The 507,657-nt window shown below is 56.3% G+C and overlaps 5 protein-coding genes across 21 annotated transcripts; 3 read left to right on the top strand and 2 right to left on the bottom strand.

Annotated features, from left to right (window-relative positions):
- Window positions 1-68,547: 68,547 nt before the first annotated feature.
- On the top strand, window positions 68,548-113,773 carry LOC138822744 (cytosolic 10-formyltetrahydrofolate dehydrogenase-like). 5 transcript variants are annotated; one of them, XM_070015675.1, is made up of 23 exons: window positions 68,548-68,666; window positions 78,236-78,386; window positions 80,666-80,900; window positions 81,328-81,493; window positions 83,759-83,860; window positions 84,458-84,547; window positions 85,296-85,433; window positions 87,795-87,920; window positions 90,208-90,299; window positions 91,218-91,365; window positions 92,215-92,334; window positions 94,153-94,280; window positions 95,773-95,923; window positions 98,589-98,659; window positions 100,234-100,339; window positions 101,836-101,923; window positions 105,871-105,964; window positions 107,889-107,988; window positions 109,123-109,221; window positions 109,680-109,845; window positions 110,387-110,492; window positions 111,816-112,015; window positions 113,538-113,773. In XM_070015675.1, the coding sequence occupies exons 1-23, from the start codon at window positions 68,571-68,573 to the stop codon at window positions 113,591-113,593; spliced, it is 2,829 nt and encodes a 942-aa protein (XP_069871776.1). In that variant the 5' UTR covers window positions 68,548-68,570; the 3' UTR covers window positions 113,594-113,773. The 5 variants fall into 5 exon arrangements, with proteins under 5 accessions (XP_069871776.1, XP_069871780.1, XP_069871779.1 ...); XM_070015679.1 differs by having other exon boundaries at window positions 68,563-68,653; XM_070015678.1 differs by lacking the exon at window positions 68,548-68,666 and adding an exon at window positions 69,826-69,906.
- Window positions 113,774-120,619: 6,846 nt separating this feature from the next.
- On the top strand, window positions 120,620-155,938 carry LOC138822743 (solute carrier family 41 member 3-like). 3 transcript variants are annotated; one of them, XM_070015672.1, is made up of 11 exons: window positions 120,620-120,702; window positions 124,730-125,018; window positions 137,731-137,838; window positions 141,889-141,960; window positions 143,454-143,598; window positions 145,118-145,264; window positions 146,145-146,289; window positions 148,363-148,442; window positions 149,644-149,778; window positions 152,241-152,389; window positions 155,174-155,938. In XM_070015672.1, the coding sequence occupies exons 2-11, from the start codon at window positions 124,758-124,760 to the stop codon at window positions 155,381-155,383; spliced, it is 1,452 nt and encodes a 483-aa protein (XP_069871773.1). In that variant the 5' UTR covers window positions 120,620-120,702; window positions 124,730-124,757; the 3' UTR covers window positions 155,384-155,938. The 3 variants fall into 3 exon arrangements, with proteins under 3 accessions (XP_069871773.1, XP_069871774.1, XP_069871775.1); XM_070015673.1 differs by lacking the exon at window positions 120,620-120,702; XM_070015674.1 differs by lacking the exons at window positions 120,620-120,702; window positions 124,730-125,018 and adding an exon at window positions 130,979-131,345.
- Window positions 155,939-158,769: 2,831 nt separating this feature from the next.
- Window positions 158,770-379,553, bottom strand: LOC138822741 (IQ motif and SEC7 domain-containing protein 1). 9 transcript variants are annotated; one of them, XM_070015662.1, is made up of 16 exons: window positions 379,279-379,553; window positions 304,907-304,936; window positions 254,197-254,241; window positions 190,555-190,846; window positions 186,695-187,941; window positions 180,455-180,616; window positions 176,945-177,067; window positions 176,050-176,216; window positions 172,262-172,401; window positions 171,855-171,884; window positions 170,811-170,936; window positions 169,652-169,751; window positions 167,871-168,032; window positions 166,315-166,491; window positions 161,956-162,005; window positions 158,770-161,017 (listed from the first exon to the last, which is right to left on the bottom strand). In XM_070015662.1, the coding sequence occupies exons 1-16, from the start codon at window positions 379,551-379,553 to the stop codon at window positions 160,517-160,519; spliced, it is 3,627 nt and encodes a 1,208-aa protein (XP_069871763.1). In that variant the 3' UTR covers window positions 158,770-160,516. The 9 variants fall into 9 exon arrangements, with proteins under 9 accessions (XP_069871763.1, XP_069871765.1, XP_069871768.1 ...); XM_070015664.1 differs by lacking the exons at window positions 304,907-304,936; window positions 379,279-379,553 and adding an exon at window positions 275,718-276,031; XM_070015667.1 differs by lacking the exons at window positions 254,197-254,241; window positions 304,907-304,936; window positions 379,279-379,553 and adding an exon at window positions 275,718-276,031.
- Window positions 379,554-396,834: 17,281 nt separating this feature from the next.
- Window positions 396,835-472,675, bottom strand: LOC138822740 (nuclear pore membrane glycoprotein 210-like). Of its 2 annotated transcripts, XM_070015660.1 has the most exons (40): window positions 472,503-472,675; window positions 463,432-463,568; window positions 460,070-460,201; window positions 457,355-457,451; window positions 455,957-456,107; window positions 454,012-454,144; window positions 451,935-452,093; window positions 450,700-450,768; window positions 449,390-449,496; window positions 447,979-448,119; window positions 447,064-447,201; window positions 445,541-445,696; window positions 444,111-444,309; window positions 440,560-440,705; window positions 438,940-439,161; window positions 437,662-437,835; window positions 433,952-434,144; window positions 433,433-433,539; window positions 432,185-432,289; window positions 431,994-432,095; window positions 421,000-421,128; window positions 419,556-419,683; window positions 419,304-419,439; window positions 418,014-418,076; window positions 417,643-417,822; window positions 415,487-415,567; window positions 414,160-414,291; window positions 412,614-412,772; window positions 411,915-412,006; window positions 410,290-410,464; window positions 408,565-408,740; window positions 406,674-406,894; window positions 405,708-405,844; window positions 402,837-402,960; window positions 401,782-401,928; window positions 401,125-401,375; window positions 400,159-400,375; window positions 398,361-398,456; window positions 398,200-398,283; window positions 396,835-397,765 (listed from the first exon to the last, which is right to left on the bottom strand). In XM_070015660.1, the coding sequence occupies exons 1-40, from the start codon at window positions 472,673-472,675 to the stop codon at window positions 397,632-397,634; spliced, it is 5,703 nt and encodes a 1,900-aa protein (XP_069871761.1). In that variant the 3' UTR covers window positions 396,835-397,631. The 2 variants fall into 2 exon arrangements, with proteins under 2 accessions (XP_069871761.1, XP_069871762.1); XM_070015661.1 differs by lacking the exons at window positions 457,355-457,451; window positions 460,070-460,201; window positions 463,432-463,568; window positions 472,503-472,675 and adding an exon at window positions 454,536-454,650 and having other exon boundaries at window positions 455,957-456,039.
- A 15,113-nt stretch (window positions 472,676-487,788) lies between these two features.
- On the top strand, window positions 487,789-504,305 carry LOC138822739 (histone deacetylase 11). 2 transcript variants are annotated; one of them, XM_070015658.1, is made up of 10 exons: window positions 487,789-487,895; window positions 488,628-488,776; window positions 491,118-491,218; window positions 497,429-497,545; window positions 498,291-498,333; window positions 499,833-499,909; window positions 500,424-500,486; window positions 502,025-502,121; window positions 502,357-502,535; window positions 502,740-504,305. In XM_070015658.1, coding segments are annotated over exons 1-10 (1,044 nt in total). In that variant the 5' UTR covers window positions 487,789-487,893; the 3' UTR covers window positions 502,956-504,305. The 2 variants fall into 2 exon arrangements, with proteins under 2 accessions (XP_069871759.1, XP_069871760.1); XM_070015659.1 differs by lacking the exon at window positions 487,789-487,895 and adding an exon at window positions 488,121-488,145.
- The last annotated feature ends 3,352 nt before the right edge of the window (window positions 504,306-507,657 follow it).

Raw genomic sequence — 507,657 nt, 5'->3', positions numbered from 1 at the left:
CCCTTTCCCCATCCATCCGTAGCAAGGCATCCCCAGATAAAGAGGGGCCTGAGGAGGCTGGGGAGGACTGGGGTGGTCAGGATGGTGGCAGTGAGGAGGGAGGGTCCATGCACACACGGCCCTCCTCCACCGAGCGTCAGCCTGAACACCGCACACCTCCCCTCAGTCTGTGACCTTGCAGCTGACCTGGTGGTCTGTCTTGGGGCTAGGAGTGTGTTGGCTGGTCTAAGCCTTCCCCTCCGTCTGGGCTCCAGGCTCCTCACCTGAGGCATGTGTGCACACACTTAGGATGCACCTGCCCTGCCGGTGCCCTGCACCCATGCCGCCGACATCCCAGCCGAGATGGACTGGGGGTGGGGGCACAGCGAGACAGAGCGGGAACGCCGAAGCCACACTGCCTGTGGGGACCTCGGCCCTCGCCGCTCTGACTCTGCACCCTACAGACCAGAACACAGCATGGCAGTGAGTGGAAGTGAGGGGACAGGCCAGGCCTAGTGGCTTGTGCCTGTAGTTCCAGCTACTGGGAGCTGATTCAGGAGAGTTCAAGCTCAAGGCCAGCTCAGGTAAAGGTAACTGTCTTGATTCTGTCTTGAATATAGTACAAATCAAAGAGCTGAGGAAGAAAAGCAAGGGTTCAGATGAGAGGTGTACCATGTTTGGTGTGGACACAGCTCTTGTTTGCACAGAGTTCTGCTGTGATTGGTGCAGCAGTCCTTTATTTACAGGAAGGTCTGCTGTGATTGGCATTCACACTGGCCTTCAATTATACAAAGGATCTTCCTTCATGAAGGACTGCCCTGATCACTACAGGCTGCTTGGCCGCTTTTCCAGTCACCTGGGGGCAGTGACAGGCTTCTCCTGAGGGGCCTCTTTTTGCCTACTTTTTAATTTTTGTGCATCAATTACATTTGATTCATGCAATTAAACTGACTATTAATTGGATTAATTTATTCATTTATTATTTCCTGAATATTTTTCATTATCTTTCAGCCGTTGTATGAAGGAGTTGTCATCCACCGGAACAGTGCATGATATGGTGTGACTTGATCAGTGTCACCCCTTTCAACTTCTCCCCATCCCTCCCAGCCCACTCCTTCCCTTACTTACCTTGGTTTGAGGTTATGTGTTGAGTTTTTTGCAATTTAACAAAGCAATTTATATGTACAATGTATCTTGGTCTGTGTCATCCCTTCAACATCTTCACACACCCCCAACCCACCCCTGCCCTTATAGTTCTCAATTCTGTCATATATACAATGAATTTTGTTGTTGTTGTTGTTGTTATGGGGCTTGAAATCAGGGCCTGGGCCATCCCTGAGCCTTTTTGCTCAAAGCTAACATTCTACCACTTTGAGCCACAGCTCCACTTCCGGTTTTCTGGTAGTTAACCGGAGATAAGAATCTCAAGGACTTTCTTGACTGGGCTGGCTTTAAACTGTGGTGCTCCGATCTCAGCCCTGAATAGCTAGGATTACAGGTGTGAGCCACTGGTTCCTGGCTACAATGAATTCTTGCCTGCATTCTTTCCCCTTTCCCGCTTTATTCTTGTACCACTCTCCACTCTTGCAAGTACTCATTTCCTGGTATTTATTTTGTTGGGCTTTGACTAGTCTCTTAAAAATTATACTATTTGTGCTCTCCATAGTCTACTACACTTCAGTGAACTCATTTGTAACCCCTTGCTTACCTGTGTGTTTACTTGTAGATTTTTTTCTTTTTGCTAGTCCTGGGGCTTGAACTCTGGGCCTGGGCACTGTCTCTGAGCTTCTTTTGCTCAAGGCTGACGCTCTACCACTTAAGCCACAGCACTACTTCCGGCTTTTTCTATGTATGTGGTACTGAGGAATCAAACCCAGAGCGTCATGCATGCTAGGTAAGCACTCTACCACGAAGCCACATTCTTGTAGACTGATAGCCCTTACTTGTAGATTTATAGGTATATTCTTGCTACCACAAATGAGGGAAAACATGCAACCTATCTTTCTCTAGGTCTTGCTTACTTTGCTTAATATAATTTTTTCCAAGTCTTTCTATTCAATCTCATTCTTTCTGATGAGTGAATAGCACATTTATTCATCCACCCAGCTGTCGAGGGACATCTGAGCTGACTCCTATCCTAGCTATGGTAAATAAGGTTGCGATGAACATAGATGCGCCCTTTTGGACAAATGCCAGAGAGGAATTGCTGGGTCATAGGGAAGCTCTATGTTTAGTTTTTGCTGCTTCCAAAGTAGTTAAACCAACATACATTCTCACCATCAGTGTCATAGACTTCCCTTTTGGCCACCTCCAGGCCATCATTTGTTGTAATTAGTTTTCTTGGGGTGAGATGGACTCAGTATTCTTTGCCTTGCAATTCCTTTATGGTCAGAGATGTTGAACATTTCTTCACATGTCTTTTGGCCATTTTTGCTTTTTCTGAGAAGTCTCTCTGTAAGTCATTAGCCCATTTATTAATTGGATTATTGTTCCTTTAAGATTTTATTTTTGAGGAGTTTAATTTTTTTGATCTCTAAGTATATTTTGGATATTAGGCCCTTGTCAGAAGTATAGCTGGTGAAAATTTCCTCCCATTTTGTAGGCTTTCTGTTTAGCTTGTTAGCTATGTTTTTGCCAGGAAGAAACTTTTAAGTTTGGTTGCAATCCCATTTATCCAGTCTTTCTTTGATTTGTTATGATTCTGGACCTTTACTTAGAAAGTTTTAAGCTGTGCGTAGGAAGCCTAGTGTTTCCCCTACCCCTTCCTGTAACATATGGTTCCTGGCCTTACACTGAGGTCTTTGATACATTTTGAATTGATTCTGGTGCAAGGTGATATATAAGGATCTAGTTTCAGTTTTCTGCATGTAGATAGCCAATTTTGCCAGTACCATTTGCTGAAGAGGCCGTCTTTCCTCCAACCTATGTTTTTGGTTCCTTTATTAAATATTAAATGGATATAGGTCGATGGGTTTATTTCTGGGTATTCTATTCTGTTCCATTTGTCCAAAGGCCTATTTTTGTACCAGTACCAAGCTGTTTTTATTACTATGGCTTTGTAATAGAGTTTGAAGTTTGATATTGATATTCCTTCAACATTGTTCTTCCTGCTAAGAATTACTTTTGTTATTCAGGGTCTTTTGTTATTTCATATGAATTTTTGATTTGCTTTGTCTACTTCATTGAAAAATGTTGCTGGGATTTTGATGGATAGTGCATTGAGTTTGTAAATTGCTTTGGGCAGTATTGTCATTTTCATGATGTTAATTCTTCCGATTCAGGAACACAGAAAATCTTTCCATTTCCTTAAATCTTCTTCAATTTCTGTTAGAGTAAATTAGACTTTGCCAGAAAACATGCAAATATCCAGGTACAAAGAACAAAGAAAAGGTTTATTTCCAGTAAAGGGATGGGCAAGACCCCTTCTTACCAGGGAGAAGTGAGAAGCACCAGCTATTGTTCGGGATGACCTATATAACCTAGGTGGTTTAGGAGGGGCTAGAAGGGGCTAGGAGATGGAGACCCTGGTGTGGACGTGTGGGCCAGGGGCTTCATCATGGCAGACAAGGATTGATGGCTGCTGCCCAAATAGTAGATAAGAGGCCCTGCAGCTGCCCAGACCTGCAGGTCACTCTAAGGGGCTCTTGTTGCCTTATATGGGGGTAGCTGCCCCAGAGGAGTGCCATCCCAAGGTAAAGGGGGTTGGAGGCTGAACATTTACTGCGTTTACTACACGGGCCTAGTGCTGCCTAGGAAGGGAGCATGCTAAGCTGTGGGGCGGGGACGGAGCGTGATGAGCTGTGGGACAGGGAGAGCGTGCTAAGCTGTGGGAAGGAAGATCATTGGGCTAACAATTTCCTTTTTTGAAGTTTTCATGATAGAGGCCCTTTACATCTTTGGTTAATTCTAGTGGGGTTTTTTTTTTTTTTTTGAGGCTATTACAAAGGAGGTTGCTTTCCTGAGTTCAGTCTTGATATTCTCATTGTTGGCATACAGAAAAGCTACTGACTTTGGTGGGTTGGTTTTAGAACCTACTAACTTGCCAAAGTTTAAAATCACTCTAGTAGCTTGATGGAGGAGACTATCGGGTCCTTTAAATACAGAATCATGTCATCTACAAAAAGGGGTAGTTTCACTTCTTCTTTCCCTATCTGGGTCTCCTTTATGTCTCTTTTCTTGCCTTACTGCTCTTGCTAGGAATTCTAGTACTCTATTGAAGAGAAGTAGAGAGAGTAGATATCCTTTTCTCATTCCTGATTTTAAAAGAAATGGTTTTAGATTTTCACCATTAAGTATAATGTAGGTTTTCTTGCCTACTTTTGGTCTTTATAGTAGATCAATCTGTGCTGGTGACCAGAAAAGATGGTGGAAGAAGAGACTGGAACGGTAGCAGTGGAGGCAGAGAAGACAACATAGACCAGTGGAAGTAGAAAGACACAGAGGGCCAACGTGGAGGAAAGAAGGCTGTGGAGGAGCAGAGGTGAGACCTTATGGGCCTGCAGGCCTTGGTCACCGGAAGAGTTCAAGGGAGGCATCAAACCATATTGGCCAAGGGTCTTAGACACCTCAGTTCTGAGCTATAAGGCCAGCTTGTCAAGGGCAGGGTCCTGACATTCTAGGAGAGCTGTAACACTAGTTGCCGGAAGTTTTAACACTAGTTGCTGAAGGAGAAGAAGAATGCTTGTGATTGATGCAAACATAGTCCTTCATTTGTATGAAAGTCTGCTGTGATTGGTGTAAATGCAGTCCTTGTTTTTGAGAAGATTGGCTGTGATTGGTACAAACACCATTGCCACACTCCTTTCCTGGCTATATGAGCAGAAGGAAAGGCTTTTCTCCCATGCCTTTTCTTGCCTATTTTTTAATCTTTATTATAAGTAGAGTGGGGCTGAGCTGGGAGAGAGGAGAAAGAGGACAGGAAGTGGCAGTGTGCAAGCATTGGCAGCCTCTGCCCAGGCAGCAGTTGCAACGAGAGGGTGGCTGAAGAGTTCCAAGAGCTGGGGCAGGAACAGCAGGAAGGAGAGGCTGCGAGGAGTAGCACCAGTGGAGATGAGGGAGGGCTCAGAGCCAAGGCTGAAGAAAGATAGAAAGCTGCCAACAGCCAGGGCTGAGATGCTGCGGGCCCTGGTGGCTGGAAGAGTTCCAAGAACCTCCAAGCCCGGAACCAAGGGCCTCAGCCCGGTGGACTTCCCAGAGGCTTGACACGACGCAGCTGTGTTGCTGTCAGGAGCCACCGCTGCTGCTCACTGTGGCAGGAAGCAGGGGATTACAGTAACTGCCAATGGCTGTGCTGCTGGTGGGTAAGGCCCAGGGCACCAAATTCCCAGCCTGAGTACCGAGAAACTCCATAAGGCTGGAGCAGCAGCCCCTAGCTTTCTGGGCCCACACTTGTGAGCCTCTGGGTCCACAGTCCAGGCCCTAGGCCTTGGGTACCGAGGACCCAGACCTCTCTACCTGGGTAGAGCAGAGGGGTCTCAGGCTGCAGGACAGAAAATCAAGCCTGGAGGCCTTTTCTTTCCACCCTGTCAAGGCTGTCCCCCAAGGCACCCAGAGTGGAGAGGATGTACCATTTTCTCTACTTCACTATGCCAAGCAGCATGTGGGTCAGGCAGCTATACAAAGAAGTCTCCCAATTCCATAGGTAAGGTCAATGTTATGTTCCTCTATTGCGTGGATGTGGTGGCTCTAGCACGGAGTGCCCAGCTCCTTCGCTTGTCATCCTACAAGCTCTCGGGTGTTGATCTACGACGGCCTAGGCCAGCTAGAAAGAACAGGTGTCTCCTAGGCAAAGTCACTTTTACTCACATCCATCAGCCAGAGCGTAGTCACATGGCTGTGAAGGAAGCTGAGACACCAAGCCCAAGGGTGGCTTGCACCCAGATGAAATAGAAGGCCCTGTTTCAGGTCTCAAGGGATAGAATCCTGACTCCCATAGACAAAGGCGAATGCCTGCAAATAACCATGGTTTCCTGAATCCAGCCAGGGTCTACAGGGGCCGAGACAGTGAGCCCAGGAAGAGGGCTCCTAAGGCGGAGTGCAGTTTTGCTCTGTTGCACTAACGTAGCACAGTGGTGCAGGCAGGGTGTCCTGCAAGGAAAGAGCACCTGCACGGGTGTCAGGAGGCTGTGAACTCACATGGGGATGTAGGTGGTCCACCCATTTTATGGCAGCCCCAGGTCTGAACAGATCCTGCTTTATCTAAGAACAGGCAGGGGTGGAGGTGATTGCTCCAAGCCCTTCACACAAGGCCCAGAGGAACAGGGAGCAGCATCTGCAAACTCAAAGGCAGTGCGCACCTGGGGCGTGCGGCCCAGCGGGCAGTGCCCTTGAAAAGAGAAGGACTGGGCGTAGCTCCCAGGAGACTGGGAGAAATGCAGGCTGCAGTAGGCTGTGCCAGCAGAGCCCAAAGGAGAAGTCAGGGAAAGGAAGAGAGCGGAAAAAACAGACAAGGCGTGGCAGATTTCAAGTCCACCAAAGAGGTTGCAAGGGGGGCCAAGGACTCACCAGTGTCCAGCAGAGATGTCATCTGTCCCAGGGCCGCTCAGGAGTCAGCTGGGCAGGGCCTTCTCCAGGGTGGCATTAGCTTTCACCTGAAGAGGCTGGGTAGATGTTCTGGGCACCGTGTATGTGTGTGTGTGTGTGGGGGGGAGGGCGGGCGGGTTTGGTAACTCAGAGTTTGTATCCGCAATGTGGCATTTTTCTTTCCACATCCCTTGTCCATGTGCCTGTCACCCTGACCCTGTGGACAGGATGCGGCACCCATGGAAAGTTACTTTACTTCTGTCGCCATGCTGGCCAGGTGCGCAGGAGGCCCACCGCCTCTGCTGGACACACGCACGATGTCGTCAGAGATGCTCTGGCTGCGGGGCGTGGGCTCACGCACGCCTGTGCTTGCAGACAGCAGCACTCCCCAGCCCCGTACCACTCTCCTCATTGCTTGCCAAGTCCTTGCTCATCGGTCTGCTTTTTGTTACTAAATGTGATACCTGAGGCAGGCTTCTTTATAAACAGAACAGGTTTATTTTGGCTCACAGTTTGGGTTCAAGGTCAAGAGTACACATGGGTGGTGATGGCCTTCTAGGAGTAGAGGACTAGGGGTAGCCCCAGGCATTGCCTGGTAAGAGAGAACATGCACATGAATTTTCTGCTCTTTCTCCTCAGCTTTGGGGATCGAACCCAGGGCCTTATGCATGCCAGGCAAACACTGACACCTGCATCTCCAGTCCCTGTGTTTTTTGAGACAGGGTCTCACGACATAGCTCAGGCTGTCCTCAAAGTTGAAAGCCTCGTAAGTGCTGTGACTGCAGCTGTCTCTATTCTTGGCTTCTCTCTTCTTAAAAAGCCACCAGAGGCTGGGTGCCGGTGGCTCACGCCTGTCATCCTACCTACTCAGGAGGCTGAGATCTGAGGATCATGGTTCAAAGCCAGCCCAGGCAGGAGAGGCCGTGGGACTTCTATCTCTAATGAGCCCTCAGAAAGACAGAAGTGGAGCTATGATCTAAGTGGCAGGATGCTATCCTTGAGCACAAAAGCTCAGGGACAGTGCCCAGGCCCCGAATTCAAGCCTGGCAAGTGACCAAAAAAGGAAAAAAAAAAAAAGCTACCAGGATTTAATGACGGGGCCATACCACGACAAATTTACTAATCTTAGTCACTGCCCAAGCCCCTGCCTCTGAGCACAGCACCATATTCTTTTTTATTTTTTGCCAGTCGTGGGGACTGAACTCTGGGCCTGGGTGCTGTCCCTCAGCTCTTCAGCTCAAGGTTAGCGCTCTACCACTTGAGCCACAGCACCACTTCTGGCTTTTTTCTGCTTATGTGGTGCTGAGGAATCAAACCCAGGGCCACATGCATGCAAGGTAAGCACTCTACCACTAAGCCACCTTCCTAGCCCCCCCATAGTCTTTTTTAATGTCTCAGTGGGAATTAAATTCCAACACCTTGGAAGGCACATTCAAGCCATATCCAAATTAAGTCCCTTGCCAGAGTAATACAAGAGACAAAAATGGAGGGACAAGGGAAAGGGAAGGAAGGCAAGTGAATGTGCTGTTAATTGTTCATTCAGAAAGTCAGACTTTATAAAAACTGTTCAGCCAACAGCAAGATGCGAGACAGACATGTGGAAATAGGTAAGTCACCATGCCACGGAGCCTGGCCATCCCAGCCCAAGGCAAGTGAATGTGCTGTTAATTGTTCATTCAGAAAGTCAGACTTTATAAAAACTGTTCAGCCAACAGCAAGATGCGAGACAGACATGTGGAAATAGGTAAGTCACCATGCCACGGAGCCCGGCCATCCCAGCCCAAGGCAAGTGAATGTGCTGTTAATTGTTCATTCAGAAAGTCAGACTTTATAAAAACTGTTCAGCCAACAGCAAGATGCGAGACAGACATGTGGAAATAGGTAAGTCACCATGCCACGGAGCCCGGCCATCCCAGCCCAAGGCAAGTGAATGTGCTGTTAATTGTTCATTCAGAAAGTCAGACTTTATAAAAACTGTTCAGCCAACAGCAAGATGCGAGACAGACATGTGGAAATAGGTAAGTCACCATGCCACGGAGCCCGGCCATCCCAGCCCAAGGCACACAGCACGCAGCCTCGTTCTGACCCCCAGGTCCGTGTGCTCCCAGGTGGGCATCTGCGGGGAGCAGCTGGCTCTCTGTTGGGATAGCAGCCCAGGAGCTTGCTTGCTGTGGAGAAGAGACTGCTGTTTGTGCACAGAAGAGTGTTAAGCCATTCGCTGGTTTCCTCACAGCTTTGCTTGAGAATGTCCCCCTGGGATCTTTGTGCTGAACCCTGATGCCCGCGATGCTGAGTCAGGACTAACGTAGGTGGAAAAAAACCACAGCAGGGCCCAGCGGTCGAGCGTGGCGTGGCCTGCCCGTGACTGGCCCCCTGGGGCTCTGTCTCCCTGCTCTTGGCGGAGGTTAGCATTGGGAGATTTCCTTGGCTAAGACCTGGCTCACCTTCTCCCAGACAGAGTGCCATCAGAATAGGGCTGCCTTTGTTTCCCCACCTCAGGACAGCTCTGCAAAGCCATCTGCTCTTGAAGCTGGCACTAGACCTGCCCCAAAGTCCCATCTGTCCCCCACAATGCTTCCTTCCTACCTGCCACCACAGGTCCATCTCCAGGACACCACACTTCCCATGCTGTTTCCCACCTCAGTGCTTCTGGGCCGGCCGGCAGCCCGAGAGTGGCAGGCTGGCCAGGAGGCTGTCCCGGGTCCAGCCTGCGCTCTGCTCTCCATCTGCTGTCCGGACTCCACATGGCCTCCGGCTGGTGACCTTGCTGAGGCCTGGGAGACAAGGTGTCCGTCTATGGGAATGGCACTGAAGAGCCTGGCCAGTCTCACCTGGGATTCCTCCCCAAGTTTGAACTTCAGGTGGCCCAGCTATGAAGACAGTGGTCTTGTGACCCAAGAGGGAGTTCTGGGCAGACAGAGTCAGGCCCGGCTCATGCCGATGGATCGGCCCCAGCTGACTCGCCACGCAACACCACGCGCCCAGCCTTGCCGCCTGTTATCAAAAATCTTTACATATTTTTTTCTGGTTCTCAGACACAAACCAAGCCGTGTGCCGAGGCTCCCAGCTGCCCTGCCACGCGGCTGTGGCTGCAACATTCTCCCACTCAGAAGCAGTAAGAAGAGGGTGACAGTAGCCCCGGCCTGGAGCTCAGAATGCTGTGGCCTCTTTAAAACTGGTGAAGGGCAATTGTCAGATAACAACTCACTACCAAATCTTGCTTCTGGCCACCATCATGCTTATTTCTCTCATTTTCCAAATGGGCCTCATGTCTCCTTGGATGGTCCCCTCCCATGCCCAGCTCGGGATGGGTTCCTGGCAGCCCTGAGTCTGCCTCCTACAAGGAGTCCCTGGGGACCCTGGCCTGACCAGAAGAGGGGAGGGGAGTGATGAGGCAGATCCCTTGGTGGGAGGATGATGGTCTGCATGGAAAAGGATGGAAGAGGAGGAAGGCTGATCACAGGGGCAAGGGAAGGGGCTCTTCTCAACCAGCCAAACAGAGTGGAGCGGTGGGTGCTCTGCAAACAGCCTCCCTTCCCTCACTCGGGAACTTCAATGCAAGGCTGCACGTGGAAGCTGTGTGCGAGGGTTACTGTTTGTGCACTTGCCTTCCATATCTGCTCACACGTATGTGCAGTCAGAGGCCATGGCTGGCAGGATCACAGGCTGGGAGCTCCCAGAGGCCTTTGGCCCACTTTAAGCTTGGAGGGAGGTTCAGCCAGCGTCTGGGTTACACATTTATTTTCATGGCGTAAATACCCTTGGCAGTGGGGGACAGCAGACAATTGTGGTTTCTTTCTCCAGTGTGATTTCTATGCAGGATTCATCAGGACCTCGGCCCATACATTTCTTTCCTTTCTTTTAGGTTGTCAAGGGGAGCAGATGCCAGACCTGTGGCCATCCTTCAGATGGAACATTCAGCTCTGGGTAGGAGAACCCCTCTCAGTCCTGTTGGCACCCACATAGCTGCTTCCTAGGCCTCTTAGGCTCCCGAAGTACAATACACCAGAAGATGGTTTCTGCTGCTTGCTGAGCACAGAGAGCCAGGGGCTGAGAGGCAAAGAGGAGACGGTGGAGTCTCCCATAGGTGGGCGTTGGCATCGGGAAGCACAGAAAAGCAATGAAGTCAAACCACATAGCACATCTTTTTAGCCACCTGTGACCTACAAAACACCTGGACTCCTCGGCTCTCAGCAGTAAAGCTCAAGTGTGAGAATCACAAAGACTTTCTTTTCTCTTCTTCCTCCTACTCCTTCCTTTCTTCCCTCTGCTCTGAAGAGGGCCTGCATTTAAATGTGTGGGCATTTGAGCTCCTCACCTTGAAGACAGGTCTGATGCTGTTGAGGGCACAGATTTCACTGGCTGCCTAGCCCAACACTGGCAAACACAACTTTACTTCCCTGCCTCCCTTCCCATAAGACTAGAAAAGCACAGCCAGGGGCTCAGACCTCTTGTATAAGAAGTGATGGAGAGATACCAGATGAGAAGAGTGGGGGAGGGGGGCTGCCTTCTTCTTTCCCTCCTCCCCCTCTTCTTCTTCTTGCCTTCAGTATGGATGTGATGCCTGGATCTGTGGCAGCCATTTGACAACCCTGAGGTACCAATGATGAGAAGAAAAAGCCAAAGTGCTAAGGAGAGAAAAACATAATTATTTAAAGAGCTGTGTGTTTCTCTCTGCTAAATGCCTTCTGTTAAAAAATAAATGCCAATCAAATTTATTCCCCTGTATGCAGACTGAAGTCCTTAGCCATGGACACCGACCTGCAAAGCAGGGCAGTTTCACACACCATGGGACAGAAACAGCACCTGATCCAGGTCTCCTGCCCTCCCCAGGCCTTCCTGCACCAGCTCCACACTAAGAATCTGAACAGCAAAGTAAAAAGGGATAGGAAAAGACTTGACCAGTGATTTATGTGCTCACCAAATTTCTGATCGTGGTGCTTGCTTCCTTTCCTTGTTATTAATGTGCCAAGCATGGGCTGATTGAAAACTTGGCATTACTTACCAGGTACCAATATGACTGCAGCCCTGGGGGTGGGAAGCTCCACTTCAGTCTTGAGAATGGAGGCCTGAGTCCCAACCTTTCCTGCTGCATGTGAGGCCATTAGCCTAACTTCCTGCTATCCAGCTTCTGTCACAGAACAAAGGGAGCTAACTAACCCAGGGAGGACAGTGGCTGAGGGAACTGAATGTGGATTCCAAGTGTCACTGCATTTGAGACACACACACACACACACACACACACACACACACACACACACACACACACACACACACACACACACACACACACACACACACACACACACACACACACACACACACACACACACACACACACTCCATGGACCGAGATTAAATGCAGAACCCTAAGGTACCAGGAACCACACTCTCAATGACTCCACACAGTGATACCACCCCACACCCTATCACCAATTTCCTTTTTGATTCTTTCCCTTCTCCTGGTGGTAGAGGGTAATTGTCATGCCCCCTCCTCCTGCCCGGACCCCTGCCTGCTCTAGATTCCTCCCTTCAGTGTCAGTGTGATGTGGTGCTGGTTCCTTCTCATGTTCCCAAGTTTCTCTTTGTGATCCAAGTCTCTGTTCACATGGTTGCTGCAGCTCTATCTGCCTAGATCAGGGTCCTCCTGTCCCCCATTCTTCTCCCTTTGGATAGTCAGGACCTTGTCTCACTCACTCTAGGGAACTTCTTGGGCTGTCCCTTGGCCTAGTTTTCACGGTGTTTTGTCTGTCCCTTTAGCTTTCTGTCCAGTGCTTGTTTCTGGACAGTCTCTGTTCCTGGGAATCCTTGTGACCTTACACTACAGCCCTGCGTCTTGTAACCTCACACCACAGCCCTGCGTCTTGGCCATGTCTCCAGACCAGTAAACATCACAGTTCAGTACATCAGATGTGGTGCTCAGAGCAGACTCCATCAACCAATCAAGTGCTCTTCTCACTCTGCTTAATCTGAAAGGCAATACCTGAGATGATCAAACCATTTCTAACTTGCTGAACTGAGAGCACAGAACAAGATCTACAGGATATAATGTAATTTTAGGCGGACAAGAGATATTTATAGGAGCAAAAAGACCTGCTGTACAAACATAAAAATCTTTGGTTCCCCTTGAATGATCTTCAGACATGCAAAAACTGTGACCCCTTAATGGAGGAAAAGCAACCCAGAACAGACACAGAAGGATCAGAACAGAGCATTGAAACAATTACATGTTTATAATATATGGTTAGAAGCTCAAGTAGAGATCCTAATCGAATTTCTATAGTTGAAAACTCTAATGTCTGAGATGAAAATTTCAATTAATGGTGGAGGAGACATTGCAAAAGAATTCAGCAAATGGATGATGACATTAGAAACTATATCAAATGAAACATTTAGAAAGGAAAAACAAAAGCAATAAACAGTACATCAAGGAACACATCAAATGTGTTTCCAGTACCAGTATGTTAGGTAAAGAAAAGGGGACATGAGAAAATGGCTGGAAAAGTTTCAAAATGTTATATCAATGATAAGCCACAGATACATGTAAACCCCGAACATAAGAGGAAGAAAATGACATCCATCAAGGTACATCATAATCAAACTGCTTAACACCAGTGATAATAATTTGAAAATCCCAAAGCCCCTGAGAAAGACACATTATGCCCAGAGGAACAAAGATCACAGCATGTTCTTGTTGAAGCAATGCAAATGAGAAACAAAGTGCACATGGAACTTTACCACAACTTGGGGCCACAACAAAACTGTACATTTTAAGGGTTTAAGTCACACAAAGAATAGTTTCTGACCACACTTGAACAGAGTTAGGAACTCACAACTAAGATACCTGAAAAATTACCAAGTATTTGGGAAGTAAATAACATACTTAAAATAGTAACCCTTGGACTAAGGTAGAGTTAAAAGGAAAGTATAAAGTCTTTTAAACTTAATAAAATGAAAGCAACAATAAATTTTGTGAGGTGTTAGTCAAGCAGTAATAGCGGAAGTTTATAACACAAAACGCTTATGTTGGAACAGAAAGATGGTCTCCAAGCAGTACCCTCAGTTTTTACCTTAAGAAACGAAAGAAAAGGAGGGGAAATTAAATTCAAAGGAAGCTGAAGAAAGGAAATAATAAAAGATCAGATGGGAAAGAGACGGAACAGGATGCCAAGTGTGACGGTGTAACTCACCTTGCGTTCTCCCAGCCTTCCTCTGTAAACTCATCTTTCCGCAGCCCGTGGTGGTCTTACTTCGTTACCTGTCCTCTCTTGGGCCTCTGATTTGAGGGGAGCCGGGCAGCCCGGGCCCCCTCCAGTCTGTATGGCCTACACGAGCAAGTAAGGCTGGGAGCGCGCAGCCCTCGGTCCTTGTGAGCGCTCGGCCTGGCCCTGGGGAGCTGGGCCTCGGCGTGGCTGGCCGGCAGCCCCCCAGCAGCCCGAGCTCGGTCCCGCGCGGGAAAGGGCTGATGGGCAGAACACGCCTCTGGAACCGGGGAGCTGGGCCGAGTGTACCGACTGCAGCGCGACCCCGGCGCCGGCGCCGTGACCTGGCCCGTCGTGGAAGCCATGCTTTTGGTGGGTGGGGGCTTGCTAAGCCAGGAGCTCGGGGAGCCCAGCAGGCCAGGCTCTTGTGTCCAGGCCCTGTCCCTCGCCGCGGTGCCCGCCTGGGCCCGGTCACCGCACACGCCCCTCGGCGCCCCTGTCCTGCTCCCACGGCCCCATCAGCCTGGCCTGGTGAGGCACGCTAGGCGAGTCCCACCCCCCACGAATGGCGGCAAACGACAGCCAATAGCAAGCGTCCAAGGAGGGGCGTGCGCTGACGCATCCGGCCCCTGTAGCCAATAAGCTCCAGAACGAGGGAAGGCCCCGCCTCCCGCCTCACACCTCTCCCCCCCCCCCTTCGCGGCGCGGCCCTGGCGCGCCCGGGTCCTCTTTCCCGCGCTTTCCCGCGCCGCCTCGCGTGGCAGGCCTGCGCCGGCTGCCCCCTCCGCCTCGCCTCCGTGATTGGGGGTGCAGGGGGGCGGCTGGGGGTGAACCTCAGGAAAGGGCTGCAGCAGAGAAAGCGTCCGCAGGGCGCTAGGCCTCGGGGTGGCCGCCGCGGGAACCGGTGAGTCGTCTGGAGAACCTCGGGCTGCAGGGCCGACAGCCCGGGGCGCCTTCGCGGGCGCACTCGGGGGCGGGGCGGGTCGTCGGAGCTGCGGCCACGTGGGGCGGCCTCGCCCCCGGCCTGGCCCAGGCGCGGACCCGCGGGGCGCCGCCCTCGCCTCGACCCGGACACGCCCTGTGCCCCGCGGGCCTGGGACTCGAACCCAGCGCGCACAGGGGAGCGTGGGCCGCCAGGCCCAGGTCCGCGGGCCCGCACAGGTCGGCGGGCTCGGGCCTGCACGCTCCAGCTGTAGACCCGAGGAGGCGGCGCCGAGGGGCGGGCGAGGCCTTCGGGACTCTGCCGCTGCAGCCACAGCTCCACCTCCGGCTTGGGAGGCTTTCCTGCCTGGGCTGGCTTTGAACCCCAGTCCTCAGATCTCAGCCTCCTGAGCAGCTGGGGCTGCCGGTGTGAGCCGCCGCCCGGCTCCTCGCCGCCCTGCCCTCCATCCGGGCTCCCCACGCCGTGTTCCCGTCCCCGCTGCCACAGCCTCGTCGTCCGCCTGTGCCATGTCAGAAACCATGGGGTGGCTTCTGCTCGTTACCTGGGCTGCTTTCACCAGCTGACTTCGTGAACGGCCTTCCTGAACGTGGGGACACGTGTAGACCAGGACTGCTCTTGCCAGGGTGGCTTTCCACCAGCCAGGCCTCCAGTCTCTCAACCTCCCTACCAGTGCTTGGCATTATTTTCTTTAATTGCCAGGTAAGTTATTATAGGTACAATGCAGATATCGAAGAGGCTGTTTTACACGTGATTATATAAAAATGTTCCAAAGCAGTTTTGTAAAGCTTGGTATTATGTTTCTGTGTTTAAAATTTTGTCTGACAAGAGTCAAATTTGTTGGTGTTTTTGATAGTGGCTATCCTAATGAGTATGCAGTGTTATCGTTGTGGTTTTGATTTGCATTTAAGTGATGACTGCTGACCATTTCCCTACTCCTTGATAATGAGAATTGAACCTTGGGCCTCCACCATGCTGGGTACTAGTAATTGAGCCATGCCCCCAACCCTTTTGTTTTTTGAGATGGAGAGCCTCTCACTTTGCCCCAGCTGGCCTAGATCAAGATCTTCCTGCCTGAACTCACTGAGTGGCTGGGATCATAGGCTTTTGCTTCTAAACCTGATTCATCCACCGTTCTTCTATCCTCCCAGTCCTGTCTTCTCCCCACCTCGTCCCAGTTCCCAGGAACTTCCCAGTTCCCTTTGCACTTTCAGATTATGTGCTCTCAGATCATCTTTTTAAAAAGTATTTTCACAACTTATTTTTAAGCTTCTACATAAAAAAGATACCATTTTAGTCTTGTGAGCCTGGGGTTTATTTTGCTTAACGTGTCTTCCAATTGCATCCATTTTCTTTGTGCCTCCTTGCTGGCTGAATTGTGTATATTAGCCATTTTTTTCTTGGTGGACTGATTCCACTTAGCTCTTGTCCATAGTGCTGTAATAAACGTGGATGTGTAGGTTCTGTATTGTATACTGACTTAACTTCTTTTGCATATATATCTAGCAATGGGACAGCTGGGTTATACTGTAGTTCTAGTTTAGTTTTTTAAGTAACCTCTATACTGTTTTCCCCAATAACTGTACAACTTTATACCTTACCAACAGTGTATTAGGGTCTCTTTGGTTCACATTCTTTTTTTTTTTTTTTTTTTTTTTTGGATCCGGTCATGGAGCTTGAACTCTGGCCTGGGCGCTGTCCCTCAGCTCTTTAGCTCAAGGCTAGCGCTCTACCACTTGAGCCACAGCGCCACTTCTGGCTTTTTTCTTTTTGCTTATGTGATGCTGAGGAATCAAACCCAGGGCCTCAGGCATGCAAGGCAAGCCTGTATTTATTCTTTTGAGAAGTATGTGTTCAGACCACCTCTCCCTACCTTTTATTTTTGTTCATTCCGAGATTCAAACTTATGGCCTTGTGCTTGCTAGGGAGGCTCTTACCACTTAACTGCCCCCCCCCCCCCCCCGCCTTTTTGTGCTGGCACTAGAGCTTTAACTCAGGGTCTTGTGCTCTTGCTCAGCTTTTTGGCTTATGGCTAGTACTCTACCACTTGAACTATATACTTCCAGATTTTTGCTGGTTATTGGAGATGAGTCTCTTGGATTTGTCTACTTGGGCTGGCTTGAACTGAGATCCACAGATCTTAGCCTCTGAGTTGCTAAGAGTCTGAGTATCCTGACCCACTTGTGCCTGGCTGCACTGATTATTTTTATGATAAGGTTTCCCTTTCAGGCTTGCTTGGACTGTGATGCTTTTATTTGTATTTCCTTTTGTTGCTGATAAAAGCTTACCATTTGTTGTGCTTACAAACTTGACTCACAATGCCCGCTGCAATCTTTTTATTTTTTTTAGACCAGGTCTTACTATGTAGTTCAGGGGGATTTTGAATTCTCAGTCCTCTTGCTTTAGCCTCCTGAGGGTTGGAATTACAAGTAACATCACACCCCATGGTTTTTCTGTGTTTCAGTAGGATTTTTTTTATTTTAGTGTTTTACATAGTCTGGTTATTAATCCTGTCAGACAATTAACTGCAAAGATTTTCTCCTCTCCTATAGATTGCCTCTTAACTCTGCCCATTGTTTGCTTCGTTATCTAGAAGCTTTTAAAATTTTATATAATAATTGTATTTGTCCTATCCAGAAAACATTTGTCTTACTAATATCTTGGGAGTCTTCACCCTGTTTGTCTCTAGTAATTTCAGGATTTCAGGTCTTACATTAAGGTCTTTGGTCCAGTTTGAGTTGATTTTTGCACAGTTAAGTTTCAATATCTCCATGTAGATGTCCAGTTTCCCCAATACCATTTTTTTTGTTTTTTTGGGGGGGGGTCCGGTCATGGAGCCTGAACTCTGGGCCTGGGCGCTGTCCCTCAGCTCTTCAGCTCAAGGCTAGTGCTCTACCACTTGAGCCATAGCACCACTTCTGGCTTTTTTCTTTTTGCTTATGTGGTGCTGAGGAATCGAACCCAGGGCCTCATGCATACAAGGCAAGCTCTCTACCTCTGAGCCACCTTCCCAGCCCCTGATACCATTTGTTAAAGAAGCTGTCTTCAAAATGTTTTTGAAGCCTTTGTTGAGGACTAATTGGCTAAGATGCAGGGATTTGTTTGTGTGTTCTATTCTATTCCATTCTGGGGGGAGAGAATGAAGGGAGCACTGTTCCTGAAGCTTAAACTCAGGGCCTGGGTGCTATCCCTGACTTTTGTGCCCAAGGATGGTGTCTTATCATTTGAGCCACAGCTCTACTTCCTTCTTTTTTGTAGGTTAATTGGAGATGAGAGTTTCACAAACTTCACTAATGGGGCTGGCTTTGAGTCGCCATTCTCAGATATCAGCTTCTTGAGTAGCTAGGATTTCAGGCATAAGCCACCTGTGCCTGGCTGTGTGTGTTTTTATGCTACTACCATGCTCATTTTGTTACTATGATTTTGTAGTGTATCTAAAAGTCAGGAGTTGTGATATTGCCAACATTGCTCATTTTATTCAAGATTGCTTTGCTTACTCAGGGTCTTTTGTGCTTCTGTATGAATATTTGGATTTTTGTGTAGGTTTTTTGTAGAATGTCACGGTTGTTTTGATGAGGATTGTGCTGCATATGTTTGGGTTATATGGCTATTTAAAAACATTCTTCCACTCTGTGAACATGGAATGCCTTTCAACGTTTTAGTGTCTTCTTCAATTTATTTCTTCAGAGTTTTGTAATTTACATTGTAGAATCATTTTACAGTCCTTGGTTAGATTTATTCTGTGTGTGTGTGTGTGTGTGTGTGTGTGTGTGTGTGTGTGTGTGTGTGTGTGTGTGTGTGTGTGTGTGTGTGTGTGTGTGTGTGTCTATGAAACTGTTTTCATGTTTTTTTTTTCCCAATGAATTCACTATTTTTCTGTTTTGATTTAACATTCTATGGTTAGAATCCTTTTTGCAAACAAGGATAATTTCACTTCGGTACTGTATTGCCTGTGAGTGTTGAGTGAAATGCTTTCAGCTTCCTCCATTCAGTATGATGTTGGCTGTGGATTTGTTGTATTTAGCCTTTATTATTTGGGATCCTTCTATACCTAATTTATTCGGGACTTCTATCATGAACAGATGTTCACTTTTCCAAATGCTTTTTTCTGTACCTGTTGAGATAATCATATGATTGTTATCTATTTGATGTATTGCATTTACTTATTCACATATGATAAACCCTTTGAATATGTGGAATGAGCTACTGATTATGGTTTAGAGGATTAGATATGTTTGGCACGTGCTCTATCACTGAACTATGATCCCACGTTAAGACTGGTAGATTTAACAAAACACGTCAACATAAGTTTAGGACTAACCCTTAATAGAAAACTTTAGTCTTTAATAGAATTAAATGTTAAACAGGAAATAAAATTATATCATAAATTTAATATACTACATAAAGTGTTTTTACAAACCAATAAAGCAAGAGATGAACATCCTCACTAGTGGTGGACAATGGCAATGATAATTCTCTTTTACTCTTTGAGAGTGCTAAGAGCCAATGCCAACGTGGACTAATTTGTACTCTCCACAGATCAGATCTCTAATACTTTCTCAGCTTTGGAGATAAGAAACTACAGTGTCAGGTAGATTTCTGTTGCCATCACAAATATGTGAGATAAGCAACTTGCAGTGATAAAAGGCTTATCTTGGCTCATGATTTTAGTCCAGGATCAGTTGGCTCTATTCCTTTAGGCCTCTTTCAAAGCAGCATCCCATGGCTGGAACATGGTGCAAAGCAAAAGTACTCATCTCATGGCAGGGAACAAAAGAAGAGACCACAGTCCCTTTTGACTGGAAGACTTGCCACTAGATCCACCCCTTAGTTTCCACTACCTCCTGGCAGTGACAAGCTTGGGATCAATCATTTAACATGTAGACCATTGAGGGGAACATTTCAAACCCAAGCTACGCAGAGTGTAACTAAATTCACCCAGCTGGAATTTCAAAAGCTGGACCTCATCCCCTCTACTTCAGGCCTCTCATGGAAACACAAGGACAGGTACCTTAAGTAGGTAAAAAAAAATATGACTTTAGGGGCTGGGAAGTTGGCTCAGTGTAGAGTGCTTGCCTTGCATGCTTGAGGCCCTGGGTTTGATTCCTCAGCACCACATAAGCAAAGAAGAAAAAAACCCGGAAGTGGCGCTGTGACTCAAGTGGTAGAGCGCTAGCCTTGAGCTGAAGAGCTGAGAGGCAGCGCCCAGGCCCAGAGTTAAGGCCCCACGACTGGACCCCCCCCCCAAAAAAAATATGACTTTAACATTTAATACAAATTAAACAGACATGCATACAAATATATCACACATAAAAACAGTACTAAGATCTTTAAGTCCTCTTAGGCTGTGAAGCAGGAAGGCAAGTATTATCCGGCAGTGATGGTCCTGTGCATGTTTAAGAACACATTCTGTGCACTTTGTTAAAAATGTTAAGACTCATCCAAACCACTGTATGTTAAAATAATGTTTACTCGGTTAAAGTATGGTAAGATGACTCATTCAGGACCATTGTATGTTAAAGAACACATTCTCTGTGACTCCTTAAAGCTCAGTGAGGAAAATTGACTTAGAACAGTTGTACAGGGATTGTGTGGTGGGAGGGAGAGGGGCTTAGCTCTGAGTAGAATGTAGACAAGCCTGAGTTTACAGTCAGGGAGCCACAGTCGGAGCTGGTGGATGGGGAGTGACCGAGGCCAGGGTGAACAGACATCCCCTGGGGATGGTGGAGGATAATGAAACTAATCAGATGTCACTGGGTAAAGGTTCTTGGTAAACTCAACCAGCTTTATCTTGCTAAATCTGGATTTTACAATGAAGTGCAAATGGGCTTTCAAGAAAGTTCAGAAGTCTGACTAAAGCTTGGCTACACCCTGAATCTTTGTCAGGGAATATAGGCAGCCTCTCTTACATTTGGTGTGTATTTGGTAGACGTATGTTTGGCAGATATGTAAAGCTAGCTACCTCTGTCACTGGAGGGGAGGGTGATGGAGGGAAAGAACAGGTACTAACTAGGACACAGACACTGAGTGTTGAGATGTGGACAACTTCAGACCAACTTCAGTACTAATCTTGGAGCAGTACACAGAGGTTGGACTAAGGGGGCAAATTGTATCACTGAACAGGAGCCCAGGTAGTAACAGTACCTGTCCTGAGAGCCATGCTGAGGGGGTGTGAGCTTCTGAGGCTGCTGCCTTCTGTCACAGCTTTTATTTTATCATTATTATTTTGTTGTTGTTGGTCATGGGGCTTGAATTCTGGGCCTGGGTGCTGTCCCTGAGCTCTTCAGCTCAAGGCTAGTGCTCTACCATGTGAGCCACAGCACCACTTCCAGTTTTCTGAGTGGTTTATTGGAGATAAGTGTCTCACAGACTTTCCTGCCCAAGCTGGCTTTGAACCAAGATCCTCAGATCTCAGCTCCTGGGTAGCTAGGATTACAGGTGTGAGCCACCAGCACCCGGTTTGTCACAGCTTTTAAAAGTGGGACATGACATCTGGGACATCTGAGTACATTTGCATGGGTATGTGGTCTGTGTGTATGCTTGTATCTGAATGTGTATCCATGTGCCATATCTATGTGCATATGGGTTTGCTTGCGTGCACCTATGTATGCATCTGTGTGAATGCACAGAGCCTAGTGGGCTCTAGAAAGAAAGTTCTGGGTGGGATGTTTCCTCTTGTAGGCAGGATGAAGACAGCAGAAATGCTGGCAATGGGAGAAGGAGCCATCCAGGTCTGTTCTCTGGAGAGGCCCCACTGAATCTTCCGCAAGGCCTAGGCCAGCTGCTGACCTCAGCAGCAGGGATGGGTCAGAGCCAGTGAGGTTAAAGGGAACCAAGGGTCAGGCCATGGACAGAGAGAGGTGCTGGGTTAAAAAGTGACTCAGGCAGCCTTTGTACTGGAAGTTTTGCTCTTCTTCCTGCCCCATGCTCTGCTCACTGATGTGTGGCTTAATTATTGATGTTTCAAAGTGAGTTAGCCTCTTCTCTACAGATCAGATCCAACTAATAAAGATAGAAGGAATGAGAAACAAAGATGTCCACTAGAAAATTACAAACTTGTAGCCACAGGCAAGAGCACAGGGGCCTAGAACCCATCGTGGGTGAAAGCTTGGGCAGAAGCAAGTCTGTGTAGAGTTCTGAGTGTTGCTTATAAATGTTCATTAATCCTAAAGGACAAAACATTAAGTTTGCAACGGAGAATCCTACAGGCACCAGTCTTAACCGAGAGATCCAGGTACAAGTCCTAGTGACATTGTGTACCTTCCAACAAGAGACAATAAGAAGGACACGTTGTGTCTGTGGCATTGCTACCGAGTGGCTGGAGATCAGTCTGATCCTGAGATCCACATGGAGGGATGGTCCACAGAGGGACACACCCGGGCTCTTCAAAAACATCACGAAAGGCAAGGAGGGCTGAGGCCCTAACTTGGGCTGGAGGTGAGAACCTCAGTAGTCTAGGATGGCCCGGGGCAGACAAGGACAGGGTGTGGGCCTCCTTAGAGCCAGGCAGGCCTTAGGGTGTGCGTTAGGAAAGGGAGGGAGGGAGGAATTCCAGGGGTGAGGCCTCCTCCTCCTTTTGTGGAATTGTCTACTGCAGCTGCTGGGGAAGTGAACCAGGGTTCCCATGCACAGACCCTCAGAGCGATGGAGTCCCAAGTGGGAAATACAGACTTTGGAGCAAGCTAGAGTTTGTTTTGGCTCTTGACCAGGATGTATTCTCATTTCTGTAGCTCCAGTGAGCTTATACAAGGGGGCTGGAGAGGAAGCAGGCAGAAGGGGAGGTAAATGGGAGAAAAGAGTTCACATGGTGGCTGGCAAGCACCCCTGTCCCACTAGAAGGAGATCGCTGACTGATGACAGGAGGGGGCTGTGGCCCCAAGGGCCAGACCTCTTCAAAGCATTCCCTCCTAGACAGTCTGGTAGCCCTGGGACTCCAGCCCTCCTCCCCCAGTCTGAGCTCAAAGGCCCTCTGTCTCCCCCAGGCCTGAGGCTGAGAGCTAGCCTCAAGATAATGGACTGAGCTGGGCAGGGGGTGGAGTGGTGGGAGCTCATTCAGAGCATCTCTCTGTGTAAGGGGAGGAGGGAGGTTCTGAGGGGAGGCACACTGGTCAGGTTCGCACCCGCAGCCAGTGGCTCTGCCCCTCTGGGAATCCAGAGCTCTGCTCCCCTAGCCTAGGTCTGCGTGAGCTCTCACAGCACAGCATGGGCTGTGCCGCCATATGCTGCTGTTGGAAAATATCATGTACATTATGTAAAAGAGGCCAGGAGAGGGGCTGGGAAGGTGGCTCAGTGGTAGAGCGCTTGCCTTGCATGCATGAGGCCCTGGGTTCGATTCCTCAGCACCACATAAGCAGAAAAAGCTGGAAGTGGCGCTTTGGCTCAAGTGGTAGGGCGCTAGCCTTGAGCTGAAGAGCTGAGGGACAGCGCCCAGGCCCAGAGTTCAGGCCCCATGACCAACAAAACAAAACAAAACAAAACAAAACAAAACAAAAAAAGAAAAAAAAAAGAGGCCAGGAGATAATACAGTACAGAGTGTTAAACTAATATACCTTAAAAATCTGAAAGAAAATAATTTCTAAAGGAATCCAGGTACCTGAAGAACTCAGGATGTGATAACATAGCACAGGAGACATCTCAATGACAATGCAAATCTGAAAATATTAACAAGTGAAGCTGATTATGAAAAGAATCCACCATGACAAAATAAAAATTTTCCAAATGCAGTCTTGAATCATCATTATAAAAGCCCTCAATAGAGCTCATTTTATATATTATTATAATTATAATAATAATTATTATTTATTTTTCTCAATCATGGGGCTTGAACTCTGGGCCTGGGCGCTGTCCCTCAGCTCTTCAGCTCAAGGCATACGCTCTACCACCTGAACCACAGTGCCACTTCTGGTTTTCTGGTAGTTTACTGGAGATAAGAGTCTCATGGACTTTCCTGCCTGGGCTGGCTTTGAACCGTGATCCTCAGATCTCAGCCTCCTGAGTATCTAGGATTACAGGTGTGAGCCACCAGTGCCTGGCTAAGCTCATTAGATTTTTAAGCAAAGCAAGAAATGATTACCTCGACAGAGACCCAACAAATATTTCCTTAAGACATAATACCATGTTTTGAAGAAAAAGCTTCAACTGATTAGGAATAGAAGAAAATAGCTTTAATGAAACAGATAATTTTATCTGAACCAGCTATGTTATGATTTGAACATGAAATGTTCCCACAGGCTCACCTGGTGAAGCCTATGCCTCCTGCTGGGGGTGCTGTTTGGGGAAACTTTGGAGGAAGCTCAGCACCGCAGGAGCCCGCAGCAGGGCCTGTCCTTGGGACTGAGTCTTGCCTTAGTCCCTTCCTGTGTCTCTATCTTTGTTTCCTGTCTCTGTTTCCTCTGCCATGACGCTCTACCTCACCTCAGGTCTGGTGCCTTAGTTTAAATCAGCAAATTTACTATGGTCTGAAACCTTGGAGCCCAAACTACATCTTTCCTTCTTTTAAATATTCTCTTGGGTATTTTGTCACAGCAATGAAAAATCTGACTAACAGCAATAGGAACCTATGCTTTCAGAGAAATAATCAGGAGTACTATTTGCTTTGGGGGTCTGGTGGCTAGCCTAGACATTTATCTCCACAAAATAAACATGCATTCAAAATTGTATGCTGGTCTGAGATTTTTTGGGCTGTCCAAAGCCATTTAGGCAGGTATGGACCCTAACTTAATTATCATTGAATAATAGGGAATAAGTCAGAGTAACACACACTAGTCATTTGTGCTGCTTTAGGTACAAGTGCAAGCTCTGTTACTATGGGAATTTACTTAACATATCTATTTTGCCTTAGTTTTCTTGTTTTTGCTGTTTTTGACTTAGCTCAGTTCTTAGCCTGTTGGGAGAATGAAATGAGATTAATGAAGATAAAGTTCCTGGCATATGATAAGTGCTCAGTAAAAGTTAGTGGTTGATTATTCAAAGTATAGTCACATGCTTTTTGGAATAGAATTAAAATTTATGTTAGCTGAGTGTTGGTGGCTCATGCCTGTAATCCTAGATGCTCTGGAGCCTGAGATCCAAAGGATCATGGTTAAGAAACCAGTCTGAGAGACTCCATCTTCACAACAGTCAGCAAAAAGCTGGGCTGGAGTCATGGCCAGTTGAGCAATTAAGCTAAGCAAGCTCAAGGCCTGAGTTCAAATTCCAGTACCACAAAAAAACTTATACACAAATGTTCATAGCAGTACCATTCAGAATGGGCAAGAGGTAGAAACTACACAAATATCCATTGGTATAGCCATATAATAGATTATTCAGTTGCAAAAAGGAATGAACTCCTGAAACATGCTGCAGCATGGAGGAACCTTGAACACATTTTGAGGCATGGCTTCAGTGGTAGAGTGTCAGACACGCAAGCAAGCTGAGTGAGAAAGCCCGGAGTTCAAACCCCAGCATCAGCTCCCCCCTCAAACTCCTGTCTCATCTGTGTCGGTTTAATGTTGTATATCAAAAATGCTAGCCAATGGAATGGCTGAGAAAATGGTTTTAGCTATATTAACAATAAATATTATAAGGGTCATTTTTATCCTGGATTTTTTTCTGGTACTGTAGTTTGAACTCAGGACCTAGAAACCTTCCTTTAGCTTTTTTTTGCTCAAGACTCGCACTTACCACCTGAGCCATAGCGCCACTTTCAGCTTTTTGTTGGTTAATTGGAGATAAGAGTCTTATGGAGTTTCCTGGTCAGGCTGGCTTTGAACTGTGATCCTCAGATCTCAGCCTCCTGAGTAGGTAGGATTATATCCCTGAGCACTGACATCCAGCTTCATTTTGGTTTGCTATCAGGTAGTTTCCTGAAGTGTCTTTTCCCTCTGAGTGCAATTTCCTTACTTTTTGTTAGTGTCAGTGTTACACGGGGGTTTCATTTTAACATTTCCACTTACGTATGCAATGCTTATTGATCAGAGTCACTCCCCTCTCCCTCCCTGTCCTTCCCACACAGTGATTTTTTTGTTTCATTGTCACATATGTACGGAGAGCATTTTGATTGTATTCACTGTCCTTGCTCCTCTGTTCATCGACTCCCCCCCACTTGTACCCACACTTCTATCAAGACACATTTCAACTTCCTGATATTTATCAATTTATGTTTAAAAACCATGTTAATTCAAGTGGATTTCACAATGGGATGTCACACACACACACACACACACACACATATGGTGTATGTCTCTTTCTCTATATACACCATATTTAGTCATATTGACCACACACACATAATCTTTTATGTATTTGCATGTACATTTGTACTTATGTCTAACAGCCACATATGAAAGAAAACATGGCCTTTTGTCCTTCTGGGCCTGGCTTACCCTATTTGATGTGATGTTTTTCAGTCCAGACTCATTCATTTCCCTGCAGATGACATAATTTGATTCTTCTTTGTGACTGAATAATATTTCATGTGTTCACCACTTTTTCTTGATCCATTCTTCTGTTGTAGGGCATCCAGACTGTTTCTATAGCAGTGTACAGGTGCTACTACTATATCTTGACTTACATTCCTTCAGATAAATGCTCAAGAATGGTATTGCTGGATAATGGGAAAGTTCTTTTCTTAGATTTTTAAGGAACCTCCAAATTGATTTCCATAGTGGAAGTCCAACTAGCTTGCATTTTCCTTACATCCTTACCATATTGATGGTTGTCCGTATTCTTGAGTATGGCCATTCTGACTAGATGGAGATGGGATCTCAGTGTTGTTTGCATTTCAAAGAATGTTGATTATTTCTTTGTGTATTATTGGTCATTGATATTTCTTCTTTTGAGAGGTATGTTTTTATCTTCTTTTCTCATATAAACCTGGGTTATTGGTTCTTTGAGAGTTTACTTTTTTAAGCTGCTTGTGTATTTTGGTTATTAGTGCCTTGTGGGTTGCATAGCTGGCAAAGATTCTTGTCTTCTGGCAACTTCAGCATTCACACTCTGCCTTCTCTGATCTAGACTCACAGTAGAAGCCCCTTTCCTCTTTTCCATATGTGAACAGGAGAGAGCCAGGTGGGCCTGCTGCTATTGTAAACATAATGGCTGCTCTGTGCTCCCCTCCCTCTGCCAACCTCCTCGTGGCTTGGAGAATTTAAGTCTTGAGCCTCTGATGTCCTGGAGGTGGGAGTCTTTTGAAGTCTGGTACTCTGACAGGCCTTCTATAAAGGACTGAGTTTGTCTTTGTGGTTCAAAGCATTCTGTTGGGGCTTTCCTTGCGAAGGCAGCTAGAACCAGATTGCAGGGCTTCAGGACTTCTGCACCGCAGCAAGTGTCTCTTGCCAGCCCCGAGGGATTCTTGGGCCTCAGAGAAGACTGGCTCACTCTTCACATGCACTGTTCACGGGCTGGCACTGGGACGGGGGTTCCTGATGGCTGTTGGGCAATATCTCTGATTTGCAACAGGGTAGAAATGTCAGTCTTTCATAAGCATTGTCCCTGCAAGGTCTGAGTGGCGGAGACTATGTTAGGAGTTGTTGAAATTTGTTCTCAGCCCTAGTATTGAACTGTATATATTCCAACAGAAAACACTTGACCCCTAGAAGAAGGAAAAGGAAAGAGGAAGAAGTGGAAGGGACAGAGGAGGGGGAAAGGAGAAAGGAAAAAGGGAGGGAAAAGAGGGATGGAAGGAATGAAAGGGAGAAGGGAAAGGGGAGGGAAGAAAGGAGGGAGAGAGGGAAGGAGGGGTAGAGGAGAAGGCCAAGCTGCTGAGAACAGAAAGGTTGTTGGTACTGGGCTTTCAACTTAGGGCCTCACACTCGCTCAGCTAGGCTGGTACTCTACCATTTGAGCCATGCTTCCAACTAAAAGCAGAAAGGTTGGGTGACAGGGCCAGAGGTCTCTGCTTATGATGAGACTTCTCTCCCTATTGATGTCCTGACCCTTGCTTGCAACATCGTCTGGGCTGAGCTTCACATCACTTCTAGAGTTAACCTGACAAGGTTTCAACCCTCTTGGTAAAACATATGATGGTTTAATAACAGGCAAAGTCCTTCTGGGTTATACAGAAGTTGGGACCCATGTCCCCATGGAAGGATGAGTGAGAGTGTGAGTGAGTGAGTGAGTGAGTGTGTGTGTGTGTGTGTGTGTGTGTGTGTGTGTGTGTGTGTGTGTGTGTGTGTGTTAGAGAAGCAGGAACTGACCTTTCTGGGCAGGAGAGCTTTTGGGGAGCAGTAGTGCTGGCTGAAGAAACAAGCCAGTGGTGCGGTTGGGGCTGAGGTGAGCTTCTATGGCCGGGTGGAGGCTGCAAGTCTGGGAAGGTTTATAGGGGAGGGCCTAGCAGAGTTTTTGGATAGACAAAGCTCATGTGGGACTTGAGTCAGTCAAAGGCCCAGAAGAGCAAAGGGTCACTGGAAAGGTCATCAGAAGAGAGTAAGGAAGGGACAGTGGCCTGCAGTGGACAGCAGGGACAGGACCTATAGGGGTGAGGCCTCAGGTGAACAGCTGTGAGCTGACACTCTGCATTGGAAAGAACATAGGAGGGGAAGACACTCTGAAATTGGGCATAAAGGCCTGGGTAAGGACAGGACAGCCTCCGGCTTCTCTGCCCCTGCTCTGTAACACCATGGCTTCTTCCCTAGTGGTTCAGTGTGGCCTTGTGCTGCGCCTGAGAGGGTGGTCAGGGAAGAAGCCTGTGCAGGAATGAAGACCGACATCTGCTGAGCGCCAGTTGTGTGCCACCCACTGTTTGTGTGTTTTGCATTGTGGACTTGCAGTGCTCACGCTGAAGGTATCACAGAGGAGGAAGCTGGGCACTGTCGTCTACCCTGTGCACCTGGGAAGCCAAGCTGGGAGGACATGGAAGTCTGGCACCCAGCATAACCTAGCCAGGTCCCCACACAAGCCTGGAGGTGTAGATAGGAGGATTGCTGTCTGAAGCCTGCGTAGGCCAGGGTGAGTTCAAACCCCAGAAGATCCAGAAGGAAGGAAGGAAGAGAGAGAGGCTGGTTTTCATGGTCGATTGGCCTTGTGGCTTTGGGTGAGGAGGCAGGTCCTGGTGGGAGCACAGTGGAGCAAAACTGTTCACCTCATTGCTGGGAGGCGGGAGAAGAGGGGCCGGGCCCCACAGCTCCTGCCGAGGGCTCCTCCTGTTCAGCCTTACCTCTTAGAGGCTCCGTCTCCTTCCAGCAGCACCACGCTGGGGACTAAGCCTTTAAGGCAGGCCTTGGAGAACATTCCAGATCCTGACTGTTAATGCTGGTCTGTTCTGGTTTTCCTTTGGTTCCCATAGTCGCTGCATGTATATCTGCTGCCTACATAAAGTCAGCAAGTATGCGCCCCTAGGCTCATGGGAAGTCAGGTAGATCACAGTCAGAACTGTTGGTAAGGGTCCATTTTCAATGCAGAGCTGAGTTTGTATTTATCGAAGCCTTGTTTTTTTTGGTGGGGGGGAGGGTAATGGAGTTTGAACTCAGGTTACACAAAGAAGTATTAAGATTTTTCCGGCCAGATCCATTCACCTCCACCTTTTTCCTTATTGTTTCAGCCTTTGGTTTCATGTTTAATAAGTTCTCCCTTCCACCAAGATTATATAAATATTCACGGAAATATTCTTCTTAATGTTTTTATGGTTTCATGTTACGTTGGAATCCTTAATCTATCTAGAACAAGAATCTTAACTTTTATTTCATTTCCAGGGGCTGGCCATTTGCCCAAACTTAAGTGAAGAAAGCCTTTGCTCCCTGCTGGCTTGAAAGGTCTTCTTTTTTTGGAGGGGGGTCCGGTCGTGGGGCCTGAACTCTGGGCCTGGGTGCTGTCCCTCAGCTCTTCAGCTCAAGGCATCGAACCCAGGACTTCATGCATTCAAGGCAAGCACTCTACCACTGAGCCACCTTCCCAGCCCCTGAAAGGTCTTCTTTTCATGTATGAGATGTTTATATGATGGCAGGCATGCTGACCCATTGCATTCTCATGCAGATTTCAGTGTTTAAAAGATTTCAGCTTTAGTATCTCTATGATGAATTCTCTTTATTCACTTGGTTCCCTTTCAGACACTTTGTACTGACAAATGGACATTGTTACCATCTTGTCTTTCTGTCTCAGGCCAGGTTTTATCTCTCCCCTCACTAAATAATTTATATTTTTCAGTTAAGAGTTGGTGTTTCTCACTTTAGGTCTGTGTTTCCTTGTCCATTTTATTCCCAGGAATTTCTAATTTCTTGTTGAATCGTGAATGGGATCTTTTTTCTTCAATATATTTTGTTACAGCTATTTTGGGGCATTTGGCAAGCCACGGGGTTTGTGTATTTATTTTGTAACTGGCCACCTTACTGAATTCTCTTTTCCGTTGGAAGAGCTTCTTTCCCCTGAGGCTGTCTTTGGATGTTATACTCTGTACCCTTTTGTGGCAGTAGCATCAGGGTGAGGGTGCCGAGCTCTCCGCGTGGCTCATGTTGCAGCTCACTTCACCCAACAGCAGCGTTCAGGAATCCATCTCCAAGCAAAATATTTTTTTCATGAAGGAGCTTGTTTTACGTCAGTTGGTATTTTGGTCAGGAATTACAGAATGTACTTCGCAACAAGTTAAAAAACACTCTACCTTTTAAAACCAGGCCTTTTCCAACAAGATCAACAACAACGTGTTACTTTTCTCACACCTTGGACATGTAGGAAAATGTGTGCTCAGAGAGCTGGCTCATTGCCCGCCTGGGGAAGGTGCCAGGCTGGATGAATGCTACGGGCAGGAGCCTGGCTTGTCCTTGTTTGCTGGACTTGGAATAGCTGCTAAGAGTCCCTCTAGAGCCTGTGGGCACTGCAAGTCTGTGGAGCACAAGCCATAGCAGCTTGTAGCCTGTGCCCAGGGACAGCTTATCCGGGTACAGAGAGCTGCATGGATTTGCCCACTGCCCCCGTGTGTTTTGTTTGCATTCACTCACTTACGACAGAAAGAGAAGCAGCCTCTTAGCATTATCGCCTTGAGCACCCCTTGAGAGGATCTTGGATTCCAGGGCACTCTGGGCATCTACTCTGAATTCTGAGGACTGGGTTGTCCTGAGCGTACATGAGGATAGCTTAGCTGGGTGCTGGGAGGATGGGTCCAGCTGAGTAGGGATAGGAGGAGGATGACCCTGGGGTTTGTGAGGATTGAAACATTGTAGGAAGGTGTCTGTCCTTCTCTCACACCCCACCTGCAGAGCCACCCCAGAAAGAGAACCCAGGACCATGGTTCCCATCAAGACAGAGAAAGGAAGGAGCTTGCCAAGGCCGTGCCGTTGGTGAATGGCTGTACCAGCTGAGCAGGCAGTGACCTGCCGCAGTGACTTCTGGTGACATCTTCATCCTTAGCTCAGGAGAGGCCCTAACATGGTGTTTTGGCCCTGTGTTTGACTGACCATGCAAGGTCATTAGGACCCAGTCTGTTCTAGCATCTTCTTCTACCAGTCTGAAAACTTTTGAGGACTTACTCTTTTCTTTAGGCTTATCCTGGAGGTGGTTATTAACTGATGATTAAACAAATATAAAATGCCGGCTAGTGCAAAGTACCACTGTGGGCAGATAAAGATACATGCCTTCTGGCTGTGGAGAGGGTCTTGGAAATTCAGTTATCTGCCTGCTGGGTGACTCAAGTCCAACCAAGTGCCCACCACCTAGGGAGCCTTCTCTTTGCTATTTTCTCTGCTGAGATTGCCCTACTAGTTAGTCTCTGTTATACCCCGTTCTGGCTCTTCTTGGCTGTCCTCAGAGAAAAACAAAAGCCAGCCCTCTCTCTCAGGCCCTACCACGGCTGGGCCCAGTGGGATGTGGACTTAAATACCTTCTCCCTGCGGTCCCCGCCTGACTCTGGGCTATGGCTGTTCTGGCATCATCTCACACCACTTGCCTCAGAGATCATCCCCGTCAGCCAGACCACCTGGCCTAGCCGCCCCCTCCACAGGGCCTTCCCTCCTGTTCTCCAAGCCCCATTTTATGTGGGGCCTTGCTCTTCACTGCCGCATGTCAGAACCTCCACCACCTAGACAGCCTGCCCCACCTCCCATCTCCACAGCATGTGCTAAGTGGATTTAGTTGTCTAGCACCAGGGGCTAGGGGCACCCCTCTACCCCCTACTCCCTTGCATAGACCCTGTCCTGGGAGAAGGCCCAGCACAGTGGAGAGAGTAGATCCTAAGCCAGAGGGGGGTCATACAAGCAGTGCTGAGAGAAAAGGCCTGGCCCAGGGAGGCTTTGGAGGAGGGTGGAATGGGACTCAGGGAGATGTAGGTGTCCTAAGATCCAGAGCCCAAGGTAGACGGGCAGCCAGTGGTTCCCGGGGTGCGGGGCTGCAGAACCCAGCACAGCTGCTGTGTCTTCCCCAGCCTGGCCCTTCATTTGCAGATGGAGTAATGGTCCCGCCCAACAGTGGCCCTGAGGGCAAGGACTTTGTCGACTTGTGTTACCCAGGGTTGGTCCTGGCTGCCTTGCTCCTCTGGGCTGGTGCACTGTGGCTCTTTACCAGCCACATCCACATTGCTGTTGGGAAGACAGCCTACATCAGCCTTCCTGAGTCCCCAGCTCTGAGCTGCATAACCAGTCCTCGGTAGAGGGCAGATCCAGCCGGCTGCAGGCACCTCTCTGACAGACTCAAGAAGGCACCCCCCGCCCCCCCACCCCCGGGCTGATCACTAAACAGCTCACGTGCTCCTTGCATTTCAGCTACAGGGCCTGTGCCAGGGCAAGCAGGAGAGCACAGCCCGGAGCTGCAAGAAGCCCTTCTTTCTTCTTCCCTTTTAATCACTAACTCTCTAGTCCCCCCCCCCCCCACCTCTTTGCCAGGAATGTTATGAATGGAATGTACAAATTCCAGCCTGTGAACTCAAGGCCAGGAATGCAGGCCCTGATGACCTCCCAGAGCCAGAGCCTGCCCTGCCTGTCTGTGGTGGGGACACAGCTTGATGTCTGTCCTGGAGATTTTGCAGGCAGGCATCGCCAGCAGGGAGGAGAGTGAGACCAAGAGTATTTACAGTGTTGACACACACCTGGACCACACTCACACCTGTGTCCAGGGGATTGTACATATAGGCGCACACACAGCCTTTATGGACATGTGCAGAAATACTGCAGATGGGATATGCACTGATGCATACACACACCGTGCTCTTGCAAACATTCGTGTATAGGTGATTGCACTCACATGCCAGATAATATAGTAGTGCACCCACATCTGCAGAGAGCACAATCACACACAGTGCATGCAAACAAGAGGTCCCTTCCTACAGATCTCCAGTGCACAGGTGACGCCCTAGAGGCCTGAAGTCTTGAACACAGAAAGCCACCCTAGCACTAGGCCGGCCCCTGGGGGGGGCCCACACCCCTTTCCCCACTCAGCCCTGGGGATGGTAGAAGCCTGGGAAGAGCTGCACAGATTGGTGTCGAGGGGTGCGGCTGAGAATTAGTTCCTTAGCTTGTGTTTGTGTATCTGTGTTTGTTTTAAGGACTGGAAGCTGTTGCCTGGAGAAGTGGAGTGCCAGTAAGCGCTCCTGGGTCTGACCCAGCGGGACTGGCCCTCTCCACTGCAGATCCTGGCTAAGGATGGCTGCTGGCCAGGCCTGATGTCCGTGCCAGCTCCAGCACCTCCACAGCACGTTCCCTCTGGACACTGTGTTCTCTCATGGGACACAGGGTAAACAGGAGCCTTCTAGATGCATGAGGGCCAAGACATCCTGCCAAGCCTTTCATTCATTCACTCAGTCATTCATCCATACATTCATTCATTTATCCATTCAGGAATGGTTCCATGAATACCTCCCACAGGCCAACCACTGCAGTGGTGGCAAGCAGTCCCTGTGCTCTGTCCTGTAGGTGTTCAGTTCACACATGTTTTGTTTGGCCTTGCTATGATTTAAAAACTTGATTCCATAGACACATCCAGGTATATGTCTTATTTTTCCTGTTGTGCTAAAGGGGTTGAACCCAGGGCCTTGCACATGCTAACTGTACATTCAACTATGTCTTTTTTTTTTTTTAAATTGGACAAAATCTTGGCTTTAGGCCTTTCCACCAAGCCGATTTTGATGTAAGCCCAACCTTTCCCTTCTGACTGATCCTCTGAATTGCTGTCCTGCCCTCTCTATGGTCCTCCTGGTGAGTCTTCTAGTGACTTCTTTGGCACTTTGTGTTAGGTCCCAGGACTCTACAGCAAGCAGCCCACCACACCAGAAAGCTTTTCCGTTTGTGTCCCACTCTGCACTGAGCAGAGGAGCTTGAGAGTTCAGGGAAGGACTGGCAAGTCCCGGTGTATTAATTCTCTTGACTTAGGACTCTGGGTGTATGGGTGTGCTTTAATCAAGGGGTACAGAGAATGCCCATTTGGGAAGAAAAGCCAGTTGAAATGGAGATGTGCATAAATCTCATGTCTCTTATAAATGATGCAGCTTGAAATTTTTCGGGCCCAAAACTGGTGAGACTCAAAGAGGAAACTTCCTAATCTATTCCTCACACCCTACTGGAGAGATATCCACTGTCAACTTCCTGTGGACTTGTCTGTTAGGTATGAAGTAAGTTCCTTTTCCAGAGAACCGAAACAGGACTGCTTCCCTTAAACACCATCCCTGAGAATGTGTACAGACTCCTGAATAGCATTGCAGTGTCCCTTTGGTCTCCCCTTATTGGACATCCAGTTGCAGGCTTAGGCCCTGTGCCAAAGTGAGCCCTAGACACACTTCACCTCCTCTTGTTCAGGCCATTTCCCTCTTGGGTCTGCTAGGTTAGGTGTAGGATAGCGTTCTTTCTTGCCATGTACTTCCATGTTTGTTACTCTCGAGTTCTTTTAAGAAGTACGAAGCAAATGAGTGTCATTGGGTTGAGTGTACCAAAATGCTGGTTCTGAGACAGTGGACCGCAGCCAGGCTGAGGCTGCGCTCTTTCAGAGGTGGGAATTCCTAGGGTTTAGGTTGGCAGGAGAGCTCCAGTGCGTCACCTTCACGCATTGTGGTGCAGGTCTGGTGGGGCCTGCACGAGTAGAGACCAATATCCACCTCACCACCATGTCTCCTCCTTTTCCATCTGCTTCCTCCCCTCTGCTTCTTCAAGGCAGCTAGTTCTCAGAGTACATGCCTCATGGTTCACCTTACGAATATAATCAGATCTCAGGGTTTGTGGAGTCACCCAACCATGGATTACATTTTTTTAAGAAAAAAAAACCAAATGCTTATAAGTTTAAGAAATTGTCATTATTCTCTATAAGAAACACAGGATATAGCATTCCTATTTTATGGAGCATTATAAGCTGTCTGGAGCTTATTTAAAATCCATAAGATGGCTGGGTACTGGTGGCTCACAGCTGAGATCTGAGGATTGCCGTTCAAAGCCTGTCCAGGCAGGAAAGTCATCTCCAATTAACCACCAGAAAGCCAGAAGTGGCGCTGTGGCTCAAGATGTAGAGCGCTAGCCTTGAGCTGAAGAGCTGAGGGACAATGTGCAGGCCCAGTTCAAGTCCCCCGACTGATACTCTCCTCCCCCCAAAAATCATAGGATATATGTAGGATTTTGCTATGCTGTGTAAGATATGCTATGTTGTGTAAAGGGCTTGAGCACCTCTGGATTCGGGTGTTTCCTGTGAATACTGAAGGGTAACTGTGTAATGTGTCATTACTTCTATTTTAGAGATGAAGGAAAACAATACCAAAAGGTTTGCCAGGATCAAGTGCAGCAGTGGATTTACTGAAAGTGATGGAGTTAACCAGAGTGAGCAAGAGCCAACTCTTGCTAGGCTGGCCTTGGTTCTTTTCACTTCCTTGTGGCAGGGTTTCAGTCCCAGGGAGAACCCCAGGCTCCCTGTGCATTTGAAGGTGTTTCCTCATTCCAGGAGAGCCCCAGAACCTTTAGCCATGTGCCTTAAACACCACAGATGGAACTCACTATGAGGTTCTGCTGCCCAGGGAGCTCTTGCCTTCTCTCCTACTACCTGGGAGTCTGGGACCTCATGTGCCCCTGAGAAGAAAGACCTTTCTATGAGTCCAGTATGCCCCATGTCTCTAGCTCACATGGTGGCCTGTCACCACAACTTCTGCTCTCCTCCTTCCAGAGAGTCCCCAGAATTAGGGACAACTAACTTAAAGTGGATTCTAGTGCTCCTTGATTCTAGAACAGACTTAGAATGCCCATCCGACATACGCAGAGATGGAGAATGAGGTCATCAGAATTCCTCTTGGGACAACCTTGTATATGTTTGGAAAAAATAACACCTTTGGAGCTAGGGGCTCTCCAGGGCTCACCAAGGTCTTGGAAGTTGGTTGAGGAGGACCTGTCAGTGGAAGAGTTTTCTTACCTGAGTACTAAATGGTAGATTCTAGTGTGTACTTGTGAACACAGGAGTCAGAGTAGACTTGGGTTGCCCTGATGGAGATGTAAAATTTCTGGACTTGAGCAGAAGACGTTGTAATGGACTGCTTCCAGTCAGTACTCCAGGCAGTTGGGAAAAATTCCAGAAGCACCCAGGGAATTAGGAACACAGAAATGCTTACAGCAGATAGGAAATCGAAGCCTGTGGGTTCAATATAACCCAGTTTCCTTTCTCTAGAAATCTTCATTAAACCTCCCATCATTTATAGATGTTGAACTCCACTGGTCATTCCATGCAGTGGGTAGAGAGGTCTGAGGGGATTGACTTTTCTGTTTTGGTTGGAGTTTGATAAAGCCTACCATTGTTTCAGGTCGACCCCAGTGTAGTATTGCATGTCACCTTGGCCTTGCTCGCTTTGAAGCATTCAGTCACATATTTGCTTTGTGACATCCGTTAATTTCCCTCCCCTTTCTGAGTCTTAGTTTTCCATCTGTGGAGAGCACATTTGTGTCCTATGGTTATTCTGTAGTTTGGATCTAAAGTATCTTCTAAAGGCCCATGTGTTGAGGCTTGTCCCCCAGCCTGTGGCACTCCTAGAGAGGCAGAACCTTTGGGAGGTGGAGACTAATAGGAGGAAGTGAGGGTGTGTCCTACAACAGAGTATTGGGACCCAGCCATGATGAGGTGGACATCTTGCTCTATCATGCGCTCCCACCACGATGGGCCACCTTGCCACAGGCCCTGAGACACCCTCCAACAGACACTGTGAGCCAAAGCAAAACTTCCATCCTTGTAATGTTTATCTCGGGGATTTCGTCATAGTGATAGAAAGCTGAATAACAACAGGCCATTATAACAAATTATTGGGCACTTAGTAGCTTAAAACAACATTAATGCACTTCCTTATAGCTTAAAACAACATTAATGCACTTCCTTATAGAGGTACACAGTGGGTCCTTGGGCTGCAGTCAAGTTGTTAGTAGGGCTGGCTGTCTTTCTCCTGGCCTTTACCAGTGTCACACAGCTCCTTCCTCCATCTTCAATGCCAGCAGTGGCCAGTCAAGTTTACTTCCTATCATTTCTACTGCCTAGCCTGTGTCCCTTTTTCATATGTAAGGCAAAATCATTGGGTCCACCCAGATAGTACAGAATAATACCCCACTGTACCGTCAGCAGATGGACACGCCTTATATTAACATGTCACAGAACCCATTCACAAGGTCAGGCTCAGAACATGGCAGGGGCCACTGTTCTGACCCCCAGAGGGAACAGAAGCAAATTAACAGTCAAATGTTTCTCTTGCAAGAGAGAGTGGAGCCGTAGCTCAGAGAAGGAAGATTTGCTAGGTGGCACCACCTGGAGAGAAAACACAGACAGCATCCACAGCAGAGGAATGATGGTGTGGTCCGCAGATGGCATTGGTCAAATCCTACCGACTAGGGAAGAAGATGTGGAGCTCCTAAACTGACTGGGATTTTGGGAAATAGGGGCTGGGAATGTGGCTTAGTTGTAGAGTGCTTACCTAGCATGCATGAAGTCCTGGGTTCAATTTCTCGGTGCCACATAAATGGAGAAAGTGGGAAGTGGCTCAAATGGTAGAGTGTTAGCCTTAAGCAAAAGCAGCTTAGGGACAGTGCCCAGGTCCTGAGTTCAAGCCCCAGGACCGGCAAAGAAAAAAGTAGGAAACAGATTGCAACGAATTGCACTTAAAATTATCTGTGCCTTTATGCCCTAAAATTCACCTCACTGCATACAGATACTTAGATTTAAAAGAAAATCTCAGCTGGGCACTGGTGGCTTATGCCTATAATCCTAGCTACTCAGGAGGCTGAGATCTAAGAATCATGGTTTGAAGCCAGCCTGGGCAGTATAGTCAAGGAGACTCTTATCTCCAGTTAACTACTCAGAAAAAGCCAGGAGTGATGCTATGGCTTAAGTGGTAGAGTGTTAGCCTTGAGCACACAGTCTCAGGGGCAGTGCCTAGACCCTGAGTTCAAGCCCCTGAGTTCAAGACAGAGAGAGAGAGAGAGAGAGAGAGAGAGAGAGAGAGAGAGAGAGAGAGAGCAGAAAATCCCTTAGCTTCTAAACTTTATTTTTGGCAGCATTGGGGTTTGAACTCAGGGCTTTACACTTGCCAGGCAAATGCTTTTTCCCTTGTGTCAGTCCCTTACATCTTTTTGTCTTCAGTTATTTAACTGATAATATCTCAAAGTTTTACCCAGGCCAGATTGGGACCATGATCCTCTTTCTTAAACTTCCTGCATAGCTGGAATTACATACCACCACAGATAGCTTGTTTGTTGAGATGAGTGTTACTTTTTGCTCAGGGTGGCCTTGAACTGTGATCCTCCTGATCTTTGCCTCCCAAGCAGCTAGGATTACAGGTATGTGACACCATGCTTGGCCTACTAAAATTTGATCGTGTTTTCACTGATTTAACCTTACTTTATCCTGCTTCACTTTTGTTTGGGGTGGGGGTCCAGTCGTGGGGCCTGAACTCTGGGCCTGGGTGCTGTCCCTCAGCTCTTCAGCTCAAGGCTAGCACTCTACCACTTGAGCCACAGTGCCACTTCTGGCTTTTTTTCTTTTTGCTGATGTGGTGCTGAGGAATCGGCTTCAGGCATGCAAGGCAAGCGCTCTACCACTGAGCCACCTTCCCAGCCCAATACTTCACTTCTTGAGTAAGCCTACATGGACTTCGGCTCCATCCCTACCCCCCTCAGTAGCCCAAGGTTGATCTACTCTCACAACTCCTCTAATTGGAGTGTTCAAGTTGGGGAGCCAGAGGGCTCACCCTCCCTAGAGAAACTGAAAGGGTGGTCCTTACAGACCTTGCCATCAGAGCCTGTGCTTAGGACCCCTTACTCTCAGAAGGAGTGGATCAACTCTTTGCAAAGACCGGTGCCAGATGGGTGCATGAGGAGAGTGGGATCTCTACCCGTTTGCTTTGCTCTGGTGTGCTGAATGTGTGCTGGCCAGCCTCTGAGATGGTGCAACCTTGCTTTCCATTGTGTAACAGATGAAAGGGTCCCGGGATGCGCACGCAGGGCTTTGCATCACCCCACTTTGAGCTGGACCAGAATCAATTGCACACATTGCAGAGCAGTCCGGGGCTTGGAGAGAAAGTGGAAAGTGAGACAGAAAATCTGGTTTTGCCACACAGTGCAGGCTCTGAGAGCCTGACAGGCCATGGAGCAGAGTGAGGAGGAGATGGAGGAGAAAGCGAACAGCTGGAGGAGCAGGAAGAGGGGGACGGGGAACAAGAGGTGCTCTATCCTTGCTAGCAATAGCAATAGCCCTAGGTTAGACCCACACACTGGGGACGGAAACCTGGCATCTGTGCCCTGGTATGTCTCCGTCCAGACCTCTGCTCTCCTCCGGAGGCTCTGGTGTGTATAAATAGGTATGGCTCCAGCAGCAGGTCCTTAAATCCATAGCAGAGCTGAATTAATGATCTCATCCAACGTTGGCTCTCACTAGGGGGCTCTCTAAGGCCTCTTCCGTGGCACCTTTGACCAGCTGCCATGGCCTCTTGTCCTGATCTTAGAACCTGGGCTGTGGGGTACTGCCAGTGCCACTGCTCCCCCCTTCCCCTGTCCCCTCTCCCTCCAACCCCCCAGGTTTCCAGAACACCAGGATTTGGGTCCTTTGCAGCTCTGTGCTGCCACCCGCTGGTCAGATCTGTGGATACTTAGCTGGGGACACGGGTGCTTTAGGCGGTGGTTTCCTTTTCACATCTTTATCTTCCTGTTAGAGCAGTAATGTGAACACACAAATGGACTCTCGCTTTCCCTGGTAACCAACAGAAAAGTTTAAAGGTACAGTTTAGTATTTTGTCACCAGATTGGTAAAAATGAAAGAGCCAGTGAATGAGCAGAGATTTTGTTTTGTGCCAATACTGGAGTTGAACTTAGGGCCTGGACTCTGTCCCTTAGCTTTTCCACTCAGGCCTGGTGCCACAGCTTTTTTTTTTTTTTTTTTTAAATTTTGGTCGGTTGTGGGGCTTGAACTCTAGGTCTGGGCACTGTCCCTGCGCTCTTCAGCTCAAGGCAAGCACTCTACCATCTGATCCACAGCGCCACTTCTGGTTTTCTGGTGGTTAATTGGAGATAAGAGTCTCATGGACTTTCCAGCCCAGGCTGGCTTTGAACTGTGATCCTCAGATCTCAGCCTCCCGAATAGCTAGATCTACAGGTATGAGCCACTGGCACACAGAAAACAAAGGCAGCACTTTTATACTGAGGATGTAAGTATAAAGTGGCATACTAACTTTAAAATGAGCATGCGCATGCCCTGCCCCGGAGTGTTCCCACTGTGGGTCTACCTGGCAGAGTGGCCTGCTCGTGGGGCATTGCATGGGGTCCTGAGTGGCCACACAGGTACTCATGGTGGAGGAGTGGAAAGTGAGCAGAGAGAGAGGCTCTGGCTTAAGGTGCAGATGAGGACAGGTGAGTCACACCTGTGTCTGCTCCCTCTCTGCATGGTGACTTTGTGCCTCTGAACATCACATGCAGGAGTTTATTTCTCTGTGCTTAAAGTCAGGCTAGCCTGTGACACATAGGATGTGCCCACATATCCTGTGCAAGTCCCAGAGCCTGACCTTGAGGGGCTTCTGTCTCTCCTGTGTGAGCCTTGCATCCGTCAAGCTTCATTGGTAGATGGGCATTTGGGCTGTTTCACGATTGTGAATGGTGCTGCTATGACCTTGCATTTGTTTTAATTCTCATGCAAATATAATGAAGTGATGTTGCTAGTCACAAGTATAGAGTGTAACTTTTTTGGTTGTACTAATCCTGGAGCTTGAACTCAAGGGCTAAGTGCTGTCACTGAGCTCCTTTGTTCAAGGCTACCACTCTTAACAGTCTACTTTAGAAAGTGTGTGTGTGTGTGTGTGTGTGTGTGTGTGTGTGTGTGTGTGTGTGTGTGTGTGTGTGTGTGTGTCTGCATGTGTGAGCATGTGTATTTAGGAACAAATTAAATGAATCCATTTAAGAAAGATCGGCAGAATTACAGAGTATACATTTTTTTTAAAAAAAAATAGGGAGCTTTAGGCTTAAATAGGGGACGTATTGGAGGAGAAGGGGTAAAGATATGCATAGCCATTAATAATCCTAGTCAGGGATGAGGTCTGGAGCTCAGATGTATGGTTGGGTTGTTCCTTATTTCTGGAGTGTTACAAGAAGAAAGTCATCTTTGCCTGGCAGGGGCAGCGTTGATTTCCATCACAGGATGTTTGTTATCCATCAGTCCTATCCTTCCCAGATCTGGCTGACAGGTGCCAGAGAGAATGACTCAGAGCAAAGGACATAGAGGCAAAATGGGAACAGAGATGCCACACTTGTATTTTCAGTTACATTTGCACATTTGCAGGAAGGACAAGTGAAGAGTAGGTACTTTTCAACAAAAGTAGCTTCTGGGTATCCATTCTAAGAAGATGTCACAACCTAGTAATGTAGCTCATGAGAAGGGACTGGATGGCTTTTGAAGAGAAAGCTAGAAAAAGCATTCTTAAGATATTTGGGACAACTTAAATAAAGATATGAATATTGGAGGTATGGATTATTGTTAATGCTATTAGTTGTGATAATGGCTTGTGGGTTTTTTGTTGTTGTTGTTGTTGTCAGTTGTGGGGCTTGAACTCTGGGCTTGGATGCTGTCCTTGTGCTCTTCAGTTCAAGGTGAGCGCTCTACTGCTTGAGGCACAGCACCACTTCTGGTTTTCTAGTGGTTTTTTTTTTTTTTTTTTTTTTTTTATTGGAGATAAGAGTCTCACGGAGTTTCTTGCCTGGGCTGGCTTTGAACCGTGATCCTCAGATCTCAGCCTTCTGTGTAGCTAGCATTACAGGAGTGAGCCACCAGTGCCCAGCTGGCTTTGTGGTTTGTAGTACACAATCTTTAGGTTTGGCTTTATTCTCAGGAGATGCAGATGGACAGATGTATGCGAGAGTGAGTCATTGCCTTCATTGATCACAGATAGAGCCTAGGTAAGTCAAGAAGCTAGATCAATAGAGACATAAGATAACCTTTTAATAGCTGTCACATTGCAGGTGAGTTATCCAAATATGCATGTGTTCCAAATAGCCTTGACTGACTTTGTTGTGATTAAAAGTTGGGATAAATCTTTAAGTGTGAGTACTTTATGCATCTTGTTAGGCACCTTGATTCTTTCCTACCAGTATTTTTCCCAGTGGGTACATACTTCAGCCTCTTTACTCTTTGTAGAAATGTCAGCAGAGGGCTTGAATTTCAAAAGTTTCTAATTATTTCTGTGCATCCAACTATTTTGCCCCAAGGCATATGAGAAGAGACTGGGGGACTCAGGTTCTTCAAAATGGTCTTTTACATAGTTGCATTTAAAAGGACAAAAGAAAAAAAGCTAGGAAGGGGAAGAGAAGTCTGAGCAACCAGTTTGAGCATCTTCTGTAGCTGGCCCCTTCACAAATCAAGGTGACTTCTGGGAGGAGGTGATCCTTGCAGCTGCCTAGGTGGGGGTTGTGTGAGGCTTCCCTGGCCAAGTCACGACTCCTGCAATTACAAGGACTCCCTGAGCCTGTCTGACTGAGCCTGTGCCACACCCTTCCTCCTTACCTACCTGTCTCCTAGCTGCCACCTCCAAAACGGGTCCACTTCCATGTGAAAAAGGATAGGTATCTATTTTTTGTAATTCTGCATGCATGAGTCATTGCAATCATATCTTACATAATTATTTTCACTTTCTTGATTTTGTTTTGCTGGAGACATCATGGGGTTCAGGCTGCCCTTGAACTCATGTTCTTCCTGCCTAAGCCCACTAGTGTGCTTTCTTTTCTTTTCTTTTTTGTCAGTCATGGGGCTTGAACTCTGGGCCTGGGCGTTGTCCCTCAGCTCTTCAGCTCAAGGTGAGCCCCCTACCACTTGAGCCACAGAACTACTTCTGGTTTTCTGAGTGGTTTATTGGAGATAAGAGTCTCATGGACTTTCCTGCCTGGGCTGGCTTTGAACCGTGATCCTCAGATCTCAGCCTCCTGCATAGCTAGGATTATAGGCGTGAGCCACTGGCGCCCAGCTTAGTGTACTTTCTTAACTAAAAGCAAACAAACAAACAAAACTTGGTGCCCAAGGTCCCCCTGCTCTGTCTCCTCTCATCCCGTATCATGCATGGTGTACCCCTTCAGGGATCTGTGATAACCCATCACCAAATGTACGCAGGTATTTTTGTACACACTCAAGTAATAATAAACCAAGCTTAAAGACTTTTCATGTATATATATATATATATACATATATATATATACATGTATATATATATATATACACATACATATGTACACATATTTATGCACATGCATGTACTGTAGCAGCAAGGGAAACTTCACCTCTGCTCTTTGAAGTTTATTGAAAGAAGTTGACAAAGAGAGATTGGAGAAAAGACACACCAATTTATTATATGCACAAAAGCAATCACAAAATGCAATCTCCCCTACCTCCAGACCAACATGTTTTTATATACCCCTTTTCTATAAGGGAGGAGGATAAGAGGGTGTGTGGACAGTTTTAAGGGGTCATAAAAGAGTAGGTGAGTGAATGGTGTAGAAGACAGATTCTAGTTTGCAAGATGATTCTCCTTGGAGTTTCCACAGGCCCAAGGGTCAGGCATTATCCTGTGAGGGAAGTCCATCCAGCCATGGTTCCATTCCCGAGACTTCTCTCTGAGGTAGTAGTGAGACTTCAGGGTAGATGTGGAAGGCATTGTCTTCCTTTACACTGTCAGGATAAGGGGATTCCAGAGAAGATCCTCCTAGCTAGTGGTGGAATGAAGCCAAAGGCCCTTCAACATAGCTGGCTTGTCTTCTGCATGAGCAAGGCAATATTGCCACAGGCATGCAGAGGAGGCCCTGGGGTGGGAGGAACCCCCTTCTCTGTATTCTTCCACTGGAGTCATGCATGGGATGGGGTACATGGTACATCTTCCCTCCTGGCATCTTTAGGAACTGGGGCTCACAGCAAAAAGGTCCACTTCCTTGAGGCAGCTCATTCTGAGTTGTGGACAGACTGCCCTTGGCTGCAGCACTAGCATTCCTGAGCCCCCCAGCAGCAAGCCCAGCAAGGGCTGGTCTCAGGGCTCCCCCCTCATCAGAGCCCAGCCCACATTTCCGGGCTCTGAGTCTCCATTTACAGCAGGACAAAACTCCTTGTCCTGCCCTTTCCTGGGAAGGCCGCCTAGCCAGGACAGCAGCCAGGATGTGAATGCCCCACCATGCAAATTAGGCCCGACCACACAGCCTGGTCTTGCCAGCCTGGAAACCTCAGTCACCCCTGTGTATAAGGAGGTACAGGTGTCAGAGGCAAAGATTTAATGTCTGATAAGGAAAGGCATAGTGCTGTCTCTTTCTCTTTATAATTAACTTACAAGGGTGAGGGGAGGGAATACATTTATGTGCCCCAAAGGAAAAGATAATTTTCTAAAAAAGTTTGCTTTGAAATGCTTTACATTCTTTCTGCCCTGTTCTTCTGCATCCCCTAGAGGAGCTTGTACTTGTTTTTTTTTTAAATTTTATTTTATTTTATTTGTGAACATACTGTACAGAGGGGTTACAATTACATGGGCAGGATAATGCATACATTTCTTTTTTTTTTTTTTTTTTTTTGGGTCCAGTTGTGGGGCCTGAACTCTGGGCCTGAGTGCTGTCCCTCAGCTCTTCAGCTCAAGGCTAGCGCTCTACCACTTGAGCCACAGCACCACTTCTGGCTTTTTTGTTTTTGCTTATGTGGTGCTGAGGAATCGAACCCAGGGCCTCAGGCATGCAAGGCAAGCGCTCTACCACTGAGCCAACTTCCCAGCCCCAATGCGTACATTTCTTACCAAGCATTGCACCCTCCTCCTTTGGTTTACCCTTCACATCCCTTCCCAGCCTCCCCCCTCCCCCCTTGTACTTGTTTTTTGCACGTTTCTCCCAAGGTTTTTTTTTTTTTTTTTTTTTTTTCCATTTTGTTTTGTTTTGGTTTTGTTTGGTTGAATTGAAGGCCTGGGTGCTGTCTCTGAGTTTTTTGTTTGTTTTTGTTTTTGTTATTATTTTCTGTTTATGTGGTATTAAGGAATCGAATCCGGGGCTTTGTGCATGCTAGATAAGTACTCTATCACTGAGCCACATTCCCAGCCCCATCTCTGAGTTTTTTGCTCAAAGCTAGTGCTATACCACTTTGAGCCACAGCTCTACTTCCCATTTTTATGTGGTTAATTGGAGATAAGAGTCTCAGGGACTTTCCTGACTGGCTTTGAACCAGGATCCTCAGATCTCAGCCTCCTGAGTAGCTAGGATTAAAGACCTGAGCTGCCACCAACACCTGGCTTGTGAGTTTTTTGTTAAATTTTTACAAATTTAGACCAGTACAAATCTATCTGTATACAATATCTATTTCAAGGTTACAATAATTGATGCAAATAGTGTATATATTCTCCTCTTTTCCCTTTTAAATATAGCAACATGTCCTGGAGATTTTTTTTCCCCTTGCTGGATGTGGGAAGTCTTTGGAGACATCTTTGGATGTGTGGTAACCCATGGTGTATGCTTGCCTCTTCAACTAAGACTTTAGGCTTGGGCTTGTGCCGTTTTGTACTCCTACTGTAGGGGAGATCTCCCTAGTTTTTGTCATGCAAGCCTTATACCCCATGACTCTTCTGGCATATCATGGCTGCCTGGAGACTTGCTTGGACTGTAGGGTATATGGCCTAATTTCCTGGATCCTCCACCCTCTAGGTCTGACCCTAAAGGAGACTCTGATCAGGTATTGAAGGCCACACCAGATGTCCCTCATGGGCAGTCCTTTAGATGGGGGCCAGTGTGGAATTTTGGCTCACAGTGATTCCTCCAGGCATGTCCTCTACTGGAGCGCTGAGCCCCAACAGTGAGGTCGACAAGATATGAAGAGAACCCCTGGCCCTGCAACATGACCGTTCAGGGCTCAAGGATCGTGGTCTGATGTGGGAGCTGGGCCAAAGGCCAGAGGTCAGGCCAGGTATAGAGAGAGAAACAGGCTGAAGGGCCTTAGGAGGTGGCCACACAGCACCCTGGCCAGCCTCCAGCCCATGTGGGCCCTGATGTGTGAGGCTTCTGTCTCACCTGAGTGAGAGATTGGCTTCCTGGGTCAATGGACGGGCTCTCCTGTCTCAGACACAAACCTGCAACTCTGGTGCAAAGCCCATTCTCTAACTGCATCAGGCAGTCAGGTCCTCAATCAGGAAAGAAGTTGCCCATGAGACTATTCATTGTATTAACATTCGTAGTACATTTATATGCCCTGTAGTAGGCTGTGCTGTTCGTTATTTCCACGTAGATCATGGGAAACAAAGCTAACCTGCCCTGTCCGTCAGTCTGCTCTTAAGCAGTGGAATGTGAGTGGCTGAGGAAGCTTTCAGGCTGTCATTAAGTCTTTATAGCTCCTCATTCCTTCCCTCTGGCTGTGAGACTGACATTTTAGGGACCAGTGCTTCAGCCTTGCTTCTAAATGCAGGTGAACAGAGACCAGCCAAGCAGAGAGGCATAAAGTGATAAGTTAGCATTTGTTCCAAGTCCCTTGCATTCAGGGTCCTTTATAACTGTGGTACAGCAGTTAAACTGACACAAGTATATTCTCCATGTCAGGTACCGTGTAATATTCATAGAAGTACAGCAGTGACCAGGCTGTGCATCATTGTCTCTGAGAATCAAAGAATAAATACTCCCCTGACTGTGAAGAGGGGGAAGAGCAGGGATAGAAACAAAGATGGCAAGCTCTGGCTTCAATATGCTGATCTAGAGAAATTGTCAAGTGTGTGGTGTGGTTGGCTGTAGGAGTCTGCCGCTCAGAACAAGGTTTAGTGTGCGAAGCTGGAAGAGCCCTGGGAGGAGGCAAGTGGCTCACTGTAACCCTCTTGGAAATCCACGGGGTAGGTGGAGAGGGCTGAGTCCTGCCGCAGTGTACCAATGGGACTCAGGATGGTTCTTTGTGTAACCCAGGCTAGCTTCAAACTTTTGATCCTCCTGGTCTGCTTCCCCCGTGCTAGGATGGTAAGTGTGTGCCACCATGCTTGGCCTAGGCTATTTGATTAACTGAAGAAGGACTCCTGATACTAGAAGGACTTGGAGACACTGGGTGGGGGCCACTGGAGGGTATATGCCGGTCTTCCTGAGCACTGTCATGTGACACCAGTTTTCCTTCATTTTTTTGTGATGATTGCATATGTTTTAAGAGATTTAAACAATAACAATAATTGACTTCAAGTTTTAGTAATTGTACCTGTAGTACAAATAGATCACAAAATTAGAGAAACAAGTATGAGAAATACTTTTTTTTTTGTCGGTCATGGGGCTTGAACTCTGGGCCTGGGCGCTGTCCCTCAGCTCTTCAGCTCAAGACTAGTGCTCTACCACTTGAGCCACAGCGCCACTTCCGGCTTTTTCTGCTTATGTGGTGCTGAAGAATCAAACCCAGGGCCTCATGCATGCAAGGCAAGCGCTCTACCATTGAGCCACCTTCCCAGCCCCAAGAAATACTTCTTAAAAGTAAATCCTCAGCTGGACACTGGTGGCTCATGCTTATAATCCTAGCTAGTCAGGAGGCTGAGATCTGAGGATCATGGTTCAAAGCCAGCTCAGGCAGGAAAGTCTGTGAGACTCTTACGAAGTAGAGCTGTGGCTCAAGGAAGAGTGCAGGCCTTGAGCACAAAAGCTCAGGGACAGCGCCCAGCCCCTGGGATCCATCCTCAAGGTCAGACACACACACACGCGCGCGCGCACACACACACACACACACACACACACACACACACACACAATGGACGATGTGGGACTGCACTGTGAAGTCAAGCAGACACACACACACACACACACACACACACACACACACACACACACGATGGACGATGTGGGACTGAACTGTGAAGTCAAGCAGCCTAGCTAGGGGATTCTGCTCAGAGATGTTGCTCTGAGGCATCCAAAGTCAGGGCTGGGGTGGCTGAAGCCAGCAGGAAAGGGTTGTGCACTGAGCCAGCACAAGCACAGGGCTAGAACTTGGGCTCTTCAACAGGGCCTGGGTGGTTCCCACTCACCCCACCTCACCTGCAGGGGGCGCCTTCTGCCCTGAGGCAGCATGTCCCCCCACCCCCCTTAGCCAGCTACTTATTTTCTAATGGAGCAATGAGTACTTTGACCACTTTTGTAAATGTCTCTGGCCTTGCTGATTTTAATAACAAAGGTCTATCTGAGGGCATGCACAAATCAAGCTTCCAAGTGGGAAAATTTATTTGGGGCTGGGAAGGTGGCTCAGTGGTAGAGTGCTTGCTTCACGTGCATGAGGCCCTGGGCTTGATTCCTCAGTACCATATAAACCGAAAAAAGCCTGAAGTGTTGCTGTGGCTCAAGTGGTAGAGTGGTAGCCAGGAGCTGAAGAGCTGAGGGACAGTGCCCAGGCCCCACAACCGACAAAATAATATAATAATTCCATAAATTTTATTTATTTATTTATTTATTGGTTGTGGGGCCTGAACTGTGGGCCTGGGCACTGTCCCTTAGCTTTTCAGATTAAGGATAGCTCTTTACCACTTGAGCCACAGCGCCACTTCTGGCTTTTTCTGCTTGTGTGGTGCTGAGGAATCGAACCCAGGGCCTCATGCATGCAAGCAAATGCTCTACCACTGAGCCACCTTCCCAGCCCCACAAAATTTATTTGATGGGAATTTCTGCAGCTTGGAAAAGAACAGAATCAGAATGGGAAAACTTTTAGAAATTAAACTGTGGCCTCATGTAATTGTAACCCCTCTGTATGGTATTTTCACAATTAAAAAAAAAATTAAACTGTGGCTACCACATTCAAATTGATTTTTTGGTCCAAATGCTGAATGACAAGATTATTTCAGGGACGAGACCTGGTCAGGGCTTTCTGAGTGCTGGATAGGCTTTCTTTCAGAAGTCTGACTGGGTTTGGTTCCAAGTCTCTGGATAAAGTAGGGAGCCATGTGAATATTTTTGTGTCCTACTACATATAGAAGCCGTGTTAATAAATTATCATTTGTTAAGTATGCACTAGCATTTTGTCTATTTTTCTTTCTTATTTTTAGTTGATATAGTAATTGTGTAAATTTGGGGTGCTGTGTGATAGTTCAGCACACTTTATACTCTCTTTGTATGTGCCTGGTGCTTCTAATCACAACAGGTGGAAGCGTACCTTTGCCCTTGCTCACCCTTGCATCTGGCCTTGTGACTGCTTGGCCTAGGGAATGTCGTGGAAGTACCGTGTTAGCTGTGACTTTTGCGGCTGGTAAGAAGCCTGCAGTGCTCTCTGGATCTCTTGAGGAACAAGCTCACTTTTGGAGCAGCCATTCTTGGAATCCCACCATCTTACCATGGGACCCAAGTAGCATGTAAGTGCCACATGTGAGTGCTTACACTCAGTCTACTGAGGGTCCAGGGGACAGTTGGATCCAACTGCCTGCTCTATAGCCAAACAGTCTGAGGTATTTGGCCCCCTGATGTTCAGTATCAGGAATGACTGACTATAATCACCTAAGAAGCTTAAAGAAGACAGCTAAGCCTAGTACATCCATAGGGCTTTAGAAACAAACTGTTCTTGAAGCTGCTACCTGTTTGTTTGTTTTTAGAAGTTTGAACCCAAGTCTCCATTCTTGCCACTTGAGCCATGTCCCCCACCCTCAGGGTGGTTTTGAAAGCAGTCACACATAATGTAGAGTTTCTGCTTAGAGAGGACACCTCACTTCCTCTGTCCAGATTCAGTACGGAGTCATCAATTCACCAGCCAAGAACTGATGCCTACAGAGCACAGAAGTCTAGTTTTCTCTTAAAGAGAAGTAGCAAGAGCTCCAGAATAATAGTAAGAGAACAAAGTAATTGGATATAATATGAGAAAGTACATGTGTACATACTAGCAATAACCCTTTAAAAACAAATGAACAAAGGTATCTTGTACAACCTCAATAGCAAAAACAAAGTATCTGGAAACAGTACTGACTGCTTGGATACATGGAGTTCCCGGTATAATCCCCAGGGAGGCTGTGAGAGGTTTTGTAATGAGCTCACTGGCAGACATCGGCTTCTGGGGTGTTTCCAGCAAGGCTGCAAGAGAGTATACTGCTTCCAAATGGCTGGGCATGCTCTTCACTCTGTGGAAGCCTCCCTTTGTGTGTGCTGACGCTGTGATCACAGAGAAGCAGAGTGAGTGATCTGATGGGACATTCTCTCCAGTATGTGCCAAAGCAAAAAAAAAAAAAAAAAAGCTTCAAGTAAGGGAGTTGTCTCAGCTCTCATTTGAGCGGAGGGTAGAGGGCAGCCCTGCCAAGCCTTTTGTGCGTGGGGGGCCCAGCCCGATTAGGTAGACGACCTCTGAGGAAAAGCCGGCAGTCCTCAGGGCAGCAGAGCCTCACACAGGAATGGCATGTCTTTGAACACATTCTTTAGTTGACTGTTACATTCGTGGACATTGGCTAAAGCAGTGATTTCTTCACCTTTGGGGCTGAGACTTCATTTCAGCTACAAATTTAGAAGACTCCCTTTGTATACAGTACACACACAGCATTGCACATGACTTTGAAAGGTCTGGCCCAGTGTCTCTTTGCAGGCCCCAAGATGAAGAGGGTTCTGTATCTAACGGGGGTGGGGGGGATAGTGAGCAACAGTATATGGAGGAGACTCACGCGTGCCCTCTTGGTGATGGACAATTGATGGGGGACAGGGTGAAGAGAGAGCAGTCCCCCAGGCATCTGAGAGGAGGCAGGGAGATCCAGAGAGGTAGATGAACCCCTCCTCTCTGGAAGGAGAGAAAGCAGAGCAGATAGGTCTGTGCGGTCCTGGCACACCAGCCTCCTGCACATGTCCTGTCACCACGTAACACCTGCAGGTGGGCTGAGAGCTCCACTGTCAGCCCTACAGGTATTCATTGCTCATCCAGGGTGCACCCAGAGCTTCCAGGAGCTAGGTCCTGCACTCTGTTGTTTATGTAGAGAGTAAAATTACTTTAAGAAACGGGACTCTAGCCGAGTGCCGGTGGCTCACACCTGTCATCCTAGCTACTCAGGAGGCTGAGATCTGAGGATCATGGTTCAAAGCCAGCCCAGGCAGGAAAGTCCGTGAGACTTATCTCCAATAAACCACCAGAAAACCAGAAGTGGCGCTGTGGCTCAAGCAATAGAGTGCTCCCCTTGAGCTGAAGAGCTGAGGGACAGCGCCCAGGCCCAGAGTTCAAGCCCCAGGACCGACAAAAAAGAAAGAAAAGAAAAAGAAACGGGACTCTTTCAGACACTTCTAGGTGATGGAAGAACTGTATCCGGTGGAAGGCCAAGAGGACAAAGAGGAAGGACTTTAAAGCAGGATCCAGTAAGGCTGTCCTGTGGAGTCCCTGCATGCTCGAGACCTGGTGAGGCGAGGGAGGCAGCTGAGAAGAGACCACAAGCGCAGGGGAGGAGCCGCAGTGGCTGAGACCCCGTGGGGCTCTGGGGTGGAGGTCTCTCTCCATGCAGAAGGTCACTGCCTTCCAAAGTGCAGTGAAGGAATGCAGGAACAGAGCACATGTGCTTCCTGCCCTCCTGGGCTTGATTCCCATTCACTCCATGCACCCATCCATTGCTTTGCCTCCTCGCTCCTCCTGCGGCTTTCCAGGCACGCCTGCCTCTGAGCCTGTGTTCAGTACGTTCTTCTGTGGGTGTGTGCTTCCCCACATGTGCCCTTCTCTATGTGTGTCCTTCCCTGGTGTGACTTCCCCAGGTGTGCACTTCCCATGTGCATGTTTGCCCACACGGGCCCTTCCTCGGGTGTGTCCTTCCACATGTGTGTGCCTTCCTCAGGTATATATTTCCCATGTGTGCTCTTCTACATGTGTGCCTTTCTCTCACGTGTACGCTTCCGCTGGTGTCGCTACCGCCTCGACCAGCAAGGAAGACGCGACACCGGACTCTTCTCTCTGCAGTTTATTCAGGACCTTTTTGTAATCTTCTGACCCCAACCCCGGGGAGCAATCCCCACAGCCTTAAGTACCCGCTGGGTAGCCAACCCTGATACGCCACGTGGGAACCACCAATAGGTTCAGGTGCACGGAAGCAAGCCAGATTCTTTGCCTTAGCCATGTAAGGAGTTGTTTACCACGAGAGCACTCGCCATCGGGAAGGCGGAGGGCGGAAGCCGGCACCATCTTCCAGGTGCGGCCTCTCGCAGCTCTCTACAGTTCCCCCTTTTTTGTTTAAAGAACACAGATGAGAACAGAGGTCTGATCCCTGTTGTGCAATGCAAGGACTGCATACAAGCCTTCTCCCAGAGGGTACCTTCTCTAGGGATGACTCAGCCTGTCCATTGATTCGTTTTTCACAAGGACGGGAAAAGGCGAATCGAACCCGTGTGCAATCAAACATGCTCTCCTCGAGGGCAAAACTCATGCCTCTCGACTGCAGTACTTTGGCTTTGCAATCTGTGTTCATTGTTTTAGGGTGGCAAGCCACGCTTGGGGGGACTGACCTGCTTCAATGACTGTAAAGGCTTGGATAATCATGGCTGCACTGAGACGCTGAGAACCTCTAATTTGGCAAATGCACCACAGACATACCAAGGAGGCTAACACCAGAAGGCCTGTCAGGGCTCCTAAACCTGCCCATTCCTTAAGATGATTCATAGCAGCGGAGATCCATGAAGATAACCCCTCTGCCAATCCGGCATCCACTTGGGTTGAGTTCACCATGACGATGGCAACCCTGAGCTGTTCCATCAGGCTGTCGAACTCCCCAGTTCAATTACCTAAAAGATAACTAGACAACTGTTTAGACAAATTTGCAGCGTTTTTTGAATAGGTTTTTTTCCTGGGCCTGAACTCTGGGTCTGGGCACTGTCCCTCAGCTCTTCAGCTCAAGGCTAGCACTCTACCACTTGAGCCATAGTGCCACTTCCGGCTTTTTTCTTTTTGCTTATGTGGTGCTGAGGAATCGAACCCAGGGCCTCAGGCATGCAAGGCAAACGCTCTACCACTGAGCCACCTTCCCAGCCCCTTTCTTCTGGGTTAATTGCACCACAGCAGCAGCTAATCCAGCATTAGTTAGTGGTCCGCCCAGCTCTCTGCAAACTTTCATCCATGCTTCTAGTCTCCTGTTCTTATATGGGGTTATGGCGGCTCTGCATTCCTTAGTGCACTGCTCGTAAACAAGCTGTTTAATTAATGGCATGGCTGCGTCTGGGTCACCAAAAATTCTGCCAGCGGCCTCGACCATACGGGCAACAAAGTCTGAAAATGGCTCCATAGAGCCCTGCAGGATTTTGGTGAGATTGCCACTCACCTCGCCTTTATTTGGAAAGGCCTTCCGTGCCTTTATGCCAATTTTATTGATTTGTTCATAAACTTGAACCGGGTAGCCTATCTGCTGATTGGTGAATCTCCCCTGTCCAAGCAGCATATCTCTGTCCCAAGCTGGGTTTCCCCCAGCCTGATTGGCCGCAGCCTCTTCACTAGCAAATTCAATCAAAAAGGCCTTCCAATCTAAATACTGACCTGGGCTCAAACAAGCTTGTGCGAGCCCACTCCAATCACCAGGTGTCATGCAATGTCTGTTTAGGGCCTCCACCTGGGCTACAGTAAAGGAGGCTGTGATTCCGTATGTCTGCACAGACTCAGCTAAAGATTTTATAACCTTAAAATCTAAGGGTTCATGATACCGCTGTCCCTGTGGATCCTGAAATATTGGACAGGCTAGATGTAACTCGGTTCTGACCGCTTTCCACACGCCTGGGCTGAAAGAACAGCCGGGGCTGCCACTTCCAGGGTCCTCCGCATAGAGCGGAGGGGCCGAAGGTGTGGGGCGGTGCACGGAGGGCGTGCATTCGTCTTTATCTTGGTCCTCTCTCTCCTTCCCTTTCCTCCTCTTTCTTATCTTTGTTTTTTCTATTTGTTCTATGAGTGATTGTAGTTCCTCTGAGTCTGTAGACTCAGAGGTCTCTAGTTCGGCAAAATCGGGGTATAACCCCCCCACCCCCGCTCTCCTCCTTTTCGCTGTCTGCCCTTTCCGATCTTTCTTCCTGCAGCATTTCTAGGGCGGCCTGACCATTCTCTACCGCCTCACTGCAACGCTGGTCCTCGAGACAGCCTCTTATCAGTTTCCATATTGGTCTCACTCCGCTCTTAAGCGTTCCTTGTTCAGAGGCAAAATCTAGATCCCTCCCTAGTTTCTCCCAAGAGGCCACCGTGAGGCTTCCGGAGACAGCGAACCACGGGGCAACGATGTCACATTCATTCAAAAATCTCTCTAAAGTACTCTTTTTTATTTCTAACTTTTTTGAGTGCAGTAGCTCATTGAGAGCCAAAAAAATTGGGTGCGAAGAAGAAGCGCCCATGTTTTAAACATTTAAAGCTGGTAAACAAACTTTTACTTTCACTTTTGGCTACTCTATTGGCTAGCCCCGGGTTCTCACTCTCTCTTTATCTACCGAGAAGAGCAAAAATCCCCCCCCCCCCCCCCCCGCTCTTGTGGCGGATTCCCCTTTTACCTGGGAACTTACTCCCCGCTCTTGTGGCGGATTCCCCTTTTACCTGGGGACTTACCCCCGCTTTTGTCGCGGATTCCCCTTTTACCTGGGAACTTACCGGTGCACCACCCTGACCGCAGAGAGTTCTGAGTCCTCGTTGGGGTTATGGCTGAGTCCCCGTACGGGCCACCACGTGTCGCTACCGCCTCGACCAGCAAGGAAGACGCGACACCGGACTCTTCTCTCTGCAGTTTATTCAGGACCTTTTTGTAATCTTCTGACCCCAACCCTGGGGAGCAATCCCCACAGCCTTAAGTACCCGCTGGGTAGCCAACCCTGATACGCCACGTGGGAACCACCAATAGGTTCAGGTGCGCAGAAGCAAGCCAGATTCTTTGCCTTAGCCATGTAAGGAGTTGTTTACCACGAGAGCACTCGCCATCGGGAAGGCGGAGGGCGGAAGCCGGCACCATCTTCCAGGTGCGGCCTCTCGCAGCTCTCTACATGCTGGTGTATGTTTTCCCATATGTGCCCTTCTCCCAGATGTGCCTTTCCCCAGGCTTGCCCTTACCCAGGCCCCTTCTTCCCTAGCATGCACTTGGCTTCCTCTCTTTCTTTAGGCTTCTCTTAGCTATTGTGAAGCTCCCTTACCACCTGGTTTAAAACAGCTTCCCACCGGGTGCCGGTGGCTCACGCCTGTCATCCTAGCTACTCAAGAGGCTGAAATCTGAGGATCGCAGTTCAAAGCCAGCCTGAGCAGGAAAGTCCATGAGACTCTTATCTCCAATAAATCATCAGAAAACCGGAAGAAGCGCTGTGGCTCAAGTGGTAGAGTGCTAGCCTTGAGCTGAAGAGCTGAGGTACAGTGCCCAGGCCCAGAGTTCAAGTCCCATAACCAACAACAACAACAAAATAGCAACAAAAAATGCCAGCCTCCCCCTCTCCCCCTGTCCTCCCCTCTGTTTTCCTTCATCTCACATAATTCCCATGTTCATGTTGTTTCACTGTCCAAGTCCAGCCGTGTAATTGCACTATAAGGTATATTTCTTTAAATCTGTGTTATTTGCCACATCCCCAAACTTAGGACAGTGCCCAGCACATTATAGGTGCTAAGTGCTTTTTGTCCAAGGAATAGAAGGATCTAGATGTAGCCTTCTCATCTCCCTGCCATTGAGTTCTGGAGCACAGAGGCCCTGCCTCTTTCACAGTGGGTGTTTGGTTTGAATGCTGGTTGAACTCAGTGACCCACCTGCCACAGTGTGAAAACAGTGGTATCAGGAAAGACTCCCCAGTGCAAGCACTAGTGGAGCGCTCTGGGCACTCACTGCAAAGCTGTGAGAAGCTTCATCAGAGTTTATGCAGTCTGACTTCTGGTGAGATTTCCCCAGTCCACAGCATTGATTCCATGGGGAAGTGGTGAATACTGGAAATCAGGGCAGCCTTCAACCCCTGGCCCAGGAAATAACCCTAGAAATGGATAACCTTCTGTGAGCCTCAGCAGAACTAGGATTCAGGGCAGCTTACTAGAGGACACAGGAAGGCCAGGAACATGCGGTCCGTGTTCTTGATTGCAGAGGACTGCATGTGCGGTAGGGATTGCTTAACACGGGTCATCAGGGCCCCAGCCTGGATCGGGACCCAGACCTGCCGCCCCTGTCTCCTCCCTCTCCTTCCTCAGCTGGGTCCCAGCGGGGCCTGCCAGGGGTCATTGTCCTCCCCTGTGTGGCTAGATCCTGCCCGCTGGCCTTTAGGGTCTGGGAGGTTGGTCCCACCTGAGTGTAGGTGGTGGCAGTGAATCAGGTTCCGGGATGATGGCTGCTACTATGGACTAGAGGGATACCAGGAGCGTGCATCCATCATCTCTTATCTGCTACTCTAGAATGATTTCTGAGCTCTTCCTGCTTCACAGAGTACCAGTGTTGTAGAGGCAAAGATGAGCCAACAGGCAGCCATTGCTGGACCCCATGGCAGTAAGGAAGAAGCATGAATTGAGCAGCTCATAAACACAGGTCACCAGACACACGAACAGCTCCTGTGTGTTCTCTAATTCCTTCTGTTCTCCCATGAGCTTTCCATTGCTCTGAGTAGGAATAGAACTCAGCAAAGCTGCCAGGGTCTTAGCTTTTTTGCTTAGAACCTTTTTCCAGGTTTTGACTGTCTGGAGAGGAGATGTGCTACAGTAACATCAACGCTGTGCTTAACACAGAATGTGCAGCAGGAATTGCTTTATTTATAGTGATAGGTGATTTTATTTAGTAGAGATTGCTTTATTTATAGTGATTGGTGATTTTATTTAGTAGAGATTGCCTTATTTATAGTGATAGGTGATTTTATTTAGTAGAGATTGCCTTATTTATAGTGATTGGTGATTTTATTTTGTTTTATTTTTTTTGGGTCCGGTCGTGGGACCTGAACTCTGGGCCTGGGCGCTGTCCCTCAGCTCTTCAGCTCAAGGCTAGCACTCTACCACTTGAGCCACATTGCCACTTCCGGCTTTTTTCTTTTTGCTTATGTGGTGCTGAGGAATCGAACCCAGGGCCTCAGGCATGCAAGGCAAGTGCTCTACCACTGAGCCACCTTCCCAGCCCCATTGGTGATTTTATTTAGTAGGGGTTGTTTTATTTATAGTGATTGGTGATTTTATTTAGTAGGGGTTGTTTTATTTATAGTGATTGGTGATTTTATTTAGTAGGGGTTGTTTTATTTATAGTGATTGGTGATTTTATTTAGTAGGGGTTGCTTTATTTCCCACTTTCATAAAATCTGCCCCAGGTCTTGGCTCTTCAGGATCTGGGAGGGAAGCCCTTCCAGTGAATGACTTGAACGCCTACAGGCCTACATCGGCTTGTGACTTCACCATCCCTCCTGCTGGGAGAGAGGGCCAGAGAGAGAATTCTTAGCATTGCAAGGTCTCAAAGACTTCAACCTGGAAGTGACATTTCTACTCCTAGCTTCTGGCTATGAGGAATCCAGGGAGAAGTGGTTCCCAGTGGGGATGTGGGGAAGCACGGGGGACATCATGGTCACCACTGCCTCCTGCAGAGTAAATGATCTAAACATGACAGGGGGCACAAGGAAAAAGAGGAAGCTCACACCCATTGGAGACACTCTAGTGGCTAGAACAATGAGTTCTCAGAATACTTGAGTTATTGGCCCCAGCGGGCTCAGGGAAGAGTCAGGCAGAGGTAAAGTTGGCCTTCTGGCCTCTGCTGTCCATGACTGGCATGCCATGTAGGCCTTCTAGTTAAGTGCCAGCTCTGTGTGTGGTCAGCCTCCTGCCCCCTCCCCCCAACACACACACACACACACACACACACACACACACACACACACACGTTGGCCAGTGCATTTCAGCATCTTACAAGAAGCTGCAGAGAACATGAGGTTGAACCCTGTGTCATTCTAACCTCCTCTCAGGGCTGTGGGCCCAGGACAGTCAGACCCTGACTCAGTTAAATCATTACCTGTTACTGTTCTTGATGACCTCAGTATAATTCGGCTCTTCTACATTTGGCAGCCATGTAAATGTCTTCACAGTGACCCAGCAGACTTCTGCCAGGTGGGGCACAAGATGCCTTTTAAGGTGCTTCCTCCAATGGGAGCGTCTGTCCGTCCCCTGACTGCTCTGCCTGCTTGCTTCAGTCCTCTCAGTGGCTGCTTCTTGTTCAGGCTCGGCCTGTCACCCTGAGACCGACTTTGGGCCTGTTTCCTATGTGGTTCCCCATTTTCTTCACCCAGATCTTGGTTTGTGATGTCATTTTTCTAAGTCATATACTGTGGTGTCCTTTGGGGGAAATTTTCAGTCCTTGTTTGGGTCACCCAGTACTCCTCACGCTCACAAGTGTTTATTTTTACTTGGCAAGAAGATACTTGGTGGAGAGTCCTGTTCCCTCATAACTTTGAGTGCAGCACCCACCCCTGGTATTCCAGAACTCATTCGTGACTTAACATCCCTGTTTCTTCATAGACAACCACATTGGTTTTCCACATCTTTCATGCTCATGTGAATGTGTGAGTTCTGCTCATTGCAGAAAGCACAGATGAGTCCTTCCCCACTGGACAACATGGTGCTCCAGGCTTAGATGGAGCAGGCTGAGCAGCTTTCTTCTGTGGCCTGGGGGAGAAGGTGCAGCATCATGACTACCTGGAGCGTCTCATTTCAGTCCTTACTCTCTTACCTGAGTGTCACACAGGACTAGAAGGCCAGCTGGAACATTTGTTTATTAACCTTACAGTGGTATTCAAATATTACCCCCAAAATAGTTAAATATTATCCCAGAATATTGGGATTCTTGGGTTGATTCCTCCTTAAACCTTTTCAGTTTAACTTGTATGTTTTCTTTCATTTCTTCAGTTTGACTTAGGTTCTGAAATATATTTTCTATAGTTTGGACGAGTGCCCCACAAAGTCCGACAGTGATGAGTGAGATGCTCTGTCCAAGAGTCATAGGTCCTTCTGGGAAATTGTTTCATGGGAAAAATGAGTTAGGTCCCAGTACTGAGTTTTTAGGACATCTGTGGTATGTTTTAGAGGTGTGAAGAGGCACTGCAGCATAGTAACACACCTCAAATTTTATGAAACAAAACAGTAACATTCAGGGAGGTCCTGAGGGGTGAGTTACTCTATACCTATCTGTGTTGTTTTGCATTTTATGATGAACATACATTAATTCTGTAATTGATCTTTAGCTTTTTATAGTTTTTATACACATGTAGTAGTTTCCCAGCTTGGTAATGGGTATCTAAACCAATAAATGTAATAAGAGAAAAGGTGTGTTTTGGCTTTAGAGGTTTTGGTCCATAGCAGTTTGGTCCTGCTGTTTTTGGCCTGTAGTGACATCGTGAACCATAGCAACCTGCTAACATCTCAACAGCCACCAACAGAGACATGGAGGGATGAGGTTCTCACAGTCCCTTTAAGGATACACCCCAGTGACCTTCTGATTTCCCATTAGACCTGCTTCTTGAAGGTTCCACCACCTCCTGATAATGGAAGTTGGGGACCACGCCATTAACACATGGGCCTTAGGAAACAGGTCAGGCCCAAGTATAGCACAGGACTTCTGTGTTTACTTGAATGAATTCGTTGATTACATGATCTGTGCAGTCACTACCCCGGCAGGCTGGCAGTTGTTTTCATTCGTGCTGGCACGGCTGTTCTGTCAGCACTGTTGACCTTTATCACCATGGGTCAGCTGTATCTGATCTTGAATGTCCAATAAACAAAGCCATGCAGCATGTGCTATTTTAGTGGTACTGGTTGTTGCCCAGGAATAGAAAAACATCAACTGCAGGAAACAGAGCACAAAATGGGTGTCCTTTTCATTGACAGTTCAAGGCCTCAAATGGGCCATTGCTTTATGGCCACCTCCTGAACCCGCAGGTCTGTCACCACCTGGGGCTTCTCCACATTCCAGGCTGCTAGTTACCCGCTGACCACTCAGCCTCAGAGAGAACAGTTATTTCCACAGTGTCCTCCACCACCAGGGAGACTCTGAGGCTGCCACAGCCTGTGGATTTACACAGAAGCCTCTTGGACAAATTGTCAGCTTTGAATAACTCCTCTGATCTGTTTCCTTTTCCTCCAAGCCTGCTCTGTACATCATCTGAGGCTGCCAGGAGAGTTTCCCACAGTTCACATTTGTCCCATTGTAGACTCAGACTACCGCCTCCAATGATCCTCCAGTATTTATCTGCACCCTTCCTCCTACCATTCTCCTCTTCCAGACTACACAGTGCTACTCAAGAGCCTGCCCTCTGGTCCATCATTGTGCTTAGGAAAGGGAAGTCTTGTGGGAAACATCATGGAAATATCCGTCCATGGTGTCTGCCCTTCCATGTGTGCATGCATTCCTCCAGCCATCTGTGTGCCATCCACCTACCTGATCCTTCTCCTTCCTCCTTTTTTCTGCCCATCCAGTTTCTTTCTCTCTGCCTTCTTTCTCCTTTACTGCCTTCTGGTTATGATGTCATTGAAGACCACTTTCTCAATCTATTTTTGGGTGCCCTTCTATATACCTTTTGGTGCCTTTCAGGAACTACAGAGACTACTAACTCTCCCTTTCCCACTCCCCTCCTCTCTCCTTTCCTTTTCCCCTTGCCCTCCCTCCCTCCTTTCCTCTCTCCCTCCTTCCTTCTCTTCCTTCTTCCTTTATTTCTTCCTTTGTTTCACATCAGCTCTTCCTTCTTAAGCCCTTAAATCCCTTTCGTTAAACCTGCCATGGTGCCCTCTTGCCTTCCTTTCTGCTCCCCAGCCAAACACCTCAGACCTCACACACAAGCCCTCCACATGGCTCTGCCAGTCACCCAGACACATCGCTCTGGCTGAGGGAATGCATCTCCAAGGATGCACTCGCCCCGTGCTGACCTCTGCACAGGCCACACTCAGCCTGCGGGTTGGTCATGCCTCCCGTGGCTCATACCTCCCGTCCTTGCCTCTCCCTCCCTCTGCTCCTTATTTCAGGTGATGGACCCCAGCAGACCCCATTTCTTGGGCCTGTTATCTAGCAAGGAGCTACTTGTTCATTCAAACATGGAGAATCCCTGGTTGGTGGTAGGAAGAGAGTGAGCAGACAGGAGAAGCTGGGTGTCCCCCAAGCCCCTCCTCCATCCTTGTTCCCCTGGAAGGCCCTAGGGTTGTTGTCTCCTGCTAGGTGACCCCCTTAACTCAGAGGTCTGCCAGGCAGAGGCCAAGCATGAAGCCAACAGCACTGACTGCAGTGGAGGACTGTGTGCTTTAGGGTTTTGCTTGCTTTGTTTATTTGTGCCTCTGGGCTAGACCCAGGGCCTTGCACTTGTTTGGAAGTACCTACTGCTGAGCCATCCCTGGGTATGCTTGCGCTCTGCCTGCGCCTCTCCCCTCACCATTGAGCCCTCTGGCATGCTGGCTTCCGGCCATTGCTGTGCTCAGTTGCCTCGCTGTCTCTTGTTTGCTCCTTTGTAACTGCTGTCTCATGTGAAATTCCCTGTTGCACAACACCGGGTGGGCTCCCTCCTGATTAGATGGCACCAGGTCATACACTAGGCCCTGTCCGCTCATGGCCCAGGAGTCAGACCCAGAAGGCCTCTTTCCACGGCCTCTGCCTCTGATGTCCAGCTTGGTTTCTAACAGAAAGTCCTGGAAGGATATCGGAAGAGAGAGGGAGGGAGGGAGGAAAGGAGGAAGGGAAGAAGCTGTGTTAGTCAGTTTTCTACCACTACAATGAAATCCCTGAGCTAATTAACTGATAAAGAGGAACGGCTTATTTGGGGTCACAGTTTTGGAGATTTCAATTGCATTGTTCTGGATGTGCAGGGAGGCAGCAATCACAGTGGCACATTGTGCAGCTAATTGCCCAGTGGGTAACGGATGAGTATCCCCTTTAAGGATACTACCCAATGACCTAAAGTCCTCCTAGTAAGCGCCATCTTTCAAAGGTGCCACTGTGTCCCCAAGCCTGTAACATTGATGGACATTCTAGATCCAAACTATCTCAGGACAAGGAGAAGCTGGGTTGTATCCTGGCTCCTCTTGTGTTACTGTGCCATGGCAACGTGGTCACTACCCTTGCTTCTCCTTTGGGTCCTGCTAGATGGACCTTGTCCCCTCCCCCAAGGCCTCAGTGTCGTGGCTCTTGTCCATGGCTCTGGGCTGTGGCGCCATCCTGTGGCCTTTGGCCAGGGTCACATTCTGCTCTTGTCTCCTGCTAAGTGATTGCCCCAGATGCAGACTTGGCTACTTGCAGAGCCAAGAGGAGCTCTAAGTGCCAGGCCCAGGCCACCGTGAGCTGTCCGGGACACTTCTGAACAAGGCTCATCTCCAGTTAATCATCAGAAAACCCAAAAGTGGCACTGTTGCTCAAGTGGTAGAGTGCTAGCCTTGATCAGAAGAGCTCAAGGACAGCACCAAAGCCCCAAGTTCAAGCCCCATGACTGATAAAACAAGAAGCAGAACAAAAAGGAACCATCAGTTCCCTCCCCGCCCCAGCACCCACCATCCTCTGCGTTGCTGTGGCTCTGACAGCCCCAAGTGGGACTGCATGGTGCTTGTCTTTTCACAACTGGCTGGCTGCATTTAATAGATTTCATATGGTTTCTCCTACTACAATTGATGTAAGATTCACCTGTGGTGCCGGGCGCTGGTGGCTCACGCCTGTAATCCTAGCTACTCAGGAGGCTGAGATCTGAGGATCTCGGTTCAAAGCCAGCCCAGGCAGGAGAGACCGTGAGATTCCTATCTCCAATAAACCACCAGAAAACCGGAAGTGGCGCCATAGCTCAAGTGGTAGAGTGCTCGCCTTGATCTGAAGAGCTGAGGGACAGCGCCCAGGCCCAGAGTTCAAGCCCCACGACCGACAAAAAAAAAAAAAAAAAAAAGATTCACCTGTGGTGTAGCATGACTCAAAGTCCGCCCCCCAAACATATATTTTTTTTTGCAGTATTGGGGTTTGAACTCTGGGTTTGCTATTGCTGGTAGGCACTCTATCTTTGAGCCACATTTCTAACCCTGTTTTAGCTGATATTTATTATTTATTAGATTATATTACTTTTATAATAGAGAGCGGGGTGTTTCATTATAACATTTCCACATTATTACAATGTGTTCCAGTCCGTCTCTCCCTTCCCTTCTTCCCTCTGTCCTAACAGGTATGATCACTCTGTTTTCATTGTTGCAAATCTTTTTTTTTTTTTTTTTTACTGTGTTCATCTCCCTCATCCTCCTTGCTTTTAGTACTTATTTTTGAGACAGGGTCTGAATTTCTAGATGTGTGTATTTTGTGCTTTTCTTGTGATCCACCTATTTTAGGCTTCCTGTAGTGGCTTGGATGACAGGAACTCATCACCATGTACATTGAGATGGAGTCCCTTGTACTTTTCTGCCTCATGATCTTCCCAGCCTCAGCTTCCCAAGTAAGCCAGGATTACAGGCATGAGCCACTGGTACCCGGTTAGATTCTCCTTCTGTTGTAAGGTTGAATGATTTTCCATAAAATTATCTTCATGGCTGGGAAGGTGGCTCAGTGGTAGAGTGCTTGCCTTGCATGCATGAGGCCCTGGGCTCGATTCCTCAGCACCACATAAGCAGAAAAAGCTGGAAGTGGCGCTGTGGCTCAAGTGTTAGCCTTGAGCTGAAGAGCTGAGGGACAGCACCCAGGACCAGAGTTTAGGCCCCACAACCGACAAAAAAAAAAAAATTATCTTCAGAAGTCTTTTCAAAAACAAAAATTTGAGAACCTAATGTTAGTTACTAAAATGTTTTTGAAATTATCTTGGCCTACAAAATAATATCTGGTTACCATCAGACTACCGGGTGAACCCTGAGGTCCTGTTCATGTTGAGGCCATCTATGCAGGACCCCTGGCCTCTCCCAACTCCTCTCACACTGCTGCCTGGTAAGTAACCTTTTCCTCATTCCTCACCAAACTACTATGCAACTACACATCCTCTCTTACTTTTCTCCAACTGGAATGTCCTTCTCATTTCTCCTGAGGAAGTACGTCCAGCCATGCTGGGCCCTATCTCCACGGGGAGGCCCCCTTTCTTAGCATCTCTCCTCAAAGGGTCACAGTACTTTCTGCCTTTGGCTTCACCCCACTATTGGGGCAACAGGGTCTACCTGAGACCAGAAAGGCCCTGGGCTGGGAGTGCTGTGGACTGTGACCAAAGCTCAACTTTCCAGAAAGTTTTATTTTATTTCTAGGTCTTCAAATGGGTTCCGGTTCTCAGCCCAGAGATGAAGGAAGGCTGACTCCTATTACCACCTCCTATGTAAAACCCCATTTAGGCCCTTTGAAAGGGGAACATGCTGGGGGCCATCCTGAATTGTAGGTCCTCCCTGGGGAGGAGTTCCAAAGAGAGGGGTGTCTGTAACTCTCAAGGTGGGGCAGGGGTGTCGGAATGGGGGTCTCAGGCTCTGAGACAAAGGACCCACTGGGCCCAAGTTTAAGTAGAAAGTTTGGAGCCTAGCATAGAGGTGCTCACTTCTAATCCTACACCAGGGAGCAGGAGGAGTTCAAGGCCAACCTGGACTTCCTAGTGAGACTGTCTCAAAATAAAGAAAAAAATGTGAGTGCCAGGTCATAGTCCTATCTAGGTTAATGTTTTGTAGGGTACTCAGAGCGCTCAGTTACCGAACCCTAGAAGAATGGGCTGAATCATGCTTACATAATGTTTACCTATCCAGCCGTTCACTGACCATGCAGCCCTGAGCACACTCACCCCTGCAGGCCTTCACCTAGGCTGTGTGAGCCCTTGCTGCCCTTCTAGGGGGTCCAGCCACCAGGGGTCTTGCAGAAAAGCTCTAGGGAGCATACCTGCTACAATGCCTCTCTATTCTGGAGAGAGGTTATAAGTTCAGAACAAAACTGGATCCCCCCACCTCCGCAGAGGGAGGGAGGGAGGGAGAGGAACAGGGATGGAGGTGGGGGGAAGGGAGAGAGTTTGGCACAGACGGTTACCTTATGGGTGGCTCTGCGGCACCACAGCCAATGCTAAGGCATGTAGGGTTTGGCCACAAGGCATGGATAGCTAGATACTCTGGCATGGCGTGGTGAAGTGAGCTGGCAAAGGAAGGCCTTGGTGAATCATTCAGAAAGTGTCATATAGTCCCGAGACACTGGAGTCTCTTCCACTCTCTGGCCTTGAGCCTCGGTTTCTCTAGATGGCCCATGAAGGGGTTCACGATTTCTACAGTCACTTGCAATGACACTACGTCCAATCCACACTCAGGAAAGGAGTGACAGACAGATGCCCCCCCTCAGAAGAAGGAAGGGAATGGCAGATGCCCATCCCCGCCCACCAGAGGGAGGAATAGCAAAATGTTTTGAAACTGCCACGTTCTATCTATAGGTCACAAGTTATTTCCATCTCTCCCCTTCCATAAGAGCTCTCACACTGTCCTTCCTAGTACCCCACTAGAGAACCATCTCAAGTCAGCACCTCCGGCCAGTCAGATCTAGCATGTGAGACTCCTTGCCTCTGTCCTTCTGTGTAGCTCCTGTGGTCGGGGGTCAATTTGAAGAGTTAGGTGCAGTGGGTCAGGCAGAGCACAGCCACTCCAGACCCTCCTGTTCTGAGAGGCCTGGGCAGGGGCAGGCAACCATCACCAGTCAGTGGCAGTTCCTAACCCCTGCTTGCTGGGGACTCAGCCTGACCCTGGCCTGAGTGGTTCGCCATGATCTTGGCCCCTTCCTCTGAACTCACCTGTCTTCCCAGGTATCCTTTCTCTCCCATGAAATGTTGCCGCACATGTGCAGTTTCTCAGCCCACTTCCTGCCAGTAGAATTTGGGGAGTCCAGAGATCTTTTCCTTTTGGGTATCTTTGACCCTTAGACCAAGCTGATACTTCTTGCCTTTAAAAACGATGTCTTCTATGAAGCCCACTGAGATTCACTCCTTTAGACAGCTGACAAGCCCACATTCCCCTGTAGAAAGCCCTTCTTCCCTTTGGGTGCTGTTGAGTCTGCTGTTGAAGGCCACGCTAAGCGGTCTGTGTGTTGCTGGGGACAAACCTGGGGCCTCCTGCATGCTGGGCAAGCGCTCTACCACTGAGCCCTCACTCCTCCAGTCAGCTTGATGCCTCTTAAAAGTCCTGCCGTTTGCCTGGGAGAAGATCTTTCTAGCAGATATCAGACAAAGGCCTAATATCTAATATATACAAGGTGCTCAAGAAACCCCTCCCACAACAGATAAACCAATCACTAAATGGGCAAGGGAACCAAGGAGAGACTTCTCAGAAGAAGAGGTAAGAATGGCAAAGAAACACATGAGGAAATGCTCATCATCCCTGGCCATGAAGGAAATGCTATTCAAAACAACTCTGAGATTCCACCTCACCCTAGTTAGATTGGCCAACATTGAGAATTCAAACAACAAATGTTGTGGGGATGTGGGGAGAGAGGAATCCCACTGTCCTGTTGGTGGGACTGTAAACTGATACAGCTACTCTGAACAGCAGTCCGGAGGTTCCTCAAAAAACTAAACAGAGATCTTCCTTACAACCCAGACATCTACCCTGAGCACCATGAGCCAGGATACGATAGAGACACCTGCACATCCATGTTCACTGCTGCACTGCTCACAACAGGCAAGATCTGGGAACAGCCCAGATGCCCCACAGCAGATGATTGGATCCAAGGAAGTGAGGTACCTACACAAGGGAATTTTACACAGCCATTAGAATAAAATGATGTCATTTTCAGGGAAATGGATGGAACTAGAACAAATCATGTCTATTCTAAGTGAAGTAAGCTAAGCTCAGAGAGACAAATGGTGTATTTCTCTGTTAAGTGGAAATTAGATCTAAACATGACCAATTATACAAGATTCTAGATAGATCAAAAGGAGGCTACTCTTAGGGGAGAAACACAAAGGCGCAAGCACATCTATATGCCTCTCCAGTTTATATAAAATAATACACATATCAAAATGAACTCCAAGATATGGAAACAAGACCTTTTTTTTTTTAAGTTTTTGATGATTGTGTGTGTGTGTGTGTGTGTGTGTGTGTGTGTGTGTGTGTGATCCCTCGGGGCTTGAACTCAGTGCCTGGTTGCTGTCTCTGAGCTTCTTTTGCTCAAGGCTAGCCCTCTACCACTTGAGCCACAGCACCACTTCTGGCTTTTTCTATGTATGTGGTACTGAGTAATCGAACCCTAGGCAAGCATGAGCGAACGCTAGGCAAGCACTCTAAGCCACATTCCCAGCCTGTGTTTTCCTTATGTGTGTATTCGCATGTATGCCTCAGGGAGGGTTGAGGGGAGGGTAAAGAACTAGAGGGAAAAAAGGGTAAAAAGGTACAGCAGTGGAGCTCACTGGACACAGATGCAAGTAAACTATACAGGTGATAGGTGGAGATGGGAGGGAGGGACTGGGAGAGAATGAGGGAGGGAACACTGCACGAAAGGAAATGTATTCATGACCTGACTCATGTCATTGTAATCCCTCCCCACATCACCTCTATAATAACAACAAAGACAATTATAATAATATAAAAAAGTCCTGCTGTTTAGCTGAGTGCCTTTGGGTCCTTGTGAAAACCTACAGGATTTCACACTCATACCTTTGGCTTTGTCTTTAGACCCTCTTTTCCTGGCATGTCTCCATTTGATCCTTATGTGGAAGCTTACAATTTCAGTGTCATTTGACATCTGGTGAAGCTGGGAATGTTCAAAAGGAGCAAGTTCTTATTTGTCTTTCACAGTTTCTTTTGGCTTATTTCTCTGCTCTCACATTTTAGCATAAGCAGCAAAGAGCAGCCAGGAGGCCCCATCACCAGCTGCCTGGAAATCTCCTTAAGAAGATCACCAGTTCCTTTGGTAAGTTTTCTGCTTAAGCCTCCTTCTGTTCTGTACATCTAAAAGGAATAGCTCACAGATGCCATGTGCTCCCTCTCCTGGGAAACATGGCCCCTCTAATAAACCTTATAATAATCAAAAAATAAAAATAAAAGGAGGGGTTCCTGTCTGGCGTGCTGTCGTGGTTTGCTGGGATGTCAGCTCTACGCTGTGGTGCCTCAGTCCAGATGCCTGTCCCTCTCCTCTCAATTTCCGTGTCCAGCACCCACCCCCTTTCTTCTCAGTCTCCTGACCTCATCAAACACCTTCTACATGCAGGGCACTACCTCAGTGTAGTTTCCAGGGAATTCCCTGGAAACTAAGGTACATCTTTGCTCTCCTGACCCAGGAGAGGAGCTTGTACATCAAATGATTCTGAAGCAGTGATGAAAACTGCATCCAGGGGGGTTTCTGCAATCACATAGCAGAGGGATCTCTGCTGAGAGACTAGGGAAGGTTTCCCTGTAGAGGTAGAGTGTACTGGGAGTTCCCTGTTGGAAGAGTGAGGTAAACGGCACATAGAAGTCAAGGTCTGTGTAGACAACCTGGAGATAGTACTAGGAGAACCAGGACATTACCCCAAAACAGGCAGGGGACTTAGCAAGGGCAGGTCCTCCCACACTGCCTCTCAGCCCATACACAAAATAAGTGCATTAAACCATTCAGCAAACATTTGTTCAGAAAACACGATGTGTCATCACTGTGTACTAGAGACAGAACAATGATCACATCTAGATCCCTGCCCTCAAAGAGCTGATAGTCTAGTGGGAGAGACAGGTAGATAAAAGGCACAATGTGTGGGTGCAGAAGTGACACAGGTGATGTGACAAGCCACCTCCTTAGGCGTGGGAGCTGCATGGGCCTGGGTGCGACGCAGCACACGTCTGAGATTTGGTTGCTGCTTGGAAGCTGCCCGCCAAGGGACGGGCATCTTGCTGGGTCAGTGTCTGAGGTAAAGGCTGTGTGGAGCAAGCTTGGTGGTGGAGGAGAGAGGCAGGGGCCTGGCCCTTGGGGCTTGTGTAGAGAGGCCTCAGAAGAGAGGCCAGGCAAGGTGAGTCTGGGAAGGACATTCCAGTAAAAGGAGCCACTGGGGCCACACTTCCTGCAGGCCTTACCAGTCCAGCTATTCTTTCCCCTCACCTCGACCCAGGGAGGGACAGAACATTGCTGACCAAGTTCCCAGGGCCAGCTGCACCTGGACAAGGTGGGCAGGAGGGTGGAGAAGAAAAGTCCGGAGGAGAACAGGCTGAGGAGAGGCAGGGAAGCCCTGGACAGGCCCAAACGCCAGGACTGCTGGGACATGAGGCCAGGGTGGCAAGGCCACTTTCTTCCCGGTAGCCGCGGGCGCAGGCGGGGTGTGCTGGGCATGGTGGCCCTTCCATCTCGTTGGGGTTGCTGCTCATTTGTGGTTTTGCTTTTCCTGGTACTGGAACTGAACTCGGGCCATAGCACTTGCCTACCATTGGAGTCACACACACACCCCTTTTACATTAGTGATTTTTTGGGCACGTTCTCTCTGGTTTTTTGCTGTGGCCAACCTGCGTCCTCCCACCGGTGCCTTCTTGCCTTGTACCTCTGTGAGTGGAGAAGCCCTGTCCAGACAGGTGCTGCTGTGGGCTTGGGGTGTCTATGCCCCGAGTCCACTGCGGGCTTGGGGTGTCCATGCCCCGAGTCCACTGCGGGCTTGGGGTGTCCACGCCCCGAGTCCACTGCGGGCTTGGGGTGTCCACGCCCCGAGTCCACTGCGGGCTTGGGGTGTCCACGCCCTGAGTCCATGGCAAGGCTTGGGGTATCCGATACACCCTGAGTCCATGGCAAGGCTTGGGGTGTCCACGCCCTGAGTCCATGGCAAGGCTTGGGGTGTCCACGCCCTGAGTCCATGGCAAGGCTTGGGGTGTCCACACCCTGAGTCCATGGCAAGGCTTGGGGTGTCCACACGGTGAGGCTTCTCCCCACGTTCAGTCAGCTCAGAGGCCCCAGGGGGCGGCGGGGGTCACACAGCCGGACGGCCCCGGCCCTCGCCCCCCCAGCCCCGCTCTCCTCCCGCCCCGCCCCGCCCCGCCCCGCCCCCCGCCCCTCCTCCGGCCCCTCCGGCCTGGGGGGCGGGGCGGGCCGCCCTGGCTACGACCTCACCTCCGTCCCGGGTGGGCTGGGATCCGATCTCAGAAGCTGCGCTCCCGCTCCCGTGTCCGGTGAGTCCTCCGCTCCGCGGGCCGCCCAGCCCGGCCCGGACCTCCCCTGAGGCTGCGGGGACTGCCGGGGCCTCCCGGAGCAGCCCGCCCGGCCAGACCCCTCGCCTCATTCCCAGCGGTGGGAACGGGGCCGTGATTGGCCAGCCCCGGGGGCCCAGCACGAGGCCTCGCGTGATTGGAGCCCCGCCCCCAGCTCTGGGGTGCACTCACACCCGCCCCAGGGTGGGGGAGGTCGGAGAGCGGGACCTCTGCGGTAGGACAGGGCTTACCAGGCGGTCCTGCTGAGGGCAGGTTGCAGGCCTTCTGTCTCTTGCAGTCTGAATCCTGGGTTCCTGTCTGTAAAGTCAAGGTAATAGGTCCCGGGCCTGCCTCCCCAGCCTGCTGCAGACAGCCCTCAGCCCTTATTCCCAAGGCCCTAATTGTTACTTCTGCCTCCACTTTTTGGGACCGTGTGGGAGATAGCACTGTGCAGACCCTTTCAGATAAGAATGGAGGCCAGAGGATGGTGAACTGGAGGCCGTAGGTCACCACACCTTGCCCTGCGCCGGGATGGTGGACTCTGAGCAGACCATGGGCCCAGGAGGCACAAAGTGCCCTCCCTCCAGGTGCCAGGCAAAGGAGCCCAACTCAGGTGAGAGGTAGGCCTCCCAGGGCCTCTGGAGCTGGAGCCACACCTGCGGCTCCATGTAGAGCCTCACAGCAAGGCCCTGCCCACTGCCAGGCTTTCATCCCTGCCCAGTGGCCTGGGACCTCAGCTGAGCCGGTGGCCCAAGCTGCTATTTTTGCATCAGAGAAGGTTAATTATTATATTTCATCACTATAGACCCATTCACATTATTTCTCCTTGTATGAGAAACTTCTTCCTTTCAAAGATATGTGCCATTTCAACTAGATTATCAAATTTGTGGACATAGAGTTGCTTACAGTAGTACCTTATCTATTAGTAGGGTTCATATGAGTGGATCTTGTTTTTGTCATTAGTAATTGTATCTTTATTTTTCTTCTTAGCTAACCTGGCTAGGGACTTAGCAGTTTTATTCATCTTTTCAGATCACCAGCTCCTGTTTTGTTGTTGTTAATTTCTCTTGTGATTTCTTGTTTTCATTAAATTCTGCTCACATTTTTATTATTTACTTTGGATTTAATTTGCCCTTTTTCTTTTCTTTCTTCTTCTTTTTTTTTTTTTTTGGGGGGTCCCATCGTGGGGCCTGACTCTTGGCCTGGGTGCTGTCCCTCAGCTCTTCAGCTCAAGGCTAACGCTCTAGCGCTTGAGCCACAGCGCCACTGCCGGCTTTTTTCTTTTTGCTTATGTGGTGCGGAGGAATCGAACCTAGGGCCTCAGGCATGCAAGGCAAGCGCTCTACCACTGAGCCATCTTCCCAGCCCCTATTTGCCCTTTTTCTTGTTTCCTAAAGTGGGAGCTTAAATTGTTAGTCTTAGATCTTTCCTCGTTAATAGTGTCTGCATTCAGGGCTGCTTTCTGTGTATCCTGCTTTAGTAAGTTACATTTTCTGCCTACATGCTGTTTAGAAGTATGGTGTTTAATCACCATGTACTGTGTTTTCTAAATACCTTTCTATTGTGGATTCTAGTGGTTCCATCATGGCCTGAGTGATCGATGTTGTGGAATTGTTGTATGATGTTGTTTTAAATGTGTTAGTGTAGGGTGAAAGTGTAGTACATCTTGGTGACTGTGTGGTGTGAGCTCAAGCAGAATATGTACTCTCCATTGTTGAAGTAGTGTGTGAATGTCAGACACAGTTCTGTTGGGGTAGTTGCATTCAACTTACTGTCAATCTGTGCTGATTTCCAACCTGCTAGGACCATCACTTACTGGGGATTGGGGCCAGGGTGGGAGGGGATGGGTTTGTTCCAAAGCCACCAACTGTGATAGTGAATTCATCTATTTCCCTTTACTTGAAGACCTGGGCACTTCATGGTTTTAGGTGATAGATACATTGTTAGATACCTAGACACTAGGGTTGTTACATCTTTGAAGAATTAACTCTTGGCTATCCTGTAATGCCCAGTGTATCTAATAATTTTCCTTTCTCTGAAGTCTGCTTTGTCTGAAGTTTGTAGTGCTATTCCTTATTTCTTTTGATTAGTGTTAATAGTCTATATCTCTTACCATCCTTTTAATCTACTTTTAAAATGGGTTTCTTATAGACAATATATAACTAGATCTTGATTTTTTTTATTACTCTGATAGTCTGTTTTAGTTGGTCTATGTAGACCATTAATGTTTAGAGTGATAGCTGCATTAGTACTACTTTGTTTAATTAGTATTTTCTTTCCATCATACTTGTTCACTCTTCAAATGCCTTCCCTGGTTTTAGTTGAGCATTTTGTATGTCTATTTTCTCTTCTCTTTTATATATCAATTACACTTTTTTGGTGATGCTTTATCTAGGACAGTCCTAGATATAAATTTACAATATGTACTTATAACGCATCCAACTCTGATTTCAAATTGCTACATTACTCTACATACAGTACAGATACCTTATGCCAATGTTTTTCTGATTCCTCTTTCCTGTTCCTCATTCATTACACCTGTGCACAAACCAACAAATCAATCTCCAAATACATTGCTGCTATTAATGTTCTGAGAAAACGGTTATTAATCTTCAGATTGACTTTAATTTTCTCTCTGATTCCTTTCTAATATTCTTTTTAATGTAGATCTGAGTTTCTGATATGTTTCCTTTTGTCTGAATAATTCCTTTGAGTATCACATGTGGCAGGATTACTCATGACAGATTTAGTTGATTTTTGTTTGAGGTGTCTTTATTTCTCCTTTCTGCAGAATAGTCTCTATGTGAAGATAGGATTTAGTTCTAGGTTGATGGCCTGTGTGTGTGTGTGTGTGTGTGTGTATGTATGTAGTTGATTTTTGTTTGAGGAGTCTTTATTTCTCTTTTCTGCAGAATAGTCTCTATGTGAAGATGGGATTTAGTTCTAGGTTGATGGCGTGTGTGTGTGTGTGTGTGTGTGTGTGTGTGTGTGTGTGTGTGTGTGTGTGTGTGTGTGTGTGTGTGTGTGTGTGTGTGTGTGTGTGTGTGCCCAATCCTAGAGTACTGTCCCTGAGCTGCTTTTGCTTGAAGCTGGTGCATTACCAATCGGGCCACAGCTCTTTTTTAGGCTTTTTAAAAAACCAGTTTAATGGAGATAAGAGTTTCACAGACTTTCTTGCTGGGATTGGTTTTGAACCATGATCTTCAGATCTCAGCCTCCTAAGTAGCTAGGGTTATACGATGTGCCACCAGCATCCTGCTTGATGGGCTCTTTGTTTCAGTTCTTTAAATATCTCATTTTGGAAGTGGCGCTGTGGCTCAAGTGGTAGAGTGCTCGCCTTCAGCTGAAGAGCTGAGGGACAGCACCCAGGCCCAGAGTTCAAGCCCCACGACCAACCAAAAAAAAAAAAAAGTCTCATTTTGTTCTCTTGCTTGCATGTCTTTAGAAGATAAGACAAACATAATTTCTATCCACATGCTTCTAAAGGGAAGGCATACCTTCCCTGTCCCCCTCAGCTCCTTTCAAGATTTTCTGTCTTTTCTGTAGTTTGAGTATTAGTTAGGTCACCACACATAGACTCTTAATTTTTCTGTTTTTGCCAAGCCCCCTACTTGGTTTTCTCTGAGATACCCTATCTGGTTTTCCATCTGTTCAGCTTTAGAACTTTCTCGTGGTAATCACTTCTTCTGTTGCTTTCTCTCTCCCTCTAGTATTTCTACTACAAATTTGCTAGATCTGTAGTAATTATCCCAAAGTTCCATATTGTTTGTCTTTTTCCCTCTTTGCATGAGTCTGGGAAGGTCCTATGGCTATGCATCCCAGCTCACTGGCTATTTCTTCCAGTGTGTTTAGTCGTAGATATACCTATCAAGGCATTCTTCATATGTTTGTAGGATTTTGTTGTTCCTGGCATTTGTTTTGCATTTTGGGGCGGTGCTGTCCCCTCCCTCTGCAGACCTGGGCACTGCTGTGGAAACGGTGTCCTGCCCTCAGAGCCCTTCTGGTCTTTATCACAGTCCCTTCTGGTTCCTCGTCCTGGCAGCGCCCACAGTGTGTCCCCACTCCAGGTCACATGCTGCCTTTGCCCCCACTACGCTGTGGTGGTGGGTGGTAGATGTGGGTAGTGTGGTGCTATGTCTTGTATTTTTTGTTTGTTTTGTAGAAAACCAGACATAATGTATCAGGTAGAAGATTCTGAAGTAGATAGGCCTTCAGTGCCAGGTTCTGTCTTTACCTGGTAGAGGGTTAGGCTGTATTTCTGTTTGATTTAATAGTTATAGTTTTATCCACTTTTCGAATGCCCTTGTTTTTGTCTCCTTCATGTGTTTGGTTTCTCCTAGGCACTTCTTAAATAGGGTCTGACTTTCAGGCCTTTTTTCTCTATTTCCTGTTATACAGGTGCCCTACTCATGTGACTGGGGGGAGGGAAAGAAGTGTTCTGTAGTCCTCTAAAATGAGTCGGTGCCCTTGCCTGTAACCTTCACAACGACTCCTCAGTTCCTCCTCCCCACTTGAAGTAATGCAAAAGGCTAGAAGAGGCTGAAGTTGTTTTTCCTTCTTACCAGGCTGGTAAGTCCTTTAAGAATAGAATTGCTGAGTATGTTTACCACCCCCTACCTTCCCCCCCACCTCATGGTCTTGGTACTTGGGCTTGGGGTTTGGCATCACTTGGCTTTTTCTGAGTAGTTTATTAGAGATGAGAATCTCATGGACTTTCCTGCTTTGAATGATGATCCTCAGATCTCAGCCTCCTGAGTAGCTAGGATGACAGGAGTGAGCCACCAGTGCCCAGCTCTGAGTATGCTTTTAAATGGCTGCCTTCTCTCCTCTACCAGCAGCACAAGGAGATTTCTCTCCTCTTACTGTGAGAGCCTGTTAGGGATCTTGAAAATAATGTCCACAAGTGTCTTACTCCCCTAACTATGGCCCTCAACCTTTTTCACATTGAACCTCTAATAACTCATTAACTATACTGTAGGCTTTTTTACCCTAGTTCTTAGCTCTGGGTCACTTGCTGGTCTGGTAAGGTGTGGTTGTCTGTGTCCACCTGTAACTATCTCTGGCTTGTCCTGTGATCTCAATTATCTGATGCATCTAAGGAGAGTTGCTGGCTTTATTTGTTTAGCTTTTGCTTTGTGTTGACTAAAACAATAACTTCTGACTTTCTTCTGGCCTGGAAACCAGAAGTTCTATTTTTAATTTTTTTTTGGAAGGTCAGCCAGTTTCTGGTATGCTCAATAATCCACCCTTTCCTGCTATTTGAAAGGCAACATTACCATATGAAATGGTCCTTTATTTCACTTTCTTTCCTCCTTTTTATTATGTATGAACATGCACACATTCCTACACTCTGCTTGGGGATTGTTGTAGAAACCTTCACAGACATTAAAATCCTCAGTGTCAGTCTCTTACATAAAGGCCTTGCACGTCCTCGAATCTGCGCCCCTCCTCCTGTGTGCCTCATGCCCTCTGGATGACTTGCAGTACTAAGGCAGTGTATGCACTGTATGCATGAGACTCTACTACGTTATTAGGGAGCAACAAGAAACCAAGTTTGTATGGATGAATACAGACGTAATTAAAATAAAAAATTTGGTCTGCAAATGCTTGAATCCACAGATATGGCACCAGCAAATACAGAGGGTCAACTGCCTGCGTGATTAGGAATTCTCCAGCCTTTCTTAGGTCCATACATACAAAAGTCCTGAACAAAGGCTTAGCTAATGAAATCAAGCCCTGTGTTAAAGAAGAACTTGTGAGGGCTGGGAAGGTGGCTCAGTGGTAGAGCGCTTGCCTTGCATGCATGAGGCCCTGGGTTCGATTCCTCAGCACCACATAAGCAAAAAGAAAAAAGCCAGAAGTGGTGCTGTGGCTCAAGTGGTAGAGTGCTAGCCTTGAGCTGAAGAGCTGAGGGACAGCGCCCAGGCCCAGAGTTCAGGCCCACGACTGGACCCAAAAAAAAAAAAAAAAAAAAAAAAAGAAGAACTTGTGACCAAATAAGCTGTGTTCATTCTAAGACGGCAAGTATACATAAGCTATCCTTGGAAAGCAACTAAATTAGTGGTATCTTCCATGGGTGCCAAAAAAAATGCTTGACAAAATTTGGGGGCGGGGAGGGAAAGAATAGCCTGAGAATGGAGTTCTGTGGTAGAACTGATGATTCGTGTGTCTGAGGCCTTGGGTCTCACTGCTCAAACAAACAAACACGTAAGATTCCAAGACAGGGACCCAGAGGTTTTTCTTTGTTGTTATTTTTTAATGTACCTTATGATTTCTTTTCTTTTTTTTTTTTTTTTTCGGTCTGGTTGTGGGGTCTGAACTCTGGGCCTGGGCGCTGTCCCTCAGCTCTTCAGCTCAAGGCTAGCGCTCTACCACTTGAGCCGCAGCGCTACTTCCAGCTTTTTTCTTTTTGCTTATGTGGTGCTGAGGAATCGAACCCAGGGCCTCAGGCATGCAAGGCAAGCACTCTACCACCGAGCCAACTTCCCAGCCCATGTACCTCATGATTTCTTGTTTCTTTTGTATTTGTCCCTCTATGATTTACCTCCTGTTTTCTCTGTATTTGATTTTGGTACCCTGGTATTGTATATACGTTTATCTGAATTAGGGAAAGGAAAGGGAACAACAAAATGGCGAGATAAAGGACAAAGGGGGAACCAATGCAGCAGTGATACTCACCAGACACTATGTTGGAAATGATCTGTACAACTTGGTGGGTGGGAGGTTGGGAAACTGAAAGTAACATGAGAGACAGGGTAACAAGTTTGATGAGAAATGTACTCACTACCTTACTTATGTAGCTGTAACCCTCTGTACGTCACCTTGACAATAAAATCTAAAAAGAAGAAAAAGCTTGACAAAGTCATCAATAAGTTCTTAGCAGAAAGAATAGGGCACAGTTTTACTGGTTTAGGTAGATAAGCATCTCTTTTAGAACTATTTGTTGACCCACCTTTGGCTGGAATGAAGCCCGCAGTGGATGCGTAGGTGGGTGGAGTACACAAAACCCATCTTGTGATGTTTTATGGCCCTGGTGGCCACATAGGCTGGTCACCTATAAGCTGGAAAGCTAATTACAGTGCTTTCTCTCAGAGACCCTGTGACCTTACCCCATCTTAGGTTCACTTTGATTGGCCCTTTCTCATGGCTAACTGCTACTTGTCATTCCCCTCTTCAAGGCTTGAGATGCTAAAATATTTTAGAGAATGGGAAGTAGAAATCAGTCTTTAGCCTCTTCCTACTGGTATGGGGTTTAGGCTCAGCAGCAGTGTCTTAGCCTGGTTCTCTGTAGATGGAGCAGCGGCCATCTCCAGTCCCAGCTGACCAGAGGACCCCGGTGACAGGCACAGCCAGTGGTAGTTGCTCTTGAGGAGTAGTTTAGTAGAGTTAGCAATTAAGGTGCTATTACTTGTGCTGGGTGCTGGTGGATCACACCTGTAATCCTAGCTACTCAGGAGGCTGAGATCTGAGGATCATGGTTCAAAGCCAGCCTGGGCAGAAAAGTCTATGAGTCTCATCTCCAATTAACCACCAGAAAACCGGAAGTGGAGCTGGAGCTGTGGCTCAAGGTGGTAGAGCACTAGCCTTGAGCACCAAGGTCCTGGTTTTGGTTTTGGTTTTCCAGGTATGAGCAAAATAAATGAACAAATCTAAGGGAAACTTGCATTGTCTAATTAGACTTGGTCTCTCTCTCTCTCTTTCTCTCTCTTACACACACACACACACACACACACACACACACACACACACACACACACACACACACACACACACACACACACACACACACACACACACACACCTTCTTCCTCCTTACTCATCCCAACAGCATCCCTGCCCCTCACCCCTGCTTGGAACCCACCCACTCACCACTGGCCAAGGTGGGCACCCTTTTGAGCTCAGGCTCCCTTTTCCCCTTGGGTAGTGCCCTGGCTCAGGGCAATGAACTTAATTTGTAGACAAGTAACTATCTGAAGAATGTGGCTTCTTTTTCACAGGACTGGTAAGTTGCAGAAATATGTTCTAGTACCATTCAGAGGACTTGTACCCCAGGTTCGTGCCAATCTGAAGAAACTCAGGGTTACACTTCCTGCCTGCCTCCTCCGCTGTGGTGATGGTATACTGCTGCCCGTGGCTCTGGGTTACGTGTGCACGCTTTCTGTGGCCCCTTGCACAGGGACAGTTACCCTGTAGTGCTCTGCTGCCTGTAGAGCACTAGGCAGGCCAGGTGCTGTGAGCTGCCCCCGCTTGAACGGGCCCAGCTTTCCCCAGGGCAACAAGCATATCTAACCTGCAGCTCTTCCTCCCCCAGTTCTCTTCGGCTCCTTCCACTGCCATGAAGATCGCAGTGATTGGGCAGAGCCTGTTTGGCCAGGAGGTCTACTGCCACCTGAGGAAGGAGGGCCACGAGGTGGTGGGCGTGTTCACCATCCCAGACAAAGATGGGAAGGCAGACCCCCTGGGTGAGTGAATAGCCCAGGGCAGGCAGGGGATGCAGGGCCTGACTATCTGGGCAGACGGGCAGCAGTGGGAAGTGGCCTTGCGATGGGGCCTTGGCTGGAAGGCAGCCATCTATCTACCTTTATCCTGAGTCTGCCCCAGTGCCAGCTGCTCCTGGGTCTTTTCTACAATAAAGTGGCAGTCCCCTCCCCTTCTGACTTCGGGGTAAAGTCTGTGTCCTCACAAAAGCCCTGGAGAGCCCCCCTGGTTCAAGCTCCACTCTGAGCTTCCCTGACTCAGTATTCAGGCTCTGGAATGGTCTCGGAGTCAGAATTCTCAAAGGTGGATATACCCCATACTATGATTCCCAGTGTCTGTTGAAACCCAGAGTGCTGAGCCCCGCAATGCAGTAGAAGAGGTCGGCCCTGGGAGGCTGCAGTTCTGATGAGCTCCTAGGTGGGGCTGGTGCCCTGTGCTAGGAGGAGCAGTGTTAGTTTTGAGTGGGAGCCTGCGTGGAGGAACAGACCCTCCGGGCACACTTGCTACTCTTTAGCTTGTGGGGCAGGACTTGAGGAGGACCTTTGATGTAGGGAGCGGGGCTTATAGGTGTGACCAGGGACAGAGCCGTGGCTTACAATGAAAAGCGAGACTCCCAGATCACAACTCCTGTACTCTACTCCAGCACCACCAGTGCCATTCAGGGCCCTGGTCCTGCACCTGACCAGTGTGACCCCTCATTCACCACCTTCCGAGCCCTGCAGGCTGAATCCAGAGAACCACCAGCTCTCCCTCCCAGACCCAGACCCAGCTTGGTGAGACTTCTACTTGACTGTGGCTCTGATGTCCTGCAGAAGTATTTCATTGGCCACGGTGGTACCACTCTTTAAAGTACCCTCCCTCCCAGCCATCGGACACCACAGCACAATGCCAGAGAAAGGGCTCAGGCCAGTCAGGGCAGATGGCATGTCAGATGCTAACTGAGCATTGAAATCCAAGAAGCATTCATTAGGTATTGAAGAGTGAAGAGGGCCCAGCGGTATCAAGGTAGTAGCTGCTGCACTGGAGGTATGACTGCAGATGCGGCCAATTGAGAATAGGTAGTGGGACTGCAGACTGAGGCCCAGGCTGGGAACGGGAGGCGGGAATGCAGAGAGCTCCAGGGCTGGGAATGGGAGGCGGGGTGCAGAGAGCTCCAGGGCTGGGAATGGGAGGCGGGGTGCAGAGAGCTCCAGGGCTGGGAATGGGAGGCGGGGTGCAGAGAGCTCCAGGGCTGGGAACGGGAGGCGGGAATGCAGAGAGCTCCAGGGCTGGGAATGGGAGGCGGGGTGCAGAGAGCTCCAGGGCTGGGAATGGGAGGCGGGAATGCAGAGAGCTCCAGGGCTGGGAATGGGAGGCGGGGTGCAAGCCTGTGAGAGGTGTGCTGCTCTGCCCAACAGGATGAGTCCTGCAGCCTGGGACTGGGCCTCAGGCACAAGAGGGGAGGTGCATTGAGACCAACTGCAGATGTGGGGAGAGACGTCCGTTGCAGCTCTGGAAAGGAATGGCACCCAGGGTGAAGCATCATAGTTGGGGTGATGGTCAGAGGACTGGACCCAATGAAAGGACCAAGCCCCTTCCTTCACTTTCCCCATCCTCCCTTCATGCTCCCTCTGGTCAGGGAAGGACTGACAAAGCAGGAGTGGAATTCGCACAGCTGCAGGCCTCCACCACAGAGAGCTGGGGCTGGGCAGACAGCCATTTAGTGCTGGCCATGGCAAGGCCTCAGGACAGGGTAGGTGAAGAGGGGTCCAGGTGGGACCTGAAAGAGCGGGGGCACCTAGAGGTCTTTGTGCTCAGCCTAAGACATGTCCAGGTGAGGAGACCCTGAAGACTCACCTGTGGCCAGTTCCAGCCCCGCTGTGCTGCCTGCCTGGTCCTGGCTGGGCGGTCAGAGAGGGAGGGAAAGGCATAGAGAGAGGGTTCAGGAGCTACTTAGCTGGGCAGTGGATGTGGCAGTGTGTGACTGGCTGGTAAAAAAAAAGAGGGGGGCTGGTTTCTTTTTTTTTTTTTGTCGGTTGTGGGGCTTGAACTCTGGGCCTGGGCGCTGTCCCTCAGCTCTTCAGCTCAAGGCGAGCGCTCTACTGCTTGAGCCACGGTGCAACTTCTGGTCTTCTAGTGGCTTTTGGAGATAAGAGTCTCACGGACTTTCTTGCCCAGGCTGGCTTTGAGCTGCAATCCTCAGATCTGTCTCTGAGTGGCTAAGATTACAGGTGTGAGCCACCGGCACCTGGCAAGGGCTGGTTTCTTCACTGCTCTCCCCCAGGTCTGGAGGCTGAGAAGGATGGAGTGCCGGTGTTCAAGTTCCCCCGATGGCGGGCACGAGGACAGGCTCTTCCTGATGTAGTGGCCAAGTACCAGGCTTTGGGTGCTGAGCTCAACGTCCTGCCCTTCTGCAGCCAGTTCATCCCCATGGAGGTGATCAACGCCCCCCATCATGGTTCCATCATCTACCACCCATCTCTACTGCCCAGACACAGAGGGGCTTCTGCCATCAACTGGTGAGTTGGGACAAACACTGGGGATCTACCCTCAAATACTTCCTGCCCCTGCATCTGCCAAGTTACGATCCCTGCTTATCCCAGAGCACCTCTTGGGGGCTATAAAGGGCTACCCAGGATCCCAGGTCTTTGGTGTTTACCTCTTCATGTATGAGCCTCAGTTTCCTAATCTACAAAATGGACATACCATACTTATTCATGACCTTATGGGGATTAAGTTACATAAAGCATCTAGAGCTTTTAGCACAAAATCTGGCACATTGTTGGTTACTAATAAACGTTCTCCTTTCCCCTTCCCGTGGACGCAGCTGTCGCTCCTCTTTGAAGACGGAGGGGACTGTGAGAGAGTGAAGTCACAGAGTGGCACCAGAGCATCTTTCTTGGTGCCCCTTCCTTTGGACTCAGGACTTCACTCTTGTGCTTCTAGGACCCTCATTCATGGAGACAAGAAAGGGGGCTTTACCATCTTCTGGGCCGATGATGGTCTGGACACGGGGGATCTTCTACTCCAGAAGGAGTGTGAGGTGCTCCCGGATGACACCGTGAGCAGCTTGTATAACCGCTTCCTCTTCCCCGAAGGCGTCAAAGGGATGGTAAGGCTGAGACCTGGCCATAGCTGCTGCTGCTTCTGTTGCACAGTACCACAGGCCTCTGCATCCCAGGCCTTCTCAGCTCTGCCCGCCTTCCCTAGAGAAGGCGCTTGTCTTGATCTGGCCAGGAACCTGTTCCCCAAACTCCAGGACTCTGGAAAGAAAGGAGCTATCACTTGAGGGTGTCAAAGAGATGGGATTAGGTCTAGATTAGAGAGTCTTGTTCACAACTGATAGAACCCCACTCAAAGCATTTTAGCCAGTGGGAGAGGCACATTCAGTGACACTAAAGGCAAGATGAGGTTAAATGGGAATGAGTCCAAAACTTAAGGTGCACTGCCAGAAGTCTGTTTCCCTATTTCTTTAGTCTTTGATTCTGCTTTTTTCTATTTGATTAGTTTCATCTTCAGATTGAGTGCCTGGAATAAGAGGATAGTGTCTAGTAGCTTAAACCTTTTAAACCTGTTAAACCAGTTTTTTTTTAATGTTTTTTATTTATTGTCCTTTATTTTAAATTTCAAAGTATTATATACATGTTATTATCTTTAAGTAGTTGTACAGAGGAGTTGCCATTCAATAAAGCAGGTGCGAATACAATGCACTTTGATCAGTGTCACCCCTTTCAATATTCTCACCTGAAACTTGTAGTTTAAAACTTCTAGTTCTTCATTTCTGTGGGAAGACAAACCCTCTTTCTCCTAGAATCTAGTGAAATATCAAGAAAAGCTGATTGATCAATTTTGGGTCATGTGATTATCCTCACTCAACCTCTGCCAAGGGCAATGAAGTCCTTTGATTGGCTCCCTTGTGGCATGCTTGCCTATTACGGCCAAATTGGGGAATAATGGCCAGCACAGTTGGAGTGAGGGGTTTGAGTCTCTATGGGAGAATCTGTCACCAAAGGCAGAGGGCAGAGCTTCAGAAAAACGGAAAATAGATGTTGGGATAGTTAACGCTTGATGAATGGACAGGCCCCAAGGACCTGACTCTGCAGTGGTGGGCAGGTCTAGGATTTGAGTGTGTGTGCAGGCTACTGTCGCTCTAGCAGGAAAGATAGACTGGGGAGGACCAAAAAACAGGGTGATATGCCCGCCAGGAGTTGGATAGGTTTCCAGGAGAGATTTGCACAGGTGCTGACTGCAGCACAGATGTCAACAGTCCCCTGCCCTTGGCCCTGTTGCCATTGACTGTCTTTATTTTTCAATTGGGTTTAATTAGATCCCTCTTTGTATTTCCCCATGGGATTATTTGCTCACAAAAGTAATGAGAAAAATCAGCTGGGCACCAGTGGCCCATGCCTGTAATCCTAGCTACTCAGGAGGCTGAGATCTGAGGATCACGGTTCAAAGCCAGCCCAGGCAGGAAACGCCGTGAACCTCTTATCTCCAATAAACCACCAGTAAACCGGAAGTGGTGCTGTGGCTCACATGGTAGAGCTCTAGCCTTGAGCTGAAGAGCTGAGGGATAGCACCCAGGCCCAGAGTTCAAGTCCCATAACCGACCAAAAAGAAAGAAAAAAAGTAATGAGCAAAATCACCTTGCTGGAGCTTCACACAAAACACAGATAAAGCAAACAACTCAAATATCCATTCAACATGATGGCCACTGGTCATACCCATGTGTCTATTTAAAGTAATTACAATTCACAGTAATTTAAAAATTCAGGTGTGGAGATGTGACTCAGATAAACACTTTCCTAGTACGCAGGAAGTCCTAGGTTCCAGCCCTGGCGCCACCACTACCACTACATTCAACACATCAGTTTCATTAGCTGTGTTTGAAGTCCTTGGTAATTCCACATGGTTCCTGGCCACTCTGTTGGACCATGCAAACAGAACGCATCTGTGACTGCAGAGCATCCCATCAGTAAGCAGTTCCTGGTGTCAACCACTTGGGCATACTCTCATTTCAGCCCTTCCCAACCACCTTCCTCTTTCCTTCTACAAAGAAACTGCATCATGCCCGACCTTCAAACGTAATGCCTCCAAATCCACCTCAGGGTCAGGGTCCATCCTCCTTACAAGGTGGAGAGGATTTAGAATGAAATGTGTGGCTCTGCTCCCTGTGCGGGGCTTTATAGCCTGTCTAATCTAGAGATCTCAGGAACAGAGAGATCCATGTGGCGCTAGCGGGGTTGTGCCCACTGCTCAGAGTGAAGTTAGTCAGGTTCCTTCCATGTGCTTGTGGATATGACCCATGTCTCGGCAGGGCTGGGCATGAGGGCGGGCCGTGCGGCTGGGTGTACTGACTGGCGGGTTTCCTGTCCAGGTGCAGGCTGTGAGGCTGATCGCCGAGGGCAAAGCCCCCCGATTCCCTCAGCCTGAGGAAGGAGCTACCTATGAAGGAATTCAGAAGAAGGAAACAGCCAAGGTGAGTGCACAGCCCTGCCCACCTGAGCATGTCTGTGTGTGGCTGAGGGTGCAGGCAGTGTTTGGGGCCCAGGCCAGTACTGCAGGAGCAGGACCAGAACAGGGTCCTTCCTGGTCCCTGGTTCTTCCCCAGGCAGGCAGTGCCCCCAGGGAGGGAGGAGAGCTGGGGCAGGGGTAAGTATCGGTCCAGTGTCTCCAAGATAAAGTAGGCGAGATAGTAGTTTCTTAGAGCTGTAGTGAGTAGGGGAGATTTGGGGGCCAGCAGGCTGTTTCTTCTTGGAGGTTGTCATATGCTGTATGTGGATCTCCATAGCCAAGGAAACATGGTTGTGAGGTCCTGTGGGGTGAACTTTATTGTGGGACTTTGTGGGACACTGGGCAGCTCAACAAGAATAGGTTGAGCTCTTACCAAATGCTGTCTGCAGACTACCCAGCTTGTGAGAGACTAAAGGTCAGGGAGAACCAGGGCGCCAACCAGGGAGTCAGGCCAGGGTCCAAGAGGAAGCCCAGCAGGGGTGGGCCCACTGTCCAGGGGCAGTGGGGGTGTGGGGGGAGGGGCTGGGGAGACTGGTGAGGACATGCATCCTGCTCTCCACAGATCGACTGGGCGCAGCCAGCAGAGGCCATTCACAACTGGATCCGAGGGAATGACAAGGTGCCGGGTGCCTGGACAGAGGCCTGTGGACAGGTGTGTTCACACATGGCTGGCCTTCAGCTTGATGTGCCGGTGTGGCCTGCCATCCGTAAAACTGTCAGATGTGTTTGAAATGCTTAGTGAATAGCCACTTCCTGACTCAAATGCCCCCTCACCCCTTGGCCCCTCCTCAGGATACAGGGATCCTGGCTATCATCCAGTGGCTGAAGGGCAGGCGTCTGGCAACACAAGCACCCACCACAATTCTGGGATCTAGATATACTGATTTGAGACTCACCCTAAGTTTTCAGATGTCCTAGGCCCAGTTCTAACCCTTACATAGCCCTAGGCAGGGAAAGGGCATAATACCCAGGACCAGGCTGGGCAGGGGTGGGCCAGGTGTTGAAAATCAGGAGCTCTGGGGTCACAGGGCCTATAAGGCATCAAAGGGTGGAGGACCATGTGGGGGTCTAGGCCCATACCTTGAGGACAGTCCATCCTCTGCATAGCCTCAGACTGCCCAAAGCCCTGGCCCCTACTGACTGCCCAGCCTGTGTCCAGAAGTGTCCACAGGCGCTGCACTGAAGCACTCCTTTTTGTATGGACAAGCGCATCTCAGTGACTAGGACATACGGCTGAGTTAGCGCCCCAAGTCCGCCTCGTCCTCTAGGCCTCACTTGTGCCCCCAGAGGCAGGGTCTCAGGGGCCACTTAGCCTCGTACAACTCTCCAGTCAGCGCTCCTGGGACCTGCACAGCTGTGGCGGTACAGGGCCACCATCTCCCGTTTCCTCCTCTCCACAGAAGCTGACGTTTTTCAACTCAACACTGAACACGGCAGGCCTGGTGCCTGAGGGAGAAGCCTTGCCCATCCCGGGAGCCCATCGGCCAGGCGTGGTCACTAAAGCAGGACTCATCCTGTTTGGGAATGATGACAGAATGGTAATGGGATCACTATAGTCACTCGATTGTAGCGTGGGTTCAGGGTCACCCCTCTTCAGGAACGGGGACTTTTGGGCCCCACAGGGAGGCCCTGGGCTTCTCTGGGAAAAAAATGGGAACCAGTAGGGGTAACCTGGTGCCAGCCTCTGACCACTGGGTCAGCCCACTCTGAACGGCCTGTGCTCTTCGACCAGTGCCCCACTTAGGAAAGAGCACCTGTGTGGGTCCTCTTGGGGAGCTCTGACTTCGGGCCTTATTTCAGTCTTCCAGAATGAGATTGCTAAGCCTCAGGGCCTCAGTGTGCTTCTCCTTGAACAGGGAGCTCTAGTGACGTGCACAGGGTGGGTCTTTTGAGCCAGCTGAGTACACGCTGTGTTCCGATCAGTATTAGCAGACTTTATCAATACAGCTACTAATTCTATAAAGCACCAAGCAATGTTTTAAAACAATTTATGTGTGTTTAGTCTTCCAAAAACTCCAGGAGATGTGTATTAACATTGTAATAATTTTACAGAGAAGAAAAAGGAAGTGCAGAGATTTGAGTAACTTGCTCCAGGTCAGAGCTAGTTGGGGGCAACACTGGGATTCAGACCCTGAAATTTTTTCTTTGAGTCCCCCTGTGTGGCCATGATAGCCAGTCTTGGTACTGTGGACCCCTCACAGGAAACACTGGGGGTGGACAGATGGAGGACAGGCAGAGATTCCCTCGCTTTAGAGTTGGACAAACCCAGATGTGATCTTGACCATGTTGGCATTGTACAGGCCCGACAAGGGTGTGGAGGGCAAAGCTCAGGACAGATGCTGGATCCCTCCTAGTTTTCACTGGGCCATACTCTCCCCTCAGAGGGTCGGCGACTGCCCCTGGTATCTGTCATGTGGAGTGGTTGGGTGTGTTAAGTCTTCATGGTCGGTAAATGTAGTCTACAGAGAGTTCTGTGTGAAGTCAGGCTTCCTGGGAACAGGAAGGTGGGAATTCTCACGCCAGTGATTTATTGAGGGAACATTCCTAGAGCATAGACAGGGTATCAAGGAAAGCAGGCCAGGCAGAGGGGAAGGCTACGCAAAGCTGTGTCTGGGGATATCTGGGCTCTTTGGACTGAGATGTTTTGCTGGTTGTACACCCTAGCAGCCTGCCCTTGGTCTCCTTGACCCTGGAGCCGTGGGCTGGGACAGGGAGACATGTCCTCAGCCTTCAGCTCAGTGCTTCTTGTCAGTAGCAGGTGAGGAGGAGGGTGTAGGACGGACTAGTCCTGTCCAGCCCTGGTGGCAGCTAAGGCCATGGGGCTGAGAGACGGGAGCTGCAGCTACCACCAGGCCCACAAGATGGCTGAACAAAGAAACAGCCTTGGTGGAGAGCCTTGAGCGTAGCTCAGTCTTGCTGGGTCTGGCTGGCCTTCCACCCAATAGAAATATCTTCAGTGGCAGGTGTGTGGGGCTGGGCAGAGAACCTGGCTCTGTTCTGAGTGCTTGACCTGAGCGTGCTATTCCTACAGAGCCACTCTTATCGAATGTTGCACGAGTCTGCCAAGAGTTCATCTGATATGCTTTCCTGATCTCTTGGTTTTTCTCCCATCTCCTAACAAAGGCTTAAACAACTGTTTAAGAACAAACAGGCACCAAAGAAAGCGTGTGATGTATTATTAAGCTCAGTAAGTCTGAGGCAGATACAAGAGTATTCCAGTATTCCATTACGGCCCATATTGGACAACCAGGATCAATCACCTTAACTGTAGGGCTGGACATGGGGCCTATCTGGGGCCGGCCTGAAGTGTGGTCTCCCAGGGTGCAGGTGTAGGGCTTGCTAGATTCCTCTTATCCTCTCTGCTGTCCATCTCTGTGTCCAGGCAGGTATCTGTTACCTAGATATTTCTGTAGGGTTTCGGGGAGATTGTGGGATCGGATGTATTTTCGATTGACATTCCGAGTAATTCTGGAATTATTTTTTCCTGATGAGCAGGCATCCTTTTTTTTAGAGTATAGAAATAATGAAGTCATTACACAAGGAGAGGAAACAAGAGCATGAAGTGTAACTCAGTGGTAGAGCTCTTGCCTCGCGTGCTCAAAGCCCTGAGTTCCACGCTTAGCAATGCATAAACAACAATACTGGAAAGCAAGTGTGGTGGGAAAGTGAGGATTGAGGAAAGGTACAGGCTGTGTTCTTCTGTGTCTGTGGATAGTGGCCTCCCACCTCTGAACGCCCCTCGTAGCTTATGCGGGGCTCCTCGTAGTTGATGTGACACTCTGCTTCCTCCTAGCTATAAGGGTTGGAGACAGAGCACGGGTGCCCAGCCCGCACTCGTGCCAGCATGCTCACCCTGCCTCAGTCTGGCCGCAGGAACAGCGCAGTCCTTCCTCTTGCAGCTGCTGGTGAAGAATATCCAGCTGGAGGACGGTGGGATGATCCCAGCCTCACACTTCTTCAAGGGAGCAGCCAGCAGTGCCCTTGAGCTGACGGAGGCAGAGCTGCTCATGGCGGAGGCTGTGCGGGTAAGACGTCTCCAGAGGGGCTGTCCAGTGGGATAGGGTGTATACCGCCTGTGTTTGGTGAGTCACATTCCCTTGAGTTTGGCATATGTATTAGCTCTGGTCTTAAAACTTTCTGGTAACCCTGGGCCACTCCTTTCTTTGCAACTGGAGCCCTGGATCTGACTCACCAGGACTCATTGTCAACAGTAAACTAACCAGATGGCCATGGGATAGTTGAAAGGATCAGGGCCTACCTAGCCATGGCCTGTGATGGGAGCAGGTGCTCTGGCATTTACCCAAGAGACTGTCCACAGCCGGGAGGCCAGGCTGACCAGTACAAGCTTTGTACTGAGAGCTTTGCCTCCATCCACACCTGAGGACCTCAGTCTTCCAGCCTGAAGTTCACTCAGTGGTCACTCACAGGGTTGGCTCTGACCCCTCCCCCTCTCCCTCCTCCAATCATGCATGGTGCTGAGCCATTTTGGATTGGGCTGTTGACTGGGTTTTCAGCCACTCATCCACTCAATCATGTAGAACAGATCCTCCTTTGCTTACAATGGGCTACATCCTGATGAACCCATTCTATGTGGGCATTGCATGAGCTGCTACAAGCCCACCCCACCAAGCGCCTCATTCAGCAGCTCAGTGTCTATGAGCTCCTTGGGATCTCAGGGCTGGCTGGGAGCTCCAGCTCATTGCTGCTGCCCAGCATTGAGAAAGATATATACTGCATATCCCAGGTAATCGAAATGTACAGCTCCATGTATGGTCTCTACCAGATGAATAGCACTTCACACCATTGTGAGTGATGAACATTGTAAGCCAAAGCCCTGTATATTGGGGACCACCTTACTCGCTTTAGAAATACTTACGAGGGCTGGGAAGGTGGCTCAGTGGTAGAGTGCTTGTCTAGGATGCATAAAGCCCTGGGTTCAATTCCTCAGTACCACATAAACAGGAAAAGCTGGAAGTAGCACTGTGGTTCAAGTGGTAAGAGTGCCAGCCTTGAGCTGAAGAGCTCAGGGACAGCGCCTAGGCCCAGAGTTCAGGCCCCACGACTAGATCCCCCCCCCAAAAAAAAGAAGTGCTCGGAATAAGGCCGGTGGGAAGGAGGACCCTCAAGGCCAGGGCTCAACATTAGAAGGAGGGTCGGGGGAGGCCTCCCCAGGCAGGACCTGGCTTCAGGGCGCATGTGGTGGCCCTCTGCCCTGCTCTCAGGGGTCACTTGCATCTGCTGAGGCCCACTGGACACTGTCCAGCACCATGCCTAGGCCAACAAACGGCTGGTACTCCCGCCTTGAAAGCCGGCGGAGAGAAGTGCCTGACCGCAGAGTGCCCATTGAAGGTTGAGGAAGAGGTAACGGAGTAGTTGTCCCTGAAGGAGGCCCAGGATTCACAAGGAGCTCAAAGCTTAGGGACATTGCTGACAGAAAAACCTGGGCTGAGGCCCAGAAGGCTGGGCAGCATAGGGACGGACATCCTGGAGGGGTGGGGTGCATCATGGTGCTCATAGTCCCCCCAGAGCTGCGGCAGGTTTGTGACACTCTTTCCTGAAAGAAGGAGGAGAGCCAGGGAGAGGCCGTGGTCAGGGAGGTGTGCTGAGCAGTCTCCCATCGCTGTGAAAAAAGGCCTGCATGATCACCTGCAGGTTAGAAGTCTTTGCTTTGCCTCACGCTGGCTTCAGTCTCTGGTTCTGTGAGGCAGGAGCACAGAAAAGAACAAAGCTGCTCCCCACCGTGAGAAGAGGGGAGGAGCCAAGGTCCAGCTGCCCATCTCCCCCAAGGGCACGCCCCCAGAGACCTCACTTCCCATGAGACCCATCTTCCAAAGGTTCCACCACCTTCCAGCGGCACTAGGAAGAGGAAACAGGCCTTCAGGGCATGGGCATTTGGTTAGCATTCCAGCTTGTAGGTCTCGAGGACTGGGCCTGGACTAACACCTGGTCCTCTCAGCTGGCTTCACCTCCCTCTGGCTGGTGACTGACATTTAGCCAGAATGTGAGCCCCTGCCTAGCCTGTTCTGTCCGGCCTGGCTGGGGGTCTGCCCAGAAAACAGTTGTCCCACCTTGGACTGCTGGATGGCCTCTTGGGCAAGCAGCTGAGTCCTGGTCACTGAGCTGTCACTGGCCTGCCTCCTCACTGGTCTGCGAGCTAGCTGGACACCGCTTCCTTCCACAGGTGGCAGAACAGAGCGCTGTCCAGACAGTCTCAGTGTGGACCAGGACCAGGGCCCTGTCCGGGGCTGCAGTCCCACGGCGGTGCCCGGCGGTGCCCCTGGTGCCGTGCTCTCACAGAGCCTTGTTTTGCAGAGTGCTTGGAAGAGGATCCTCTCCAACGTGCCAGAAATCGAAGACACCACAGATTTCTTTAAGTCGGGGGCTGCATCTGTGGACGTTGTGAGGTACTGTAGAGGCAGAGGGTTCCTGTCCAGGGTATCTGTTGGGGCCACAAATCACAGCCCAGGTAGGCAGTAGGAAGCAACTAGTGTTTGATATTCCTGGTCCTGCAGGCCAGGGCCCCTGAGACCTCAGCAGCTGCAAGTGTTAGTACCGACAGGCAGGAATAACCATTCCTGGTTGGCCTCTGTCTGCCTCCAATAGCTGCCCAGTGCTCCAAGCCAGTGAGAATCCACCCTGATGCTCCGGTTGGTGGCTTGAGGCTGATAGTGAGGACTGGCACCTAAGCCTAGGGGTGGAGGGGGTCCTCCATGGCCATGTGAGTCCCAGGCTGAGGAAGGGCGGAGAGTAGGGGGATAGCTGGACCCCCAACAAGAGGGTCAATGAGTGCAACTCCAGTAACCCCAGGTATGCCCAAGCTGATGAGTCTAACTCCTGGGGGCCTCCGGCTGGGGCAGCAGGATCATAAAGCTTGAGTGCAGTGTATGGATAGCAGGCACTGTGAGCTTTGCTCTGACTGTGAGAGCTTCTGCTTAATGAAGACAAAGGCATCAGCAACACCTGCCTCTTTCAAGTCATGCCCTGACTCCTGTAATCACCTGCCCTTCCCCTTCCTAGGATCTGTCCAGTCTGAACACGGCCAAGTTCTGATTTGTGTAAAGGGAAGGGCTCATCCAGATGCATTACTATACCCCTCCTTAGCCCAGAAGAGTCATTTAATTCAAACTGGCTTAAGCCAAATACAAAAGATAAACGTCCATAGTTAGCTGTTTTTAGCGTAGCTGATGACTCCAAAGGCTCACTGTGTCACTAACCATTGCTTAATTTTCAGTCAGGATTTGCCTTTATGGTGACAAGGTGGGTGCCACTTGGTGTGGCCGGGCCCTTTCCTTTCTTTCTCTCATCCCATGTTCTCCCCGCAGGCTGGTGGAGGAAGTGAAGGAGCTGTGTGATGGCCTGGAGTTGGAAAATGAAGATGTTTACATGGCCACTACCTTTGGGGCCTTCATCCAGCTCCTGGTCAGGAAGCTGCGGGGGGAGGATGAGGAGAGCGAGTGCGTCATCGACTATGTGAGTCCAGGACCTCTGGATGTGTGTGGCCTCAGGCCCTGCTCTGTGGCCCTGTGGTGACCCTGGCGTACCTGGCTCTTAGGAATCCAGGACTTCCAAGAGCCAACCCTTCGGTTTCTCCAGCTCTCCTCTGGGCAGTGTGGGGGCGGGGGGGGGGGGGCGGGGCGGTAGGCAAACTCTGCAGGGGCTAATGCTGTCCAGCGCTCATTGCATAGGTAAATTCTATACCTCAAGACCCGAGACCAAGCTAGTCACAGGGCTTGGTGTATTTCCTAGTGAGATAAACAGGCAACCCTGTGTACCTGGCTTATACAGAAGGAAGTGTGATAAATAACTGCAAATCTATTTATATAAAGAAACTGGAGCTTTGGTAAACTACTGATTGGCAGAGGAAGGAGTTTTGGAGTAGTTTGCATGGTCGTTTGCACAGTGGCCAGAGTGGACCCCCAAGTTGCCCTAAGGCAGTGGACAAATGACCAATGAGTGTATTTCAGGTGGGACTGGCATCCAGAGACTCCACAGGGAGGGCAGAGTGGCTGCAGTCAGCATGTCCAGTACTTGGAAGGCCTCAGCACCCAGCACTTCCATGGGCTCATTGGGAGGGGCTGCACAGCCATCCTGAGGCTACAGTGAGCCAGGATTCCAGCCAGCCGTTCTGCATTAGAGTCTGTGCTCCTTATCTGTCCATGTCACTTAGCTGCCACCACTGCTTTCAGGATAGCTCCTGAAGTCCCAGCCCTGTGGTGTGCATAGCCGTGTGGTGCGTGCCCCCTCACATCCCTGTGTGGATGCTTGTCATCCAGGCCCACGCATGACGGAGCCTGCTCAGCTGAGCCTTCCCCTTCGCAGGTAGAGTGTGCTGTGAACAAGCTGACTCTCCGAATGCCCCACCAGCTCTTCATTGGAGGCACGTTTGTGGATGCCGAGGGCAACAAGACCTATGATACCATCAACCCGACTGACGGAAGTGTGAGTGTCCTCCCCCCGCCCCCAATCTGGCCTAAGGAGGCACTGCCCAGGGCTGTGCTGGGACATGCGTCTTTCAAGACATGACAGAGTCCCAGGAAAGATCTCAGCCCAGGCCTCAGGAATGGGGTTGAGTGGGGAGGAGTGGAAAGAGGACAGAGGGCTCCAAAGGGGCTTGAGCCTGCTTCTGAGATAGATAACAGGATTCACTTCCCAAGGACAGGGCTGTCACCTCCCCTCTGCTACATCGTGAGTGGACATGAGCACCACCTTCGCTGATACCTGCACACTCACATGCGTACATTCTTCCCTCAGTGTATTCGCCACGCATGCTTGGCAGTCAGCCCTCATGCTGTGGCGCAGCACCAGATGCTTGCACAGTGCACGTGGCACAGCCCTGCTCTTGTGCCTGCACGCGGCCTCTCTTCTCCCTGGTGTCACTGGATCCCTGGCAGAACAATGCACATGCTCACATAGGTCATTGGGGGTTGTTTAAAGAATGATTTCCAAAGGGACAGGCACGGTGCGGGGTACAGGGACAGAACAGATGGTGTGATACTCCTGGGACTCTAACATCAGGCATGGTGCAGACATGGGCTGTCTGGCGGGCACTGGGGCCTTGAGTGGGGAGGGCAAAGCAGACCATGGTGGCTGATGCTCTACTCTAGCCATGCAGCCCCCTGGCTGCCCTCAGCTGCATCTAGCCAGACCTACAGCTCCTCTGTAGCGCAGGTAAGAATGGCCAAGGAGGAGCAGGGGATAGGTGTGAGCACGGATCCTGACACTAGCTCAAGATCAGCAGCCTCTAATGTCTAGTCTGCTTCTCTTCAGAAATCTTTCTGAGTTGGGTGCCATTGACTAACACCTACTTAGGAGGCTGAAGTCTGAGGCTTGCTGTTCAAATTTAGCCTGGGCAGGAAAGTCCACGAGACTCTAATCTCCAATTAACCACCAAGAAGCTGGAAGTAGAACTGTGATTACTAGCCTTGTGCACACTAGCTCAGGGACAGTGCCCAGGCTCCTCTGATAAATCCTAGCTACTTGGGAGGCTGAGGTTTGAGAATTGCAGTTCAGAGCCATCCTAGGCAGACAGATCTGAGAGACTGTCCAATACATAGCAAAAAGCCAGAACTTGAGGCATGGCTAGAATATCTGCTATGAGCAAAAAGGCTTAGCTGAGAATGTGAAACTCTGAGTTTGAGCCCCATTGCTTGCAAAAAAACAAACAAAAAAAAAAAAAAAAAAAAAACAACTTTCCGGAGCCGGGTGCCTGTGGCTCATGCCTGTAATCCTAGCTACTCAGGAGGCTGAGATCTGAGGATCTCGGTTCAAAGCCAGCCTGGGCAGGAAAGTCCATGAGACTCATCTCTAATAAACTACTCAGAGAACTGGAAGTGGCGCAGTGGCTCAAGTGGTAGAGCACTAGCCTTGAGCTGAAGAGCTGAGGGACTGCGTTCAGGCCCAAAAGTCAAGCCCCACGACTGACAAAAACCAACAACAACAAAATAAAAACACAAAAAAACTTTCCGGCTGGACTTATTAAATTAATGGTCTCTTGGCTCTTGGTGTGAATGGCTGGCCCACAGCCTCAAAGCTGATGCATGGATCTCTTGCCCATTTGGGCTCTGTGGGACTGTGAAGAAGTGGCCTTCTCCACGGCTTCACCTTTCCTTCATGAACTCTCCCTTGCCTCTGCCCCTGTTGGCCCAGCTTTCCCTACACCCTGCCCATGTGGCCAGGGATCCTCCCTAAGTGGGGCCTTGCAAGGAGTCGTGAGCCATGTCCCCAGGGAGAGCTGTCATGTCCTTGCTCCTGCCACAGGTCATCTGCCAGGTGTCCCTGGCTCAGGTCAGCGATGTTGACAAGGCAGTGGCTGCAGCGAAGGAGGCCTTTGAGAATGGACTGTGGGGGAAGATCAACGCCAGGGACCGGGGCCGGCTCCTATACAGGTGAGAGCCAGGACCCTCCTGCACCTGAGGTAAGGTGGGCCTCTTTTCTTGAGGATCATGCAACCGAAGCTGCATTTTCCAGAGAAGGGAGGATGCCAGCAGAGGAGCCAAGTAATCCAAGAATGCAGCCAAGGGTCTGGGTTTGTCCCCCAGCATTGTGAGAATATCTCTGCAGCGCCCCACCGCTGCCGCTGTCCACTGGCAGGCTGGAGAGCCCCTCCTGCTCTTGCAGCCTGAATGGCTTTTGTGCCTATTCCTGGGGCTAGAAATTCCAGGGCAGCCTAGCAGCAGGGAACCGGAGAGAGGGGCCCCACACGGCTTGCACATCAACAGACTGTGGGGTTGGGACGGTTAAAGGCGAAGGACGTGCTCAGCCTGCTGAAGTTTCCAGCCTCCTTGGAGAAGGCATGGCTGTTAGAGAGACTTGAGGCTTGTGGCTTGTGACAGACACTTCCCAGAACTAGAGATCTTGTCCTGTGAGCCTGCACATCTCTCCCGACATGCTCTTCTGCCATCTGGTGGCATGTGTCCTCATTACACCTACAAACCACAATGATAGTGCTCCAACCTCTTCAATGGAAACCCTGACTTGGGGTATGTAACTTCTCATGGGCCTGGGAGCTCCCTAGTGGACCAGGTCCTGGCTCTGCAAACTCCAAGCACCCCAGAACATGTGCCCTGGACTGGCTGTCCCACAGCTCCCAAAGGTCCCGAGGCAGGAAGCCCGACAAACCAGAGCACCTGGCAAGGTCCACATGAGGAGGAGGGAGGAGGGAGACATGCAACAGGACCTCGGGATGGGCCAGCCAGGCATGGAGCGGGTGGCTGTTAGAAGTGCTGGCAGCTCTGCTCAGGGACAGACCTAGGTGGGGACAGGCCATGCCGCTCTGGATGTGTACTTGCCTCTGGACATGACTGAGGCTGTTCCAGACCCCTCCCACCTCCTTAGTAGCTGGGCCCCCTCTGAGGGATACCATCCTGAGTCTCAGCTGCCACAGCAGCATGTCTGCCAAGGCCATGGGGTGACAGCACTGGCAAGCTCAGGCTCATGATGGCAGAAGGCACACTTGGCGTCTTCCCCCCCCCCATGCTCCTCCTCCTCACCCTTGCTATGGTGCTGGGCTGCCCCTCCACCTCTGTGATGCCGGCTCAGAAGCAAGCCCCCTCCCTACCCCAGACTGCCCTGTCAGTCCATCGGGGCTGACGTTGTCCAAGGACAGGAAGGGTGCTGCCTGCAGCCAGTGGAACCAGTGAGCACTCGGAGTGTAAATCTCTGAGCAGTGGATTATCCACAGGTTTTTCAGGAAGGAAGACCAGAAGGGTTTCATTCTGATGACAGCTGGCAAGCTAAGCCTTCTTGTCCACTCTTACGGGCGTGGAGCCTGAGGTGGTACATCTGAGTGTGGCAGAGCGGGGCGTGGAGGGCAGGGGCTGAGAGGCAGGACCGTTGCAGGCCTGAGCCAATCTCCTGCTCCTTCTCACCCTTGGCCAGGTTGGCAGATCTCATGGAGCAGCACCAGGAAGAGTTGGCCACCATCGAGGCCCTGGATGCAGGTGCTGTCTACACACTGGCCCTGAAGACCCACGTGGGCATGTCCATCCAAACCTTCCGCTACTTTGCCGGCTGGTGTGACAAGATCCAGGTGGGTGTGGGCTGCCACATGAATGTAAACACACGTACGGAGAGTTCCAAGCGTGGCACACAGGCCTGTGTGCAGAGAAACAAACCACAGAAGCTGAGGGCGTAAGGGCCATGCCCTGCACCTCCCACCACCTGGGGTTTTACGGTTGGGAATTCCAGGCAGGCTTCACAAAGTTCTTTTTTTTTTTTTTTTTTTTTTTTGCGTCCAGTTGTGGGGCCTGAACTCTGGGCCTAGGCGCTGTCCCTCAGCTCTTCAGCTCAAGGCTAGCACTCTACCACTTGAGCCACAGTGCCACTTCCGGCTTTTTTCTTTTTTCTTATATGGTGCTGAGAAATCAAACCCAGGGCCTCAGGCATGCAAGGCAAGCATTCTACCACTGAGCCAACTTCCCAGCCCGCTTCACAAAGTTCTATGCCAGAGTCTCTCAGGTGTATCAGATAACTAGCTATTAAAAATGTACTTGTGCCATTAGTCACACCTATAATCCCAGCTACCTAGGAGGCTGAGATCAGAGGATTGCAGTTCAAGGCCAGCCCGGGCAGAAAAGTCCCCCAGAGACTTATCTCCAATTAACCACTCAAAAACCAGAAGTGGTTCCCTGGCTCAAGTGGTAGAGTGCTAGCCTTGAGCACACAGAGGCTCAGTGATAGCACCCAGGCCCTGAGTTCAAGCCCTACAACTGGCCAAAAAATAAAATCATACTTGGCCTGGATACCGGTGGCTCTGTAATCCTAGCTACTCAGGAGGCTGAGATATGAGAATCATAGTTCAAAGCCAGCCAGGAAAAGTCTTTGAGACTCAAGGAAAGTCCTTGAGACTCTGACCTCCAATTAACCAGCAAAAAGCTGGAAGTGGAGCAGTGGCTCAAGTGGTAGAGTGCTAGCCTTGAACACAAAAGTTCAAGGAGCACACTCAGACCCTGAGTTCCAGTCACAAAACCACATAAAGAAGAGAGAAGAAAAAGAATATACTTGCATTGGGCATGATGGCTCATGCCTGTAACCACCTACTGAGGAGGCAGAGGTTGGAGAAATACAGCGTGTGGAGGTTTGGAGCCAATCCAAGCAAGAAGGGCAATGAGACTTTTATCTCTAACCAGCAAAAAGCCAATTAAACGTGGTAGATTGCTAGCCTTAAGCAAAAAAGCCAATTGACAGCTCCCAGGCCCTGAGTGTAAGCACTAGTACTGGGGGGGGGGGGACAAATAACACATGCCTGTGTTCCCAGTTACTGAGGAGGCAGCGCCAGGAGGGTTGCAGGCCAAGCCTGACCCCAAGCAAAAGCAGAAAACCCTATCTGAATAACAAAAAGCAAAAAGGGCCGGAATATGCCTGTAAGGGACCCTGAGTATAAACCCTCATACCGTTTTAAAAAACCTGAGACAACTTATCATATAGAAAAAAGATGTGCTTTGGTTCACAGATTTGGAGGCTCCAGTGTAAGATCTGTTGGTTCCACTGTAGCTCATCACACTGGAGTGCAGGACAGAGCAAAGCTTATTCTAGCAGCTGAGAAGCAAAGAGAAAGGAGGGATGAGGTCCCACTGCCCCCTTTAAGTATGAACCCCCAGTAACAACACCTCCTACCAGGCCTACCTATTAAGGGTCTTACCACCTCTTGTAGCTCTACTTGGAGACTAAGCCTGGAACACATGGGCCTTTGTAGGACCTTCAAGATTCAAATCGTAGCAAGGAACTAAGCTGAAGGCTGGACTGGGCCTCACCTTGAGGCTCTGAGAGAATTTGTTTTCAGTCCATTCAGGTGTTGGCTGCATCAGATCTCTATGGTTTTGGGTTCTGGCCTTGATAGCTGCAGGGCCTGGGCTGCAATCAGGGCTCCATGCTGCTGTCTGTGGCCCTTACCCAGGGCCCTCATCTCCTGGTGGTAGTAGTCACTATGAGCTTTGAATCTCAGTCCTGTTCTTCCTCCACAAACTGTCTAAAGCGTTCTGCTCCTGTAGTTATTCTAGGCCCATGTATATCTTGTCCCCATCCGAAGGACCCAGGGGGCACATCATTGAAGAAGAGAGAGCTCACCATATTTCCAGGTCCCAGAGATCAAGCATGGGACCTTGGAAGGTGTCTAGGCAGGCCCATGACCACGCTGTGGCTCTCCCTTCCATCAGGAGCTGAGCGGCTCAGGGAAGGAGGGTCATGAGAGTGGTTGTCTGGTGCCTGCTACCCATGCTGATGCTGTACTACTTTCCAATGGAGCCACCTCCTTCTGACCTCCTAGGGCTCCTGGACCCACTCAGCACTGTTTCCAGGGGCAGTCTGGCCTCCCAACCACTTTGGCGCTCTCTGAGGCAAGATATCAAAGCCAGAGGCCTTGTCCTAAAAGGACCAGCCTTCAGGCCAAGGACACTGCCTGCCAGGCCCAGAGTAGAGCCAGCACATAGCTCTTCTTGGCTTTCCACCTTCCCTCTCTGAATTGTCAGATTGCCCTGTCATGCTCAAGCTGGCAGTTTTGGCCAACCTGGTTGCACTCTGTGTATGTGTGTTTGTGTGTGTGTGCGCGCATGCGCGTGTGCATGTATGTGTGGCGGCGGGGGGGGGGGGGGTCCATGTTCAAACAAAGCCTTACTTCTCCTGGGCCCCCAGTAGGAGCTGGCTGCCCAGAGCAGGCAGGGTAAGAGCTCTCCAGTGATGCTCACTGCTTCTTCTAGGGCTCCACCATCCCCATTAACCAGGCTAGACCCAACCGCAACCTGACCTTGACCAGGAAGGAGCCTATCGGGTGAGTCACTGCCAGCACAAGGCATAGCCATGTTGGCACTTTGCAGGTGATATGCCAGGTGACCCCCACACCAGCCTGCAGCTATCACATCCCCATGATACATACTTATGGGACAGCTATCCTGTTGCTTCTCAAGTACCTGGCCTGTGCCAGCACGGTTGTAATGACTTCATACATACCTCGTTTCATGAAGCCCGCAGTAACACTGTGTCAGTCAGGGTCACAGACACCAGGAGCCCACACATCTTGCAATCAGTCAAGTTGACAACCACAATTTGCCATCACAACTGTGAAGGGACAGCAGCAGAGTACAAATGCAGTCTAGTCAGCCATAAATCTGGCCATGAGGCACTTCATCTCACCACCAGAGGGCGCAGGGCGGCAGTACAGAGAAGGCTGCACAGCCCACCCGCAGAAGGGGCTGTGGGTCCCCTTGGCTGTGAGCTCTCTGAAGCCAGACGGCTGAAGCAAAGCAGCACAGGTGGGAGGTCACAGAGCCAGGCTTCAGCAGGGCCGCTTCCTTCTGAGCGCTGCCAGGGCGATTCTGTCGCAGGCTTCTCCTGGCCTGTGGCATGCGTTAGTTTTCTATCACTGTGACAAAATACCACAGATAATTTCATAGTAGAAGCTGTTTCTTTTGGCTCGCAGTTTCAGAGGCCTGGTTGCTGTGGGCCTGTGTTGGTGCAGCACACCCTGTGGGCGTCCACGCGGACTGCCATGGCAGCTGGACACCTAGGGTCTAGTACCCGCATCAAGGAGTGCCCTTCCCCCATGAGGCTCCACCTCCCAGTGGCACATGGGCTTTGGAGGCCACGCCAGAGCCTTGTGGCCCCTGGTGGCTGGTGGCCTTCTTGGGCTTTGGAAGCCTCCTCTGATGCCTGTCTTCATGTCCCCTGGGCCTTGCTCCCGTGAGTGTCCCTTCACGTGACTTTCCTTCTCTAACAACAGTATCCATGTTGGGTCAGAGGCCCACCTATCCCAGTGTGTCTCCAGTCTGGCTTGTTCAGTCAGCAACAGCTGCAAAGCGGTCAACATAGGGGTTTGAGAGAGGGGACACAATTCACCCCATAGCTGGGGGCTCTCCTAACATGTTCCCCCCAATCCCTCCCACTGTCCCCACTGACAACACCCCACTTCCCTGAGGACATGTGATATCCCCATACTCTGCTTCCTGCTGCCCACCTTGTCCCTGGGGCCTGCTCTCAGGTGATGTGCAGGCTCCCCACCAGCCCCATGCCTTGCAGGCCCAGGCACATGCTTTCTGTACCAGCCTCCCCCGGGCCCTTGTTCCTCCATGGGACTGACCCCTTCCTGGAAGACCCTCTGCCAGGCGTCCGTGGCCCACGCTGTGGCCCTGAGCCTCTCATGACCTCCTGGGCCATGTTCTCCCCTGTGTCTGCCACCATGCACACCCTACCACTGCCTGTGTGCTGGGCAGACCCATCCGTTGTGTAGTATCTAGGATAGAAAAGGCAGGCATGAACAGGTGAGGCCTGGGAGGGTAGGTGGGAATCGGCAGGTCCACTCTGGGTACCAGGGCCCAGAAGGACCAGGCCCCGCCGCTTTGCTGACAGGGTCTGTGGCATTGTCATCCCGTGGAACTACCCCCTCATGATGCTGTCCTGGAAGACAGCGGCCTGCCTGGCAGCGGGGAACACGGTGGTGATCAAGCCAGCCCAGGTGAGCAGGGCCTGGAGAGCACTGGGGCTAGAAGGCGGAAGCAGGGGTAGCGGAGGGGCCTGGCCTCCCAGGCTACGGGCACGTGTGGGCTTGAGCTGGCCAAGCTCTCTGTTCTGCAGCAGGCGGTGGGAAGTGGCTGGCTGTGCTGGCACACGCAGGGGCTGCTGGGCAGAGGCGGGCTTCCTGCACACACACCAGCACTGGGCAGTCTCGTGCTCAGCTCCCTGTGGTCCACCTTGTCCCTTGGGGCCTGCTGGGTGTGTGGTGGGGGAAGGGGGTGTGGGGTGAGGTGCAGAACAGCAGAAATTTGCTCCATGTCTCTTGACTGGTGCCACACTCCAGCAGTGGTCTGTTAATAAAACAACCTTGTCCCTTGTTTGGCTTCAGAGACTATAAGTCCGGGAGGGAAGGGGGTGATGGCGACATTTAGGGGCTCTGCTTCACAGAGAGCAGGAGAGGTGGGGTTCCAGGAACCAGGAGCGTGCTTGCAGGGGTGGTGACACCCAGGCTGTGTCTTCATGTGTACAGGGATGGTCACTGCCCCTTGGCTGCCTGCCCCCAGAGCACTGGACAGATCTGGAGGCCACCCACGCTTCAGTTTCTTTTGACCCCCAAGGAATTAACTAGATCACAAAAAGCAATGATGATAGCCGACATTTGTAGTATTCACCCTGAGTCAAACAGTCCCTGGCATTTCTAACACCTAGAACCCATTGTCCAGTAATCTATCCACATTGGCTAGTTTGGGCTTTGCAATAACCCGCCCTGCAGCATGGGGCTGCGGCCTCTGGAGGGGTCCTCCCTCCCTCAGCCTCACAGCTCCCCCCACACTCAGCCAGCAGTGGCCTTGTGGGGTGGGAATAACCTAACCTTGACTGGGAAAGATGCCTAAGCCAGACATTTACAGACGCTAGAACGGGAAGGTTGCCTGAGACCCCGAAGGGCTGGGAGAATGGCCTCGCTTCTGATGTCCAGAAGCAGAGCAGTAATCAGAGTTTAGGGAACTGAGTCATCTGGCATTCCCATGGGCAGCGGCCACTCAGGCTGCACCCCCTCCAGGCAGCCTACGTCAGCGTAATGCTGGCAGCTTCCAGAGCGAGGGAGATGCTACTGAGGAGCTCGGAGAGGCGCTGCCTGGCATGGGAGCCAAGCTCTGCACGTGGGCCTGCTAGCTAGCCTTGGCTCTGCTCCTTGGAGCTCAGCATAAGCAAACCAAAAAGAAAAGAGTGCAGGAAGGTGGCCAGGCCTGGCCAAGGGGGTGCTGCACCCATGGCAGAAGGTAGAGTCAGAGGTTCTCAGGCCCTTGTTCCCACCGGGGACTGTGAAGAAGCTGGCTGGGTTGACAGTGCCCCCAACCCATGGTGGGCCAGGCATACAGCCTCCCTGGGGTCTTCTGGTGCCAGACCCACTGCTGTGTGAGTTGCTGGGAAAGGAAGGCACGGGGAAGGCAGCATCCTGTGTCTAACCTCTTCTTGCTCACTTCTCCTCCCTGTCAGGTGACCCCACTCACAGCCTTGAAGTTTGCAGAGCTGACATTGAAGGCTGGGATTCCTAAGGGAGTGATCAACATCCTTCCTGGATCTGGTAAGGGTTGTGGGGTAGGGCAGGTCTGGGACTTTGGGCAGTGGGAGACACACTTGGCCAGAGCAGGGCCTTCTGGTTAAGAGCAGCAGCCTGGGGTAGGGAGAAATTTGCACCTGGATATATCTCAGCTTTCAAATACCTTCCAAATATTCTGGAATCCATTCATGCCATTGAAAGTAAGAGAGTTTATCTGGAGATTCTAGGCGTAAGGCATCGGGAAGGTGGTAGAGTATTTACTGCCATTTAGTTTCTTCTGTAGTTGGTGTCTAGTTTATAGGCAAAGCCATCTTTGGTAGATTTTAAATCTGTCGACATAGTAAATTTTTATTTGTGACTAACCTGAAGTTTAGTCAGCTCATTTTGTGCTGAATTTCCGAAGGTCATACAAGGGAGTTACAATTTACCGCGTCCATCTAAGTGGCCAGTGTTTCTTAGTTGTGGTCACCCTTTCTGTCATTCCCCCCATCCTAGCTGCTCTTCCCTTCAGCTCACTGCCCACCCACTTCCTTGATCATATATGGACATTAAGAATTCAGGTTGTATATATCCCTCTTCCCTTTGTTTTCTGTGTTTTCAGTAAAGAAAGCACAGATTCATTCTCTCCTCCTTTCTGTGCTATTACCACGTTTCATATGTATATAACATCTGTGTTTTAAAACATTGTACATAGCTACAGATGTTACTTTGCTATGTAGATCCATTGAACAATTTAGGGGGGAAAAAGAGCAAATATCTATCAAAGACTTACACGAGCCTGTGATGTCATTCTGCTGCCTTCCTCTGGCCTGTGGGTTGGAGTTTCTGTGCTGCCTTTCTCTGGTTTGAAGCGGAGAATCCCTCACGTGGGGAACGGGAGAGTGGGCCGTGCCTGAGGACAAGCCCTCGGGGCTCTGACTGAAATTTACTAGATTCTTTTGAGTACCTATTTCTTCTCTGGCTATATGCCTGGAGGGAATTTTCTAGACTTGCCAGTTTTTAAATCATTGTAATGAGTGTGGGTACTTCCCTGGGAAGCTGTTCACAGGCCTCCTCGGGCTAGCCTCCCAGAGGTACACCTGGTCCTACCCTGGAATATGTCATGTATGTTTTTATTTTTTCTAAGATATGATTGTAGTTTTGAGCATCTCTTTGACTTGGTACATGCCAAGTATGTTTTTGAATTTCCCAAGAGTTTTTTTCAAAGCAGCACCTTGTGTTGTTTATGTATTCATTTGCTAAATTATCAGAAGTAGCCTGGTGCTGATGGGTCATGCCTACAGCCCTGTCCATGTGGAAGGCTGAGAATGGGAGGATTCAAGGCCAGCCTGGGCAGAAAAGTTCACAAGACCACGTCTGAGCCCATAGCTAGACACAGTGTGTCCCCAAGCTATGTGGAAAACTGAGATTGGAGGATGGTGGTTCCAGGCAGCCTAGACAAAAAAAAATCATGAGACTCTGTTTGTCTTGAGGGAAGATGGACTTGGTGGCAATCTACGAATCTAGTGACAACAGAAAGCCTAAAAGTAGACAGATTGGGCCTTGGGCAAGCACACGGGCAGGAAGCAGAACTTGTCCTAAAACAGCCAATGAAAACATGGCAGCACGGCTAGGAGGGATCCCACCAGCCTAGCAAGTGGGCTGCTGCGTTCCACCCCTCCATACCCCCAAAACCAAACCAAACCAACCAGCAAACAAAAAACCAAAGAGCCAGAACTAGTGTCATAAACCACAGAAATGTGTTGCTTCAGTCTGGAGATAAGAAGTCCAAACATAAGGCAGTGGCAGGACCATGTTCCCTTTGGTGGTTCTAGGAAGGAATGCTTCCTGCCTGTAGACGCGAGGGCTACGTGTGGTTTCCTCTGTGCCTCGCATGTCTGTGTCTCTGGTCCTCTTTTAGATCTAAATTCTCCCTCATATAAGGCCCCCAATCACATTGGACTAGGGCCTACTCCACAGGCCTCATCTCAGCTAACTGTATCCAAGTTCATTCTTTTCCCAGATAAGGCCACATCTGGTTACTTGGGGTTAGCATGAATGCATGAATTTGGGTGGGAATATACCAACCCATAGTATACTATTTTTTTTAATCGTTCTTTCTTGGAAGTGGTGGTGTGGCTCAAGTGGTAGGGTACCATCCTTGAGTGAAAAAGCCATGCAAGAACATGAGGCTCAGAGTTTAATCCCCAGTACTGGCACATGCAAAAAAAAAAAAAAATCTTCCTAAAATGAGAGATTTCTCATCTCTTAATATGATACCTTTAATATGTATTTCTTAGACAGCTTTAAACAATGCTATGGTTATTGAATATACTTTATTATTTAAAGCAGTTTAGATCAATAGAAAACTTGAGCAGAAAGTTGAGTCCCCAGGACCTCCCATTCTACGCCAGCGTGGTGCAGTTGTTACGTGTGTACTCACCCGCACCACCTGAACAGGCAGCGCCCCAGCTGGTACTAGGGTCATCCCTGACTGGTGTTACACATGCTGCAGCTTGGACAGACACGTAGCAACATGCATCCTCCGTTATAGTCCATACAGTCTCCTCTCACTGCCCTCCTCCCTCCTCCACTGCAGCTTACACTGTCTAGTCTTACCGCTCTAGGGCAGCACCCCCCCACCCCCACTCTTGTGCTTCTAAGTTAGCCTTCCACACAGTTGCTTTGCTGCCTCCAGATGTCAGGCTGCATGGTGCCTTTCAAACTTGCTTCTTGCATTTATCAGTGTGCATTTATGCTTTCTCCATGGTTTTTGTGCCTACCTAGCTCAACTCTTCTTAGTGCTGAATATTTTGTACCCCTTCACCCAGTGAAGGATGTCTGATTTTTTTTTTAATGAATACAGCTATTGTAAGCAACTTCCTGGTTTCTGTATGGATGTCAGGTGCTATGTTGTATATAGGAATATTTACTTTTATAAGAAATGGCCAGGTTGTCTCCCAGAGTGTCTGAACCCACCAAGTGGAGATCTTCACAGGTGCTCCTGAGCGCTGGCTTTGCCAGCCTGCAGTCAGGGATGCAGTGGAGGCCACCAGGCAGGGGAGGAGGGCAGGACCATCAGGATGACTTCTCCACTTGAGCAGACGGGCTGCAAGGAGGGTTCCCGGCAATGGAAGCTTAGCCAGGGAGCAGGGCTGGGGGAGGTTGAGAGCTGTTTCAAGTATATTGAATTTGACCTCCAGGCACACATGTCAAGTAGGCAGGATGATACATGGATCTGGGCTGCAGAGGAGCTTGGCTGGAGACACAGGTTGGGCCATGACCTACCTGCAGCCTGGCTGAGATCAGCTGAGGCGACTCCGGGCAGCCAGGGGCACTGGGTATTTTAAGGTTGAGCAAGGAAGGCCGTGGAAAAAGAGCCAAGGAAGAAACAAGAGGCTGACAAGGAGAGCAGGAGTCAGAGGCCAAGTCAGGGAAGACCCTTTAAGCAGGCAGAGGGTGTAGGAGCTGAGGCAGCTGCAGGGGGGAAGGCCACCCGAGGTCTTACTGGAGTAGAGAATCAGTCGGATCCCAGACGCGTGCCAGCATTGGTGCGGGTGAGGCCCCGGGTCAGAGCTTCCCTACCACTGTGCAGGGCGGGTCCTTCCCGAGGCCTCTCCCCTGCCTGGGAGGCATCTCCTCCCTGCCCCACCTGCTCCCTGCCCCTCTGTGTATGTCTGTCCATGTCCCCGTCTCCTCTCGCATGTGGACACTACTCACTTGGGTAGGGCCCACTTAATTTAATCTAATTATTCCTTTAAGGACACTGCCTCCAAATTCAGTCAGGTTCTGGGGGGTCAGGACCAATATTTAAGTGTTAGGGGACACAGTTCAGCCTGTAACAGGAGGCAAGGCTGGTGTGTCCAGGTCCTAGGGGCAGTAACCCTGCAGGGAGCGTGGCACAGTTCTGGCCTTGGGGGGGTGGGAGCGGCTAGGCTGTGCCTTCCCCAACACCACAGGGCTGCCCTGATCTCCCTGCTAACACCCCCCAGGCTCGCTCGTTGGCCAGAGACTCTCAGATCACCCCGATGTGAGGAAAATTGGGTTCACGGGCTCCACCGAGGTGGGAAAGCACATCATGAAAAGGTAGGTGGCTGGGGTGAGGACTCCTAGCTGTGGTGTTGGCAGGTGGGCGGTGCTGGCCTGTCAGCTCAGTCCTGTTCTTGGGCCTCAGTGGGCACCTCCAGTGTCAGTGGGCAGTGGTGCCCACTGACTTCGCTTGCCTGTGCAGGATTGGGAAGCTTGGGGGCACCATGTTGCCTGGCATGGCTTCCCAGCCCCTCCACCCCACTGCTTAAAAATGGAGCTGATACAAATTACAATGTGCTCTGTCAAAAACTCAGTACCTGTGAGCCTGGCACGGTGGTGCACACTTGTTACTCTAGCACCTTGGAAGCTGAGGCAGGAGGACCCTGAGTTCCCCTGAGTTCGAGGCCAGCCTGGGCTACATAGTGAGACCATCTCAAAACAAACAACCCTCCACACAACAGTACTCAGCTGGGGCTGGGGGTTTAGCCCAGCAGAAGGGCGCCCGCCCGGCGCGCGCAAGGCCCTGGGTTCGGTCCTCAGCCCTGGGGGGAAAAAAGAGTACTCAGCTATCATTTGCATCTTGATTACAATTTTAAATGATATTTTTGATTAGATACATAAAAAGTTAAAGTCTTATTACACTTGCCCTCCCTCATCTCTGTGGGTTCTGTATCTGCAGATTTAAGCAATTGCATATGAAATATTTGGGAGAAGTTTGTTGGGCTCAGTGTGCAGCCCCAGTGGTAAAGTGCTTGCCTAGAGTGTTCAGGCTCTAGTGCAATCTCCCATATGAAAACAAACTGTCCTGAACGTGGACAGGCTCTTTTCCCCCCCGTGATTCTTCCTTCAATAGAGTGCAGCAACTATTTGTGCTTGCACTGTATTGGGGCAGGCACCCTGGGGGTGGTGTGAGGTGCAGGAGCACACCCTGCTGTGTGCAAGTAAGAAGCGGGCTGTATCCACAGGAGCGCGGGAAGCCATCCCCAGATAGACCGAGGGACCACAGTCTAGGGTTCCACTCACCTGGTTCTTTGCGGTTTTCTTTTTCATGTAGCTACTGCAAACATCTCCCTCATTTACCTGGCCAGTATTTGAGGCTTTTTCTCTGAACATGACCCTAGAGAGCCTTCACTTATGTCTTAGCCTTAGTCCTCAGCCTCAAATGGACTTTGGTCTGTTCCTGGCCTGTCACTAACCCATGGCAGGACATAGGCCCAGCCTGGCCTCCCTCCCTCCCCAGCTCGATGAGGTCAGGCTCTGGCCTGTCTCCCCCACCTGTGTGGGCAGGTAAAGGGGCTCCCCACAGGCTGCTGGAGCACTGGCCAGTGCTGCCTGCCCTTCCCCCTCCCCACCTTACCTTTGCAGAGGCTGGATCTCAGGCTGGGGTTTGGTGTCTTGGTTCTGGGTGATGGTACAAGCAGAGCTCAGCCAGGTACTCTGGCTTGTGGCACTCCTCCCACTGTGGCTGTTAACTGAGCAAATTTGAGAACAGTTTCACTGTACCTCGTGTCTTGCCCGTGAGTACAGTGATCTGTGATCCCCAGCTCCTCTGATTGTACTGTCACTACAACACAGTGTCTGCCCACCGCAGCCACGCCAGCTGTCGGGGGTGGTTTTGTATGTGCTTGTTTGACATTGAGCACCAGGTACACCCCATGCATAGCGTTATGCACTGTGGATGTCCTATGGTAAGACTATGTCTTGGCAGTGGAGCTAAGAGCAGCAGACAGGAGTACAGAGCCGGTGGCTTTTTATGGGCTGGCAGGCAGCTGTGAGCAGGGAACGCGCCACAGGGGCCTGCGGGGAGCCGGGGAGGGTGTGGTTTCTGAATAGAAGGTAGCCATTGTGGGTGCACGGAGGGGCACAGGCCAGCTCTTGCCCTTTGGAGAACAGTGTGCTTCGGACCTGCCCCTGAGCCCCCAGGAGGGAGTCCGCTGTGCGTGGGGCTCTCCAACCTTGGCCCTAACTCTGGTGCTTTCAGCTGCGCCCTGAGCAATGTGAAGAAGGTCTCCCTGGAGCTGGGCGGGAAGTCACCCCTCATCATCTTTGCGGATTGTGACCTAGGCAAGGCTGTGCAGATGGTAAGGGCTGAGCAAGGGGTAGGGTGGGTGCGGGGAGGCGCGGGGGACAGGAGTCTAAGGGTTACCAAAGCAGCACAATGAGAGATGGCACAGGTCTTCTAAAACGTGTTCTGAAGAAGTCTCGTAGCTGTCAGGACCGCTGAATCAGCTGCCTGAGTTGGGAACGCGAGCCAGGCCCCATCTGTCCTGAAGCAGTGCACAGTGTTTTCCTTCAGGAAGCAAGCCAGCTCTGGAGCCTGCTGGCAGCTGCCAGCACCTCCAGCTCTGCTGGAGGCCCTGCATAGTGCCCACCCACCTGGCAGGGCCTGCGCGCCAGGACCTAAGGAATGCTTCCCTCCTGGGGGCTGCCGGCGCCCTCTGGAGGACTTGGAGCAGTGCTGTGAGTGGCCCATGCCACCACAGTGGGGGACAGTTCTTCCCATGACTGTCACCGCTGATGCCTGGCTCCCGCTCCACTCCTGGGGAGCAGACAAGTAGGGCAACTGCCCACCAGGTCCCCGAATAGTCCCCAAACTCCTACCCGAGCCCCACTAAGCCCTGGAGGAGGAAGTGATATCCCAGCCTCCTGACACGGGGCCACTGTGACCGACACAGGACTCGGTTCACAGTCTCCTTGTAGACATCCGTCCCGGGACCTCAGCCCTGGTCAGTGGCAAGGCCATTGCCGGGCTCTAGGCTGTGACATCCCGGGAGAGGCTGGTTTCCAGGGGAGCCGGGCCGGACTCGGCCCTCCTGCCTCATGCCCACAGAGGGCTCCCAGGTTTCTACGGGGCCCTGTTCTGATTGCCGGCATGGAGTTGCCACCAGCTGTGGCCGTCTGTGTCCTGACCCAGCCCCTGCTCTGTGCTCACACTGCCTGGGTGCCTCAGGGCCCAGCAGAGCCACGCTGGCTCCTCAGTCTCCACTCTGCGCTGGTGGTGCACAGCCTGTCCTGTGGCGGCGGGGACGCGGACGCCATTCCTCCTCCCTCTCGTGTGCCTCGGTATCCTGCTTTGGAGGATTGTGGGGGACGCTGGGGCCACAGCAGGTGGCCTCACTACCCCGCCTCCCACCAGGAGGGGCAGTGGCCCTGGCAGAGAGCCAGGGCAGGACCTAGCCGGACTGGTAACCCGCACCCTTGCCCACTCTCTGAAGGGGATGAGCTCCGTGTTCTTCAACAAAGGGGAGAACTGCATTGCGGCCGGGCGGCTCTTCGTGGAGGACTCCATCCATGACGAGTTTGTGCGGAGGGTGGTGAGTTCTGCCCCCGTCCGCAGCCCGCAGGCAGGGATGGCCCCTCCACGTGTGTCCACCATCATCTAGCCTGTCACGGCACCTGACTGAACCTCCCCAGCCATCCCACATTCGGGAGTCACCGAGAGTCAGTTCCATGAGAGCAGATGCAGGGTCAGCGTGGGCCACCGTGCTGTGCCAGTGCCCCTGCTGGTCACACACCTTCCTCTCCCTCCCCCTTACCTTCCTCCTGCCACACCTCCACTCCCTTCCCTGCCCACCACTGGAGGCTGTGTGCCCTGCCCATTCAGGATGCTTGAGGCCTCCTGTGGGGAGGGAAGGTTGGAACCAGAATTGGGTAGACTTTCTCCAGGACCATTGGTGAGCACAAAAACTGCAATCACAAGATGGGGGGCAAGGTTGACCTTTGTTGGGAACAGCGGTGTGCAAAGCAGAGGTGACCGGAGGACCTTGTGCAGGTGGAGGAGGTTGGAAAGATGAAGATCGGCAATCCCCTGGACAGGGACACCAACCACGGGCCACAGAACCACCAGGCCCACCTGAGGAAGCTGGTGGAATACTGCCAGCGTGGCGTGGAGGAAGGGGCCACGCTGGTCTGCGGAGGGAAACAAGTCCCTCGCCCAGGTCAGTCAGAGTACACCAGCCTACTTGGGTAAACAGAGGCAGCCAGTTCCAGCTGGAGGTAACTGAAGGCCAGACTCCATCTGGAACCTTGTACGGTGGGCCTTGCTATCTGGACACCTGCCAGGTCAGGTGTGGACTGACAAGTAGAGGAGGCCAGGAGGGCTGCGTTCCCCAGCTCTGTGTCTGCCTGTGCTGCACTGGATGTTGGCAGTTTCTTGCCCACGGCTGCAGTGGGGACAGGCCCAGGGGCTGCACACCAGGGAGCCCACCTGTTCTCAGATCGGTGTCCCTAGATCCAGGTCTGTGTGGATCTCTGGATGCAGAGATGCTCTCTCGTCTCAGCTCCATCACTACCAGCTCTGTGGACTGTGGCCTTGGTCCCTGCGCAGCACTTTGTGGAAATGGCTGTGAGGATCCTGGAACCCTCCCAAGGAAGAGAGCTGTCCACACAGTGCCCGCCAGTGCTACCAGGCCTGGAGGGGAGGAGGGATCTAGAGGGGCCGCATCTCCTGGGTCCCACAGGCCTCTGTCTCACCTGCAGGCTTCTTCTTTGAGCCAACTGTGTTCACGGATGTGGGGGACCACATGTTCATTGCCAAGGAGGAGTCCTTCGGGCCCATCATGATCATCTCTCGGTTCGCTGACGGGTAGGCATCTGGCCAGGCCCCGGGCCTGCTCTTCCCTGTGTGGCGGGGCCCTTTGCGTGAGCCTCAGAAGAAGGTGGTCCGTGGACCAGGGACTCAGGAGGAAGCCTGACACCCCCTTGGGGGTCCTGCAGGGCACTTCTGTCCTAGCCATCAGGGATCTGACCTCTGGGAGGAGCCGTGGCCAGGAAGGCTTCCAGGGCCACTGTGTGAAAGGCAGCTTCCTCCTGCCCTGCCCCTCCCCAGGCTGTGTCTCCTACTGCCTTGTATAGCGTGCCAGGTTCTGTTCTGAGGGTACGGTGTCACACGTTAAGCCACATAGCCTGGTGGCCACCGTGCCGGCTCTCTCTCAGGATCCCCCGTGTGCTGGGCTGCGTGATGACCCCAGCTTGGCTTCTGCTGGGGCCTCCAGGGTGGCTCCAGGGGCCTCCAGTGCTACCTGGGCTCATGGCCTTCTTCCAGGCTCCACAGGGAAGCATGGGGCCCTACACTGGCACCCCGCTGGAGGGTGCAGGGCTCCTCAGGACTCCCAACACATCCTGCCTGCCGTAGTCTCCATCCAGCAACCCCCAAGGCTGGCAGGTGAAAGGGGAGAGCTAGGTTCTACTCACTGCAGAGCGGGAACGGCTCTTTGAGTGCATTCATCTTCCGAGCTGACTTGTCCTGGCTCTCCCTTTTCCCGCTCTCCTCTGGGCTGTGCAGTACCTTTATGCAAATTGTAAAGCAGTACTTCAGCCTCTGACCCCAAAATACCAACTGTCCAAAGCCAGTGACCTTCTCAGCATGTGCTGATTTTATTAGCACAGAGACTTTCCTGCCATATACCAAGCAGATTTTGTAATAGGCCAGACCTGGGTCTGATGGAGGCATGCCCAAGTGTCATGCGATCTTCCTGCCCTGCCGGCCTCCTTTCCCTGTCCAAACACCAAGGGCTTCCGATGTTCTTGAGGGTCCTGGTTCACTGTGAATCTGCCTCTTCTCATCTTCCACAGCTCATTTTTTCTTGAGATGGGGTTCTCTGTTGCCTAGCTTGGCCCCAACCTTCTGAGCTCAAAGATCCTCCCACTTCTCAAGTGCTAGATTACAAGTGTGCCCACTGCCCATGTGTTCTTCCTCACCTTCGCTCTTTGGTCTCCCATGCCCTGTCTCCTGCACACTGGCTTTGATTCCTGGACATTTTTCTCCTTTTCTAGGTCAGTGCTTGTGACAGGAAGCACGGGCCGGCTGGGCCCCCTGGATGGAGCGTAGACTGCTCTTTCCTGGCGCAGTGTCCAGGGCCAGGGCCCCTCCGGGCCTCCCTCAGGCAGGTCTTGGTTTTCCCCACAGGGACATGGACACTGTGCTGTCACGGGCCAACGCCACGGAGTTCGGCCTGGCCTCTGGAGTTTTCACCCGGGACATCAACAAGGCCCTCTATGTCAGCGACAGGCTCCAGGCAGGCACTGTGTTTGTCAACACCTACAACAAGACCGATGTGGCTGCTCCCTTTGGAGGATTCAAGCAGTCTGGATTTGGCAAAGACCTAGGTAGCCTTCAGGTTGCTTTCCTTTATTCATTCAACGAACATCTGTTAAACTGCCTAATCTGGGTCTATTCCCAGGACTGATTGCTGCATGGAGCAGGGTGGCTGCTGGGTGATCTGTGCTTCCCAGGAGGGGGTGGAGATTCTTAAATCAATGAACAAAGACCCTACAAACAGCAGGAGTGCTGGGAGAAAGCATGTGAGCGAGGAGACTCTCCAGGGGCAGAGGGGCCCCTTTGAGGGGTGGCACTGCCCTGAGAGTACAAGGGAGGCGGACTTGGTCATGTTCAAAGCAGAGGGAGCAGCCATGGTCTTGGAGCTGCAGAAAGGCAGAGGTGGCCAGTGGGATGGAGGCATAGGGAGGTGAGGAGGGCTGAGAGGCTGGCAGGGCCAGATCTCCTGGCCTCAGGCATTAGATCCGATGACCCCCAGCAGGTGCTCAGCCTGCAGGGTGTGGGGTGCCTGGCTTGCTCTCCTTGTTCTGCCATGTCTCCCTTCTCAGACCTCATCCCAATCTGCTGCCTTGGAGGCCAACAGTTGGGGGCAGGCCTGATGGGCAATCTCAGCAAGGTCTAGGAAAGCAACGTGCTGTCCCAGAGGTCTGGCCAGCTCGGGGACTGCAGGGAGGGGCAGACCAAGGTTAGAATCAGTTAATCACCTTCCCTGTCCTTCAGATCCCATGGGCACCCACAGGGGCTTATGGAGGGCTACAACGCTGCACGGTCCTGACACTACACATGCTCTGTGCAGTTACCTGCATCCAAGAGGTGGGGCGCATATGTGTGTGCATACATGCACCCACACGTGCATGCACACACACAGAGCCAGGTATTCCTCCTCCCACTGTCTTTGCTGCTACCTCTCCCAGGAGCCTTCCTAGTGTCCACCATGGAATCCATGAGGCGCTCTGCTACTGGAAATATCCATGGCTTCCAGTGTCCAGGATAGGATCTCAGCTCCCTCTCCATGATGGTCGCTGTGCCCCACAGAGGTGATGGGAGCCACGCATCATCCATTTGCTCACCATGGACACACACAGGGAGGCAGCAGCACTTGGGCCGAGGCTGGTGTGGGGCTGTCAGGCCACCAGGGACCACACACATCTGCTGTGGGGCGGAGGCTGCAGCCACAAATCCCCGCCAAGCGCCAGGCCTCGGGTCCTGCCTGCTCCCCACCAGCCCCAGCTTGTCTGTCAGCCAGGACAGGAGAGCGAAAAGAGAAAGTCTGCAAGGCAGCCAGGCCCCACTGTCCCACCCGGTCTCCCTCATGACCACGGGAAGCTGGGGAAGGTTCTAGAATAACTGTCTCCGATTGGCCCTGTATTCCCATGCCTGCACTGGAGCCCTAGCCTACCACTCACTGCAGGATCACCTAGGTAGGGAGTGTGCCATCCCTGTCCTTGGTCTCTGGTCTCAAGTGGGGCTGGGCTGGGCAGGCGCTGCCCAGGATCCCGTCAGGTACCACACGTGTGCACCAGAACCCAAGACACAGCTTGCACCTGTCCCATAGCCTGTGCTGTCTTGCAGGTGAGGCCGCCCTGAATGAGTATCTCCGCATCAAGACGGTGACTATTGAATACTAGTGCCAGGGCTCCGTGAGAGGAAAGGCTGCAGCCACGCACCCTCTCCATGCCTGCTACCTTCACACCCCAGCCCAGTGTGCACCGCCACTGCGTGGGCACGGGAGGCTTCTGCCAGCACTGTGTTGGGACAGACGGGCCGAATGAGGAGTGGTCCCAGGGCAAATAAAGACTTGGAGCAGAGCCAGCCTGCACATGTCTCTGCTGTCTGGGGCGTCCCTGCATACTCTGAGGTCATGTGATACCCCCAAGTCCTGGTGACGTTGCTTGGCCTTAGGTGAGTCAGAGAAATGCCTGTGATTTGCTGAGGCCTCCCAAAGGCTGGACCTGAGGGGGAATTCTGGGTATAGAGGCTTGAGAACAGTCAGGGCCTGGGAAATACAGGAGATAGGATTGGGCTAGCGCCCTGGACTGTGGCACACTCAGTCCTCCAGCAAGGACCCAAACCCTCTCCACCTGTGGCAGGACTCTGACTGGCCCGCCAGGCCTGGGCTGGAGTCCCTGTCCTTACCCTGTCTTGTCCTCCAGTGTTCCTTACACTCCTTGACCCACCGCCAGAGTTTCTTCCTGTGCCCTCACCCCATAGGAGCCAGGTGCCCTCTCCTTGACCCCTACCCTGTAAGTCCCACATAATATGCTAGCAGATCACTGTTGCCTCAGTTTCCCCCACACACACTCATGCTCTCCTTGGCATCCCAGCCCCCTCTAGCACCTGGCTTTGCCCTTCTTGGCCCAGAGGTGTCCCCCAAAGGCCCTCTGTCCTTCCTCTGCTGCCCTGGCCAGGCCAGAAGCGTCCTGGGCTGGCCTGGGCTCAGATGGGGGTCCCACCCTCCAGGTGTAGCTCACTGTCCTCCCCTGTCCTGTGATACCCGCCCTCTCCGTCACTAGCTGCAGTTGTGTGCCCCACAATGACACTTGGTCAGGATGGGGAGCTCTCCCCACCTGTCTTCTCAAATTCCTGTTGCCCCCAGTGGGACCCATGTGCTTTTGCTTCTGTGTGCTCTTTGGGGCTCCTCTGTGACCTCAGCGTGGTCTCTATGGAAGACTGGTGGTGGGAGTGGCCGCTGGGCTTTGAGGGAGCCTGACCATAGCCTTGCCCAGCACAGGGCACCGACACTGCCACTGGCCTTTCCCCTGGTTCCAGCCCTTTCATCCCAGCCTTGTGTCCCTTCATGCAGACAGCAGCAAGCACTTCTCAGACAGACCCGCCACCAGGTGTCCACGGCAGTCACATGTGGGCCCTCTGGATTAAATGTGTGTCCCTCACTCCCTGTCCCCCCTTCAAGAATTCTTCACAAAGTAAGGGACATAGTAGATCACTAGTCACACCCTGAATTACTTTCCTCTGTAGCCTTCTTAAGTCACGGAACCCCCTGTCTCCTGGGCACATGGCTGTTCCATGGGCAGACCAACTTCCCTCTGGTGACAGTCACGGGCTGAGTCCCCGTGAGCCAGTTGTAAGGGACTGTGACCAGTGCCGCTTCACGCACATGCTCTGCCCCAGGGTCAAGCTGTTGGCCTGCTTTCCTTGTGAGCTGGCTGGAAGCAGACCTGGTGGGCACACCCACATGCAGAAGTGGGCAGCCTGCTGGTGGGGGAGCCTGGCTCCCCAGCACCACAGAAGCATATCTCATCAGAGGGGACCTGTCTTCACTAGCATATCAAGTGGCCTGTCTTTCTGTGGTTTCAAATACATTTAGGTTCCACCATGTTAATAGAAAACTTTAAGGGTGGGGGATTAGAAATAGAATACGCAGCTAGTGTGGTGGCTGAAGCCTGTATTCCTAGCTACCTAGGAGAGGCAGGGATCAGGAGATAGAGGTTAGAGGTCAGCATAAGCGTAAAGTCACAAGACTCCATCTCAGCCCACGGCTGAATACATCGGTGAGTGCCTGTCATTCCAGCGACAATGGGAAGCATAAACAAGCTCATGGTGCAGGTCTGTCTGGGCATAAAGTTGAGTAACCAATTCAAAAAAGGATTAGAGGAATGGCCCAAGTAGGAGAGGGCCAGCTTAGCAAGTGTGAGGCAAGTGTTCAAATCCTAGATTGATTGATCTATCTGTCTGTCTGTCTATCTAAGTTATTTTTTAAGCAAAGCAAAGTACATGCAAGCTGGGTGCAGTGGTGCTTGTATAGTCCTAGGTCCTCTGGAGACTGGGGCAGGAGGATTGTTGGAGTCCAGGAGTTAAAAGCCAGCCTAGACAAGACCTCCATCTATTAGGGAACACACACACACACACACACACACACACACACACACACGTAAGATAAAATTGGGTTTTAGAGCAGCATCAGAACCTAGGCTGTGGCCTGGGAGTGATGCTCAGTGGCAAGCCACTAACCTAGTAGGTGCGAGGCCATGGATTCAATCCATAACACTGGAAAATAAAAAACGTCAAAAAATGTCAAAATATACCTAGCATTGGGCTGGATGTAGCTCAGTGGCAAAGGCTTGCCTAGCAAGTGCAATGTCCTGGGTTCGATCCCCAGTACCAAAAAAAGACAAAACCAAAAATACATACCTAGCACATACTGGAGGGACAAAGCGTGAACAAATGCAGCAGTGGTACTCACTGGACACTATATTGAAAATGAACTATACAGCTTGTGGATGGGGATGGGAGGGAAAAATGGGGAGAGTGAGGGAAGGGGTGACATTGTCCCAAAAGAAATGTACTCTTAGTGGGGTGCCAGTGGCTCATGCCTGTAATCCTAGCTAGTCAGGAGGCTGAGATCTGAGGATCATGCAAAGCCAGACTGGGCAGGAAAGTCCATGAGACTCTTTATCTCCAATTAACCACTGTGGTTCAAGTGGTAGAGTGATAAGCCTTGAGCTGAAGAGCTCAGGGACAGTACCCAGGCTCAGAGTTCAAGTCCCATGACTGACCAAAAAAAAAGAAAGAAAAGAAAAGAAAAGAAATGTACTTTTTACCTAACTTATGAAACAGTAACCCCTCGGTACAGCACCCTTATAAAAACAATAAACAATTAAAACACACACACACACACACACACACACACACACACACACACACACACACACACACACACACACACACACCTAGCACAAATTGTGCCATTTTAAGTGTCCTGATCAGTGTCATTGAACACTGACATTTTCCCCACTACTCCCATGGTCTACCCCAGGACTGGTCATCCTGTGGACCTTGCATTGTCTGGGGCACAGGGTAAGTTGTGGGCAAATGAGATTAATTCAGAGCTCAGATTTCACTTTCACGGTGGGCTCAGACAACAACAAAAAAAACATTTTTCAGCTTCAAATCTGTGCCTATATAGACCACAATTATTCAGATGTTTTCAAAGGGCTGGGGGAAGGCACTTGACAAGCATGTGAGCCCCCTGGGTTTGATTTCCAGCACCACCTGCCCACCGTTTGTGTGTGTGTGTGTGTGTGTTGGGTTTTATTGTTTTGTTTTTTTTAGTAAATCCTGAAATCACCTAATACAAGGAATGAAAGCATCATCATGCTGGATGTGAGCATTTAAAATACACCACAAAATTTGTAGCTTCCTTCTGGCTTTTGTCTTTTTCATTGACTGCCAGCCTTCAAATACAAATGGAACCTGGGCCTCTGGGCCTTTCCATGGCTCTGAAAAAAGAAGCACATCCCATGGGGGACCTAGCTGCACTGAGGCTTGGCCCTGAAGTGGCTGACTTCAAGCCCTTCCCTGCCAGTTCCTCCCAATGTAGTCAGCTAAACCTATCTTTAGCCTCAGGCCCGTAGGTCAGCCCCAGAGGGGTTGGGAGGGGGCTGCCTTTGAGGAACCTTGCCAGATAGGCCTGCTGGGTAGCATGGAGGGGGAGCTGTCTCTCCTGCAGCCTAGGCGGGGTCATATCAAATCCTGGAGGGAGCCGGCTGCTCCTGACTCGCCCACTGATAGAACTACAACATGGCTGAGGCCACTACACAGGCCATGTCGAAAGGCTGTGAGTCCTGTGGGAGCTTTAAGAGGGTTGTAGCCTGTTGCTGGTGTTCGCCTTTAGGTGGTGTGAGGGTAGACTTGTGGGTTTCTAACAGAGGCAGGAGCATCCCCAGGCTTGGCAATCAGCCACTGCTGGCCCCACTGCCTGGTAGATGGAGCCTCAGGTTCGTGTGTGTGTGTGTGTGTGTGTGTGTGTGTGTGTGTGTGTGTGTGTGTGTGTGTGTGTGTGTGTGATGGAGCCTCAGGTTCGTGTGTGTGTGTGTGTGTGTGTGTGTGTGTGTGTGTGTGTGTGTGTGTGTGTGTGTGTGTTGGTACTGGGGATTGAACTCAGGACCTGGGCAGCACTTAGCTTTTGTTCTTTAACAATGTTCTGCTGCTTGAGCCATAGCTCCACTTCTGGCTTTGATTCACTGAAGATAAGAGTGCCACAGACTTTCCTGCCCTTGCGGACTTTTAACCATAATGCTCAGATATCAGCCTCCTGAGCAGCTATAGTTATAGGAGTGAGCCACTGGTAGCCAGCTTCAGGCTCCCTCTCAGAACATCTGGAGAATGCCCGTTCTGCAGCTGTCTAGGTCTGTCAGGGTCACTAGGTCTGGTCATTGGTATCACGATGTGAGTGTTGTAAAGCCCAAGCAAATTGCAAGTCACCATTACAAGCGAGGCGTGAAATTTTTGCTCATGCTTATGGTTTTGGAAATTGCTGTGGGGTTCCTAATGGTAGCCTTGCTTTCCTTCAGAATGCAGAGGGCAGGCAGGGTGGGTGGCCTGTGATTGGGGTGGGGGTGGGGCTGTGAAATGCAGTAGGCCTGGCCCTGATCTGGACTCAGGCAGTGTCCTCCTGCTGTGGCTGGTCTCACTTATTCAGAGACCCTGGGCAGGTCCATGGATCTGCAAGACAAACAGAAAAGATGGGTCACTGCCTGCATGTCAGGGTGAAGGCCAGGGGTAGCTTTTGGTCTTGTGTGCTAGACTAGACAGATGAGCTATGGGTGAGCCCTAAGTCTACTGCAGCTTACCGAGTAGGAAACACTTGAAGCATGTCCAAAGCATCTTTGGACTCATGAGAGACCAAATATCATTCCTTGGAATTCCTCTGTTCTGTCTGTAAATTTGGTATTATACGTATGGAAAAGAAGATCATCCATGAGTACTCATACAGAATTTTTTTTTGTTTGGTTTTGGTTTTGCAGTTTGGAGATGGAACCCAAGACCTGTATAAGATAGTAGGTGCTCAGCCACTGAGCCATGCCCTAGCCATCAAACGGGAGAGCTAGCCAGGAGAGCCAGAGCAGCCCCTCCTCAAGTGAGCGTTCATCACATCCCCTCACTTGCCAGCTCTCTGTTAAGTAGAGGCAGCCCGATGCCACAAAAAGCGATGTCTTAGACTTAGGCCCGACTTTGAATCCTTGCTCTGCCACTTAAGCATGGTGGCAGTGGGCACGTGTATCTGCTCCCTCAGCCCCTCCCCAGAAAGGGACCCGCCCTGCTAGGTTCCTCCCTGGCAGACAGGACTAGCCATGCTTCCCAGTCAGTGCAGCCGCTCTCTTATACACTCACCCTTTGATTTATTCCCATCATCGGCAAGTGTCCTAAAGCATCCTGCTGACTCCTAACTGCCCAGCAGCAGACCTCAGACTGACTCCTGCTGGCTCTGCTTGCAGTGATTCTCTGGAGGGCTTCTCTGAAAGAGCTGGCACTCATATCCCCTTTCCTAGACACTGGAAGTAGCTCACATTCAAACACTCTGCTCTCTGCTCCTTCAGGGACATCTATGAGGCTCCCAGAGGCTCCAGGGATGGCTCTGATGCTAGCCTTGAGTGAAAAAGCTAAGAGAGAGCTCCCTGGTCCTGAGTTCATGCCTCGGTTAAAAAATAAGGCCACAGCTGGGTGCCAGTGGCTCACGCCTGTAATCCTAGCTACTCAGGAGGCTGAGATTTGAGGATTGCGGTTCAAAGCCAGCCCAGGCAGGAAAGTGCATGAGACTCATCTCCAATAAACCACTAGAAAACTGGAAGTGGTGCTGTGGCTCACACGGTAGAGCACTTCCCTTGAGCTGAAGAACACAAGGACAGCACCCAGGCCCAGATTTCAAGCCCCATAACTTGCAAAAGAAAAAAAAATAAGGCTACCTATGCAGAAAAACAGAATTGTACGTATGTGAGTATGCGTGTGTGCATGTGTGGGTGTGTGGACTTGGAGAGTATCTCTTCTCTGTGTTTAACCTGCAGACTAGTCTGTCTTTTCTTTTCTTTCTTTCCATTATGGGGCTTGACCTCAGGGCCTGGGTACTGTCACTGAGATCTTTTGTTCAAGGCTAATGCTCCACCACCTTGCCCCATACCACTTTGGTTTTCTGGTGGTTAATTGGAATTAAGAGTCTCATGGTGTGAGCCACCAGTGCCCTGCTAGTCTTGTCTTGTGTGGACATGATGACAAGATCTAGGTCTTGTCTTGTGAAATGGCTGGGCTCCACCGCCTGGATTTTACCATTCCTGCTTGGTCTCCCTGGGCTATGCAGAGCCCTGAAGGTAGGCCCCCTCCCTCTAACAGGCTCCTTCCTCTCTTGATTCCTATTTGGGACCCCTCAACTGTGCAAAGGCGTTGCTTGGTCATTCAGGGAAAACGAATTAGCCCGAGAACGGTCAGGTATAATAGTGGTTATGTTTTTAAAAAGCAGACCTGATCAGTTAAACATGCCCAAGTTTGTAAAGTGAAATATGTCTGCGAGGATGCTTCAGAATCACTGCAGAAAAAACTGATTGAAGGATGTGTGTAAGGCAAAGGACAGCATTTTTTAATGTTAAAAAATTTACTCAAAATGCTGGGCCCCAGAAGGAAAGGGAGTGGGAGGGGCGAGGGTGGGAGGTGTGGGAAGGCCCCTCCCCACCGACACGGAGCCACGCCCGCGCCAGTCTGGGCCGCAGTCCCGCCCTGGCCCCGCCCCCTGCCTGGTCCCGCCCTCCCAGGGCCGAGGCCCCGCCCCCTGTCGCGCACCCGCCCAATCCCGCCATGGCCCCGCCTCCTAGGGCCGCAGTCCCGCCCTAGTCCCGCCCAGGCTCCTGGCCCGGCAGAGGGGCGGCAACCGCTGCTTCCCGAGCCCGCCCTTCCCACTTCCTCCGGGCGCCGCGCCCTCGGAGGCCGCTTTTCCACCGCTCCAAGCTCGGTAAGCGCAGCTCCGAGCCAGGAGGAGCGGGAGGGGCCCGTGGAGATCCGGGCCGAGCGCGCCCGCAGGGCCTTGGGGGCGTCCGAGAGGATGGGAGGGGGCGGCACCCCTGGGGGCCGCGGGGCGCGAGGGAGGCGGGGCCGGGGCGGGGCGGGGCGGGCGGCCTGGCTGCTCACCTGAGGCGCGCCTGCGTCCGGACGCGGCTTCCTCAGACCCCGCCCGGCCCCTCGTCCAGACGCGGCTCCCTCAGTCCCCGCCCGGCCCCGGCCCCTCGTCCGGACGCGGCTTCCTCAGACCCCGCCCGGCCCCTCGTCCAGGCTCTCTGCTCCCTCGGTTCCCGCCCGGCCCCTCGTCCGGACGCGGCTCCCTCGGTCCCCGCCCGGCCCCGGCCCCTCGTCCGGACGCGGCTTCCTCAGACCCCGCCGGCCCCTCGTCCAGACGCGGCTCCCTCAGTCCCCGCCCGGCCCCGGCCCCTCGTCCGGACGCGGCTCCCTCGGTCCCCGCCCGGCCCCTCGTCCAGGCTCTCTGCTCCCTCGGTCCCCGCCCGGCCCCTCGTCCAGGCTCTCTGCTCCCTCGGTCCCCGCCGGCCCCGGCCCCTCGTCCAGGCTCTCTGCTCCCTCGGTCCCCGCCCGGCCCCTCGTCCAGGCTCTCTGCTCCCTCGGTCCCCGCCCGGCCCCTCGTCCAGGCTCTCTGCTCCCTCGGTCCCCGCCCGGCCCCTCGTCCAGGCTCTCTGCTCCCTCGGTCCCCGCCGGCCCCGGCCCCTCGTCCAGGCTCTCTGCTCCCTCGGTCCCCGCCCGGCCCCGGCCCCTCGTCCAGGCTCTCTGCTCCCTCGGTCCCCGCCCGGCCCCTCGTCCGGACGCGGCTCCCTCGGTCCCCGCCCGAGTGCTCGGGCCTGGGCCCGGCCCGGCCCTGCGTCAAGCGTTGGCTTCCCCAGCACCCCAGGAAGCCTTTACCGCTCTCTCCTGGGCCCCTGCTGACCCCCTAGCCCGGCCCGCCCCCCCGGGGTCCCCGCAGACATCCCTCCAGGCCCGGACAGTCGGTTTCCATTCAGACTCCAGCCCGACCTCCCCTGGAGCAGCCTGGAGAGTCTCACTGGGAGTGGACAGGCCGGGTTCCCGGTGGATAAGTACCCCTTAACGAATGCTGGCACCTCCACAGTGTGTCCTGTGTCCCTGTACAGACATACTAGGAGGAACTTCGGATTTGTGACCTAGACACAGGTCGACAGCTAATAGGAGAGCAGTTAAAGCACTATACACGAAGAAACTCAGCATCACCATTTTCATCCTTTGAGACCATTGTTTACTAAAGTAAGGGTTATTGACCCATGATACCCTGATTTGTTGAGATGACTCCCAGGTGACACCCAGGTGAGGAGTATAGACAGGGTGAACACGCTGAACCAAACACGGTCAGCAGTCTTGTGGGGTGGAGCTGGAGGGTGAGAATTTCACCAGGCTGTTCAGTAACTTAAAACACATGAATTATTTACTCATGGGATCTTCTTTTAGTATTTGTGGATCACAGATGGTGGCAGGTATCTACAATCTTGGAAAGTGAAGTTGGGTAAAGAGGTCTCCCATGTCCCCATTTAATTTCCCCAGCTCTGTGGCAGTAGTACCCTCATTTGACAGATGAGACAGTGAGGAGACACCTTACTCTTTCTAGACAAGGGGAAAGCTGGGATTCTGAGGGGTCTTTTTTGGTGTTGAGCTGAGGATTGAACCTTGGGCCTTGATAAAGCTAGGTAGGTGCTGCTCTACCTCAGAGCTACATCCCCAGCCATAAGATCTGGGATTCTACTCTAAAGCTTGGTCTCCAGTACATTTCTACTGCAGTGGCAGTCACCTGTGAAATTTAGATGAAGCCCAGAGGCCCTGTGGTCTCATTGTCCATGGCAGCCAGCAGCAGGCAGCTGAACAGAGACCACAGGCCTGGGCCCACCCAGTTCATGGCCAGGAATGTATGCCTAGCAGGAGTTTATATGAGGTACAGAGCCAGGTCCCAGAGGGGAGAGTGTTACTACTGGGGGGTCCACAGGCCATACCTGGAGATGGGACACTTCTGGGTGGCAGTGGCTGTTTGCTACTCATTCTGATGGGGACAGGCGCCCCCTGGTGGCAGCAGGGAGGGTCGTTGGCTTTACATCAACCTATGTGGCTCTCACCAGTCAGTGGCCTGCTGGAGTAGGGAGGGACTTAGTCTCTGCCTTCCAATAGTCAGGAAAGAGGGGGAGGGTGTGTCTCTCAGCCTCCACACTGTTGACATGGGGGGAGGGCAGGTGCAGCACCCTCCCTTGTGTGACAAACATTACCTCATGTCCTTGGGGGTTAGCTGAACCTGGATGGGATCCTTATCTAGAGTTGGTGCCCATGGTCAGCACTCTACTGGGCTAAAGGACAAGAGGGCTTCCTAGATCCACAGCCTACTCCCCACGAGAGCCCACTCTTTACAAGTGCTTCCTGCATCCTGGCCTTTGGGCTGGTTTTTGTTCATTATCTGTATGCATTTTTTTTTTTTTTTTGTCCTGGGGCCTGAACTCAGGCCTTGGCACTGTCCCTGATGCTCAAGTCTAGCACTCTGCCACTTGAGCCACAGCACCACTTCGTTTTCTGGTGGTTAATTGGAGATAAGAGTCTCATGGACTTTCCTGCCTGGGCTGGCTTTGAACTGTGAGCCTCGGATCTCAGACTCCTGACTAGCTAGGACTGCAGACATGAGCCACTGGTACCTGGCTTCAGTGGAATCTTGATGGTACAAGTCTTTGAGAGAAAACAGTGCATTCCTAGCCTCCAGGCTATGATTTACTCTGTCCGTGTGGGCTGTTCATTTTAAGGCTATAAGCAAGGGGGAGAGCAGAGATTAATTATTTTCACCAACACAACAAGTGTCGTGTCATAACACCAACATGAATGTTGTATCAACACCTGACACCAACACCATGAACATTACACCAACACATGACACCAGCACCATGAGTGTTACATCAGCACCACAAATATTATACTAACATGTTACACCAACACCATGAACATCACACCAATACCATGAATGTTACACTAGCACCAAGGACATACACCAACACATCACATCAACACCACAAATGTTACGCTGGCACCATATTATTCCAGTACTACAAACATACCAACATTTTACACCAACACCATGAATGTTATACCAGCACCATGGAGGTTACACCAATATGTTATAACAATCCCATAAATGTCACACACATGTTACACCAACATGTCACACCATGAACATCATACCACAAACATAACACCAGCACCACAAATGTTACACCAACACCATAAACATTACAGTGTTTCCATTCTTATTGAGGGAGACTCAGAGTTTAGGAATGGCTACTCTCCAGTCTTAACAAGCCTGGAACTAATTTTCAGAGTTGGGAAACAGGTATTTTGGGGCTGGGAAGGTGGCTCAGTGGTAGAGTGCTTGCCTCGCATGCATGAGGCCTTGGGTTTGATTCCACATAAGCAGAAAAAGCTGGAAGTGGCGCTGTGGCTCAAGGTGTACAGCGCTAGCCTTGAGCTGAAGAGCTGAGGGACAGCGCCCAGGCCCAGAGTTCAGGCCCCATGACTGACAAAAACAAAACAACAACAAAAAACAAACGTATTTTGCCACTTTTCTTATTTGCTGAACTTATTATGCTTTTGCTGTGCTGGGGAGAACCCAGGCCTGAGCGAGCTCCACACACACTCTGTGTGAACTGCACCCTGGTGCAGGTTTTCTGGTCACTCCGAGGACAGAGGTGCTTTCGGAGGTCATCTCTGCACAGGTGTGGATTGCAGTCCATACGCATTAGCACCCGCTGTGTGTGTGCCTTGTCCTCACACCTGTGCCTGTGAATAATAAACTGTGGGTGCAGGTAGGCTGACCCCATGGGGGGGCTGCAGGAGGATTGCTGGCCAGCCTCTGATGGGACCCAGACCCAGGGCCCTGGGAAGTTGGTACCCCCTGGAGTCAAGTGTTCTACCCTTCTGCTCTGTTGCTTTGTGTCTCCCAGATTAAGGCTGTGGGTCCACTGTGGGCAGATGGAAGGGACGGAGACCCGACATCGGAGGCTGGAAGGTTGTGCCAGGCCAGAGGAGCCAGGACTGCCATCCTCTGTCAGCACAGGAAGACTTGCTGAGGAATCAGAAGATGTGCAAGTGGTGGCCCCTGTGGCTCCTCAGCCACTGGAGGTTGAGCCCAGCCAGGAGACTGCCTTGGCCGTTGGCATGCAGGTGATAGTGCCCTTCCTGTTTGCAGGCCTGGGGCTGTCATGGGCTGGCATGCTCCTGAACTACTTCCAGGTAAGGGGTACTGGGTAACAAGGTGCTGGGCAACACTAGAAAGCTGCCTCACTACTGCCTTTCATTGATATTGGGCAAAATTCTTTTTTTTTTTTTTTTTTTTTTTTGTCGGTCGTGGGGCTTGAACTCTGGGCCTGGGCGCTGTCCCTCAGCTCTTCAGCTCAAGGCGAGCGCTCTACCACTTGAGCTACAGCGCCACTTCCGGTTTTCTGGTGGTTTTTATTGGAGATAGGAGTCTCACAGTCTCTCCTGCCCGGGCTGGCTTTGAACCGCGATCCTCAGATCTCAGCCTCCTGAGTAGCTAGGATTACATTGGGCAAAATTCTTGTAGTCCCTGGTGATAGAGATGAACTTAATCTGACTTTTAAAAAAATTATTGTTATTATAATGGTGATATATGAGGGGTGACTTTTTTATTATTGATGTCACAATGGTGTGAGCCCATTGTGTGGTACATAAAATTTTGTCTTCTTCTGATGACTGTTATGTTCTGCAACTCTGTGTCTACTTGGTTGCCCTCACATGGCTCCATTGGCATCTGCTCAACCTGCAGTGCTACTCACCTGGGCATCAGCAACGGGAGCAGGGCCAGAGGGACCAAGGCTGAGCTGCAGCTGCAAGTGCATTCCAGTCATGTGAGAGCAATGGCATCAGCATGGCTGTCCACACCAAAACCCCAAATACAATGATGTTCAAAGGTGGTGGAGCTTTTAAAAGGCATTTGGGGCCATGAGAGATTCCCCCTCCTGAAGAAAGCAATGTGGTTCCCCTAAGAGTGGGTTAGTTGTCCTGAGACCATTATCTCCAATGAACCAAAACAGGAAGTGCTACTGTGGCTCAAAGTGATAGAGCACTAGCCTTGAGCTGAAAAGGCTCAGGAACAGTACCACTCCCCCCCCCCCCAGTTCTGAGTTAAAACTCTACAACCAACCAAAAAAAAAAAATCAGGTTTAGTAGCACTGGGTCTGTGTTTTCTATTGCTGTGTCACAAATTGCCATAAACATGGCGTGGCACCCACTCACAGTGCTGTGAGCAGAGGGTATGGGAGGTTACTCTGCTCAGGGAGTTAAAGACTGGAAGCCAGGTACTGGCCAGACAGCTCTGTTCTCAAAGCTCTGGTGATCTGCGTCTAGGCCCATACCTGGCGGTCACAGTCCTATTAACTACAGGATCATGGCCCCAGACCCTGCTGGCTGTCAATCAGGGGCTGCTCTTACCTTGTTGAGGCCATTCCCCCATCCCACTTTTTTTCTGTAATTTTAACATTTTGAACTGATTTACAAAAAGCATAAAAATTGGATGTGAGGCTGTTCCTATTGTTAGCCTGTGTCCTTCTGGTTTCATAGCCAGCAGGGAGAAATCTCCCTGGTTAGGAACGGCTGTTTCCTTTGCAGACTCACCTGATTGGGGGAGGCCCACCCCAGCTCACCTTTTTCTTTTCTTTCTTTTTTTTTTTTTGGTCTGTTGTGGGGTCTGAACTCTGGGCCTGGGCACTGTCCCTCAGCTCTTCAGCTCAAGGCTAGCATTTTCCACTTGAGCCACAGTGTCACTTCTGGCTTTTTCTGCTTGTGTAGTGCTGAGGAATCGAACCCAGGGCCTCATGCATGCAAGGCAAGCACTCTACCACGGAGCTACCTTCCCAGGCCCTCAACTTTTTCTTAAAGCCCAGCAGAACTACTCACTGGAATGCATGGAGCAGGTAGAAATGCCCCAAAGTCTCCAGAAAATGAGAAACATGGGGAACAGTGCTGGAGCATGCAGAGCCCTGGGGTGGGGTGGGGTTGGAGGCAGATATTATATACACATGCTTAGGAGGGCAGGGACTGCGGCCTTACAAAGATACGGAGCAGCCTGGCAAGGCTGGAGGACTGGCTGGAGGGTTAGTGTTGGTGCTCCCTCACCCCCTCAGTGGGAGAAGGATCTACTCTAGGGTTATGGAGGTGAACTTGACTCCTGGCACTGGGCAGATGTCAGAAGTTTATCAGTGCCCTGTGCTCCCAGCCTGGGGACGGTGGCCACATAAAGCTCAGGGGCTCATGGAGGCCACATTCTGTTAAGATGCAGAGGAGTTGCTCAGGAGGATTGGCGTGTGGGAGCACCTGGCATGACCTGTTTCTCAGTCCAGCAGGGCCTGCAGCCTGCTGCTCAGGGACAAGCAGGCATGGTGCAGGGGCCCTCACACAGGAAGGTTGTTTGGCTATGACCTTGTCCCCAACCTGAAGCCCTTTCGGTTTTCCCAGATGTTGAGCCGGCTCCTTACATCACAAAGCCTGCGCATTTATTTTTTCCTTTATCCTTACCCCTGGCTGGGTTTCTTTTTCTTGTCATGTCTATAGTTCCTTTTATTTGTTCCTTCTCTCGTTCAGGCAGCTTACACTGTGAGTGTGTGCCATGAGCCAGAGTGCCTGGTGTACAGTGGGCCTGCTCCTGGTCGCTCATGTCGTGGAGAGAGGCAGACAGCAGGTGCCTGAGCCAGTGCTGGCAGAAACCAAACAGTATGAGTGGCAAAGGGGGCGGCGTGAGCAGCCATGGAGAGGAGGGCTGGGGCCTTTCTGGAGGTGAAGGCTTTGGAAAGATGCCCACCAACCATAGGGGCATTGGGCCAGGCCTTCATTTGCACCTAGGGGTAAGCTCAGACCAGAAGGTAAAGGAGACCACCCCTCCCACTTAATTAAGTCTAATCAGGCTAACCTCCAAGAGCATTCAGAATGGCCACCTGATTCAGGGTGACTCAGAAGTGGGGATCTGGAAACTGCTCCTGGGAAATGAAGTTCTCCTCTGCAGTGGACATACCAAATACACATCCAAGAACACAATCCCTGCACACCAGAGGATGGAGTTTATCAGGGGTCCTGGTGCCCAGGTGAGACATAGGGTTCTGAGTCTTTGCTCTGGAGTGTAAGACCAGGCAGTTCTCTCTGTGGGCCTTGCGAATGCTCAGCAGGTGCTCCATCATGGATCTGATGTGTTACCACTCTGATTGGGGACTGTGAGGTGGATGGAAGCCCAGGAGGGGCCACGCATGTGCAGGGTTACCCAGGAGGCCACCTGATACCTGACCCAGATTTTGCCTGCTGCCTGCCTCCTTCTAGCTCAGGCTCTTTGATATTTTCCACTGAGCTGCTGAACTATTTTTAAAACCACATTCCTGGGTTCTGCAGTTTGACCCAGTAAGCTGTGCACGTGCTGTTCTGAACTGTCAGGGGAAATGATGTTTCTCGTATGGTTACAATTTATCTGATGATTCAGAAAGCAAATAATTACAACAGTCAGAACACAAAGGAAGTTACTGTAAAAAAAAGATTACTTATAATCCTACCAACTAAAGGTAACCACTTTTTTGGTATCTGGGTTTATATATTCTTCTGAACTTATGCAGTGTATGTCTTTATCACTCAATTTCATTAATTTATTTAATGTGCTGGTACCAGCACTTGAACTTGGGGCCTGTCCCTTAGCTATTTCACTCAAAACTGATCCTCTACCACTTGAGCCACAGCTCTATTTCTGGCTTCTTGGTGGTTTATTGACATTTCCTGCTTGGGCTGGCTTCACAACATGTTTCTCAGATCTCAGCCTCCTGAGTAGCTGAGATTACAGATGTAAGCCATTGGCTCAGTCAATTTTATGTCTTTTCTTTTTTTTTTGGTACTGGGGATCGAACCCAGGACGTTGCACTTGCTAAGCAAGCGCTTTGCCACTGAGCTACATCCCAGCCCAAAAGGGTTGTTTTTTTTTTTTTGTTTGGGTTTTTTTTAACTGTGTTTTTTTTTGTCTTTTCTTTTTTTTTTGGTACTGGGGATCGAACCCAGGACGTTGCACTTGCTAAGCAAGCGCGGCTCAGTCAATTTTAAAAGCAAGTATGAAGAGCATTTTGCAATGAACAGACACCTTGTTCTGGGGATTGCTTATTTCCATGTGTCTGGCATGGTGGGAGGGCTCCAGGCACCTGCTTCATGTATGATGTTAGGTTATATGGTGGCCACATCCTGAAGGGTAGCTGTCTTGTAGCAGTGCCATGGCAGAGGAAGCCAGGGCTTCCTTGTGCCTTGGTGGTGACATCTCAGCATTGGTGTCCCATCGCCACGGAGGTGTTGGCCTGCACGTCATGACTTAATCCAGCCTGTGTCCACACTCAAGTCGTCGTCTTGGCATTTTTCTCAGAAACACAGTTTCTCTATGTTTTCTGCTGCTTTGAATTTGTGTTTGAACAAACTGGTACAAACTATGGCTTCCAGGTGGGGGCAGGGGAGGAGGGTGGAGGGTGACCAGGGCAGAGGCAGGGTGGGGAGGCTTTGCAGGAGGCAGGTCATAGCCTGATTGCTGCTGACTTGCTGTGTTGGGCAGACACTCTTGGAGCCTTCATCTTCTCATTTGCAGAAATCCAGTGCTGCTCCTGTGAGCCCCTGTGAGACTGTTTCAAGAGTCTAGGGAAAGTCCTGTCCCCTGCCCAGGCAGGGTTCTGGTAGGGATAGTGGGCCGGGAGGGGCAGGGGCAGACACGCGATGGCTGAGTGGTGCAGGGCTGAGGCTTGGTCTGGGTGGTCAGGCTTGGGCTGGTGTTTCTGGCTGGAGGCTTGTGAATGTGTTTGGGAAAAGCATGGGCACCCAGGTTCTTGGCCCTCACCATGGATGCGAGAAGTCTGGGGGAGGGGAGTGGGCTGGGCGGGGTTTGGGAATTGTTAGGTGCAAGGAGTATGAGATTAGAAAAATCAAGGGTGGAGATGTGGTTCCCACTTATCTGCTGCTGTGCGGCAGAGCACCCCAAACCTTGGCAGCTTGTTGACTGCGTCGCTCAGTTTGATCACCAGTGTGCAGTCTGGTGAGGCTCTGTGTCGGTGTCTGTCTGCCCCATGCAGGGCGCAGCTGGCCGTTGGCTGGGACCTCAGCTGTGGTCCATGGCCATGTTACCCACATGTGGGCTCCTCATATGACTTCTGGTTGTCACCTGCGTGTGGGCTTTTCATGTGACTGCTGGCCTTTTTCTCGGCCTGGAGCTGGCTTTCAAGGGTGAGTCTCCCCTGAGATAGAAGGGGCAGCTGCAACTCCCCACATCCAGTCCAGTAGTGCCCAGAACAGCAGTGGCTTTTCCACTGAGCCCTGTTGGCTGTGGGTGGACACAATATGAAGGCTTGGATGGAGACACCAACTCCCAAAGGCCAAAGGCATTTAGGCTGTGCTGTGTCTGGCTCCTGGGATATCTGCAGGATGGGAAGCTAGGAGGAGAAATGGAGGCACTGGTGGGAGGAGCACTGGAGCCGGCAGGGAGATAAGAGTGGAGAGATTTGACAGGGGACTGACATGGGGGCTGGTGAGGGCTCAGCTGAGGGCACTCAGTGGAGGAGATTGAGTCAAGATGCCCAATAAGACAGTGGGCACCGAAACACAAGGAGGCCCTGGCCCTGTAGTGCCTCCACAAAGCCTGGCCCTGGGCTTTGGAGTCTATAGGGGATGTCCAGTATAGACACTCCTGAAGTCCAGTGTGGCCTCCCACTGCCCTCCCCCCTCATTTCTGGTTCAGGGTTGGTAATGGGGAAGGGTGTGACCCACTTAGCTAGAAAAAGTGGCCACAAGGCCCTGGCATGAATCAAGGTAACCATGGCTGTGATTTCCTTTGAGGGACCTGTGGCTCCCTGAGCTTGAGGGGAACCTCCTGTAGGTAGCCTGGGAAGGTGGTTCCACTGAGCCCTCTCCAGGCCTTTCTCTGCCAGGGCAGTGCCAGTCAGGGTGCATGTGTAGAGGGAGGCAGCCAAGCTCCCCGTGAAAGCTTGCCAGGGCCGGCTCATGTGGGCTCAGCCCCACCGGGCATGGGCCAGGCTGCTGGATGTTGTCAAGGTCATGTGGAGGGGCAGTAGAGGGAGGGCCAGGCTGACACCAAGCCAGTCTCTGAGGAGAACCTACCCGAGGGGCGTGGACAGCAGAGCCTGCAGATTCAGAGTGAGACTCTTGAGTCACTTTGGCCTTTGTTCCTCACTGATTTGCTCTGGCCCTCGGCCGAGGGGTCGTTGGGGTCCTTTACAGGTGCAGGACACCTGGAAGCTTCCTGGGATCCCTCCATCAGCGTGTCATTGTGGGCAAGGACCAGAGAGGACAGGACCTTCTTGCCCCTGGGATGCAGCTGCTGGCCTGACCATGGTGGTCACTCAGCTGAACCTGGAGTTCCGCTTTCAGGGCAAGAAGCTGCGGGGATTCAGCTGTGAGCTTACCAGGTCCCCCTTTGGCATCCTCCCAGAGACCTTCTCTGCCACAGCGTGCCAGGTTACCGTGCCCATCCTGCTGTCGGGCCTGGGTGTGATGACCGCCGGTCTGGTCATGAACACAGTCCAAGTGCGTACCAGGGCCCAAGGGGGTGGCGGGTGGTCATCAACATGGTCTGAGTGCGTGCTGGAGCCTGAAGGGGGTACCAGGTGGTCATCAACTTGCCTAAATGGATACTGAGGTCTGAGAGGCGGTGGCTGGTGGTTATCAACTTGTCTAAGTAATATGAAGGCCTGAGAGGGGGCAGCAGGTGGTCATCAACTTGCCTAAATGGATACTGAGGTCTGAGAGGGGGTGGCTGGTGGTTATCAACTTGTCTAAGTGGGTACTGAGGCCTGAGAGGGGGTTGCAGGTGGCAGGAGGGCTGGGTCAGGGCTTCTGGTACCACTGCGGGGTCATACCAAGAACACAAGCATCCCCTACCATAGGGAAGCAGCTCTGAGATGGAATCTGGTTGTCAATGGGGATGGTAGAAGGATCCACCTGCCATCTCCATGTCTGAGCCATGAGCAGGCTGTGATGAGCCTGCTTGAGGCAGTCTACGCAGCTGCCAGCCCAGGAGAGTGCCAGCTTGCTGGTCAAGGTCTGCCATTCAGTAGAGCAGGTCTTTTTTTTTTCTGTTCCTGGGGCTTGAACTCAGGGCCTAGGTGCTGTCCCTGACCTTTTTTACTCAAGGCTAGTGCTCTACCACTTGAGCCACAGCACCATTTTTGGCTTTTTCTGAATAGTTTATTGGAGATAAAAGTCTCACGGACTTTGCTGCCCAGGCTGGTTTCAAACTATGATCCTCAGATATCAGCCTTCTGAGTAGTTAGGATTTCAGGTGTGAGCCACCAGCACCTGGCTTAGAGCAGGTCTTTAGTCACTGTCTGCCTTGGCTTCCCTTTCTGTAGGTCATGGATAGTGCAAGCCCTCACACCTCAGGACTGGGAGAAGCAGGTGACTGCAGGCATTCTGGTCCTATGGGACCTGGGGCAGGTCTGTTCCTCTTGAGTCCTGTGGTTCCTTGGGGGAGGACAAGGCCCAGAGCCCAGCTTGGGGCCCCAGTGGGCAGGAATGTGGCCTCCCCAGCTGGTGAGGTGTTGGCCAAGAGCCAGTCTTTGTCCAGAGCTTGGTGTTGCTCCTCCTTGCATGGAGCGTTTAGGACGTGGAGGAGTGCATGTGATGACGCGGGCATCAGCTCTGTCAGCACTGACTATTCTCTAGTACATACAAATGGGAACATATGTGAATGTGCCCTACAATACTGCTTTTGTTCATTTTTTAAAAAGTTTTTTTTTTGTTGTTGTTGTTGGTTCTGGGGCTTGAACTCAGGGCCTGTGTACTCCCCCTGAGCTCTTTTTGATGAAGGCTAGTGCTCTACCACTTTGATCCACAACCCCACTTCCAGTTTTCTGGTGGTTAATTGGAGATAAGAGTCTCACAGACTTCCCTGCCCTGGTTGGCTTTGAACTGTGACCCTCAGATCTCAGCTTTTTGAGTAGCTACAGGCGTGAGCCACCAGTGTCCGGCTCATGACCCCTTTTAAATTTCTGTATGTGGTTCTGGGTTCAATCTGAGGATCATAGTTTGAAACCAGCCTGGGCAGCAAAGTCCGTGAGACTTTTATCTCCAATAAACTATTCAGAAAAAACCGAAAATGGTGCTGTGGCTCAAGTGGTAGAGCACTAGCCTTGAGTAAAAAAGGTCAGGGACAACACTTAGGCCCTGAGTTCAAGCCCCAGGAGCAGAAAAAAAAAAAAGACCTGCTCTACTGAATGGCAGACCTTGACCAGCAAGCTGGCACTCTCCTGGGCTGGCAGCTGTGTAGACTGCCTCAAGCAGGCTCATCACAGCCTGCTCATGGCTCAGACATGGAGATGCCAGGTGGATCCTTCTACCATCCTGGGGATTGAACCCAGAACCTCATGTATGCTAGCACACTAAATTAAATACCCATTTATTATTGGGGCACTTCATGACCCTATATGCACACGGCCTCCCCTACATGGACTTGGCCTCTCCTTTGTGCACGCAACCTCTCCTTGGTTGGCCTCTCCTGGGTATCTATCCCGCAGCTGGGAAGGTGGTTGCTGAAGGATTGGCCCCCACCCTATTGTCCTAGACACATTCAGATGACAGGCAAAACCCCAGGTGTGTGTGGAGGTGCTTGGCATGCAGGCAGGGCGATCCACCTAAACATCCCCTTGTGGGCCCAGCTGTAAAGCTCCCACCTCCCTAGACCCAGTGGCTAGACACCACATAAGCCTGACCCTAAGTCCACCCCCTTGTACAACCTCTGATCCCATGGGAATGTTGCTGCCTCTTGCTGCTATATCTCAATAAACAGTTCTCACCGCCCTAATATACCTGACCTTGAAATGCCAGCTCAGGATGCCTCCCAGGTAGCTCAGCTTGCACCCCTAGGCAATGCCAGGGTCCTTCCATAGTCTTGGTGCTGGGCCAGCTTGTTGAAGAGAGCACACCCTTCTCTCCCTGAACCTCAGCCCTGTGTCTCCCCAAAAGCTTGCCAGCCCCTTCCTGAGACTACCTGTCCATCTGGGGAGAAGCTGCCCAGTCTTCCCTTGGTGAACGTTTCCATTCCTAACCTACGACCCCTCCTTCTTCTCAGTGCCTCAGCCCCTGGAGCCCAGAAGGCACCTGTCAGTCAGCAGGGGGCTGGGCAGGGCTTGGGCAGCCTCTGCCCCTCCCCTGGAGAGGAAGGGCTCAGAGTCAGTGTGGGGCATGAGACAAATTGAAGGAGATCTTAAGGGGCTTGGGAGACTGTTGTAAGAGGATTGGGACAGCAGAAGTAGATGTCCTTCAAGTATTGACTGAGAAGCCAGTGGCAGAATGTAAAAGTTTTGACATCCTAAATGTTGGGTTGGGGACAAGAAGGGGGAAATCCTGGAAAGCAGGAGAAGGGTAGGGCCTGGCCAGAGGGCCTGGTGCTGGAGAGGAATCTGGAGATCTCAAGGTGTCATGTGGTATCTGGTGTGTGGTTGGTTGTGTGGTGAGGCAGGATGCTGGAGGCTGTGAATCCCCACAGGAGCCTAGGGCAGCCATCAGTGGATTTGGTCCTGGCTGTGAACAAGGACATTGTCATCTGAAAGGAGCCTGGGAAGAGGGTGGCAGTGGAGAGGGGCTGGGTGTAGGGAGAGACAACCATGGGGAGGAGGTGGCTCCGAGCCCCGGCAATGCCTTAGAGGAACAGGGCTGCCCCGGGCTGGGCCATAGCTTGGTCTATAGGAAGCAGCGTAGAGGCACAGCATTTGTCCCAAGGCTGTTGTGTGGGCAAATGCTGTCTTCTCCCCTTTTTCCCATATCACCTCCTGCTCCATGTCCTAACTGCCTCCTCTTACATTAAACCTATACACACTATCAGCTCAGCCCCCTCTTTAAAGACCCCATCTGAGCTGGCCCCAAGACTTATGCCTGTCATTCCCAGCTACTTGGGAGGCCAAGAATGAGAGAATCCTGGTTCCAGCCTGGCCCTGGCAGAAAAGTCTTTGAGTCTATAAATGCAGTTACATCTTGAGGTACTGGGAGTTAGAGCTTCAATGTAAGCATGGGGGCACCATTCAGCTGTGTCTAGAATAGCCCCCCTCCTGGTAGTGTGATGCCTGCGTGTCTTTTTATGATCTCATGGCCAGAATCATGTCGCAGCCACCACCAGCCAGGAGAGGGGACCACTCAGATCAAGGGAGACCAGAGCAGCCTTGACAGGCATGGCCCTGTGGGGCGGACATACTGCGGGGTGAGGCCACTGTACTGAGGTAGGTAACTGAGGCAATGGAAAGGCTGTGGATGAGGGAATGGGAGGTGAAGAAGGAGCCCACAGTGGAGGCCCAGACAGCATGGCGAGAGACCGCACAGAACCCAGAGGGCCAGGACCTGAGGCATTTTCCCTTCATTTAGAGGGGAAAGGAGATTAGAAGGGCATTTGGGCTTACTGCCCGGGGGTGGGGGGGTGGGGGGTGGACTATGGGCCCCAAACAGACCAGAATTGAGCTGGAGGGCGAGGACAGAGCCTGAAGCAAGTTCCTGTCCCTGGAAGAGGGGGAGGCATAAAGTGCAGAAAAGGAGTTTGTTCCCACATTGGCTGGTGCCTAATTGGCCTTGAGCATGAGGCCAGTCAGGGCCCAGGAGGGGGACACTGCAGGGAAGAGGAGGTACAGGCCGAGCCAGCTGATTGCAGGCCAGCAGAGTGCACGTACAATGGTGTCACAGCCTGTTCCGAGCAGGCTGTGCACTGGGCTGATAGGGCAGCTCAGACGGGACCAGGCAGATGCTGAGGGAAGACAGGGAGGTGGGAGCTGGGCTGATAAGGGTGAGCCCCTGACTCTGACATCGCTTTCTTTTGAAGTTCCTAGAGGGAGAAGCTAGGACCAGACTTGTTAGAACTGGGTCTGTGCTCTGAATTTCACCGACCTGTGGGTGAGGGAGGGGTAAACTAGGCAAACTCTTCTTGCCAAACTCTTTTTGGAGTTTTTAAAATCATTTTTAATTTTAATTTTTATTGTTATTATGGAAGTGGTATACAGAGGGGTTACAGTTACATAAATCAGGTAATAAGTACATTTCTTTTTTTGCCAGTCGTGGGGCTTTAACTCTGGGCCTGTGGGCTGTCTCTGAGCTCTTCAGCTCAAGGCCGGTACTCTGCCACTTGAGTCACAGCACCACTTCTGGTTTTCTGATGGTTTATTGGAGATAAGAGTCTCACACACTTACCTGCCTGCGCTGGCTTTGAACCATGATCCTCAGATCTCAGTCTCCTGAGTAGCTAGGATTACAGGCATGAGTCACTGCTGCCCAGCATGAATACATTTCTTTTTGGACAATGTCACCCCTTCCCTCACTCTCTCCCAGTTTTTCCCTCCTGTCCCCACTTGTACAGTTCACTTTTAACATTGGGTCTAGTGAGTGGCACTGCTGCATTTGTTCACTCTTTGTCTCTTCATTTCTTTCTGTGCACCCCTTACCCTCCCTTTTTTATTTCTAAGGGCTAATGTCTTTATTGGAAAATATTCAAACAAGTCAGTGGATTAAGCCAAAAGTTAAAACATAATTTCCAGTGCTGGGAAGGTGGTTCAGTGGTAGAGCGCTTGCCTTGCATGCTTGAGGCTCTGGGTTCGATTCCTCAGCACCACATAAGCAAAAAGAAAAAATCCGGAAGTGGCGCTGTGGCTCAAGTGGTAGAGCGCTAGCCTTGAGCTGAAGAGCTGAGGGACAGCGCCCAGGCCCAGAGTTCAGGCCCCACGACCGGACCCAAAAAAAACAAACAAAAAACCCCCATAATTTCCAAGAGGGAATACAATTGATAAGTACGGAGAAAATGTTTAAAGTCAAGAGTAATGCTGGTTAAGACCATACTTTTACACAATCAGCCAAACAAAGGAATATTACCTTCCTGCAGGCCTTTGGCTTAACCCTTTCTTTTTTTTATTTTTATTTTTTATTGTGAAAATACTGTACAGAGGAGTTACAATTACATGGGCAAGATAACAAGTACATTTCTTATCAAGCATTGTTGCCTCCTCTTTGTTTCCCCTTCCCATCCCTTCCCATACTCCCCCCCCCCGTTTCTCCCCCCACCCGATCCTCCCCCCCCCCACCAAAGTTGTAAAGTTCGTTTTTTGACATAACAACTTGTACATCTCATTGTTGCAATGGGTCCACCTGTATCCCAAGTTAAACAATTTGTTTTTGCCCTTCCCCTCCACAAATTATACCAACATCAAATACAGTGAAAGTAGGGGTTATACCATGGGGGAGGGACATACAAAGCAACATAGAAATCATCTTATAAATATGTTAGAAACAATTGCATGAAAAACAAAAAACATTGAACCCTTTCTTTATCTCTCTCCTCCATGCCTCAAGTCAGCCCTGGCTGTTAGTCCTCTGCACCCCCTAGGGGCCTCATGGATTTGCGCACTTCTGAACAGCTCCATCCTGTGGATGGAGGCGAAACTAATGCCCAGGCCTCCTGTCCTCTCCCTGGCAAAACAGGGATCTGCCTATAGGCCCCAAATTCAGATCTGATGGGGTACTTAAAACTGATTGTGAATAACAGTTTAATTGCATGTTAAACAAATTGTTTTTACCCCCACAAACAAGATTTTCTCTACCACTTTTTTAAAAACATACATCCCATCCAGTATGTATGATTTGTCTGTTTCTTTTTGTTTGTTGTTATATTTGATAGAATTTCTTCTCTGTTGTGGAAACTCCAGGGACAGGTGAGACAATAAAGGCACTGCCACTGCAGCCCCTGCTGACCCGGGCCTCACAATTTATGACGAAAACCTCAACTTTGATGATTCCCTTCCCACCTCCACATTGTACAGACAGACTCCATTTGCAGACTTGGCTAGCTAGACCACCAGCCTCAGCCAGGCCCAGCCCCTGATTTTCCCTGCTCCTATGGGCCAGAGACAGAAGGGGGCTCTGCCAATTGTGCCTTCTCTTCCAGCACTGGCCAGTGTTCACAGAAGTTAAAGACCTTTTGACGTTGGTGCCGCCACTGGTGGGCCTGAAGGGGAACCTGGAAATGACCCTGGCCTCACGACTCTCCACTGCGGTAAGTAAACGGATGCCTCAGGCCACCCACGGTCTGGGGACACAGTTCCCTGTGGCCTCTCTTCAGTGATGCACACTCTCCAGTGGGTATGCAGCTTTGTTTTGTTATGATGCTTTCCTGGTCACCTGAATCCTACTTACCACAGCCAAACGAGACTTCAGGTGAGGAGCCAGCTCAGTGCCCCTGGCCCCCCATGCCCCTTTAGTCCAGACAGTTGGTTCTACATGTCCGCATGCTGCTACTCCCCCCACAACCTCCTAAACCCTGCTGTTCCTTCACACTTGCACAACCAAGGCCCAGCAGCCAGTGTGGGCCCAGGTAAGATCCTGTAGTGGGGACAGGAAGGGTCTTAATCACCCAGAGTAGCAGGGTTTCCCAGCATGCTCTGTTCTCCCGACTGGCTTTTCCTGGTGCCCAAGAACCAGAGATTCCTGGCTGTGCCCTCTTCCCACCTCTTCCACAGGGCTGAGTCCCCTCCTGTTAACATATAGTGGTTCTTTCTTTCTGATGCCCACTTCATACCCTTCTTGGACAGAAGACTGGCAGCTGTATTCAGGGATCTGAGAGAACAGCTAATACACAGAGGGCTGGGAAGGGGACCTGCTGGAGAGAGAGAGGGATGGGCTGTGGGCAGCTGAATGGCAGGCCTCAAAGACAGCCAGAATGTGACTCCTGAGACATTCTGTATCCCCTTATTGGTTATGTGATCCACAAATGCTTTCTCCCATCCCAAGTTAACTTTCACTCTGTTGATTGTATCTTTTGATGCATAGAACAGTTGCATTTTCAGATCATTCAGTTTATTTTTACTTTTTTTTGTATTACATTTGTAGGTTGCTTTGAGAAGTTCTAACATCTATCTGTATCTTCTGTAACTTCTATCCAGCATTGCAAATTTTCTGTGTGTACATCTCTTGTTTCCTACAGTTACCTCCTAAATGTGACTTATCTTTTTTATGCCATTAATATGGAATTTCCTTAATTCCCTTTGAATTGCCCATTGTTAATGGACAGTCATCATGCCAATCAACAGAAACACAATTGATTTTGTATTTTGCAACTTGGCTGAATTCATTAATTCAAATGGGATGTGTGTGATATGTAAAGTTTTCATCTTGTAAGATGTAGGTAATTCTATTTTCTCCTGTTCAATGTGAATAGTCTTCCTTCTTTTCAAGCCAGGGCTTCTGGTGCCTTGTTGAATAGGAGTGTTGAGAACAGATGTATGTGTCCCACGCTGACCTTCCAGTCTGTCTTACTGTGTCTTCCTAGGTGGAGATAGCTGCCATCTGTTCCTAGTTGTGGGTGTCATCTTGAAAGGGATGGAGTTTTGTCACATGCTTTTCATGCATTACTGGAGATGGTCACTTGGTTTGGATTATTCTAAGAAGACATGTTGTTTCTTGTGTGTTACTCTTGTACCCCAAGAATAAGTTCTGAGAGGTCGAGGGGTGTAGTGTTTTCCATATACTGTTATGTCAGTCTGTTAGTATTTTGTAGAAGACTTTTTTCCTCATAATATTCATTAGTGATACTGGGTCTATGATTTTGTTTTCCTATAGTATCTTCTTGGAATGACTTGGAGCTGTTCCTTGCTCTTCAGTTTTTCAGAGGAGTTAGAGAAGATTGGTGTTAATTCCTTTGTAAAATCTAGTACAGTTCACCAGTTATGCGATCTTAATCCTAAATTTTCTCTATTGGGAAGCTTTTGATTATTGATTCAGTTTCTTGCCAGTTACTGATAGGTCTGCATTTCCTATTTCTTTGTGATTCAGTCCTGGATATGGGTTTCAAGGTATTTTTTTCTTTTTCTTTTCCTTTTTTTTTTTTTGCCAGTCCTGGAGCTTGAGCTCAGGACCTGGGCACTGTCCTTGAGCCTCTCTGTGCTCAAGGCTAGCACTCTACCACTTGAGCCACAGTACCATTTCTCTTTATGTGGTACTGAGGACTCAAACTCAGGGCTTGATGCATGCTAGGCAAGCACTCAATGGCTAAGCCACATTCCCAGATCCTCAAGGTGTATATTCTGAGTTAGGTTATTTAGTGCTTTCACATATAGTTTTGACATATATCTTCTATCTGTAGATTTGGTAGCAATGTCCACATTTTGAATTTCTAATTACGGTTTTTGTGAATCTCTGTGTGTGTGTGTGTGTGTGTGTGTGTGTGTGTGTGTGTGTGTGTGTGTGTGTGTGTGTGTGTGTGTGTGTGTGTGTGTGTGTGTGTGTGTGTGTGTGTGTGTGTTAGTTTAGCTAAAGGTTTTGAATTGCTTTGATCTTTTTGAAGAACCAACTCTTGGCTTCATTGATTTTTCTCTAGTATCTCCTCTATACATCTTTATTACTTCCTTCTCTTAGCCTTGTGTTAATTTGGTGTTAATTTGTTCTTTTCTCTGGTTTCTGAAGGTATAACTTTTACTTGGTTGATTTCAGGTTCTACTTCTTTCCTATACTTTTTTTTTCTTTTTGCTGGTCCTGGGCATTGAACTGTGGGCCCAGGCACTGTCCCTAAGCTCCTTTTGTTCAAGGCTAGCATTACCACTTGAGTTATAGCACCACTTCTGACTTATTCTGTGATAAGAGTCTTATAGGCTGTCCTGCCTGGGCTGACTTCAAACCATGATCCTCAGATCTCAGCCTCCTGAGTAGTTAGGGTTATAGGGGTGAGCCACTGATGTATGGCTTTTCTGAGATATATATATAATTGCATCCAGGTGCTGGTGGCTCACACCTGTAATCTTAGCTACTCAGGAGGCTGAGGTCTGAGGATTGTAGTTCAAAGCCAGCCCAGGCAGGAAAGTTCATGAGACTCTTTTTTTTTTTTTTTTTAATTCTTTTTTTTTTTTTTTTCCTTTGGTCCAGTCGTGGGGCCTGAACTCTGGGCCTGGGCACTGTCCCTCAGCTCTTCAGGTCAAGGCTAGCGCTCTCTTCCGGTTTTTTTCTTTTTGCTTATGTGGTGCTGGGAATCGAACCCAGGGCCTCAGACATGCAAGGCAAGCGCTCTACCACTGAGCCACCTTCCCAGCCCCCATGAGACTCTTATCTCCAATTAACCACAAGAAAACCAGAAGTGGCGCTGTGGCTCAAGTGGTAGAGTGCTCGCCTTGAGCTGAAGAGCTGAGTAGCAGTGCCCAGGCCGTGTTCAAGACCCACAACTGACTATATATATCTGTAGATATAGGTCCCCCTTAATCCTGAATCCTGCTTTTCCTGAGTCTTGTAAGTTTTTGATAGATTGTGTTTCATTTGCCTGAGATATTTTCTAATTTCCCTGGGATTTCTTCATTGGTTCTTCAAGGATACAATTGTCTAATTTCTATATGTTTGAAGACTTTATCTTTTGACCTTTTGCTATTGTTTTCTAATTTCATTCTCTTGGGAATGATGTATTTTACCATAAGTATATTAACACCTCTTTGTGGCCTAGCCTCGCTCTTCTGTAGAGGACACATATGTTCTTCTTTTCTTCTGTTTATGTCCACCAGGTCCCCACATTCCCCAAGCCTTTTCTGTCTTCTTGTGTCCGTTACTGACTGTGGGCACTCAAGTCCCCAGCTGTAATTGTAAACTTGTTTGTTCTGCCCTCAGTTTGCTCAGTGTCTGCCCCATGTGGTTACATCAACTGATGTACATTCAGTAGGTGTGTATATAATTGTTGCATCTTGTTGATTTGACCCTGGTATTTTTAGAGAATGTCTTTTGTCTCATAATAGCTTTTCAGTCTTTATTTGGTGCTCATAAGCCACCATTGCCCTCTCTCTACAACTGTGTGTGGATGTCTCCTGTATCTGTCCACTCTCTCTGTGTGTCATTAAACAGGATGTGAGCATCTCACAGACAGCCTGGAGGGATGTCCCATGATGCCTACCTAGATCTCCAGGGCCTGTGTCCTCTCCTCCATCCCCACCCACAGAGGAAGCTTTGTGTTGGCCACTGACAAGCAGGGTGATTTGTCCTTATGTTGGTGGAATGGTATTTCTTATCTCTCTTATGTGACTGCCCATTGCTTTGGGTCCAGCCAGACATACTATGTCCCTTTTCTGTACCCTAGGCCAATACCGGGCAAATTGATGACCCCCAGGAAAAACGCAGAGTTATCAGCAGCAACCTCGCCCTTGTGCAGGTCAGTCTCTGTTTTCCTGTTTTGTCAGACTGACACTTCTCCTTCTTGGACCTGGAGCAGGCAAAGTCTGGGTGGGAGAAGGCAACACAAACCTTGTCCTGCATTCCAAACTGAGCTTTGAGGACAGGGGTCCACTGGCCATCTGTCTACCAGACTACATTCCTACAGCAGTTCAGAGGCTTGCCCTCCTCCGGACACCACCACAGCCTCCTGCAGGAGATGCCTGTCCTGGGATCCACATTCCCATCCTCCAGCCCCTTATGGCTTCATCCCAAGTCAGGTCCTTGAAGGACTCTCCTTATGAGTAGCCTTGCTGTTAGCACCTTCAAGGTAAAGACACAGCTCACCTAGTCCTCTAGCTGATAAACTTGGACTTTGCCTTTTGTAAGGGGCCTTAATTTTTCTGAGGGTCTAGGGTCCTTCCTTCCTGGACCTAGGACCTGTCTCTGCTGCTGCCTGTCCCTTCTCAGTCTGGGGCATCTGTATAGAATGCTGCCTGCCTGCAGTATCCTCTAAAGGGCCATGCAGTAGAAAATGGGTCCCTGTTGGGACTACTGGAAATGGTAAGGCCCTTAGAAACTAACCTGGCATGTGGCACACACCTGTAATCCTAACACTGGGGAGGCTGGATTGCAAGATTGAGGTTGCATAATATGACCCTGTCTCAAAAATCAAATGAAAAAAATACAAGCGGAGCTTAATTGGGGCCTTAGGTCGCTGGTCCTGTCCTTGATGGGTGCTGTGGGGCTCAGTCACTGCTTCCTCTGGCTACAGGGGTGTGGGCTCGCTCTGACATGCACAAGCCCAAAAGCAATGAGGCCAACCTACCATGGACCAACACCTCCAAAATCCTGAGTGCTTGTCTAAGTAGCTTAGCTCAAGCACGTGGTTCTAGTTTAGAACTTTGCCTCACACACTGCCATCCCCTGGTCACATTGGCTGGGACACATCCTCCCCATTTTCCAACCAAGAAATTGAAATCTCCCCAGCTGCTCCCCTCCCTCACCCTCACCCCAGGCACTCAGGGCTCCTCCTCCTCCAGCTGCTCCCAGCACATCTGTCTCTGTCCTCTGTCCCTTTGCTGCCTGCCCAGGGATCACTCTGGGGCCCCCAGGGGCTGAGCCCCAGCCCCGCCAGGAGCAGCCACTTCTGCATGCTCCTCTCTGCTGTCTGTGTGCACGGAAGCGGGTCTGTGGCTAGTGTGGCTCTGCCTCTGCACCAGGCCTGAAGCCGTGGCTGACAGTGTGGGCAGTGATGCTGTGGGCATAGATTTTACTTAAGTGTGCTCCAGGTCTTGCCCAGGTGTGTATTTCCATGTAACTGAGTAACTGAGTCTTAGCTACTGTTGATGAAGCTGTGAGCAGACTGTAGGGTGAAGGACAGAGGCAGTGGTGAGGGACGAGTACATCTCTCTAGGTAAGCGAGGAGGTGGGAGAAAGGCAGTGGCAGGTGGGGGTCTAAAGGGCCTCATGTGTCTGATTGGTGCCCTGCAGGTGCAAGCCACCGTCGTGGGGCTCCTGGCTGCCATGGCTGCCCTGCTGCTGGGCACCGTGTCTCGGGAGGAGCTGGACTTGGCCAAGGTGGCCTTGCTGTGCGCCAGCAGTGCCATCACCGCCTTCCTCGCTGCCTTTGCCTTAGGTGAGCCCATGTGTTCCAGTACCTGGAGGCATCCTCAGTATGTGGGTAGACTGCTGGGACCCCAGCACTGCCCTGTGCTGTGGCCGTGGCACACCCCTCCCCGCTGTCTGTGTAAGGGCCTCAGCCTTTGCACACCTTCTCACACACTTCAAAAGAAGATGCAGGTCTGGCCACAGATGGGGCACAAATTGGCTCCTGACAGTGGCTTTGGACCGTTTTGAGGGAGTGATTATAATTGTCCTGATGTGTTTCTTTATGTATTTTTGTTCCTTTCTGGAAGAACTTGAGCTCAGGGCTTAAACATCACCCTTGAGCTTTTTCACTCAAGGCTGGTGTTCTATCACTTGAGCCACAGCTCTCTGCTTCTGATTTTTTGATGGTTAGTTGGAGATGAGAGTCTCACAGACTTTCCTGCCCAGGCTGGCTTCAAACTGTAATCTTCAGATCTCAGGCTCCTGAGTAGGTAGGATTACAGGCCTGAGCCACCACCACTGGGTGACTTGTTTATGTATGTATGCATTCATGCATGCATGCCAGTCCTGGGGCTTGAAGTCTGGGCCAGGGCGCTGTCCCAGAGCTTCTTTTGCTCAAGGCTGACATTCTACCACTTGAGCTATAGTGCCACTTTCAGCTTCTTTTGAGTAGTTGATTGGAGTTAAGAGTCTGTCCCATAGACTTTCCTGCCCAGGCTGACTTCAAACTATGATCTTCAGATCTCAGCCTCCTGAGTTGCTGGAATTATAGGCACCAGCCACCACTACCCGGTGACTCGTTTATTTTTTATGCGTGGTGTTGGGGAGTGAAGCCAGGCCCTTGCTATAATTATTTCTAGAGTCACAGTATTCCTAGTGATGTGTTAAGCCTCCAATAACCATGATGCAGAGTATTTTCTTAAAGAACCAAGTGAGTTTCTGCATCCAGTCCGAGCAGTGGATGGGATGGATGGAGCCAGAAGTCTGTACCATCAGGGGTTCTTGGACAGGCAGGAGCCTTAGGGTCCTGGCATCCATAGGGGTTCCTGTCAGATCTCTGAGCCACACTCTGTCACCTGCCTGTCACTGCCCGTCCTGGGAAGACACGCATTGATAATCAGTGTCCGCTGAAAGCACGCAGGCCCCTGAGATAAGGGACCTCAGAGGGCCAAGCTGAGCTCCCAGCACCAGGGTGGCATCTAGACTCCAGCCACCTCTGTCTCTTCCTCCCATCCGTGGGGCCCACCCCCTCATCTGTGACTGTGAGCTCCACATCCTCATGGTTCCAGCCCTGGTCTGGGATATTTTTGGGCCATTCTGATGTCATGTGCACAGATCACAAAGCCAAATCTGACTCCAGATGCCTCAGGCCTCCAGGGTGGCTGAGAAACTGTGGGTGGGACAGTCCACTATGCCTCTGGGGAGGTAGACAGAGCCAGTTGATAAGCAGCTCTTCCATGCCAAGGCCCCTGGGGGCTCCAGCCCTCCTGGGGCCACCGCCCCTGAGCCTCCTCCCTTTTCCTGAGCCTCCTCCCTTTTCTTTGCAGGACTGCTCATGGTCTGCATAGTGATCGGTGCTCGAAAACTGGGTGTCAACCCAGACAACATTGCCACACCCATTGCGGCCAGCCTGGGAGACCTCATCACACTGTCCATTCTGGCCTTGGTTAGCAGCTTCCTGTACCAACACAGAGGTAGGAGGGGCACCCATCATGGGCATTTCAATTGGGTGGCACCGTGTACCAGTCCAGTCCTGCAGTGCCAAAGCTTGGGGTCACTGTGCAGAAACCAGGTTAGAAAGAAAAGCACAACTCCAGCTGTGGCATGGGTGCCAGTCTCTGCTTGTGGGACGGAGGTGGGCAGGGAGGCTGTTGAGGACCTGAGGCTGCTCCGGCCATTTGGTTGTGTCTTGAAGGGATGAGGCCAGCAGGAGCAGAGGCCACTGGTCTAGACAAAGGGAATAGCCTCAAAGCGCTGATTCTCCCACCGTGCCCCAGGGGAATCCAGACCCAGCCAGGTACCTGGGCTACTCCTGACCCAGCTGTAGACCAACTCCCTGGTAATTCATCATCTGAGAGAGACTCAAGGTTTGTATAAGTGACAGGGACGATTCATAGGAATCAGAACCAATAACCTAACTTTGAACTTCCACCAAACTGAATCAAAATGAGCAGATTTGCATAGGACTTAACTATTTGTATTTTATTGTAAAAGGAATAAGAATTCTCAGACCCTCTCTCTGCCCTCCACTGGCCCCCGCTTATTCCAGCATATGACCTAGGATTCAGTCTGTCCACCACTGTCTGGTCTGTCTCTCCCATGAGTCTATGAACGTTTCTGGTACACTCAGGAGTCAGGGGTCTTGACCTGATAAGTCCTCACAGCTGAGGGGAGAGTTGGCTGCCCACTCGATCCCTGAGCATAGGGTTTACGTACACATCACCGTGCTGGAACAAATACGAGATGGGGGTCTCTGGCCCTGTGAGCAATAGCCTCTCACCTATAGTGTGCAGGCACTGAGGCCAGGCTGCATGCCATCCATGCCCCATGAGCTGTATGTGCTTTCTGTTCTAGACACCTGGTACCTGACACCACTGGCCTGCGCAGGTCTCATGGCTCTGACCCCGCTCTGGGTGGTCATTGCCAAGCAGAACCCGCCAATCATGAAGATCCTAAAATTTGGGTGGTTCCCCATTGTGCTGGCCATGGTCATCAGCAGGTGAGTGCTCCAAGTGCTGCCTGGCCTGCTGGAGGCCGTGGGGCCGCGAGTCAGGTGACACTAGTGCCCCAGGAGGCTGCAGTGGTGTGCGGTCCTGGTGATGTGTGGCAATAGCTCCTGGACTCCTTTATCTCTGCTTTCATTGTCTCTTTCACCAAAAATCTAAGGCCTCATTCGCTGTCTGATCTGCACCCTGCTTACAGAGCACCAGGGGGCCAGGCAGAGCCAAGTGGACAGGGCAGGGGAGGGTGGATCTGATGGGCACCCTGGAGCCCAGAAATTCTCCCCAACATGGTGCTGTGGCTTTTACAAAAGCCAGTGCTGGACCAGGACTCAAGCAGGCTGTTGTTGCTCCCTGCAGCCTCGAGACCTCCATGTAGGCCACAGTCCCTCTCCCTGGCCTTGAGGTTCTGCTGACTCTGTGGCCGCTGTCTGCAGCGTGGCTGCTGCGGCAACCTCAGAGGCCTGTCTCTGGTGGGGTTGTCTCTGCCCACCAGGCTGTCTTCCTCCACCCCTTCCTACTGGACACCGGACGGGGGCTTCTCTAGTCCACTGTAACATGTTCTACCCTAAACCTCAGGCAAAAGAGGTTGAGTGAAGTCCAGAAATTGTTGGTTCTAGAAGGTTTCAGGAACCTTACATCAATGGATCTACTTTCTCCAAATCTCTAAGTTATCTAAGAGGTGGGCAAGCCTTTGCTGAACTCCAGGAGGAGCATGAATGATGCAACATTGTCATCTTGGCCACAGTGAGGGTACTGTGTCCGCCCAGCAGCAACAGAGCCGAGGCTCGGTCCTTGTGTAAAAGGTTGCAGTTAGCACCAAGACTCAGGATGGAGATGGAGACAGAAACCAGGGGTGCAGAGGCCCTGGGGTCTACTGGAACTGCAGCAGACATTGTGGATAGGAGGGGCAATTTGCTGAATCTGGGGGTGGGTGGCAGACAGGTGGTGGCAGGGCTAGGGGCGGCAAGTTGGGGGGGTCTGCTCTGTGGTGCAGGGCTGGGGGGTGGCGGGTGAGTGGTACAGGGCTTCTGGGGGTCCGCTCTGTGGTGCAGGGCTGCTGGGGGTCCGCTCTGTGGTGCAGGGCTGGGGGGTGGCGGGTGGGTGGTACAGGGCTGCTGGGGATCCGCTCTGTGGTACAGGGCTGCTGGGGGTCTGCTCTGTGGTGCAGGGCTGGGGGGTGGCGGGGGGTGGTGCAGGGCTGCTGGGAATCTGCTCTGTGGTGCAGAGCTGCTGGGGGTCTGCTCTGTGGTGCAGGGCTGGGGGGTGGCGGGGGGTGGTGCAGGGCTGCTGGGGGTCTGCTCTGTGGTGCAGGGCTGCTGGGGGTCTGCTCTGTGGTGCAGGGCTGGGGGTGGCGGGGGGGTGGTGCAGGGCTGCTGGGAGTCCACTCTGAAGGCCTGGGGGGTGGCGGGTGGGTGGTACAGGGCTGCTGGGGATCCGCTCTGTGGTACAGGGCTGCTGGGGATCCGCTCTGTGGTGCAGAGCTGCTGGGGGTCTGCTCTGTGGTGCAGAGCTGCTGGGGGTCTGCTCTGTGGTGCAGGGCTGGGGGGTGGCAGGGGGTGGTGCAGGGCTGCTGGGGGTCCGCTCTGTGGTGCAGGGCTGGGGGGTGGCGGGTGGGTGGTACAGGGCTGCTGGGGGTCCGCTCTGTGGTGCAGGACTGCTGGGGGTCCGCTCTGTGGTGCAGGGCTGGGGGGTGGCGGGGGGTGGTGCAGGGCTGCTGGGGGTCTGCTCTGTGGTGCAGGGCTGCTGGGGGTCCGCTCTGTGGTGCAGGGCTGGGGAGTGGCGGGGGGTGGTGCAGGGCTGCTGGGAGTCTGCTCTGTGGTGCAGAGCTGCTGGGAATCTGCTCTGTGGTGCAGAGCTGCTGGGGGTCTGCTCTGTGGTGCAGGGCTGGGGGGTGGCGGGGGGTGGTGCAGGGCTGCTGGGGGTCTGCTCTGTGGTGCAGGGCTGGGGGTGGCGGGGGGGTGGTGCAGGGCTGCTGGGAGTCCACTCTGAAGGCCTGGGGGTGGCGGTGGGTGGTACAGGGCTGCTGAGGGCCTGCTCTGACAGCTTGGTGCCACCTGTTATCTCCACAGTGTTGGAGGGCTCATCCTGAGCATGACCGCATCGAAGCAGCAGTACAAAGGCATGGCCATATTTACGCCCGTCATGTGTGGTGAGTGTTTCAAGGGCTCCCTATGACCCGTGGATGGGAGATCCCCATGGATGGTTGGGCCTGAACACCAGTCCCAGGTTGGACCCAGGCTCTTGAAGGCCACTGAGCAGCCAAGTTGTGAACAGGTGGCGGCCTGGGCTGTGGGGTAGGTTTTCCTAAGATGAAAGGAGACCTCACAGGAACTGCCAGGGTCTGAGCTTTGCCCACAGCTGAGCACAGAGTCTACTCTGGCTTCCCCTGTGCACTCTGATGTGGTCCTCAGAGATGGGTGCCAGGCCCTGCTGGTTTGTTTTCTGTGAGAGTCATTGGTGACAGTAACACTCAGACATTTACACCTAAAAATCTGAGTTCTGTCTTCTTAAAAACTAAGACTGAAAACTGGGTGCCTGGCTCACACCTGTAATCCTAGCTACTCAGGAGGCTGAGATCTGAGGATCAAGGTTCAAAGCCAGCCAGGGTAGAAAAGTCCATGAGACTTATCTCCAATAAACCATCAGAAAACTGAAGTGGCGCTGTAGCTCAAGTGGTAGAGCTCTCACCTTGAGCTGAGCTGAGGGACAATGCTCGGGACCAGAGTTCAAGCCCCACGACCCACAAAAACAAAACAAAACAACAAAGACTGAGATAGCAGTGGGTTTCCCTAGCAGCCACGGCTGGGGCTGGCCTGGTCACTTCTCCTGGGGCTAGACTGGTCATTGTCCCCCTGCTTATGCCTCCTGTCCAACTGGAATAACAGGTCTGCACCATCAGATCCCTGACCTATTGGTTGAGATAGGGTTTTGTGAATTTTTTGCCCACAATCCTCCCAATCTTTGATCCCCAGGTAACTAGGATTTGCTGGAGCTAGTCATTGTGCCCAGGCTTCAAGCCTTTGTTAAACCATCCACTCTCCATTCCTCTTCCCTCAGACTCACTCCTTCCCTAGGTCTGATCACCACCAGACACCAACACATATTTTCTGAGAACCTGCTTTGCCTGTCCCACTTCCCTCCCTTAAAGCACCAGCTGGCCAGACAGGACCTCATTCTTGGTCTGTGCCACACTACCTGGGAGTCATGCAAGATTGAGGGAGAGAGAAGTAAAGCACATCACATCCTGAATCAATCAAAGAAGACTTCCTGGAGGAAGTGACCTTGAAAGAGGAGATAGAACCCCGGAGCCTGGGATAGAGGAGGGAAACTCTATTGTTTTTTCCTTGCAGGAGTTGGTGGCAACCTGGTGGCCATCCAGACCAGCCGGGTCTCCACCTTTCTACACATTTGGAGCACCCCTGGTGTTCTCCCTCTCCAGATGAAAAAGTTCTGTCCGAACCCCTGCTCTACTTTCTGTACCTCAGGTGGGTCTCATGTCTTCTGGAGGCCACAGGGTCATTTCTGTTAGCAGATGAGAATCTGATGTTTGAGACCAATGCTGACCTCAGCATGGGGCACCTTCAGGGTCCCAGCCCCTCCTCTGAACAGCTGACTAACAGCCTTGCCTGCCTTCCTTCCTTCCTTCCTTCCTTCCTTCCTTCCTTCCTTCCTTCCTTCCTCCCTCCCTCCCTCCCTTCCTCCCTTCCTCTTTCCCTCCCTCCCTTCCTTCCTTCCTTCTGTCCATCCATTATCCATCCACTCATCCATCTATCATCTACTCATCCATCTATCATCTACTCATCCATCCATCATCCATCCACTTATCCATCATTCATCAGTTTATCCATCCACTCATTAGTGCATTTATTTCATTCATGGACACAAATACATACTGAATGTCTGTCAGGCGCTAGGTGGTCAGATTGTGGGTTACAGTGGGAAACATAAGCCCACCTCTTCCCTCACAGGTAGATGTGCAGGAGAGAGAACCACAAAAGAAACAAGCCTATGATTATAAACTGACGTTTTCCAGGGCAGCAGCAAAGGTGCAGTGAGAAAGAATGGGAGGAGCCGGGCACTGGTGGCTCACACCTGTCATCCTGGCTACTCAGGAGGCTGAGAACTGAGGATCTTGGTTCAAAGCCAGACCGGGCAGGCAAGTCCATGAGACTCTTATCTCCAATTAAGCATCAGAGAACCAGAAGTAGCCCTGTGGCTCAAGAGGTAGAGCACTAGCCTTGAGCTTAAAGAGCTGAGGGACAGCGCCCAGGCCCAGAGTTCAAGCCCCATGACAAGCGTGAGAGGAGATGTGGCCATAGGGTTGGAAGTGCTTCTCTGATGAGCAGAGGGGCAGTGGGCAAAGGGCCCTGCCTGGGTGACGTTCTCAGAACCACTGCAGTCATCGGAGGGGCTTTAACAAAAATGTCTTTTGTCGTGTTTTCTCCCCTTGTGTCATCTCCTCTTGGTTTAAAAAACTGCTGTTAATCATCACTTAGGGTAGGTGTGCTGGCACATTCCTGAGGGTGTTTTCACTGGTGCACTACTACGGGTCCACTGTTGTTTTTGACCCCTGAAAACTGGGCCACTCCCACCCCCTGCCAGGCCCTGTTTGCGGTGCAAACTCAGAGGTCCTGTCTTGCTATCTCACAACTTTGTAGAAGCTGGATGATAGTGTGGATTTTTTAGGGTGTATTTTGGGTTTGTTAGGCTCCTTGGATCTGTAGATTTATCTTTTCCAGATATGATTTCAAGTTTACTGATTTATTTATTTTGTGCTAGTCCTGGGCTGGCTGTTGTTCCTGAGGTGTTGTTTTTTTCTCTCTCTCTCTCTCAAGGCTAGCATTCTACTACTTGAACCATTGCTCCACTTCCAGCCTTTTGGTGGTTAATTGGAGATAAGTCTCATGGACTGTCCTGCTCAGACTGGCTTTGGACCGTGATTCTCAGATCTCAGCCTCCTGAGTAGCTAGGATTGCAGGTGTGAGCCACTGGTGCCTGACCCCTTTATTTTTGTTTTGTCCTCTCCATCCTGCCATTCAGTCAGCTGATTGAGTTATTGGGAAGTTCTGGATATTGTAATTCTCCCTTGGTTCTGCTTGGAATCTTCTGGTTCTTTTGTTACCTGCTGCTTGGTTTTAAGTTGATTTCCAGTGTTTCTGTGGTAACTGCTCATGCTTCAGGGAGCAAGCTCATCATGGTCCTTAAAGTTGTTTTAGGACAGTCTGACATGCATCCTCTCCGTTCGGATCTGCAGTTATTTTTCTAAAGTGGGGCTCCTCTTGCTGTTGGTGTGGGAAGTTGTTTTAGGCTGGATCTGGAACTGTGGTGTTGTGTAACAAGGTTCCAGGTCTTATTAAATCTCTCTCTCTCTGGCCCTGCACCACAAGAGGAGGAGCACCCAGTTCTCTCAGCCAGGTGGGTGGACGTGCAAAGGGACCCTTGTTCCCAAGGGCGTCCCTCATGGAGTGCAGCTCCTCACGACAGCACCCTGGTGGGGGTGGGGCACTGCCAGGCTGCCCCATGGTCTCAGTGGTCCCCAGCGCCACGGCGTAGGGGAGCCCTCTGTGCCCCAGAGGCAGCACTGACCCCAGCGAGGGGAGGTGTCACGGCCACCTTGCACCTGTGCTATCTCTGATTGGCTCGGCTCCTTTCTTAGATTTCTGGATAAAGCAGACCTGCACTGAGGCTGTCACCCGTCTTTGTATTATGGGTTGCAGACAGTCTGAGATACCCAAGGCAAAACCAAACCTAAGCCACCCAGGGAGCTCACCACAGTGCTGCTTGTTGGGTTTCAAAGCCTCACCCCAATTGCCTTTCTCTCCACCTCAGGTCTGCCCCCTGCAAGGTGCCCTCAGGCCTGTCCCCTGCAAGGTGACCTCAGGCCTGCCCCCTGCAAGGTGGACCCTGCCAGGCAGGCCACATGTACTCTTGGTTCTGTTTCCTCCAGAAACCAATTCCATGTCCGCCCGAGTCCTGCTCTTCCTGGTGGTCCCTGGTCATCTGATTTTCTTCTACATCATCTACCTGGTAGAAGGCCATTCATTGATAAACAGCAAGACCTTTGTGGTGCTGTACCTGCTGGCGGGCCTGGTCCAGGTGAGCCCTTTGTGGTGCTGTGCCTGCTGGCGGGCCTGGGCCAGGTGAAGCCCTTTGTGGTGCTGTGCCTGCTGGCGGGCCTGGGCCAGGTGGGGATGGCTGGGCTGGAGAAGTGGCTTCCCAGTGGGCAGGCTCACTCCCTGTCCCAGTGGAGCTTCTGAGCAGGGTGGGGTAGAGTAGAGGTTCCTGGACATGTAGCACACAGTCCCCATCTTCCAAGAGTCAATGCAGTTTATTCAACTTGTTCAAGCCTGAAAGCAAGGTCCAGACATAGAGAACACTGCACCCCTCACACTAGGAGCTGTACACTGCACCCCCACACTGCACCCTCACACTGCACTTCACACTGCCCCTCACACTGCACCCTCACACTGCCCCTCACACTGCACCCCCACACGGCCCCTCACACTGCACTTCGCACACTGCACCTCGCACACTGCACCTCACACTGCCCCTCACATGGCCCCTCACACTGCACTTCACACACTGCACCTCGCACACTGCACCTCACACTGCACCCTCACACTGCCCCTCACACGGCCCCTCACTGCACTTTGCACACTGCACCTTGCACACTGCACCCTCACTGCCCCCCACACTGCCCCCCCCACTGCACCCCACACTGCACCCCACACTGCACCTCACACACTGCACCCCACACTGCACCCCTCACACTGCACCCCACACTGCACCCCTCACACTGCCCCTCACACGGCCCCTCACACTGCCCCTCACACGGCCCCTCACACTGCACTTCGCACACTGCACCTTGCACACTGCACCTCACACTGCCCCTGACACTGCCCCTCACACTGCCCCTCACACGGCCCCTCACACTGCACTTCGCACACTGCACCTTGCACACTGCACCCCACACTGCCCCTGACACTGCCCCTGACACTGCCCCTGACACTGCCCCCCACACTGCACTTCACACTGCCCCTCACACTGCCCCTCACACTGCACCCCACACTGCACCCCACACTGCACTTCACACTGCACCCCACACTGCACCTCACACTGCACCTCACACTGCCCCTCACACTGCACCCCACACACTGCACCCCTCACACTGCCCCTCACACTGCCCCTCACACTGCACCCCACACTGCACCCCTCACACTGCCCCTCACACTGCACCCCACACTGCACCCCTCACACTGCACCCCTCACACTGCCCCTCACACTGCACCCCTCACACTGCACCCCTCACACTGCCCCTCACACGGCCCCTCACACTGCACCCCTCACACTGCACCCCTCACACTGCCCCTCACACTGCACCCCTCACACTGCACCCCTCACACTGCACCCCTCACACTGCACCCCTCACACTGCCCCTCACACTGCCCCTCACACTGCACCCCTCACACTGCACCCCACACTGCACCCCTCACACTGCCCCTCACACGGCCCCTCACACTGCACTTCGCACACTGCACCTTGCACACTGCACCTCACACTGCCCCTGACACTGCCCCTCACACTGCCCCTCACACTGCACCCCACACTGCACCCCTCACACTGCACCCCTCACACTGCCCCCCACACTGCACCCCTCACACTGCACCCCACACTGCACCCCACACTGCACCCCACACTGCCCCTCACACTGCACCCCTCACACTGCACCCCTCACACTGCACCCCACACTGCACCCCACACTGCACCCCACACTGCCCCTCACACTGCACCCCTCACACTGCACCCCTCACACTGCACCCCTCACACTGCACCCCACACTGCACCCCACACTGCACCCCACACTGCACCCCACACTGCCCCTCACACTGCACCCCTCACACTGCACCCCTCACACTGCACCCCACACTGCACCCCACACTGCACCCCACACTGCCCCTCACACTGCACCCCTCACACTGCACCCCACACACTGCACCCCACACTGCACCTCACACTGCACCCCACACTGCACCCCACACACTGCACCCCACACTGCACCTCACACTGCCCCTCACACTGCACCCCACACTGCACCCCACACTGCACTTCACACTGCCCCTCACACTGCACCTCACACTGCACCCCACACTGCACCCCCCACACTGCACCCCACACTGCCCCTCACACTGCACACCTCACACTGCCCCTCACACTGCACCCCCCACACTGCACCCCTCACACTGCCCCTCACACTGCACCTCACACTGCACCTCACACTGCACCCCTCACACTGCACCCCTCACTGCACCCCTCACACTGCACCCCACACTGCACCCCTCACACTGCACCCCACACTGCCCCTCACACTGCCCCTCACACTGCACCTCACACTGCACCCCTCACACTGGGAGCTGTGCACTGCACGTGAACTCTACACACATATTCACATTGCACACTGAGAGCTGCATACTGCATGTGATCACCTCATAAATCACCCACCTATCTTTCACACTGCATATTTTATATCCACACTGCATGTAATCACTGTACACCAACACTGTACATGTCACTACTCACTGCATACATCACACTACTCAGTGCGCCACACTTACCAGTAAGCCTGAGATCATCTCTAGGGTGAAGGAGGTTGAGCCAGAGCCTGCCTGGGCACAGTTCAGCAGGCTTGAGCAGTGAGTCAGTTCTGGGTCATGACTGTTCTGTGTTGCTCATGGCTGATAGAGCAGGGGTCTGCCTCACTTAGTTCTGGCCCTAGGCTGGGCTTGACATCTATCTTGGCTCCTGCCCATGAAAACCAGCTGGTGTTTCTTGGCTGTTTGCAGACTCTAACTTGGTTTTGATGTGTGCTTGCTGTTCTGACAGGTGACTATCCTGCTGTACCTGGCAGAGGTGATGGTTCGGCTGGCCTGGCACCAGGCCCTGGACCCTGACAACCACTGTATCCCCTACCTCACAGGACTGGGGGACCTGCTGGGTACTGGCCTTCTGGCTCTCTGCTTCTTTCTGGACTGGCTACTGAGAAGCAAAGTAGAGCTGAGTGGCCTCTCAGAACTGGCCTCTGGGCCACCCTGATGAGGCCTGGTCACCTCCATGTGCGCAGTGGCCATTTCCCTTACACCAACGGGGCCAGCGGCATGGTCTCCCCTGCGGGATGGGCCTGGCCCTGCAGTGGCCTCTGGTCAGCCGTGAAGGAGGCTCGCTCGCTCGCTTGCACGGTGGCACTGCAGCTCTAGCTGAGCTGAGGTAGAACCCTGGGCCAGGAGCCTGGCCCACAAAGGTGTGAGTGGGAGTCAGGCTGGTGTGAGGGCCGCGTGTGCAGCGCGGGCAGGTCTGGCTGGAGGCGCAGCCTGTGCTCTGGGGTGTTTATTCTGGCACGCACCACGCTGGGGTGGGACAAGAGGAGGGAGCACCCTGGCGCTGCCCTGCACCCACGGACCCCACTGCAGCGTCCCTGTGAGCGCGGCTCCTCCCGTGCCCGCAGACCCGGCTCCCAGCATTCCGCTTGGCCTCTGCTTGCTTTTGTTTTCCTTTTTCTTTCTTCTTTGTTGTTGTTTTTTTAAAAAGTAAAACCTCTGTTTAGAGTTCCATTTCCAGAGAAGTATAAAATAAAATATAGGCGATATTGTACATGACTCCTCCGATCCTTTAAAGGTGGTTAATGTGACCTCCAGACTTGGAGTCTCTGAGAAAAGTCTTTGGCAGCGTGTGTGGAGGTGTCCTCCATTATTCCAGCTCTCAGGAGGCCGAGGCTGGAGAATTGTGGGTTTGAGGCCAGCTAAGACTACACAGCAAGTAAAATAAATAAGAAAGAGAAGAATAAGTAGCGTCTGGCTCTCCTTTAGAGCAGTGTCCCCCAGGTGCCCAGCCTAGGTGCACTCGAGCCCCCAGGGTTCTTGTTCGGGCCCATGGGTGGCTCTCAGAGGGGAATCTGTACCTGACACAGAGCATTGACATGTTTATGAAGTACAGCATGCTGTTTGAACGCATGCCATGCTGCTTCTTTGCTTCCTGTTTCTTATTAACACAGCTAACGACGTTGGCTGAGCAACTTCCTCTGAGAGAATGGCACCGTGTGGCAGTGTCCTTGGGGGAGTCCAGGTGTGCTGGAGCCCCTGGGCAGGCCTAGGGTACCATTCCCAGTAGGCACCTGGACAGCAGTTGGTATTGGGGTTGCCACCAGCAAATGCAGCCACTCTGCCCGGGCCTGTCCAAAGCAGCCACAACTCTAGCCTTTGCCCACTGGCGCTTTCTGCCAGCATCTAGCTTGGGCCAAACCTCCTCGACACAGAGCCAGTACAGCTGGGAGTGGCAAATGTCCAGTACAACTGTGCTAGACCCCAGGCTGGCTCCTGGATGCACTGGCTCTGCACTCACCCTGCCTACGAGCTGTGCTGGGGAGTCAGCAGCCGCTGGCACACAGAACCACAGGCCCTGTTGTGCTCAGACCTGCAGCAGACGAGCAACGGGCTCCTCCCCGACAGTGAGAAGCGCTAGGCCACCTGAGCTGTTTCCAGGGGCCTCTCCACAGCCCTGGTGTTTGGATGTGGAGCCACGCCTGTGGTGAGTGAGGGGTGGAGACCTGAGCAGTCTGGCTCACACTCAGTGGCCCATGAAGTGAAGGTGTGGCTGAGGTCCAGGAGAGAATTTTCATCAGGAAATGGCACCGAAGCTGGCCCAAGGCTGAATGGGACGTAACCAGATTCACTTGAGTTCTGGGCTGAGGGAGAGAGAGTGACTCAGATGGTCCTGGTTATCAGTCAGAGAGACCAAAGTGGACGCAGCCCCTCCGGAGAACTACCTTCCCTTCCTCCTTGACAAGCCCAGCCGGCCTGCAGCCGCTGCCCAGGGGCGAGGAGCCTGGAGGCTCTGGGGTCTTCTCCCTGGGAAGTCTCACCCCTTTCATATGCAGTCAGCCACTCTGGCTGTGGCTTCAAGAGGCTGGAAATGTGACTCCCCGGTGGGAGCGTCTGGCCACCCATGACCACCTGCGAGCAGCCCTGACCTCCTTCCACCTTTGGAGGCTCTCACTCTGGGTACGGCCTGGCGGCAGCACAGTAGACCATGGTCTACTGCGTAACTTGGGACTTTTGCCTGGGTAGAGTGGGCTGAGCTGCTCATGGTGGAAGGTAAGTTGGTAACAGGGCCGCCAGCCCCGAGCATACCCAGAGCTGGAGCCGAAGCCTTGGAGGGAGGGTGGCCACAGCTGAGTGTCCTGAACAATGTGGCTGTGGACAGCTGAGGTCCAGGGCTGCAGAGAGCTTGGAGAGCAGCTAGTCCTTCAGGGCACCAGTGCAGGCCCGGGAGCCCAGCAATGTCTGGGCGTTCCCTCTTTCCATGTGAGCCAGAGGGGCTGCAGCGGATGTGGCATGAGCTCAGGTGAGCTGCTCCTGTGGCTGGGGGAGCAGGAAGCAGGCTGCGGGCTTGAACTTGGTGTTCCAGAGCCTCCAGATGGGAGGGGCGTGGGAGCCTGCGGGGCTGAGCAGTCTCCTGAGATGTGTGAGCACCCCCTCGCAGAGGCTGCGTGCCGGGGATCACCCCCTGCCCTACTGTCCTGCCATCCCTTTTCTCCATCTACTCTTCATTCCCTCTGCCCCTCTTCATTCCTCCCTCTCCTTCCTCCCCTCTGGCTTCCTTCTCCCCTTCAGTCCCGCCCTTCCCGCCCACCCGCACCTTCCGGGTCACCCCCATGTGCCCAGCTGTCTTCATCTCCACCACTGTGGTGGAATGTGGTGTTGTCCTGGGGCCTTCGGGCGGAAGGGTGATGGTGCTTCGCATACTGACGAGGGGCCAGCTGTCACAAGGACGCCTTCCTGCCACCTTGTGCTGGAAAGGGTCTCGAGCCACAGCTGGAGCACTGAGGCAACTCATGTGGAAACTTGAAAAATACAAATCTATGATTTCCCTATTGTTCCAGGAAAGACCTATGATGTTGGCAGCTGCCTGCCCGAGGGCGCCGGCCATCACCGGCTCTCCCTCTGGGTGGCCAGGGTGGCTCGTGCACGGGGCACGGGCAGGCGGCAGACGCTCGGCCCTCAGCCCTCTCCCTGCACAGGCTGGGTGACAGCAGGCACCAGCAGCCATGCTTGCCAAGCTCCACACCTTCAACCAGCAGCGGCCCTGCGGGACACTTCTCCGCTTGCCAAGGGAGGGCCTACTGTCCCAGCCTCCCCATCCCACGGGGCTTCTCGGAGCCTGTTCCTGGCCCCTGCCCACCCCCTGCGATGCAGCCCAGCTTAGTGCAGGGCAGCGCTGGGGGCGGAGCTCCGAGTGGCTGCAGGGCTGGCGGGATCCTGGCCTGGGACGCACGGGTCCCGGCCTGACCCTGGCATGAGTGCATTGGGAGCGACGCTGCCATTTCAGAAAGAGCAACCCTGAAGCCGACAGCTGTGTTTCCTGGAACCACCGCTGTTTACAGGTTGACCCGACCCTTGTACAGAGAGGGTGAAGAGAAGCCGACATACTTAATATGTTATCACTTTACTTCAACTATTTGTCAACAGTAACACTGGTATTTTTGCAAATGTACAATACAGAGCACAGCCCCGCGGCTGGTGCTGACGGCATGCACAAGGCCTCCCGTCGGCGAGGGACACACCGGGCCGGACTGCGTGCACCCACGCCGCCGCCCGCTCTCTGAGCGGGTGCCAGAGAGGACTGGAGCGAGGGTGGGTGGGACAAAACGCCTCCAGCCGCTGGGCTTGCGCTCTGTGCTAACAAAGTGCTGAGCTTGCAGATCTGCTGGTTCGTGACCTTGATGGCATGAGGGGAAGGAGGGAAGCTGGCGACCCCGGCCAGGGGACAAAGCCAGAGCGGGCTTTGGGGTCAGGCGGCGGCAGCGGCGGCGGCCTTTCTGAAGGAGCGGCCCCCGCCTGGGCAGGGCCGTGGGTAGTCCTCGGGTCCCAGGCTTAGGAGCACGGCACGGGAGGCTGCAGTGGCTGGAAAGGCTGAAACTGCAAAGTACGGCCATGGGTGACTGGAGCGGACGCGGGCAGCGGGCAGCCCCGGGGAGCGCATGGCGTCACACACAGAAGCGACAAGACACGCAGGGGCATGGGGCCCGGCAGCTCGGGGGCCGTGAGGGGTGGCGGAGGCGCCGCCTGGCCAGAGTCGCCAGGGTGGCCGCGGTGATGGCGGGGTCGCGAGCACACGGCTGCCACTCAGCGCACAACACGGGGGACACACAGCCCTGGGCTGGCCAGCGTGCACACCACCCTGCAGGGGCAGAGCCCCCGCGGGACACTCGGCTCCTGCCTGTGTGGCTGGGGACGGGATGACAGGGTTATGGGGTCGAGGATGAGAGCCCTCAGAGGGCTGGGGCTTGGTCCTCCATGTGCATAGAAGAGGAATGTGGAACATGGAATTCACAGTTGTGTCTAAGGATCTGTGGGACCAATGTCCCAAGTGGCGATGGCAGAGGTGACCGACCCAGCTGTTCACCTGCAGTTACAACACCGGTCACCTAGCATCGCACTGTTAATAAGTAAGGATTCACACGAAGCGGTGTGGGCGTCTTTAGACCTGCAGGGAGCGCTACGTTCCTTGGCACGGTAATGGTTGGTCGTGCGGGGTTCAGCTGGCCCTGGAGGGGCGCTGCTTCTATGGAGATATGGACGACCGGAATTTGTTCTAGCAGGGGAGTGTGGTCTCCTTTCTCACCCTCGTCTACGTCTGTCTTCCTGGGAGAGGTGGAGGTCTATGTGGCTAACGGGGACTGAATGCACGTCTCTCACACACAAACACTACCTATACAGTATAGATATTTATATATTTATATATTTATATATTTATATTATATAAAGTTTACTTACGTATTTTCATCAACCATATCAGGTCTACTTAATTTTTTTGCCCATTGTCAAGAACAGAGCAATAATGCAGCAAGTTTTGGGGGTAAGTTCTGTGTTGTCTGCTTTTTTAGATCTCATGTCTTCTCTAAGTTGGGGGTCAGATGTGTGTCGGGAGCGGGCAGAGCGCTGGGGGGCAGGCCTGTGTCTACTGGGGCTGCGTCGAGGCCCCTCCTGCGGGGTGAAGGGACGCGCCCGCGGCCGGCGCCAAGGCTAGGTCCAGTGAGGAGCTCCGCTCCACGGAAGGCGAGCGGGGGGCTCGAGGCCCCTCAGGCCGAGGGGAGCGTGGAGCAGCGGTGTGGCGCCCTGGCCGGTCTGCGGCCCTCGGCTGGGGAGGCTGGGGCGGCGGCACCCAGGCCGCCTACACGATTGTGCTGATGCCGCTGGGTTTGACCTTGCTGCTGGTGGGGGGGGGCGGGGCGGGGGGCTGCCCGTGGTGGTGCGCGGGGTGCCCCCCATGGCCGGCGTGGGTGGGGGGCAGCGGGGGGTGGCCGTGGGCGTGGGCCCCGTAGTGGCCGCCGTGGGGCCCGTGGTGATGCTGGTGGGTGTGCTGCAGGTGGGAGGGCGGGTGGTAGTGGTGGTGGTGGTGGTAGGGGGGTGGATTCTGCATGTGGCAGTACTGGGCGTGGTGCCCGTGTGCCGGGGCCTGAGGCAGGCCCTCTGTGGGCCCCGGGAGGTGACCGGCTGAGTGTGCGGGGTGGGGGGGTGGCGGGGGGCCCTGCGGAGGGGGCTTCCCTCTCCTACTCCCGAACAGGGAGCCCAGGAGGGAGGACGAGTTGGGCATGGCCTGGGGGGGGCGAGATGGACACTCTCGTGTTGATGTTGCTCTCCGGCGCATGTGAGGACTGCTAATGATGGACCCCTAAAAAGGAAATTCATAGAAATCAAAATTAAAAGATCTCAGAGCGCAGGTCAGAACCGTCTTTTTCCATGTTGAAGTCACCCACTGTGCTAAGCCCTCCGTCCACTGCCTGGCCGGAGGGGGCAGGCACGGGGCCAGCCTCCTGACTGTGGAGGAGCCGGGCTCTGGGGCACGCGCCCCCGTACCTCTTCTGCCTGTGGTCTCGGGACACGGTGGGGTGGGGTGTCTGTGCGCTAGGAGGGCGATGCGTGATAGGTGTAAAGCTGAGCCCTAAGCTCTCAGGCCCTTCTCAACTGGTTCAGAGCTTTGGCCCTGCCCCGGCGGGGGTCCGCAGGAGGCGGCCTTGCAGCCCGTCCTGGGCCAGGCCCAGCTCCCTACTGTGAACCAGGCAAGAGGGGGAGTCCGAGGAAGAGCTGCCGGTCGAGGCGGCGGCGTGGACGGCGCTGGAGATGGAGGATGAATGAAATCTCATGAAACCCGCCCTGACTTCCTCTGGCACGCTCCTCCCGCACCCTAGCTGGGCAATTCCATGGTGTCCTGACCGCAGACACAGCCAGCGAACTCGGGAGGAAGCCATGGGACGGCAGAGCGCGGGGAAGCCGAGGGAGCAGCACGTCCGGCAGTGAGGGGGAGCGAGGGGCGGGCCCGGAACGGGGGTGGAAAGCCAGGGCGGTTAACCATGCTCGGAGCCGGGGGCTAGGCTCGGTGGAAATGAATGCACAATCCAGAGCAGCCCCGCCGCTGGGCAGGGGTGAAGCGGTGAGAGGCACGGATGCTTCTAGAGGAGAAGCCGCATGCATGGGCAGCAGGCAGGGCGGGAGGGCCGAGGCTGTGTCTCTGGGGAAGGGGAAGGAAGAGCAACACAATAGAAAACAAAAAGGCCACAGATATAACCAGGGACGGCACAGGACAGCCAGCGACGAGGGCCTCCTACTTACTTCCACATTGCTCTCTAGCGATCCCGCACTGCTCCGACGCCCTCGCTTCCCTGCCCAGAACATGCAATACCAGAGGTTAGACACGCACGCCGCCACCGCCTCCGGCCTGCCTGCCGCCGCAGCCGCTTGCCCGCCGGTGCCAGGCGGGGGCGGGGCTGGGGGAGCTGGCAGCGGGGCCGTAGGGAGCAGGCACTGGGTGGAGGGGAAAAAACGTCTCAACCCAGCCCCGACCTCCTCCTCCTCCTCCTCCTCCTCACGGTGCTCTGCAGAGGGGCCTGGGGGCTGAGGTCTGCGCACGGGCCCTGCCACCCTACTCCTGTCTGCTCTCCCCCAACGCGGGGCAGGGTGCAGGCTGGCCTCGGCTGCTGGCAGGCTGGGGCAGTTTTTGCAGGAGCACAAACACCCACCACCGCTCCCAGGCCTTGCGCCACGGAGCTCTCTCACACACACACGCGTGCGCATACACACACGCACACACACACACACATATATATATGTACGTGTCATGTCCACGCTCATGCTCACATATATATATATCCCCACTGCCTTTGGGAAACAGCAGGTAGTGGGCAGGAGGAGAGGAGACTGGTGGCCCGTCTCCTGTCTCTGGGCTGAGTTTTAGTTTGTGCAGTGCCCTGGTTGGGAGCAGATCATCCTCCCAGAATGCTTTGCAGCATTCCGTAAGCCAGGTGTCTGGCCCAGCCAGCTGGCTCTATCGCAGGAAGGCTCAAGACCCGAGGCCCACTCTGGCCTGCAGTCCCTGGCGAGGGCTTCTCCTCAGCTTTCTGCAGAGCTTCAGGCCCCGGGGCTGCTTCAGCCTTCAGCCTGGTTCCCCCTTCTGGATCCCGCATGAGCGTCCGTCCATACAGCACGCTCACCCGGACAGCAGGGTGGAGCATGTGACGCGCAGCCAACTTATGTCCTTTCTAGGCTGGACAGCCCAGATGGCAAAGAGGCTGCTGTGTGTTCACTGGCCCGGAGCTGCACCTCCAAGACAGGCCAGGTGGTTGGAAATAGCGTCTGGTTCCTTGAGTCTTGCTAGAGCACACAGAGGACATTGAGTCCCTTTACCTGGTTGTCTGGCCCAAGCCCAGTTCCGGGTGGGAGTTGGGTAATGGAAGGCCCCAGCACAAGGCAGTGCAGGGGTGTCTGCTGAACCATGGACACCGAGGGGAGGCCGGCCCTTGCTTGGGCGGGAGGGCCCCTTCCCTCAGCGCTGTGTGGGCCAGGCCTGTCCGGTTCTGCTGCACCTCCCTGAGGGCAAGGGCTTGATCTCAGCGCAGGCCTCCTCTGTCTGCAGGAGCCATGTCCCCAGCTATTTTCACTATTGTCGTTGTTGTTGTTTTGTATGTGTGTGTGCGAGCGCGCACGCGAGCATGCTAGTAATGGGGCTTGATCTCAGGGCCTTGAGCTCTTGCTTAGCTTTTTACTCAAGGCTGGCACTTTACCACTTGAGTCATGGCTCCATTTCTAGCATTTTGCTGGTTAATAGGAGATAACAGTCTCTCCAATTTGTCTGCCTGGGCTAGCTCTGAATATCAATTCTCAGAGCTCCATTTCCTGAGTAGCTAGGATTGTGAGAGCCACCGGTGCCCGGCTCTAGCGGCTACTGAATGGACTCTCACATTCCTGCTTGGGTGGCCCATACGGCTGGGTGACACGCCACCATGTCTGCTTTTACCCAGGGAGGTGATCTTGCGAATGGCAGGCTAGCCTGGAGCCACAGCCCTCCGGATCCGTCTTCCAGATGTGTGCCGCCACACCCGGCCTTGCGTAGTCTCAGTGCCTTTACCTCACGGTGCTCCCCAGCTCCTTCCCAGCAGCTGGGGCTCTGGGGTGCTCCACGCGCCGGCGGTTGCTCAGGCTCGCCTGGCTTCCAGCGTATACCACGGATGCTCCGGTCTCCCCTGCTCCGGTGAGTGCTCAAGACGGCACTGAGGGCTGGTGCCACAGGACACGCCCAGAGTCTGCGGTGTCAGCAACACTGGCCTGGGGGCCTTCCAGGCTAAGGGGGACGCTGGCTGCCATCCAGGCCGGGGCAGGTAGTGGGCCCGATGCCGGTGTCCCTAACCGTGGCTGCCACGGTATGGCCTGCAGCTGAGAGCCGCTTCCCACTCACAGGCCGGGCCGGGGCCTGCGGCTTGCTCTCGTCCACTCCTCAGCCAGGTGCGCTGCTCTGGTGCTTTCCACGTGTCCTGGACGCCGTGCTCACAGGCCTCCCCGGGTCTATCCTGGCCCGTGGGGTCAGCAGACAGCCGTGGCACAGGCTGTCTCTGCGCGGTGTGGACAGGGCTCAGGCCACTCACGGCGGCTCCCGCGTCCTCCGGTGCTCTGCGCTGTCCGGCGCCGCGGTGGTGCTCATCTAGAGCAGCTGCGCTGCGGAGGCCCCGGCTCGCCTGCCCGCCCTGGCTGCCTCCACCACAGGCTCTCCTCCCCCCCTTGCCCGCAACAGGCGATGACGCCAGGCAGCTCTAAGCTTTTCCCATCTCCTTAGTGCAGCTGGGGAAACTGGGGCTTACGGTGTACCGTAGCCAGGTCCAACAGCTGTTCTCAGAGCAGCACGTAGTTCCTGTGGTCTGCGCATGGGCGGCAGGGGACCCTGGGGTTCCGGGGGAGTGTGCTCTCCCTGGGGACAAGGTGCTCTCCGCTCAGGCCTCTGCAGTGCCCATCTCGGAGAGGAGCTGGGGCTGGGCCAGGCCTGACCGCCCGGGCGTGGTGTATCTGCAGAAGGGCCGGCTCCCGGGCCCTCAGACTGCGGCCACTGCCAGCGTTCCAGGTGTCTGCGGCCGGCTGTCTCCTGGGCAGGTAACACGGACGTCAGGTGGCTGCTCACAGGTCTGCAGTGGCAACAGGCCAGCCCCCGGCTGTCCCTTCTGAGAGCCACCTCAGGCTTGGCGCGTGACCGCCTTCAGCGGGGCAGGCCCAGGTGCCCGTGCACACATTCTCCTCTCCTGCCGCCCTGCTGGCATCTTCTGGGTAGGCTGCTGGCCCTCTCTGGTGGCCTGGGATCAGACATCACGCCCCTGCGCTTGTAGCTTTTGGAGGGCTCTGCTGGTTGTTTCTTATTGCAGGCCCGGAGAGCACTGCTCCGTGGAACTCTATGGGACCTCAGAGCCGGGTCTGGTGGGCACCTGGCCCCAAGGCCTCAGGCACAGGCACTGCTACCGGAGGGACCCGTGGGTAGGGTGTGCTGGGGAGACGGGGCCTGCCACACTGCACAAACTCAAACAGTCCCTGGCCCACAGTCTGCAGAGCCCTGGCAGCTGGTGACGTGTGGCTGGGCTGAACAGCCACTGGGAAACCAGTGGTTCTCAACCAGGGCCGAGATGCTCACAGGAGTACCCAGCATTGTTAGATGTGGGGACCAGTCAGGCGTCGTGGCCTGGGGCGGGGGGCGGGGGCAGAGGCCAGCACAGCTCCTGCGGAAAGGAATTGTGTGGCCCCGTGTCCAGGTTGAGAAGCTCTGGCTTAAACCTTCATGCTGGTGATGGATTTTACATTTTACTATGAAAAAGATGACAAAAGCAAAGAAAAAAAAACTACACAAGGAAACAAAAAGGAGTCTGAGGAATGAGCAAGCCACATGAGGCGGTGTTGCATGGGGCGGGACGGGTGCGGCCAGGGGCAGGCTTTGCCGGGCCGGTCTCGGCCATGGGGTCCTCTAGACAAACAAGGGCCACACCAGCTGCAGCGCGGCTTGCTGCTCCGGGAACCGCGCCGCCGCGAGCCGCCGATGCCTCGCCCCCAGCGCTGCCCCGACAGTGCTGCTGCTCCCAGAGGCTGCAGAGAGGCTCTAGAAGCTCCCTCGCTTCACATACCCTCGCTCCCGGGCACCCAGGAGGCCCAAGGGCTGCTGCTGGCTGGCATTAAGTGGCTGGCAGCAACTTAAGGCACACGGACAAGGAGACAGCACCACAGCCACGGTGCCACCGGCTACCCGGCACCCTAGAACCAGCCACGCTCACGGGGGCCACAGCCTGAGCGCTGGATAGAGACCTGGGGTTCCCAGGAAAGAGGTCCTGAAGGGAAGCAAGACCAGGACAGGGGGTCCCCAGGGCCAGGACAGCAGGACAGGGGTCCCCAGGCAACTGAGGGCTTCAGCAATTTCATTCATCAGCAAAAAAACACCAGGACGCAGCGGCACAGAGAACATGGATGGGCCGACCAGGCTTAGAGTGGTGTGCACAGGTCAGTAAAGCGGTAAATAAACCCTTGGAAGAGAAGGGAACGTGGGCCTTCCCGGCTGTGTCACGCCGCCCGTACCCCGAGACCAGGCCTCTGCCTACCTTCCTGGGTTGCCCTGTCTGTGGGGGAAAGCTGGAGCTTGAGCGCCTGCGTGCGCGGGCCGGCGGCTCTTACCTGCGTCCGAGAGGTCGCGCAGGGAGCTGCTGAGGGCGCTGCGCTTGAGGCCCTCGCCGCTGGCGTAGCTGTCGTCCAGGCAGGCCCGGCTCAGCGTCCCGGCGCCCGGCTCCTTCTTCAGACTGGAGCACTGGGACATGCTGGGCCGGACGACGCCCTTCTGCTTTTCCAGCTCCGCTGCAATGGGGGACGGAGGGGGAGGGAGGTGAGGCCACAGGCTGGGGCAGCTCGGCCCGCTGCTGGGAGAGGGGCTTGGCGAGGGGCACATCGGACGCCCTGCTGCTGGGAGAGGGGCTTGGCGAGGGGCACATCGGACGCCCTGCTGCTGGGAGAGGGGCTTGGCGAGGGGCACATCAGACGCCCTGCTGCTGGGAGAGGGGCTTGGCGAGGGGCACATCGGACGCCCTGCTGCTGGGAGAGGGGCTTGGCGAGGGGCACATCGGACGCCCTGCTGCCTTTAGTCCACCGCAAAGATGGCAGCACCTTCTCCTTGCTGGTGGACGGACAGAGCCGGCCAAGCCGCTCCGACGGGGGAGGCTCTGCAGCCACTGTCCAGAGGGCAGAGGGTGACCCCGGTGTGGCTGCAGTGAGGTAGGAGCCGAAGGGCCGTCCCGCCTGTGACCGGCTGACACCGGACCTGGCAGGAGCGCTGGGTAACATCACGAGAGAGGCGCGCAGCCCCGGGCCAAGGTTTCCTAGGACGGGTGGCGTGCTCCCAGAGAGGGAAGGACTGGGACCACAGGCCTAGAGGCGCGGGGCTGTCGCAGGACGGGGTGTGGGGAGCAGAGACAGACGCGAGACCTCACGTCTCTGTGCTCAGGCGGTCACAGCATTGCCTGCCTCCAGCCACGGCCACTGCCCCGCCCTCTGCCACACTCTGCCAGGACCCCCTCTAACCGGGGCTCCTCCCCCCCACACTCCGCCAGGACCCCCTCTAACCGGGGCTCCTCCCCCCCACACTCCGCCAGGACCCCCTCTATCCGGGGCTCCTCCCCCCCCCACTCCGCCAGGACCCCCTCTATCCGGGGCTCCTCCCCCCCCACACTCCACCAGGACCCCCTCTATCCGGGGCTCCCCCCCACACTCCACCAGGACCCCCTCTATCCGGGGCTCCCCCCCACACTCCACCAGGACCCCCTCTATCCGGGGCTCCCCCCCCCCCACTCTGCCAGGACCCCCTCTATCCGGGGCTCCTCCCCCCCACACTCCGCCAGGACCCCCTCTATCCGGGGCTCCTCCCCCCCCCCACTCCGCCAGGACCCCCTCTATCCGGGGCTCCTCCCCCCCCACTCCGCCAGGACCCCCTCTATCCGGGGCTCCTCCCCCCCACACTCCGCCAGGACCCCCTCTATCCGGGGCTCCTCCCCCCCACACTCCGCCAGGATCCCCTCTATCTGGGGCTCCCCCCCTCCACACTCTGCCAGGACCCCCTCTATCCGGGGCTCCCCCCCGACACTCCGCCAGGACCCCCTCTATCCGGGGCTCCTCCCCCCCCACACTCCGCCAGGACCCCCTCTATCCGGGGCTCCTCCCCCCCACACTCCACCAGGACTCACCCTCTATCCGGTGTTTCTCCATCTCCTGCACTTCCGCCACCGACTCCCGGAGGTCGTCAGTGAACTTCTTCCGGTCCTGAGGGTTGGGTGCGTTGAAGTTGATCAACACCTTGACGTCTGCCCCGGGGACAGCGGACGTGAGGCGGATGCCATGTGGGTAGTCTGCAGTGGAGGAGCCGGAGGGCCTGGGTTCAGTGGGCTCTGCCGGAGCCCACCACACCCAAAAATGAGCAAGATGTGTGCGCTGCCAGAGGCTGGGGGGGGGGGGGGTCAGAATGGCCTCCTCCACCCTACCATGGCCACACCGTGTCAGGACTGCACAGGGCCTCCCTGGCTCCCGGCCCTGAAGGTGGTGGGAATGCCCCTGGCCACTGCCAGATGCCCGGCCCCACGGGGGGCAGGTGGCTCTGGGAGGGGGTGGCAGCCTGTCCCCTGTCCCCTCGGGCTGTCCCCCCGACAAGCTGTGTGCTGAGCCTCGGACCCAACCCCAGCGATACGCAGCTCCAGCCCCTGCTGCCACGGGCCTGTTTTGGAGTCTCTGGGCTCCGGGCTCCCCAGCGGGGCTCCTGGCTTAAGGTTCTCAGAGCTAACACCGTGCCCAGACCAGGCGGAGGGAGGTGCAGGCCTCGGGAATGGAGTGTGGACAGGCCACTGAGGAACAGAGGCCACAATATCTACACTTTGACATGAAGATGTAAATATCAACTCCACAAATCTCTGCGAATGTTCAGGGCACGAGCAGCACGCCCAGACTATGACTGAGCCCATGGCGCAGGCCCCAGGCCCGAGGATGGAGGGCCGCAGGGCTCACGGCCCGCCCTGGCCAGGCTGCTCTAGGCGTGCCGGGAGGCGGGCAGCAAGGCCACCTTTGCACTGCGGGGAGGGGCAGAGCCCACGGAGGGCAGGAGGAGGCACGGGGATCCTCAGAGGTGAGCTTGCTGCGGTCCCGCCTCTGAATCCGCGGATGGAAGGCTGACAGATGGAAACCCAAGATGGAGAAGCACCCACCACCTGTCAGCACCTTCTCAGTCTCTACCAATCAGGAAGCTGCCTGGCCCCTACCCCAGGACAGCGGGCTCCCAGCTCAGGAAACCTCTGATGGGACAAAAGCAGTTGGAAGAGCTGGGCGCTGGGGGCTCACGCCTGTAATCCTAGCTACTTAGAAAGCGGAGATCTAAGGACTGTGGTTTGAAACCAGCCACGCAGGAAAGTCTGTGAGCCTCTTAGCTCCAAAAGGCCAGAAGCAGCGCTGAGGCAGAGCAGCAGCCTTGAGCTCAGGGCTGCACCTGGCTCGGGGCTCAGTCTATAGCACTGACAAGGGACGGAAGTGAGGGAAAGTGGGTGGGGCTGGGGAACTTGTAGGAGGGAGCTGGCTTCCTGCATCCCAAGTCCCCTCAGCGGATACAACTCTCTGGGGCTTGAGAACCAGCCTCCACCACATTCACAGTGCTAGGCAGAGAGCTGGCCTGCACATTCATGTAGGGGAGTCCCCACCCCCCAACGTGGGGAGCAGCGATACACCCCAAGAAGAGGCTGGGGATCAGAAACAAGCCTTGCAGCAGGGACGGCCCTGAGCTGCAAGTCAGACCCCAGCAGCTGGGGCACAGCACACGGCGCCCAGAGCCTTCACTGCCAGGCCTACGGTACTTCGGCCCTTCTCGGACATTTCTGCCTCCTGTCTGGAGCAGCTGCATTCCCCAGGCTGTGCTGTGGGCCCTCTTGGCTCCCCAGCCCTCACACACAGGTGGCCGGCAGACACTGCTGCAGGCCAGGGCACTTACACTGGTTCTCGAAGAGCAGGACCTGCATACCACACAGAGAGAAGGATTGCCGGAAGCTGTATGTCACTGAGTTTTTCTTCTTCTGGAAGATCTTGGTGACCTTGGGGAACAGAGACAGACACAGCTAAGGGCCATGGAAGGGATGCCCTTCCACGCCGCGCCGTGGTGTGAGTTCCTGCGATGCCATCCTGGGTGGTGCCACTGTCCCGTGACACAGCCGAGATGGCTGCAGGGCAGTGCGCTTCGGAGCCCGGGGCCTGGCGGGAGGGCTGGGCGGCTCAGAGCGCAGTGGGAGGAGCCACTCCTGAGGCCCAAGGCTGGCTCACAGACAGAACTTCCAGCCTGGCTGTGCAGACTGGGTACAAGGCCGGGAGCCTCACTGCCCAGAGCTGCCACACACAAACGAGAGCCGCACGTTGCCCAGATCTGCCACGTACAAGTAAGAGCTGCAGGTAAGGGTCCTGAGATTCAGCTCACAGGAGGACGCTGAGGTCAGGGACTCATGAAAGATTCGAAGATGTCTATCTGGACCCCAACCTTAGCAGTGGGGTAGAGGCCTTTAAGAGTGCCCAAGCCCGCCGCGGACGTGAACCTAAAGGCGGGACGTGCTCTCAGCCGTGGGGTGGGCGGTGCCAGCCGCCTTGGGCTGGCAACCCTGTGCCTTCTTCCTGGTAAGAAGTTCCCCATTTCCTTTTGGAAACCTGGCTTCGGTTGCTTTGTCCCGTAGGTCCTGGTAGACAGGACCCTGCCCGGCTCCAAAGCCGAGCCAATCGGAAAGCCCCGTGCCTGTGTGGTCCCCACGATTGTGGGCACCTGCAGGCTGGGACCCATTCTGAGACATTCTGGAAGGAGGAGGGCATGCCACTGCTCCCCTGGCCACGCCTCCCTCTGCAATGGGAAGGTGCCTGGCAAGGAGCCCACCCAGGATCGGCCCGCCCCGCCCACCCCGGACCCGGCTGAGCGCAGGCAAGGAGCCTGGCTGCGGGTCGGCCGGGGATGAAGCGAAGCCCCTCTGTGCTCATGGGAGCCGGGGAACATTCTCCCAGCCCTGCGTGTGCAGCAGCCTGTACGGAACCCCGCACCAGCCCCGGGCGTGTGTGCGTCCATGGCAGACAGGCGCACAGGAGGACGCTGCGTCCCACGCTGAGCCATCACCTACCACCAAGAGGTCGTTGAAGAGGAAGATTTCTCGCTGGTGCAGCCCAAGTTTCTGGGGTTTATTGGGGTCTGGAACCTCGAAGAGCCGGCAGTAGCAGACCAGCCGCCGATGGGGCAGGGACAGCACCTGGGAGAAGAAACGGGCCATGGGCGCCGGCCCTCACGGAGGGTGGAGGGCCCTGCACGTCACTGAGCCCGCACGCCGCGCCGCCGGGCCTCCCCGCGGGCGGCAGCCGCAGCATGGCGCACAGGAGCGTGTCCTGAGGCTGCGCAGGGCTGAAGGGGACTTGGCTGGCACAGCCGTCCCCATGCGCCCCACAGGAGCCTCTGTGAAGGCTCATTGCCCAACTGTGCCACAGCCAAGCTGCCCGAAGCCAGGCCCAGGCCTGTGGAGCATGCTGCACATGCAGGACACAGGCATGGGGCTACGGTGCATGCGCTTGCGGGCAGGACGCACGACCAGCCGAGCACCCTGACTGCGGCTGCCGAGCGCAGCACCTCGGCGCCTGACGGGGAGAAGTGTGGCCCAGTCCAGCACACGTGGGGAACGAAGGGAGAGTAGGCAGGGTGTGGCGGGCTGTGGCAGCAAGGGTGAGTGTGGAGGGAGGCTACCCAGAGAGCGGGGAGGACCGTGCGTGCGCACACATCCGAGACTGGCAGGGGCTGTGGTGAACCCTGGTGGTGGTGGCAGGGAGCAGGGTGGTGGCGGTGAGGGGCAGGGCAGGGGCAGGTGGGCAGAGCAGAGCGAGCAGGGTGTGGAGGAGCGGGCAGAGGCCACGGGGAGGATTTTCTCCCAGGTCCGGCTCTGACCTGGCCTCACAGCCCTCCCCCCTGCCCCCACCCCCCCGTCCACCCCAATGTAGCTACAGCCTCGGGACCAGCAGAGGTATGGGGGTGTGTCAGGGTGCTTCTGATTGCCCTGAATGAACCTGCCCATGAACAAGGCAGAGGGACGGGAGACACGCTGCAGAGGGACGCAGGGCATGCGGGGGTCCTCAGGGTGGGCAATCGGCGAGTGGCGTGGCAAAGCGGAGAAAATACTCACACAGCCAAGTCCATGATGAAGAGACCCAATCTGCGGGAAGACAAAGAACCCACAAAGGTGTTACTACTCTAAGGCTGCATCCGGGCTCCAAGAAACCCAGGCAAAGGGCAGAGGTCCGTCCCCTCTTCCGGGGCGCCCAGAGCCCCGCCCACCAAGGGAGGCCTGGGTCACCAAGAAAGGCACCAGTGTCGGGCGGCCATTCCCTGAGAGCCCCGTGCTCTAACACACGGCCCGGGACAGACAGCCGCAGTTCCCCAACACCACGGGGCCAAGGCCATCCCCCAGCTCCCCTGGGGGAGGTCAGCGTCCACTGGCATCGGAGCTGTGAGCCACGGCCGGTGGAGCGCTGCGGGGCCGCCCTGTTGGGCGGACCGGATGCGGCCTGGGATGCTGGGCCCAGCACGTACCGGCTTCTTGCCCACAATGAGCTTCTCCACCTTCTGCACCTGCGACACGTGGTCCTCATTGGTCTTCAGCTCCCGCTTCCGGATCCGCTCATAGATCCCGATCAGCATCTCCCGGGGAATGTCCTCACCGTCATCCACGCCTGGTGGGGACAGTGGCAGGGATGAGGTGGCCGGAGCGGCAGGCTCCGTCCAGCCCCGGGGCCCCGGGCCCACTCTGGGTGCGCGGGTGCCTCCAGTCAATTCAAGCCAGAACGTGGCCCAGCCAGAGGGGACTGACACCCTGTCTGCAGCCCTGCCGTGCCCCAGCCTGAGCCCAGACTGTGACGGGGCAAGCAGGCTCCCACCCACAGGGGGAAACAGAGGCTGGGTCTGGGGCTATGCCCTGAGGCCCAAGTTCAGGCTGGCAGCTGAGAACCGAGTCCCTCTGAGCTTGCTGCCCTTCGCCAGCAGGCCGTGATGCTGCAGGCTTGCAAGGGCAGTCCTGACCACGGCACCGAGGCCACCTCCTGCCACAGTGGAAGGTGCTCAGCCTGCCCAGCAGGGAAGTCCCGCTCACCTGCAGCCAGCCTGGCCCTCAGCCCCTCACAGGCCTGCGGGGGGTGGGGGGCCTCCCCAGGCCACGGGTGGGGGGCTGAGGCGCTGCTGCTTCCCAGGCCTGTCAGAAGGGCCTGATGCCCTCTGGCTACAAGTACCTTTGTGGTACACCAGCTGCTGAAAATGAGACACACGCCAGGCTAGTGATGCACAAATGGCTGCCGACCAGGTGACTGGGCCACACCCCATGCCGGGACCTTAGACTTCTACTGCGCATGTGTCCCGGGTGAGGAGGGCTGTGGAGGAGCTGGTTGAGTGAGCCGGCGTCGGGTAAGTAGGCCGCGGATGGATGGAGAAGGACAAGTGTGGTAGCAGCACAGAGGACAGACCGGCAGGGGTGGAGGCTCTGCGGCGGAACCTCGACTTTTCTGTATTATTACATAGACTTATTTGCTTCTTTATTTTTAGCTATATTTTTAAACTACAGGCTTTGAGCAGTCTAGGGAAGCACTCTACCACTGGGCCATGTTCTCTGCTCTCATGCTTTAGACTGGCTGCAGGCTTACAGCAAACTCACAAGCAGGTTTTTCTCCACCCACAGGTGGGCTCCCTGGGCGTGTCTGGCACCAGTGAGCGGTGATCACGGCACCGACACGTCACCAGCGCCCCAGGCCCAGGTGGCTCTTGTGGTCCGGGCCCGGCCCAGGTGGCTCTCGTGTTCTGGGCCCAGGCCCAGGCGCAGGCGGCTCACGTGGTCTGGGCCCAGGACCAGGTGGCTCTTGTGGTCCGGGCCCGGCCCAGGTGGCTCACGTGCCAGGCCCAGGCCCAGGTGGCTCTCGTGTTCTGGGCCCAGGCCCAGGCGGCTCACATGGTCCGGGCCCAGGCGCAGGCGGCTCACGTGCTGGGCACCACATCATGCCACCGAGAGGATCTAGTCCCCTGCCTTCCCTTGAGCCCGGGCACACGTCCCCCCCATCCCCAGGTTCTGGCTTTCCTGGAGTGTGGTGGCTGGAGTTGGACAGTGTGCAGCCTTTTGAGACTGGTGAAGTGTCTGCTTAGACTCTTGGCCAAGCATCTTTCACGGGTCATGGTTCCGCTTTTGGTGGTGAAAAATGACCCTCTGGGTGTCCTTCCACCGGAAGGACATCTTGGCTTCTTCTATGACTTGACAACTGTGATAAAGTCGCTATAAACACTCGGCGTGGGTCTTTGCACGGCCTGATTTCAAGTTCATGTGGGAAACACCAAGAAGTGACTAGCTGTGGGCGATGTGAAGGTAACACCACTTAAAAACTGCAGAGGGCGCCAGGCGCCGGTGGCTCACGCCTGTCATCCTAGCTACTGAGGAGGCTGAGAGCTGAGGATCGAGGTTCAAAGCCAGCCCGGGCAGGAAACTCCTCTTATCTCCAATAGACCACTAGAAAACCGGAAGTGGCACTGTGGCTCAAGTGGTAGAGCACTAGTCTTGTGCTGAAGAGCTGAGGGACAGCGCCCAGGCCCAGAGTTTAAGCCCCACAACCAACAAAAAACAAAAACCCAAAAATCTGCAGAGGGCTGGGAAGGTGGCCCAGTGTTAGAGTGCTTGCCTAGCATGCATGAAGCCCTGGGTTCGATTCCTCAGCACTACAAACACAGAAAAGGCCGGAAGTGGCACTGTAGCTCAAGTGGTAGAGTGCTAGCCTTGAATTAAAAAACTCAGGGACAGCGCCCAGGCCCTGAGTTCAAGCCCCAGGACCGGTACACGCACGCATGCACGCACGCACGCATGCACTCACGCACACAAAGTGGTGACTGGTGGAAAGCCTGGGCTTGGGACAGAACCAGTGACTTCCCCATTGGACTGGGTGCTCAGGCCTGCCCTGCTGGCCAGGCTGGGGTGACAGATGCAAACCCCAACATCTCTGCCATGTGAGCGGCAGACTTCAAACACATGACCCAGCGGCCATCATGCCCTCAGCCCTCATTGGGGTTGGCCATTCTCTGCCTCCGTCGATGTGGGGCAGTGTGAGACTCGGTGGCCACCAGTGTCAGTCCAGCCCCAGGAGCGAGGCTGAGGGCGGGAGCAGGCCAGGGCAGCCACGAGGCCGTCCTGGCCTTGGGCCTACGCGCTGCTCCCGGCACCAGCACGGTCAAATGTCTCCTGACCACCTGCATACTCTCCTGGCCAGAAGACTTCCTAGGGATGATGCCGCCGACCTTTCTGGGGCCTGTGTGTAGTAGCAGCAGGTGCTCTGATGGGACTGTGGACCAAGCGAGGGCTTTGTCAAATCCTCCGGGAAACAATGGTCTGGTGGACTTGCTGTTACAGAGGCTCCGTCAGCAATGGGTGGGTAAGGCCACCCCCAAGCCCTGGGGGAGCAAGGGGGCAAGGCCACCCCCAAACACTGTGACACGGAGCCGGGCACCCTCAAACGCCATGGGAACTGGGGGGAAACTGAGGTCCTGTGCAGAGGTACTCTCCTGCCCAGAAAGGGGGGACGGGGGGACGGAGTTCAGACAGAGGAGCAGAGCGGACCAGCCGACAGCTTCACCGCCAAGGAGCGGCCCAAGCCAGGCAGCCCAAGATGAAGGCACGGCGGTTGTCTCTCCAGCTCCACCCTCAGCGCTGGCTCCCCAGGAGCAGGGCGGGCCCCCCTTCTCCCTTCCAGAGCACACAGAGCTGCCCGGCCGACTCTCTCCAGCACAGCTGCCGGACACGGGTGAGCAGCGCAAGCGCAGGGCACCGTGTCCCGGACACGGGGTTCATAATTCACTAGTGGGTTTCTGTGCCGGGAAGGCACTCGCATGCATTAGGAAACCCCCAAAGGCCAGCCCGCGTCACTGACAAGCTCCTGCAGTGTGGGCACCCACACCGCTGTGCCCCGCCCCACACACGGTGAGTGGCCATCTTCCTGACACACTGCCGCTCCCTGAAGCCGCCTGGGCGGGGCCAGCGGGAGCCCAGCCCTCCCAAGCCTGGGCGGGGCCAGCGGGAGCCCAGCCCTCCCGAGCCTGGGCGGGGCCAGCGGGAGCCCAGCCCTCCCGAGCCTGGGCGGGGCCAGCGGGAGCCCAGCCCTCCCGAGCCTGGGCGGGGCCAGCGGGAGCCCAGCCCTCCCGAGCCTGGGCGGGGCCAGCGGGAGCCCAGCCCTCCGGAGCCTGGGCGGGGCCAGCGGGAGCCCAGCCCTCCCGAGCCTGGGCGGGGCCAGCGGGAGCCCAGCCCTCCCGAGCCTGGGCGGGGCCAGCGGGAGCCCAGCCCTCCCGAGCCTGGGCCTCACCTCGCAGGTTCTTGACAAAGTCCTCCAGCTTCATCTTCCGCTCGGGCTTGACGTTGGGGCTGTACATGTCGGTGTTGAGCAGGATGATGGCGAAGGCCAGGATGAAGATGGTGTCTGGGTTCCGGAACTGCCTCACCACCCCGGGGTTGCAGATGCAGTAGCGCTGGCTGAGGGAGACAGCTGGCCAGGGTCCGTGGGTGTCACCCCGTCCCCGGCCCAGGAGGGGGCTCACCCACGGACTGCGAGCAGACTTGAGGGGAGCACCCCGAAGCTCTGCCCGTCCCCCCTGCGGTGAGGGTCCCATGCGGAGGCACGGAGCTGTGCCCCAGCCCACGGGGGACATACTTCTGCTTCCTCACAACAGCGGACCTCCTCCCTACCCCCCTGCCCTTCCTCCGGGCTCCTCCCTACCCCCCCTGCCCTTCCTCTGGGACCTCTGGGAAGCACCCTGGGGGGCCGACCCTCTCCCCACCCCCTGCCCTTCCTCTGGGGCCTCCTGTATCCCAGGGTCCTCCGGGAAGCACCCTGGGGGACCGTGAGCAGACCTCATCCTAGGTTTCCCGTGTCCTCACTCCTGGCCCCACCGGCGGCGCCGGGGCTGAGGCCGCCCCGTGCTGACTCTGTCTGGAAGGGGCACCGCACAGTCACAGTGCAGCTGGACCCTGCCCACACCGCTGTGCCAGCTGCCCGGCTCAGCCGGTCCCCAAACCCTAGGCCACTTCTTCCTTCCGCGCTCCCCTACGGCTGTGCTATTGCTCTCCCCTCCTCACGGTGAGGAGTGAGGTCTGAGAGCCTTCTGGACCGCGTGCACACTGACATGAAGGGAGCCAAGGGTCTGCATCCACGCGTGGGCCAAGCCGACCACGCGGAACCTGCCCGGGCTCACGGGGCTGACCTGAACGCCTCGATGAGCCGCTCCACCTTCTGGGCCTCCCCTTGGACGCGGATGTGTGCCTGGAACCTTCTGAGGGCCTCGTCCAGCTCCATGGCAGAGAAGTCCATCTCGTCCACCACGCAGCTGGAACAGAGGCAGGTGGCCAGCGTGAGAACCCGGCGCCTTTCCTCCAGCAGCGTGGCCCGGGGCCCTCCCGTCAGCGAGCAGCACCTCAGAATCTTCCAAAAAGCTCTTGTGCTTCTAAGGAGCCCTTGCACCCCAAGCCCACGGGAGACATCAGCGCCACGTGTGATTTTCTGCACTGTGGTGGCGCACCGCCCCTGGCTGCCAGCGTCCGTGGCCTTCTGCGGGGGAGAGACCCTGACGGGAGGTGAGCGCCGGGCAGCACGGCAGGGCGCAGGCTCTGCCCTCACCTGGACGGGGCCAGCGGACACTCCAGAGACACTTGAATTAACCACACCCACCTGTGGAGGGGAACTGGCGCTGCTGACTGTCCCTACCCCAGAGACACCTCGTATGCCTCCCAGCGAGCCGAGCGCCGAGAGGTGGGAGCGGCAGGCCTGTCTCAGGCGCCCGTGCCTGTTCTCCTCGGATCACAGCCGCGGCCACCATCGGCACAGTGGGGTACGAGAGCCTTGCCGGGGTGGGGCTGGGGGCCCCAGGGCCACAGCCTGGGGCTGCTGTTGGGCAGCTCTCCAGGAGGGCAGGAGCAGGTGGACAGCTTGCTGGGCTGGCGAGCACGCTGGGGAATGGGCTGGGGGCCTTGCTGCTTCCGTGGGCCCTTGCTGTTTTCTGAGGGAGAACAATGCGCGGATTTCCTGCGGCCAGGAACCGCGAGGGGCTGGGCAGGATGTCGCCAAGAGCGAGTCTGAATCCAGAGAGGAGAGAAAGGCGGCCACGGCCACCCCAGGGCGGGCCGGGAAGGGGCGCAAAGTACGAGCACGGGACGAGCCCCACTGGGGGTCTGGTCAGAGGCGCACCAGCGCTGCTGAGGCCTGCCGCGCACTCAGCCCCCCAACTCCCGTGTGTCTGGGTTCATGTGCAGCACGGGCTGCGGCTGCATGAGCACACGCATGCTGGGGGCCCTGGCTCGACCGTGGTGTCCAGCCTGTGCTGGGACAAAGAGGGACGGCACTGGCCACCGGCTCCCGGACACTAGGGATGCTTGCGGAGCCCAGACCACTCACCAGATGCCCTCCCCGGCTGGTCCCCTTCTCCACGAGGGCAAGGGCTGGCCCATGGAAGAAGAGACGCACTGGATACTTGTGCGTGACTTCTAGCCCTGGTCTGTTGGACCCTAGTCTGTCTCTATTGGGTTCCAATATTCCTCAGACCCAGGGCTGGGGTTCCTGCTCCCCAGAGGGCGTGCATGCTGCCTCCTGCTACTACTGACAGTCCAGGGCTCTTCTGCTCAGCACTGTGCGCAGGAGAGGGGAGAGCTGCAAGGCAGACACCTGACGGAACTTCTCAAACAGGAAGCGAGGCTTCCGGAAGGAGCCAGGTGCTCACTTCTCTACAAGGTTTCCGTGTCACATTTGCACTCAGGGCTGCCGGGGGTGCAGACCAGGAGCACAAGGCAGGGACGAAGCTGGAGCTGGCTGTCTACCGGGGACAGCCCCTTTGGCCCGTGCTGGACGGGTGGCGGCCAGGCCTCCAGTTGGGGGCCACTGCCCCGTCCTGACCCCAATGGCCACACGGCTTGCCTCAGGGTGGGGTCAAACTAACCGTGCATGGAGGGAGTGGGAATCGAAGTGAGACTGCTGGGCCAGGGCGCGGTGTGGATGAATCATGCAGCACATGTGTAGGGCCTATTGTGTGTGCAAGCACATGTGCATGCCCACATCTATGTGCGCCCATGGGGGTGCGCCCCTCAGCACAGATGGCCCTCTGCCTCCTCCACTCCACTCCCTTGGATGCAGCCATGACCCCACCTCACGGGCCACACAGACAAACCGTTTCCTGGCCCTCGTCCCTAATCCGCCGCATGCCAGCACTGCTTCGCGCAGGTGTGTAAGTGTCTAAGTGTGATGTTACAGGCAGCATTCAGGGGTTGTGTGAACCAGAGGGGCATGAGCACCGGAGGCCTCTGGGGGGAGGGGTGGTGGTCTGGGACTGCTGATGCGTGCCCAACCATGCGTGTGCATGTGACAGTTGAAGTGTACTAAGCCCTGTGAGTATGACAGCTGTGTGCGTGCCCAGCCTTGTGTGTGAGCGCGGCAGCTGGTGTGGCCTGGTCTCCTGTGTGAGTGTAACAGCCGTGTGCGTGGCCTGGCCCCGTGTGTGTGTATGGCAGCCGCGTGCGTGGCCTGGCCCTGTGTGTGAGCACGGCAGCCATGTATGTGGCCTGGCCCGTGTGTGAGGGTGACAGCGTGTGTGCATGGCCTGGCCCCATGTGTGTGTGTGGCAGCCGTGTGCGTGGCCTGGCCCGTGTGTGAGCACGGCAGCCGTGTGCGTGGCCTGGCCCATGTGTGAGCGTGGTAGCCGTGTATGGCCTGGCCCGTGTGTGAGCACGGCAGCCGTGTGCGTGGCCTGGCCCATGTGTGAGCGTGGTAGCCGTGTATGGCCTGGCCTGTGTGTGTGCGGCAGCCGCGTGCGTGGCCTGGCCCGTGTGTGAGCACGGCAGCCGTGTGCGTGGCCTGGCCCGTGTGTGAGCACAGCAGCCGTGTGCGTGGCCTGGCCCATGTGTGAGCGTGGTAGCCGTGTGTGGCCTGGCCTGTGTGTGAGCGCGGCAGCCGCGTGCGTGGCCTGGCCTGTGTGTGAGCACAGCAGCCATGTATGTGGCCTGGCCCGTGTGTGAGCACAGCAGCCATGCGTGGCCGGGCCCGTGTGTGAGCATGGCAGCCGTGTGTGGCCTGGCCCGTGTGTGTGTATGGCAGCCGAGTACATGGCCTAGCCCGTGTGTGAGCGCGACAGCCGAGTGCGTGGCCTGGACCGTGTGTGAGCGTGGTAGCCATGTGCGTGGCCTGGCCCGTGTGTGAGCCCGGCAGCCGCGTGCGTGGCCTGGCCCGTGTGTGAGCGTGGTAGCCATGTGCGTGGCCTGGCCCGTGTGTGAGCGTGGTAGCCATGTGCGTGGCCTGTCCTGTGTGTGAGGGTGACAGCGTGTGTGCATGGCCTGGCCCCATGTGTGTGTGTGTGGCAGCCGTGTGCGTGGCCTGGCCCGTGTGTGAGCGCAGCAGCCGTGTGCGTGGCCTGGCCCGTGTGTGAGCGCGGCAGCCGTGTGCGTGGCTGGCCTGTGTGTGAGCGTGGCAGCCGTGTGCGTGGCCTGGCCCATGTGTGAGGGTGACAGCCGTGTGTGCAAGGCCTGGTCCCGTGTGTGTGTGGCAGCCATGTGTGGCCTGGCCCGTGTGTGAGGTTGGCAGCCACGTGTGTAGCCTGGCCCTGTGTGCAGCGTGCCAGGCCCCATGTGTGTGTGAGTGCTGGGCCCGTGTCCCCAGGCCGCGTCCGTCCCCAGGCCCACGTCCGTCCCCAGGCCCGCATCCGTCCCCAGGCCTGGCCCGGCCCGGGACTCACTCCAGCACGTCGCGGTTGAACTGCTTCTGTCGGTTGCCCAGGAACTCGCCGATCATCTGGCGGCTGAGGCCCTTGCGCTGCAGCAGGAAGTGGGCCACACCCACAGGTGTGTCAGGCACGAAGCCGCGTTCGATGAGGTACTGGACGCCCTTCTCGGGCTTCCTGTGGGAGATGAGAAGCATCGTCAGCCCAGACCGCCAGCCCCAGGGACGGGTCCAATGCTGCTCCCACGGCCTGCTCCAGCCGTCTCTGGGCTACTCATGAATGCCCAGATGACCTCCAGGCCTCTTGTCCTGTCCACTCCCCAGCCCAAACCTTCATCCAGAACATGCCCAGGCAGGTCGGACTGGGCTGGCGCTGGGACCCTTGGCCCCGCCTCCATGGCCCAGCCCCAGACCTTAGCGGTCCCCCATGCCTGGCCCGCCCCCGCCTGTGGCCAGGACTGCACACTACGGCAGTGAAGAACCTGATTCCACAATAAGAGCATCCTCTGCCAGGCCCCACTGGGCAGCCAGTGGGCGCTCTGCCAGCACCCAGGACAGGGCACCCAGGACAGGGCACCATGAGGAAAGAAGGGGCTGGCTTCGGACTTGCTCTGAGGGTGAGGGAACGGGAACAGCTGGGTGTGCTGGCCGCAGAGACCGGGATGAGGAGGTGAAAGTTCAGGGCGGCTCCAGTCTCAGCCCACGCCCAGCAGAGAGGGACCACGTCCACGTGGACATAGCAGGGGAGACAACCCAAAGCCCACGGGCTGAAGAGCAGGAGCGGGACCCGGGAGGACGCGGCGTGGACAGGAGGTTCAGGGGCTGCATGTGGCCCTGGGCAGGGGAGGGACGACCTCACCCCTACGCCACACCCCAGGCTCTCTTCCTGCCTCGTACGCGTGGCTCGGACCAGCCCTGGGAGAGCTGACTGGCACACTCTGCCATCCACAGCCGCCCACTTCCGCGTTCTGGGCCGGCCACTGAGATGCGCAGGTGGGTCGGCTGGGCCCACAGCACCACCCCTCGCCTGCACCTGGCCCACACCACCACCCCTTGCCTGCACCTGGCCCACAGCACCACCCCTCGCCTGCGGCCGGTCAGCCTGGGCCCACAGCACCACCCCTCGCCTGCGGCCGGTCAGTCTGGGCCCACAGCACCACCCCTCGCCTGCGGCCGGTCAGCCTGGGCCCACAGCACCACCCCTTGCCTGCACCCGGCCCACAGCACCACCCCTCGCCTGCACCCGGCCCACAGCACCACCCCTCGCCTGCGGCTGGTCAGCCTGGGCCCACACCACCACCCCTTGCCTGCCGCTGGTCGGCCTGGGCCAGCTCTCAGGAGGGGGGGCGGATTCGGCTCCAGGGGGACAGGGACGCCCAGAAGGAGCTGGCCCCTCCCTCTGGATCTCTGTCACGTTGTGACTTGGCTGCGTGCTCCAGGGTGAGGGCAAGGCAGCGCGGGGCCCTGAAGCCGCCCCACCCCCTCCAAGACAGCTCCTGGCCTCGGCCAGGTGGGAGCCGCCAGAGGGGAGGCGGCGGCTGCCGGCCCACGCCCGCCCATGAGCCGTGTCCCCGTGGCCCTGTGTGGCGGCACCCCACCGCTCTGCCACCCTGCACCGCTGCCTCCCTCCCGCCCCACCCACAGGCCGCGCCAGCACCCGGAGCCCACTGTCTTGCGCACTGCCCACAGGCTGTTGTCCCCTCAGCCCAGAGCTGGCCTCCGCCCTGACTCGGGGCCTCTCCTGCTGGGAGACACGGGCAGACGCTGGAGAGACTGGAGGCCACAGGAGCATGAGCGCCAAGCTCACCTCCTCCCAGAGCGACCCTGAGGCCCCGTGCCGGGGCTGCAAGTGGCCCCCAGCCCAGCTACTGGCCAACGCCAGGGAGGACACGGGGGGTTTTCCAGGTCTCGACCTGAGAAAGCCATGCTCCATACAGACCTCAGAGGCCACACGGGGTCTGTAGGCACCTAGGAACTCCTCAGGGAGAAGGCTGAGCCCCGCAGCTCCCACACGCAGCGCCAGCAGAAGGGCTGCGGCAAGGCCGCAGGGCCCGGCAGCGTCCTTCCAGCCGGCCGTCCGGGCCATCCCGGTCCTGCAGGGTTGCAGTCCCCTTCCATCTCTCGTGCACTTCTAGGCTGTGGCTCCCGGCTCCCGGCTCCCTGAGGTGCCTGCTCTATCAAGCTCCGATTGTGGGATCTCAAGGGCAACGTGGCTGCTAGGGTCTTCTCACACTTAGCCCAAGGGGGGCCACCCTCTGGGGTGCCACTGGCAGGCCCTGCAGACCCCTCTCAGAGGCCTCAGCCGTCCCCATCCACACGGGGATGAAGACCCAGGGTGCGGGCGGCACAGGGCTCGCAGAGCAGAGTGGCGCCATACGGGAAGCAGGATCCCAACACCCAGAGGCCTGGGTCTAAGCATTCCTGAACGCGGCTTTCCTTAAGCCGTGGGCTCCACAGCCATCAGGTACACTCCGGGCACTCGGGGCGGGCCCTGAGGCCTTGAGTACCGGCCTGGCCCCTGGAGACAGGATCCCTGCCCTTCATGGCCACCTCACGCCCAAGGTCTGCTCTGAGCACGGAAGCTTTGGGCTTGGCACTGGACACATGGTGCCCACTGCTGCTGCTGAAGGCTAGCCAGTCCAGCTGTTGCCGGCCTCCTTGTGGTAGGTCTGCCTCTGAGCGTGGGCTCCAGCATGCTGTCCCTGGACAAGACTTGGAGCTGCAGTTAATGGTGTCGTTGGAGTTGGACGTGCTGTGGCTGTTGTGTGCAGGCATGTGCAAGTGTGTGCAGGAGTGTTCAGGTGTGTGCAGGCACGTGCAGGTGTGTGCAGGTGCGTGCAGGCGCGTGCAGGAGTGCAGGTGTGTGCAGGCATGTGCAGGAGCGTGCAGGTGTGTGCAGGTGCGTGCAGGAGTGTGCAGGAGTGCAGGTGTGTGCAGGTGCGTGCAGGCGCGTGCAGGTGTGTGCAGGAGCGTGCAGGTGTGTGCAGGAGCGTGCAGGTGTGTGCAGGTGCGTGTAGGAGCGTGCAGGTGTGTGCAGGAGTGTGCAGGTGTGTGCAGGTGCGTGCAAGTGTGTGCAGGAGCGTTCAGGTGCGTGCAGGCACGTGCAGGAGTGCAGGTGTGTGCAGGAGCATGCAGGTGCGTGCAGCCGTGTGCAGGCGTGTGCAGGTGCGTGCAGGTGTGTGCAGGTGCGTGCAGGCGTGTGCAGGTGTGTGCAGGCACGTGCAGGTGTGTGCAGGAGCATGCAGGTGTGTGCAGGAGTGTTCAGGTGTGTGCAGGAGCGTTCAGGTGTGTGCAGGCGCGTGCAGAGCGTTCAGGTGTGTGCAGGTGCGTGCAGGCGCGTGCAGGTGTGTGCAGGAGCGTTCAGGTGTGTGCAGGTGTGTGCAGGTGCGTGCAGGTGTGTGCAGGTGCGTGCAGGTGTGTGTAGGTGCGTGCAGGTGTGTGCAGGAGCAGGTGTGTGCAGGAGCGTTCAGGTGTGTGCAGGTGCGTGCAGGTGTGTGCAGGAGCATGCAGGTGCGTGCAGGAGCGTTCAGGCGCGTGCAGGAGCGTTCAGGCGTGTGCAGGCGCGTGCAGGTGTGTGCAGGAGCGTGCAGGTGTGTGCAGGCGTGTGCAGGAGTGCAGGCGTGTGCAGGCATGTGCAGGAGTGCAGACGTGTGCAGGAGCGTGCAGGCGCATACAGGAGCATGCAGGCGTGTGCAGTGTGCAGGTGTGTGCAGGCGTGTGCAGGCGCGTACAGGAGCATGCAGGCGTGTGCAGGAGTGCAGGTGTGTGCAGGTGTGTGCAGGTGTGTGCAGGAGTGCAGGTGTGTGCAGGCGTGTGCAGGAGTGCAAGTGTGTGGAGGCGTGTGCAGGAGTGCAGGTGTGTGGAGGCGTGTGCAGGAGCGTGCAGGCGCGTACAGGAGCATGCAGGCGTGTGCAGGAGCGTGTAGGCACATACAGGAGTGTGCAAGAGTGTGCAGGCGCATACAGGAGCGTGCAGGCATGTGCAGGAGTGCAGGTGTGTGCAGGAGTGCAGGTGTGCAGGAGCATGCAGGTGTGTGCAGGAGCGTGCAGGCGCGTACAGGAGCATGCAGGCGTGTGCAGTGTGCAGGAGTGTGCAGGCGCGTACAGGAGCGTACAGGCATGTGCAGGGCGTGCAGTCATGTGCAGGAGCGCACAGCGGCTGGCACTGATGGGCAGCGGTGGGGGGAGGGGGACCCGGCTCCTCAGGAACACTAACCCGTCACCCTCACTGTGAGGACACATCTGCCTGGGGCGCTCAGTTCCACTCCCAGCTGTGGTCTCTAGCCCCTCCCAGCCTCCCATGGCAAACTGCGGTGATGGCCGCCGCGGCCAGCACCCGCCTGCTCCCAGCCTCAGCCAAGGCAGCCAGCATCACAGGATGGCAGCAAGTACTTTGGACCCTGGCGGTCCAGCCTTTCACACGCTCCAGCCTCGATGTCTAAACCTCGGGGCCAGTGCCCCTGGCATCAGCCCCGCTCACAGGTGTGGAGCCAGAGGTGGGCTGCTCCAGAGAACAGACCAGAAGCAGGGTGAGGGGCTGGAGCCAGGTAGACTGCCCTTAACTGTGGCCACTACTGTTCCTAATGGCTGGGTGCACACACAGACAGAAAGATCTGGAAGGAGAGACCACACGTACAGAGCACTTGCGTCGTGTGGCTGTGGGATGTGCCCTGTGACACCCAGTCGGCAGAGCCGGCTGCCCAGCCGCCTCATCTCCACTCCGGCCTCTCCCTGTCCACTCTACTGGACCCCAGTTATTCCTGGCTCGCTCCCAGGACACTCGCCCGGGCCAGGGGGTGGCCCTGGCTTAGGCAGGGCCCAGGAGCAGCAGGGGCTGACTTAGGACATGCCCTTTCACCCCCTCTGCTCTGGGGTGGGGTGCGGAGGTCCTGTGTGCAGCAGGCCACATGCAAAGGGGTCACAGGAGCCACAGCCCTAGCAGGAGCGAGGGGTCCAAGATTCCTAGCTCCTGGCGAGACTAGGAGACCCAGCAGTGAACCACAGCTCTCCACTGCCCCTCCACCCAGGGCTGGGGCCCAGGCCAGCCACTGACACCCCATCCAGTGCTTCTCCCGAACCACTGCCACGTCACCGTCCTGTGGCCCTTCTGGGATGCTTCTGGGTGCTTCTGGGTGGGCCCAGGCCTCGCGCTCTGTCAGCCCTGGGCTGGAGTGGCATGGAAGCCCAGGGCTGCTGAGAGCTGGCCTCAAGGCCTCTGAGGGCGGTCATCCCTCCTCCCCTTCCACTGAGGGTGCTCCTCCCTCCTCCCCTTCCACTGAGGGTGCTCCGTCCTCCCCTTCCACTCTGAGGGTGCTCCGTCCTCCCCTTCCACTCTGAGGGTGCTCCTCCCTCCTCCCCTTCCACTCTGAGGGTGCTCCTCCCTCCTCCCCTTCCACTGAGGGTGCTCCTCCCTCCCCTTCCACTCTGAGGGTGCTCCTCCCTCCTCCCCTTCCACTCTGAGGGTGCTCCGTCCTCCCCTTCCACTCTGAGGGTGCTCCTCCCTCCTCCCCTTCTACTCTGAGGGTGCTCCTCCCTCCTCCCCTTCCACTCTGAGGGTGCTCCGTCCTCCCCTTCCACTCTGAGGGTGCTCCTCCCTCCCTCCCCTTCCAGTGTGAGGGCGCTTCGCCCTCCCCTTCCACTCGCTATTCTGGGCCCTGCTAAGAATAGGTTGCTGTAAATATCCACCGCCCTCCCCAGGGCCGCAACCAGAGCTGAGTGGCCGCCCTCCGTGAACCCCCGAGGGGCAGACTCCATGACCCAGTTCCCGCAGCTCTCCCAGACCTGTCCCCCACCCTCACACACGGTCAGGACCCGCCTGTTTCTACCCCTGGGCCTCGCGTGTGTGCCCTGCCCAGCGCACCCTAAGCCTGCCTGCCCCTGCCACCCACCCGCTCCAAGGGCCCAAGCCTGACGGCTGAGCCTGGCCTGGCCCGACCTAGCCTCTTGGCGTCCTGTGGGGAATACTTGAGAGGGAGCAATGGACAGGACCTGTGACTCACAGCTACATCCCTTCCCAAATGGTTTCACAGAAAAGCTCCCATGTGCCCAGCTGTCCAGCAGTGGACACTGTGGGGAGCTGCGTCTCAGCACCCACAGACAGAGCGGGTCCCACTCGGCCCCACGGCTCACTGCGCAGACGGGCCTGGGCCTGCCCCGCCCCTCCGCCTGGGCCTGCCCCGCCCCTCCGCCTGGGCCTGCCCCGCCCCTCCGCCTGGGCCTGCCCCGCCCCTCCGCCTGGCTCAGCCCCCAGGACTCACTTGTTGAAGAGGTTCAGCCCAATGCGGTAGTGGCGCTTGCGGATGACGTCATTGCTGAAGGCCGGCGAGTCCCAGCTGTTGCGGGCCTCCTTGTGGTAGGTCTGCTTGCTGAGCGTGGGCTCCCGCACGCTGTCCCTGGATGAGGACTCGGAGCTGCAGTTGATGGTGTCGTTGGAGTTGGACGTGCTGTTGATGCTGTCGTTGTCCCCGTCGGAGTAGTCCGACTCAGACTTGCTTTGCCGATTGGCTGAGCCATTGATGGCCAGGTGGCTCTCCAGGGGCCTGGGGGGCCGGGGCCGCAGCTCGGGGTCCTCCCGGGCCAGGCCCTTGGGTGCGCCACCGTGGGAGCTGTGCTTGGGGCTGGCCGGCTGGCCTCCGAGGCTGCGCTCATAGGCGCCCTGCCTCTTGAGTGAGCCGCGGTCCGAGCGGTCACTGAGGTCCACCGAGCTGTCGCTGGGGGGCTCAATGGTGAGCAGGGGCAGGTGCTCCACCCGCAGCCGGGGCTCCTGCCGCTCCAGCGACGGAGTGCTCCGGCAGCTCGTGTCTGTGTCGGCCTTGTCATCCTTGTGGGCCAGGGCCCAGTAGTCCTGGGTGGCACCCCCGACCCGCAGGCGCAGGTCCGACTCGGTGCCGGGAGGCCTCTCCCCGGCGGGTGCGAGCGGCAGTGGCGGCGACAGCTCCTCCTCGTCGATGTACAAGGTGACGTCGCTGTAGGAGGCGGTCATCTCATCCAGCTTGTGGTGGTCCATGCTGTGCAGGGCGGCCTTGGGCTCGGCGTCCCGGGCCCTCGCCGCCTCCGGGGTCGGCACCTCCTCGGCGTGGAGGCTCCGGCAGTTCAGGGCGTCATCGATGGACTCAGCCAGAGACTTCACCTGCCGGGAGAAGGCGTCCTCCAGCTCCGTGATGGCGTCGGCGAAGTCACTGGAGGGGGCCGGAGACTTGAGGGCGGGCTCCCCGAGGTCTCCGCACTCAGAGGGCACCAGGGCGCCCAGCTGCGCACCATCGTTGGTCAGGGAGACCTGCTTGCCCTCGAAGTAGGAGCTGTGCACTTTCTCGGGCCCCTCAAAGGAAAACTGCATCCTCATGTTGGACAGCACGATCCGGCGGGACATACGGTTCTCCGACATGGAGCTTCGCAGACGCTCGAAGTTCTTGTTCATCTGGTACTGGCGGAACGCCGTCTGGATGGTGCGGGCTGCATGGCGGGTCACGAGGCGGCCCCCATACTTGCGTTCTAGCATCTCCACCTGGCGGGGGACGGGACGGAAGTGAGGCCAAGCCCTGAGTGCTGGCCTGGCGATGCCTACCCAGTGCAGGGGCCCGGCCTGAGAGGACCTGCCACAGGCCACAGTTGGCTCGAACAATGGCTGGTGTACATTCCAAGACAAGTAAGATGGGGAAACCCTCTGTTTGCCAGGCAGCCCCGTGGCTCACACCTATAATCCTACTCAGGAAGCTGAAATCTGAGGATCCTGGTTTGAAGCCAGTCTGGGTAGGAAGAGACTCATCTCCAATTAACCACCCAAAAGCCAGAAGCTGACCTGTGGCTTGAGTAGCATAGCACCAGCATTGAGCAAAAAAAAATCTCAGGTCCTGGGTGGGCAGGAGGGCTGCGTAGGCCGCCAGGGGACAGGGCCTCTGCCTCGCTCCGCTGCAGTAGCCACACCTCACCCCACTCTTCTGCTCCTCTGCCTGAGAACGCTTCGGTGACATCCTTCCAGGGCATCTCAGGCCCAGGGCCACCAGCTTGGGCCCAGGCTCGCTCTAGGGCCTCTTCTCCTGCTGTCCCTGGACCTTGAGGACCAGAGCCACCTGCTACCTGAGCCCTGCCCAAGGCTGTGCGTGTGTGTTGGGGTCAGGACTGCAGGGAGGCAAACGAGAGCTCTGGGAGAATCACAGGGCCTCTCCCCCCTCTCCCCAGGCACAGGGCCTCTCCCCTTCTCCCCAGGCACACACCACCCCAGGCACCCCAACCTATCCCAACTCACCACTCACTCCTCTCTCTCTCTCTCTCCCTCTTCTTTTTCTTTTTGTTAGTTGTGGGGCTTGAACTCAGGGCCTGGGCATTGTCCCTGTGCTCGTTTTGCTCAAGGCTAGTCTTCTACCACTATAAGCCATAGTACCATTTCCAGTTTTTTTGGTAGTTAACTGGAGATAAGAGTCTCATGGACTCTCCTGTCTGGGCTGGCTGGCTTTGAACTGCGATCCTCAGATCTCAGACTCTTGAGTAGCAAGGATTATAGGTGGGAGCCACCAGCACCCGGCCAATTACTATTTTCTTAACCAGAACTGACACGAGGCCCCATCTACTACAGCACTGGGACCAGGGAAAGCTTAGTTACAGGCTGAGCCAGGGGACATGACCCTCCTGAGACCCCACCCACAGCGCCCAGCCCCGAAGGGGTCCCCAGGGGGGAGGCATGCGGCCCAGGACCCCCGGGCAGCGGCGGTGGCCAGTCACGGCTAGACCCCCCCCCCCAGGCCCTCTCATACAAGGGACAGTGAACAGAGTGAATGAGAATGAGAAGTCTGCCTTCCCGCAGGGCAGAGCTGTTGGCGCTTGCTCTCAGGGACAGGAGAACCCCGACACCCACGTGGCTCCTTTGCTGCCGGGACTCTGCGCCACTACACCCCATGTGGGTCTCACGAGCACAGGCCACCTGCCCCCTTTCCGCCTTGCCTGGCCCGCCAGGAAGCTCCACAGGCAGGAAATGCTACGTGACCGTCGGCTCCTCCCTGTCATCTACCATCCCCAACATGCGCTACACTCATTCCTGCCTCAGGGCCTTTGTACCTGCCATCCCTTCTTCCACAACTCAGCCGCCCTTCATCCACTCCAGTCAGCTCCCCAGCACACAGTCCGTGTCAGGTACCCACAGACACTTGACTACTACAGGTGGAATGAGAACCAGCAGCTGCAGCACACGAGCCCTGAACTTGGGCCCCTGTGAAGCCTCAACCTCTCGTTTCTATTTTAAGGGTGCTAAGGAGACATCTTTGGTTTTAAACACGCAGCCACTTCGGATCTGGGTGGAGCTGACAAAAGCAAGGGAGGCTGCCTCCCCGCCCCCCGCCCCCAGCTGCCTAAGCTGCGGCCGCACCAGCCCAGACCTCTGCTTCCAGGACAAGCAGGAAGATGGAGCAAGCAGGCGGGCAGGCTGCGGGGCGGGTATGAGCAGCACAGTGTGGGGCTTTGGGCTGAAGGGATGCCTGTTCCAGCTTGGCGCCTAGGAGCCAGAGGGGGCGGTGAGGCTTGCCAGACATCCCTGCCCATCCCGGGGCTGAGCAGCTGCCCAGCACGCCGCTTCCCACGAAGCAGGAGATGGTGGGAGCGGGGCTGCTTGGGCACCCTGCACCGCAGCCTCTGTTCACTCCTAGTCCTTCTCGGGGGCCCGCTGTGCGCACACTGGGGGCCCCCTGGGGGCCACGTGGCAGGGTTGCTTTGCACACAGGCATTCCACACACCCCTAATGTGAGCCTCTCCCTTGGCCAGGGCCCTGGAGACCTGCTGACATGGTGAGCACCTCCACTCAGGCAGCTGGAGGACTAAGGTGCCCAGTGCTGCCCGACCAACTGGGCCCTGTCCCCTGGGCCCTAAGGACCCGTGTCCTGTGACGCTGGCTGTGGACTGAGACACCACACTCTCCAATCTCAGCCACACAAACACGGACACCACAGAAGAGGCTCTGGAGCCGTTCCCAGCCAGCTGCCTCCACACTACACCCCTCCCACATCTTGGGGCCAGGCTGGCGGAAGGTTCTGGGTCACCTGGAGGAATGAAGCAGGCCACGGTCTCGGTGGCACGCCTCGGCTGGAGTTCTGCCAACCAGAGGGACCCTGCGCTGGCCCCGGCCACCTACCTGCTTGTCCTGCAGGTCGGAGGAGAGCTCATAGCTCTCGGACAGAGACCGCGAGCGCTTGATGGCCTCCTCTTCCGCCTGCTTGCGCAGGATGGAGGTGGAGTGCTGCAGCTTGGGCCTCCGCGTGCGCTGCTGCCCCGGCGGGCCCGGGTACAGCCCGTAGGCTCCCACCGACGCGTGCTCGTAGTGGTCCGGGCTCAGGCTTGAACCGGGCACCAAGGGGCCCTGGTGGTAGGCGGAGGGGCTGTCCAGGGATGCGCCGGCCTCGCTGCTGGGCACCTCGCCCTCGACGCTGCAGAGGGAGAGAGGCTCCGTGAGCACAGCAGAGCCCAGGGCTCGGCAGGCGCAGCCGTCCACGCTCCTCGCTTCCCTCCCCGCCTCCTTCCTCACACAGGTCAGCCTGGCGTCTTGTGGGCTTCCTGCAGGCAGGTGCTCGGCAGACACCCAACCAGCAGGACCTGATCCCTGAGCCACCTGCCAGTAGCCCAGCAGAGAGGATGGACCGGCCCTTCCCAGTTCACCATGCTGCCCCTGCCTAGAGCCCGGGGTGCTGAGCAAACACACCTCTGTCCACGGCGAGCAACTCAGCCCTCTGTGCCTGAACACAGCTGCCGGTCCCCGGGCAGCCTACAAGTGGGGAGTCACAGCCACTCCCAGAGGAACGCTGCTTGGGGCAGGGCTACAGAGAAGCTGGTGCCACTGCCAGGCTGGGCTGGGCCCCGCTCTGCGGCGGGCAGGGCTACAGCAGGGCCCAGGCAACAAGCGTGATGTCAGAATGGGCATCATCCACCTGGAGGGAGGCTCTGGGCCTGGGGAAGGGGCACGAAGGAATGTTCTGAGCCGTGCCAGCTCAGAATTCCCACCATGAGCAGCTTTGGGCCAGCAGGCTCTGGAGGGAGGGAGGGGGGGGGAGCATCCTCCAGCGCACCCTCACCAGGAAGGGAAGGGCTGGGGTCACCACCGCCGGCACTCCCGCCCCCGGGCCCAGGACCTCAGTCCTTCCTCCCAAGGCGACTCCAGCTGTGTACAACGGCCACCACCGGATGCCAAATCCTTGTGAATGGCCCTCAGGTTGTACAAAGCAGCAGCCTTTCCAAACTGCACAGCAGACCCAACTCAGACCACCCCGATAAGAAAGGAAATAGCGAGGTGGTTCCTGGCACCAGGCCGCCTCCCAGGGGCTCCCGGGCAGGCCTAGGGACAGCAGCAGCACGCAGGCCTCTCCCCACCTAGCTAAGTCCTATCGGGACCTAGGAACAGTGCCACTCAGAAGCCACACAGTAGTAGATACCAAGAAGCTGTTCTTAATAGAGCTTATCATACTGATAAACAAAAAGATGCCATGTTTCTACTTCATGATAGGTTCATGGCAGGTGGCTCCGATGTGAACACATTTCAAGTCTCTGTGCACAAGTCTCTAGCTGAGACCTGTGGGTAAGGGCGACCAGGCTGGCCCCCACCATCACTGCCTCTGCATCTCAACACCCCAGCCTGCAGATGGGGCCCAACAGCACCCTGAATTCACCTCTCCCAGATGCCCAGCCACATGCAGAGCAAGGAATGAGGTAGGACACCCTGCAGCTCAGTTTCTGGGGTGTTCTTTGGATGTTCTCTCAGGGCCGCTCGTGGGCCGGCAGCCCTCTTCCAGACACTTAGTTAAGACATAAGCACCTCTGTGAACCCAGCTCTGCAAAGGCTCGGGTAGGAAGACTGCAGCAGAGATTGGCCCTATCCAAAACTACCTAAAAGCAACAGAGCTGGGGGCCTAGATCAAGTGGTAGAGTACCTGCCTAGCAAGTACTGCCAAAAGATAAGAACAATACGCAAAGGGGTAAATACAAGGATTTCCACAGCAGTGAGATTTTTCTAAGTACAGAAGACTGGAGATAATGTAAACACTCATCACCAAAGGACTTAGTTTAATTCTAAGTCAGCCTCACGAAACTAATGTCGAGACAGGCAAAGATCTGGTCTGACAGCTGTTCTTCTAGAAGAGACTTGGAGATAGTTTGGGTGACTCTAAGATTAATGGGAACTGATCCGCCACATAGCTGAGCCAGAAACAAAAATGGCTCTGCTATAGTTATCAGATCACACAAAAGACCTGAGTCCAGAGCCAGGGTGGGGTGTGCTCACAGACTCCTGAAGACCACGGGTGGGACCCCCGTCCCCTGCCTGAACAGCAACGCACACACCAGAGCCTCGCTGGCACGGGGAGGGACTCCAGTCGCCAAGCCCACTTTACAGAGCTTGAGGTCCCCTACCGGGTGCTGGGACCGCAGGGCTCGGAAGAGCAGCCAGCGGGCGGCGGAGGGCAGTTCACCAAGCCTGGGCAGAGTGACAAGCTGAGGCTGCAGTGACTTTCTCCAGGGGACGAACTACGTCTGGTCTATACTGCCCAGCACAGGACCCTCCGGAGGGAGAGCTTTCTGCCTCTGGAGGTGCGTGCCTGACAGGCTCTAACTCCGCCAGGAACATGCTGCCAGGGCCTCGTGGCCCAAAGGGAAGCCCCAGCACCACAAAGGCCATTTCGTGTTACATTTGCTGTGTTTTGTGGGCTCAGCTTAACTCCACTCTCCTGCACACTGGCGTGTGTGCGTGCGTGTGCGTGCGTGTGTGTGTGTGTGTGTGCTCTGCCCAGCTACCACGAGGCCCAACACCCTCAGACCTCAGCAGACAGAAACCGGGGAGGGGAGAGGAGGGGGGAGAGCTGCTCCTTCTTATGGGATGAACCGTCCTCTGCACATTGCATTCCAGAGCCCCTAAGAGCCCCTGTCCCGGCCAGCCCTCCCCCACCGGGGCTCCAAGCCCTGGCCACACGCGGGGCCCCGGAGGGGGCTGAGCACTGCGGGGCCACCCCTGCCCCTCAGGAGGGCTGGAGGGGGCTGAGCACTGCGGGGGCCACCCCTGCCCCTCAGGAGGGCAGCTCCCTCCCTCCCCTGCCTTTCCCCCTCAGAGCCAGCCCCACGCGCAGGGTGGAGCTTTGGTTCCACCGCTCTCCCTGTGTGGCTGGGAGAGGGAAGCCCGGCCTCAGTGTCTACCCCCATACAGAGCGACTTCACCTGTGCTCCGAAGAGCTGACCCGGGAGGCCGCTCCCGAGAGTGCTCTGCTCACAGGAGGAACGCGCTCCCCAACCCGCACAATGCAAGTGCATATACTCACACGCACACATGTTCACGCGGACACATGCCTGTGCATGCGTGCACATGAACGCCTACGTGCCCACATAAGCACTCACGGGCTCACCTGCTTCTCTGTTCACACTGCTCCTACCCCTCCCTTCAGGTTTTCTGCCCAGGTCATGACCACTTCACACCCACCCACCAAACACCATGAGAGGCCTGGCTCAGAGGTGCCACCTCTTGACCACGTGCCATCGGACCCGGGAGGAGGGGGATGAGGTGCCCTGCCCGGGAGGCCTTCAGCTCACCCGCCTCGCTGGCACATCCAGGTCCACCCCGTCCTCACAGCCCTCAGGCTCAGCCTGGGGAACAGCAGCATGCGAGGCACAGGTCTGCGCAGGACGCAGACTCTGCCTCCTGGTGCTCTCAGAACACTGTAGGCCAGGGCCGACCACGGAGCCCCCTGGAGCCCCGGCAGCAGAGCCGTGAGCTGCTCCTGAGGATGCCCCTGTCCTGAGCGGGCGCCCGGCTCTTGGTGCAGTGACTTCCCCGCAGGGCACAGCTGTCCACATGAGCGAACTGCTCTCCCTGGGGCTCTACTTCTATACTCATGGACCCCATTTCCTCGGCCCTAGACAGCTCACCGAGACTGGTGGGCTGCCCCTCGCTAGCTACCCAGGCCTTAGGAGTCCCTTCTCTTTCCCTCCCCAGGCCGTGCCTGGGTATGCACACAGAACCTAGCCCAGTAAGAGCAGTGCGGTCTCCCGCTTTTTCTGCACAGTCCGCCTCAATTCTCACGGCCCGGCAGCAGGAGCCTCACAAGGGAGCCGGTGAGGGTTGAGTGAACAGGCCGCCTTCCTGGCATCCTGAAGGGCAGGACCAGAGCAGGAAGTCACACTTCAGAAACTGTGCTGCCCTGCAAGTGCGGACGGCAGGGAATCTGGCTGGATGTTAGCCTACACGGTGTCTAGCTGTGGACTGGCTCTCAGATGGCCCTCCTCGGCCACCTGGCCCCCCTACCCAAAGAGGGTGCCCCCATGTGATGTGGACTCCCAGCCACGGGCAGCCAGGCTCATTAATCCCAAGACCCCAGGGACACCTGCCCCTGGAGGCCAGCAGCACCCAGTGGTTAGGTGGCAGATACCTCCGAGGCCACAGCCCTGCAGCGGTGACCCCGATGCAGGCTCCAGCTCCACAGAACCCCAGTGCTTCCTCTGTAGAAGACAGCGGCCCCCCAGTTTCTCCCCAGGTCCCAGCTGTGGCTAGGGTGTAGGCCACATACTGCAGATGTCCAGCCCAGGGTCCCTGGCACATTGGGATAGCCGAGAAGAGAGCCGTGCATGCCACACCCAAGCATGTGTGCACACACCCCTATGTACACACGTGTCAGTGTAGTCATGCACACCTGTGAGCATGACACGCACGGGACTGAGCACCCACACGTATGCATGTGCACATGCACATACAACTGCACGTTTACATGTGTGTGCACTTATATTTGTGTGGACATTTGTGTAATCTGTCTTGCACATGTATACACCTGGGTATGCATGTATGTATGCAGGCATGCAGACACAGTCTTGTCTACATGTATAGATATACATCGGTGTGTGCGTGCACGTTACAGTTACGTTTGTGTGTATGGTTGGCCCTCCTGACCTGTGGCTCCCACAGCTTGGGTTTTCAACCGTCTGCTTGACTGAAAATACCCGGGTAACAGTGTGAACACACACGTTTAGTCTAACAAGTACTTGCTCAGCTCTGTTCCCAGGGAGTGTGCTTCTCGCTGGGCTCGGGAAGAGAGGACTGGAGCAGCTGCTTGTGAAACCTAGAACACTCGACTGCGGGGCCCGAGCGGCTCCAGGTAGCACCATACCCATCATGGACTCTGCTGAGTCCTTGTCCTCGACAAGAGCCCCCACGGGCTGTGATTAGAGACTCCCGTGGCCAAAAATCCAAGGTCTCCTTCCCTCACTGACCCACTCACGGCTGGAGCAGTACAACATGGCACGGTGGCATCTACCAGTGGGGCCTGGGCTGGGGTCAAGTCCCATCATCCGGCTCCCCGGAGTGGGAAAGGAGGTGGATCAGGTCCCAGGGGCCTTGGCTTGGGGAGAGGACCTTCCAACAGGCAGGCAGAGGTGACCGTGTGGGCATTACACTGCACAGGGCGAGCTCCTCCCCTCCCCCTTCCCAGGCCTCAGGGGCCCCTCCAGCCTGGCCCAGCCCCACAGGGCTGTTCCTGTAGGGTCCTCCCTGCTCCTCCCCAGCGCCTCGGCCAGGCCCAGCTGGGCCAAAGCCCCTCCGTGGCGCCTCACTCTCCTCCCTAGCAGGCTAGGGTTCAGGTGGGCCCAGCTCAGGAGCCTGCCACCAGGGTGAGGGGAAAGGGGACACTTGCACCCCATGCTTGGTCGCGGGGGGCAGCTTCAGCCCCTCTAGCCTCATGGCCACAGGCTCGTTGGGTGGCTGTGTGAACACCCTGGGGCCGGCTTGTGCAGCCTCCTCGCCCCTCTGGCCTGCCTGGGGTGTGGTGCTGGCCAGCCTCCGCTGCCCGACACCTCCAGGCCGGAGGCTGGCCCAGCTCAGGCCCAGCTCGGCCGAGCAGGAGCTCAACTCCCCAACTTCCCGCACTCAGACTCCAGAGGTGGCTTTTATATATGGAGAAAAATATAGGACTGAAAACAATGGGCTTCTCAGAGCGGCAGCTATTTTTAGAGCTTCGCTTACTGAGCCAGCACTCAGCATTTCCCGATGGTCAGCTGCTGCCAGCGTGACGGGCGGGGGGCGGCGGGAGAACTTGGGGGCCGAGGCCTTCTGGAACCATTGGTGTAGAAGAGGATGATGCCGTGCGGGGTGCCCGAGGCTGAGAGGCACCGTGACGGCCAACCGAGGGGCCTGTGTGGCTTCTGCCCTCCTGCCCTCTGGTATGTTCCTCTTGGCGGGGGAGTTGAGGCTGGAACCCCAACCCCATTCCCCCGCTCCCCCAGAAGGAAGAAAGGTCTGTGTCCCAGGCGCCCGGCCCCAGGCCACGCAGCCAGGCCCTTGTCCTGTCCAGTCAACACATTTTCCTGGCACGGGAGGAGGGGCCCTCCCTGCAGGCCACCGGTGTTCACATCCATGAGGAGGGCTTTGGAGTCAGGTGAGGCAGCAAGAACCCGATCCTGCCCCTAGCTGCCTGTCACTGGAGGAGCAGGAGGTCTTGCTATGCTCCAGCTGGGCACGCAGCTCTGGGGGCCAGACAAGATGGCATTTTAGTGTCTGGGCAGATACCCTGGGAGGCTGGCCCCATGTACCCCATAAGCATGGCGCCAAGGGAAAGAGGCGCCCCGAAGAGAAAGGAACGCATGTTTGGGCCTGCAGGTGCCGCCTCCGGCCGCCACCGCCGGGCGCAGAGGGCTGCAGTGTGCTTCCTTCTGCGCTGCCCATCCATGCCCGTGAGACACGGCTGGGAAGGCAGGGCTGTCCACGTCCTTCCCAAGGTGACCCCCGCACCCAGCAGGCTGGACACAAACAGGTGCCACTGAATCAAAGACGCTGGCAACGATGAACCTGGACACAAAAGCCGAGGTCTGAGCCACCCTTCTCACCCTCCTTTCACATTTCTGCTGCCTGCTTTTGGGAGCACCGGATCTACAGAAGGAGACACAGGGGCCACGCTCGGGGCCACGCAGAGACCCCGCCCTGCGATACACTCCTCCGCTCTGTGCTGTTCTGTGGCTGCCAGCTCCTCCAACACAAAGACGCAAGCCTGAGGCTCCCAGAACCCCACCACTCAGGCCTTTAGAAACTGAGGAACGATGGGGGGCCCAAAGGCAGCCCATCCCCTGGGGCCATGGGCTTGTTCCAAGGACACCTTCTGCCTGCTGTCCGCCTCCCAGTCCTGAGAGGCCCACCAGGCTCGGCGGGGCCCCGGCGGGCCTGAGACAGGAGGTCGGAGTAGAGCTCTCCACAGGCTGGCAAGCACAGCCAGCAACACAGGCTGCAAGCCAGCTGGCAGAGAGGCTGGAGGCTCCGGGTGGGGGCTGACACAAACGCCCCGCCAGTGAGCCCAGCCCAGGCTGTCTGGTGAGGTGCCACGCCTGTCAGTCCTTCAGAAGGCCCCGGCTGCCTGGGGAACAGCCCCACAGCCTGGGGACCCCACCGCCAGACAGGGCAGCAGGCCTCACTCACAGGGAAGCAAGCTAGCCTCTAGCAACCAAAGCCACAGTGGCAGCCTCTGCTGTGACGCCGGACACAGCCCTCTCTTCTCCCAGCGCCACCTTGGGCAGGGTGGGCCAGGAGCCTCGCGGCCGTCGGGATGATGGACTCCACACGTGGACGGGCGGCCTGGCCTGGCCCAGGGAGGTCTGCACGGCATGCTACGTGACCAGAATAAAACTCGAATGAGTCAGCATGGTAGCGAGGCCTGAACCAGGAGGCTGAGGAAGGAGGGTCTATAGTTTCAGGCCAGCCTGGGCTATCCCAAGACCCTGCTTGCAACAGATAATACAAAAACAGGAATAAATTACCAACATCTCAACATCCAGAGGTTAAATGGAAAATCTGGGATTCTAGCTTTTCTAGAGGGGGGATGTGAGTGTGGGCACGGCGGGGCCGGCGTCACACACCGGCCGCGGTCACTGCCCCCATCACCTGCCCACCATGGCCTGCCTCTGCGCATCACCTTCCCGCCTGGCCTCTGTGGGCATCGCGAGCAAGACGGTCAATTTCCAAGAACCTGATCAAAACACCACGTCCCAAGAGACAGGACTTAAGAAGTGGAGGTGTCTGCGGGGCTGTGGGAAGCTCAGGCTTCCTCACAGTTGGATCCTCGGTTTGATCCGTATGACACGCAACCAAAACAGGCTCATCCCTTGGACCATATCCACTACCGCGGACTGTGAGTGCCACACCTCACGCCAGCATCTGCAGGGCCAGGATACGATTTAAAAGCCCTTGGAGAGCTGCTGTTTATTCCAAGCTAGACTCTCAGGGGGAGCATGGGGGTGAAGCCCAAGCCAAGGCCAGCCTGTGTGGGGAAAGATGGCTCCAGAGGCACCAGGAGGCGGACGGGGGAAGCACGGGTACCCACTCGAGTGTCCCCACTTCCAGGCTGAGGACAGGGCAGGTGACCTGACCTCTCCGGGCTCCACAGTCTCATCAGACACTGGCTGCTGTCCCACCCCCTCACCCACTGGTGCTGTGGAGTCCAGCAAAGACACGCCTGCCGCTGGACAGCAATGGGAGGAGTGCAGTCCAGAGCTCCATGGGGTGGGGGGGGAGAGACAACAAGAAGAGCCGCAGCCGGGCACGCCCCCCCCCTGCCCGTCCCCAGGCTCTCTCCTTCCACTCTGCCTGCAGAGTCTAGAGACCAAAGTTGACACATCTGCTCCCAGCCAAACCTCGCCCAGGATGGCTTGGCCTCTTCCCCTCTTCCTTTCTTGCTTTCACTCACCATTTCCTGGAGCCCATCCTCCACCCCACCCCGGCTGGCTAAGCAGGGCAGCTCTTGTTGGCTTTGACTGCACAAAGATGACCAGAGCTTCCGACCCCAGGGCTCCCTCAGAAAGACTTTTCAGAATACACACACATACACACACACACAGCCAAAAATGCTCCCAGCGAAGCCAAATTAAATACAGAGGCCTCTAGTTATTTCCATACGCACAAAATGGGCTTGCATAAAGCAGCTCTCTGTGGCAGGCTCTGGCAGACAGGGCCGGCCGGGCCCCTGGGACTCCCCGGGAGGCAGGCGGGAGGCGCGGGCTGGGGAGACGGCCCTGGGGAGTGTGGGCATTGGTGGGGAGAAACAAGCCTGCCGCACAGCCTGGCTGCCACACGGCCCAGCCTACAGGCCAGGGGTGCGGTGCCCAGCCCAGGACAATCGGCCTTTTCAAAGCACACAGCCGTACTGAACAGGAAGAACTGAGCGCCCACCCCTGCTTCGATACACGAAGCCCCCACTCTACACCCCAACCTGGGCAGTCTGTGCGTGGCAATCAGAGGCCCCACAGTGTCACACTATGACCCCCAGCATCCAGTGTCCACACAGTCACTCTGGGTGTAGCCTACGGAGAACTTCTAAGGTTGTGCTAGACCATCTTTTTGATGTAGAGGAAGGAACAGAGGCAGACAGGTGTCAGAAGGCCTGGGAAGCAACTGCATCTGAGGTGCAGGCCACACTCCTGGCCTGTCACGCACGCCCCCCACCCTGTCTGCCCACGAGGCTCCTACGCATCAGCAGTTACCAGCGCCCATCTGCCTGCGCGGTCACACACAGCAGGGGCCTGAGGCACACAAAGGCTCGGGCAGGCGGTGCTGCCCCAGCTTCCCACAGCTCCCACGCTGCGCCCAGGGCCCCGGCGTCCTATGTGATGGGCCTCTCCATGCCTCAGCCTCCCAGTCATAAAGTGGAAGCAGCAGCTACCTCACAGGATGGCCTGAAGGGCCTACAGGTCAACACCACACAGATTCCCAGCCTTGAGCGGTGCGGTCACCACGTCCGGGTCACGTGGGACAAGGAGCCACAGGGGGCTGTGGGTGGGGAGCTTGCTAGTGGGAAAGGGCCTTGGGGAGCATGCTGGCCTCCGTGGGAAGCGCCAGGACGCCCAGCCCAGCAGCAGCACTGGGGCTGAGGAGGGGGTGACCAGCGGTGCTCAGGCTGGGCCCAGGCAGAACTAGGGTGACCTCTGCTTGCTTCTGATGAAACTCGGTTGAGGGCCCCGTGCGCTGAACCTTGTTGGCACCAGGCAGGAACACACTGCACACAGGGTCCAAGCCCAGCGCCACGGGAGGCCAGGAGGGCGGCAGCAGAGCTCGGAGGGAGGTACAAGGCCTCCTGCGAGACCCGGACTGGAGGTGCTGTGAGGATCCAAAGCTGAGGTGATGTGGAAACTGGGGGGGAAGGGGGACAGGGGCTGGCCCCACTGCCAAAGCCACCCACAGCCCAACCAAGGGGAAGGTGGCCGGTACCACGATAACTAGCACCTGGCAGGGGAGGGGTAAGGGGGGCAGGCTGGCCCAGGGGACCCTGACCTGACAGGGGACTGGGAACCCACCTCCAAGGCCTCCACAGTCCTGCTCGCCAGTAGCGAGTTCCAGGCCTGGCTTCCCCGGTGGGTCACACACCACTCAGGCTGCGAGCAGCGCAAGCCTAGGGCTCCTGGAGTCCAGCTAATGCAGGCTGTTCATGGCGTGCTGCAGCGTCAGTGACAGGCAGAATGATGCTGGTGGGATGGGGCCTTGACAAAAACCAAAGATAAGCCGGGCGCCGGCGGCTCACACCTGTCATCCTAGCTGCTCAGGAGGCTGAGATCTGAGGATCGCCCGGGCAGGAAAGTCTGTGAAACTCTTAGCTCCAATAAACCACCAGAAAACCGGAAGTGGCGCTGTGGCTCAAGTGGTAGAGCACTAGCCTTGAGCTGAAGAGCTGAGGGGCAGCGCCGAGGCCAGAGTTCAAGCGCCACGACCAACAGAAAAAAAAAAAAAAGAAAACCAAAGATAACGTGGGGGCCAGGAGGCCACTATATCATCTGCTCTACCTCTGCATGTGCTTGAAAATTTCTATCACAAAAAATTTAGAGAAAACAGAGCTACAGCTTGCTCTCCACACACCAAGGTCCACTATCTTCGGGGAACACCCCACTATATTCACTAAGTGGGAAAAACCAAAGTAGTCCAAGTCCTGCACATCACACACTCGGGTCCTGGATGGCTGGTAAAGCATGTTGCTGTACTAGCCTGAGCCACGTCACACACGCGCACGCATACCTGCACAGGCTGATGCCCTCTTGGAGGTGGGGGAGGGGGTCACAGCAGCAGGAGGTGGGACCAGCAGCCCCAGGCACAGCGCCACCCACTGCCCCCAGCCTCTTGGGGCTCCCATCCCACAGGACCTCCTCTCTTCCTCCCCCCAGCATTCCACAAAGCTCCAGTCCTTCACATGCATTTTCTAGCCTCAGTTCACCCTGTCTGTAAGATGCTTCCCAGGGCTCTTGGGAGATTCCAATAAGGTAACCGTGTCACACTCAAAGGTCACCCGAGTGCTACCTACTACAGTATTTATTCTGTAGCCTATTCCCACCCTAGTCTCAAACCTGAGCCAACTTCAGGCCTACTGAAAACAGCTATGTTGCTCCAACCCTTCAAAACCCACGTCGCGTCCCCTCCTGCTGGCATGTGCTGGCACCTGTTATGTGAGATATCTTGTCGCCCTCCTTCTGCAGTCCCCCTCTGACAGATAAGACAGTGGCTTGTGGAGGGGACCTTCCACATCCCAGCCACACATCCAGAAAGGGGTGGACCTGGGACCAGGGCTCTCCGGCCCTGCCTGTCCCCTCCCATCCACTGCAACTGCAGCTGTCCTCCCTGGCAACAAGGCTGTCTGGAGAATTGGTAGAGCAACAGACCCAGGGACCCCAGGCTGTGACGGAGGTCAGGTCCTGAGCTCTGAGCCGGGTTAGGAGCCAGCAGTAGCACATCCTGGGCAGCAGGAGCTCAGCACAGCCACAACTCAAGAGTCCTAGATTCCGCTGCACCGCTCCCCGGCGTGGGGCACCGGTCCCTGTGTGGGGCTGGGCACTGCGCTCTCCGCCCCCAGCCCCACGGGGCTCCTCACACACCTGGGTCTTCCTCCTGGGCCCCAAAGCCCTTGCTGTGCCACTTTTTGATGCCCAGCAGAGTGACGGCTTCTCTGTGGGTTGTTTGGACGGTGGTGGCGTGGCACACTCAAGTCTGCGGTCCGTCAGGTGGCTCCCACACACTGGCCCAGCACTTCATGTGGATTAGTGCCTGGGACTCTCCCCAACTCCAATGAGTACCTATGACAAACAGGGAAACGGAGGCACGGGAAGCCTAAGAGAAGGCCCAGACCCCCAAGTCGATGAGGAACAGGGTTTGGAGCTGCATGTGTAAACCTGCTATAGCACCTGAAAGTAGTCCATGCTTAGCCTCATCCAAACAAGGGTTACTGCTTTGTTTTCAGACAAGGGCATTTCTCTTTGTGCCCTATGGGAGAAGCTCTTGTTTTGAAAGTAGCTGGCCTGAGTACAGAATCTGTCTTTTAACCACGGGAGTCTACATCCTCTCTCTGCCTACTTGTGCAGATGTGGACAGCCAGAACTACCAACAGTCAGGGCCAGCTCTGGCCAGGCTTTGTGGAAAGCCTCCTCTTAAGGGAGGTGTGACTTTCCAAGCTTACGAATAACTATGGAAAACCAGAATAAATAAGAACAATTATAACTAACCTCTACTCAGTGCTTACTGTGCTTTTTAAAGACATCATTTACACAAGTCAGGCAGTAATGCATTTGATGCTAACACTACCTAGCCGTCCAGCCAGAGACAAAAGCAAACACTTGGCTTCTATGTTTAAAGCAGGCCCTGGAGAGAATGAGGCAGACTCCAACCCGCCTAGGCCCTTCCATGGGTGAGCGTGAGGCGGCCCTGCCCTGATGAGGACTCTCCCACACTTCCTAGTTTAGTAAGATCCTCTTTCCTCCCATGGGAGCAAGTCTAGGCCCCACACCCATTTGTCTGTAATGACATCACAGGCCTTGGGTTTCCACGCGAGGCTTGTCCTCTAAGCCAGTCAAGGGGTGGCTAGCTTCTGCCCTCAAGTCCCTCCTCACACAGAGCCTGAGCTGCAAACAGAAAGGAAGTATGCTACCCACAATGCCCCAAGAGCTTGGGGCCGAGGACAGGTGCCAGAGTCCCTGCAACTCTTGGGGTCTGGGGAAGGAGACCAGACACCAGGAGAGCCGGCACGGGGGGGGGGGGGGGTAAACACGCGAGCATTCTGGCCTCAGGATAACAGGCCCATTCACGATGGTGACATATTCTGCCAAAGATGATCTGACACAGAGGAAGCAGAGGCTGGCGGTGAGCAAAGAGCCTGCGGCCGGGCAGCGGGAGCGTGGATCCCAGCTCCAGATCCTCCTGTTGGGGACCCTGGGCACTTCCCACCCACCATGAAACCTAGGGAGCACACAGCCCGTCCTCATGAACTGCCTTGAGAACACAGCCATTCACACAGGTGTCGGTCAGGGGCAGCCGAGCTGTTATTACCATTATTACCATTACCATTACCACTACGATTATGCTAACCTTTGAGTAGAGAGGAAAAAACAAACACAGTCGCTGCTTCCTATCTCTCTACAAGTGGGGTTCCACCTGGGCCTGAAGTTCAAACTGAAGTTCAAGCAGGAAGCCGCAGTCCAAAGAAATAAAATGGAAGAAATGGTTCCTTCCAGGAAGGGGCAGAAAAGCCACAGCCATGTACAAACAAGGTCGAAAAAACACTCAAGCGGGACCGAGAGGACTCAGGACAGAGCTCCCTTGTGCATGCTGTAAATCAACCCTCAGCTCCAGGAACCAGCCAAAAGCAAACCAGGAGGCACCGGGGAGCCGCTTAGCACAGCGGATCTGTCACCAAAGGGAAAAAGGTGACAACAGCTACCACTCAGTGCCCAGCCGAGCTGCACAGCACCTCCGGGCTCCTTCTGGCTCCATTTCAAAGATGAAAAAACAAAGGCTCAGAGGGAGCTATTCATCAGCTGGGAGAGGCGGGGCCAGGGGTCAGTGTGGCCCCAAGCCTAGACTCTAGTGACGGTACAGTTTCACAATACTAAGCTTTGGCTCTCATGCTAGCCCAGGGCCTGCACAAAGTAGGTGTGCTCGGCAAGTGTTTATGGTGTGAGCAGAGGAAATGCAAGTCTGGGTGCCCTGGGACCACTCTCATCTCCCCAGAAAACCAAGGGCTCCTCTAGGCCCCGAGTTTGGTGAGTGGGTTCTCACCCGCACACGTGACCGGGTACAGTGCTAGGCAGGCGTGGGGCACAGGCCACAGACCCAGGCCTTGGAGGAACACTCCCGCAAGAAGGAAAGAGAGCAGTGGTAGGTCCAGATGGCACTGTGCCATATCTTCCACCATAATTGCCATCAATTTTCTCTCTGCAGCAGCTCACACAGTGGGAAGAGTCAGGTCCTCCAAGGCCACACCAATTAATTCTTCAAGAGCCTCAAGGGCCTTTAAACTCATCATGATTTGCTTTTGAGGATCAATGATAAATCACACTCAACAGCCTTTATCCTCTTCACCAAACACACACTGGCGAGGGGGGGAAGAGGGGGCCTATCTCCAAGGCCTACAGCTGGGGCCCAACCCACTGAAGCTGTGTTGCTGCCCTACCTCTCTGCTTACTGGGCGGATATTCCAAGCAGCATAGGAAGTCAAAGGAAATTTACAAAAGAGGAAGGAAGAAAACGCAGTGGTCGCTGGCAGTCGGGAAAAGCAGAGCGCTGACTGGAACAAAGGCAGCCCGGAGCTGGAGGCCACATGGCTGACCAGCCTGGCAAGACCACCACGTTCTGAGACCCCTCGCCATTCTCTACCACTGACGGGGAAACAGGCCCAAAGGGACGTGGTAACTTGTATAAACTCACAAAACTGAGCTGAGATTTGAAAAACAAAACGTCTGTTTGCCTCCCCCAAGCCCTACTTTCCTGCTGCCCTGAATGAAGGGATTCTCCTGCAAACCACAACCCGCGGGTTCAGAGCTCTTCCTGCAGCCAGATAAAACCTCTCACACACACACCCATGTGCATGCACGCACACAGACACTGAGCTCGCAAAGCCCTTCCAGAAACACCCATCTGCCCAGTCATCACATTATTCAACTGTGCAGTGTTTGAATCGAGGCTGTGTAAATATTAGCACAACTAGTTCATAGTCCGACTTCCTGGGGCAAAAGCTTGAAATCCTGGTGGGGGCCTCCAGAGGTCCACTCTTCCCCACAACAGCCGGGTCCTGTTCCAGGCTCCCCTTGGGAAGTTCTGGTCCAGTCCTGGCCCCTGACTGGCTGAGCAGGGACGAGGGGAGGACCAGGACCAAAGGTCCTGTACTGCCGCCAGGCTCACACTCAGTGCAGCATCAGGGCACAGGACGTCAGCAGCCCACCTGCTGTTCCAGAAGCCTGTGGGTGGTGAGGCTGGCTGGACGCTACCATGGATCCCTTACAGGCTGGGGTCAGGAGCATTTAGGAAGCAGGGGATAGCAGGGTAGAAGGGCTTTAGGTGGGGTAGATGGGGAGCAAGCAGGCTCCTGAAGGTTCTGTGATCCAGGGAGCAGCCAGGCCCACCCCTGACACCGAGGGATGCTAGATTCTGTCCAGCTTTCCAGGCTTCCCACAAAGCCATGTACCAGGGGCTCTTGAGCAACTAAGCCCCACCTACTCTGAGGCTGATGGGTAAACAGCGGCTGAACCTGAGTGGACAGCTGGCGCAGCTGTGACTGGGGCAGTAGCTCAGACCCCGCAGGACTCCCTGCAGCTGAAGACCTACATCAGCTACGTCCCAGGCTGCCAGATGAGACATCTGCAAAGGAGGTACCACAGCCATGCTCCCCAGAACTGGGTCCCGGGGGAGGTCCTGATGGAGGAGAAGAGCCCTCATCCTTTCCAGATCAGAGGAGCGAGTACTACGGCCGGGACCTGCTGGCGGTCGCCAGGCCGACCACACACACACAAGATAAAGGCTGTGTTGAGCTCCCTGCTGCACCACAGGGTCTCTGTACACCCCGCAGTTTTAGTCCTGAGTAGACTTTATGCCCACCTGTTTGCTCTCCTGCAACAGCAGGATGTGGGTACCACACAAACAGAATGCAGACGCAACTTTGCACAGCACAGCTGACGAACTGCACGGGGTGGGAGCATGTGTGGGATATAAACACTGTGACCCCCCTTCCGTCTCAGCCGATGCCCCATCCCAGACAGATGGTCCTGCAGCTGCAGCTCCTCCAGCCTCCACACACATGCCAGGAGCACTTGGGTCCTTGGGAGCCCCCCCCCCAAGAGCCTGAGGCCCAGGGCCCTGGGCTTGGAGTGGGGAGGGGCGGAGCACAGCTGCCGGTAGCCCCCGGAAGGGACTGGACACGGCCAAGTCGGCTTGTCCACCAAGGCCCTCGGCCCCACGCCCTGCTCCCCCAGAGGGGCCTGCAGAGGGGATCCATATTCCCGGCACACACTCGCGCCCTCCCTTCCCCATAAACACGGGCGGCCTGGGCTGGCCTCCTCCCGCACGCCCCCCGCACTCCCCCCTCCCCGCGGGGCTGCTCCCGCACCCCCCCGCCCCCCCCTCCCCGAGGGGCTGCTCCCGCACCCCCCCGCACCCCCCCCCGCACCCCCCTCCTCGCGGGGCTGCTCCCGCACCCCCCTCCCCGCTGGCTGCTCCCGCACCCCCCTCCCCGCGGGGCTGCTCCCGCACCCCCCGCCCCCCTCCCCGCTGGCTGCTCCCGCACCCCCCTCCCCGCTGGCTGCTCCCGCACCCCCCTCCCCGCGGGGCTGCTCCCGCACCCCCCGCCCCCCTCTCCCCAGGACCGCGAAGGAGGCGCCGGCCCCGAGGCCTCCCGGGCCAACTTCCGTGCACTTGCCCGCCGCCGCCGCCGCCGCCGGGAGCTGGGCGCTGGCCTCCCTCGGCCCCCGGCGCCGCACTCCCGCCCGGCCCGCCCCGGCCCGCCCCGGCCCGCCCCGGCCCCGGCCTCACCCGCTGTCCAGCTCCAGCTCCAGCAGGGACTGGGTCCGCTCCGAGTGGCAGTGCAGACACCACATGGCGGCGCGGCGCCCGGGACCCGGGCCGCTCGCCACGCGACCCCTCGCTCGGGCTCTCCGGGCCCGGCGCCCGCACGTTCCCGGCCCTTGGGAGCCCGGAGCCCGAAGCCCGGGACGGCCGCGCCCGCCCCGCCGCCGCCGCCCGCCTGGCGCAGCGCGAGCCCGGCCGAGGAATGTGGCCCGGAGGGGGCGGGGCCCGGGGGCGGGGCCGGGCCGCCGGAGGGGCGGGGCCGGGGCGGGGCCGCGCAGGCGCCGCCGGGGCGGGCCAGCCCGGCCTCCGGCCCGGCACGTACGCTCGGCTCCCACGGCCAGGGCCTACCAACAAGTGCAAGGGCAAGTTCAGCCGCCCCGCCGCCGCGCAGGCGCACGCGCCCCGGGCCCCGGGCCGCCCTCTCGGCGAGGAGCGCCGCGCGGGGCAGCTGCCGTCCCGGAATCTCACCAGGAGGAAACCGGTCCGTCGGCCCGTTTTCTGGTCCTGGTAGAACACTGGGTGTGGTGGCGGGGCCACGCGATCAAACCCCACCTGCAAGGCCCCAGGGTTCCTCTGCTGTGTTACAAGTGCGCAAGCAGGGCTGGGAAGGTGGCCTCGCACGCAGGAGGCCCTGGGTTCGAGTCCTCAGCACCACATAAGAAAAAAGCCGGAAGTGGCGCTGTGGCTCAAGTGGTAGAGCACTAGCCTTGAGCAGAGTTCAGGCCCCACGACCGGACCCCAAAAAACAAAACAAAAACAAGTACAGAAGCCCCAAGTGGTGATGCTGGGGGGAGGGATGGGGGAGGGAGGCAAGGAGGGAGGGGGAGGGGAGCGCCAGCAATGTAAGTAGAACTGAGAGGATCCCCCAGCTCAGCCCTCGACCCACAGAGCCCTGCAGTCTCCATTCCCCAGGAACTCCAGGCCCGGTCTTGGCCACAGAGTCCCTTGCCCAGATTTGAAAAGCACTGAGTTTCTCTGTTAGCCTGTGGAATACACCGTAAGGTCTGTGAATCTGTGAATGCTCTTATTTTCTTGGAGGAGAGAGGGCCAGCAGGGGCGCAGAGAAGGACCATTTCCTGCCCAGTGACAAGATGGGGCAGAATGGTTCCATGTTCCATTTGGGTGAATTACTTCACCTTGTGAAACTCTATTTCCTCAAGGTATGGCTCAGCATTCACTCTATCTAGCTGATTCACCCTGCTATGTAATTTAGCAAGCACTAATGAGCACTTACCTGTCCCTGTCTTCTGAGGCCTCAATTGACAGAGAGAATTTCTAAGTGTCCCCCCCAGTCTGAGAGGCTATGACAGGGGGAGAAAGACCCTGTAGTTCCAGTGATGAGTTGGGCTTTGAGGGATGAATAGGAGCTTATGTAAAAGAGGGACTGAAGGATACCAAAAAAAAACAAGCCATAGAAATAAATGGTTAGTTCTGCTGTGGTGTCCTGCGTTGTATGTTTTGGCCAATTTTATATGCAACAACTCAGTCATGCCCTCATCCCTGTTTTCCAAGAGTTTTCAGTCTTTCTAGAGCCCTCTACTGTCCTTAGCCAGCTATGTGCCATGGTCCTCGGTAGCCCATCAGGGTGAAGTCTGGTTCCTCCCTGAAGCTGGCCTCAAGGTAGGTGTGGCCTGGCCTGGCTTTGGGCCACGTCTCCAGCTCTGATCTCTACTCACACTTCCTCCCTGACTGCCACTCTGTGCCACACCACCCCACGCCACACAGTGCCGCGCAGTGCCACTTCATCCCGCACTGTGCCATGACATGCCGAACCACACCACACCACGCAGGACTTCAAGCAGTGTGAAGCTTCTTTTTTTTTTTTTTTTTGGGTCCGGTCGTGGGGCCTGAACTCAGGGCCTGGGCACTGTCCCTCAGCTCTTCAGCTCAAGGTTAGCACTCTACCACTTGAGCCACATGGCCACTTCCGGCTTTTTTCTTTTTGCTTTATGTGGTGCTGAGGAATCGAACCCAGGGCCTTAGGCATGCAAGGCCAGTGCTCTACCACTAAGCCACCTTCCCAGCCCAGTGTGAAGCTTCTTAAGACCCAAGTCTTCCTCGGTCCGCAGACTCCCTGCTGTTCCAGTGCACAGCCGAGACTTGGAGGGAGGTTCAGGTTCAAGTCCATCTTTTGCCAGGAAGCTACCATACAGATCCCTAGTCCGAGTCAGAAACTCCCTGCACGCTCGTGGTGGCTGCCTGTGTCCTCCCCATTCCAATGGGCTGGGTTATTGTGCTGGGCAGAGCTGGGCCTGGGTCCTACCCAGCAGCGCTGAGACCAGTGGGCCTGGTCCGCCCTGGTGCCCGGCCTTTGGCTGAGAGCCAGACATGGCCCTGTGCCTGCCACCATCTTTGTTTTGCTGTTTCACTGGAAAGGAAGCACCACGTTTGCGTGTGTATTACCAATGGCTGCTTCTGCGCCACAGTGGTGGGGGCGCAGAGCAGTGTCAGTGTCAGGTCCCAGAGACCAGGGTGTGTGACGCCCCCTAGGGGAAATCTCCACCCCTGCAGCCAGACCCCCCAGGGCCCTCAGCGCAGAATGCAGTGATTCAATTGGGCACCAAGTGGCCAGGGGAGAGAGGCACTGAGGAGGGGCAGGGGAAGACTCCTCCAACACTGCGTGTGGGTGCCCGCGGAGCCCTCCCCCCGGGGGAAGTCTGTTTGAAACAGCAGGACAGAGCAGGAAACACACACTGGTGCTGGGAGCCAGGTGCTCAGCCCAGGAGTCCCGGGCAGAACACTCAGCACGGCTGCGAAAGGCAGAGCAAAACATGGGCCCGTGCTCACACACTCCTCGGCTGTTCAGGAGGCTCGCACCACCCCGGTGCGGGCAGCCAGGGCCTGAACTACAGGCAGGTGCTGTGTGTGCCCTCCCGGCCCCACCCTCAGCCCCTCACAGACACCTGACGAGGCATATGAGCAAGTCCCAGGGACTGGCTCAGGACAGGACATGGGTCCAGACGGCCGCTAGGCCTGAAGGCAGGGGCAGAGCTCTACACAATCGGCTGCATTATAAAAGCCAGTGCAAGCGCGGTGAGGGGCTCTCCGGCAGACAGCTGTCACCTGGCCGCTCTCAGGCAGGGCTGCAGGGCTGAGGACAGGAGGGGGGAGGAGGGAGGCAAGTGATGGGGTCTGTGTGCTGGCTCTTCCCTGAAGCCGCCCCTCTACACACTTCCAGGGTGGCGTCCCCGGCCCCGCCCCTGCCCACATCAGCCCCCACCAGTGGCCAGAGGGCGCCACAGCAACGCTGGGCAGGGAGGGGGACTTTGGCCAGCTGGTCGGGTTTTCTGACTCCCTCCTCTCCAGCGGGAGCTGTCACGCCATACCCAGCCTGCAGGAGGCACTCAGCACAGCGATGGAACTTAATCCTTAACAACCCTCCACTTCCCGGTAAACTGAGACACAGGCCACACACCAAGCACCCAGCCCCTCAGAAATCTGAGCCACCAAACCGTGAACTTAATTAACCATGATGCTAGTGACCCCATGAACTTAATTAACCATGAGGGTAGACTCCCCCGCCCATGTTCCTCGGCACAGGCCCCGAACTAAGCACTGTATAAGCATCATCTCATTGAAGGTGCCCATGCTCTGGAGGGTGGGGAAAGATGCTGTCCTCATGCAGGGGTGGGTGCAGCTCACGAGGCTGAAGGGCTTAAGCACAAGCAGTTAGCTGCCTGAAGAACTGAACCTGGGGCTGCCACGTCCCATGCCAGGCTTACCCCTCCCTCCAGACGGCGCTGAGCAGGCCGGGCGGGGCAGCAAGCCACGCCCCTCCACCAGCCCAGCACCCGCTCAAGCTCCCCTCCCCCTCCCCCTTCTCACACCCCTCTGTGCACCACTGAGTCTAGAAAAGTGAGGAGAGCACCAACCCTAAACCTGTGTGCCTGGAGGCTAGGGCTCGGCCTCAGCTGGAGGCTTTCTAAACAAGGGACTGGCCATCAGAGGCAACAGGGTCACAGGTGTTTTGTTTCCTCCTGACTTTGCTCAGTGGGGTCTGTCAGCATGGCAGAGTGGATGGAGAGGTTTGAAGGTCAGCTGGGCGCCCGTGGCTCACGCCTGTCATCCTAGCTACTCAGGAGATCTGAGGATCACAGTTCAAAGCCAACCCAGGCAGGAAAGGCCATGAGACTCTAATCTCCAATAAACCACCAGAAAACCGAAAGTGGCACTGTGGCTCAAGTGGTAGAGCGCTCGCCTTGGGCTGAAGAGCTCAGGGACAGCTCCCAGGCCCAGAGTTCGAGCCCCATGACTGTCAAAAGCAACAACAAAAAAAGAAGTTGAGAGGCCTAGAAACGGGAAGCTTCAAGGGCTGCTGTCCTGTGGCATTACCAACCCAGGGAGCACCCTGAGCATGCTCCAGTGCTAAGTAGCCTTTAGGGAACTGCCTAGATACCAAGCTCACAGCCAAGAACCGGCACCGCGCAGTGCCAGGCCCAGGCCTGCGGCCTCCGAGGTAATGAACAGAAGCGTTATTTACAACACCCACTGGGGAGGCCTGCTTTGCCCATAATGGAAGCTATCATGAGCCCCTGCGATGCCAGCTACACTTAAGTCGGTTAACATCCATTCTGCCATCTTCTTGTTATTGATTTAAACACCACCTCTGCTGCAAACCTGGCTCTGGGCCTGGATGGGGCGGGGGGGGGGGGGAAATGGAGGCAGCGCCCCGACTCTGGGCCTGGGGGGGCAGAGGAGTGGAGGCAGCACCCCAACTTTGGGCCTGGGGGGGCAGGGGAGTGGGGGCAGTGCCCGACTCTGGGCCACCCCTTGCACAAGCTCCCAGAATCCTCACAGCAATTCTACCACTGGGGGCTGGTTTTCCTGCCCGAGGGCAGGTAACTTGCCCTCATGTGCAAGGATGGGTGCAGCCAGAAGCTCTTCTCTGCGCCTCACCGGCGGTTTCTCGAGCGCGGTCCAGAGGACTGCGGCACCCTGGCTGGCGATGGTCAGAGTCAAGTCTGCTCCCCTGGGGTGACCCGGTGCTGCCCGTGTGAGCTGGTCCCTGTGCTGTCGGGCTACCTGGCAGAGCCCAGGGAAGGGGGGTCCCGACAGGGCAGAGGGTGCCCTGCTCAGGATCTAGGTGAGACCCGTGGGAGAAGGGCCGTCCAGGCGGGAGGGCGGGAAGCTGCCGGGAGGCGGGTGTGCTGGGGAGTTTCCCAGGCTGTTCCCATGTTTGTCTCAGACAGACTTTACAGCTATGCCATAGAGGCTCAGCCATCCTCAGCCCGGAGGGAATGAAAAGAAGTCAACAAAACCACAGGCTGCAGAGGCGACTGCTGTCTGTGGCAGGCGGCTGCGCAGACGCCAGCTCCGCCTTGGGTATGTCAGTAAGCCCCGGTAAAATGGAGGGGTGCTCTTCACACCGGCAGGGAAGAGGCGGTGGGAGAGCAGCAGGGCTGGGGTGGAGAGAGGGCCGGACTGGATCAGCGCAAGGACTGGCTCCAAAGCCACGAGGCCCGGCCTCGCGAAACAAAGAGAGGAAAGAGCAGAGCACACACTCAGATGTAAACCAGCTGTGGATGTGGGCTGCAGGGGCAGGGGCAGGGGACAGTGGGGGGCGTGGTGCCCGTGTATGCCCTTTGCAAGGTGATGATGTGCTGTGCTGCATAATAAAGGAATGTAACGGGAAGACGCGTCCGCCCTGGCCACATGGATCTGGAAGGGAGAAGGCTCACCGGGAGGGACGGCCCCGTTCCCGCCACGTGCCATCATCGAGTGTGGAGCGGGCCACCTGGAAACCTTTCACACCCCACCTCTGACCTGGTCTTCACATCCGAAACACTGCCTGTAAATGGCGGACATCTGAGAACACTCGGTGCAGTAAGAAACACAATCAGGCCAAATGCGGTCGCTTACATGGTGAACACCAGCTACTTGGGATGTAGAGATCGAAAAGATCACAATTCGAGGCCACCTGGGCAAACAGCAGACAAGCTGAGCCTGGAGGTACAAGCCTATAAACTCAGCAACGCAGGAAGCAACAGTTAGGAGGATCATGGTCCAAGGCTGATTTGGGCAAAAAGTGCAAGGCCCTTTCTGAAAAACAACTAACAGTAAGGCTGAGGGCGTGGCTCAAGCGGTAGAACATCTGCCTAGCAAGCTCAAGGTCCTGAGTTCAAACCCCAGTACCAGAAAGAGTGAGAGTGAGAGGATGAACGTCGGGAATGCGTAGTGACTCGGTCTACCTGAAGCAGAAGCCAGGCTTCCTCTTCACTCCCTGGAAACAGCCTAGCTGCTGCCCTCTCTCAGGCCAGGAGCAAACTGAGGCCCAGAGGCTACGACTTGCCTCAAGACCACGGAGCCGGAATCCACAGAAGAGCATGCACGCGGCCGAGCACCGCAGGCCTCGTGCCGGCCCCTGCGGGGAGGCCCGGCCAGCACCTCCTCACCACACAACTCACAGCAGCACTGGGCTCTCCTGCGACTTCCAGGAACGACAGTGATGTGTGCATTTAGTAGCAGTGCGGGGAGGTCATGTATAATTACAAGCACACAATAACGTGTTCCCCACAGCCGGGCCTGTGCCTGCACTGCAATTACGAGCCTGGTTAAGGGTGATTTGCATTTGCACGTCCCCTCCACCACCCTGCCCCACGCTCCGTGCCATTCCTTGCCCTTGTCCTGGGCATTCAGTTTGCCCGGCCTGCCCACACGGACAGGGACACCACTGACAACTGTGACCACCAGGGCCATCCCGCAGACCCACTCTTGGATAGGCCGAGGTGGAGCAGCCCTTTGGAGAATTCCCCTTGCTCTGGGGGCTGGCTCTCGGCACGCTGCAGCCTGCCCTCAGCCTGATGCCCGGCCATCACTTGATTCCAGTCATGCATGGGACCACACTGCTACAGGGAGACATATGACCCTCCCAACACACAGACCCACAGACAACTAGTCAGGCAGGAGACCAGCACTGTTTTGCCCTAAGCCCCACCATTCCCCAGCACTCCGACAGGAGCGAGATCGGGGACTTCCAACCACATGCCCTCCTGTGCCTCTGGGTGGTAACCTATGCAAATAAACACACGAGTTAGAAATACAAACTGAGTTAGAATAAAAAGTGATACTAGGCGTTAAGTGCCTGTTTCCATGTTACATGCCATTCATCTAGAACCAGCTATGAACTCCACGACTGTTTCCATATATGGGCGTTGCAGGCAGAGGTAGCTCATGGGGAGGGGGAAGGGGGGTGTGCTGGGGAGAGGAGCCTCCAGACAGCCATCTCTGCAGCCAGAGCCTTAGCTGACAACACAGCCCTGGGGGGGGGGGGGGAGGGGGGCGAGGCGGCACTGGGGTCAGGGGTCAGTTAGCTAAGTCACAAACAGGCAGAGTAGTTTTGCCACAATCCCCCTCTCCCTCCACTGTTGAAACCGTTGGTAGTTGTCCTTTTACACCAACAGCTCTTTCTCTCTCTCCCTCACTGACAGACAGACACACACACACCCAAACTTTTGGTCCCAAGCTCTCTTTACATACTTTATTGTTTCCAGGGGCTCTATCTACTCATGATTACCCTATTGAAAAGTTACAATGGTGCTATCTCTTTTTTTTTTTTTTTTGCTGGTGCTGGGGCTTGAACTCAAAACCTGGGCACTGTCCCTGAGCCTCTTTGTGCTCCAGGCTAGTACTCTACCACTTGAGCCACAGCGCAACTTCCAGCTAATTTTTTCTTAGTAGTTTATTGGAGATAAGTTTCTTCTGGACTTTCCTGGCCGGGCTGGCTTTGATCTCAGCCTCCCGAGTAGCTGGGATGACAGGCGTGAGTGCCTGGCTTACTGACCCTCTCTCTTAACACAAGAATATACAAGTGCTGGGGCTGGGAAGGTGGCTCAGTGGTAAAGCGCTAGCCTTGCATGCATGAGGCCCTGGGTTCGATTCCTCAGTACCACATAAGCAAAAAGAAAAATAGCCGGAAGTGGTGCTGTGGCTCAAGTGGTAGAGCGCTAGCCTTGAGCTGAAGAGCTGAGGGACAGTGCCCAGGCCCAGAGTTCAAGCCCCACGGCCGGACCCCCCAAAAATTCTTCCTAACAGTGCCCTATCTAATGTCATAGGAAAGCCATGTAAAAGTAAATTGAATCCATTGATTTAATTGAGCCGAAACTCTAGGCCCACAACAAAGGCCATTCCCTTGATTCATTAAAAAAAAAAAAAAGAATACACAAGTGCTCTCCTATCAACAGGCCAGCCACCTCTAGAAAGTTCCACAGAACACCCTGAAAAGGGCAGGCAAAGTCTGAACACAGGTGCTCAGGGTCCACTGAGAATCCTCCAGAACCTTCTCAAGCCTCTCCCAAGCCCACACAGCCATGCCTCGGCCCCGTGCCTGCTGACACCAAAGAAAGAGAGAGGGCAGAGCGCTTCCCCGGCCCCTGCCAGCTCCACTGAGGTGCCGCCGCGTGCCAGCCGCCTCAGGAGGCTGAGCCTCAGCCCCGGTGTTCTCAGACATGGTGCCAGGCTGCTGCTGCTGCAGGCCCCAGTGCTGAGGCGGCTGCGCCTCACCCAGCCGTCCCCAGAACTGGCTTGCTGGCTTAAGCAGCTCAGGGCACAGCTGCTGCAGCAGGCCCCAGACGGGCACGGACAGCCACATTCCAGGGAAGCCTGGGGCGCTTGCTGGCTGGGGGGCACCGGGAAAGGCAGGCCCCACTCCCGCTCTGGGATGCTCCGTGCTGGTGGGTCAGCCACTGTGAGGGGCTGGTGCAGGGGCCCGGCCAGGCCTGGGCACGCACACACACTCATGCACATGCTCATGCACGCGCATGTGCACACACTGCTCCTCCCCGCGCTGGAGACACCTAGGGGAGGGGGCATGCTCCTCTTCTGCCCCGTGGAGCAGCCGTCCACAGCCTACACAAGGCCTGGCATATCCAAGAGCCCGAGCAGCTGTGGGGGCCTGAGTCACACGCAGCTCGTCATCAGAGCGGCGGGAATCCCACACCGCTCCCCTGGGCGGGAGCCGGGAGGCTGCCACGAGTTCACAGGGCCTGCGTCTGTGCAGGAGGCGGTCGGGGAGAGCTGAGTGGATGCCCAGGTCTGCTCCAGGCAGGCCAGTCTGCAGCCCCCACAAACAGGCACAAGACTAAATTCCCTCTACGTTCTTCAGTGCTACACCTACCTAGATGCTAGACCCAGCTCGCGTGGATTACTCCGGAAGAGTCAGGAGTTTCCTTCCCCAGGGGCTTCTAGAAAAGCTCCTGGAAGAACGTTCTAGAAAACTAAGCACAGCAAGCCCAGGAGCCTGGAATTCTGTTTATCAGCAGATGCTGCTATGGGCGTGCTGGCCCTTGTACAAGAGTAAGCAGCGCCCTCTTCTGGTGGAGATGGCCCACAGGCCCTGCGCTTGGGCTGACTGCTCTTGTCCAAACCACCACATACAGCTCTGTGCCACCAATAACCCTGGGTCCCGGCCACCTCCCCAGGCCAATCCTGCTCTCTCTGTAGAGGCTGGTGGTCCCTGTGAGCGCTCGGAGGCCCGTGTGCAGGAATGGCAACCACCCTTCCCAGACCCTGGGGATAGCTGACGCCTCACCCTCCCCTCTGGGAGACGTGGACATAGACAGACAGACAGACAGGACACTTGCGGGCCCACAAGTCACAGGCCTGACCTGGCTGTCAGTGGCTTCAGAGTGTGACAAAGGTCTAAAGGCACAGGGAGCACATTCCCACATGGTGGGCTTTGGCCAGGTAGGTTGGAGTGTGGCTTGCTTGAATCCTAAATCCTCCCCCCACCCCCCTGCCCCAAGGACTGAGTCAAGAGTCCAGAAGAGGCCAGGACTGGCTCAAGGTCACACAGTGGCCAACTAGCAGCCAAGCTGGGTATGAGCCAGGTCCCCAGACCTGCTGGCGTTGGGGCTAAGGCTGGGTGTGGAGAGCTGGCCTCTGGCCTGGGCCTCCGCTGGGCACAGAGAGGCTGTTCTATGTTCTTCCTGCTCTCAACTCCTTGTGTTTGCCTGGTGCCAGGCTACAGCTCCCCCCATTCCTGCTGATGAGGGAAATCTGTTGCCAGAGCCTAGAAATATGTGTGCCTTCCGAAGGAATGTGGCAGCCTGGGTCCCGTGCCGCCCAGGGTGGAGGTCCAGCGCGGGGACACAGCGGTCAGGGGTGGGTGCTTCACCGAGGGTGAGGGGGGCGAGCGCAGTATGAGCAATGCATACCAAGGGCCTGCACTTCTAGAAAGTACTAAATCCATGGGTGTGAACACACACAGGCCCAGGAAAGGACACGACCAGACCTTCAGACAAAGGGACCTGGAGACCAACCCTCCCGGTAAAGACAGGTTGGGAGCAAGTACGAAGCCGGCCAGGTCTCACCGGGCTTCCTCCATCATCGGGTCTGAAGCTCACAGGGGCGGAAGGGCAGGGCAGCTGCTGTCTGCCCAGAATGCACGCTGCCCGGGCACAAAGCTGGGGGCCACTGCCGGGGCCGCTCTTTGTTCTCCGACATCTCTCCAGAGGCCGGGCACAACAGCCCTGCTCCCCAGAGAACACGGCTTCCGGAAGCCGGCAGAGGACCTGGGCGGGCCTTTCTCAGAGCCTCAGCCTCCTCCTATGTGAAATGGGTGAATCACCCTCACTTTGCAAGGTCCCCGGTGAGGGGCTCCGCGAGGAGCACCTCCTTCCCCTCTTCTGGGCTGGGACCACGGAGGTGTCCCAGCCGCGCCAGCTAAGTACTGGACACTGCCACTGGGAGGGTCTCGGTCTGGGCCAGCCTCCCCACTCAGCAGGCAGGCTCTGGACACTGGGGGGGGGTCCCTGCGGCTGCGTGGGCACGTGCTGCTGCAGGCAGCCAGCGGCTCCTCGTTTCCCCAGACACAGACGGAGCCTGCCGGGGGACTCGCGTTCCAGCCCTGCCCCAGACCTTGGCTGGGGACAGGATGCCTGGCCTTACCTGGCTCCAGAGCTCGGGTGGAGGCCACAGCCTGCTGGTCTGAGTCGCCGCTGCTCCCTCTCCCTCCCGGGGCTCCGGGCTTGGGGCTCCCAGAGCAGCCGTGTGGGTCCACAAACCCTGAGCCCTGCTTAATCCCACACAGCCCTGCCTACAGCCAGCCGGACACGTGACCTGCAGCCCCAGGACCTGTTTGGCAGGAGTGGCAGCTGGTGTGGCTGGGTGGGGGAGGCCCTTCCACTGACCCTGTCCACTCATCCCTGCAGGAGGGTCCCTGGGCCCACAGCTGACCCTGTCCACTCACCCCTGCAGGAGGTCCCAGGCCCACAGCTGACCCTGGTCACTCACCTTGTAGGAGGGTCCCAGGCCCACAGCTGACCCTGGTCACTCACCCCTGCAGGAGGGTCCTGGGCCCACAGCTGGCCCTGGTCACTCACCCCTGCAGGAGGGTCCTGGGCCCACAGCCTGTGGCCCTGGATCCAGGTGCTGGGAGAGGGGTGCAGCCAGGGGTAATATGGTCATGTTGATAAGCAGTGCCAGGCCACCTCCCAGGGGAAGGAGGGAGAAAGAGACCCTCCCTCAGGTCACACAAAAGCCAAGTCAGGTGGATTAACATCCTACAGCCAGCAAACAACAGCCTTGCCAACCTGCAAGTGCAAACCCCGGTCCAACAGAAAATGTCAGGAGTAAAGTGGAAGTCAGCTTTGACTACTTCAATTAAGAACTTTCCGGGGGTTTAAGTGGTGGAGGGGCCTGCCTACCAAGTACAGGCCCCGAGCTCAATCCCGGGGCAGAGAAGGCCGCAAGCTGGCTGGGGGTGGGGTGGGGTGGGTGAGGCAGCATCCACCTCAGGGAAACGAATGCAAACAGCCAGAAACATCCCAAGAATCTGCCGCATCAACAAGCGGAGGGCTGGTGAAGCACAGAGAGGTTCCACCCCTCCTCCAAGAAGCAACGCCATCACACCAGCAACAGCACCATCCAGAGCGGGCACAGCGGGTACAACTGCCAAGTGAGCAGGGCGACAGAGCTGAGGTGGAAGGCGGGGCTGGAGGGGGCCTGGGGCCGCAGTCCCCGGGGGGCTGCTTGCAACAGCAGCTGGAACCAGACTCAGGCATAGCCAGAGCCTGGTCTGTCCGTGGAGCCCTGGGTCGGAGCAGGAAATCCGACCTCCGAGACCAGGTCCCACAGGAGGGAACAGGAGACGGGCATCTCCCCTAGTGGCGGGACGGCGGGGCGGGGGGCTCTGGGGACACAGGCGCTCGTGGGGACTTCGGGCCCTGTCCATGTCCTGACCGCAGTGGGGTGGCACGCACGAGCCTACGCTCTGCTCTAACTGTGCCGTGGGACAGACCAGAGGGCGGCTGAGCGCTCAACAACCTTCCTGGCTCCCTTCACACCAAACTTTAGACGGCCAGGTCCCACAGCGGCGCCTGGCAGAGCAGCAGCACCCATGCTGAATGGAAGGTCCCTTCAGGCACCAAAGCCAAGAGCTGAGCTCAGTCGTAAGCAGTGGTACTGGGCATTTCCCGGGCGCTCACCAAGCAGCCCTCAGGTAATGACAGCGTCAGTCACTGGGCTCTGGGGAGTGAATCCCAGCCCCCTGGAGGGGGGGACTTGTTTCACATTTCCTGTCTGGGTGCAGAGAAGTTCCACCAACTCCGGCACTGGGGACAGGTCAGTGCCACTCTCTGCCACCACTGCACCTCCTGGGAGCTCAGTGTGGAGGCTGTGATGCCAACCGGGGTGCCCGGCCCCCCCAGCCCTGGGCAGGAGGCACGGCCCAGCAGCAAGCACAGAGCACACCCGCTCCCACTCTGCGCCACCATCCCATGGGGGTAAGGAGGTGGCAGGAACTCACAGGTCAGCCTGGACGCCCCGACCCGCATGACACCGGCTGGAGGAAGGACTGCAGGAGGAGTTGGGACACAGACCAGACCAACGGCCGGGGAGGCTCTGGGTGACAGGCTGGCGGTGGTGGCCAGAGGGGGGCTAAAGGCTGCAGCGGTTGTCAGGTAAAGCTTCAGGAACTACTTGACTGCGCGGAAGGGCCGGGAATGGATGCCTTCTGTGGGAGTCTGGCAGCCAGGCTGGTAGAAAACGTTTGCTAGGTTTGAACTGGCTCTGAGCGACTCACAATGCTTGAAGTCAGAGAGCTAGGACAGCCTGAGGGGATGGGGGAGGGACTGAGCAGCCCCCCTCCTGCCTGCCAGCTGACATTCGTGCCCCAGGGCCTTGGACTGCCTGGCCAGCGGCAGAAGGACAACTGGATTTCCAGGCAGCAGGCTGGGCCTGGGCTCCACCGAAGCCAGGACCAGCAGTACAGGTCTAGAGGGGGAGGTCTGAGCGAGGGTGGCCTGTGGGCCCTGTTCAGGCCTCCACGGGGGACCCCTTGAGAGCAAAGTCCTGAGACATGGGTCAGCAGCAAGCACTCACGGCCTCTGCAGCCCCGTCCACTCACCGGCGATGAGCTGTCCGGGAGCCAAGCCCAGCTAGGGGTGCTCAAGGCTTGGGAGCATCCCATGCCAGGAGTTAGGTTGGTTTGGAAGTGAGCCAAGGACATGAGGGTTCCAGCTCTGTGGGCCAGGCCTCAGCCCCCCCTCTGGACGTGGGGGGAGCAAGCAGGGGAGGGCAGTGCAGGCCAGGCCTCGGGCCCTTTAAGCGGGCTGAGAGGAGCTAACTCCAGTCATGAGACCGAGATTACTTAGCGTTTGCAAACTGCAGGAGACCCGGCCCCCTCGGCTGTCACTGCAGGCTGGGCCTCGCAGCAGCCCCTCAAAGATGACCAGGGTGCCGCAGAGCTGGGGAGGGGGACCCAGCCCTGACCATGTCTGGTGACCTTGGGCGGGTCCCTGCCTGGGGGGGGCGGGGGTCCGGGCTCCAGGGCCCAATGGCGCTGGGCCCAGCCTGTCCCCGCGGAGGGTGGCAGTGAGGGTCTGGACTTTCTCAAACTCCACTTCTGGGCTCTGACGGTGTGTGGGGCGGCCGGGGTGGCGGAGGGTGACCGGAGGCCCTGTCTGCACCTCCATTCCATGCGGCTGGGGCTGCGGGGGCTCGTGCGGCCCCTGCTTCCAGCCCAGGGCAAGGCCCCCACGGCCAGCAGAAGGCGGGCACGCGCAGGGGCACGCGGCCCGCGGCCGACCCTGGGGCGGACGCCCGCGGCCTTTCTGCTCCCATTGCTCCAGGAACAGATTGGGCTGACAGCGGACAGCTGGCGGCTCCCCGCGCGGTCGGACCACGGGGGGGACGGGGTTCCCGGGCTCACCCCTGCTAACCGGGGCGCCCGCCCGCTCCCAGCCCGCGCACGTGCGGCCGGCGGCCCACTCCCCGGGAGTCCCCGCCCCCAGCGCCCGGAACCCGCGGGGCGCGCCCGCTGGAGCCCCCGGGGTCAGAGCCCGGCCAGCCCGGCCCGGCCTCACCCGCAGGCTCCCGGCGAATTCCTGGGATGCTTCCACGCCGCCCGCCCGGCCGAACAGCCCGGGGCCGGCGGGAGGCGGCGCGGAGGACGCGGGCCCGGCCGGCGGCAGCTGCATTGCGCGGCGGGCGCCCTGCCCCCACCCCGCACCGCGCCCGGCTCCGGAGAGGCCGCGCGCCCCGCGCGGAGGCCGGGCCGGCGCCCCGAGCCGCGCCGCGGACCCCCGGGGCCCCCGGCGCCCGCCCGGCCCCGGCCCCGCCCGCGCCCCGACCCCAACCCGCCCGCGCGCAGCCCGCGCGGCCCCGGCCACTGCGGCGCGGCCCGCAGCCCGCCCCGCGCACCGCGCACCGCGCTCCGGTCCCGGGTCCGGGGCGGTGCGGACGGCCCTGCCCCGGGAGGGGCCCCGCCGCGGCCCCGCGCCGCCCCCCGCTCGCGCTCCTACCTGGCGGGTCCCCGCCGCCGCCGAGCGCGCGCCGGCCCCGCGCCGGGCGCGGCCTCGGCGCCCAGGGCCGGCGGGGCGCGGGGCCCCGGGGCGCTGGGGAGCCGCGTCGGCCTCCCGCGCGCCCGCGGGCCGTGACCTTGGCGCCCGCCGCTCCGCAGCCCGCCTCAGTTTCCCCTCCGGAACGTGTGAGCGCGCGCGGCGGAGGGCGGAGGACGGGTGCCGCCCCGGCCGCCGACGTCACCCGGGCCGAGCCGAGCCGTCCGCAGCGTCCGGGCGCCGAGCACCCGGCACGGCGGCGCCCCGCGCGCCCCGGAGGCCGAGCCTCGGGCCGGGGTCGCCCGCCCCCGCCCCGCGGGGCCGCGCCGGGGAGCGGGACCCAGGCCGGCCGCCCCCGCTCGGGAGGGCGGCGGAGGGCGCCGGGGTGGGCGGGGCGGCCGGGCCGGGGAGCGCGGGGGGAACGGCCGGGCGCGCGGCCCCGGAGCCCGGAGCCCGGCGCCCCGAGCCCGCGCGGCGGCCGCCCGGCGCCCCCTGGCGCCCGGCCGCGGCGGGACAGGGGCCGGCGGGCCGCGGTGATGTCACCGCCGCGGGCCGGTGACCTTGCCCGGGCGCGGCCCCTCCGGGGGAGCCCGCGGGGCCGGCCGGCCCGCGCCCCCAGCGGCTCAGCGGCCACGCCGGGAGCTGCACGCAGCCTGGCGGCCTCTCCCCGCCCGGGAGCCCCGACGGGTGCAGCGGGGTCACCCGGGCCGTAAGCTGCTCCCTCAGAGGACAGCCTTGTGCCAGGCTGGGAAGGGGGCTCGCCCAGCACGCGTGGAGCCCTGGGTTCGGTTCCTCAGGACCACATAACACAGAGAAGGCCAGATGTGGCGCTGTGGCCCAAGGGGTAGGGCGCTTGCCTTGCGCAAAAGCGGCTCAGGGACGGCGCCTAGGCCCTGAGTTCAAACCCCAGGTCTGGCAAAAAAAAAAAAAAAGAAAGCAAAAAAAGCCCCATGCCTGGGCTGTGCTCCCGGTGTTACCGCGCCATACTTTTTTCTTTTGGCAGTCCTTGCTGCTGAGCCATACCGCCAGTCCAGCTTTGCGCTGGTTGAGATGGGGTCTTGCTTTTTTGCCGGGTTCACACTCCAGTGCTGCAGTCATGATGATGGATGTGTGTCATCGTGCCCAGCCTTTCCTCTTGACGTGGTCTTGTTAACGTTTTTGACCATTGCTGGACTGGATCAGCAGTCCTCCCAAATCACCTTCAGAGCGGCTGGGCAAACAGGGCTGAGCCACAGGCCTGGCACAGAGGTCTACTTCTTAAGAACTACAATGCCAGCGTGAGGCTCTGATTTCAAGCCTCAGTATCAACAAAAAGACAAAAGAAAAAACACCATATAAATTACTTTTATAATTTAAAAACGCAAAAAAAAAACCAGCACTTAAAAGAGGAAAAGATGTTTCTTAGCCAGGCACAGGAGGCTCACGCCTATCATCCCAGCCACTCAGGAGGGTGAGATCTGAGGATGGTGGTTCAAAGTCATCCCTGGCAGGAAAGTCCATTAGACTTATATCTATAATTAATCACCAAAAAACTAGAAGTGGCGCTGTGGCTCAAAGTGGTAGAGTACTAGCCTTGAGCAAAAGAGCTTAGGGACAGTGCCCAGGCCCTGAGTTCAAGCCCTACAATTCCTCCCCCTCCCCCCCCAAAAAAATGGCTGGCTTAGGGAAGCCAGAGTAAGTGGGATGGAGGAAGATCAGCAAGTTCGGTGGACTCTGTGCAACCAGGTCAGGCCGAGCCCTCTTGGAACTCATCTGTCCAGAGCATCCAAGGCTGCCTGAGAAGCAGCCAGGATAATGTGAGGAAAGACATGGGAAATGCACTGCAGAAATAACCCCTTCCTCAAAGTCTCAGGCAAATATGGGCACACAGTGTATCACGTGCTAAAGTGGGCACACGGTGTATCACGTGCAAATGTGGGCTCCCAGTGTGTTCTGTGTGATCATCAGAACTACATGGAATGGAAATGCCATACACAAGGTGGAAAGACAAGTGGCACATGGGCTGGAAAATCTCTGCTGCACATGACAGAAGCTAATTGAGGAAACAAAGATGAAAGCTAACTTCTCTGATACATGAAGAGCTCTTTCAAATCGATCGGAGGATGACTAACCCATTAGAAAGCAGAGCAAGGGATCCCAACAAGCCATTCATGAAAAGATATTCAATCTCGCCTATAATTAAATGCACATTACAGAAAATACAATCAAAACACTATTTGCTTGCCATGTTGTTGGTTTTTTTAACTCACCACATTGGCAAAAATCAGTATGCTTGATTATATTTTATCTGAGGGTCAGAGGGAAAGGTGCCAGGCGCACAGCACTGGCCCAGTGCCCATGAGATGTGGCTGGGCTCCATCCCCAGTGCTGGAAATGATAATAATGATAAGAGGAAGAAGAAAGGTGGAAGGGAGGCAATTGGGGGCGGGGCCTGATGGAAGTGAGGCACTGGGGTGGGGCCTGATGGGAGGAAGTAAGGCCATTGGGGTGGGGCCTGATGGGAGGAAGTGAGGCCTTTGGGGGCAGGGCCTGGTGGGAGGCTGTTGAAGGGAGGATGGGGATCCACCTGTTCTTCCCTCACTCTTTCCCCCTCCTCCTCCCGGTGTTCCTACTAGAATGTGCTCTGCTCTCACAGGCAACAGGCGGAAACACCACAGGCCAAATCCTCCACAACTCAGGGTGGAAAGGCCCTCTCTTCTGGGTAAGCTGCCCTCTGGGCCTGGAAGCCATACAGTGAGCCTCCAGGGTGAGGAGCCGCTGTGGCTATCTCCTAGGGGGGTAAAAATGACTGGAGAAGGCACCCGGGTGGCCTGGGCCTTGTCAGACGTACCCTCAGGCAGCCCTCAGGGACCAGGGTGCCACCGCAGACTGTGGCTGCACCACAACCTGGGAAGTAATGGGGGGGGGCAGGTAGGGGATGCCTGCTCTGTGGAGAGGAGGGTGGGGAGGAAGCCGGGCCTGCACCGATTCCCAATCTGAATCTGGTGTCGCTGTGCCTCTGGGAAAGGTGCAAGAATGGGGAAGACAGTGGGAGGGGCTGGCTTTTCACAGAAATGTTCACAGCATCATAGTGTTTGCACTGCATGCTTACAGTGCCTGGGCCCAAAGTTCAAGCCCAGGACCAGCCAAAACAAAGTGTAAGCAGCGGAGTCACAGTCTGCAACTGCCAGCCCTACTTGTAAGACAGTGAAAGCCGAAAGGGCTGGGGGGTGTGGCTTCACACCTGAGTTCACACTCCAGTACCACGCCAGGGGACCCCCCACACACACACACAAAATTCTGTTAGGAAATAGTTTCTGATTCAGGAGGGGAGTTGGGAGGCCGGGCTTGAAGCCTGATCTGACAGGGCCTGGGCCTGACTCCCAGTGACCCCAAGGCTGAGGGCGGTCCTTCTGACCTCCCGTTCCCCTCCACAAAGCCAACAGGAAGCTGAGAGGAGCATCCAGCCTTCCTCAGCTCAGCACCGGTGACCCACAGCCTGCCCTCCATCTCGGTGCCCCTCCCAGCCCCCTCCAGCTCCCTGCTGGAAACTCTGGGCTCATGTTTCCTCCTTTCATTCCTTGGTGCCCCTAGCAGTGGCCTGGCTGTCTGGGTTGGAGGTCAGTCCTGTGGTCAGGGCACAGATGACACAGCACAGGAGTCCCTCCCGGTGCTGAGGGTGGGGCCTCATGTTGGGAAACTGAGCCACACACCACACCCCAGAGCTGCAGGCCTCCCTCCACCCCCCCCCCCCCCCAAGCATTGCAGGGAAGCCCAGGTCCAAGTGCTCGGTGACAGGAAATGACCCAGGGCTCAGCGGGGCAGCTTCCTCCCACCCCTCCCTCCGGTTCACCATCTTCATCCGAACCTGCAGCTCCCAACTGCCCATCAAACCAAGGAGTCTCCAGCCAGACACTCAAGGCCAGCACGCTCCACTTCCAGTTACCTTTCCAGCTCTTCCTTCCTCTCTTATATACAGTCTGTCGTCCAAAGCAATCTTTGAATATGCAGAGTTAAGAACATCCTTCCCCCACTCAACTCTCCTTGATAAAGCACAGGCCGCTCAGCCCGGCACTCAGAGGTGTCTTCTGCCTCCCTGTCCAGCTCCATTTTCAGCTTCTCTCCCCAAAGTCAGGCCACACTTAATCCCTTTGAGCTACCTGATGCCACCATATCTACTGTGCCCTTGGTTTCCTCCAGTTATAGAGTTCTTCCAAACCAACAAGATAAATCACCATTTTTAGTGAGAGAATGCTGCCAGGCATGGCAGTAACCATTTGTAGTCACAGCTTCTCAGAAGGTGGCGGAAGTCAGGAGGATCGTGATTCTAGAACAGACTAGGCGAACGTTTAGTAAGACCGCACGTCAACCAGCAAACTAGGAGGGTGATGCATGCTTGTAATCCCAGCAGGGCAGTGAGAAGCCTTAGCCAAAGTACAGCCATTCTGGACTTAGACTCCATTGTGAAGACTTACCGAAAGCAAAACTCAGGTTCCTGGAAAAACTGCGAAATGTCCCAATAATGTCCTGCCCGTAACTCCCCTAGTAATAGCCATCAGCAGATGACAGGAAGGTACCTAAAGCTCCAGATGTTTCTTAAGACAGCATAGTTAACACAGTTTGCTGTTTAACCGCTTAGCCCGCACAGGCTAGCCAGTAAGATTGTTACAAGGTTCACTCACTAAACATTAACCAATCATGTAACCGCTATGTTGGAAATCCCCTACCCTTGCTGCAACCACAATAAAAACCCTGTTAAACTGGAAGTCGGGGCTCTCAACTCTGACCTGCTGCGTGGGTGACGGTGGTGAGTCCAGGCTGGAGCTTGCAATAAACGACTCTTGTGTGCTTGCATGGGAATCGGCCTCTTGGTGGTCTTTGGGGATCCTTATCTGGGCATAACAGCAGGAGGACCACAAGAATTGTGGTACAGGGCTGGGAAGGTGGCTCAGTGGTAGAGCGCTTGCCTTGCATGCCTGAGGCCATGGGTTCAATTCCTTAGCACCACATAAGCAAAAAGAAAAAAAGCAGGAAGTGGCGCTGTGGCTCAAGTGGTAGAGCGCTAGCCTTGAGCTGAAGAGCTGAGGGACAGCGCCCAGGCCCAGAGTTCAGGCCCCACGACTGGACCCCCCCCAAAAAAAATTGTGGTACAATGTCAGTCTGGGCAAAAAGAGTTTAGACTGTATCTGAAAAATAACTGAGGCAAAAAGAGCTGGGGGCACTGCCCAAGTGGTAGAGCACTGGGCAGCAAGGCAAAGCCATTTCATCCCAAAAGAGTCCAGGTGGTTGCGAGAAGCAGCAGCACTTAGAGCCTGGAAGCACAAGTCGCACAGCTCCTAATGGAGAAGACCAGCCGCTGCCGTCCGCCCCGCTGCAGAAATGCCCAGAGCCGCCGGCGCGAACCTGCCCTTCCAGCCAGCTCCAACACTGTCGCCTCCTGCTGCACCATCCTCTCGCCGCTTGGTCCACACCAGCCCGAGACAGTCCCAGAGCAGGGCCAGACCCGGAGCAGGGCAGGAGCTAGTAACCCGAGTCACCGCCCTGCGCTGAGCCTGCCACAGAGCCGGCACGAACAGCTAAGCGTGGGACCAGCAGGTACATGAGGAAGGGATGGCTGGAGCCCAGCCGTGCGGGACAGACACTGCCGTCCTCCACCACGCTCCCTTCCAGGGAGCCCTCCACACCCCACCCCTGCCCCCGTACAGGTGACACCACGGGCTCCCGCAGGGTGGGCTTTCCTCCTCACCCAGGCGGCCTCTGTGCTGCCAGGGCCCTCGCTGGTGTGGACGTGCGAACCGCCCTCTCCCCACTGGGCCTCTGCCTTCCCCTGGGACAAGCAGCTCTGGATTACGGGATTCTTAATCGCAGGAAGTAGTGGTCCCCGAGGATCCCTGGTGGTCCACCCCTTCCAGACAGCGGGCCAGGCGGCAGGACTCAGTTTTGTCCCGAGGTGCACTCTGCCCCCGGCCACCCCCGGGCCCTGTTAATAGAGGAAGGCCAGGGCACACGTCAGTCACGGTGCTTGCGTGACACGCACGAAGCTCTGGGTTTCATCCCAGCGCAATGAAGTAAAGTAAGCATTGTCAGATGATTTGTGGTTTGTTTTTTTTTTCTTTCCAATCTTAGGACTTGAACTCAGGGCCTGGGCGCTGTCCCTCAGCTCTTCAGCTCAAGGCAAGCGCTCCATCACTTGAGCCATAGTGCAACTTCCAGATTTCTAGTGGTTTATTGGAGATAAGCATCTCACAGACTTTCCGGCCCGGCCTGGCTTTGAACCATGATCCTTAGACCTCAGCTTCCAGAGTAGCTAGGCATGAACCACAGGCGCCCGGCCTGTCCCTGAGTTTCTTTTGCTCAAGGCCAGTGCTCTACCACTTGATCCACAGTACCACTTCCCACTTTTTCTGTTTACATGGTACTGAGGAATCGAACCCAGGGCTTCATGCATGTGAGGCAAGCACTCTAGCACTGAGCCACCTTCCCAGCCCTGATTTGTGATTTTTGACAAAGGTGCCAAGACAGTTCTCTCAGAAGGCTTAGCTTCTCAGCAGGCACCACGCTGGCTGGCCGGCCACATGGACCCTCACGGCCTCTGCCCCCTCCTGCACTGGTCACTCACCATGGCCACAGAACAGAGCACAAGTGTTAACACCAAAACGCGACCACAACAGTATGGCACAGAACACACCAGGACTCCTGGACTTAGACTTCTTAGCCACACCACCAGAACACAAGCAATTAAAAAAAAGAGATGATTGGACTCATTAAAATGAACAATGCCGTGCTTCAAAAGATGCCTTGGAGCCAAGGGAAGGGATGCGGGCACCGGGAAGGCCTGCAGAGCCCAAAAGCCACGCAGAGGCCCCTGCTTGTGGTCCAGGAGGAGCAGGGGTAGCAAGCCCCCCCAACAGCCTGGGCAGGGCTGGGGGAGGGGGCTGGGGCAGTGAGGGGCAGGAGGAAGGAGGGTGACCCCACGGGACCCGGCTCCCCCCCAGCCCAGCCACGGGCGGCCACGCGGGGCCCCGGGCCCCCACTGCTGAGCCGCAGCTCCTCCTGAGACTGCTCGGGAGCTGCGGGAATTCCCAGGCTGAATTATTTTAGGGGCTCGCGAATCCCATATGTACACCAACACTGCCGGTAGACCACACAAACGCTGCTTTTCACACACTGACATCTTCCAGACCCAAACAGCGGCTGCCGCCATGAGTACATGGCGCCAACTTCCAGTTCATTCTGACTGCTTTCTCGGAGGCCGCCGGCACCTGTGGAGTTTCAATCTCGGATATGAGCTGTGTGCGTGCGTGCGTGCGTGCGTGCGTGCATGTGTCTGCTTGGTGAGGAAGGGATACAGTACACACTGGCTCCCTCGAGCAGGAGTGTGTGGGCCTCGGCCTCCGCCTCCCCTCTGCGAGGCCCCAGCGGGTCCTCAGGCTGAGTCCCCTCCGGGGCCCTCCAGACTGCCCTCCAAGCCGTCCCCACACGGCAGGGGCTCCTTGCTTCTCACACCATTTCCCGGAGCCCTGAAGGGACTCACCAGAGCCCACACAGCCGCTGGAGCAGAGGGGGCCTTGAACCCAGCTTTTGTACAGGCGTCCCGGAGTGGCCTGCTGATCTGCCCCGGGCGGCAGAGCCGGGCAGTGAGCCCCGACTGCCAGGCCTCTGTGGGTGGTGGCAGTGAGATCACGGGAGACTGTACCCCGTTTCCATTTCCTCTTGGGCCACTAGGGGGTGGGCAGGATGACCTCTGACCTGGTGATGTCTTGGGGCGGGGCTGTCACCTAGGACTTGCGGGGCAGAAAGGGGAAGTAAGGGTAACTGGTTCTCCTTTCCACCCAGCCCTCACCCCGGCCCCCAGCGGTGGCCGCCACCCCCCTCTGACCACTTCCCCCGGAAATGCTCCAGGTGTCCAGTAACCAGCCAGCTCCAAGGCTGAGCGCCTCAGCCTTCCCAGCCAAGGGCAGACTATAGCAGGCCGCAGCCCCGTACACGCGCGGCCCAGGCCATATGCACACTTTATCTGCTCAAGGAAATAGCCAAGGGAGGCTGGCAGTGGCCCCCTCCACCCCAGGCCCTGCCTCCACCCTTGGTCCTCAGCTCTCTTCCCTGCCTCTCCAGGGCACAGCACCCTGGTGACACCCACGTCTGGGCACTGGGGCCCGTGGAGATAGGAGGTGGGCAGCAGATTTGGGCGGAGCACTGGATGAGCCCAGGGCGGGCGGGGGCGGGGCTTCAGCCAGAGTCATCTCCCTAACCCAAGCCCTTCCACCTGCAACACAGCCATACCAGACCCCACCCCGGGCAGCCCCGGGGGCTGTGGATACCTGAGCATTTCCTGAGCCGGAGATGTGAGGCTCCAGGAAGGGGCACCGGGAGCCCCCTTTCCCACTTGGCTCAAATCCCATCTACAAAATGGCAATGTTAAAAGTGTTGAAGGGAAAACCGGGGCCCTCGGCTCGCGCCCGTCCTCCCAGCTGCTCAGGAGGCTGAGGCTGAGGACCGCAGTTCAGAGCCAGCCCGGGCAGGAAATCACGCCGTCATCCCAGCTGCTCAGGAGGCTGAGGCTGAGGATTCAAGGCAGGAAAGTCCATGAGACTCTTATCTCCAGTTAACCACACAAAGTCAGAAGTAGAGGTGTGGCTCATGAGGTAGAGCACCAACCTGGAGAAATAAAGCTAAGGGAGAATGCCCAGGCCCTGAGTTCAAGCCCCAGGACCAGCCTGGGGGAGGAAAACAAAGCGAAGTTCAAACAGCACTTCTGGTCTTAGGAGGGGCGGTGAAGCCACCTCCAGGGCCACCGCTGTGCGCTGCCCAGGGGGTGTCCAGCTCAGGGAACGGGTCCCTACCTCTAGAAGGTGCCCCCTGGCTTACAGCGGGAACACCAAGGCTCCAAGGGTAAAGGGAGCTGCACGGGGACGGCAGACACTCCAAGCCGAGCAAGTCCTGGCCCTGCACCCCCTCCCCCCTCCTCCCCCTCCCCCTCCCCCCCCATCTCCCCTGCGGGGGTGGGATGGCCTCACTGGAGCCTGAGCTGGCCAGCCAGTGCTGCCCTTGGAACAGGAGCGTGGCCACTTCCCACGCGGCCGCCGGGCTGGGCGCATCGGAGGTCAGCTCTACAGACACAGCAGCTCCTTCCCCGCTGGGGAGCCCAGCGCCTCCGGGCCACATGGACGGAGGCAAAAGGAAGTGTGCCTGGCACGGAGCTTGTGCTGGCCAGTGCCACCTGTCCCTGAAGGGGCTCCCCACGCTGCCCAGGCCCTGGCCCGGCCTCTGCGCTCAGCCAGGAGCTCCGGGAACAGAGCCTGGCCTGCCCGGCCCCCCTTTCCCTCTCCCTCCCCATCCCTGCCAGCCCCCCAAACTTCAGCGATACTCCTCTTCCCAGCTCACCCCTTTTCCTAGTGGGGTGACCCGTGTGGCCATTTCCCCTTTGCTTGTCCCAACGCCTGCCATGGACTGAGAAAATGGATGAGACAGAACCCTCTGACCTGCGCAGGGCTGGCGCCCAGAATCAAAGCAGATGGCGACTGCCTGAGTTCTCACTGCGTGCGAGGCCCAGCCAGGAGGCCCACACGGACAGACCTGCCGGGGGCGAAGCCCACATGCACAGCCACAGACGGAGGCTCCCCTGGATATAGCCATTCCTGAAGCCCATTTCAGTTCCACCAGCGCAAGAAGCCCATTTCCTCATTAAGACTGTCTACTTTGAATGGTCTCTTACTTGCAGCTAAAAAGCTCCCCGCAAGTCAACAGCGCCAGGCAGAGAGCAGAGGTGACACTCGGCGTGCGTCTGTGCTCTTCACCTGGAGCCTGACCAGTCCCTCAGTGCGTCTGCATGTGGGTGCAGACACATGCGGGCACAGTCCGGGCCCCTCCACGCCTCCATGGTGGACGCATGCATTGCTGGGGCTGGTCTGTGCTTCCCTCCGGGGCCAAGGGCATTGGCCGGTGCCCTGGCTCCCAAGGGCCCACTGTGGAGGCCACCCGGGGGCCTCACGCTCACCCCTGATGATGGCAGCACAGAGCTGAAGAGCAACGCCTGGCCGGCCACCGGCCCCTCCCCGGCCATCTGCCCCCTTGTCCTCCGTCTCTGTCTCCACAGTCATACCCCTGACACCAACACCGGGGCATGTGCTGTGTCAGTAGACAGTCGGTGCCCAGTAAATGCTCGCCAAGGGACCGGATGCGTAGATGAACACAGAGGGTGGACCAGCACACAGAGCAGCCACGGGGAGCCGAAGGTGTCCTGTCCCACCTGCCACCTGCCACCTCACACCTCACAGCCAGGATTCACACCTGCCACCTCACACCTCACAGCCGGGACTCACACCTGCCACCTGCCACCTCACAGCCGGGACTCACACCTGCCACCTGCCACCTCACAGCCAGGACTCACACCTGCCACCTGCCACCTCACAGCCAGGACTCACACCTGCCGCCTCACACCTCACAGCGGGGACTCACACCTGCCGCCTCACACCTCACAGCCGGGACTCACACCTGCCACCTGCCACCTCACAGCCAGGACTCACACCTGCCACCTCACACCTCACAGCCGGGACTCACACTTGCCACCTGCCACCTCACAGCCGGGACTCACACCTGCCACCTCACACCTCACAGCCAGGACTCACACCTGCCACCTCACACCTCACAGCCAGGACTCACACCTGCCACCTGCCACCTCACAGCCGGGACTCACACCTGCCACCTCACACCTCACAGCCGGGACTCACACCTGCCACCTGCCACCTCACAGCCGGGACTCACACCTGCCACCTCACACCTCACAGCCGGGACTCACACCTGCCACCTCACACCTCACAGCCGGGACTCACACCTGCCACCTCACACCTCACAGCCGGGACTCACACCTGCCACCTCACACCTCACAGCCGGGACTCACACCTGCCACCTCACACCTCACAGCCGGGACTCACACCTGCCACCTGCCACCTCACAGCCGGGACTCACACCTGCCACCTCACACCTCACAGCCGGGACTCACACCTGCCGCCTCACACCTCACAGCAACCTGATCACCTCACACCTCACAGCCGGGACTCACACCTGCCACCTCACACCTCACAGCCGGGACTCACACCTGCCACCTCACACCTCACAGCCGGGACTCACACCTGCCACCTGCCACCTCACAGCCAGGACTCACACCTGCCGCCTCACACCTCACAGCCAGGACTCACACCTGCCGCCTCACAGCCGGGACTCACACCTGCCACCTGCCACCTCACAGCCGGGACTCACACCTGCCACCTCACACCTCACAGCCACCTGACCACCTCACACCTCACAGCCGGGACTCACACCTGCCACCTCACACCTCACAGCCCAGTCTCACACCCGACCACCTCACACCTGAACACCTCACACCTCACAGCCAGGACTCACACCTGTGACTGCACACTTCACAGCCGGGACTCACACCTGCCACTTCACACCTCACAGCTGGGGCTCCCATCCCAGCCCGGACAGTGGATCTGAGGTTCAAGCCCAACTTTCCATGGATACAAACATGGAGGCCCGGTGAAATGCCACCTGGTCCCCAGTCCCATAGAGCAGTGTGCTCCCGTTCTCAACAGATACAGGCTGTGTGACTCTGGACAATTGTTCTAACATCTCTGGTCTGGACTTGGGTTCCCTTGACACCAGCAGTGAAGTGCTCTCATCCAGACTTGTCCTGAGACTTGGAGCGGAAGTAAGGCTCAGTGGGGATTTCCCCAGGGATGCAGGTGACCCTCAGGCCCCTTCTTACCAAGGGGGATTTCCTAGAGGGCACAGCAACCCTTAAGAAGGACCCTGGGGCTCCCGGGGTCTGAGCGCCCCAGGCTCTGCTTGAGGTGCTTCAGCAAGAAGTGAGAGCAGCCCGGCGGGTCCTGGCAGAGCGGGAGGGGGGGGGGGGCGGCGCACACACCCTGGGAAAGTTCCAGATGGCGCTGCCCAATGTGAGGCAGAACCTTCCCAGCCAAGTCTTCTCGCATCTGGGAATCCCGGCCCCGTCTGCTCTGACCCCACGCGTCACGCTCCAAGCCGCTGAGGAGAACTGTGGCGGGGCGCCCGCAGCCAGGGCACTGCGGTGTGCCCAGCTGTAACACGGTGCTGTTAAGAGTCCCTCTGTAGCGGGACAGGCAGCCTGGCAGGCCAAGGGCAGTGCCCACCCCGAGGGCCGGGCCCACGGCTGTCCTTGCAGAGAGCCACGGGAGGCCCCGGGCCGGCCCTGCGTGACGCACGCCAAGCACGCAGCAGCCGGTCACGGAGACAGGTTAGAGAAGCAACCAGCACCCCTGCGAGCACCCCAGGTGCTGCCGTGCCCCGACATCCAGCCCCTCCCAGCTTCCCGCCCGCTAGGTGCTACTCACAGTGTCCACAGCAGCGGCTGAGGTCTTCCGGGAGCCCAGCACCTGGCCCAGGCAGCCCCTGGGGACAAAGAACCAGGGCGACAGCCCCACCTCCCTGCCCTGGCCTCCACTTCCTCCCTGCCAGCGCATCCAGGAAGCCCCGCCCTGCGGCCGGGCGGCCCGTCACCCTCCTGAGGCTCCACCACCGCCCAGGGGGCTCTTCGAGGTCGGGCCTGTCCAAATGGCTGCCGGACAGCCCCGCCAATAAATTATACAGCTCTGTCCTGGCCGGTCTCTCGCGGCTGATCACATTTCGGGGCCACTCGAGTTTCGGCAAGGCATCTTTGTTCAAAGCGCCAGGCCTGGGCTGCGCACTCGGTCTCACTCCAGACAGTTGGACAGCGGGGCAAAGGCGGTGCGGGGCAGGTGGCCTACTTACTGTGAGCACTGCTCAGGTGCAGAGGGACCCGGGGCGGCCAGCTTTACCTCCTAGGGCCCGGCAGGTCCTCCCAGGCCACCTGTCCCCACTGCCCCTGCCCAGCTCCTGGGAGTCGCGTTCACAGCCCTCGCCGTGCAAGCTTCTCCTCCCTCCCTCCCTCCCTGCCGTCTCTGCTCTACCAGCTGGTCTGACTGTGCCTTTGAGTACCTCTCGGGGTCTCTCAGCCAGCCTGCTACCACCGTCCCCCGGGAAGTACCTCATGTCCTCATCCTGGGACCGACCCTGCCCTGTGTCCCCACCCTGGTGAATCAGCACCCAAGAATCTGCATCCTGTGGCTTCCTTCCCCCGCTGCTGTCCAACCGCTTTGACCTCCATCTGCAGACACACAAGGCACAGCGCTACCCCAGGGCCTTTGCCTGTGCTGTGCCCTCTGCTGGCAGCATCCTGCCCACAGGTCTCCACCAGCCCACGCCTTCCTCTCACACGTCACTCTCAACCCAAGGGCACCTGCTTACATTCTCTCCTTTGCTCTTTAAAGAGATGGTTTTAAGCTGGGCTCTGCCCCGTGCTCTTCTTGAGAATCATAGTTCAAAGCCAGCCAGGGCAGGAAAGTCTGGAAGACTCTTATTTCTAATTAAGCACCAAAAGTATCTGACGTGGAGCTGAGGCTCGAGAGCCTGCGCGCCGGCCGTGAGCGCCCAGGCGCCGCCGTCTCCTGCGTTATTCACGCGGCGCAGGCCGGGCTGGCAGAATCTCCAGATGCGGCGCCCTTCACCACACCACGCCCAGGCTCAGAGCTCTGCTGGCTTCCAGATCAAGCCCTGAGTGGTCACTCCACTGTCCACGGCCCTGGGGGCACCGTCACCCGCACGTCACTGCACGGAGCCAGGACCTCATCTCACCCACGGCCGCGCCCCACGCGCTGGGCTCTGCCATAGCGCACGGCAGCTGCCCTGACAGCTGTCTGGACAGATGGACGAAGCTTTTCCCTGCTGCCCCTGGGCGCACCTCTGCGAGCTCTGAGAACAGGCGGCCCAGCCGAAGCTCAGCCAGGCCCGCAGGTGGGCACCGACGCCACGCCGGGCCAGCTCGGAGCGGGTGGCACACCCATACCTATTCAATGGAGCTGGGCACAGCGGTGCACTCCTGTAACCCCCGAGCTGCAGCAGGAGGACTCAGAGAGGGGCCAGCCGGGCTACACAGTGAGACCCCACCTTGAAAACAGAGCTTTTTAAAGCAACGTACGTGGTGGAGGTAGTGCGGATGCACGTAAGAAAACAGGACAGTGGGGCGGGCTGCGAGCTGTGGCAGGCGTGATCGGGGACACTGCGTGCCTGGCCGTGTGCCTCAACAAAGGAGCCCTCCTCCCACAACTGGTCGATGTGGATTAAGCCAAAAGTAAAGGCAACGCAGCCTGAGTGGGGAGCAGGCTGCGGAGGGGTGGGGGCTGCAGGGGGGGCCCCAGGGAAAGGAAGAGTGGCCCCCCGGGAAGGCGTGTGCCCGCGGGGCGGTGCCCGAGGGGGGAGGCTGGTCTGGCTCTGCTCCGGAGTCTGAGGCCGGGGCTCGGGTGCGGAGGGGCGGGGCGGGGTCTGCAGGCTTGCTGGGAATGGGGCGCTCGTTCTGGGAGCAGGGCTCTTCCTTCCAGGGCAGGCGCCCGCGGGGCTGGCGGGCTCGGGGCCTCTCCAGGGGGCACCAGGTGGCTAAGTGTCAGCGGTTGCCCCGACGCTCTCTGAGCCTCACTGCCAGCTGCTGGCCCCTGCGGCCGCCGCCGCCGCCCGGCTGGGAGGGGGGGTCTTCAGCTGAGCCGGCAGCACCCCGAGCCCGAGTGGCCTGGGACTGCCCGTCCACCAAGACAAGGACACAGCCCACCAGGCCCCGGGCCTGGCTGTGGAGCGCTTCTCTCCGGCCTGGCTGGCGGGAGGCTGCGGAGGCCTGGGCAGGCGGGCGCACAGCGAAGGGACGGCCCCGCCTGGCGTTCGCTGGGTCCCATCAGCTCTGAGGACGAGTGTGTCATCGTGCAAGCTCACAGGGAGGAAACAGACCTGGGGACGGCCTGACTTGAAAACAGCCACACACCTCCTCCAGCAGGCAGCCAGGCTTCCAGAACCTTCTCACCAAGCCTCCAGAGCCCTTCACACGAAGCGGGTTGGACCTCAGGTCAGCCCTCCTCCAAGCCCCAGTTCTTCCTCTTCCTCGCTCTGCCTCTGCCGCCCCCCGGCCCAGGGCAGGGCACGCCACTCCGCGATCCCTGAGGTCTAGCTGCGTGACCAGGGCGTGCCGCTCACAGCCCCGGCTGCTCCGTCCACACGGCCTGGAGCCAGTGCGGCCCCCCTGCAAGACCCAGCCCGGGCTCTGGAGCCTCAGCCGGCTCGGGCGGCCCTCGTGAGCCTCCTGGCCCAGAGCCAGGGCTGGCGGCGACGGCACAGACACTCGTACTTTACCAGATGCTGCGCCGGGCCGGGGGCTGTGTGCTCTGTGGATGGCGGGAAGACGCAAGAGGAAAAGTATGTGCTGTCCCGCAGAAGCCCTCGCTCACCCGTCCCAGGCCGCCCGCCCCGCCCGCCTGCCGATCTGCTGATTCAGGCCTCGGGCAGAGCGGCCCATGCTGACTCGGCCAGCCACCCGCCCCTCTCTCTGGCTCAGGGAGGGGGTGCTCATTTGTTCTGGGGCCCCACGAAAACGGGCGGGCGCGGGGAGAGTGACTGCAGGCCCGCCCTGCCCACCGAGCAGGGGCCACCTGGCCCTCAGCGTGCCAAGGATGGGCAGACCCGGGGCCCAGGACAGTGCCGGCTCCCACCCAGCTGCCTGCCCCTGGCAGCAGGGGCCTGGACCTGCCAGGCAGCTGTGCACCCATCCTGTGCCCAGGGACACAGAGGCCTGACAGAGGCCTGCGGACTCTGAGGATCCGTGCTGTTCCTCTCTAGGGCGGCCCGAAGACTGCAGAAGGCCACAGCAGGTCCTCCGGGAACATGCCGCATCCTGTAAACAGCTGCGCCTTCCCAGCGCCCATCCCCGGAAACCTCGGGACCGCAGGCATTCGCTGCAGCCCTGCCTGGGGCCCGGCCCGCCGAGCCGCAGCCTCTGCCTCCCTCCAGGGCACCTCAGCCTCTCTGTTCCCACAGCCGATGGCACCCCCAGAGAACCTGGGTCCCACGGCTGCAGGCTGCCCAAACCTGTCCAGCCCAAGCCACCGTCCCGGGACCCCACACACTGTCGCTGACAGACACCAGTGGCTGCTGTCACTGCTGCGCTAATTAAAGTGGGATGACCTGGGTTGGCGCTCTCTCCCTTTCCCTTGGGCGGTGGGGAAGCTCGGGTGGCTTCAGTGCACCTCTGTTCTGTCTTCATCACCTCCTCCTCCTCCTCCTCCTCCCCCTCTTCTTCCTCCTCCTCTGTCATGGCATCCTATTCTGAATATGGTCCTGGTGGTTTTTGTTTTACTGTAGGTTTTTCCTATAGGCTACCACAATACTATGAGAAGAAAGGATGGAAAAAAGGAAAGAATGAGGAAATCTAGAGGGGGAGGAGAGGGAGGGAGGAAGGCGGGGGAAGTAGGAGGAAAAAGGGGAGGGAGGAGGGCAGGGAGGGGAGCGTATATAGTTTGGGGAGCAGGGAGTGGAAGGAAAGCAGACTGTTGTAAAAATCTCCTCCAAGTACAACACTGGGAGCTCCAAAGCCCCGCCCCGCCCAGGACGCCCCCTCTCCAGACACCCCCTCCCCAGGCCGGGCCCAGGCAGGCATCGCCCCCCCCCCCGGGCGAAAGAAGCAGGATGAGGGGGGTCACCGCTGACACTTATTGGGTGTGGGTGGGCTGGGCCTCACGTCTGCCACCACACTCCATCTCCACGTGAATGCCGTGGCCCCTGGCATAGCTCTCAGCCCAAAGCATCACCACACGGGCCGAACCCGGCTGGTCTGGCACCCGATTCCAGGCACGCCACACACCTCGAGAGCAATCACCACCGGGGACGAACCTGGTGGGCTGGCGCACCCTGGGGTCACTGGTGGCCGTGTCCACAGGCACACGGAGGCTCACTCCGCTGTGCCCCAGGAGTGGTGTGAGCACCCCACAGGCTTAGAGAGGCCAAGGGCAGGGCTGAGATCTCACGCTGGGCTGCCGCGGCCGGCCCAGCCCCGGCTGTCTGGGAGGGAAGCCTCCCACCCCGGTGGGCCTGGCGACCACCAGCACACCCCTACCACGCTCCTTCCCCCTCCAGCTTCCCCCGAGGGTGCAAGGGCCGGCCTGCTCAGCCCTGCCCAGCCTCCACACACCCGTACCTGAGCGTCCGCACGGAGACACAGTACTTCCACATGAGGCTCCACACGGCCCCGTCGCCCTTCATGCCTGGCGGGGAGTGGCTGCTCCCACAGGTCAGGGGCTGGCTCTAACCTCCAGCAATCAGGTGACTTCTTTCTCCATGGCGACGCCACAGGAAAGGTCCCCAAGCCAGACGGCGGTGGAGACAACGCTGGCCACCCCGGACCCGACTGAGCCAGCGAGCGAGCGAGCGCCCCAAGCAGCCAGTGGCTTCAGCACAACCTGCGGCTGCCCCCGTCTGCTAAGAGGCAGCGGTGGCCCAGGCCCGGGAGCTGTGAGTCACGGGGCGGGCGGGCTGGCCACGGGGGGCGGCCTCCTGTGATGGAAAGCTGGCTCAGGGGCCCAGGGTCTGCCCTGGCTCGGGCTGGGTGGGACGAGGGAGGCCAGGGCCAGCCCACATCCTCCCCCAGCTCCCCAGAGAACTGAACCCGACACCACCCCGCAGCCACAGCCCAGCCGGGGCCTGCCCACCGCCCTAGAGGAGCCGCGGAGCAGCAGACAGGACAGAACTCCAGGACAGAGCTTGGATGGGAAACAAATAAGATAAGTCAGCAGCACTCCCGGGGGGTGGGGGGGGGGGTCCCAGGCTCTGAAGGCCTCGTGTGGGCCGGCTGGCCTCGCTCCGCGGCCACTGGCTCCGCTCCGCCCTCTATGAGCTCAGAAGGCGCCAAGAGTCTCGGGCCAGGGGACAGGCGCGCCACAGTCCCACCCAGTGATTCCAGCAGCCCCACGACGCAGCGCACAGCGGCTTCACAACCCACAGGTGGAAATGGAGGCACTAAAGCTCCATCAGCCCGGGCACTAGACCTAGGACCGGGAGAACGGCCTGGTCCTAAGGACCAGTGTTGAAGGGGAGCACCTGCCTGCCCTTCCAGACCGGCTCGCACAGCCTCCGGCCAGGCAGCCCGGGGGCCCAGCTGGAGCCCCGCCCACAGCACAGCTGCGCCCAGGCCCAGCCCAGGGCCGGCAGCTGGGGCTTCCCACGCAGGGTCTCCAGGGACAGTGACTCAGGGGGCAGGTCAATGCCCCCCTCATGGCCCTCGAAGGCCAGGTGCCTGAGCCCGGCATCCGGCTGGGCCCCGGGCACCGTGCCGGCCCGGCGGCCCAGAGAACGCCTGTACCCCGGAAACCTGGCTCACCCGAGTGTCACCTGCATATTGTCACACCTCGTTTGGTCCCCAGGTCCCAGTTCCGCCTGTGCTAATGGGATCCACCTCAGATCCCAGACTGGTCCCCACTGCTCTGTCAGACGTGGGGACAGGACTTGGCCCTCCACACAGGATGGCTCTCTACAAAGGCCCCGCCCACTGAGCACATGCGGCCCCCAGGAACCCACCGGCCAGCCCGGGAGCTCTCCGCGGCACACGTGCCCTGCCCGGCCTCCCCGCTGCCCCCCCCACCCTCCCACATCCTTCTCAGCACCTCCTGGCCTCCCTGTCAGCGTTGGTGTCCAGCTCGCTGCCCTGTGCTGCCCATGCCGGGCGTCAGGCTGGCATCCCCATGGCTCCCGGGCCTCCCCTCTGCAGCGGACACTCCGCCTCAGGCCGGCACCAGGGACGCCATTACCTCGCCCCCGTCGCACACCGACACCGTTCAGGGCAAGCACGGGTAGAGAGGGCAAGTGGCTCTTTGACTCCAAAGGTGTCTCAGACAGCGGACAGCCTCTCCAGGTAAGGCTGGACAGAAACCTCCCTGGTCCGAGTCCGGGGACCCTTGTCACCAGAGGCTCCTGAGGCCCGGGGCTCCCTTTGCCCCTCCTTGCGGTTCTTTTGACTTTCCAATAGCATCCCGTTGGCCCCACTTCACAGATGGGAAACGGAGTCCCAGGCAAGCCGTGAACTCCTGGGTTCCCCTGGCCTCATGAGGTTCTCAGGTGGGAGCGGTGGGCACGGCCCGGGGGGAGGGGGACACAGAGGACTCAGGGGGGCCACAGAACGGTGGGTCCATCCCCCATCTCCCAGGCCTGCTGGCCAGCGGGGCAGGACCCCAACCCCTCCCCCGCCGCCCCTGCCGGGGCTGTCACAGCACAGCGCCCTGGGGTGGCCCCAAGGGAGAGGGTAGCATTCTCCCCAGGTTCTCCCAATGCTGGGATGCAGATTCTCAGGCAAACACAAGCTCTCCACGCCCAAGCTGCGTGTGTCCTGTGACCCCGAGCTGCGGGCGCAGCACCGCGCCTGTGGCCCCCGCCAGCGGCCTTTGCCACCTCACGGTGGCCTGCCCTGGGCGACGGGCTGGCTCCCATCTGCCTCAGACCCCTCTCCACAGCGCCTCACGGCTACCCTGAGCCTCCGCGCGCCCCTCTGACAAGGGGCAGCAAGAAGGCCCACCATCTTGGCGGGAGAGCACAGGGCTGGCTGCGGATGCGGGCGGCCTCTGTCATCGACCCTGGGCGGCTGGGACGGAGGGTGGGCTCGACGGACCCGCTGCGGCCTAAAGAGGGGCTCGGCCAGAACTGTCCCTACCCCAGGACACGGGGGCCACAGAGCAAGGCGGGGAGAGGCGGTGGGCGGTGTGCGGGTGGTGTGTGGTGGGTGGTGTGCGGTGTGTGGTGTGTGGTGTGTGGTGTGTGGGTGGTGTGCGGTGTGTGGTGGGTGGTGTGTGGTGTGTGGGTGGTGTGTGGTGTGTGGGTGGTGTGTGGGTGGTGTGTGGTGTGTGGTGTGTGGTGTGTGGTGTGTGGTGTGTGGGTGGTGTACGGTGTGTGGGTGGTGTGGTGTGTGGTGTGCAGGTGGTGCGTGGTGTGCGGGCCATGTGAGGCGGGCAGGTGTGCGGCGGGCAGGTGTGCGGCGGGCAGGTGTGCGGCGGGCAGGTGTGCGGCGTGCATTGTGTGCTGAATGCTGGCTCCCCACCTCAGCGCTCTGACTGACACGGCCATGGGGGACGAGGTCACCGCCACCGGCCAGGAAGAGGCTCCATCCGTGCCGTGCCCTTGACCTCCGGGAAGCACACAGCCGGAGACTGCGCACTCGAGGGGGCGGAGGACCAGCCGGGACGGCGGTCAGCACCTGCAGCCTTCGTCCGGCCTCAGGCCTGCCTGATGCAGCCCTCCCCCGCCTGCTCCCGCGCTCCCCTCTGCCTCTACTGCACCCACCATCCACACTGCGCACACTCGAGCACTACCTCCAGAGCCCTGGGAGCAGCAGGCTGCTGGGACCCCGTGGCCCCAACTGCTCTAAGCCGATTCCCCGGGGCGGCCTCCCTCCCACCCTCCCCACAGGGAAGCCAGGCGGGTGGACACACTCTCTCACTTGCTCCCTCTGCCTCCTGCTTTGCCGGCCGGGGACACTGAGGCCCCAAGCGGGAATGGGCCCTGGCGGGTAGACGTGGATGTGGGAGGAGGAGGGACGTGGGAGCGGGGAGGGTGGCTAGGGGCCAGAGTCCGCCTGCCATCCCGGCCCTGCCAATCAGCCGGCCTCAGGCAGATCTGCTGGGACCCGAGGGCAGCAGCCCCTGAGCATCTTTCCCAGACGGCAGCCCTGCGCGGACTCCAGCACTGAGCGCCCGCGGTGGGTGGCCTGGCTCAGCCGGAGGAGGTGGGAACAGACATCCACGGTCAGCCAGCGGGACAGCCGTCCTGGGCCCCCTGTGTGCGGAGAGCACCACTGACCCTCGTGTTCAAGTCCAGACCTTGCAGCCAGGGAAGCCACACAACACAGCACTGAGGCCCCAGCCTAAGAGATGCAGAAATGGAGGCTCAGAGAGAACAAGTGACTTAGCCTCCATTCACAGAGTGAGGACAGAGCAGGCCTCGGACCAGGGGTCTGGGCTCGGGCCCACAGCCTTTCTGCACTGCCAAGGTGCACAGGCCAGGGAGGACCCACACCGCTCTCTGCCTCTCCTGGGGTTTGTCAACACTAGAAGAACCAAGGGGGCGGGGAGCTGGCAGGGCTGAGCGTGCGGGCCACCCCGCCACGGGTCTGGGTTTTCTGGGTGTGGCAGTTTTTGCAGCCCCCCAGGCCGGGGAGACCATCAGCCTGAGGACCCAGCCGGGGCGCTGGGCACTCTCGGTGTGATGGACCATCGTCCTGAGGCCGCCACCCTCTGTCTCCTGAACCACGAAGGTGAAGGGGGGTCGGCAGACAGGCCAAGGTGATGCGGATCAGAGAAGGCGGAGCCAGGCACTGAGCCTGCGTGATTCTGCTCCAAAAAACTTTGCTCACAGCACCATGCAACATGGTTTTCCAGCCTAGCAGGGAAGTCCTTCTCAGCATCTAACCTAACCTGACCTCTGTGGCCACGGATCGGCCACTCCTCAGCTTCCTCTTGGGCAAAGGGGAGAAGCTGCTCTCCATGCTGAGAGGCCTAAAGGTTTTGACCCTGGATCCAGACTCCTGGGCCCCGTGCAGTCAGGGAGCTCAGATGGGACCCCGCTCCTTGATCTGTGTGTCTGTGTATCTGTGTGTCCATGGTGCGCACAAGGCCCCTTCTGCGAGGACTGGTGAGGACCCCAGTCCTCCACCTCGCCAGCCTCCCTGCCCCCAGGGCCCAGGCTGCCCAGTCCACGCTGCACCCTCCACAGGGGCTCCCACAGCGCCAGCGCCAGCGCCAGCGCCGGCTCCAGCTCTCTCTCAGCCAACCACTCCCTTCACACTTCCCCAAAGCCACCCAGCTCAGACAGCTGGCCCCGAGACTGACAGCGGGAGGCAGAAGGCTCTGTAAGAGCCGCCCCGTTGGTCACCACCAGCCAGATACCCCCTGCGCACCAGCTGAAGGCCGGGGGCAGCACACACACACGGCAGGGAAAGGGACTGCGGACATGAAGCCACTGCGTGGGGCCAAACGAGAGCCCTGCGAGGAGACGCCGGAGCCCACAGGGACACACGCCGGGCAGGCGGGCAGGCGGGCAGCGTCCAGCATGCACGCGATCCAGGAAGCAGGTGGGGCCCACGGCCCACTGGGAGCCTCCTTTCTAGCCATGCCCACCAAGGGCCTCAGATTCCCAACAATGAAGTTAAAAGCAAGGCACAAAAAGCAAGCCCTCAGGCTGGTACATTTACTTTAAAAAGAAACGTTATTTCCCCCTCTCTTCCCCTCCAGTGGAAAACGCGTATACTAGCCGTGAGTAGAAGGTTACCATGAAAACAAGACAATGCTTCTCAGTTTCACGAAGATACTGTTTCCTGCCAAAGGCACTTCTGGCCTGCCTCGGCCTCGGTGACAAAGAAGCCTGGGAGAGGAGCTCGATGGAGGTCCCCAAGGGCCACCTGCGTGTGGCACCGCCCACAGGGCAGGCCGGGCACCGTGCTTGCCGCCTGTGTGTGGCTTTGGGCGCGGTGGGCGCGGGACAGGCCCGGCAGGGTGGCAGGGAGGGCTGGGAAGGCAACTCACCGTGCCAGCCCCACACAAGCGGGCAGCTGTATTGCTAGGTGCAAGGGAGAAACGGAGGCTCCCAGGAGGGCAGGGGGGCCGTCCCAGGCGACTGGAAAAGCCGGGATGAACAAGACCCTGGGCTTCGGACCTGAGACTGACTCAGTACCATTGCACACCCACCGTGAGCTTGGCACGGGACCAGGGGATGGGGGCGGGGCAGGAGAGACGGAGATGGATGAAGGCTCACTGAGCTGGTGTTTGCAAACCGGGGTGCAGACGGGACCCACACAAATGCTCTGGGTGGGAAAAAGAACACAAAAGGGGGTGGTGTGAGGGACGGGACAGTGGCAGGACCCGCAGGGTAAGGAGGCCGAGGGAGGCAGGTCTGGGAGGGGCAGCGGGCCCTACAGGGCCCTGGGCAGGCGTGGGGTTGACTTCTGCTCGTCTGTAAACGGGGCTCAGTGCAGACCACAGGGAGGGGGAGGGGCAGAGGACAGTGTGCATCCAGTCACGCTGGAGCCCCTGGCTCTGTCACACCGCACGCACGCACGCACGCATACTCTTTGAGAGTGTCAAGAGTACCCGTTCTCTGATACCATCGACAGGGCTTCAAATCAGGACATTAACACCAGCTCCCTAAACTGCTTCTCCCGTCTCATTCACAGCGCTGGCTGAGCCCAGGACATCCAGATATCCAGATGGACAGTGTCCCCAGGGTGGTCTCCAGAGCAGAGCACCTTGCAGTGAGGGGGAGGGGACAGTGCTGACCTGCAGGGTGTGGACAGGCAGCTGGGACAGCAGCATGGGGCCAAAATGGAGCCTGCCATACAAGGACAAACGACCCCTCCCCAGGACCGCTCACCAACATGTCTTGTGGATGATGTGACCTGACCACTGGTCACCTCAGGCCCCGTCCTGAGGACACGCACAGCCACATCACAGCACATCCCCACGCCTGCGCTCTAACATCAGCTCAGGAGCTGAGTTCGAGTCTACCCTCATCATCTTATTTCACCTTAATGGCTTCCAAAGATCCAGTTTCTACACAAAGTCCGTTCCAAGGAGCAGGGGCTATGAATCTGACATAGGAAGTTGGGGGAGATGCCAGGCCGGCCTGCAGCAGCCAACAGGAGGGAATGGCCTCGCTTTCCCTCCTCTGCACCAGCGGGGTCTCTGGAGCAGAGTCACACTCCACGGATGGCCGCCTGGCCCTCTCACCCGCTCAGTGGGCAAAGCCCACAAGCAGTGAGCGCGTGCGGTGCTGGGAACCTAGTGACGCCCCGTGTCCACTGCAGATCTGCACCAACTGAGCCCAGCTCCCGCCTCTGCTGCCAGGGGAAGGAGGGCGCTGGGGAGGAAGGGCGCGCTGCAGGCCCCCCCCCATCGTGCTCTCTGGACGCTGCTGGAGGCCAGGCTGTCCCTGCCCCACAGAGGGACACCAGTTCCTCTTCCTAAACCTGGGCTGGGTTTGGCTCGAGATGGGTTTGGTCCACTGCAGACCGGCTTCTCCAAGCCCCTTACCTCCTCCTGCCACTCACGAGTGCCAACCATCCCAGATGCCTCGCAGCTGTCCGGTGCCTCCCGGGCCCCTCTCTGCTCAGGCTCGGGGTCAGACAGAGGGCAGACCCCGTCAGTAGGCAGACTATTTCCAAGACCATCGCTGCCACTCCTGGGTAGGAGGTGGAGACCCCAAGCCCCTCCCCTGGGACCAGGGCAGGACATCCTGACTGCCTCCTGCCTAAGAATTAAAGTGAGAACGAAAACTTAAAACACAACAAAGCACGTCCCATTCCACAGAGCTATCCTCACGCCCACATTCGTTATAGTATTAGTCACAATACCCAGGAGGAGGGAAAACCCAGGTCTGTTCACAGCTGAGCAGATAAGCAAGCACGCAGGGCACAAAAAAGAGAATATGATTTAGCTATAACAAAAACAAAAACAGAAGGAAATTCTCACCCAGGCTACAATGCAGATGAGCCTGAGAGACATTACGCACGCTATGTCAGAGCAGGGAGACACGGACGGCGGAAAGCAGCGTGATTTCACAGTGACAGGCGGCCGTGCTGGCGGTAGTGTGCGTGTGTGTGTGTGTGTGTGTGTGTGTGTGTGTGTGTGTACATGCATGCACATGTGCATGTGTACATGCTCATGTGTCCAACACTGGCCGGGGCCAGAGGAAGAGCTGGACAGTGTTTCAGCCAGGACAAGGGAGGAAGCGTCACAAGCCCTGAGACACAGCGGCCGGGTGGGTGCCGGGTGGGGGCCAGGCGGCGCCATGGGCTCTGCTGGTGACTGTAACAACATGGGCATGTTTAATGCCACCTAGCTGCTCACTTTCACACGAGTCACCTGGCGGACTAGGCTGGGCTCTATGGCACCTGTGTGTAGCCACAGCCGGTCCAGGACTAAGGCAGGAGCTCGCAGGCAGCCTGGGCATGTGCTGATGCTCCAGCTCAAAACAAAAGCTGAATTTCACAATAGAACATGTTCTACACCCGGAGTGCCAGTGCCGCACACCTGCCATCTGACTCCGAGGGGGCAGCCGGAGGGGACTGGGCTGGGCTGCGGCTCTGCTTTCACCCTCTATCCTACAAGAAATGACTGAGCCAATCGATGAATGGATGAAATAAACCACCCGACCCTCTGTGTGAGCAAAGTTACAGAAATGTGCCTGGAAAGAGCGAACTGGAGGTTCTGTGGAGGCTCAGCCTGGGAGGAGGGTGGGATAGGAGCGTGGGGCCCGGGGAACGGGGCTGGGGGTGGGGGGGACAGGGCTGCAGGGGACAGGGCCGCAGGGCAGGTGGAACAGGGCCGCGGGGCAGGTGGAACACTCCACTTCTGGAGCTGAGCCCCGCGTGTACCCCACGCTGCCTCTGCACCTGCTGTACCGCACTAGGGAAGACACCTGAGACCCAGGACTTGGGGGGAGGCTTGCTGTCCCCCAGAACATCGCTCTCGAGGCAGAGGCTCTGCACACACTTTTTCCCTTTTCTCCTCCCCGGTCTTGGTTGCTGGCGTAGCCCCAGGATTATTTGACATTAATTTAAGATCACTAATGAAGAATAATTAACAGCTTCCAGAGAGCTTGGCACACCCTGTGTTTAGAAGAGCTTAATTACGCATTGTCTACAAGACACCCTTCCCACACTCCTGAAGTTTGGGGAGCATGGCGACGCGGCCCCATGCCCAGGCTCGGGGGGCAGCGGCCGCGCCCGCTGAGCGAGGTGTCCCCAGCTGTCCCATCCCGTCCGCGGCTCCCACTGGCGGTGGGGGGCTCAGTGTCCCCTCTCCACTCCCCAGGGCCGGCACAGAGGCAGGGAGGGAATGCTCTGGTCGGGGGGGGGGGGTTACTGACTGTATCCCAAGTCTTCACCACCTAGCAACCACCCCACCGTTACAGAGGAGGAAGAGGCGGGGCGCGCCTGGGCATCCTTGGCCAGCGCGGACCATCCACCTTTGCCCTCATGGCCTCCACCCCCCCCCACGCCGTGACTCGCTCATTCTAATAGGTTGATGCTGCCCTGAGCGGCGTGCAACTTGGCTAAGTTACTGCTCCCATCCCTCACATCTGTCACCTAAAAGTGGGGTGTTCACAGCACCAGCACTGCGGGGGGCACAGGGTCAGCACCTGGCGACAGCACCTGCTCCTCACTGACCCCCCGCCCCCACCCGTCACTCAGCCGCGCTGTGGACTGTCCTAAGCCACGTCAGGCAGGTCCTCCCTCCCTCCCAGCTCATGCAGCGATGGCGCCTGCAATCTCTGCCCTTCTGGAAAAATCCAGCACTTCAGTTGGACACAGCTCTGATGTCCTCTCTGGCAGGAAGCCTTCCCGGACTTTTCCCAGATGGCCTCCTCCACCTCCCGGCACCTCTACCGCGGCCTGACCTCTCCGAGCTGCTGGGTGGGGGGCCCTCGTGGGTGGAGCCCCTTGTGGGTGGAGCCTCTCATGGGTAGAGGGCCCCTCCTGGGTGGAGGCTCCCTGAGGAACAGGCCACTCTCTGGGCTTGAGAAAGGATCATGTGGTCAAATAAGAACTTGCCTCGGCAGCTGGGCAGAGGCCCGGGCATGGGCATGGCTTCTTGCCTTCGGACCTCAGGAGCTGGCCTGGCATCTGCTGGCCCGGGAGGCCCCCACACTGACCATGGACCGAGCCGTGCGCGCTGCCTGGCGGCTCCTGACACCTACCCGCCCAGGCTTAGCTCTTTCCCACATGGCTGCCGCCCCTTCTGTCTACAGCCTGCCTCATCTCAACCCAGCACCCCCGCCCCGCCCTGCTAGGGCTCCAACCATTAACACGCCTGTCCAGCTGATCCCATGCCAGTGCCCCAGGACTCTGGCACGGGCATGCTTGAAGCTGTGGACATGAGAGTCTATCTTGGAGCTGGGGAGATCTGAGTTCAAATCCCAGGGCCACACAGCCTGGACTGGGCCTCAGGGCCTATCCCACTTCCACCTGGGGCCCAATGGTGGGGCGTGTAGCGCTCACCTAGGCCAGCAGAGGCGGCGTCTGGGGCTCCACACAGCCCTGGGGCCAGGGCTCCCCGCGGGGCGCTGTGCACACCCCGCACTGCTACGACAGGCCTCGCCGCACACAGCGTGGCTTCGCTCCCTGGCGCTCGCCCACGCGTGGGGACTTCCTGCACTGCGGTGCCACCTCCATGCCCTCCAGAGCGTCTGCGGGAGGAAAGAGCGGCTCCCGCTTCCCCAGGGCTGCTCACGGCTAAGGGCGGCAACTCCACCGCGTGGAATCGGGGAAAGCCGATTCCCAGGCCAGGGGATGTGTCCTCGCAGGCCCCACCGACCCGCCTGCTCCGAGCCACAGCAAGCAGCCAACGCTCTCCTACACGCGGGCTTGCACGCGTGTGCATGGTGCCCAGTGTCTTCACCCTGCAGCCCCTGTCACTCGGGGGAACAGTCCACAGTCCCACGCCATGCCCTCGGGGCCAAAGATGGGGAAGCTGGGCGCTCAGCAAGAGAACGTGGGCGGCCCAGGGCCCCACAGCGGGTGAGCGGCTGGCCGTTGGTCCTCCGATCCTGACCTCCAGCCCCAGAGCCCCTGCCCGCCTTGCCAGCCCCGCAGCCAAACGCATCTTCTATGCACAAAACCTATCCAGTGTGGGCTGGCGGGAGGGGCGCGCCGAGTGGAGTTACAAAACCAACCAAAGCAGACTTCTAGAAAACACTCGCACCAGCGGCCAGAGGCAGAGAGCCACATGGAGACCGGAAGCCTGCAGTTGGGCAGACTTTGGGTGAACTTTCACTCCAGCTCCCATCACGCGAGCCCAGCATCCGCTTACCTTTTATAGGCCCCATGCAGGGGCTGCAGACATAGGAACTGCCAGTAATCCAGGCAAAAGGCCTTGAACTTGAGCATTTTCACCTTCCCGTCTCCAGTGGCCAGAGGGGCACCTGGGAGGCGGAGGCCCGGCCACTCAAGCTGCGCAGTCCGGTCCCCGCCACGTCGCCCCGCTCACATGGCCCAGCTCTGGCCGGCGCCGCTCCCCAGTGCACGCCTCCAATACAAAGAGCAGCAGCACAAAAGCCCGGCGTTCACGCGCTGCGCTCCTCGCTCGCCGCCCAGGCCCGCTCACGCCGCTGCTCTCTCTGGTGGCTGGTGCTCCGGGGGGCTCCCCGGGGCGGCCCCATAGCAAACAGAAGTGTGTCTGCCTGTGCCGAGCTGCGTGGGCCCCCCGTCCGGCATCCTGGGGCCGGGGGCTCCTGGTGCAGAGAGCTCTTCGAGTCTGCTTGTCTAAACAGACCCTGGGTCCCCGTGACCCGGCCGGCACCTGTGCGAGATGCCCCCGCCGGCCTGGACGGAGGGACCTACGGCTCGGAGAGTCCCGGGAGCAGCAGGGAAGAGGGGGGTACAAGGCAGACAAACGCCGTCCTTGCCAGAGAAATTACGTGTGGTGGAATCCCCCCCACCCCTGGCCCGCAAGCAAGGAAACTTGCCACGTAGCCACCCAGGGAGCCTGCGGTGGGAGCAGCACGGCTCTGAAAGGCGGGCAAGAGAGACTGACGGAGCCGCCAGCACAGTTGCCCGGGCAACAGGGACACATCGATAAAATCTAAAATGGAACCTCCATGACAGCTGCTCATTGGCTGCCAGGAGGGGACTCCCGTGGCTAGGAGGGAGGGGAGAGGGAGGAGGCTGGGCTGCAGGGGATGGCAACCAAGGGCATTGTCCCCTGGCAGAGGGGGGGAGGGGAGCAGAGGGGCCCCGGGCCATGCCTACAGCAGCCACAAGGGAGGAGGGGAGCACAGCCCTGTCCCCCCATCTCCTGGATGGGGAGCTTAACCTCACCTCAGCCCCATGCCTTCCATGACTGCTCAGTCAAAGCCAACTCCTGCCTGGCGCTCCCAGATGACCGCGGCCTCTGACCCCAGCCACCCATGCCCTCAGGACCCTGTGTGGGTTTCAAGAGACCCAACCCTGCAGTCACCCCTCAGGGCTTCCCTGGGACCTAGCTGGAGAGGCCCAGCCTCTCCCCCGCATGTGCGTGCCTGGGAAGGCCCTGCCTGGGCCGGGCTGTCTGCCGGCCTCCCCGACCCCTGGGAGCACCCCAGGGGAGGACCAGCCCCACTCGCTCCAGGGCGGCCCATGGCCACTGCTGTCCTGTGTGGTGGAGGCTGGGGCCCAGGGAACCTGAGACTGGAGGGTCTCTAGGCACCCCCGCTCTCCTGTCTGGTGACTCCAGGCCTTGTGTGCACGAGTGCTCGCTTCTGTGCAGAGGTGTGCTCTTCCTGTGTGGAGTGGCGGTCACACCCCACTTTCCCTGGGGGCCTCCCCTCCCCTCTACACCCGAGAGCTCAGAGCCCAGGGACCCGGTATCAGGTCCTCAGATGAGACCCAACACCACAGCAGAGCCTGGACCCTGTGCGTCCTGGGCTGGGCTGGCAAGGGGCAGGGCGGGGAGCCCAAGCCTGGCCCCGGTCACGGCCCGGCGCAGGGAGCCAGAGACGAGACTGCAAAGGAAAGGTCTCCGCCTCGGGAGGTTCCCCATGTCTCAGGAGGACAGTGCTTCTAAAGCAGGGCCTCCGGGCCCAGGGAGCGCGCGACACCGATGGACACGTCTGGATGCCACAGCGGGGCGCTGTGAGCACTTAGGGTGGCACACATGCAGGGATCACAGCCCGAGCACATGACAAAGACCCCGCCGGCCGGCAGCGGTGCCAGCCCGGGGCCGGGAAGGGCGCTCCGGCCATGCTGGCTGGCCGGCTGGCCGGCAAGGGCTTCCAGGCATGTGGGGTAGGGGCCGCCCATATCATTAATGAGGCCTGGCTTCCTAGTGAGGCTGATGGAAGTGGGGGTGGCGGCCCAGGGAGATGACTGTGGGCTGGAGGACATTAGTTTCCCCCTCACGGCGGGGTGGCCGGGAAGCTGGCTGTGCCTTTGAAAAGCAGCCAGTACTGGCTGCGACCTTTGTCTCAGTGTTCTCAGGCTTCTGGGAGAGGGCGGGGCTGGCCAGGCCCCTCCCCCAGGGCCCCTCAAAGGGTAGGTGGGGGTGTGAGAGGGGGGCAGCAGCAGACGGCGGGGGGGGGGGGGGCTGGGTCCTCTGGGGGCTAGTGCAAAGTTCCTTCAGTGTCTGGTTTTCCATTGTCTTCATCCATGAAATGGGAGTGCTGAGCGTGCCGCCCTGTGCGGGCTGGGGGAGCTCACGCGAGTGAGCGCACACGGGCAGATCCTGGCTTCTGGAGGTGCCCAGCACCCTCCACCTCAGGACCTTCGTACTGGCTGCTCCCAGAAGGCAGGTGGATGCTTGGACCCTCCTCTTCCAGGCTTGGTTAAATAGTGTGCCCTCAGAGGGTGCTCCCCGCTCTCTTCCCATGCCTCTCGATTCCTTCTGAGCCCTTGTTACCACCCGGCACACTGTACTAAAAAACAGGGCCGCAGTGCCTCCTCTGGCTGGCCCCTGCTCACAGCGCCGGCAGAGCGGCAGGCCTGGCCGCAGCGCCCACGGTGCCCGCCTGGACGCAGAGAGGCCGTGGGGGCCGGGGTGGGGCCGGGATGCGAGGCACCCACAGCTCCGCTCCCACCCCGCTACCCCTAGGGGAGCGAAGGGCACGGCCTCCGGCTGCCCCCCGTGCTCCCTGCCCAGTTCCGGAGCCGGCCCTGCTGACCGAACTGGGCGGGCACACTGCGGTGAGTGGGGTACTTGGCCCAGCCCCCCGCCCCCACACGCCCAGAACAGAGGGCCCCTTTGTTCTACTGCCCCCCGTTCCAGAGCTTTCCGGGCCTGTCCCGGAGCAGGTCCAGCTGGCAGTGTGGATGGGCCAGGCTGCCCATGGCTCAGCAGCCCCTGGGGTTTCTTCAAGCCCACTCCCTGGCCCAGCTCCCCGCCAGGGAAGCCCAAGGCCGGCCTGTGAGTGTGATCACGCGTGTGTCCCGAGGGAGTGTGAACATGGGTGTGTCGGGGTGGGGCCTGGGGCCCATGTGGGAGGAAGGGCGGGCGGGGGTGGGCTACAGAGCAGGTTGTGATGTGTGGGGCGTGGGAGCTCTGCTCCTGGGGGTGGGGGTCAGCCAGAGCTCGGGTTGGGGCTCCAGAGGGCTCTGGCAGCCAGTGGCAGGAAGGACGCAGGGCCTGGGACTGAGGCTGGTGTGGGCCTGGCCGGCTGGGCCAGGGTGAGGGCAGTAGTTTTCATCAGTAAGCCCGCCGCGGGCATTACACGGTCATTACACAGTCATGCCAAGATGTGCGCCCTGTGCACAGGGCGCAAGGCACAGGCGCCTGCCGGCTCTCTGTTCCCACCCCGGAGCGTGCCCAGGCCATGCTGGCCGGGGACGAAGGCCCATGGGGGTGCGGCTCGCTCCCTCCCCGAGAGTGGCCCACATGCCCTCCAGGTGGAAGGTGGTCCACGTCCACTGACCTGGGTTGGCCGTGCAGACACCCTGCCTGCCTCGTGCACACTCTGCAGCCACGCAGGGACCAGCACCAGCCACGCAGACACCCGCCACGCAGATGCCCACCACGCAGACGCCTGCCACGCAGGGACCACGGCACCTACCACGCAGATGCCCACCACGCAGATGCCTGCCACGCAGGGACCACGGCACCTGCCACGCAGACAACCACCACACAACGCCTGCCACGCAGGGACCACGGCACCTGCCACGCAGATGCCCACCACGCAGATGCCTGCCACGCAGGGACCACGGCACCCACCACGCAGCTGCCTGCCACGCAGGGACCACGGCACCTGCCACGCAGACAACCACCACACAACGCCTGCCACGCAGGGACCACGGCACCCGCCACACAGATAACCACCACGCAGGGACCCCTGGCACCCGCCACGCAGGGACCCCACACCGGAAGCCACCCAGCTCCCAGGACTTGCCCAATGAGAGCAAAGGTCTGCTGACTCCCCCTCCCACCAAGACGCCCCTGATACAGTCCAGTCCTTTTAGGTAAAGGCAGGGAACCCAAGACAGACACAGGGCGGGGCCTCACTGCCCGGGTACAGGCTCACGGCCAGCCCCCAGCCCTCAGCATCTCCCTGCACCTCGGCCTTGGTTGTCATGGGAACCAAGGGCCACAGCCTCACCCCCGGGACCCCAGCTTTGCATCCTGCAGCAACTATCTGCACAGCCTGGCCCTCAGCAGCAGCCCGGCACTGCCTGGGCTGGGCCTCGTGTCTGCACCTGCTCAGGGGTCATGTCCGTGGTATGTTTGGGCTTTGGGGGGGCGGGGGGCTCAGATTTGTCCCCATGGTGCCTGCTGCCCCAACCCAGCATAGACAGAAAGCCCTGCCCAGTGTCCCGGGGCTAGGGAGGACGGAGGAGAGACAGTACCTGTAACAGTCGGTGGAGAGGCTGCTTCCGGTCTCCAGGGAGCTCCTGGGTGGCAAAAGCGAGACAGGGTTAAGGACAGCCCACACAAGGAGCCCTTGGTGCCACCAGCTCCGGCCCGAGAATGGGTCCGGGCATCTGAACAGCTCTGGGTACGACCCCTCCCCCAGCAAGAAACCATGTGCTTTACCTCCCCGTGAGTCCTGACGGTCCCCAGACAGGGCCGGCCGGCAGTCATGGGCCCTTGGCCACAGATGGGAAACAGGCTCGGGAGATGACGCACCTAGGCAGGCTCAAACAGCACTCGGGCTAGGATATTTGGGGGTTGGGTACAGGGAATGGAGTCCTGAGCCTCATGTACACAAACACGTCCCACAGCTGAGCCGCCCCCTACCCCAGAGCGTGTGACCAGGGATGGCCACGCCCACAGGCTCCACCCACCCACCTCCCGCAGGAGCCAGAGCCCCGCCCTTGCCCGAGACCACCATGTGCAGCCCTGGACCCTGAGAGCTGGGCCCAGCTCCGTTCCTTTGGTCACGTTTTGGCTGTTGTAAGGGGGTGTGGCCTGGCCTGGATTACACCCCAGCTTTCCGGAGGCGGTCATGGGGTCGGGGGCACATTCTTCCTGGCTCAGTTTCCCCATTTGTAAGAAGGGAGCAGCCACAATGAACATCACCCCTCACGAGGGCAGGCAGTGACCTGGCAGAATTGGACATGAGCTCCCCCCACATCCCAGCTGGGCTGGCTGGGGCCTCCCCGCTGGCTGGGAGCTGGCTCCCTAAAACAGTCTGTCCCTGCCCACCTGGGAGCCCCTGCTGGGGACAGACACTGACCAGAGGGTGTCCCGGGCTCTCAGCACAGACACAGCAGGAAATCACAGCATGGTATGATGCCACGGACGCCACGTTCCGTGCTGGCTTCCCTGGCCATGCTGTGCGGCGCAGGGCCCTGCTCTGGCCACGGCACAAATGTGGCAACTTCCTCACCAGAGGCAGGGAGCCATCCCACGCCAGGTGCTGTGCCAACCATTTCCTCAAACCTCTGAGCCTTATGATGCACAGGGCCTCACGACCACCTTGACAGGGCCATCCTTGGCACACGTGCCACCCTCAGCTCTTTATCCAGAAACAAATCCTGTTCACACCACTTACAGCTGGGCGCCGGTGGCTCACGCCTGTCATCCTAGCTACTCAGGAGGCTGAGATCTGAGGATCATGGTTCAAAGCCAGCCAGGGCAGGAAAAGTCCATGAGAGTCTTATGTCCAATAAACCACTTAGAAAACTGGAAGTAGTGCTATGGCTCAAGTGGTAAAGCACTAGCCTTGAGCTGAAGAGCTGAGGGACAGCGGCCAGGACCAGAGTTCAAGCCCCACGACTGACAAAAACAACAAAAAAACCCTACTTACATACCACATTTCAATTTCTTTCTGTCTTTCTGTGTGTGGGTTGGTTGTGGGGCCTGAACTCTGAGCCTGGGCACTGTCCCTCAGCTCTTCAGCTCAAGGCTAGCGCTCTACCACTTGAGCCACAGCACCCCTTCCGGTTTTTTCTGCTTATGTGGTGCTGAGGAATCAAACCCAGGGCCTCATGCATATGAGGCAAGCACTCTACCACGGACCCACCTTCCCAGCTCCTTCAATCTCTTTCTTTCTCTCAACCCCAGCAGATTCCCTCCTCCTTCCCTTCCTCTCTCCCTCCTCTCCTTCCTTTTCTGCTGACGGCGGTAGCTTTCTGCGTGGTCCCTAAGTGGTAAGCACTTGGTGAGCCTTAGCACTCTGCCACCTGTCCCTCAGGGGTCCCTGGTCTGCAGAGGCTTGCCTCATGAGCAATAGTTTCCAACCAGGGAACACAGCATGAACAGAGGGACTGTCTGGGGGCACAGGTAGGGGACACACAGGCCAGCTCTGCCCTGCCACACGCCCAGCTCCACACCCCATGCTGGCCTCCTCACCTCCCCCCACCTACGTCTCTGCTCCCTTGGAGGCTCGGTGGCCTGAGCCGCTGGGCAGCAGCCTCTGTGAGCAGAGCCCAGCCCGGCCCCTGACTGGTCCTGCCCCTGCGCCTCCCGCACAGGCACAGCAAGGCCTGGCAGGAAAGGCCAAGAGGGCATGCAGAGCCCCCAGCCAGCATTCCTGCACACGCAGCCAGTGCCAGCCCTGCAGGGGTCCCGAGCAGCGAACTCCCCGTCCTCCGAGGCCACCACGAGGAAAACCCCACAAATGCTGTCCTGTGCACGCAGACTCACGTGCCCCCTAAAGCCTGCAGCACTAAGCATGAACCAGAGCTCCGAAGCCCACGGCCACACTTCCGCTCCAGCGGTGCCACCGTAGCCCTGCCACGGGAGCAGCTGGTGGGCCCTCTCTGTGCCACACGGGTTCCACATATTTGGGAGAAAGATCGAAGAGCGTGACGCATTACAGGACCAGAGCAGGGCCAGGCCCTGGACTCCGGAGGTGTGTGCGCCACGCAGTACAGCCCGGGTTACGTGGGGCGTATACAATGAGCACACAACCCCACCGCCCACAAATAAAGCAGAAACGTGACGCCGTGTCCACCAACACGTCGGCTCTACATCCCCGCACGGGCTCGTGGGCTGGCTATGGGAGGCGAAGGCCGGGAGACGCAGCACCTGCCTGGCAGCGCCCAGTCTTACTGAAGGCTCCCAGCCCGTGCCCATAGCTACGCCACTTCTTCCTCCTAGGTGCCCAGGCCTGGGCAGAGCTGGCCAGCGGGGCAGGGACCTAGCGGGGAGACAAACAGCCCATGGCTGCCGTTCTGGCCATCCTCTCTGTGGCTTGGGGAGGCAGCTTCCTTGGAGTGCAGGCCTCTGCTAAGAAGGCCGGAGCTGGGGAGGGCATGGCAGGGGGGGCATGGCGGGGGGGAGGGCATGGCGGGGGGGAGGGCATGGCGGGGGGGAGGGCATGGCGGGGGGGAGGGCATGGCGGGGGGGAGGGCATGGTGGGGGTGGGGGGAGGGCATGGCGGGGGGGAGGGCATGGCGGGGGGAGGGCATGGCGGGGGGGAGGGCATGGCGGGGGGGAGGGCATGGTGGGGGGGAGGGCATGGCGGGGGGAGGGCATGGCGGGGGGGAGGGCATGGCGGGGGGAGGGCATGGCGGGGGGGAGGGCATGGCGGGGGGAGGGCATGGCGGGGGGGAGGGCATGGTGGGGGGGAGGGCATGGCGGGGGGAGGGCATGGCGGGGGGGAGGGCATGGCGGGGGGAGGGCATGGCGGGGGGGCATGGCGGGGATGGGGGGAGGGCATGGCGGGGATGGGAGGGCATGGCGGGGGCGGGGGGAGGCATGGCGGGGGGAGGCATGGCGGGGGTGGGGGGAGGCATGGTGGGGGGAGGCATGGTGGGGGGAGGCATGGTGGGGGGAGGGCATGGCGGGGGCGGGGGGAGGGCATGGCGGGGGCGGGGGGAGGGCATGGCGGGGGTGGGGGGAGGCATGGCGGGGGTGGGGGGAGGCATGGCGGTGGGGGGAGGCATGGCGGGGGCGGGGAGGGCATGGCGGGGGTGGGGGGAGGCATGGCGGGGGCGGGGGGAGGCATGGCGGTGGGGGGAGGCATGGCGGGGGTGGGGGGAGGGCATGGCGGGGGGAGGCATGGCGGGGGTGGGGGGAGGGCATGGCGGGGGGAGGCATGGCGGGGGTGGGGGGAGGCATGGCGGGGGTGGGGGGAGGCATGGCGGGGGCGGGGGGAGGGCATGGCGGGGGTGGGGGGAGGCATGGCGGGGGCGGGGGGAGGGCATGGCGGGGGCGGGGGGAGGGCATGGCGGGGGTGGGGGGAGGGCATGGCGGGGGTGGGGGGAGGGCATGGCGGGGGTGGGGGGAGGCATGGCGGGGGTGGGGGGAGGCATGGCGGGGGTGGGGGGAGGGCATGGCGGGGGTGGGGGGAGGCATGGCGGGGGTGGGGGGAGGCATGGCGGGGGTGGGGGGAGGGCATGGCGGGGGCGGGGGGAGGCATGGCGGGGGTGGGGGGAGGCATGGCGGGGGGAGGGCATGGCGGGGGTGGGGGGAGGCATGGCGGGGAGAGGGCATGGCGGGGGTGGGGGGAGGCATGGCGGGGGGAGGGCATGGCGGGGGTGGGGGGAGGCATGGCGGGGGTGGGGGGAGGCATGGCGGGGGTGGGGAGGGCATGGCGGGGGGAGGGCATGGCGGGGGGAGGGCATGGCGGGGGAGGGCATGGCGGGGGAGGCATGGCGGGGGTGGGGGGAGGCATGGCGGTGGGGGGAGGGCATGGCGGGGGTGGGGGGAGGCATGGTGGGGGTGGGGAGGGCATGGCGGGGGTGGGGGGAGGGCATGGCGGGGGCGGGGGGAGGCATGGCGGTGGGGGGAGGGCATGGCGGGGGCGGGGGGAGGCATGGCGGGGGTGGGGGGAGGCATGGCGGGGGAGGGCATGGCGGTGGGGGGAGGGCATGGCGGGGGCGGGGGGAGGCATGGCGGTGGGGGGAGGGCATGGTGGGGGCCGGGGGGTTGGGGGACGAGGCACAGCGTACTGGGGTCTGGGTGCTGGTAGTGTGGGTAGTGATTCCGTGTGCGCTGTATGTGGTGGCACGTCCTTTGTTGAGTGGACATGAACACAGCATGACATTCTCCTACAGAACAGCACAGGCCTCAGGCCCCGCCTGAGCAGCAGGAAGGGCCCCAGCCCCAGGCTCTGATGGAGCCGGCCATCCTCATCTTCCTTGGGAACATGTCCCTTCCCCTCTCTGGCCTCAGTTTCCCCCTGCCAAGTGTGGACACTGGGACTCTGACCAGATCCAGTGAAGTCGGGGTTCCAGGAGTTGCTCCCAGGCCTTGACATCTTGCATCAGACTTTCAGCCTCTCTGAAACGACCCCAGATTCCCAGGTATCTCCCACAAAGCATGCGGGGGGCCACCCACCTGGTAAGACTGCCACAGCTATGGTGCCACCCACACCAGGACAAGGACACGCCCACCAGGGCGCATACTCAGACCTCTGAGTGTGACCTGTCACGCCAGCAGCTTCACGTGACCCCACCACAGCCCGTCCACACGGAGCGCCCTCCTGGGCCTCCATGCCACCCACAGCCCCGGCCCACCCCAACATGGCTTCCAGAGAGAGCGGCACCAGGGCGGGCGGCGTGTGACTTGGCTTTGTTCACTACCCCAATTCCCTCAAGATTTACTCAGCTCACCCCTGGCCATGCGCACTCCTGCTGATTGCTGAGTAGTGTTCCGGGAGAGGGGCGCACGGCAGTGTGTTTGAGCACTCACTCCCAAAGGGGCAGGGATAGTTTGGAGGGTGAACTCCCCCGCAGAGCCTTGGGGGGAATTGATTAAGAGGTGGTAGGACCTGGGGGGCAGGGTGAGTAGAAGGCTGTAGGTCACTGACCATCCTTGAAGGGGGCTGTGGGTCCTTGCTTCCTGGCAGTGAGGGGAGTGGTCTACTCTGCCACGAGCACGGCCTCGATGCCCTGTCCTGCCTCCTGCCCAAATCTCAACACTCTGAGCATCAACCTTTCTCTCAGCATGCGTTACCTAGCGCAGGGGGCATCCAGGCCGGGTCGGACCTGCAGGCCGGGTGGAGGGAGCGGGAATGACGCTCAATGCCCCGTGCACGGGCTTGGTGTGAACACGCTCTGCAGGCCGGGTGGAGGGAGCGGGAATGACGCTCAATGCTGTGTGCACGGGCTTGGTGTGAACACGCTCTGCAGGCCGGGTGGAGGGAGCGGGAATGACGCTCAATGCCCCGTGCACGGGCTTGGTGTGAACACGCTCTGCGTTTCCTTGTATACTGGGAGGTATACTGGACCTGGGGGAGGCATACTGGGTTTTCACAAAGTTCGCGGAAGGCAATGCGCCTGTGTTTTGGTGGCCAGGCCTTCGGATCTGTGGGTCTGGAATTTGCCTCTGTTTTCCAAAGGGGCAGGACGGCGCAGAGCCCGACAGCTCGTCCCCTCCCTGTGGTTAAACACCAAATGCCACACGGAGCATCACTGAGAAGCCACAGCAGGACCCTGGGGGACAGAAAGGGCACACACACCCCCCATCCCTGCCCACGTGCTGGGGTCACGTGTGGAGCCCTCCCGCGGGCCCTCTGCCAGCGAAGGAGCCCTGGGGGGCGGCGCTGGGCTTGCCTGGGCTGCCCCCGGTCCCCAGGTCAGCCGGGCTGAGGCTGCGGCGCAGCTCAATGGGGCTCTGTGCAGCGGCTGCTCCTTTAGGAGGTGTTCCTGGCAGTGCGGCGCTGGGTGGAGGTATGTTCCCGGCTCTGAGTGTGCACAGACAGACGCCGCCTGACAGCTGGACCAACCCCTCCCAGCCAGGGTTCGCCTTTTCTCGGGGTTCCGGCAGTTTCTCTGGGGCAGAAGGGAGGAAATGGGGGGGCAACGTTCTGACTGGCGCTCCTCCCTGCTCCCCCCCCATGTCTGTGCCAGCTGCAAAGCCCGGAGGCCAGACCTCCCCACCCCGCCCCGCCCCGGGGCTCCCTGGCACGGTGGCTGCTGCCCCCCGTCACCAGGGGTCCTGCTGCGGCCTCACCCGAGCTGGGGCTCCGGCACTGTCAGGTAGCGCCCACCCCACACCCGCCAGGGCACCTAAGCCCATTTCTGCAGCTGTACTGTGGGGCTCACCTTCCCATCTCAGAGAATGGGCGTGGGGCACCTCGCCCTTGGTCCTGCCCATATTCCCCTCCCCCCACCCCAGGCCTCCCCGGGAGAAGCCCGTGGGGGCTGTCCCCGCTGTGGGTCCCGGACAGCCCGGGCCTCCTGCTGGCCCTGCTGTGGGTCATGGACAGCCCGGGCCTCCTGCTGGCCCCGCTGTGGGTCACAGACAGCCCGGGCCTCCTGCTGGCCCCGCTGTGGGTCCCGGACAGCCCGGGCCTCCTGCTGGCCCCGCTGTGGGTCATGGACAGCCCGGGCCTCCTGCTGGCCCCGCTGTGGGTCATGGACAGCCCGGGCCTCCTGCTGTCCCCGCTGTGGGTCCCGGACAGCCCGGGCCTCCTGCTGGCCCCGCTGTGGGTCATGGACAGCCCGGGTCTCCTGCTGTCCCCGCTGTGGGTCACGGACAGCCCGGGCCTCCTGCTGGCCCCGCTGTGGGTCATGGACAGCCCGGGCCTCCTGCTGGCCCCACTGTGGGTCATGGACAGCCCGGGCCTCCTGCTGGCCCCGCTGTGGGTCATGGACAGCCCGGGCCTCCTGCTGGCCCCGCTGTGGGTCATGGACAGCCCGGGTCTCCTACCCAGGCACAGGAGGCGACTCTCCTGGCTGACCTCCACACCCTCCGCCCTGCGGAGTCTGGAAAAGCCCATTCGCCTCCGGGAGGGTCCCTGGACAGAGGGGTTTGGGAGAGCCGGGCCCCGCAGTGAGACTGCGGGCATCCAGACCCTGCTTGGCCTCAGTTTCCACCTGCACCACAGGAAGTCTGTCCCGAGAAACAGCTACCTTCAAGTCCCCATCGACCCGGCGGCCGTGCGGTGCCCACTCACACCCGGCCCCCGCGAGCCCTCCCAGGGCCAGGGCGAGGCCCCCAGCGGAGGCTCAGAGCCAGTGGCACGAGGCCCGGGCATGCCCGCTTTACCGTGCTGCTGCACGGGTCAACCGGGGGCGCCAAGGGAGCAGCTGCCACACACTGAAACAATCACAATGACAGTTGCTTATAACCTACAAACCAGCTATTCCTGGATCTTTCCACGTAGTATTTTGGAGCAGTGGTTGACCACGGGTGAGGGTGGGACTGCCACGCCCATGTGCGCACACAATGCGTGAGGGCGGGCACCCCGTGCACACCACGGTCCCATGAGGGCGGGCACCCCGCGCGGCTGCGCACCACGCGTCCCGTGAGGGCGGGCACCCCGCGCGGCTGCGCACCACACGTCCCGTGAGGGCGGGCACCCCGCGCGGCTGCGCACCACGCGTCCCGTGAGGGCGGGCACCCCGTGCGGCTGCGCACCACGCGTCCCGTGAGGGCGGGCACCCCGTGCGGCCGCGCACACGCCTGTGGGAAGGGTGCAGCACACACACTAGCCCCCGGGCGAGGTGGGCACAGCAGCGCAGGGCTCCCGGCTGGCACAGGAAGCAAGGCCTCTTGGGAATGGAAAGCCCAGCACGGGCCCAGGAGAGCGCCACACATGGACCCTGGCGAAAGCCGACACCCGGAAGCAGCAGCCCCAGCACGGCGCGGGGTGGGGCAAGGGCGGGCCGAGCTTTCGGGACGGGCACGCGCTGGACGCAGCCCGGCTGCCGGAAGCACCGCCGTGACCCCGACCTCTTCTCACCCGGCCGGGACCCGCACGAAGCAGCCGAGAATGCAGAGTTCAAAGCCTGCGTGGCCCCTTCTGGGCTGGTGACACCGCGTGAGGCCCGGTGGCCATGTGTCCTGTGCCCGGGCTGCAGTGTCATTCCAGCCCAACCCACCGAGGACAGATGCCACGGTCCCTCAGGCACAGCCAGGCGGGGAGGGGCAGGGCCTGGGGGCAGGGAACTCCACGCAGAGCTCTCCACACACAGCTCCACGCATGGCTCCACGCAGAGCGCTCCACGCACGGCTCCACGCAGAACCCCCCCACGGCTCCACACACAGCTCCACGCAGAACCCCCCACGGCTCTATGCACAGTTCCATGCAGAGCCCTCCATGCACAGCTCCATGCACGGCTCCACACAGTTCTACGCAGAGTGGCTCCATGCATGGCTCCACAGAGTCCTCCACGCACAAGCTCCATGCAGAGCCCTCCACGCACGGCTCCACACAGAGCTCTACGCAGAACCCTCCACGCATGGCTCTATGCACGGCTCCACACAGAGCCCCCCACGCACAGCTCCATGCAGAGCTCTCCACACAGCTCCATGCACAGCCCTATGCACAGCTCCACACAGAGCCCCCCATGCACAGCTCCATGCAGAGCCCTCCACGCACGGCTCCACGCACGGCTCCACACAGAGCTCTACGCAGAACCCTCCACGCACGGCTCCACGCACGGCTCCACACAGAGCCCCCCATGCACAGCTCCATGCAGAGCTCTCCACACAGCTCCATGCACAGCCCTCACGCAGAGCCCTCCACGCACGGCTCCATGCAGAGCTCTCCACACAGCTCCATGCACAGCCCTATGCACGGCTCCACACAGAGCCCCCCACGCACAGCTCCATGCAGAGCTCTCCACACAGCTCCATGCACAGCCCTATGCACGGCTCCACACAGAGCCCCCCATGCACAGCTCCATGCAGAGCTCTCCACACAGCTCCATGCACAGCCCTATGCACAGCTCCACACAGAGCCCCCCACGCACAGCTCCATGCAGAGCTCTCCACACAGCTCCATGCACAGCCCTATGCACAGCTCCACACAGAGCCCCCCATGCACAGCTCCATGCAGAGCCCTCCACGCACGGCTCCACGCACGGCTCCACACAGAGCTCTACGCAGAACCCTCCACGCACGGCTCCACGCACGGCTCCACACAGAGCCCCCCATGCACAGCTCCATGCAGAGCTCTCCACACAGCTCCATGCACAGCCCTCACGCAGAGCCCTCCACGCACGGCTCCATGCAGAGCTCTCCACACAGCTCCATGCACAGCCCTATGCACGGCTCCACACAGAGCCCCCCACACACAGCTCCATGCAGAGCTCTCCACACAGCTCCATGCACAGCCCTCACGCAGAGCCCTCCACGCACAGCTGCAGGCTGGTGCTGCAAGCTCACGGGGCCTGCCAGGCCTTCAGCCTCCCCAGTGTCCAGCATCAGACCTTTGCCACAGAATGGCCCAGATTCTCAAAACAACAGGAAGCTTGGGCTTCTGAGTCCCATCTGACCTCCCAAGGCCTCTCCTCGGGTAAGAAGGCTGCCCTGCCCAGCCGTGGGCCTGTTCCTGGGCTCTGTCCCCTGCCCTCTGCCCAGGTCAATCTCCAGCCAGCCTGGTACTGATCCAAACCCAGAGGCACTCACCCGGATGAGCACCCTTCCTGGGGTCCCCCCGAACGCAGACAGACACATTCCCCAACTTAATCCTAATTTTCTTAGAAGATTCAGTGAGGATTTACTTTAGTATAGCAGGATAAAGTAGGGAGAAATAGGGAAGGGAGAGACAGGAACCTAACTCCTGAATAACGGATTCATCCTTAGCGTTCAGAAGGAATGAGAGGGTGGGCAGAGTGTCCAGCCTGCAGGCCCGTGGCGGCGTGGGAGACCGGCTGCACTGTCTGCAGAGGGAAGTGCCCAGGCGGAGGAGCCGGGCTCCGGGCGCTCCGAGTCCTCAGGCCCCGGTGCCTGGGCATACTTGTCTCTGGATAAACAGGAGGCTATCACCTAAGCCCAGACCAGGCAAGAGAAGGAGGAGAAGAGAAGGAGGAGGAGAAGGAGAGATCCAGTCCAAGGCTGCCAGCCAGCAGGGGGCTTCTATTTTGGGGCGCAAGATGGCACGGCAGCAGGCTTTGTCCCCCACACATCTGCTCGTGGCTTGGAAGGCAAAGCCTTCTCCCAGCAGATGGTAGTAGCCCTGGCAGGCGCTGGGTGGCTCCGGCCCCCACCAGGCTGGTGGCTGTGGGCAGCAGCCAGGGCGTCTGTCCTCACTGGGGGATGGAGGGCGCATCCTCCCCAGGGCTCAAGAGTACCAGACAGTCCCAGCCCCGACCTCACCCGGGACCCCCAGGGCACTGCCCTGCCTTGGAGACAGCAAGGCCCCTCCCGGGCCCCAAGACCCCCGGCACCAGGTGTGCGGTGTTGTGTGTCCCAGGTGGCGTCTGGGTGCGCAGCACTGGGGCGTCAGGTGCTGAGCCGGCCTGGGGATGGGGGGGTGTCCCGAGGCTTCGGCCTCTCAGTGGACACCAGGCCCTTTAGAGCCGAGCAAACATAACGTGACACGTGACGTGCTCAGGCCCCAGGCCCAGGCTCTGGGGCTGCTTCTCAGGACTCCCTGCCCTCCGATGGCCACACGAGGCATCTTCAGCCCAGCCCAGCCCCAAGGGCACCCTCAAGACAAGAGAGGAGGGAAGGCTGAGGACTCAGGCTACCATGTGCCCACGAAACCTGGGCCAACACCACGCCCATCCTGGCTCTGGAGCCTCCATCAGCCCAGCCTCCACCCTGCCCAGCCTCAGCCCTGCCCAGCTTCCGTCCTGCCCAGCCTCCCTCCTGCCGAGCCTCCGCCCTGCCCAGCCTCTGCCCTGCCCAGCCTCCATCCTGCCCAGCCTCAGCCCTGCCCAGCCTCCCTCCTGCCTAGCCTCCACCCTGCCCAGCCTCCGCCCTGCCCAGCCTCCCTCCTGCTGAGCCTCCGTCCTGCCCAGCCTCAGCCCTGCCCAGCCTCCGCCCTGCCCAGCCTCCCTCCTGCCCAGCTTCATCCTGCCCAGCCTCTATCCTGCCCAGCCTCCATCCTGCTGAGCCTCCACCCTGCCCAGCCTCCATCCTGCCAAGCCTCCATCCTGCTCAGCCTCCGTCCTGCTCAGCCTCAGCCCTGCCCAGCCTCTATCCTGCCCAGCCTCAGCCCTGCCCAGCCTCCATCCTGCTGGGCCTCAGCCCTGCCAAGCCTCCATCCTGCTGAGTCTCTGTCCTGCTCAGCCTTAGCCCTGCCCAGCCTCCATCCTGCTGAGTCTCCGTCCTTCCCAGCCTCCATCCTGCTGAGCCTCTCTGTCCTGCCCAGCCTCAGCCCTGCCCAGCCTCCGTCCTGCTCAGCCTTAGCCCTGCCCAGCCTCTGTCCTGCCCAGCCTCAGCCCTGCCCAGCCGCCGTCCTGCTCAGCCTTAGCCCTGCCCAGCCTCTGTCCTGCCCAGCCTCAGCCCTGCCCAGCCTCTGTCCTGCTCAGCCTTAGCCCTGCCCCGACTCACAGGCCTGGCCCTGCCTCTGTCTGTACCGAAAAAGCAATTTGCCCAAGGACGTCACCAGAAGCCCTGGCTCCTCGGGTTGGAGCTACCTCGTTTCCATTTCTGTCTTCAAAATGCATTGCAGGAAGGCTCAGTTTGTCTCTGCCCTGCTGCCTGCTGGCGGTGACTGGGGGCGGGGGCAGGCGAGGGCATGGGGCTGCATCTTCACTATGTTAAATGGCAACCGAGGCCACCTGCTGGGCCTGGGGGGAGGCGGGGACTGGGCCTCCTTCTGGGAGGGAGCTAACAGACCCTGTCTGGCAGCCAGGTCTGCCATGGCCGCCGGCAGAGCAGGCCTTCCAGACAGCCAGGGATCAACCCACCACCGGTCCCCCAAGGGCTCTGCACCACATTGGGGGAGGCTGAGTCCCAGTGGGGGTCAGCCCTAGATGGAAGTCAAGAAGTCAGGAAGGAAAGGGCTACAGGTCATGACCAGAGGCCCAGCTGGAGGGAGGACTGAGACGGGGAGGTCATGGGCTGCCTTGTCTCAGTCATCAGGACTCAGCAACTTGTGTCTGTGTGTGTGTGTGTGTGTGTGTGTGTGTGTGTGTGTTTGTGTGTGTGTGTGTGTGTGTATGTGCGCATACCAAAACTGGGACTTGAATTCAGGGCCTGAGCGCCGTCCTTTGGCTTTTTTGTTCAAGGCTGACATTCTACTATTTTGAGCTACCCTACCATTTGAGTCACGGCCTTTTGGTGGTTAATTAGAGATAAAAGCCTGCCCAGGCTGGCTTTTAAGGATGATCCTCAGATCTCAGCTTCCTGAGTAGCTGGGATGAAGGTACGAGACACCAGACACCGGTGGCGGGTGAAGCCCTGCTTTATGCCCCAGACGTCACGTGGCGCCATCTCTGCTCTGCAGTGAGGGCATTAGCGGCCTCACCTGTCTCCACCCACACAGTGAAGCCAGCGGTTTGTCCTCTACCACAGAGAAAAGCTGAACAACAGAAAGAGCCAGTGGCTCCCGCCTGTCATCCTAGCTACTCAGGAGGCTGAGACCTGAGGATCACAGTTCAAAGCCAGCCTGGGCAGGAAAGTCCAAGAGAGGGGCTGGGGGTTTAGCCCAGCGGAAGGGTGCCCGCCTGACGTGCGCAAGGCCCTGGGTTCAGTTCTCAGCCCTGGTTAAAAAAAAAAAGACATATGAAGCTACAAAAGACCAAAAAAAAACAAGGCAACGGAAAGTCCAAGAGACTCTTTTTTTGTTGTTGTTGTTGGTCGTGGGGCTTGAACTCTGGGCCTGGGCGCTGTCCCTCAGCTCTTCAGCTCAAGGCGAGCACTCTACCACTTGAGCTACAGCGCCACTTCCGGTTTTCTGGTGGTTTATTGGAGATAGGAGTCTCATGGTCTCTCCTGCCTGGGCTGGCTTTGAACCGCGATCCTCAGATCTCAGCCTCCTGAGTAGCTAGGATGACAGGCATGAGCCACCAGCGCCTGGCTCCAAGAGACTCTAATCTCCAATGAACCACCAGAAAACTGGAAGTGGCATTGTGGCTCAAGTGGTAGAGCACTAGCCTTGATCTGAAGAGCTGAGGGACAGCGCCCAGGCCCAGAGTTCAGGCCCCATGACTGACAAAAACAAAAACAAACAAAAAAACCCCAGCAAGTGTGTGAATGGTGAGCAGGCCCATCCCGCAGGGCGCAGGTGTGTGAGTCATGAGCAGGCCCATCCCGCAGGGCGCAGGTGTGTGAATGGTGAGCAGGCCCATCCCGCAGGGCTCAGGTGTGTGAATGGTGAGCAGGCCCATCCCGCAGGGCGCAGGTGTGTGTATGGTGAGCAGGCCCATCCCGCAGGGCACAGGTGTGTGAATGGTGAGCAGGCCCATCCTGCAGGGCGCAGGTGTGTGAATGGTGAGCAGGCCCATCCCGCAGGGCGCAGGTGTGTGAGTCATGAGCAGGCCCATCCCGCAGGGCACAGGTGTGTGAGTCATGAGCAGGCCCATCCCGCAGGGCGCAGGTGTGTGAATGGTGAGCAGGCCCATCCCGCAGGGCGCAGGTGTGTGAGTCATGAGCAGGCCCATCCCGCAGGGCGCAGGTGTGTGAGTCATGAGCAGGCCCATCCCGCAGGGCACAGGTGTGTGAGTCATGAGCAGGCCCATCCCGCAGGGCGCAGGTGTGTGAATGGTGAGCAGGCCCATCCCGCAGGGCGCAGGTGTGTGAGTCATGAGCAGGCCCATCCTGCAGGGCGCAGGTGTGTGAATGGTGAGCAGGCCCATCCCGCAGGGCTCAGGTGTGTGAATGGTGAGCAGGCCCATCCCGCAGGGCACAGGTGTGTGAGTCGTGAGCAGGCCCATCCCGCAGGGCGCAGGTGTGTGAATGGTGAGCAGGCCCATCCCGCAGGGCACAGGTGTGTGAATGGTGAGCAGGCCCATCCCGCAGGGCACAGGTGTGTGAGTCGTGAGCAGGCCCATCCCGCAGGGCGCAGGTGTGTGAATGGTGAGCAGGCCCATCCCGCAGGGCACAGGTGTGTGAGTCGTGAGCAGGCCCATCCCGCAGGGCGCAGGTGTGTGAATGGTGAGCAGGCCCATCCCGCAGGGCGCAGGTGTGTGAGTCATGAGCAGGCCCATCCCGCAGGGCGCAGGTGTGTGAATGGTGAGCAGGCCCATCCCGCAGGGCTCTGGTGTGTGAATGGTGAGCAGGCCCATCCCGCAGGGCTCTGGTGTGTGAATGGTGAGCAGGCCCATCCCGCAGGGCGCAGGTGTGTGAGTCGTGAGCAGGCCCATCCCGCAGGGCGCAGGTGTGTGAATGGTGAGCAGGCCCATCCCGCAGGGCGCAGGTGTGTGAGTCGTGAGCAGGCCCATCCCGCAGGGCGCAGGTGTGTGTATGGTGAGCAGGCCCATCCCGCAGGGCGCAGGTGTGTGAATGGTGAGCAGGCCCATCCCGCAGGGCGCAGGTGTGTGAATGGTGAGCAGGCCCATCCCGCAGGGCGCAGGTGTGTGAGTCGTGAGCAGGCCCATCCCGCAGGGCGCAGGTGTGTGAGTCGTGAGCAGGCCCATCCCGCAGGGCTCCAGTGTGAGTCGTGAGTGCGCCTGTCCCACAGGGCGCAGGGTACAGGGCACAAGGCCGGCAGCTCTGGTCCCAGGAGAGCCCTGCCCCTGGTGACATGCTGCTCTTGGAAGAACACAGATGTCCCTATGTGTGATTCCTGACCACCAGTGTAGTTGCAGTCCTGGAAAACTCAGCATGCACCCAAATGACAGAGAACGTGGGGGGGGGGGGGCTCGAACTCCTGAGCACAAGTGATCCTCCAGCCTCAGCCTCCTAAATAGCTGGGATTATAGACTGAGGCTTAAAATTTGCATTTTGACCTTTCTTTCACCTCCTGCTCCCCTCCCTCCCCCCCTTCCCTGTGGTCTCCAGGCTTGCACTGTACCACCAAACCACACCACAGCCCATTCTTCTGTGGCTTAGATGTCAAGGGGTGTGAGGTCCCAGGCTGGGGGCCAGAGTCGCCACACACATTTTTTTTCCTCTGCAGAGGCACCAGAACCATAGCCGCGGGCCACCCTGCCTGCCGCGGGCCTCCCTGCCCGCCGTGGCCACCCTGCCCGCCGTGGCCGCCACGGGCCGCTCTGCCCGCCGTGGCCTCCCTGCCCGCCCTGCCCACCATGGCCACCCTGCCCGCCCTGCCCACCGTGGCCGCCATGGCCACAACGGGCCGCCCTGCCCGCCGTGGCCTCCCTGCCCGCCCTGCCCGCCTTGGCCGCCCTGCCCGCCGTGGCCTCCCTGCCTGCCGTGGGCCGCCCTGCCCGCCCTGCCCGCCATGGCCGCCACGGGCCGCCCTGTCCGCCGTGGCGTCCCTGCCCGCCCTGCCCACCGTGGCCGCCATGGCCGCCCTGCCCGCCGTGGCCGCCCTGCCCGCTGTGGCCGCTTGCTTCCTGCAGCTGCTGCCATTCAGGCCCTCTGCCCTGGGCCCACAGTTCCGCCGTGCCTGTCTCCCAGAGGCGGTGACCCAGCCCCAGCCAAGCTCTGCGGCCGGCTGTGGATGGCTGTGTCGGCAGAACTGCTCTGGAAGGGGCACCAGCCAGGGTGCTGGCAGCAAGCTGTGCCACACAGGCCTGGGGCTGGCCTGACCCTCACAAGCTGGAGCGGCACCCCCCCACCGTAAGACCACCGCCTCTCTTGGGGCTCACTAGTCACCACGTTCCCCAAATCGAGCCTTCTCCAGGGTCCAGACTGGGTGCACAAGGCAGGGAGTGGAAAGCCACGCTGCATGAGGCAATGTGAAAAGCAGGTAAGTTCTAGAAAGACCAGGCAAACCGCTCACCACTGTGGCCTCTGGGACGGGGAGGGGCCATCGTCACAGTGTACGGATCTTTTTGTGCCATATGGATGCATTATCTCTGCGTTGCATGGGTAAAGGGAAAGAAAAACTGGAAATATGGCTCTGTGTACGCTAAATTTGGTCACTCACACCTTCATGCACGAAAGCACGCGTGTCCTGAAACACATTTCCCCCTCCCACCACCAGGGCGGCGCGGCTAGCAGACACAGGCAACAACAAGAGCTGGCCAGGACACAGACTGAATGCTCCCACGTGGCGGTACCGGACCCCGTGAACATGGCAAGGCGGTGCTTCATGACGCGTGACCATAGGGGTCTGGCAGATGCACAAGGGCTGAAAGTGGGGCCCATGGGGGGAGGGAGGGGGACACCCTGGCTTCATGGCAGGGTTATTCGCATTCTTGGGTGGATGAGTAAACTGTGGCCTGGGCAAATAACGGAGTATTGTGCAGCCATCACAAGGAAGGAAAGGCAGACGCAGGCTACCACTGAGAGCATGGTACTGAGGGACATCAGCCAGGTACAAAAGGACAAAGACAGCATGGTTCCACTCGAGAGATCCGGGAGCAGTCGGCTCTCTCAGGCAGCAAGTGGGGTGGTGGTGTGGGGAAGGGTGGGGAGCTGGCGTTTCATGGGGACAGAGTTTGGAGTTGGGAAGACAGAGAAGTTCTGGACTCGGGTAATGGCGGTGGCCGTGTTCACTGCTGCAGCGCTGTGGCTACGATGGCTGGTGCTCCCTGGGTTGTGTCTCAGCTGCGAACAGTTACTGGTGCAGGGCCGGCCAGCCATGCAGGGGTGCTGGGGGCAGGGGCAGCAGGAAGGAGAGTGATGGAGGAGGCTGGGGACTGGAGGAAGAGGCATGGGCTGGCTGGGAGGTGGAGGGGACACAAGGCCGTGCCAGGCAGGGGGCTACAGGGCAATCTCACGGTGGTTGAGAGATGTCCTGGCAGGACGGGGCAGACGGACGCAGGGCCCGGGAGAGGGCTGAGGTAGGGTGCCAGCGTGCTGGGAGGGGCGGGGAGGCCAGTTCTGCCTCAGATCTGTCCACATGTCTATCCACTCCCCACTGCCTCCTGCCCTCTCCGGGGGCCAGCTGGGCCTTGCTCCCTTCCCAGGTGGTTAGTGCCCCCAGACCGGGTGCAGGGACTGGATGAGCAAGCAACCTTGACTCCCCCCACCCCCAGGACAGCAGCGTTGGGAGTGAGCCCCGGCGCTGGCACGGCTGTGGGGACAGCACGTGTGTCCCTGCAGCTCCAGGTCAGTGGTGGGCCGGGGGAAGGCAGGGAAGGCAGGGTCTGCCCAAGGCCACGCAGCCGGACAGGAGCCAGAGTGCAGGCCCCCCTCCCCCCCACCGTCCCCCACCCCTCCTCCGCCGCAGACGCTTGCAGAACCTGGGGTCAAGGACGTCATCCCCTTTGACCAACAGGAATCTTTGGGGCGGGGGGGGGGGAGGACACAGGCACAGAGGGAGCACTGTGGGAGCACCGCAGGGAGGCAGCAGGCGAGGCTGGAGGGACAGGCACACGGGTGGCGCGGCCCTGCCGTCCTGTCCCCCTTGCCGGCCCACAGCCTTCCCTGCTGCTCTTCTGCGCTCGTGTCAGGGGCCCAGGGAGCCCGGGGCCTCATGGGACTCGGCCCTCCCAGCCCCCGCCCGCTCCGCCATCGCCCCCCTCGGCCGTCCTTGGGCACTCAGGAGGTCCCTGCTTGCTTCCAGCCCTGACCCCCAGTCTGTCTTACTGCGTCTCCCTCACACGCAGGATCCCGGCGGGTGAAAGCTTCCGTGTGGCCGGGCACAGTGCTCTGGTCTGCAATCCCAGCTGCTTGGGAAGCAGAGCACGAGACCACGGTTCAAGGCCAGCCGTGGCATGAAAGGCTTTGTGATACCATCTCCATCCAAGGCTGGCTGGGTGGCGCACACCTGTCACCACCCCCCAGTGACAGAGGGGCCCAAGTAGGGGGTCAGGATCCACGCCGGCCTCGACATGCAGTGAGCCCTGACTCACAAACAGCGCAGGCCAGCCCAGCCTCACCACCCCCGTGAGGTGGTCTGGGCTCCACTGTGCTGTCTTATCAGTGGGGGTGGGGTAGCAACAGCGCCATCTTCTGGGTCACCCAAGAGTTAACGGCTGAGGCCTGGGAAACGCCTGGCCCGGGGCCCTGACACCTGCCTGCCCCCAGAGCTCCCTGCCCACCCCCCACGCTGCATCCACCCCAGCCAGAATGACCACTATTCCCTGGACCTGGGCTCTCTTTCCGAGCCGGCCCTCGGCCCTCCGTACTGACGTTGCCGGTCCACACCTGTTCCTCCCAGCGGCCTGCCAGCTCCCAGGAGCAGAAACGACTGCTCATAGTGCAGTGCTCGGCCCCATCAGAACTCCCTCACTGGACACAGAGTTCCTGAGCGCAGACGGCGGGTCCACACCTCCCCAATGCTGGAAGAGGCTGCCGGGCCTCGGCCGGCACAAGTGGAGTCCTGCAGCAAAGCAAGCACAGCGCCAACAACCAACACTCCAGCAGCAGGGCAGGTTGGGCACCGGGAGGGTCACGGTGGAGCCTGCCACACCTCCCCAGGAAGCGGGGCAGTTCCAGGGAATGAATGAGTGAGGGGCGCATGGTGCGGAAGGAGGAAGGGCCCTGCCCCAGCCCGCCCAGGAGCCTGCCCCTCAGACACCGGCCAGCCCCACCACGGCACCCCCTGGGGCCACACCCAGCATGTGACACAGCTCCCCGTCACGGCGTGTGGCGGTGGCAGTTTGGAGGGGGCTCACCTGCACGTACTCGTGAACAGCACCACTGAGACGTGATGAATCAAGCTGGCAGTAAGTTGGACGAGGGAGCAGATTCCTGGAGGTCTTGTGGTTGCTCCTCGTGTGGTTAGTAAATCCCCATCCGCCAGGCCACCTTCAAGGGTGCCCGTGCCCCAGCCCAGGCCCTCGTCCCGTCTGCTGGAGCAGAGCCTCCACGGCACCCCCTGCGGCCTGCGACGGGCCGGGCGGCGGGGCAGAGGAGGCCCGGGGAGTGAGGCTGGGTCTGTCCAGGCCTGGGGTATGGCCAGCTGGGGGAGGGGCCACACTGCCCACGTACAGCAGGAAACAGTTGTGTGATCCTCTCTGTGCCTCAGTTTCCCACTCTGTAAAATGGGATCTGTGATCTATACCTGCGGTAGCAGTCCGTGGGGAGGCTCGGGAGCCTCCTGGAGGCCCGGGTACTGGCTAGATGCCGTGCTGGCTACTTCCTGCTACCATGAACGCTCAATGCCACGAGCCCTGCGCTGCGGGGCTGGGCAGCAGGAAGGCTGAAGGAGCCTGCACCAGCCGCCTGGGCCCGGGCCCGGCCTGGGCCTGTCCTGGCTCTGATTCTGGGGGCTAAAATGCTGAGCAAACACAGGCTACCAAGTGCCCGGTGGGTAGCCGGGCCTCAGCAGGGCCTCCCCGCGCCTCCATGCCCTTCAGAAAGGACAGGGCAGCACGGAGTCCCAATGCCCTGCCAGGCTGTTTGGGAATCTCTGGTGCCCACAGCTTTGGTGGCAGCAATAGGAGGTGGGGGTGGGGTAGCACGGATGGTCAGGTGCCCAGGAGCTGGGGGCACAGGCCTCTGCAGCAGGCTGGGCTGCTGGCCCTGACAGACTAGATCAGGCTCCTCAAAGGGATGGGAGTCTGAACAGAACCGTCAAGCCCGGCAGACGGGCCGCTGTCCGCACAGGCACGGCTCAGGCCCGCCCCTGGGCCCCGCAGACACTGACAGTCCAGCCACCCCGTGTCCTGACCCCAGGTCCCGGCAATGAAGCCCAGAGGGAAGGTTTCTCGTGTTGCTCTAGGGATCCTACAAAATCTCCACCCCAGGGCTGGAATATGCCCAAGTTCCAGAAAGACTTGTGGAGCCTCAGTTTCCCCTTCTGACAGTGGAGTCTCCAAGCCTGTCCAGAAATGGCTGTGGTGAGAATCACAGGCCTGGGGCCGGAGGCAGGCATAGGGCTGCTGCTCTCCACGCAGAGCCCCACAGCTCACCCCAATGCTGACCCCTGTCCCAGCTTCCACGCACCTGAAAGCTGAGAATGTCTCCCAGTTGGCACCTTGGCCTAAGCACAGGTGCAGCTGGTGGAGACAGCCCCCTGCCTGGAGGCCCTGTCCCGGAGGCTGGGAGGCTGGGGGGGCTGGGGGGCCGGGAGGCTGGGGGGCTGGGGGGCCGGGAGGCCGGGAGGCCGGGAGGCTGGGAGCTGGGAGGCTGAGACGGAGTCTCTGCCAGGGAAGATGGACTGTTGGTTTCCCAAACTACAGCCCGGGCCTGGTCACAGGGAGTGAGAGCTCATGTGCATTCGCTCACACCAAAAGCCAAAAGCCAAAAGCCAACGGTGGGCTCTTCCACTCAAATGGCAGTGCGCACGCAGCCCTGTGCACGCACCGCGGAGGCCTCAGCCACGCCAGGCTCCGCCCAGCCTGCTGATGGCGGTGTTTACTTCCCTTCTAGCTCATTAACATGAGAACAGCCCGGGGAAGCAGGGAGGAGGCAGAGCAGCACTTGGCTGACCTTTGCTACCTTTGCTACCTGGGGGACTTGGGGTGCTCGCAGCTGCTCCCCCCACCCCGTTCCTCTCTCCCCTTCCCCTCTACTCCCCCCCCCCGCAGAGCTCCAGACTGCCCTCTTCTCGCTGAGAGATTGGCCACACTCTGACCTCAAGCGGTCTGAGGTCAGTCAACAACCCTGCAGCCCCCGGTGCTGGGCCCAGACCCGCAGGCATGCAGAGAAGCTGGGCCTCAGCCCCCAGGGCCTGGGGCTCCTAAGCGCAGAAGATCCCCAGCCCCAGCAGCACAGCGCACAGCCCCAGAGAGCCAAGGAGGAAGCTGGCATTTGAAATGCTCTGCCCCCTGGGAAGCCCGGCTGAACCAAACATGCTCCTTCATTTCCATAAATACCCCGGCCCGTGATGTCACCGCCCTTGCAGACTCAAGCAGCCTGCGTCCCTGGCAGCGTCCCGCAGACAAGCTCCCCGACGCCCGCCCACAGAACACCTGGCCGCTACAGCTGGACAGGGCGGCTTCCTGGCGCCGACCCTCGCCTGTCCATGGAGACGTGGCTTCCTGCCCCAGCCTCGCGCTGCTGCCAGCCTCCCATCGGCACGGCGGGAGCGCTGGGCACAGGCCTGTGGGCCGGGCCAGAGCCACAGCGCCCGCCGAAGTCTGGGGACCCTGTTTTCAGATGGGGTGGGGGTGCCAGCCCGGGAGCCAAAGAAGCTCACCGCCTGGCGCAGACTGCTGACTAATAGCAGCTCCCTCACCACCAGCATCTCCAGCGCGGGGAGCAGGGCCCGCGCCGGCCTGCTGCCGCACAGTACCGGGCCCCCAGCCCCCGCCCCGCACAGCCAGGCCTCCCTCCCGAGAGCCCCTCGCGCCAGCTCCCAGCTCAGACACGAACCATCACACATACTCACAAATAGCGTCTTCTGCAAGCCATCCTGTCTGACTCGGTCTCCCCTCTCTCCCTCTCCCTCTGGCTGGAGATGCGCAACGTGGTTAAGAGGAGGAGCAGGCAGCTCGGCAGGATGTGGAAGGGAACCGAATTGGGTAGAAGAGCAGTCACATTCCAAGGTCCTAGGAGGCAGGGGGGGCAGCCGCGGACTCCGGAGGGGTCCCTGGCACACAGGCTCACACGGACCCCAAGAGCGGGGAGTCACCACGGTGGCCAGGCCGGGTAGGGGTGTCCGACTACCAGGCCTTCCTCAGGACTTTTCCCTCCTGCGCAACGGGGGTGGCGGGTGGGCAGAGGGATGAGCCGGGAGGGCTGGGGGGTGTCGGCGCCGGGCTTGTGCTCACAGCATCGGGAGAAGGGGAGGGAGCACAGGATCCCCCCCCCCCAGCAACGTAGTGCGGCCGCGCTGGACCAATCGCGGAGGAGGCGCTCATTACCATGGCAACCGCAGCATCCCGCGCAGCCACCCCGCGGCGCTCTAGAGCGGCCTCTTGCAGCCGAGTCCTGGCCGGGCTGCGGGCTCAGGCACTGAGGCTGCACTGCCGCTTCCTGGCCCAATCTGGAAACCTGGAAATCTGTTGCTGAAATGCGCGCATGGCCGGGGTGTGCGGCGATGACACTGCTTTCCAGGGCAGCACAGCCTCTGGCACAGGATTCAGATGCCGAGAGAGCACACGGAGAGTGCACCCCGAGTCAGCCCGGGAGCACGCGGGGAGTGCACCCCGAGTCAGCCCGGGAGCACGCGGGGAGTGCACCCCGAGTCAGCCCGGGAGCACGCGGGGAGCGCACCCCGAGTCAGCCCAGGAGCACGCGGGGAGTGCACCCCGAGTCAGCCCGGGAGAGCACACGGGGAGTGCACCCCGAGTCAGCCCGGGAGCACGCGGGGAGTGCACCCCGAGTCAGCCCAGGAGCATGCGGGGAGCGCACCCCGAGTCAGCCCAGGAGCACGCGGGGAGTGCACCCCGATTAGCCCGGGAGAGCACACGGGGAGTGCACCCCGAGTCAGCCCGGGAGCACGCAGGGAGTGCACCCTGAGTCAGCCCGGGAGCACGCGGGTAGTGCACCCCGAGTCAGCCTGGGAGCACGCGGGGAGCACACCCGGAGTCAGCCCCAGGCCAGCCTGGGCCCAGCCACTAAGGGCTGTGCACCTTGGCAAGTCTCATATCTTCCAAGAGCCCTGAGTGTTCCATGCACGCAAAAGGGGCCACGAGGGCTGCGCGGCAGGGTCCTGGGAAGAGGACCACACACACACAGGGTGCTGCAGACGCACGGCAGTTACCAGGCACGCCGATCAGGACCCGGGGGCTAGGGACCGCTTCTTGTGTGTGTGTGTCTGTGGTGTTGTTTCCTCCGTGCCTCCCCCTCCCCCGCCCCAGCACCGGCAGGGGCCAGGCCTGCACACAGGAGGAGGAGGAGGGCGGTGCAAAGCCCGCAGCCAAACGGACCAGATCAGGACGCACAGAGCAGGTAAGACAGAGGGGGGGCGGGAGGCCGGCTCCCACCGCTGCTGGTGGGGCGGGGAGGCCTGCTCCCTCCATCACAGCCTCTGGGGCTGCTTTTGCACAAAAGCATTCCGTCCCGGCCGTGCGCTGAGGAAGAGCGGGAGAGCCGGCCCCCACGCCCTGCCGGACGCACGGCACGTCGGGCCCAGCCTCCCTCTCTTGCTGCGGTCTGGGGGCACAGGACTGCCCCGGACATCTTGGTGACGGGACCAGAATGGCCCTAAGGAACAACAGAGCCTGCGGGGCAGACCACGCCCAGGCCGGCACGGTGACCGCGAGGACAGGCGCACCATCTCAAGGGACAACAGGGCTGACCCATCCTCGGAGAGCAGGACAGAGGTGGTGGCCAGCCAGGTCCATCCTGAGACTGGCATGGTGGCCCGTGCCACACCAGCCCTCCATGACAGCTTCTCCGTCTGGTAGATAGGGCGAGCGCCCCTCACCACTGGAATCCCGGGAAAGTGGGCCTGGACCCCCAAACTCTGGGTGAATAACAGAAGACAAAAGCAGGGGGGAGGGGCACGCCAGGCAGAGGGAAGAGTAAGTACCAAGGCCCTGAGGCAGAAAGAGAGGCTGGGCGGTCAGGGGATGGGACTGGCAGGGGGGAGGGGGAGGGAGGGGCTCAGGCACCGGGCCTGTCTCCCCCATCCCAGCAGCTTGCCTGTTGCTCACTGTGAATCAGAAATGTCAACTACCACCCCAAGTGTGAACAAGGTTCTTCCCTGCCTTACAATCCTGGACAGGCTCAGTTGGGCCTGGCCTTGTCCTCAGCTCGGCGGCCGCCCAGACCCCACGGGGGGGGGGGGGGAGGAGGACGGACACACACACACACACACACACACACACACACACACACACACACACACACACACACACACACACACACACAGAACACATTCTTCTCACTCTCCAGACTCTCAGACCCCCATGACATTAGGGAAAGAACGCTGCTGCCTCCTTGAGTTCCATTCCATCCTTACAACAGCAGAAATGGGCCTCAGAGAACATAAGCAACTTGCCTGAAGCTGCACAGCAAAGGACAGGGTGGGTGTGGGGTCAGCCTGGCCTCACTCTCCTGGCGGGGACAATGATCCTGGCTGGAGCCACTGGTAGCTAGGCAGCGGCGTCAGACACAACGCAGAAGCCTCCGTTTGGACAGCCAGTGCTGCCGCAGACCCCACGCCCAGCTCCCCCTCACTGCGCTTGAACAAGGGTTTTTGTTTTGTTTTAGCTGGTCATGGGGCTTGAACTCGGGGCCTGGGCGCAAACCCTCAGCTCTTCAGATCAAGGTGAATGCTCTACACTTGAGCCACAGCGCCATTTCTGGTTTTCTGGTGATTTATTGGAGATAAGAGTCTCATGGACTTTCCTGCCTGGGCTGGCTTTGAACTGCGATCCTCAGATCTCAGCCTCCTGAGTGCCCGGCTGGCTATACAAGGTTTTGATCACCACACTGGACCTCAGTACTGGGAGCCGGTCCGGCGTTGCAGGCCCCGCAACTCAGTGATCCAAGTCATCCCGAGGGCAGGAAGCTGGTCTGATTGACTACCAACCTGCTGGGGGATCTCCCAAGGCTGTGTCTCAGCAATACTCCCTGGAGGGGGCCGGGGCCTGGCTCCGGCGGCTCCAGCCGGTAATCCTAGTCAGGAAGTATGCTGGAAGGGTTAAGGCTCAGAGTCTGCCTGACCAAGCGTTAGGGAGGCCCTATCTCAGTCAACAGTCCAGGTGGGGTGGCACACACCTGGAGTTCCGGCTGCTTGGGAGACACTGGGAGGAGTACCAATCTTAGGCAGACACTAAAGACAACATCTCCCAGAGATCAGCCCAGGCCAATGCAGGGGCAGGGGTGTGGCCCTAGGCAAAGGTCAGACTGCCCCCAGGGAGCCGCGGCCTCACCGAGGAGGAATCCCCCAGAGCCTCCACAGCCGGGGCTGGGCGGTGCCATCCGTCCCAGCCGCGCCTCGGGGGGCGCGCTTGGTGCTTGGTGGGATCACCAGCGCTGGAGAAGGATGGAGGACGGCGAGGGCCGGCCGCGGTGCCCGGCTTTCTGCCAAGGGGACCGGGCTGGCCTGACGGTATGCTGGGGGGAGGGGTCCCCAGAGTCCCCTCCCCGCGGACGCTCTGTGCAGTCAGGAGAGAGGCCACGACCCCCGGGCGCCCCACGCCCGGGCAGGGCCAGCCTGGGAAGCCCGGAGTGACGGGGTCAGCGGTCAGGGCAGAGCCGAGGGAGGCAGAGCCGGCAAGGCGGCCAGGCGGTGTGGGGAGCCGCCCCGGGCCGGCCTCCCAGGCCTTCTTGTGGGCTGGCTGGCTTGAGCTCACCCGTCCTGTGCCGGGACACGGGCGCCCGGGCACCCCCCCTGCAGGGCCGGCCAGCACCTGCACTGGGTCTGCGGGGCTGGGCGGCGCGCATTCCCCCCCGCCAGTGCCAAGGCCCTGAGCCCGCCAGGCCTGAAGCCCTGGGTAGCTGTTCACCGAAGCCTGTTCGAAGCCGCTTCCTTGCTCCCCGGAGATCACGCACGGACACCCACGCTTCTCCCGTGTCTACGTCAGCTTTAAGCTACGTTTACATATGAAAATAGGACAAGGAAAATGCTGGAACTCTCTTAAGAAGCAGGGTGGGGGGGGGAGGATAGGGAAGGGGGACTGAGGGGCTAAGAGGGATTAGGTCCATCGCATGCATGTATGGAAACGCCCAGAGACACACACAGGCGCACACGCACACACACACACAGCCACACACACACAGCCATACACACACACAGAGCCATACACACTCACAGCCATACACACACACAGAGCCATACACACACACACATACACACAGCCATACACACACACAGCCATACACACACACACAGAGCCATATACACACACACAGCCATACACACACACACATACACACAGCCATACACACACACACAGCCATACACACACACACAGAGCCATACACACACACACAGCCATACACACACACACATACACACAGCCATACACAGAGCCATACACACACACACAGAGCCATACACACACACACAGCCATACACACACACAGAGCCATACACACACACAGCCATACACACACACAGAGCCATACACACACAGCCATACACACACACAGCCATACACACACACACATACACACAGCCATACACACACACACATACACACACACAGCCATATACACACACACACAGCCATACACACACACACAGCCATATACACACAAGGCACACACACAGCCCTACACACACATACACACAGCCATACACACACACACACAGCCATACACACACAAGGCACACACACAGGCACATGTAGAGGTACACACACGCACAGGCACACACACAGCCATACACACACACACACACACGCACATCCATACACACACACACAGCCATACACACACACACACACACACACAGCCATACACACACACACACAGCCATACACACACAAGGCACACACACAGGCACATGTAGAGGTACACACGCACAGGCACACACACAGCCATACACACACACACAGGCACACACACACACACAACTGATACGTTCTAGTAAAGAAATCTTAAATACATAAAACGCAAAAGAGCGAGTGAAATGAAAAACACCCACAAATTAGACGCAGGAAGAGATTAGCAACAGTGGCTAATAAAATAAGCAAGAACAAGAAGATGAAAACCATTATCACACTATTCACAGCACGCAATTGAAGAAGTATGAATTGCTTCCAGAATCAACTTTCATTTAATACTTTCAGACTGGAGGTGACGGGGGTGACGGGAGGGGGGTGATGGGAGGAGGCTGTCGGGAAGGGCGGAGGGCCCAGCTGGGCAGGTGGTCTGTGGAAAGGCACCGCTGGCAGGTAGAGCGGCCCATACCAAGGCCCAGAGGTAGGGAGATGGAGCAGGGGCTCACCTTGCTGGGGCTGGACTCCATCCTAAGGGCAGGGGGCTCCGTGGGAAGCTTCCGGGCAGGAAGGGGGCGTGGGAGGTGTACGCAGTAAGCAAACTGTCCCGTGGGGATGTGCTGGGGGAGGGGACTGAAGGCCGGAGATCCGGGGTCAGAACCTTCACTCTGGAGGGAGGAGGGGCTGAGTACCAGGCCTGGTGACACCTCCAAGAGACACAACAGAGAGGGGAGAGGGGGAGAGGGGGGCCTGCTTTGGGTCATCAATGGGGAAGTGTGGGCGAGGGTTTGGTGGGACACTGTCTGGGTGGGCGGCGGAGGCAGAGCCCCGGCGGCCAGGACTGGCAGAGAAGGAGTCCAGAACCGTCCACCCCAGGCACAGGGCCAGAGGGAGGAGAAAGCAGGCTCCCTCCCCTGCCTCCCTTCCAGCCACTGGCCACCGTCCCCTCTGCCACCACGATGCAGGCCTGCCGGCCATCCCCCCAGCAAGAGGACCCATGGCCTCCTCGCTGCCTTCTGCTGCACCCCAAGCCACACCCAAGGCCTGGCCATGCCCTCAGGACCCCATCCTGTGCCAGCCCACTGGTTCCCAGACAGGAGGGGCTGACCCCACCCCACCTAGCACTGCCCAGCTGGCCTTCACGCTAGGCCCATCCCTGCTCTGTGATCCCTTGGCTCCTCTCGCTGCCAAGTTCCCCTGACCTCAGGGCCTTTGCACGTGATTACCCCCCAGACAGTGTCCTCCCAGCACGGCTGCTCCTGTGGTTCCACCCTGGACAGCTCCTTCACGGTCATTGGCTGGAGCAGGACTGCAGGTTTGTTTACTAATCTGCTGCTGTCTCCCCATGGCAAGTCCTTTAGTGACCATGCCCAGTGGCCTGCACCTGAGGGTTCCCAGTGGGCACAGGGGTGATTCCAGGCCTCCTGGGGAGGAGAGAGGCCCGGCCAGTGTTCCCGCTGGGAGGAGGCACGTCGGGGAGGTGGAGGTCTGGCCCAGGTGCAGCCTGGGTGAGGGGGTCTGGGAAGCGTTCCCCGAGGCCAGGAGGCCAGGCCAAGCCTGGGCCCTCCACGCCGTGGTCAGGCCTCAGGCCCGCGGGCAGCACCAGCGTGCTATGTGCGTCCGGGGCTGGGGCCAGGCGGGGAGGGGGAGCAGAAGTGTGGCCCCCTCCCCCCCCCCCCGCACCAGCAGCCTCGAGCTGGAAGAAAGGTGTACACTGAGCTGCTGTGTCTGGACGTGGAACCCCCGCGGCGGGGAAGGGAGCCGGCTGCCAGGAGGGGAGGGCCGGGAAGGGTGACCCGGGCATTAGGAAGCGCATGGGCCGGGTGCAGGGGCGCCTGCCGCGGTCAGGAGGGGGACACCCGGCCACACGCCGTAGAGCGCCGCGTGCGACCACGACCGCGTGTGCTCCATCACACGCTGCGACCACGACCGCGTGTGCTCCATCACACGCTGCGACCACGACCGCGTGTGCTCCATCACACGCGGGGTATCTGGTCAGGTGAGTGGGGGAGAGCAGCCTGAGCGGGGACCCGCCACGGACGGACGCATGCTCTGCAGCCAGCACGCCAGGGAAGGGGTGGGGCAGACGGGAGCAGCTGAGCACTGTGGTCTCTGGAGTCACGGGGGTCCTGGGCGCCCCATCTCCCCCCGCAGATAACGAGGGGCGATTCTTCCCTGTCTCCTGCCCCTCCTCCTCCCCTTTGCTGGCCTCCTGTGCCCCTGGCCACAGCAGCCCCATGAGGGGAAGGGGGGCTGCTCCCACTGTACTGCAGCCGGGACCCACCCTCACCGTGGCCGCGGCCCCGCCCAGGCCCACCAGCCCAGCCACACAGATACGCGGCAGGCGGGAGACCAGCCGGCCCTGGGGTCATTGCAGGGGTTTCCCAGGACGGCCGGGGCTCTGGGGGAGCCTGGGCAGCAGGGATGGACAGGGCCCGCGGAGCCCGAGTGGTGGGCGTCCCCAGGACGTCCAGAGACGCAGAGGCACAGCAGAGATTGGCCACAGCCAAGTGCAGCTCTGAGGTTAACCCGTAGGAGGGGGCAGGGTGGGCGCAGGCTGTACCCCAGGGAGGCAGACCCCGCCCCTGGGCCCCCCAGCAAGCCCAGGCCGAGCCGCGTGGAGAAGCCAGGCAGGGGTGGGTGCAAGGCCCAGATGCACCAGCAGAGGGCAGGGCCTCGCTGCACCCACAGCTTGCAGAGTCAAAAGACCCGGGGCCAGGGCCACAGGACGATGCCCGGCTGCCCTCCCACCTCCTCCCCCAGCCTGCCTGGGGCCACCCCCAGGCCCAGGCCTTGCCCTTGGCCACCACACCTGCCCCTCTGATAGCCAAGCGCTCCCCATCTCTAAAGGGAGTCTCAGTGGGGCTCCTTCTCGCCCCCTGCTTAGAACAGGTGAAACCTGCCCTCCAGGCCGGCCTACCCCTTGGGCACCCTGGTCACTCCATCACTCCAAGGCTCTGCCCTGGCTCTGCTCGCTCTCCATCCCCAAGCCCTGGGGCCTCTGTCCCTGCTGTCCGCACTGCCCAGGAGCCTCTCCCGTCCCATCGCTGCCTTCTTCCCAAAGGGCGTCTGGGGAGACAGCCCTCCCGGGCACCCGGCACCCAGCACGCAGCCCTCTGGCCCCGTTTCGCATCTTCCTTGCTTGGCATCAGCTCAGCCTCCAGGATCACTGGAGCAAAACCCGGTAATGGGCGGTAACCGATTACGCCGTCCCGTGGCCAGTGGCTCAGCCCCACGCCTCAGGAGCCTCTCCGGGCTCGGGGCAGCGGGGCCGGGGCTGATCCAGGCCGCACCGGTGGCCCTCGCGCCTCCGGTGACGTGGCAGCAGGCCGGAGGAGGCCGGAGGGCCCTCACGCCCGCCGGGGGCCGCCTGTCTCCCGCAGGCTGCCGCTCCAGACAGGGCTCCGTCCACTTACACCCTGGATCCCCAGGGCAGCGGAAGGCAGGCCGCCCGGTCCTCCAGCTCCGGCTGCCACGGGCCGGCGTTCTGAGGTACTGCGCCCACCTCGGCCTCCCCAGCAGGTGGGTGCTGGGTGAGTCCTGGAGGGCCCAAGGGGGTTCGGAGATGCCAGCTGGGGCCTCAGCAGGCTGGCGGTGTGGGTTACAGCGCCCACGTGGTTGGCTCCGCCTGGAGATGGCACGCCAAGCCCTTCCCCTTGCTCTCCCCAGGGGACCTGGCCAGGCCCCCTCCCCTCCACCTAGCCCTCTGGGCAGGCCAGGAATGTGCGAATGACCTCTCCCAGCCAATCAGAGCTTCAGTTCCCTCCCCCGCACAGCGATTGGCTCAGCCAGGCCCATGAGAGGCAGCCCCGGGGTTTTTGTTGGATCTGCCTGCCTGCCTGCCCTCCCGTCAGCTGGGGGCACCGCAGGATGGAGACGGAGGGAAACAGCGCTGCTGGGGGAAAAGGGGAGATGGCGGCGGCTTCGTACTGGCCTCCACCACGAGCCTGAGGACACAGGACCCCCGTGCCTCCCGTGCGCCTCGGCGTAACCGGCTGAGGCGGCTACCCCTTAACCAGGAGCCGCCGCGCCCGTGCCGCTGTCAGGCCACACGTGATGCTGCAGCCATGCGGGGAGACCAGGGAGGGCTTCGCGGGGCCCCGGAGGGAGGAAGGAGGTGCCAGACAGGAGGCGCTGTGCCAGCAGAGCCTGGGAGGGCGCTGGCTCTGCCCTGGGATTTTCCTCTCCTCTGAGCCCCACGCCCCCCACAGCCGCACCCCTGCTCGAGATGCTGTCCCACCACACACACAGACCCAAAAGACCAGAGGCGCATTACACGCAGAGGGGGGGCTGTGCCCCGTTAGCTTTGCTCCTGTTTACGAGGATGGGGAAGAACGTGTCTGACTACTCCCACAGGGCTTGCGCTGCACGCTGCCTGGAGGTGACCCCACCACACAGCCAGAGCACAGCTGGGGAAACTGAGGGAGAGCTTGGGGGCCCGGCCACGCCATGCTGGGCAGGGGCTCCAGCCACTAGAAGCAGCGAGGCCGTTGCCCAGGGAGCCCTGGGCCTGTGGAGCAGGGGGCCGCAGTCTGCGGGGCTCATGGACGTGCAGTCTCTGCGCCCCCTGGTGGGTGGGGTGAGCCGGTTCCACAGCACATCCACTCGGGGGACCGCGGGCCCTGGGACGGGGAGTTTGGGCCCGGGCAGAGTCAGCTCTCTGAGCTGCCTCCTGCTCAAACCGGAGTTACCACAGCTCGGGGAAGACGCCCCAGAACAAACCGCAGACGCTGCCCCACCCAGCCGAGCCGGGTGGGGCCCCTGTCCTGGGGGGGGGGCTCCCTCGCCCAGGCTCGTGACCGCAGGATGGGCTGGGGGGCACAGACACCTTCTAGCAACTTCTCCGAGCCTCCTGCTTGGTGGCACCGCCAGTCCCCTCCTCCCGGCCATCTGTGGCCCCTGCTGGCTCGGGCGGGCCCCTAGGGGACCGGGGACATGGGGACCGGGGCGCAATCACCAGCCTTTTAGGAGCAGAGGCTGGTGAAGGAAGCCGGGCGTCCTCGGAGGACACCGGGCTGAGGGATGACCCCCGATGCGGAGCGGCCCCAGCAGTGGGGACGGTGGGGGTCTGGCTGGTGGCGGGGAGGTGCAGAGTGGAGGGCCGGGCCGGGGAGGTGACAGACCAGGACGTGGGGTGTGGGCAGGGAGGGCAGCCCAGGACCCAGTGCCCCCTCCATTCCCAAGGGCCAGCGGCATGGAGATGGGGAGCGTGGCCCCCAGAGACGCCCCCCCCCGGTCCCCAGGGTCCGTGTCGGTCCCAGGCTCCGGGCTGTGGTGAGGCACAGCAAGTCCACAGGGTTGCCACGCGTGGGCCCTCACTCCCACACAGACACGCGTGGGCCCTCACTCCCACACAGACACGCGTGGGCCCTCACTCCCACACAGACAGACAGGACGGAGCGGGGAGACACGCCCCACGCGCGCCGGGTCCTGAGTCCTTGGAGAGTGGACATGGAGGGCAGGCCGCTAAGTAGCCTCAGCGAGGGGTTTGTGAGACCTCGGTCAGTGCGTGCTGTGTGCTGGTCACGCCTCCGGCCTCGGCCCGTGCCCTGCCCAGCCTGGCCCACCAACGGGGAGAGCATGGCCCGCAGCACCCCCACCTCCGCAGCACCCCCGCACACACACAGCAGGTGGGGGACGGGCTGGAGTCAAACCACGGTCTGACTGCCTTCGGAGCCCAGGCCCTCAGCCAGAGCCCGGCTCTGTCTGGCCTCCCACCGCGCGCCCCTCAACCCCGGCCCGAGGACTGCCCCTGGTCCCCCTCCCCGGGGCCTGGACGGGCATCAGTGTCCATGTGTTGCACCCCTGCCCGGGCCAGGTGGCCGAGCCGCCCAGCCCCCACCAGGCTCCAGCCGCGTCTCCTCCCCGCCCCGGCTCTCCATCCTGCCGAGCCGCCCGCAGAACTGGTGCTGGACGAGTGTGGGCTAGCGTGGACGCGAGGAGGGTGGGCTGAGCACTTTCTCCTGAGTCGCTGCTGGCTGCGCATTCAACTTTGAATTGATTAATAACGTGCAGACCCAACATTCATTACCAGCCATTTGTCACTGGGGAGCTGGGCCGGATCCGTCCTTCAGGCCCAGCTCCGGCGCTGACGGAGACAAGCGCCGGCCCCCGCGGGCCCGGGCTCAGCCCAGACGGCCAAGACCGCACCCGCCTCCCAGCACCAACCTCGGATGAGCCCCGATGTCCGCCCTGCCCGGGGACGGCCACCGGCCTCGGCACACCCAGGCCAGGCTGAACAGGAAGGAGGAGGACCCCAGAGGACCCCAGCTCCCGCCTCTCCATTCATCAACCACCACTGTTGCACAGCTCTCGTGGCCACGTTGCTAATGCAGAGCGCAAAGGAGAGGAAAGGAGGAGACGCACCCCGGGCAGAGCACCGCTCAGCACCCGATGAAGAGCCAAGTGCTCTGCAGCGCAGAGGCAAGAAACTGACCTAGCACTGAAAGACACGGTGGAAGAAATACCATGTGACGTGGGTTTTGGAGGACGCATAGGAGTTTATTAGGAGTTGGAAGAAACATGAAGATGGCTCCAGCCAGGAAGCAGAGTATAGAGTAGAACAAAGTCATCAGGCAGCAGGAGGGCTGGAGGGTGGGCTGTGCGGGAACAGCGGGGAGGGGGCGAGCTGAGATGGCAGGAGTCCTGGGGGGGAGGAGGGTTGCTGAGGGGTGTGTGTGTGGAATGGCAGAGCCAAGGACGGTGGACAGGTGACCTTACATCACGTGACATGTACAAAGCCGGTCACAAAGGCCGAGCGGGTGGCTCCATTTCTAGGGAACAACCAGAACAGGCAAATGCACAGGGGAAGAAGACAAGACCTCCCCCCCCCATAAGCGGCTGGGGGAGAGGTCTGCCGGCGCCCAGGGCTTTGTCCCCAGACCCAGCCATAGCATGACGTTTGCTGAAGCCCCAGCCATACCTATGCCAGAGCGGGCTTCTCACTGTCAGGCAGGGTGAAGGACCGGGAAGAGAGGGGGTGGGGTCTGCGGGGTGTCCCGAGGAGGGACAGGGCAGGGGAATGGCAGAGAGCGGGGCAGAGGCCAGACCTGCCTGTCCACCCCCCGTGGGTCCCCCGTCGGCATCCAGGGCCCTGGCTGCAGAGGCAGCCTTGGGGAGGCCCAGCAGGGAGGACCCCTGGGAGGAGGGAAGCCCGGGAGGGCGAGGAGGCCAGGGAGGCTCCGGCTTTGTGCGGGAACCAAGAGCAGGCCACAAGGGCGAGAGCAGGGCTGGGCTGAGGCAGGAGGCTTCTCTGCGGTCTTTCATTGAGAGAGGGTCTCAATGAGCCAGCATCAAACCACAGTCCCCTGATCTCCGCCTCCTGAGCAGCTAGGGTTAAAGGCCTGAGCTGCTGCCCCAGAGGCGCCCCACCCAGAGCAGGTCAGGGCACCTCGGGTCAAATTCTGCGCGTCTAGTTCATTGGTTCACTCTACAGATGTTTACTGGTCGGGTCTCAGCTCCGGGGATGGGATGAAGTGGAGCAGCAGCTGCTGCGCAGCCGGGGAGGGGGCTGGCAGGGGCGGCAGCCACAGAAGCGCCAGCTGGGACACTCCGACGACAGAGTCTGCAGTGGGCGGACGGCCGCTTTCCAGGTGAGTCTGTTGGATGCCAGGAGACGGCGCCCCGCTCCCCCCTCGAACCGCCATGAGCATGGGTGTGAGGGCCGGATTCCAGGCCGCCTGTATGGGCTCTGAAGGAGGCAGTGGACAGCAGGGTCTCCATGAGGCCCGGGAACCGAGGCTGGCCAGGGTTTCCTCCCAGGCCTCGCTGCCCGAGGACGTCCCCAGCCCCAGGACCGTGCCGTCCTGCCACCAGGGAGCACACTCTGCCACCATCCCCCACCCTCGAGGCTCAGGAGCACCTGGAGGGTGGGTCCAGGACCTCAGCGTCCTCCTCCCTCCCCACAGTACCCACCCACGGAGGCCGCCCGTGCTGCATGGCACGCCCAGCCCCGTCCTGAGCGGAGCCCCACAGGCCCCCCGGGCGGCCCCAGAGGACGGTGATGTGGAAAAACCAGGCAGCGGGGCAGCCTGGTGGCCATCATAACCAAGGGCAGCGGCGCTGCCGCCTCCCTCGGCTCCACTCCTCCGTCCTCCCAGGCCTCCGGGCAGACCGGCAGGGGCACTGGCAGACCCGGCTGCTGCCCACAAAGGCTGGTTTTGGCTGTGTGATGCATTTCATGAAAGGCAGCCCTTGGCAAGGGCCGGCTGGAGGGGCTGGGCACACACGGGCCTCTGTGGGCCAGGGCCTCCCACAGGCCAGGGCCTCCATGGGCCAGGCCTCCACGGGCCAGGCCTCCATGAGCCAGGGCTCCCACAGGCCAGGGCCTCCATGGGCCAGGCCTCCACGGACCAGGCCTCCATGAGCCAGGGCCTCCATGGGCCAGGCCTCCATGGACCAGGCCTCCACGGACCAGGGCTCCCACAGGCCAGGGCCTCCATGGGCCAGGGCCTCCATGGACCAGGCCTCCACGGACCAGGGTTCCCACAGGCCAGGGCCTCCATGGACCAGGCCTCCATGGGCCAGGGCCTCCATGGACCAGGCCTCCACGGACCAGGGCTCCCACAGGCCAGGGCCTCCATGGACCAGGCCTCCATGGGCCAGGGCCTCCATGGGCCAGGGCCTCCATGGACCAGGCCTCCCACAGGCCAGGGCTCCCACAGGCCAGGGCCTCCATGGACCAGGCCTCCCACAGGCCAGGGCTCCCACAGGCCAGGGCCCCCATGGACCAGGCCTCCCACAGGCCAGGGCTTCCACAGGCCAGGGCCCCCATGGACCAGGCCTCCCACAGGCCAGGGCCCCCATGGACCAGGCCTCCCATGGAGGGGGGGCGCTGGGGGACCTGGCCGCAGCAGCCAGCTGTGGGGCCTGTAGCAAACATCACCCTGGACCCCAGCGCCAACCCCTCCTTCCCCTCCCCCTCCCCCTCCTCAGAACCATGCTTTACCCTGATGTCCAGGTACAGATGGGGACACTGAGGCCCGACAGGAGGGGGGCACACTCAGCCCAGGTCTCCCTGCCTGCTGAGCCCAAAGTCCTCACCCCGCCTCTCTCCCAAGAGGGGCAGAGTCCCAGACTGCTCTGCTGCCCGGGCCTCTGCCCTCGCCCAGGCAAGTAACCTCTCCGGACTCCTTGTACTCTTCCTGAGGGAGATGTGTACACACACACACACACACACACACACACAGATTAATCCTTCCCTTCTCCTTTGCACAGGAGGAAGCCACATACAGTTGAGAAACCCTTGCAATGCAGTCCCTCAGGGCAGCGAGCAGGGCAGTGAGCACAGGCACCTGGAGGAGAGGCGAGGTGGCCTTCCTTGCCAGAGCCGGCAGAGCAGGGCAGATTCGGAACGCCCGCCACCAGTGGGCTTGGGGCGGAGCTCCGGTTGGGCAAGCCCCACCCACTCATTTGCATACCACGAAGGTGACCCAGCCACAGGGCTGTCTGGGCTCCGCTGGGAAGCCTGAAACAGAGGCGGAAACAGAGACTGCGGCAGCCCTGGCAGAAAAGGCTTTCCGGCTCCTGACTGCAGACGCAGCGGTGTTAGGGCTCTGGGTGCACAGACGGGAACCGAGTCAGGAGAGGCCAAGCGGCTCTGTGGCGGGAGAGCATCTGGAGCTCCGAGACAGCTCCTCCGTTCACACAGGACTCAGGCCAGGTACCTCTGCACACGGCTGTGCACAGAGCCGCTGGATCACCAGGCTGCGGGGGCCGCAGAGCTGAGGGGACCCCTCCAAAAGAACTGCAGGCCTCGGCTCCTGAGGCTGGGATAATTCACACTGCCAGGACAGAGGGAGGACCAGCCGCCTGTGTGGAGCTCATCGCTCTGTGTCAACCGCGGTATTAACTGCAGAGGAAGAGCAGGGATACAGTACGTGCAGGCAGAGCAGGAGAGGCCTTCAGGACAAAAGCTGTGCACAGACCTGCTGCAGAAGATGATGGAGCCAAGCAGATGTCCAGGGGACAGCAGGTGCAAAGGCCCTGGGGCAGAATATCAGTGGCCTGAAAGGCCAGGACAGAGGTCTGAGCCCACGAGGAGTGGCAGCAGCCCCACCCTCTCCCAGCACCACAGCTGCCCTAGGTCCACCTGATGAAGCAGGGCCTGGACAAGCCCAGGCGGCGGCCCGCTGTCCAGGCCGTTAGGCCTCCCTTGAGAGGGAGCAGAGTGCTCTCAGGCCCCGGGGGCAGGGCTGGAATTTACTGCTCTCTCATTTTAATAAAGACCATTCAAAGCCTTGGAAATTAATTTCCCCTAGGAAGACAATTACACGTTAAATAATACACCCGCTGAGCAAATAATTAAGATAAAAATCCAGCCTGCAAGGCTTCGTGTGGGCTGATTCCAAGCAAGGCCTTAGAAGGCCCTGCCAGGTGGTAATGGGCTCAGCGTCTGGCAGCGGGGGAGGGGGAGCAGCGGGGGAGGGGGAGCAGCGGGGAAGGGGGGGCACGGGTCCCTAGCATGTGTGCCCATGACACCGGCAGGAGGCCGGGCTCCTGGGTCCTCCCTGGGAGCCACTGCTTCAGCGGCCAGGCGGGAGCCGCGCAGGCCCCACCGGCAGGGCTGCCCCGAGCCCGAGGTCTCCACACACCCGGGAGACTGCGCCCCACAGTCTCCCCGCGGCTCCTAACATTTTGGAAGCTCTGGCAGTGTCAGCGCCAGAAATAACGGAGTCCGCCAGTGACCAGCCCCAGGCCCGGCCACGCCCCTGCGGCCCCCAGGCCGGCAGCCCCTGGGCCAAAGCAGCCCAGACGCTGCAGGACACCACCAGACACACACCCAAGCGTGCGGCCTCCTCGTGGGGCCTCAGCGCTACTGCTCTGGACCCTGGGATCTCAGAGGTTTCACAGGTGCAGATCAGCATCTGAAAACAGAGCTCCAGTCGCCTCTGGCCCCTGGCCTGCTCTTGTCAATAAAGTTTGACTGGCACAGGCCCAGGCCCGGGCAATTCTCTGAGCACAGCAGTGGCTCTGAGAGCCAGGAGTGCAGCGGAGCCCAGCCCTGGCAGCCCTGCCCGCGCAGGGAGGGATTGCTCTGATCTCACAGCCCCTCACACCCGCAGAGGGGCCGGTGGTGAGTGGGGGGGGGAGGGGGGGACCTCCTACCACTTCAGGAAGAGGGCCTGGGGGCCTGGGGCTTTTCCCCAGACCAGGCTAACAGGACTTCCAGACTTCGGCCCACGCACCCTCCAGCCTGGAAGAGATCACACCTTCCCTGTTCCATAAGCAGCACCTGTCTCTCTGTGGCCTTTCTTTGATAGGAGAGTGGCCGTGAGTGTGAGTGCTGTGTGAGTGTGAGCGCTGCGTGTGAGTGTGAGTGCCGTGAGTGTGAGTGCTGTGTGAGTGTGAGCGCTGCGTGTGAGTGCTGTGAGTGTGAGTGCTGAGTGAGTGTTGAGTGTGAGCGCTGCATGTGAGTGTGAGCACTGCAGGTGTGAGCGCTGCATGTGAGCGCTGTGTGAGTGCTGCATGAGTGTGAGCGCTGCATGTGAGCGCTGTGTGAGTGCTGCATGAGTGTGCTGTGTGAGTGTGAGCGCTGCGTGTGAGCGCTCCATGAGTGTGAGCACTGCGTGTGAGTGCTGCATGGGTGTGAGCACTGCATGAGTGTGAGCGTTGAGTGTGAGCGCTGTGTGTGATTGCTGCATGTGAGCGCTGCATGATTGCTGTTAGTGTGAGCGCTGCGTGTGAGTGGTGAGTGTGAGTGCTGTGTGTGAGCGCTGCGTGAGTGTTGTAGTGAGCGCTGCGTGAGTGTGAGTGCTGCATGTGAGTGTGAGCGCTGCATGTGAGTGGTGAGTGTGAGTGCTGTGTGTGAGCGCTGCGTGAGTGTTGTAGTGAGTGCTGCGTGAGTGTGAGTGCTGCATGCGAGTGTGAGCGCTGTGTGAGTGGTGAGTGTGAGTGCTGTGTGTGAGCACTGCGTGTGAGTGTTGTAGTGAGCGCTGCGTGTGAGCACTGAGTGTGAGTGCTGTGAGTGTGAGTGCTGTGTGAGTGTGAGCGCTGCGTGTGAGTGCTGTGAGTGTGAGTGCTGAGTGAGTGTTGAGTGTGAGCGCTGCATGTGAGTGCTGCGTGTGAGTGTGAGCGCTGCATGTGAGCGCTGTGTGAATGCTGCATGAGTGTGCTGTGTGAGTGTGAACGCTGCCTGTGAGTGCTGCGTGAGTGTGAGCACTGCGTGTGAGTGCTGCATGGGTGTGAGCACTGCATGAGTGTGAGCGTTGAGTGTGAGCGCTGTGTGATTGCTGCGTGTGATTGCTGCGTGTGAGCGCTGCATGATTGCTGTTAGTGAGCGTTGCGTGAGTGTGAGCGCTGTGTGTGATTGCTGCGTGTGATTGCTGCGTGTGAGCGCTGTGTGTGAGTGCTGTGTGCGTGTGAGCGCTGCATGATTGCTGTTAGTGAGCGCTGCATGAGTGTAAGCGCTGTGAGTGTGAGTGCTGCATGACTCGTTGCGTGTGAGCGCTGTGTGAGCACTGCATGAGTGAGCGCTGTGAGTGTGAGCTCTGCGTGAGTGTGATTGCTGCGTGAGTGTGATTGCTGCGTGAGTGTGAGCGCTTGTGGTGGGGCAGGGAGACAGAGGCTGCCCCACCGGCCTGGGGCAGATCCGGCTTCCCCACACTGCCGCTGGGGTCCCGCGTGTCTCCCACACCGGCCGCTGGCGTCCCAGTGTCCACACAGGCCAGGCTCTGTCTGTCCAGCCTTGATGGACAGCTGGGCTGCCCACTGTCAGTTATACAACAGGCGCCTCAGAGAAGTCACATGGGGCCAGCAAACTAGTTCCAGGTAATTTGTGACTGGGGATGCTTGAGTTTCTAAACACAACAGACAGCTAACAAGTGCAAACACTTTAAACTCCCTCCCCCAGGGGAGTCGCCTGGGCTGGGCAGTGCTGGAGGCCAGACAGGGAGGCCTGCCCCCTCTCCCGGACCCAGCGGTCATCCTTGAGACCCCCGATGCCCCCGTCCCTGACTCTGGTGCTCGGGGAGGTGATGCCGGCCTCCCCGTCAGTCTATGCACGCTGCAGCCCTGAGGCCGCAACTTCCAGGTGTCCTGTAGCTTTTCAGTGGCCGGTGATCTTGGCTGTGGGCAGCTCAGACTCCAACGGCTAAAAGGACAGGAGGATGTGTTCACAGCGGAGCCCCACCATCTGATGGAGGGCCACGGCCACGCCTGCCCTGGGCTTCTCCAAACTCTCTCTGCTGCTCCATATCCCAGGCCCCTCTCGGCAGCCCTTCTACCACCAGCGCCTGGCACACGGCCCTCTACTTCCAGTGGAGCCAACACAGACTGGACACTGAGGCTGGGACCCAAGAAGAGGCCAGGGGGAGGTGTGGGCCTGCGGGTCTCTTCAGACAGCGGGAGGCATGGGCGCAGACCAGGAGGAGCGGAGTGGATGTCTTTGGCCTCCAACTGGAGCCCTGTCCCAGGTCCTCTCCAGGATGACCGGTTGCGGGGACAGGCCTGGGGCAGGTCTGATGGCACCGTGAGGAGGGAGAGAGGGCCGTCTCTCTCTGCTCCCCAGGGCTGTGTGCAGCGCTGGCAGAGGAGACCCCTGCCTATCTGTCCTCTGCTCACATGGAAAGTGAGTGAGCACACGGTGACAGCTCAGTCTGGAAGCAGGAGAACCGTGAGAATCCCACTCCTGGGCCCCGCCAGCCCACCGGTCCAGGGCCACCCATCTGCCACAGACTGGCACACACAAAATTCTGGATAGAGGTGACCTCCCAGGGAGGAGAGGATGCCAGCACAGCATGCAAATTCCTGGGGATGGGCAGTTCTGGAGCTGAGCGGTGGGTCCCCAGATGCCCATTCTTTCATTATACTTTGTGCAAATATAATCTGCAGAACACAGTAAATGTTTATACAGCTAGCTCGCACAGGGTGTAGATGCTGATTCCGACGGTGGCTCCCCAGTCCTGGGATGTGCCTTCTCATTATGCATCTTGGGGGGGGGCACTGTGGATGGCCCAGCAGTGGACAGAGGTACTGAGGCTGGTTGAGCCCATTCCCCCACCAAGGCTTCAGTGTTTTCTTCACACGCAGAATGACAGGATGTACCACAGTGGGGATGGAAAGTGGTGGACAGACCTCACACAGGCCTCCTTCCTCACCACTGCAGACATCGCTAATGCACCACCGAGCTCCTTCATGCCAGTGACCCCACACAGGCCTCCTTCCTCACCACTGCAGACATTGCTAATGCATCACAGAGCTCCTTCATGCCAGTGACTTCACACAGGCCTCCTTCCTCACCACTGCAGACATCACTAAGGCATCACAGATGCATTATCCTTCATGCCTGATGCATGCACACATACACAACTCTGGAGTCCTCAGCTTAGCACTGCAGGCTCGAAGGGGCAGCCGATCCCACAGAGCACACTAAACTGCATCTACTGGTCCACTGCTACTGTTTGAATGTGTCCTCCAACCTCTGCAATCCCCCATTGGGAAGAGACAATGAGTTGGATTAAGTCTCTACCTCAAGAGGAGGTCAGATTTCCATACAAGTGAGCCTGGCCAGGCTTTCTTCTACAACCCCCTCCCCCATCCTACCATGGATGCCAGCGTGAAGGCCCTTATCTGATGCTGGTGCTGGTTCTTGGACTTCCCAGCCTTTGGACCATAAGCAAAATAAAATTTTATCATCTTAAATCACCTTGTCTCAGGTATTTCATTAGAGCATCAGAAAGCAAACTAAGCCACAGCCCTGACACCCCTTAGGTTGGAGACCGGGATTTGGGATCCAGCACGTGGGCGGTGCCTCCAGGAGACCAGGGGCCTTGCATCCGTCCCTGGCCGGGAAGCCTGGCGTGTGCCCTGTGGGCCTCAGCGACCTCTGCACCCACACCCCAAGCCTCTGGTCTCCCACAGCTGGCCAGCCCCGTGTGGCCAGCCACCATTCTCACCTGTGGGCAGGCAGCTCCTGTTGCCCAGGAGAAGCTCTCTATCAGCTGCAGACCAAATGGGGCTTGGCCAGGCTCTAACCCAGAAGACACCTGGAACCCCGCCCCACTGTGCCATGTGTCCACGCATGGCGGGCCTGCACCCTCCACAGCGCAGGCAGGAAGGACAGTCCCAGGCCAGGCCTCCCACTGTGGCTGCCCTGCCCACCTGGCCACCCACCCTCCTCACCTCCCGCCCCTACCCGCTGCCATCCCTCTGGGGACGTGGCCCCTGCTCTGCATCTACCAGCTTCGCCTCTCCCACGTGTGCAGACAGAATAACGGAGTCCAGGCTGCAGCGGCCCACAGGCGGGCGTCCCTGCTGCTCCCCGGCAGCAGCCCCCCCTCGTCCTCACCCTGGACGGGGCTGCCCAGAAGCTTCCCTGGGGGCAGCACCCGCCTCAGGGCGGAGGGACGAGAGGAAGCACATCTGTGGTCAGCAGGCATCTGTGATTCATTTGTCACCAGCGGGACCTGTGCAGGGTCTGACAGTCGCCGGGCAGGAGCCGCACGCGCCTCCTAGGAAAGGGCCTGGGACCCGGGCCCAGGCCCCACACCATGTCTGCATTCGGATGTCACCCCTGAGAGCACGAGGGAACTGCACACAATTCCCAGTGTTTACAAACCACGGGCTCCAGCAGTGAGAACGACGGGAGGGACGGGGCAGGAGTGGATTTGGGGAGCCACGTTCAGAGGCCTTTGTGGAGATCCTGTCGGCAAGGGCCGGGCAGCAGCTGCAGAAGCCGGGGCCGGAGGACGGCAGGACGGCGAGGCCTCAGGGGCAGACGAGGCGGCGGGAGGGGACCAGAGACAGCCAGGGAAGCAGGGCCACGTCCAAAACCGTAACCGAAACCCTGACGGACTCACCTCTACAATAACAACCAAGTAACTTCAAAAGGGAGCGGAGGAGGGCGCAAGTGGCCAGAGTGGCAGGAGACATGAAGTAGATCTGGCTCCCGGTGCCGTGCCTGGCACTGGCTTCAGGTTTCCAGGAAGTCTGGCTACATTTTGGTGTATTCCTGGGTTTCCCCGTTTCCCTTCTAAATACCCTGACTGCTAAAAGACAAAGTACAAAAAGCACTAAGGGAAGCAAATGAATCAATAAGACCAGCAGCTGAATACGCAGAAAAAAATGGGTGAAGAGCGAGCAGGGGAATTCACTTGGCCCTCATGTCAAAGACTGACAAGAAAGATGCTCCCCCAGTCGGCAGAAAGCCCCCGCCCCATGCCTCACAGGGACCCCTCCTCATCCCCACCCCCCTCGGCACCGCAGCCTCCCAGCTTCCCAGAGCTGCACCCACTTCAGACGGAAGGGGGGAGGGGGAGGGAGGGGAGGAGGGGCGGCCGCCTGGGACCCTCCCAGCGCCATCCCTGTCCTGCTCATGGCTTCCTCACTGCTCCGAGGGAGAGCTTCGCGTGTCCGCAGCCAAGGGCACTTTTGTAGCAGCTGTGGCACTCAGCAACCCACGGCAGATGGGACCCTCACAGACACAAAAACCCCACCGTGGAATCGGCAGCCACAAAGTCGGGGGGAGGCACCAGATTCAGGCCGGTTCCCTGATCGGGGCTCAGGAAGCACCAAGCAAGGGACAGGCCCGGCTGCTGTCCGTGGTGCTGAAAGCCGGCAATGGAGGAAGGATGCGGGGGTAAGGCTGAGAGTGTTCCAGGCCCGGCCCACACCCCCGAGAGGAAGGGATGGAGGGGGGGCAGCCAGGGTCTGAGTGGAACTGGAAGCAGCTTCCAGGTGCTCAGGCAGACACTGCCGGTGCCAGGAGCCTCCCAGGGTGACGGCGATGCCACAACCCCGAACCCCAGGACTCCAAGTGCAGCAGTTATCCCCCAGAGTGTGGAGAGGCCCAGCCCCAGGGCGGGCCCAGCCCCAGGGCCCTCTGCTCCGCTCCCCGCCTGCCGTCTGCCACCCATCTGCAGATGAGCCACACCAGGCCTGCTTATGGGGCCGGTGGACCCGTGCGAGCGGTAGAAAGAAGTGGAACTGTACTTCCCAACACGTGGAACTGATACAGAAGTCTTACTTCCGTGTCCACCAGTATTCACGCAGCTGCCTGTGAGGGTCAGGGGCAACTGTGCAGGACAGACGGCCAGGCAGCGGTGGCACAGCGCTCGGGGCCCTCAAAGCCCGGGGCTGTGCTGTCTGACCTCCTCCCACACCACCTCAGGAGCTCGGCCCCGACGGGGACACTGGTGCTCTGGCAGCCACATGCCCTGTCCCTGACTTCCTCCCACATCTGACACACGGCTACCTCCCACTCACCTCAGGCTTCGATGGACCTCAGATCCACTACCTGTTGGGCTTCTTCCATGATAACTTCAGCTGCGTTCGTCCTGAACTCTGCTAGAGTCAGCTCCATGAGAACAAAAAGTCATCAGTCCTGATGACTCTCGGACCCCACCCCAACCCAGTGAGGGCCTGGCATAGAGCAGGTACTTGACTGTTGACTGAATAAATGATGCATTGTCGTATAAGCACCAGGCCTAGAAGCCAGGTGCAAATCCCAAATCTGGTTCTCATACAGGAAGTGACTGCTTTGGGGAAAGGGAGAAATGAGGCCTGGGAAGGGAAGAACTTCCTCCAACACCTCTCCTTCTGGGTTGGAAGGTGAGACTGAGCAGGCACGTGCAGAAGACACCTCCCAGCTCCACAGGACCCCTCCGGATGCAGCGCCCAAGGCACACGGCAGACAGAGGTCACCAGACTGCAACCCGACCGCCAGGGTCAGATTTAGCTTGTCCTCTACAGGGCAAAGAGTGATCATGGGGGGCCAGCCTACCCATTCAACCCACTCGCCACGCAGGAGTCACCTAGCTTCACATTCCTTCCCTCCCTCCCTCCCTCCCATGGTACTGGGGTTTCACTCAGGAACTCATCCTTGCTGAACAGGCATTCTTACTTCTGACACACACCTGCTCTTTCACTGTTGGGTTTTGTTTTGTTTTTTTGTCAGCTGTAGGGCATGAACCCTGGGCCTAGGTGCTATCCCTCAGCTCTTTAACTCACGGCTAGAGCACCACTTCTGGTTTTCTGGTGGTTTATTGGAGATAAGAGTTTCATGGACTTTCCTACCTGGTCTGGCTTTGAACCACAATCCTCAGATTTTAGCTTCCTGAGTAGCTAGGATTACAGGCGTGAGCTACTGACACCCAGCTTATTATTTTAAATTATATTCAAGTATTTGTACAAAGGTGTTTCAGTTCAACATGTTAATTTATGAGTACAATATCTGTGTGTGTATGTGTGTGTGCGCATGTGTGTTGGTCCTGGAGCTTGAACTCGGCCTGGGCACTGTCCCTGAACTCTTATGCTCAAATCTAGCACTCAACTACTTTGAGCCACAGCTCACAGACTTTCCTGCGCAGGCTGGCTTTGAACTGTGGTTTTGAGATCTCAGCTTCCTGAGCAGCTAGGATTACAGATGTGACCACTAGTGCCTGGCTCTGAGTACACTGTATCCTGATCAAGATGCACTGGTTGTTTCTGAGGCAGGGTCTCATTTCCTGCCCGGGACCAGGCCTGAACTGCAATCTGCCTAATTCAGGCTTCCCACTTTACCTGGGAGCACAGGTATGCCCACCACCCCCGGCTTCCTTCTGTCGAGGTGGAATCTTGAGGACTGCTTTGCTTGACTGGCACTGAACTCTGCTCCTCACTACCTCACCTTTCCAAGTAGCTACGATCTGTTACAACCTAAACTACAGGGCCCAACTTGCTTGCTTGCTTGCTTTCAAAAATATAATCGAGGCTGGGCAGAGTGGCTGACACCTATAATCTGTTATGAAGGAGCTGGAGGTAGGAGGATTTTGTCTGAAGCCAGCCTGGGAAAAGCTCAACACTATCTGAAAAACAAACTAAAACAAAGGACTGGAGCACGCTCAGGAGAGAGAACGCTTGCCCGGTGAGCTTGAGGCCCTCCGCTTAATCCTCAGTGCCTCAAAAGAGGAAAACAAACCACTCTGTCTGCTGTCCACCCAATGTCCTCCTGCATCCTACTCACACTGGACCACCCTGCCCTCGCTGGTCCCCCAGCCCTCCCACCGCTGCTTCCCTGGCACACCCCGCCGCTACCTGGGCGGCATGCAGCCCCAGCAGTGATGCGAAGCCAGTGAGGTAGGCCTCACCGCCAGCCACACACAGTGCCTGACACCAGCTCGACCGTCAAGGCTCCCTGGAGATCCTGAGCAAGGGACAAAGGAGGAGCCAGGAAACCCCGCTCCTCATTTCCAGTCCCCAGCCGGATTCATCCTGCAGGGCCATTACGTGGCAGCGGACAGCCCCGTCCTCCTGCTGCGGCGGCTCGCACACTGAGGGGCAGATGGGACCCTGCGGGGACAGGGCTGGACACTGGGAAGTCCTGGGCGCAGTCCCCTCAGAGAGCGCGCTCAGACCTGGCCCGGCCCAGACCTCGCTCTTCCTCCATCCTCTGGTGCCTTCATTCTCTGGCTACGGAATGCAGTGGGCTTTTCTAATTAAGCATCTGAGCACATCCGCTTACAAGGAACTCGGCAGTTCCAAAGTCATTTTTCTGGCAATAATTAAGTTATGTCACTCGTGCAACACCTGTTCCTGGGGTTACATAATTAGAACCTGCAGGTGTTAGCAAGGCAAGAGGCAACCACACTGCAAAGCAATCTCCACCTCTGGGACAGCCCGGGTCCCCAGGGCGGGAGGGCCGCGAGCTCCGGGTAGAGAAGTGGCACCTTCAGCATGCAAGAGTCGTCCAGGGGTGCCTGGACAGGAGGGCGGGCCAGGCCTGCGCCCCCTTATCTCTGCAGCAAGCGAAGGCTAATGTCAGACGGGGGAGTCCCTCCCACAGAGCGAGGCAGGGGCTGGGCACTGGCTTGGATGCTGAACTGCTAACATTATCAGAATGACCCGTGACACACAACAGAGCCTTGCTCACCCAAACCCTTGCAGCTCCCCACAAATAACATCCCTGATCTGACCACCCAAAGCCAAGAACCCCCCACTCTCCAACGTGAGGGAGAAGTTGATGACACAGAGCCCAGTTTTCCAGGTCTGACCCCCCCAACTCCATTCCCCTACCCCGGTCTGCAGACCCAGTGAAAGCCTGGGGTCATGGGAGCCCAGTGCAGGGCTCCTTCCCAAGTCTTCTCTGGGTCCCTCCTGAGGTCCTTTATCCAACAAAGACCAACAATTCTCTGGTCCCAAAACTCAATGATCCACATCCAGTAATCGATTTTGGCCAGCCAAGCCGGGAGACTCAGGAGCAGGTGGCATTATCTTCCTTATCAATACAAGGGGGGGGGTGTTTTATTCTCATTCCGAACAAAACAGTGATTTATTCCTCTTCTCTTCTCTGTCTAGAAAGACCAAATAGCCACCCACCAAGTTGCCTGCTGTATCCTAGCCTGTCATTATGGGGTTAGCATTCAAGGTTTCCGGCTCTTGGTATAATTTTCCTCCTTCTGCCTTCTTGCTTGTACTGAATTTCACTGTTCAAGGTCTTTGGAACTTTTGTGATTTTTAGCAAGCCCCATCTAGAATGAAACATTTTGTAACTTTTAAACTCACGTGAACCCAATGGAAAAAAAAAAAAACGTGTAAAATATCCAAGCAGCGGCTACAGTTATCTGAAGTCATGTGTGGACATGTGGCCTTTGTCATTGTCATAAATATAGTTTAGGTTAAAAAAAGGAAGGCAGATGAGTTGATACAGAAAGAAGAACAGTTTGGAGAAGGAAAGATTTCATATATAAATAAGCGTTTGTCTGAAAATGATGGTTCCGAAATGATAACAAATAAAGGCAAACCCAGAAGCAAGCATGTCACAGAAGGATCGTGGCAGTGTTTATAGTAAGATATGATTGGGTTTTATAAAACCTCCAATTATAGAGGAAAAAAATCAATAAAACCTTATACTGTCTTGATGAATTTCTAAAAGGCTCTTCAAACACTGAAACGCTAATAAAGTCGGGCACACAAAACACTGTGTCCATCTCCTCTCCCACAACACATCGTCTTCTCTTAATGCATTTGTTGTTTTGTATCTGGTTTGAAATCTCTGTGGGAACAAAACCCAAGGACTCACCATCCCTCGTGCGGCAGAGGCCCTAGAGCCCACGGAGGCCCCGGAGCCCAGCGGAGCCCAGCGGAGGCCCGGAGCTCACAGAGGCCCCGGAGCCCAGCGGAGCCCAGCGGAGGCCCGGAGCTCACAGAGGCCCCGGAGCCCAGTGGAGCCCAGCCGAGGCCCCGGGGCCCACGGAGGCCTGGAGCCCAGCGGAGGCCCAGAGCCCATGAGGCCCAGAGCCCAGCGGAGGCCCAGAGCCCACGAGGCCTGGAGCCCAGTGGAGGCCCCAGAGCCTAGAAGAGGTCCGGAGCCCAGCGAGGCCCGGAGCCTACGGAGACCCGGAGCCCACAGAGGCCCCAGTGCCTACAGGGCTGTGGCCGAGGCTCTGCTACTGCCCCTCCCTGGCCTCCCGGTGACAGCCGACCCCCACAGAGCTCGCAGGACAACCTTCAGCCCTCCCCGCACTGCCCTCTGCTCCAGGGAGTGAGGGAAATCTAACCCACTGCTGTGGGACCCGCCCACAATGGCGGGTGGGGCACTGCTCACAGGTCACTGACACAGATCTGGAATCCATCCCAGTCCCAAACGGCAGGAGGAGCAGGGCAAAGTCCAAGACGGGCCAGGGAGGGCCGCGGGGCTCCACCGGCAGAGCCTGCCGACCTGCGCCCAGCCAAGGTGACGGGTGTGGGAGAGCATACGCAGTCATGAGCCACACAGAACCCCTGGAGGGAACTCCACCCTGTTCCTCACCAGGGAGCCCCCAAATCCATTTCCTTCCTCCCGGCCAGCCAGGATTCAGGCCAGTGGCGGGGACGCAGCAGGGTACCGGCTTGGCCACGTGTCTAGCGGTCCTGCCTTTTTGAAGCACCTTAGATATTCAGAACCAAAAGCCCCGATGCCACCTCTGGACACCATGCAGAAATCAGTGTTCACAGCATCATTGATGCTGGTCTCAAGTCACAACCTGACCACTCCTCAAAGGAAAAGTTAAAGTTAGAAGCCCATAGAAACTGCACCACACATTCGCTGCCCCAGCCAGCAGCTCACACAGGACTTGGGCCACTACAACTACTTCCACCCAGGGCAGAGGGGAAGCTCAAAGACCCCCAAACACAACTCCATGGGGATGGCTGTGACCGGTGACAAGGGCTGTTCCATGACTGTACCAACGCGGACATAACCCCTCGTGCGTGCGGCGGGAGCACGGTGATTGGTGCAGACACCCTCCTCCCTCCCACCTCCAGCTACCTAAGCCAACCTCACACCCATCTGTGAGCACAGGGGGACACCTCCCCGCTGCTGTACCCCAGAGGCTGCCACACCAGCTCCCAAGGAAGAGCTGGCTCTTCAGTGCTCGTGTCCACCTTTGCTGAGCTGGTCACAGGATGGAAAAGAAGAGGAGGAGCAGCAGCAAAGTAAACTTCTATCTGCAGGGAAAGTAAAAGCGACAGCGCCACTGTGAGCTCCCAGCACAGCTCGCCGCTGCGGGTGTGAACGAGGGGCCTCGGGCGAGCCCCGCATGGCCGGTCTAGCTGTCAGAGATCAGCGCTGACAGCGCTGCCCACTGTCACCCACTCTGCCGCCTGCCAGTATCTGCCAATGGCCCTGAACAACTGGAGGAGCATCTCACACACCCACGGTTTCTGTCTGGGTAGAGCAGAAGGCCCAGCCGGCTGGCTTATGACACTGCCATCCTGGAAGACTTCGTGAGCAGGGCAGTTGAGCCCTGCTGGGATCCCACAGGGGATCAGAGGGTCAGGCATGGGGGAGCTGGGATATGAGGGCCCATGCTCTTCCCGAGTGTGTGGCATACACCCCCTCAGGATGGGGGAACCCCTATGCCGACACTAGACGCAAACCCAAGGGCCAGACGCGCACCACCGCTGGGCACCCACTGGAATGGGTGCTGGGAGAGTGCTTTATTTTCAGTGGGTTGAGCAGGTGATAGAGAACACAGTTCAAATCCCGCAGGCATGTTACTAGGCACACCGCCAGGCCCTGCTCCATCTGCAGAAGGAGTTGTTTGCATTGCTCCCCACATCTCCTTCCACTGTTCTTTCATAAGAACGTAAGTCTTACACCTGTTCTTTCTAACCAACAAGAAGCACGAGGCATGCGTGCTCCTGACCAGCTTGCTTCTCGGCGGTGGTTTTGGGGTTCTCTCCCATGACACACCAAGGGCTTCTTTCCCCGGCCCTTCAGGGCTGCACACTAAGATGTGGCTCGTGCCCCAGGTGCTTTGCCCCATCAGCCTGTCCCAGGGAGTCCAGACGGCCCCTCCTGGCCAGTCCCACTGCCTGGGACGTTTCCCCACTCCGCTCATGACAGCTCCTAATGCCGCCAGCCCGTGTGTTGTGACATTTGCCCCCAGCTGGTGCCATCACCCCTGCAAGCAGGCGTTTTGGGTCCCCTTTGCTTTCCCCTTTCCCATGGACCTCTGCTGGGCCCTTGAGGGCTCAGAAGAGCGAGCTGCGGCCCCTCACTCAGACTCAGACTGGCTATCTTCTTGGGTCCTGCCTGCCTGGCCTGCCGGCTGCCCCAGCACAAAGCTGAGCCTCCTCCATCCAGACTCCGTCTGATATGCTGAATCCTTCGGGTCTGCCTCTCCCTCTGCAGGCTGCCTGGCAGAGCCCCCAACTGAGGGGTCCCCCAGCCCCAGCCCAGACAGGCATGGCCTTTCCTAGCCTGGTCATGGAGACATACACCAACAGCTTAAGCCGCCACCTCGAGACACAGAAGTCATCTGCCGTGCCCTCCCCTCCCGGCCCCACCGCCGGCTTCCTGGTCCCCCCGAGCCCCCCAGCCCCTCAGCCGAGGCACTGACAGGAGACCCAGGTCTCCTACACAGCCGTCTACCTCCTCCGGCCTAGTCACTGGCCCAATGCAAGCTTGGCACCACGTCCAGCCCCACCCTCCCCCACAGGGACGGGAGGGACAGGAGTCTCAGGCCCACACTAAGCATCTCAAAGACACCCACATGGAAGCTTCTGGTCCTAGTATATCAGGGCTTAGGCCCGTGGGGTACCAATGGCCCTCAACAAGAAAGAGCCACCACCAAGGTAGTACCCTCCCAAGTCACTGGGCCCCAGGAAGGCCTGCAGGCGAGCCCGCTCTCCAGCAGGAGCACCGTAGGAGGACACACCAAGGCCCTGGAGGCCGTGGACAAGGGCAGAGCTGGGCAGGGAGACTCACCGGGCGGGTTAAAGCACATGGTTTCAGACAGGATGCTCCCAGGATGCACACACAGACAGAGGGGGAAACACGTACCTGATGCTCCTCGAGCCTTCGCCTTCAGACCTGCAATGAGAAGAAGCAACGCTGAGACGCGGGCACGCTGGCACGCTGGCACTCTGGGATGCCAGTCGCTCTGGGGACCCCTGATGTCCCAGCCACCCCCCTCCCCTCCCCGCTCAGGACACCTTCGCCTTGCGATTGGGTTTCCCAGCATGAGACTCAGGAAGGAAGGACTGAGAGGCTATGCACGAGTAACGGCGCCCTGCAGGCCTGCCTGGCATTTTGAAAGGATTTCCCCACGACCAGATCCACTTTCAAGTACCAGAAATCTATTACAACTGCTTTTCAAAGGAGACAAGGATGAATGTCAAGAAGCAGACAATGAGAGCCCATCGCCCACTTGAACTTCCACAGCGACTGCAGAGTACCACGCCCGACAATGCCACCCTCCTCCTCTGTGTACTACTCTGGGGGCTGAAGCCTTCTTGGGCATCCTGGGGCTTAAGGAGCAAAGGCTGTGAGTGCACAAGTACAGGAATTTCACCCCGGATGCCCCAGAGAGTCGGAGGAAATAGAAACAGTCAGATGGCTGTCCTACACGTGGCCCTTCCAGTGCCGTTCCAGCCGGAGGGCAGAGTCGGGGCGGGACCACCCGCGCACAGCACACGGGGAGAGCTTCCCCACCGTGGCCCTGCCCTGCTTCCTCTACTGCTCCCCACTGGCCAGAGAGAGGAAAAGTGGGGACTATGGAGGCTGGTGGGTGCCTGAAACCACAGCGCGTCCCAGAGCTCATGTGGAGGCGACCGCACTGAGTGGTACCCGGGTCAGTGAAGGACACCTCTGCGTGTCTGCGGGGGGGGGGGGGGCACCTCATCAATGGCGTAACCACATGACCTCAAAGTCGGAATGGGCTCTTGGGGCGGTGGGAGAAGGCGGCCTGTCAGGAGCTGTCTGACGGGCACCACCATGCTCAGCCCCCTCGGCCCACGGCCAACAGCGCCGGACGACTGGGACTGGGCAGAAACCTTGGAAACCAGGAGCCAAAGGAGCCTGTGCCCCTGTAAACCGTTTTACTCCGGTATTTTTCATAGAGACAAAAAAATCTAGCACACCTCATAATTTAATGCCTTTTTGACCTTAACGGAACATGCGTCAACGTGCTATGGCTGCAAATCTTGCACTTTCAAGGTTCAAGAGCAGAACTCACACCTCTTCTCTTTTCCCTTCTTCACAACTGCACAGACAGAAGATCCAGCCTTACCCTAGAGCAACTTCAGCAAACAGCTTCCATTTTCCTTACTTAGGAAGCCAAGAACTTTAATCTTTGCACTCAGAGGACGCACAGTACAGCTCTCCTCTGCATGAATTCCAAGCATCAGCACCCGTGTGGCAAAGCCATTATGAACGTGAATGAGGGCCTCCGGGCTATGGGACTGCAATGCTGCCACTGCCAACACAATAGTGAGATAAATAAGCCTTTAATCCCAGGGTGGCGCACACGGTTTGGATTTGGATATACTGGACGACAGGCAGCCTGTGTCCTTGTGAAGTCGGAGAAGAATTGCACAAAATGTAATCTCACTATTCAGCACTTTACTGGAATTTTGGCCAGGCGCCAGTGGCTCACACCTGTCATCCTAGCTACTCAGGAGGCTGAGATCCGAGGATCACAGTTCAAAGCCAGCCCGGACAGGAAAGTCTGTGAAACTCTTATCTCCAATAAACCACCAGAAAAAACAGAAGTGGTGCTGTGGTTCCAGTGGTAGAGCAATAGCCTTGAGCTAAAGAGCTGAGGGACAGCGCTCAGGCCCAGAGATCAAGCCCCATGATCCACAACCACAACGAAAGAAAGAAAGGAAGGAAGGAAGAAAGAAACCCCATTTGTACAGGGAGAAGCACAGTGAATTGAATATGGAAGGCCTATCCACACGGGTGTGATTACAGAGACTAAGATTCTCTAAGTTAAAAAAAGGAGAAAGCAAGTGTGAGGCCACGCCCCTGCCGCTGCTTTTCCACTACCCCAGTGGAGGCTGCGATCTCTGGACCCGGGGCTGCGGGACGGCTGCTTGGAGGCAGCACACAGGGCTTGGTGGGGGGCGGGGGGGGGGCGGTAGAGGGTGGACAGCCTCTGGAGCAGCCGCAAGCCCCACACCCGGGGCCCCACACAGGCCTGGACCCCAGCAGGTCCAGGACATGTCTGCGGTGACAGTTTATAGCTACGTGCCTCACACCTCCCCCACAGCTGCATACAGGAAACCATCATCTAAGCCACGGCGGCACATTCGGAGGGCATCCTCTAACCCTAGCAGACATACTGCTGGTGGGGCCGGAGGAACCCAGTGTGGGAACAAGAAGCAGGGGGCTGGGAAGGCAGGGGAGAAGGTGCCTCCGTGCATATGTGGGTATCTATGTGTGCTCATATGCACACACAAATGTGAGCGTGTGCACGGGGTGTGCATGAACGCCTGTGTTCTCATGTTGGTACAGACATGAATGTGTGCATAAGGTGTGTATGAGCATGTGTGTGCATTTGAATGTTCCATGGGTGTTTATGTATGCACAGGCACACGCATGCCTGTGTACACGTGAGGCTGGGTGGGGTTCACGCTCATGTGCATATTCACATCTGACAAGTGCATCGAGTCATGAGGTGTGCGTGTGGACCCGTGTGTATGCGCATCTCTCTGATGGAGACATGGGTGTAACTGTCTATGTGTGGTGTATGTGCATGTCTGCACAGGTATACGTGTGCATGGAAATATGCCTGTGAGCCTGTGTGTGTAAACAGGTGTGTGTGTAGGCAGGCATGAGACCCCACGTGTATACATGTGTGTATACATGCATGTGTGGTGCAGCATGTGTTTGTGTGGTATGCATGACTTGACAGGAAGCCCTGGGCTCAGCGTGGACAGTCAGCAGTGGTTCAGCACCATGGTGCTCTCTGCTTCCGGCAGATGAGGATGAGAACCAGGAGCGGACCTGGGGGCACAGGCATGAGGTCCCAGACGCAGCCCTCACGCCTGCCGGCTGTTCCACAGGGAAGCAGGGAAGCGTCTCTAGCAGGACTTCCAAGGCCAGGCCGGTGCGCTTGCTGTGCACGAGTGGAGGCTCGGATGCCACGGTTTGCGTTGCTCCAGCTCAGACCGGGAGGTGAGCCCAAGGAGCCGACAGGGTGATGACAAGGTAGCACACTCTACCTGCTACCAAGGGGCCGCCACAGTGAGCAACGGGAGACCAGCCCTGCCACCCAGAGCGCCAGCCGCAGGGCAGCGGCTCACGCAGGCTTCCCCTGCACAGCCAAGGACTGGCGCTGGCAGGCATGCCCACGGGAAGCCGGGGCTCCTGGGCCAGGGAGCCTGCAGCTGCCCTCATAGAAACGCGCCAGATGCTCGAGCCTTCCCCCGGGAGCTCTCCCGTGACCAGGCTGGTGATGGCTCACCACGGGAACATCTCCTCCGCACCTTGCTGGACTTCGGCCTAGGAACCCTGACACCTCCACTCTCCAGACGCCTGGCACTGGGCTCTGCGGGGGCCTCTACACCTGGGGCAGGCACCAGCCAGCCTGAGAGGGTCGCTGCGGAGGACTTCCGTCCAGATGGACTGAGGGCCGGGTGCCGGTCGGGTTCCTCCCAGCTGTGCGGAAGTCAAGCTTGGTGCCTTGTAGGGCTAATCAAAGGCCTGACACCCAGCAACAAAGCCCCCGGGCTCGAGGCAGCAGGAGGGGCCTCCGCCACCTGCTGCAGGGTACTCAAGTACTAGGACTCATAGAAATTCAGGTCCGTACCGTAGCATTGTGTGGTGAGATACAGAAAAGCAGAAGAGAAACAAGTGAAAATCATGCGTAATCACACCACCTGCAGGTGATTGCCAGCGCGTTTGTCAAGTTCACATGCAGGCCGGGTTCCTCCATGCTTTCTGCGACAGCGGAGGTGACACAGGTGCATCGTTTTGTGCTGGCCTTGCTCACTAAATGTAGATTGAAAGTGTCCCCATCCACAAGGCCTTCAAGCCTGCCATCCAGCCAGGAGCTCTCAGCCCAGAGAACAAAATCCAAATCCCACCCCAGCCCACAAGGCCCCTGAGGCCTGGCCGCCCTTCTCCCGCTGCCCCGTAGCCGCCCGCACGGCAGGTTCCTGAGCAGAGAAGTGACACAATACAGAGCCACACTCTGGAAGATGACTGCCACCTGGGAGCGGGTGTGCAAAGCTGGGGGTGAGCACCGCTGCTGGTGTGGGCTGGCTGGCTCCTCAGAGCGGCACGAGGCAGCAGTGCATGCTGGGTGATGAGTGCCCATCGACTCCTGCCTTTCTCACAGGACAACCCTGCTCCAGCACGGCACTGGCCCTGTGTGAGGTCACATGTCTGGGAAGTAGGGCCCGGGGCTTCCTGCCACGCAGCCTGCTGCAGGCCGCGACAAGTCATGTGCATCTGGGGAGATGCCTGTCACCCCAGGCCACCACGCGACGCCGTGGGGGTCTCCTTTGCCCATGGCCTGCCACCCTGGAAGCTCCCACACTTCACTCCCTCCAGAAGGAACAAGCGCCCTCTCGAGCTCCTAGAAAGGCCGGTGAGAGGCAGATGGCTGGCATGTGGGAAGTTTTCTGTTGTAGCTGTGGCTGTTATGTTTTTGTCTCATCCTGAGAAATCGGTAGATCATTGTCTGGTGCTGACAGAACCTGGAAAGCTGCTCAGGCCTTGGAGATTTACCTCCGGCTCAGCCCTGGACCAGCCAGTCACCTTGAAACAACCAAGTCCTCCTTCACGCCATGACCGCTTCGCGTGCCACTCCCCCGGGGCACGTGGGGGAGCCCGCCTCGGGGCCTGCGCACTCTCCACTGGCCACCGAGAACCCGCCTGGACAGACGCCAGCCTGGCGGCTGGGGCCCTCCCTGAGGTCTGGCGCGGGAGCTCCTGCTCTCCTCAGGGCTGAGCACTACCTGGCTTCCCTGCCACCCGGCTCAGGGGTGGGGACTGGCTTAGCAATGACTTCCCTCGGGACAGAAGGGCTGGGAGCTCCCAAAAGGTGGGCTTGCAGCCCGCTTCCCACGTCAGAGACACCTGGGCCCTACACCTGTGCATGGGAGGCTGTGCAGGAGGCCGAGGGCGGGCCCCGAGCCAGCCCACCTCTCTGACCTCAGTTTCCCCACGCCACACCCAGGGTCGGTCTGGATCATTGGCTCTCCCAGTGTCACTGACTAGAAACTGCGGGGACAGCGGCGCGCTCCGTGAGGCGAGGCGGGCCTCCCTGGCTGTCCCCGAGGACACCACTGCTGCTACCCGGGTCCGGCTCCTTCCTCTGCGGGTGGCGGATGGGGTGTGGGAACCAGCGTTCTGCGCATGCCCAGGGTAGAGGGGGACCTTCCATAGAGCCGGGAGCCCAGGCCCCCGGGTCGGGGGAACCTGGTCCCAGGCTCCAGAGTGAGCGTAGAACTGGATGCACGACGGCATGGCCGCCAGCAGTGTGGTACAGGCTGCTGACGACTCCGGTCCCGGCAAGATCTACCGCGGTCTGTCCACTGGGAGCTGGAACTGCTGCCCGGAGCCAACACCGGCACACCGGTGCCACCCAGGCTACTGGCCACAGGGGAAACTGTCTGCCTCCCCAAACCTGTCACTCAGGGCCTGGAGAGGCTTCTGCACCTGGGCCTGGCTGCAGCCCCCCTCCCCAGCCCACTTCCCGGCTCTGCCCGGCAGCTCCCCCTTTCTAAGGTCTTCCTGTTCCTCTGTCTCCCCAACCTCCTGTCAGCGCTGGAGGCTCTGCTTCAGGATCCACCCAGGGCCCCAGAAGCCCCCTCCCTGCAGCCCGCAGCCCCGCTGTCTCCGGTGTGGCTGGGTCTCCTTGTAGCCTGCTCGGCTGCCATGTCACCCTGGCTCTCGTGCATACGCGGTCTAGACGGCTGTCCCCGGCCGCCCTGCCCCAGCTGACCAAGAACCCCACACCCTGAACCCCCTCCTACCCATGCTCTCCCTGCTGCCCCCCACTCCAGCCACGGCCCACCTCCCACCTGCCCGAGGCTCTTCACAGCACCTGCGCAGGCCCTCACCTGCACGTCTCCAGTCTCCTCGGTAAGCCTTGCCTGACAGCCCGGTCCCCATTTCCCAGGAGGAGGATGTGCGCCCCTGCTCCCTGCCACACCCTAAGGACCCGTGGGTGGGCTCTGCCTCGTGCCTGTGCACGGCCCAACCATTCCCGCACCCCCGGAACTGTGCACAGTGTGACTTCAACAAGCAACTCGGCCTCCCTGTGCCTCATGTCTTGTTTTGTTAACTGCACCTTCACTCTCGGATGCTGAAGAGATTAATGAGTATTAACAGCCTCGATTGGCACCAGTGCCCAATCAGCTATTATTAGAATCATTGTGTGCTACGGGCCGAAGGGCTCCTGGGCAGTAGCCCAGAGCCCGGGCCCCAGTCCACCTCTCGCTGCACTCTGTGTGACCTTGGGCAAGTCCACTTTCCTGAACATCACTTTATACAACTGCAGAAGAGCAGGACTGGCCAGGAAGTTCTCGCAGTCCCTGCTCTGGTTTTGAAGCATGGCTATAAAAGCTCCGACCTTCCTCCATCTGAACGGTGGACTGACTTCCCATCTTTAGAACACAGCTGGACTCCCTCTCGGCTCGCCTTTGTCCCTTTGCCTCCTCTGACAATGCCGTAAGCCGCATGCTCCTAAGAGAAACAGACCGCTCAGCTCGGAGGCAGGGAGTCTGGATCAAAGAGAAACCGACTGCTCAGGGAGTCCGGATCAAAGCAGCGCAGACCCAGAGTGGTGGGAGGTGGCTTGCTGGTCCTCAGGGGACGTCTGACCTGTCCTCACCTGACCACCAGGGCTGCTGCTCTGAGGGATTTCTTTCACAGGTTCGCTAGTCCTCCCTACATACATGCAGCCGTGCCCCAGCACCCACTCTTGGGTGTCTACACACGAACTTGGGGGCATGACCCTTTACCCTACAGCAGACCTAATGACAGGCAAGCCCCAGACCAGAGGCCTTGCTCCCAGGACCGCTCACCCTGAGGTCGCTCACACAGCCCCCAGAGCCGCCAAAAGCAGTGCTGACCTTACAGCAACACCACCAAACCCAGGCTGCTGCATAACCCGCGATTCTGGGTCTCTCCCCCTCCTACGATGGTTACCCACCTGGCCCCCAGGAAGGCCAAGCTGGAGGGCAGCTCTTTCTCTGCACCTCCCCACCCCGCGGTCTCAGCTGGGCCTGGGCCTGGGCCAGCACGTTCTGTGCACAGGACGGGGAAGCAGAACTTCCCTTCTTAGAAACTCCTTCCTCAGCCATCAGGTCTTGACCCAAACGCCACCTCCTCAGGAGGTCCTCCTGATCACCCCTGGAATGGCACTACAGCTGAAAGGTGGGGAAGCTGAGGCTCTGAGAGGAAGAAGGAGTTGTCTGAGGACCCAGGCAGCAGAGGCAGCATTAGGATTTCTGGGAGGCACTTGAGACCCGTGAGCAGCTCCACGCTCCGAGGAGCATGCGCTGCCAGCATTCTGCCAGGACCCTCCCGCGTGCCAGCTCTCTGGGCTCCCTTTCCAGGGATGTTTGCCTTGGGGCACTGCTCCAGGGTGTGCACCTGGCTGCTTGAGGCACCCCTCAGAGAAGACCATGGGCGAGGGCTTTCACACTAACTCTCTTCGGCCTTGTCGACTCCTTGGCTGCACAGTTTAGAAGGGGAGGTTGCAGTTCTCATCGGCACTAACGGGGAGGGGGTCCGCTCTCCTGCCTCTCCAACTCACATGGGGGTGGGGCAGTCAAGATTCCCAGGGCAGCACTGGGCCAGCACGTGCTCCAGCACGGCCAGCGGCCCAGTCCTGTGCACCCGGCCGCGAGGCAGACGCCAGCCCACATTCCCCGCTTGTCTGGAGAATGAGTTTTCTTACACAGTTTGTCGTGAAACGGGACTGTAAATAGTGGCCTTCATGAACTGTGAATCCAGTGACGAAGCTTCTCCACCCTCGGGGAGCCCTGCTACAGAGCACAGCCCCTGCCAGGAGCCGAAGACATGTAACCCACCAGTGCCCCTGCCAGGTCACGCGGCGCGGCGAGGAGACGGAGGCCCCCATGCGCTTCAAGGATGGGCCTGGCCCAGCTCTGACCTGAGCCTGGGAAGCCGGCCCAGCAGCCAGCACCAAGGTGCAGGTCCCAGTCTTTCCCCCGCTTGCCTTCTTGGGGTGGAGCCTGGGATCTTGCAGCTGCTAGGGACTCAGATGAGGAACATGAGCACAGAGCTCCTAGCATGCTGCCAAGACATCAGACAGGCAGACAACAGACAGATGCCAGGTCCTGCTGAACTGGCTGAAAACCTTGGATAAAGCCTTGCTCAACACTAGACCTAAACCTAAAAATCTCAGTGTCGTCTCCCTTCCCACCCCAGCTGGGATCCCAGAGCTGAGCCCTTCCAGCACAGACATGTTCCTGACGCAGCCTCCGCCAGCCCCTTGGCCAGCTTTCCTGCATCTCCTTTTCTTTCATCCAGATTCGACCCTACATCAGAGTCACCCCAACAAAGCCGCTGCAGCCCCCATCCTAAAGGCCCCGCGGCACCCATCCCTTGTACCCCTCCTGCTCGGTTCCATCCCTCATCCCAGTCAGCACCCCTGAAATTACATCCTGTCTATTCACTTGTGACTCATCGGTCACCCACTGGAATGCCGGCGTCCCGAGGGCAGGTCCGGCCAGCTCCTCTCCCACAGGTCCCGCACCACGGCCGCCTCAGGATGCGGGCACTATAAATACCGCAAGGCTTGAGTGTGGAAGACATCTTTTCATAGACATGAATTGTGATCAAGGAAGGAAGAGTGACAGAATTGGTATAAATATGATCATTACCAACGACGAAAAGCCTGAGAGAAAAATGGTGTTTACGGCTGCTTAAAATACCCAACACCTGGGAAGGAACCATTCAGGACTGGAAAAAGCTGGAAAATTGGGCTCTTTTGCATTTCCAAGACTTGCCCACTTTGCAGTTTCTTTAAAAACAGAATCACTAGCTTGGGCTGGTATCTCCTCCCACACCCAGAGGCCCCAACAACCAGTTGTGCCCAAACTAACTGCGCCGCGCCGGGGCCAGTCCGGAGGTAAGGGCTGACCAGGAAGGTGGGCGGGCTGGGCAGCCTGGGTCGCTGGGGTGGATCCCCGCAGGGGTGGATGGCCAGTCACTCCAGATGCACACGAAGGCTTGACCCCCACCATGGTGGCATGAGCACCAACAAAGGGCTCTGGACCTGTCGTCAAACACAGGCTTTGTTGGGAATTAAAGCTCACCTGGCCTGAGGTCTCTCCAAGACCAGGGAAAGCCCAAACCTCAAACTGAGGAAAGACATCGGTCAGGCAAGGAGAAGAGCCAAGTTTCCAGAGACACTTACTTCATCAGTGATGAGCACATTTGCATGGGATAAAAACCTCTCACATCCAAGTGCCCTGGACCACCCCTTCCAACACGTAGGCTGGAAGAATCTGGTTGGCACATGGGACAAGTTCCTTCACTTACATTCACCAATTCATTCACTCACCCACTTACCCATCTTCCTACCCACTACCCATCCACCCACCCACCCATCCATCCATCCATCCACCTACGACCTACTCAGCTAGTCATTCTCCCATCTATTCACCCATGGTGTTAGTCAGCTTTTTACCACTATAACATAACACCTGAAATAACTTACAAAGAGGAGAGGATTATTTTGGCTCACAGTTTCGAGACTCCAGTCTGACCAGACAGAACTATTGCTTTTTGGTCCTGTGGCATGGCAGCATGTCACAGCAGGAGCATTTAGTGAGAGAAAACTGCATCTCATGATCAGGAAGCAAAATAGAGAAGAGATCAGATCTGGGAATCACAGGATCTGACACAGCCCCAGAGACCCAAGGCCCCCCACTGAGCTCCATCCCATGAAGCTCCATCCCACCGTGTCCCACAGCACCATCCTGGCCTTGAACACAGGTCCACAGGGCCACCTACTCATCCATCCACTCACTTACCCACCCATCCACTCATCCATCCACTCACTCATCCATCCACTCATCCATCCAGCCACTCATCCATCCATCCACTTACCCATCCACTCACCCATCCACTCACCCATCCACTCACTCATCCATCCACTCACCCATCCACTCATCCATCCACTCACTCATCCATCCACTTACCCATCCACTCACCCATCCATCCACTCATCCATCCACTCACCCATCCATCCACTCATCTATCCACCTACTCATCCATCCACTCACTCATCCATCCATCCACTTACCCATCCACTCACCCATCTATCCACTCACCCATCCACTCTCCCATCCATCCACTCATCTATCCACCTACTCATCCATCCACTCACTCATCCATCCACTCATCCATCCACCCACTCATCCATCCATCCACTCACCCATCCACTCATCCATCTACTCACTCATCCATCCATCCACTTACCCATCCACTCACCCATCCACTCATCCATCCATCCACTCATCCATCCACTCACCCATCCATCCACTCATCTATCCACCTACTCATCCATCCACTCACTCATCCATCCATCCACTTACCCATCCACTCATCCATCCACTCACTCATCCATCCACTCACTTATCCATCCACTCACCCATCCATCCACTCACCCATCCATCCATCCACTCACTCATCCATCCACTCACTCATCCATCCACTCACTTATCCATCCACTCACCCATCCATCCACTCACCCATCCACCTACTCACTCACCCATCCATCCACTTACCCATCCATCCACTCACTCACCCATTCACTCACCCATCCATCCACTCATCTATCCACCTACTCACCCATCCACTCACCCATCCATCCACTCACTCACTCATCCATCCACCCACTCACCCATCCATCCACTCACTCATCCATCCATTCACTTGTACTTGGTTTTCACCTCTACCCAAGGGGCTTTTGTGGGACCTACACTGGGCCCTTTCCTCCCTCCTTTCATATCCTGCCCTGCCCTGCACATGCTGGCTTTGCCCTCCCAGTCCCTCCTCTGCCTCCTGGGAGCTGTGCCCTGACCTCAGGGCCCACCCCTACCTCACGCTCACCTGAGGAGTCACAAGAGGCTGACCACTGTTCCACAGCCTCCGTTCTCTGATCGCCCATATCCCCTGTCCACCACGTCTACGACACCCATCCCCCTCCCTCACTGCACATGCCTGCCATCCTTGCCAAAATGTGTGTGTGTGTGTGTGTGTGTTTATAGCTAAACTCTCACTGTGGTCCTAAGCACTTACTGAACCTGCACAGGGAATGGCATCGTGGTGAGGCTGTGCCTAGTGGACAATGACCAGGATGGGGCAGATACAAGCCACAAGCTGCTCTGAAGACAATCTATGGCTTCTGGATGTCACCATAATGAATCAGCCAGAGCCTAACTTCCATCTGACATTAAAACAGAGCAAAGTGAAGCAGTCTGGCCCAGACACAAGCGCAAGTGTGCATAATCAGCATCCATTCCCAACCAGCACGGAGGAGGCAGGCAGGAGGCTGATAAACAAACCACCAGCCACCCCAGAGCCCAGACCATAACAATGTAATTACCGTGACCACCCTTGTAATAAGGACTATGCTTTAACAGTGCTCTGCCCTATACACACATACCGCACACGTGCAGGGAGGGCTTGCTGTGAGCCAGAAGTGGTGGGATCTCTACAAGCGGCTCACTCTCGGGGGAAACACCGAACCCACAGTTGTAAACCCTGGCAAAGCAACTAGTCAGGGAGAAGGACATTCACAGCCTACTTCAGCTGGAGGTGGGCGAGGGCTGCCTGGGGGAAGTGGCACCCAGGCGATCCTGGACAGGACAAGCAGACGTTTTCTAGAGGGAGAAGGAAGAGTCCCCAGGACTAAGGAACGGAATGAGCTAAGGCAGGAACAGTGTGTTGTGTCTGGGGAGCAGCTAGTCAGTATGTCTGCAGGGCAGAGGTGGTTCCACGGGAACACAGCAGGCGAGGTGCACACGGGCCTCCCGGGCCGCTCAGAGTCCTGCAGGTCCCGAGGGAGAGCACAAAGCAATCAGACGTCAAGGAAAGTGAATGTACCACAGCTCCTCACCCCAGAAGACTGGCGCTTTCATGCCCCAAACAATTCACCCACCGCCCCTTCGCCTCCAGAATGGCAGCTTCACCGTGGCTCAGCAGAGCCCGAGTCCTCATGCTGGCTTGTCAGCTGTCATTCTGAGTCCTTAGAGAGAGAAGAAACTCCTAGAGACTCTGAGATGGCCAGGGACGGCTTTGGGGGCCCCCGTTTGCCATGCAGACCCCCCGGTGGGGCTCCCCTCATGTTCAGATCACAGCTCCACCTCTTAGGGTGCCTAAGAACTCTCCACCTAGCGTTAGGTCCAGGTTTCCTTCGTAGTTTTCTAAAGTTGTATACAGTGGCTTTAAAAAAAAAATTAAGCCCACAGTTCTTCATGAAAAATGCTATGAAAAACAAGGCATGGACTGGAGAAATATTTGAAAACCACAGATCTGACAAAGAAGTAGCGACTAGCGTCTATAAAGAGTGTTAAAAATTCAACAGTACCAAAATGAAGAGTTCATTTAGGAAACAAGCAAAAGACATAAATCAATACCTTCTAACAGACAGAAGGCAAAGATAGCATTGCTGGCCATTCCAGAAACACAACGTAAAACCACAAGGAGGTACTACCGCACACCTACGGCAGCCACCAAAACAACAACAAAACCTAGTGGTAACCTCAGGATGCAGACCGCTGATTCAGGAAAATTCAGAAAGGTTATGTCTGTACCACACATGCACAGACCACCATTTCTTATCCTTATTCCCAACACAGAAGTACAACAACCACTCACATAGCATACACATGGCATTAGGCATTCTAAGCCATCTGGGATTTAAAGTCTGAGTGAGGCTAAAGGAAGGTTCTATGCCAATCATACGCTACTTATACAAGAGATCGAATATCCATAAATTCTGGCGGCCAAAGTGAGGGAGCATCAAAACCAATCCACTGCCCTAAGTCTCCACTACCAGTGCCAAGAACTTCAGAAACCGCACAGGCTTGAGCAAGTTCTTGGCCACGTAAGCCAAGCCCCAGTCCGTCGGCTCTTGTTTTCACACTAATTTTGCCCAGGCTGGTCTCAAGCTGTAATCCTCCTGTCTCTGCCTCCTGAGTGTCTGGGATTGCAGGTGTGTACCTCCATGCCCAGTCAGTTTCTGTGTTATTTCTTACTGAATGTGTATCTACATTGACCTCTAAAATGAAGGCCCCTTTTTAAGTGGAGGTGTTTGGGGTTTATTGTGTTGTTGTTGTTTTTTTTTCCAAAGGAAAGCACAGCTCCTATATGGTGCTTGTGCCTTTTCTCTCTCGTCTCCCTGCTGGTCTCCCATGTACAGACACGCCCCTTAGAACCCATCCACCATACAAAGAAAGCTGAGAACATATGAAGAACCCATGGGGCAAAGGAGTCTAGCCCAGAGTCTTGCTAGGCCTCAAGATGTCACATCAAGAAAAACAGTTAAGTGACAAAGCCTTCAGATGATCCTGACCCTTGCGTCTTCTGGATGGTGGCCTTGATGGGGTGGGACCAGTAGTCCTGGCCCAAGGGACTGTGACAGATGATGCCCAAGGAATAGTATTGTTTAAAGTCACTAAGGTCTGGAGAACTTCCATGCCCAGAGGAGAGATTCCCCCTGCCCTCCCGGCCGAGCCTGCTGGTCCTCTGTGCCCGGAAGCCTGGGTCCCGTCCCTGCAGCACCACACGCCCTCCGCCCAGCTCCCCCAGCACCACTAGCCTACTCTCAGCCTCAAGGCTGCTAGGGACCTCTGTCCACTACCCCTCTCCCAGCCGATGCCCACGAGGGGGCACCGGCCATCAGCTGCGCAACCCTCCTCACCCCAGCTTCGTGGCACGAAGCTGGCTGTGAGGTTGGAGAGCAAGACTCCAGTCAGTCGGAGGGAAGCTCAGGGACCTGCCCAAGGTCACAGGCGTGGGTGCAGCCCACACAGGACGTTGCCTCAGACCACTCTGCAGGGAGGGGGGCTCCGCCCTGCGGCCCGGCCGCTGCTGTGCAGTCTGAGATGATGGAGATGGTCACGTGCGTCCAGGGGAGAATCACGCAGAGGCTCTTGAGCTCGGGCCACGGCCCCGACGGCCAAGCAACTTGTCTGTTTCCTTTAATTCTGCCAATTTCCGCTCCCTTCCCCACAGAGGACCTTTGCAATTTAGTCTTGTGGTCAGCAAGCTCATCCAGACATGAAAAGTTCATTTGCTCGCTGCTTCTCCTGCTTCTCAAGGCCCATTTGTGGGCTCCCCCGCCCCACACCCAGAGCGTAAGCCCTGCTTCCTTGCAAACATAAAACATTTAAACAGCCATTCCAAGACTGGGGCTGCGCCCCTGGGGCTCCGTCTCGCAGCTCATCGAGAGGAGATGGGCAGTAATTACAGACTCCTTGCCTTCCCTCGGGTCACGTCTCCGTAAACCCATCCAAAATTGGCAACGTATTTCATCCTCTAGCCTACCAAACACCCACGTCCAGCCCAAGCCAGCCTAAACGCACCCAGGACACTGACCACAGCCGACACTGGGCCTCTCCACCACACAAAGCCTGCTTTGTGAGGAAGAGCATGCCACGTGGTGACCAACTACAGGAGCAGGACGAGAAGGACAGTGTGCACGAGCAGGCTTTCCCCAGCGGACCGGGAACCTTTGTAAGCCAAGGTCTTTCCTGGGGGAAACCCAGCCCAAGGACAGGGCCACCAAGGCAGCAAGAAGGTGCTCGGTCGGGCGTGAGAAAGGAATCTCACAAAGCCTGGCCCTGGATGACGTGGCTCTGCTGGGCATTGTGCTGACATGGCTCGTGGGCCTTGGCGCTGGCTCTCACACCTGCTGGCTGTGTCTAGTTGCTATGTGAGGCCAGCCTCGGGGCCCATCCTCCACCACAGCATCCTCCACAGAGGCAGGGGGGCTGTGGCAGCGCTGGCCGGGGAGCAGGGGTGAGGGCGGCCTGCTCTGGAGAAAAGCAAGACCCACAGTTTCTGCTTCCTGCCCAAAGCCGGGCCAGCAGGAGTGCCCCACCGTGCACGCAGCTGTGCCTTGAGAACGCTGATGGGCCATTTTCTAGCCTCTTTCCTAGTTTTGCTGCAATGTTGTCTCGTTCGGATAATAAAAACACATTTACATAAAAATAGCGTGTTCATCATTCATGCTTTGGACAGCCACGCGCTGCCTACTGGCAGACAGAGATTTGGTGGGACAAGGGACAAAAAAAAGGGATAAGGACGAGGAGTCAGCTGATGTCACAGAAGGGTCTGGGCCTGGAAGGAGGCGCCTTGCAGCCTTGGACAGAGAGAATGGGGGTCAGGGAGGAGGCTTCCAGGAAGAGGGGACCGAGCCCTTCCCAGGGTACACCGGGGGAGGATGGGGACCCAGGCACCGGCTGGTGTGACTCAGAAAGCAGAGCTGTGCCAAATCGCTTCCAGAAGCACACACCACACACCGGCTTCCTCCCAGAGGTCACCCAGTGGGTGTGTCCACACATCTCTCCGTGGGGGGTAGCCAGGGCCTAGCGCAGGCCTGCGAGGACTGTGCATCCCGCCCCCGACAGCCGCTGAGGCGGTCACCACGGCCAGTGGTCACCAGCCCAGCCCCCCAGAACCCCCACCTGCTTTCTTTCTGTTCCTGTTTCCCAACACAAAAACAGCTTGGACCGCGATGCCCTGCGGCTCCAGGGGCTCTGGACCCTGAAGATGCCACAGGACTCCTTTCCCGAGGTGCACTACACATGGGGTCCCACCTCCTGCCCACAGAGCCCCACCCACAGCCATCTGCCACGCATGTGCCAAAGCCAGCCAGTCAGGCTGGCACACGCCCACAGACACACCCATGAACCTCACCACCTATACTGCACACGGTGCAGAGCATGCAGCAACACACTACAACACCACACGTCCACACCAACGCACCACACCTTACATACACACTCCACCCCACACCACTCACACCAGTACACATGCAACACTCCCACACACATCCCACACACCACAAGCACACATACAACACATGATACATACCACACACACGTACACACACACACTTGCTGTAGAGATGTGTTCTCTTTGAGAGAGCTCACACCTTCTGGCTGGAAGGACATTTGTAGCCATAAGTACAATGGCTTTTTAGTAGCTCTGTAACATCCAAATATCGTCTACTAGGACAAATGGGGACTGTGGGAGAGATTATTTCAGAGGGCCTTCAAAGAAGTATTATTCCAATCCACACTCCAACCAACTGCAATCACTACCAAGTCTTGCTTTAATGAACAGACACTGTCACCATCCAGCCAGCTGTCCACCCGTCCAGACACCCATCCATCCATCCATCCAGCTATCCATCCATCTATCCATCCATCCATCCAGACACCCACCCATCCATCCACCTACCCATCTATCCACCCATCCATCTATCCATCCATCTACCCATCCATCCATCCATCCACCCACCCAGCCAGCCAGCTAGCCATCCATCCATCCATCCATCCATCCATCCATCCATCATCCACCGTGGTTCCAATGCAGTTTACCCTCAAGCCTGTGCCTACTAAAAGTCCGGCCCCTAGTGTGTTGATGTTGTGAGGTGGTGGGACCTTGAAAAGCATCACCTAGTGACAGTATCTAGGTCACTGGACTCTGCCCAGATAATTGTACAGACCCTGGTTAGTTCTCATGAGAGTACTCCCGACTGGCTTCTTGCACAGCGCTGTGATCTCTTGCTCCCTCAAGTACTCCTGCCATCATGAGGCTGTCCATCACAGGCCTTCGCCAGAGCCAGCACCATGCCGCTGGACTAAATAAATGCTTTGAGCTAAACAAACCACCCTTCTTTACCAAATAGAAGATGAACTAGTGCTCCACCCTTCTATCCAGCCCTCCATTCAGCTCTCTCTCCGTGGACCACTCATCCATCCCCCAACCCATCCATTCCTCGACCCACAGACTACCCAGGCATCCATCCCTCTGTCTGCTCAGCTATCCTGTATGGTCTAATCACTGTTTTAAGGCAATGGGGGTACAGCAGTGAACAAGACAGAAGAGAAGCCCTAGCCTCCCGGAGCTGTTAGACTCTCAGAAGACACCAAGGATAGACAGTATCACTTACACAAGCCAAGGTCAAGGCACGGCAAGGGAAGGAAGCCCCATGCAGTGTATAAAGAAGGCTCTAATGCCACTCGCTCCACGGTGAGGGACATGGGCATGGGCACACTGCCTCCTACCTCTCTCCGCCCCACTGTAGTCTTTGCAGACTACATTATTATTTTTACACCCTCCAGGTTTAAAAATTCATATGCTGTCGTTCCTCGTCATCATGCATTTAAGTGAGCCAAAGGCTCAGCCCCAGTCTTGACCACAGCCCACCCGCCCTTCCCAGAGTCCTTATCTGCATTCAGGTACAAAGCAAATGCATTTAGATTTAGAGGTGGTGGGTGCCTAGTGCCTGGATGCCTAGGAGATTTCTTTCATCTTAACTTGGATGTGTCTTGGCATTGCAGAACCCAAGGATCTTTGTCTGATCTGCTGGTTCCATTCTTTCTTCCCTTCTGGAGAAGATCACTGCTAGCATCCCTGCAGTCAGCTTTTGACCCAGGACGCCCCCTCCAGTGGCTGCAGGTTCCACTCCCAGGCCTCCAGTGGCTGCAGGCTCCGCTCCGCTCCCAGGCCTCCAGTGGCTGCAGGCTCCGCTCCCAGGCCTCCAGATGCACAGGCTCCGCTCTGCTCCCAGGCCTCCAGATGCACAGGCTCCGCTCCGCTCCCAGGCCTCCAGTGGCTGCAGGCTCCACTCCCAGGCCTCCAGATGCACAGGCTCCGCTCCCAGGCCTCCAGATGCACAGGCTCCGCTCCCAGGCCTCCAGTGGCTGCAGGCTCCGCTCCCAGGCCTCCAGATGCACAGGCTCCGCTCCCAGGCCTCCAGTGGCTGCAGGCTCCGCTCCCAGGCCTCCAGATGCACTGGCTGCGCTAAGTCCTTCTTGCTTGACCTCCCCACCCCCATATCAGGAGTATAGATTAGATTCCTCAATGCCATTAACTGATTTATTAGATCCTCCATAACGGTGCTTAGGTTCCAACTGTTGTCCTCTAGGCTTTCGATCTTCTTTTTTACCTCATCTTGATTTTTATTTTGAATCTTATAATTTTTTGGCTCTTCAACTAGAATCCTTATTAAATTGCTTTTTAGAGCATGAAATAGTTATGAGGAAATATCACTATGCTCTCTTTGAGGCTTTTTTCCAAGGTGAGATTCTTTTTTTTTTCTTTCCCCTAAAAATGGTCAGAGAAAGAACTTGAGAAATAGCTTTAAGGGGAACCATATCAGGTCACCAATATGCAACTATTTTTGACCTACAAAGATGGCAATTTCACATATTTCAAGTTAATATAAGAACAGTCAATGAAAATGTATTTACAAACTTTTCTTTTAAAAAGGGAAGTTAGGTGGGAATGGGAGGGGATGAGGGAACAGATGACACAATGCCAAAGGAAATGTACTTATTTCCTGATGTTATGTAAAGGTAACCCCACTGTATATCACCTCTAAAACAACAATAAAGTAAAACAAATAAAAACAAATAAAAGCAAAAAGTTAGCAGAATCACAGTGCTTCATCCCAAAGGTTTAGAAGTGCATCCTTCTTCGAGGGACTCTGTCCCACACACAAACTTCTGTGACCAGTTCTTCATTGTTTTCTTCCTCCTCCCTCTGCCCTTCTCCATTCCCATCTTGCTTGCTTTGTTTTCTGCCGACACACACAGTCCCTCTCTCTTGCGGTTGAGCACAGCTGGGCAGATGTTCCCAAGGGTCCCAGTGGAGGTTTCCACGTGACAGGGAGGCCAGCACAAGACTGGGTCTCAGGGCTGGTATCCGGGTCAGGGGCAAGGGATGGTATCCAGGCCAGGGGCAAGGCAGCCTTCGCTGGGGGCCTGGTCCCAGCGGTGCCAGCTCCGGGGTCCTCCTGACACAAGGCCACGGCAGCCCGCCGCTGATCCTCCGGTGCAGCCTGTCCGCTGGGAATGCCCACCGGGGCTCATACAAGTGGGCACCAGCCAGTAGCTCACACGGTTACAATTCCACTCTAGCGAGTGCCCAACTTGTGCCCCCACGGCTCCCTGACCTCTTCTCTAGGCACCCGCCAGGCATCCTCCACCAACTATGCAGAAGGAAGCTCTGATCACACCTTCCCAGCCCCGCCCCACCCTGTCTCCTCCCTCCCTCCCCTCCCCTGTAAGGTCCCACCCCACCTGCAGGCCTGGTCCCTCCCTCCTTCCCTCCCCCATCACCCCAGGGCACCCACTACCACCTCTTCCCCACCACCCACGTGCCCACCTCCGCACCTCCCCCTCCCCCCGCAGCTCCACCCCAGCTGTGGTTCAGCTCTGTCCCAGGGCACGCCCTCCTCAGAGGGCTCAGATAATGCCCTGCCTGTGTCAACAAGCCAACCCCAGGGCCTTTGTACTCTGAACCCAGGATTCAGAGGCTTGACACAACCTGGGCCCATCTCCGTTGGGTAGCCCTGCCCCTGGCCTCTCCAATGTCCTCCATATATCCCCACCCCAGGGCCTTTGCGCCAATGGTTCCTCCTGCCTAAATCTCCTCTAGCTCTCTCCACACATTCCTGCCAGTCGCTGCGCACACGTCAGCTCTCTCAGCAGCCTCTCATCATCATAACCCCCACCCAAACAATTCCTTTGCCAAACCACTCAAGTTGAAAGTCCAGGTACAAAGTAGCTGGAAACGTAGCAAGGATGGGGTAGGTGAGGGGCCAGGTGGATGCAGGGAACGGCGGTGGGAGTCCGCTGGACACAGCTACTGAGGTGCACTGGAACAGGTCGGGCTGGAGGATAGTGGAGGGTGGGGGTCAAAGCCTCTCCCCACGGCCCCCCGCACTGCTGCTGGGAGAAGTGGCAAGTCCAGAGAGACGGGGGTCCTCGCGATACGGCCACCCCGTCCAGAAGTCCCTCCGCCCCAAGCTGCCCTCCGCCCCCGCCCACCCCTGCGGCGGCGCCTCCTCCACCTCCACCTATCCACGCGGGAACAGCAGCCTTCCAGGCTCCTGTCTTCCCTCACCTCTGAGCCTATGCCTCAGACCCGGCTCTGCCCTGGCCCAGCCCATGTGGTCTTGCATGGGTCCACTGTCGTGTGCAGTTCTAGGATCGGCCGGGGACGGGTGGATAGTTCTGCATGAGAGAACCAACATTCCAGAAGTGTGGTCGCTGAGCAGAGTGCGTCTGCGGACTGGAGATAAGCTGCCCCTCCCCCTCCCCCAGACTGCCTCTCAGACCCACCTGGTCCCCCTGCTTCATGTCTCCCTCTCCTGGTGGGTGCCGACAGCACCCTTCTCCTTCTCTAGGCCCTCACCACCTGCTCGTGGGGACCCGGAGCCGCCCATGCAGGAGGAGGAGGAGCAGGACAGCTGGGCAGGTCTACACGGCGTGGGGAGGGCAGACCCCACCAGAGGGGCCCAGCGTCGATGCAAAGCCATCCCAGACTAGCAGGTCAGGACGCAGCGTGTGAGTCACGCGTCAGGCACAGCTCCCGACATGCAGCCGACGCCAGGCCGGCCGCCTGGTGTCCCCAGGGCCATTCATTTGTCAGTGGGGGAACCGTGGGCATCGCCCGGCCTAAGCCCAGAAAAGGCAGCCAGCTTGTGTTCAGGGGCAGCACTCGTACAAGCAAACCTGGTGTCCACGCCACAGGGCAGACAGCCGTGCCCGGGGCTCAGGAGAGGCTCCCGCCTCCCCGCCCTGGCCCGCGCCGAGCACCTTCATTGGGAAGACTGAGCGAAGCGCCTTCACCCTTCGTGTTGTGCTGTTTCCTCCTTGCTCCCCTCTGCCCGATGCAGTTCAATTAGCAGAGATTAAATGGAGCCATACCGCAATTCCCTATAATGTATTCCTCTGCCTGCGCCTAATGGTAACCAGTTTTGCTGACTGCTGCGGAGCCATTCCCCAAGGCTTCCGCGGACATTCCAGCCGTCAGTGCAGGCCTTCCCTCTAGTCCAGCCTCCTTCTCAATGGAGCACCAGCTTTACCACCCCGACTTTAGGCCCTACACCCTCTCCATGAGCCTGGGCCTGGGTCTCCTGCAGCCCCTTCCTGTCCCTGCACCCTCTCAGGAATGCATTCAAGAGTTTCCAAGTAGCCGGGAGCCGGTGGCTCACCCCTGTCATCCTAGCTACTCAGGAGGCTAAGATCTGAGGATCACGGTTCAAAGCCAGCCCAGGCAGGAAAGTCCATGAGACTCTTATCTCCAATAAACAACCAGAAAGCTGGAAGTGGTGCTGTGGCTCAAGCAGTAGAGTGCTTGCCCTGAGCTGAAGAGCTGAAGGACAGCACCCAGGCCCAGAGTTCAAGCCCCACGACCGACAAAAAAAAAAAAAAAAAATTCCAACTGCCCAGAACCTGGAAGGCTAAGGCTAAGTCCGGGACCCAACTGACCCTTCCTTGTCTTTCCAGACTCATCCAGGGGCTTTTACACATAGCCTTGAGAACCACCAACAGCACAGGCCATGTAAGACCAACTCGGTCATGCTCCAGGTTCTCTAAGTTATTGCTTAAACCTTCCTCTGAACCAGAACAGCATAATGTGCTGCACACACACCACACACATGTACACACCAGCACATGCACACACACATATGCACAAGCACATACATACTCTTCTAAGAGCTGTGCCAGAACCGATCTTCATTTCCAGCCACACGGACCAGCACAGCACAATGGCAGCAAACTGGGTTTATGACTCTGGCCATAACCCTCTAGCCTTGAGCTTGGGGCACAGCCCCTGGTGGATCCTCCCTTCTCTGACAGCCAGGGAAAAACCTCATGCTCACAGCCTCCACAGCTCTGCCACAGGCCTCGCTGCCAGTCCCTGGGTGAGAGCCTGGCAGAAGCCACTCAGAGAGGGCGGCCGGGCCGGCCACAGCCAGCAGCCGGAACAGCACCAGCGTGTGCAGACAACCGTCTTCCAGGCACAGACCTGAGCTTTGTGTGGGTGCAATCCTGACCGTGGGGCTGGTCATCCGGTCATCACAGACACGGGGCCACCGCCAGCCACCAGTGACTCACATAGCTGCATAAACTAGCAAGAGCAGAGCCTGTTACTTGCACTGAGCACCACGATTCAAGATTCTACAAGCCCTGGCTAGATGAATGGGCAAGGGAGGGAATGAATGAATGAATGAATGAATGAATGAATGAATGAATGAATGGAATCTTACTGTACTGTGAGCTCCTGGAATGGGAGCTGGCAGCCATGGTCAGAGTGAGTAAATGTGAACTCCACACGGTGCTATGCAAAGGCAGGGGAAGGGCGGTGCAGATGGCGGGGTCCCGCATGTCCTTCACCTCCCGGCAAATGAAGAGAAGGTGACTCCTCAGTTGGCCGTCACCTCTCCTCGCCGGGGCCCGTGAGGGAGCACAGTCCTCAGTCAGGTTCTCACCGCACGGAAGGCAGGGACACGGAGGAAGGTAAGACAAGGGCCTCCACCTGGGGAATTTCCAAAATAAGCCATCAGCCAAGGTGCAGAGCGGCCGCAGGGAGGGCCCGCTGGAGACGGCGAGCTGTGGGCCAGCCGCCTGATGAAATCAAAAGGACATGCCAATTAAATTAGTGAGATTCATTAGCTCATGACCAAACTAACGGCCCAGGGCCCAAGCTCCAAGTACACGCACAACAGCGGCATCCGCCTCCCAGGTTCTCGCTGGCTGCCCATCGAGGCTGATGCCCATCAGGGCAGCTTTGTGCCCTGCTAAAGGTCCCCCCTAGCCTGCGAGGAAAGCAAAGGGTGGGAACTACTGAGTTTTATTTTCTTAACTATGGTGAGCCTATATGGCTTCAGGACATAATTAGGCAGACAGAGGGGTTTCTATGCGGGAGGGAGTTAATAAACGCCTCTCAGAGGCCAGGGAGGCAAATGCACACAGATAATAAAATAGTAAGACATTATAAAACGTTCTCAGCACAGATGATATATCAACGTGTCGATGGGCTTGGAGGAGGCGAGACACAGCCGCTGTATTTCACCCCGGTGCGGGCTGGGCAAGCGGTTTGTGTGTTCGGATGATTCCAGCTGATGTTGGCCAGCCCTAGTTCTCCTTTCAGCCAAAGCTGGGGGGCGGGGGGGTGGAGGAAAGGGGGACTCTGCGATGGGCCCCAGGACGTAGGGAGAGCACAGCTGGGATGCAGATCTGGTTACCAAACCGCTCATCCTATCTGGCCCAGGCCTTCCTGAAGCCTCCACACCTCTCACAGCCAAGGCCGGTTTGCTTAAAGTCTCCTAATCAGCCCCTAGGCAGCACCCCTGAACTGTGAGACACACTCCACCCACCTGGAAATCCACATCCCTGGGCAGGGCATGAGCTCTGGTCACAGACAAGAATCTATCCAAAGGACATCATGATTGCGCAGAAGAATAGAAAACACTGGCAGTGACCAAGTGCTCGCCAGCAGGAGATTCAACTAATAATCAGATCAAACACACAACGTGGGAATTACGCTGCTGTGCAAAGTGCCGGTGTACAGCAGTATTTCCTCAACAATGCCCCACAGAACTACTAACTCCATATAAACTCTGTGACAACAGCACGGCCAAAGATGTTTACCCAGACAGACGTCAAAGGCACTCAACAGGCCGTCAGAGCAAGCTGCAGGGGCTGCAATCCCAGGCCTGCTCACCATCTACTCTGCCAGGATCAGCAATCCCACATGATCAGCTACAGCTTGCTCAGCATGGGAACACCCTTGCAAGCAGCATCACCCCAGGTCGCTTCTGGCTTCTGCCTCACGCCCCTCAGGCCCTGTGTACACCAAGGACATCCCCTCAACCCTGGCCTGCGGTCCCCGGGATCCAGCCAGCTCCCACCTCACCCTCGCCTCCTGCCACAGGCAGTCTTCCTGCTACCCTTACGGGGGCCAGAGCTTCCCGGCTGGACTGCGCAACCCTTCTCACCCGATTCCAGGCCATAGCCATGTCCTCTGTTTCTGGGCCAACTGCTCGGTGGAGCTCTGCCTCCCCCCAGGGATGGCCTTGAGTCTGTCTTCAAAAGTGACCCTCCCAAGGCACAACCCATGGAGGTTCAAAGAAGTCCACATCACAGCGGGCTGGCAAGGAGCAGGGGAGACCGGCAGACTTAAGTGCAGACGATTCTCCTCACTCGCCGGCCAGTGGGGGAGGGGCCGCTGTGTCCAGGCTGGAGAGCCCTCCAGGGGTTGCCCACCAGCCCCCAAAGACTGCACACTGGGAAAAGATTTCTGGCATCCTGGTGTCCCCACATTGGGATGAGCAGCCCACCCTGGAGGGAAAACCATTAAGCACACACGCCAAACTGAAGGCTACATTAATATTCATTGCGACTTTACCAACTGCTGCCCGGCCATCCTAGGGGACCAGAGGAGGATGTGAAAAATGGACTCATTAAGAAGCTAAATAATTCACCAGTAAGCAGACCCTGCCAAACGCCCAAACACCCGATGGCTTCCACTCACTGGGGCCGTGCATGGTGTGCTCGCCCAAGGCCCGAGCACGTCCGCAGGACAGCGTGGGGAGGGCACACAGCGCAGCCCCTGCGGGTAAGAAGGGACGACAGCACACTGAACAAGCAAGTAATCAAGAAATGGGCCCATCCCCGGTGCTGGCCAGGCCCCAGGATGCAGTAACGCCCGCTGTCCACAGGGCCCGGGGGCGGGGGGGGGGGCGGGAATCTGTCTGCTGTCTCCTGCTCACTGCGGGCTTTAAGACCTCTCACCAAAAAACCTGCACACTGACAAAGATCACCCACAGCCCAGTCAGAGAAGAACCAGAGGCGGCCTGGGCTGGGGAGACCATGTGCCCGCACCTGCACTCCTGCTGGGACACAGCTTCAAAGCTACTAATGGCTTCATGCCGTAAGCCCGATGCAAAATCGTGGAAGGCTCTGAGGCCTAGCCTGCAAGGCCCTCGGGGGCGGGAGGCAGCAATGGAAGCTGCTCATGAGCCCCTTGAAGGGTCAGTGTTTCGCATTGTCCCCAATGGCAAGCTCGCACAAGAACGCACTGCACAAAAGCGGCTGAGCCCAACCCTGCCCGTGTGAGAGCCAGGCCTGGGAGGGCGGGGCCAGCAGCCATGCTCCGGTCCTTCCCACCCCAATTCTGCCACCGGCCCCCAAGTCCTCCCCACCGCACAAGGGGCTTCTCCCGCTCTGGGCCATCATCTGAGGGTCTGGGGTGGACGCCCCTCTCAGGAGAACTTCTTGGTGTCCAAGGCAGAGGATGCCCACAGAGCCACTGAATCAAAAGCTCACTAGTAACTGAGCTTTTTTTCTGGTCAGTAAGCGCCAGCTTACTCTCCTGTTTACGAACGACCTCAGGAGCAGTTCCCACGATCCTCCCCAGAAGGGCTCTGAGGCCCAGAGGCCCCATGCTTGTGAGGGATGACACCGACTCCGACACCCACAGCCCAGGCTGCTGGGTGAAACCGGCCTCATTCACGATCCAGCCAAGCTCTCCGCACCATGCTGCTCACGTCCAGAGCCGCACGAATGGGCCTGCTGCCAGCTCCGCTTCTATTAATAGCCGCCCGCTCTGGGGACACTCCACAGGCACTGATGCCACTTATTTCTCAAACTGGCTTCCTGAGCTGCTTACGCCGGCCTGCGGTCGTGGAAAGGACGAGAGAGAGAGAGAGAGAGAGAGAGGAGAATGGGGAGCAGTAATGGAGTCTTGGGAGCGGGGGCCGAGCGCAGGCCCAGCGTGTCTGGCTCTCAGGCCACCCTCACCAGCACCCCTCGGTCCCGCTGCTGACAGCTTAGCAGACCTTTGCCTTGCGCAAAGACCTCGGTGATGGTTCAGGAGCGGAGGCCGTTCCCCTCCCTGAGACCGCTGTCCTGGACCCCCGGCCGCCGTGGTGGGGAAGGGCTTCCTAAGCGAGAACTGGAGGCCCCAGCCTGGCCCGCTCCGCGGCCCTCCTGGCCGGGGCCTCTGCAGCAGGCCCCTTTGGTGCCCCTGAAAGGGGCCCAGGGGAGAATAGAGTCGGGATGGAGATTCACGACAGTGCTCCGTGCCCTGTCCACAGAGGCAGCCCCGGAAGGCCAGCCGGGGCCACCCAAACGCCCACCAGCCACTTGGCTGACAGAGACCCCAAGGGCACCCTGGGCCCCACAAGCTCCCAGGGTGTGGGGACAGATGCCAGGGACATGCGGTGGCTTTCAGTCCGAAGGGTGGCTCGCTGGCGCCCGCAGCACCGGGCACTGGCATCTGCCAGGAGCCCCGGCGTCCTCCTGCAGTTAGTGACCTGCAGAGTGAGGCTCGGGGCCCGTGGTGCCCAGGGCCACAAAAGGCTGAAAGTAAAACGGTTGCCCAAGTGGTGGAACGCATGCATTTACTGCAAAAGCTAAGAAATAGGTCCGGGCCCCGAATCAAGCCCCAGACAACTATCACTTACAGACTCGCCAACCACACCTACCCAGGATCCAATACTGGGTTTTTCTGGGCGCGTAATGACAGTATGTTTGTGGGGCTCTGAGCGATTGATGCTGCACACCAACAGTGTGTGTGACGAGACTGGAGAACACTCCTTTCCTTACTCTGCGTGGGACGCTGCGGACCCCCGCGTGAAGCGCACTGTGAATGCTGTGACCTCCAGCGCATGGGGTTGCAGAAGCACAGTAGAACATGTTCCTCTGACCCTGCTTGGGTACCGCTCTCCCCGCTCCCCTCCCCTCCCCGCTCCTCTCCCCTCCCCTCCCCTCCCCTCCCCTCCCCTCCCCCCTCCCCTCCACTCTCCCCGTTCCTCTCCCCTCCCCTCCCCTCCCCTCCCCTCCCCCTCTCCCCTCTGCTCTCCCCGCTCCTCTCCCCTCCCCTCCCCTCCCCTCCCCCTCCCCCTCTCCCCTCCCCTCCCCTCTCCCCGCTCCTCTCCCCTCCCCTCTCCCCGCTCCTCTCCCCTCCCCTCCCCTCCCCGTCTCCCCTCCCCTCCCCTCCCCGTCTCCCCTCCCCTCCTGTCCCAGCCTCCGGAGACCCTGTTCTACTCTACTTCTGTGACACCATCCCTGTGAGTTCCACACGTGAGAGCGTACACGGTGTGTGTCCTCTGTGCCTGGCTTGTTCCCTGAGACTCAGGGCGGGTGCAGAAGTTTTAAAGCCAGGCACGGGGCTTGGCTTTTTTTTTTTTCTTTTTTCTTTTGTTAATGTTTTTTATGTCGGTCGTGGGGCCTGAACGCTGTCCCTCAGCTCTTCAGCTCAAGGCTAGCACTCTACCACTTGAGCCACAGCACCACTTCTGGCTTTTTTCTTTTTGCTTATGTGGTGCTGAGGAATCGAACCCAGGGCCTCATGCATGCAAGGCAAGCGCTCTACCACTGAGCCACCTTCCCAGTCCCAGGGCTTGGCTTTTCTAAAGGACCCCTCACTGAGGGACAGAAGGACTGAGCACCGCGCGCTGAAAGGCCCAGGCACGGAGGTTCGAGTGGGGCCGGGGGAGGCAGAGCCCGCCTCGCGTCTCAGCCTTCCAGGCAGGCTGCTCCACCTGGCATCCCACACTCGGTGCACAGTGCCCCGGATGCTGCCACCCGGAGGAAACCAGGCGTGGCTCGACCACAGAGGGGAGCCTGGGGCAGCGGCTGGGCCGTCCTCCCATAGGGACGAGCTCTCCGGGCTGCACAGAAAGACCATAAAGACAAAGAGGCCTCTTCCAGCCTCCTCGCTCCTTTCTGTATACAGTCCTCCCTCCAGCTGCCCCCAGAGCTCCAGCCTCCTCACCCCTCTCCTGCACCCAAAGCTCCAGCCGTAGAGGGACAGCCTGGGGCAGAATTCCTCGAGGCTGACAGCCCTGGAGGCTGTCAGAGAAAAGTGGGAAGAAGGGAGAGGTGGTGAGCCCGCCAACCCCACACCAGGACGCCGGCCTCCGCCCTCGCTGCCGTCACCCCAGACCTGAGCATCCAAGCTCAGCCCAGAGAGACCCACTGGGGATGCTCAGAGCCAGGCATCCACGCACGGAGTCAGAATAAGGCAGGAGAGGGAGGAGGAAGAACTTATTAATTTTTGGGCCCCGGGCCAGACTGTACACCTGGCGGCTTCAGCATTCTCCGAGCTGACAGACTCAGACAGAAGGAAGGTAGGAAAGGGGACATCTTGTGCCCTAGAAATCCGACGCCCAGAGCTGCCTCCGAAGGTGGCGGTGATTGAGAATCATAGGACATTAATTAGCTTTGGAAGGAACCGGAGGTCAGCATGATTTGGTGAGTCAGAGCTATCCAGGGCTGGTTGGGCCGAGCCCTCCTTTACCCACAGCCTGCGGGGTGACCTTGGACAAGTCACTCCACGTCTCTCAATCCTAGGTACTCATCTGAGAAATGGAGGGGCAGGCAGGCCAGCTCACGGCTGTGTGTGGCTCGAGGTAACAGTGGGAAGGCCCATAACCCAGAGCCGGCAGAGCCAGGTGGTGACTGGCTGCAAAGACTTGACTCTTTTGACCAGGTCTAGCTCAGATGACAAGTCTGCGTAGCTGGGGATCACAGGCATGCACCACTAACCAACAGAACCAAGGGTCTTCAGCCTCAAGACCGACACACCCAAGGCCACGTGTGGGAAACGGCCACACAGCAGCACAGGACCATCACACTCAGACCACTGGCCACAGAAGACAAGACCACGGCACTTCAGGAGTCACCCTCTGTGACGGCGTATGCAGTCATTCAGGAGAGATTCCCGCTGCCACCACCACCTCCCTGCGGTCCACGCAGACGCAAGGGCACCAGCCACACACACCCCGTGTCGGTGGGGGAATGCCTGGCCCTCCCTTACTGCCCTCCCTCAGCCAAATGTCCCGGGACCCCACCAGCCTGCATCCAGCACAGCAGCGCTGTGCCCAGTGAGCGTTCTCAGCCCTCCCCGCACAGAGCGAGTTATCAGGCATCCAGGTTCCTAAGCAGGGAACGTCGCCCACAGCCCCCTTCCACACCTGTGCGTAGAGGCAGCGACCCTCGGGACCTCCACGCTTCCCTCTCCCCAGGGACCCCCAGACCCTCTCCTCCCTAAGCACACGAGCGGACCTGCTTCCCGCTCCGTGGATGACACCAGATGTCACGGTTAGAGTGTCTGTGTCCCCTCTGGGTTTGCGTTAGGCCGCTGCTCTGCCTTTGGAGCACACGGCCAGTGTTACTATGCAACTCCACCCGTCAAGAGCATCTCCTGCGAATAGTCACTCGGCAGCGGACAAATGCCAGGACCACCTGCAGTCACCCATTCAGCAAATATTTACCAGGCCTCCAACGTGTTAAGACATAGGCTGAGAGACAAAGAAGATAAATAGGTCCCTGCCATCCATGCACTCAAGACTAAATGAGGATTCAAAGAGTACAGAAAATCAATTTCAAGGAGTCTGACCAAGTTATAGTCACAGGATAATGGAGGAAGAAAGAAATTAACTCTGTCTGGTATAAGAACCATTTAGGTTGGGCTTTGAAGAATGAATAAGAGTTCTCTATGTGAAAGTGCAGTCTAATCAGAGTGAATAGCACACAAAAAGGAAGAAGACAGGAAAGAAAATAAGAATCAAGAGAGTTTTAAACCAGGAATAGTGGCTCAAGCCTGTAATCTCATCGAGGCTCAACTATCCATAGCTACTTAGGATACAGAGATCAGAAGATCATGGTTTGAGGCCAGCTGTCCATCTTACCAATGGCTGGGCACGGTGGCCTGTGTGGGTCATCCCAATGACACAGGAAGCACAGTAGGAGGATCACAGTCCAGACTGACCCAGATTTAAAGACACAGCCTATTCCAAAACATAACCCATGCAAAAAGGACTGGAGGCATGGCTCAGCTGGGAGAGCACCTGTCTAGGAAGTATGAGGTCCTGAGTTGAAACTCCAGTACCACACACACACACTACACACAAATAAAATGTTTTCTGTTTGTTTTTTGTCGGTCGTGGAGCTTGAACTCTGGGCCTAGGCGCTGTCCCTGTGCTCTTCAGCTCAAGGTGAAATCTCTACCACTTGAGCCACAGTGCCGCTTCTGGTTTTCTAGTGGTTTATTGGAGATAAGAGTCTCACAGACTTTCCTGCCCGGGCTGGCTTTGAACCGTGATCCTCAGATCTCAGCCTCCTGAGTAGCTAGGATGACAGGCGTGAGCCACCGGCGCCCAGCTAACAAAACATTTTAAGATCTGAGATGAAGGATGTTAGAAAGACTATCTGATCATTAATTCATCAAGTGTTCGTGAAAGAGGCAATCTGAACATGGATTCTGACCCCATCTGCCAGGTCTCAAGCCCAGCATGGCACTCGGGACTGAGTCACACACACCCCCTCACTGCGCTCATGTTCACACTGCCAGCAACGCAGCCCACAGGGGCGGGGCAACCTGCCAGGGATGGTTCTGGACTCTGGGGACACACAGGGGACAGGACAAGAATGCTTGTACCTCACATTGCAGCAAGAGATGCAAGACGATGCAGGCGGGGGCTGGGGTCACACGGAGGACCGGAAGGGGCTGAGCAGAGGCGCCCTGTGAACAAACTGCATCTTATCAGGACCAGGGAGGGACACTTGCAACATGGCCGGCAACGGCGGGGGAAGAGAAACATAGCACCGCCCGCTAGACGGGCCTGCTTGGTGGCCAGCGCTCAGCCACACGGTGGACTAAGGGGGTGGGACAGACAGCCACTGGACAGGGCAGGAGCCCCTGACTGGCCTCTAGGCTGCGGGAGGCAGACAGAGACCAGGCTGACCCGTGCAGCTCCACAGCCTCGGCTGCCCCGAGCAGCCCGGCCCCAGTTGCCAGAGGACCCAAGCAGGTCACCCTGTCCTTGACCTTCACGGCCTCTCAGCCCACGCCATGCTACCACCTCTGCTCTGACAGCGTGGCCAGACCATGCTGTGGTCTGCTGTAGTAACTGCTACTCACTGAAGTCTGTCCTCACCCTGGGCTGCGGGGAAGCTGAGGTTCCCATGACTGACGCACTGCTCCTCCTTTACAAGGCTCGCCTGACGTCATCTCAGTGCCAAGTGCCAGAAGCTTCTGTTCACTGAAGACCCCCCACAGAACCTACCCAGAAGAGGAGGAGGAAGGCCGCCGAGGGGCGTGGCATCAGAAAGGGAGCGGACCCTGGGCAGAGCCGGCTCCCACGGGGTCAAGCCAAGTTCCGCGGTGTGATGCTGTGGGACACACATGCAGAGCACGAAGGCCCTCCATTGAAGCGCTCATCCCTAGCGCCACCCTTTGCGGTTTTTTTGTTTTTACAGGTATCCAGGGTTTGAGCTCAGGGCTTCGAGACTGCAGTGAGCCAGGCCTTCAGCCACTTTGTGTGCACTGGCTATTTTTGAGATAGGGTCTCACTTCCTGCCAGAGGTGTGTCTAGACCATGATCCGCGCATTTTCCGCTTCCTGCTGTGGCCGGGGTGTCAGGAACACGACTCGCACCCAGCTTCTTTCCACCCAGTCCCAGCTTCCACGTAGCGTGGAGGGCAGTGCACGTCCCTGGGCACCCAGCCAGAGGTTCGTAAGGGGTCCTGTCAACTTCTTCCTAAGCTAGCTCTGAACCGCCAGGCTTCTATTCGCAACCTCTCAAGGAGCGATGGTTACAGGCAGGCGCTACTGGGGCCTCGCGCATAGCCAGCTTTTTTTGCTTGTTTGTTTTTACAAGAGCAGCAACTAAAAATCTCCTCGCTCGGTATAAATCTGTAAGGCAGCACAGTTTCATGACCCACATCCTGATCTTGATAAAGACACCACAGCATACATGGGGGACAGGATATTAATTATACAGCCTTAAAAATAATAAGATCCTGCCCTTCGCCGTGGCAGGGGTAAGCCTTAAGGACCCTACATCAAGCAAAAGAAGCCAGACAGCAAGACGCTCACTTACGTGTGAGATCTAAAAAGAAACCCCATGAGCACATCAGTGCTCACACCTGGGGAGGGAGAGAGCAGGAGGACTGCAGTTCAAGTCGGCCCAGACGGGAAGTTTAGGAGACCCCTGTTCAACCCACAGTTGCACACACCCACATCCTAGCTTTGCAGGAAACATACTGTAGGTAGATGACAGTCTGGGTACACACCCAGGCAAGAACAGAGACCTGATTTCAGAAATAACCAGCGTGAAAACGTCTGGATGAGTAGCTTAGTAGAGCCCCAGTGCAGCAAGTTCAAACCCCCTGTTAGGCCAATGAAGTCAGCCAGGCAGGAAGCGCAGTGGGAGCCTGCTTCCCTGGGGTCCTTGGGCGGTCAGTCTGGTGCAAGGGCTGGTCAGACTGGCTGTAGGCGGGCGGGAGCTGGTGTGCAATGGGCGGTTCCGGTGCAGGAAGATGAAGCTGCTCAGAGATAGAAGCAGTCTACTAGATAACAAGGAGCCACTCTGGGCCTTGGAAGCAGAAGCTCCGACGCTCGGAAGCAGCTCCCTGTGACCCACAGTTGTGTCTCCTCATCACATGCACAGCAGGGCCACCTGAGGCACCCATGAACAGCAGACTCTGGGTCTGCGGCGGGGCCCCCTGAGGAGAGCTGCCCCCGGGCAGCTGGGGGGAAGGGGCTGGCAGAGGCACTTGCCAATGCTGCCAGGCCCAAGCTCACGCCGGACGCCGGGGTGTGGTGGGGATATGAATCAGCTGGTACAGGCCCAGAGCCCAAATCTGGTGCAGCTTGCCCTCCTCCCTCCCAGGAGCAAGCACTACCTGTAGCTTCCTGTGGCTGTCTACCCCCTCTCCCCGGGGCTCCTTGTGCGGTAGTGCCCAGACAGCCCCCATTTGTACAGGGGAATCTGGAGCATGGGCAAGACCCGGGTCCCAGCAAGGCCAGGCCTGGAGGCTTCCACCTAAGGCCCAGCCTTCAGGGCGTCTTAGGCAGAAACTCCCAAGTGGAGGGGCGCTGCTAGGCCACCTGGACAGCTGAGTGCAGGTTCTGCAGCTCTAACACAGCCTGCAGGGCACCCCCAGAAAAGCCGGCCCATCGCATGGCTCTCCAGGGGCCATCCCCTCCCTCCCTCCAGCCCCAGCCGGCCCCACGCTTCCCATTTCCTCACGGTGCTTCCTGCCTGCCCCACACATCTTTCGCTCCAGCTCTGGTGTACTACCCCAACCTTAGAGATAACATGCAGAGGCTCTGTTTAAATCCCAGCTCTGCTCTTGTGGGCTGTGCAGCCTTGGACGGAGTGCTGTTTCTCTGTGCACCCTTGTACCATGAGACCACAGTAGTAGCCAATAACCCACCCCAGTGGCCAGAGGTGCTTGGAGGCGGCCTGCGTGGGTGCTGGGAGAGCTGGGGCGGGGCTGCTGCTCAGGCAGCTGACGTTGCATGACGTGAGAAACCGGGGCACTGGGCCCAGAGCTTCTCAAATCTGAATGACGTTTCTGGAAATTACCAACTTCCTCTAGCTCCCGAATCCTGGGTTTTAATTTTCTGGTTCCGAACAGTGGCAGATGGTGTCTGGTGTGATCATGTGTCCGCGTTCACCGGGGATCTTTCTACAAAAGGGCTGGCACATCTCTTCCCAGCGGAGATGACTCGGGGACATGCTCCTTACCAGGACAGAGACAAGCCATCCTGTTGGTCCTCCCCAGCCTGGCTCTGCCCGCCCCGGCAGGGTCCTGCTCTGTCGCACACGGCAGCCTCAGGCTGTCGCTGCCCTACAAGAACTGCTTTCCTTCCTAGTCCATCAGGACCAGCCCCAGCCCTGCAGCCTCCTGGCCTCCCTCAGCCCACCGCCCATCACCAAAACTGTCCTCAGCCCTCCTTCCCAGACGGTTTCCCAGCCCTGCCTGGCTGTCGGGTCAGGGCCTGAGCAGAGAACAGACATCCTACACAGGATCCCAGACCACCCGCTCCGCCTGCTCAGGTGCGGGGCTGGCTTTATGTCACCCTGGGCTGGGGCGGTGACCCCTGAGAAGGGCAGAAGCTCTGGGGGAGAGAGGGAAAGAGACCCTGGCTCTCACCAGGATATACCCCTCCCGCTGAGTGTCCCCCAAATGGAGCCCCCCACCCTGCCACCCTTCACCGCTACAGGCTGCAGAGCACATGTGCAGGACTTCTCTGGCTGGGAGGCCCGGCCTATGGCCAGAACAATGCCAGGATCAAGAGACTCGGCCCTGTAGTGCCCCGCCCAAGTGCACCTAGGTCAGCTCATCAGCTTTGCTCCCCCCCAGCCCCTCAGCCCCCCTCCCCCAGCCCTCGCTGTGCAAGGTTCAAGACAAGACAGAAAACATTAGAGTTCCTTTAATTCTTTTCTAGAGTTTACACCCAATGAGAAATGTATCCTATTACCCTGGTCCTTGCAAGCTCTCGCCCCATGAAAGCTAATAAATCTCTTCAGCGTGCTCCCCGGCCAGCGGCACAGTGTTGATTCGGCGATGTGATCTGACTTCCCCGGCAGCCGGCGGTGAGAGGCGGATTATTGCTGAAGTTGTGGGAATAAGAGACGCAGCGGCCGCAGCACAGCACACGCTGGGACCATGGGTCCAGCAGCTTCCCCGCCCACCAAGGCGCAGGGAGGCCTCTGGGGCCTCTTCTAGGACCTCATGCCCAGGGGAATACGAGGAAGGGTCCTCAACAAAACCCGGGGTGCCTACCTCTCCCACAGGGGTCTGACTAGCGAGTCCACTGGAGCACAGCCCCCACCCACTTCCAGGTCCGATATTTGAGAGACACAACCACAGGTCCCGACTGCTGGCAGGACCATGCCATGTCCAATCTGCCAGGTACTGGAGTGACACAGACCTGGGGCATCTCCATCCTGGGCTCAGGGATGGGCCCAGGGGAAGCCTGGACCCATCCAAAATATCTCTGCTCCCAGATGGAGTCTGTGAGCCCCAAAGCATACCCACACAACTGCTGGGCCCTCATCATCTTAAGGGAGGTCCTGTAACTGGAAGGAGAGAACTTTATTCCAGAGTCCCAGGAAGGAGGGATCAGGAGGGCGAGTCTGTCTATGCAAGGGGCACCCTGAGGCCAGACACACTCCAGGGCGGGAATGGGCTGACCAGAGCCCCCACTTGCAAAAGAGCAGAGTGACACGGGGCCGCCAGGTCCCGGGACGCATGAATCAAGGATATTGCCTTCTCCCAATCTTAATTTCCCCTCCAGTACTGTTTCCCTTTAGACCTTCGGCCTCTGCCACCAAGCACGCTCAAGCAAGTGTGCCCAGATGACAAAAACTGAACAGGAAAGCCAGTGACGCGGGACACGAGGCCTGGCCCGTGGGCCGGTAGCCTGTGCCGCTAATGTGTGAGTTGGCCTGGCTATCAGAAAAATTGCAGTGGGACACAGCCCCATGGGACAGAGCCAGGATTCACATCAACAGAGTCACACTCAGCCGCACAGTGCATGGAGCTGGGGCACCTGCAGGGCCCCGCTCTGGGTGGCAGGGCCCTGGAGCGGGAGCGGCTGAGACACAGACCGAGGCCTGGCCGTGGCCACTTCCTGTCAGTCCTGAGTGCTTCCTCTGAGTCACCTGGGAAACCTGCAGTGGGGCGCTGCAGCCCCCTGGGACTCGTGTGGACGCATGGCCAGCGTGTGCCCAGGCCTGGGCCACGTTCTACTCGCCTGGCCCCCCCACACCACCCTCCCCCTGCAGGTGTACCCAGAGCATGGGCCAGGCCTTCTGGCATGTGAGATGCTGACCGGTCAGCTCAAGGTGTCACTGCCTGAAACCCGCTCCCGCCACTCCTCCGCATGACCCTCCACGGCCCCCCAAGTCCCCACTGTGCACCCCAGACCCTCCTAGCTGACCTCGGTCCCCTCCCCTTGCATGAGCTCGGCACGAAGGCTTCTGCGCTTCCTGCTCCCTCTGCTGGGGTGCTGTCCTCACTCATCCTCAGCCCTCTCTTCCTCCAGTCTGTGTCCCGCTGGGGCCTCCCCTGTCAACACCTCCCGTACCCCTCACTCTCAGCAGGCGCCCAGCATCCCTCCCTCCCCCTAGAAGCTCTATTCCGTGTGTGGGGTGAGGCTTGTCCTCCACACTCAGAGCCCAAAACAGTGCGTGGCATGTGGCTGGATGCCATCAGTACCTGCTCAATGAGGCATAAACATCACCCAGAGCCCTGAGCCACTCTGCCTCACCTCAGCCCCCCTCCCACAAAGAGTGAGCTCCTGCCCAGGTGCAGACCACCATGCTGAGTCAGGGGAGGGACAGGGTCTCCCCAGGGCTGCCAGCCACCCAAGCTCACGCCAACTGCCAGGCCAAGGCCCTTGGCTAACACTGCATCAGCTCCAGCTGTGAGTGGACACAGAGCGGGGCTGCGGCACCTCTGAGCACATCCGAGGGCTGGCCCACCTGCTCTCCGACCCTCGGCTCTGCCTCGCCCTGAGCCTGCTGCATCCCAGGAAGACGCCACCAGCTCCCGGAGGTCTTCCCTGCTGGGCAGACAGGCAACACAATTAGTATCTCCAAGGGACAACTGTGGAGGAAGTTATGAGTTTATATTAAATTAAAACTGCAGAATTCCCTGGACGCCCTGCCACCCGCTGAGTGGTTGTGGCGCGCGCTGCAGATGGTGGCTCCGGCGTGGCCAGGCAGCCACGGGCAGCGGGGGGACAGCAGGCGGCACAGGGCCAGGCGGCCACGGACAGAGGAGGGACAGTGAGCAGCACAGGGCCAGGCGGCCACGGGCAGCGGGGGGACAGCAGGCAGCACAGGGCCAGGCGGCCACGGACAGAGGAGGGACAGTGAGCAGCACAGGGCCAGGCGGCCACGGGCAGCGGGGGGACAGCGGGCGGCACAGGGGCAGGCGGCCATGGGCAGCGGCGGCACAGCAGGCATCACAGGGCCAGGCGGCCATGGGCAGCGGGGGGACAGCGGGCGGCACAGGGGCAGGCGGCCACGGGCAGCGGCGGCACAGCAGGCATCACAGGGCCAGGCGGCCATGGGCAGCGGGGGGACAGCCGGCACTGGTGCACAGCAAGCAGGCAGGGCCGTGGGCCCCTCCTGCATCGGCAGAGCCCGGCTACTGGCCTGGCTGGGCTCTGCACAGCAGCCAAAGTAGAGGGACTAGCCTCGAGGCTCCGGGCCCCGCACAATCACAGCTGCAAAACTCAGGAGACAAGACGTCCCCTGATGCTGGGCCATCCCGGGCCTGAGGTCACGGGGCAGATCAAGCTGTCGCCTCCTCTCTCAGTTCTTGGACATTCCCCAAGACCACCCACTCTGTGGGATGCAGGGGGACGGAAGAGGAGTCCAGTGAGCAGTGGAGCAGCCTCCCCTCCTCAGCAGCAACACCAGTCTGAGGATGGGCCTTCAGGGCTCACGCCCTAGGCCACAGCTTTAGGGAAAGCCACCTGACACTGCTGTCAGGTGTGTCCCTGAGGACCCCATGCTGGGTGACATCAGCCTGTCCCACCGGGCCCAGGAACACGACACAGGTCCACTGACGTGCCGACCCTCGAGCAGTGACTCAGAGCAGCAGGCAGGACGGGGTGCCAGGGCTGCCCGTGGGGAGCTGGTGTTTATCAAGGCCACAGCCTCAGTTGGGGAAGATGGGAAAGTCTGGAGATGGGCGGGATGACAGCTGCAGTGTGAATGCCCTTCAAACCACCGAGCTGCACGCTCAAAACGGCTCCGGCCAGGGCTGGCAGCCTGGCGCACTTCATGGCGTACTGCGTACCAAGCTAAAGGCCCTGAGTTCAAAGCCCTGGACCACCGGAAGGGGAAAAGGAAAAAGATAACTTTTTTAAACAAAAGAAAGAAAATAACTGGATTGTAACTTTGTTACACATATGTTGCATTAAAAAAAACAACAACAACAATTTTTTGTGAGTCCTGGGGCTTGAACTCAGGGGCTGGGCGCTGTCCCTGAGCTTCTTTTGCTCAAGACCGGCGCTCTACCACTTGAGCTACAGCACCACTTCCAGCTTTTTCTGTGTATATGGCACTGAGGAATGGAACCCAGGGCTTCCTGCATGCTAGACACATTCCCAGCCCCTCAAAATAACAATTTTTAAACGTCAAAAATAAACGTGTGAGCGCCTGATGGCAGCTCTCCAGGGCCGTGGAGGGCAGAGGGGAGCGATCACACCAGGAGGCCAGAGTGGGCAAGACCTGCGGAGGGCAGGAGCCTGGCAGGAGCCTGGCCAGCACTGGAAGGGCTCAGGGTCCCCGAGAGCCCAGAACACAGTGCAGGCCACTCCCCCCCTCCCCCTCCTGCAGCCCTGGGCAGCAAGGGCCACAGTTGCGTCCTCTTTTCCCTTCATCAGGAACCCAGTGGTCACTGCACAGAAGAAACACACAACTGAAATGAGCAAGGCAACTGCTCCGAAAATGACCCAGGAAGCCATGGAGCCCACGGGGCAAGATCAGAGCCCCCGGTGATCAGAGCCCATGGTGATCAGAGCCCACGGGGCAAGTTCAGAACCCACGGTGATCAGAACCCATGGTGATCAGAACCTACGGTGATCAGAACCCACGGTGATCAGAGCCCATGGTGATCAGAACCTACGGTGATCAGAACCCACGGTGATCAGAACCCATGGTGATCAGAACCTACTGTGATCAGAACCCACAGTGATCAGAGCCCACGGTGATCAGAGCCCATGATGATCAGAGCCCATGGTGATCAAAGCCCACAGTGATCAGAACCCATGGTGATCAGAGCCCACAGGGCAAGATCAGAACCCACGGTGATCAGAGCCCACGGTGATCAGAACCTACGGTGATCAGAACCCACGGTGATCAGAACCCATGGTGATCAGAACCTACTGTGATCAGAACCCACAGTGATCAGAACCCATGGTGATCAGAGCCCATGGTGATCAGAGCCCATGGTGATCAGAGCCCATGATGATCAGAGCCCACAGTGATCAGAACTCATGGTGATGAGAACCTACTGTGATCAGAACCCACAGTGATCAGAGCCCACGGTGATCAGAGCCCATGATGATCAGAGCCCACGGTGATCAAAGCCCACAGTGATCAGAACCCATGGTGATCAGAGCCCACAGGGCAAGAGCAGAACCCACGGTGATCAGAGCCCACAGTGATCAGAACCCATGGTGATCAGAGCTCACAGGGCAAGATCAGAACCCACGGTGATCAGAGCCCATGGTGATCAGAACCCACAGTGATCACAGCCCACAGTGATCAGAACCCATGGTGATCAGAGCCCACAGGGCAAGATTAGAACCCACGGTGATCAGAGCCCACGGTGAAGAGGAGATAAGTTGTTTCTTTTCCCTTTTTTTTTCTTTCTTTTTGTTAGTCGTGGGCTTGAACTCTGGGCCTGGGCGCTGTCCCTCAGCTCTTCAGCTCAAAGCAAGCACTCAACCACTTGAGCCACAGCGCTACTTGCAGCTTTTTTCTGCTTATGTGGTGCTGAGGAATCGAACTCAGGGCCTCATACATGTGAGGCAAGCACTCTACCACTGAGCCACCTTCTCAGCCCCTTTTGCCTTTCTTTACGAACTCAGAGCCATGTGCTTGGTAGGCAAGAGCTACCACTGAACCACACCACCAGTCCACAAAAAGTTATTTTCAAAATACATTCCTGTATACCAGGCGCCAGTGGCTCATGCCTGTAATCCTAGCTACTCAGGAGGCTGAGATCTGAGGATCATGGCTCGAAGCCAGCCCAGGCAGGAAAGTCCATGAGACTCTTATATCCAATAAACCACCAGAAAACTGGAAGTGGCACTGGACCAAAGTCACCCGCTGAAGTAGCTCCAGAAGAACAGAGAGGTTGTCTTCCTTCTCCCTGAGGAATCACTTTGGCAGGCTTTGACAGGTTTCCCACGGTGTGCATGACTGTGTGGCCACATCTTCAAACCAACGGCTTGGCAGTCAGAAGATGCCACATCCTGAGGCACACCGTCCAATCTCTCGTGTGGGCTCTCCAAGCCATCAGCCCATCAGGGCCCTGAGAGTCTCTGTGCAAAGAGATCTGATGAACCCAGCATTCCCATAACTTTGCCACTCGTGAGATGCTGTGCCTCACTATCTTACAGACATGCAAGTTTGGAAAACCTTGTGTGCAGAGGCCAGATGCGAATGAACAAAGGAAAGCAGAGTTAACCCAACTCTGGAAGTTTTCTAAGGCCAACCTGCTCGGCTGGCTGGGCACTGGGGCCAGACCACACTCAGGCTCATCTAGAGCAACTTCCCGCCCATCCTCTATCCATGCCTGGGAGCAATGCGTCAGCTCTGACGTCCTTGAACAGCGCTCGAGCAGCGCTGGCTCGGACACTGGGCTGCAGCCACCTTGCCGAGCCTCCAAGTCACAGCTTCTCCCCAGGGGCTGCTTTCCAGGCTAGCCAGTGATCTAGTGTCTATCTTGCTCTTCTGAAATAGAAAAGGGGTCGACATGTGTCCTGAGTGTCCCCATTGTTCATGACGAATGTTTGTCTGCAGGATTCGGGACAGGCCGACCCGACACGTTCTAACCCAGTTCCTATGGATCCACATCCAGGCCGGGTGGCAGTCTCCTCACGCTGAGCTCCTCAGAGGGGAGGGCGGCACTCACTGCTCTCACGCGCGCCGCCCCTCATCTCTGCGAATCTGGTGCGCAGCATGAGAAGCAGCTACGAGAGGGAGCTGGGGTTCGGCTCAGCAGGGAAGTACAAGGCCCTGGGTTCTATCCCCAGCGGCACAAGAAATAACCAGTGAATAAAGGAGGCGGAGCTGGGCCCTCGTGGGAGCGGTGAAGAGGTGCCCGAGGCCGCGGGCGCCGTGCTGGCACAGCACTGTGATTGTGCTAAGTGCTCTGCAGCCAGGCTCTCCAAAATGGTGACGACAGGCAGCCTCATGTCAAGAGCATTTTACCACACTAAACGAACAACCCATCCGGGCATAAAGCGGGATCGTGCCACGTGGACCCGAGAGTGGGCACCAAGAAGCATCTGGAGGCGCTGCGGTCAAGGGATCCCCTCAGTCCGGTGGCCACGGCTGGGTGGGCAGCGGGGCCTCTCGGAGTCCCAGCCACAGAATGTGCAGTCGGTCTGGTTATCCCAGGATGGCCAAGGCGAGAAGCTGTGGCCCTTCTGGTGTAGAAGTTTCCAGGGTGCTTCCTGGTGCTCTCTGGCTTAGAACCACGCACTCCCTCGGGCTGGTTCTGGCCGTGCAGCCAGGGGGCCAGGCGGGCGCTCAGCTGCATGTCTGCAGGCCCATCTACCACACGGTGCTGATTCCAGGACTGGGTCCTCCTGCCCAGCTCTGGACACGAGGCCTTCCTGGGCAGAGATGGCAGCTGCTGGTCCCACCCTGACCTTGCGGGGGGCACGTCACACTCAGCCATCCATCTGGATGTTCTACTTCCATGTCTTTTTTAAGTGCTCGTTTTTGTCTTGGTGACGCTCCCTCATGGGCTCAAGCTCACCAAGACTTGACACAGATGCTAGGCTTCTCACATAGCTTCTTCATAAGCTCATTCATAGGGAAATGGGGACGGGAGAGGGAGGAAGAGGGGAGGGCTTGTATTCTGACAGGAAGGCCCACGTGGGAAACACTTTAATCCCAGAAGTACAGAAGCCGATTGGAGTGTTGTGCTCACCTCTGACTTGTGATGCCTACTCCTAATGGAAAAGCTGGCTCTCAAAATGTCCTCCACATACAAGAGAACATAGCCACATGTCTCTAAGACAGGCCTGGGGTCACACAGGCATTCAGACATGTGTGCGACCTGAAGTTCCCTCGCGCAGACCCAGGCCCCGGTCACGGCACTGCCTCTCGCATGGCTGCCTGCACACCTCGGGCCAGGGACACGGGAGGAGGCCGGCATTCCAGAAAGTCTGCATCTGAAGCCTGGCTTTCAGGAGGCTCCGTACTGGCCTCGGGTGGGTGATCACTGCAGTGCCGTGCTCTGCCCCTTGTATAGCCCGGCACAGCCAACAGTGCACACGCGCTTGTAAGTGGGCCTCTAGGAGACTGCTCAGCCCATCGGAGGCTGGAGAGCCCACGAGAGCCATCTGGGAACTGGAGAACTGAGGAAATCAATAGCTGCTCTGTCCAAGAAGCTGGGCTTCTCAGAACACGAAGGACCCAGAGGCAGGCTACGGACCACGGCCTGGAAACCCCTGGAGAGTCGCCCAGCCCCGGGGAACGGCTGCACAATCCGGAGCCCGGTGTCCTCGGGGGAGGGGTGGCAGCAGACCTGCACTCACTTGAAAACAGCTGAGCTTGCGCACAGGTGGGAAACCCCTCTCTTCTTGTTGCACCTGGGCAGTGCCACCACATTAGGGTTGTTGGTCTCCTGCTCAGCTCGCTGCCCCAACCAGTCGAGCTTACCAGAATCCCAGGCATCTCCCAGTCGGGTCTAGGTAACCACCACGCTGCCCCACCCACCATGAGCAAGTCACAATAGGTCCACCAGACTCGGGAGCATATTGGGGAGGGGAGGGGGACCTGGGCCGCAGGCATCACCCACCCCAGGCCAGCACGGAGCCTCCTGAAAGCCAGGCTTCAGATAGAGACTTTCTGGAATGCCGGCCTCCTCCTGTGGGTGGTTCTGGGATCCAGATGGCTAGAAGGAGGTGCTGCTGGCCCCGAGCCCTCTTCGCCTCGGTCTCCCAGAGGAGTCTCCATACTGCGGCAGACACGCCCAGCACGGGACCGAGGGCGACCCCTGGAGATGGTGACAGAGACGCCCCAGCAGCAGCTCCGCCTCCCCCGTGCTTGCTGTCTGGCGTAGAGGGGTACTGTGACCCCCACGACCCCCAGCAGACTCTGAAGAAACATCTAGATTGGCACGGTTTAACACCGGGCGGCCAGCTGTGCAGCAGAGCGGGCAGACGCCCAGAGGCCAGGCTTCCTTCCCCTCTCCACGTCCTTGCCGTGCGGCCCCTGCAGCTCTGCTTTCCTCCGCTGCAAGCAGAGGAAGCTCGGTCCGTCCCGAGGGCCTCACACCGTCCGGAGCCGAGCCGAGCCAGTGTGTCCCTTCCTGCGTTCAACACACTCAGGCTGTGCAGCCTGGGGTTCCAGGCTCAGCAGCGGCCCCCTCTGCGACCAGAGCAAGCTGTTTGCCCTCTGCCCGTCTGTCTCCTTCTCTGTCTGACTCCACCGCACAATCTCACTTCCCAAAAAAGTAGCTAATGAGTTAAAAAAAAAAAAAGAGCAACTGATAATTAAAAACATTGATGTCTACTATTTTTCACACTTAGAAATAACTCCTCTACAAGACTGCAGAAACAACTGAAATGAAGATTTTCCCCACCCATATCCTAGGAAATGCAATTCACTTATCATCCCGGGCTTTGCAAATAGTGACGCTAAGTAAACACTGCCAAGTGGCTGGATGAGGAAGTTACTGTACTTCAAAGTTTAATGACTTTGCAAATGTTCTGATTCAGGCTCCTCACCATAGTTGCAAGCAGTATGCATGCACGCGCACACACGCACGCACACACACTCCATGCTGACTTGTGTGTTCACGCTGGGACATGCAGTAAGCTACGCAGTACCTCTTTCAGGTAAGATAAGGACTCTCCAGGACAGGGCAGCAGGCCGTGGAGGAAGATAAGCACCTGTCCTAGACTTCCTGCCCCCGGCATCCATTGGCAAACTTCTAGGTATCTCGCACATCTCAAATAATACAGCATTGGCGATAATGCCTGGCATTGGGCCATATGCTTGAGTGTGTGAGTGTGAGTGTGTGTGTGTGTGTGTGTGTGTGTGTGTGTGTGTGTGTGTGTCTTAGGACACTGCCCTCTCTCAGGCCTACCCTCATACACCTTAGGAGGCTTCTTAGGAGGCTCAGATTGGGAGGATTGTGGTACCAGGCAGGCAAGAAAACCCACAGGAACAGAATGTCAGCAATGATGGGAAGCCTAGAAGTAGGCAAATCACAGCTTAGGAGATCACCCAGGCAGGAACTAAGACCTGATCTTCAAACCAGCCACTGAAAAACAGGAGTGGGGCTGGGAAGGTGGCTCAGTGGTGGAGTGCTTACCTAGCCTGCATGAAGCCCTGGGCTCGATTCCTCAGTACCACATACACAGAAAGGGACAGAAGTGGTGCTGTGGCTCAAGTGGTGGAGCGCTAGCCTTGAGCAAAAGCAGCTCAGGGACAGCGCCCAGGCTCAGAGTTCAAGCCCCAGGACTGGTAAAAGAAAAAAGAGAACAACAGGAGTTGGGGCATGCCTCAGTGGCAATGTACGTCTACCAAGGCCCGGAGTTCAAATCCCATTACCACCAACACAGCTTCCATGGAGACAAGCGCAGTCACTGACAGGTGCTGTGCTGCAACGCTGCCCCAGAACTCGGTGGCTTAAACCAACCATTTCCTGTCTTCCACAGGCCAACGGGGGCTCTTCTACTTGGGCCAGGCCGCTGGACAGCCCATGTGTCTTGTCGGCAGGCAGCTCGGCAGGCTGGCCGGCCCGAGGCCGGACGGTGGGGCCTAGCTCTCTTCCACACTGGCTGCCATGCCCAGCAGCCCAATCTCTGGGCTCCATCCAGTCAGCAATGTTCCGAGCGGCTCCGCTGGACCCCTGCAGAGCTTCACTTCTACCTCACCCAAGCCACTCGGCCAGCCCAAGTCCCAGGGTGAGGACGGGCATCCCGCCCAGGCCTCTGTGGGCAGCATGGGCAGAGGTGTACCATCTAAAGCCACGGCACCTGCAATCACTCCCGCTCCAGCTCTGTCAAGTTCAGAGGCTTTGCTAGTGAGCATGACGCATGTTTACAAACAGGTTCTCATGAAGGTGATGATGTGCGCCGCTCGTTCATTAGCGCGACTGACGTTCACGCAGGTTCTGACTGTCCCACCAGAACCTGTCAGACACCGCCTGTCCCCAGCAGGCATCTGCACAGACAGCAGGAACAGCTAGCGGGCTGAGGTCTTCCAAGGTACACAGCTGGGGCCCCTCGCTCACCCCAAGTTCAGGGGAGAATTCTTGCCCTCTTGACCTGCAGGGCTGATGGGAGGGTCCTGTCTCCAGAACCTTCATTTGCAGAGCTGATCTTAGTGTGTCCTGTCCCATCTGCCATCAAAAAACCTTTCCCGAAAGGTTTCAGACACCAACCCACCCCCGACCTCAGCTTGCAGAGCTACGTAGCTCGTGCTCGAAGGGAGCGGTGTTGCGTGAGGCGATCTCGGTCTGCCACCTGCTTTTCTTAGAACCTGCTGGTGAGCCCTGCGGACAGGGCTGCTAACCACCCTCCCACCCACCGCCGAGTCTATGACAGACTCCCCACTGACAAGTGCTCGGGTTGGCTTTGCACGGGACCCCACGGCTCCCTGCAACCCCGGGGATGGGGCGGGGCCACACTGCTGCCGGCCCACCGCCATCTCCAGCCAGCCACAGCCCCACCTGGGCCCAGGAACGGCCACCCAGGATGGACCTGGGCCTCCTGCGGCCTCTCCTCCCTCATCACCCTCCCCCAGACGGAGGCCCTCAGAACCCGGGGTAGGGGCTGCCAGGGCTTTCCTCTGAGCTGGTGATGCCCCAGACATGGACAGAGCCTTTCCCCAGCGCCCTCCACTCCTTCCCTGGCCCTCCAGGGGGTCTGGAGGACGGGGCTCACCCGGTAGGCAGCGTTTCGTTGGGCCAAGGCCGAGATCAGGCTGCCGGAGGAGAGCGGGCGGGTTTCAAGGCCGCAGTGCCCACTCGTGCCCTTCACACTTCCGTCTGTGGACGGGCCCTAGAGTCACCAAGGTGGGAGAATTAATCCCACAGCTCAAGTTTCACCGGGTCCCCCAAACATCCGAGTTGGAAACATAATCCCTGAGTTCACATGGATGGCTGGCGTTGGGAGGGAAGGGCTACAGCGGCAACACTGTAGCGTTGGGGGTCTTGAGCTGGCGTCCCAGGTCCCCTTGCTCTGACCTGTCCCTCCCAGCCTCAGGTCCCCAATCCTCCCCAACCTCCAACCCCAACGCATGTTCAGACCCCAGGCAAAGTGGCTCCATCAGCTTCTAACCAGCCACGTGCCCAGAATCAGAACCTCTTTGCTCTCCCCAAGGTCCTTCCCATGCTCCCCACCCCCTTCTCCAGGAAGCCATTCCCAGTGGCCCAAACCACACATGAGGCCCGTGTCTTCAGAGCCCTGGTGAGGTCCGGTGCCAGCTAACCTGGCACCTGCTCAGCAGGCGCGGCTCCCTCCCAGCATTCCACCTGCATCGGCTGGCCACCACTGAATGACCATGCAAATGCTTTAGCCTCCTTCATAAACGAGGAAGCACCCACACGCTAAACCACTGTCGGCAGGTCAGCTAACGCACAGCGATGTTAAGTCACTTGCCGGAAGCAACACAGCTGGTCAGGGCAGAGCTGGGGGTAGAGCCCAGGACGGCACAGGCCTCCTGTCCCTCTTAATGAACAGCTCCGGTCTGGCCTCACCTGGGGGGCAGAGTTTGTTTCTCACTCAGCACCCCTTCCTGAGGAATCTCCAATCCAGTCTGCTCACCAGAGGGTGCGACCTCAACATCCCGTGACAGAAAGGAAGGAAATCCCTTTTGGGAATTCCCACGTAGCTTTGTGACCATGTCACCTTATGGTGACTGACCAGCTGATCTTAGGAGCTGATATGGAACAGAGAAGAAAAATGGGTTCAAGTCCCAGCTCTTGCTGGGTGACTACCGGCAAATGCCTTCATCCCTCCAGGTCTCAATTTCCTCTAGTAAACAAGAGCCCGGATCACGGAGGACTGCAGGAGGAGGGGAGAACACGACTCCCGGGACAGCCTGGATCACACGGCAGTGCAGGAGGGGAGACTGCGGCAGGAGGGCCCCCGGGAACAGACGGGCACGGGGAACAGATGGGCACTGGGGACAGACGGGCACGGGGAACAGACGGGCACTGGGGACAGACGTGGGAACAGACGGGCACCGGGAACAGACGGGCACGGGGAACAGACGGGCACTGGGAACAGACGGGCACGGGGAACAGACGGGCACTGGGGACAGACGGGCACGGGGAACAGACGGGCACTGGGGACAGACGTGGGAACAGACGGGCACGGGGAACAGACGGGCACTGGGAACAGACGGGCACGGGGAACAGACGGGCACCGGGAACAGACGGGCACGGGGAACAGACGGGCACTGGGGACAGACGGGCACGGGGGACAGACGGGCACTGGGGACAGACGGGCACGGGGAACAGACGGGCACGGGGAACAGACGGGCACGGGGGACAGACGGGCACTGGGGACAGACGGGCACGGGGAACAGACGGGCACGGGGAACAGACGGGCACGGGGAACAGACGGGCACGGGGAACAGATGGGCACTGGGAACAGACGGCACTGGGGACAGACGGGCACGGGGAACAGACGGGCACTGGGGACAGACGTGGGAACAGACGGGCATGGGGAACAGATGGGCACTGGGGACAGACGTGGGAACAGACGGGCACGGGGAACAGACGGGCACTGGGGACAGACGGGCACAGGGAACAGACGGGCACGGGGAACAGACGGGCACGGGGAACAGACGGGCACGGGGAACAGATGGGCACTGGGAACAGACGGCACTGGGGACAGACGGGCACGGGGAACAGATGGGCACTGGGGACAGACGTGGGAACAGACGGGCACCGGGAACAGATGGGCACTGGGGACAGACGGGCACGGGGAACAGATGGGCACGGGGAACAGACGGGCACGGGGAACAGACGGGCACTGGGGACAGACAGGCACAGGGAACAGACGGGCACGGGGAACAGACGGGCACGGGGAACAGATGGGCACGGGGAACAGATGGGCACTGGGAACAGACGGCACTGGGGACAGACGGGCACGGGGAACAGATGGGCACTGGGGACAGACGGGCACGGGGAACAGACGGGCACGGGGAACAGATGGGCACTGGGGACAGACGGGCACGGGGAACAGACGGGCACGGGGAACAGACGGGCATGGGGAACAGACGGGCATGGGGAACAGATGGGCACTGGGGACAGACGTGGGAACAGACGGGCACCGGGAACAGATGGGCACTGGGGACAGACGGCACTGGGAACAGACGGCACTGGGAACAGATGGACACCGGGAACAGACGGCACTGAGAACAGACGGCACTGGGAACAGACGGCACTGGGAACAGACGGGCACGGGGAACAGACGGGCACGGGGAACAGACGGGCACGGGGAACAGACGGCACTGGGAACAGACGGACACCGGGAACAGATGGCACTGGGAACAGACGGCACTGGGAACAGACGGCACTGGGAACAGACGGCACTGGGAACAGACGTGGGAACAGACGGACACCGGGAACAGACGGGCACGGGGAACAGACAGGCACGGGGAACAGACAGGCACGGGGAACAGACGGGCACAGGGAACAGACAGGCACGGGGAACAGACGGGCACTGGGAACAGACGTGGGAACAGACGGGCACAGGGAACAGACGGGCACGGGGAACAGACAGGCACGGGGAACAGACGGGCACTGGGAACAGACGGCACTGAGAACAGACGGCACTGGGAACAGACGGGCACGGGGAACAGACGGCACTGGGAACAGACGGCACTGGGAACAGACGGGCACGGGGAACAGACGGGCACGGGGAACAGACGGCACTGGGAACAGACGGCACTGGGAACAGACGGGCACGGGGAACAGACAGGCACGGGGAACAGATGGGCACGGGGAACAGACGGCACTGGGAACAGACGGGCACGGGGAACAGACAGGCACAGGGAACAGATGGGCACGGGGAACAGACGTGGGAACAGACAGGCACGGGGAACAGACGGCACGGGGAAGCCGTGTGGCTGCCTGACACGAGGAAGCACGCACGAAACCTCGCCAGCCTATGAGGACAGATGGTGAGTCTCTCTAGGACTCAGTTTCCCCACCGGTACGGTGCCTTGGCCTGGGTACCCCAGGGTGCAGGGTCGGCGTCTCACGTGGAGCGGCTTCTCGTTCGTTCACAGGGGAGACTTGAGAGGCTGATTTGAAAGGAGGACAGATTCACTGTCTCGGTGCAGGATTCAGACCTCGGCTGGCTGCTGGAGCTCTGGGCAGGGGTGCGCAGAGCATCCTGCCAGAAGGGCAGGGCCGAGCCCAGCCGCTCGCTCCTGGGCACGTCACTCCTAAGGGCTCCTGCCGCTAGGGTAAAGCCAGGGCCTCCACGCAGGACGACAGCTCCTCCTCCTTTGACCCATGTCCTCATCTCCTACCTGCCTCCCCTCACCCCACCTCAGCCCCACCAGCCTTCTTGCCTTTCTAAGTGCCAGGCACTTGTCTGTCCCAGGGCCTTTGCACAGGCTGTGCCCTCTGCCTCTGGTGCTCTTCCCATAGCTCATCCCTCCCTTGGTTTAGGTCTTAGTGTTCGTGCTAAAATGCCAGCGCCACCCCTCACCCCAGCTCTGGGGCCTCCTGTCTGCAAAGCACACTGCAACCACACACACTGGGGAGCGGCCGTGTCCCTCTCCACTCATCTCACTGCTGCAGCGCAAGCCCGTGAAGACAGGGGTTCTCTCGCTTGTATAACCGCTACCTCTCAGCATGGCACACACATAGTACAAGCTCAATAAACGATGCTGTTTGTTGGTGGAAACCGCACCAAGAGCATTTCATTGAGGCTACCGTCCCTGCTAGCGGGACGTCTGTCACAGACAGCACTAGAGGAACGAGAACACGATGGATGTTCACATCCAGGAGAGGAGAACCTGCCAGCTCAGGGAGGAAGCGTGGGAAGAAGGGACAAAGGCCCTGATAAGGACTGTGCCCTGCAAAGGCCTCCACCCTTAGTTCGACAATGTTCTGATGCACTGTCAGCGAGCAGGAGATTGAGGAATCAAGGAGTGACACCAGCACAGAGCAAGAGCCAGGATCGCTGTCAGCTCCCGCTCCACGCTGAGCCCACGAGCCGCAGAGCCCGCGAGAGCCAGCACTGACCAGAAAGCACAAACTTTTTCCACTGTGGTAAAACAGACAAAATGGACGGCCTCCGCCATCTCTAACGCAGGGCGCGCTCAGTGGCAGGAGTGCATACACCGTGGCGAGGCGCCCTTACCACCATCCGTCTGCAGGACTTCCACTGTCCCAAACCCCTCAGTCCCCAGTAAATGCCCCCGCCCAGCCCCGGCAGCCACAGCGCAGCCGTGCGTCCCCTCGACTCAGGGCTCCATGAGTAGAATCACACGGGACTCGTTTCGTCTTTGTTTTTGTTTCTGTTGTTGGTGCCAGTACTGGAGCTAGAACTCGGGGCCTAGACACTGTCCCTTAGCTTTTACACTCAAGGCAAGCACTCAACCACAGCTCCACCTCCAGCTTTCTGGTGCTTAGTTGGAGAAAAGAGTCTCCTGGGCTTCTCCTGCCCGGGCTGGCTGTGAACCACGATCCTCAGAGCTCAGCCTCCTGAGAAGCTGGGATGGCGGGCGTGAGCTGCGGCCGCTGGCTGTAGCTGTCTTTTTCTGTCTATTTCTCTCAGCACAACATGCTGTTGTTCCACGTTGGAGTGAGTGTCGCAGCCCCCTCCTTGTGAAGGCTAAATAGCAGTGCATGCTGTGGACGGATCCCATTTCGTTTTGACAGTTCTGTGCCAGGCACGTGGGTTGCTCTGCTCTTTAGAGCTCTACTGAAAGGCACGGCTGTGACCTGGCTGGAGACATGCCTCTCAAAGCCCCCGCTCCAGTCCTTCTAGGAGTCAAGCCAGAGCAGGATGGCTGCACTGCATGGTAATTCTAAGTTTGATTTTGTTTGTTTCCTAGTTTTGCAGGTCTGGAACCCAGATTGCCCCCACATGCCAGGCAAAGAGGGCCCGACAACCATGCCACACCCCTACCCCGGTGCAATTTTTCTGGAGACTCAACATACTATTTGTTCAAAATGGCTGCATCGTTCACGTGCCTACCAGCAATGGATACAAGATTCTGGTTTTCTGTGTCATGGAGTGGCCCTCCATGGGGGTGGGGGGGTTGGTATCTCACTGTGGGGCCAGACACTATTTAAAGTGCTTGGCAAATAGTAACTTTTAGGCCCCCAGACTAACCCTATAGGTAGAAACAATGGTTGAGCCCATTTTACAGGTGCACACACTGAGGCACAGAGAGGTTTGGCAACTTGCCAAGGGGCACAAAAGCTGAGACCGTGACTGGGATTTGTACCCAGAGTGCCAGACTGACTCCAAAGGCACACGGTCCCCACAGCACGCCCGCCAGCAGCAGACTGCCGCCCAGGAGTAACCCCCTCAGTCCAGGCCGACACTAAATCAAGCTCCGCGTGGATGAGGGCTCTAGGATTGTGCTGTCACGCACAGGAAGCGGGGGTGGGGGGGAAGGAAGGGGGAGCGCCCAGCAGGTTACGTGGAGCTTTGGCGATACTTCATCATGAATGCTTGTCCGTGTACCACAAAAAACACAATCTAACTCCACTTTCATAAAAATTGCATCCATCAAAACATTAGATAAGAAACAGACCACACTGATTTCTAAAACTCAAAAATCTAAGTGCGCACAAGGGCGATAAATGTAATGATGCTCTTAAGCAACTCTCTTTCTTGAATTACCAATAGGCTAATTTTCTGGGGAGGTGACTACAGGTAGGAGAGACACAACGAAAGCTAACTCAGGCAAGAATAAAAGGCCGGGTTTACTGACTAACAGGTTTCTGCAAGTGCAGCGTGGTCCTGACACCCACAGCCCCTGGAAATGGAGCACCGAGGGGCCCGGGTGCTGAATGCAGGGCATCTTCAGGTGCGAAGACCACACGCCTGGCTGCCACGGCTGCCCGCCCGCCCACCTGCAGTCCGTGGCTCTGAGGACTCCTGAGGACGAAGCAGCTGCATCTCACGGTGCCCCTGGTGCTTGCGGACCCATGTCCATTCCTGCTTCCTTGCACTGCTCTCTGATTTTTTTTTTTTTTTTTTTTTTTTGTCAGTTGTGGGGCTTGAACTCTGGGCTTGGGCGCTGTCCCTCAGCTCTTCAGCTCAAGGCAAGCACTCTACCGCTTGAGCCACAGCACCACTTCTGGTTTTCTAATGGTTTATTAGAGATAAGAGTCTCATGGACTTTCCTGCCCGGGCTGGCTTTGAACCGTGATCCTCAGATCTCAGCCTCCTGAGTAGCTAGGATGACAGGCGTGAGCCACCGGCGCCCAGCTCTGACATCATCTTTGAGTCGTCTCGTTGCTTGCCTGTCTGGGAACACACCGTGGCCATCCCTTGTCCGTTGAGTCTGCTCCCTATGGAAGGGATGCCCCCGAGGGGGGCAGCGGGATCCCGGGGCTCTGCTGGGGGATGCTGGGGCAGGGCAAGGGGCTTGGTGAACACAGGGCTGGGTGGGCCGGCTCTGCCTCCAGCCTCCAAAGCCCTCTCCCTCCCAGCCCCCATGCCATACCTCCAGCTAAAGACCCAACTGCGTCTGCCATGATTCTGAGCACAGACGTGGCCAAACTTTTCTTCAAAAGGAGGTCATGGTAATTGTAACCCCTCTGTACAGTATGTTCACAAAAAATAAATAAAATAAAAAATAAAAAGGAGGACATGGGGGGCCAGCTTCAGAGAGCCAAAGTCAAGGGCTGAGATTCTCCACAGGCCATGGCTGACCAGGGTCCAAACCAGCTCCAGCCCCCGTGCTCAGTGAGTAGCTTTCACGTCTGGGAAAAGCACAGAGAAAATCCAGCCATGTGCTGTGTGATGCCAGCCCCGTCACCCACGGGCCCCAGTACAAACCTGAGGCGACCCCGGGGCTGACGGGGACCTGCCCCGTACGGTGGCTCGGCACGGCCGCCACGTGAGGCGTGACGCCGTCCCTCCCAAGGGTGGAGGGGACTCTGTCCAGACGCCGGGAGCCTGGGGAGACCCGGTCACAGCACCCCGCGACCGTTATCTTAGCGCGGCCTCCCACGCGCAGGCGCAGAGGCTTGCGGTTTAGATCGTGTCTCCGTCACATCAAGAGGCCATGGAGTGACCGGCCTACACCCCACGCGTCCGTGTCCTCCACACAGGGACAGCCCGCCTACTGCTGTCTCTCAGAATGTGTCCTGGCCACCAAGTGAGCCAGGCCTGTATTTAAATCTTTTTTTTGATGCCAGTACAGGGGCTTGAACTCAAGGCCTCACTCTGCCTTGGCTTTGGAGTTCACAGCCGGCGTTCCGGCCTGTGGCTGTGTTTGACACACAGCGCACTCGCGGCGAGGACGCCTCTCTGGCGTGGAGCTGCTGTGCGCACCATCGCCCGGGCTAGGGGCCGCACCAACACCTGGAGGCTGAAAGGTGCAAACGGCTTCTAAATTCCAATGACGGCATGCCGTCATTACATGGTGTGGTTAGCCCAAGGCCAACGCTTCACCTACCCCAGGAAGCCTCACACAAAGCACGGAGTGTGCCGGGCCCACGCGGTCAGTGGTCGCAGAGGAAGCTCTGTGAGGAGGCAATGATGGATCTGCTCCCACAGAAGGGGTGCCTGGTTTCCAACCTGCTCCAAGCTCTTAAACCAGGGGGCTCCCAATCGAAGTCAACTTCCAACAGCCCAAGGGGACGGCGGGAATGTGAGGAACGCTTTTATCATCAGCCCCAGGGAGGGGCCAGTACTGGCATCTAATGGCACAGGGAGTCCCGTTCTGAGACCAGGGTGCCGAGGCTGCGGAAGGCTGCCTCACACCGGCAGACCACCCCTGGGGCCGCCCAGGGGACGGGCACAACACCACTGACACAGAGGCTGGTGTAATGAGAGAGCAGCAGACGGGCCGTGGTGACGGGCACGTGGCCCGGCTCTGCCCGCCACGGAGCTGAGCCAGACATGTCAGCCAGCACACCACGCCGAAGCTTCGCTCCGAGTGGCAAGTTCTGTGTTACCTCATTTTAATAAAACATACAATGAGATGGTATACACTGACATCACATGTAATTACACATGTCCTATAACTAGCTTTCCTGATGGCTGGCCTCCAACGTACAAAGGTTTCACTTACAATTTTTCAACTTTACAATGGTGCAAAGGCATCACACCTTTGGTGGGAACGGCGCTGCGGGCTCTGCCTGTGCGTCTCTTCCCAGCAAGGGACAGGCGTTCTGATAGTCCTCCAGGACGGGGCCTGGCGGGGAGCCCCAGCCCCAGCCCGCCGAGCGATCGAGGGCACCACACGGGCAGTGCTGCTCAGCCCAATGTGCGCTAGGTCAGGTGCACTTCAGGGCTTAGTGGTATTTCCGGTATAACTGAAACATCACTATATACGCGTAGAACCCTATCGTAAGTGGAGGAGTATCTGTGTTTCATAAAGCCATGTGCGCCACCAATTGCTACCATTTGCCAGGACATCAGTTCTCTTATTTTCCCCATTTAACGGGGAGCCCAGTGTTTGGCCTCCAGCCTCTGGGATGGGGGGAGGGAGGGACGCAGGTTTTGACCCAGGCGGTGTTACTCGGAGCCACTCCCTCCGCCTCTTGGGGACAGCTGCATGCTGACGATCTGCCCTCCCACCCACCGGGCTGCACCACCAAGCCCAGCGACGGCACTGACTTGAAGGCGTCAAGGCAATCTACTCCACAAAGGTCAGTGGGCATTTGCTTTGTGCCAGACATAGGGATGCAGACGGAAACAGGCAGATGGAAAATGGGCAGAACAAAACCCAGAGGGACCCGGGGGGCAGGAGTGTCAGAGGCGAACTCAGTGGGCGGGTGAGATGCAGAGCAGGAGGGAGAAATAGGAATCTCGGTGAGGGCACCCACAGAAAGGCGACATGGGAGTGAGAGGGGAGCAGGAGCCCGTGAGAGAGAGCCCGCACCGGGTGAGAGCCCGCACCGGGGCAAAAGCACACACCGGGTGAGAGCACGCACCGGGGCGAGAGCACGCACCGGGGCGAGAGCCCACACCGGGTGAGAGCCCGCACCGGGGCGAGAGCCCGCACCGGGTGAGAGCCCGCACCGGGTGAGAGCCCGCACCGGGTGAGAGCCTGCACCGGGTGAGAGCCCGCACCGGGGCGAGAGCCCGCACCGGGTGAGAGCCCGCACCGGGTGAGAGCACGCACCGGGTGAGAGCCCGCACCGGGTGAGAGCCCGCACCGGGTGAGAGCCCGCACCGGGGCGAGAGCACGCACTGGGTGAGAGCCCGTACCGGGGTGAGAGCCCGCACCGGGGCGAGAGCCCGCACTGGGTGAGAGCCCGCACCGGGTGAGAGCCCGCACCGGGTGAGAGCCCGCACCGGGTGAGAGCCCACACTGGGGTGAGAGCACGCACCGGGTGAGAGCCCGCACCGGGTGAGAGCCCGCACCGGGTGAGAGCCCGCACCGGGGCGAGAGCCCGCACCGGGTGAGAGCCCGCACCGGGTGAGAGCCCGCACCGGGGCGAGAGCACGCACTGGGTGAGAGCCCGCACTGGTGAGCACGCACCGGGTGAGAGCCCACACTGGTGAGCACGCACCGGGTGAGAGCCCACACTGGTGAGCACGCACCGGGTGAGAGCCCGCACCGGGTGAGAGCCCGCACCGGGTGAGAGCCCGCACTGGGGTGAGAGCACGCACCGGGTGAGAGCCTGCACTGGGGTGAGAGCACGCACCGGGGCGAGAGCACGCACCGGGTGAGAGCCTGCACTGGTGAGCACGCACCGGGTGAGAGCCCACACTGGTGAGCACGCACCGGGTGAGAGCCCACACTGGTGAGCACGCACCGGTGCCCACAGAGGCAACAGAGCCTGGCGGCCGGCGGCCCTGCCCTGCACCAGCCCTGCCCTGCGCCGCAGTGGTGAGGTCACACAGGCCACACCACAAACCCCTGCTGGCCCTTGGACAGGACAGGGAATAAGTCCAGTCACAAGCACGGCATCAGCCGCACAGGCGCACCCCACACCACGCGGTCACTCAAGGCTGACGTCCACGTGGCTCCACGCAAAAGCGTGCCATGCCGGGTGGGCCCCACACCAGCAAGGCAGGCCGGGCCCACGGCTTGCGGCTGCTTCTTACTCCAGGCATAAACATTTTGTTTTTATTTTTGTCGGTTGGGGGCCTGAACTCTGGGCCTGGGCGCTGTCCCCCGGCTCTTCCGCTGTAGACCAACGCTCTACCACTTGAGCCTCAGCCCTACTTCCGGCTTTTTCTGCTTATGTGGTGCTGAGGAATCGACCCCAGGGCCTCATGCGTGCAAGGCAAGCGCTCTACCACTGAGCCACCTTCATAAGCCTGAAGTGCTAGAAGAAAACGCAGCCTACGAAAGCATTTCGGTCTGTACGAGCGAGGGTGTGCGGCCGTGGGGACCCCACCACGGGAGGCACGGCGTAGGGAAGATGAAGCTCTCGTGCTGGGTGCCACGCGACTCCCCGCCTCCCTGCCCTGCAGCCACAGCCCACCACCTCTGCACTCAGTCCAGAGACCAAGGATCTTCCAGGGTTCTTAATGTCAGCCCCACCCCAGCACCCCTGCACCCACGGAGGTCTCCTGAGCTTGGCTCACAGCAGTTGTAGCCCAGGCTTCAGACCAGCTCCACCCCAGTTCTCACTCCCCCTTTCCCCCTTCTTCTCCCTCCCCCCCACCCCATAGCCTCCTCTTCCTCTCCACTGCAGCCCATGTCACAGCCACTGAGGTCTTCTAAAAGTACAAGTCGGAGCAAACCATCCAGGCCCCACAAAATCCCAACCCTCCCTACCCGAGCCATGCCAGCCTCTGTCACCTCCTGCCACCCTGCAGCGGGCAGGCGCGGGGCCCTGCCACACGCCACCAGACCAGGCTGGCACAGAGTAAGTGCTCACAAAGCACTCGACAACCACACTCGTAAATGAAAACACCCACAACACGGCTAGGTAGATGTCCTCATCTGCAGCCTGCACATGAGGACCAAGGTGCTGGCCAAGGTCACCACCCCGTGAGCCACACACACAAGGGGTCGTCTCTTCACAGGCATGCCCCAGCTCCCGGGGGCCGCGCCCTGGAATCTTGGAGCACAGCAGGTTCCCGGGGTGTGGAGGCAGGCTGACGGATGGAGTGAGTGCTCAGAGCCATAACTGTTCTCGCTAAGCGCATGCTAACTCCACGATGGCAGAAGATCCATCAGGGCTTCCACTGACGCTCGACATCATCCACTCGAGAGCCGTCTCCGCAGGTCCGCAGCGTCCCCACCGCTCCCTCTGCCCCTCCACCTCTGGTGATCCACAGGTGCCAGGGAGCGGTGAGAGAAACGGCAATGTCCTACTGTGCCACAGAGAGATGGCCCACAGGCCCATTTGCTACAGCGCTCGGTGGGAGAACTTTCTGTGTATACAGTTATTAATGACTTTATTTATACACCAATATTTAGAACTGCTTGCAATTAAGCTGATCTGCTTTCAAAATATGACTAATTAGAACAGTCGTGCTGGCAGGGAGACTTCTGCAAGGAACCATGTCATTCCAGCAAAAGCTGCCCCCGCCAGCGGCAGGCCAGGTGCCGAGCCTCAGGGAGCAGCGCCTCTCCGGGCGGAGGAGGACAGAAGAGGGGAGGAGCGGCGGCAGCGGGAGCAAGGAGGGTGGCCATCCCCAAGCCCGGAGGCTCAATTTGTATGATGCCAGTTAACTGCGTTCTCTGGCCTGACATTTTCGGCTACATCCTTGGAAGGCAACAAGAAAGGCACGGAGCTGCCTAATGCCTGCACTGACATTCTGAGGGAGGCGGAAGAGGGGAGCCTAGGCAGCGATGTGGAAACCCAGATCAATAGCAACAAGCCGGCGTGTGACACTTGGCATTAATCACCGATGGGCTTCTGTCTCACAACGCCCTCACCCATTTCCACCCAGTAAGAGGCCGGATTGTGTGTTCACTGAGTCGCTGTTTCGTTCAGGGCAGGTGCATCTGGTAAAGACGGCCGACCGAGCGCCACCGGAGGCCAGGCCCCACCACGCAGACCCCAGATGCCTCCGTCACCCAAAGTCCTTCAGATGAGGTGACACCTGGAAAGGGAAAGCCACCCGGCCCGGTGGCCTAGGGGACAGGGTCAGGGCTCATGGACAGAGGGGGGGACGGGGTCAGCTTCCAGAAGTCTGGAGGGAAGGGAGCTCACTGAGGCAAGCTCACAGAGATGGCCCACCTGTGGCCAGGTCACTGGCTCCCAGCCTGAGGCGTGAGTGGCGGTGAGACCGTTGGCCTAGGGTGTAGCCAAGCAGCAGCCTTGGGAGCAACCATGGAAAAGGAGATCCAGCCCGTGGCAAACCACACACACAAACGCCACTGCTCACCAAGGAGACACAGGAACAAGGACAGGAAAAGAGCCAGCCTTGTGCCGGGGGTGGGGCGGGTGGATGCGGCCATGGGGATAAATGAGCGACCGGGCTGGAGAGGCTCTGCCGGCGGCAGTGACGCATGCGCCAGCACGGAGCTGTGACCCGAGGGCCGTCCGCCCTCAGGGAAAGGAGGATGCCGCCATGGCCATCACTTGCTGTGGGCCGGTCGCCGGGGCCACAATGTCAGCATGGCCGCTGTCACCAGTGCCGAGGCCCCGTCAGGAGCGGCACAGCCCCACAAGCCCAGGCAGTAACGGGCGGGTGCAGGGGACTTCATCGCATCGCTGTCGGTCCTGGGTGCGGGGCCTTGGCAGGACAAGGGGAGCGGCTTGGGGCCTGAGCGGCTCCTGCGTGTGCCGAGGCCAGGCCCGGGCAGGCAGGGCAGCGGGGGGCGGACACGTCACTGGACTCTGGCAAGCAGGGATGGCTCAGGGGTAGTCACAGGCACTTGTCACTTGATGGCTGCTCTGAGGGCCAACTATGAATCACTTGCCGGCCACGAGGAGAGCAGGACAGAGAACTCGTCCTTATGCCGCCCGTGTCCAGCACCAGGAACAGCAGAGAAGAGGGCTGGGGTGGAGCTGGGAGTGGAGCTGGGGGCTGGGACCGCCTCCAGGCAGTAAAATCTGTACAGAGATCCTGGAGAGGATGGGAGGGCAGAAGCAGCAGATGGAGACTGACTAAGAGCTATAAAGTTATGGTACTGATAAAGCCAGGTTACGATTATAGACTTCATTCCCGCTTTGCATCTACTCAAAAACACATTTTCTTCCTTTTCAGGGTGTGTACTAGGGTCTGAACTCGGAGTCTCATGCTCCTTAAGCAGACACTCTGCCACTTGAGCCAGGACTCCAGCTCTTTTGTGCTTTAGTTATTTTTCAGGCTGGGTTATGTACTTTCTCCCTGTGGCTAACTTCAGATCAAGATCTTCCTACCAACACTCCTTGTGTAGCCACAATCGTAAGCACATACCAGCACGCCCAGACCACTGACTAGATGGGCTTTTGGTCAGGATGGGGGATGGCCTCAAACCTTCATCCTCCTGACCTAGGTCTCCTGACAAAGATTACAAGGGTTACAAGTATAAGGCCTTATATCCAGCTCGATAAATAAATAAAAAGCCATAATTCATTTAAATTATGCTTTATACAGGCTGACCCCCTCCCCCCACCAATCCCCTGCCTCAGTTCCCTCATCTGCAAATTCCGATGACACCACCCAGTGTGGGTGACGTGAGGATGAGAGAGATCTCACAGTTCCCAGCGTGGGAGGCGGAGCCTGTGGGGTGGGGGTGGGAATCTGCGCCCGCCTGCTGAGCTGTGGCACTCACGGGAGAGGGAGAGCACCCGTGTCCACGGCCTGGGCACGAGAAGCGACTCCTGAGACACACACATCACGAAGCACTATTCAGATACAAAAGGAGGGGAACGCTGACACACTACGCTAGGGGTGAGCCTTCAGGACGCGGTGCCAGACAAAAGACCAGACCGCCCTTCTGCTTGCCGGTGGCCTCTAGAGCAGCTGTCCTCACCGAGAGCAGCCAGGCGGTGCCAGGGGACGGGACGGGGCAGGAGTGTGGTGGAGTCAGTGTCTAACCTGGAGTTCCAGCTTTCAAAGGTGGAGAGACGCTTTGGAGAGAGGACAGGCATGTGGTCAGGGGTGGCCTGGCCCGCCGCGCTCGGCCCTGGGTTCCATGCCGAGTGCTGCAGAAACCAACATCCTGGGGACAGAGGGCAGCTGCGGCTGCACGGGGCTGTGCGTAATGCTTCACGCTTACAAGTGGGGAGAATGGTAACCTCGTTGTTTTGCTGGTACCGGGGCTTGACCCCAGGGCCTGGCCCTTACTTTCTCAAGGCTGGGACTCTACCCCTCTACCCCTGGAGCCTCACCTCTAGTCTGATATTTTTCTGATCAATTGCCCTGACTGGCCTTCAAGTCCCAATCCTCCACGTTGAGCTCAGCCTCACAAATCATTAGGATTACTTGTGTGAGCCCTAGCACCCAGCATGAAAAGGTAAATTTTAGGCTCTATCACAATTTTGAAAGCTAAAACAGTTCTCCCTTGGGGAGGGGGGGGACCTGACACACAACAGGTGCTGGCCACCCCCCAGTCCCTGCCGCATCCCCTGCTCTACGAACAGGGAGGCAGGAGCGCAGGGTGGGCACGGACCCACGTGCAGGCATGCAAGATGGGCCAGCGTCTGTGCACCTGCGTCCTGCCCTGTGCCACTGGCTGCGGAGGCAGCGTGCAAAAAGCCAGCCCCACACGGCTGTGCCCAGGATCATCAAGATCAAAAGATTTGCTGGAGTGGATATAAATAGCCCCAAAGCTCTCAGCTCCTGAGCCGGCGGGGCGGAAGGAGGGGGGACCCCAGCACGGCAGCTAGAAACACTGTCCGGGAAGCTCAGCTGCAGACCACGCCGGCCACACCACCCACGCCGGCCACACCACCCACGCCGGCCACACCACCCACGCTGGCTGCATCCTGGCCTTTCTCCAGCCCACAGTACAAGCTCACTGCCCTGCACCGCCGGGCCTGTCACACTTCCTCTTTTGAAACTCAGATTGGTTTCCCAATCCGAGCAGCAGCAGCAGCAGCAGGCTCCGCCCTGCCCAGGGACGGCTCGGGGCTTTAACGTGATGCCGATGCCCACGCAGGCCACAGCTGGTTCACCTGGTGGAGGGGAAGGGCAGGTGGCAACACGGGGCAGAAACCCGGCCTGTCTCGCCTCCACCCCACTTCCTGTAAGGGTTTTTGGTAGCCTCAAAACTCAACCTGCACAAGTATCATCTCCAAAACCATCATCCCCAAAACATGTGCCACTCTCTGCGTTCCCTGGAGCCCCTGCCCTCCCTCCCACCAGCACCCCAGGACTGACAATCCTCCCCTGCCCTCAGCCTCCCTCACCCTAGAGAAGGCGGCGGGCGGAGGTGCCGGGGAGGACTTGTTAGGTGAATGAAGACAAGAGTGCATTAATGAGGCGTTCGTCTCAGGAGAGGGAGGAAGGAGAGGAGGGGAGGATGGAGAGGAGGGGAGGATGGAGAGGAGGGGAGCAGGGAGAGCAAGGAGAGAGGAGAGGAGAGAGGGGAACATAGTCACATGCTCCTCTAGCCGCTGCCTCTCTAGATTCTCTGGTCTGTCTGTCTGTCTCTCTGTATCTCAGCCCCGTCCGCTTCCATCTGTCTTTCTTTGGCCTCTTTCTCCTGTCTCTCTTGCCGGACTCTCCGGTGTTTATCTATTTCTCCATCTGTCTCTATTTCTGCCTCTCCTGACCCTCTCTTTGCATCTCTCCCTCAGCCTCTGTCTGTCCGTCTGTCTGTCTCCACGGCACTGTGGAGGGCAGGAGCCAAGGGGCCATGGGCTAAGGCTTGAATGCCCTCGTTCCCAGAAGCATCTGTGCGGGGCTTCAGCCCTTGCGCAGGTCCAGGCTCGCGTCAGCTGTGGCTGCTGCCCTTCCTGCCCTTCCCCCCCCCCCCCCGCCCTCCCTGCCTGGCCCCCTTGCGGCCAGGTGCCCACCCTCACACCCTCACAGACGCCATCTCCCCTCTGCCCCCGCATCACTGGCTGTAAGCCCCAGCACCGCCCCAACACTGGGGCTCCAGGGGGACCTGGCTCTACCCCACTGACGAAATCTCAGGGGACACAGCAGGGCCGAGCCATCTTAAGTCACAGCTGCAGACACACTCTCACCACCGCGTTGGGCCGAGGACAAGGAAGCCAAGCCAAGTCCCTGCAGAGACTTAGACACGTGGTTCTGTTCTCCCATGGAGGGGTCTACACAGTCATAGTGCGCAGAGCCGCGCACCCACAGAATCAGGCAGTCAGGCTCATTCAGCCAAAAAGGCTGCCTTCATCCTGGCCATCACACCCTCATTCCAGACAACAGAAAGCAAGAGAGGAGCAAAAGACACTTCTTAAAGATACTGTCTTGAAGTTGTATGCCACACATTTTGATTCTTGGTGGCCACAACAGAGCCATAAATACCCAGGAAGCTGGAAAATGATCTTTATTCTCATTGTCCCGTGGTCATTCTTGCCAAGGAAAAGCGGCAGTGGACTCCAGGCGGGGGACTGTGGTGTGGCGGCACACACCATTCCCGAGCCTGAGCGCCAGGCTCCTGACCCCGGGCGCCCTGTTTGCCACACCCTCTGAAGCAGCCACCAAGGTGCCCCGTGGTGGCCTTCCTTCCCTGGGGACCCTGGAACTAGAAACAGCGGAGGAGCAGCACAGGAGCGAGCAGACCCAGTGTGGGCCTCCCCAGACACAAAGCCCAGGGCAGCCCCGGCGCGGGCTGGGGCGGCGGGGACCGGCTCTGGTAAAGCCAGGGGCCGGGGGCCCACACCCCCACAGACAGCCCCACTCCTGTCAATCTAGTTGAAGCAAAGGAGAACTACTCAGGGAGAGAACGGTGAACCTGGGTGGAAGCTGTCACTTCTGAGTAAATGCCAACCCCCTCCAAGAGGGCACAGGGAGCATCTGCGTGCCAAGATCCTGTCACCGAGACACCCTGGGGCCCGAGGCTCCCCCGGCCTTTCCACCTCCCAGCCCAGGTGCTGTCCCACCAAACCCTTCCCTCAGAGCAGTGTGGGGTCGGGCAGGTTCAGGCGGGGTCAGGCGGGGTAGAGCCCAGGCAGCAAGGACAGGAGATGGGAGGGGTCCGGACCCCACTGCACCCCCAGGCCTAGCTCTGCACCACATCCACACACAGGAGGCTCCATAGGTGACGAGGCTTGAGTGTGTGTGTGTGCGCGCGCACACACACACACACACACATACACACATCGAGAGAGCAGATGCTCAGGGAGCACATCACCTCAGCCGACACCCAGTGGATGGGACAGGCCCAGCAAGAGAGCAGCAGCTGCCATGCACACCCCAGGGCCTCAGACACAGGGCCTCCGGTGCAGGGCCTCCCGCTCTCACCGGGCTTGCTTGCTCATGCCTGGCACTCTGCATTCTTCTGGCTAAGTGGAGATGGAGTCTCCAAAACTCTTCTGTTGAGGGCTGGGAAGGTGGCTCAGTGGTAGAGTGCTTGCCTTGCATGCCTGAGGCCCTGGATTCAATTCCCCAGCACCACATAAGCAAATAGAAAAAAACCGGAAGTGGCGCTGTGGCTCAAGTGGTAGAGTGCTAGCCTTGAGCTGAAGAGCTGAGGGACAGCGCCCAGGCCCAGAGCTCAGGCCCCACAACCGGACCCAAAAACAAACAAAAAAAAAACTCTTCTGTTGAGTAGCTAGGTGCAAGCCACCAGCTCCTGGTGTAATCCTAGACTTCCTTTTAGAAGCACATTTACTGATGTTCTGTGTCCTTTTCCTGAACTGTCCTGCCTTTCCACAACAGGTGGAACTGGGGATTGAACTCAGGGCCTGGTAGTACTTCCTAGACAAGTGCTTTACCACTTGAAAGCTAGGCTCTTAGCCCAGCCCTAGACTCTTTGATGAGGCTCCCATACCAGAACCAAGTTGCAGCACCCAGTCCTGCAATAAATAAATACGAATAAGTCTGGCCACTTTGAGCTTCGTGTCATCAAAGAGCCTGCAAAAGGAAGCTGGAGAGGAGCGCTGAGAAACACACGGGAAGGGCAGAGCCCGGACGCGTCTCCATCCTGCCCTCACAGCTGGGCCTGGGCCCTCTGCAGCCCCTGGCTGGCCACATCAAGCCACACATTGGGAATATGTCATTCTAAATTTGGACGGCCACCCCAGGGTGGGGGGACAGAGGCACCCGGGGAGACCATGGGGAGACCATGAGGAGACCAGGTTGAGAGGAACACAGGAGATGTGAAGGGAGAAGACGTGTTCTGAGAGAACTAAACCAGGAGAGGCTCTGAGTGGGGACCCTCAGAAGGGGGACCCCATCCTCAGGGGTTCCAGAGGCCGAGAGAGAGGTGTGGGAAGGGGCTCCAGGCAGAGGGAGAGGCAGGCACTGGGAGCAACTGACGAAGCCAAGGGCAAACTGACCAGTGGACCCAGGCCAGGCCACCCCAGGCAGTGTGGATGGAAACAGCACGTGGGCGGGCACGCGGGCGGGCGCGGGGGGGGGGGGGCGCGGGCGGGCGGGCGGTTGAACTCGGGCTGTCTCAGCCCCTCTCTGTGGCCACCCACGAGCCCGAGGCGAGGCCAGGTGACGTACCAGGAGCACAGGAATAGAGGCCGACGAGACCAAGTCTGTGCCCGCCTTCGTGCTACGTTACAACACAGCTTCTCACAGGGCTGGGGCCTCACGCACTGCAGCCCACTCAGCAGTCTCCACCCGACAAAGCCACGAATGTCACCACAGGGGCGCCCGTCCAGGGACCTCACCTGGCCCTAAATACTCCCCAAAAGCCCTACCTCCAGACACTACTAACGTACTTGCACGGGAACAAAGTCTCCAACACAAGAAAAGAGCATAGCAGCGGCCAAGAGACAGGAAGAGCAGGTGGAAGGGGCACACCTCCTGCTCACCCTCCACACGTGGGCGTGGACTCAGGGTCCCCCCCCCGCCCCACCCATGTGAGGTCCCCCAGGCAGCCCCGCAGGAGTGGAGCTGTGGTGCTGGCAAGCAGCAGGATGAGAAAGCAGGGCTCCCGGGCGGGCTCTGAAGACACGCCCACGGCCAAGATTTCCCCAGGCTCCTTTCTCCTCCTGGGATGTTTTGGCTGCTTTGCCATATGGCAGGAGTTAAAAATACAGCTCGGAGTGAGAGAGACGTGGCGGAAGAGAAGGAACGAGCATCCTAGGGTGGTGGGTGGAGGGCTCTGCCCCAGGCCCCGCCCAGGACGCTGACCAATCGCTACCCCACGGGTTCCAGCCCTTCAGGCCGCTGCCACCCACTCAGAGTGGGCTGAGCTCCGATCTGGAAGGTCCTCCGCAGGCCATGTGTACACCCGGGAAGGAGGTAGGAGGTAGGCCCAATGGGGTCTGTGCGGCACCCAGGAGTGCCCTTGATCAGGACTGCGGGGGGGGGGAGTCTTTGGGCCTCACCCGTGATGGGGACTGTGGAGCTCTGGTCTTGGGGAGGGGCTTGGAACTCAGGGCCCTCTACACTGGAGGCATGTCCCCAGGCCTCGATGCCTTAGTGGCTTTTTGGATAAGGTCCTAAGAGTTTCCACTGGAGCCAGGGCCAAAGCGCTACCCTCCTTCCTGCACCTCCCTGCAGCTGGACTGCAGGGATGTGCCACCATGACCAGGGTATGGGTTGAGATGGTCTCTCATGAGTGTTCGGCCCAGGTGGGCCTCAATCCCTCACCCTCACACTCTCTGCAGGGCAGGAGCCATCATCCCCAGCCGGGTCTTCGCCTCTCATCCTGCTTCCCAGGTGTCATGGGATGAGCAGCTTCCTCTGCCAGCAGGCTCTCCCTCAGCACAGGCCCCGGCCCCGGGGCAGCAGGGCCAATGATGGACTGAAACCTGCGAGAAGCTGATTCTTTCAGGTCTCCTCTGGCAGTCACAAAGCTGACCGACGCAGCTCCGGCACAGACCGGTCCCACACACAGGGAGGCGCCTGCCAGTGAGCCACCACGGAATGCCCAGCCTCCAAGGAAGGGGCAAGAGAGTTTCAGAGCAAACCGCAGACCTTCACCCCTCCTCCACCCAACCTGGCCTTGTCCTCTGCTTAACCAGCTGGCTGGGACAGAAGTGACCTTGTGAGACTTTCAAGGGCAAGTCACAAGAGCCTGCGCTTCCCTCCCAGGAATTCCAGAACCATCATTCGGAGCCCCCTGGAGTACCACGGAAGAAAGGAGCTCAATTCCCCAAGTGCTGAGTGCACAGGCTGCACAGAGATGCTCTGGTCAGCTGCTCTAGCTGAGCCCGGCCCTCTAGACACCTCTATAAGGGTGCCAGGCAAGCCCTCCCACCACCAGACCAGACCAGCCAAGCCCTGACCAAACTGGAACCTGCTGATCTGGAGAGGGAATACACGGCTGCCTTGTGGAGCGAGAAGCCTCGCTGTGGGTCAGACTCGCGGCCTCACCACTGCCAGGCAGGCACTCTACCACTTGCGCCGCATCTCCAGCCCGCTTTTGCATTGGTTATTTTCAAGATAGAATCTGGCTTAAAGCCCAGGCTGGCCTGGGCTTTGATCTTGCTACTCATGCTTTCCTGGGTCATGAGGATGTGAGGGGACAGCACTGTGCCTGGCCAGGGTGCATCCCTGATGGCGGGGTGACAGACAGCCACCACACCGAGCCCTGGCCCCCGATGGTGATCCCCCAATTCCCACCTCCCAAATAGCTAAGATTACATGCTTGAGGCACCACAGAGTTAAAATGGTGACTCTTTAAGACTAAATCTTAACTTACTATACAGTAACAAAGCATTGGGAACACAATCATTAAAACCTAACCTGAAGCAGGGAACCTAATAGTTAATTAACCACACAGACAGTCCCTGTCCTAGCCCCCAGGGCTTTGGGCCGGGTTCCTTGGTGCCCACTAGGTGGCTACAGGTCCATATCCAGGCCTGGCAGCTCTCCCCACCTGTGGGCCCGCATCCTCTGTCTGGTTCCTGTCCCCTCCTCATCTCTTGGGGTAAGGATATGTGGGGGTTCTGTCTCTAGAATAAGTTGTATTAAGCTCTAAAAAGTGGCCTATGAACAACAATAAACAAGGGAATTAAAACATTGCATCAGGAAACATTTAACCTACAGAAGGAAGTAGTGGAGGAAATGAAACAATAATGAGATACATAGAGAATAGCAAAATGGTATCTGTAAATCCCATTTTATTAATAATGACATTAATCACAAGTGGATTAAACACTCCAATCAAAAGGCAAAGAGACTGACAAAATAGACTTAAAAAAAAACATAATCCAGTTACATGATGCATGCAAGAGAGTCATTTTATATCCAAAGACTCAAATAGGTTGAAAAATGAAAGGATGGAAAAAGATATATTGGGCAAATAGTAACCAAAAGAGAGCTGGCTGGGAAGGTGGCTCAGTGATAGAGCGCTAGCCTTGAGCTGAAGAGCTGAGGGACAGCGCCCAGGCCCAGAGTTCAGGCCCCACGACTGGACCCAAAAAAAAAAAAAAAGAGAGAGAGAGAGAGCTGGCTAGCCAGGCGCCAGTGGCTCACGCCTGTAATCCTAGCTACTCTGGATCTGAGTAGCTGAGATCTGAGGATCACAGTTCAAAGCCAACCTGGGCCGGAAAGTCTGTGAGACTCTTATCTCCAATAAAACGACTAGAAAACCGGAAGTGGCGCTGTGGCTTAAGTGGTAGAGCATTTGCCTTAAGCTGAAGAGCACAGGGGCAGCACCCAAGCCCCACGACCGACCAAAAACAAAAAAGGGAGCTGGCTATACTAAGATCAGATAAGAGACTTAGAGGAAAAACATTGCTGCTATGAACAAAGAAAGAAGTTTCATCATCATTTTATGGTAAATTTTGTATTAGTAAATCTACTAAACCCATCAAAAAGAAAGCATTATAAACATATATGCACCAAATAACAAGAATCCCAAAATACATGAAGCAAATTCAGACAGAAATAAAAGGGGAAATAAACAATTCAAAATAATAGCTGGGGACATGAGTATCTCATTTTAAATAAAGAATGGAACTAGGCAGAAACTCAACAAGAAAACAGAGGACATAAACGACCACACAAATTAAACCAACTTTAATAGACACACACAGAGCTCGCCACCCAATAGCAGAACACACATTTTTCTCAAGCGCACACAGATTATTCCAGGGTTGACCATTAGACCTTAGAGTCTTCGTAAATCCTAAATGACTGAAACCACACGTGGTGTGTTGTCTAAATACAATGGACTGAAACGGAAAGGTCTCCCTAAAAATGTCTAGATGCCAGCTCTGGGGTGCTGTGCCTGGCTGATTCTTGCTCAAGCTACCACCTTCCCTATCCCTCCATTCCCTCCCTGTGCCTCTGTCTGCCTACTGGACATATAATGGTGATGATAATGTTCCCTTCCCCACGTGGCTGGCGGGAGTGTGCCGTCCGCCCAGGCTTCTCATTACTGATGGGTGGCAGTCACCACTGCTTCCTTCCTGATCAGGAGGAGACTTGTTTATGGGGTAGCGTAAGACTACAGAAGTGCCTCCGCTCAGATTGTTTGACTTGGTCCTCACTCCAGCCCGGGAGGATCATCCAATAAATGAGGGAACGTGGCGGCGGCAAAGCCCAGGTGTAGCAGCACATACATACATACAGAGCTGCGGGAGGCGGCCAAGGTTACACTAGACACCCTTCTGAAGTAGGAGAGATTCCCCCAAGTGAAAGCTGGCTGCAGTAACACCTCAGAAGGATGAGGAGATGCGCATGTGTGGAGGGCTGTGAGGGGAAGAGCGGCCACCCCTGCCTTCTCCTGGGAGTCCTCCATTCACTGAAGAATATTGTCTACAGCTCCAAGCCAGGCTGAGGCTGTGGACAGAGGGCTAAAGGCACGCAGCTGGCGCTTCTTACAGGGGATGGGATTCAAAATCAGCTATGCTGAATACACAAAAAGGCGAGAGAGACAGGTAACAGACACACGCCCAAACCGAACTGTCTGATTCTAACCTCCGTGACTTCAGCATCAAACTTCTCCTAGGGAGAGTGAAGAGTGACAGAAGTTATGCATTTACATACACTAAGGATTTACTTATAACCTCGTTGGGCAGGTAAGGAAATGGAGGCCCAGCGAGACTAAACTACCAGCCAGGAGACACACAGCTGGTGTCAGTGGACAGATGCAGCAAGATTCTGCCAGCAGCCCGGCCTTCCTTCTGTGTCCTGACCGCAGGGCTGACCCAGACACCCAGGGGCAAGTGGACAGCCCTGCTCAGCGGCTGCCCACGGCGGAAGGTGAACGTGGCGTCACAGGCCCCCCTCAGCCTGCACCCATGCAGCGGCACGGACCCCAGGGCAGCCTCCCGGAGCCTTTCTGCTGGGCTAAGCTGTTCTCTTCCTTCCTCCTCTCAAGGCAAGTGATGGCCAGGGGCTGTCATCTGCGTCCCAGGCATAGTGAGTGGTCTGAACTGGCCTGTGCCTGTCCAGCTTCTCCTGGCCCAGCTAGCTGTCCCCACTCACAGACATGCCACCCCTAAACCGCGCATGTGCACAGATGTACTGCAGGTGCTGTCCCCCCTGCCGCAACACCCTCCTCCTCCCCAATTCCTACAGCCCCGCTTCAGGTGGGTGTCCCCTAGGAACCTGTGCCGGTGCCCATGCGGTCACTCGCTCGCTGTCCTAAAGCCACGCGTGGCAAGCCAAGCCCTCCGTAGTGTCCACGGTCACGCCTGGCGCCCCTCATTGTGCCCAAGCCCAGGCAGTAGTGCAGCTGCCCTAGGCAAGGGCAAGGGTCCTGCCACCCAGGGACCAGGAGCCGGGGACCAGAGGCAGCAGTAGTCACGTGTCTGCTTCCTGGTCCTTGGGACACAGCGGGCGCTCCACAAATGCTCTCTCCCCATCCGCGTGGTTCCCCAGCACAGACAATAAAGCAAGCATTGCAAAACCTTCATTGCAGGAACGGGGCGGGGGGGGGGGGGGGGGCGGAGGGAACAGACGTGTGCTGCTTGCACGGCGCTTTCTACACTTCTGGGGGTCTGAAAATGTTGAGGATAAAACAATGCCCAAAAGCATTTTCTATACCTTAGCTATCCCCCCTCCGGGGCGACCATTGATTGGCTGGCTCCCACAGTGCCAGGCACCGCAAGCGATTCTGTCCCTTGTAGCTGCCCTCACTTGCCCTGGAGGAAGAAAGCAACTTGGAGAGGCTGGGCCTGGGATATGGCTGAGGCAGGGGCTGGATTCCCCACAAACCCGCAGCTGCCCCCACCTCCGGGGCAGTCACCAGAGGGCCTCAAAGTCCCCAAAGCAAGCCCAGGGATGGTGGGGTGCAGAAGATTGACGAACGTCAAACTCCAGGTTTCACTAGTGTCCGGCGCTAGTGGTGGGCATCCACCACACCGACTGGCGTCAGCCCCAGCGAGAGGCAGAGTCCCCACCCCCAAAGTCCCCAGAGCCCAGGGGTGCCCAGATCACTCGGGTCCGCCTGGTCCACAGCGGGCTAATTCTGGCTCCGGCCAGCCGGGCCTGTGTTTGTGCAGTATGAGGGGCAGAGCGAGTTGAAAGTCCATTGGACTTGGATGGCCGTGAGCCCCATCTGCAGCTTCTGCACCGTTTCCGCGGGTTCCAGGGCTCGCCCAACACCCGGTTGGTCTGTGCTTGTTTCTTTGGTAGCTCGGTGGCAAATACTCAGATGATACCCCGACAGGAACTACATGGTGTACCTGCCCGGTTAGACCAGACGTTGCTCTTTCATAAAATTAAATAAGGTAACAAACGGAAAACAGCGTGACCTGATCAGCGGTGAAAACAATGCCATCCACCAAACAGCTGATAAACAGCCGCCAGGTGACTAAAGCTGCTGATATCCCCAAAGGCTTCTTCAGCGTGACCCAGAGCTCACACTCCCCTGCCCTGAGGTCTCTGCAGGACACAGCAGGCCTGCATCCAGGGCGACCATTCACATGGGACACACCGACAGCCCTGTCAACTGCACCTGACACTCCACGCTCATGGCCCTGACTTCTCAGCTCCACGAGCTACAGGAACATTCCCTGATTTATTTTCCTGGTTGTAAAATAATAATTTGCTTAGCTTGTCAGACGGCTGGGAGAGCTTCAGAGAAACACGCGGACTCCCCCAGCTGCTGGGAAAACGAGACCGGCCTACCCGCTCCCGTGCAGTTGAATACATTCTGTCCATCCAGGACAAGTGTCCAAGCAGGGTGCAGCTTGTTCCCGAGGAAGGGGCAGCTCCCAGCGCTGGGCTGGCTTTATCTCGGCTGGGAACAACAATCATAGTTCATGGAAGCACAGTCTTCTCAGCCACACTCAAAGATCAGAAAAAAAGCAAAAACAAAAACCCTGGAGCCTCTCCCCACCCACCTAGCCTTTGCAGAAGGGGAGGGGAGATCTGCACAGAAGAGCCCACGGGGGCTGGGAAGGTGGCTCAGTGGTAGAGCGCTTGCCTCGCATGCAGGAGGCCCTGGGTTCGATTCCTCAGCACCACATAAGCAAAAAGAAAAAAGCCGGAAGTGGTGCTGTGGCTCAAGTGGTAGAGCACTAAGCTTGAGCTGAAGAGCTGAGGGACAGCCCCCAGGCCCAGAGTTCAGGCCCCAAGACCGGACCCAAAAAAAAAAAAAGAGCCCTCGGCTTCCTGGCCTGGCTTTGGTACTTGTGGGGGTCGGGGGGGGGGGGGGCAGTCCTTAAGCAGGTCTTTCTGTGTCACTGCCCATAGCCAATCAGGACCTCCAGGCTGCTCTTGCCACCCCCTCTCATGGTTCTCCTTGAGCATGTCCCCCAAAGTGACATGCCATCATCATGGTTAATGTCACCACAAACCCGGGAAGAGCACTTGTTTGGTAAGTCAACAGAGACTGAATGCCACTGGAAACCTCCCCCAGAGTGAGTCACCGACTCAGAGCCACAGGAAGAGTCCTCCCTGAGTGATGTGTGATGTGACAGGCCCCAGGGCCAGAGCAGAAGGGGGGCGCGGAGGAGGAGGCCACTCCACTGGGCCGTCCAGGCTGATGTTTACTTCTGCCAAGAAACTTCAGAGGATCAAAGGCTAGAAGGGATCATCTCCTCCTTCAATCCTTGCCTTCCCCCCTCTACCCCCCCCCCAGCCACTGCCTGTGTCAACACCAGGCGGCAGCCACAGGAGGGAGGGAGGGCGGGCGTGCTGGGAGAGGCTGGAGTCCTGTGGGGGTGTCATCATCTCACTGTGCGAAAGATGGGAGGGCAAGATCAGGGCCCAACAGCAGAGCCTAAACCAGGCGCACACCCCTCTGAGCATAGGGAAAAACCATAAAGTCAACCGACCTTGCCCTTCCGGGCTTCACCCTCTCAACAAAGGACCGTTCTAGAAACAGGTCATTAGAATAGCACAGACAACCACACACTAGTATGACTACTGATGCCAGGGAAGAGTGAACAACAGAACCAAACAAATGTCACCAAAGGCACTGTGAGCCCCACATTGCTCTCCTGCCTTCATTCTTTTCCCTCTGCAGCTGAGAGCTGATCTTGGGTTCTCTGAGGAGTTCAAAGGCTTCAGGGCAGACTCTCAGGTTGGAGGGGCGTGGCCAGAGCTTCTGGAAGGCCCCAGCCCAAGTTGTCAAAGCCTCCTTCCAAGGCCCCCATCCACAGGCCTGGAAGTCTGGGAGTCAGTACCAATAGTGCCCAAAGATTGGGGGGGGGGGGAGCCAGTCCCAAGCAGGAAATAACTGCACCTGCTGAAGCCTCACCTTGCTGGCACTTCCGGGAACTGGAGCTCAAGCACCACAACCCACTCCCTCCCAACCTGCCTTCCAGCCAGTCCTTCTCCATCCCGCCCCAAAGACCTCACTGGTGCATGGAAATGAGAAGCTGACAGACACAGGAAGCCTGACCTGCACAGATCATCTACTAAGTCCCCTGTCCTCTCCGCCTGTTATCTTCAGAAAAAGCAAGAGAGACAGCTAAGATCATTCCTACTTTATGCATGTCTAAGAGAAGCTGGGTCTAGAAGAGGTGGCAGGTGGTGTGGCACGTCCCAGGGCCACCAGCTAGCATGTCCAGAACAAGGCCTGCCCCAGGCTGTCAGCAGCATCCCTTCCTCTCTCCTCTACTTTCTCATGGCTCCAAGCACATCTCGGACAGGGCTGCACACAGACACACAGACGGTGCGTAATAAACACTGTCAAGCAAGCCGGCCTTCCCATGCTATCAACCACTGTGCTCCACAGGGGGCAGAGGGACGTGAAAAAGTGATCGCTGGCCCCAAGAATGTGAGGGGCAACAGGACGCCAGGGGCCTGGGGTGTCACCAGGACAGGGCCTGGGAAGTCACCAGGGTTTCCTGCTGGGACAGTGGCCTGCCTTCCCCTTCCCAAAGGCCAGGAGCTGACTTGGGTGTGGACAATGGGTCTTGGGCTCACTGGTACACTGTCTTAAAGGGAACCCTGCTCCTGTTCCTCCACGGCTGGCTCCTAACCAGCCCCAGCCCCAGTTCCCACAGCGGATCAGCGACCAGCTCTGGGGCCAGCCCTCCCCAGCAGGGCCAGGCACAGAGCAAGTCACCCCGGCTCCAGGCTGCATGTCCAAGACTTGGAAGGTCACGGGACTGGGCAATGGTACCAAGACCAAGCTGTACCCTGCTTCCCTTAAAGACAGCGCTATGCTTATTTTAAAGGTGACACAGGCTTTGGCTGTGTCTCGATGGGGGAGGGGGGACGATGGACACTGAGCTGGGGGGGGCTTCTAAAATAAGCCCCTGGGTGGCCGGTGCCCTGCCCTCTACCACAATGCTCCAGCTGGGGTCTGGGCAGATGAGCTGCCTTTCAGAGCCCAGTCCCAGCACCATCCCCTAGGGATGGGCCCACCCTGTGTCACTGTCCCGGCTGGGGCCAGGGCCTCCCCCCTAAGCTAAAGGACTTCAGGGGCTTGGGCAGCTCCTGCTCCTCCTGCCTGGGAGGTCTCCGGCCAGGGGACGGCACCCAGGGACCGAACCCCGGGCGCCTGGGGCCGAGAGTGGGCAGAAAAGCGCCAGTGGAGAGACAGGCACTGGGTTCTAGTGGCAGGGGGCTGGCAGGGGTGACAGGGGGACCGGGTCCCGGCTCAGCCCGGCTCCAGCTCCGGCAACACGAGTGACAGGGTGACAGGGAGGTGACATGGGGACGGGGTCCCGGCGGCTCCGGCAACACAAGTGACAGGGAGGGGACGGGGGGGGGGTGGCGGGGGTATAATGGGGGGGATGGCTGTGGGGGGGTGACAGAGGGTCCCGGCCGGCCCGGCAGCCACGCGGAGCGGCACGGCTCCCGCCCTCGCCCTCTCCTCCAGCGCCGCTCGGCCGGGGTCCGGACGGGGTGGGCCGGGGTGGCCGGGTCCCGGTCCCTGCCCCGGCCCGGCCCCGGCGGGCGCACGTGGGCTGCGGGCAGGGAGGAACCGGCGAGCACAGCCCCGCCCGCGACCTGCCCCGGGACCTCGCTTCCCACCCGGCTGCTCCCGGCCGGCGCCCGAAGCCTCCCGAGCCGCGGGCGCCGCCGCCCCGCGGAGGCCGGACGCGGGGTCCGGAGAGCGGGGGCCGGAGCCGGGCGGGGCCCGCGAAAGGCGCGGGGCCGGCCGCTGGGCTCCCCGCCCCGCCGCGCCCCTTAATCCCGGTCCGAAATAGCCGGTAATCCCCGCCGGGACCGCGCCTGCCGGTGACCCGGGGCCGCCGGGGTCCTGGCGCCGCTCCTGCGGGCGGACGCCGGGCGCCTCGACCCCGGCCCGCACCCGGACCCCCGGCCCCGGCCCGGACCCCGCCGCGACCCCGCCGCCCGCCCGCCCGCCGGGCCCCGAAGTTCGCGCGAGTCCCGCTTACCTGTCCGGGCGGGCGCCGCGCTCCGGGCCGGCGCCGAGCGGGGTCCCGGGGCCGGGGCCGGGGCCCGGGGCGGGGCGGCGGGCGCACGCGGCCAGGTGGCGCCGGTGGCGCTCCAGCAGGCCGGCGTTCTCCCGGCCCAGCCGCGCCACTTGGCGCTCCAGCTCCTCGATGCGCCGCCGCCGGCGCGCCAGCAGCTCCTGCTGCGCCGCCACGATGCGGGTCAGCTCCCGCAGGTAGCCGGCCGCGGGGCCCGGGGGCTCGGCGCCGCTGGCCATGGCGCCCCGCCCGGGCCGGCGCCGGCCTCAGGCGAGCGGGCGGCGGGGCGGCGGCGCGGCCATGGCCGCCGCGGCGGCGGGGACGGCGGGCGGGCGGCTCGGCTCGCGGCGCGGGGGGCTCGGCCCCGGGAGGGGCGGCGGCGCGGGGCGGGCGGGCGGGCGGGCGGGCGCGGCCCCGCCCCGGTCCCGCCCCCCGCCCCCCCCCGCCGGTGCCTCGGCGCCGCCCGCTGCCGCGCCGCCGCCCGCGGTCCGCGGTCCGCTGCCCGCCTCGCGCCGGGGCCGGCAGGGCGCGGAGCTGAGCCCGCCGCCGGCAGGCGAGGAGTTTGCAAAGTGCCGGCAGCCGCCGCGACGCCAGGGGGCGGGAGGGGCGGGGCCACGGGAGGGCGGGGCCACGGGAGGGCGGGGCCACGGGAGGGCGGGGCCACGGGGAGGGAGAGCGGGAGGGGAGGGGAAGAAAGGGATGTGGGCGGGGGCCAGGGGAGGGTCGGGCGGGACCAGGGGGAGGGAGCGTGGGAGGGGCGGGGCTACAGAGATGGAAGCGTGGAGGGGCGGGGCTACATGGGTGAGAGGGGCGGGGCCACAGGGAGAGGGCGGGACGGGGAGGCGCCAGGGGAAGGAGGGGCGGGGGCGGAGCCACGGGGGAAGGGAGGAGGAGGGCGCCCCCTGCCGGCGCTACCGGTCCGCCCCGCGCCCCTCCGCCCCTCCTCTCCCCTCCCCTTAGCTACCATTTTCACCTCCTCAGCCCCCACCTCCTCATTTCAGCCCCCACCTCCTCAGCCCCTCACCTCCTCAGCCCCCACCTCCTCAGCCCCTCACCTCCTCATTTCAGCCCCTCACCTCCTCAGCCCCTCACCTCCTCAGCCCTCACCTCCTCATTTCAGCCCCTCACCTCCTCAGCCCCTCACCTCCTCAGCCCCTCACCTCCTCAGCCCCCACCTCCTCAGCCCCTCACCTCCTCAAGCCCTCACCTCCTCAGCCCCTCACCTCCTCATTTCAGCCCCTCACCTCCTCAGCCCCTCACCTCCTCAGCCCCCACCTCCTCAGCCCCTCACCTCCTCAGCCCTCACCTCCTCATTTCAGCCCCCACCTCCTCAGCCCCTCACCTCCTCAGCCATCACCTCCTCAGCCCTCACCTCCTCAGCCCCTCACCTCCTCAGACCCTCACCTCCTCAGCCCTCACCTCCTCAGCCCCTCACCTCCTCAGCCCCCACCTCCTCAGCCCCTCACCTCCTCATTTCAGCCCCTCACCTCCTCAGCCCCTCACCTCCTCAGCCCTCACCTCCTCATTTCAGCCCCTCACCTCCTCAGCCCCTCACCTCCTCAGCCCCTCACCTCCTCAGCCCCCACCTCCTCAGCCCCTCACCTCCTCAAGCCCTCACCTCCTCATTTCAGCCCCTCACCTCCTCAGCCCCTCACCTCCTCAGCCCCCACCTCCTCAGCCCCTCACCTCCTCAGCCCTCACCTCCTCATTTCAGCCCCCACCTCCTCAGCCCCTCACCTCCTCAGCCCTCACCTCCTCAGCCCTCACCTCCTCAGCCCCTCACCTCCTCAGACCCTCACCTCCTCAGCCCTCACCTCCTCAGCCCCTCACCTCCTCAGCCCTCACCTCCTCAGCCCCCACCTCCTCAAGCCCTCACCTCCTCAGCCCCTCACCTCCTCAGCCCCTCACCTCCTCAGCCCCTCACCTCCTCATTTCAGCCCCTCACCTCCTCAGCCCCTCACCTCCTCAGCCCCCACCTCCTCAGCCCCTCACCTCCTCAGCCCCTCACCTCCTCAGCCCCCACCTCCTCAGCCCCTCACCTCCTCAGCCCCTCACCTCCTCAGCCCCTCACCTCCTCATTTCAGCCCCCACCTCCTCAGCCCCTCACCTCCTCAGCCCCCACCTCCTCAGCCCCTCACCTCCTCAGCCCCCACCTCCTCAGTCCATCATGTCCTCAGCCCCTCACCTCCTCAGCCCCTCACCTCCTCAAGCCCTCATCTCCTCAGCCCCTCACCTCGTCAGCCCCCCACCTCCTCAGCCCCTCACCTCCTCAGCCCCTCACCTCCTCCGCCCCCACCTCCTCGGACCCCACCTCCTCAGCCCCTCACCTCCTCAGCCCCTCACCTCCTCAAGCCCTCATCTCCTCAGCCCCTCACCTCCTCAGCCCCTCACCTCCTCCGCCCCCACCTCCTCAGCCCCTCACCTCCTCAGCCCCTCACCTCCTCGGACCCCACCTCCTCAGCCCCCACCTCCTCAGCCCTCACCTCCTCAGCCCCTCACCTCCTCGGACCCCACCTCCTCAGCCCCCACCTCCTCAGCCCTCACCTCCTCAGCCCCTCATCTCCTCAGCCCTCACCTCCTCAGCCCCCACCTCCTCAGCCCCTCACCTCCTCAGCCCCCACCTCCTCAGACCCTCACCTCCTCAGCCCCCACCTCCTCAGTCCATCATCTCCTCAGCCCCTCACCTCCTCAGCCCCTCACCTCCTCAAGCCCTCATCTCCTCAGCCCCTCACCTCCTCAGCACCCCACCTCCTCAGCCCCTCACCTCCTCCGCCCCCACCTCCTCAGCCCCTCACCTCTTCAGCCCCTCACCTCCTCGGACCCCACCTCCTCAGCCCCTCACCTCCTCAGTCCCTCACCTCCTCGGACCCCACCTCCTCAGCCCCTCACCTCCTCGGACCCCACCTCCTCAGCCCCCACCTCCTCAGTCCATCATCTCCTCAGCCCCTCACCTCCTCAGCCCCTCATCTCCTCAGCCCCTCACCTCCTCAGGCCTCACCTCCTCAGCCCTCATCTCCTCAGCCCCTCACCTCCTCAGGCCCCACCTCCTCAGCCCCTCATCTCCTCAGCCCCTCATCTCCTCAGCCCCTCATCTCCTCAGCCCCTCATCTCCTCAGCCCCCATCTCCTCAGCCCCTCATCTCCTCAGACCCTCACCTCCTCAGACCCTCATCTCTTTAGCCCCTCACCTCCTCAGCCCCTCACCTCCTCAGCCCCTCATCTCCTCAGCCCTCACCTCCTCAGACCCTCACCTCCTCAGCCCCCACCTCCTCAGACCCTCACCTCCTCAGCCCCCAGCTCCTCAGCCCCTCACCTCCTCAGCCCCTCACCTCCTCAGCCCCTCATCTCCTCAGCCCCCACCTCCTCAGCCCCTCACCTCCTCAGCCCCCACCTTCTCAGACCCTCACCTCCTCAGCCCCTCACCTCCTCAGCCCCCACCTCCTCACTCCTAACCTTTTCACCCTTTCAGCCTTTCTTCTGACCTCAGCCCCTCTCCTCATCCTCTCTGTCCTCAGCCCCTTAGTCTCTCAGCTCTTCAATCACCCCACCCACACCCCAGAATATCTCCTGGGCAGTCACCTAGGACCCCCTCCCCTGGCCCTCCCATCCCACTCCACGCTCTCCCTACCTTGTTAGGGCTCATGCGGTGTGTGTTTTATGCTGTGACTCCAGGTAAGGCATCCCTGCTCAAATCCAGGAAGCCAATTACATGCTCTTCAATGTTATAAACACATAACTTCAAGATCAAGTAGTTTAAACTGAACCGTGGAAAAGAAGATATAAAACAAAGGTATGCACTCCAAAGAAAACAAAGGTATTGGAATTCAGAGGAGATACAAAGGGAACAATGCTGTTCATACTCACTGATTCATTTTACCATCATTAATCCATAATCAACTGCTCATTAGGAGAATCCATCTTTTTAATTTATCATTTGTTGGAGAAAGTTCCTTTTCCCTCTGTGTCTTGAGACTAATGTCTGGGCTGGATACTTCCTGGGCCCGCTCCCCAGCTAAGATTGGGGCCTCTGGGTGTTCCGCTTGTGGGTTGGGCCCACTGTGCCTGGGATTCTATGGGTCTTCCCTTGGCTTCTTTTTCCATTTTGTGTACAGCCTCAGCAATTCTCCCTGCCATGTCCTGACATGGTTGAACATACTGTTTTGCTTTGCACTTGATTGACACTTTGGCTGGGTATAGAATTCCAGCTTACAAAGCAGTTTCCTCAGAGCATGGGAAGGTGGGCCCTGTGTTCCTCTCTCTTGTAGCACTGTGGATGCAGGCTGGATTCTTATTTCTTTACAAGGAGATCCCTTTGGGTGTGTGGGTGCCAACCCTGGCCAGGACAGGTCCCCACTCAGTACCCATGTCAGGGATTTGCATACAACATGCACTTCTGCCAACATGCACTTTCCCACCCAAGCCTGGCGCCAGTGGCTCACACCTGTAATCCTAGCTACTCAGGAGGCTGAGATCTGAGGATCACGGTTCAAAGCCAGCCCAGGCTGGAAAGTCTGTAAGACTCTTATCTCCAATGAACCACCTGAAAACTGGAAGGCTCAAGTGGTAGAGCACTCTCCTTGTGCTGAAGAGCTCAGGGGCAGTGCCCAGTCCCAGATTCAAGCCCCACAACCACCACCACCAACAATAACAAAAAACACAAACAAACAGACAAAAACACCTTTCCCACCCAAACTGCCAAAACACAGAGTGGGGGACGAACACTACCAGTCTTGATACGTATTTCAACTTAACGGCAAAGCAAATGGTATCTGGAAAGGTAGACAGCAAGTGAATGAGAGAGACAGAGGAGTCCAGACACAGACCCACGAGGAGCCAGTCAGGCAATCAACTTTCACAGAGATGCTCTGGCAAGCTGAGGGAAGGGAAAGGAGAGTCTTACAACGAACATGGAAACTGGGTGTCCATATGCAACAGAATGGCCCTCAGCCCAGAGTTAAATTGGGCTACATCATAGGCCGGAGGGGAAATGCCAAATATATACAGCCTCTAGACAATAGTAAGAAAAAATCTGAATGACCAAAAGGAAATAAATCATTAAGTTGACTTCATACTATGTGAATCTGCTGTTATCCTTTCTAGCGGTTCCAGGGTTTGAATTCAGGGCTTCATGCTTGCTAGGCAGGTGCTCTACTGCTTTTTGCTACCTCCTTTTTGCCCTGGTTGTTTCTAAAATAGGGTCTTGAGGTTTTTTGTTTGTTTGTTTGTTTTGTCTGGGGTAAGATTGGGCTGTGATCCTCCTATTTATAGTTGCTACTGTGGCTGGGATGATAGGCACACACACCACCATGCACCAGCTTCTGCTATTGAGATGGGGAAATCTCACAAAAATTATCTCAGCCTCCCAACTAGCTGAGATGACAGCTCTTACGGTATAAAACTTACTTTTCCAAACATCCTACTAAGAGCTTGGTGCTGGTGGCTCACACCTGTAATCCTAGCTACTCAGGAGGGTGAGATCTGAGACTACAGTTCAAAGCCAGCAGGAAATTCCCCTGAAACTTTTTTTTTTTTTTTTTTTTTTGGTCAGTCATGGGGCCTGAACTCTGGGTCTGGACGGCTGTCTCTCAGCTCTTCAGCTGAGGGCTAGTGCCCTTCCACTTGAGCCACAGTGTCATTCTGGCTTTTTTCTGCTTATGTGGTGTTGAGGAATCAAACCTAGGGCCTCATGCATGCAAAGCAAGCACTCTACCACTGATCCACCTTCCTAGCCCCCATGAGATTCTTATCTCCAATTAACCACTCAAAAACCAGAAGTGGAGCTGTGGCTCAAGTGGTAGAGCACTAGCCTTGAGCACAAAAAGACTCAGGGACAGCACCCAGCCCCTGAGTTCAAGCCTGGCAAAACAATCCTACTAAGAAAAATAAAAGACAGCCCGGTGCGGTAGGCAAGCCATGTAATTCTAGCTATTTGGGAGGCTAAAGCAGGAGGATTCCAAGTGCAAGCCACACCTGGTCAACAAAGAGAGACCCTATAAGGAAATGACAAAAGGAAGGAAGGAAAGGAAAGGAGGAAAGAAGGAAAAAAGGAAGAAAGAAAAGGAAGAGCAAACCGCAACTGGGAAGGAAACAGAGGACTTGTGTAGAATATTTTATGGAACCCTCACAATTTAAGAAACAACTCAGCTAAAATGAGTAAAAGATTTGAACAGATATTTCACCAAGGAATATATGCAAATGGCAAAAGGCACGTGGAAGCATCATTAGTCACCAGAAAAATGCAAATTAAAACCACAATGGTTTATAAATGAAATCAAAGGCACAAGGAATAAAATACAAAAATAAGTGCACTGGACATCTACAAAATGAAGAACGTTTGTGCCCCAAGGGACGCAAATTAAGAAAGTGGAAAGACAGCCCACAGGACAGGAGAAAATTTTACCAATCATGTATCAGACCGGTATCTAGAATAGAATCTATTACAGACAGGTATCTAGAATAGAAAAAGAATGTTTACAACTCAATAATAAAAAAGACAAGTAGATTCAAAAGTGAGCAAAAGGATTTGAATAGATACTGCCCCGAAGGAGATATGATAAGCAACAGAAGTTCACAATCCTTAGTCACCAGGGGAATTCATATCAAAACAATGAGATACAAGAGGTAGAGCACCTGCCCAGCACACCTGTGTCAATAAAGAAAATGGGATGTGTGTGTGTGTGTGTGTGTGTGTGTGTGTGTTCAAGATGGAATTATGTCATTTGCAGGAAAACAAGTGGAACTTATTTCACGTTGTGAGCTAAGCCAGATGGAAAAAGACAAGTTCTCATATCATGTCATGTAGATATGGACCTAAAAGAGTAAAAACAATGAAATGAATATAAAACTTGAGCATTTTTTGATGTATGAGCTGGTGGGAGGAGGGGGAGAGAAGAGGTGAAGGCGGCCGTGAATATGATCCAGGTGCTTCATGAGCATGGTGAAAATGGACTCATAAAACTATTACAATGTTAAAAGGGGGAAGGTGTAAATGAGGTTAAGAAAGAGTAATTCCGAGGGCAAATCTGATCATTTTAATTGTATATATTTAATATTTTATATTCAATTTTTAAAATGACACACACACACACACACAACCTACAGCTGGGCACCAGTGGCTCACACCTGTCATCTTAGCTACTCAGGAGGCTGAGATCTGAGGATCGCAGTTCAAAGCCAGCCCCGGCAGGAAAGTCCATAAGACTCTTATCTTCAATGAACCACCAGAAAACCAGAAGTGGTGCTGTGACTCAAGTGGTAGAGTGCTCACCTTGAGCTGAAGAGCTGAGGGACAGCGCCCAGGCCCAGAGTTCAAGCCCCATGACTGACCAAAACAAATAAATAAAACCCTACAAAATGAAAGAACTCCTCAGTCCCCACCCCAGAGGCAGAGTTTCTGCTACTTTCTTCCAAGGTTTTCCTTTCAGTTTCAATTCTCAATATTTCCCTCCTCCCTCTCCCTCTCCCTCTCCCTCTCCCTCCTTCCCCCCCCCCACCCCCGTCTCCCATTTTTGGGGCTTGAACTGAAGCTTCTCTCTGAAACTGTGTGCAAGCACACAGTATCAGGAGTCAGACCTGCTGTGGTGCCATTGGTCTACCCTCAGACCAATTAGATGTGGCAGACTGACTTTCCTTCAAAGAAGGGGAGGAGGACCAGAAAAAGGAGTCGTTAGAGTTGGGTCATTAGCTGGAGGGATCTGGGCCAACAATCCCTTATTACCCATGGGGAAACTTAAGGCAGGAGAAGGGGACTAATTAATCTAAGGACACAGAGCCCATTAAGAGATGTCCCCACTGTAACCCCAAATTTGAACATTTAAACACGGACTTCATGATCTTTGCCGTGCCTGAGTACTCCAGACATGTTTTGGAGTTTTTCTTCACATTTTCCATCCTGAGGTGGGTGCTGGAAAGCCAACCTAGGGCCTACCACGTGCTGGACAAATAGCTCTACCCCTTCTTCTTTTTGATGTAGGGGGGAGGGGGAGGGCTGGTCCTGGGGCTTGAACTCGGGGCCTGGGCGGGCCTGGGTACTGTCCCTAAGTTTGTTTTTGCTCAAGCTGAGTGCTCTACCACTTTGAGCCACAGTGCCAACTCCAGCTTTTTGGTAGTTAATTGGAGAGAAGAGTCTCACGGACTTTCAGCCTGGTGTTGAACTGTGATCCTCAGATTCAGCCTCCTGAGCAGCGAGGGTTATGGGCGTGACCCCTGACACCCGGCTCCTCTTCTTCTTCTTCTTCTTTTTTTTTTTGACAATGTCTTTAGTGAGAAGTTTTCTTTAAACATGACACAATGTATGCCTGCCTGGGATCTTCACCTAGTTCTCCATTAATATGCACAGCTTTCCTGTTTTTATGTGTCCATGAAAAATCAGTGTAACTAGCAATACTAATTTTTAAGGTTTTCCTTACTCCAATGACTCAGTCTCTAATGACACTTGCTGTCCCTCGCTGTGCTGCGTGGAGAGGGCTTGCGCTTTGTCCCTCGCTGTGCTGCGTGGAGAGGGCTTCCGCTTTGTCCCTCGCTGTGCTGCGTGGAGAGGGCTTGCGCTTGGAGCGTCTGGCTGAGCTGCGGGCGGTGCTTCCCTCGCTTGCAGAGGGATCTGCAGGAGTGCACGCGCTGCTAGGGTCCCTCCCCCCTCGGAAGTCCTGCAAGAGACTCGAGCCGTGGCTCTGCTCACGTCCTCTACCACCTCATGTTCTGCGCCGGGGTGCGGGACGGGCCATTGCCTGCCTGTGCCTCTGTAAATTGGGGGCGACTGGGTCTCCTGCCCAGGGATACTGGAGCCATGAGATTCAATGAGGTGACCTGCAAACCGCCAGCACAGCGCCCCCTGGGAGCACTCAGTCCTCGTCACTGTAATCACCCCGGAGGGCAGCACTTCGCAAGGCCCATCCTTCCTCCCACAGGACTCACTGCCCAGGCAGCCGGAGGGGCCCCGGAGCCATGCCCGCGCACCTCCAGCTGGCGGGCAGTCTGGCAGAGCCGTCTTGCCTGCTTCTCTCCAGGGCCCATGCTAGGCTGTCCACCTCCCCAGATCCCCAAGTGCCTCAGTTACCCCCCCCCCCCGTCAGAACCCCTCAGGCTGGGCACTGTCCATCAGCTGAAATTGAGTGCTCACAGTTCTGAAAGCCAAGAAATCCAAGCAGGACTCACCCACGGGTCCAGTGCGTACAAGAAATGGCTCTCCAAATTCGGGATGGTGTCTGTGTCTGGGGCCGGAAGGGCAGGAAGCTCTCTGAAACCTTTTATAAAAGGTTACTGTCCAGGCTTCCACTTGTAATCTTAGCTACTCAGGAGATGGAGATTTAGAGAATTGCTGGTAGAGGATGCTGAGTCAGAGGATCCAGCCCAGGCAGAAAAATCTGCTAGATGTCCATTCCAAAACAACCAGCAAGAACGGCAGGCTGGAGATGGGGTGTGGCTCAAGTGGAAGAGCACCAGTCAAGTGAGCAGCAAGCAAGCTGAGCCAGCCAGGACACTCAGGGTCCAACCACCTCCGACAGCCCCACAGACACAGAACACGGACAGACTCAGACTCACACCTTCAAACCACAGCTGGGGGCCTCTCCCTGACCCCCCTTCATTCCCTAGCAGAGGACTCCGCAGTGCCAGTCCAAACCCAGGCTGGGGAAGCCCTGAGGGGTCATCTTACACCACCACCCTCTTTACAGACGGAGACACTGAGGCCAAAGACCAGGCCTCAGCCCCTCAGCCCTGGAGTGCGACGTGCCAGCCAGGAGCTCTCCAGCTCTGTATCAGGAAATGTATCTGAACTGGGGAGGGAAGAAAACACAAAACCACACCGACACGTCAAAATGAAGAAATGTTTAATTAAATATCCGCAGAACGCAACATTCGTCAGCTAGTCAATTGCATTTCAACGCAACTCTCCCATGGTTATCCATAAATTTTATTTAATGAGGCGTGTGGGTGCCTTTTAATATGTCTGACGTGACAGCCTAGAAACGCCAAGCAAGGATCCGGCAGAGGTCTGAAAATGGCTACGCCCTCAAAAAGCAGAGGGCTTCACCCACAGCCTTTATTCATTCGGCCCTAGGTTCAGGCATTCACTAAGGAGACGCCAGCAGAGCCTGGTGAGCCCCCCCCCCCCCCGCATTCTGGGAGGGCTCCATCTCCCCGATGGGCCTTCATCTGTCTGTGTCCTGTCCTAGACTTAATCTCTCTACCATCTTCACCAAGGCTGAGCTGATCCCTGTGCCCAGGGGGAAACTGAGGCCCAGAGAGGACAAGGCAGGCATGAGGTCACTTAACCTAGAGACTGAAAGTGGCAGCCAGGGATGGACACACCAGTGTTGGGGGGGGGGGTTTCCTTCCCCTCCCCTCCCACCCCACCTCGAATATTCACCCACTGACCAGCTCCCCTCCCAGAGCGGCAGGAAGCCTGCTGGGATTCACAGGCTCCAACTGCTATTCTAATTAAGAGAAGTTATTCTAATTTTAACCCCTCTCGTACTAAGTCGTTCCTCCCTTCCTCTCCATTTATGTAAGGGATGCTTCTGCGCCGCTGCCATGCCTGTTGCTTGGGATGAATCATCTTCCAGAGGCCCACGGTGGCCCCCCCCCAGCAGCTCCTCCCGGGGTCCCCGATTAGGCAAGGCCCACCCACTGGGAGCCGGGGTCAGGCTCAGTCCTCCAGGCCCTGCCTGGCCCCGCCCCACCCCCCTCAGGCTCCCTCCCTCCCTGCCCTCCCTCCCACCTGCGGCTGTCAGGTGAAATACAGGGTGTCCAGTTACACCATGTCTTTTTTTTCATTTTTAGCAGTATTGGGATTTGAACTCAGGGCCTTGTGCTGGCTATGCCATGACCTACCACTTGAGCTCAAAGCTTGGCTGGCTTTGAACCTCCACTCTTAGATCTCAGCTTCTTGAGATCTCACACCCACCAATCTTAAGCACAAGAATGTTCCTGAAGTTGCGTCCTCAGGCCGGTCCCTTCCAGGTCCAGTCGGAGCCTAGGCTGGGAGGGCGGGGAGGGGCTGCTCTCCAGGCCGCAGAGCCCTGCGGGGCTGGCAGAGAAGGCCTCTTGTCCTCTGTCCTCAGCCACTCTGCCCCTTCCCAGGCTCCCCTGGTTGTGGGGGGCTGGCTCGGGAAGGGCTTTGCCCGAATTAAATCCAGGTGGGCTGGGGCTGCGCTTCTCTCCTGACCCACGTGGAGGAGAGCACACAGCCCCATCTAAGATGCGCAGAAACAACCAAACGTCCACAGTCTGCGCAAGGATGCTCACCGGGCACTGTTGAGAGCCCAGCACTGGGAGGAAGGGGAAGGAAGCCACATGTCCCCGGGGGAGGGCCCAGCCTTGGGTGCATGTGCTTATAGCCAGCCTCCTCCTCCTGCTCTGATCTGAGCCTGGGCTCCGCTTCACCTGCTCCTTCCTCCCTGGCTCTCTGCTCCCCCCCCCAGCTGCCCTCCCCCCCAGAGCTGCCCTCCCCCACTGAGCCTGGCCTAGGATTATAGGCGTGAACCCTGGGCACCTGGCTTCACTGGAGGTTTAAGATTCAATCTACAACACCCAAGCAGCAAACCTATGAAGGAGGCTGGAAAGATAATGACCATTTTGCAGACAAGGAAACAGAGGCAGAGAGGTGGGCCGTGTGTTTCAATTAAGCCATCTAGTGGAGAGGGCCTGAGCGCTGCCTGCCTGCTTGCTGGCCAGTTCTCCCGTATCTACCTCTTATGTGAAGAAGAAACCAGCCCATGAAGCCCCTGCACCCCTCCCTGTGCCCCCCTCGCCCCCTGCCCATGATTATGACTCAAAGCAGGGAAGCAGGGGCCCTTTCTTTTTGATTCTGATTTCCTGGGTCTCATAAACTGCCTTTATTGGCTTTCAGTAAATACTGAAACACTCATTTCAGTAAATGAAAGTGGTCATCTGATGAAGCTGCTAATGAAATCCTTAGCAGAATTTTATTTGCTAATTACATACAAGATAAAACTTAAAGTAATAGACATCTCTAAACCCCGGGGTCCGCCTTTGGTTTTCTTTCCCCTCACTCTTGAGATTGCTTGTTTTAGTGGAGGCTGAAGTCTTGGCTCTACCTGGCTCCTTGAGGAAGAACTGAGTCTGGGTGGAAACGCGAGGTGACCAAGCACCGGCCTGAGCAGCCTGACCCGCGCAGCCAGCGAGGCCGACGGGACCTCCAATGCAGGTCAGGCTGGGTGTGATGCCCTCCCTCAGGGCCAGTCTCTCCCCATCTGTGGGCCTCAGTTTCCCCATCCATACAATGGAGTTGAACACAGGTTCTAGAATTTGCCTTTGGAGGGGGCACTGGGGATGGAGTTCAGTGGTAGAGTTTGCTTAGCATGAATGAGGGTTCAGTGCCTCACACCAAAATGCCATTTTGGAGAATGACCACTTCACAGAAAATATCAATGCATAAGATGATACAAATGCCTTCTGTCAGTTTGTACTGTGGGCTTACTGAGGCCTTGTTGAAGATACTTAGTATGGTAGAGATGAAACGTTTGCTTGATAAATGAGAACTTCTCTCTTCTCCTCAGGGGCTAGGGCCCAACTTCCAATCAGTATGAATCAAGAAGAAAAGGTGTCAGATATGTGTGGCTCAAGCCTGTAATCCTAGTTACTCAAGGGGCTGAGATCTGAGGATCACGGTTCAAAGCCAGCCCAGGCAGGAAAGACTGTGAGATCCTTTTCTTCTTTTTTTTTTTTTGGTCGGTCCTGGGGCTTGAACTCTGGGCCTGGGCGCTGTCCTTCAGCTCTTCAGCTCAAGAGCTAGAGCGCCACTTCCAGTTTTCTGGTGGTTTATTGGAGATAACAGTTTCACGGACTTTCCTGCCCAGGCTGGCTTTGAACCACAATCCTCAGACCTCAGCCTCCTGAGTAGTTAGGATTACAGGCATGAGCCACCGGCGACCAGCAAGACTATGAGATTCTTATTTCTAATTAACCACCCCAAAGCAGGAATGGAGCTGTGGCTCCAGTTGTAGAGGGCTAGCCTTGAAAAAGCAAACAAGAGCATAAAACCCTGTACTGTCAGAAAAGAGGGAGGGAGGGAAGGAAGGAGGGAGGGAGGGAGGGAGGGAGGAAGGAAGGAAAGGAGGAAGGGAGGGAGAGAGGGAGGCAGTGAGGGAGAAAGGAAGGAAGGGAGGAAAGGAGGAAGGGAGGAAAGGAGGGAGGGAGGAAGGCAGGTAGCAAGACAGCCCCTGAACAGTGGCCTTGCCCTTTCCTCTTCCTTTCAGGACATTTGCCTGGTGACTTTACAGCTCTTCCCACAGATCCCGTGGGATCTGCCTCCCACCCTTTGGTGTGCATTGGGACATGTGACTTGCTGTGCCCCACAGAATGAAGTATCCCAATGCAATAACAGCATACCCATCCCGCCAGCCCTTGCGAGGCGGTGTGTGTCCCTACATACTTTATTGTACCTACACTGTCACCACCAGGACCTGTCCAGATGGAGGGGAGGAAACCCACCCCACTTCCAGCTGAGCCACTCTAGATGATCAGACCCCTGGACTCAAAAAATAATGGTGGCTAAGTCACTTAAGTTTCGAAGTCATTTGTTACACAGCAATAGCTAACTGATACAGCTAATACAGCAGAGCCTATTTTGGAGTGACGAAGAAAGAACTTTAAAAAGTACTCATTTGGATGGAAAACAGACAATTCACAGAGGGAAATCCAAATGACCAATAAACAAACCCAAAGCTTATTTTCTCTAGCAATAAAGGAACTTGGATCAGTCATAAAATACTGTTTTCCACCTACCAAGCCAGCAAAAATAAATACACACATATGGCAATATTGTGTGTTGGCACGGACCAGGGAAACAGAACTCGTATCCAGCTGGTGGGTGTGTAAATGGTTACGAGGTTTCCCAGACTCATTTAATGGCAAGCAACAGAACTGCCAAGGGGCACCGTCATCGTGACTTCGTGACCCCACTCCTTGATATTCACCCCAGAGGGACTCTGGTCTTGGTGTCTGTACCAGTCAGCTTTGCCTTACGGTAACAAAGCACCTGAGATGACTAGCTTACACAGAGAAAAGGGTAATTTTGGCTCCCGGTTCCAAGATCTGGTCACCCAGCACTCTGGGACTCTGGGGGTGTGGGGTGGAGAGAGCATGGGGGAGTGTTCTGATTTGCACAAAGCAGAGACAGGGCCTCAAGGCCTCTCGGAGGACTCACTTCCTGTGGCTTAAGGCCCGCCCTTTCCAAATTCCACTACCTCCCAACAGCACCACCCAGGGGAGCAATCTTCCACACCCAAGCTGTTGCAGTGCTGACTCTAAGCAGTGCTTATCACATGGAGACGGTAACGGCCCATCTGGTCAACCACAGGCATGTAAGATGACAGGGAACAGCCGCTCTATGATGGAACAGTACACACAGAACTTAAGAAGAAAAAACCCACCATGGTTCTGATGCTATACAGCACGGATGCAGGAGAGGAAGGTTACACATCAGAAGAAGGCCAAGTCCCATCTCCTGAGGCCCAACTCTGGATCCACCCCCACATCCTCCAGGCAGATGATGGTGCCCTCAAAGCACCCTGTAGCCTGAAATCCTACTCTGGAGGCTGAGATCTGAGGATTGCAGTTTGAAGCCAGACCAAGCAAGAACGACTGTGACTCTTATTTCCAAATAACTACTCCCTCAAAAATAAATAAATAAATATATAAAAGCCAGAGGCTGTGCTCAAGTGGCAGAGTGGTAACCTGAACAAAGAAGCAAAGCAGCTGTTGGCACAGGTGGCTCACGCCTGGCATCCTAGCTGCTCAGGAGGCTGAGATCTGAGGAATGTAGTTCAAAGCCAGCCCTGGGCAGGAAAATTTGTGAGACTCGTCTCCAATTAATCACAGAAAAAGCTGGAAGTGGTACTGAAACAGGCCAAAAAGCAACCTGTAAGGGAGGCCTCCTTTTTTTTTTTTTTTGTCAGTCGTGGGGCTTGAAGTCTGGGCCTGGGCACTGTCCCTCAGCTCCTCAGCTCAAGACAAGTGCTCTACCACTTGAGCCATGGTGCTTATGTGGTGCTGTAGAATCTAATCCAGGGCCTCATGTGTGCAAGGCGAGCGCTCTACCACTTGAGCCACAGCACCACTTCCAGTTTTCGGTGGTTTATTGGAGCTAAGAGTCTCACAGACTTTCCTGCCCGGGCTGGCTTTGAACCGTGATCCTCAGATCTCAGCCTCCTCAGTAGCTAGGATGACAGGCGTGAGCCACTGGTGCCCAGCAGAGGCCTCCCTTTAAATGGCACATGTGCACTGCAGCACTGAAACCTTCCATGAGGCATGTCAGCAACATCATTATACCACAATGCATCGTGGGAATGGGCATGCGTCGTGAGAAACTGTTACGTAACTACAACCTGCCTACCACCAAGCACTACCCTACCCACAACCCCAACCAGCCTTCAAACGTGAGATGCCACCAGTCCCAGCCCCGCAGCTCCCTTGCTAAGTAAGACCTGCTCATATACTGTGGAGGGAACATGCTTTCACTCACACGCTGTAATAAATCCACCTGTGTGACAAGAAGACCTCGGATTGCCCTTAAGTAACAGTATGGCCACGTTAGCAAACAGAAGAATCTGCAGGGTAACGCTACATTTCCTGATGTTCTACATAAGAAAAGTTACCTGTGTTTGACAGAGTGGAGATCTGGAGACCTCAAAAGCTTTGAGACCCTACTAATAAGAAACTGGGCACCGTGGTGCATGCCTGTCATCCCAGCTAAGGCAGAGAATGTAAATAAGGGGATCACGGTCCTATCTCAAAAATAATCAGAGCAAAACGGGCTGGGAGTATGGCTTGATTGGCAGAAGCCTGCTTAGCAAGTGCAAGGGTCTGAATTAAAACTCTGGTACTACTGAAATCACACACACACAGACACACACACACTGCTCCTAGGCTCACGAGGGACTCCTTGGCCTCAAACCGCTGCAGTAATGCTAGCAAACAGACCCAAATCAGCAGCTTTCAAAAGCCACACTGCATTCCCCTGGTCATGTTCTGCGGCCCCGGGGAAGGCAGGCCCAGGTTGAGGACCTGAGACCATCTCCCCGTCCCAGGATCCCAGGGCTTCCTGAGGTGCACAGGGGAGGGGAAGCCACCTTCCGCCGGCAGAGGCTCCAGGCCCGGAACAGACAAGTCCTGTGAGGAGCACCTGCCTCGCCAGGGCAGGGGCCAGGCTGAGGGCTGGGAAGGCAGGGAGCACGGCGGAGGCGGGGCAGGGAGGGCCGGTGCAGAGCCTGGCGAGCCTCCTCCTGCCTGTGGATCCACCCCACCGGCCCTGGGCTTTGCTGCCCGCGGGGCACAGGCCTGGCTGATCCTGGGGTGTGGCAGCAGACCGCCCAGGAGCGCCCACACAGACAAGGCTCCTTCCTGGCCACACAAGGGAATTCCAGAGAAAAACAACCTACGTGCAGCATTGTATTTTTAGCACTAACTGGTGCTAAAAGCCTTCTGTGGCCCCTCAGGGGAGCTGCCTGGCGGGTCTGCACCTGTGTGCTCAGTGTGCCTCCTGCCTGCGCCCCCCAACAGGAAGGCAGTGCCTGTGGGGGCAGCGGAGCAGGACGGCCCGGCAGGCCTGCCCCGAGGTGGGCAGAGGGAAGGAGCCCAGGACTTCCTGGCCTCCAGGGCCTGATGGCCCCAATAGCCCCAGCCGCAGGATGGTACAGCTGCCGGCTGCTGGGAAAACTACCTTCAGGCTTTAGGAAGCAGGACTTGCCTCTGCTCCTCTTCTGGACACTGACATGTCTGGATATGATGTGATGCCTGCCTCCTGGCAGCCATCCTGCATTTCTGAGGTGGCCTGCTTGACAGCCATGTCCAGGTGGGGCCTGGCCCTGTCTTGTGTACAGAATTCTGCGGGGCTTGTAGACTCAGCCAGTTCCCCGAGTCACGGGACACCACGGTGGACAATGCAGGGGTGATGGTGGCCCTGCCACTCGTGGGAGAGGCCATATGCCATGCCCTACCCACTGTTGCAAGGACGGCAGGCTCTGCAGTGCCCACACCCAGAGAAAACTGCAGCCCACACGGAAGAGCCGGAGCAGAAGCACGCAGCCAACCGCGGGTCCAGAGGCCTGGATGTCTGATGAGGGCCTGGGTGGAGGGGCAGGAGGAGGGGCCCAAGTGCTGGGAGGAGCGGGGTCTGCAGACCCACGGACACAGGCCCCAGGGACAGCCGCCAGGAGCCGCCTGTCAGCTCTGCACCCCTGTGCCTGTCTGCAGCTACACCCCAGGAACTGTGTGTGGGATCCATCCATGCCTGAACCCTGGGTGGCAGCAAAGTCATTGCCACGGGGTGTCCTGCTGGAAGCCCAGCTGAGGCCGGGAAGCCGGGCCAAGGAGGCGGAGCTCCGGCAGGCAGCTTCCTGGCTGCGGACACACAGGGCCCCATGGATGATAGGGAGGGGACGGCAGCCAGTGGAGAGCCAACCGGACAGAGCCGAGGGGGGCCGGGGTGGAGGGGGAGAGCATGGGCAAAGGGGGGGCTCGAGGGCAGTCAGGCATGCGGATAACAACCACCACGGCCCTCTAGGAAACCACACACAACTTTAGTAATAAAGCAAGGACAAAGCCCCAACCACCCAGGCCTCCTCCCAAGTCCTGGGAGCAGGCGAGGTGCAGCTCCTCCATCCAGCTTCAGCAAGCCCGCCGCGGCCAGCTGCCGGCTCAGGCCGACAGGCCCTGGACACACACAGCACACGTGCTGCGCCCTGCGGTGGGGGGTGGGCAGGCTCCCTCCTGTGGCCGCAGGAGCGGCTGGGAGCATGGCTCAGATCTGCTGAGGTACTGGAGAGTGCTGGGCGGGATGAGGGGACCTCTCAGTCTCTGCCGCCGGGGTGCACCACACCGGAGAACGAGGGCTGAGGTCTCTCACAGCGGCCTGAAGCAGAGGAAGCTGCCTGGTGCGACTGGCAGATTCCAGCATCTTCCTCGCGACAGGCCCTGCTGTCACGGGGCTGTGCAGAGGCGGCCAGGGAGGCCCTGGGGACACGTCCACACAGCGCTGCACGCGCTGGGGACAGCGATTTTAGCCACACGGAGAAAATACAAACCCAGCGGCAGCGTCCAGACATCCCCAGTGCCGCGCACACAAGTGGGCCCAGGAGCGCAGCTTTGCCCAATAAACCCGGAAGGAAACTAAGACCAACTTAGAACTCTGCTAAGCGTTCCGGCTCTGGAATAAGCACCGCCCAGACTTGAGCTCTACCACAGCGGGACAGTGGGAATGGGCCGGGCCGGGGGTGGCGCCCAACCTGAGTATAGCAGGGCCTCGGTACCTGCGAGGCCGGCCGGCAGCGCCGTCTGTGGGCAGCGGGCGGCACACGGCTAATGCGAGGCGTAGGCCGGGCTCCAGAGCCCCGAGGGAGGACTGGCTTTGCGGCCAGGAGGCAGCGAGTTGAACGAGGTGGGCGAGGACGATGAGGACGACAAGGAAGACAACGGCGAGGAGGCTGTGAAGTCTGGGGAGGAGACAGGAGGTGAGCGACAGGCCGCCCGCGGCACCCGCCACTCCGGGCAGTGAGAACGCGTGTTCCCCGCGTGCCGCGGCCTTTCGCCAAGCCATGGAGCCGCGCCCAGGAGCCCCACCTCATCCAGTCGCTGGTCAGAAGACCAGCTCGGGCCTCAGAGCAGGGTGGTGGGAAACAGTGGGTAGTGAAAGGGGTGGGCTTCTCCATCTGGGACCCCCTTGTAGGGACCGTCCGGGATCTCCAGCTCCGAGTCAGTCCTTCCAGCCCAGCCTGGCCCAGGACCAGCCTGGGTGTCCCCCACCTCCAGATCTGCACTCTGGGTCTCAGGCCCTAGCTTTTCTTCTAACCAGCGACAGGCCTCTGAGGGCTGGGCTCGGGAGCTCACGGCCCCCCTGCCGGGCTGTGCCCAAGACGGAGGTACTCACAGTGGGGGCTATGCCGAGAGCCGGGTCGGGGAGCCAGGGCTGGGGATGCAGCAAGATCTCGGGGTGCGCAGACCGTGTGGTAGGCTGCAAGCACACAGGATGGGCGGTTAGAGGAGGGGTGCGGGCTGGGTGCCAAGGCGGAGACGAGACACAGGCCTCACCTATGATGGTGACCGCTGTCCCGGCCAGCAGGGCAAAGAGCGTGAAGAACATGACTTGGTAGGAGTCCAGTGAGGGCAGGAAGAGGCCGGCGCCATCTGCGTCAGTGCGAAGATGAGTCAGCACCACGCCAGGGCTGTGGCGGCATCCACGGGCGCCCAGCCCCGCCACCCCACCCGGCAGCCACGCCTGCCTCAGACATGAGGACCAGGCTGGGGAAGGACCTGGGGTCCCGGTAGGGCCCTGGTTGGTCCTGTGCTGACATTCACAGGCTTCCTTCTCTCCTCCTCAGGCCATCTGAACCAGCCCTGTACCGCCCAGCCCCAGGTCCTCCCGGGAAATGCGTGTGTGCTGGTTCTCGTGAGGCAGGTGCACTAGGGTGCGGGGAAGCTCAGGCTGCCCCGGAGTGAGGACAGCTGTTGAGAATGCCCAGTAGGGCATGCGCACCATGGACTACAGGGAGCGGCCAGCCAGAAGCCCACAGCAGACAGGGCGAGAAGGGATGGGATGGGCAGGACAGGATAGGCTGACGGGGTTCTCTGACTCCTTGCAAGGCCAGCGGGCCCGGGGCCTCTGTTCAAAGCTGCTCAGCCTCTGGAGAGCCCCCATCTAGCCAGAGCACCAGGAATGCTGGCTCCCCACTTCTGCCCGCTGCCGGGTGACTTTTTGCTCTCCACTGCTCCCAGGAGGCGGGCAGCAGCTCAAGCCCTGCAGTCCCCTCCACGCCAACCTGCTGTGTCCCTTCCCTGTTCCACATCCCCAGGTCCCGACAACGAACGTGGGGCTCTCCCCTGGGCACTGGTCCCTGCCCGGGGCCACATCCCGCCATGGGCTGTGTTCAGCCCTGTCCCTGGACCTGCCGCTCCCCCTGAGCTGGGCCCTGGCACCTGCCTGGCACAGTCACAGGCAGGGGCACATCAGGGACACAGAACTTGGCAGTGGGCACTCACTGAGCACCCGTGTGTGCAGTGCGCCCTGCTCTCCCCGGGGCTGGCATCTAACTCCTGAGCGCCTACTGTGTGTGCGGTGGGCCCCGCTCTCCCCGGGGATCTGCGTGGGTGGCTGGCCTGGCATCTAACTCCTGAGCGCCTACTGTGTGTGTGCAGGGCCCCGTTCTCCCTGGGGCTGACATCTAACTCCAGAGCGCCTACTGTGTGTGCGGTGCGCCCTGCTCTCCCCAGGGATCTGTGTGGGTGGCTGGCCCGGCATCTAACTCCTGAGCGCCTACTGTGTGTGTGCAGGGCCCTGCTCTCCCCGGGGATCTGTGTGGGTGGCTGGCCCAGCATCTAACTCCTGAGCGCCTACTGTGTGTGTGCAGGGCCCCGCTCTCCCCGGGGCTGGTGTGTAACTTCTGGCAGCTGGCCACAGTTTGGGGTAAGGTCTGACAAGTGGCATCTGCCAGCAGTCTGCAGGTAGCACAGTGCTGCTCGGGGCTCTGTGGGGAACGCCAGCCCAGGCAGGGGACACTGGATGCCAAGGGCTTTGCACTGGGGCCGCCCGCGTTCCCGAGCAGGAAGGCCGTAGGGTGGGTGCAGCCGGGAGTGGGGGAGATGAGCCGTAGTGGAAGGCTGGTCAGGCCCGGGGTCACTGTGGGACGGGGACTGGGAGCCGTGGTGAAGGGCCCTGCTGACAGTGGACTTGGCCGCGGGAAGTGTGATGCTGCCGGGTCAGCCCGCTACCTCCGGGGAGCCCAGCCCCCTCATCTCCTGGCTGTGGGGCCGCTGTAGGGAAGCTCAGGAACTTCCGGTCTGTCCCTCTCACCCACGTCTGTCCCCTTCAGCGTCCCTCCCCGTGACTCACAGGGACCAGGCCCGCGACGGTCCATCACGAAGGCCACGGTGACAGGGATGGTGAGGGCCTGGTGAGTGGCAGGGCTGGAGAAGGTCAGTGTGGTGGACAGAGGGCCCTGGCTGCCGGCTGTGGGGTCTGAGACGCCGACCGTGTAGGTGACGAAGCTGGGCAGCCCCAGAGACTTCTCCTTCATGAAGGCCAGCACGGCAGGAGACCCGGATCGCACCTGGTAGGGGGATTTCATCCGGAGGCCTGGATGACCAGTGTGGGACTGAACAATCCCTCCCAGGGTCCAGGGTCTGGATGGGGACCTCTACTGGGTATTTCTTGGGATAGGGTACCAGGAAACACTGTCCGTGCTGAGGGTTGAAGCAAGGGTCAAAGCAGTGTCCTTAAATTCTAATCAAGAGCTGTTCTAAAGGATGTTTGCCCCGCACAAAGTCCCGCATGTCTCCAGGAAGTGGTGTGGAACAGCAGGCCCCATTAGGCCATCCCCTTCCCCCAACAACAGCGCAGTCTAACCCCAGCCCTCAGGAGGAGAGGAGCAAGGGGAAGAGCTGCACCTCTCCCCGGAGGCTTCCGGACTCCGGAGCCTTAGAGATCATTCCCCTGCCACCCAGCGGGCGGTGGTGTGGTGTGCAGACAGGACTGAGTCCCTGGGGAACGAGAGCCCTTCCCGCGGCCCTGAACTAGTGTTTTCACAGGGATTCATTCGTTCACGCTAAACCGCCACGGAGCGTATCCCGAGTGTCCCAATGCTGCTCCACATGCTAAACTAGCTGTGAAGACGGCAAACACTATGGAAATCGCACACAGGAGCGGAGGACAGCAGTGCAGGAGAAAGGGGGACAAACGCCTTAACTTTGAAAATAAGGTTCCAGTTTGAAAGGGAGGGCCTGGGCGCTACGCTCCCCACTTCCTGACCCGTACCCCAGCCCGGGCTCGCCTCGCCCGGTGCACACGGCTGCCACCCACCTCCAGGTTCTCCAGGATCTCCCCGGCACCGAAGATCTTCACCTCGGAGCTGGTGAAGTAGTTGCTCAAAATGATTTCCGCCTGGTTGGCATAGAGCCCCGGGCTGAAGGGCACCTCGGCCGCTACCCTCTCTGCGGAGTGCGGGCTGCCGGGGAGGGCAGCAGTGACCAGCAGGGCTGTCTTCTTCATGCTCAAGTGCTTCAGCTGCTGGTCTGTCAGGCTGTGCATCGTCAGTGTGCAGAGGTACTGGCCTGTGGAGACACAGGGGGCCCCGTACACTGATGCCGTTCCCTTTCTCCGATTCTCTGAGAAACTCCTATACATCCTCCAGAACCCAGGTGAGTAGTCACCTCCTCCAGGAGTCCTCTTGAGAACGCCCTTTCAGAGCCCCTGGTCCAGGCTGGACACCCTATGACCCAACAGTTCCTCACTGCAGAATTCTCTGCTCCCCAGCGCCCTGCTTACAGTGCTGGGGGCGGGAGGAGGGAGCCTGTCAGGCCAACTCTGCAGCTCAGGACCTGGCTCAGAATGAGGGAAACTTAGTGGTAAACAGATTTTAGCCCAGCATTTGGCTGCAGGTCAAACTGGTGTGCTGATGCCCACGGTCCTAACACAGACACAGTCCTCTGCACCTGATGCTGAGCGGACACCACTCACCGAGAGCAGCATCAAAGCCTGGCTCCACGGTGAAAATGTCCCGTGCGGGGAAATCGAAGACATCTTGCTTGAACCGGAGCTGGCAGTTAATGAGGGACTCTGGGTGCAAGGTTGTGATGACTTCCCTCTGGGCAGGGGAGCATTCTCCTAAAGGTGGGGAGTGGGTGAGAAGATCGGGGGTCAGGCCCCAAGGCTGCAAGGGCACCACAGTTTTTTACAATTGTTGAGGATACATTTTCTAGAGGAGGGGCCACTGAATGCCCTTAACTCCAGACAACCCAGCGTGTGTGTCCTCTGGACCCGGGGCCGGGAGCACAGGCCACCCCTTCTGTAGGACATCAGGAGGGCAGAGGCTCCTCACTACAACACAGCGTGCACTGGGGCCTTGTGGGGGCGGGGGGGGGGTCCAGCCACCTGCACTGAGGCAGGAAGAGATGCTACCATGACGACATAAGCCCGCCTCAATCATCACAAGAATAACGGTGGTATTTAATTCACCAGTTAAATTGTTTAAATAAAAAACCAGCCGGTACCAACTCATTTATTTCTGGAAGCTGCTGTCTGGGGCTGTCATGGGCAGGGGATGAGGTAGAATGCTCTATGCATGACTTAGGAGAGGTAATTATAAACATCAAATCCAGAAGACCCGTCTGCTAAGTCATTCGTTTCCAGCATTAATGGCAGTGATGGCGGCTGCTTTGCTCTGCTGCCCTACGGCTGCAATCCCATTTCCCACTCAGAAGAGGCAATGTCTAGGAGTTGGGCTCTTTTATGAAAATGCCTTTCACGGCTCAGCTTGTGGAGGACTTGCATCTGTAAAACGCTGCAGGGAATGGAGGAGCTGGGGCTCACGGCTCTCTGGAGTTGGGGGATAAATCTGAATGTGAAAAGCATGGGCTCAGGGTGTGGCTCAGCGGTAGAGGGCCTGCCTGGCACATACAGGGCCCTGGGTTCCAGCCCCTGAGCCACAAGGCCAAATCACAACAGCTCAGAGGAAGCCTCATCTGCAGATGCTACCTCCCCGCTCCCTGAACATGACAGGGCCCCTGGGGTACCAATCAGGTTAGAGCTTCTGTCTCCCACGGTGACCATCACCCTGGAGGCAGTGTCCTCCTGGAAGCTGCTCTGGGCAGGGTGGACGCGATGGGCCACAGTCCTCTGAGGTGTGATGACCGCTATCTAGGGAGGGAGCAAGACAGCACCACTGAGACCAACTGTCTACTAGACTTTTCTCACCTCACCGCAGCTTTCCAGGGGACAACGCCTCAGGGCCAGCCTGACGTGTGGCGGAGATTGGGGGAGAGCCCGGGCTGGTCAGACCTGGATGGAACAGCAGGCTACACCTCACTGAAGGGTCCAGACCAAGCCATGGACCGTGAGGACGTAAGTTCTTGCTGTGGTCTCCCCGCTGCTTATGAAGCTGGCTGCCTACTCTTGTGGCAAAGAGAAGAGATATATTCTAAAGGCTCCGGAGTCCGGTCTGCCCAGATGCCCATCTCCTGTTGGTTCCCTTGGCCTAGCTTGCAACCTGTCACATCCCAACCTCTGGGGAGGGGGGTGCCCTGTCCCTGAAGGTCCTGCAGGCCCAGTGGTCCTTGCTGGCTTCAAGGCCACTCAAAGCTGACCACCTCTCTTGGAATAGCACCAGCACTTCCTGCTTCTAGCAAGTTCCAGCAGTGGGGAGTGCCTGAGAGCAGAAATGGAGGCAGCTCTCCCCAAAGCTCTGAAGTCCCGGGGCCTGTGGAGGCAGAGCTGGGGTTGGCTGCGGCCCCTCTGGCCTCACCAGGGGCTGCCGCCGCCATGCACTGTCTCCGCCCAGCATCGCTGCCATCCCGAGGAGCCTGCCACTTCCGTGCCCAGTACTGCCAGCACTGCCTGGCTTCTCCTGGCCGCCATGCATGGACTCTGACGCGAGCTTTGCTCTGCCCGCAGTTCCAACAGCTACGGCTTTCCAGAGCTTCCACTACGGCCAAGCTCATTCACCTGATTCACACGGCAGCCCACCTCATCTTCCACAGCATAACCCCATTCTGTAGGCCAGAAAGCTGAGGCAAACAGAGGTCAGAACGCTTGCCAAGGCCACACTCTCTCTTGGTGGCTGATCTGGGATTGAACCCAGGTATCACGTTAAAATTTGAGATGGGGCTAGGCGTCAGTGGCTCATGCCTATCATCCTAGCTACTCAGGAGGCTGAGATCTGAGGACTGCCATTCGAAGCCAGCCTAGGCAGAAAAAGCATGTGAGGCTCTTCAATTAATCACCACAAAAAGCTGGAAGTGGAATTGTGGTTCAAGTGGCAAAGTACTAGCCTTGAGTATAAAAGTTCAAGGACAAAAGAAAAAAAGAAAAAAAGAGCTCAGGGACAGTGCCCAGTGCTGGCATAAAAAATGGGGATGGCAGGATGTGAATGTGGCTCAGTGGCAGAGTGCTTGCCTAGCATGCACAAAGCTCTGGATTCCTCAGTCCCACATACACAGAAAAGGCCAGAAGTGGTGCTGCGGCTCAAGTGGGAGAGTGCTAGCCTTGAGCAAAAGAAGCTCAGGGACAGCACCCAGGCCCAGGACTGGCAAAAAAAACAAAATAAGAAAAAAAAGAATGGAGATGGTGTCTCTATACCTGTCAAGGACACACTCAGCCACATGTATTTGGTGGCCAAAATGCCTGGGTAATGAAGGCCCACTGGCCTGGAATCCAGGGCAGTTTGTAACCTGATCACAAAGCTCAAGCTGAGACCCTCCCACCCTATGTTCTAGCTCTCCCCCACTCAGGCTGAGCTCTTTAACTGGACACACTTTGGCAGACGCTGCCCAACCTGTCCACGCTCGGTGGGCTCTCCTGGAAAAGCACAGCCTCACTAGCCAGAGTGCCTCTATCTGCGGCCAGCTTGCCCAACACGTGTACTTGCAGTACTAACTACGCAAACTATGAGGCTGAACTGCTGGGTTCTATATAGCACATGCTGGCTCTAAAACCGAGACGCGTCTTGAGACTTGGCCAGAATTGGCTCATTGATTCATTCCTGGCTGGAGACAAATATAAGGCAGAATGGTTCTGCTCACCTCAAAAGTCTCAAAAGGTGGGGGCTGGGAAGGTGGCTCAGTGGTAGGGCGCTTGCCTTGCATGCATGAGGCCCTGGGTTCGATTCCTCAGCACCACATTAAGCAGAAAAACAAAAGCCGAAGTGGCGCAGTGGCTCAAGTGGTAGAGCGCTAGCCTTGAGCTGAAGAGCTGAGGGACAGCGCCCAGGCCCAGAGTTCAGACCCCACGACCGGACCCCCTCCCCCCCAAAAAAAAAGTCTCAGAAGGTGACTTGCCAGGGAGGCTCAACTTTGCTGGTGATGCCCAGGGCAGCAGCTTCCTTAGCCACCCCTCGCCGTGCTGCCCACATCCATGGGCCGCCCCGGTCACCACACCGGGTGATGTGGGGAGGAGGAGGAGGTTAGGAAGCGCAGGGCGAGCAGTGGCTCATCCTGCACACAGAGCCGTGATGGCTCTGGCAGGAGGCCCCCGGGGCCATGTGTGCATCAAAGAACACGAAATGACGAGGGACAGCAAGCCCTCTGCGCTGCCGGCTCCACATCCTCACATCCAAATCAAACCACATCACATAAGGAAGATTTTGAGGAGAATACCATTGTGCCTGTGTTGAACACGTATCGTTTTCTTCTTACTCTATCAGCAGTTCATTTAGCATTTGCCTTGTATCAGGCATGTAAGCAATCCTGAGGTGATTTCAAGTACGTAGAAGAGGCATGTAGGTGCAACTGGTCTAAGGGGCCTGAGAACCTGCATAGTTTGGCCCCCGAGCCAGTCCTCTGAGGACGAGGTTCTTGGGCTGCCTCGTGGCGGCTTCCACCACTCTGGGGGTCAGCCACACCCTGCAGACCACTCCGCCATGCACGCCTCCGGCCCCTCTTCAGTCCTACCTCCTTGTAGGTCCTCAGGTGTCCAGCAACCTCATAGTAAGCTGTCACAGACCCCACGTCCCGGGCCACAGCCACGCCTGTTTTGGGGTCAATGTGGAGGATGTTGTTGGCCGAGGAGCTCCAGGTCCCTGAGACACCTGGAGAAGAAGCTGGACGTCACCCATTTCCAGTGAAGGCCCAGCTTAGAGGGCGAGCGTGTTATCCTCCACGCTGGCCCCCACTGCCCCAGGGGCGTGCTCCCTGGCCCTGGCCTCAAGGTCTGAGCTCTCCCCTGCAGTGGCTATCAGACACTGTGGCTCAAATCCCTGCTTGGAATCTCCCATCCTCCTCCTACAGTCTCCACCCCTGCCGCGGGCCAGCGAGGTGCTGCCCCACCAGTCCCCGCCCGTTGCCCTCCCGAATCTTGGCTCTTGCCCACCCAGCCTGCACTCACTGCCAATTGCTGTCAACAACCAGAAAGCAGATGTCAGGCTCAGTGCCAGCAGCACTTCTGATTTAAACGCCAATCACACTACACGGTAAATGTAATAACCTCACAAGTTGTGGCAGATTATTTTTCTTCAGATAGTATTTCATTTCCTTTTAGAATGAATTAATGAAAAAAAGGGGGGGGGGATTTGACTGAAAAGGAAATTCAGCAGGTAACTGCTGGCCCAACCTCCATTTTCTGCTCATGTGTCTAGATCAATGACCACTGACCACACAATCCATTGATAAGATACACTCAGCTCCCAGCTTCACTAGCCACACCAAGCGCTCACTAGCTGGGAGAGACAGCAAACACGCGGGTCCATCTCCACGCAGAAGATGGACTGCCAGCGCTGCCCCAGGTCAAGGGCTGGTGTAGCTCTCCTGCGCTGCCGGGCACTGACTGTTGTAGGAATCCTCTGGGTTCCAACTCTACCAAGACCAGGTACCGAGCACTTCCCCAGGGAAGGGGGACAGTGACTTCAAGGTCCCTCTCACCTTCCAGACTGATGAGAACAGTGGCCAGGCAGAGGACATCTCCCACCACCACTGCCCCGGACAGCTCTGGTGAGATGGCCTGCAGGACCGGCAGTGGGACGTAGTCTGAGAGGCCCAGGTGCTCTCCATCCCACACGCTGAGCAGCGTCAGGCCCACGCTGACGGTGCGGACGATGCAGGTGTTGTTGGTGGGACCCTTAGCAATCTGTACAAAGTCATCCCTAGGCACAGGGGAGAGAGGCAGGCTCGGCTCAGCTCAGGAAAGGAAAGCACAGCTGTAGTCCTCTGCTGAGCGGGCACAGACCCTCAGCAGGAAGCAGCCCCTTGCCAAGGCAAGGAAGAGAATGACCTGTGACGCGACAAGCGTGGCGGCCAGGCCACCTCTGCTGTGGAGCAGCGGTGGGCTCTGCAGCCCTGCCAGCGCTCCCTGAAGCAGGGCAACGACGTCCCGGGGACGCCATGGCCAGTGAGCTGACAAGCTGGTGGGTAAAGCACTCAAAACCCTGCCGGAAGGCTGTGCTGGTGTCGAGGACTGCACTAGGCAGGGTGAGGTCCGGGTCTGAGCTCCCCGCTCCCACTGCCCCAATCTGATCACCGTGACAGGCACTCCAGCCACACAGGGCCAGAGTGACCTCTGCGGTGTCGCTGAGGATGGCAGAGCCAGACTGTTTCCCCCATGGCTTCCTAGGCCATAGCCTGACAAATGGCTGCTTCTGTGCAGAGCCCACAGATTGCCTGGGGCCCCACGACCACTCCCCTGCTTGATGAGCAGAAGACAGGCCACATTCCCAGGAGGGCATGTGCAAACCATTTTGGGTTGCTGGTCTGTCTTGCCCTCCAAGGACAGAAGCAGGGTTAGAAGTAGGCCTAACTCCAAATTCCTATCTGCCATGCCTGTGCACCTGTCCTTTATGTGCTCAGGTCCTGTGGAAAGCCTGTCATGAACGGTCACCAATACCTGGACCAGAACTCAGATCCCAACGAAGCAAGCCCTGGAATCCCACCCCAAGTCATACTCTGTCCTCCTGGGACTGAGATGGACCTGTCCTCAAGCTGGCCTGCACCCCTAGGGCAGTCGCTTAGCTTTACAATCCTGCCACGCTGGGCCCTGTGATACCCAAACTGGTTTGCACCCCTAGGGCAGTCACTCGGCTTACAAGCCCACCAAGCACCCGGCCAGTACTCCAGTGGCCTCAAGACAGCTGGCAGGCCAGGCTGAAGCCGCAGCCTGGAAACCTCACATCAGGATGGCGGTTGCAGTTGAAGTTCATAAAGAGCAATGCTGAGAGACCCACACGTGGAGCTGGACACATCCTGGTGTCCAAACTCTTCCTGGCTGTGTGGCCCTGGGCAAATGGCTTGATATCAGTGGTTTGCCACAACTGAAGTCTGCTGTGGAGTCTGCAGATGTCCTGGAGGACATGCTCAGCAGACGCTCAGCATGCTGGGCTCCTCTCCACCGGGGCCTGCCCATTTGAAGGCTGTGTCTTGTTCTAATGAATTGTTACAGGTAGTATGGTCGATGAACCGAATCCATTGATTACAAGGCCAAACGAAAGCCAAGATTCCATTTCCCCTGTCTTTCTTTCATGGCCATATTAAACAACCCCTTACAAATCCCCAACCCCAGTCCCTAACATGTGCTCTGCCTCCTGCCAGTGGGGGCCATCTTCACTAATCAATTTCCTGCCACACAGTGACAGAGCTGCGGGGCCATGCTCTCCCCTCCCCTGCTTCCTCTATCTCCTGACCAGACTCCAGTGTCTCCCTGCCTGGCCCCGTGTTCATCTGGAACTGCTTCTCAGGTGTCACCCATCTCTTCCATGAATTAAATCCAGGTACAAGGCAGGCACAGCCTTCACATGAGCAAAAAGCACCACCCACACTCTACCTGTTGGTGGCAAAGTTGAGGATTGAATTATGAGCATGAAAGATGTCTCCAGAGTTGTCATGGAAGTGGACAGTGAAGGTCACGGTCATCCCCAGTGGCAGGGCAGCCAGGGCCTCCTTGTGATGGCTGTGCAGGACAGGGCTCATGGAGATCCTCAGGTAAGAAACAGGAGACACCTGCAGGACACAGCACCAGTATGATGATGACCTGTGCCAGGCAGGACACCGCACGAGTACAGAGATGACCTGCGCCAGGCTCTTGAAGAACCCACCGCCCAAGGAGGCAACCACTGCCTCTGGGGTCCACAGCTCGGGAACAATTGCAGCCAGCTGACTTCAGGGTAACGAGGAGTAGAGAGACCTTGGTCCCTTGCCTAGGGACAAGGTTTCCACTCTGAACAAAGCAGGCTGGACTCACTGAAACACTGCTGTTCAGTCATTGGGAGAGTTGGCTCTTGGGCTCTTAAAGAAACACCACCCAATGGATCACTGGGGCCTCACAAGCCTGTGAGTGCTCTGGCTGGAGGAAGGAAATGGGTTTCTAGAGCCATCTGAAGCTGTATACTACATAAATAGCAGTAAAACTATCCCAACTTGAGGTAACACCCTCCTGCTCAAAAACCTGGCCCCTCAAAGTCTAAAGCCCAGCTGGGCACCAGTGGCTCACGCCTGTAATCCTAGCTACTCACTAGGCTGAAATCTGAGGATCAAGGTTCAAAGCCAGCCCAGGCAGGAAAGTCCCTGAGATTCTCATCTCCAATGAACCAACAGAAAACTGGAAGTGGTGCTGTGGCTCACGTGGTAGCACGCTCGCCTTGAGCTGAAGAGCGCAGGGCAATGCCCAGGCCTGAGTTCAGTCAATACGTGTATGTTGAAATAGCAACCTTCAGATGCTTCCTGTCACTCAAACACTGAGGTGGGCAGCCCCGGCCAGGCCCCCATCTTGAAGTGCACAGATGAACAGGCCTGGGGCCTAAGCACAAACCAAAAATCCAGTGACTGTGTTTGCTTTGTCCTCTAGGATCAGAAAGCAGCGATGAGATGAGAAGCAAGCTCTGCCGGGGACGTGGATGAGGCGTGCCCGAGGTGAAGGCAATGGCTCCTTTCACTAAGCGGGCACAGAGGGCAAAGAGAGTGATCTACCAAGACAGAAGCATACAAGCCTGGGCCACGCAAAGTCTGCTGCCAAGCACTGGGGCCTGGGTCTCAGTTTCCACATCTGTAAAAGAGTCCCAGTGCCTGGAGTGTGCCGGATGCCATGCTTGGCAGGCTGGCTCCAGCCAGGGCTCAACAGTTAGTAGAGATGTCAGTGGTCAGGCTCTTCACAGATCTCATTGGGCCTCAATTTCCCTATCTATGAATCAACGTAGCTGCAGTCCATAATTTCTAAGGATTTGTAGCTTGGGCAGCCCAAGACTGATCTAGGATCTCTGCCCTGAGTGATCTTTTTTTTTTTTTTTTTTTTTTTTTAATTGTGAAAATACCATACAGAGGGGTTACAATTACATGGGCAAGATAATGAGTACATTTCTTATCAAGCATTGTTGCTTCCTCCTTTGTTTCCCCTTCCCATCCCTTCCAATCTCCCCCCCCTGCCCCTCCCAACCCCCCCCCAAGTGATTCTTAGAAAAAGTTAGATAAAGTCCTACTTAGAATTTCTCAGCCAGAAGGTGAGACAAAATATCACCTCTGAGCTATGATCCAGAAAGGGTAAAACACACCGTACCTTTACAGCAATAATGATGGTTTGATTGGCCCCAAAAGGCTCTTGGGCAGTCACTTCAATGGTGGATGTCCCAATGGTGGTACCGGACACCAGGAAGCCTTTCTCATCAATGTGCACGACAGGAACCTTCTCAGGCCCATCCAAGACTCGGAAGCTCAGGGTGGCTGCACCGTCCCTTTGGGAAACAAGGTAGATGCACAGAGCGGGTGGGACACACTGCGAGGCCCTGGGTCAATGCCTCAGATCCAACCTCTGCTCCTGGGAGACAGAGGAGTCCAATTTTCACCCCGCAGTGCACTAGCATCTCTGCTGTCTGTAACCTCCGACGACCTCCACAGGAACCTAACCAGAACCCCTGAGTGTCAGCAGGAGTGACAGGCTGTGAGGCCAACACTCTGTAAAAGGTCACTCCTGTGGCAGTTTCAGTGTGCCGAGCACAGAGGACAGAGTGTGGGGCTTTGAGTCACACGGAGCCCAGGACAGAGAATCCTGACACCCCCTGCCATCCCTGTGTGCGTGCTGTCCCCTGGGCTTTTTTCCTTAGCTGGGAAAAAGGTGCAACCTCTTAGCCGAGCCTATTTCCTCACACTATGAGTAGGGCAAAAACTGGACTTCCAGCTAAGAAGGGATTTGCAGGAGATAAATTATGTAGTATTTTATGCTCTTTTACATTTAGTAACAGCAAAGGGACAGGAAGGAAGGGCCCTGGTTCCATGGCAGCCTTTTGCTCACCTCTCCCTCCGCCCAGCCCTATAGAACCTCCCCAGATGATTTTAATGTTATGGCCCTGCTCAGACATTCCTCCACCAACTCCTTCTCCACAGCTGGAGGGACAACTATTCATCCTCGAAGAGCCCTGGGTTAAGCATCTCCATCTGTGTCAGGCTCCCCACAGATCTCTGCGCAGAAGCCCTTGTGTAGGCTCTGGTGTTTTCTTACAGGCATTTTCCTTCAGTCCCCTTCCTGGGCTCCGTCTGTCATTCACTTCTGTGTTCTCAGAGCCTGGCACAGCGTTTGGCCTTGGTTTCTTCTGGCTGAATGGACCGTGCGCGTGCGCATGTGTGTGTGTGTGTGATATGACATGTACCCCAGTAGGCAACTGCCACTCCAGTTCACTCAGGTGGTTGTTGGGAAAGGCACCCCAGATGAGTGGTGGGAATCACGTCTGCACCCCACCCCCACCCCTCTGGCCTGGGAGCTTGTTAAGGGAGAGCTCTAAACACTGCAGGCCTAGGGTGGGGCCAAGACTTGCATTTCAACGTGTTCCCCAGTGATGCAGTTAATTCACAGGCTATACTTGAGTGGCAAGTCTTAAAAACACAGGGGAACTGAAAAATTTAACACTGCCAAGTTTGTACTTTCTCTCCATTTAAAAGACTGAACTTCAGCAGTGAGCATGAAAACTGTTTCTAGGCTGTAGGAGAAAGAGGGACTCCGGGAGAAGGCTGAGGAGGCCCCCAGGAAGAGAGGGGGACACAGAGGCCGCCCCATGCCCTCTCCCCACTCAGGCAGTCACAGAAAGACTCCCAGGAAGCACCCACGGCTCCTGACAACTGTGACAAATGACTTGTCGGATGCAAGAGCAGCTCCTCAGCCTTGCTGAAAACAAGAGCTGAGTCACGTACCTGTTTGTCTGGAGCTTTATAAATGAGTTGGGTGACATTAATATTTGTTCTGCTTCTATTTCAGGGTTCAGCAGTCGCAGCTTTTCAAATACCTAGAAAGGAAAGAGAAGGAGCCTCACTTCCTATGAATACCAGTTACGACCAGTCCGGGTACCTGCTTCTCCCCTACGGCAAGGGTGAAGGGGACCTGGGCTGAAACACTGTTGCTGGCACCTGCTGGGTTACTGGGGGCGGGAGAAGAAAGGCTAGCCTCCAAGAGAGGCCCAAGGTATGGTATGATGAAGCAGACAGGCTCTCATTTGTGCACTCTGGCTTGGAGCCAGGGAACATATCTGTGTCTTCCCCATTCCTAGCTAGACAGGATGAGTGGACAGCGCCAAGGAGTGAGGTTTCTTTTCCTTATTTTGTTTTTGGGTTGGTTCTAGATGATCTGGAGCACCGATTTTTGGAGCACTAAAAGTTATTCTCGAACCCCAGGCCTTTGCACATGCTGTAAGTCCTCCCCTCCTGCACTGTCACTCACACAGCACACCCCTACCATGCCCCCAGCATCTGTCCGTCAATCCCCTCACTGAGATAGGTCCCTCTGCTTTCCCCAGGAGACTGAGTGTTCCTCGGGGGCAGGAAGGCCCAGCTGCACCCGGACCCCCAGCCCCAGACTCTGACAACGGTCAGCCATATGACTCCTCTCCCATGTACCTGGATTTGGATCTCATCTGAGAGTTCTTTGGCGAGGCCATGCAGCTGTCCTGCCGTGGGGTCCAGAGCCTTGACCACTACCCTCAGCCTGGTCCGGCCTTTCACCCGGCCATGCACATTCATGGCGAAGTTGTACTGTGCCGGGAGCTGGATAGCTGCCTAGGGAAAACACTGAACACAGTTGCAGGGGAGAAGCCAGGGGCTTAGCACCATTACCCTGGGTCTTGATGGCTGGCTGCCTTTCCCAGCACCATCAGATCTGCCACATGGGACAGGCAGATGGGAGCCCCAGCCGTGTCTGGCCAAGTTTGTAGAGTGTTTGAACAATGCTGCGGCTCCATTGGTGAGCCAGGGTTTTCTTTTGTTTTTTGGTGCCAGTCCTGGGGCTTAAACTCAGGGCCTGGGCACTGTCCCTGAGCTGCTTTTTCTCAAGGCTAATGCTCTATTACTTAAGTCACAGCACCAGTTCTGGCTTTTTCTAAGTTTATTGGAGATAAAAGTCTCATGGACTTTTCTGCCCGGGCTAGTTTCCAACTGGGATGCTCAGATCCCAGCCTCCTGGGTAGCTAGGATTACAGGGTGGGCCACGGGCACCCTGCCAGGGGGGTTTATGGAAGAGACTCTTGAGCCTTGAGCAAGCACTGGTGCGCTGTGGGCTGTGCAAGCTTGGCCCTGCACTACTGTCAGCGCCCCATGATCAATGGGGCAGTACCTTAGCTCCACAGGGTGAGGAGGGAGAAGCCTTCCAGAGATCCCATGTCTGTGCCCCGCCCTCCTTCCAGGCCTCCAGCTCCACTCACTGTTCGTTTACAAGGCAGAAAAGACCTTTCAAACCAGCTTCCATTGAGACTTCATGAGAAACGCCCGCCGGTGGCAGACTGCTTCCCCCTCAGCTTGCTGAGTGACCCCCGTAAGTCCTTGCTTCACTCAACACAAAGATGGACTTAGAATGCTCACTGGAGGCCTGCCCTCTGGGGTGAAGCAGGAGAAAGACCAGGACAGCTGAGCATCACTTCAGAAAGCAGGTGAGAAACAATGGCCGTGACGTTCTGGAGCTCATGTCAGCTCACAAGTCTGCTCACTGCTCTACCACCTGCAGCGGTGGGCTCCAATGGTTCCTGTGTTGGAAGCTGGCTCCCAGCACAGGGACGAGGAGGTGGTGCCTGCTGTGCTGGGCTTGGTGAGAGGGATTAGGTTGTCGTGCATGCTGCTCTCAGAGGGGCAGCGACCTACAGGGACCCGTTGGCTCCTGCCAGAGCGAGTCATGACGAAGGAGCAAGACTGTTTCCAGCCTTCTTTCTGGCTTCCTGCCTCTCCCCCTCACACACACGCACCATGCCATGCCCCCACCATGTTGTGATGTAGCCAGAGCAGGGCCAATGCTGCACCATGCTCAAAACCGCTCATTAGATACCCAGTCTCGGACACTGTGTTATGGCAAAAGAACATGACTCCTTTCCGTGAGGCTCGTGAGTAGGGTGCTTGGAGAAGCCCTGAGTCTGGGTGAGAAGGGTACTTGTGACACGTGGGGTCTGCAGGTGGTTACCTCGGCGTGCCGCCCACGGAGGTCCAGGATGTCCCGTTTGGTGACAGACCAGTGGAAGGTCAGGCCTGGCACAGCATTGCCAAAAGAGAAAGGGCTCTGGTTGTTGGTGATCCCGGTGATATAGACAGGCATCTAGGGGAAACGCCAGGCTCTGTGACCACAGGTCCCAGTGCTGGGCTTTCCCCCACAGCCCACCCCATCCCCTTCCTCAGCTTTCTGGCCGATTCTGTGCAGTGAGCAGTCTTCCCTAACTAGACAAGGACACAGCACAGGTCTGGGAAGGTTTGACGAAACAGCAAACAATCCAACCAGACGCCCCTCCCCAGCTAGGCGGGCATGGCTGCGAGATTCCTGTCTAGAATGACAGAGCTCCCGGCTGCCTGGGGATGCCCCTTGCAGCCAGGCCCACACTGCTGGGCCCTTGAATCTCCAGGCCACCTAGCAGGGGACTGTGGCCATGGGGGTGGGCGGGACAGAGACCATGTGCTCCTGCTGTCTGTGGGCTCTGTCTGCCGGCAGGCACAGCAAACACAGCTCCACAGCTCCCAGTTCTACAACTTACCACCTGCCTGCTCTATCCTCAGGTTCTGCATTCATGGGTCAAGAATATTGAGGGAAAGGACTGGGGGTGGGCAGCTCAGGCACCAGGCCCTGAGTTCAGTCTCTAGCACAGCCAAAAAAAAAAAAAAAAAAAGAGGGGAGGGAGTGTCTATAATGAAGATGTATAAACGTTTTTTCTTGTCGTATTCCCTAAGCCCCGTATCTTGACTGCTGAGAAGACACTGTAGGTTGAGGGCTGTAACTCACTGGAGATGGAGTGTCTCACACGGAAGGGTAGGCTCAGGTGCTGTCAGATTTGACAGCATTAAGGGGCCTGTGCACCCTCAGATACCAAAGGCCAAGGGTCACAGCTGTGTGACCCTGGACAGCATTCTGCACTGACGCATGTGAATTTGCTCATCTAACACGGTGACAATCCTGACCCCCGCCTCCGGGGCTGCTATGAACACCCAGTGGGAGGAGCGGACAGGACACACGTCCTGATGTAAGTGCCACAGCCCCATGGGCTTCTGTCACATGCCAGATGCTTCCCTAGCTGTGGAGAGGTGGCAGTGCCAGGAAGCAGGCATCAGTCAGGAGGACACAGACACAGAACTCGGGATGATTGCTATGCACAAGGACTGTGTCAGCCTCATGGTGTAGGGCAGACAGTGGGGCCGGGCCGAGCCCCACTGAAAATCGGGCTGAGATGAAAGCGCAGGGGGGCAGTTCTAGCACAAGGAACCAAGATCTGAAGCAGGATCCAGAGCCCGTGGGCCCGCCTCACCTGGGTCCCCGTCCTCATCCTCGTGATGGGCGCTCGGATCCTCACCGCCTGCAGCTGCAGCACCTCCACCTCCACATGGTCCTAGGGCGAGAGTGGGCCTCGGGCTGACTGCCGTCCCAAGGCGAGGCGGCACCACAGGACAGACGCCTGCTCCGGGGTGGCTCAGCCACACAGACCAGTCAACCATTTCCCGAGCTGGCCCCCCACTGAGCCTGCAGCCCTACCTGCCCCAGGCCACTGTCAGGCTTGGAGCAGAGCCCAGGGTCCACCCTCCAGCCTGGACATCCTCCAGGATGGGTCTCTAGAATCTCCCAACCCCTAATCCAGCCTATCTGTCTTTGACTCAGCAGGGCACAGGGTGATAATAGCGGACTCTGTGCCCTTCCTCATCCTGAGCGCAGGTCTCTTGAGTAATCTAGTCAAGAACTGACTCTTTGTCTTCTTCACAGTGCTTGAACTACGAAAACCCTTTAGCATTTCGGCTTGCGTCCGTGCCTGGGATTTGGACCAATGCTGGGCACCCCGTAAGCTTCAACCCCTTCTTCTCCTTCTCATGTCTCCTCCCACCAGTTGTGGATGTCCCTCAGCCCCTGGCTGCTGATTGTGTGACTTGGACTGGACAGGGAAACTGGAAGCATCTGACCAAGACCACATGTCCAACAGATGTGGGGGCTGCAAACTGAGCCCCTGCTGGGTGGGCTCAGAGGAGCTGGTGGCCCAGCTGCCCCTCTGCTAAGAACCACAAGGACCTTTCTCCAGCACCTCCCTAGCTGACCAGATGGGGGGCTAGGAGGAAAAGGGTCCACCAAGGCCAGGCCACAAAGAGAGAGGGGCCAGGAGGGAAGGCAGGGCTGTATCTCCAGCCAGCTGTCCTTTCAGCCACGCCACTGGGCTCCCAGGAGGAGGAAAAGAGCCAGTTCCTGAACGACAATCCTGACTGCAGAGAGAAACGAAGCAGGGCCTTGTAGGATCCTGCATTTTACCCTCCAGGACAGCTTTCTAAGCTCGATACTTTCTTGCGAGCTTCACGCAAGCGATAACACACAACCTGGACAGCTGCCGCTGCCATTCAGAAAATCTGTGGTTTAACTGGGATTCTGGGAGACAGATGCGAAAACTGGAAAAAGGAGCCAATCAATGAACTCAATGTCAGATCAAAGTCAGCCTCAGGGAAGGACCTGAGGGCGGCCGCTGCCAGCTCTCACAGGTGCTGGGCTTGGATGCTCTTAGCTGCTCACAGGGAGGACAGATTGGGGGGGACCTGGATGGGGTCTTGTCGACAGCCATCCTGCACAGTGCTCACCGCTCTTCAGGACAGAATGGGTTTCCAGTTAGCTGCGAAGTGAGGACACAAGGCAGCCTCAGGGAGGTCACTGAAGCCAGGATGGCTTATCCCGGGGTCGTCCTCAGGAGCGGTGATGGTTGACCCCTTCCCTCTCTACTGAAGAACACCCACCCCTGGAGAATGAGGGCAATGTGGAGACCAACTTGCACCTGCCTGGCATCAACCCCCCGGTGTAGGGCAGGGAGAGTCTCTTGGGAGGAGACCACTCCACCTAGGCCTGCCAGCTGCTTGTTAGCTTGGAAGAAGCAGATAAGTAATGAGCTTGCCCAGCACAGAGAACTTCTGGCCAGCATTTTCCTGGAAGTGCAAACCCAAGTCTGAACCACTGTTTTTCATGAATCCACGCTTACGGTGCACATCTAGGAACTGACACACACTGCCTCATGCTCTGGGCATCTCGGCTGGGAGCAACCCCTTCCCTTTGCATCAGTACATGCCCTCCCTGCGGGAAGAGGATGTGCACACAGACCAATGCTCAGGACTACTACACACTGGCCACGGGCCATGAGCTGTTTCTTCAGGCAGCTCGTCTGCAAAGGGGACACTAGCAAACACACAGGGTGCCAGGGTATTGGGCACAGCCATCATCATTACCACCAGGGAGTCCCTGGGATGGGGTGTGGCATTGGGGAGCTTATCCATACAGGGCAGCTGGAAGAACCAGGGAGACAGCCTGCAGAAGACCACTTCGGGGGTCTGGATGGCCTGCATCGGCGGGGCTGGCCCAGGTGTTGTCTGGGAACAAGGGTGCCCATCCCCCCGAGTTTCCTGGCTGTGGGTGTTCTCACCATTCCCAATGGCGTGACAATACCTGAGAGACAATGACGACCTTGCCAGTCTCCGCATCCACTGCCCGCACGACCCCCAACACAGAGCCGTTGCCAACCATGAGCCCGCGTACCATTCCGGCACCGCTCACCACTGCCACGCTCTCATTGCTGATGGAGAAGAGGATGTTGGACTGAGGCTGGGGGCCGCCCTCCGAGGTGATCTGAAGGGAGAAACAGTGGCGCTGTGAGGACCTGCCTGCTGACCAGCCCTGCCGCGTCCAAGAGACCTGCTGTCTCAGCCACCTCCACCGTGCCAGGACAAAGACCCATTCCCTGGCCCGCCTGGACCTAGGGTGGCGGGCAGGGGCCAGACTGTGGTAGAAGTGGAAAGCCTGGGACCCTTGGTTCTTACCTGCATCATGGCCCCAATAATCAGCGTCACCTTCCTGGGTATCAGCCTGAATGGGGGGAAGACCTGGGTGTGGAGACACAGGAAGGGGGTGATGCCTGCTGTGCATAATGCACCATCCACACTTCCTGTGAGGTGTCTGTGGGACATGGTGTCACTCCTCTGAGAAGTGACCGGTGTCACCAGCCAGGGCTGGTGAGGGGCCTTCATCCTCCCACTAGCTGATGCTCTGGGGAGGCCTCGGGTGCGTTCTGCTGTTTGTAAGGCCCTGTTTCTTCAGACTCCCATGAAATCATTTAACATGTCCCCCTACAGCATCTGTTCTTGGCCTGCATTCCCAACCACAGGAAGAGCATTCCCTGGGGCTTTTAGGGAATGCACATTATCTGGCCCAGACCACACTTTTGGAGCCACAGGTGGGGCTGCAATTTGGGATCCCACAAGTCCTCTGCAAGATGGCTGTGCATCCTCTTGAGAAAGAAGCTCTTTTACTAAATTCTAAATATCTTGCACTCAAAACAAAACCCTCTAATTTTCTACTAAAATAAAATGCAATAGTTTTCTCTACCAGCAGACTCAAAAGTTTTCTGAGAAAAGGGGGCTCAGGGCTAGTTCCCGCTTGCCAGGGTGGACAACAGGGAGGCTGGGTGCCCACCCGCCTGGCTGAGCAGAGCATCTGCATCTGTCCTGCAGCCCTCACCAGTCCCTGCTTGGCAGGTATATACCACGTGCCTGAAGTGAGTGACACAAGAGTAGATCAGGATCAGGCTGCTATACTATTCACAGCAGAAATGAGTTCCTCACCTCTAGGAGGAGGAGGATGCTCTCCCACCCACAGAGGTACAAACTCTCCGCCAGCCTAGAATGCAGACCCAGCCCTTGCCTGGGAAGACTGTGGAAGATGCTGGCTGCACCCAGTTTAATGCTGCTGCTAATAGCCAACCTGCCCTGCCCTTCCATGTGGCCAGTATGTTGTGGAAGAGCTGCTGCCTGGCCCTGCCCCGTGTGACCAGGCACGGGCCTTCTCAGAGCCACACAGAGGCTTAGAGCACAGAGGGAAATTAAATCATTCAGCCTCCTTCCGGTTCTTCCAGTGTCACGAACTGTGCTGCTTCGCAGACCCCTGGGACTGGTGACCGTTCCTTATGACTAGAGGTCACAGGAAGGCACAGGTTAACGTGACCTTTCCATGGGAGCTTCCTGGATGCCATGAAGTCCCCAACCGAACACAATAAACACATCCCGCCCCTTCCCACACTGGGGCTGACCCCACATGGGAAGGACCAGTTTTACTTCAATCTGCTGTGGCGGGGAGCTGATGCGCTGTCCTGCTTTGTCTGTCACACTCGCAGATAGGCTGGTCTGGCCGATGGCCACGCCATGCACGAGGAACGTGGCAGTATAGCTGTCCAAGGCTTCATCCAGGGCCCTGAAATGGAGGGGAGAGCTAGGATCCTTCTTCCGACACAGATGGAGTGGAGAAGCTGTGGCAGGGCCGGTGCTGTCTTGAGACGCCCTCCCACCCCCCACCCCTGGGACACTCACACCAACGTGACGATCTGAGAGGCCGCTCGGAGTTTCAGGTCCATGAAGCTGAAGTACTTGGCCAAGAAAGGCTTCTTGTCAAAGGCCAGCACTCGGACATAGGCCTTGACTGCCTTCCCGATCTCCACCTGTGTCATGGGGGCAGAGACTCAGAGGTGGCCTTTGAATGGACAGTTCCTCCTCCTGTGGTGCCCACGGCTTTCTCAGACAGCATTAACAACCTCCAACCCAGGGACCCAGGAACTGGGGATGAGTCATCTTTGGACTCAGCTTATCAACAATGAAAACTGTACACAAAGTGGCTCAGGGATGCTGAGACCATAAACTCTACTTCCTGCTCTCCACAGGGTAACAATCTAATTAGGGAGACAAGATACTGCTTAGAGCATCGGGCATACAAAAGAAACTCAATGTTCACTGATTGAACAGCTTACATCTGGTTGTACATAATGCACACAGTAAGAACTTTAGGGAATGAAGGACAAAAAAATGCTTTGTGAAGGAAAAAATAGAAATCTAGTTAGCAAATCAGCCAGGGAAAGAGGATTGTCTGAGGACTATCAGAAGCTAAGTAGAGACTATCAGTAATAACTTTTAAGAAAGTCAAGCTGGATGTTGGTGGCTCACGCCCGTAATCCTAGTTCTCAGGAGGCTGAGGATCTGAGGATTGTGGTTCAAAGCCAGCCCAGGCAGGAAAGTCTGTGAGAGTCTTATCTCCAATTAACCATCAGAAAACCAGAAGTGGCGCTGTGGCTCAATTGGTAGAGTGCTCGCCTTGAGCTGAAGAGCTGAGGGACAGCGCCCAGGCCCAGAGTTCAGGCCCCACAACCGACCAAAAAAAAAAAAAAAGAAAGAAAGAGAAAGAAACAATCAAAATTGCTTTAACACCCCCCTTTTATTACACACACTTTTACGCACTCAGGAAAACAGGAACCTCAACACAACCTCCGTTTCTTCAGACCTGGGAGTCTAAAGATGTCTATTTACAAGAAAGAAAAACCCAGGTCTAGTCTCCATTTTCCAAAAAGCAGCTGGTTCTGGGGAGTTTCTCCCCTACCACTGAAATCCCAGAGGACCCAGAGCCTATGCTCCCAGGAGGAAAGCCCCAGGCAGCAAGCATCTGCCTGGCTGGAAGCAACCCATGTGCCCTGGAGGATGGGGGCTTCCAAGTCAGGGCTAGTTGAGTAAGCTTCAAGCAGAATTTACTGCTGAGCTCTGCTGATGTCAACCTTGACGACCACGACGAAATGTAACACAGGACCTTAACCCACACCATCTGCATGGAACATTGGAGTACAAGGCAGCACCACAAACTCCTGGTAACTCTGGAGGGTCAGGGGCACAGAAACCAGGAGGAGAGGTGGACACAAGAAAAATGCCTCTGTCGCCACATTGTTTTTTCCTGTTTTCTGCAAATCAGCAGAGAGGGGTCCATATCACTGACCTTGTCCACCACACGGACATACAGCTCCTGGATGTCTGAGACGTAAACAACAGCCTTTGCTGGAGCAGGGAAGGCCAGGCACAAGTCGTGGATCATGATGGTAGACGAGCCCGGGAGCAGAGGGTGCACCTGTGTGGTGGAGACAGGCAGTGTCACTCAGCCGAGGGGCCCCGGCTCTGCTCACGGAGCCATGAGCAGCCCCAGGAAGGAGTGGACAAGAAGAGTGGCCAAGCAGTGGCCTGTTCTCCCCTCATTCTGAGTCCTGCTTGCCATGCGATGATCTGGGAATGCAATGTTGGTACTAGAGTGGACTCAGAGATCATCTCAACAGTATGCACTGCTCCAAGCACGTGCATGTGTGGCCCTAGCAACCTGGAGGCAGAGTGAGGATTCAAACCCAGGATGCCATGTCCTCTCCTGGCCACCTGTGACTGCAGGCCTGGGAACAGAACAGCACTCCATGTGGTCTCAAGTGAGCTGCAAATCAGGGGCTGATAAGAGACAGCGCTTTCATGCCAGGCGCTGGTGGCTCATGCCTGTAATCCTAGCTACTCAGGAGGCTGAGATCTGAGGATCGAGGTTCAAAGCTAGACCGAGCAGGAAAGTCCGTGAGACTCTTTTTTTTTTTTTTTTTTTGGGTCCGGTCGTGGGGCCTGAACTCTGGGCCTGGGCACTGTCCCTCAGCTCTTCAGCTCAAGGCTAGTGCTCTACCACTTGAGCCACAGCGCCACTTCTGGCTTTTTTCTTTTTGCTTATGTGGTGCTGAGGAATCGAACCCAGGGCCTTGAGCATGCAAGGCAAGCGCTCTGCCACTGAGCCACCTTCCCAGCCCCGTGAGACTCTTATCTCCAATAAACCACTCAAAAACCGGAAGTGGCCCTGTTACTCAAGCGGTAGAGTGCTCGCCTTGAGCTGAAGAGCTGAGGGATAGTGCCCAAGCCCAGAGTTCAAGCCCCATGACCAACAAAAAAAAAGAGAGAGAGAGAGAGACAGTGCTTTCGAAAGGCAGTTCTCACTTAGAAGGCCCAGTATCAGATAACCTAGATCAAACCAGAGAGGTCATGCAAGTGTGTACTCCTGGGGTCCGACTCACCTCCATCATCCCAGCTTTGCTTGAAGTAGTGGCCTGCTAAGATATTCTGAGTGAATGAACAAACCCAAGCCAGGGGTTGCTAGTCTTCCAGCTGCTAAAGATCCTGTTTAAAATCCTTTTTTCCCTCTCCATGTAGCAACAAAGCTCTGTTTTCCAACGACTCTCCTCCCTAACAACAGGCACCTCACTAACTACAGATGCCGGCACTCACGTACCCAGTGCCTGTTGATCAAACCAACTTTTTTTTGTTACCACTTGTCCTATCACTAGGGTGTGCGGCATCTGGGACAGGTTGAATTTGAAAACTGGGCCACTCTGCCAATTGCCAATATGACCCAGGTGGAGGATACACCCCCCCAGATGAGGCGGGCCTGCACATCTCATACAAAGGCCCACAGCAGATCAGCCAGCCAGCCAGCACTAACTATGGGTTGAGGAGTGGGTTCCAGGAGCCACCAGGTATCTGGTTTTCCTGAGAATGATGACTACACTGCCTGCAAAGCTGCAGGGAGAGCCAGAGCTTTCTCTGAGGATCCACCGCAAGGCTTGGGTCTGCTCATACAGAAGCAGCTTCTGTCAGGAGCCGGCCTGGCCTTCATAACCTGGGTACGTTGTATAGATACTGCCTTCAGACCCGCATGTTTTCAAACCCTTTTTGGTTTTTTTTTGAGGGGTCTCTTCTTCAAAAGGATCATTCTTCACATTTTAAACGCAGACAGAATGGAGGCTGGGGGGTGGAGGGGTCAATTCCTCTTCTTGTTTTCCCAGAGGACGGAGGTCCCAGACCTGCTCTGGGTGGCAGAAGCGGGGGGCGCAGCCAGGCTGCCCTCTGGAGAGGGCCTGCCCTGCTCGTCAGCTTGCTTCACCCATAGCATTCCTTTCTCGGAGAGCTAGGAGGCCGCTTTGGAGACCTGGCTGCTGGCTGAGCGGCGGCACACAGCCACACCCAGCAGACCACGTGGGCTCATACTGCCTCGCTTCTCCAGGTGCCTTCTCGAGCAGCATTCAGAGAACGCTTATGAGAGACAGGAAGGGGGGTGACCATGCCTAAAGACATTCTCATTTCGAAGTGTTGAAAGTGCCACTTGAGAATGTCAGCAAATACTGCGCCCAGGGGAACGTCCTGTCAATTTGGAGACAATGAATGCATTACTGCTCATTAAGAAACCGTGACGTCTAGAGCTCGCCAGGCCCCGGGGTTCTGTTTGCTTCCTCTCAGCTCCCCCTCCCTGGACCCTGATCACACTTCAGAATTGTCCCCTGACAGGTGTTAGGTAGACATGTCACCTGTAGACTGCTATTTCTGGACACGGTGGAGCCGCCGGCTTGTTTCCTCCAGTGGGCAGGTCAGTATCACGTCCCACACAGGACGGTGAGAACCTGTGCCCCTAACTGCTCAGCCCAAGGGAGATGGCACCCGCTCACACCAAAGTCAGGTCTTGGCCCGGGTACTGGGCGCTCTCTGTATGTCCCAACCGGCCCTGTGGGCTCCCTCAGGACCAGGCTGGAGATGTGCCCCACTGTCTGCACACTGGTCTCACGGGAAAACAGACCATCCCCGACTGCCAGCTCCTGCCTGCCTCAACCCTAAGATACCCACAGATGAACGATGGCCACAGGAAGGAGGAAGCACCACCGAGGCTCGCCAGAGCACAGCCGACCTGTCCTGCAGCCCCGTCACCTCTGGACCTCACAGCCCCACTCAGCGCCGGGCACATGACAAGCATGCCCAGCACACAGTAGGCCCCTTTCCTTTGCTGGTAATGAAACAAGCTCTGCTCAAGGGATTTATTTTGAAATGAGAGGAAGTGTTGAGAAAAAATAAACAGTAAGTTTAAATCAAGTAAACATGCCCTTGTACATGCCAGTGGAAAATGAAATACAGGCCTCTTGTGGAGGGATCTGGGGGCTGTGTAAGCAGAACTAATCACAGGCCTGCATAGCCCGGGGTGCATTGTGTGGGCACAAAACCTCCGCCAGAGCCCCGCTGTGTGCACTGAGCTGTGTGTGCAGGGAGCGCCGCACCCCAGGAGCCATTCTCGCGTCCCAAATGTGTATCAATAGGGAAGAATGAAGCATTTTCTCGGAGCTGTGAGGAGAATGGCTGTGGGCTTTCTTGTCTCTGTGATTAAGGGAAATGAGAATGCTGCTAATTAGCAGCTGGAAAATGCCAAAAAAAATGTGTAAATGTGTCCTTCAGAAGCATCTCTGTGAAGGAAGCTGTGAGCACCCATCACAGCCATCAGCTCTCCGTGAAGCTACTGGAGAGGCAAACACTGTGAGTACTGCAGTCCAAGGGCACGGAGCTAGTGAGACTCTTACTTGACAAATAAGTTAGGCACAGTGGCATATGGCTGGATAGATAGGAGGACCAGAGAATCCAGGCAAACACATGAGACTTATCAAAAACTAAAGCACAAAAGAGCTGGAGCATGGCTCAAGCACTACAGTGCCTGCCTAGCAAGCTCAAGGCCTCAAGTTCAAACTCCAATACATGGGGGGTTGGGGAAAGCAAAAAAACACATGTGGTCAGCAGGGCGCTGGTGGCTCACGCCTGTAATCCCAGCTACTCAGGAGGCTGAGATCCAAGGATCATGGTTCAAAGCCAACCCAGGCAGAAAAGTCTGTGAGACTCTTATCTCCATTTAACCAGCAAAACCGCAGAAGTGGAGCTGTACTAGCCTTGAGTGAAAAGGCTAAGGGACAGCATTCAGGCTCTCAGTTCCTAGTACTGGCACAAGAAAAGAAAACTATGAGGTGAAAATTCTTCTTGCAGGTTATGAGACGGAGAAAAACCAGGATCTGATTTCCCTTCGGAGTAGCAATAGTCTTTGGCACAGCCCAAGAGGTAGGAAGACTGGGCTAGACCATTGTTTTTTTCTTTTTATAAAGGGAATAAAAATACTTGGGGGCTAGGCATGGTAGCACACACCTATAGTCCCAGCTGTCAGGCAGGAGTACCACTTGAGCCCGGGAGTTCAAGACCAGCCTGGACAATACAGGAAGCCGTTGGATCTTAAAATAAAAAAGGCAGAGGAGCTTTTCCCAGGGTTGCAGGCTGCTGGCCTGCTATCTCGACACACACTGGCTCGTGAGGGAAAGTTCCCCTGCTTGGCTGCACAGGCTCAGCAGGCTTTCTTAACTCTGTGCACTATGCATCGTGCAACAGGAAGAAGCGTCCTCTCCACCAGACAGCAGAAGACAAGGTGAAATAGGTCGGGCTATTGAGTAGATTTCTGCTTTCCCCTGAGAAGCCGGCTCCTTCCTCACGCAGCACACTGTGCACAGCCCATGTCAGCGAGGCCCCTGTGCTGGCATGGTAATGTGAGGTCTACAGTTCAGCCCTCAGGAGACATGGGTGGAAGTCATAAAGCACACACAACTGTTAAAACCTCTGCATGTGGTTCTAGGCATGCACAGTGAATGAAGCCACGCTTCAGCAGGCGAACTGAAAAGAAGGACATTGGTAACACCTGAAATATGATCCACACCCCCTTCTCTGCCTGGAGGTGGCAGCTCCACCCCACACTAGTGTACCCTAGGTCGGGTCTCAAGGCCCAGCTCCATTAGGGCAGTGCCTAGGAGTGAGGGAGAAGGTCGAGGCCTGGTGACCTGCAGCTGAGGCACAGCCCCAGGCCGGTGTAGCGCAAACTCGGAGCCTATTCCACCACATAGACCCACGCAGGAAGGAGGGGCTCCCTCGGGTGTGGTGCCTGGGAGAATACTAGGACCCGATTAGTCTCAAGACTGGAGACCCAGGAATATGGGGTTGCTGATCCCAGACACCAAGTGCAACAGAGGCTCCTAAGAGCAGGAGCCAGAGAGAAGCGTCAGGTGTGCCCTCCTCCCACAGCACCAGCACCCCCCCGAGGAGGAGAAGCAGGCCCAAATACAGACACTGTCAGAACACAGGAAATGCCAACTCCTCATCTATACACAATGCAGCAGTTCACACCCAGTGAAGAAAAGGACAGAGCCAAGGGAAATGGGCTCACCTGGAGGCTGCAACTTGTCTGAGAGAAATGGGCAAGTTGACAGATGGCAGGAGCCACTTAGGTGTCAGAACAAACCCCCACCATCTTCCTGGGTGAGAACTGTCTCTTCTAGGAACTCTGACTGAGATCAATGATTTAGGGGCAGAATCTGTGCACTGAAGACAACAGAGCAATCAGCCCCCAGTAGTGGAGATTAACAGTGGAGGGTCTGGGAAGGGCAAGGTGAAACCAGACACCAGACCTGTAGAAGCCACTGTGATCAGAGACCTCACAGGGGGGGTGGTGGTGGTGGTGGTGGTGGTGGTGGTGGTGGTGGTGGTGGTGGTGGTGGTGGTGGTGGTGGTGGTGGTGGTGGTGGTGTGTGTGTGTGTGTGTGTATGTGTGTGTGTGTGTATAGTGGGGCAGAGGGAGGGATAGAGGGAAGAGAAGAGAGGACAAAAAAAAGGTATTCTTACCTAAATTGAATATAGTAAGACAAGTGAAAGGAAAAATTCACTGGTTGGGGGACAGGAGCTGAAGAGTAAATTCAAACTGGCAGCTGGAAGGAATTATGTGATTTGAGGAGTGAGGACAGTGAGGAGAGCCACAGAGGCATCTGGGCACCATCAAGTGCACCAGCCATGCATAGTGGGAGAAGTAGGAGACAGAAGGAGAGAAAACGTATCTGGAGCAATAATGGCTTGCAACTACCCACATATATTACAAGACAGTAGTCTGTTACCCCCAGGACACTCCATGAAATGCAAGTACCACATTCACAGACTTACAAACAGAAAAGCCATAGTTTACTGTGGCGTGGTAAAGGCCAGCAGAGGGACACTGACAGAAGCAGACCACCAGCCTGTGGACCAGTGAACTTGCCACAGAGAAACGGGGAAGGAGGATGGAAGGGTGGAATTCTCCAGAACTCAAATCTTACTCACCTTCCTTAGAAAGTTCCTTCAAAGGATCCTGGATTTGGATCAAGTCCTGAAAGCTACATCATGGTTAAATAAATAATACTTAAAGCCCCAAAGGAGGAAATAAACCTAGAAACCAGCAAGAGAAAATGGCGCATCCCTGATAAGGGAACCGATTAGATTAGTGGCTAACTTCTCACCAGAAGCAAAGGTCATCAGAGGAAATAACATCACATGTTCAAAGTGTTCCAACAAACAAACAAACAAACGAACAAACAAGAACAGAAGAATCCCTCACCCAACGGGTTACACAGAAGGTAAAGTAAGATAAAAACTGGAAGAATGTGCTGCTGACAGATCTGTCTTAAGAAAAATGCCAGAGGAAGCTCTCCAAACAGCCCGTGACAAAATGTAAGCCCACGCAAAGGACACCTATAGAGGTAATTACGTAATTATAAAAAACTGCGGAGAGACATGTTTTTGTTTTTTCCCTCTGGTTTTAAAAACAGAATGTGATCCAGGCACTAGTGGCTCTCACCTATAATCCTAGCTACTCAGGAGGCTGAGATCTGAGTTTGACAGCAGCCTGGGCAGGAAAGTCTGAAACTCTTATCTCTAATTAAGCACCAAAAAAGCTGGCAATGATGCTGTGGCTCAAGTGGTAGAGTGCTGGCCTTGAGTAGAAATGCTCAGCAAAAGTACCCACAGGACCAGCATAAAATAACAAAATAAAACAAAAACCTGGCAAGTTTATACTGTATGTTGGGACCTGGAAGCTTCGGAGATGTACCATAGCTTCCAGAACAGCATGAAGGAGATACGTGAGAGCAAGTAATCACGGGTTTGGAGGTAACTCCAGCCCGTAGCGCACAGTAGGGCCACAAATATGAAGAGGCCATCAGTGACCTCATGCATAGCTCAAGTGGTAAAGCACCTGCCTAGCAAACACAACACCCTGAGTTCAAACCCCAGTATCATCAAAACATAATTCATAGTTTGCAAATATTCAGAAACTAAACCACATGCTACTAATGAAACTTAAACTTAGAAAAATCTGAGGTGAATGAAAAGGCAGATGTGCACAGCAACATTTACAGGACAAGCTAAAGCAGACTCTAAAGGGAAATGAGGGGCGCTGGGAAGGCGGCTCAGTGGTAGAGCACTTGCCTTGCATGCATGAGGCCCTGGGTTCGTTTCCTCAGCACCACATAAGCAAAAAGAAAAAAGCCAGAAGTGGCGCTGTGGCTCAAGTGGTAGAGTGCTAGCCTTGAGCTGAAGAGCTGAGGGACAGCGCCCAGGCCAGAGTTCAGACCCCACGACCGGACCCCCCCCCCCCCAAAATAAATGAAACAATAATGAAAATTAACAGAGACAAGAAAATACAAATGAAACCCAAAGTTCATTCTTTGTACAGTAGCCAAAGTGACAAACTTTTAGTTAATGTGACCCAGTGAAGAAAAGAATTGATGCAATGACTAGAACCAGCAAGGACAGTGGAAATTTCTAACAGACAAACAGGACTACTGGGAAAAACTGGGATAACCGGCTGGGAAGGTGGCTCAGTGGTAGAGCGCTTGCCTTGCATGCATGAGGCCCTGGGTTCAATTACTCAGCACCACATAAGCAGAAAAAGCTGAAAGTGGCGCTGTGGCTCAACTGATAGAGCGCTAGCTTTGAGCTGAAGAGCTGAGGGACAGCACCCAGGCCCAGAGTTTAAGGCCCACGACCGACAAAAAAACAAAACAAAACTGGACAACCAAACACCAGTCATTAGAGGTCGGACACGGGCTGCTCCCCAGAGGCTTGTGTGTTGTGGCACTAGCTTGTGGTTCCTACCTGCATGCAAGTGGTAACAGGGTGTTGGAGGAAGTAGGCCTGGGCTGAGGGGATCTGCTCCCCCCCCCCCCCGAGCTTCCCCGCCATGAGGTGAGCAGCCTCCTACATCATGCTCTCCAGCCACGCTATCCTGCCACACCACAGGCCCAAACCCCTGGCCAAGCGACCACAGACTGAACTTCTGAAACCATGAGCCAGCATTCATGGGCTGAATTTCTGAAACATATAAATTTTTCCTTCTTTTATTTATCTTAGGCACTTATGTCACAGCAACAGAGAGCTGACACAGCAACACATCAGACAGAATGGATAAAATAAACAAAGTCTTAGCTACCAAAAATTAATGAATAAATAAAATAAATCATCTGAATACAACATAACACCTTGAAGAAACTGAATTGGCAATTTAAAAAACTCCTCATGAAGAAAAGCTCACATCTATGTCTTCTCTGGTTAACATGCTACCAAACAAAAATAATTACTATCAATTCTACATAAATTCTTCCCAAAGTAGAAGAAGAAACACTTCCAATTTATTCTATGAGTTCAGTATTACCTTGTCTATTGAAGGCAGACAATATCACAGGAAAATGACAGACCAATCTTTTACAAATAGAATGTGAAAATACTGGAATGGGGGTGGGGCTGGGAATGTGGCTTAGTGGTAGAGTGCTTGCCTTGCTTAGCATGCATGAAGGCTTGGGTTCGATTCCCCAATACCACTAAACAGTAAAAGTTGGAAGTGGCACTGTGGCTTAAGTGATAGAGTGCCAGCCTTGAGCAAAAGAAGCTCAGGGACAGAGCCCAGACCCTGAGTTTTGCCCCAGGACTGGCAAAAAAAAAAAAAAAAATCCTGGAACAAAAAACTCAGAACTAAATTCATCTACATATAAAAGATACATGCATCATGACCAATTAGGATTTATCTGAAAAATGTAAGATTGGTTTAGTTTCTGAAATTCCATTAAAGTAATGCACTGCACCAACAAAAAACAAAGCCCACCTGGATCAAGAACTCAAGAGTTGTGGGGGGGTGGGAGGAGAGAATGGATCCAAGACCTCTTCATGACAAAATTCTGTGAAACACCATCACAAACAATAATGACCCAAATCAGTGCTAGAGGCTTGGTTCAAGTAGTAGAGCACTAATCCAGAAACTGTGAGGCCCTGAGATCAAACCCCATGTGCTACAAAAACAAAACAAAACAACAACAAAAGAAACCCTTATATACAAATGTTCATAGCGGCCATTACTCAGAGTATTCAAAGGCAGAAAATTCACAGATACCCATTGGCAAATCCATACAAAGGACTAATTAGCCATAAAAAAGGAATAAACAAGCTGGGAGCTGATGGCTCACACCTGTAATCCTAGCTACTCTGGAGGCTAAAATCTGAGGATTATGGTTCAAAGCCAGCCTAAGTGGGAAAGCCTGTGAGACTCTTATCTCCAGTTAAGCACCAAAAAGCCAGAAGTGGAACTATGGCTCGGTAGTACAGCACTAGACTTGAGCACAAAAGCCCAGGGACAGAGTCCAGGTGTGAGTTCAAGCCCCAGGACTGGCACAAAATAAGGAATGAATTTTTGGTACATGTTACAACATGGATAAACATTGAAAACATTATTCTAAGTGAAAACAAGCCAGTCACAAAACACCGCACCTTGTGTGATTCCATTTACATGAAATGCCTTGTTGATGCTGTTTTGATTCCCTGACCATAACGTGACTACCCTCTCAACAAAGGGGAAGTCAAACCACCTAAAACCAACAACAGCCCAGCTGGGACTTACTAACTCTGCTTGTATGGTGTTGCTCTGTACTTATGACTTCCAGGATTCATTTCATACATTCTATACTGAATCCTTTTAAAGAAGATAACCAAGATGCAAATATGCTGACAGTTAGGGTATTGTCTTTGCCTTTTTTAATATAAAAAAAAAATTTTTTTTTTGGGGTCCGGTCGTGGGGCCTGAACTCTGGGCCTGGGCGCTGTCCCTCAGCTCTTCAGCTCAAGGCTAGCACTCTACCACTTGAGCCACAGCACCACTTCCGGCTTTTTTCTTTCTGCTTATGTGGTGCTGGCTGAGGAATCGAACCCAGGGCCTCAGGCATGCAAGGCAAGTGCTCTACCACTGAGCCACCTTCCCAGCCCCATTATCAAAAAAATTAAACTTTACAATAACCCAAATTCTTCACAAGAAGAGAATGGCACACCAACAACAGTGGCAGCTGTGGTGGCACACACCTGTGATCCCTGCTCCTCAGATGGAGGTAGGAAGATTCAAGACCACTGGGGGCAGAACTAACAACAAACTAAACACAAAATAAATAAAAAGAACAATTGCATAACTAACATTAGAAAAAGGTTAGAATGCCTAAGTACAAATGACTGCATAAAATAATATGCAGCCTACATTGCAATATGCAAAAAGAAATCTCAGGACATGATTTAAAAAAAAAACCAAGATGCTAAATTTTTCCATTGGCATTACCAAGTCTTTTTCAGCAAGAGTAGGAAAGAGCCAAGAAACATGGAACTAGGTTTGATAGCTCACACCTGTAATCCTAGCTGCTCAGGACACAGAGATCTGAGGATTGTAGTTTGAAGCCAGCCTGGGCAAGAAAGTCCTTGAGATTCTTATCTCTAATTAATCAACAAAAAGTCAGAAGTGGAGGTGTGATCCAAGTGGTAGAGTGCCAGCCTTGAATGAAAAAGCTAAGCAAGAGTGCAAGGCTCTGAGTTTAAGCCCCAGGATCAGCACAAAAAAGAGAACTATGAAAAGCAGGTATTATTATATTATCTATATCTATCTCATCTCTCTATATAGATATGGACATACGGACACACACACACACACACACACACACACTCACACACACACACACACACACACACACACGAGTTTCTTTATGGTTGCTGTAGTGCTGCTTATGAAATACAATTTTAATCTTAATTAAAAGATTGGTTGAAAGGAAACCATTAGGTAACCAACAGTGTGGGTGATAGGATATGGAGCAGGGACCAGAGGTGGCACTGCAACACTCAAGTTTCAGAGTGAGACAACCTAGCCGGTTTGATTAAGGGTGAGCTTCTGAAAGAAGCAGCCTGCAGGCCCACAGACAGCCTGGGAGAAGAACGGGAGCCAACTCGGAGGCAGGGGCAGCTCACCGTGGCAATGCCTTGGGACTCCTGGTAGGCCACCCTGGCGACATCTGCCGTGCTTGTGTTGAGGAAGAAGTAGCCAGAGCCTTCAGTGATGCGAAGTTCTGCCTGCAGGGAGAGGTGTGGGAGAGGGTCAGGCCAGGTGCTGGAGGGAAAGGGGAGCTGGCTGGGTCTCTTACAGGCAGGGCAGGCTGTACCTGGACTCCAGGGTGGTTGTAGATGGTCACCTCTTCTGGATTCACCCTCACATCCTCCACCAGGATGAGTTCTATGGAGGCCGACACAGGCATGGGAGGCTCGTGCTGAAGGGGTGAGGCCCAAACCATCACATCCAGGAGAACAGGACACCTGGCCACCTCTCTGGTGGAGGGACAGATGCCCCAGGGCCTGGACTCACTCCAGGCCGCTCATTATGTCTAGGCCACAAATCCCCATGAACCCAGGTGCTCCTGGGCCCCATGGAAGGGCAGCATGCCCTGTAAGTACCCCTTGGTGAGCCTACGTCCCGCCAGAGCAGGAGGCGGTCAATGGTCCTGCTTAGTCACTCCAGCTGCTTACACGCACACCTGACCTTCAGGGCTCACAGCAGATGGCCAAGTGTTGTGCATGAAGCACACGCCACCATGCAGGAGGACACGGACAAACAGCAAAGCCTCTGACCAGCCTGGGCATGGGTGAGGGCCCCACAGAAGGGTCTTCTGACTCATGGAAGATAAGGAGAGCCGCCACTACCTTGGGTAGCAGACAACACACTATATGTCACATGTCACTCGAGAGAAGAGTACTGGATATGACCCAAGTGCCACTCACCTATATATACAATGACACAGTGCATCAGCGATGGACTGTGTACATGAACGGGGTCTCTAGAACACCATCACCCAGTGATACTGCAGGTGTCTTGGCTAGGGGGTGCACACTATCATGTGCATAGACCTACATACGCCACACATGTCTCTGCTGAGTGCCACAGGACTACACCCAAGCGCCTGTTCCGTGCCAGGGATCTCAGGGCAGAGGGCCTCTCAAGAAAGCCAGCTCGAGGAAGGAAGCCCAGAGAAATGTCCATACCAGGGGAAGCCCACAGGGCAGAGATCACTAGTGCACCAAGAGAAAGTGTGCAGGCCTGCAGAGGGCCCACAGCATGCATGTCCACGGGGAGGCCCACCAGGCCGCTCACAAGCCCACAGGAAGGGACAGAGCCATCAAGGACAGGGACAGGCGAACCTTTCAGAGGTAATTCCCCCAGCGCTGCTCCCATGGGTGCAGACTCTGAGTAAAACCTTTCCAAGACACCATGAAGCTCCCCGTGCTGGCACCTAGGGTGCTCTGAATCCTGGCACCACCTTTCCTTCCCAACCAGTACATGCTGCCTCCACCTTATTCAAATGCATGTTTACAGGCGCTTGCCCACAGCCCACCCACTGGTGGCCCCTGGGAGGTACCGGTTGTTTCACTCGGGCAGCACGGAGGTGAGCCTGCTGGTAGCCAGAAGCTGTGGCGGAGATGGTGGTGGTTCCCGAAGCCTGGTGAACTAAAATGGCCTGCAAGCCTGAGTTGAGGAAGGGGAGACAAGTGCGTGTTAGCTCCAGGGCTGCTCTGAGGCCTATCTGCAGTTTTAATTCTGAAACCAGGAAACGGAGCCAAAGAAACTGCCTGTCTGTCCTAAGCAGACTTTATGGTCTTAAGTGACTACCAAAGGATTTCCCAAGTAAACTGGAGGAGACAGGCTCCATGCTGGGCTGTGGGAGGGCTTGTGAACACTACAGCAAATAGCCAAGAGGCCCAAGTCTTAGAGCTGGAGAGGTGTCCTAGGGCGTGAGCCTCTGGTTCCTCCTCACAACGAGCCTATGGGGGACTGAGAGAGCGCAGTGAGATCACACCGAGCCCTAGATAACAGAGATACCCAACAGGCACGAGCCTGCCACAGGACACTGGTCTTAACTGATCACAAGCAGCCTCACCGTGTAACTTCTTCTGGCCATTCCCATCCTCACGAGCCACCAGCTGCAGGGGCTGCTTGGGCTCTATGCTGGCCAGTGAGGGCTGGGTGGACTCCCACTGGATGCTTAGAGAGCTGAAGTTGTCGAATCGGCGTCCCTGCTGGTCATAGGCACCCAGGTCCAGCAGGGGGTTCCGGTGGCTGGAGACTGGAACCTGCAAGAAGGAAACATCAGATGCCAGAGCCAAACTCAGGACCAGACCTGGCCACTGCTGACTGCATGGCTGTCCTTGAGCCAGATGGCTCCCTTGTGGGCTCAGGGTCTTGATGAAGGAGTGAGGATGAGTCACAAACCAGTGTTTACTACTGCCACAGTGCTACCCCAGCCCCCGTCTACACCAGCCTCTGCTACTCAACAAGGGACTAGGCCCTCAATCATTAGAAGGCCTCTGGCAATGGGTAGAGGTGATTTTTGATGTCACAACTGGCTTTGTAGGTACCAGCTGCACTGGTACCTACAAAGAGGAGGAAGAAATGCTGCCGGGTACCTCAGTGCATGGCACAGCCCTGCACAAGGAGGACCTGCTGGGCACCACAGGGCGTGGACAGCCCTGAACAAGGAGGACCTGCTGGGCACCACAGGGCGTGGACAGCCCTACACAAGGAGGACCTGCTGGGCACCACAGAACTTGGGATGGCCCCACTTGAAGATGGTCTGGCTTCTGATGTCACTAAGGTTAGAAACCCCTACTCCAAGTTGCTCACCCCAGCTGGGCTACTTCCCTTCTGCCTGCCCTTGCTGTCCTTGAGACACCTCTGCCTCCATGACAACTGCTGTGTTTTAACATGAAGGTAAGATGCTAACGCACTACTCAACACATCCTGGAGCCACCAGGGTTTGCAAAGGTCCTGCCAGAGTCCCGGAGGTAGGAGTAGGCCTCCCCATGCTACGGAATGCAAGCAGAGGCCTGGCGAAGAAAATAACTCAGTAAAGGAGAATGAGGAAGTCTTGGAACAAAGATAACTGACAAGACGCAGAGTCACCAAGCCAACCTGGGATGAAGGTGCCCTATTTTAGAGAAGAACTTACACATAAAGGCCATTCTGATGACACAGCCGCTGAGGTCCCCACCCCCACCTCGAGGACCCCACCCCCACCACCACGCCTGGCTCTGCTGACATAGACAACACCTGCCCTCCTGACAGCAGGTCAGCACCACTACTTGAGCAACCAAATGTTTTGCCACTAGGCATGACACAACTCTGAGAGCTTCAAGTGGGCATAGGCACTGAGAACCATATTCTAGACATCCCATCCTCTTCCAGAAACAACTGTAGGTGGAAAATAAAGGCCTTTCCAGGAAGGAAAAGGCATCGTTGTGCCCAGTACACCCAGAAGCAGACTGAACCCTTCCAGTAAGGTCATCAACACTACCCCCCATTTCAAGAGGCTGGGTGAGGCTGAGGGGTGTTGAACGAGTTGCTCGTCACACAGGCTGGGGTGTAACTCTGGGTCTGATCTTGCTTCTCCTTGGTGCCTGAGCTGGCTAGTCGGTCCCCGAGCACACAACTGGTACTCGAGCACAGTGAGAACACGGGATGCCCCGAGGACGAGGTCAGGCTGGGCTCAGGCTCCATCTGTCATTCCGAGACGTCAACTCTATTCTTGTGTCTCACCTTGCCATAATTTACTCTGCAAATGTGTCTTGGGTGACCCCCGGGTTTGGGAGCTATAAAATGAAATTGATACTGCACTCAGGATGCACCATGGAGATCTATCTTCTTCAAGGTCCCCTAATGAGACCATAAATTGCAGAGGCCATGCCCGAATGGCTGCCTCACGGCGCAGGACCCCAAGGACTGATGGATCACAGCCACTCCACATCTAAGGTCCATTATTTCCTCCTGACATCAATGACACATGCAAGCTAGTTTGGAGAGCCCAGCTCCACAGGCAGACCATCCCCTTTCAGTCCAGACACAGCACTGAGCTAAATCCAAGGCACAACCAGGCCCAGAGGAGACCTTTGCTTCAGAGCCAATGTCCAAGAGGAGGGAGAAACAAGAAGGAAGAAGGGAGCCAGGCACCGCTGGCTCATATCTATAATCCTAGCTACTCAGGAGGCTGAGATCTGAGGATCCCAGTTCGAAGCCAGCCCAGGCAGGAAAGGCTGTGAGACTCTTCTAATAAACTTCTCAGAAAAAGCCAGAAATGGTACTGTGGCTCAAGTGGTAGAGAGCTAGCCTTGAGCAAAAGAAGATCAGGGATAGCTCCCAGGCCTTGGATTCAAGCCCAAGGACTGGAAATAAAATAAAAAGGAAGAAGGAAGAAGAAAGAAAAGGAGAAGGAGAAGGAGGAGGAAGAGGAGGAGAAAGAAGAAAGAAAAAAGAAGAAAAGGAAAGAAGATGCTATGGCAAAGTCAGGCAGAGGCTTTGCCCGGACACACTGATTCGAGGCTTGATTGTGACGCTTGTCCCTGCCACGCTCTAAATGCCAGGGCTGAGTCAGGTGAATGCTGGCTTCCTGCAGCTGCAGGAGCTGAGCCTGGGGTCCCCTCCTCTACTGAAAGGGAACGAAAGTGGATCGTCTGCCAAATCTGTGTAGGGGTGAGGGGAGCCAGTGTTCTGAGGCTGGACACTAAAAATCCTTACTTTTAACCGAGCCTTGCAGGACAGCCTTGGGGCAAGTGGCGGGGAGAGATGCTGATCCACGGAGTTTCAGCCTCAGAGTTGAGTGATTGGGAAAAGTGGAGAGAAGGCTCTCTTTTTCTCTCTCTCTCATTCTCTGTCTCTGTCTGTCTCTCTCTCTGTCAGCTTTCCACTCTGCTCCTCCTGCAGTACCTCCTCAGGCTGCAGTCAGTCCACATTTCACCTCTGCTCCAGCGGCCATCCTCTCTGTGGACCTCCCTTCTCCTGTGGCTCACTCTAAAGTTTCCGGTGATGGGGCTGCCTGGCCTGAGAAGCTGCCATGCTGGGAGAAGGGCAAGTGCTAGGGCTGCTGGAGGTGAGTCCCCACCCTAAGCAGCACACAATCCATACCAGGGATCTGAGTGTCCTGGGAAGTGAGCGTGGATGAGTCCCAGCTCTCAGGGGGCCCAGCCTGCAGGTCACGCCACATGTCCTCAGTTTCAGACAGGCTTCAGAGACTTCCCTCCCTCCCTCCCAACTTTCTTGGAGCCTCAGCTATCACCGCTCCTCTGCAGCTCCCACTCCTGCTCCAATCACACAGGAATGTCCACACACCATGCTCTGAACACCGCCAGGGTCTAACAACACCCAGCAGAGGGAGACAGCGAGTCTGGGATCTGAGAGGATGATGTTCACGTGGTGCTGCCACTGGAGCTGGGAGGCTGGTAGGACCTGCAGCTACACAGCATGGGGACTGTGAAGCCTAAGAGGACAGGATGGCCTACCTATGCTCCAAGAAGATCCAAACCCAACTTCCGGGTGTGCCTTCTAACAAACGTACGTTGCCGTCATCCCACTACAAAGTGGGAACCAGGCAAGCCAGGCACCACCCGCAGCAGCCACACTGAAGTCATCCCACCACTCCTGCCCTGAAGCTCCTCGAGCTAGGCTCACAAGAACCCCTCATCCTTGGCAGGGTTGGCTGCAGAGCCCAGGCAGTGAGCATGGAGCTACCACCTACCAGCACTCAAGACCGTGCATGGGGGTGGCCTCCTGCCTAACCAGTAACACTGTCACCTGGCTCTCGAGAGCGGCCACACTCACCACCTGCTTGTTCTGCTGCAGCAGGGGACAGGAAAGGTCCAGCTGGGGGCTGCCGTAGACAGGCGTGAGGGTGAACCTGGACGGTGGGGTGCAGACAGACTTCACCACAGCGGGCTCCACCACAGGGAAGGGGTTGGTGAGGCTGGGCTGGTTCCCCACCGAGAGGGCGATGACCTGGCAGGGAAGAAACAGACACCCAAAGTCTCTCATCCTCTGAGCTAAGACTGTTTCTCCTTCTATAGGATAGGCACAATGACCCCTGAACCTCAGGGGGCTGAGAAAGGCCAGGGACTAAGGGGTGGGAGAGCACTTTGCCAGCATTTAAGAGTCTCAGGTGAGGGGCTGGGAAGGTGGCTCAGTGGTAGAGTGCTTGCCTTGCATGCATGAGGCCCTAGGTTCGATTCCTCAGCACCACATAAGCAGAAAAAGCTGGAAGTGGGGCTGATGCTCAAGTGGTAGAGCACTAGCCTTGAGCTGAAGAGCTGAGGGACAGCGCCCAGGCCCAGAGTTCAGGCCCCACGACTGACCAAAAAAAAAAAAAAAAAAGAGTCTCAGGTGGGAGCGACAGCTGCACTCTGCACAAGTCCCCAGGCAGGAAAATAGCAGATTGCAGGATGCTTTCCTAGGACCCAGCCACATTATCGATCCCATAAGATCCTAGATGTTTAAATGGGGAGTCCACATTGATCTGATGTCACTCCCCAGAGCGGGGTGCGTGGGGGACATGCACACTGAAGAGTAGGGGACCTGACTCTGGGAGGTGGATCAGGATGAGGGCTGGGCACCTTGTTACATGGTCATGCCGATGTTCCTCAGCAGCCCGATGGCCTGGATGGGTATAGTTTCATTCCTGTTTACACCTGACCCTGGAAACACCTGGTTTTGTGACACCTGATCTGGAGCTTCACCCCTCAGAGAGGCTGTCACACACACAGAGAAATAGCCAACCCTGGGGTTGGAGGTATGGCTCAGGTAGTAAGAGCACCAGCCAATGAGTGACAGTGTCAGATACCAAGTTCAAATCTCGATCTCAGATGAAAAGAGAAAGGGGGAGGTCACCAACAGGCAGACTCTGTGGTGGTTGGGATGTACTGAGGGACCCTACCACCCGCACTGAACCCTTCCAGTGTGCGCCCAGGCACCTTGCTTCACTGAGTATTAGTCTGCCCATCTCTAAAGTGGGCCCTGCAGAAAGGGGTCTCTCAAGGTTCTGCTGGGAACTAAATGGATTTTCCATGCCCCTTGGACTTGGGGGGCCTGCGGGGGGCTCCCACTGACCTGTTCACCCAAGGCCCGACAGGTCACCAGGATCCAGTGCTGCTGGTAACTCCGGGAGGCAGGGGGCCCCAAAAGCGCCAGGCTGATGCTGCCTGTGTCCTCAGAGGTGATGTTACGAAAGTACTTGGAAGGCTCCAAGACCCAGGGTTGGGGGCCTCCTTCAAACAGCATCTCCTTGGAGGAGCCCAGGGTTACCACGGAAACAGACAAGGGATCCACAGCCTGAAGAAAGGGGAGGAGAGAGCACTCCTCAGCATCAGGACTGGAAGACTCACCTGGCTCTGGGGGAAGGCTCTATATTCGCTTTGAAACTGCATGCCTGTGCACCCACAGAGTTGTTAGGGAGATCCCATGGAATCAGGGTTCTTTGGAAAAAAAGAAGCCCTCACTGGGGTAGGGTATGTATAGAAATTAATTTGTTTTTATAACACTCATGGAAAAGCCCTGAAAATACCAATAGCTCTCAAAACAAGGAACTCTTTGAGATGCAGCTTCTTAACAGAATAAGTGAGAGAAAAGCCAGTGCATATATGAGGAGATGCTCCCTACACCATATTTACCACAACTACAAGCTGGCAACAGCCTCAGGTTCAGATGGAGGCTAGGGAGGTGAGAGCCAGGCACCTTGTGCAGGTCCCTAACGCACTTCTGACACGGATGGACTAGACTCTAACTACACTGTTGCTTTAAAAGGCAGTAGCTCCAGGGAAGGGAGGGAGGAAGGGAGGTAGGGGGAAAACAGTGGAGGGGTAACAATGCTCAATAGGAAGTGTACTCATTACCTTACTCATGTAACTGTAACCCTCTGTATAGTATCTTTACAATAAAAAATTTAAAAATAAAGGCAGTGGCTCAATGGCAGAGCACGTGCCTAGCAAGCATGAACCCTGAGTTCAAATCCCATACTGCAAAAAAAAAACAACAACAAATTAAACAGCCCAACATGGTGGCACTCAACTGTAACGCTAGCTACTTGAGAGACTGAAGCAGGTGAACTGAACCAAAGCAATTCTGAGGACAGCCTGGGAAACTTAGCAAGGTCTACTACCGCTTGAGCCATGCCTCCCTTTGTAAGATCCTATCTTAATAATAAAAAAAATAGGGTTGAGGTTGTAGCTCAGTGGGCAGACTGCTTGGGCATGAGCCACTGGGCTCAATTCTCAGAACACACAAGAGGAAATAAAGAAAGAAAAAAATCCTGACAGGAAAGACACCAGATGACTAAGAGAAGCACAGGATCAGGGTGCCTGCTGGCCTAGCTTGGCGGTCTGCTTCCCCCTCTTTTGGTGCCAGGTTTGAACTTCTGTTCCTTACTTTTAGCTCTGCTGCGATCCCTTCAGTTCCTACTGGGTCTGTACAGGCTTCCAGAACAAGCCTTCGGGACTATTTTGTACATAGTACCTGGAGCTCCCTGCACACTGGCAGTGTTCCCTGGCAGAGTGAATTGGCAATAAGTCCAAGATATCCTGAAAGTCTCCAACAAATGAAGGAAAGTTTGTTTTGCTGCCATGTAGATCATGAGAGCACTTAGAAACAGGGAGCTGCTTGCCCCACCCCAAGGAGCATAGAGCAGGGAATGACGGGGCTGGCTGGGGAGCAAAGGACAGGAGGCTGGCTCACCTTGAGAGGCAGGTAAGCAGCGATGGTGATCCTGGCACTTAGGTGGACGTGGCCATGTGTGTAGCTCACCAGGAGTGTGGTGGATCCCTGGGTCTCGGCCCTCACCCTCACACCGCTGCAATGCTCCGACCCTGGCGGCAGCCTTCCTGTAAGAAAAGGAGAGTCAGCCAGGCGCAGGTGGTTCATGCCTGTAATCCTAGTTACTCAGGAGGCTGAGATCTGAGGATTGCAGTTCAGAGCCAGCCTGAGCAGAAAAGTCTGTGAAATTCTTATCTCCAATAAACCACCAGAAAACTGGAAGTGGTGCTGTAGCTCAAGTGGTAGAGCTCTATCCTTGAGCTGAAGAGCTGAGGGACAGCGCTCAGGCCCAGACAAAGAGAGAAAGAGAGAAAGAGAAAAAGAGAAAGAGAGAGAGAGAGAGAGAGAGAGAGAGAGAGAGAGAGAGAGAGAGAGAGAGAGAGAGAGAGAAGGAGAGTCACTTGGTCACCATGAACAAGACTTGAGCAGGGAAAGGATGACAGGTTCAGAGCCCTCCTTCATCCTAGCCGTGATATATCAGCAGATTTTAAGTGGTGCTTTTTTTTTAAAAAAAAAGAAAGAAAATAAAAGGTAGGACCTAGTGGTATAGCTCAGTAGTGAAACAACTGCCAGAAGTACAAAGAGTACTGCAAACAGAAAAAAATATAAGTATGCGTGACATACCAAAATGTACAATTCACAGTGCCTATTCCCACATCTTCAGTATACCATTATCCAGATCCAGCCAGTACCCTCGGCATCCCTCCCCGTCCCTCCCTGACTTCTCCCAGGTCAGCTTCTCATGCTTGTTCTATGCTGTGTACAAAACCAAGCCCAAGCTCTTCCGTGTGTAGCTTCCTGCGCTCAGCGCTGGCTGAGATCCCTGGTGTCTGCATGTTGTAGGTCCTTGATCCACATTTCCATAGACCAAGAACAGAACTCAGCTGAGAACACCTGGGTTGTTTCTGGCTGGGGCCCTGCTGCACAGCACTGCCGGAACAGTGCAGGCGGCCCAGCCTGCGAGGGCAGCCCTCAGCACCTCTGTTGGCTGTGTCTCTAGGATGGAGACCCCTAGGCAAGTTCAATGTGCTTGTGCAGCTTTGATCCTGATCACTGAATAACTCCTAAAACACTGCATCAGCCCGTACTGCTACCAGAAGCTGTTCCTTTCCTGCCATTGCCCATCAATTTTAATTAACTTTTAAAAAAAACTTCTAAATTTGAATTCTGGTAAAATATACATAAATTTCACACTTTAACTTTTTTTTTTTTTTTTTTTTTGCAGCACTGACATTTAAACTAAAGTCCTCACCCTTGCAGCTTGTTTGCTTGGTGGGTACTATACCACCTGAACTACAGCTTCAGCTTGGATGTTTGTTAGTTATTTTGGAGACAAAGACCTGAAGACTTTTCTAGCCATACTGGCTCTGATCTGTGATCTTCTGGGTCTCAGTCTGAGTATCAAGGACTATAGAAGTGAGCCACTGGCTTCTTGCTCTTTTTTTCTCTTCTTTTTTGGTAGGACAACTTTGCAGAGCTTTATTCAGTAAGTAAGTAGGCAAGCAAGCAGACAAAAAGCAGACAGACAAGCAGAAAGGAAGGGGCACACTCTAACAGAGTGTGGGGACTCTGGAGGAGAAACAGGGAGACATTGCTCCCTTCTCTTAACAACTTATATGTGCATAGTTAAGCAACATTAGGTATGTGTGCTGGGTTGTGCAACCACTGCCAAGTCAATTATCACAAAAGTCAACTATCTTTTAAAGAAAAAAAAACAACCTATATCTACCCCCTTTAAACAACAACTTGATGATTCTCTCCTCCTCCAGCCCTGGCACCCTTCATTCCACTTCTGTCTCCAGGAACTTGACTTCTCTGAACTTAGGGGAAGAGAGATCATTGTCTGCCCCACTGCTCCCTGGGCCAAGCAGGCTCAGGGTGGACCTCACAGACACTGCCTGCTGCCCCAGCCCTTGAGTCATGGTTTCCAGGGGCATTTGTCCACCCTGACTTTGCATGTTTCTATGACATCTTTTATACAACCTGGACCAAACACACAAGTCAATACAAGATGCCGCAAATGTATGCCAGGGAGACTGAAGGAGCTTTTTGATAGGATTCTAAGCTCACAGGACTTCTGTCTTGGCTGTCCAGGTGTGGCCCTCAGGTGGGTGAGGGCCACCACACCCTTACCCATAGAGAAACCAAGGCTCAGAGATGGGGCCGACGAGCCCCACATCACAGAGCTAGTGGCTGATGATTGGCTTGGCCCCAAACTGCCAGCTTGGGAGGCACCTGCGCAACCCCCTCCGGGGTGCACACGGAGGCGGTGCACGGAGATCCTGGGTCCTGAATGCAAGTCGGCCTTCCAAGTCCTGCTTTTTCCATTCTAAGTGGTTATGTGAGACCCATGCTGTGGGCTTCCTAAGCTGGTGACCTGAAGTGTTGGTTTGCTCAAGGGTTTCTGAAGCATGCTGGCTACCTTCCTCTGTACAGTAATGACGTGCAGCAGAGTGTAATTACTACTGCAGCATGCAAAACCATGTAGCTACAAACAGTAGCCCATGCCACAAACACATCACATGGCCTGCCTGCCGGGACCACACCATCCTCTGTCCCAGCCCCTCCACTGGCTCCCCAGGGCCTAAGCACTAGGTCCACGTGCTGACAGCAGACAGGTCCTGCCTTTCCAGGCTGCCAAATTCACCAGCTGCAGAGCAGGACCTGCTCACCGGGGCTCTGGCACAGCCCCCTCACCAAGTGAATGGTGTCCCTGTTACTACTGACACCTGCCCGAATCTTGTGTCCATTCAATAGCTCATTAGTCCCCTGATTTTCTTCACCTGAAAATCAGAGCAGACTCCTGGCACTAACCAAGGTCCATGCCGCTATGAGCCACATCTCAAAGGTACCAAAGCTTTAGCACAATGCTGGACACAGCCAGACCTGCACTCCACCCTGGCCTGTGTCAGGTGTGCTCTGAGGTAGCTTCCATGTCTTCATCTGACACACAGCCCCAAAGCAGCTCTTGCCCCTGTGGTGGCACAGTTTAAACCAGGTCAGGTCAGGCACACAAGGTGCTGGCACCATGCCTGCAGGGAGGGCTAGCACTCCATCAACTACCACTGCCAGGGTCACAACCAATACCACTGCCAACACTCTGTAGGGTAAGCTGAGGAGAAAAGACACATGTGCTCAGGCGGGGGGGGGGGGGGGGGTGCATGCCTCAGGTGTTAAATAAGAACTAGACAGAACATCTGTACACGATGCACCGTGAGAAACTGCACTGGCGTGCAGCGCTACTCAGATCACTCATTGTGGACATCTGCAAACTGAGGCAGAGAGGGGCAAATGATGCACCAAATGTCACACCACCTGCAAGGTTCACACTACATGGGAGCCGATGGTGGACAGGGCACAAATGCCATTCGTCATGCTGCAGCCCCATGCCCATTCTAGGGACCTGGCACACACAGAAAGGCCATCTGGCCCCAAACCCAGGGCCTGGCACCCGTTCAGCAGAGCTGGCTTACCTGGCAGTGGCTGGAACACGCCCTGGTTCTCCACTTCCACTGCCAAGTCAAAGTGGGAGCAGTCACTCAGGGCGACTACCTCGCTGGCCTGGCCAGGCATGAGCCCGCTGATCCTCAGGGGTAGCTCCAAGGTCTGCCCCAGCCTCGCCTCCACCTGGCACGGTGCAAACTCCATGCTGCTGGGCTCGATCACATACACCTGCAGGACAGGGTGACCCATCAGCCCTTCCATGCAGGGATTGCCCTGTAGCTCAGGTTTGGGCAGGACACTGAGCACATCTTAGAGAAAGGACAGAGCTGGGTCTGGGAGATTCAGAAACAGAGTGGCCAGACAGGACTCCCTGAGAGGTCACCAGAAGCTCAGATCTGAGAATCATGTCAGAGGCAGCCAGGGTGAGGGGTAAGAAGAACATTTGGATGAAGGGATGATCCTAGGCAAATGGCAGCTCTGTTGGTAAGGCTACAAAGGACAGTGTGGCTGTAGTGAGGGAGGGGATTGAAGGAGGGGGTAGGGCTTCCTGCAGAGCCTGAGTCCTGGGAAGGAAGCCTGGATTTGTGTGGCAGAGCTGACTCTGGTCTCTGGATCAAATAAAGCTGTGGGGTAACCAGCCGGGAGGCTTCCGGGTCAACACACCAACAGGAGGTGGCAGCTTGGCAGGGAACAGTAGGGTCAGAATCTCCGGGTTCCCACGGACACATTCTGACATGATCACTGACTGTGTGCTGGGCAAGTGGCTGGGGAGGGTGAGTGAGGCGGTGGCGGCTGCTTCCCAGGGAAGGCCTCGCTGGCTGCACCACGGGCTGCGTGCTCAGGACAGCACTCGCTCTCATCACCTGCTCTCCGCCCAGTCAAACCAACCACCAACCTCACCCTCCAGATGCACAGCCCAGCATGAGGAGAAACTGTGACAAGCCGAGCACAGCTGGGCGTCTAGGTGGGAGCCAGTGGTCAGGCCTCAACACCAGGTCTGAGACACATGCTGCTTCTGAGGACAGTCCTCAGCTTTGGCTATGCAATGAATAGGGTGAGGGGAGAGACTTGCCCGCTAGTGTCTGTCTGGGAGCTCCCTCTTCTGAGCTCCCTCTTCCCACTCAGGCCTCAATGGACCAGCCAGGCTGAGATTCACACCTTTGGTGTGGGGACCTTTCTAAATGGATCTGTGATTTTCTCTGGTCCTCTGTGCCCACATCTCCCTGCAGAGACCCTGGCCCTGCTGGTCCCACTGCTGTCTCTATCTGTGCAGGGCATTCTGACCAAACTCCCCTGCTCCTGGAGTTCCTGAACCATTCAAATGCCAAACTAGACTGCCCAACTCAGGCACAGGATGGAGGGCTGGAAGGCAATTCTGATGAGGACTGAGGACTGGTAAGAAGGGTTCTGGGACCCCAACCCCAGCCCCCCCACGCTGTCCTGGCCCTGAAGATCTCACCTTCATCTCACCAAAATGCAGAGGATTCTGCACGTCGTGTGCTTGGATCACTCCAAGCCCCGTGTCGCTGCCGGTGCGCATCACACCCTTGACGGTGACCGTGGCAACCATGTGGCTTGAGGAGGACCAGCTGAAGTTTCCACTGCCCCCGTGAGCCTAGGCAGAGAAACAATCACATCAACCAGCCACCTGCTTTGCCCTGCATGCAAGGGGCCGGGGACATGCGTGCTGCAGTCATGCATACTCTCACGCACCCTCCCACTCACACAGTGACATGCTCTGTATCACACACACAGACAACAGCTGACACGCAACCCCATGCATTCACACTCACTAGCCAACTCAGACTAGCACATATAGCCACCAATATTTCCTCACATCACACATTCATTCACTCCCATGCGCTCATCTGCACTTTATCACGAGCCTGTGCACGCGTATGCTACCCGCACATGTACGTGGTCAGTGACCTCCCTGCAGACAATGTGACACAGGCCACATCTAGCCATAGGGTCCTTTGGCCCTTGTTCCTTTATCCTATCTCATCTCTGGTTCTTTGCTAACACTTGCTGTAACAGCAGCCCTAGAACCCACTGGCATCTTCCAGGGCTCAGGCTGGCCTCAAGAGCCACCTGCAGGACTCCTGCCCCTGTGATCATATACGAGTCCCAGCATACCCCCTGCGCACTCCTAAGTGTCTGCTGGAAGCACACAACAGTCCTTCCTTCTCCAGGTCTGGCCTAGAGGCCAGGAAGGTGACACCTGAGTGAGCAAATAGACAGGTGCAGTCAGAACCCTGTCACTACTCAGGTGGACCACAGAAGTGATGAGACTGGACTGACCACAAGGCTCAGGCCCCATCTGAAGTTAGTCCCTGCTGCTTGGTGCCAAGTGGCACCATGGCCACAGTGGCAGGGTAGAGATACTTTTCCCTCAAATTCCAGTGTTTCTCTAAGTATTTACACACACACACACACACACACACACACACACACACACACACACACACACACACACACACACACACACACACACACACACACACACACACACACACAAGCTGGGCACTGGTGGCTCATGCCTGTAATCCTAGCTACTCAGGATCTGAGAATCATAGTTCAAAGCCAGCCTGGGAAGGAATGTCCACGAGACTCTTATCTCCAATTTATCACCGGAAAATGTGGTGCTGTGGCTCAAGGTGGAAGAATGCTAGCCTTGAGCAGAAGAGCTCAGGGACAGTGCCCAGGCCCTGAGTTCAAGCCCCATGACTGACAAAACAAAACAAAAAACCATTGTGATTTAGAAAAGTGAGTAAGTGAAACTCAGCACTGCCTTTTCTTTGTCTGAGTTGTTATTTTCTTCCTTGATTAACTCAAATTACACTGCTAAGATGGAAATAGAGAAATTGGGAAGGCTAATTAACCATTTCTATCTCTAAAAGTATTATTATTGAAAAAAATGAACAAAAGCCACAAACCACAGGAAACGCTCAGGAAGACATGCAGAGGTGGGGTTTCACATGCCTTTATGGTGTACTGATAGGCGCCAGTCTTTGGTTGCCATGGAAACGTCAGGATGCTGGGGTAGAGGGTGATGGGGATGTGAATATCCACCTCCTGCTGGTTCCACACAGGTACCTGTAGCACATGCACCCCTCCATCCTGCAAGGGATGAAACTGCTTCATGTTACCATGACAACCAGATCAGTAGCAGTTTTTCCCAGACATTCCGCCCCCTGGGAATCAGACCACAAAGGTAGTATTACACTTATGGAGTGTGGAAAAGATGACAGGCAACCACAGCTTTCTTAGGCTTTGGAGAATGGCTTCCCATGGCTCTCTAATAGTCAGCCATGTTAATGTTGCTGGCTTGAATCCTCAGGGTACCCAACAGGATGGATGTGCTTGTCTTGTTAAGATGGAGAAACAGGCTGGGAGCACCCCACACCCCAGCGCTGCGGTGGTAGTGTTACGGGATCACTATCTGGGACACAGTGTCCTTTCCTGCTGTATACTGCTGTCTCTCACAGGTCTGGAGGGGATTTGTGCAGGATGGAGAAAGGGGAATGTGCCCACAAGACAAAACAATTGGCTCTGTAAAAAGTCTTGCAGGATTTGAACGGACAAAATAGGGGAATGACTTGGGGGTCTGGCTGGGGCACTGATAGACACAGTCCATCCCACTTCTAGAAGACATAGACCGCTTTCACAAGGTCAGTGAGAGGGGAGGGAAGGGCTGCTCTGTCTCCAAGAAGAAGAGCCCACAGCCCCAGGCCCTGGGCAGACTATGGAAACTAGTGCCTGAGCCCAGGTGGGCAGGCCTCCGTTGTCACCGAGTGGAGTGGAGCCTGGGCCCCGACCCTGCCAGATGACAGGTCTTTCCTGAGGGGGTGGACTAGGTGGGCCTAAGGGAGTGGTAAAGGAGTGATGTGAACTTGCCTGGTCTACCACAGAGGTGAGGGCCGCATGGAGAGTCGTTTGGCCTCTCTGTATTGCCCTAACGTGATGGTATGACCCATTCTGAGAAGATGAGAGAACCTCAAAATATTCCACAGGAATCACAGCTTCAATGCGGATGTTCTAGAAGGCGAACAGGAAAGGTGAGAAGTGCTTTCGGGGGACCTGGGAAGGTAAAACAATACTCCCAACAGGCCAGGTCTGTCCCTCCAGGACAGACAGAGGGCTAGACAAAGCTCTGGACCAGTTCTCTGTCCACTGGCCTTATCAAGGCCTAAACTTAGTCCCTGTTGGGTAGCCATGCCATCAGAAATTTTTTGCTGTGGTTATTTCTGAGACAGAATCTCTTTTCTCCCTGAGCCAGCCGGGACTGTGACCTTCCAAATGACCTTCCACCACAGCTGGGAGGACAGGCATGCGTCACCCTCCCTTCCCAGCTTTTAATGACTGAGATAGACGTCTTGTGAATTTTTTGCCCAGGCTGACCTTCAATCTACAATCCTCCTAATTTCAGCCTCCTAAGTAACTACGGTTATGCCAAAATCATGGCTCAAGTGATGGAGTTCCAGCCTAACAAGCCAGGTAACTAGGATTACAGGTACGAGCCACTGAACTAAGCTCCCCTCCAGCCTCTGGCCCCTTCTTAGCCACCCATTCTGCATGGCCTGATGGCCTGGCCCCTACTTCTACCACGCCACTTCCCACTCAGGACAGCTTTCCTAGATCCACGGTCTCAAACTGGAGCTAGCAGATAAGGAGTAGGAGGGGCAATGGAGACATCAAGTCCCCCAGAGACTTCCAACAAAACAGTGACCACTCCAACCTTTGTTCAACAAGATGAAGACAGTAATGACTTCGGCAAAGAAGCCTAAAGGAGAGAGCCTGGTTTCCTTCAAAAGCACCACTGGGAGGGTCCTGGAAGTTGTCACAGGGGACACAATGGCCACTGTACCTTCATATCCGCCATACATTTTATACACTGTCCCAGAGCCAGAAAGCTAACTGGGGTGGGCCTCAGCCACCCAGAGGCGTCTGGATGGAACATAGTAATTCCTGCACTCAGGAATGTTCCCTAGCCCTTTGAAAAGCAGGAACATGGTGGTGCTCCCGGCAAGGAAGCAGGAGGGTACCACCCTCTCCTCGGATCCTGCCACCAGAGGATCCCTCCCCCAAGCCCTGCAGGGGGTCTGCTGGTGGGGTGGCAATGCAGGTTTGTAGCTCGCAGCCTCCTGAGATGCCCCCATCTCCACAGACCTGGGAGAACCACAGGAACTTGAAGACTCTCTCTCAGACTTCCCGGGTAGGGACCAGCACCTCAGGGGCTGCTCTTCGGGCAGCTGCTCCAGTACACCACCCACACCATCCCCCCACAAGAACTCTAACAGGCACTCACGTCAGACAGGTACACCTTGTTGCTGAACCTATCAAACACTTCAATGGTGATTGTATACAGGCGGCCAGTCTCAAGCACCCACCTGTCACCAGGGTGAACTGTGAACCCTACAAGAGGCAAGTGTGGGATGTGAGCATTCAAGTCACAAGGGCAGAGAAAAGAGATGCAACCAAGTCCCATCTGTCTGGAGCCCCATATCCCCCCTTCCCCCTCCCCCTTGACTCTCAGAGAGGTGCGAGCCTGCTGCCCAAGAGCCTGCTACCCTGACCAAGAGAATCTGAGCGGTCCTCTGAGTCCTGAGTCCGATTGCCTGCCTGCTGCCTCGGGCTGCTCAAGCACTCACGAAGCCGGAGTCCTGTCCTGAGCAGGGCTGCCCTGCAGCTCTCTGTCCTATGCCCACACAGGAAGCCACAGCAGCTTCTCCCATCCCCAGGATGCTCTGCCGCCAAGACGCCCTTCCCACAGCTCACCGGACACATGAGGTCTCCACAAGTCTGTCCTCTGCCCTCACGATTATGAACTCCACAACTGTCCTCTGACAGTGTGTACAGCTCTCTCCTGAGACACTGAATCTAGGACCCTCCTACTCTCCTGAACCCCAGGGCCCAGCACAGGCCAGACAGGTAGACAGTACCAAGGGAACCTCCTGGCCACCTTCCCTGGGCCTCCACCCTCCCTGGGCCTCCACCCTGTCAACACAGGTCTGTACCCAATAGGCTCTCCTCCACCAGTGAACCATGCATGTTTGCTGTGCCCTGGATAAAGGCTCTCCTGACTGCACCAGGTCACGTGCTTAGCAGGTGAGTCACCTCAGCCCAAGGAACAGGCATTGTACAACTCCCATGATGCAAATGTACCGGGGGTCTCCAGCGGTTGTCACTGAAGCTCCTGGGCCCTGGCTGTGTCCCCGAGTCCCCCAGTGCTGCAGGTTCCCCCCTCCTCTCTCAGATGCCTCCCCCATCTGCCTACTGACCTGACCAGTACCCCCAGCCTCAAAAGAGCCACAGAAGCTGTCAGGTCAAGTCTGCACAAAGCCTGGCACAAAAACCAAGAGGCAGTGTCCTCCACCTCTCTCCCCACCCGGGACAGACAGGGCTGAGGCTCTGAGCCAATGGCCACTGGAAACCTATGGTGAGGGCCACTATCCTTCTTCATTGTGTTTTCAGCACTAGTGAAGGAATCTAGGTCCTCACGGACTACAAAAGCACTGTGCCACTAAGCTACACCCCAGCCCTCGCTTCTGCCTTTTCATCTCTGGAGCTTACAGTCACAAGCAAACTGTTCAGGAAGCGCCAGGAGGCCTTACTCACCCAGGTACCCAGGTTCAACCACGTAGATGGTGCTGTTGGGGAGCCTAGACGCACCCTGCATGCGAATACCTGAGGTGTTCATTAAGGGACACAACATGAGCCAACAAGTAAAGAAAGCATCTGGCAGCTCCAGCCTGGCTTAGAGACAGCCCGGCCGCCGTGCAGACCCCGCGTGGCCATGCAGACCCCGTATGGCCGTGCAGACTCCACACAGTGCAGACCCCACATGGCCGTGCAGACCCCGCATGGCCGTGCAGACTCCACACAGTGCAGATCCCGCATGGTCATGCAGACTCCACACATTGCAGACCCCGCATGGCCGTGCAGACTCCACACAGTGCAGACCCCGCATGGCCGTGCAGACTCCACACAGTGCAGACCTCTCATGGCCGTGCAGACCCCGCATGACCGTGCAGATCCCGCATGGTCGTGCAGACTCCACACAGTGCAGACCCCACATGGCCGTGCAGACTCCACACAGTGCAGATCCCGCATGGTCATGCAGACCCCGTATGGCCGTGCAGATCCCGCATGGTCATGCAGACTCCACACAGTGCAGATCCCGCATGGTCATGCAGACTCCACATAGTGCAGACCCCGCATGGTCGTGCAGACTCCACACATTGCAGACCCCGCATGGCCGTGCAGACTCCACACAGTGCAGACCCCGCATGACCGTGCAGATCCCGCATGGCCGTGCAGACTCCACATGGCCGTGCAGACTCCACACAGTGCAGATCCCGCATGGTCATGCAGACTCCACACAGTGCAGGAGACAGGAGGGCACTCTTGGGCTTAGCCCAGCTGCAGCCAAAACATTCTGCAGAGTCAAGGCCTCGCTGTGCTTTCTATTCTATAGCAACATGGAATCTCAGAAGGGGGCACCAGGGTATACAACACACACACCCTTTGGGACACCAGCTACCTATATGCCAGCACAGAAGCAGCCTCCACCAGCCTCCACCTCCTCTGGTGGGGCTGCAGGCAGCAGTTTCCGGATGCCAGGAATAACCAGCGCCAGCCCCCGCCACCAATCTCTGGGAGTCTCTCGGTGAGTCACCACAGAGGTGAGCAATTCCACTCAGCACTGCTGCTATTTAGGTTCTTTCTGATTTTCAGACAGTTGGAGAAGACAGAACTATTTTTAGCCTCAGCTAGTTCTCAGGAAGAAAAACAACCTGACTTCAAAGCAGCAGGCACAGCACACCTATGTGACAACATGGCAGAGAGGATACTCTTGTGGCCCAGGACAAGGCTGCTCTGTCCCAGCTGCACTGCGGTGACCCTGGACATATCCTGGGCCAGGATGGCCACAGGCCGGGCGGGGTCTCCTTCAGGGCCCGGGGTACTGTTCTGAAGCTGCAGCTCATACTGATCGGAAGGCATTGAGAGCTCTGTGGAAAACAAACAAACCACAGAACAACAATGGAGAGGGGAGAGGGAGAGAAAGGAAGATGTGGTGTTAGAACACCCCCCCGAAACTGGCCCCTCCAACCCCGAATCTCTGGGCCCTGCTGTCAGTACAGCTGCTTGACATATTTTACTTAATTTTCTCAGTGCTTTCCGTGTTAATATTATTCTCCACGTTGTGGACAGAGCTGACACTATGAGTTTGCAGGGTGACCAGTGCTTTGAAGACTGCCATAGCTGCTGCTTTCTCTTAAATGACAGCCACTGGTGAAATTGCCAACTTCTTGAAGAACACCAGCACTAGAAATTTCTGATCATCCCTGAAGTGAGAGATCTCTACTTCTGCATCCAAGGCACCAGAATGATTCTCTCAAGTACTACCTGCCATCTTGAGCTCCCAAAAGGGTCTGGTCCATGCTCTCCCACTGGGTCCCAGTCCCAACACCTTGTCCTGGCCAACCTCACTGTAACCCAGGCTCACGTCAAGCCCATTGTGTAGAAAAAGGACTCACCTAACTTGAGCTGAGATATAGAGGAAACACCTTAGGAAATAACAGGTTCTATAAAACCCATCTTCTTCCTCACCCTGCAGGCAGACATGAGCACTGGCAGACACAAATGGCAGCTGTTGGCACAGCACTTGCCTAGTGTGCACAAGATTCCAGCTTCCACAATTAATCAACAGAGGAAGAGAAATAATGACTGCTGGTGAGAGAATAGAGCCCTCAGACCCATGTTAGGTGTCCTCATGAATATATTTTCTCTTCTCATCCCTCGACAACCCAGGGAATAGGAACTACTGAAACCCACATTTTAGGAATGACAACAGAGGAAGTCAAAATGAGAAGGGTGTTCATGGTCTGCTATGGTCTGAATGTTTTAAGCATGACCCCAAAAGTTCACATGCTGGACTTGGTCCTCAGTATGATGACGTTAAGAGGTGGTGGGCTCTTTAAGAGGCAGGGTCTAATGTAAGTTGGAAGGGTCTCTAGGGATATCGTCCTTCGAAGAGATTAAGGTCGCTGAACCATGAGAGCCAGCCTAGCTCCTGAATCTCTCTGGCTGCTTCTCACAATGTGAGCTCTCCACCATGATGGCACCTCCATGATGTGAAGCATGGAGAGGACTGCAGAAGGAAGCCAGAGCTCTTGCTGGTAGAATAAAATTTATAAAGCGCTGGGCCTTGGGTGCTTTGTTGGGGGAAAGATGGACAGAGCTGAGATTCCCACTTCAGAGAGCCTGACGGCCTTTTTACTCCCTCTCCCGACTCACAGAACGTCTCAACAGACACCCACTCACAGCGACAGCTGGAGCGGGTTCTCGACCCTCTACACGAAATCCAGTAGAAGAAACCCTGGGAAACTAGTTGATTTGTGTTTTGAAATCAGAAGACTCCTAATTATTAAGCAGACAGTAGTTGAACCTGGACTATAATCATAGCGATGTTTTATAAACTGTTCCTTAGAATATTTGTGCTCTCTGGCCTTTCAACATGCTATGCTTTACTTAGCAATAAAAGGGAAGAGAATTTTGACATACACTACATGGATGAACCTCTGAAGTGTGCTAGGTGAACATAAGCCAATCTCAGAACAAATACTGCAGTATTCCACTTCCTCGAGGACAATACCTAAGCAACAGCTACCTGGGAGGTGGGTGGGAGTTAATATGTAATGCAGACAGTTTCAGGTGAGAAGATGGAAAAGTTCTGCTGGTGGCTGTGATGATGTAGGATTGTACGTAATGTGCACTGGGCTGGACACTGACAGTTGTCTACAATGGTAAACCGTATGTGTATTTTATCACAGCAAACAAGGCAGGACATATTTCCCAGGATTTCTGAGTCACGGGCAGCAAACAAGGCAGGACATATTTCCCAGGATTTCTGAGTCACGGGCACACCTGTAATTTTTCCTTGTCTGATCTTTTGCACCTTGTAGTCGATAGAAGTCCCCACCAGCAGGTAGACATCATACGCTGGGTTCAGAAGGATGTTCTCCAAAATCAGCAGCCTGACTTCTGCAGGACGGACATTCTTAGCACAAAGAGAAGGATAGAAGGGTTAGGAGGAGGCAGGAGTGGGGACAGAAGATGTGGGCAAAAGAAAAAGGTTTCTTGATTGTGTTTTTTTTCTTGAGGTGCTGGGGATAGAACTCGACCTGATGTATATAGGCAAGTATTCTCCCACTGACACACATTCCCAGCTCCCAGAGTTTTATTTTTTAACTTTCAGTGTATTCCTAATGGAAGAGGATGTAAAGGGTAAATAATCAAGATTTCACCCAGAACCCTGCACCTTCAGAACCCCAAGTCCCAGGAGCACCCTGGGCTATAGCCGGCATGCACTCAAAGCTCACTGCCAAGAATGTATGTGCCCTTGCTGTACACTGTCACATTGTATCTCAATTTAAAATAACAGTAGTTACACAGAAAGAAGAGTGGGAGATCAGGCGTGATGTCCATGCCGGTGGCCACCAGGAGCTCAAGTTCTCACCTCACAAAAGCTCCAAGGTCAGGGAGGCTGGGAAGCCCCAGGACGGCCTGAAAAGGGGGAGCACGTGTCTCTGACGCATCCTCAGCCCCTACATCATGGCACCTTCTCCTGTCCAACCCTTACTCCCACCTTCTCCTTAAGATCACAACAGAGCCTGGAGGACTCTGAGTGCCCCAGGTAGTGAGTCATCCAGGGGCTGTCTCTTTCACTGCCTATGAGAGCTTCATAAAATAGAGAAAATGGAGAGCATAAAAAATAATCCCTACTGGCAGAAATGTAAATATGCTGTTACTGATAGAGTGCAGTTGATTACTGTCCTGTGGACTTGGGAAGTTTTGCATCTCTTTGCAAATCCATTTCTGCATCCCTGATGCCTATGCCCATCTTAGATGGCTGGCTTCTCCACTGAGCCTGCTGTGATGGCTTAGGATTACTCACTGAAACCTTCCCAGCACTTCATATGGGTTTGGGTTCTGTGGCAGGTGCTGTGTAGCATAGCTGGCAGGGAAGGTCATATGTAGACCCTAGGCAGGATAGTAAGTTTGTACTTTAGCTTAGTAGTGGGGCATGATTCCCAGCCCAGAGTGCCACGCATGAGCACACTCTACCTGTACAGTCCTGCAGAACTGGCCCCAATTAACATGTCCTCATGTTCCCAAACTTCTCCAGGTCTCCAAACCAGTGACTAAACCCTCAATAGATGTCTGCAGAACAGAACATCTCTTTGCTGTCACTCTGCTAAATTAAATTGCCCCCAGCCCTCCTGCCTATACTTCAAAATGAGACAGACCACAGGGCAGACCAGGCAGACATTAACTGACAAACACCAGAAAGGAACCAGGACCCTGGCTAAGCCTGCATCTGGCTGACTGCCTTCTGTCTGAGTCCTCTAGAAATGGGGCACTGACTAATATCTCCCACTCTGAGATAGTAGGGAGAGGCTGGGAAGATAAAGGGTGGTTGGGGACACGAGGCAGAGACCTAGGTTTGTACAGCAGGGACTATTGAGCAGCTGGCCTCAGGCCTCAGGGAAAGACGACACCCAAGACGCCTGGGGTTCAGCACTCGGGTGTGCACAGCATGGGGAATGCCTGGTGGGAATAAGGTAGGACTAAGAATCCTGCTGCTCTGGCACCTCCTTCAGAACTGACAAACCACGAATGATTTGTGACCCTGCCCCCCCAAGAAAGTGACACCACATGACTCGCTCTCCCTTTCTAGTGCCATGACTCAAACAAGCCTAACCTGCAAGAAACCTAAAACACCCTAGAGCCACCTCCTTGATGCAACCTGTCCAAGGGCATGAGAGAGTCGACCTGAACCAAGCCAGAGACCCAGCCCCCGGAGGCCCACCTTGTACACGGCCTCCTGAATGCGAGCCTTGAGCTTGGAGCTCCCCGTCTTCATTCCAGACACCAGGATGGTGTCTCCCTGTTTGGCTGCCCGTTCCATCTCTGAGATGTAGGAAGGAGGTATGTATGTAGACTCCAAGAAGGTAAGGATTCTAGAAAAGAAACTTGTCATCAGACCTGACACAAGAATGAATGAAACACAACATTCAAGTTTACCAGGGCCTCCCAATGTCTGCTGCACCCTGAAGTAAATAGTACTACCCCACCACTTAGAAACGTGTTGCTGCAACTCTCGTCTCTGTAGACTGCAGACTCCCAGGCCCTGACCCAAACTGTCTGCGAGAACAGGCATTACATCAAAACCCACGTTGGATTCTGAGACCCGAGCTTAGTCCATATGCCCAGCCCATATGGGAAAGGCCCACAGAAATGAAGCACTAGGCCCAAGACCTCAGGCCCAGCCAAATACAGTTAGCAATATCCAGGACATCCCCCAGGAAAAGCGAGGGTTGTAGCATGCCCTTCCCTGCATTCAGGCTACTAAGCAGGGCTGGCTTAAGAGATCCCTACCATAGTCTTTCACTCCATCCTGCAGTTTACAAGTGGGCCCATGTTCCTCCCCAAAGGGGCAATCTGTTGGCAGACTTCTGTTACTCCCAGAACCAGTGGGGGCACTGTGCACACTGGGATTTACTTTCTTGTTCAATGTGGTAGATGACCAAACTGAATTTTATGAAAATCAAGGACAACTCTGTTCCAGCATGCCTCAGATCTTGGAGCTTGACTCTGTCTAGCACATGGAGTCTCTAACCATCAGTTCATTCCTAACTCTGGCCTCACAGAAATTGAACTTTGTATTCTTCCCAGCTGAAGCCTAAAGAAGAACTGTGCTTCCCGTGTTGGACAGTGAGGATCCACACAGACCTGCCACCCACCAATGTCAGACAAGAGGCACAGTGTTTCCAACTCTGTTTCTGTGACTACAGAACAGACAGGGCAGAGGTGTGAGACCATATGGCTGCTGGAGGGATGACAGGAGTCCAGACTCAGAGGGCACGCACCTCCTCGCGGGTCTGCCCGTACCCTGTGCTGGGCACTTTCCTGTCCTGCTTGACCACTGCTGTCACTGCTGGCCCATCCCAAGACAGCCCTTTGTTATCTGTGTCATCTCTTTTCTCTAGAGCACACCACGGCGTGGCTCAAGCAGCCAGGTGCCCCTGTGGTTGGAGGAGGAAACTCTCTCTCATTGGGAGTCACTGTAAGTGTCACAGGCGTGCTGAGAAGCCTGTGGGGCTCCTTCAAGGAGGGACGATGGGTTCGTTCCTGAGAAGATGGATGCCTGAGATGCTTCCCCTCCAAGGTGGCCGGGTAGGCGCGGCTGAGCCCCTGGACCTCTTACCTCAGTGCATTGTGAGAATCTGAGAACCCATCTGCGTCTGTGTCTTTCACAATCGCCCAGTCAAAGACCAGCCCTGCCAGCGTACTGAAGGTGTTCCCTGAAAAAGAACACACATAGGAATGGGTTCCCCAGGGCCCAGGGGAGAGGAGAGGGGAACTCGCCAAAACCATACTGTTTTGTTCCACACCTTTGCAAAACATGCTTCGTGACCCCATTTCCAGAAGGAGAAACTAAGTCTGGCAGAGCCGGAAGCACTAGGCCACAGTCATGTGGTTATGAGGCCTGCGCTGGGATTTGTACCCAAGCTTTCCCACTGAGCCTCGCCGTCTGTAGCTGCTCTGGATCTACAGCACCCTCTTGTCTACAGCACTTCACAGTTGAGGTCACCAAGGCCTGCACCATTCATTCTTTCCACCCCCTCCTGTGGTAGAAACCCCTTCTCTCCCAGCAGGGGATAAGGGTATGGAATTGGAGCACTGACCCAGCTGTCTGGTGTCTTACTACTCTTCCTGTCTCTTCACCTTGACTGTAACGCTCCAGGGACTCCAGAGTTTGGAAGACATGAGCCAGTCCCAGCCAGCCAGACCTCTGAAGGCATGGCTGGCTGTGAGCCTTGTGACCTTTCATGATCATCAATGCCATGTGAAGACCAGCTTCCAAGTTCTCTCAAAAGTCCAAAGATCTGGATGCCTGGGCCTTGCTCCCACTGCTGGCCCAAACTGGCTCAGCCTCTCCAGATGGACACTTCTGCTTTGCCACAGTCCCTTGCTGCCCTCCTATCTCAGTGTACACTGTGTCCCTGAAGAGGAATCCTGTGTTTGGACACTCCTGTGGCCGCACATGAAGGTCTGCCTTCAGCATCTTTATGCTTTACCCTGTCTCCCCCTCACTCCCACCACATTTGCAGGTAGAAGAACAGATGAATGCCTGATGACTATAACAGCAAAAAAGAATCCTTGGGCCGCTGTAAGCTTCACTACCTCAGGAAGAGGCAAGTGTGCAGCTAGTGTGTAATTTGCAGGGCTTAGGCAGATGAAAATGCAGAGCCCTCATTCAAAAAGTCAAGCGAGAGAGCCATAAGAAGGCAAGTCAGAGGTTAGGAGAAAACAGGAGACCAGGCACAGGGCCAACTGAGGGGCAGTACAGAGTGACAGCAGATCTTAAGAGGATCCTGGAGCTGGGCGCTGGTGGCTCACGCCTGTAATCCTAGCTACTCAGGAAGCTGAGATCTGAGGATTGCGGTTCAAAGCCAGCCCGGGCAGGAGAGACCGTGAGACTCCTATCTCCAATAAATCACCAGAAAACCGGAAGTGGCGCTGTAGCTCAAGTGGTAGAGCGCTCGCCTTGAGCTGAAGAGCTGAGGGACAGCGCCCAGGCCCAGAGTTCAAGACCCACAACCGACCAAAAAAAAAAAAAAAAAAGAGGATCCTGGAAGCCGTGCCCTAAAGCATGAGACACACATGGACCAGCCAGCAGCCCGCTACTGGCTTCCCCTCATGCCACCTTTCACCAACAACACTGTCTCCAGGTGAGGTGATCTGCTGCAGGAAGCAGTCAGGGCCGCTACCCCTGAAACCTCACAGCCAAGCGCTGACATGAAGCAGGACACACAGAGACCCAGGCTCCCAGCCTCCCTCTCCCAATCCCAGGAGGGCCACCAAACAACATTAAGCAATTCATCTGAACAAACACTTCCCAGGTGCTCACTGAGCCCAAAGTCCAATGTCGAACAGGGAAGCAGCCAAAATAAAGAAGTGGCTTCAATTCTAGCTGCCAAGTGCTAAACCTGATGAGACAAAGTAGTAACACCTCATGCTCTAAGGCAGCCTGGCAAAGGGTGAAGCGAGGATAGCAAGGAGGTGGCCATTCCACCATGGGCAGCCTCAGGGAGCCTGCTGGGAGAGACCACCGGAGCAAGAAGTCCCAAAGGAACCAGAGCTCCTACAGCAGAGATGGGGCAGGCGCGGGGCTCCGTGTGGGACATGCGGCACAAGGAAAGGAGGAGGGGCACTGGGGAAGCTGAGCTCATCCAGCTGGACAGATGCGCAAGGTATGAGGCCGAGGACATAATTTCCAAAAAAAGCACCTGGCCTCCGACCATCTGGGCAGCATTGTACCCATTTCAGCTAGAGTAACAGAATACCCAAGACCAAGTCTGGATTTTGAAATGTCCCCCAAAGCCCAGGTGCTAAAGCCTAGTCGCCAGATTGTGGCACTCCTGGAAAGTTGAGACCCTTAAGGAAAGTTAAGTCACTGGGGGCGTGCCCATGAAGGCTCTCTCTCTCTCGGCCACTCAGCCTCCATGAGACGAGCTGCCCTGCCCTCCTCTACCACTGGCTCCTGCCACGATGTTCTGTGCCACCTTAGGCCCACAGCAACAGCATCAACATACGGACTGAAACCTCTGGAAACATGAGCCAAAATAAATACCTTCTCCTATTATAAGGTAATGAAGAAGGGAAGGGCAGCACACCAGGGCCGCGTTGTCCCTGTCCACTTGCACACACACATACACACGCATACACTGGACCAGGGAACCAAAACCAGCCCTTTAAGCCAAGCAGAGAGAACGGCTCCCGCTGGCCACAGTGTGCTTGCCTAGCCAGCCCTCCCACTTCCCTTCACTGCCCTAAAGTCAGCTTTACCGGGGACGATCACTGTGGTCACAGACAGAGGCCACAGCAGAGGTTATCGGAGACAGGGGACGGCAGTCACCTTCTGAGTCCAGAGCCTGGATCTTCAGCTCCAGAGGGGAGTCTTCAAGGTAGAGCTCCCGGGTGGTGGAGACAATCTGAATGCCATGGATGAGGTCCACAATGGCATCGCAGCGCAGCACCTGCCCTGTGGCTGGAGGACAGACAGAAGTCAGCACTGAGGATAGCACCAAGCCCTGCCCAACCTCCGGGGCCTCAAATTCCAAGGGTCTGTTACTTTGGACAGCAACTAAGGAAATACCATCACAGCCAGGTTTGGTGGCTCATGCCTGTAATTCCAACTACTAGAGAGACAGAAATTCATGATCCATGCCAGCCAGGCAAGAAGTTAGCAGCCAACAAGTCAGCTACTTGGGAAGCTGTGGCAGGAGATGACGTGAGCCTACAGACTTCAGGCCAGAACACAGTGAGATCTCATATGCTCGCCTCAGTGATACTGAAGTCTAGCCTAGGGAAGAAATAAACTAAAAGAGCCTAATTAGGGCTGGGAAGGTGGCTCAGTGGTGGAGTGCTTGCCTTGCATGCATGAGGCCCTGGGTTCCATTCCTCAGCACCACATAAGCAGAAAAAGCTGGAAGTGGCCCTGTGGCTCAAGTGGTAGAATGCTAGCCTTAGCTGAAGAGCTCAGGGATAGCACCCAGACCCAGAGTTCAAACCCCATGACTGATCCCCCCCACCAAAAAAAAAAAAAAAGAGGCTAATTTTTCTCTGTATAAAAATATTTATTCTTGCCAGGCGCCAGTGGCTCATGCCTGTGATCCTAGCTACTCAGGAAGCTGAGATCTGAGGATCGCAGTTCAAAGCCAGGAAAGTCAGTGAGACTCTTATCTTCAATAAACCACTAGAAAACCAGAAGTGGCACTGTGGGCTCAAGTAGTAGAGCGCTCTCCTTGAGCTGAAGAGCGCAGGGTCAGCACCCAAGCCCAGAGTTCAAGCCCTATGACCGACAAAAAAAAAAAAAAAAAAAAAAAAAAAAAAAAAAAAAAAATATATATATATATATATATATATATATATATATATATATATATATATATAATTTATTCTTGGCCAGGTATGACAACTCATGTCTGTAACTTGAGCTTCTTGGGAGGCTAAGAACCAGATGGTTGTGGTTCAAGGCCAGTTCAGGAAAACGTTTTGCAGTACTCCATCTCAAGCAGTAAAAAGCTGGTTGGTGCCACATGCCTGTCATCACAGCTACCCTGGGAAGCATAAATAAGAAGAAAACAATCCAGGCCAGCCCAAATAAAAAAGCTACACAGAGATGGGAATGTGGCTTAATGGTAAATGCTTGCCTAGCATGTATGAAGCCCTGGGTTTGATTCCTCAGTACCACATAAACAGAAAAAGCCAGCAGTGGTATGGTGGCTCAGGTGGTAGAGTGCTAGCCTTGAGCACAGAGAGGCTCAGGGACAGAGTCCAGGCCCTGAGCTCAACCCCCAGGACTGGCAAAACAAAACAAAACAAAACAAGAAAAAAAAAAACTAGACCCTAGAAATACAACGAAAGCCAAATAGGCTAGGGAAATGGCTCAAGTGGTAGAACACCTGTGTGGCAAGCATAAGCCCCTGAGATTAAACCCCAGTGTGGCCCCCCAAAATTATTTATCTATCTATCTATCTATCTAGATATAAATAGACATACATAGATAAATATATGTATGTATCTGAAAACACTTTAAATGCCCAATATAAGGAAATGCTTATACAACTACTCCCTGTTAAGAATATTTTTTTGAGCTGGGAGCCAGAGGCTCATGACTGTAAACCTAGCTATGCAGAAGGCAGAGATCTGAGGACTGAGCTTTAAAGCCAGACCAGGCAGGAAAGTCTATGAGACTCTTATCTCCAATTAACCACTACAAAGCTACAAGTGGAGGTATGACTCAAGTGGTAGAGCACTAGCTAAGAGACAGTACTGAGACCCTGAGTTCAAGTCCCAGTATAGGCACACACACACAAAAAAGATTATTATTTGGCACTAAAAATAATTCTACAGCAGGAACTAGGGGTGTCAGTGGTACAGAGCATTTCATTAGCAAACACAAAGTCCTGTGGTCAATTCCCAGCACTGTGAAAAAGAAACAATAATAATAATTGCATGTAAAATGGACACTACAGTGTCAGTCAGGGTGTTGAGAAGTATGAGAGCACTTAATGTTACTTTTTTTTTTTGGGGGGGAGGTCCGATCGTGGGGCCTGAACTCTGGGCCTGGGCGCTGTCCCTCAGCTCTTCAGCTCAAGGCTAGTGCTCTACCACTTGAGCCACAGCACCACTTCCGGCTTTTTTCTCACTTAATGTTACTTGATGAGTGCAACCATCCCTGTGGGTCTGTGAGCACCATAGTAAAAACAACCAACGGCAGACTGAAAACATCCAGAACCAAGAGGTGGAGCTGTGGCCCAAGGTTGCGCCAGCCTTGAGCAAAAGAGATAAGCAAAACATTAGGTCCTGATTCAAGCCTCAGTGCTAGCACAGGAAAGGAGAGGAAAGGAGAAGAATTGAGGGGAGGGAAGGGAAGGGAAGGGGAAAGAGGAAGAAGAGTGAGATTCAGGAAGAAAATATCTCTACACTAAACATATGCTAACCTTTTCACTTTTTTTTTGTTTTTGTTCGGTCATGGGGCTTCAACTCTGGGCCTGGGTGCTGTCACTCAGCTCTTCAGCTCAAAGCTAGCGCTTGAGCCACAGCATCACTTCTGGCTTTTTCTGCTTATGTGGTGCTGAGGAATCGAACCCAGGGCCTCATGCATGCAAGGCAAACACTATACCACTGAGCCACCTTCCCAGCCCACCCTCCCCTTTTTTTTGGTGGTGGTGGGACTGAACCATGGGCCTTGTACAGGCTAAGCAAGAACCCCACCACTGAGCCCCCTCTACTCTTGACATTTTCCTGTCATGTTCTCTAAACAATACAGAACCACCATTTCCACAGCACTTTCATTGTGTGGGGTGTTAGAGATGGTCCAGGTGTGATGTGTTCAGGAGAGGATGCGCAGCTTCTATGCAAAAACCGCACAGGGTGGCATCAGCGGGGTCCTGCATCCAGCCCTCCCTGGATACTACATGTGATAAGTTAAATATGGGGAAGGAAAAGATAGGATTTCTTGTTTGGGACAACTTTCTTCAGTGTAATTTGATAGCCAGTGAGAGTAGCTAGAGTAAGAAAGAACTTTGAAATTCACAAAGCCAGCTTCCACAGAACACTACAGAAGCTTCAGGGAGAGGATCGGCATGGACACTGCTCCGGCTCCAGGTGGGGATCTCAACAAGACATTCCCCATCTCTCTCCACCCCCATTCCCACCTTCCCCCTCACACTTCCCTCTCCCCCCAGAGGCCAGGGCATTCACAGTCCTTACTGATGTCCTCAGCAAAGATGATGCTGGTCAGACGGGCGGGCTGGGTGAGTCGGGCCTGCACCACTGCCTTCTGGGAGCACTGATGTTCGTTGGAGCCGAGCGGTTCGATGCTGGCCACTTCTGGCCGGGTAGATGACCTGGGAGAAGTGGAAATGCACACTGCAAAGCACAGCCAGGCTGGAAGCCCAAGCTTGCTCTCCTCCGGGACTCTGACTTGGATTCACATACAGAATAGAAGTGAGCAGCTTCACACAGAGGAGAAAAATAAAAACCCAGCCACAGCCCCTCCACCAGATGACTCACACATGCGGAGCTGCCCACTGCGAATCAAATAGGAGACCCCACACCTGGAAACAGCCTTGACACTCAACTTGACACATGGAGAAGTTTTGTAGACCCCTTATCTGCTGGTGGGGTCCCCAAATCCCCAAGGCCACAGGGGATAAGAGGGAAGGAGAGAGGGGAAAGGACTGGTCAGGGTCCACTGTACACATACATGATGGAAACATCACAGTGAAACTAATATACGCTACTGTAGAGGAAAAACCCTATGTCCCAGGCCAGTTCAGCATGCTGCTCTTAAAGTGAGAGAATATCCAGACAGCAACAGATACACTCAGGACTCATGCCAGCATGTTGGGCAGTAAATAGACCAAGGCCCAAGGCCACCATCTGCCTGAAGCCCTGCCTCGGCCTGCACACCGGAAGCCATGCTGCTGGGCTTTCCTTTACAAGCCTGTCCACCACCCTCGTTCAGCCCAGGGCTGCGCAGGGCATCTCCCCGCAGTCCTCACCTGACCTGACATAGTCATGAACCTATACTTCCTTGTCTCCAACAACCCCGCTCTCATTACGCGTGAACTGGTAGTGAGTTCAGGAGACAAGATGAAGTGCATGAGCCTCATCCCCACTGCATCATGGTGCATGAACCCCTGTGCAAGCCGCTCCGTTCACGGTTTACTGCGGGGCTCATCCTTGGTGCTGCAGGCCCTGGGGGATGGGACAAATGGATAGTTGTTTTTGCTTTGCATGGGTCCTGGGGTTTGAACTCTAGGTGCTGTCCCTGAACTTTTTTGCTCAAGGCTAGCTCTCTACCACTAGAGCCACATCTCTCCTTCTAGCTTTTATAGTGATAAACTAGAGATAAGAGTCTGGCTTTCCTGGCTGGGCTGACTTTGAACTGTGATTCTTAGGTCTCAGCCTCCTGAGTAGCGAGGGTTACAGGTGTGAGCTCCTGATGCCCAACATGTACCTATAATACAGAGTAGTGTCACCACCCTTCACATCCTCTGTGCACTGCCTATTTATCCACACATGGATATTTGGTGGTAACGGCTGCTGAATTCAGGCCCTCACACTCGAGCTACTCTGCCAGCTCTTTGTGCTGGGTTATTTGTGAGAGAGGGTCTCACTTTGGGTCTGGGTCAGCTTTGGAGTAAAGTGGCTCTACCACTTGAGCCACACCACCACTTCTAGCTTTTTTTTTTACTAGTTAACTGAAGGAAGAATATATGGACTTTTCTGCCCAGGCTGGCTTCAAACTTCAAGCCTCAGATCTCACCTCCTAACTAAGATTACAAGCTTGAGCCCCCAGTGCCTGGCTATAATTTGTTAAAGCACTTTTTCCTCTGTGGTACTGAGAACGAAACCCAGGGCCTCATACAGGCTTGCAGAGCCACACCCCAGCCCAATTTATAAAGGTTTAAAAAAAAAGGATTTCTGATTTTTTTTTTTTGGTCGGTCGTGGGGCTTGAACTCTGGGCCTGGGCGCTGTCCCTCAGCTCTTCAGCTCAAGGCGAGCGCTCTACCACTTGAGCTACAGCACCACTTCCGGTTTTCTGGTGGTTTATTGGAGATAGGAGTCTCACAGTCTCTCCTGCCTGGGCTGGCTTTGAACCACGATCCTTAGATCTCAGCCTCCTGAGTAGCTAGGATTACAGGCGTGAGCCACCAGCGCCCGGCGGATTTTCTGATTTTTGAATTTTATTTTTAATTCTTTTCTACGATTCACTTTTCCAACTGTCCAAAAAGCTTTCTTTCTTTTTGCAACTATCTTTAAGTAGCTGTGCACAGGGGCTTCAGTTCAGCTTGGCAGTGTAGGACGTGAAGCACTCTTTTACCCGGTATCCCCCGTTCCTGTGAGGAAGGCAGAGCAGGAGGCCGAGGCTGGCCGGAGGATGTGGACAGCCAGTCCACAGATGCGCACCTGTGCCTGCACACCTCCCTGGGTTTTCATGCCTCTCAAAGTTGTGGCGCTAAGGGGCCTCAAATGTCCCAGGAGGAAGCTGACCACCTGCAGAGACGCTAGGGCGAGCTCCCCTGTGTTGGATAGGGTCCAAAGGAGAGCAGATCTGCGCAAATGAGGCTGGGTGTGGGGATGTGGCTGGCTGCCTAGTCTGCTGCTGCTGCTGGGTCTCAGCACTTTACCATTTGTCTTTTTTTTTTTTGGGTGGGGTCTGGTCGTGGGGCCTGAACTCTGGGCCTGAGTGCTGTCCCTCAGCTCTTCAGCTCAAGGCCAGCGCTCTACCACTTGAGCCACAGCACCACTTCCGGCTTTTTTTTCTTTTTTGCTTATGTGGTGCTGAGGAATCGAACCCAGGGCCTCATGCATGCAAGGCAAGCGCTCTACCACTGAGCCACCTTCCCAGCCCCTTTACCATTTGTCATAACTCCTTCTGCACAGAGCTTTGTGGGACTCATGTCCCAGGCCTGTTTCCTATGGGCAGAGATGAGGCTAGGAGGCCATGGGCAGGCCTTTATCTTATCTGCTGGCTGCATTTATTGCTCTGTTATCGGCCCTGGGTGCTAAGAGGTGTGACTGTCTTAAAGATTATTAGACTACTCAGCATCCCCCCCCTTCCCAAGCCCTGCCCTTGGCTGGGTTAGAAGATATCCACAGGGCGCCTGTTGACTGGAGCACCGCTGCTCTGGGAAGCCAGGCCCAGTGGCTTTCCTGCTGAGAGCACCTCTTGCCTCCCTAGGTGAAACGAATCACCACTCACCCAGGAGTCGTGCCTCCTGCACACACAACTGGTAATTAGCACCACTGCCCATTCTCCCTCTTCACCACCATCTTGCAAGAAACACACATCAGAATGGAGCATCTGTCTCTTCTGGGGACCAGGGTACAGTGCAGAGATAACAAGGGGGGGGGGGAGATAGGCATGGCCTCCTCAATTTCTCTCAACAGCAGGTGAGGTATGATACAGAGCTGCCACTCAACCAGCCATGTGACCTTGTGCCAGTAATTTAACTTCCTAGGGCCTCCATTTCCTTCTCCCAACAATAAGAATAAAAACAGTGTCCAACTACCAAGGACTGGGTAACTGGGTGAGATCGCAAACAGAAAGCTCTTATCGCAGCTCTCAAGTTCAGGAAAAAGAAGGGACTCCCGAATGGGGGGGGGGGCTCCTGAATGAGGAGGGGCTTGCAGACCAGCATGATTCTTACCACTAGAACTTTGCTTTCTAAAGAAAGAAGGGAGTGTCGGTCGTTCCAAATCAGGGTTATTGAACCTGTCCATCCTGCTCCCTGAGGCCTAGTCCCAACCCCTCCCATTAAGCCCTCCTTATAAAGCCCGTCACCACCAGGCATTGGGCTAGCTAGTTAGGAGGCTGGCATCTGAGGACCAGGGTTTGAAGCCAGCCTAGCTCAAGCACGTTAAAGTCCTCGAGACTCTTATTTCCATTTAATCACCAAAAAGCTATGGCTCAAGTGGCAGAGTGCTAGCCTTGAGTAAAAAAAGTTCAGGGACAGCGCCCAGGCCCAGAGTTCAAGCCCTAGACTGGCACAATAAATAAAAAACAAAATAAAGCCCCTTCTCCATCCAACCATAGATGTCCTTGGAGCCACTGTTAGAGGAATGAAGTTACTGGCTTAAGGGTGCAGCCCTGGCTGGAGCCTAAACCATCTCACATCAAGTCTAACCTCTGCTCAGAAGCCTCTCCTGGCTCCCAGCTTCTCCCCCTCCTCTCCTTTGCTATGCTGTTCCTTACATGTTAGGAGCCTCTCTCACCAGGATTCGTCCTGACCAGCTTTTTTGTTGTTCAGACACATGGCAACTCCTGCATGGACCCATCAGTTCCTCTCATCACCCCTCCTCCTCTCGGGAATCAGAACCGCTGGGCCTGGCGTGGAGAGGGTCCCTAATGTAGCCACTCTGAATCTTCCCTGTGTTAGCTCTCCACAGCTACAACAAAATACCTAAGAAAATCACCTAATAAGAAGGAAAAGTAGGGGCTGGGAAAGTGGCTCAGTGGTAGAGTGCTTGCCTTGCATGCATGAGTCCCTGGGTTCAATTCCTCAGCACCACATAAGCAGAAAAAGCTGGAAGTGGCGCTGTGGCTCAAGTGGTAGAGTGCTAGCCTTGAGCTGAAGAGCTGAGGGACAGCGCCCAGGCCCAGAGCTCAAGGCCCATGACTGGCAAAAAAAAAAAAAAAAAGCTGCAGTGGGTAGCAGTGAAGGTCATAGCCTTTGGGGGACATGGCCACCAGGCAGAGAACTGACCTCTGCCACAGTCTCATCACGAGGCGACGTTCTGACACAGGCCCAAAGCACCTGGGCCAAGAAGCAGCAAACTTGTGAAAGCATGTGCCAAGTAAACCTTTGCTCTTGTAAGTTGGGTGTCTCAGGTATCTTTTGTCATGGCAACGGGAAGCTACACCCACCTGCAGCCCTCCAAGTCACCTCAGTGCAGTTGCCTCCGAATACCACTCGTATCTTTTCTTTTGAATCTTCTTTTCCAAAAAAAGTAATGTAAAAGTAAGTCTTACAGATTCTTGGAAACAGACAATGTATGTGATCTGCCAAACGCCAGATGCAGCCAGTGTTCTGAGACCGGGGTTAAAGACACCCTGGGCCGCAAAGGCTCTCGAAGACAGGCTCGTTTTTCACAAGTGCTAAGAGAAGAGGAGTGTGGTTACCAGGCTGGGGTAGGAGGAAATGGGGAGTTAGAGTTTAACGGATGCTGAGTTTCAGTTTTACAAGTGAAGAGTCGGAGGTGGGTGACGGTGGCACTCATGAGAATGCTCCTGTCACTGCGCTGAACTGGACGCCTACCAATGCTGACAGTCCTAGGCTTTGTTATAAATGTTTTCTTTTTAAAATGAAAGAAAAAATGCTAACATAAGCTGGGTGCTGGTGGCTCACACCTGTAATCCTAGCTACTCAGGAGGCTGAGATCTGAGGATCGAGGTTCAAAGCCAGCCCGGGCAGGAGAGACCGTGAGACTCCTATCTCCAATAAACCACCAGAAAACCGGAAGTGGCGCTGTAGCTCAAATGGTAGAGCGCTTGCCTTGAGCTGAAGAGCTGAGGGACAGCGCCCAGGCCCAGAGTTCAAGCCCCACGACCGACAAAAAAAAAAAAAAAAAATGCTAACATACTGAGAGCAGACAAAAGTTTCTGAGGATGTGTAAAGGACTGAGAGGGGATCTGAAAGGACTACGGATACAGCTCACTGACAGAGCGCTTGCCTGGCATGTGCAAGGCCCTAGGTTTCATCCCCAGTCTGGCAAAAATAGTAATAACTACATAACCAAACAAATAAATAAGCCAACAGCGAGGAAACAGGGAAGGGTGACTTTCTCACACTGGCACACAGAACTTGCCAGAGCAGAGGAGAGCTGGGCAGGGCCACAGGAACCCAGGGCACCAGGTCAGGCCAGAAGCTACAGTAGGGAGGAAAAAAGAGAAGTGAAACTTGTGCAAGGAACCAGGATAATGCGGGTGGCAACGTCCAGCCCGTCCAGGCACCGCCCTGCGTGGCGACCGAGGCAGCATCCACAGTGCAGGAGCCCCCTCCCTCAGAGGCTGCTGGAACCCAGGCAGAGTAGGAACCCACAAAGGAAAACAACCCCAGCAGCAGCTCAACTCAAGTCAACAGATACTTCCCCGCACCTCCCTCCTGCCTGTTGGAGGACAGGGGCGAAGCACAGTCCCAGTCCAGCTGTGCAGCCAAGGCCAGTCCTGGGGAAGCCTCAGGTACAGGTGGCCCTGAGGGTGTTTAGGAAAGGGTAAGGCCACAAAGATCCAGCATGTACCAGCCCAACCCAACACCTGACCCAGCAACCCCTTCCTGCCCCCTAACCAAAACCCACAAGATCCCTTGCAGCCGAGGCCTCTACAACCTCTCTAACCTCACTCCAAATTCACTGCTTCCTGTGAGCTCTTCCAATGAACTCAGTCCCACCCCCGGGCCTCCGAACCTGCAACTTCCTCCAGCAAGGCCCACTCAAGTTCCAGCTGGACCCCAACCAGCTGTGTCCTGACCACCGTGTCCCACGACACATTCATCTCCTGCACACTTATTCCTGCATCTTCTTAGTCAACTCCCCCATTCAACTACACACCCCAGGAAAGCAGGACACCATCTGCTCCTCCTCTGAAATGTCCCCAGGACCTTGAATAACATCCAGCTCATAGGAAAGAGTCACAATTATTGTTCATCTGTTTGTAAGAGATTCTCACCCAAAAAGAGCTCTGACTGAGCACCCTCACACCCTGCTGAGGGCTCCAGCACATATGAGAGAAGGCATGCCGAGGCCCAGGACCAAGACTGGCAAACACATCAAGCAGCTCAAGAGACAAGAAAGGAGACGGCCAATTACACCGGGTAAGGCTAATTACACTGGGTGCTATGTCTAGGGGAGGGGCTGGTAAGGGCCACTTTACCCAAGGCCTGGAGGTAGCGTGACCTCCTTCCCTTAAGAGCAGCCAACGGCTGACCTGGGGCTAAAAGGCTTAGGCTTGGTCTCTATTTGCATTAGGCAGGGCAAGTGGTAGTACAATTACATTGTAGAGGGGCCAGTGGATGGCCTGACTTTCACTAAAAGAACATCCTTGCCCACCTTCCCTTCCCTATCTGATCTCCCAGGAATGTACCTCCCTCACACACCCAGGGAGCAGTCTCTTCAAGGAAATCAAAATGGTGCCAGGGATTATACTGGAGTTGAAGGACTAGGGTCAGGTGTCCTTTTCTTGATTCTCTCAAGTTTCTTTCAGGGTGTCATTTTGCATATGAATCCATGCCTTCAAAAGAAACTGATGAAAATTTACTTTACAAATAATTCTCAATAGAGCAAATTATCTAAATGAATCAGGAACGTGTTAGACAACCAGCAATGCTGGCTGGGTACAACCAGAAGGATCAATTAATGTGGCAGCTGAGGTGGGTGGGGACACTCCAAGTGAGCAGAAGGCTGAATGTCCCCAGGAACAAGGAGGTAGGGAGGCCTCCCAGTGGCCCTTACTTGGCTTGATCCTTCTCAGTAAGCTACCTGACTCTGTGACCATCACTCCCTAGACTGAAGTCTGGGCCTTCCAATCTCACGTGTGGGCAGCTTGCTCTAGATGATGTCTGTAGTTCCCCTGACCCAAAATTGTCCCACTATTTGATACTAAAAATCAAGAAACAGGACGAATAACCTTGAAGCCACTGGCACCAACATGCAATGATAAATTTTAGGACAGTTAGAACTCTACAACAAAACTCCCCCAGGATCTTTGTCCTCGTTGCAGAGACTTAACAATGAACTTCACAGATAAACAGATTATTTCCTCCGAGGATTTTGTGACTGGAGTAAAGAGCTTGTCTACCAACTCAAAGGCTCCATAGGAGAATCTTCAAAACGAAGGCAATAGATGACTGCACTACAATAAACAGCATTTCTAAAAACAAAGCTAACATTTTTACTGCTTGATTGACAGAACATTGTCCTGTGAAGGGAAAAATGCAACCACCAAACACCTCTGAGACACTCAGCTAAGGAGTCACATTTACAACGTAAACTAAGGACCAGACACTAAATGTGTGAGGTACTTAGCATTTCAGTGATGCGTAGATTAGGAGTGGTTTTCCCCTTCCTCCCATCAAGTAAACAAGTGTCCACTTTGCTCATCTCCTCTCAGAAAAGAAAGGGAAAGGGAAAGGAGCCTTGGAAACACCGGAAAGGAAGAGACAAAGGGTCCTCGGAGATCGAGGTACCCTCAGAGCCTCACAGGAAGTAGCACACAAATGCGTCCACAGGGGCTCCCTTGAAATCTGATTTTATTACCCAGCTTCCCCTCCACAGGCCCCTTCCCGAGGCAGCGCGTGCGTCTGCCCGCACGAGGCGGCAGGCGGACGGGCAGGAAAGCACCGTGCTGGCGGCCCGCGGTCGACCAGGGCTCCCCGCCTCAAACGCCAACCCCGGAACGCCACGGCCCGGGCGGGCACGGTAATTCACGTGAATTCTGGGCCGGGCTTTGGAGACGCCGGCGATGCACCCGGGACCCCGGGTGAGCAAGCCGACTACCGGGCGGAAGCTTCAACGGCAGACACAGACAGGCAGACAGACAGACACAGACAGACACAGACAGACAGACAGACACAGACGCACGCACGCGCGCGCGCGGCTCGGCAGTGCGGCTGCACTGTCTTAGGCTTCGACCTGGCGAGGGCCCCGGGCACCGGGCGGGCGGGGCGCGCGGGCGGGGCGGGCGGGGCGCGGCCCGGGCACCGGCGCGGTACCTCGCCCCCCCCCCCCCGCGGGCCCGCCCGCAGCGCCCGGGGCCAGGCCCCACTCATTTCGCCGAGTCAACGGCCCCCGGTCGGTCTCCCGCCCCCCCCCAACCCTTTCAGCCCAACGTGTGCTCCTCCCCAAGCGGCCAACAGGTCCGGTGGTCTCCACCGGCCGGGCTCGTCCGCGGTCGGTTCCCGCAGGAGCCGGGACGCGCGGCCCGGGCCTCCGCTCCCCGAGGCCACGCGGCCCCCGCCCGGCACCCCGGGCCCGCGTTGGCCTGCAGGAGCCGCGGAGGCCGCCTCCAGCCCAGCCCAGCCCGCTCCCGGGCCCCGCCGCCCCCGCCGGCGCCGCACACGCGGCCGGGCCCCACGCGGCGCCCCGTCCCCGGCGGCGCCGGCGCAGAGGCGGCGCCCCGCGCGCACGCCGCCGGGTCACGCGCGGCCCTCCGCCCCGGCCGCGGCCGCCGCAGGCCCCGCCCCGCGCCGCGCACCTGCTCCGCGGCCGCCGGGCCCTAGGCCTCGCGCCGGCCACGCGGGCCGCCCGCCCGCCGCCCGCCCGGCCCGCGCCTCACCAGCGGTAGCAGCCCTCCGACGCCTCCAGGGTGAAGTTCACGCGCGTGGCCCGCGTGAAGGGCAGCAGCACTTTGGGAATGTTGAGCTTGGCCGCCGCGGCCGAGGGGCCGAGCGCCAGCAGCAGCGCGAGCGCCAGCAGCAGCCGCGGCGGCCCCCGGCCCCGCGCCGCCATCCCCGCCGCGCTTCCCCTCCGGCGACCCGGCGCCCGCTCGCCCGCGCGCGCGCTCCCCCTGGCGCCCTCCGGCCCGCGCGCCCGGCCGCCGGCCCGCAGGTGACGGCGCGGCGGGCGGGGCGGGGCGGGGCGGGGCCGGCCCACTTCCTGGGCCTCGCGGCGGGTCTGGTGGGCGCGCCCCTGGGTCCGTGTGAGGGCCGGGCGCGCTCCCGGGGCGAGGTGAAGGCCAGGCCCGCGCGGCCCCGCGTGGTGGGGGGAGCGGGCGCGCGCCGGCGGAGCGCCCCGGGGCCGCGCGGGAGGCCGGGCGCTGCTTGGGCCGCGGTGGTCCCGGCCGCCCCGGCCCTGCCCTGGTTCACGGCCGTGGATTGCCCGTGCTCTCTGACGTGTGGCGGGCCCGCGCTGCCTCGACGTCCCTCGCAGGACCTGAGGACCCCAGGCTCAGCCGGAGCAGCCACGGGAGCCCCGCACCCTGACTTCTAGAAGCGTCGGGAGTTACCCCGAAGGGCAGGCACACCGGGCCCCGAGTCCAGAACAGGCTCGCAGCGCCCCAGGTTCATCCGCGCCCTGCGCTCCCGGGGCTCCAGTTGTCTGGGAGGAACCGGGGTCCCCGGTTGGGGGGGTCTGGGTGGGGGTCCGGCCGGCGGGGTGTCAGGAAGAGGTGGTCCCTCACTGGGCCCAAAGCCTGCCCCTCCAAAACTATGGAGCGAGCAGTACTTGGGGTTCACCCTGGAAGCGTGCACACCCTAGACCCGGGCTGTGTGTGATGGGAGGGATCTGAGACACCTCCAGAGAGGGGGGGATCTTTGATGTATGGAGCCAGGTGCTCTGGGAAAACACTTCCCAGGAGCTCCCTGCTTTGAAGAAGCGGCCAAGGGAGTGGCTGTGAAATCATCTTGTGTGTTCCTCTGTATGCTTTTTTTAAAATAGCACTGGAGATTGAACTCATGCCCTGGTGCTTGCTAGGCAGGTGCTGTATCACTTGAACCACTTAAATCACTCCAACCCCTGTTTGCCTTGGTTATTTTTCAGATAGGGTCTTGCTTTATGCCCAGGCCAGCTTGGGCATTGATCCTCCTATGTACTTCCCCTTGTTGCTGGGGTAACAGGCATCTGCGATCGACTTGAGTCTTTGGTTGAGATGGAGTCTCAAAACTTTTATGCCTGTCCTGCTCTCTGCCTCCTGAGTAGCTGGGATACAGGTTGCAGCTCCTGTGCCCAGCTTCTTTCAGTTATTTTCTCTATCTTTAATTTTTTTCCCTATTGTGAGTATCCAACCTAGGACTTTTAACGTACTAAGCAAGTGTTCTAGCACTGAGCTATCCCACCCCCCACCCCCGATTCATTTTGAGCAAGTAATTGAGTCAGATGGCTAAATTAAAAAGGCTGGGGATTCTTTCCCCTCACAATTTCATCACTTCCCTGTTGGCAACCAGGGTCTTCCACAGAGAATACACAAATGAATTTGAAGGAAAGCTTACCGGTACCCAAGCAGATAAATATGCTCGTATCCCTTGCCCAGAAGGTAGGGCAGTAAGTAAAACGTCTCACGCAGGGCCCAGGGGCTGAAGGGCTCAGGATTGTCTCTATCGCCAGATCTTCTATCAAGGAGAAATCAGTAACACGGATTGTAAGGTAAAACATCTTGGTTGCAAACAATGGCAGGTAATTTATTAAAAAGAAACATTCACATTCTTGGACATGTAACCCAGAGAAAGGAAACAGATTCACACAGACACCTATACACAAAATGATTCATAATGAACCCCTTTTCCTTCCACTGGGCCCTCTTCAGTATTTCTCTGAGAGGAGGAAGGGAGCTAAGCAGACCATTTGGCCCCTGGGCACAGAGACCTTCAGGAACAGAAGAAATTACAGACTAGTGTGAGACAGTTTGTCTGCCTGACAAATAAGGAAATATTCCCTGCAAGCTGTTATCAGTGCCTCCCAAACTTCTGTCATTTCCTAGCACCCTAAAAAAATTTTTTTACAATATCTGAGTACCACCTGTACTGTTATTTCCTATTTGTCTTTAAGTCAAAGTGTTTGCAAATATTTAAGAAGCAAGATTTACTGTTTCTATAAATAGAAAACCAGTATCTGTTGCCAAAATAGAAATAGCCATGAAATAAATAAAGGAAACAGAGATGCTAGCCCATTACGCCAACTGCTGTTCCCTGCTGCAGACTCAGGGCCTGAGGCTCACTGGCAGTGCCCAGCCCTGGCTTTCAGCACCCAAGACTTGCTCTCAGGGCTCTCAGTTGGAAGGTGCCAAGCACAAGACCCAGCCACAACCATCAGTCTATAGCATGTTAGGATGAAGAGAATTTTCTTTTTGCCAGTCCTGGGGCTTGAACTCAGGGCCTGGGCACTGTCTTTGAACTTCTTTTGCTGAAGGCTAGCACTCTACCACTTGAACCACAGCACTTTTGGCTTTTTCTTTATATGTGGTACTGAGGGATGGAACCCAGGGCTTCATGCATGCTAGGCAAGCACTCTACCACGGAGCCACATCCCCAGCCCCAAGAGAATTTTTAAGACAATTAACTTTATCCTATTAGAAACAAGTAACTTTCCAAAATAATTTTACAAGCTGAGCTTGGTGACTCCATCTGTAGTCCTAGAAGCTCAGGAGGCTGAGGCAGGGGGATTGGGAGTTTGAGACCTAGCTCCAGCAAAAAGAGGTGGTGAAACCTTGTCTCAAAATAAATAACAAATGGGCTGGGAGATTAGATCAAGAAATAGAGCATTTGCCTAGCATGCACAAGGCCTGGCTTAATTCCTGAAGTCCAGAGGGGGGGATAATTTACAATGGAGAGCCTCAAATGGTTACAGAAGTAGACAGACTACAAGAAAGCCAATGTGTGGCTACAGTCCATGGCCTGCTCTTCTTCTGAAGCCAGGCTTCCACTGTCTTGCTTGGAACACGAAGGACATCCTGTCCTTCCACTGGTGTCTCTACAAGATGAGAACCCTTTATGCTTACAGCCACAATGCTACTTGGGGGTCTTTTGTGCACTCGGCTTTTAGCCAGAAATCTCACCTGTGGGATTTTCTCCAAAGGACTGAGAGCACAGACATGACTAGATATTTGCAGCATCACTGACAGAAACCAAAAGGTGGAGAACAGTGAAGGGTCACCCACCAATGGGTAAGCAGGACCTGCTGTGCGCACACGTGGAATGCTATGCAGCCCGGAAGTGGAAGTCGGCAGTTCTGCCACGAGTAATGACGTGACTGAGCCTCAGGCACCCGGGCTGAGTGGAGGAAGCCAGCCCGCCCATGATCCCAGAACCTTCATATCCAGGACAGGTAGAATTGTGATTGCCAAGGGCTGGGGCATTGCGTGGTGGGGGGGAAGTTCTGTGAGATGAAAAAATCAGGAGATTGGTTGGAAAGCAGTGTGAACATACTGAGTGACACTGAATTGGATACACTTAAAAATAAGATGGCAGCCAGGCGCTGGGGGCTCATGCCTGTCATCCTAGCTACTCAGTAGGCTGAGAGCTGAGAATCATGGTTGAAGCCAGCCCAGGCAGGAAGTCCATGATACTCTTATCTTCAATAAACTACTCCAGAAAAAGCTGGAAGTGGCCCTGTGGTTCAAGTGGTAGAGCGCTAATCTGGAGCAAAAGAAGCTCAGGAACTGCACCCAGGCTCAGACTTCAAACCCTAGGACCAGTTAAAAAAGAAATAATAAAATGATGGTAAATTTACATTAGGTATATTTTTATTGCAATTAAAAAAATAAGATTTGGTTAAACAAAAAGCTGCAGCTGTAGAACTTACACCAGGATTTTTGGGGGATGTGCATTTTACTTTATTCTAACATTGTTTAATTCTGCCTATGCATGGCCATAAAACAACCTTGAGTCCATTTGTATCCTAAATTTCCCCATGGACAGTGCCCACTCTTACTGCCATATCCAGAGTGGGCTGAGTCCCCCACCCCATCCCCACACCTAGCAGCTCACAGTAAAACCCTGCATGCATGTTGGCCGGGTTGAGGCTCTGCCATCTATTGGCTGTGTGCCCGAGAAAGTTACTAAGTTACTAGCAAGATTGCCAGTGGCTTATACCTATAATCTTAGCTATTTGGGTGGCTGCGATGGGGAAGATTGCTGGTCCAGGCTAGCCCTGGACAGAACTCCACGAAACGCAATCTCAAAGGAAGAAGCTGGGTCTGTGGCATATACTTGTCCTCCGAGCTACTATAGGAAACCCAAATAGGCAGAACTCAGGAAGTAAGAGTCCACCTCAAAAAAAACCCCAAAAACCCTGAACACAAGGCTCAGCCCCCAGTTCAAACTCTGTGACTGACAATAAAACAGTACAAAAAGGCTGGAGGTATGGTTCAGTGGTAAAGTGCCTGCCTAGCAAGTTCAAATCCACTACTGCCAGCACAAAACAAAAGGATGATCACTAGGACTGGATATGAATATGATGTTGGGAGGTATTGTGCCAGAGCAAAGGGAAATTACACACACACACACACACACACACACACACACACACACACACACACACACACACACACAGCCAAAACCCTCTAAGGTTTGCTGAAATGAACTGACAATGGGATTAAATAGGAGGAAATGATTTATTAATGTGCAGGAGGAGGGGTAATAACAGTACAGGAAAGAATTGTAGGGTGTGATTACATATCACCCCAACATGATCTAGAAACTTCTAGACCCTTCTTCCTATGGGGGGTGTCCATGGGAAAAGCTGGTTATGGGGAGATGTCAGTGGCTGGGGAACAAACGGTGGGTGTGGAAGGCAATGGTGGCTGACCAAAGCAGACAACTTCATTCTCCAGGGAGAAAAAAATATGCCAAATTGCCAACACACAGAGGGAAAGCGCAGAAATGCAGCCGGCTGTGGGTTTTGTTTTTTTTCCCCTTGTTTCTGAAGAATCATTTCCAGTGTGACTGTAGCAAGCCTGGGCCAAGACTGGGGACCCTCAGCTGTTGGAGCGGAAAATTGGTCCTTCCAATGTCAGGGAGCGTTTCGATCTGCTAGCCATCATTGAAAATATGTGAGACCAGAATGTATTCATTTTAGTTGAAAGGTGTGTGTGTGTGTGTGTGTGTGTGTGTGTGTGTGTGTGTGTGTGTGTGTGTGTGTGTGTGTGTGTGTGTGTGTGTGTGTGTGTGTGTGTGTGTGTGTGTGTGTGTGTGTGTGTGTGTGTGTGCGCCATCCTTACATTCCTCCTCCTGGAGGCTTAGGAGATACTTCGTTTGTCAACACGAAGGGGTTTCTATAGTCAAATTAAGACTCTTACTGTGCTGGCACCAGTGGCTCATGCCTCTAATCTTAGCCACCCTGGAGGCTGAGATCTGATGATGATCAGGGTTCAAAATCAGCCAGGCCACCAAAAAGTCAGAGGTGGAGCTGGGCCTGCTAATGAAGAGGTTCGCAAACGTGGGGGAGGGGGGTGGGAGGTGTCCATGTGACCACATGCCTTGAGGACATCATGCTCAGTGAAAGAAGGCAATGAAAACAAGGACAAATCCCATGACAGCATGTGTGCCAGGTGAGAGTGGGCAGCTCCATAGAGAAGGGTAGAAGGCTGCCAGGTCCCGACAGGAGGCCGGAGGCCGGTGATAGAGGGAAGAGAACGTTCTAACACTCTCCCATCAGACTGGTCACGGCAGCACAACTCTGTAAATATACTAAAAACTACCAAACACTAGTCTTTATTATTGCTTGTGAAATGTACAAAAGGAATTTTGTGTATTTCCACGTATTGTTACCATTCGGTCAGTCCATGTCAGAAAAAGACATACTTCATCCCCAAGTTCACAGCCGAAGCACCAAATATGTTACCAGAAATTCAGGGCAGCAAGTTACCTCCTTCCATCTGGCAGGAGAAGAATTGAGGGAAGAAACAAACATAATAAAGGTGATGGAAACGTTTATTAGAAAAGAAATATGCTCACAGCGTCTTTTCATTTTTTTGGTCCACACTTCCTCCTTCTTTTGTAACCCCCCCATCGTTTGCCGCCAGGCAGGTTTTGGCCTATCAGCTGATCTTGCCGTCAGCTCGCGGTGTGGTGTGGTGGTGTGGGGCTGCTGCAGCTCCTGCGTCATCCATGTGCCTCAGGCTGCCTGCTCCATTTCTTTCCTAATGAACTTTCCTATCACTGATATTAAAAAACAAATCAAGGCAGATATAGTGATCGTGGTTGGTTAATTCTGAGTTTTTGTTCGTTTTGTTTTGTTGGTTGTGGGGAACTCAGGGGGTGGGTGCTGTCTTTGAGCCTCTTTGTACTCAAGGTTCACAACTCCAGCCACACAACTACTTCCTGTTTTTGAGTGGTTAATTGGAGATAAGAGTCTCACAGGGACTTTTTTTTTCCTTTGGCCCAGGCTGGCTTCCAACCGCGATCCTCAGATCTCAGCCTCTTGAGTAGCTAGGGTTACAGACATGAACCACCAGTGCCCAGTTAATTGAGTTTTAAAGTTACACATTTTGTGTGTGTGAGTTAGCATGTACCCAAGCCCTGAATTCAAGCCCCAGCACCAATGTTGTGGGTGTGGCTCACTGGTAGTGGTAGTGTTTGTCTATCCTGCCTGAGTTCCTGATTTGATCCCCAACACCAGATAACAATAATAATAATAATGGGACTAGAGGCCAGGAACAAATGGCTCAGGCTGAGAACCTAGTTCTTGGGAGGCTAGGAATGGGAGGACCCTAATTCAAGGCCTGGCTGTCTAGAAAAGTTCAAGAGATCCCTTCTGAGAAACCTCAGGTAAGAGCTGTCCTTAAAGGGAAAGAATTTTTTGTTTTTGGTTGTTTGTTGTGGGGCTTGAATTCTGGACCTGGGCGCTGTCCTTCAGCTCTTCAGCTCAAGGCTAGCACCCTACCGCTTGAGCCACAGCGCCCCTTCTTGCTTTTTCTGCTTATGTGGTGCTGAGGAATCAAACCCAGGGCCTCATGCATGCAAGGCAAGCGCTCTACCACTGAGCCACCTTCCCAGCCCAAGGGAAAGAATTTTTCATTCAAAAGACAAATCATACTCATGATTGGGAGAACTGAGGTTCAGGTCCAACCTGGGTGAAAGTTCAGAAGAACCCATTTCAACCATAAGCCTAGTGTGGTGGTATGTGTCTGTAATCCCAATCTTAGCAAAATTAAGATTAATAGACTTTGCCAGAGAACCATGCAGACATCCAGGTACAGAGAACAAAGAAAGGTTTATTGCCGGGAAAGGGGCCGGCAAGACCCCTTCTCACAAGTGAGGAGTGAGAAGCACCACCAGTTATTGTCCGGGATGACCTATATAACCTAGGTTTAGGACGGGCTAGAAGGGGCTAGGAGGTGGAGACCCTGGTGTGGACATGTGGGCCAGGGGCTTCATCATGTCGGACTAGGATTGATGGCTGCTGTCCTAATAATAGATAAGAGTCCTGCAGCTGCCCAGACCTGAAGGTCACTCTAAGGGATTCTTGTTGTCTTCTGCCCCTGAGAAGTGCCATCCCAAGGTAAAGGGGGTTGGAAGCTGAATATTTACTGCCTTTACTACATGGGCCTAGTGCTGCCTAGGAAGGGAGCATGCTAAGCTGTGGAGAAGGGAAGGAGTGGACTAGGCTATAGGAAGGGACTCAATTTGCTAACAGATGTAGACAGAAGGATTGGCTCAAGTGCAGATTCCCCAACTTTTCTCCAGATTCTGGCTGGGTGGGCTTGGTGGTTATGGGGGCTGGGGCTGGGGTGGGATGCTGGGGTTTGGGAAGGCTGGAGAGCTGTCTCATTAGTTCCCTGTAAGGCAGTGGTGGCCCCCACACCTGCCTTTCATCCACTCACCTAAGCCACTCAGAGCTTTTCTCAATGTGATCTTTACAGTGACTTGTTTGGGTCGTTTAGGCAAGTATGTAAAGTGTCACTTCTGAAAAGCAACTTCTGCAACCTAAGTCCCTGGAAGGAGATGCCTGTGACCGGAGACAGCGACTGCCCATCATCAAGTAGCAATGCTGCAGATATGCTCCCTGATTGGCCTGGCCCCCAGGGGCAGACTGGCCTCCATGGCACCACTCACTAGGGACCCACCTGGGTAAGAAAGGAACCTCACCGGTACCTGCTGGTCCACAGCGCCACCTGGAGGCAGCTGTGAGAACAGGTCAGGCAGGATAGAAAAGGACGCTTCTTTTGGTGGATGGGACTTAGGTTCTAAAGCTGGCATGCTGAACTTATTCATGGCATGCTGAGTCTATTCACCCTCACATCAACCTCAATTAACAGAATTCAGGATCCACTATCGTTTGGCGGTTGATTGTCCTTGAAGGCCCACGTGTTGCAGGCTTAGGCCCCAGGGGACCCCATAGGGAGGTGAGATAGAGCACATAGGGTGTCCCAAGGCCCTGGGGGGAGCAACTCTGGGGATTCCTGGCTCAGTCAGTTCTACACCACATGCTCTCAGTAGGATGCTCTACCTTTGAGACCAAAGAGAATCCAGTGCCATGAGCTGAGATAAACCTTGTCTCATAAGTTGATTGTCTCTGGTGTTTTGTTATAGTAATGGAAAGCTAAGAGAACTTGAAAGTTTTTTTTTTTTGGGGGGGGTCCAGTCATGGGACCTGAACTCTGGGCTTAGGCGCTGTCCCTCAACTCTTCAGCTCAAGGCTAGCGCTCTACCACTTGAGCCACAGCGCCACTTCTGGCTTTTTTCTGTTTGCTTATGTGGTGCTGAGGAATCGAACCCAGGGCCTCATGCATGCAAGGCAAGCACTCTACCACTGAGCCACCTTCCCAGACCCTGAGAACTTGAAAGTTTGAGAGTTAGCAGTTAATGTTACACTCTCTCCACACACACACATTTCCTGGGGCTTGAACTCAGGGCCTTGCATTCTCCCCCCCCCTTTTTTTTTGTCAGTTGTGGGGCTTGAACTCTGGGCCTGGGTGCTGTCCCTCAGCTCTTCAGCTCAAGGTAAGCACTCTACCACTTGAGCCATAGCACCACTTCCGGTTTTCTGATGGTTAATTGGACATAAGAGTCTCATGGACTTTCCTGCCCAGGCTGGCTTTGAACCATAATCCTCAGTTCTCAGCCTCCTGAGTAGCTAGGATATAGGCATGAGCCACCAGTTCCCAGCCCTTGCATTTTTGCTTAGCTTTTTTTTTTTCCTCACAATAGGTGCTCTACCAGTTAAGTCACACCTCCACTTCTGGTTTTCTTGTTGGCTAACTGGAGATAAGAGTCTCAAGGATGTGTCTGCTCAGGCAGACCTTAGCTTCCATCCTTAAGCTCTTGGCCCCCTGAATAGCTGGAATTACAGGCATGAGCCACCAGTGCCCAGTTGGAGATTTTTCATGGTCACTGAGGTCTAGAGAGAGGCAGAGACCCACCCTTGAAGACGTGAGGAGCTAACAGCACACCTGCTGCTGCCTGTTCCCCAGCTGGCCTGGTGGCTGGCTGTGAAGCCCAGTGAGGTCACTGATGTTGAGGGAACAGCTGCTTCCTGTCTCTCAGGGTGGCCTGCAGGCCCCTCCCCTTCCAGCTGTCCTCAGGGGCAGAATCCTGAAGCCAGACCAGAGCAGTTTAGAGGTGGAGGTGTTGACAGGGAAATCGCTGAGAGCACAAATGCTCAGCAAGCAGCTGATTAAGCAGGAGACTCCAATTAGGAAATAATTTGATTGTCTGAAGCACACCCCAGCAGCCACCGCCGCAGCACCAGACGCTGTGGCTCAGGCATTGCACCCTGCAAGAGCACTTGGCTGCTGTTGCCTGCGCTAAGAAATGAGGACAGCAGGCTGGCGGGACCAAGGTGCCCCTCGGGCCTCACAGCGGGGGAGGATAGCTTCCCCTGCGTTGGAAAACTTTCCCCTGCATGCTCATATCTTTGTCACCCTCTCCACTTTCAACAGGAAGCCAACACGTTCTCAGTTCTAGTGGATTTAAATTCCAGTCTATAAGTGCGCACACACACACACACACACACACACACACACACACACACACACACACACACACACACACACACACACACACACACACACACACACACACACACACACACACACACACACACACACACACACTCTGCCAGTACTGGGGCTGGAACTCGGGGCTTCTCTCTCTCCCTTAGCTTTTTGATCAAAGTTGGTGGTCTATGAGCACTTGAGCCACACCTCCACTTCTGGCTTTTTTGTTAACTGGATGTAAAAGCCTCATGGAGTTGTCTGCCTTTGAACTTGGATCCTCAAATCTCAGCCTCCTAAGTAGTTAGGATTACTGGTGTGAGCCACTGGTGAGTGCTTTTTTTTTTTTGTAATACTCCAACCTAATTCCTCTTTCCAGATCTCATGTCTCCAGGCTGACAATTCAAGGATGTTCTTCTTCCTTCTCTCCAGAAGGATTATGTGTGGCTCCAGGTCACATGTAGGCAGCAGTCAGCAGCTTCCGTGAGACATCCTTGCTATCTGGGCCTCAGGACTGGTTGCTATGGAGATCGCCTTCCCATCTGCTGAGCGTGGGGCTTGGGGTAGATGACAGCAATGAGGGCCCCAGCGATTCCTGCATCCCAGTGTTCATGGACCTTGGCAGTGTCTCTCTTCTGCCCTAGATGTAGGCTTGGCCATGTGACTTGCTTTGGTGAATGGAATCAAGGGGAGTGAATCAGAGAAGACATTGGAAGATGGTGGTGGCTGTGGAATCTTGCTACTTCCACGAGGACACACTGGGGCTGGCTGTTTGGCACGATGTAAAAGGTATGGGTTAATGGACAGCTAACCCAGAAGGCTGAGTCATCCCAGCCAGAGCAGACCCCCAACTGTCCAGTCACACCAGCCAACTACCACCCAGATTAACAGCACAGAAGACCACCAGACTTGAAAGAGACAGTGAATGCTTTGGTCTTACTTTTTGAGTTTTGAGGTTACAAAATAATAACTAAGCAGTACATGTTCAAATCCCAACACTGCCAATAAAAAACTTTAAAACTGCACCTGGGCCAAGTGCAGTAGCTCATGACTGCAATCCCAGCTACTCATAAAGAGTAGGAAGATCATGGTTTGAGGCCAGCCCAGGCAAAAAAGTTCTCGAGGCCCCATCTGAACCAATGATGAAGCTAGATGTGGCAGTGTATACCTATCATCTTAGCTATGTAGGAAGTATAAGTAGGAGGATTAAAGTCCAGGTTGACCTCAACAAAAGCAAGATCTTATTTGAAAAATAACCAAAGCAAAAATGCATAGGGGTGTGGTAGAGCACCTGCTTAGCAAATCCAAGGCCCTGAGTCCAAACCTCAGTGCTTGCTTTGGCAAATGCACCTGTACAAACATGTATAGACATTTTTTTCTTTTTTTTGGGGGGGGGGTCCGGTCATGGGACCTGAACTCTGGGCCTGGGCGCTGTCCCTCAGCTCTTCAGCTCAAGGCTAGCGCTCTACCACTTGAGCCACAGCGACACTTCAGGCTTTTCTCTTTTTGCTTATGTGGTACTAAGAAATCGAACCCAGGGCCTCAGGCATGCAAGGCAAGTGCTCTACTACTGAGCCACCTTCCCAGCCCCCATATAAACATTTTTCTTTGTCACTATAAATAATATAATAATAATCTATAATAATAATAATAATAATCTGAGCTGGGTGCTGGTGGCTCACACCTGTGTCCTAGCTACTTAGGAGGCTGAGATCTGAGGATCAGTTTGAAGTCAGCCCAGGCAGAAAAGTCCCCGTGAAACTCTTATCTCCAATTAACCACTCAAAAAATGAGAAGTGAAACTGTGGCTCAAAATGGTAGAGTGCTAGCCTTGAGCAAAAAAGATATCAGGGACAGTGCCAGGGCCTGAATTCAAGCCTTAGGACCAACGGGAAAAAAAAAGGATCTGTCAGGACCCACCATGTCCTGGGACGGGGCAGTAATGGAGACCAAACCATGGACCTGATGTTTGGGGCATCCAGGGCCTGAGGTCTTCTGCCTGCTTCATGTGCCCAAGGTCCTTTACACAAGGTATTTATTGAGTAGGGTTCAGGGGTGTATGTGCAGAAAGTAAGGTAACAATATTCTTGAAGTCACAAGCACCAATCCTGTGGTACAGTCTTATTTAACTGATAAATGACTTCCTTATCTTAGGATTGGAAATAGAGGTAAGCAGTAAATGACTTTGCATAGGCTTTTGTCTATCCCCATGCTCCCAGAAAGTTTGGGGTGGAATTAACCTACATCCAGGATAGAAATCTGAATTCCTATCAAGCCAGGACTGATGGACCTTTTCAGGAAACTCTCAGCGTTCTGAGAGTATGTTGGGAGAAGCCTTCCAAACTCCCAGTCCTTTCAGGTCTCACAGCTCAGTTTTTGGGGCTCTCACATCTAACAACTGTTTGCAGAGCACTGACATTGTGTGGGTATCATATGCCATCTAGAGATGATTTAAAGTAGATGGGGTAAGTTCTGTGCAAATGCCACACCACTGTAAGGGACTGGAACATACATGCTTTTGGTTTACATGGCATCAATTCCTTGTGGATATTTAGAAAATGCCTATATTATTCACGTCAATATATTTAAAAATGCACAGAGACAGGACTTCACACTCCTCCTATTAGCAAAATAAATGCAAGCACAGACATTCCTCCTGTATTACTGATAAAGGTATAAAATAACACTAACTTTTGGGCAGACATTTTAGCCATCTCTGTCAGAATTAAATGTGGAAATATGGCCAGATGCCCAGGCTCATGGCATCAAGTACCCCCTGAGGCATCCTGAGAGCAAAGAAACTAGAAATGCATGCACAGGGACAAAAGATAGTCCTGCAAGGGGCTGGGAAGGTGGCTTAGTGGTAAAGCGCTTGCCTTGCATGCATGAGGCCCTGGGTTTGATTCCTCAGCACCACATAAGCAGAAAAAGCCAGAAGGGGCGCTGTGGCTCAAGTGGTAGGGTGCTAGCCTTGAGCTGAAGAGCTGAGGGACAGCGCCCAGGTCCAGAGTTCAGGCCCCACAACCGGACACCCCTCCCCCCCAAAAAAAAGATAGCCCTGCAAAGGAATATAGCACAGCCACTAAAAAGGTGGCAGTAGATTAGGTCCTGTTGATGTTAGGGTATCTATAAAGATGTGTTTTAGGTTTTAAAAGGCAAAGTGCAAAATAACAGGCAGCACGTGTGTGTGTGTGTGTGTGTGTGTGTGTGTGTGTGTGTGTGTGTGTGTGTGAATGTGCATCTGGGGTGGCATGTGGCAGTTATGGGGTGTGTGTCTCCATCAGTGCAGCTGGGGAGCATGTATCATGTTTGTTGCTGGCAGCCTTGTATGCTAATGAGTTCCCAGTCCTGGAATCTCCTGAGCACCAATCCTTGTAGGCATAGCAAGCCTCTGGCTGCCAGGAGCCGAGAGCAGGGAGGGGTGACTTCACTCCACCAAGTGCGTCAACTTCCCTGAGGATGAGACTGGGGCCTGCTGAGGTTGTAGCCAGGGTTATGGTGGAGGCAGGGGCTTTGGGGCCACTACCTGGTCACCGGGATGGACCACCTCCTTGGTTTCGGTGAGCAGACATGGCTAGGATTAAGGCCCAGATTTTCTTGGTGACAGGCCCTGTGAATGCATCAAGTCTGCAAGGCCTCTGCAGGAAATGCCAGGGACAGGAGGCAGGGCCATTGCTAAAGCCCCACTCACTCCAGTTGCTCAGATGGAGAGGACTGGAGGAATCTCTAAGATTGCCCAGAACACCAGAGTTTGTTTGTTTGTTTTTTCCTTCTCTGCACCTCACTCCTTCCCTGCACCTCACTCACCATGTGTGTTAGCTTTCCATCACTATAAACAAAATGTCTGAGCTAACCACTTACAGAAAAAAAAGGGGTTCCTTTTGGCTTGTAGTTTTGGAGGCTCCAGGTCCTGATCTGATGGGCCTGTAGTTTTAGGCCTGTGATGAGGCCCTAAGAATATGTGACTGAGCAAACCTACTCACATCATGGCCAGGAAGCAAAAGAGAAGGTGAGGGAGGGGGCCCAGCGCCCACATCCCCTTCAAAGGCAGGTCCCAGTGCCCTCCCCCCCCAAAGAGGCGTCAGTATTCCCCATAGCGACCTGCAAGGGTTAGCTTCCATTACCACAGCTGAGCCCACCGACTGAGAAAGAGGAAAGGTTTGGCGGGTCAGTTGGCAATACTTTGCAATGGAGTTGCCTGCTGGGGAAACCACGGGAAATGGAGTTAGAAAGCAGAAGCAGGAGGGGTTTCCAAAGTTCCGCAGGGCTGGCGCGGACCAGGGGCCAGGGCCCACTGAGAACGGCAGGTCAGCTCTGCAGACCCTCCGGGCACACGGAGGGCCGCCGAGGTCCCGGGCTGGCGGTTAAGGCCGGGAGCACGGGGGGGGGGCAGCACCCCTCGGGAGGCGGCCCGGAGCCCCCCTGCCCAGGGGCCACGCGGTCCTGGCACAGGCCCCGCCGGGGACCCGGGCCCGGCCCTGGCCAGCTGCTGCTGTCTGCTGGCGGGGACAGCTGGGCCAACAGAGGGCCACTGTCCCCGAGCTCTGGGCCCTATTGTGGGGCCTCCTCCCGGTTCCAGCCGCAGCACCCCCAGCTGGCGCGTGGGCCCGGGACGGGGGGGGGTAACCCTGCCCCCCCAGCCTCACAGAGGCTGCTGGGAAGGTGACCCTCTGCGCAAGGGGGCCGCGCGGCCGACCTCTAGGCGAGAGGTCATGGCTCCGCAGCTCAGAAGACGAGTAGCCCCCACCAACCGCACGCGTGTCTAGTAGAAACAAAGGTCCAGAGAGCGCGGGGCCTTGCTCAAGGGCGCACGCGAGCCCGGGGCCGGCGGCGCCCCCGTCGCCCGGCTCCTCTCCTCCGGGAGAAGAAAAATAGGCTGGAAGCGTGGGGGAGGAGGGGACACGCTGACCACGCCTCCGAGGCGGGGCGACGCCGCAGGTCCCACCCCCTCCCGCGACGAATGAAGTGCAACCCTACGTGGCCCGCCTACCCAGAGGCGTGGCCTTCTGAGCCAGGTGGAATTCCATTGGGTATTGGTCTGAGGCAGGCGGGACATTGCGCGTGACGAGCTCTGGGGGCGTGGCCTTCTTTCGGCGGGCGAGCTGGGCTCGGGATTCTAGGGTCTGTGACGCACCGCGGCGTGGGGCAGGAGGAGACAAGCCTGCCGAGGCCCCGCCCCCAGCGGAGGCGCCGCGGCAGCCTGGGGGCGTGTCCCGGGCGGGCCACGCCCGCCCGCCCGCCCCGCGCTCCCCCCTCGCGTCGCCGAGCTTCGGCCAGCGCTGGGAGGGCCGGCCCCGGGATGTGAGTGCGGCGGGGCGGGGGCTCGGGGAGGGCCGCAGGGGTCCCCGCGGGCGGCGGAGCGCGCGCGCGCGGCCCCCGGGCCCGACAGGTGCTGGCCTACTCTGGCGAGCCCGGGCGCGCGGGCCCGCACCGTCGGCCGCCCCGGGCGCCGGGCCAGCCGTGCGCGCCTGCTCGGCGACGCGGGGGGACCGGGGGACCGGCGCCGGGCCCCTCGGGCGGGGGGCCCAGGGCTCCCCTGCCGGGCCTCAGGGTGAGACGCCAGCAGCCCCTGTGGGGCCGTCACGCGGGGGCCGTCACGCGGGGCCCCCGGCCGGAGCCCAGGCCCCCGGGAACGCGGCCTGCGCCGTCTGCGCGCCTCTCCTCAGATGCCCGTGCGCGGTCCGTGGTGGAGCCGAGGCCCAGCCCCCCCCCCAGGGGAGCGGGTGCTCTGGTGTGGAGAGGGGGCACCGAGGCCTTGGGACTAGGACCCCCCCCCCGCAGCGCACCGCGGCCTCTCCACGGGCCTGTGTGTGACCTTGGGTCCTTGAGCAGCCCCCGGTGGGGGTGGAGGGCCTGTCTCCCCGGCCGCTGCGGGCAGGACCGGCCAGGGGCTGGGCTCAGGGCCAGCCCGTCGGGGCCCAGTGAGAATCGGCTCTTATTCCTGTTGCTGCGGCAGAGTGGGAGGTGGGGGCCAGGGGAGGGCATGCCTCGCGCCACACTGAGGTTTTCCTGTCTGTCCTGTGCATGCGGAAGGCCACACGTGACCCAGCTGTACCAGCATGTGTCAGAAAAGCGCTGGCCCATCGTGTACTCGCCTCGCTACAACATCACCTTCATGGGCCTGGAGAAGCTGCACCCCTTCGACGCTGGAAAATGGGGCAAGGTGATCAATTTCCTAAAAGGTATGCCAAGCCCCTCCACCCCCAGCCCTTCCTCACCCCCTGCTTCCTTGGGCCCACCTGTCCTCCCCACACATCTCAAGAGAAGCATCAGGACCCTCACCCCTAGCTGCAGACCCCACACTGCCTTCTGCCCCTGCTGTCAACGAGATCTTTGCAGTAGAGTCCTAAGCATGTTGTGTCTTGTTTCACCCTCCCACTGGTTCCTGTCACCGTGGACATGTCCCGTGCCTCTGCCCCAGTAGAAGAGGAGCTCATTAAAGCTGAGCATAGGAGGCTGGGCACAGGTGGCTCACGCCTGTAATCTTAGATACTCACAGGGCTGAGATCAAAGTTCAAAGCCAGCCCAGGCAGGAAAATCTGTGAGACTTTCACCTCCAATTAACCAGTAAAAGCCAGAAGTGGAGCTGTGGCTCAAGAGGTGGAATGCTAGCCTTAAGAAAAAAAAAAAGCTATGGGACAGCACTTAGGCCCTGAGTTCAGGCTTCATTACTGGCACACATACACAAAGCTGGACACTTGGAAGCTGAACTTTGGAGGAATCCAGTGTCCCTTCAGCCTTGCTGTTTAGGAAATTGGAGCTGGAACAGTTAGAATATGGACAGTGCCACACAACTACTATGTAGGATTATGGTCTGGAAGTCAGCTCTGGGACCAAGATTCCTGGCTCATGTTTGGACACAACTCCAGTGGAGGCCCCATTAGGAAAGCATCATTTTACCTGTGGTCTGATTTGGGGAGGAGTTTCCTTGCATCAGGATCCCTAATTTGGGAAAAACAGGAAGTATGTCTGGCAGCACCCCTTCTGACTACAGTGTGGAGCAAGTGTCGCCAGCCCACCTTTAACACCAAAGCCCATCTCCCTTCTAAACAAATCTAGAGCAAGTGGTGGGCTCTCCATCTTGCAAAAATACCATCAGCTCAGAGATTAGTAACACTGTGCTCCCATTGGATTTTTCATTTCTGGTTCTTCTATTTATGGCAAGGGATACTGGTTTTCTGATTACAGTAGTGAGCAAACTGAACACTCAAATAAAGAAAAGCTGAAGTATAGGGAACATGGATAATAGGTGATGATGGAGGGAATCATCCCGCCTCTCGCCTGCGGTTCCTAAATGTGTGCCTTCTGCCCTGTCCTTTGCCCTTCTTCAGCCCCTGTATCTCCCAGCAGCCCCCCAGTGGCATTCCGTGTCTTCCACTCCTGGGAGACAACAGTTGTCTCTGTTCCCTTCTGTCTTCTGGGATGAGGGTGGAAGGGAGGTGGGGCCACATGGCTGGGGCCTTGGGTGCTGTACCAGGAGAGGAGCCAGCCCTCTACAGGAAGCACTGGAGACCATGGGGTGTTATAGGAAGGGAGCCCTGCCTGGTCTGTATGTGGAAAATATTTGCAACCAGTTGGTTTCTACCAGGCTTGATTTCTAATCACGACTCATTGGAGCTGCGATGTGTTGAGAATGTAGAGCATTCTGGTCTAGCCTCGTGGGGAAGGGAGACACTGCCTGCGCTGGGCCTCAGTTTCTTCTTTAGCAAAATGGTATTTGTGAGGGCCGTGGAAACAGCACAGGCCTCCAAGCATAAGCTGCGGTCTCCCTTGGGACCTGGCCACCCCCCCCCCCACTGCATATTGTTACTGATTCTACCTCTAATTTAAAAACTAATTTAAATTGGTTTTTAAAGGAAATGTGTCATCTGAGTGGGGAAAGGCAGTTTTACTTGCTTTAAATAGAGGCCGTGATCAAAACAAAACAAAAGAAATGCAATAAAAACAAGAGTAATCCAGCACTGGCGGGGGTCCGGTTCTTGTAGTTCAGCCCTGGCTGTCCTAATGTCCACTGGCCACGGACTGGCAGCTGCTGTCCTTTGCTTATAAGGAGAGGTGAGCAAGGGTAGGTCAGGCTGTACAGCGGTCACCAAGGTTCCAGATGGAGGCAGAGGTATGAGGAAGAGTGTGGCTCACTTGAGAGGAGGCCATGTTCCCTTCTGTCTTCTGAGGATGAGGGTGGAAGGGAGGTGGGGCCACATAGCTGGGGGCCTTGGGTGCTGTGGTGACCATGTGTCGCCTGCCTGTGGACGCCATCCACTCATACCCGAGCTCACCCGGTGGCTGTGGGCAGCTTTTGGGACACACAAGGGTTGCTGTGAGTCCAGTATGCAATGTCCTGGGCCGGGGAGTCTGGCCATCGTCCACACTGGCCTGGCTGGCAGCCTGTTGTGGGAGGCCTGCAAGCCAGCAGTGCCTACCTCACCCTGGGCCTGGGGCTGCTGAGGGTGTACCTGCAGCCTAGGGGGAAGGGGGCGGGCTTGAAGTAGCAGCAGGAAACAGCAGCCTGCTTTGTGGTTCCAGAGGAGAAGCTCCTGGCGGACAGCATGCTGGTGGAGGCGCGGGAGGCGTCGGAGGAGGACCTGCTGGTGGTGCATACAAGGCGCTATCTCAATGAACTGAAGGTACAGGGTGGTGATGGGAGGAGGGGAGCCTGGCAGGCAGCATGGGAGTCTATGCTGGATAATGACCTCCTGTCTCAGGGTGTATGAGAGCAAGGATGGCCACCGGTGGAAGTAGAACCCTCTAGAGACTAGGGGCTTCTGCATCAGTGATTTTCAACCTCTGCTTTATGGACAGGCCTCACAGATCTCTGCCTGGATGACCACTTTGGTCTATTTTTATATTGGGCTCAGTTTAAGTTCAAGGTCTTCTTGTAAAGACTTGTTGCAAATGGTTGGGCTAAAGACTGGTTTGGAACTCCCCCTAGGGTCTGGCAGGGAGAATAAAAAAGCAGGCAGGAGGTATCTGGGGTGGACGGCAGAACTGCCATCCTCCCCATATGGGTGTCTGCCACAAAGCTCCTCTGTGGGCCCCACATGACCAGACCACCCAGCTTTCTGAGAGAAATGTGAAATGCAGGCACTTAGATGACGTTCCCTGATTCCTTCATGGTGCAGCTCTAAACTCTCCAAGCCCTCGGCAGCCCAAACTGGGCCTTCAGCTACTGGGCTGCACTCTCTTTCTGGGAGGGGGGAGTGTCCACTGACTCCCACCAGAGCCCACACTCACTTACCCTTCTGTGGGTGAGGCAGGAACTGGCATAGGGGTATCAGAACCTTCAGCAGCCAGCCTGAGCTGGTGGGGGTGGCGTCAGGTGTGCCACAGGTGCTCTGCCCCCAGGCTTCCTGGCTGGACTTGCCGTGGGCTCAGAGCCCCTGTGGATGCTGGAGTTGAACAGTGCCCTCCACTCAGTGGGAAGAAAAGCCATGGCCCAGAACCAGGCTGAGCCTGCTCAAGGGCACCTGGGCAGTGGGTCGGGCCTGGGGGAAGCTGCCAAAGCATCCACCCAGTCTTCCAGGGCTCAGTCATAGCTACTGCCCTTCCTCCTCCTCTTCCCGTCCCGCGCTATGGCAGTTCTACATGGAGCTGTGAGCTCCTGAAAGATTACCAGGAGGAGGGTGCAGCTTGGCTCCCAGGAGACAGAGGTGTGTGAGGCGTTGGCAGAAAGCCCGGCGCTGGCTGCCCTGGTTTCCTGGGGCCCGGGCATGCGCAGTCACAGTCCACAGCCCAGGGGGCCAGGTCAGAAGGGCATGCTGCCTGACTGCAGAGGGTGAGGAGCGTGTGGGACCCGGGGCTCTGAGTCAGGCAAGGGCAGAGCAGAACAGAGTAAGGCCAGGATGAGGCAAGAATGAGGGGATAGGCTCTAGCACCACCCCAATTTACAGGCCCTTAGGGGAAATTGCAGGGCAGGCTGCATGCCTTGCCCTGCCCCCCCCCCCCAATTCTGAGAGCAGCATCTTCTGTAATAAGAAAAGTAATTTCAAAAGCATTAACAGGTAGTGTCCCAAATAGAAAATCAAGGACCAGGGCAGGAGAATCCAGACCTGCCAGCTCAAAGGGCTCCACGAGTGCCTTCGAGCTCCATGGCAGCCAGCGCAAAAGGAACAAGATCGTTCCTGTGACACTCCAGGCCTGCCGGCTGTGGAAGGAGTATGGATTTTGTTCTGGGTACCATGGACAGTCACAGGGTGATGGGGGGGGAGAGAGGGAGGTGGGGTGGGAGCTGTCCCTGACGCTCAGGTGTGACATTAGGGCTCCAGCTCAGAGTGGCCCCCTCTCTCCTGCCTCTCTCCACTCTGCCCCTGCACTGATGTGGCCTTTACCATGGATCAATTGATCATTGAAGGCAGAATAGTGACCTGTTGTTTGCAAGGTAACATCAATGCAGGGACATGAGCATATTGAGCACATGCCATGTGCACGGCCCAGTGGAGGGGGCAGCAGGGCTGGGCCAGCACTGGGTCCTTGTCTTCTGCTGATTCCAGGGAAAATCTGCCCTCAGGAGCAGGGCAGTGTGTGCAGCACCCAAGAGCTCGTCCCTGCACACTGCGTGCGGCTCATGGCACGTCTGTCAGAGGGGACCCAGTGAGCACGGCACTCTATCCAGTGCCGTGGGGGCGCAGAGGACATCAGAGTATCCATGCCCAGCCCCTGATGACACGGCCCGGCTCGGCAGGCCTAGCTCACAGATGTGAGCCACTGACGCCCAGCCAGGCTCCATCATTTATTTTTTTATGTGTGTGTTGGTACTGAGGCTTGAACTCGGGGCCTCAATCTCTCATTGGCCTTTTTGCTCAAAGCTGGTGTTCTGCCCCTTGAGCCAGGTCTCGATAACTTTTCAAGTTAATTTTTGAATATGGTATGAAATTAAAGTCCAATTTCTTCTCCCCTCCCTGTTTTCTTCCTTCCCTTCTTCCCTCCTCCCCCTCCCCTTTATGATTGTGGACATTCAGTTCCCACAACACCATTTATTAAAGACTGAGTTTTCTTCAGTGGATGTTCTTGGAAACTTTGTAGGAAATACAATTGGACAAAAATATGGACTTATTTCTGGACTTTCTTTTCAATAAAAGGTGATGTGCAGAGGGGTTATGTCAAGGTAATGAGTACTTTTTTTCTTTTGATGTTGGTCTAGAGCTTGAACTCAGGGCCTGGGCTCTGTCCCTGAGCTCTTTTGCTCAAGGTTAGCACTCTACTACTTTGAGCCACAGCTCCACATCTGGTTTTTGAGTGGTTAATTGGAGATAAGAATCTCATTGGGACTTTTCTGCCTGGGCTGACTTTGAACTGCGATCCTCCTGAGTAGCTAAGATTACAGGTGTGAGCCACCGGTACCCAGCTAGTTCGTTCGTTCGTTCGTTCGTTTGTTCCTTCCTTCTTTCTTTCTTTCTTTCTCCCTCTCTCTCTCTCTTTCTTTCTTTCTTTCTCCCTCTCTCTCTCTCTCTCTCTCTCTCTCTCTCTCTCTCTCTCTCTCTCTCTCTCCTTCCTTCCTTTTTCTTTTTTGTCAGTCATTGGGCTTGAACTCTGGGCCTGAACACTGTCCCTGCACTTTTCAGATCAAGGCAAGCTCTCTACCACTTGAGCTACAGCGCCACTTGGGTTTTCTAGTAGTTTATTGGAGATAAGAGTTTCACGGACTTTCCTGCCCTGGCTGGCTTTAAACCATGATCCTCAGATCTCAGCTTCCTGAGTAGCTAGGATTACAGGCGTGAGCCACGGGCACCCAGCTTCTCTCTCTCTCTCTCTCTCTCTCTCTCTCTCTCTCCCTTCTCTCCCTCCCTCTCTCTCTCTTTCTTTTTTGTCAGTCATGGGGCTTGAACTCTGGGCCTGGGCGCTGTCCCTTAGCTCTTCAGCTCAAGGCAAGTGCTCTACCATTTGAGCCACCATGCCACTTCCAGTTTTCTGGTGGTTCATTGGAGATAAGAGTCTCATAGACTTTCCTGCCTCGCTGGCTTTGAACCTCGATCCTCAGATCTCAGCCTTCTGAGTAGCTAGGATTCCAGGCATGAGCCACTGGTACCAAGCTTACATTTCTTTTTCTTTCTTTTTTTTTTTTTTTTGGTCGGTCGTGGGGCTTGAACTCTGGGCTTGGGTGCTGTCCCTCAGCTCTTCAGCTCAAGGCGAGTGCTCTACCACTTGAGCTACAGCGCCACTTCCGGTTTTCTGGTGGTTTATTGGAGATAAGAGTCTCATGGTCTCTCTTGCCCGGGCTGGCTTTGAACCGCGATCCTCAGATCTCAGCCTCCTGAACAATATTACCCCTTCCCTCATTTTCTCCCAGTTTTATCCCTCCTGACTATTTCTGGATTTTCATTTGATCTGTATATCTATTATGCCAGTACCATACTATTTTGGTGACTGCAGCTTTGTAGTAGGGGTAAAATGTGGAATTGTAATCCTCTAGTTTTCTTCTTTTTTCAAGATTGTTTTGACCATTTAGGGTCCCTTAAGATTCTTGTGAATCATAGGACCAACTCCTTGATGTTTTGTAAAAGCTGTAAGTCTATATAGGTCTCTAGGAGTTCTGCCATCTTAATGAAACTTGGTCTTCACGTGCATAATTGTGGACTATTTCCAGGTTAGTTAGGCCTTCTTAATTTCTCTCAGCGATGTGGTAGTTTCCTGCAGTTAAGTCTTGCACTTTTTGTTTACATTCTGTTGAGACATTTTTATTCCTTTTGGTGCTATTATGAATGGAATTGTCTTAGTTTCCTTTCTAGTGCCTAGGAATGTAGCTTGTTTCTGGATGTGGATTCTATATCCTACAACTTTGCTAAATGTATTTTTCTAGCTTTAATAGTTCTTGTGTGCACGTTCCTTAGGGTCTTCCATGTATAACATCACACTACTGGTGAGTAGAGACCGTTTTACCTCTTCCTTTACAGTACAGATACTGCTGATTGATGGATGATTGATCGATTTCTCTTGCGCAGTCAATCTGCTGGAACTCCAGACTGTGTTGAGTAGAGATGGCAAAGCAGGAGACTTTGTGGGAAGCTTTTAGCCTTACTATTATCACTGTGGGTAGTTGGTTTGTTTTTAATAAATGCCCTTCGCCATACTGGGAGAGTTTTCTTCTCCAAGTGTGTGTAGTGGTTTTTATGCTGGAAAAGGGTTGGATTTTTGCCAGACTTTCTCTGCACTTGCTGAGGCATGTTCCTGTGTTCCCTTCCGGCCCTTCTCTCCTTTTGTGTGCTGTTTCACTGGTGGAAGGGACTCACCCAAGTTGGGGGCACTCTGAGTGGATTTGCAGCCCATCCCTTCCCCTAGAGCATTTCTTGTTTTGAACCTCTGTGGGCCCGGGGTCTACCTGAGGGAGTCAGGTGACCCAGTGTGCACTCTTGTGAGTACTTTTGGACCTGAATGGTTAGGACAGTAGGTCCCAAGTGGGTCCTGCAGTTTGTGGCACCCACAGAGGCTGCTTGGTGTGGAGCTTTGTAGTGGAGAGGCTGGCTCTTGGTGGCTGTGGGGGCACCTCACTCTTCATTCAGCCCTGTGTTATGGCTCGTTTCTCAGAGCAGAGACATGTCAAGTGGAGCCAGCATCAGAATCACTGGACAGCTTGTTACAGCCCAACGGGCTTCTGGGCCCACTTGTTCCTGAGGCCTGATGTCCAGGGCGGGCTTTGAGGGTCTGCTTTCTTCACACATTCTTAGGTGACACTGGATACACCATAATGCAAGGAGCAGGGCCACAGGTTGGGAGCTGGGTGACTGTGATAACAGGCTGCGGAGGACGCTGGGCACTTAGGAGCCCACAAATCCCAGGAGGACTACTTCCATTTTGAACCACAGTGCCACTTCTGGCTTTCTGGTGGCTAATTGAAGATAGAGACTCATGGGCTCTCTGGCCTGGGCTAGCTTTGAACCAGGACACTGAGATTTTAAGTAGCTAGGATTACAGGTGTGAGCCACTGGCTCCTGGCTTATTTTTTTTCCTGTCCCTGGAGATACTAAAGCAGTCTGGGACAGCACTAGATATGGCTCTCTACTGCTCTGTATGACCTAGAAGCTCACATGACTGGTCCTAGTTCTGCCTACTTCTCTTCATTCTGGCCTTGCACCTCTGCCCCAAGTTGCCTTTCCACCGTGACTCTTGTTCACTGTTCACCTGCAGGGGGCGCCTCTTCCACGAGGCCTGTCTGTCTGTCTATCTCCCTCCTCACACATGCCCTGCTTCTCAGTCATATTTCTTCCCATGCCCACATCAGGGCTTGTTCACGCTGCTAGGCCCTGACAAAGTGTTTACAGCAAGTATCTCCAGACATCAGCCAGGCTCTGTCTGCTCCTCCTGGGGCTGCTGGAGAGCAGGAGAGCCCTGTGCGTCCCCAGCTGGGCAGATGATGGCGTCTGCTGGGGGCTGTCAGGCTGCCTGACAGACCACAGTACTGTGGTCTGGAGGTCGGGGGCACGCCCTGCCCCTGGCCTTGGAGCACGTGTGTCTGGCTGTTCCGTAGACCCTCAGCAGCTGGGGCAAAGACTGTGGCCGGAGGAAGGAGATGGAAAGGCCCTCCCTTCCAGGCCCCAGTAGCCTTTTCTTTACTAGGGGTCAGCTGAACTCGTCCTCCTCAGACATCCTGGCAGCTCTCTGCTGTCCTTGTTCTGGGCACAAGAGGGCAGCCGCGCGCTTCCAAGTGCTTCCCAGTGCTGGGGAATTTGGACCTTGCTCTGAGAAATGTGGACTGCTTTTCTTTGCACCCAGAGCCCAAAGCTTGGCCAGCCCAGTGGTGTGGGGATGGCTTGGCTCTCATTTCTAACCAAAGAAGTATGTCCCAGGGCAACTGGAGAGCATCCCCGGGCCGGGCAGGGGCTGATTTCCATTTCTTTCCACAGTGGTCCTTTGCGGTTGCCACCATCACTGAGATCCCCCCTGTCATCTTCCTTCCCAACTTCCTCGTGCAGAGGAAGGTGCTGAGACCCCTGCGGACCCAGACAGGAGGAACCATAATGGTAGGTGGGGGAGGGGCGGACACAGCTCCCTCCCCTCACATTCCCTGCCCCCTTCTCCACCCCCCCTCCGCCCCCGCCTTTCCCTGCCTGTCCTTCCTCCTCCATCTAGTAGTTGAGCAAAATCCCAGCTATTCCCCCAGACCCAGCAACAAGGACCCTTTCTGCGAAAAGCTTTCTGTCTGGGGAATTGGATCTCCCCCCCTCCCCCCCCCAGCCGTCCCTACCCCCTCCCCCGTTCCTGCCCTCCCCCCCCATTACCGTATTTGCTGGCATATAAGGCCCATCTCCACAATCCCCACCACCACAGGGTATATTCTACCCCTGGGGCTCTAGTGTAAATGGCAAACCAAGCCAAACCGAGGGACATTTCACCAACTGTGAAAGCAGTATCTTTGATCCACTCGTCCTAAATTATGTATTCCTGCAGGATTACAACAACAGGTCTACCATATTTCCACAATAAAACATGCTCTCCCCTCCACCCCCCACAAAAGCCACCTTAAAGTCCTCAGTTCACTGGGATGAGTTTCTTCCACTTCTTGCGAGTCACATAGGGCCTTTAGCTGTGTGCCTCCTGTGCCAGCCGGTCTGGTGCTGACTTTGCTAGACTGACCAACCGTGCTGGTGGGTGAGGGGCCCCGGTACCTCGCTGCAGCTTCTTCCCACCCCAGAGCTGGCCAGGGGAGGGATCAGTGGGTGAGAGAAGGGACTGGTCGCCTGCCCTCACCCTCTGCTTGTCTCCAAGGCAGGGAAGCTGGCTGTGGAGCGAGGCTGGGCCATCAACGTAGGTGAGTGCTTGGGCCTGCGCACCGCTGGCTGGCTTGAAATGGGTCTGGGGGAAGGAAGGGCCAAAAGGACCCCGAGCCCTGCAGCCTCCTCAGGTGGACCTGCAGCCTCCTGTGCCTCTGTCCAATGTGGGACCTTGTATACAACTCCCGGCCCAGCCTTTTACACACACCCAGTGACTCCCCTGCCCCTTCCCAGTAAGTCTGCCCTCCTCTGTGTGGAGCGATTCCCACCTTTGTGGGGCTCTCCTGGAAGACTTCATCTGCATCCTGGGGCCCAGGTCAGCATACAGCATCAATACCACCTTCTCAGGTCCTAAGGGAGACTCCTTATAATCCAATCCCTCAGGGTGGGTCCTGGGAGGGCTGCACACACCGGAGTCCCCATCACTGCCCCTCACGGAGCACGGCGTGTCACAGGTGCACAGCCCCTTCCCTCCCAGCCTCTGGTTTGAGCTGCATAGGTGTCATCAGGCCATCTCACCAAGGAGGAACTACACAGAGCTCTGGAGCTACTCCCTCCCTTCCCCGGAGCCCTGAGTCGCCCCAGAACCTCGAGCTCCTGGCTCTTCCATGAGCTTGCACGGCCAGCCCGGTTCTCCTGCTGCTTGGCATCCCCAGGGATCCAGTTAGGTCTGGCCCAGGGTGGAGTGCTGATACTCGGTTGAACCAAGGAGTGATTCATGTCTGTGTCCACAGCAAGGGGCCTGGGGCCTATGCCCTGGGAAGTGTTGTGGCCTGGTTGAAGTTAAGAGGCAGGACCTTAGCCGTCCTGGGTCTGCCATCACCTGGCTGTGTGGCCCTGGGCAAGCTACTGATCCCTTCTGTGTCTGAGTCTGCGCAGGGGTGACTGGGGCTGTTGGTGACTTCATCCCCTTCTGGCTATAGGGAGGCCTGAGCCGAGCCCAAGCCCAGGGGCCTGTGGCCTGGGGGTGGAGACCCGTTCCTTGTCCCTTTTCTGCAAGTTCCTGTCTGTGGGTGGAGACTTGTCCCTTGTGTGCACTCTTGCTGGCCGGTGGGGCTGCCAGGCTCGTGGGCTCCAAGGCTCCAGGCTGAGTCTCAGGTTTGAAGGAAGACAAGTCATCCCCTTTGCCTTGGGCAGCCATGGCCAACCGAGCCCACCCTCCCAGCCTCCCCAGCTTCCTCAGCCTCCCCAGCCTCCCCTAGCAGAACCAGGGCCCAAGGCAAACTGGCTCTGGACCACCTGCTTCCCAATGGTGACCACAGGGCCGGCCCAGCTAGGTGGGGACAGGAGCGGCTCTCTGCTGTGGGGATTGCGAGCTCCCTGTGCGGGGAGTGGTTGTGAGTGGACACTTGTGGTCGGCGTGCCCGGGTCTCCCCGAGAGCTGGCCTTGCTCTGCACTGGTGGCTGTGGCAGAGAGCTGCCTTGTGGCCCGTGTGGCATGCCCAGGTGCAGCCTGGAAGCTGGAAGGGGAGGACGGGGAGGATGGGCAGGGGGTGCCTAGACCCAGCCAGACAGTGCCGCCACCCGCCCTCCACAGGGGGCGGCTTCCACCACTGCTCCAGCGACCGCGGCGGCGGCTTCTGTGCCTATGCTGACATCACGCTTGCCATCAAGGTGTGTCTGGGCTCCCGAGAGCCCTCCCCGGGGCCCCAGAGGAAGGAAGCGGGGCTCAGGGTAGAGTGGTCACAAGCTAAAACCATGACCCCCAGCACCAGTCCCGTACTCCATGACTAACCCCGTGCTGCGCATGGTGTAGGCCAACACGGCCCCCGTCCACACAGGGCTTTCAGGAGCCGGGGGGCCAACAGACCTGGCATTGGGGCTGATGGTAGAGCAGGAGGCCTTGGCAGGGCAGAGGAGGGAGGGAGGCTTCCTGGAGGAGGGGCACTGGCCTTTGTCTTTGGAGGAAGAGGCAGAATTTGGGGGATGAAGTTGCAGGGCTGTGGGGGTTCCCCTCATGTCCCAGGGCATCTGGGGAGCCCAGGGTCTGCCTCCTCCGGAGCCCTCTCACTACGGGCTGCACACACCTAGGCAAGCGGTGTCTACCTGCTGGCCTGCACACCGAGGCCATGCATCCCCTGCCTCTCGCTGTCTGTGGAATCCTCATGCCTCTTCTCTTCCCCGGCAGTTTCTGTTTGAACGGGTGGAGGGCATCTCCAAGGCCACCATCATTGACCTGGATGCACATCAGGTGAGTGTCCCAGGAGCCTGTCCCCCACCCCACCATCGGCTCCCCTCACACGGGACTCCTGCCGCCCTCCGTTCCTCCTTTACTCAAGCTGGAAGTGAGCCCTGCATCCAGCCGTGGGGAAGGGCCTCCTCCTCCCTCTTGAACCGCGGGATCCTCCCTCCTATCTGACCCAACAGTGGTGGTGCCTCTTCCTAAAGCCCAGTCCGGTTGTGCTGCGTCCTCTGCTGTGAGGCTCAGTGCCTGCCTCCTGCCCTGAGCTTGAGAGGCTGTGGACCAGCCCCAGGCACAGCCTTGGGTCCTGGGGCCCCGGAGGCCACCAGAATTCATGGCACCAGGGACTCTGAACACACACAGTCACAGTTACACAGTTCTATGCACACACATACAGTCACACACAGTCGCATGAATACACACACGTGCACATACACACCCACACAATTCATGTGAACACACACATGTACACATACACAACCACACACAGTCACATGTACACACACTCACATGTACACATACAGTCACACAAGTCATATGAACACATATTCACATGTACACATACATACACAGTCACAGTCATACAGTCACATGAACACACAGTCACATGTACACAGTCACAGTCACATGAACACGCACTCATATACATACATACACAGTCACAGTCATACAGTCACATGAACACACTCACATGTACACATACAGAGTCACATACAATCTCAGTCACGTGTACACAGTCACACAACCACACGAACATGCACCCACATGTACACATACACAGTCACACAGTCACACAAACACACATGTACACATACACAGTCACAATCTCAGTCACATGTACATACAGTCACACAAACACGTACTCACATGCATACATACATGTATAATCACATAGCCACATGAACACACATGTATATGTGCACAGTCATACACAATCTCAAGTCACATGTACACATACATGTATACACACCATCACATGAACACACTCACATGTACACACACAGACACACAATCAGTTGTATAGTCGCATGTACACATACTTACATGTACACATACACAATCACATAGTTGCACAGTCACACGTACACACAAGCCACACTCACACATATACACATACACAGTACCATAGTTCTACAGCTACATGTACACTTGTAGTCACAGTTACACGTATATACGTAGTCACAGTCACATGTATACACACTCACATGCACACCCATACAGCCACAACACAACACATGTACACAATGTACCATCACACATACGCACAGCCATCCATAGAGTCACGCTCACTCACACATGGGCCTGCACAGTTTGCATCCTCATTCCTGGCCCACCTGATTCCACTGTAGGCCGAGGGTGGCAAGGCTGGGGTTCCTACCTCAGTTTCCATGGAGGGTTCTCTTTGTGCTTGTGACAGGGCTGCCAGAGGCCCTGGGGCCAGGTGTCCAGGTCACACCTCAGTTGTGCAGCTCCTGCTGGGGACGCCTCAGGTGTGGGGTACAGGGTCCCGCGGTACCTGCCATAGCGGCGGTCATGTCCTTCCACAGGGTAACGGGCATGAGCGAGACTTCATGGGTGACAGGCGCGTGTATATCATGGATGTCTACAACCGCCACATCTACCCCGGGGACCGCTTGGCCAAAGGTGAGCTGTGTGCCCAGCAGGCCACCCTGCCCCCAGCCAGCCCCCACCCTTCTCGGCACTCCCCGGGAGTGGCTCCTCGGCTGCGGCTTTCTCGGCTCAGCTGGAGGAATGAAAGGTCCCAGTGAACTAAAATCAGGTCCATTTCCAGTCCTGCATGGTGACAGGGCCCACAGCATTTCCCGCCCTGAGCCTGTTTCCCGCCCCACACACTGGACTATTTATGTCTTCCTCCCAGAGGCCATCCGGAGGAAGGTGGAGCTGGAGTGGGGCACGGAGGACCAGGAGTACCTGAGTAAAGTGGGGAGGAACGTAGAGAAGGCGCTCCAGGAGCACCTGCCCGATGTGGTGGTGTACAACGCTGGCACCGACATCCTCGAGGGGGACCGCCTCGGGGGACTGTCCATCAGCCCAGGGGTATGTCCCAGCACCCCCTTCTTAGGCAGCCATTGGGGGAGGCTTCCCATCAGCCCAGGGGTGCATGCCAACCCTGGGGACATCCCTGGGCTCCAGGCATGCTGTGGGAGGCAGGGAGCAGCCGCAGGGAGGGAGGGAGGACGTGTTGGGGAGGACAGGGACTGGTGAGTCGGGGTCTGAGCCTGCCCTCCCCATCCCGCACAGGGCATTGTGAAGAGGGATGAGCTGGTGTTCCGCGTGGTCCGAGGCCTCCAGATTCCTATCCTCATGGTGACTTCAGGCGGGTACCAGAAACGCACAGCCAGAATCATCGCCGACTCCATCCTGAATCTGCACGACCTGGGCCTCATCGGGCCCGAGTCTCCCAGTGTCTCAGCACAGAGCTCAGACACGCCGCTGCTTCCCTGCACTGTGCCCTGACGCCGCCGCTCAGTTCTCCCTGCCCGCCGCGCCCCTCGCGAGCCGCCCTCACTGCTTAATGTCGTCTAACTTCCTGGGGCTGCGGAGGCAGCACAGTGAGCCAGAGGGGCAGAAGGGCCGGGCCTGGCCGTTCCTCCATTTCCCCCGGGCTGCCCAGGTTCTCTAGGCCGCTTGGCGTGGCAGAAATCAGAGCCAGTTCCAGGGAAGCCTCTTCATGGGGTGGTGGGCAGATGGGCACGCCCGGAGAAGGACAAGGAGGGCCCGGAGGTGTCATGGTGACTGGTCAGGCGGAGGAAGTGACCATCTCTTACTTTCTGTTGGTGTGGAAGGGGCCTCCCTCCTCGCGAGGGCTAGTAGGGGCAGGCCCAGCCAGAGCTGCGGGGCGCAGCCTCAGCCCGCCCTGGGCTCCCAGACAGCAGGCAAGTGCCCTGGGTGGGTGTAGGGGCCTTTGGAAAGCAGTTCGGGGGCTCTCACAGCTGGGATTCCCCACAATAAAGCAAAGTCCGGGCTTGCCGTGAATGGGGTCCTGAGGATTCTCACTCACGTACCCCCTGCCCGCCCCCCACCCCCAGTCTCCCTGCTGGGTCCTAGAGGCAGTTTTAGGGGAAGAATTCTTGGCTCACCAAAGGGCACTGGTCCTGCAGGGACCAGATGGGGAAGGCAGAGGAAGTGAGGCCTGGCAGCTTCAAGTCCTGGGAGGGCTGCTTGCCCAGCGAGGTCTGCAGATGCTGTGGCCCCAGGAGGGACTTCCTGGGGTCTGGGGCTAGCCAGGTAGGCGAGGGGAGAAGCGGGGCAGGCTTGGGGGCTGCGGTCTCCACCGGCCTCACCCAGAGTGCCCAGTTCCCACCGCTCCTTGTCCATGGACCCAGGCGTATCTGCCCTCTGTGCTGCTCTGAGGGAGACATTGGGGTCCTCCAGGAAACTGAGCAGGGGTAGTGTGCACCCTCCTAGCTGGTGACTGCCACCCCGACCAGAGGCGAAAGGGGAGAGGAGGAGAGGAGGAAGCGAGTCAGCCAGGCTGCGTCAGCCTCAGTCAGCCCCACGCAAGACACTCGTGACCATCCGGTGCTTCCCTGCTTCCATGGTGTTTCCCATGCCCCCTATGTGGGAGGGGTCACAGGTCACCCCAAATCTTGACCTACTAGGCCAGACCCGAGGCTCTAACACTGCACAGCGCCACCCCCTTGCCATGTCCTCTGTTGGACTCGAGGTCCCCGCCGGGACAGCTTGTCATGGGGTGTCTCTGCCCTAGAGCGTCGTAAAGCGTGGTTGGACTGGCTGCTGTGTGTTCTCACAGTGACCAGTCCCTGCCTTCCAAGAACTAAAGGAAATAAAGGTTTAAAATTCACAGAGCAGAAGACCTGACTTGGGGCAGCTGTCCAGGGGGTAGGGGCCCAGGCCCCGCCGCCACTGCCTCCAAGCACCAAGCCGCACAGCTGGCTGCAGGCTGGCGGGGCCGGGGGAAGGCCCTGGCGCTGGGGCTCTGCTCTCCATGTGGCCTGGTAGAGCTTCCAGCGGGAAGCCGCAGTGCCCAGCTGTGGGAACCCCCCACGGGGACCCCAGGGAGTGCAGTTTTACAGAGTCCTAGTGGAGGAGGGGGCAGACACAGGAAAGAATGCCCCACCCGACGCCAGGGCAGAAACAAAGGCTGGAGCCGGCCAAGCTCTCCCGGCCTAGCGGGACCCCTGGGCAGATCTGAAGGAAGCCATTTGGGCCGACTGCTCGGTGCCCGTAGCCACACATTAGGGGTAGGGCCAGGACCACCTCCAGGCGGCTGCCCTTGAGTGGCATCCATTCAGCCCAGTTGGCCCGGCCTGGGGATGCCCGCCACCCCAGAGGGGCGGCCACCTGATGGCCAGGGAGGCGACAGCTCAGCCTCACCACCCCTCACCAGCTGGGTGACTGCCTCCCTGTGCCTTGGTTTGCGCCTCTCTAAAATCGGGTGACAGTGACATTTGTCAAGTACTGAAGTAAAGCGTGGGGTGAGTCTGCCAGGTACCTCACCAACACATTGAGAAAACCTGGGGTGACATGCCCGGTGATCGATGGGCAGTGGTGTCCGACAGTGCCAGGCGCGGCCCCTGCAAGCCCTCCCTGAGGCGGCGGTGAGACCGGCAGGGGTGGCAGGGCAGGTGGAGGGCAGGGGAGACAGGTGGGGGAGGGCAGGGGAGAGGAAGGGGGGGTGGGTGGAGAGGAGTAGAGGCTACAAAGGCTGGGGCCTTGGAAATGGTGTTCAGCTGGGAAACACACTGAGCTTCCTGAGGGCCGTCTGCCTTTCAGCTTCAATTTTCCAAGTACAAAGTGATGGCTTTTAATAAAACGGAGCGGGCAGCTGCGCGGGGCCTGTGGATTGGCATAGGCAGGGCTGGAGCCAACTGTCCTGGAGACCACCTGTTCTACCTCGCGCCGTGGGGCTGAGGGGGTGGGGGCTGCGGCTGGCCGGGCCGGCCGGGGCGGGCGAGGAGGAGGCCTGCTGGTGCCCGGCCTTTGCACTGGCTCTTTGCAGTCCAATTGCTTGATGGCCCAGGAGGGCTTCCAGGAGCCTGCTGGGAGGCAGGACCCACCTTCAGGAGGGCGGGGCCTGTGCCCGGCACGCCCTGCAACCTGGGAAGTCTGCCCCCAGTCCTCCTTCAGCCTGGGCAGGACCCCTGACTGCCCTGCACTGTCCAGAACTCATGACTCAGGGGCCTGAGGCATCGCCCACACCTGACGGCAGCGAGGCAGAGCAGAGGAGCGCCACTGCCACCTGGCAGCGCGGCGGGGCAGCGGGACGTGTGCTCTACCGGGGGCTGAGTGGCAGTCGCAGAAACAGGTCTGGGGTTGGGCAGAGTGGGCTAGTGTGGGAAGTACCCTCCGGGCTCAGTCCTCTCTCCTCGCTCCAGCCAGAAAAACAGGCACCAGGGACCCAGAGGGCAGCAGGCGGATCAGGGTAGCCGGGAGCTCTGCCGCCAGAGCTGAGGTCTGAGCTTGAGGCCGTGCTGGGCCTCGGCGGTCCCTGGGACATTGCGTAGGCGCGCACTGTGCTGCCATCCTGCCTGCGGCCTCCCAGCCCCTCGGCCCTGTGGTGGATGGCGTGGCCTCATCCTTGTGTGGCTGTGCTCTGCAGACGAGGTGGAATGGTGTGTTTTGCAGGGTCTTCTGGCCAGGGAGGTAGAGGTTGGGCTCCTCAGAGCCTGGCACCCCGCCGGCCGGTGCTTGGGGGCGGGCTGGTGCTGGACTCCCTCCTACCAGGAGGTGAGCCATTCTGGCTGGGTAGCTTCTGGAACTTGCCAGCTCTGTCCTAACTCGGAGAGTGTGAGGTTGCAGGTGTGTGCCTGGCCTTGGAGTCCTAGGGAAGAGAGGGGCGTGCCGGGGCTCCTGTTGGGGGCACCAGGAGCGCACCTCCTCCTCGGCTCTCTGGTGAGTGTGCGCAGCCCAGGCCGGCCATCTTGGTAACCGATACCCGGGCATCCAGACGAGGTGGTGGCGTGCATCTGAGAGGCTATTTTGTCTAATATGCTAAAAGGCCTTTGGAAATTCCCGCAGCCCATCTGGTCCTAGTTACACCATAATATTGCTGTCTCTTCAGCTGCAGACAAGGGAACACTTTTGTTTCTGCCTTTGGAGCTCAGGAATGCACCTCACACACAAGCCTGAGTTCCCTGGCCGCGCCTCCGCCCGTGGCTGCGCTTCCCCTCCTCTCAGCCCCCCGGGCCCATCCCCCAAATCCCAGAGTGCCTGCCATGCTTAAGAGGTGGCCCCTTGGCTTTGTGATGCAGCCCAGCTCCTGAAGTATTGACTACCAGCCTGGTGGAGGCCCCTAAATGCAGGCTTCCAGCAAGTTCTCCAGCCAGCTTTGTAAACGGGGAAGGGAAGCCAGCCACCTAGGGGATGCCTGTCCCTTCTCCCCGGCCCCAACACCCACCCTAGCTACCCAGCACAAGCACATGGGTGCACATGTGGACCGAGGCCTGTGGGGGCTGCGCCCCTCCCGGGCTGGTCTCGGGGGCCTGGGTATGTGTGTGTCCTAGAGTTCTTGTCCTCTTGGGTTCCTTGGGACTCCCACTGGCTGCAGGTCCAGAGCTGGGCGGGGCTGCTCCGGGCCTCCTCCCTCGCACAGGCCCCCCCCGCCCCCCCCCCCCCCGTCAGGCTGGCTGACTCAGCCTGCTGCCCCCTGTCTCTTCCATGAGGAACTTCAATTCCTAGGGCCCAGGGGAGTCCTCAGGAGCACAGGGGGTTCAGGCGCAGGTAATGCCATGTGGGCTCCTCCTCCAGGCTGGGCAGGGGTGCACCGCTCTGACCCCTAGGAGGTCAGAGGTGAACATGACTCTGGACACCCCATAACTTCCCAACAGAAGGTCTGAGAGCCAGCGGGAGTGTCTCCTTGTCCCTCTGCTGTGGGGACAGGGAGGGGAACTGGGAGAGGGTTGTGTGTCAGCCATGACATTCTGCGCTTTGGGTCCCTGCCAGCCAAGACAAGCTTCTCATTAAAGTAGGATTGAAGCCGATTGCCGGTGGCTCACACCTGTAATCCTAGCTACTCAGGAGGCTGAGATCTGAGGATCGAGGTTCAAAGGCAGCCCAAGCAGGAAAGTCCATGAGACTCTTATCTCCAATAAATCACTCTGAAAACTGGAAGTGGCGCTGTGGCTCAAGCGGGAGAGCGCTCACCTTGAGCTGAAGAGCTCAGGGACAGCTCCCAGGCCCAGAGTTCAAGCCTCAC

Source organism: Dipodomys merriami, unplaced genomic scaffold (genome assembly GCF_024711535.1).
Source record: "Dipodomys merriami isolate MVZ:Mamm:240054 unplaced genomic scaffold, mDipMer1.0.p SCAF_114, whole genome shotgun sequence".
Lineage (NCBI taxonomy): Eukaryota > Metazoa > Chordata > Mammalia > Rodentia > Heteromyidae > Dipodomys > Dipodomys merriami.
Note: the sequence above shows the minus strand (reverse complement) of the source record. Positions and strands in the feature narration are given on the sequence as shown.

What these genes read in the sequence shown, in the direction of transcription:
- LOC138822744 (XM_070015675.1), top strand. Translation starts at nt 68,571, where the DNA reads ATGGGCCTGGGTGCGACGCAGCACACGTCTGAGATTTGGTTGCTGCTT. An exon ending in TGGGAAGGCAGACCCCCTGG is followed by an intron (nt 78,387 to 80,665) that starts GTGAGTGAATAG and finishes GCTCTCCCCCAG; the next exon opens with GTCTGGAGGCTGAGAAGGAT. An exon ending in ACCAGGAAGGAGCCTATCGG is followed by an intron (nt 98,660 to 100,233) that starts GTGAGTCACTGC and finishes CTTTGCTGACAG; the next exon opens with GGTCTGTGGCATTGTCATCC.
- LOC138822743 (XM_070015672.1), top strand. Translation starts at nt 124,758, where the DNA reads ATGGAAGGGACGGAGACCCGACATCGGAGGCTGGAAGGTTGTGCCAGG. An exon ending in TGCTCCTGAACTACTTCCAG is followed by an intron (nt 125,019 to 137,730) that starts GTAAGGGGTACT and finishes CTTCTCTTCCAG; the next exon opens with CACTGGCCAGTGTTCACAGA. An exon ending in CCTCACGACTCTCCACTGCG is followed by an intron (nt 137,839 to 141,888) that starts GTAAGTAAACGG and finishes TCTGTACCCTAG; the next exon opens with GCCAATACCGGGCAAATTGA.
- LOC138822741 (XM_070015662.1), bottom strand. Translation starts at nt 379,553, where the DNA reads ATGGCCAGCGGCGCCGAGCCCCCGGGCCCCGCGGCCGGCTACCTGCGG. An exon ending in CCGACCTGCAGGACAAGCAG is followed by an intron (nt 187,942 to 190,554) that starts GTAGGTGGCCGG and finishes GTCCCCCGCCAG; the next exon opens with GTGGAGATGCTAGAACGCAA. An exon ending in CCTGCTCTTCGAGAACCAGT is followed by an intron (nt 168,033 to 169,651) that starts GTAAGTGCCCTG and finishes CCTCCACTGCAG; the next exon opens with ACTACCCACATGGCATCCGC.
- LOC138822740 (XM_070015660.1), bottom strand. Translation starts at nt 472,675, where the DNA reads ATGGCGGCGCGGGGCCGGGGGCCGCCGCGGCTGCTGCTGGCGCTCGCG. An exon ending in TTCAGGAGGCCGTGTACAAG is followed by an intron (nt 454,145 to 455,956) that starts GTGGGCCTCCGG and finishes CTTTGTGCTAAG; the next exon opens with AATGTCCGTCCTGCAGAAGT. An exon ending in AGATCCTGGAGAACCTGGAG is followed by an intron (nt 400,376 to 401,124) that starts GTGGGTGGCAGC and finishes TCCCCCTACCAG; the next exon opens with GTGCGATCCGGGTCTCCTGC.
- LOC138822739 (XM_070015658.1), top strand. An exon ending in AGACAGGAGGAACCATAATG is followed by an intron (nt 497,546 to 498,290) that starts GTAGGTGGGGGA and finishes CTTGTCTCCAAG; the next exon opens with GCAGGGAAGCTGGCTGTGGA. An exon ending in ACATCACGCTTGCCATCAAG is followed by an intron (nt 499,910 to 500,423) that starts GTGTGTCTGGGC and finishes CTTCCCCGGCAG; the next exon opens with TTTCTGTTTGAACGGGTGGA.